The sequence below is a fragment of the Cardiocondyla obscurior genome, linkage group LG09 (assembly GCF_019399895.1).
Source record: "Cardiocondyla obscurior isolate alpha-2009 linkage group LG09, Cobs3.1, whole genome shotgun sequence".
Taxonomy (NCBI): Eukaryota; Metazoa; Arthropoda; class Insecta; order Hymenoptera; family Formicidae; genus Cardiocondyla; species Cardiocondyla obscurior.
The window spans coordinates 4,488,390-5,053,084 of NC_091872.1; the positions used below are offsets into that span (position 1 = coordinate 4,488,390).

At 40.9% G+C, this 564,695-nt stretch overlaps 53 protein-coding genes, 1 long non-coding RNA gene, 1 other non-coding gene and 1 pseudogene across 77 annotated transcripts; 7 read left to right on the forward strand and 49 right to left on the reverse strand.

The window, feature by feature from the left end:
* Positions 1-8,922: 8,922 nt before the first annotated feature.
* Positions 8,923-47,626, forward strand: LOC139105750 (uncharacterized). 3 transcript variants are annotated; one of them, XM_070662020.1, is made up of 8 exons: positions 8,923-9,326; positions 17,428-22,852; positions 23,976-24,936; positions 27,980-28,134; positions 30,729-30,978; positions 34,337-34,558; positions 34,923-35,118; positions 35,863-47,626. In XM_070662020.1, exons 2-8 carry the CDS (start codon positions 22,622-22,624, stop codon positions 35,870-35,872), a joined length of 2,025 nt encoding a protein of 674 aa, XP_070518121.1. In that variant the 5' UTR covers positions 8,923-9,326; positions 17,428-22,621; the 3' UTR covers positions 35,873-47,626. The 3 variants fall into 3 exon arrangements, with proteins under 3 accessions (XP_070518121.1, XP_070518123.1, XP_070518124.1); XM_070662022.1 differs by having other exon boundaries at positions 22,601-22,852; XM_070662023.1 differs by lacking the exon at positions 8,923-9,326 and having other exon boundaries at positions 9,339-17,624; positions 22,601-22,852.
* Positions 47,627-83,602: 35,976 nt separating this feature from the next.
* Trnap-ugg (transfer RNA proline (anticodon UGG)) lies at positions 83,603-83,674 on the reverse strand. The gene has a single exon. It is a non-coding gene; the product is annotated as a tRNA-Pro (tRNA).
* Positions 83,675-91,686: 8,012 nt separating this feature from the next.
* LOC139105470 (GS homeobox 1) lies at positions 91,687-94,263 on the reverse strand. Its single transcript, XM_070661576.1, has 2 exons — positions 93,295-94,263; positions 91,687-92,796 (listed from the first exon to the last, which is right to left on the reverse strand). The coding sequence occupies exons 1-2, from the start codon at positions 93,545-93,547 to the stop codon at positions 92,075-92,077; spliced, it is 975 nt and encodes a 324-aa protein (XP_070517677.1). The 5' UTR covers positions 93,548-94,263; the 3' UTR covers positions 91,687-92,074.
* A 13,550-nt stretch (positions 94,264-107,813) lies between these two features.
* On the forward strand, positions 107,814-111,795 carry LOC139105360 (uncharacterized). Its single transcript, XR_011546168.1, has 4 exons — positions 107,814-108,013; positions 108,182-108,256; positions 108,403-108,954; positions 109,197-111,795. It is a non-coding gene; the product is annotated as an uncharacterized lncRNA (long non-coding RNA).
* Positions 111,796-113,243: 1,448 nt separating this feature from the next.
* On the reverse strand, positions 113,244-121,046 carry Spg11 (spatacsin). 5 transcript variants are annotated; one of them, XR_011546157.1, is made up of 23 exons: positions 120,299-121,046; positions 120,037-120,203; positions 119,620-119,976; positions 118,729-119,535; positions 118,475-118,647; positions 117,992-118,269; positions 117,752-117,919; positions 117,445-117,663; positions 117,178-117,369; positions 116,987-117,109; positions 116,733-116,907; positions 116,434-116,657; positions 116,195-116,355; positions 115,806-116,124; positions 115,567-115,732; positions 115,138-115,491; positions 114,899-115,063; positions 114,679-114,827; positions 114,495-114,602; positions 114,137-114,433; positions 113,962-114,060; positions 113,741-113,891; positions 113,493-113,631 (listed from the first exon to the last, which is right to left on the reverse strand). XR_011546157.1 is itself a non-coding variant. In XM_070661298.1 (22 exons), exons 1-22 carry the CDS (start codon positions 120,578-120,580, stop codon positions 113,430-113,432), a joined length of 5,400 nt encoding a protein of 1,799 aa, XP_070517399.1. In that variant the 5' UTR covers positions 120,581-121,046; the 3' UTR covers positions 113,244-113,429. The 5 variants fall into 5 exon arrangements, 3 of the variants coding, with proteins under 3 accessions (XP_070517399.1, XP_070517398.1, XP_070517400.1); XR_011546158.1 differs by having other exon boundaries at positions 113,523-113,631; positions 113,745-113,891; XM_070661298.1 differs by having other exon boundaries at positions 113,244-113,631; positions 113,741-114,060; positions 114,679-114,821.
* A 181-nt stretch (positions 121,047-121,227) lies between these two features.
* LOC139105291 (odorant receptor 4-like) lies at positions 121,228-124,401 on the reverse strand. Its single transcript, XM_070661301.1, has 6 exons — positions 123,974-124,401; positions 123,042-123,478; positions 122,084-122,183; positions 121,869-121,979; positions 121,585-121,740; positions 121,228-121,490 (listed from the first exon to the last, which is right to left on the reverse strand). Exons 1-6 carry the CDS (start codon positions 124,382-124,384, stop codon positions 121,437-121,439), a joined length of 1,269 nt encoding a protein of 422 aa, XP_070517402.1. The 5' UTR covers positions 124,385-124,401; the 3' UTR covers positions 121,228-121,436.
* Positions 124,402-124,797: 396 nt separating this feature from the next.
* On the reverse strand, positions 124,798-127,214 carry LOC139105289 (odorant receptor 10-like). Its single transcript, XM_070661300.1, has 6 exons — positions 126,782-127,214; positions 125,987-126,423; positions 125,495-125,594; positions 125,269-125,379; positions 125,031-125,186; positions 124,798-124,904 (listed from the first exon to the last, which is right to left on the reverse strand). The coding sequence occupies exons 1-6, from the start codon at positions 127,205-127,207 to the stop codon at positions 124,851-124,853; spliced, it is 1,284 nt and encodes a 427-aa protein (XP_070517401.1). The 5' UTR covers positions 127,208-127,214; the 3' UTR covers positions 124,798-124,850.
* Positions 127,215-127,855: 641 nt separating this feature from the next.
* Positions 127,856-130,363, reverse strand: LOC139105292 (odorant receptor 4-like). The gene is made up of 5 exons (XM_070661302.1): positions 129,774-130,363; positions 129,027-129,451; positions 128,391-128,490; positions 128,162-128,272; positions 127,856-128,081 (listed from the first exon to the last, which is right to left on the reverse strand). Exons 1-5 carry the CDS (start codon positions 130,173-130,175, stop codon positions 127,863-127,865), a joined length of 1,257 nt encoding a protein of 418 aa, XP_070517403.1. The 5' UTR covers positions 130,176-130,363; the 3' UTR covers positions 127,856-127,862.
* A 357-nt stretch (positions 130,364-130,720) lies between these two features.
* Positions 130,721-132,734, reverse strand: LOC139105823 (odorant receptor 13a-like). Its single transcript, XM_070662121.1, has 5 exons — positions 131,916-132,734; positions 131,526-131,625; positions 131,314-131,424; positions 131,027-131,182; positions 130,721-130,941 (listed from the first exon to the last, which is right to left on the reverse strand). Exons 1-5 carry the CDS (start codon positions 132,713-132,715, stop codon positions 130,888-130,890), a joined length of 1,221 nt encoding a protein of 406 aa, XP_070518222.1. The 5' UTR covers positions 132,716-132,734; the 3' UTR covers positions 130,721-130,887.
* A 594-nt stretch (positions 132,735-133,328) lies between these two features.
* LOC139105824 (odorant receptor 4-like) lies at positions 133,329-135,223 on the reverse strand. Its single transcript, XM_070662122.1, has 5 exons — positions 134,289-135,223; positions 134,100-134,199; positions 133,867-133,977; positions 133,477-133,632; positions 133,329-133,382 (listed from the first exon to the last, which is right to left on the reverse strand). Exons 1-5 carry the CDS (start codon positions 135,212-135,214, stop codon positions 133,329-133,331), a joined length of 1,347 nt encoding a protein of 448 aa, XP_070518223.1. The 5' UTR covers positions 135,215-135,223.
* Positions 135,224-135,700: 477 nt separating this feature from the next.
* On the reverse strand, positions 135,701-137,455 carry LOC139105811 (odorant receptor 4-like). The gene is made up of 5 exons (XM_070662108.1): positions 136,597-137,455; positions 136,425-136,524; positions 136,185-136,295; positions 135,910-136,065; positions 135,701-135,794 (listed from the first exon to the last, which is right to left on the reverse strand). The coding sequence occupies exons 1-5, from the start codon at positions 137,442-137,444 to the stop codon at positions 135,741-135,743; spliced, it is 1,269 nt and encodes a 422-aa protein (XP_070518209.1). The 5' UTR covers positions 137,445-137,455; the 3' UTR covers positions 135,701-135,740.
* Positions 137,456-137,780: 325 nt separating this feature from the next.
* LOC139105801 (odorant receptor 82a-like) lies at positions 137,781-140,573 on the reverse strand. Its single transcript, XM_070662093.1, has 5 exons — positions 138,996-140,573; positions 138,667-138,766; positions 138,478-138,588; positions 138,141-138,296; positions 137,781-138,008 (listed from the first exon to the last, which is right to left on the reverse strand). Exons 1-5 carry the CDS (start codon positions 139,832-139,834, stop codon positions 137,955-137,957), a joined length of 1,260 nt encoding a protein of 419 aa, XP_070518194.1. The 5' UTR covers positions 139,835-140,573; the 3' UTR covers positions 137,781-137,954.
* A 3-nt stretch (positions 140,574-140,576) lies between these two features.
* On the reverse strand, positions 140,577-142,398 carry LOC139105826 (odorant receptor 10-like). Its single transcript, XM_070662124.1, has 4 exons — positions 141,562-142,398; positions 141,261-141,360; positions 141,052-141,159; positions 140,577-140,854 (listed from the first exon to the last, which is right to left on the reverse strand). Exons 1-4 carry the CDS (start codon positions 142,380-142,382, stop codon positions 140,603-140,605), a joined length of 1,281 nt encoding a protein of 426 aa, XP_070518225.1. The 5' UTR covers positions 142,383-142,398; the 3' UTR covers positions 140,577-140,602.
* Positions 142,399-142,868: 470 nt separating this feature from the next.
* On the reverse strand, positions 142,869-144,746 carry LOC139105803 (odorant receptor 82a-like). 2 transcript variants are annotated; one of them, XM_070662096.1, is made up of 5 exons: positions 143,938-144,746; positions 143,623-143,722; positions 143,443-143,553; positions 143,129-143,284; positions 142,869-142,955 (listed from the first exon to the last, which is right to left on the reverse strand). In XM_070662096.1, the coding sequence occupies exons 1-5, from the start codon at positions 144,738-144,740 to the stop codon at positions 142,902-142,904; spliced, it is 1,224 nt and encodes a 407-aa protein (XP_070518197.1). In that variant the 5' UTR covers positions 144,741-144,746; the 3' UTR covers positions 142,869-142,901. The 2 variants fall into 2 exon arrangements, with proteins under 2 accessions (XP_070518197.1, XP_070518196.1); XM_070662095.1 differs by lacking the exon at positions 142,869-142,955 and having other exon boundaries at positions 143,043-143,284.
* Positions 144,747-146,009: 1,263 nt separating this feature from the next.
* Positions 146,010-147,824, reverse strand: LOC139105831 (odorant receptor 82a-like). The gene is made up of 5 exons (XM_070662130.1): positions 147,015-147,824; positions 146,808-146,907; positions 146,532-146,642; positions 146,169-146,324; positions 146,010-146,064 (listed from the first exon to the last, which is right to left on the reverse strand). Exons 1-5 carry the CDS (start codon positions 147,815-147,817, stop codon positions 146,011-146,013), a joined length of 1,224 nt encoding a protein of 407 aa, XP_070518231.1. The 5' UTR covers positions 147,818-147,824; the 3' UTR covers position 146,010.
* A 536-nt stretch (positions 147,825-148,360) lies between these two features.
* LOC139105818 (odorant receptor 82a-like) lies at positions 148,361-150,113 on the reverse strand. The gene is made up of 5 exons (XM_070662116.1): positions 149,313-150,113; positions 149,104-149,203; positions 148,923-149,033; positions 148,604-148,759; positions 148,361-148,449 (listed from the first exon to the last, which is right to left on the reverse strand). Exons 1-5 carry the CDS (start codon positions 150,110-150,112, stop codon positions 148,396-148,398), a joined length of 1,221 nt encoding a protein of 406 aa, XP_070518217.1. The 5' UTR covers position 150,113; the 3' UTR covers positions 148,361-148,395.
* A 639-nt stretch (positions 150,114-150,752) lies between these two features.
* Positions 150,753-153,343, reverse strand: LOC139105821 (odorant receptor 2a-like). The gene is made up of 4 exons (XM_070662119.1): positions 151,633-153,343; positions 151,302-151,401; positions 151,085-151,195; positions 150,753-150,975 (listed from the first exon to the last, which is right to left on the reverse strand). Exons 1-4 carry the CDS (start codon positions 152,436-152,438, stop codon positions 150,763-150,765), a joined length of 1,230 nt encoding a protein of 409 aa, XP_070518220.1. The 5' UTR covers positions 152,439-153,343; the 3' UTR covers positions 150,753-150,762.
* LOC139105810 (uncharacterized) lies at positions 153,340-154,747 on the reverse strand. Its single transcript, XM_070662106.1, has one exon. It carries the CDS (start codon positions 154,733-154,735, stop codon positions 153,938-153,940), a length of 798 nt encoding a protein of 265 aa, XP_070518207.1. The 5' UTR covers positions 154,736-154,747; the 3' UTR covers positions 153,340-153,937.
* Positions 154,748-155,069: 322 nt separating this feature from the next.
* Positions 155,070-156,969, reverse strand: LOC139105807 (odorant receptor 10-like). 2 transcript variants are annotated; one of them, XM_070662103.1, is made up of 5 exons: positions 156,170-156,969; positions 155,905-156,004; positions 155,590-155,700; positions 155,305-155,460; positions 155,070-155,248 (listed from the first exon to the last, which is right to left on the reverse strand). In XM_070662103.1, exons 1-5 carry the CDS (start codon positions 156,955-156,957, stop codon positions 155,192-155,194), a joined length of 1,212 nt encoding a protein of 403 aa, XP_070518204.1. In that variant the 5' UTR covers positions 156,958-156,969; the 3' UTR covers positions 155,070-155,191. The 2 variants fall into 2 exon arrangements, with proteins under 2 accessions (XP_070518204.1, XP_070518203.1); XM_070662102.1 differs by having other exon boundaries at positions 155,141-155,460.
* A 622-nt stretch (positions 156,970-157,591) lies between these two features.
* On the reverse strand, positions 157,592-159,264 carry LOC139105819 (odorant receptor 82a-like). Its single transcript, XM_070662117.1, has 4 exons — positions 158,285-159,264; positions 158,078-158,177; positions 157,864-157,974; positions 157,592-157,789 (listed from the first exon to the last, which is right to left on the reverse strand). Exons 1-4 carry the CDS (start codon positions 159,262-159,264, stop codon positions 157,592-157,594), a joined length of 1,389 nt encoding a protein of 462 aa, XP_070518218.1.
* Positions 159,265-159,734: 470 nt separating this feature from the next.
* On the reverse strand, positions 159,735-161,502 carry LOC139105799 (odorant receptor 82a-like). Its single transcript, XM_070662089.1, has 4 exons — positions 160,684-161,502; positions 160,439-160,538; positions 160,177-160,287; positions 159,735-160,063 (listed from the first exon to the last, which is right to left on the reverse strand). Exons 1-4 carry the CDS (start codon positions 161,490-161,492, stop codon positions 159,737-159,739), a joined length of 1,347 nt encoding a protein of 448 aa, XP_070518190.1. The 5' UTR covers positions 161,493-161,502; the 3' UTR covers positions 159,735-159,736.
* Positions 161,503-161,945: 443 nt separating this feature from the next.
* On the reverse strand, positions 161,946-163,629 carry LOC139105817 (odorant receptor 13a-like). The gene is made up of 5 exons (XM_070662114.1): positions 162,842-163,629; positions 162,558-162,657; positions 162,325-162,435; positions 162,096-162,251; positions 161,946-162,038 (listed from the first exon to the last, which is right to left on the reverse strand). The coding sequence occupies exons 1-5, from the start codon at positions 163,627-163,629 to the stop codon at positions 161,988-161,990; spliced, it is 1,206 nt and encodes a 401-aa protein (XP_070518215.1). The 3' UTR covers positions 161,946-161,987.
* Positions 163,630-164,137: 508 nt separating this feature from the next.
* On the reverse strand, positions 164,138-165,885 carry LOC139105808 (odorant receptor 10-like). The gene is made up of 5 exons (XM_070662104.1): positions 165,086-165,885; positions 164,885-164,984; positions 164,655-164,765; positions 164,373-164,528; positions 164,138-164,277 (listed from the first exon to the last, which is right to left on the reverse strand). The coding sequence occupies exons 1-5, from the start codon at positions 165,880-165,882 to the stop codon at positions 164,227-164,229; spliced, it is 1,215 nt and encodes a 404-aa protein (XP_070518205.1). The 5' UTR covers positions 165,883-165,885; the 3' UTR covers positions 164,138-164,226.
* A 583-nt stretch (positions 165,886-166,468) lies between these two features.
* Positions 166,469-168,948, reverse strand: LOC139105806 (odorant receptor 10-like). Its single transcript, XM_070662101.1, has 5 exons — positions 167,609-168,948; positions 167,419-167,518; positions 167,201-167,311; positions 166,744-166,899; positions 166,469-166,585 (listed from the first exon to the last, which is right to left on the reverse strand). Exons 1-5 carry the CDS (start codon positions 168,406-168,408, stop codon positions 166,535-166,537), a joined length of 1,218 nt encoding a protein of 405 aa, XP_070518202.1. The 5' UTR covers positions 168,409-168,948; the 3' UTR covers positions 166,469-166,534.
* A 34-nt stretch (positions 168,949-168,982) lies between these two features.
* LOC139105827 (odorant receptor 10-like) lies at positions 168,983-170,687 on the reverse strand. Its single transcript, XM_070662125.1, has 4 exons — positions 169,813-170,687; positions 169,537-169,636; positions 169,295-169,405; positions 168,983-169,218 (listed from the first exon to the last, which is right to left on the reverse strand). The coding sequence occupies exons 1-4, from the start codon at positions 170,685-170,687 to the stop codon at positions 169,012-169,014; spliced, it is 1,293 nt and encodes a 430-aa protein (XP_070518226.1). The 3' UTR covers positions 168,983-169,011.
* A 306-nt stretch (positions 170,688-170,993) lies between these two features.
* On the reverse strand, positions 170,994-172,662 carry LOC139105812 (odorant receptor 10-like). The gene is made up of 5 exons (XM_070662109.1): positions 171,839-172,662; positions 171,647-171,746; positions 171,400-171,510; positions 171,127-171,282; positions 170,994-171,047 (listed from the first exon to the last, which is right to left on the reverse strand). The coding sequence occupies exons 1-5, from the start codon at positions 172,660-172,662 to the stop codon at positions 170,994-170,996; spliced, it is 1,245 nt and encodes a 414-aa protein (XP_070518210.1).
* Positions 172,663-173,161: 499 nt separating this feature from the next.
* Positions 173,162-175,205, reverse strand: LOC139105829 (odorant receptor 82a-like). The gene is made up of 5 exons (XM_070662128.1): positions 174,112-175,205; positions 173,773-173,872; positions 173,568-173,675; positions 173,319-173,474; positions 173,162-173,229 (listed from the first exon to the last, which is right to left on the reverse strand). Exons 1-5 carry the CDS (start codon positions 174,936-174,938, stop codon positions 173,176-173,178), a joined length of 1,245 nt encoding a protein of 414 aa, XP_070518229.1. The 5' UTR covers positions 174,939-175,205; the 3' UTR covers positions 173,162-173,175.
* Positions 175,206-177,742, reverse strand: LOC139105814 (odorant receptor 4-like). The gene is made up of 4 exons (XM_070662111.1): positions 176,652-177,742; positions 176,388-176,487; positions 175,914-176,024; positions 175,206-175,632 (listed from the first exon to the last, which is right to left on the reverse strand). The coding sequence occupies exons 1-4, from the start codon at positions 177,470-177,472 to the stop codon at positions 175,351-175,353; spliced, it is 1,314 nt and encodes a 437-aa protein (XP_070518212.1). The 5' UTR covers positions 177,473-177,742; the 3' UTR covers positions 175,206-175,350.
* A 230-nt stretch (positions 177,743-177,972) lies between these two features.
* Positions 177,973-180,395, reverse strand: LOC139105832 (odorant receptor 10-like). Its single transcript, XM_070662131.1, has 5 exons — positions 179,598-180,395; positions 179,403-179,502; positions 179,138-179,248; positions 178,880-179,035; positions 177,973-178,811 (listed from the first exon to the last, which is right to left on the reverse strand). Exons 1-5 carry the CDS (start codon positions 180,386-180,388, stop codon positions 178,758-178,760), a joined length of 1,212 nt encoding a protein of 403 aa, XP_070518232.1. The 5' UTR covers positions 180,389-180,395; the 3' UTR covers positions 177,973-178,757.
* Positions 180,396-181,010: 615 nt separating this feature from the next.
* LOC139105798 (odorant receptor 4-like) lies at positions 181,011-183,121 on the reverse strand. 2 transcript variants are annotated; one of them, XM_070662088.1, is made up of 5 exons: positions 182,004-183,121; positions 181,720-181,819; positions 181,477-181,587; positions 181,167-181,322; positions 181,011-181,097 (listed from the first exon to the last, which is right to left on the reverse strand). In XM_070662088.1, the coding sequence occupies exons 1-5, from the start codon at positions 183,119-183,121 to the stop codon at positions 181,044-181,046; spliced, it is 1,539 nt and encodes a 512-aa protein (XP_070518189.1). In that variant the 3' UTR covers positions 181,011-181,043. The 2 variants fall into 2 exon arrangements, with proteins under 2 accessions (XP_070518189.1, XP_070518188.1); XM_070662087.1 differs by having other exon boundaries at positions 181,029-181,322.
* Positions 183,122-183,289: 168 nt separating this feature from the next.
* LOC139105800 (odorant receptor 10-like) lies at positions 183,290-185,101 on the reverse strand. 2 transcript variants are annotated; one of them, XM_070662092.1, is made up of 5 exons: positions 184,284-185,101; positions 184,001-184,100; positions 183,775-183,885; positions 183,484-183,639; positions 183,290-183,400 (listed from the first exon to the last, which is right to left on the reverse strand). In XM_070662092.1, exons 1-5 carry the CDS (start codon positions 185,099-185,101, stop codon positions 183,347-183,349), a joined length of 1,239 nt encoding a protein of 412 aa, XP_070518193.1. In that variant the 3' UTR covers positions 183,290-183,346. The 2 variants fall into 2 exon arrangements, with proteins under 2 accessions (XP_070518193.1, XP_070518191.1); XM_070662090.1 differs by having other exon boundaries at positions 183,775-184,100.
* A 664-nt stretch (positions 185,102-185,765) lies between these two features.
* On the reverse strand, positions 185,766-188,135 carry LOC139105816 (odorant receptor 10-like). The gene is made up of 5 exons (XM_070662113.1): positions 186,888-188,135; positions 186,597-186,696; positions 186,362-186,472; positions 186,087-186,242; positions 185,766-185,899 (listed from the first exon to the last, which is right to left on the reverse strand). The coding sequence occupies exons 1-5, from the start codon at positions 187,706-187,708 to the stop codon at positions 185,846-185,848; spliced, it is 1,242 nt and encodes a 413-aa protein (XP_070518214.1). The 5' UTR covers positions 187,709-188,135; the 3' UTR covers positions 185,766-185,845.
* A 55-nt stretch (positions 188,136-188,190) lies between these two features.
* On the reverse strand, positions 188,191-190,942 carry LOC139105802 (odorant receptor 10-like). The gene is made up of 5 exons (XM_070662094.1): positions 190,118-190,942; positions 189,815-189,914; positions 189,582-189,692; positions 189,343-189,498; positions 188,191-189,127 (listed from the first exon to the last, which is right to left on the reverse strand). The coding sequence occupies exons 1-5, from the start codon at positions 190,939-190,941 to the stop codon at positions 189,074-189,076; spliced, it is 1,245 nt and encodes a 414-aa protein (XP_070518195.1). The 5' UTR covers position 190,942; the 3' UTR covers positions 188,191-189,073.
* Positions 190,943-191,453: 511 nt separating this feature from the next.
* Positions 191,454-194,086, reverse strand: LOC139105804 (odorant receptor 4-like). Of its 2 annotated transcripts, XM_070662098.1 has the most exons (5): positions 192,658-194,086; positions 192,290-192,389; positions 192,058-192,168; positions 191,733-191,888; positions 191,454-191,546 (listed from the first exon to the last, which is right to left on the reverse strand). In XM_070662098.1, exons 1-5 carry the CDS (start codon positions 193,452-193,454, stop codon positions 191,493-191,495), a joined length of 1,218 nt encoding a protein of 405 aa, XP_070518199.1. In that variant the 5' UTR covers positions 193,455-194,086; the 3' UTR covers positions 191,454-191,492. The 2 variants fall into 2 exon arrangements, with proteins under 2 accessions (XP_070518199.1, XP_070518198.1); XM_070662097.1 differs by lacking the exon at positions 191,454-191,546 and having other exon boundaries at positions 191,668-191,888.
* On the reverse strand, positions 193,963-196,294 carry LOC139105805 (odorant receptor 33a-like). The gene is made up of 5 exons (XM_070662100.1): positions 194,812-196,294; positions 194,633-194,732; positions 194,371-194,481; positions 194,125-194,280; positions 193,963-194,054 (listed from the first exon to the last, which is right to left on the reverse strand). Exons 1-5 carry the CDS (start codon positions 195,612-195,614, stop codon positions 194,004-194,006), a joined length of 1,221 nt encoding a protein of 406 aa, XP_070518201.1. The 5' UTR covers positions 195,615-196,294; the 3' UTR covers positions 193,963-194,003.
* A 21-nt stretch (positions 196,295-196,315) lies between these two features.
* Positions 196,316-197,989, reverse strand: LOC139105820 (odorant receptor 10-like). The gene is made up of 5 exons (XM_070662118.1): positions 197,211-197,989; positions 196,996-197,095; positions 196,781-196,891; positions 196,563-196,718; positions 196,316-196,419 (listed from the first exon to the last, which is right to left on the reverse strand). Exons 1-5 carry the CDS (start codon positions 197,987-197,989, stop codon positions 196,366-196,368), a joined length of 1,200 nt encoding a protein of 399 aa, XP_070518219.1. The 3' UTR covers positions 196,316-196,365.
* Positions 197,990-198,666: 677 nt separating this feature from the next.
* LOC139105815 (odorant receptor 4-like) lies at positions 198,667-200,519 on the reverse strand. Its single transcript, XM_070662112.1, has 5 exons — positions 199,726-200,519; positions 199,409-199,508; positions 199,128-199,238; positions 198,816-198,971; positions 198,667-198,758 (listed from the first exon to the last, which is right to left on the reverse strand). The coding sequence occupies exons 1-5, from the start codon at positions 200,505-200,507 to the stop codon at positions 198,705-198,707; spliced, it is 1,203 nt and encodes a 400-aa protein (XP_070518213.1). The 5' UTR covers positions 200,508-200,519; the 3' UTR covers positions 198,667-198,704.
* Positions 200,520-201,544: 1,025 nt separating this feature from the next.
* LOC139105822 (odorant receptor 4-like) lies at positions 201,545-203,480 on the reverse strand. The gene is made up of 5 exons (XM_070662120.1): positions 202,690-203,480; positions 202,506-202,605; positions 202,207-202,317; positions 201,774-201,929; positions 201,545-201,626 (listed from the first exon to the last, which is right to left on the reverse strand). The coding sequence occupies exons 1-5, from the start codon at positions 203,478-203,480 to the stop codon at positions 201,573-201,575; spliced, it is 1,212 nt and encodes a 403-aa protein (XP_070518221.1). The 3' UTR covers positions 201,545-201,572.
* A 641-nt stretch (positions 203,481-204,121) lies between these two features.
* On the reverse strand, positions 204,122-205,923 carry LOC139105830 (odorant receptor 4-like). The gene is made up of 4 exons (XM_070662129.1): positions 205,139-205,923; positions 204,783-204,882; positions 204,532-204,642; positions 204,122-204,388 (listed from the first exon to the last, which is right to left on the reverse strand). Exons 1-4 carry the CDS (start codon positions 205,915-205,917, stop codon positions 204,125-204,127), a joined length of 1,254 nt encoding a protein of 417 aa, XP_070518230.1. The 5' UTR covers positions 205,918-205,923; the 3' UTR covers positions 204,122-204,124.
* Positions 205,924-206,003: 80 nt separating this feature from the next.
* LOC139105809 (odorant receptor 4-like) lies at positions 206,004-209,357 on the reverse strand. Its single transcript, XM_070662105.1, has 5 exons — positions 207,732-209,357; positions 207,467-207,566; positions 207,280-207,390; positions 207,000-207,155; positions 206,004-206,839 (listed from the first exon to the last, which is right to left on the reverse strand). The coding sequence occupies exons 1-5, from the start codon at positions 208,508-208,510 to the stop codon at positions 206,786-206,788; spliced, it is 1,200 nt and encodes a 399-aa protein (XP_070518206.1). The 5' UTR covers positions 208,511-209,357; the 3' UTR covers positions 206,004-206,785.
* Positions 209,358-210,437: 1,080 nt separating this feature from the next.
* On the reverse strand, positions 210,438-212,397 carry LOC139105828 (odorant receptor 4-like). The gene is made up of 5 exons (XM_070662126.1): positions 211,492-212,397; positions 211,219-211,318; positions 211,023-211,133; positions 210,708-210,863; positions 210,438-210,491 (listed from the first exon to the last, which is right to left on the reverse strand). The coding sequence occupies exons 1-5, from the start codon at positions 212,382-212,384 to the stop codon at positions 210,438-210,440; spliced, it is 1,314 nt and encodes a 437-aa protein (XP_070518227.1). The 5' UTR covers positions 212,385-212,397.
* A 10-nt stretch (positions 212,398-212,407) lies between these two features.
* Positions 212,408-215,122, reverse strand: LOC139105813 (odorant receptor 13a-like). Its single transcript, XM_070662110.1, has 5 exons — positions 213,977-215,122; positions 213,790-213,889; positions 213,605-213,715; positions 213,304-213,459; positions 212,408-213,107 (listed from the first exon to the last, which is right to left on the reverse strand). The coding sequence occupies exons 1-5, from the start codon at positions 214,768-214,770 to the stop codon at positions 213,054-213,056; spliced, it is 1,215 nt and encodes a 404-aa protein (XP_070518211.1). The 5' UTR covers positions 214,771-215,122; the 3' UTR covers positions 212,408-213,053.
* Positions 215,123-215,481: 359 nt separating this feature from the next.
* LOC139105503 (odorant receptor 4-like) lies at positions 215,482-217,499 on the reverse strand. Its single transcript, XM_070661650.1, has 5 exons — positions 216,573-217,499; positions 216,255-216,354; positions 216,015-216,125; positions 215,769-215,924; positions 215,482-215,702 (listed from the first exon to the last, which is right to left on the reverse strand). The coding sequence occupies exons 1-5, from the start codon at positions 217,349-217,351 to the stop codon at positions 215,649-215,651; spliced, it is 1,200 nt and encodes a 399-aa protein (XP_070517751.1). The 5' UTR covers positions 217,352-217,499; the 3' UTR covers positions 215,482-215,648.
* Positions 217,500-218,126: 627 nt separating this feature from the next.
* LOC139105505 (uncharacterized) lies at positions 218,127-220,250 on the reverse strand. The gene is made up of 3 exons (XM_070661652.1): positions 218,703-220,250; positions 218,493-218,592; positions 218,127-218,415 (listed from the first exon to the last, which is right to left on the reverse strand). Exons 1-3 carry the CDS (start codon positions 219,479-219,481, stop codon positions 218,209-218,211), a joined length of 1,086 nt encoding a protein of 361 aa, XP_070517753.1. The 5' UTR covers positions 219,482-220,250; the 3' UTR covers positions 218,127-218,208.
* A 1,844-nt stretch (positions 220,251-222,094) lies between these two features.
* On the reverse strand, positions 222,095-224,547 carry LOC139105504 (odorant receptor 49b-like). Its single transcript, XM_070661651.1, has 5 exons — positions 222,989-224,547; positions 222,728-222,827; positions 222,543-222,653; positions 222,255-222,410; positions 222,095-222,177 (listed from the first exon to the last, which is right to left on the reverse strand). Exons 1-5 carry the CDS (start codon positions 223,780-223,782, stop codon positions 222,124-222,126), a joined length of 1,215 nt encoding a protein of 404 aa, XP_070517752.1. The 5' UTR covers positions 223,783-224,547; the 3' UTR covers positions 222,095-222,123.
* Positions 224,548-224,610: 63 nt separating this feature from the next.
* LOC139105501 (odorant receptor 43a-like) lies at positions 224,611-226,540 on the reverse strand. Its single transcript, XM_070661643.1, has 5 exons — positions 225,646-226,540; positions 225,416-225,515; positions 225,230-225,340; positions 224,952-225,107; positions 224,611-224,857 (listed from the first exon to the last, which is right to left on the reverse strand). Exons 1-5 carry the CDS (start codon positions 226,437-226,439, stop codon positions 224,804-224,806), a joined length of 1,215 nt encoding a protein of 404 aa, XP_070517744.1. The 5' UTR covers positions 226,440-226,540; the 3' UTR covers positions 224,611-224,803.
* Positions 225,804-245,902, forward strand: LOC139105502 (aquaporin AQPAe.a). Of its 5 annotated transcripts, none has more exons than XM_070661649.1 (11): positions 225,804-225,910; positions 226,107-226,227; positions 227,147-227,322; positions 227,436-227,579; positions 227,654-227,887; positions 228,052-228,132; positions 229,120-229,223; positions 231,586-231,835; positions 231,927-234,103; positions 235,077-235,191; positions 235,746-245,902. In XM_070661649.1, exons 3-7 carry the CDS (start codon positions 227,182-227,184, stop codon positions 229,213-229,215), a joined length of 696 nt encoding a protein of 231 aa, XP_070517750.1. In that variant the 5' UTR covers positions 225,804-225,910; positions 226,107-226,227; positions 227,147-227,181; the 3' UTR covers positions 229,216-229,223; positions 231,586-231,835; positions 231,927-234,103; positions 235,077-235,191; positions 235,746-245,902. The 5 variants fall into 5 exon arrangements, with proteins under 5 accessions (XP_070517750.1, XP_070517748.1, XP_070517747.1 ...); XM_070661646.1 differs by lacking the exons at positions 225,804-225,910; positions 226,107-226,227 and adding an exon at positions 226,809-227,086 and having other exon boundaries at positions 231,927-232,198; positions 233,418-234,103; XM_070661647.1 differs by lacking the exons at positions 225,804-225,910; positions 226,107-226,227 and adding an exon at positions 226,703-226,758.
* On the reverse strand, positions 234,512-242,457 carry LOC139105506 (protein lethal(2)essential for life). Its single transcript, XM_070661653.1, has 3 exons — positions 242,209-242,457; positions 236,022-236,243; positions 234,512-235,004 (listed from the first exon to the last, which is right to left on the reverse strand). The coding sequence occupies exons 1-3, from the start codon at positions 242,455-242,457 to the stop codon at positions 234,882-234,884; spliced, it is 594 nt and encodes a 197-aa protein (XP_070517754.1). The 3' UTR covers positions 234,512-234,881.
* A 2,018-nt stretch (positions 245,903-247,920) lies between the features above and the next one.
* Positions 247,921-283,856, reverse strand: Pde8 (phosphodiesterase 8). 5 transcript variants are annotated; one of them, XM_070661640.1, is made up of 19 exons: positions 283,634-283,856; positions 281,686-281,732; positions 256,590-256,684; positions 252,834-252,893; positions 252,544-252,734; positions 252,375-252,434; positions 252,228-252,294; positions 251,962-252,129; positions 251,302-251,767; positions 250,643-250,773; positions 250,443-250,550; positions 250,116-250,315; positions 249,705-249,983; positions 249,326-249,452; positions 249,093-249,230; positions 248,745-248,906; positions 248,518-248,647; positions 248,371-248,438; positions 247,921-248,160 (listed from the first exon to the last, which is right to left on the reverse strand). In XM_070661640.1, the coding sequence occupies exons 2-19, from the start codon at positions 281,726-281,728 to the stop codon at positions 248,092-248,094; spliced, it is 2,562 nt and encodes an 853-aa protein (XP_070517741.1). In that variant the 5' UTR covers positions 281,729-281,732; positions 283,634-283,856; the 3' UTR covers positions 247,921-248,091. The 5 variants fall into 5 exon arrangements, with proteins under 5 accessions (XP_070517741.1, XP_070517739.1, XP_070517738.1 ...); XM_070661638.1 differs by lacking the exons at positions 281,686-281,732; positions 283,634-283,856 and adding exons at positions 260,197-260,466; positions 261,849-262,453; XM_070661637.1 differs by lacking the exons at positions 281,686-281,732; positions 283,634-283,856 and adding exons at positions 260,197-260,466; positions 260,556-261,592.
* Scgdelta (sarcoglycan delta) lies at positions 281,906-458,879 on the reverse strand. Its single transcript, XM_070661642.1, has 7 exons — positions 457,563-458,879; positions 455,653-455,835; positions 342,072-342,130; positions 301,288-301,567; positions 289,329-289,518; positions 288,878-289,070; positions 281,906-284,224 (listed from the first exon to the last, which is right to left on the reverse strand). The coding sequence occupies exons 2-7, from the start codon at positions 455,827-455,829 to the stop codon at positions 283,873-283,875; spliced, it is 1,251 nt and encodes a 416-aa protein (XP_070517743.1). The 5' UTR covers positions 455,830-455,835; positions 457,563-458,879; the 3' UTR covers positions 281,906-283,872.
* Positions 458,880-487,122: 28,243 nt separating this feature from the next.
* On the forward strand, positions 487,123-493,062 carry LOC139105319 (uncharacterized). The gene is made up of 6 exons (XM_070661331.1): positions 487,123-487,199; positions 487,356-488,367; positions 488,398-490,332; positions 490,647-490,754; positions 490,860-491,075; positions 491,507-493,062. The coding sequence occupies exons 1-6, from the start codon at positions 487,123-487,125 to the stop codon at positions 491,867-491,869; spliced, it is 3,711 nt and encodes a 1,236-aa protein (XP_070517432.1). The 3' UTR covers positions 491,870-493,062.
* Positions 493,063-504,970: 11,908 nt separating this feature from the next.
* LOC139105320 (uncharacterized) lies at positions 504,971-519,920 on the forward strand (annotated as a pseudogene).
* Positions 519,921-538,992: 19,072 nt separating this feature from the next.
* LOC139105507 (major royal jelly protein 1-like) lies at positions 538,993-541,753 on the forward strand. The gene is made up of 7 exons (XM_070661655.1): positions 538,993-539,549; positions 539,682-539,848; positions 540,006-540,221; positions 540,287-540,458; positions 540,559-540,791; positions 540,863-541,064; positions 541,155-541,753. The coding sequence occupies exons 1-6, from the start codon at positions 539,360-539,362 to the stop codon at positions 541,061-541,063; spliced, it is 1,179 nt and encodes a 392-aa protein (XP_070517756.1). The 5' UTR covers positions 538,993-539,359; the 3' UTR covers position 541,064; positions 541,155-541,753.
* Positions 541,754-548,160: 6,407 nt separating this feature from the next.
* On the reverse strand, positions 548,161-549,519 carry Roc1a (Regulator of cullins 1a). Its single transcript, XM_070661303.1, has 5 exons — positions 549,376-549,519; positions 549,174-549,201; positions 548,951-549,072; positions 548,652-548,737; positions 548,161-548,435 (listed from the first exon to the last, which is right to left on the reverse strand). Exons 1-5 carry the CDS (start codon positions 549,466-549,468, stop codon positions 548,423-548,425), a joined length of 342 nt encoding a protein of 113 aa, XP_070517404.1. The 5' UTR covers positions 549,469-549,519; the 3' UTR covers positions 548,161-548,422.
* Positions 549,520-550,734: 1,215 nt separating this feature from the next.
* On the forward strand, positions 550,735-554,776 carry LOC139105836 (jmjC domain-containing histone demethylation protein 1). Its single transcript, XM_070662135.1, has 7 exons — positions 550,735-551,010; positions 551,159-551,438; positions 551,503-552,190; positions 552,280-552,604; positions 552,691-552,982; positions 553,206-553,501; positions 553,656-554,776. Exons 1-7 carry the CDS (start codon positions 550,969-550,971, stop codon positions 554,664-554,666), a joined length of 2,934 nt encoding a protein of 977 aa, XP_070518236.1. The 5' UTR covers positions 550,735-550,968; the 3' UTR covers positions 554,667-554,776.
* A 1,822-nt stretch (positions 554,777-556,598) lies between these two features.
* On the reverse strand, positions 556,599-562,368 carry LOC139105837 (DNA ligase 1). Of its 4 annotated transcripts, none has more exons than XM_070662138.1 (8): positions 561,728-562,368; positions 559,732-559,984; positions 559,354-559,641; positions 558,216-558,541; positions 557,801-558,044; positions 557,325-557,553; positions 556,948-557,242; positions 556,599-556,870 (listed from the first exon to the last, which is right to left on the reverse strand). In XM_070662138.1, exons 1-8 carry the CDS (start codon positions 561,896-561,898, stop codon positions 556,709-556,711), a joined length of 1,968 nt encoding a protein of 655 aa, XP_070518239.1. In that variant the 5' UTR covers positions 561,899-562,368; the 3' UTR covers positions 556,599-556,708. The 4 variants fall into 4 exon arrangements, with proteins under 4 accessions (XP_070518239.1, XP_070518238.1, XP_070518237.1 ...); XM_070662137.1 differs by having other exon boundaries at positions 557,325-557,577; XM_070662136.1 differs by having other exon boundaries at positions 557,325-557,613.
* Positions 562,369-564,695: the final 2,327 nt, after the last annotated feature.

A 564,695-nucleotide genomic window follows, 5' to 3' on the forward strand; every position in this document is an offset into this window, starting at 1 on the left:
CGTTTCGTAAAAATATTGTCACGTTCCTATTTAGAATACTCTCTGTGTCATCCCGCATCGCGCAATTGTTCCTGACATTTTTCCCTTCTTTGTTACGCATCAAGCTTCTTGACATTTAAATGTACAATCGTTGCGAATCAACAGCAAAGCCCCGTCGGTTCTTTCTCATTTGGAAAAAAATAAAAACGCGCGTGCTTCGCGCGGGAATTAGGCGGGCGTACGAAGGAAAAGCGCGATGGAAAAACTCGGGTTCAAGAGAGAAAGGGAGAATATTGTCGCAGAAAGTAAACTTGCGCGTGTAACGAGTCCTCGAGGTGCTCAGCCAGGTCGCGCAAACCTTGATATTTCTATCGACGATTTTTATTCTTCGCTTTTTAATATTCAACGCGACACGACGCCCCGATCGGGACACCGTCGAGCGTTGCGCGTGATATGAAAGACCCCTGGATGCTGGATTCCGAATTCAATTGGCGGACCGTTGAAGATCGAGAGAACCCAGTGGAATTATTCCCAACAAAGGCACAAGGGGAGGTCCTCGATGTCGCGCGTAAACGTGAAATTCTTTCCGTCGATCTTGCGTTGATACTCCAGACCCCCGGAGAAAAATTGGAAAATATGCGATGGGACATACGTGAGGTCGGAAGAAAATCTCGCGCGAGGTGATAGATGAGCGAACCGCCTTCAACCTTTAAAAAGTAAGCCGGTGCACGGCCGGGGCAAAAGTTTTAGCGGAATAGAGAAAAGCGGCGCGATCGGACTGTTTTTCTTTTTTTTTTTCGATGGAAAAGAATAGAAAAGAAAAGAAAAAAAAAACAAAAAAAACAAAGGTTCATAATTATTCGACGAAATATTGTTTTCGCGTTCAAACAGCGCGCGATAAATTTCATTCGTCTAGTCAGTTTTTGTTTAACTCAACGTCATTTTGGCGGCGAGCAAAAGAGTGTGAAAATTAAACTCTATTGTGTATCGACGGCCACTTCTCGATTATTCAACCGGTGCACAAAGAGTCGGTACAGCGTTTCGGTGAATTTTCAAAGTTCACCGCAGCATCCACTGTGCAGCGTGCTACGAGTTGCAGGCTAATCGTACGGTATAAAGAGAAACCTTTATCCACGGCGAGCCGAAACTTTTCAAGCACATCGTTTAAGCAGAATTAGCGATGGAAAGCGAAACGGGTGCCGCGCACAGAGTCGGTTCGGCTCGGCCGCGAGGGGGAAAAAAAAAAACGAAAAAAAAGTATCGGATAGAATTTCCGTGCCGAATACGCGAGGGAATATATTTTCTTAGGAATATCGAACAGATCGCGGATCTGTGGGCGTAAGCTGCTCGTTATAAGAAAAGCGAGAGAAGCGCTTATTCGACGCGTCTACCTCCGGCTGCGACGCGGGCTCGCCAAGTTATGATATCTCTTGTTACGTTACGTCACACGTGATCTGGCCTTAACGCGTTATCTATTGACAGCCTGTCGTGATGCAACGTCGATTCTAGTAGATACTCGCTCTTACTGACGAGGATAAATCGAAGGATATTCCTACGGCGTCGTTTGTTCAATTGCGATTCAAGATTCGAAAGATCCGACCGCTTCGTTTTTGAATGATCAAGTGACAGACTCACTAGGGTCCCCCCCGCCGGTCGACAATACAGCGCGTCCTTCGCGAGATTACTTGCACCGTGATGTAATCGTTATGTAACGAGGGTCATCCACAGGACGCGACGTTATCGAGAAAATTCTGAGTGGTACATTGACAATGCGCAACACGCGATCCTACAAGTGGTCCCGGCGACGCACCGGGAATAATAGCGGCGAATGCAATTGTTACGCGAAATCGATGTCGAGCACAATCGCGAGCAAATCGAAGACGATTGTCTGCTCCCCGCGCGGAGGGTAGCTCGCTTGTTTGGAGGGCGGGAGGGTTGCGTTTACCTCGCTCAAGATTCTCCAAGGGAAGGCCGCGTTTAACAGTGACAAAGGACCAGGACGAGCTGCGCATCCAACTATATTGGCTTAATTTCATTCTCATACTGAGAATCCTTTCTCCGCCGAGATGCTCTCGCCGCAATACGCTTTGCATAACTCAGCTCTTTTTTTTTTCTTTTTTTTTTCATTTAATACCAGCGCGCGTTACTAGGCTCCTACCTTTTCGGAGGCTTTATGGAAACGCGACCGCGCGGCGCGCGACAACGCTTTCAAAATTGCGACACGCAAATTACGTCTGCCGTTTAAAATCGCGTTAAAGCGCACTTTAAGACTTAATGACGAGCCTTTGACATTTGATAATTAAAAATCGAACGATCGATCGGGACCGAGGCGAAACGTACGATTAATGAGTTTCTTTCTGCTCGTATCGCAATAAGATTACCTGACGCTTCGCAGCTTTTGCATTTCGCGAAAATGAGGAAAATGGCACCTCGGCTATCTCCGATGCCGCTCCGTCAGACGTATTAACGATGTCATTAATACGTCTGCTTCGAGCGGTCTGTAATACGATTACGATCCCGTTCCGCCGGGAATTTCATTTCAAAAGTCACATTACGGGCGCTACCTCTTTGAGAATCCCTCAGAAAGATTTTTCCGGGACGGGAAAATGCGCGCGCGCGCAAGAGATGTGAGTAGAACGGATTTCGGGTGCTCGAGCGGTTTTATTGCCCCGCGATTTTTACGTCGGAATCGATGAGGAGATAAAGGCGCCCCGGTCTCAGTTTCCGTTGGGGTTTTCCCGGCACTCGATATCCTTTAATCGTGTTATCGCATGCGGCACAATACGCGCGCGGCTCTGCTACAAAGGACACGTGAGGTCTTTCTTTTTATACGCCATCAATTTTCCCGCTGGCACGCGAGAAAACTCGCGTGCGTTACGGACAGCGGCCCCCGTCATCGCGGCGGCGGAGTGATCCGGGTCTGCTACTTCGGAAACAGACGTTGAACGATAATCCTACCTCCGCGAAAAGCAATCTCGGTGACGCGGAATTTAGAGAATGCCGGGTAACACCATCGCTGATGCTTCACCGGCGCGCACTCTCACTCTCTCTCTCTTCCATCTTTCCGCTTCTCCCTGCTCCCGCCCACCCGTCGCGTGTTTTATATGAAATTTAATCTTGCGCTTGCCGCGCCATTAAATTTAAACTTTCAGCCGTGAGACAGTTGCGCCGGTGTGTCTCTCATCGGTTGAGTGGCGAAGAAAAAGAAATTAATAAACTTTTCCGCGAGCCAAGTTTCGATAACTACAACTGCTTTCGAACTACCTCATTTTTTCCCCCTCTCCCCTTCCTCCTCCCCCTCCCATTTTGCTCGTTTGGTAAAAATTTTTAAGAAATTTTATTCCCATCGTTTCCCTTCGGAGTTTACACGGAAGAAAAAAAATTATTCCTCTCCTTCGAAAACCATTTCACGCGAGGCGGCAAATCCCGTTTTTTTTTTTTTTTTTTTTTTTTTTATTAAATGGAAAATGCGGCAGAGCCAGGAAAGATGGATCCCGCGCTTAGTCGGAATTTCGCGTCCGTACTCGATTAAAATTGTTCTCATTTTCCTGTATTTACCGTAATAAATTTTCCTTCCTCGGTCCAGATAGGCTGTATTAAACGTTAGCAATATCTATGGTAATTCGAACTTAAAAGGCGCTCGCGGCGTAGTCTACCGATTGAGGGGATATCGCCCTGAATTAAAGTGGCGCCATCGGAAAGTATAAAAAGAGATCCGAGCTTGATCGACTCGAGGTGAGAGATGTCATTCACTTTTCACGACTCGGTTTTCGCAACCTTTAAATAAAGAAGGAGGCAACTTCTCAAGGTTCCGGCAAAAATTTCCCAACTTGCCGGTCAATCGTCGGCGATAACAAAAAACACGAAAATGTACTTGGCTGGCTGATACGGAGACACCTTCAGACCCGAGAATAGAAAATTGAGCTGCTAAATTGGGCAGCGCTTATATTTAGAAGACCCGAAGGGAGGGATCGGTCTTGATATAGAATCCACTTCTTAACGGTAATTGCTACCTACGCTTTCGTCCTGACGACTTACCTTCGTCGAGGTATTCGATTGTTGGCAAGAGCTTTCGAAATTGCTTCAACAAAATTTGAGAAAGAATGAACAGCGCGTTTAAAGTGGTGTTGAATCTCCTCGACTCGCGCGGCAGCTCGATCGTCGGGCGTATCGTTGATCACAATCGAGTGAACGGTTTAGTGATATACGTTCGTAAGTTACAACTTGTAAACTTACAACCGATATTTCTTACATCCAATCGCTCGACTATTATTTTCCTGCTTTATGCACGATCGAGTGAAGTCTCGAGCGTTGGGAATTGAATATTTTTACCCGCCACTGACATCGCGTGACAAATTGAGGGCCGCCTGTTTTTCCACGTGGCTTGCTTTAAGAGTCTCGGCGTAATGAGACGATGGAGTGCAATTTGCACACATGATTAATGTGTAAAATTAAAAAAAAAAAAAGAACTTTATTTTATATATAATTACGTTCGCATAATCGAGCTGTCGCGATTCTTATTGTGCCCAGTATATAAAAGGATTCTATTAAAGTTAACGTCGCACTGCTTTCGCGGTAATCGATTCGGCCAGGAATTTATTTGCTAGTACACAGGACGGCGCGATCGTCGGTCAATTACGCCGAATAAACAAAGGTAAACTCGTTAACCTACGCGTTTCTGGTTAAAGTTCGAGAGGCCGTAGGAGACTTCAATTAGCGCGGAGTCAGGTAATCGTTAGGTGGCATTTGACTCGCGAAGATCAGGTCGCTAGTGCGCAGATAGCTAGTCGAACTGTTTGTATGGCCTGAATAAGCGCCGTCCGGCGGATCTGTCAACGTGCGGCGCGAATGTATCGCGCGCTGCGGCACGTGTGTAAAATAAAATATTCATACGGCACGTGAGCGGGCCGCGAGTAATCGAGTTTGAAAATCAACATTCTGATATGGCGATACGTACGAGAGGCATTCGCTTTAATAAAAAGTATGTAAACGAGGATAATGATATGTCGTATCTATTACGGGATAAAAAGGCGATAGACGCAACTGCAATTACGACGTAACGTTCATTCGCGAATACGTTTTCTTCCAGAAACCGATTCCTCGTGGTTGTTTATTGCAATATATATATATTTTTTTTTAATTATTATTATTTTTTTATTTTAAGAAACTGTCGACTCGGTTTGCTTAACGTTAATCCACGTTTACGGAGCCGTTCTTTATTAGCGTCACGTAGCCGCGAATCCCATCACGTTCGCGTCTTCCAAGTTCTCGTTAAATATAGATCTCCCTGTGGACGACCCTAATTCTGAACGAACTGCCGTTTATGTCGGCTGGTCAGTTACCGGCATAATTGACTCATACATGTCGAAGCGATCGAATTGTCGCTGTGGGTGGATTTCGGATCGAAGAGCTCCTAAAATCTATCCCTTGTATTCTTAAGGGATATCGAACGCTAAATGAACCGGGCAGGATGGAGAGATGACGAAGCCATATTATCCGCGTGTGAGGAAAGATTTCGCCAAAGTACGCGACGTAGCAATTTTGTTACGTTTCTTTTAATATTTAAGGGAACTAAAGAAGAAACTGAAGAAACGGGAGCGCGAAAATAAAAAGAAGGGTGAAAAGATCGCAATTCGCGAGATCTCTTTGCGCGAAATTTTCAAGGATTTAAAGTCCTTTAGTTTTAAAGAGACAAAACGCAGACCTCGTTTGAGGAAAAAGGCGTCACCGTGCAAATTACGATTTTTAAGATTTTATAAAATTTCTTTTTTTTGGAATCATCGCATTACATTAACGCAAGGTAGAGACGAGACCTCTCGGCGAGGGATGCCGTTTAAAGTTTTTTTTTTTTACGCTGTATGGGAAATGATGCACTTTAACCTATATGCACAAGACGAGGCGGTTTTTAGATCAGGAGATCACTTTCTTGGAGCATCGTCGCGTTAGTGCAACCGCACGTCCTGTTTGAAGGTTAATCTTGGCGATAAACACGGATGCCACGACCGGGGCAGTGGGAAGGAACTCTTCGGTAATGCTTAGAGCACATGCTTTCCGCCCGATGTGAAATCGCATCGTGAATACGGATAAGGCTACTCCTTGATAAAAGCGACGGAAGAAAACAAGATTATCGTCATAAGCTTCATTAAAATTAGTATCCTCGCGCTAATTAAGGCGAAGACGATAAGTTTAAAGTGAGAGCCAACTAATTATAAACGACGAAGAAAATATATCCGAGGAAGTTATGTAGTTTAGCTTCTGCTATTGACTTCCGTTGCCCTCTTTTTTTTTTTTTTTTTTCCTTTTCTTTTCTTTTTTTTTATGTCGCCGAGTCCGTTATCTCGTAAGCAATCTTTTGAATTCACCCCGTCGCTTTCCTCACTTCGCCGAGATCTCCTTGATTTTTTAATTTTCTGGCGGTACGTTCGTTGGCGCGAGCTTAATGTTATAGGTCACTTCGCAGTGAGAACAGAACGTTCTTTCGCCAACTGTTTCGGAGCCGAGAACGCTCCCTTGCCCCTTCCGTCTCGTCGTTATTAATCTCACCCTTCCCGGTGCAAGACAAATCGACTGCTACGACCCGGTTTTATCTTCCGAAGGAGCGTATTACAAGAGGATTTCGCGATATTAAACGTCTCGCATGCATCATAACTCTACCCGGTCTCGATTCATCCGGCGAGCTACGCAAAATATCATCCCCTCGACGCGACGCGCCGAGTTAATATTATCGTGCCGGGTCAATAAAAACGTATCGCGCATGAAAGCCGCGTATCTCTCGCATTTTCAAAGAACGGCGTTCATCGGGGTCAATCTGTCCGCATTGTTTCGCGCTCGTTGCATTCGTCCGTAAATTGTACCGCCTCTATCGACGGGTAAAACTGGAGCGAAATTTTCAGACGCGTTATGAATGCATATAAAACGCACCGTATGCAAAGCAATGCTTATTTCCGTTTCAATAGAGTTGAATAGGATTGTTTTTCTCCTTTTTCTCTCTTAATTTTTTTTTTTTTATTGTTACAATAAAATAACAGTATTTCAAGAGCACAGGCAGATTGAGATACAATTGTAATTTCTGAATACACGATGTATTTACTAGGCTGCTGGCTATGAAATTTCGCCAAACTACGCAAGGGGATTCGATACATCCGATCAATTTGTTTAAAGCACGTGCAGGCCTCACGACTACCCCGCACGTAGAAAAACTGATGATAGCAGAATGTCGCGGAGAACCAGCGCTGAGCTGTGAACGCGACCCGGGAGCGCGCTATTACCGGGGAAAAAAAAAATTCTTTTAGCCGGGACAAGTCACGATCGAGGGAAGTATGGGTTCGCAAAAGCACGGATACTCCTTCGCGAGACGCAGTTACGATGCCGCTGGTGCCGCGCGCTATGCAGATACGTGTAATGCCACAATTCCGCCGTGCACTTCGGTAGCGCAAGTAATGAGATTGGACCCCGTGCGCGAAAGTTTCGGATGGTACGCCTCGCGTAACCATGCCACCACCGGGTGGTAAGTATTCGGGTGTTTTACGGCATGAGAGCTCGACGAGAAGAGCTTTAGGCAACGTAAGAGGATTTATGCGTGATGTTATTTTCGCACTCAGCCACCTCGAGGCGCGTGCATTTTCTTGGAGGCGCGAGACAAAGGGCGTTTAATAACGTCTCTATCCGCGGAAAGTTGCCGCATTATGAATCGTTCGCGTTTTGTGCGGAACAAAAAGATAAAGAAGAAGAAGAAGAAAAAAAAAGAAACTCATTTAGAGCGATAATGGACTCGCGTGCCCAATACGACGCTTGCCAATCCGACTCGCCAGAAACGACTCTTCGAGACCATACCACCCCGAGCTTTGCAAGCTCGGAGTTTTCCGCGAACAAATAATGGTTAAATATTCCTCTCGGTCCGCTCGCTCTTGACTTGAATCGAACTTTAGCAAGTAAATACGCGCAAAGCACGGAAAATTTTCTAGTACCGGGGAAATAAAATTTGTAGTTTCGCGAGCTGAAAGCGGATAATTCTTTTTGGCAAAATCAGAAAACTGCTCGCTGGTGCGTTGGTGCGTGTCCTCAAAAAGCGTTTAATTTGTCCCTTTGAATCGCTGCCAAATGTAACGCGGGACCGGAGAAACCCTCGACCTCATAGAGCACCGCGAAATATTAAATTTCGAAAAATGTCGCACGACGGGGCGCCAAGGTGACTGCACATGTAAGTGCACATGTAACGGTATCCCGTTAATAATCCGCAAGTAGTTGTAAAGTTCCCTATATCTCGAGACATTTCTCATGCAATAATTACGAAAGCGGCAGCTTGCGTTGCTCTTGATTTATTCATGTAGAGAGATTTGCATATCAACGAAACGCAATGCATTTAGTAATTGATATTCCCGTGATATCGACTTTAACATTATACACGTCGCGTTTCCTGACTTCAGTGAAATAAGTAACTGGGTTTTTCGACTACAGATGACATGCTGTAAAAACAATTTTTATTCAAGGAGCGCATTATTATTTAAAGTTTCCTCGATAAGAACGGCTCTCTTTGGTGTCCTTTCGTGTATCACTCTGATGGCAAAAGGAAAAAGTATCGAGCGTGCCCAGCACATGTTTCCGGCTCAATAAGGATTTATGGAGTTGAAATAGAGAATAAATGCGACTTCCGTACGGAACTGCGCGTATATAAGAGATTTCAGTCTCGTCGTAAATCCTTGAAAGTGGCGAACCTCGCCTATGCGCGACTCGTTTACGCGGCGGGTCCAAGGGTGAGATTCAAGATATACGTTCGGCACTGTCCGATCCTCCGTGACGGGTGTCGGGATAAGACAGCGCCTACGCTGATAAGGGCACCCCGCCGTTCGCGACAGGTCGCGGTCTCGCGTGTCGCCGCCGCCGATCTGCGCCCCATGTCGGATCCTCCACCCGCACCCTCTCGGTCGGGGGTGCGTTTCAGTCAGCATCGAGCCGCGAGTGGGGTAAGTTGCGCCGCGCGCCGGCTCGCTGGCCCTTCGCAGAGCGAGGCACCCCAACGCGCACTCTCTCTCTGTCATTCTTGTCCGCCGATAACGAGAGGTTACAACCCCCGAAGACGATCGGCGCATCGCCGCGCGCCGATTCAACCGGCGTGGCGCGGCGCGTTCGCACGAGATACTCCCGACAGCCGAAAATTCGAGGACCGAGAACGCGAAGTGAATGCTACGTGATCGCGCGAACTTTTTCCCCCGGCTTGGCTCGCGCGTTCCGCTTCACCGCGCGGGACTCGCCCCGAGCTTAATGACGACGGCGGAAGAAAGCGGCATCGGCGGCGGTACCGCGTGTCGCATGTGAACGCGTGCGAACGAAGCTTTCATCATGCTGAGGTGAGTTCTCGCATTTCTTCCGACGTGATCTAGCCCGCGACGTGACCGTGACTGCGCAATTTCTTATATAACCGTAACCGCCGAAGACCTCCTGGGACGGGAAGCTCGCTCTTGTCGGGTTTTACAATCGCGAACTGAAAGTCGATTCTCATCCGGTTGACGTCGGCTTTTACGCGGGTCCCACCGATAAGTTTTTACTTAATTTTTCTTTCCCTTCTTCTTTTCGATACAAGCGCGAAGTGCTGATGCAAATTAGCGAATTGCAAGGTGCGACGTTTAATTTTACGACTTTCAATAAAGTGCAAATGGATGAAATCTCTCCATTCAAGTTTCGATGCGTCTCAATATTTTCAACGATTTAATTTACGTTTTAATTAGAAAAATTTTTTTTTCAAGTTTTGTATTCCATTGCGACGCTTTGTATGAAATGGCATTAATATAAATAATTATGTTAAAATGTACGGGAAGTATAAATCTTAAATTCTTTTTCTTTTCTTTCCTACCAAAAGTAAAGCTATATAAGTACCAGTACTTCGGGGTTGACGGCTGCTAAGTTTTAATCGGGAAAATGTAAAGGAATTTCGTGAAGAAGTTCATTCAAAAGAACTCACCATCTACATTCTCGTGCGCCTTTTTTCAAGAAAGTTTGTGCACAAACTGGCGACTGGCCGTTGACCCTGTTTCGCCAAGTGATTTCGCAGTATTTAAAATAAATGGTGTATGCTTTTCGCGGAGTCTCGCGCGATAACCGGGCAGAACTCACATAACGCCAATGTGCGATTGTCTTCATTCTGAACGTTAGAATGGAGACGCGTGATCGAACGAGAAATCGAACGGACTGTCGAATGTGAATTGCAACACAGAACTACGACGGCAAGAGCAAATCTCTCAAGTGGGTCAACAAGTTGAACATTCTGTAGACAGAATGCAGCTCGATTTCATATTCGACGGCACGTTGTGATAGTAGCGATAGTGATAAGCGCCGAAAACGTGAGTAGCGATCGTTACTTTCGTCACTTAAGGCTTCTGCAAATTTCTAATTAGAACGAACCGAATTAAACGAAGAAAAAAAAATATATATATAAAATAGCAATTAATCGTATTTGCAAACATTGATACGTTATTTTTTTCAAAGCGTGCTCGATAAAAGATATATTTAGCAGCGATTACGTCGCAGCACTGACACTTTGGTATATCTAATTTATTCATCGCGTCGAGGAGGAAAGAAGAAGCTGTTCTTCCATTTAATCATCGACCTCGTTATTTCTTTCTTTTTTCGGCTTGTTGACGCGGAAAAAAAGGCAGACGCGGAGCCGAGATCTCTCGCATTAGCATTTGGCTTTCCTGACACGTTCATAATGCCGAAAATGCGCGGCCATACGTCACGACGAATTACGGAGAAAGTAACCCGCGATAATATTTTCCCTACGGTGCTGACGTTCCTACCGGTTTCTTTTTCTCTTCGCAGGTAGCCTCCCCCTCCCACGTTCGTCTACTTCGAAAATCCTCTGAGATATTAGTTTCTTATCTCCGCCCTTTCTGCATTTCGCACACTTCCTAGAGAAAAATGAGCCACCTTCGCTCGCAAATATTCCTTCTGTCGATGTTCCGGGCCATAAATTCTCAACGATAGATTGTATGTGCGTTTTAATATTTACGAATAGCATTCGCTCACAAGCACTCACGTGCCGTATAACAGTGCGTCTTTTATGTGTTATTCAACGACCCGAGATTTACCATAAAGTCGGGCGGGCTTTAGAGCAATCTGAATTGTTTGCGCTGACCGAAATTAACAATAATAATGTAAAACATGAAAGGAGGAAGAAAGAGAAAAATTAAAAGGACGCAGATTTCTTCGGCAAAAGGACTTAGAGGAGAGAAAAAAAAGGACATAAAGCGAAAGACAGAATAAAAATTCACTTTCAAAGCTTCCAAAAGCTTTTACAGAGAATTAATATAGACGTGGCTTAATCGTACTCGTAGAATCAAATAGATTTAATTCAATTACAGACGACGTTATGATATTTATATAATTGGCAGTTTCGTTAATACCGGAGCGATGTTAAAAACGAATCGATCAATTTCGCGCTCTATTTTTGTCGCGATCGATCGTGAGTGCCGTCGAACGCGCCATTGTAATGACAATCTACGTTGCGTTTTCTCATTGTCTCCTTTCATTTTTTTTTCTTTCTCACTCTCTGATACTGCGCTTCAAAAAATTTCATTATCATACACGTGGTCTTCAAGACACGTCGCAGATTCCGATTCCCGGGACGCCCAACCGTATAATGCGACGTTTTCATAATGCGCAAGTTTACATTTCTCGGTAGACAGTAAAACGGCTCGAGGGATGGTTATCACGCAGGGGAAAGATGATACTTTTCAACTGGTTTTTATTATATCCACGAGTGCATTCCGCATCGCACCGGTACATATCTCCCTGCGTTAAGGTCTATTTTCGTTGCGCCATATCGATCCCCGCCGTTTGAAGTCGCAAACGCCGCGTCGTGGGCCGTACCGGATCTCTTTTGCAAACGGTAAAATTAAGCGGAGACATTTGTCGCGTATCAGCGAGAAAGGGATGAAAAAAGGAAAAAGAGTGAGGAGAGGAGGGAGGAAAAAAAAGAAGAGGAGAAAAGAAAAGAGGAGAGCGACACTAATACCCGAAGGGATAAAAGCGGAGATACGTGTAAATCAGCCCGAGTCGTATTTTAAGCGGACGGTTCGTTTTGCGGGGTGCAAGACGGACGTCCAAATAAATCGCGATGTGTCAGACGGTCGGAAAGGGCCGAATAACGGACATTTACGATTTACGCGACGTGTGCACGCGGTTTTTCTCGATGCCATTACTCGATGCGCCAATTATCGGGTTATCTTCTTTATTTAACGATTAATGTATCGAATGTCCGCGCTCGAAAGACATACTTATCGGGTTACGGCTGCTACGAAATTGTTGCTGCTAAATGCGACACGAGATGCGCTCCGCTTCGTTCCGAGATGCACTGCTTAACCGAAGCCAACACTTATTCGCAGCGACTTTGGAGTTCTTCGCGAAATAAATTATGAAAGTAGTGAAAACTAGTACGCGCGGAACCATACGGCCATTCTTTCTTTTTTCCCCCTTCTTTTGTGTTGCGGGAAAATCGTTCCGCTTTAAAACGAACGCGGTAAAATGTGTCACAGTTGCCCGACGTAGGAATCAAATTTAAAAATTCCCGATATGCTGTAGCGCGCGCGCGTCCGAGTCACTTCGCCGCAGTAGTCGAGGTTGATAATTAAACCGACGCGGTTGCATTAATGCTATAACAAGTGCACTCCGGGTACGATCTTTATTATATCGTCTTTTTAATCATTTACGCGTAACGCTTTAATTAACGACCGGCCGATGGATATCAGAATTTCCATATAATTTAGAATTTGTTAATAAATAATTATTTGCAAGATTGACATATTTTAATTAATAACCGAAGCGAGATCCATAAAGTTTGATTTTTTTATTTAGCTTTATAATTACTCGTCGATTTTCTCATCGGACAAAAAGAAAAGTAAATATACATTAGGTGCAAGTTTATCTCAAGATTTTTTAAGACGCAGTGCGTAGTCGTGAAGGGAAAAATGTTCGATAAATAGAATCACAGGGAATTACGATACGTTTCGAAGAGCTTCGCGAGTGTCGACAAAATCCGACAGTCGTCGGGCAATCAAAGGTATTTATTCGAATGTTTTACCCGGGATCGAACGTTTTCGCGCTTCTTTCCTTCGCAGAGAGCCCCGGCTTGCATTAAACATGGATAAACCAGTGGGAAACGCGCGCCTAGCGTGATAATACGAAAGTACCGATAAAATGTTGAGTTCGTCAATTAACAATCGCATGGATCGATGGTCAGATTAATTATTGTCGTTAACAGAAGCCCCTCGCCACGGCGGAGTTCCCCTTTTGCCGGAACGGAGTAATTAATTGCTAACTGGTAACAACGCTTGCGGACACGCGCCGACGACGGCGACACTCGTCATTAATTGAGAATCCAATCGAAAGTTACATCGCACTTTGACTGCGCTCGATACAAGTCGGGCGGGAGAGCCGAGATTCGTTTTCACGTTTTCCATTAAAATTCCTCACACTCTGGCGGGATCATTTATTCACGTTCCTTCGAGTAGAGTGATATTTCGACTATTTCGAATTCGACACGCGAAACCTTCCATCCCGTTGAATTTTATCCCGAGATACGCGAGTGCAAATGTAATTTCAGTCGTCATTTTAGATTTCTTTTTTTTTTTTTTTTTTTTTTTTTTATAATTAATTCCGTAATATTTCTACAGACACGGTTGTAAATATTTTTCTTGCGTTCTATAAATTGTCGGTTCAATAAATTGGAAGTCCTTCGATTTTAATTTTAATAATTTTTATGTATAGACGGGACTTTCGCGTTGTGGAATATCACTTAATTTCACCCGCGTGGCGCGGAAGGTAGGAAAGCAATATTTATTTTTCCTACGATTATTCACGTGAGCAAGATCTTATTAGTAGAAATTTACTACTACAATATAGCGAGCGTCGTAAACTGGAGGAGAAGCTACCGTTCGAGATTTTCCTTCGAGAATTTCGCGTCGGGCAGGCTTCGAAGAGTTGACAGGGTGAGGCTTTTGCGATACGCTTAATTCGAAATGCTTCTTCGAATTGTCGCGGGTAATAAATTGACTTCGCGAGATGTAACTACGACGAATCGCGGCCAGCGGCGTCAATAATATATTAACGAGATCGCGATACCAAGAGGGGCAACATTTTGTCCCGCTTAATTTATCTATCGTCGTTCCTCTTGGCGCGTGATTGTCGGCGGCGTGGGTAGCCGTCTTCGTGAATTTGCATATCGAAATTTACCGTCGTCGATTTTCACGTCGGAATACACGGTGGAAACTAAACGCTTTTACGCACGAACGGACGTGCGATTTCCATCGCGCTCCAACATCTCTTACAATTTTATTTTCCATTCCGAATCGACGGTTAACGATCGCGTCGCAGCGCGTCGTGTATCCGATTACGTTATAACAAAATCCGTCTGACAGTCGAAGCACTCGAAGTTACTCATTAGCACTCGCCCTACGAATTTGACGATTGGTTAACGATTAGCCGTAACGTCGAATGTAATAATCGTGGCGTCTTTTAATCCGTTATCGATCGATTTGTCGAAATCGCGCGTTGCATCCCGCGCGGCTTTATAATTATCGCGCGCGATTCGGAATGCGATTGCAAATAATTCGCGGGTAACTCCCGTGTGTAATTCCCGTACGGTAGAACTGCCGAGATCCGCGCGCATTATACAAACTCGCCGTGATATGAAACAACTTGCTGGGGCAGGTCGGGCGTTAATGCCATTACATTACCCATTTAATCTGAATACCATCAACATAATCGTGTTTGCCAACATCTTGCCTCGGCTCGCTTCGGCCCTATCTTGTCTATTCAATTATGCCTCCTTCACCGGAGCAACGTCACGGTCATGAGGGAGAAGACGCGGTGACATTTAACGTAGCACGGAAGGCGTCGGCCTTAAAGGCACCGCAATCGGTAGCGACGAGACTCTGATGGATTGCTATCTCGTTCCTCCCAGATCTCGGTGAGGTAAAAAGTAATTGATATAAGCTCAGTGGGTGGGGACCCAGGAGAACAAAGCAAAGAGACAAGGCGCCACGGCACTTGGACTGATAAAAGGAATAAGCTCCTGATCGACTACTCGTACTTTCCAACAGCGGCCACATTCTTTTTGCCACAAGCACCGTGAAAAGCTCTTTCCCGGTAGGATCAATGGTGGAGGAAAACGCGGTGTTCCCTTCGCCGTTACTTTGTCAGAGCGCTTGATATTCCGCTCTCGAAGGACCTCTTCTTCTCCCGGCCCGATGGTCTTACTTTAAGTTTACTAACCCAATCATTCAGAATTTAATCTAGCTTACGCGAATGGAATTTTTTTTTTTTTTTTGCTGTATTAATAAAGTTTTTTTTTTATATTTTTTTATTTTTTTCGTCTCTTTTCTCCTTTGGATGCAAAGAGTTTCGAGAACGGTTGATTGTTAGGTCGTCGATTGGAAACTTTTTATAATACAAACTCGACTTGTCATAGATATTTTTTTTATAATATTCCTCTCGAACGGATGCACATAAATTTTAATAAATGTTTAGAAATAAAGAGATTAAGGACGCTCGTCCCTTTTTCTTGTTAAATTTCCCCTCATTTTAATTTTCCCCGGTAAACAACAGTTTTGTATTGTAAGAAAAGCACGCGTACATTAGACGCAGTTTGTTAACGGCGGGCATATGCAAACCACAATTTATGGAAAATCATGCCTAAAACGTTAGGATTCAGCGACGGTGGACTATAATTACTGTATACGAAGCGTTGGTGTAATTATGAATTAATAAACTTTTTCCTCGGACGAGGTTGCGATTCCTCGGAGCCCGTTGGATTTTCCGCGAAATGTATTTTTGCGTAAAGCGCCTTCTTTCCCGCGGCTCCGGTCGGGAATTTCGTTTTTTTTTTAATTTTTTTTTTTGTTTTGGACATGCCGTTGCTACGGGCGCCTGTAAGAGCGAAAAAGTTTCGTTGACGTGACGTCGATTTTTTTGCAGTTGAATTTCCGATGTTGACAGGAGCTGTTACGCATTAGCTTTGAACGAGCAGTTATAAAGAATTTTGTTTTCACAGCGGTAGTCAGGCTATCGATTCTTCAGAGTTGCGCGGCTTCTAGGTACGAGGCTTTTAATTTTTTCAGACGGCAACGCGCCACGTATTTTCCTCTCGTCTCGCTCGCGAGGTAATAAAAGAAATTCGAATAATAAGGGGCTACTTTGTCGGATCCCGGCATCGCCGTGTTAGACGCGAGCGTGGCGCTCTAAAACGGAATACGGTTCCCTTTTTGCGCACTCATTACGACGCTCTCAGCGAACACAATAAATTCCCGTGACAAAAGGGAAAAGCGGCGGCTCTGTTATCCCGAGATATAAATATTGCGGAAATTTTACATTGCGCGCGAAAAAAAATGCTTATGCGCGCATTTCGAGCTCTTTGTCCTTATTATGCTCTTTAATAGCTGACGGTTATTCAGTTTGATTATTGCAAAGCGCACTGCTATACGTTAAAATTCCGAGAATTGAATTTTATTGAGAAATTTTGACTTTTCCGAATTGGACTTGGTTATAATGACATATGGCATCTGTCCGATTATTTTATGAAATATTTTAGGAAGTACCAAGTATTTAGCAATAAGATTAATTTCCACGAAGTGCAACGTCTTACATTTTATTTGTGAATTACGGACTTTTTTTTCTACAAATACATCATGTTTTTCTCCCTAGAATTTTCTTATTAAAAATAGTCAAAAATAAAAAAAATTGGCATTGTCAGTTTGATATAAAAATTACGTCAAAAAAGGAATAAAATTGAAAAATTGATGTTATTTCATAGAGAATCCTCAATTTCAATTGGAGCCAAGTGCTTTTATCATCATTTGAAGATAGGAAAGCGCTCTAAATGTCAATAGTAAGAAAGCGTTCTTTAAATTCGTGCTGTTGACCTCGTTAAACAAAGATTTTTTAAACAAAAAGATATTATAATAATAAAAAAAAGTCATACGCTTGTCTCCGTTATCAATTTTTCATTCTATTTTAATTCTTTAACTTTTCATTAAAATTGTCACAAAAGCTCGATAAAATATCTAAACGTGTGAGAGCTTGTGCTGAAATTTTATCTAGGAATGGCTTTTGTGTAAAGAAAAAAGTCCCCCGACAAAGTGAAATCGTCAAGCATTCATTCTCCTATGGTTTTATTCTCTTGCATCCTCTCTACGTTTTCATTTCGCTCATTTTGTATTTCTTCTTTCCTCCAGAAAAATCGCAATGCCGAACAATTAAATTACAGATCGCGCGTGCTTTTATTTTCGACTGTGCCGCATATTTTATTAGAAAACGTACCGTTGTTTCTCTAATTTCTTCGCACAAAATTAAGCGATTTCGTTGATATTTGTATGCACCTAGAAAATGCAAACGCGTACTCTAAATATCTTACTTAGCCTAAGCGCTTATGTAGAACTTTACGACAAGCAATTCTAGGTTTTGTTGAAATGTCAACCTTGACGATTGGTTCGCTCGAGAACTCCAAGTTGGTTTCGAGGGCCATCATCGAGCTTGCGGGAGCCGCAATATAACCTTCTGACTTCACAACTCGCAGCGACCGGCGTCTACTATGTTTGTCGTTTACCCTCGGCTCGTCAGAAATCCACTTATTTCCGCCCCGCCCTTCGAGATAGGTACGTGCCCACGGAATAATTTTGTAGACGATAAAAATTGAAACGGATCGCGGCCACACGCGTGTACACGGCATCGCACTCTGCGGGATTGGCATGAATTCTACGCCGTTAAGCTCGCCCAGTTTCATTTGCCCGGCTTGCCCCAACGGAAGACAAATGGTTTCCCCGGATGCCCGCAAGGAAAAATGATAAGAGAAAAAGGTGCCGAGGGTGGCCGTATGGAATGCTGTGCTTCGGGATGCTCGCCGATCCGTACGTAGATTAACTGTGACGCCACCCTTCAGCTTACCGAGGTTTTAACCGGTTCGTCCATCATTAGATTGACGGAGTCGTTCGTCTTAATGGCATGTCAATTAGTGTTCTCGTGTTAGTTAATTTTTCATAGGAATCATCCACGACGTTAATCGACCGTGTAAACGTTTTCGCGCTGTGTTTAGATATTACTGGGGGTTTAACTGAGCGGTACGCGCGTGATTAATTATATCGCCTTTACTTAAGCACCGATACCGGGCGGCCATAAGTGATTGATAAATGGTCGCTCGATTATATGTTAAAGGATTTATCGTATGAAACTATTACGTTTCGTAATTAGTTACTCTTCGAAATATGAACAAAATACCTCAGGCATGTCGAGCGAGCTTACTAATAACGTACTTCATTATGTGTTTTTATTATCCGAAGACGGTTCGACATTACCTTACTTCCTTTATCGATCTTATTTGCATGCCGCTGTTTGGTCGATAAACTCTCAACTTGCTCGACGAGAATTAATTATCGGCGCAAGTGATCGACAAAGACACACTCCGAAGTAGATATATTTAATGGTCTCGGAGTCAAAATCGTAGTGGCAGTTTGACTGGAGAGCAATTAGAGATTTTAAAAATTAATAAATATATAAATACATAAAACAAAGAGCAAGATCGCAGTTTGAACTATCTTAATGTTTCGCTGTAACGTGGACATCGTCAGATTTTCCGTGTCCATGCGTAAGCTTTTCTCTATAATTCGAATGCATTTCACGTTGGAGTCTAATCGTCGTACTCGGCATTACGCATTCAGTATACCTAAAGAACGCGCGCCGCGCGCGGAAGTTCAGTTTCGCAGGAGAAATACGAAGAAGAGATCGGAGAACACTCGCTGTTACGAACTCGCGTCGCGTTTCCCGGTCTTCGTTAGCGCCGTTTCTTGTTCTATCCAATAATTCGTATGTCTTTCCAGGCACGACGTGGCGCGGCGTTGATAATTACGTTCTCAGAAGTCAGAGATCTTACTGGACGCGCGCGGCATTCAAGCAGATATCGCTGCCGTGGACGCGCAAAATTAATCTTCCTCGCGTTATTCAGACGGCAAAGCACCGTCGGACGTAAAACTGGCCGGTTCATGCCGGGTGGGCCGTAAGCGACCCCGTCGATCTAACGAGGCGCACGGCCTACGTCGCGGAGTCGACCCGTCGAAGTTGCAACAAGTAATTGACTGCGCTCTGCTTGCTCCGATTAATTAACTTTCAGTACTTTGTCGATCTAGCGAGCCCCCGTACTCCGGACATTTTCAATGGATATTCTTCGTCCCTCCCGATCCCCGCAATATTCCTCGATTCTAATTTATGAGCTCCTTTGTTTGTTCTTCTTTCTTATTTTTATTCAATACGCGCGTCGCGCACAATGGAATTTTTTTTCCTTAACAACGTTGTCGAAGCGGCTCGATGCGCGCCAATGACGTAAATTGAAATTTAAAAATAATTTCAGTCTGTTCAATTGCTTTTTTTTTTTTTATATTTACTCACTTTTCTTTATTTCTTAAAAAGACGCGGCTATTCGCGTTCTCCCGCATCTCTATCTTCTACGAGATAAAAAGTAATTTCTAGATGTACATGCACGACGCGTTTCTCGTTGCAATTCAATTAATTGCTTGTATTATTTAGTCATCGGAGATATTTATCGACGCGCGTTTCGTCCATTTATTTTGCAGTTCATTAACGCATTATTGCAATTTAAATACTGCATTTAAATACTTAATTACTTTGAACATTGGCAGCTGTAATTACAAAATTGCTGTACTTCTTACAATGACGTCGCATCGCGATTGGTAAATTTACTACAAGTGATTCTTTTTCGGAAATTAGTCACCGCTAGAATACATTTTCCAAATAATTACATTAATTCAACATTATTTTTATTACATATCCGACAAATATTGCGTTATTTTTATTGAATCGAGAAAGCAACGCGCGTTAATTTTACGTTGACGAAACGAGAACATTTAAATTTATAACTCGCAGTTATTTCTATAAGCTACTGAACAGTTGACCTTAGTTAAACTGTTCATTTTGTAGTCCATTAAAGCAATGTTGTACTTAAGCCGGTAATTAATTTGGACGTGACACGTATAATCGTAAAATGTTTCCGTGCCCCAGCAACGGCATGTTGCGCGCTATCGAATGTTATTAATTGCGACTCGTGTTACTCAATCCACCCCAATAGCACCGTAATTAGTTTATTGCACTTGAAACTTGCGCGTGGCGCTCAACTGTCGACGTAATCGCAGCCCGCTAAAGAAAGTACCGGCTCTGATAACGTCAAACAATTCCGCGACGATATGCAGGCTGCGTAGTCAACTTAACGTGGAAAGATTCTTACGTGGGCGATAAAATAATGAGCGCGCGTCATGACGGTTAAATGTCAGCGAAATATTTTCAACGCGCCTCATCGAACAGCGAAGTTGAGTAAACGCGTCGAGCTTGTACGAGATAGTAACGGTGTCGGCATGTCTAAGACCGCTGAATTATGAAAGTACCGTTTTGAAAGCGTTATTGGGCGAATGTGTGTTTCACGGCTATACTCACGGCAAACGTTGCTCCATATTGAACATGTTATTTGTTAAAAATTCAATCATGATATATAGATTTGTACGATGTTACCTTTTCGAGGAGAGTAACGTTTTATAAATGCACGCGGAGGCTCCGTGAGGGTCCTCTTGGAAGTGTAATATATAGACCGAGAATATGCGTACGTACAGTCTAAGTTGTTTAGCTAGCGAACGGGGAAAACGTGTTGGCAGATGTAACGTTGTAACACTGTACGTGCGGCTCTTAAGTTTCGCGCGAGAGAGATTTCGTTGCAAAGTTTCCGTGGAACTTTCTTTGAGAAGTCGCGCTTTTGTTTGAAATAATGGTGAGAAATAAGAAGTATCAGTAAAATTAATGTCACTTTGCGCCTACGTTGAAAAGTTTTTCTTAATGCTTAGCTTTCACTCCACTCGTTGTTTTAATTAACGAGCCACAGATTTACAGATTTCAGTAGCAAACTTCTCGTGAAATTTCACGCCTCACTTTTCCTTTGGTTTCAAGCGCCAATATTGTTAGTTTTTCTAGAGAGAAGTTAATTCTATAAAAAAAATTTAGTACAAAAGTTAGTGCTAATAATAATGATTAAAATTACAGTAATCTTTGATAATTTACACACTGCGAGTTCATTAAAAAAATATGTTCTACAAATTGTTTTGACGTATAAATTTCCGTAGGGATTCATTTACAAGTACAGGTGATTCATGAGAGCGAAATAAAAAAAGTAATTAAAAAGGAAAAGTAATTCATACATTTTCGTGAGAAGTGCTTTTTCGAAAAAAAAACTTTTAAGTTGAAAATACGCAGATAATATTCTTGTTACATCAATTATTTTTAATTCGATTATTTCTGCTTTTAATTTGAAAAAAAAATTATTTGTTGCCCATTGCGGAAAAAAAATTTTTTTTTTTTATCAATAAAAGTTGCCCAATAAAGCCTTCGTCCACTCTGTCCAATTTAATATCCACTAAGCATCGTGTAAAATACGAACGGATTTTCCTCATGTCGATCGCGTCGAATGAAACAATTAATGATACCGTGATAATTCATCCATATCCACGTATCCCGCTCATTCTTGCGCCTTCATATTTAATTACAGTAACACGAGATATAAACAGATGCTCAATTTTCTATATATTATTCAGCATTATTATATATTCAGGTTTACGTAGTTTTTCCAATAAATAATCCTACTAAACGGTATCGTGTATTTCAACTGGAGTATATAATTTTAATTCTTTATCTTCCATTATTCGAGATAAATTGCGAATAATATAATTTTTTCTACACCACTACCCTCCACGAAGGGACTCGCTGCGTTGCTTATTTTTCGCGACGCGTAAGATACCTTTAACCGTAAATTAGGTAATCCGCTTCGGAGCGGTTTTAGACCTACGCGAATCGATAATATGCGGCCTATATGGAAGAGGTGTTACGTGCGATGAGAGACATGCTCCCATCGCGGCACATCAAAATGCACGTCGCAGTTACGGGTTGGGGAATTAGGCAGGCCAATATAATGCACTGAACTCGAGCCGTGCACTTATCTGGGTCATCTTCCCGTAGTAGAAACTGTTCATGTAGTTTAGATATATAATGAAGCTCTTGCAAGCCCGTTAGGCATTTAATTGTCTGTCCAGATATATGTATATATAGGTATATGTGCATCAAACGTAGTGCTTGTAGTTACATAGCTCGGCTACATGTTTCTCCTGTTTAACGTTTGAATTGAAAGAACTAAATATTTTTATGTATTAAAAGAAGAAATGCTGAATAATCGTGGGACGTGACGACATGCATCCTCCGCGCGCGACTGGACCCTCGATTTGTTGCAATTTTTTGTATGCATTCTCAGAAGAGAAATGTAGCTTCGAGCAATTACGTTCGTACTGCTGTAGCATTATTAGATTTGTCCTTTGTTCACGTACCACACGAGAAACTCGAAAGAAATTTACGGAGTTTCGCTGCTTCCTCAAACTTTTAATAGACACATTGTTAGTCTTTGGACGGGAGTAACGCTGCGACGATCGCGGGTTGATGGCGCGCGATCGTACTTTGAAACTATACTTCTTTTCAAGTGGCAAGTATAAATTACTTAATAAGCAAAATGATAACGCAAGTGTATTGTACGCAGGGATGAAAGAATGTCGCCGTGATGTTACATCGAAGCGCTTCGTCGCGGCGCCGGCGGGCGTCGCCAAATGTGGCAAACTCGAACCAGACGGCATCTTCGACGATGCGTGGCCGACGAGCGAGCGTAGCCACTGAAAAACCCCTTATCTTGCCGCCAAGCAGCCCCGGCGGAACGATGGAGAGGCAACGCTCGCCGAGGGGTAGCGTGGTGCCGAACATCGCTCTGGATACCGAGAGCGACTCCCCCGACGAGGTTAGTATTCACCCTCTCTCGCATTTCTCGCATTCCAGATTAATTCCTTTACATATATTTGAATCGTTATTTAGCGCACGGTGGTGAGATTAAATTAACGTGCCGCCTCTGCCAATCGTTTTGCTTTAATATACGCTGTGCAAAATGCAAATGTCAAAAATCCTCGCTCATGCCGAGATGCACAAAAACGCTCGTTCACTATTTTTCAATCTGCCGCGAATAACGATTTGCATTCGGTTTGAGGAAACGGTTTCACGAATCCCGTCGAATGTGTAGAGTGTGGGAAATAATTCCAATTAATTGAAATTCTCAGTCAACCGAGCCCAGAGCCTGAAATATGTATCGGGTCCGCTTTTTTTTTTTTCTTTTTTTTTTTCTTTTTTTTTCCCTGTGTTTTGCCTCCTATTCCCTTCAGGCTGCGCAATGTTACACGGAATATTCAATTACTCAAGGGATATTTGACTGTACAGGTGTTTGACATCGTATTCGATCGATATGGAGCACCGTACGTATCCATCGATGAAACTAAATACGAACTTTTTGTCACGCATGTTACACATCGGTTTATCCACGAAATTTTGAGGTCATAAAATGTTCACGGTAGATAGATTGCCATCACATGTTATTCATTAGCGAATGATTGGCGCGACGTAGGCATGCGTTTCGAAAGTTATCGGTTGGCTTTGAAACAGTGAGCGCTAAAATGATTAAAATACGTTCACTTCAATCGAGTGCTCGGATACATATCACGAGTACGCGAGCTTTCATATGCAAGTGTAAATTTATTCCTATGTTAATTTCTATATTAATTAAACTACGGAATACGAACGCGTGCAATATTAATATACATATCTCCGACATTTCTAAGGAAAAAAAAAAAAGTTAATTAACTTAATTTAATATTTTAAACTTGAATAGCTGTAATATTAAACCATTTGCAAAGATAAAAGTGGCAAGCTGAGTGACTGAAATTGCGAATTACAGTCCTGATAAATGTAAAAATGTGAAGAGCTTTTTCTTTTTATAAAAATTTTCTACATTAAAGAATTAATTCCCGTTTCATCTGCCAAGAATTAAACCGATACGAAAGTGATACTTAAAAACCTACGGTGCTTTCTTTCAGGGAATATCAGGGAGTCGCAGGATTCTGCCGGATCCCGAGCAGTATGGCACCGGCCGCAACTCCCTGGCGCCCGAGGCGAGCCGCAGCCCGCGAAACTCTCTGATACCTGACGATTACTGTAGAAGCCCGCGGGGCTCTTTAATACCGGATCCGAACAGAAGCCCCCGCAACAGTCTAGTACCCGACATGGCGCGATCACCGCGAAATAGCTTGACCCCGGAAGTCTCTCTCAGTCCGCGTCATTCTTTAGTGCCGGACTCGGCGCTCAGTCCGAGAAACTCTTTGGTCCCGGACGTGGCCTATAACCGAAGTCCGCGGAACAGCATGGTGGCGGTCGGCGGCTCTAGAGTGTCCCTATTGCCAGAAAATGGTAACGCGATCGCGGCTGTGAACCGTAGCCCGAGACACTCGTTGGTACCGGACTCGACGAGGAGCCCGCGAGGTAGCATGGCTAATCTAGACTTTGATCGAAGTCCGCGTGGCTCGATCTGCCCGGAACTGCACCGGACACCTAGGGGCAGCATCACGCCCATGGAAATTCCGGACAGAAGCCCGCGCGGCTCGATAGCCTCCGAGTGTTTGAATCAAAGTCCTCGCGGCTCCATCGTGCCCGATCCCAACAGATCGCCCAGAGGATCGATCGCGCCGGACCCTAATCGGTCCCCGCGTGGTTCGATATGCCCGGAGAGCAGCAACCGGAGCCCGAGGGGATCAATCGTGCCGCACGACCAGACTAACCGATCGCCGCGCGGGAGCATAGGCGTCAATGACGTCGACAGGCACTCGAGAGGTTCTATCGGAGCCGTTAACGACGATGAGAAAAACAGAAGTCCCAGAGGAAGCATCGGACCCGAGGGGATTAACAGAAGTCCTAGGGGTAGTCTCGGAGGGCATCAAGACAGAAGAGCACCGAGGGGGAATCTAGGTCTTCAGGATCCTAGAAGAGCTTCCGCGGACCAAGGTGAGAATTTCCAATTTCTTTTTTTTTTTTTCTTTCCTCGTCTTAGACGTTCAACAATATTAATTTACTTTTATAAAAGTTCCTTAAATCTCCGAGGATAATCTTTAGTACGAGAGTTATAACGGTGAAAGCCTTAGCCCGTCGGCGCGTATCACGACCGACGTTGCGTAACTTCGATACGGAAACTATCAGGAAAATGTGGCTCTTGATAGGATTCAAACCGCAATACTCCGCATCCGAATACCAAAATGCAGATATAATCCGATCGCGAAATTATAGCATCGCGGTGAAACGCAGCGCGATGTGCAAAGGAAACGTTTGCGCTTGCCGCAAGTGCGGTTGGATTGTACCAATAATATGCCTACGTGAGCGACGTATCAATCATAACATGACGAAATTAAACAATTTGTTCCGTTCGTCACCACCTCTCGAGATATCACGATTAACCGAGGCGCTGAAACGAGTGCAGCGCTTGATAAAAATAATAATAAGCTTATTCGGGGATCGAGCGAGCTTTGTCTCGCATTGAAATAAATATTAAAAATAATCGATTTATCTGTTTGTTCAAAAAGAATTTTTAATTTTCCTTTTTTCTCGCATCTATTTCTTGCTTGCCGAGCAATTATAAACGCGGCTGTATTATATGCGACATGAGAGGGACGGGTCATAAAATATTCACGAACAAGATTCCATGCAAGCGTTTCCTTACATCCCCGGCGTTTGCAGCCCGAGAATCTACCTCGAGGCAGCAAGTATCTACTCTCCTTGGGGAACGTAATAGCAATTTGACGCTCATTACCGTACAACTTGATGTCAGCTCTCCGGGGAGGCCGATTAGTTTTCGTTCGTTTCTCCCGCGTACAAGGCATTCGACAGGCAGACGCGCGTAATATATATCGAATGACAGAATTTGCTCGTCGAGCCGCACGCGATTGCCCACGGTATCGCACATCCGATACCTAGTCGCTCGAAATCCTGCGGCACGGATGCGACAGACATTCGCGCCCCCCGGAGTAGCGCGAGCTTGACGCGCGGGCGGAAGGAACGTATCCGCCAAGAGATGTAGAATAATATCGACAAGTCGACAACGATCCGACGTCGGATTCCAGAACGAGGCTCTCGTTAAGAAACAACGTCGATACCCTACCCCCTTGATTTTCTGCGCACTCGGTTAAATTTATCGCGATTTAATCAGGTCAGACGAAGTATCTCTTCGAATTGCTCATCGACCTTACGACTACGCTCTTGCGTCGCAAGTGAAACGCGTTACAACGTTCGCGACAAGACGCGAGATAATATAAAAGCGACTTTGCATCGGCTTCATGTTGCGCCGACGTCTTAAACCTAATTCGGCATGTAAATAATCGTACTTCGCTGAAAGTTCAGCCTGTAATCGTAGTGATTATGCTAATTGCCGTAAATCACGAATCATATTATTGGCAAGTCCACGCAGGTTATTAGATTTAAACGTATCGCGAGCCAAATTGCTATTGGCGGTTGGAAAACCCACACGCGGTGTTGATATAGCGGCATTAAACCTCCTAAGTCGACCTATGCAAATTGGTTCACCACAATCTTAGATATATGTGCGCGTGCAGATGCATACGTGTGTATCTTGCGGGGATAATTTACCGCTAATATTCCCGAATGAGATAAAATTCACGAGGGAGAAACGGAAACGTAATAATTTCGCACGCTAAGAAAGTTACCCCTCCCCCATTTTTTTTTATATCGCCGTGATTCTCGGAGCCGCCGAACACGAAGAGCGGTAAGTTAAACGCGAGCAAATAAGAGGCACTTGCCTTAGCGATAATTAACGTCAAGCGGGAAAGGCTACGTTTTGGCCGCGTAAATTAGTTTGATTTTGTCGTGCGCGCACACGATGCTTATTAACGTTAACAGCTGCACCAAACCACCGCCGGTCACGAAATTGAAATACGCGTTTATTACACGTATATTCTCATACGCCCACTTTGCGCGACGCAAGAAGGCTCGCGTGCGTGTTCTTAAGCGACCGAACCACAGCTGATCAAAGCCCGACTTTCTTCTTAAGTACACACCGAAACAGTGAAAATGTAAATATACAATGAATAATTCATTATAATATTACAGTCGCTCTGATTCCGTACGTACTGCAATAATGCGTTGCATTAAAAAAAAAAAAAAAAAAAGAAAGAAACCGTATTAAATTGATTTTCTTGGCGGCTTTATTGCTCAAAATTCGCCAACCTTCCGCACGATTATTATCTTGAGATCGACGCGATAAGATTGACCTGTTTACACCGAGCTACCGCGAGGAAAGTCGATAAATATCGCGCCAAGGAACGTTGCAATAATCAGAATCTCTCCGGTGGATAAGGTTTGTATTCTGTAAATTGAAAGCACGGATTTATCGCGCGAAGCTGCGCGTATTACGCAGAAGCTTGTTGACAAAGATATCTCTCATCGCTCGAGTTTGCAGTGCATGATGTCTCTTTACAACGAGCGAAATTCGTGCAAATGGAGAATACAAATTAAATTGCACACTGACACTGTTAATTGGCGCGTCGTTCGCAACTGCAGTTATCTAGTGTTCGTTAATTGCAAACGTGCTAAAACAAAGAGAGTCGAAACTGCTAGTCAGGATAATGTAATAACGAAAAATTCAAACGCGACAACAAATCCCCTATAATCTTACGCGATTTATTTGAGAAAATCTTCCCAAGTTACGTTTACACAAAAATAATACCGATTCCATTCACGTGGCCCTGCAGCTCGACATAGAATTGCTAAATGCGCGCTGGTCGTAAAAAAAAAAAAAAAAAAAAAAAATAACAGAAATGGCAAAGCGATGAAAAGTAGAGTATCCCTTATCAAATATAAATGTCAATAAGTTCGTATAAATTCAAGGAGTGTCTGTTCTTTTGCTCGCGAGAGACGTTTTCCATCTTTTCATAAATATTCACGAGACATCGCGCGTGAATTTCGCGAGATATTTCCGTTCTCGCGGAAGGAATTTCCGAAACGTAGACGGATGAATTCAAATATTTGCGCTTGTGTCCAGGGAGCACGAGAAACCGAAGTTCCTCGCCTTATCGTCAAAGAGAAGTGAGCTCGGGAAGTGTCAGATCGGGCGGAAGCGGTGGCGCACAGGTCAATCTGGGATATGGAACGAACGCTTGGGCCGATTCTAGACGAGCCAGCAGCTCCGTTTCGCAGGTAACTTCTCTCCATTCTCCCTCCCTTATTCCTATCGTGTCCATTGCGACCCGGAGACCGGTAACGTTCAATTTCTTTCCCCGACCACGGTGTTACGGTGCACGCCCTAGTTGTGTTACGAGTGCACTGGAATTTCTCGGTCGAGCGACGGAAACTGGCGACCCGGCGCTCTCCGTCTTTATGACTCAACGAACATATATACACGGGATTGCAATTTGTCATTTATCATCCGTTACGGTAATTACGATGAATTGAGCCAGTTGCGGGTGGAAAGCACGTGGATATTCTCTTTATTCGTTGGGAATACACTAACAAGCTAACTTCCATAAACTGTGAGTTGTGCAGAGAGAAAAAAAAAAAAAAAAAAAAAAAAAAAAAAATAGAGAAGCAAAATTTGTTTCGGACGCGGACTGGGTTTGCTACAAGTGCATAATACTTTTTTACGATTATTTTTCTCTGAGATAAAAACGTTGTTCTAGATATCAATAATTATTAACGGAAACTTAATTATAAGAGTGAGAAATAAACGCGTTTATGATTGAGCGTGGTAAAACGACCAAGTTAACTACCAAAAATAATTTATTTTATACAACCGGGAAAAATTTTATATTAATCATGCGTGTAATAATGCTGATTGTTTGCCAAGATTATTATTTTTTTTTTTGGTCCAATTACGTTAACTACAAAAAGTATTTTCTCTGTACATCTATTAACGGAAAAATTGTCCTCTAAAAAAAGAAGCTTAAACGATCTAAAATTGTACTTTGGACTGGTTTCTACTGCAGACGTAACATGACACGATATGTTGTTGCAATGCACGCGAGGCGAGGTCGAATGACGATACGAGCGATAACTTTACCTCCACGCCCGTATCCCTAGTGGCATGTTCATTGTCTTTTGATGGAAAAAACCTCTAATGAGTGCAAAAGTTTTCTACGAAAATAAGTAATGCTTAATCATGCTTAACAAGCAAAATAGAAAGTGAGTAATAGAGTATATAAAATGATACATAGGGTATTAAGTTTTAAGCGCGTTTCATATATGACTTTCCGATGTTTCACGTATTTTTCTTTTTAAAGAGTTTAAAGAGCGCGAGGCACTTTTCTAAAATGTTCAAATTAATAAAGAACTTTTTTTTCATCCGCAAAGGTCTTTCTCTTTCTACGAAAAAATTCAAAATAATAAAAAAATTATTTATAAATGTACTTTTAAGATTTCTCGAGCAGTCATTTTCTGCTTGTTTAAAATCTTACTCAGAATGTTGCAAAAACAAAAAAAAAAAAAATTACGCGTTAGGTTAAAGGTTTTATTAATATTTCAAGTTGTTGTCCTTGTATTTTTCTTAAGAAATTTTTCAGAAAATCTCTTTTTTCGAAATTTCTTTGAAAAGTAAAAAATAACCACCGATGCACTTCGAGTTCGCTTAATGATCAATAAGAGCAGAAATTTAAACGACTGTGAAACTTAAGTTTTCTTTTTTTGTGCACAAATTATTAAGACAGTTATTACAAAAGCGCATGCTATTCCTGTAAAAATTATCGGGTGAAGCTACGCAGATTAGAAGGGTGCTGGAGCACACCTTGTTCGTGACAGCTTGAATTTTTCTCGCACAGATCACATCCGTGGCTTATTTCCGCGCTCATATCCGCGCGAAAAATGCACCTGGAACGCGCTCCCAAGGATGCGTCGGCGGATCTTATTTCGTAGAATGTAGAACGAGAATCGACCAGAGCCGATGAGAAAGAAGAGACGTATCTCCAAAGCTGTGCTCGTGCCTTTCAGGATCGTTTATTGGATTTACGTTGTGGGAAAAGTAAACGGAATATAAATTGATCTCTGACGCGAAATCTACGCGCGTAAAGGCACGAGGCTAGATAAAAAGAAAGTACCGAGATCAATAATTAAAGCGCACCCGGAAAGTCGAGTTGCTCGTGGAATATAAAAAGTATCGACTTTTATTTGTCGGTGATCAAGTTGCGTTGTAAAAATCTTTCGCACATAGCGCGCAACATTTTTATTTATTTATTTATTAAGAAAAAGACAAAAAAAAAAGAAGAAAGAATTCTATAAAAAAGAATTTTAGAAAAATCATTGAATTTAACGTTTTCAAAATTTAAACGCGTTCAAATTACCAACGTGTTGGTTAACACGGACTCCTACTGAAAGACGGAAAAAGCTGGGTCTGTTCCGTCACTAATTGGATTATTTTGTAATCAGCGAAATACAGACGAAGTAGCAGACGGCAACGTATATTAACGTAAGATAATGTGGATACAATAAAACAAAATTAAACGAATTAAATGTTTCTAAAATAACATTGCAATAAACAGAGAGATGCAGGTGAAAGGAGAAAGATAGGGGAGAGAGAAAGAAAGAGAGAGAAAGAGAGAGAGAAAAGGAGAGTACGTGCGAGGTGAGCAAAGTTAAAATAAATTAAAAGTTGAATTGTGTCTTTTGCAGCTTTGTGGAGTCTTTTCCGCGATAAAGTCTAATGTTACGTATGTGCTGTTAATCAGAACGAATGAACTTGCCGGCACAAAATTATATTACATTACGGGAGAAAATCTGATTTGAGCTGTCACGTATGCTTTCAGCTTTCAGGCGACGAATCGCGCCGGCTTTGCGCCAGCGGCGCGAAAGCACCTGAAAAGGGCGACGCGGAGGCAGCGAATCTCGGTGTGGCAACGTACGGATCGGTCGTGTTTCAACTAAAAGACGCCCACCTCGAGGCGAACGGCATCTGTGACTTCGTATTTCGCGCTTTGAGAGTAATCAGCAAAACGATGACGTTCACCATATGTCTGACCTGCTTGTCCACTGTGCCTATTTTGATGTTCATCTTCGGTGAGTAAAGAAATTAATCCCGAGGACGCGAGATCGGAGATAACAAACGCTCTCAATTAATCTCGAACGAAAAAAAAAACCAAAAAAAAAAAAGAGCCTTTGACTTCGTAATCAACCACGTACGGACAATTTAATCACTAAAGTGTATTCAGCTAGCATAATGAATATTACATAATAACTATCGGCTTGATAAGTAGGTCGAAAACGACCCGACCGAAGTTGCTTCGATCCGTTTTACACTTCGACACGAAATGGCGATCGATACACCCCCCGTATCTGTAGTACAGTATATCTGCACTTAAGAACTATAACGACAGAGTTCAGCGAAGTTTAAAAGAAAGCTGTGTAGCCCAGTTTCTTTTTGATCTACAGTGCCTTTTAAAATTTCAAAATTGTTTGCATTATTTCTTATAATTTAATGTTTTTCATTTTTTTTAAATATTTTTTTTTTATTTTACTCGTTTCCGATATTTATACTTTATTGATATTAATTTTAATGATTATTTTATGCGTTTGTAAAATGACGTGATGGATGATATTTTAAAAGGAACATATAAAACGAGCGATTGAACAAGATGTTCTCTTTAACTTCCTTTGTGTTTCAATAAACTTCGCAAAACCTTGTAGCTTTTTCTGATGTAAATTTTCCTCCATTACATATCTCGGGAGAGTTGAGAGTTCTTTTATTGCTCCTTTAACCTCTCTTAAGGGAATGGCTTTACGCATAGCCCGACGGGAATATTTTTGCAGTTATCAAAGAAAATTTTTAACCTAGTATTCATCGCTATCACGTTGTGTTTAGTCATCTTTCTCTCTTAGGCTGGCCTCCAAGTTCAGCTCGAGTTGAAAACACGAAGTCCGATAGCGAGAGATGATTTCCTGAAGTGTTTTACGCGAAAGGCGATCGTTTTACGAAATAAGGCTCTTTTATCAGAATTCTGACACAAATATATTCCGATTCATTGATAATATAAATCTAGATTTGTACGCGCGAAGTGAACTATCAAATAAACAAATTTCTCTTTAGTGAGAAAATTTATTAGCTAACAGTTTTTGGAGTTTGCAATTCAATATTTAATCATGCCGCTTGTAATATAATTTTCTGAATACACGTCATTAAGTATTGCGCGTAATGTGTATGTAGTACTTCTACTTTTAATATATTAAAAATATAATAACATTTAACGTGTAATTCTATCGTTGTATGTCTAACAGATAATGACAGAGTAACGTAATGATATTTTAATTAAATTTTTGGAGATTAAATGCAATTAAATTTAATTAAATTTCGAGATAAATTCGTAAATAATTTATCACTAGATAAATGTGTAAAAGGTACTTTTTTTTCTGTAATTTACTCGATTGGTGTGATATTCATAACATCTGTTTTAGATGTTCTACTATTTAATATATGATACAAGTAATTTACGGGATAAAATTCTACATACAAATTTACGTACCGTGTAGAAAATATTTTTTAATTTATGCGTATAAAATAATATATTATATAAAATATCTAATAAAATACGCGATATATAAAATTACAAATAGAATTGTATTTTAATAAACATCAATTTGACGTAAATCACTTAAAAGCGGATTCGGAATGCAAATTGTGCATTATTTCTTCTTCTCTCTATCACGACGTAAACTTTCAACCAACGAAATGCAAATATTTGATAAATGTTCACGGCGGTACGTAGAAGAGTATTTGCGACAATGTGGAGTAAACAAAATCTTATTTCTCTCAGTAAATCTTTTAACATTTTACAAAATTAAACGTCTCGGCCGGTTACCTAGTGATGTTCTCTTTCCGCATAATTTTTAAAATATATTTACATGTTTTAATCTTATTGACTTTCAACACGGTAAATCTTTTGAGTTGGTGTCAAGCAAATTATAATGTGCATCTCGGCCGACTTCGTTGAAATTCCACAAAATATACGACATTATTTCTGAGGTAATTAATGCTACCGGAATTACGACACGCGAATCGCTAGCGTGTTGAGCTTTGCAGCATGCAAGCATACTTAATTTCTTGGGCATAGCGGGTTACTCGCGCAGTAGGGAGCATGGACATTCAACCTGATTTATTGTAAACCTGGTGCATTCACCTTCCAGCAAAGTCCACCTAGTAGGAACGTACAATCGATAGTAACGGCGTAGGTAAACCGCAAAAGTAGCCGCGGATTATTGATTCCAAATACGACGTAAATATTTCGTAAATCACAATACGAAAGTAGAATAAAAATCATAGATTGCGAGCCGCGCTGAGCAAATTTAACAAGACACTTAAGCTGAAAGCTGATTCGAAAAATCTCAAATACATATATCGGATTTATTGAAATATTGCTAAAAAAAAAATCTCTTCGTAAATAATGTATTTCCTTAAAACTTTCTATTTTTTTGTTATGTCACTGTACTTTTAAAATTATTGAAAAATTTAAAATGACGGTATTGATTTCCTGCGGTAAATATCGCGATATGAATTCTTCGAAAAATCGTTGAGGGTTATGGTGTAGCAGAAAAATTAATAATTTATACATACACAACAAAAATGCACATAATAACGAGGTACACATTACTCAAGTACACGTTGCAGTGGAGAACCTCTCGAGATATGCACGTTATGTTATCCTAAGCTGAACGACGAACCAGAACGTGATATACAGAATAGACGTCAGACACAAAGCAATTAATGCTAAATTATTCCTCGCTGGCGTTGGCAAAAAGTGTATAATAACGATAGCGTCAGATATACGTTAGGTCTTAATTGACGAACAAAAATGTCGGTTAAGGGGCGTCTCTTTTTATTTTTTTTTTATTTTTTTATTTTTCCTCCTGATAAGAAAGAACGGTGAGCTTCAAGTAAATTACTACACCATGTTATATTATTTCAGTGCATTACTGAAATTATTAAATGGGTCACGAGTGTAAAAAGGTCACGGATATGAAAGGAAGACGTTGCTGTAAGGCGTCTGCTAATAAAGTTTCGGCGAGAAAACGACGGAAGCAGAAATCATGCAATCAATTATCGTTAATTGTTACTTTTTACACGTATATTACGTCGCGACAGAACAGCGCAGAATTATATTTTTTTTTATATTTAATTAGAATTAGCTTTGATATTTTATATTAAGAAAAAAAAACAAAACAAAAAAAATTATATATATGTTTAAAATATTGCACATTAATTTTCGATGTACGCAATATATTTTTTTTTTTAAGCCATGGATTAAAATTGAACAAATAGCATAAATATGAGTGGTTCGTATTTATTTTATCGGTCGAAATCCGGCTTTATATCGTAACAAACGGCGAACGTGTTAAAAGGGAATGTTCAAATTTATCTTTCCAGGTGTGCAGTTCATCAAGGATTGCCCTAAAGAGCCATACATTCCCGTGTACATGCTGATCGGGGGAGTGTTAGGCGCCGTGCGTATGTTCTGGGCGCTGTATTCGCAAATACGTTCTCGGAGGCCGGAAGTCTTGTCCGTTCCCGCCGCCAGACCACACGTCTCGCCTATGAAATTGCTCTCCATAACTTTATCGTGCTTCCTGGTCGCGTGGTTCGTGTTAGGTAAGCAAGAAATTTCATTTGAAATTGTAGACGACGTGTGTTATATCCCGCTCCGGCAACCCCCGAACTTTTGAAGCATTAAAGCCACAGAGGATTTGCTCAACGAGTTCAAACCATGGTCGGATTAGGGGGAACGTATGTTTCATAACATTCGGCTTTGCAACTTTATAATAATTTTCCGCGAGCGTAATTAAATATTAAAAGTGAAACGTGTGTTCTGTTTGTTAAAAAAAAAAAAAAATTTTTGTAAAATAATAGACGCTTATTTAAGCGTTTATTTAAATTCAAAATAATGTCGGGGCAACCTAAGCCGGATAATTAATTTTTATAATTGTCGCATATTTTTATTTATTTTTTGTTTCAGGACATTACTGGATACTGCATATAATGTGGCCGGAATACGAACTTTCTTTATATGCGCCCAATAGGTGGTGTCACAAGACGCTGTATATTTTCTCTTTAGTTCACCTGTGTATAATATACGCGGTCTTATTTGTAATATTAATAGTGGCGGTCGGTCTAGCTTTCTGCAGAATTCTGGAGTGCCCTTTACCAGAAAGGTAAGTTAATTTATATACCGTCGAATTATCAATTTTCCTGAAAGTAATTTTAGAGGAACGTTTATTAAACGACACAACGTAATCCAATAGAAATAAATCTTATCTCAAAATAAAAGCGATGAGAGCGGCGTGGATGCTGTACGAATTTTTTCTTTGAAAAATCGCTCGTAATGAAAATAACGCGCGACGGTCGACCCAGTTCTCGTAGAACTGACGATGGGAGCTGCTTTACGATGGCGAACCCGATGATGAAAAATATCTTATCTTGACGACACCGCGTTTCAATCTGCATATGTTACAACATCCGATACATTTGGAGAGCTGAGTAGCAAGGGTCGTGTAACGTGAGGATCATATAAACGCACACCGATCACGTTCCTATCGTCGGTGAAATGTGAATATCGTAGGTGTGTTTCGCGTGAAACAACGTGATTAGCAGATTCGTGGCAATTACGAGAGATAACGTTTAACTTTTGAGAAAAATATCCAACCTGCTCGTTCGTATTTCGTATAAATTATGGTAACCGTTTATTTTATTAAAATCATTGGCGTTTGATTTAACACAAAATAATGTTTTCTGAATCGGTATAGTTTCGACGGCTTTCATTCGATCGATATCGAACTACGTACATAAAAAAAAAATTAATAATAATATGAGAAAATAAACTATGATAAGGCAACGAACTCACGATCGATAAGAGCATACTCATGCTCCAAAACGTGCTCGTTCTGCTCAACTTTCAGATACAAATAACCACGGCGATCCGTTCGCCAGAATAAAATCCGTGAGAAGAAAAAGAAGCTGTTGGTCGGTGGCGGGGTGGGCAACTGGAGCTTAGACAGACGCAAGGTGCTGGAGGATCTGGAGGAGGAGGATGACGACGACGACGATATGCGGAGTGATGATCTGGACAATAGTGACAATAAGATCGTGCAGGAGGTGAAGTATTGCAGCAAAGTGCAGTTTCGTGCGCCGGATATCATCGAGCTGTGATGAATAAACGATGTTGAAACGCGATCGTGGAAGGGACGTCTTGCTACCAGTAACGGAAGGACTCCGGAGACGGAATGCCGGCAGGGGCAGCCCCGTAATCTCGAAAACTTTCCCGCGCTAACGAGAACGCTGGCCGCGGGGGCCAGGATTTGCGAGATGAAAGGGGATGGCGAAGGGAAACGGATAACGAGGTCGCGGCAGGAAAACCCCGCTGAAGGTCGACGAGAAGAGTATATATCGCTTTCGTGAATAATCGAGGTCCCGACTACCGACACGTGCAAGATCCTGGGAGCCTTCGCATTTTCCGCGAGGAAGCAAGCTGCACGATGGAAATGTGACATCGAAAACCCCGAATCGATCGCGAAACAATTATCCCTCGACGGGATAAAGCGAGCGGTATGGAGCGAAAGCGCACACCCGCGGCTTATTTAATTCGTTGACGCGAGAAAGTCAGTTCCGCGATTATTTTAAAGCAACGGTAAACGCGCGTTGAAAATCTCAGCAGCGCGATTCTTTCAATATGTAAATTAAAATATCGGCGAATTCTCTTATTGTTGTTTTCAATATCACGGAAATGCGCGCGTAGCGGAGAGCTCGCGTTAACTTCCTGGTGGATTCAGTCGGATTCGGTGCGCGATAAAGAAAATCCGCGGCGATAAAAGGAAACAGAATGAAACTTTTCATTCGGGAAAGAAGATTACTCGAAGAATGCTTATAAGAATGATACAGGGTTGGAGCATGCCTTCGCAGAAACATAATATTTCCCGAGGATTTCGTCCCTAAAGCGTCGTAGTATCGATTTAAGTCGTGTCCTGGCTGCGGTCTTGCGAAAGAAATCGATACGGAGACCTCGACTCGTATCAAAACAAGGATCTCTGACTCGCAGTTCTCGCAAATAGCACTTGTTTCTCTTTTTACACGCCAATTAAACGTAAAAATTAAATTTCGGAGCACGTACATAACTTGATTGAATTAGAATCGGCCAAGCGATATGTCTTCTTTCCCCTCCAGAAAATATTTGCCAAGAAATTTAATGTCGCTTTAATGTCGATTCGATGCGAATAATTGCCTGATCTGTAATCATCGATCTTCCGACTATTTTAATTTATCCGACGGTTTGTTAATTTCCCTCCGCAATTTTCTCGTGTAATTTCTAGCATGAGTACAATTGATCGAAAGAGCCGTACTTCTTCTCATTTCACCGTAAATAACTGTGAGAACTTTAATGAACGGATTTATATAAATTTATTTTACAACACTTTAACAATTGCGGATATCGAGATTGAGTTTCGCCTTTAATTTCTACGTGGATATGTCCGAGCGAGGTACGTGACGCGTAACGAACACGACGGAACCACCTTTGAAGACCGCACGAAGTTGTAGAAAATTTCGTGTAAGTCCTACGACTACAGAGCTTCGCGGCGACGTAACGCCCCTCGTAAAGTTGTGGCTCACCGAAACGAGAAGAACTTGCAGTTTCGCGGGAATTTCGCGTTATTACTTGAAACGTTTGAAGAAGCGGGAGAGTGTACAGTACGGAAGACCAACACACGGGGAGGAACGAAACCAGGTATCGACTTATCGAGCGGCCGGTGACTACGACGACAGCGTGTTTCTACCAGCCAACACGACGCGCAAATCCGCCTCATCGGAATCAAGTCTGGCGAAAATAGTTACGGCAATTGACTGCGGCGAACTCAAGTTCCTCTATTCGTTTAGTGACAAAAGTGATATCGAAATTACTTGTCCGATTGATCGACGGTCCCTTGTCGCGAGGATAATACTCGTGCGAAGAAAATGCGGGGACCTTTAACGTTCTCGCCCGTGAGAATACACAGCCGCAATTCGTACAAAGTCTCCGATCGTTTTTCGATATCTTCCGATAATATCGAGCGTCGGCCGGAGGTAAGTGGATCTAATTAAGGATGCTCTAAACGTAAAATAGAACACACAAATTGGAGGAGACACGTCAGCCCTTTTTAACTACGTTTTTCGTCCCTCTAAAGCCAAATTGTAAGACCGGTAACTCTTCGGGTGAATTTTTATTCCCCCCTTTTTTTTTTTTTTTTCCTCAGGGAAATGTAGATAATTCAAGTGACAGTCGTTCTTCGCATTTTGTATGAAAAATTTATAAAGTGACTTTTTGCTTCTTTATTCGTTTCAATTATTACCGCGTTCAAGTAGCTTCTTGTAGCTCCATTTGAAATCGTCTGCTTGTGATATGTCGGGATAAAATTAAATACAGCATCGATTCTTAAAAGCAGGTGATGCATCTAGGAGACGGTGGATTAATGTACTCTATGCGAATGAAACTTTTCGACCACTGAAGGGCAATTGTTACAAGTAAATTCCTACACCGATGCACAAGATCTATTCGCGCGCGCACACATACTACTTTTTGATAAACGTTTGTACTGACGCGTAACGTTGCCCACAGACCGTTGCCGTTCGCATTTCGCTCTTCGAATTTCATGGGATAACAATGTAAATAGTACGATTCTCGCGTTATCGTTCAAGAAATAGCGCAATTAGCGAAGTAGAGAAATTAACGAACCAATTAACGATACGCCCAATGTTCTCGCTGAAACTTTACCTTCGACACTTTGCGGCTCGATACTTTACAAATACACTTCTCTCCAAATTCGATTAACTACTTTTTTTTTTCAAAGAGATTGTTTTTCGTTCATCCCTTATAAAAAAAAAGAAAAAAGAAAAAAAAAAAAAAAGAATTTCGTGAAAGGGTTCGTACCAATTGTATTGTATTGATCGTACTGATTTCACGAGAGACGAACGGAATAACAAAATGAGTGGAGTCAAAGTTGAAAGCCTCTGCTTCGAGTAAGATGTAAAAACTGATGGGATACGATCAGAATGTAGATTAAATTGAGCGAAAGTAGGTCAGTGAGCGGGTTTCTGAGTAAAAATGCGATTTACCCTGCGATCCCTTTCATTCGCAGATTCTATATGCGTGCTGAATTCCAAACCTTATTAAAGTTATTAATTATATATAATATTTAATAAAGCGACGTGCGTGTAAAAATATTATCGATGTAAATTCTCGTAAATATGTTGCACCGTTATTCCTGTTACGAAGAAATTTAAAAGCCCAGAGTGCGTTGATTCCGACTTAAATCTAAAGATATCGAAAACTTGTCACAGTATATGTCGATGAAATTCACGATTTTAACGTACGATAAAGTGCACAAATCTCTAAATTGAAAGGCTTTTCGCCATTAGCCTGATGGTACATTTTATTCTGACGGCATACTATGTGACGCGCGTTATGCACGCATACTCGAGCATCCTGCGTAAAGGACTTTGATCCAGGCGTAGTCCTTTTGCGATTACGACGCGACTGATCGCGCCTCGGTGCTTAACACGTCAAGGCAGGAAAGAAAAATATAAAAAAAAATTAACCGAGACGGAGAAGAGAGGAATAGAACAATGCGTCAATTAAATCAGTACGTCGACGAGCTTCGAACGTAAGGGCGTTTCACACAGGGGACTGGATTTTTGCATTATATGCACCGTGGACACCGAAGGCAGTGATTGTAGACATATAAAGATCAAATGTATAAAACGTGTCCCTCTGACATCAACGAAAATGTTACCGCAAACACACGCGCGTATGTGCTCGAATCCGATATCGGCGGCGAGTTAAACGCATATTTTTGCACGTATACAAATATTTGTACGATCGTTTATCCCGAATATTTTCAGTTGAAAACGCGATCCGACTATTTGAAAAAATAATTTGTATTATTTTTTTCTACATTGTAATGAAGTAAGCATGATTCGCGAACGTTAGTCTTAATACCCCGTACATGGATATTCGTTCTTTATGTACCTATAGTCACTGTGCCAGATCATACAAGTAAATGCTCTTTAACGCTCGGGCTAAGAAGAAGCAACATTTATTTGTATGATGTATGTTGTGCGTGTGTAAATATAGGTATACTCGTACGAGAATAAAAGTAATTTTTCTGATAAAATTTGATCTAAAAGAAAAAATAAATAAATAAAAAAATAAAAATAAATCTGACCAAACGCGATATGTGATCTGCGAGAGTGAAAAGTATTTTCAACGGCCGTTAATTTTTGCTTCGGGTACACCGTTCTTGTGTTAACACTTCGCGACTGGTTAAAAAACGGGTCCATACTTTCTTTATTACGAAATAAATACGAATAAATAAATCCGGTGAGTTGTGCGTCGTAATTAAGGCTGTAGCTCAGCTCGTCAGCGTGCACGCGAACGTTAAATGAATCTCTGCTGGAAATACGACTTCCACGATATTTCCATACTCGTCGTTTATTCATTTATCATTATTTCCACGAATGAAAATTCCATTCGATTTCCAATTGAGCGAATGTTAGAAAACGGGTATGCGATTGTGTATACATTCTTCATTTGTCACATAGAAAATTAACGAGCAAAATAAAGTAAAAACAAAAAGAAAAAAAAAAAAAAACAGTGAAATGGAAAAATCGAAGATGTAAAATAATTATCCGACTACGTCGTTTTCTTTAACGAAAGCTAATTAAGATTGTATCGATTAATATGTAATATCGAAAGCATGGTTCGCTTATTTTGATATATTAGTTACGTTCGAATAATGCGCTGCTATCAGCTACCTTGATATAAAGAGCAACATTTTACTTTTATAAAATTCAATAATAAAATAATGTATTACCTTATCGCGCCGCGTAGCGTAGAAGCTCTAACAAAATTGTGACAGGTAATGGTTAAATTGAGGTTTTGTCTATATTGTAAAAATGTGATGCTATCACAGCCGGTTTCATAAAAACAACGACCATACGTCACAGTCAAACGTGACAGCTACGGATATAAATCACATGATGACCAGAGAGACACGTGCCCATACGTATGAAAGTCACGTGTGACTGAGGAAACTGAACAAGTTTGAACGCGTGAATATTTGAATGTGAAAGTGACCCAATTCTAAGAGATGAATATGTGAGGGCGATCATCATCCTGTGTTGAACTTGCTAAGTTGCCTAACAGCTCTTGACGTGTGTCGCAAAGAACGCGTGAGATTTCGATTACTAAATAATAAAAATGACGCTTCCTTTTCTTTTACATTTATTATTTACTGCGGGTCGTAATTTTTTATCGCGCGTTTAATGGCAAACGTGGCTCGCGTTGCTCGCGATATTACATGCCCGGGATACACCGTGGCAATAAATTTGACGTAAACAAAAGCTTCGGACGGAGAAAGCACGCGCTGAATGCAAAATGTGCGGCGCAGATCCGTCTTACCTCGTTACGAGATGCTTAGCTTGCTTGTAGCGACTGATAATCGAACTGCCTGATATCTCGAGAGAACCAATTTACGAAGATGATGTTTGAAATAATTACAAAATATATATCGAGCACTAATTTAAACAATAAACAAAAGAAGAAAGAAAAAAAGAAAGATGATAATTCTTTTGTGCGCATAATATATTAAAAAAATGTGAACCATGCGTTGATTAATACGTGATCGGCAATCCAGATTTCTTTATATAGTTTGCATAAAATAATAAACGTAATTAAATATATATTAGCGACGACGGCAACAAAATTATTCGTTCTTAGCTAACAAACGTACAAACGTCAACGAATGTGGAAGTCTGTAAACGAGACTAAATCACAACGAGAAAGAAGTAAAAGTTTGCGAGTGTGAATACGTGTGTGTATGTGTGTGTATGGGGATACCTTCGACCCGTCCACGATCTCTTCTTAATTGCTTAATCGTGATTAATTGCGGTTTAGGGTTGTCTATAAAGATGATCGATCAGTGCAGTGCGTCCTGTACATAGTATGTCGCATGTGAGCCATACCGTGTTGTTGATTAACTATCTCTGTTATCATCAACGCCGTTCACGTCCGATACCATTGATGGGGTATGCCTGCCTGCGTATGTGCGTGTGTGAACGCGAATGACAGCGCTGATAATAATAACCCTAGAATGGGACTATTCGAATTTAGGAGCTATCTCTTAATTACGTTGTCAGAGATACGCGTATTAAAAGATACAGCGATTGTTTAGCGCATCGGGAAAACTTTACGGGAACTTGGCGCTTAAGCGGGACGGTTTATCGTCTTCAAATGCCATCAGAATAATTTTATACCATTCTAGAGTTAACGACTCGCCGAAAATGCGACCAAGAGTCGCGTTTATTTCCAATTTTTAAAGTATAATTAGTAGATTAATTAATTAGCCAATTTAGTAAGAAACAGTGACCTGACTTTTCGTTTGTTCCATTTGGTACTAACGTTCGTATTGCGTGTTAAAAGTGTCGTTTGTCCTCGCGTAGGAAGAAACTTATTACGATGCCTAAGCTGACAATTATAAAATGTGCGAGACATTTAGAATTATGTCTATATATGGCGATATATTGAACGATAGATGATATTTTGTCGTGATAATTGAGTGAATGCGGCGTAACTTTGTACTCGAGAACGAGTCGGCAGCGGGACTTCGTGATCGCTGTTTACGTGTAACGAACGAATAATTTAGACCGAGATAAGGTCCAAATCGCGAACAAAGGTCACGGGCCCTACCTCCGACTCCGGTCTCCGTGTTAGGTGTAAGTAACGTTGTCGAGATTAACAATTATGTTATTAGACATAATATTGAGATGTTGAATTTCCTAGGCTAGAGAGTAGAGTTTATTTATTTTTATACTGGACGCCCTCCACCCAGGTACAGTAAGGTCCGTTTTACGCGATTTGGGCACGTGGGACAACCCGTTATCAATAACGCGCGACATTTTTCGGCCAACTCGAAAACGTATGCATATGCGCGGTTCATCAATTCTCCCCAATTGGTTTTCCACAGATAATTGCAGATCCGTTTTAACGCTGATTATCGTTAAAAAACGCACGCACGCCGCCCGACTGTTCAATATTCGGGCCGCGAAACGAGTGAAGCGCGTGCGAACGATAAACGGTAAAACGGTATTAGCGTTTAACAGTGCCGCGAACGGTCGAAACGTGATACGCGATTAATGGTACTTTATTACTAAAAAAATGCAGAATCCGCCGGGCCGACCCGAATACCGGTGGCGTTGGTATTTCGACTCGAAGACACTTGTTCCCCGTATTGCTCTCGGGCGTCGATTTGTCAAAGGGTGGACTTTTATCTGGGGACACTGCGTTATGTGTTTTAGCGATACGTACATACGTGTTTTTAGCTGTTAGGATTATTTGCACGCGCCAAGTGGTCGCGAAATGTGGTCCAGGCTTTAACGTAGAACTTACATGCAGAGTCACGCGGATCGCTCTCGCCCGCCGCGATGGCGTGGCAAGGCGTCGCGTGCAACATCGATCGTACTTTTCTACATCATTTTCGCCCTTACGAATAACTTACGGTTGGTCGCTTCGGTCCAATTTCGTAGTTGTATCTAGAATCCTCTTTCAGCCTCTTACGAGCCTCGCGTGCACGACAGTGGCGTAAGTCAGGAATATAAATTGCGCGACGAGTTTCCAAAACATAGGGAAATTTCTATGAATTTAATGTTGCACCGTATCGAATTATATATTAAAGAACGGTATTCGATAAAACGTAGTGATATAGCGGTCATTGAAAATTTTATGGTTTCGACAGAGTGTATGGTTTTTAATCATTCTACAAGAGAGCTGTTGAATATATACGTTGTCGTACGCTTGTTAAATTTATACGTTAAATTTATGAGTGTTGAAGCCATGTTGCAGATTTTAATTCGTCGTAGAGGTTAATTAGTCGTCCGAAGAACTCGAAGGAACGACGCATCGATGTAACGAAGCACGTGTAATTGAGCGCGTACGAGTGTCAAGATAGGAAAATAAAAAAGTTGCTGTTTAATCCCCGCTTTTCGTGTGCGTTTAACTGTAATTGACACGTATGCACATACACATACATACATACACGTATATATGCATATAAATATATATGTGTATATTCGTGTTAATCCCGTTACGCCACTGAAAAATCGGTGCTTGTTTCAACGGCTGTTTCAGTGGAAATCGATGCACTCGTTCATGCTCATCACGCGTACCACATACGCGAATAAATTTCCCTCAAAAAGAAATCGCATCGATCGAATGCTTTAAAAAAAAAAAAAAGCGATTTTCGAAACTTATAATCGTTCGTCAAACCGCATTCGACGACAAAACATATTCGCAATTTTTGTGACGGACCTTTACCTCCAAAAATTAAGTCTAAAAAATAATATCCGAGCTTCACGAATAATCAATGCGTGAATATAATATGACATGGATTTAAAAAATAAATAAAAATATTACGCAATATTAACAAAATGCATTAATTAAAATAAATAAATATTAAGTTATTGATAAATGGTTAATTTGGGCTTTGGTGATTTGTATTCATTGCGCTGCAAGTATCACCCCGGCGAGAATTGTTACAATCACGACACTGTAATCGAATTTATTTGCGAATATATTAATAAGTCACCGGTGAAATAAGCTTCAACGATTTACGGCAGAATGTCCCGGAATTGCTCTGTGTCATAACAATTGTTATCCCGTAACAGTGGCGGATACGTATCGATCGCTCTAAACCGCCGTTACTATTGATTTTGTTGTCGGGCGTTTCATTATTCCGTTGCGATGCAGTCGTCTGAAACGGGAAGCACGGGCTGCCTGATGAAAATGGAGAATCGGATAACGTTATACAACCGTTAGCGCCTCGGTCCGACTCGACCGCACACGTCGATGCGATTTCGATGCAATTTTCTTAAACGCGAAAAACCCTTCGTTACGATTCCCCGAGTCCTTTCTAGCCGCGGATTGTCGTTGCCGCATGTAAAATAAACTCGCTGATCGGCGACCCGATCGCGCTCACATGTAAACCGCTACAAGACTTCAAGGGTCCAATCACGGCTTTGAATCGCAAAAGACATAAGTCACGCTATAATACAACATATACGACACCTATCGTTCTCCTGTAATAGGGCAAGTCTTACATGCAGCTTTAACGAATTCTAATGCCTAATCATCTACTATGGTATATCTCGCATTTGTATATATACATGAACAATGATAATTGTAGCGGCAGGTACCATTTATATAAATGCGCCTCACTTATCCGTCAGATACGTGGATATATATATATATTTTTTTTTTTTTCTTTAAAATTTATTTTAAAAAACAAATTAATATTTAAACGACAGATTTTCTCTTCTTGTCTGTATTGTCGTTGAAATCATACAAATTCCCTTTCTTGATTCTCCGAACGATTTTGTATTATAAAATTTAATTACGTAGACTGTTATAGAGTTAATTATAAAACCAATACAAATAATTAGATGAATTTTTTCACTCGCTGGTGCATTAAAATATATTGTAATATTGACCGTGGTAATTTAACATTGTGACAATCTATCAAATTTTAAGAGACGCAAATGCAGACGTCTTCCGGTCGTCACGACGTTAGGTCAGCACGGTGATAATGCGATCTGAAAACCTCCCCCAATCGTAACATATCGCTTAAAAAGTAGCCAAGCCATCGGCAAGCGTGGTACAACGTTACGAATCGTAACAAACGCTCGCATTACTTGCCGCACATTTAACGTTAACCGCGGTTGTTCATTTGCGAGCTCGTCAATCAAATAAAAGACAAAGGAATGGAAAGCAGAAACGCGATAAGACGCGCTTAACGATAAATGAGCGACGGAGATACGGACCAAAGTATCTTTACGGGAAACGAAGTACAGGTAGCACTCGCGATTTGCGCGATTGTGTAATGGGCTTCCGGCAAGTGGATTGGAAGATAAATGGCGGTCTGCCAGAAATGTATCTCCTTTTAAGCGCGCTACTGTTGCCGCATTTCGGAACGACCATTTACGAAGAACGCGATGATCGCGCAGATCGTTTACTGCTTGTAACGAGCCCTACGCTTTTCGCAGCAGGTGCAAGAGAACGGTTCCCCTGAAAGCACGTTCCGGTTTTTTGTCGAGGCTCCCCGGCTGTTTTCAAACGAAGCGTCACACCGACTTCCGTTCTTTCCCGTCCCGTGCTGAAATTTCACGTCCGCGACGTTATCAACGTGGCAGACTCGATTCCACTCGTGCGACATAATTTTCCGCGTAGCATACTGCAGACACGGGCGCATTAAAATCCCTTGTGCACGTTCTGCATACCAAAACGTTTCTGTTTTGGCAACGCGGGGCTGTGTAAGCAAGGGACTGTGTAATAAAGAGGTGAACCCACCCGCCGTGTAATTTCGCCGTCGACTCTAATTATCTGGTATTCCGGTTCTCGCGGATATTCTCGCGATTTCGCCGAGGCTCATTCCCCAAGAACACTGCGCAATTTTATCGACGCGCGATATCGTGCCGTATTTCGCGAATGTTGTTATTAATATAATCTTTGCGATGTTAATTTGTTTTCTCGCTTAACTCACTTCGCGCCGCGAAAATAAATCTTAGTTTAATTTTTATTAGGTACTTTTAATATTTATTATTTTGTTATAAAAACTTTTTTTTTTTTATTTTATTAAATAATCTTTATTATACATATATTATATATCTTACGTGAGGCGATGATCGGATACCGCGCGCGCGAGCCGCGTACGCTGTCGAGATTGCCGTAGGTCCCGCGGTTGTCGTACGTCAACCAGCTGAGCCGGGTAATGCTCTCGTACAGTGTGCGAGACACGCACATGCGACACACGGCCGACTGCTCGCCAGCGCGTTAGCTAATCTATCTCAACTGCTCCGTGGTCGGTGAGTCGGGCATCATGCCCGTAAGAGACGAGACGATGCGAACACCGCGCGCGCGAGTCACGACGCCGCCTGCTACGCAACGGTAACGCGATAGACAAACGCATACGGCCTGGTTTCTGAAAAATTCCGTGACCGTAGTTCGTTTTTAAAAATTATTAAATGTAAAATTTTTCTTTTACGTAGAAAAAGAAAAAAAAAAAACAAGAGTAAATGACGCGCGCGAAACGTTCGCTCTGTTATGTCTAGTGTAAAAAAGAAAACAAATAAATACACATTATAATCACCTAACGCTTTATTCACCGTTTCAATTTAAGTCATTGATTAACGATAATTGTACCTGTTTCCCGAGCATATTTTGATAAATTGTAATAATACGAATACGAGTAAAATTAACAACTGTCTGGTCTCTGCGCATAATTAGATATCTCAGCAAACAGCCGGGACGTGTTTGAAGACGTACCTGCGTGCAATCGGCGAAGGATGCAACTAAACACAATCGTGCAGTACCAGCGGCATGTACCACACATTTGTATGACATACACAGACGTAGAGAGGCGTAACATAATGTAACGTATATGACACGCATACACTTACTATGTATTCCTCCCCGTAGAAATATCGAGGTTGTAAAACAAACGATAACCGTACGAGTACATTTATATAGAATGTATACTGTAAACGACGTGACTGTGTAAGCGGTATGGTGGACTCATAACTTGTGACCTATTTATAACGTGACCGCCGAGTGCTGAAAATATAAAATGTCTACATGGTATACAGTGACACTTGCGCTTGAGTATTTTTTTCTTTTTTTCCCTCCTGCCAACAGACTCCTCGTCGTCTATCTTTGCAGTATCACATTCGCTACGTCCTTCCCTTTCACAAAGTACTCCTACCCCTTTTTTCTTTTTTTTTATTTTTTATTTTGCCACGTAGATCTCTTTTTTCAATTAAGAAAAAGCGTAGCGAGTACACGTCGCCGCGTTAACCTGAGTAAATGTGGGACGCGCGCATCGACGTGCAATCGTGGATATTTTGCTTACACGGATATTGAATTTTACACGCAATAATAATAATTTCGGTATTGTACCGGCAGTATCGCGCTCGTCCATAAAATAATTACGAAAGGTTCGAATGCCGCTGGGATTCGCGATGACGACTGATGTTGGCTTGTACGAAGTCATCGCTTCAATTAGCGCCGTGATTAATTTATTCGGGGACGGCGCCTATAGAATTATATATCCGCGGGAATATTATTACGCGGGCACGCAAATATCCGTTTGTAATCGAAGAGAAAACGTATTGCCGACAAATGTATAATTCACCGCCTTAATTGGTTTATAATTTTACAGCGGATGTTCGTTAACCTTTCAGCTATTTACGGCCTTAAAATACTTTATCTTATGACGCGCGTATCAATTTGTGAACATTTCCATTTTATTAGTTTCAAATTACGTCACCGTCAATACGAACAAAGAATATTTCTATCACGTTTTTCAAATATACATATGTATGTATATATATATATGAAACTCGGAACGCTTTAAACGTCTGCGTGACAAAAAAATTTATTAATTACGTATTTTATTAATACGTAAAATTCGATAGCGGAAGAGAACATTTTTAAAACGTCATATCACTGTCTCGTGAATATTTAACCGATCATCGTGAATGCTACGGAAGCATCATGTTAATTTAGATGCCCGCTAGTGAACGCATGATTCTATCACAGTTGCATGCGTCCGAATTGCTATTAGACTCCCTATACAGTGGCTAACAATACTATCGTTACATAGTCAAGAGACAAAGTGATCGAACAGCGATAGCTCGCTGATATATTAACAAATAATGTGGCTTCGGATTATTGGACGCTACAGCAATGCCACTGTTGATAAATGAATAGCATTTGTAATTAAAATTATTAATATTGGATAGATACGATGTAATTAATCATTAATAAACGCAATGTCTTAGCAAAAGTAGGATTTAAACATTTTCCGCGCACGTACGTTCCTAAAATATAAACCCTCGGATCTGCTGGTAGAATAATAGCTAAATAAATCTTTTTATTCACGCGTTAAACGAGGAATCTGCGCTGGGATATCTGTGCAGACGGTCTTTATAGAGATGGGTTGTATGTGCATGTAAATATGGAATTTCATCTAAATGTAAATGTGCATTGCCGCGAAGTGCATTCACGAAACGCACCCGCCGAAGAACTCTCGAAAGAGAGATTCTTTTGCCGAATTTGAAAGGCGAGCCAAAAGTTTCCTCGCGCAGATTTAGTCGACGAAGTCGCAATTGTCGATACGTGTCTCGAAATATGTCTCGTGTTGCAACGAAGGCTTTGAAATAAAAAACGCGATGCAGAAAAAAAAACAAAAAAAGAAAAAAGATCCAAACACAATATCGATAAATACAAAAACACGGTTACATCTGATTGTTGAAAATTTAACAGTTGTGGCTGATACGTGATACGTGAAAAATCTATCAGTGTATGACTTTTTAACATTTATCGCTCTCAATAGTTAAAAATTTAACAACAATTCCACGATTAATATTATAAGAGGATATATGTAAACGAAAATTTTAAGAATGTATTGTACATATGTATCCACTGTAAATGTGAATTTAAGCGATATTATTTTCTCAACTTTTAAATTTTCAATATTTGCTGAAAAATCATGATAAATAAGTTTGAATAACAAAACAAAAAAAAAAAAAAAAAGAGTAGTGTAACAGATCGAATAAAAAAAAAATATCGTCTTTTTTCAATTTAATCTTCTGCAATTTTTAGTTCAGGGAATAATATGTGACTTTTGGGACGAGCTGTGTAAAAGCCGATGGACGACGAATTGTGAACTCTATGTAGACGCAGTTTGTACACATCGTATGCTTTTCCAGTGCAAGTTCGACAGACCTGGTATCGGATTCTATTGATTTCGAAGTTCCTTTCCGCGCTCCGATGCGTTCCATCATATTTTATTTTCACATCCGATTTGTATTTTTATTCACCGAGACAGTACACGTAGCATCCCCGCAGTGTTTTTCCCACTCGAAACTAACATTTCCTATCTCGATAAAGCTGGCAATTTCAGAACTGTGGCGCATTGCATCGAAATTGCCAATGGTCACCAAGCACACAAGCTTGTTGCAATTTTCCACAATCAGCACCGCGAGTATTTGAATTGCAACAAACCTCCTTCTCAATCTATCGTATCGTAATATTAGTTTCGGTCGCCGAGGACCTTCTAAAGCGCATAAAAATGAAACTCGGCTGTTTCATTAATTTTTATTTAATAAACGTTATTGTATCACTTTCAAATTTTGATTTAAAATAAAAATTGTAAAGAGTAAAACAGTATTTTTTTTTTAATTCGGTGTAAAAAATATATATATACTTTTTATAAAAAAAAATAATAAATTTCAGCCGTAATGTATAAATTTGCTCGCTATGGGATTTTACGTCGTTGCTATCGGAGAGCCAACGTGAATTTCATTGCTGGGAACAGACGATAAAATTATGCGGACCGTTCGCGGCTGCTTCTTCAGATTCGTATTTCTCTTTTGAGTAACTCGAGTGGTTGCGTTTACGGGTTGACATTTGACGACGTGGCGATTCTCTTTCGTCCCCAGGGCAATTCTACTCTCGTCACGTGACTAAAGTACGACCTAGAAAAAGGGCTCGACAAAGCCGATGGCGAAACCTCAAAAGAGATGGTATTAATTGTGTCAAAGAACGGAAACGCGCGCGTTCTTGTTGTGACAGAACGTTAATCGTTCGTGCAGCCTTATTGTGACGCGGCAATCGAAACTGTGGGAAACTGCGGAGATTGCATGGCTTCGCATTGAATCTGCCCGGTGCAGAATAATTATTTTAATCAAGCATGCTAAACGTAGATGTAAATGCGCGGCATATTTCACTCGATATCGAGAAGACGATTATTAATAACTCGGTGTACACGTATAAATTTAGGTCAGGCACTTAGGATTAATGGACATCTGGACGTTAAGCCGATAACTTCATGGATGTTGCCTCGCTTTCACTTAATGAATTTCAAGGAGATAAATGATAAGGATTTTAATTGTGCCGGGGACTAAAGTGAGCATTTCAATTATCGACAAAACTTTGGTAGCATCACGGTGAAAAATGCAATTAAGAAAACTTTCTCGGATTTTCATGCGGCATCTTCGGAGGTATTTAAATATCAATTATAAGCTATTTAAATATTATTAAACATCTCTATTTAGGCATTAATTAAGTTAAATAATTCGATTAATACGTTTGGAAACTTATAAGGAGAATTTTCCTCGAATATTAATTTTTTATTCTACAATAAAATAATTTTAATTACTCGTTATAACGATTATTATTTTTACTTTATTATGCGAGTTATAATATATTTACCAGAATGAAAAGTATTTTAAAATACTATTAACAATATATAAATCAAATATAAGCATCGCATATGCAAGATCATATAGATATTATTACGTGATTTTTATCTCGTTATCGACTCCAATGGACGCGAGCATTTTAGATTTTATCACTCCTAGCTTCTCTCTGTAGTTTGCGTTGTCGAAAATTATACACATTAGATTGTCTGATTAAAGACCCATAACGCGCGATCGTATTACTACCATATTGTATATTAAAACGGTTAAGCACAAGAGAGATATTAACTAAGTAGTCAAATTTAAACGACGTAGTTTTTGATTTGTAAAAAAATTGTCGCAAATATCATTATACAGCTTGCCGGTTATTTTCGTGTATACATATCTTATTTCTGACAATAATCAAGCATCAGCGCACGCGGTATATTCATATTTATATTCCGGAGCCAGTTGCGTCGGTCTGACATTTATCGCGCGATCTGGCATCTGTCCGAAATGCACAACGCTTTAATTCAGCTACTAAATAACAGCATGAGAGAAAGGACCGTTTGTCGTCCGGCGGGGGAACGGATCGGGCGGGTTAAACTACGATGTCAAAACGAATTAAGTCATCGAAAAAGGAGATCCGTCTCTGTCTTCGTTCTCTTTCCCTCACGCGAGCTGACACTTCCCATTTGGAGTGTTCAGGTGGGCTGGAGGACCGCGCAGATGGATCTCTCGCGATCGCTCTTGCTCTCGCATACGTGTACATATCTCCGGAGAATCCAATCGATCGTTCGTGAAAGGATACACTATGGGTGATGGGTAAACCTTGAAGCGCCGACAATACCTTGATTCCCGATACCGATTGTGTCGAGAAGCTGTTCACGAATCGGCCATTGTTCGCGGTTGCCAGACGACGACGTTCCTCGAAAGTAACTCTTGCTTTCACAAGAGGAAAGGAAAGGCCACGAGAGAAGAGAGATAGAGAGAGAGAAAAAGAAAGCGGCAGAGTTGGATTAAACGTGAAACGATCGGACTAGATTAAAAGTAAGCTGGGTAGAGATAAGACGTCGGTTTAAGTTTCCTGAAGGAACCCTCAACGAAAGAGAAAGCTCGCGGAACATTTTCCTTGATAAGAGATGAGATTCTTAATCATTATTGAGATCGCTATCGACCTAGTTGCGCTTTCAAGTCTAATTGTTCGGTGCGCGTAAAACTAAATCCGAAAAAAAACCTGTATTCATATTTCTGCTTTCCATGTTTCTTTATGGCTTATGGATATACCTAACTATATTTCAATCAATTTATAAATTGAGATTAATTTTTTTTTTTTTTACTGTCAAAAAATTATTTTGTTTAAAGACTTTTAATCGACTCTGACGGATAATAAATCAGTGCGGCCTAGGGAACGTATTGAGCGCGGAACAAGTATTTCAAACCGAGATCATAGTTCTCGAGCACTTTTTACACCCCGCAAAACCCCTTGTTTTCTTTCTATCGTCTGGTTTCTCTTATTCGAAATCATTCAGGCATACATCGAAAGACGATTTGCTCTCAGCACCACGCCTACCGTTAAGAGCACCCTGTGTATGCGGCGGCTAGAGCGACCCGGAAAACCGGATCCACTACCGGATAGGCCTCCGCAAAGGGTTTGGCTTAAGACCGCAACATTTCCCCTCCATTGTCGCGTTTTAAGCATGACGGAATTGTGATCACGCTTGCCATCGTCCGGCCATGACAACACAGTGGCCAACAGCTCGTCGTTGAATCGCATTAGTGCATTAAAGTCGCCATGTTGGCTCGTTTCTACGTAGAGTAAACGCGGATACGCAAACAGAATGGAAATTCAGCGACCTGAGATAAAGCCGAGAGAAAATATTTGGAGGCGTGAATTACAATCGAGGCTACGGAGCTACGCGTTGCTTGTTTTTTTCGTTTTTCTTTTTATTTAGAGGAGAGAGTTTTATATTCTTATATTTACGATGCGTGCTTTATCAGTATTTTACGGAAACGAGAAAAAAAATCACACGCGCATTACGCGCGCTTTGTTTTTCAAGAAACCCCCATCAAACTACGAAAAAAAAAAAAAATAATATGACTCACCAATTTGCTTCAGCGGAGGTGTTGAGTTCTGCCGGTGACTGTAACATAAAATGGAAAATATTAATGTAGACATGTATAATTGTTAATAAAATTAATAAAAAAAGGATAAACATTTTTTTTAATAAAGATTTTATTTTAAAAAATTGATGCTTACCTATAAGTTGCTCCGCCGATGCAGGATGCCCCCCGGGCCTGCTCCTCCTCTCAGTTCGGACGTCGTGACGAGTCCTCCTTCCGCGCATTGGACACTCGCGAACATCCCGACCGTGATTTTACTCGCGAAAATTAATTAACACTATCGCGCGTTCCTGTCCGGCACTCGCGTTTACAATCAAGCCAAGAAACCACGCCCGAATACTTGGCGAAACTTTCGAAACGATCGACGAACCGGCTGCGGTTCGTAAAATTATTATTACCGGCGGCGACGGCACTCTCGATGACGATGATGGATACAGCTACGTCGACCTGTAACAAAAAGAAAATATATTTAATTCCTACGTTGCACGTGATCACCGCGTGAGACATATACACCGAGCGCGTGGCCTCTACTTTCGTTCACTACGCAACCATTAAAATACGATAATGAAATGATTTTTAGGCTCCGCATTTCTACGCCACGAATGAATATTCACCAAATCTATCGCGGACCCGCCGATTAAAGCCCTCGTCCCTCGAGCCCGATGTACTCGCCGATGCTTCCAGTATCGGCAAAGAGATACGAGTTTAATATACGCGTGCACGTGGTTTTAACTTACTTTGCATCGAAAAGATGTAGTCACCCGTACGCACGATTAGTTCAAGAAAATGATTCACGCCGGATTATGTCCCTCTGGCCCGTCGAATGTACCTAGGTCTTTAATGCGTACGGAGCACGTGCTGCGTACGTACGTTTCGGTCGACCGCTGGAGAAGGACAGAGCGAGAGTGGGGGTAGTGGGGGAACGTAGCTCGCGCGCGGCACGTACGCCAGCGCTCACCCCTCGCTCCTTCCCCCCGTCTACCTTACTCTCTTTCTCTCTCTTTTACCTCTACACGATTCAACGCGTTATAAAAAATTCTATATGCTGAATATTAACTGCACATTGAATCGATACCGAATTTTAAAACCTTCTTAACAACAAGTAACGTTTACTCTCGTCCCTTTTTTTTTCTTTTTTAATTACTAGAACAAACCTTGCGTACACTTTGCGTGTGCTATTTTTCAAAAGATCCGCAAATTAAACCGAACCTTAAATCTACGACTTGACAGCTGACGTTGACAACATATAACCGGAAAACCCAATTAAAAAAACGAGAGAAAAAGAGAGAGATTAATTTTCGCGTTTAATTACCGTAAAAGCGATGAGGTCAGTCGACGATAATGAATTTGCGGATTGTTGAGAAATATAGAAGGCTAGGCGATATACGACGAGATTTATGCTAAAATCAGCGAGTTACTTAAATTTCCGCGAACCAGACAGTGGGATCGATCCGGGATGCTGTTTTTAGCTTCCGGTCATTAATCCGCAGCATCTCGTTCGCGGAGACGACGACCCCGCCGTGTTGCTGCACACATTCGTATTTCATTCGATTTCGCGTGCGGCTTGGGGATTACGGAAATTATTCTTTCAGTAATAAAAAAAGTTAAGTACCCGCAGATACCCGCGAACAATTTTCTGAATTACGATTGAGTTTTCTATTTTATAGTTGAGATTTCAAATCGGTTTTTCTTACGAAGATAAATCGTCATCGATAAATAGACGAGAAGCTGAAAAAGAAGTAAGGGAAAGAATGAGAGAGTGAAACGGCCGCTGCGAAACTCGCCCTAGCTTTATTGATTTCGTTCTCTCGCCGTCCAGGATAGCTATCATTGAGCATTAGTTCTCTTTCTTGGGTCATAGTGAAAAGAAATGAAAAGAAAGAGAGATGTAGAGAACGGAGATGATTGCCAGGACGGGGAGGACTAACGATATCTCATCTTGATGAAAGTGAACCGCAATTTCTCGAGCGTGATAGTCATTTTCAACTCGTTGAAGATTCACCCCTTCCCCTTCCCCGACAGATCTTGGAAACACGCATTCGGTACGTTTGTTTGCTAAACGAAGCAAACTCGGACGGTACTTTTTTAAATTAAAGAATGGATAGAAAAAAAAAATGTAGAAGAATTACGTTCCAGAAGTGGTATATAATTCGCTATTCACAGGAAAGAGCTCTAAATTCTCGAGGATTGAAACTCAGGTACTTGAATTTTAATGCTAAATCAAAAATGCTTTGAACTTGTTTCTACATAAAAGTAGTTTCTTAGTCGTAAGAAACTTCGCGCCGATTTTGCGCGGGCAGACATCGCCAAGTTGCGGAATGCATTATGTATCGTACTCCTTTTGTCCTCGGTAGTTTTTCAATTCCGGTGCAAGGGTATTCCGCGATCCTTTGTTTTGGTCAGAAGCTCATACAGAGGAGAAAAAAAAAAAAAAATGATAGACACGCGAATCGAGGGTGGCAAATGGAAAGGCAAAAATGTATAAGCGGACTTTGATGCGCGCCTCGAAAAAGTTCATTTCGTACGATTCATGCGCGACGACAATTTGTTACGATGTGGGCAAAACTTTCGTGGCGATTCTCGCGATTGCAGTCACGCGCGTTTGATACTCTCGAAACGACGGGTCTTAACTCGGCATGAACTTCGACAAGGTAAAGTTAAAATTTAGATTCTCCGTAACGATAAATAAATATACTTTCAGAACGAGAGATCGATAAAGAAATGAAGTTTTCCGCCGGAGCGATGGAAATATTAATCGGGACAAGTGTGGAAGTATCACCACGGAGTAGCTCGCACGGGTCTTTATTCGAAACGATTCCCGTTGTTATGTGCAAAAATATCGAACTCTAGCAACAGGCGTCGCGGTTAGGAGCTGCTCTGTCTCACGTGCCGCATCACCGGAAGTGTAGTGCATATTTTAGGACGCCTATTTATGATGCACTCTATAATAGCATTTACGGATATTTGTTCATAAAGGGATCGGTGTCCTTTGGGAGGGAGCTATATGCGTATCAGCTATCTCGGAACTGCAGCTAATTCAGGGGTTTCCGATAACCTTGTTATTTGCTATTAACAAACACATGCGTCGCAATATTGTTACGTATCCTTTGCAAACAGCCCCGTTATAATTCTATCAATCATCGATTACTTTGCGGTACCGGCTGGCACGCTGCACAAATAGCGTGCAAATTCGCGGTGCCATGTACGCGCTGACAAATAACGGGCGGCAACAATACGACGGTACTTGTCACGATTGATCCTCATTTGATTTTTCCCCGACCGCCGTAGCCGCGGCTACACGTGCGCGTGTAAATGTCCACTGCAGTTTAACCTAATTACTGCGCGCGCCAGAATGACGGCCTCTCGACTTTTCTACATCGAATGTCTGTCCGTCAGAGCAAAACAGTTTCCGGTGGTCGCGCTGCGAGTGACATCGGTCGCGGTTGAATCAAACGGGCGCGATCTAATAACGTGATTAGCGCGAAATTCGTCGTTCGCTCGTGTCCGTAAATATCGTTGGTCGAAACCGATCGCTGATTCGAGTTTACGCGAGCGCTGCGCGCGGAATGGAAATACTGCGGCGCAAATTTTTGTCCGGGGACATGATCCGGATGATCCGAAATAGGTAGTCTTAGCAGTGGCACGAATCACCGCAACATTATTAAGCTTCGAACCACGAGCTAGCAGCGGCCCTCGATTTTTTTTCCCGTGATAACCGAGTCGGAATTTTGCAAGATATCCGTTCGCTTTTCTCCCTCTCTTTTTCTCTTTCGCTCAGTCGTTTACACGAGACAGCGCGAAATATATCACGACATATATTTCGAGAGCTAAATCTTTCGAGAATATTTCGGAGAGAAATATATCGCACCGGCAGGATGGACCCGTCAAGATCATATTTATCAAGTGAATTTTATCTTCCGAAAATAGAGCCCGAAAAATAAAGTGGCTCCGATATTTGATGTCACTTGGCACCGCTTTCGACAATTAACGAAAATATCTCTCAAATTGCCGTAGAAATTGTGCTCGCGTTATTTTCGACTCTTTATTTATCTCAAAACGACGTGCATCTCTCGATAAAACCGTGATCGCAGAAGAACTATGCGAATAAAACCCATACGTGTCAAATTACGAAATTTCCGTTTCGCGAAATCGCCAACTCGTCTGTGTCCATTTTAATCTCGCAAAATTTACCATCACATAGATAATTGAAATCTTCACTCGACTGATACAACATAGCCTCGCGATGTAATTTCCCTCCAAAAATTATATTGCTCTTTCGTGTTGCTGCATTAATAAAGCAATTTAATAAAGTGATTTAATTAAACGAGAACAATGCGCTGCTTCAGACAAGCCGAAATATTTTGCGAAATTATTGACGAGCTGATCGCGTTTATTTTACTTTACTGATTTTCATATGCAAATAAATAGAATTGCTCGGAATAATATGCAGTGCAATTCGTACGAGCCAAATTCGAACCGGATTATTCCGCTCTTATAGATATCGCGCAACATATCCGTATTATGTGCAAAGTTATTTGAAAGAGTATAGGTACGTATAATGCGGTGCTTCAGAAAAACCACTTGCTTCCAAGAAAGCGGTCCCGAACGTAAAGGGGTTTCGTGGAAGTGGAATTACTCTTGAAACGGTACTGTTGACGAATAAATATTTCTATCATTCGAGATCGCACTCCTACGGAAATGTCATCGAGATAAATTGGAATTATGCTTGTAAGTCCAAATACATTGTCCGAGAGTAATCTCGACCCACATATCGAGCGTGGAGTGGTCAGATCAATATATGCAGAGACACGATATCGAGCTGACGATGTCAGCTGTCCCTTCGACCATTTCCTCATCAAGATCTCTCGTAGAGGTCTAGTAAAGCAAACTAGTCAATTATCTCCTATCTATACCGCTATTAGTACACCGTAGATCAAAGAGGGACTTAGAGATACATATGTAAGCGTCCGCCTAGCGAAACTGCTCAAGTTTAATTCTGAATTTTCATGTTTGAGAATGAAACGAAGGAAGAGAATAAAAAAAAAACATTTTAGCGCTTTATTTTATTTCTATAAATATAGAAATACCGCGGATGTATATTTTGTATATTTTTTTTTTTAATAAAAAATTTATAACACTTACGTACTTGGAGGAAAAAGTGTTTTTTTTTTTTTAATCCAATAAACTTTTATTGCAGCGCAAACTAACACGTGTCGATGATAGCATTCGGCATCATCGGCATGAAGACACAACGATCGAACGAGTGAAAGCCACAAAGCGGAATAAATGAAAAAAGGAAGACACTCAACTAGCGCCCACGCGAGGTCACGCGGTTCGAATTCTCCGGGTGAAAAGTCATCACCGCCTGCGCCTGCATTTCTGCTTTTCGCCGATGCATGCATATGCATACACGGTTATCCGCGCACTCGCATGCCACCGTGTGTGTACATATGTCGGCGAAAGACGAACACGAGAGAGTCCAAATAAACCGTTGTTTGTTTGCGTACGTCGCGCGAGACAGAAAATTTTGAATAATTACTGGATCAATCGGGAAAAAAAAATACGAGACACAAAAAGATCCCGAAGTGTATATCATGCAAATAAAAGAAAAATTTAAAAAGAAAAAGAAGGAAAAAAACGAATTCTTCTCATTGACCATTCTATTTCCGTTTTCCACACTTCACCTTTTGCCTTTTCTGTCGTTTCGTGAAAACGGCGACGGCCGAAATAAATTATAGGCTACTCTACGAATCTAATTAGCGAAACTTTTTCTTCAGTATACGCTGGGCTGAGCGTAGTTTATTGGCAAACTTGTCAAGTGCGCAGACTTATAGAGTGGTTTTAGCGTTGCATTTTTCATCGTTGCCTCGACATGCATGGTTGACTGCAACGGTGATATTCTTCGTAGTCAATTAAAAAATTATTACAACTACTGTTGATGCGTGTGATAATTTTCACACATGTGTGTTGCAAAAAATAAAAAAAATAAAAAAAAAGAGAACAATTCCAAAAAAAAAAAAAAAAAAGAATATTTATCGAGTATTTCAATTTACCGTTTTTTCACTTTTTGCCAACTGCTGTTAGTTTTTCTTAGCGATGCGTTCTATTTACTTTTCGCATTTGTCTTGTTTTTACGTCAAATATTATTTTACCTTATCGCAAATTCTGTACATTTATTTTACATTTTACTAATCAGTTTTATAGTATAGACAACTATAAAATAATAAAAATTAATACATTTTTAATAAAACGAATTTCTAGTATCTCGAGTGATTTGCTTTATATGTGTACTACGCCCGTGTACAAAGATCGTTAAGTACTCTTATATGTCGAACGTTTAAGTATCTCCATCAATCGCCTACGTTTTTTTTTTCTTTTTTTTTTCTTATACATCAGCGTGATCTTTCAGGCCTAAGTCGACCACGGCACGGGTGTGGGCCATTAATAAAATTGACCACGCGCCAGAATTCCCCTTCGCAAGGGGCGTTGGTAGCGTTCGCGCAGGAGATAAAGAGCCGGCTCGGAGAATAGATGGAAAAAAGCATCGCGAGAGAATGAAGAGAGTCTCTCTCTCGAGGACGAATGTGCACAAAAGAACGGACATATGTCTTGGAAGCGTGCTACAAACGGTATGGTGTAACGGTGCTATTCTCCTTCTCAAAAATACCCTTAAAGCCCGAGACGCGCGAGGGCGTCTCTCGAGCCGCCTTGTCGATGTGATACAAGCGTTAAACTGACCCGACTTCCTGCGACTTTTACGAAGATATACGCGCGCCGTATGAAGTTAATGTATTGGAAAATTGCCGGGCTGGCCATTACTGGAGGAAACTCACCGGTGCACACACGTACATATTTCGCTTTTTCATTTTATAATAGCTAACGAGTGATCCTCTACGTTTCTCTTCCCGTCCCGCTTTTCCCTTCGGGTATTTCGAGAAGTTGCTTTAAGACGATCTATTAAGTTCCCAGACACGCGATCGCGGGTGCTAAATTTTCATTCGACGCCGCGACGCTTCCGTTGAAATAGTTTAGAATCACGTTGATAGTTTAAGCAACGTATAAGTTTTTTTACTCCTGCTTTTTTACCCTCAGTTCCGGCAATGAGAGTGAAAAGAAACAACAACGATAAAAATTAACAAGATAATTATATCGAACGATTTAATAAAATATTTAATAATCGCGAAGAGATTACACTTGGACGAGCTATCGATCAGCCTACACATTTCCGCAACAAATTTTACTTCGTGGAAGTTACAACTGCGTAATTTATCGGCCTCGAATACTAAGTTGGAAGTATTTATGACGAGTGATTCCTTTAACGGTATAATTTTCCACGTCCGTACACGAGTTATATAAGCTGTCGGGTTTCGAATGTTAAATCACGTATACGAATTTATGAAAACACGGCAGCTAAGCCGTGTTTAATTAAACGAGAACAATGCACCGGTTATGAACCGCAAGACATAATTGGTGCCGTATCGTAAGTTGGGGCCGTATCATACGTTTAATTAAAACCATGTAACGAGAGCAAGTCATAATCAAGTGATTTAATTAAAGGTTATTCGTGTACATATAAACATTTTTTAATCATTGTCTATTAATTCAATAATCTTCCTTCGGTATTATATCTGCAAAATATTTCAATTACGCATTTACAAATAATTTCCCTCGCGTATGATTCGTTAATCTTATAAAAATCATTTTGCGTATTAAGCGTCCAAACAATCCGATTAGCCGAAGTACTTATTTATATTATGTGCAGGGCGTTTAATGAACCGTCGGCCGTTCCGACACGACGGACACTTAAATCAGCTGAGTGCTGTCGGCAAGCCGGTTTTCCCACCAGTGAAAGGGGAGGAAGAGAGTTCCCCGGGCCGGAGGAATCGATTCCCCGATCTACCTACACTGTACGCGTATTCCACGAAACATTAAATCACATGGCTCAGCGGGCTGCCATCGGCAATATGCTACTTGTTTACTAAATCACTTCTCATTGACTACTCCACCGGGCAAATAACCGCTGACTATAATGAGGGACACTTGATTGTGCATCAAAGCCGAAGACGCGTGGCCCCCGCGTGCTGTTCGATCGAAGAGTATGTATGTGTGGCTGACCGTGCACAATGCCACGCGTGCATACGCATACGTACTTCGTGGATGTTCGACTGATCGCGCATAATGCCGAATGAATGTAAGTGTACGTGCACGCATGCGAATGTGTGCGAATGTATGTAACTAGCGGCGTATGCGACATGCGAGGGTGGCTAGTACGCGGTATCATCCCGCAGGGATGACAGACGAGCGTTCGAGTATTTTTCTTCTTCTTTTTTTTTTTTATTTTTTTTGACCGATCCCTTGGCGTGCGTTAACCCTATCTCCGCGCTGAGTTCTTGCTGAATTTCGTTGCACGTTTTACGGCTCGGTGCTCCCGTTACGGCACGTAAAACAAAATCGCGCGCGCTATCGTAAACTCTTATCAGAAAATAGAAGCGAATGCTTCGCGAGAATTTTCGTAACCCGCATTAACGGCGGGAATCGTTTTCCACCCTTGTTTGTCTGCGTCTCTAATCCAATTTGATTCGCGCTAAAAGGTAACGTTGATTACCCGCCGACATCAAAATATCGCGAATATCTTATCGTTGGGATTGTCGCAGTCTAACGCCATTAAGTACTTGTGCAATGCAACTGAAAGTCTGACTGTAATGAGAAAATGCAGTAACGCTAGTTTCAGAGATAACAATGGCTACGTTCCATTTGGCAATCGCGACGCTCGTGAGCAGTTACCCGCCTTTGTTTAACACGTGCTAAGCAAGAGTGATAACGTAATTCTACGAGGATCGCGAGTGCCAAGTAAAATGCAGCTGAAAGAATACAGACGTTCGAGCAAAATTTTTCCAAAGAATTTTCAACAATCTATATATTTTATATTATTTTGACAATCCGTACTTCGTACCTACTTTGACAGGCAATAAACTGTTTTATTCGGAATATATTTTTTTTTATTATTCGATTATAGACCGACGAGTGACACGTACGAATGGATTGTTGTATCGCATTGCAGCCGTATGCCGTCGATCGTCAACGTATCTACATGACAGAGGTCCAAATGTCGCCGGGTCCGACGACATATGATGTCCGATCAATTTGAAGTCGACAATAAGAGAAACTCCGCCACGCCGAGAAACTATCTGGGATTGTTCGCAACTGTTACGTCAACATTGTGTCGGGTGATGAGTATGCAGAAACGAAAACGTGCCCGGTCATTAATACGAATTTGTCGTAAGGGCAACCTTCGAGTGAGACCGATGACGATTTCATTTCCGATCGTCGCCTCTGCATTCATCGAGAGCGCGGCTGCAGCAGTCTCGAAGAATGACGAGGAATCATTAACTTTTTTTCCTCCAACGCGCGTAGCCACGTTTCTCTCGCGTAAACATCGTCTTTTTTTTTACCGTGCCCTAGGAACGGCCCCAAAACGTCTCTGTAAGGGATTATTGAACCGTAACACGTGTAACACATTCGACCTCGTAACTTTTTCACCTCCCCCCCTCCTCCCCTCAACTTCTGTCGTTTGCGTACGATCGTTTTGCTTCTGCGAGTTAGCGTTATTGAAAGTTTCAACTTATACTTTTCGTGTCTAAATTGTATTTGAATTAATAAAAGGGATTCGCGATTTCATATATTAGATGTAATTAAAGCAAACACAAAGCGTAATTATTTCATCGATCCCGAGCACAATTTTGGACGAATAACTATTGCATCGCGTTGGCGTTGCATTATCAACGATTGTGTATTCAATCATGCAAACAGGCGCGCATAGTGCATTGCGTGCTAATGTTACCCACATTAAAGCGTGCAGAACGAGGATTGACCCCCTTCTGCCTTCCCCTACCCTTCGATTGCTTATTACGCGGTATCTAGTACCGGCACACACGGTATCAATGTATAAGGCGAATTAACGTGCGCCGTTGCGTTGAAGACCAACCGGGACCATGACGAGATGCACACGTGCAACTCGTATGAAGGGCGAGCGAGGGAAAAGAAGAACGGGAGAGGAAAAAAAAAAAAGAAATAGAGAAAGTGAGCGTGATCTACACCCCGCGTGCTCCGATTGCAGTGGTGGCAGCGCGTTAAGTCGACCCCTCGCCAAGGGTTGCGAGTTGATTCGCGTTACGAGACTCCCAGTTTCTCCTCGTATCAACAGTTACTGCAACGTACCTGCACGCAGTTCTCTCGAAACTGCATGCCTTGAAACTACATGCTGTAACCGTTTCGCGCGATTCCGACATCGCGAAATTCGAATCAAGATCTCCCGACACACTGCCGCTCCAAACACGCACCTATTTACACACCTATGTACTTCGGATCCGAACTTGATGGAAATCGCAAATCGATTTAGCTAGTTAACGCTGCGCGTTTTGTCGAGATTGAAAGGGTTGAATTCTCTCGCGGATATATTTCGTTTCACTTTATTACTCTCGACGTTCGATAAATACATTTATTTCAAACCGTCTTATTTGGTTTTCGCTTTATCCGTTGCACTTGTTACATTTTTGTATTTTACTTTATTTTCCTTTCTCCTTGGTATTTATCTATTTGACACGTTAGATAAGAGCAACCCCGTTTCTGTCTGATCTTCGAGAATCTCCCTCTGAGATTAAGATAAAGACTTCCTATTACTTCGACAACTAAATTAACGTACGGAATGTCGGTCACATCGTGGAACGAAAAATACGCAATCTTTCTTCGTTTGTCTCTCGAGATACGCGGCCAGGTTCACGGGCGGTCGAAGTCAACACAATAGCAATTCACGATTCTACGCCGGTGATGTAACCCCAACGTGCCGCGAATATAACGCTTCGTTGTCTTTTTCAGAGACGCTTTCGTGTCGCGGACACATATTACTTACGCTTCCAGAACGTGTTTGGGTAACGCGTATTTGTTTAGTGTGAAGGACGGGCAGATCGATCTACGGGATTCCACGTGGCGTGCAGGTGCGCGCGAAAAACACGCGGTGGAGGGAGTGTACCGTGACGAAACAAACTTTCGTGCACAATTTAATTAAGAATTAACCCCGTGCAATTTCTCTCGCCGATTGCAAGGGAGGTCGATTTCCCTCGTTTACGCGTGTCAGAACGCGCCTCGTCACGTAGCGCGCCGATAAATGGAAAAACGCTGCAAGCGACATTTCGCGAAACGTGACGTTTCGGAGTGAGTAAATTTCGCAATTCTAAAATACCATCAGACCGCTAAAAAAATATTGCAAGTCCGGGAAAATAATAATTGTATTAATGTCGACGTAAAAAAAAAAAAACATCGTGATAATTTTTGCACCGGTGCTATATCGATGTAATTAAATACCCTCGTGGATAATGCAATGCCAGCGATGCACTTGTTATCTCGCGCGAACGTTCAGGAACGATTTACAAACACCGGTGTAACTAATGGATGGATCGTTATTTGGAGTTAGTAACAAGATTCGTCAGCGGAGAATACTAGCGTCGAGAATTTAACTTGATACATTAGTTCATGATATATCTTTCGATTGGCCGAAAGGACTTGATTACTTGTACCGATTCCTCAAGTAACTATAGCGAACTTAATTTCAACCGGGAGTTGAGTTCCCTGGAGTTTACTTCGTGATACCAATTCGTGCGCTCGGAAGAGAATGTCAGAGAATTAAGCAAAATCTATCCGGCGAACAAAAGCGGTGACACCAGAGAGATTCACGGTTCCTTTCATGAAATAGTGATAACAAAATTTTTTTTTCTCTCACAATTTGTGCGCCAATAAAAGAATTTAATTAATCCATTTTTTAACAATTAATTCGACCGAAATATAAAAATACCATTGTACCGCGTTTCAATTACGATTAATTAGACTAAGTTTAGAATTGTATAGAATAGTTTGGAAGTTATTCGATCTTCTCATTAACTTCAGAGAAATTGAATATTCTCTCCTGAAAGCATTAGTGTATTCGCGATAGTATGTTTGTGATGGACATTAATACCGTGCAAACAGTTAGTATCTTCTAATGCCAGGTACAGCACAGTGATCACCGTTATACCCATTTAAATAGAGATTCAGATACACTATTACTATTTGATTAAATGTCCTGTTTTCCCGTTGTACTAAATATAAATTTATCGTAAACTATTAATTTTAATTACATATATCCAATAACTGTTTTAATAACGTGTGGTTAATTACTTTACGAGTAATTATAACAAAAGATTACATGTATCCGGAAGCAACGGTACTTATTATATATATTATATATAATTATTCCCAGAACATTAACGCAATTCAATCGCGACGCTATAAATCATAAAAAAGAAATACGTTAAGGGGCATTAAGGGCCGTGATTGGACCGATTACGCGAACAAAATCGCAGGTTTAATCCCACGAATTCATCTTCCCGTACCGTTCGCCGGAGGCTTTCCTGCCTCCTTGAGGAGACAGACAGCTCTCGCAATCGTGGCGCAGTCGATCGACGATCTCGCGCTCTCGTTGAGGAGACGCTACGAGCGCGAGAATCTTTCATCCGCAGGACCATCAATAACGCGCAACGGGTTCTGAAGGCTATAGGTGCTACATGCCGACTCCACCCAGTTTCCACGCTTCACCGCTCCCGTCTAACAAGGCAGGTTCAAGTGCCCATTGTCGAGTTATGAATACGGGAAACATGTTCGGTCCCTACCCCGCGCGCATTTGAGAAGAGCAGTTACAAAATTATGATATATCACGCGTCACGCTGACGGCTGCGACAACGTGCGCATATGAAAGCGCGAAATAAACCCGCGGCCAAGCCCGAAAATTTCGTACCGCGCGTGTTCCCTTTTTCTCTATCTTTTTTTTTTTTTTATTCGTGTTTATACATCGGACCCTGATTTCGGTAAATCGAACGACAGTGAGTGATGAGAGAGGACCCGCCGCTATGCATCGATGCCGAGCTCCATGCAAAAATGAAGATAGCCAGTTTGCTTTTATGCTGTAAATCTCGCTTTATACCCAATTGTTCGACTTCGCAATACATAAATTTTTATAACGGATTTGCTTGCAACAATCAAAACCCAACATTATTCCAAATACCAATTTCTCTCACGGTGGAAATTTACACAAAGATATTTATGCGAGATGTATGAGAAATGGCACGAACCAGTATTCTAGATTGCTGTATACAAAATAAAGAAATCTAAATATATCCTTTAAAATTTATTTCACCATTTCCCAGAGAGCGGGTCTTGTAATTGCGTGCAATTGTTTCATATCGCGGGGCTGTACAACTCGATCTATGCTGGCTTCGTGCTAATCGCCGTTGGAAAATAGCTAACTTAGATAAATTTTAGCAGTGCGTGACGCGAAAGAAATCGGCACAATGAATTCGCCTCGTAATGTCGAAAGCGGCATATCATGCGTTTATTGAGGCTATAAAATTTCAACCAGAAAATAAATGTGACCGCCGACTGCGACGCGAGGGTGCACGTTACTTTCCAGCACAATGATGGTAAAGTTATTAGCTCCCGAGGCGCAATGAATATGCAACGACGCACGATGAATCGGCAGACTTTCCCTAATAACTTGACGATGATTTTATATTAATTTTAGATACCGCGTGAAAGCATAATTTTGTCCAAGTACCGGATTTCGATGAGGCTGGAGATACGCGATCACGTTTCGGCCTGTGTTAAGTTTCCGCGGTGGAAAATAATATCAAATTGCAAAATCCACGCGAGTAATTGCATGCATTAATCAGGTTTATCGATTGGATGTAATTTTATTCGACAAGCGTTTTCTCTCTGATGGTTCGAGTAATGCATTTTAATCGCGATAGTACCACGATAATTATTGGCACCCTACGCGAAATGCATTCGTACCGTAACTTCTCCTCCTGGATTAACAATTGTCGTCGGACGGATCACCCTCGTCGCGCATTCCGTGCTATTGTCTCCCCGCTGTCCCCCTCTCGTGTTGTTTGCGCAAGTCGTGTCCACAACCCTCTGTCCCCTTGCTATCTAATTTAATAAACGTCCCCGCACAAGGAAAAGAGGGGTTGCGGTAAGAATGGCGATTCGCTTCTCTCTGTAGCTCATCTCCGCGTTTCTTTTTTTAACGGCCGTGCTCCTCGTCTCCGGAATGTTCAATTTGTACATACTTTGAACTTAATGTCGCCTGCTAACGCTCCCCGGTGCCAGTTCCTGAACGGTATCAAATGACGCAACGGCACGGAATTTAATGACACGCCGAGTTGAATTTACTATCGTTTGCGTTTTTACTCGCGGCATGCACTTCGCGATTAAACGTGTCATACATTATACTGTCCATTAATTATTTGATATTTGTATGTACTACATATTGAACGTGACGAATAATTGTTAAATATCGAAGTATAAAAGATATAAAACGCATTATTTACGCGACAGTATTTATGGAAAACAAAAATTATAATAAAAATGTATAATAAAAATTATTTGATAATTTCAATTATTATGTCTAGAAAATAATTAACTTGCGAAAATAATTATAAATCCGTTTTTGCACAACAATAGATAATGACATATCTATACGAATCGAGTTTCGTCGGCCAATTTCCGCGTGATCGCTAAATATATGTATGTACACGGATGGAGTTGTAATAATCGATTGAATCCACATTTCATCTCTGAATGCCAGCCAATATCTCAACGTTACAAAGTTTGCGGCTAACAGAGGATTTCAAATTTCAATTTCTCGACCGAGAGAAATGAAGAGTGATTCGATAACGCTCTCGATGGAGGAGAACACCACGCACTATTAAGTGCGTGTTATTCTCACTGTATGATTTGCCCCGGATTGGTCATTTTTCTAAACTTTTATCCACGATCGTACCATCACACGTATTCTCGTTTTATGACTTCTATAAATTAAGCATCTTTCACGTTTCGAGCAAGCGCGCCTTTACATTATTCCTCAGCTTCTCACTTTACTTCGCGTTTCTAAGTGATCACAGCCGTCTCCCTTACATTTATTTATTTACCACAACTATATTCCTTAATTTACTTTTTCAAAGTTCAGTTTTTTAAATAATTGCGCATCTTATATCCAAAAAGGTATTGCGAGTAATCCGAATTAAGCGTAACTTTGTATTTTACGGGCTATTTAATTTATTAAAAAGACCGCGACCCAGATGGCTCGAGTTAAAAGTCGCGGCTCCGCTGGCACTTTATCAAAGACGTCAGGCAATAGAGCACTTTCGTACTGCTAGCAAAAAGAATCACGGAGAAGCCGCACTCTCGGTCGCCTGTGGAGCTTAAGAAACTCTGACAAATAAAGATTTATGACTGAGAAAGCTGGTTGATCTTGAAGCGAGATTGAAAAGAAAAATAAGTTTCGATATTAAGAAGTATCAAAGCGCAGTATACGTTTTTTCTGTTATCTTAAATTTCCTAATTTTTATACAACAGATAGCAACCATAGAGCTCTTAAAAGACGCAATGTTTGAAATTATAATATAATTTTAACTATATATCAGAATAATATTAATAGAATTGAAGTCGTTTCAAATAAAATATTTAATATGATTTTTCAAAATAAGAATATTTTAATTTAATAGATTATTGATAAAAATATATCGTTAAAAGGCATTATTAATTAAAGTTCAACAAGTTATTTATTATACCTTTATCATCTTTTTTATGTGCGTAAAAGAAATACGGAAAATTAAAAAATACGTCGTTTATCTGCGATCGTGGGCGTAAAAAAAGCGCACACGTGTGGTACGACATAAACTACTGTTTACCCACGTACTTGATTTTATTATCAGGAATGATGTAGTACGTGGGAGTATAGAGTAGGTAGTGTTATCGTTAGATGTGGCGCCTTTCTTCCTATAAGATTCGATCGACGTATTAGAACCTTGGATCGTAAAAAGAGTACGCAAGCCCTTTGACGCAGCTCGGAAATTGCACGGTGCTTTCGATATTTTCGTTCCTGACATTTTTCACACGTTCAAGTAAAAAGTAAACAATAAAATGCCGCTCCACGAGCGATATTTATCCGTGAATGATACTTCGACAAAATTATAATTATCAATCTATAATTAAGATATTTTATTGATAAAAGTACTAAAGTTTTTTTTTATAGTAAAATCAATAAATATATATTGAGAAGCTTGTAGGAAAGAATGGTATTTTTTTCAAAAGATCTTTACGTGTCTGTAAAAAAAAAAATTATTTAACACTGTTAGCTTCTTACAGCGGCATCAATTATTCTATAATTCGTTTCTCGTGAACTGCACATTTTTGATCCACCCAAAAAGGATTGTTTATTTGACCAGTAGCATCTAATCTCCTAAGAACTACCGCAAGATCGCTCTCCGGGGAAATCAATAGGATCACTCTTAAACCTTTTTTCATAGACTTTTTGCCTTTCGAACCGACTTCTCTCAAGTGACACCTACCATGACGTCCCGCGGTTTCTCGCACTTCATAGCAGCTATTACTCCGTATGATATCTACCAAAGCAGGATGCCATTCGTCCAACTTCCATTCATCGCGTCGACGCTGAATGAAATTGAAAGAGGCACTTGGCCTTTGCATCTCGGAAATGTCCTCCATCCAAGTTGAATCCCCCCTTTTGCCACCCCCGAGAATGCCCGAGCCATCCTATCCTCCGATCCTCCTCTCCTTACTTTTCTATTCTCTCTTCGCCGAGCTGCATTTTATCATTGTGTACATTTCGGAAGCTCAATGAGAATTCCAGGCAATGCGAAAAATTTAAATTTTACGTGGGCTCGTTTTTCCTATACGACGGGACTCTTATAGGTTACAGGTACTCTAGATTACAATGACGGCGACTCGAGAACTTGTGAATGAACCGCTTACTACGGTCCAGCCTACGATTCAAGAAGAAGAGCCTAACCATCTGGTCAGTGTGACTTACTACGAGAATAATGCGGACTCTCGGGGATCATTGAGTTCAACGGCGATCCCGACGGGACCTTTGGGGTCTTTATGCCCAATTTAAGGCGCTCCGAGAGAGAGAGAGAGAGAGAGAGAAACCGAGCTGAAGAATGATCTGGATACGGACACATGTTTCAATGGAAAGTCGTATTCATCCTCCAGAAGTTTGTCCGTCGTTCTTTCGTCAGAACGACGGCGGGGTCGATTATTGATTTCGTATTAGCACCCGCAAGCGAGGGAATTTCTCGTAAATTCGCGTCGGACCAGAGCAACGTGTTTCTCTTCCTACACTTCCTTCTTTTTTTTTTTTTCTTTTTCCTCCTTGCGTTTATAGCCATATAGACGTGGTATATACCCTGCTGTACTATCGCCCGCGCCCTTCACGATCCGCGCGTAAAAACCGGACCTTCTTTTTATGCTTTATTAATAACCTAATAGAATGATGGCCGTGTAGATTGCGATGATGAAAGTCGATATTTCACGCGCTATAAATTTCGAATGCGGACTGACCGAGTAAGCGGGGATATTTTTATGCAAATAAGAATTTTGTTCCCTCTGACAAATTTATATCGAAAAACCATCGCGGGAATGCTTTAAGAGACAGCCAAATTTTCGAACAGTATTTTCCACGAATGCGTATTAAACTTTTTATTTCTCAAATAAAGTCACGTTATATATTTCGTGTAGTAAACCTACATTTATTTCTCGATGTCGCATTGTACCAAGGCGACAGTGTTAGATCGACGAAAATCTATTACTTACTCAATTTATTACATATTTATGAATATCGATTTTATATTAGAGTCGTGTCCTCAATATTTCTCTACGACTTTGACTCTTTCAAGGTCCGTGATCGTAAAAGGATACCGGGGGTGTCAGGTGTCGCTGTATGAAAGATCGATTTCCTCATTTAATTTGTCGTTAGTAACACGCGGTGCAATTTAAAGCGATACCGCGAACGGCTTCTTCAAGACTTTAAAACGAAAATCGAGATAGTCGATGAATAGACAAATCCCCGTCCACGTCCGGCTTAATTCTACCGAAAGATATTTTCTTCCGGTACGCGAGATCTGTACGTACTTAATGTCACTTACTTTTTATACGAAAATAGATTGGCGAAGCATATTGAAAATACAATTTATCAGAATCGTTCTTGCAAAACGTTAAACATCATTTATTGCAATTTAACGAACGAAAGGCATTTCGTGACGTTTAATCCTTCAATTTATCTGTCTCGTCCCTGTGAAGAAAAATACAGATTGCTTTCACGCAAAGAAGAGAGAGAGAAAAAAGAATTCTGTATTATATGTTCTTCTAGAAAGAAATATTGCGTTTACTTTTTCTCCAAAGAAAACCGTCTTTTATTTCCCACCGAGTAAAGGGTAAAAACTCGTAATAAGCAGACGTTTAACAAAATATTATTTGCACTTTTCATTTTCTTGGTATATTATGCACCATCCGAGATTTACGCACGTCGCAGTAAGACGGAGAATATTTCCGCTAAAGTGTGGCTGCGATTTTATCGGGGAGAGTACGCCGTCTCCTTTCCCTTATACGAGGAATTTTACGGAAGGTATCGCCCGCAGGGGTTTCGCGAATCGATTTATTCGGCGGTAGAAAGGACGCGGGGATCCTTTTTGTTGCGCGGCAAGAATTTCTTTCGAGCGCACGAGCGGATGCGAATCGAAAATGTATCGGAGAATCGTCGCCGTCGGGATAGAGAAGCTTCATCAATTTCCGCCCTTTGTGACGAAGCTGCTAGCCCCACGTGAAACCACGATCGGTTGGGGCTGTCGTTAAAACTGACCCTCTCACCCTTTCCCCGTTTTCCTTTACTGTTGGAAATTGCATCACGTGCAGAAGCGTAAAGCCAATCTAAAAGACGTGACGTCGACGCGTCGCGTCGCGCCGCGCCGTGCCGCGACGTTCTGTTGCAAGTTAGCAGTTCATCTTTCATGTTTAATTGCCGGCTTTATAAGCGAGATGCAGCGTGCTGCATCTCGCCTCGATTAATCGTCAGAAGCGCGAGTAAGAATCGGCATACACAAAGAACAAATTACAACCATAACATTTCTCTTATATTTCTCTTATAAAACAAAAATTGGGAAAATGTTGCAGAGAGAAAATTTATCGTTACAAAATGCGTTTGAACGTAAAATAAATATATTTCGCGAGTGTTATCTTAAGATTAAGAGACACTTTCTGTTTCATATTTTGCTAATCGTGTATTTTCGTTAAGTACAGTTGCCGTTCAATGTGTAAACGAGATATAATCTTTCACGGTGAAATGCCGTAGTATGTACGGAAGAAATGATCCGCTTTAAAAATACCTTTCACCGCATATTCCCTCATCCTCTCATTCGCAAACCTCGGGATAATTTATATCTTTTTTATGAGTTTTAAATCATGTATATACAAATTCTGTGGTATGCAATAAAATTTTCAGTTGCATTTCGTTTTAATTATTTCTAATGTCACCAATGATCTTTTCAGATAAATATATTCTTTTAAAGCAAATATTATCTTTAAAATCAAACCTTTTTAATTAAACGTAAATTTACAAAAGTGTTATTTGCTAATTTCTTTTTAAGAATTTTAATCGTACAAAAGAAAACAGAGTTTTTTTCCGAGATTTTTTATTCTCTTTAAAACAAATATTGTATTAGTAAAACTGATTTTCCAATTCATTAAGAAGAAAATTAAGAGAACTAAATTTTTATTTAGTACTTTCAGAAATAATTTTTCTTTTTGCAATGACCTAGATTAGCAGACAAGCATAATAATTTAATAAATTGAAAAAAAAAATTCGTTAATGTATAATACAGACGTACAGCGTAAAGCTATATTTTATTTTATTTTACGGGACTACTTTTAATGAATTTGAAAATGAGAGAAAGGATAAACCGTAAACGTTGCACGTGAATTTAAGCAAAAAGGTACGAGGGTTCAAAAGCAAAGTTATTTAGCGATTAAATTGTGTGTGAACTAACCCGCTTACAACTCTTAAATTAAAGTAAATTAAGTAATGGGATTTAAATTAAAAAGAAAAATTTAAAACATAAAAAACAATAAAGCTACTTTTTGTTGACTTATTTCATTACAATTAAAAATTATGTCAGAGTATCTACCGTTGCTACATGCAATTTTATTATTCTACGAAAATTGCATAAAAATTTTTTGTAATACGCGATATGTTAAAGATAAATAACGAGAATTTTATGAAAATTATAAACAATTGCAGACAAAATTGTAGACAAAAAAATTGTAAATTTATAATTACCAAAATTATACCAAGAAATTTGACCGTAGTTCATCAAAATACAATAGAAACTATAAAAAGGGTACTCACAAAGGTAATTTTACGAAGCGTATTTACGGTTAGCTAGACGAGTTTGGTTTTGCGGAGTTATGCGAACCGAATACGTTTTCTTTAAACGACCGCGTAAACGAGCTGCAACCACCGTGTACTTATCCGTACACGTCTGTGTAAGTTTTTACCTTCCCTTAGATCTCCCTCGTGTACGGTCGGATGCGTCCACGGTGGCGATGCACTCGAAGAAACATTTACCGTTTGCGAAGAGCGCTCTCCTTATAGAGAGGCGTGAAATCCTTCGTGCTTTTCGAAGATCCTCGAGAGATCCACCATGTCGAATCCCGATGGAGGGCTCTAAAACGCGTTCGACAAATCGTTTGGCTCTAACGCGAGAAATAGGCATGGGACGAGGCAGCTGCCAAAGACTTTTGCCGACTTTTGTGAATTTGCGAGAATCGAGCGAGCGATTTAAGTTAAGTTTTATCTCCCAGACGCTTGATAGGATTTTATGTACAAATATATTTATTGTAATAAATATTAAACAATTAATGAATTAATAAAAAGAAATTCTTATTCTTGTGTTGTTAAGAAGTTCCAAAACTTTTGCTACCTTCTTTTTTTTTCAGGTTTTTAGTTAGAGCTTGCTAAAGATACGCGAATAAAAGAACCTGCGTGGCCTAGTTGAAAAACGCTTTTACTCAATTCGAGGATACCACTCAAGAAAAAGTACGCAGTATATACCGTGAGATCCGTTCTACTTGTTCGACGTAACTCAGCAAAACTTTTATTGCGCATGCATTTGTCGGCCACTAAATAAAATTCCTGAAATGCACCGATTCGTTACTGGCATACGGGATTCTCGTAACGACTTCGAAATCTTATGTTGCCTCCGAGACCGATGACGGGAGTCGACGGATCTCGAGAACCGTACGCGACGAGCGTTCCAACGCGGGCGAGCTTGTTTTCATCTTGGGATACCAGATTTACCCTCGTTCCACGACCAATTTGTCAGAGAGTCGATCGAGACGGCGCGGCGCCGACAAAGCCGACGCGTTAGGGACAGAGTTTTACATTGTGGCGAAAACATACCGCGCGAGCACGAAAGGTGTACTGGCAGGAGAAGAATATCGAATTGAAGAAATCTGGAGGAGCAGCGAAAATTTTCGAATAGCTCGATGGTTCCGCTCGTAGGGTACGCAGACACCTGGTGGCTACCTGAATACCGTGCGAGGCGTGACGTAATTTACCCGGTGGCCGATTGCAAGCGGTAACCCCTCTTGACCTCGGCCCTCCTCTTCATTAACGCGGACAATGGGACACTCTCTGACAAATTGTTGAACTCGGAGGCGAAAAAATCAAGCCAATGATCGGGAAACCGATTGAACGTCTAACCTTAAAGACCCTTACGCGATTAATATACTCGTGATTAAAGACGAGCACGCGTTAAACGTTTATCATGATTTTTTTATTTTTTTATTTTTTATAGTAAATTAACGGAATGGTTTTTAAAGGAAATTTTTCGCTTAACTTGGCTCTAAGTAAATAAAGTGATGGTATTTTATCATTAGAGGCAGAGTCCATTTGGCTTAATTCTTAAAAAAAAAAAAAATAATTTAATGACTCTCACGTTTCGATTCTTGGGTAAAAATATGTCATTGCTAACCCTACGACAGTCGATAAATTCCTGTCAGTTTGAATCTAATACGACCACCCGTTTCTGTACCTGTGCAGGAAACTATAAACCGAGAATTACGCTCGACCGAATTCGTCGGCTTTTACTGCTGACCGTATTGCCGATTCAGCGCTTGTAGGCTTTAACCTCATTAATTATTCGCGTACAAGCGAAAACGCGATGATGCGATAGAGAATTGATGAGCTATACTTTTTTTTGTGAAAAACGCACGAAATTAAACAAATAAATTTTCTACAGCAATAATATTCAATTTCCATTGTAAAACATTGTGCGATATGCGCGTGTTTTGCATTATTGCGACTCGAATTATAAAACTCGTTTAATTAAAAATAATCCTCGGCAGCCCGTTAAAGAGTGAAACTATGTGATACAATTATTAAAATAAAAGCGTTGACGAAGGAGAAGATAATGAGACATAAAAACGTGAAAAAGAGAAAAAAAATGTAAATTACGTTCACACGTTTCGATGTAATGTTACGCGAAATGCGAAAGTTGAACCGAAAAGCCTTAAAATTTAAATTGAGCGCAGAAATAAGCAGCACATGAAATTATAGGTCTTTAGATGGTGATGTGACTAAAATAGTACCGATCCCCGCGAAATCTCGTTAAAGTTAAAGTCACGGTACATTTGCCCTTTCGAGCGCGGCTAATCTTCGTCTCGATTCAACTCTTCTCTCGTCGTCGTAATTCACTGCCGGCGGAATCGAGGAGGCGAACGCCCGTCACGCACGCTGGCGCATAGCGACAAATTGATGGAGGCCAATTACAGAATTTACGGGCCCGGATCGAGATCGAGATACGACCGTACGATTTCGCTTATTAATCTACGTTCCCGCCGGAAGAAAATCTGGTTCTGCACGGAGACGGGGGTCGTGTGTGCTGAGTAAAGAACACGGGCCATCGAGTTCCCGATGGTATCTTTATATTGCATTATTGCATTAAGCACTTCTGCACACAGCGAAGGGTAGACATCGCGTCGGTACCAACAATAAGAGCACCCACGGGGGCCCTGTGAATTCTACGGACGCCGCGTATTATGGGTCGCGCGTACAATAGGTGGGTTCGATCAAACACACGCAACTCCTCACCCCGAACGCGCACAGAAAATCCTACTCTGCGATACAAACCCCATGATCGCGGCGATACACTTTTGGATATTCTTGCGCTACATGTAGCACGGTTTGCTCAAAGCACCCATTGTGAGTCGGGCGTGCTATTTATATGAGTATCAAGAGAAAAGTATTTAAAAACACTAACGTTAAACGATGCAGTGAAATACGTGAGGCGCGTAAAAATGAGTGTTGGCAAAATGAAGTTATTATGAGACAACTCTGAAGCGCACAATACTTTATCTCTATTTATTTAATGAATCGTAATCCGAGGGGCCGACTAATTGTAAAATTTTCTTGTAAGATAAAACTTTGTTTAAGGGGCTATAATATTCGCGATCTTGTCAAAAATTGAATATCGTGTACTACATTGAACGGATATTTATCATCTCATTGAACTCGTGAGAAATTCAAATCTGTGAGCGTCTATCGACCTTCCTTACCCGATACGGCATTCATGCCTGCCTGCCTGCATAATATAGTACATGTTTTTTGAAACATATCGTTGCCCTCCCAAAGCGATCATCTTTTCTCTTTATGTACCTAAGAAAAATTATAACCGTGTAGCCTGCAGACCCGGTAGACGTCGTAACTGCTATAATCTCTGTTTGGTTACGGAACTAGTCGGGTAGGTCGAGCTGAGGCGTTTTAACGAGCCATTAAACGACAGTTCGCTCGTTTCATGAGAATCGTTCGCCGCTACCGAATTTACGATCCCCCCAAATGCTCGTTAAATATATCGCAAATTTTTACTATTCTTCTAAATAAATTCCGCGAGAAATAAGTCACGAAATATCATCCAGGAGCAGAATACTCTGCAAATTGCAGTTTACATAAAAACTTTTGGTAATACCGGTCGTTCGTTTTTATCCCGAAATATGATTGAAATTTATAAGAGAAAAGTTTCAACGTACGCATAAAAAAAATCCGTTTTAAACGTCAAAGTTGTCGTTATGCTTCGATGACATTTTCGGAGACCCAAATTGATTCACAATAATTTGTATGAATTACGCTGGGATGCATGCCTGTACCACCAAACCCGCGTATCACGATGATAAGGACCGAACGTTTTTTCACCACGTGCTGCGCGCTCGGTTATCAAAAGTATAGTGAGGGAGGGTAAGGAATTCCACGCGTCGCGCACCTGCCCTTCCTTCCTCTTACTCTACCCCAACCCCTTCTGCTCGTCATTGCATGATACGAGTGAATTAACCGGCGACTAATGAATACAGCACGTCATCTTGAGCGAAGATCACGTACGGCACGATATTTTATTTATGTTGTTTGAAAAAGAATTTACACATCGAATATTATTTCGAATATTAAATTTATATCAATTTCTATATTATCAGTATTCAATATATTACTTTATATACGAAGATTGGCGTGGTTCTTACTTTTCTTAAAAATTAATTGTCGATTTCATTATTTCGTTAGTGACTGAATGTGATACAGAAATAAAATTTTAACATGTTTCACGTTATCAGTATAAGAGTAATGTTGAGAAAACGGAGAAATTGAAGAAGTCTGTTTTTTTATTTCTTTCGGAGGTATCTAGAAACGTGCGTTCTTAACGGTTTTCGGTTTGGTCTTCGCGATACTCGCATTTTTCAGACGATCGCGCGTTCTTTCACGTAATTTCTCATGAGAAACGACCCTCTTGAGAGACAGCACATTATTTTCAAACGAATTTTCTACGCCTTTATGCGACGTTTAGAAATTCCATTATGGTAAAAGGAACGTACAAAAGTCGGACATATTAAGATGAAAATAACACAAAAAGTGTTTTGACACGGGCCATTTGTATCGTTTCACATTTATATTTATTGCGCTATGTATTTTTATGCGTTTTATGAAATGCGATCTTTATTCTGCAAATTCATATGCATTGCTATGCATCTTCGTAACTTAAAAAGTTAAATATTTCGAACTACATATGTTTTTTTTTAATCAATTTTCTGTCTGTTGCATTCAAAAAAAATTTTCCTAAAAATAAATTAAAATATTCTAAATACTACGGTATATAATTATAGCGCCCGTGTCGCGATAAAATTATATGACAAAGACCTTTTTCTATAGAAAGCAAAATCTTTTTTTAGCACAGCCCAAGGGGTGTGTGGTTTCACAATGACTATTTCTTTTGTCCCTTTCTAATAAAGGGGGTTGGTTAATCGGAAGAATGCAAAAGATTTCAGTTTGCCCTTAATTGAAAACATAAGTTAAAAATGTAAATACATGTACTTTAAATGCCATACTTATAATTTATTTTTTTTTGTTATATAATATATTAGAAGACAAAGCGATTAAAAGATCCTTTCAATTTTACGGAATATTTATCCAGTCTATTAATCAGATAATGGACGACCGATTCTTTTCTTTTCGAATGAAGTAAAGACGATCGACTGCGAGCCTCGAGTCAAAACGCACGAGTTATTGTGTCACTGTCGTTAATCCGTTTAACAACGCTTCTAAACCGTCAATAGAGCGGCATACTCGCATGCTCGACAACGCAAATACCCGACTGCAAGGACCACAAACCAACGTCAAATACCCACAGGGCGTGAACCTGAGACCATGTACCTGAACAGAGCTTATACGAGCGGAGATTGAACAGGAATACGTCTCTTTTACGGAGGAGTTTGGATCAACGAAACAGTCGTTGTAGTAACGACATTCTGTCGTCACCCAATATCACCGATGGCTATTGTAAATTGAATTATTTTAATTCGAAAATTTTCAGAGCGCTTCTTACCAATTATATGAACTCTGAACCTGTATTAAATTAAACCTGTGTCGAAATATTCTCCCTTAAAGTTATAAAGTCGAGGTTGATTGCATTTTGTCCGATCTAATCCCGTTACACGTTTATTTTATTTCTGAATTATGCGAGACTATCGTCGGAAATGATCGATTGAATTCTTGGCAATTTTTGAGAAACAATTTCTTCTAAGACAAACTACAAAACTTATAAAGCTAATATTTAGCACAAGATACACCGGACAGATTTCTGTAATTACTTTAAGGAATTTTGTTTCTTCCCTGCGAAATTTTGCCAAAAGTTCAGACGTGTCCCGCGATGCCATGATTTACCGCTTACATTACGCGGAGGCGATTCGAGAAGTTTAATGCACCGACCTGCCCTGCTTTAATGAGGTCTCTTTAAAGTTTCTCGTAGAGTGGAAGACGCGGAGGATGATAGAGAATGATTAAATGCGTTTTCATTTTATCTACACAATATATACGTGTACACATAAAACACATCTCGCATTTGATCAACTATTTTAATAAGGAAACGAAAAAACTTTAATTATACCTTTTTTTCTGCGATATTAATTAAATGTTTAATAAAAATATCTATCTAATTTCCGAACGGAATCTTTAAGAGATCAAACTTGATAAATTGCTAAGGGCATAACCGATCTTATTGGAAAACGCTGAAAGTCAAAATAATCTACCTATAACCAGGTGCACTAGATCTACTCGACCAGCAGCGGCGAGTGGAGAAGCACTCGACGTGGCTTTAACGGTTCACTTGCCAGGCCGAATTGTCGATTCGAGATGCAAACAGAAGCTGAAGGCTTTAGAAGAGACGCGCAATGCGACAAACAATGCGATTCAGAAGGGGCTCATTAATTAAGTACGGCTCTTTTGCTCAAGTATACTCTATCGACAAGCGAGGACCGAAACACGCAATGTATGTACTCCTTTACAAAGGAAATCACTCGCGTCAGAGCAAACACTGACTTTGAAGCGAAAAGTCACTCCCTTTATATTTTACTTTTTTAAAGGGACAAATGTTTTAATACAATATTATCCGAGATAATAAGACGTTAAGACATAAAATTTAATTTTAATTTTCTCTTTAATAATTATAATAAAAAATATCTATGTGTACGTTTTCGAAGGAAACGCAATGAAACTTTTGAGAATCAAAGAAAACTGTAAAAAACTTGACGCGGGGGTTTAATTTTAATATTAATTTCGTTAACAAACTGCAGTCGTGTAATTCGCATCCGCTGAAATGCGATTAAAACCCGCACCATTGTCAATCGTCAATGCCTCGAAATAAAAGATTTAAAAAAATTCAATTATTCTCGGCTAATGGCATTATTTCGCGAATATATGTAGTTAAAATTAATCGTCAATCCATTGTGCGAGCTGCATTTCACAAGTTCGTTAAATTAATTTAATTTTGCCTCAATTAATGCCAAATTTCATGATTAAAAGTATATTAAACATCTACGGATATTACATTAAAAAAGAAGTGTATCAATTAGACGAGATGTTTGTTCTATTGTCGAAAACTGTTTTATCTGATTCGAAAACGAAAGAACTATCTTCGAGGACAAAGAGAATTTGAAATAGACGCCCATTAATATTCGCATTTGATATGATAATGCGCGACGGAAAACGACAATTTGCATATTTAAAATTGATAAGATTTTTCTCGCCATTATAATAATAGACGAGGATGTGTCACCCGCGGCATGTTCGATCCTCCAGATCCACTCACATAGCAATTATTCTCTGGTTCGCACTTCTGCCGCGCCTCCGTTTTTTGATTTAGTGCCGCGATTGGTCTCGCCGAGAGATAAAATTAGCATACACATAAGTGGCCGCGATTTTTTTACGACCGGTTAGGGAATCGAGCCCCGAATGCTCATTGTCGCGCTCATTGTCGCGCTATTATGTGACAAAAGTCGCGCCTATTAATCTGTCGCGGCGGAAGGGTTCGACCGTAATGTCATGCAAATTTCTCATTAAACGTCCGGCATTTGAGAACGTAAGTCACACGCACGCGATGGCTGATCCTACTGATCGAATCGCATCGCTGCTTCCGCAAATACGCCTGGCGAGCGTATCGTTTAATCAGAATCGAAGTGATCGTAATTAGCAGCACTAATCGTATGGTCGCGTATACGTTTTCAGTGAATAAAATAAAGATTACGATTCACGCGGATTTGAACAGAATTGCTTTTAATATTAATTGTTTAAAAAATTAATGTGGAAAACTCGCAATATATTTCAAATTACCATTATTGACCAAAAATAAATATAAATAAGGTAACAAATGTATTAAAAAGAGGAAAACAATTTCCATCACGAAATTCATCAAACTGACAAATTTCATAAAGTTAAGCCCGTTTTTGATCAATTATTATTATTTGTGTTGAAATTCGGAATAGAATTCTATTTATAATTTTACGTGCGGTGCAATATAAAAAGTATTTGAGATCAAATCGTATACGTTTATAAAATATTAAAATCTACATATGCATCAAACACAGAATACAAAATGAAAAATAGAATTCTATTCTAAAATTGTTGATGTAAATTGTATATCACTTTAAATGTGAAATTCTACCAAAATAAAACGCTATTTGGGATTATGACGCAACTGAAAACCGATAAAATAGACAGTAAAACTGTTTCTCTCCTTCTATATATATATAAATATATAAATTAATGTGCAAATCATTTCTTACGTAGCAAAAATAAATATATTTCGTCAATTATATTAATCATATTTTCTGTGAAAAACTTCATGTATGTTAAAAATTTAAAATTTTTGGAATCGCATTTTCGAATATATGAAAGTTTAAAATAAATCTTTTAATCTTTTAATTACCAAGATTTAAAATAAATCTTCTTTTACTTAATCTAGCTATTAGATAGAGTAATTAAAAGAAGTGAGATAATTTTTGGAAAAGATATTTTCACAATGCAATCGAGAGATTAAATCACTCGTATCGTTTTAATTATTTTTTTTTTTTACATTTATAATTTAATATCATTTTTCGGTGAAACGAGAAAATAAAATCCTTATTGGTAATAATAAACAAATGCTAATTACGTTATTAATAAAATGAATTATAATAAGTTCTCTTCTATAAAAATTTATTTAGATACCTAATTACTTTGCACATTAAATAAATATAATTATATAAGTAAAAATAAATTACTTTGCATAACAGACAAGATGAGTCAAGGTGTACTAGCTTTTGGAAGAGTCATCGTGACGCATTGCATTTAAGCTGACTTTTCTCCGGAGAATCTTATTGTTAGTTCTTTATTTTTGTAGGAGAGAATACGCTTCTCGTCCAAAAATTGGTAACAGACGCTAAGGGTGTCCCGGCAATTTAAGGAAGAAACAATAAAGATAGGGTTTCACCAAGTCATTACATCATCATTACGCATGGCAGGTGGCGTATCACCTACACGAACGCTGCCGACCTGTGCACTTCTTCCTGTGTGATCTTCACATTAAACCGTGAAATACACACGTTAAACGCACCTGTGGCCCAAGCGTATTCGCCTAATGCGAGCCGGCAACTTTCAGGAAATTACCTTCGGGACCAGTTTAACTTAACCGAAAACCTGCCCGAGCGTGCCGCAATGGTCGATCGATCGTTGTAAACCTGTTTCTACGCAATGAACGGAAAAACTTCCGCACCTCGGAAGAACGTCCTAACAGTCGTGTTTATTTTCAACGGACATTGATATTTTTCTTTTTTTTTTTTTTTTCTTTATCGCAATAAATTTCTATTTGGGAAATAATTCTAAATATTAACTGTAATAATTAGAGCAAAATAATAAATGCGTGTGTAGTTGAAGGTACTTCATATTAAATTCTATTACAAAGCCGACTGTGACAGTTTAAAAATTAAATTAGCTCGCGTGTAAATTTGGTGCAACTTTAAACTTTAAAATCTCATTTTTTAGTCCTTCACAATAGATTAGCCGAGATTTATCTTTGCAGCGGGTATTAAATCATGGGCTTTAACTTAAACGAGTTCTAATGCGATTCTGCAAACGATAAACGAAAAAGTGGGAGCTACTGCACACGTAGTGTGCGAAGAATACTAAAAGTTATCATACATTTTAACATGATACGCGTTACACGCTATCGCGCATATAAAGCACTGATATTATTTGTACGAAGATTTATTTTACGTTTTTCTTTAAGTGCTTAGTTTAAGTATCACGTCACGTACGGTCAATTCACCAAGTTAAATGGTATATAGATCATATAGAATTCAGTCAGAAATGAAACATATATTGATTGATTGCATTGATCTCTAAAAAATAAAATGCAACGATAATCTCCGACATAATATAGCAAAGAAAAAAAAACCATTCTTCTAAAATTTTGAAGACCCATCTCTTTTCTTTTATATTAAAAAATACAGAATATAAAAAAAAATGGGCTCAGCCGGGATTTGAACCCGGGACCTCTCGCACCCAAAGCGAGAATCATACCCCTAGACCACTGAGCCATTCTTGAAGTGAAAGGCTCACTACACGTCATCGAGCGGCGCGCAGTAAATTATATATAATAATTTAATAAAACTCAATAAAATATAAATTCAATAAAAAGTATAATTTTAATACCGATTAGACTGTAGGTCTTTCATGTATTCACCGCGTCAAAAACAAATTAACGGGATTATCACGAGAAGATAGAAAGAAAGTATTCCCTCTTAAACGACAAATTACACACGCAGAAAAACTTGACCGTCATTTGGTAAGAGCATTTATCACAATTAGCGCCGCAAAATAGCCACTTAATTTCGAGACCGTCTTTTCCTCCCTTCCCTCCCTCCCTCTCTTCGCTCTGGCACTACAAAAAGAAAAAAAAAAGAGAGAGCGGTACCTTCATTTACTGGCGACAAAAAAAAGCCGGCCCTTGCACCTTTGTTTCGCTGCAGTTAACTCGCTCGTAACGTGTCGTCACCCTTCCGACAAGAAAAAACGTGGTGGAAATGCACGACAACCCTCATCTACACCAAGGGGTCGGGGAAGATTTGTGGTCGCGTTGGACGGATTGCATGGATTCGAAGGGAACGGAGTCTTTTCCCATTGACGCGCGGTCAGACGGCCGATTTTGAATGGACTTCTCCAAAGCGGAGATCGAGAAAGCGCGCTCGATTGTTCGTTCGAACGATGCCGACGATACGAAACATGGGCAATCTTAAAAGCTGTTGACTGACAACTTCAAAAACACGTGGATCGCGCGATATAATAACTTGGCAGGTGCCTGAATTCGGGACTATCGTTTTTATTATAATACGTTTAAGATAACGCTTGGAAATTGATATTTCGCTACAATTAATGTCGCTTTTATTAATGATATTTTTATTTATTTAAATGCTTTTCTTTCTCAAGCACTTTCTGAATTTATTACGTAATTTATTCGCTTGCTATGCTTAGTATTTTTAAAATTTATCCTGATTATTAATCAGCAAATATTAAATAAAAGTAATTAATATTCATAAGTGCCGAGTAGAGCGTATTTTTTAATAAAGTCCATTTTATGAAGTCCACTTTAAAAATAACTAAACAAATTTTCGTATTAGAATAATGAATGCTATATAATAAACAATTTAAAAATAAAACAAACAATTTGAGAATAAAAAATGTACTCAAAATATAAACCTAAAAGCAAACAGAAATATATAGAAAATTAATATATTAATAAACATTAATACGTTTCATATGAGAACGCAGAATTAATCAATTTATTTACTGAAATCTAAGTTACAAATTATTCAAAGTGAACTTCGTAGGGACTCTATTTCGTGGCTTATGCAAAGTGCATGTCGGCATTGCGAACAAACAAACAAATAGACAAAATCATTTGGTAACAACATGCACATTCACTTACCAGTCGGCGTATTCTCTCTGCAACTCGACGCGATCCTTTCCATCCTTCCTTGACTACTTTGTCGCGATAATTGGCATGACACAGTCACCGCTGGATTACCACGCACGACGCTGCCACTACGCTCGGTCTGCTCACCGTGAAGATGCAATCTGCACGCCACCAGATCTCCGATACTTATTGCATTCCATCGACAGTCGAGACACACAATTAATTCTTGAGCAGATGAGTGAGATGTATTTTACAGCTTTTGTTCCAGACTTGCTTCGTCTCAAAAACGACTTCTTTCTTAAAAAGAAAACGTCGAAATTAAAAATCTAATTTATATATATAATCCAGGATATGTAAAACAATGACCATTAACCCAAAAATTAACAAAAAAAATCAATGTATTATTCACCGTATAAATAACAAGTTCTTTTATATCTCAGGAGGAGATGGTGCTCTATTCTTCCTGGCAATCAGTCATATCCCTTTGAGGAAAGATGAAAATCATCTCACCACCGTTGTCGCCGCGTAGGAAGGTTCCGGCGAGGAATCTATCGACGCTTCGACCCGACGCTGTCAACGATCCGTTTGTGCAATAACGACTAGTGAAACGGTGCAAATTCGCGCCAAGAAGACGACGCTGATTGGCTGGCTGGCAGAGCTAGACCAATGGCCGCTCACCACACTGATCATAGTGACTAATAGATCGCGGATGTAAAAAACACACTTCCGTCGTCAAGTGTCGATTGCGTCGATCTTCTTTCACGATTTAGCACGACAATAATTGTCACAACAATATTTTCCGGGTGAGCTACCACTTTACGCGACGATTGCAGGTTGTCGTTACATGTAAGCGTGGCTGCTTACGTCAGTACCGGAAGCCTCGTCCCTTAACTAGTGCCCTTCCGCCTTCACTTTGCTCCGAGCCGGTGCCGTGGAACTCACGAGAACAAGGAGGCGTTGGATCGGGTGCGTTACATCCTGCGAATATTGTCATCGAAAGGTACGTGTGTACGCTGCGTGTGAACTAGTCTCAAAGTTACTAAAAGGTGACGACCGAGCGAGCGAGAGTGAGACAGCGCAATATAACTAGATCGAATCGATAAGGCGGATCGATACTGCGTACTCACTCTTTCGGTCATGCTCCATACTACGTACCGCCAAAAGGGATGTTGACGAGCGAGACGTGTGCGGTCGGGCAAACTGTTTAGTATTATCGCGTGTGTTTTCGTTCGAGCTAACAGCGTATCTCAGTTTTTGACTGTGATTCCAGGACACAGTGAGATCGTGGATGCAGATTCCGTGCCGCGGATGATTCTCTGACGACGATGGACGTTCCAGTAGATACAGATTTCGTCGCTCGATAAGTGATCGGACAAACTAGCAGCGGGATCGCGGCGTATCTTTGGTCGGGCTATCTGTGTATTGCGGTCTTCGACAGTGAAACCTGCACAAGGTGAGATCAACGATATAGATTTTGAGCCGCGAATGATTGTCTGACGACAATGGGCGATCTAGTAAATGCGAATTTCGTCGCCGTTCCTTATCTAGTGTCGCGTTTTTCGTTTCGCGTCAGCGTACCTACCGAGATTCGCGATAATTTCATAGGCGTGTGAGTGAATAAATGAGTGCTCATATAAGTGGAATAAATTTCTAGAGCGAGACAGGAATGACTGGATTGTAGCGGAGCCAGCGGGAAAGGACGAGAGAGGACCTCAATGAAAGCCAAGTTCGGGAAAGTAAGAACAGGTGAATAATTAAATCATATTTAATTAATTGTATTGTCGGTTATTAATTTATTTCGATGCTGTTACGTTCAATAATCGTGATTTATTACTTTGAGATAATAAAATAAAATGTATATTTTAAATATTTATTGACTTAGTAAAAATTATTACTATCTGGACAAAATTCTTTACATTTTTAATAAAATAAATGTTATTTATTTTTATTATAGCTGGAATGTCTGGAGTGAAACGAGAAATGAGGAAAAAGGAGAGGAGAGAACTAAGAGGAGGACCACAGTTTCTGGATTCTGGAGTCATGTACCAGAGAATTAAGGACTACGAATGGTGAGTCGAATCAATCTGAAATTCATATTAGCTTTCAAGTGAAATTAAACATGTTATACTTTCAATAAAAGCACGATTATGCAATAATTATTACTATTAGGTATCGCTTGTTGAATATTTTTGAATAATGTAAAACTATCGCAAATAATCTCTCTTTATAATCTTTTTCTTTTCCAAGTATACACGATTTTTAGATAAAGTTGGCGCTCGAGGAACAAAGCTGCATCTAATTTCCAGCGAGATAATCCGACGATCTTGGCTCATTTATGCCCCTCGTTCTGCGCCTTTTAACGTCACTTTAACGCCGTGATATCGATCTAGTCGGTTGTCATCCGTGAACGCGTCTCCAACTCGCGGTTTTTTCGGGATAAAGTTTTCGTAAAATCGACCCACGCCCGTTCTCGCCGAGTCATCGCGCTAATCCTTATTTAACCCGGAGTTTATCGGATGCATCGAGGTGCGCGGGATTAACTTAACGCGCGCTGGCACAATGGGACGCACGAGGGGACACCACTTAACGCGTCGGTCTCTTGCACCTTCGAACCTTTTATTCCGATGCCGAGGACGATAGAGATCGCGAACGAGCCTTGCGCTTTTGTACCTGAACCCGCTCGCTAGAACTTTCTCGCTTTTCCTCTCTTATTTTTTTTTTTTTTTGTAATGGAAATCGAGTGAGGAATTCGGGTTTGACTTACGGGCTTTATCTTTTTCTGATCGACGCTCGATATTCAATCCGCGGAAACGGCATCGGACTAAATTAAAACGTCGATCTCCACAACGACATTTCTCAGTCTCGTCTCGTGGAGATGTATCCCGTTGGATATTTCTGTATCCACGTGCTGCTCCGACGGCATAAAGCGTTTCTAACAATTGTTAACGTTAGTGAACAAGAAATGTTATTGCATAATCGTGCTTATTTGTATCTTCTGAAAGAAGTTATATGTATACGCTATGATACCGTCCATGCTTTTTGAATAGAAACTTTATATAAATCATGTTTCTGGATATTAAATTTTTTCTGATAGCAAAGATAATCTCGGGAGGGAATATTTATGTATTTACACAAGGAGAAAACGTTCTCTTTTATATTTCTATTTTGATATTATATTTCAATGAAGCACAGCAATTGTAAAATATAAGTATATTCACGTAAAAAAATAATATTAGAAAGCAACGGCATTCTGCAGTTGCTTTTGTAAAATGTATGACTAGATGACCTCGATGATAATACATACGTAAAAAGCGAACTTATTATTTTACAATTTTATTATTTTATTTGGCTCTTCTGTGACTTCTCGTATTGAATTCTTTTTTAATGTGTAAGAAGTTCAGTTCTCAAGTTGCAATTTCGAGTATTTTTCAATCATTAAACGCTTTTGAGCAGTAGTAAATCGATCTTTACATATTTCTCGTCGGTGCGAGTAGAACTTATTGTTAGTCATGAGAGTTCAAGTGACTACGGATTATAATTGCATACGTCTTTGTAGAATTATTTTCATGTCATTGGCCATGCACACGATAGTAGTACATAAAAATACTTAAACGGTAAAATTGAAGACGTAAAGATACCAATCATATGAAATTTTCAACTTCGTTTACGCTTTAATGGCTGCTAAAGTTTTCAATTGTAATTAATCGCTCTTTTTTTTACGTCGTAAGTTTTAAGTATTCTTGTGTGTCACGGTCTTGCATTCCCGTGATACCGCACAATGTATCCATGACACAATGAGGAACAGTTTGTCGTACGCGATGTTTATACCTTCCGAGAGTTTCACGCTTTGTGTGTGAAGTCAACGATGTCGGGAAAGTCCGGGAACACCGTTGGGACAAATTTATCGTGCCGAACGGGTTTATCGTGTCGATTTAAGTTTCCTTTCTCCGAAACGTTATCTCAATATCAGAACTCAGGTTCAGAAAGATATGAGCTTCACGCTCTCGACGTCGCCGCAGGATCCTCGCTTTCTGTTACTTTGGGGAAACTGTTGATCGTAAAAAATTAATTTTTCATTTCGTGCTCTTAGCAAGCTCGCCGTATTCTTTCAGCTCCTTTCTCTCTTTCTTCGTATACATTATGTACATACTCAAAAAGAATTTTCTCCTGACGGTGGGTGCTTTTCCGAAAGTAAAATATTCCCGCGTTGTTTATTAATATTTGCGCGTTCGCATCTGTTGGTGTCAATCGATCGGTCCAAACGCGAGTTACCGCGCCATGAAAGCGATCCACAATGGTCGACGTTGTTGCCCCTATTGTCCTCCCGTTCGGTGTAAAGAGGCGAAAACGGTTTCAACTTTCGAGTGCCCGTACCACCCTGTCATCTCGCCCTCCGCCGCTCTTCCCGCGCTAGAGTGCTGTCGCGGTGGCTTTTTCCAGCTTTGATGGAGCGCCTCTTCAGTGCGCATAAGATGAAATGAATTAGCGCACCGGAACCAGAAATCGGCCACCACCGACCACGCCGTTCCCTTTTCTCTCCCAGTCTTTCTTTGTCGCGTTCTTTATCGTCGTCTTTTTCCCGCGATTTTCGGGTCGCACCAACCGTTGCGGTTGTGTGCCACTAGTAGTTTCTCTGGAGAGCGTCGTAAGTTCGTGCGGACTTATCACAATCGCGCTCGAGCAAACCTCTTCTGGTCTAGACTACGACGATTTGTCAGAGTTGTTGAATAAAGACGACTGCAGTCGCGAGTTGCCGCTGGGAATAAGAAATCGCAGCAATTTCGTTCGGTCTGACTATCTAAGCGAAGTTCAACCCCTCGCGATGATAAAATCATGCTTTTAGGTATTTCTATTTGCAATTCAAGATGAATATCTCGTAATGACGCGAATTTGCACCGAATATAAATTACATAAATATAACGAGTAAATAATCGAAGCAAGTATGGAGATTGTCGCGTTGAATTCGGTAAAGTCACCTGAATAACGTTCAACATGTTACCATCATTTTCTCCGCGTATTGTTCGCGATTCCATTAAGTTTCGCGACGGTGCGAGAACAAAACGCGCTTAATTATTCCAACGGTTCCTTACTAATGTAGTCGACGTGGGATTGCGCGACACGGCACGTCGCAATCTGGCACACGGGATCGACTATCACACGCGAATGCGACCAAATTCACGTAAAGGAAGGTTACATCTATGTATATATTATTATCGCAGGCATGATCTGATTGAATCCGAGATGTGAGCACGCGCGGAGGCCCGGAAAATTGAATTGCGATTGAACATCACACGTTCATTTAGCTCGACGCCACCGCAAATGAACAAAACGTTGAATTTAATTGAAGAGCAAACGCGAAAAATATCGCCACTGCGCATTTCTGCAGTTTTTCATTGAACGCGTGCGAAAATCGTTTACCTTTCCGAATCTTTCTCTCCTATTTCTTTTTATTCGTCAATACAGTTCCCGTATATGATCTCGCGATTGATTAAACGCGTCGTAACTCAGAAGCAACCGCCGCCTCAGGTAGAAAAGATTAGAAAAGTCACCGGGATTTAAGAGGCACTCTATACATCACTTGTATTCGCATTCACGCTTCGGACTTTAAACTGCTATAACCGAATGCTCCCGCTACCGCTCTTAAGAGGCGAGAAATTGTCGACGAGTCCGCATTCCGTATTCTTTAGGCTCGTTCCGAGCTATCCGATTGAAAAGCACCGGCCGCCGTTGTGCGGGACGAAAGGTAGAAAGGCGGATCATGCAAGCGCGATTTTTCGATCCCGACTTTTCGTCGTCATTCAGAAAACGTCTGCGCGATCAGTCCCTCCTCCTCCCCCGCGTTATTGATCCTTTAAACGGATGAATGAATCGAGTCTACGCGACCACGGAGACTTCTTGGCTACCGTGAATGGGGCACGGTGTTGTCGCGTTCGGGCAAAAAAGGACAGCCGGCTGGTTTTCACGTTTCGTCGGGCCCCGCGAATGGTAACACAAGTGGGCCATTGTCGGCGCGGGCTCAAGACCTCGAGAGCGCGAGAGATCTCGGCGTATTGTCGCAGGGCTCCTTAGCACCATTAACTACGTTTTACCTTAAATTTAACCTAAAGTGGGAGGCCCTCTTGACAAATTTCCGGGATTTGGGGCAACACGGCCGGTTTGCCGCCGACAATAGCGAACGGGCCCTCCGAGTGACCGCGCTGAACTCTTGTTGAGTTGTACTCCTTTTCACCAGTCGTTTGACTGGAAAATCACGTATAGGCGCGCGTTACATTGTTGTACGTAGCAGTGTTGGAAACACTTGTTATAGAAAAAATTTTATATTTCGCTAATTAGTTGTAATTTGAGAGCTTGTAAGTTTTTGTCTGCTGGCATTTGTTTCAATAGATTCTGAGCAGATGCGATATGTTTTATATTTAAAATATATATGAATTATATTTCATATATAATACGATAATATTGCAGTGTAATTTGAATTTTATTATGAATTATTAAAAGATTTTTATGAAACATTTACAGTAAAAAGATTATTAGTTTTATTAACAAAAATGAAATTTATTTTCAGTTTTCTTTTTTTTATATTTTACAATTTTTTTTGCAGTAAAATTTTTACATATCTGTTAAAATATTATCATGTAATTATCTTGAATTTTATATCTGACGAGTTAAAAACTTAAATATATTGCATTTGCATTAAGGAATTAATTATGATTTCAATCAAGGCAATTTAATAATCATGATATTTATTTTTAGTATAAATTTATATTAAAAATATACAATTTTGATTTTATACATAAATTATACAAAAATATATCTACATTAAAATTTTACGGCATATATTTACAGTACTTACAATTTTGTGACCTCATTCTAGTACAATCTTATTGTCTCGGGGTTTTTTTTTTTTTAGAGTGATTGCCTATCGATCTAATTACGCATTTAATTTGTGTACTCACAAGGGTATCGCGAGAGTTTGAACTTTGCGTTACATCAGAGGCTTCGAAAACTTATGTACAGAGTTCCGAATCTACAAGTTAACGATTCTCTCGACGGTATGCTTCGTGCATGCTATACTTCTGAACACTGGAGTTGTAATCGCCTCCGGATTCGGAGTTTGATAATCTGCCGTCGTCTCCGTCTTCCTCCTCTTGTCGTTTCCTTCACTCGGTTCTACTAGACTCCTCTTGCAACCTCGAGAGAGATCTCGCGCTTCGTATCCAACCACCTGATCCTCCCGCGCGGAATTTATTCTCGCGAAGTCGAATTTCTCCTCAGGGCCAGTGTCTTCGCTCGTGATCGATCGCTCGAGACGTTCGCTTACGGTGTACTCGCGACCGAATCTTCCATCGTCACTCTCGCTTTTCGTGGATCTTTTTTCGTCCTCTTCCTGCTCGCACTTCCGACTGGGCGATTCCTCGCCGCAGCTATCTTTCCGTTTACTGCACGTCCGTAAACAGCAGCATTTCTGGCTTTGCCCGGACGGTAGGTCCTCCTTCTTATATTTCACTCGACGGTTTTGAAACCAGATCTTTACCTGTTTCTCGGAAAGTCGTAGATTAGTCGCGATCTCGATACGACGTAATCGTGACAGGTACATGTTCGCGGCAAACTCGCGCTCCAACTCTAACAGCTGAGTACTAGTGAACGCGGTCCGGATACGCTTCGAGCTGTTGCTAATGGAGCTCGGGGATTTTGGCGGAGGCGTCGGAGTGCTGTTGCGGGACGTAGACTCGCTGGGTGTTGAAACGTCTAAAGGAAAAAGGTCAGAGGTTAATGGCGCCGCTGCGAGAGATAGTTACTGCGATAGGAGAAAAATTCGATAGATCAATGCTTGCTTTTATGCGATATGGCTAGGGAGATTCGAATGATACCGCTAAAATGCATTTTTCACGTTGAAATATTTCGAAAGTTTTAAAAATGAGAGAAAAAAAAAAGAATAAATGTTTAAAAATGTCTGGTTTAAAATTTAAATCTATTATAAAATGAATATATAATAATTATATATTAATATTCGCACTTTATATAATATTGTAATAAATATTAATATTGACAGTGATATTAATTAATTGTGTAAAATATAATTAATCTCGAGGGAAATGCGTAACATTTTTATAAAACGAAATATAATTTTAGTCACTATTAATTACTAATAATTAATAATGATAGCAATTATATATTTATAAGTAATTGTTAAGCGATTATCGTGAATTTATCAGAAGGTAATAACTAGTCATTTGTTTACTTTACCTGGTAGTCTGTTTATCGAAGTGTTTAATGGTGACGGAGGACTTTGTCCAGATATTGGTAGGACGCTCAGTGTTGGTGGACTAATTGGCACGGGCATCGTAGGTGGTCTAGGCACAGGTCTAATCGGTTGGTAGCCCAAACCCACGTTGAAAAAATTGAACATATAATTAGGCAGATTTCCATAATACGGCAGCGGGTAAGAGGGCGGCGAGTTGTTGCCGATCAAAGAATCCACAAGAAAGCTTCGAGACATTTTCCTTTAGTTAAAGAATCCTTGGAAGATCAACACAACTGCTCAAAGTTGTGTCTAACTTTAAGCCGTGGAGTTTGCACGCAGCACAAAGTAATCCAACGATCATTGAGACCTCCTCGTCGCACTTAACTTTTAGTTTAATCCTCGCTTCGAGTTTAACGATACGAATCTTTTCTTCCGTAGAGCAATACTTTAAAATCACTATGTTCTTAAATCTTCGCGATGGCTTCTCTCTGGAAAACGATTATCTTCTTTATTTTTTTCCTGGATCCGCGCGCGATATCGATTCGTACCGTTTGATGTTTTCAATTGCGGGACGAAGCCTCGTCAAATGTTAAACTTACAGATCTTAGCTGCACGAAAGTGCATCGAATTCTGTATTTCGAGGACCCCCGACGCGCTATATATATACGGGATGCAAACTCCACCCAGGGGTTGGTTTTTGACCTCGGGCCCTTGCTTACGGGGCCCCGCCCTTCGCGAGGGTGCCCCATTCGAGATTCACCCCAACTGTCCTCCCGGGGGAACGACAGTGAGTAGGGCATTTTCTCGCAGCGCTAATTCGACGGGTGGCTAATATCGCCGGAAATTTTATACGGCCTCTTTACCCATCTTTCTATTATTATCGACGTTTCAACCCCGCCGTCGTACCCTGCCCGTCGTTATTCCTGAGCACGACCGATGAACTCAAAGTATTACTTAAATCGATGGAAATGATTCAATGTAGATATTAAACTTTTCTTACTTTCCTGATAAGTTAATAAAAAGTTTTAAAGATATTTTTAATTGGAAGCCGATTTCAATAATCTCAAATCACCGCGAGGAAATAAATGTTATAATTTATGAGAGTCAAATGTTTCGTAAAAGAAATTTTATTGTGTTAATTATTATACTCGGTGATATCGTAATTATTATTAATGGATTCCATTAGATGTTGCGTTTTAACGCTGATAGAACTTCCGTCGATTTTAATTCGTACAAATCAGTTTTGATAAGAGTAGTAACACGGAGACAAAATTAATTTCTTTATTCATTCCTTCGATTTTTCTTTGTGAATAAAAGTGGAATGTCTCTGCGTGCTTTTTTTCCATTTTTTTTCTCTCTTCGTCGACTTTTATCAACTAGGTTTTCTTCGAACGTGCTGAAGAATCTGGACAGCTAATCGAGATAAGCTGAAAGAGGTCGAGGTTAAAGACGTTAATACTTACTTTGATTTGTGGAAAATGTTATTAGGCTGCCGCGTGAAATTAAGTAAATGACGCCGTAATAAATTTTGAGAAACGAATTAAAAATCGAACGTAAGTAATATACTGAGAAGCGTTCTACCTAATTGAAGCATTTATAGAAAGGAATATCCGGAGATTATTAGAGTTCATTTAAGTTAATACGAGACAAAAAAAATTTCCGAGAAAAAAACTTGCGAGAAGGCACATTTCGACGTTATTGCCGTCCATTCCGTAGGTGGATCAGTTTCACAGAAATGAGATTACACCGGTGACAAGCGTCGGTTTACAGATGAGGCCGCTTTCCGTCGGTATCTCTCTGAAGGGGCGAAATATAAATTCGCTTTCCGTCGCGGGTTGATATTCAGCAGGGAAACTTAAATCAAATCTCAGATCCTTCCTAGAAAGCGAGACTCTGTCGATTTTATTTCTTGCTTCTTCTTTTTCTCTTTGCGAGAATTTGCATTCTCGAGTGTATCGCGCTGATAAAATTCTGCAGTTGAAATAAAAGTCAGTGCCGCGGTAATAATGAGAGACAAATGGCGAGAGATCTACGGAATACAAAATCCTTCGGATAGTTTCAGTCTGGATGTGTTGAATAATGAATACCGACGATCGTCGCAAAAACATTTCGTCTATCAGTGAGTTCAGTACATTCTAGTGAATCTTTAAAATGTTGTTGAGGTGTGCATACACCTGGCGAGCGAGCGGCAACCGAGCGGTGAACGCGAACATTTTAAACAAATCAATCACTACGAAAACATCATTGAAAAATGTTCGTGGTCGCTGAGTTCGTTTGCTGTTCGTTTGCTGAGTGTACGCAGACCTTAATACAACTTTAACGCAAAAGTATCAAATTATATTTCATTGCAATATTTAATCTAATGTATTCTACAATTAAATTCAGAATAAAAATAAGTTTTATGCATTATGTAATTTATGATAAATTGTAAATGCAAATAAAATGTATGGTATAACTGTTTTAAGAGTCGTCGGTTGTTTATCGGTTTCAAATTAAGGGAAATGATAACTTAATTATTATTCATAGAATATACGCATTTGAATTTTAAGTAGAAACATATTGCATTCGCGCGTAACGTATTTGTGTCGAGATCCCGTTCGAAAATTGCTATCGCAATATAGCGATGCATATCAACGGAAAGGGAGGCAATAACGTTTCGCTAATACCATTTGACTTTCATACGTACGACTAATTTCTTGATTAGCCGTTTCTGTAATTTATCGAGCGAGCGATAGACGAAACTGTGTGATGCGCGCACAAACCGGAAAATTAGCGTTTAACGCGAAACGCCACTCCGACCTATCCACTTTCACGATCAGAGTTTCGGCCTCGTCATTGCGCGAGCGTATTCTTGTGCGAACAACTCCATGCCGGTTGCACCTGTCGATGCATCCGAAAATTAATTGCGCGCGACGACACGCATTCGTTATGTCGAGGGAAACGCAACCTGATGATCGCTTCGTGATTGGGGCAAAATTGAGGCAATATGATACAATGATTATACGTTTTAGTAAATACTGTAGAAGAGAAAGAAACAGTCCCTGCATTATTTATATATTTATAGTTACGGCGGTACTTGACGTGTGTTAGCTTTCATTAGAGCTCTATGTGCGCACATATCGTTCTTATTACCGTCAATGATAAATTTACATTAGATCGCGATAAAGGGTTGAACGTTTTGATATTACCGGATAATATACCGTATTATTTAGCGCGCGCCGGTAAAGTTGAGAAAACATAGCCGTGATTTTAAACCCCCTAACAACACGACTAATCCCATTACCGAGGCATACACGAAAGGGGCACACCCCCCACGCTCTCGCATCCTCGCGTCCGCCTATTAAAAATCACGGTAACGTTATCTTACGGGGCCGAGAGTCGTGAATAATACAATAACGCTTCTCTCTCCCTTGCCCCAGCATATGTCCGCCGGATCCGCGATTCCAAGGGGATGCCCGCGGAACCCCTTCAACTTGGGGTCGAAAACCCACCCTTCCCATTGCGAAGGGAATGATTCGGACCAGAACCATATAGTCCTCGTCCCGTGGACTCACGTGCACCCTTAGCGGCGTATCTGTAACGTCATTACGTAGGAAGGATATTTTAATTTCGTGCACGTCCCTCTACCTGGACTCGTTCCATTGGTCGTTTCCTTTTATTCGGGGCGTGACTACCCTCGTACGGTCCCGAGTTTTTCTATCTTTATGGCCATGTGCATCCGAAATTTACGTTTCACGAGTAGATCTTCAAACCTCCGTCGCGAGCGCCGAAAGCATCGTAATTTTTAATCAGTAAATGTGCAGTTAATACAATTTTTATATATTTTTTTTAATACGTCGGTTTGTACTCGGTTGAGCGAGCGTTGATCCGGGATATGGAATCTAAACACGAATTGAAAATCTCTCTTCGGAATATCGGGATAATCGCTATCGTATACATACACGATTCGGCTTAGCCGGGCGAACTTATTCCCCGTTGTGAAACTTTCAAGGTATCCTGTTACGAGGCAATATCACCGGTGGCAGGTCTTACAAAATATCAACGAAATACTCGAGACTGCAGTCAAGCTAAATATTTGGAAGCATATCTCGGTACTTCGTTCAGAAAATCGCGCGATAAAGTAAAAAAAAAAAAGAAAAAAACCGAAATAACTCTTTCGAAATCGTTCCGACGATAAGCGCATCCGTGCTCGGGCATTAACCCTCCAATGCACTTTCAGAGTTACGTAAACGTAGGCAAACATATTACACGAGCACAACGTGTTTTCCTCGAAAACCAAACGTAAACTTCAACTAGGTGTTTGAAACTGACGGCTTAACGAGCCGGAAGGTAGAACTCTCATCCTCAACTTCTCCAAATCGCATTTCGAGACTTCTCGCCCTTCGTTATATCTCCCGCTCTCTTTTTCTCATATCAACGAGCGACTTGTCGCTTTTATACGACATGATATTCGATCGTGCACTTCCACTCGATAAGCTACTTTCATTCCGATAAAATCGGATTGGCGCATAAAAATTTAAACCAAAATTTGTATATTTGAAGCTGCACTTGGTTCCGAAAAAAAATATCGTTTATTTATTTTTATTATTTTTTACGCATGTAACGAAAGTATCGAACATTGATTGAACCATGAAATTCACATTTAACATTTTGAGTGAAATGTGTAGGCGACCCTTGAAGAAGGTTTTACGAGTATTTTACTTCAGAACATATAATATAATACTGCTAGGAGAAATATATAAATTTCCTCCATGGAAGTCCGAGGTAAATTTCATTTTGTCTTGCTCGCAGTAATATGAACATCTACGAAATTCAAAGGTTGACGTCAATCTGAGCTGACAACTTGGATATTTACGTCGCCATTTTTCAATCGGTTGCGGTGGAGTACGCTGAAAGTTTTGCCGGCGAACTGTCGCACATCGTGAGAGAATCCGCCGCGAACTTTTCATATTCGCGCCTAATCGAATAAAAGTCATCCGCAAATCTCCGCACTTGACAAATTGAATTTTTCGTGTAACCATAGTAACGACACGAAATTTGCATTTTTATAACTTGAGAGATTCATTTTTTTTTTTAATCTGTTAACGTTGATATTTAATTGAGGTATGTGTTCTCACTAATAAAAAATAAATAAAAAATTTAGATATTTAGCCAAAAAAAAATTCAGATAAGAGAAAAAGTTAAGATTTAGCACAAAACGGGAGATTCTATTAGATTAACGTGATAAAACGCGCATGAAAATAGTAGACAATAATACTTACGTTGTCGTGCACGAGATCTATTTTAATTCAAGACCTTCGACGTTTCCTTCTAAAACATCGATCCTGATCGACGATAGAATCAGGTTTTCTTTTTTTTTTTTATGTGTACACACGGAGACACTCAGCAGATTGATGTCCTCGACAAACTCACTGCTCCTTCAGAGTCCTTACTCCTTTCACCGTCATCCTTCCTTCCACCGTCGACCCCCAATCTCGAAGGTAGAGCTTCGGAAATTAGACTTCGGCTCATTTCACCCAGCGGAAAAAAACGTGCATTCTGCGTTCAGAATACGAGCTCACAAAGGAGCATCCCATTCGAGTCGTACAACCCACGCGGTTGGTCATCTATGAAAGGGAAAAGAGGGGAAAAAAAAAAAATACATAAGCGGCGCCGATGGATATGATCATGGGAATGGCAAATACGATTTCGGATATTTCCTATTGCTGTTACGTCGGGCAAGTAATTCGGTTATAGTCGAAAGGGCGAAGACTCGCAAAAATCTTGTATAGTGATGGGCTACCGTATCCTCCCTCGATACATTGTCGATGCGACTCACAAAGAGGCTGCACGCTGATCGGCTGCGACAATTCGCTTTACTTGCGTCGATGCACCGTACCAAAGAGCCACTTAACCCTTTTCGGAAAAGTGGAACTTCAAGGACGTTTGTTTTTCGATGAGATCAGATTGACGAGCGAAGAAAATATTTCCAGTCGAGTTAGCCGCAATTTTGTCTCTTGATATGGTTATTTGAATACTAGCAGACGGTATTTACGGCTTAAGATTTCTTTAGATTAAAAATTGTCATTAACGGTCTTTTCGATATCATTTTTGAAGAATGATTTTGTTCTTCTTTTCGTTTTCTTTTTTTTTTTTTTTTGCAATGAAAGTCGTGGAAAGTTATCTCGAAAGTAACTATTCATCTCGCGTTGAATACATCGCGAATTTCAAACGGATATATGGCAATTTCGAAGTTTCTACGGAAGTCAAAAGTTTCTCAAGCTCGATGGCGTAACTTTCGTGGTTGCGTTGGGGAAGAATTAACTGCTTCAGAAATTCGATGTTGTTTTGTGAAGGATCTGAATCGCCCTTTGTTAGTTATTTGCTTTCTTCAGATAATTACCTTTTCTTTTCTCTTTCTTGTAAGAACTTTTATTTTTCCTTGGTTAAGTCTTTTATTAATAGTAAGTTTTCCTGTGATATAATTTACTTAAAAAAAATTACAACAGATTTAATATAAATTTACTCCACCCTTGATTTCACGTGAAAAATTTGTAATATTTCTAAAATGAAAATATCTTAGAGCTAGTTAAACGTTAAACGCCGCCCACATAAATTCGTAGTAGGTTTCTGTAATGAGGAAACTTGCTTCTAATATTTTCCTTCGAAACCTTGAAATTATTTTATAATTTTGCTGCCTTCATTTTCTGGAGTGTGATAAATCAAAAGTAAAATTAACGTGATGCTATTATTTAATCATGAATTTTTTTTAGAATTGTGCCAATGTAATGTCATAAATATTTGATAGATTAAAAAAAAAAGTACGGAATATTATTTAATTGATTTAAATACGAACAGTATCATTTGATAATAAATCGTTGTTATGATTTTGAGTTATGTCTCTGTTTAATTGGTCATGTCAAATATGAAATGTAATATGAAGATTTATTTAGTTCAAAAAATGAAAGAGTATCGATGGCCTTTTGTTGACTACGATACAATATTGTTTCGCGCTTTATTGTCGACAACAATGATCAGACCCGCGATGATAGGATCATCCTAGTGTGGATCATTCGGTAATTTCACCCATGTTACGCGTGTTTTATTCCACGTGCAGAAAAGGGACGCGCCTTTCCCCTTCTTTATTCTGCTATTCTGCCGGTCATCCATTTTTCTTTTTCACTTTCTCTTATATTTTCAATCTTTTCACTTATTTCCCTTTTTCTATTTTTGCACTGAAAAATTTTGTAGATTACAGAAATATATTTTTGTTATTTATATTTTTTAAACTAAGTATACTGTTTTGTTTTTAGTAATTGAAATAGTAATTATTTTATTAACATTTCTTGTTAAAGATTTTTCTTTTATTTTATATTTGCAAATTTTTTTTTTCTTTTTTTTTTTCTTTACTTATTGGTATTTATGTTTTGACACGCGTCGGGGATTTTATTTGAAAGCATCAGTCAGTTTCGCTTTCTTCTTTATTTTCCTTTGAAGATTCGTGGTTACCGCTACGGTTTGTCGAACAGCGTGAATCGAATGACGATCGTCCCGTAACAGAATCCATGGTGAGAGTATCATGAGACGTAATGACTGGTTCGTCAAACGCTAAGAGGTTTGAAGGATACGTCAATGCGGATGAAAGAGCAGCTAAGCGAATCTCCCTCTTTTTCAGGAATAACGAAACGAATAAATCTATGCTAATTCCATTTCGCGCGAGAGCACCCGCTGAGTATTAGGATAATACGGACCGCCGAAATAATCGAATTATTGTGCCGATTTTTGTTTGCTTCAGATATCCGTAACCATTGAATTGAACCTTGCCTCGCAAAAGAGCATTCACAATATGCGAATTTTGATATTAATAGAAGTTAGCATATACGAAATGTTTCAGATGCTCTCTGATTTAAGTTTACGAATAGATGAGAACGAATAATTCTTGGAGTAAATAATTCAAGATAATTTCTCATTTGTGAAAATACCAAAGAAGCGTTTGAAATAACAACTAACATAACAACATTAACTCGCTCTTGATTCCCACGCTTTAAATTTAATAATTAATTTTATTAAGAGTCCAAAAATGTTAAATCTGCCTTTTTTTTTTTTTTGACGCACAAAAGACATAAGGAATGTAAGTTACACGCGAATCCCACAAATCCATTTTACACGAAAAAGAACTTTAAAGGTAAAACGCAAACAGAGGTACGGTTACCTACTTTGCGAGCCGAGAAAGAAGATTACATTGCGTACCACACAAATTCTTATGTATTCTTTAAACTATCTACTACCGACGCGAAGGGATCATGTAGGGATTGTAAGGGGAAAAAGTTCTTCGGCGTACTAGTTCCGTTTCTAAGCAAGATACTCAACAGGATATTTGATAATATCTTGGAACTTCATTCTTGAGGTTGTTTTAGGTCAGAAACCAACTTTACTGTTAGAATATTTCATGTATCTCTGGCACGTTTGTAATTATTGCAACGAAGTTCGGTTAATGTTACCGAAACAATGTTCTTATTATCTTTCATGTAGGAGTTTAGCATGTAGGATATGTCTTAGGTGTTAGAATGTAAGGAACACAAAATTATAAGACCTTTCATATTTCATTATCTCATTAATTTTACTACACGGCATCTCGTCTCGTGTTTTCCTCGGTATGAGAGAATAGAATTACAGAAATAATAATGATTAAAAAAAACTTGTATATAATTATTTTCTATTTCCATATAAAAATATTAAAAATATATTTTTTTTATTAACAAAAATAACAAAAAAGATATTGGAAATAATAATTAGAGTGGGTTTTATATCTTATAAGCTAGAAAAACAGCTGAGAACCTTCTTCTCTGTCGCATTCGTTTTAATGACACGATCTAATCCCCTAAAAGCTCATTCCTCGTTTCTTTCTTAAGTGGCTTCGCGAAAAATGAACTTCGAATGACGAAGCAACGTCAGAGATATCCTTTCCGCTTCGATTTTCACCAGTACCCTCTTTTCCGACGGATGTTTTATAGATTCATCATGGTTCATGAGAAGGGACTAACAAAAAAAAGAGACCGTCGTTATTTTTGTCGGTTGCGTCGTCACCAATTATTCTCATATTCTAAACGTTAATTTATTGTAATAAAGATTAATTGAAAGAAAAAAAAAAGATATAAAAAATTCACTTAACATTTCTAGCAAATTTATTAATTTATAAACTGTAAACTAAATATTATTAATTGAAGAACGGACGAAGTAATAACTTAGAAAAAATAAGATTAAATAAATGAAAGAAAACTTAAAAAAAAAAAAATCTACTAAACGTAGTGATTACCATATCCAAAAACTATTTCATATTAAATTTAACTTTCAAAAAGTAAAGGAAAGAAAAAAAATAAAAAATTTAAATTACGGATGTCTTGCATCTCCAATAACGAATTCAGAAGCCTCATTAAAAGTCAGATTCTCTCTAAAACGATTGCTCGAAAACTTTGTTAAACTATTCAACTTGTTTTTTTTTTCTGGGAACGATCAAACCTCATTTTGCTTTGCTAGTCCACGTTGGACAATGAACGAAAATTGCGATTTAACTTCGTTGCGAGAGCAGCGCCCATAACGCTATTGCGCTTCCGACCACGTGCCGGCGCATAATGCACGCGTGCCAGAATAATACTTGGCCGAAGACGCCTCCTGATTAAGTATATGCCGTCGCGTTGCGCTAACGGGCGTATTGTCGCCTCGCAGTAATCGCGTTATCATCGGGGCTGAAAGGACTAGGTGCTTTGAAAAGAGCGAAATTCTCAGCACATTCTGTCGCGATTCGATTATGCTGTGCAGTGGAAAAAACGTTAACTATGAAGTCGGCGCCTTCGAACAAAGAATAGCAGATTGCACGCGAACTATGATATAAATGCAATACATTTGAGATATGAAAAAGAAAAAAAAATGCTGCTCTCTTTCTCTCTCTTTTAATATAATTTTTCTAAAATAGACTTTATAGTATAAAATATAATAGAATGGTACATTTTATTACATTGCACTCTCTACAATTTTTTTTTTTTTTTATTTTGAAGTTTAGCACTATTTTAATTAATTTTCTTTTGTTCTTTTTCTGTATAACTTTATGTACGTTATTAGTTTTAATTACAACTTTTAACTTTAGCTTTTTATTGCTTAACTTTTGTACTAGTTGTTTATCTATGCAAAGAGCTACATGTTAAAAGATAGCGCAAAAAAGTGTATTTTATTGATAGTGAAGAATAAATGTAAATATACTAGGAGACGCTAATGTATAACGTAAAAGTGCAATAATATAGAATATGGACTGCTATGTGCTTGTCCGCTTGCATTCTGTAGTACTATTGTTATCACTATTTATTTTTCGCCAGCAACGACTAAATCAGACTAGCGTAGAATATTTGCGTAATAATTTTCATCCCACGCTGCAACGTTCGTTTGCCGATCGTGACAATACAAAAATTATTCAGCCTGTTGGAAATAACGGGGAATTTTGAAAAGAAAAATTTAAATACCGCGAGACTTTTTACACGTTATTATAACGTCAAATTAAAAGACTTCAATATCGATAATCGATATTTTTGCTAATTGCGAGTTTACTTTTTCAAAATTTTGCGGCATATAATATTTTATTCCGTGAAAGACTTACATATTGAATTTCTTAAAATGTGGAATATAGATTTATTAAACTTATGGAATAAAGATGAGAAAGTTGTCATCTTTTTTGGAATGTTGTTTCTAACTAATGATAGAATTCCTGGCGAATGCGAAATACGTATTGAATAATCTTTTGCGTGAATATTAAATTCTTAATTCGTTATTGTCGAATGTTTCTTTGTGCCTTTGAAACTTGCCGGGATGTTAGAAATGTATCGGCTACTCGGTTCGTGCGGAATCATTATCATTCCATCCAGGTGCGCGCTCATTCGCGTATTCAAGAGGCTCGCAGCATCCCCCGTTGAAAGGGGCGACACGAGTCTATAAAATCCCATAAACATCCTCGAGGAGCGATATAGGGGCGGTCGCCACTGAAAGGAATAAAATATCGCTTTCTGCGGCAATTTTACGGCAATTTTCCGATTCGCTGGAAACCGCGCCGAGCGTATGAAGAACCAGGTGTTCGTCGAGCCTGACATTCGCGCCCGAAAGACTCGCGCTAGTAGTTGGATCCTTCCGAATCATCGAGGATCGACGATTAATAACCGAGGATAACGGCTCGATGATATTCCCGTGGCTTCCAACAAAAACGGATATGACGCGATATAGACAACGTTGTGTGTCGCGTAAACGGCCAATGGTCCGTATGATCATATTCATTCCGTTTCACGACCCCTCTTTCCTCCCATCTTTTTTTTCTCTTTTTTTTTCTTTTGTCTCTGTCTTTCCTTCATATTCCTGTTTATCGAACCGAGGTGCGTCTCCGTTTCTCGCGAGCCTCATGATTCATTGCAGAATTATGGTAATCGAGCATACTTAGCGAACTCGTTAACATAAACCGCGTGCATTTAACATAACCGCTGTTGAATCTCCATTATTATATGGAAATTATTGTAATAATATTAGGCGTGTACTGTAATTAGAATAACGTTTATTATTTTATCATTGTGTTAGTTGGTACACAATAATATTCGATGGCAATTATCGCGAATTTATTACTGCGTGTTTTCCGCGTTGGATTCGATATCACGTTATCAACGTTCGGCTTTAAGTTGTCATACGAAACGCCGTGTTATATCGAGCTGCATGGTAAAATAGCAGCAGGCCTGAATTCGTTAGTAGATGCATTGTCATAGAGTTATCTGCCTATTTCGGGTAATATTGCATATCCTTATGTGATATAGTTTACAAAAGGATCTTTGTCACAAACTCGTTAGTTTTATTAAAACGTCTGACAATTCTGAATTATTAAAGTTATTTTTTTTTTACTAGAGATAAATAGAATATTTTGCAGATCTTGCAAACGTTTTTATCTACGTAAAAAAATAATGAAAAAGTGAAAACATTTTAAACATATTTTTATATAACACGTGATATTTTTGTTAATGTACTTTCTATTAACAGAGCTTACTCAATTTTTCCATGCCAAATATATTATAATTTCTGTAAGACTTTCGAGCTGTTAATTAAAAGTTTTGAGAAACGTAATCGATGCTAATGTATTCAGTTGCCACTTCTGATATCGGTTAACTTATTATATGTATAATTAGCAAATCATTTCTGTTACTTTTTTTGTACCGTTTTAATTACATTTTTATCGCATTTGATGTTTTATATTAAATTATTATTAAACAGTCTCTTTCAAAATGTCGAAGTTATCTTAAAATAACACCAGCGTAAATAAGAAAAAAAAAGTTAAAAATGAAATATCGAGTAAACGTATGGAGAATTATGAAATACGTTCTTCAAAAAAAAAAAAAAAAAAAAAAGCCGCAGAGTTAGCGCGTAGATATTGCACAAAAATTAAAGTCAATATGTACAATCGCTTAATTTTATCCGTAGCTTTGCTCTGATTGGATTTTTTCTTATTACCATTTATTTCGTCAGAGGTCGAAACGAAGTGTGAATGGGTGTCTTGACGGTGATTAGTTTCGCAATTTTTCAAGCCATCGTACAATTATATAGACAGACGTATCTCACTTGCAGCTGACAAACAAGCTCGCACCGGAATCTGGTGTCCGTCGCGTATGTCGTTTAACGAGCTACGTTATCAGGGGCTAACATTGCCAGCACGTTGTATCACACGGCGGAGACGCAACGTCATCGTCATCGAAATCAGACAAGTAACGTACAATCTACCTTAATACACATAAGTGATCACGCAGCCAACTCGCTTTGTCCATCTCGTTAACGTCATGCAGCAAAATGTAATCAGGGAAATTTGCAAAATTACGATCGTAAGCGCAAACTTATCGACGGCGCGATTTATTGACGCAATTTGAATGATACAATGGCGAATGGTAGGCCCGTACATAAGTACTTAACGTGTGTTTCCCCTGGTGACGCCGTTAACGCGTGGCGAATCGCTCGTAACGTTGACAATATTCGAGCCCCTTTTACTAGCGTAAACCTGGACCGGCCGGGAGATGCTATTCCGGACGTGGCATCACGATATTGTGCTCGAGTGGATACGAGTGTCGAGCGGAGCTCATCTTTAGTTATGGCGCGTTAGTTACGCAATGCTTACTTTGCGATAAATTATGTCACGATGAAAAAGCGTTGCTGGCGCATCCTATATATAATTTCGTGATGTAAACCCGAAAGAAAAATATTCACGACGTCCCGAAGACGTCTACTACTTTCACGTTAGAGAATATTAATTAAGTATCTTTGATACGCATGTTAAAAATAATATTCAGAGAACTAATTGACTATTTCTCCATCGTCGGATATTTGCTAACCTTTACATCCTGAGATATGTACAATCGTATAGGGCTACAGATTTGGGAGAGAGAGACAAGTTTATTCAGCTCACCGTATTATACCAGCCGTTCGTTTGATAGGGTTAACGCCGAAAGTATAGCAATTTTCCTAATAATTAAATTTTATTCTACATAATATTCCGGGACAAGTGGAAAGGAGGTGGTGGGGGTGGGGGTGGGGGAAGCGGAGCAGTAGGCGCGAGGACTCATCAGTCTTCCGCAGATCGGGTCACGCGCCACGTGGTGACAAGACTTTCTGCTCTTATCTTTAATATAAAGTCTAGAGAGTAGCGGAAAGGAAGTGGTAGGGGTGGGGGAAGCGGAGCAGTAGGCGCGGGGACTCAGTCTTCCGCAGATCGGGTCACGCGCCACGTGGTGACAAGACGTTCTGCTCTTATCTTTAATATAATGTCTAAGGAGTAGCGGAAAGGGCAGCGGAAGGGGTAGCGGAAGGGGCAGGAGAAGCGGAGCAGTAGGCGCGGGGACTCACTCTTTCAATGACCGAGCACGTGGCACGTGGTGGCGAGACGTTCCGTTCTTATCAGTAATGATACGTAATTTTGGTGGTACGGAAATTTATCTCGGTGTTCTTAGACATCCCTAAGAAATACTCTGAACACGAGGAGCACATGTTAAAGGTGTTCAAAGTAAATTTTATCGCCATTTACGCGTTAGTTATATTCGCGTTTCTTAAGCCACTCGCCGTGACTCGAGGACATTAATTTCGGCTCTTTTCAATATGATGGTGTTAGAATATAATATTCGGAATTAAGTATAATATTTTGTGCAGCGTGGTGCGTAGCACACGAAAGAAGGAGACTTGTAGCGCGTGAGATAAACAGAGGTCACGCGAAGTAGATAGAGGTAGCTAACGTACGTGTCTCGCGTGGTGTTTACGTGATCAGCTCTCGACCAGCGACCACCGCGACGCGAGGTGTTTACATGATCGTCAGCCAAGCGCACAGTACTTGGCGTAGATCAGGACACGCAGTTAGCATAGGCTGGGACGTACAGTTAGGTAGAACACGCCGAACAATAATATACATTCATTGATCGTAAGTCGTTTGCGTACGCGACTAACTCAAATTTTATTTTCTGTTTCGAACAGGGATCGAGAAGAGGAGAGAACATGCCGTCGTCGTCGACATTTAATAAACGAATCGCCGGCGGTTCGTCGGGTTTGTTTCGCGAATACCGTACAAGGTCGCGCGATTTAAATTTATCCGGATTATTTGCGAATTTGATACTGAAGGAAGACCGACTTCGTCCTGAGAGGAGGAGGAGGCCTCGGAGAGGCATCAGGATTTGGAGGACCAATTCTACGGTAAGAATCACTTTCTTTGAACAAAATAATTGTTTTTGATAATAAATAATTTTATTTTTAATTTTTTTTATTTATTAAATTAATTAAAAGCGCGTAGAATTTTTTTTTAAATGGTAAACATTTTTTTTAGCACATCTACATTAAAATTTTATTTAATTTTTGTTACAGATTCTAGTTTCCAGTACTGAGAGGAGGAGAAGGAGGCCTTGGAAAGGCATCCTGCCCCGGCGGAGCAACCCTTGGGTAAGGATAATTTTTTATTTAAAATTATATATTGAAATTATTTTGCCGTTTTAATAACAATTAAAAGATGCTTTAAAACATTTTTTTTAATAATGAACAATTTTGTAAACGTCTCTACAATTAAATTTTATTATTGTATGTTACAGGTAGCTGAATACCCATACTCCGCTGAAGGCAGGTGTTTCTTTTTTCATATTAGTTTAAGTTTCGGGTGGGAAAATCATCTAAATCGCGGAGAAATAGGTATTTAAAAAAAATTCGCGTATTTCGCGGCGCGTATTTCGTGTAAAACAAAATTTGTACAGTAGTAGTAGTATTAGATTTGTAGACAGTAGATAGTAGTTTTTATATATCATTTATATAAATGTGCCATTTAATTAGCATTCTTTCAGCTCAATACTCCTAGGATTTTTATTTAAGTGAAACTCGTTGTTTCGCTTAAATAAAAATCTGAAGTATCGTTATCGCCGATTAAGTAAACGAACCACGGTCGGGGTTCGTCGCGAAACCGCAAAAAGTAAACGGGCGACTAAAAATTTATTTAGGAATTTTAAAAACGGGAGTGCCGCCAGGGTCGCGCGATTAGTTTTAATTAATAATCCGCGAGTGTCGCGAGTGACTAATAAAGGAGAGAACTGAGTTCTGAGAGGAGGACCAGGTCCAGGGTAGACATCGGGCATCGGTGGAGCAACGTTTGGGTAAATATTTTTTTATTTTTATATAAAAGTAAAAAATTTGTGAGTTTATTTAATTAATTTTATTATTTGATAGTAATTAATGAAACAATTCTAAAGAAAAAAATTTTTAATTTTAGAAAAAATATTTTTTATAAAAATCTTTTTATAATTAAATTATTCAAAGTTAACCAAAAATCAATAATCATTATTTGATGCATTTTATTTACATGTTTTTAATTTTATTTTTTATTTGTGTGTTACAGAATCATCATACCGCCTATCTTTGTAGCTGAACTCCGCCGTCGCATCGAATGTGAGTGAAAAATTTTCTTTACAAACGCAACGAATCTATGCAAAAAGTTAATATAAAGTCTTTTAACACATTTAAATGTATGTTGAATTAATAAATAATGATGGTATATTAAAAAAAAATTGTTACAATTCGTAGATTCGTTGCTTATAGTAGCAGTAGAGTAGAAAAGTAGTTTAGTTCGCAAGTGAGAGACTCAGCCACTTGCGGCAGAGTCGACGTTTTCAGCCACTTGCGGCAAAGTCGATATTCTCGAATACTTTCCGGTTTAGTTTTGTAAAAAAAAAAAACATTGTTTTTAAATTTCTTTCGTTAAAAATTCGTTCGTTAAAAATTCGTTTGTTTAAACATTCGTCTAAAAACTCGTTTTAATATTCGTAAGAAATTTATTCTGATTAAAAAAATTTTATTCTATACTCTAAAACAATAATTAAATTTACAAAATAATAAAAATTTAGCTGACTAAATTCGATTAGATCTAACACAACTTTTTGAGATAGGATTCGATACACAATCAAAGTTAGGGTCTAGAAAAATAAAAAGAGGGTCGTAAGGGAAGGCTGCGAGAAGTTCTCGCTCATAATTTCTGGCAGATCAATGAATTACACGATTATCATCAAGCATATGTTGCTTCGGCCGATTCGCGCATTATTGACATTCTTTATTAGGGATCTACCTCTACCCAAACTGCGAGTTGAACCGCGACGAATTGTCGAGGAGTTATTTGCACAGGCCGAGTCTGGTCTTCTTTCAACACCGCATCAAGCGGGATGTAATCCCTCGATATATGGCTCTCATTTGTAACTTGTAATCTTCAGCAAAATGCTTGGCATAATTCAGAATTACGCCCCTTTCGTCGGAATATCCGATCATAAACGTCGAGAATTGGGTCGTTTGATGTTCCTGCTCGTGCGTCTGGACGTGGGCTTGGCGTCGCGGTAATTGAATGAGTATAAAAAGTTGTTACAGCGAATAACGCGGTATTAATGATCGACGTAATCGGCCGCGTGTGCGATTATATCTCGTAATTACCCGGGCTGACAATCACGCAGAAATATGTACATCGGTGACTCGTAATGAGTTTGCTCGTTTCAATCAAATATAATATTACCGTCACTTTTAATGCGCGAACGTATAAATTAATTATAGCGAGGCGGCATTATTACGCTGTCTTTTGCAAATTCGTGCACGTCGGTGGCACTTCATCTGAAACCTACACATCGGCATTCTATTCAGCGGGTTGCATCACGAGATCGATATATCGGCTGCGCGTTCCGCAGCGGGCTAAATTAAACTCGCAGTATCTAAGATGCAACGCTTGCTTTTTCTTCGCATCAATAATAGCTATGGAATAATAGCCTGTTGCTGAAACTTATTCGAACTGCTCTGCCGGAACAAAGCGCATCGGCATAATTATTATCACAAAAGAGCATCGTTAATTGTGTCGTAGCCGAAGATACTTTCATAATTGCGTGCTATTAACTTTACATCAGATTTTAATATTCAATTAACGCATCGATAAATTAACGGTCTTATGTCATACCAAGGCGTAAGTAGGTATCTTATATTCCCATCGCGTCTAGAGTTAAATGTATAAAAGTAATGACGATATTAATATTAAATGACTAGCGTTTTTTTTCACCAGATCGCACATTTATTAAAATTTTGACGCAAACATTATTTTTTTTTTTTTTATAACGCGTAGGAAAAAAGCCGATACACGAGGATTAAACTGTTTGTTTTTACGAGAGAAGAGACACAAAGCGAGAGTAAAATCCGATAACTAATACTTAATTACGCTCAAACAAGTTGCCGGGCGCGCCTCTTTTAACGGTTTAATTTATTATAATGCACTAAAAATCGCGGAAATAATCGGATAGCCGATTTGATCCAGTGGAGGGATAACGATAAAGGATTTATAAGAGGCGTAATCTCGCATGCACGAGAAATTCCGCGTGGTGGAGACACGCGATATAGCAGCGTGCATTTTATACGCGCGTGTTCGTCTTTCAGTCGATCCCCTTCGAAATCAATTATCACTCCATTCCCTCGAAATTATCGTTAATGCCGGTGGCTGTCGGATTATGGGACGCGCGCAAATTTCCAAAAAAGCGCAAAACTTTATGGGGACGACGTAAGCGGCTTAGGAGCGCGTGCTTATGCCAGCTGGTCCGATTGATCTATCGAAAACCCATCTCTCCACGGGTATCGCGCGCAGGAACTATTAATCCTATAAATATACCGAAATTATACGTGCGATGGGCGGCTTTTATCCTGGTACCGAGGTGTACAAGATGTTGATGTTACGCGTAAATTTTCCCCCGTGTAGAATATTCGTCCCTTTATGCTAGTCATAGATCGCGTTCGTGCGTTGAATCTGTAATAGGACACAGGCACAATATACGTAGGGAACTATCTTTACGATACAAGAATGAAGAATTCTAGTTTAACAAGATTACGAGACGCCTCGTTTTTATTTTTGAAAGAAAAATATTCCGGAGAATGGTACCAGTTAGTTATAGCTACCCCGAGAATTTATCTGACACACATATTTGAGCTGTATATAATTTAATATTACAGACTTATCAAATTATTTTGTTTTATATATATATAAATAGAAAAATTAAAAAAATATATAATAAAATGATTAATAAAGCTTTTCGCGAGGAAAGCTAGAAATGTTATTCTTTAACATTTTAATTAACTTATATCGTTCTAATTTTATTATTAAGTACACGGTATTGTCGAGCGGAAATATGTTTCTGCCTTTCTTCGGACATAGATTCATTACGAGGCCTTTTCGTGCGCAAACAGCGGGAATAGCAGAGAATTGTAGTATTCATCAAAAGAAAAAATTTCTTTGACTACGTGTTTCCTACAATATTTTCAAAAGAAAATCTCGAATTCTTTAGGTATTGTTCTCTTTGATTCTTGAAAAAGTAATGTGCAACAAAATAAACGAGCGTTATTTTACTGAAAAATTCATGTATGTATAACAAATAGGGAGGAAAGACGAGAAACTATACGCATTTTATGCACGTATGTCCATAAAACAGACAAAATAGCGTAAAATAAAAACGCTAATAATTCTTTCTAATTTTATTTTACGCGCTTCCCCTTTGCTTATGAACAAGTGGTTTTTGCTTTTAAAAAAAAGGTGATTCATTAAAATGCTAAATGTTAGTAATAAACCTCGAAACCACTTTTAAAGGTACGCCAGTGCTTAGATTTGCCAGCACGAAATATAGCAGGTCTTAAAATGATAAGTTAAGTCATTTTCTACGTTGAATGAAATAATTGCGCAAAAATTATTTTTTCACGACTTCTTTTCTTTGTTTTAGTTATGATTTACGTTATTAAAACTTTAGTCATTATATTAGCCTTTTTTTATATTAAAAAAATTAATTAACATTAATATTTTCGTAATTATTACTAAATTTAAAAAGTGCTTAGACATTCGGTGTATCTGAATTAAATCCCACAGTGTATTATTGATTTAAGATACATTCGTTTGTTTTATATCTACGAGCGATCAGTACATTTATCATATGTGATAGCGTGTAGGCAGGCAACAAGTTATCATCGTATCGTATCTTTTGCTGAACAGACAGTTACAATTGACATCAACGCGGTTTTATCTCTTACCACAATGTAGTCTAGTTAGAAACATAATAGCGATGACAGATAAATTGCCTCCAAAAGATATGCGCGATAAATGAAACGTACGCATCATTATCCGTTAACGTTAAAAAGTAGGAACGGACGAGGAACGGTTGTAACGTGGTATAGACTCTTTCTTGTACCGACCCCTGACTCGAGCTACCCCTAATCGATAACCAGTTTATGCACACGGGGTAAATACGCAGTGGTAAAGTCAAAATATCATTGTATGATATGATGTAAATGCAAAATACGATTCAGATAATGTTATTCTTAATTTAAATAAAAAAATCCTTATTATATTTAACGGTAATGAGGTTCATTAAATAATACTATAATATAAAATAAAAAAATTTTTATTAATTATAGCGCTATGAATAATACAAAAATGTTGACAAAAGTACAAATATATTTAGATGTATTGTCTATAACGATAATGAATAATTTGTAACAACTTGCTGCAACGTTTAGATTTGCAACATTTCTTATCAATTAATAATATAGAGTTTCATTAAATTGAGCTATTTTACGAAGCGATATATCCTTTTTTCCAAATAGTGTCTTTTAAATAGGAGCCCACTATAGGATCGTTGAGTAGTTCCTCCACAATGTCTTTAAAACCAAGCTGACTAGCTAGCATGTATTTGCATTCGACATCTGACAATTCAGATATTAAAGTTCTCATATTATCTGTCATGGAATGATTGATACTTATTTCGAATCTGTACCTAAAGACATATTTTATATTATTATAGCATTTTAAAAAGTTATTAAATATCGATATTTAAATATAAGTTTGCATTTACATATTCATTATAAACTGCATATAAAACTTACCTACGCGCGCAATCCTGCACAATCGTAGGCGTAAGATTGTTAACTGTCATGAATTCTTTGAGGTATTTCGTCTCTCCTTTTAGAATACAGTGATGATAAATAAGATTAACCCAATCCGCGTGATAATTATAAGCGCGAATGACAATGAGAGCTTGAGGGAAATTTAAGACGTGAGATAATATTCTTTCTAACTCGTCGCTTTTCAAATTCAACAAACATACCGCTTGCTGATTTTGCGATACTGCGTTTACTAATGAAATCTGCAGAGCGACGAGTTGAGCTTGATGTGAACATCGTCTAGCGAGATTTAGTTTTTTATCCTAAAAATAGAAAAATTTTTATAACATATTTCATTCAAAATTGTACGTTTTAATATTTATTTTTTATTTTTTTTACCTGTAAATAATATTGAGTAGCGTGAGTTAAGTTAGTTACAGCCAATTGCAATTTTGTTTGGACGTTATCATTTCGAGTTAGCTTAATTTCTACCGGAATACCTCCAGTTACACCTCTTCCGTATTCTTTTAATACATCAGATATTAATTTTGCAATTACTTCCTTTGCTTCGTTTTCCCACATTAATGCTATTTCGTAATACAAGCGGAAATGAAGCGCCACTAAAGTAAAAAGTTCTTTGTCTTCCGGGCATTGGCGTTTCAAGAATTCCAACAATGCCATTTTTAGACCCGGAACCTGCTCAATTAAATGAGTGTTGTTTTAAATGAAAAAATAGGAAGTTTGTATAAACAAATACCTTGTCCAGGCCTTGTCCTAATAAAGATTCGAATTGATCATTTTCTTTCAAAATTTGAAATATGTAATTCATTTCGGTAAATCGACCAACACCAGTCACAAGACGTACCTAAAATATAATTAAAAAAAAATAATATAAATTTGATGACAGCCTTTCATTAGAAATACGGTACTAATAAACGTACTAGTAGCGCCCAATGTTTTAAAAGTTGTAGCATATTCGCAAGGTTCTGACACTTTCGTAATACCGATGCTATTCCTTCCATGTTGCAAGAGGCCGTGAAACAATCGTGGGATCTTATTAATAATTCCACTATCGTTTTTAATCCTGAAACTGACACGATAAAGAACAATATTATATGGTAGTTTGAAATTAAATTATATTGGTGAGAAAACAAAAATTACCATTTTTTTTTTCATCGTGAGTGCTAACGTATCTTCCAAGCAATGATTGTGCTGTCTTCAACAATTTTAAGCCTAATAACGAAATATCGCTACACAACTCCATTATTAAATGGAAATGCGAATTCAAGGAATAGCCCCACATAAAAATCAAATCGTCCTGACCATCTATAGGAACATTATTATTTTTAATACGGAAATAATTAGTTAAAATAGAAAATAAAAAAATTTTTCATAATTACTTTCTGTAGCAAAAGTTATGTGCATTGCAATATTATCAGCCAGGAATGTCGCCACGTCTTCCGTCTTAATTTTGTAAGACATTATTATGTCGTTAGCAGTCTCGAACTTATTTTCAATATTACTTTCTATAATCTCTTGTAGGAACTTTATCGGATCTTGTAATATCAGTAATGATTGATATGCCTTCCCTAAACGCATGGAAAGCTTGTAACATGAAATAATTCTAAAGCATATCTCATTTCCATGTGTGAGAGCTTCTGATAATTTTTCTAAGATTGAAATACACTCCGTTTGATGAGTATTAACCGTATCGTTTGGCCTGTTACTTTCTACAATCGATGAAGTTGTGTTTACTGAAAACATAAAAAAATATATTTTTTAATAAAATACAGAAATATTAATGTATATTAAAAAAAAGGGAAGCATACAAGATGACGATGAAGAAAATCTTTGTAGACCACGATTACGTAAAGCACTATACTTTTGCTTATTTTGATTTCTGTCTTCTAAGAGACTCTTTTGCTGCGGAGTTAAATCTGCTGGTGAAATTTCGCCTTCTGCTAAGCTTAAGCATAACATTAATATTTGCAAGTCCTGTAAAAAAGGATAAATGTTTTTAAATTTAATGGTATATTTTTAAACCTTAAATTAAAAAAATACTATTTACTTTATGATTGGATTTGAAAATTATACTTATTCGTAAGGCAACATCCAATCTGCCTAGATTAATTAATTTATTAATTAGAATTTCCGCTGCATGTTTTTCTTTTTCTTCTATCAAATTACAACTGACTTGTAACTCATCCAAACCAGCTAATAATTCCGTTTTTAATTTATTAAAAATTTGGTGATCGTAGTCGAGCTCTATATTTTCAGGTCCAATTAAGATACATGTCTTCCACATTGCCATCTCTAGAGTATTAGTAATTTGTTGCTCGATTTCGGTACGTTTTAAAGTTTCATAAGCCAATTTTAGGACTTCATATCTAAAAATAAAATTTATGATAGATATTATAATAGAATTAATATTGTTTTATGTAAAATATCATCGTTTACCTTTCTTTGTTGGATATAACTTTCTCGGCATGTTCGACAAAAAATTCAATTGCTACTTGAGGCGAAACATGATATTTATTAAAATCTTTAGCACATTGTGTCCAGAAAGTAGAACTTACTTGACCATCTTTATTTATAGATTGTTTAAAAATATTTCGAGACTGAAAAAGAAAATAATAATGTTACATGTATAGAAAAATTGTGAAATATTATAAAAATAGAATTTTTGAAGATATTACTTGTGCTAATATAATTTCCGATGAATTAAATCCGACACAGCATGCTAATTCTAAGGCAGTATTATAATTCTCAATTGCTATTAAATCGTCAATGCATTTTTTAATTTCCATATCAAAATAATATACTTTGTTAATTAAAGTAATGTTCTTAAAATTTAAAGTCACATCGGTTTCTTGTAGAATTTTTGTCAAATCTAATAAGCGTTGAAAATTTGGTACTGCAACTGTAATATACAATAAAATCTTTATAAATTACACCGAGATTAATAGGATATATGAATATAAAAAACTATATTTACCTGGTAAGTTTTCAGAAAAATTACAGTTTATTAGCACTTCGAGAAACTTTACTCGTAAAAACGTACTTTGAAATCCGTAGCCGAGTGCTGTAACAATGCATTGGGTTGCAAGATCAGCAACCCAATATAAATTATTTAAACATGCAAAATCGACGCTATCCTCATCCACAAAGTCCTAAAAAATAAATATATAAAGTCGTGGACATATAATTATATAGTATACTAGGCTAGTGTTATTGCAATTCTATACATACTTTGTGTTCATTACATCGAGAAAAATTCGACTTAAATTCTATTAAGTGCTGCTGATTTTCCTTGAATTCGCCATAACTGATTGCTTGCGTTAAAAACTCAAAAAGGGAAATTAGAACGCTTTTCTGCGAAAAATTAACACCAATTACATAGACGAATCTTAAGCTGTTTCTTTAACATTAATTAAACTTACAGGCGTGAAAATTTTGAGAGCTCGATTGATCGTGTTAATATATCCGTATTGAATCATTTTATTTAGTAATTTTAATATTTTATCAGAAGGCCAGCTATGTTGCTCTAAACATTCTGCGTAATCAAGGAGTATGTCTTCTTTTCCTGTCGATATTACCATCCAACAATAGCAATACGATTCTGCAGAAGACGGCTATAAATGCGAGATTTTTAAATCGTGAAAAAGGAAAATAATATTTGAATAATATTAATAAAAATAAAATAATACCTCGTAACATGTAGCTAAGACTGTTAATATAGGACTTAGATTTAGGCGAGACGCATTAATAAATGCTTTGGGTGGGTCTTGACTTTGATGACAATTTAATATAGTAAACCATAAATTTTTATCCGATGAAATGCATTTGTTGAAAATGCCATTGGTACTAGTTACATTAGTTGTATCTGTCTCAATTTCTGATATGGCTGAGGTAGACACTGGAGACCCCTAGAAAATAATTTTGTTAACATACACAAATAACGTATAAAAAAAAATTATTAACAAATTATAAAATTTCTTTCCAATAAAATCTTACATTTTCTTTTACTTCATCTTTATGCCTTGGTTGCCTTGTATCGTGAAATTTCATCTTCTGTTTGTTATTGAGATTTGGCTGAGCTTCACTAAGCTTATCATTGGTTAAACATGTTAGCAGGTGTTCCCGTATGTTTGCGTTATTAAATAATTTGGCATTTTCCATCATCTAACATGTAATTAGTTTAAATTTTATTTTTGTTGAGCTCATCTTTTACTTAGGCATTATTTTAAAACATACCTGAGTTATAGGATAAGAAAATATATGACAAACTGCAATAAATTCGAACCATAGATCATTATCTGCTAGATATTTTGGCAACATATCGGGCAGCGCGTAGTTATGAACACGTGCAAACCGTACGATAACGTCCCACATTTTTAACGCTTCGATAAATTTCGTGTTATCGCACATGAAAGTGTCACTTAAGAAATGTTTTTGAAAGCTTTGTTCTAAATACGTTATCACAGATCTTACATCAGTTTGGCTTTTATATACTACATTTTCTAGTAAGTTACCTGCATAATAAAGAGTATTATTAAAAAGAGTTTTTTTTACATCGAAACAGTGTATAAATGTGTGTATACACTTGGCGAGCGTGCGGCGAACGCGAACATTTCAAACAAATTAATTACTACAAAAATAACACACCAACAACACACATAACTCGCTAAGTGTATAACACATCTTAATATATATAAGTCATTGCATAAGTTAGATTACCTATAGAAATGTTTAATTGTTCTTGTACATATTTTGCTACGGTAACGTGTAATTGCAAATTGCTCGAGTCGATTCTCAGCAACTCGATGAACGCAATACAGCTACATACGATATCAGTTTTGTCTAAATTTCTCAAAGCAAGAACATGTGCGTATAAAGCTGCTTTAAATTTCCTGAAAAAAAAAAAAAAAGATTAGAGTCGACGTTAACGATAAAATCATTATTAACACGAATATTATCGCGAATATACAAACCTGTGAGAGGATACATTTCCAAGGAATTTCGCTTGAGCATGTATTAAATTGTGCACAGCCATATTCGGTCTTCCTTCTTTTAAGTAATAACCGTACATTAGTGTTTCTTGATACCCGTATTGTTTGATAAGATTTTCGTTCGTGAAAGTAGGCATGGGCTCATTTTTGAAACGCCACTTGAACAGCAATTTCGAATTTAAATTTCTATAGCCATCTACTAAATCGTATACTGTCATATCATCCTTTTCATTTTGATCTTTGATAATACATTGCAGTCCCGGCATATGCTCAAGCGTAAGCTGAAGAACTTCTTCAGAAATAACACGTGTGTCAATTGTTAAGGCAGACTTGCTCGTAAATATATCTCTCATTAGTGTATTCCTTTCTGAAGAGTGCGGTTCATTACGTAATGAGCTCTGCATTTGCCACAATCGTAAAAATATTAATGACAAGCTTACTGAATAATCTGTTTTTAGATAATCGTTAAAATCGTTGGAGATGTAATCGATCGATTCTAAAAGTCCGCGTAACAATGCATCTTCGTAATTATCTTGAGCATTACACATGTAAGTTAAAGCGTTAAATAATGTTTTTAACTTTGTGTCATCTTCCTGAGTGTGCCAATTTTCCGAGCAATGTCTAAGGCACAGTTGCTGATCAATGCTTTGTAAAAATTCCGTTTTGTTAATATTGCAGGAAGGTAAAGATAATATCGCGTTGAGTTCGTCCAGTGTAATGCCACAACCAAAAGAGCGATTTAATATTAATTTCAAATCGCTTTTTTCTTCTTTTGTGTAAATGCCATATCTAGAATAATAAATTTGATTTTTGCTATGATTCGTCATTACATTAACAAAGAACATAAATTATATAAATTAAACAGTTACTCACCTACATAAGTAATTTTTGGTCAGATTTTTTGAGAGATCACTAGCTTTTGATGAATCTATATAGTCGATCATATCGGGTGTAATATCTAAATTTATAAATAACGACTTTAAATGTTCATCGATTTCATCCGAGATTTTTGGAATGTCTGGATTATATTTTGCATCAATCCACATTCTTAATGCATTAATTTTATTATTAGACAGTAAATAGTTCCACAAAATATTATTCGACACATTTCCCAAAACTTCAGGGTTATCCAAAGAAAAATATAATTCCGTGCGTAAGGCCTGCTCGATATTTTGTGGTAGTTTGATTATGTCGTCTATACACATGCAAGAACTTAATCCATCTTGAATTCTAAAACAAAAACATAAATTATTATTTCTTACGATACATTTTTTATTTTCACAAACTTACTTGCGTTTTTCTTCATGCTCATTAATAGACTTGATGATGTTCCATGCTGCAACATGTTCAGTCTTAAATCCATTGGCATTTATCATGTATTCACATAAATAATTTCTTAAAGGTGGATCTTTGCTTTTTATAGAAATAGCAAAAATATGTTCTATAGGATCTTTTCCCTGTAAAAAAAAAATACCCATCGTTTTACTCATTGTTTAAAAGATTTTTTAACCACAACTTATCGTGAAAAGAATACACAAATACATGGACTTACCATATTTTTTAAAATATGCGAAGCTCTGTAAACTTGCTTCTTATTTAATAACTCATTGACCCAAGTTTCTACTTCCTTGTTAAAATATGTACATGCCTGTTCTACAGTACAATTTCTTCTGTACGCAAGGCATTTGTGAGCTAGTTTAATATGAGTTCCTTTGGCAGAAGCTTCCCTTACAAGTTCTCTATCTCCTAATGTACGCCACCCAGACCATATTGCTGCTGATTCTCCAGTTAGACACTCCACAGGAATACCACCGACTGTCTTTTTTTCAGACATTTTGCGATGTGCAGTATTTAAAATTTTACTACAAGAAATTCTCACATTTTTATATTTCCACAATATTTCAATTTCTACTGAAGCTTGCTGATAAATTGTACTCTATGTCCTTAAAACACATCTAATTAATTTTCATTGTAGTATTAAAATATCGTAGTATAGATACAGTCCATAGTGTTGTTATAACGTTACAAAATTATATTAATCTTTGTTGCGCGAGAAGATAAGTTTATAGCGCAATACTACAGATAGGTTAGAAAAAATAAAAACAATAGTTGTGAAAACTAGAGGAATCACTGATACGTTACATTCTCACTATCATTTAAACAGTTACAACAAGTATTCATTTATATGAAATATACATATTTCTATATGAAATATACATTTATTTGGAATGGAAATTATGTTTTAATCACATTTTCTTGCTTATGACAAAGCGTTGCTGTCAACTTGTTCCTTTAATCAGCAGTCGATAACCAGCAGTCAGCAGACTTGCTGTTTCATCATGAGTCACTATATGATTCCTATTGAACAAAAGTAAACTATAGTTTTAAAGTATATTAGCAAAAATATAATATTGTCGTAAATTATTATTTTTATACTGCTTTTCGATTCAATATTAAATTTTTTTAATAATAATATACAATATTGTGCAATAAAAATTGTGACGCAACAAAATGAAATTTATACACGAAGAAAGCGAAAAAATATATTAAAATGTTTTCAAAAGTTCATTAATTTACCGAATTACTCACGTCTGATTTATTAAAGTTTTATTATAAAATTAACGTTAAGTTTTTAATATCATTCATTCAGACAGACATTTGCCATATTATTATCTCCATTTCGTTAAAAGTTATACTACTAACGTTCGAAGAAAACTTAAGTACGCCAGACTCGTTTTGAGTACCTAATAAAAAGTTATATTAAAATAATATATGGGTAATAATTTTCTTTCAAATTTACTGCCGTCAGATTATATTTTGGTGTACATAATTTCTTACATTTCCGAATGTCGCCAGTGACAAATCTATCATTCTGCCGGCACTTATTTTTATGGGATGACTAGACATAGCGATCACTAAGACTAGGCTACGAATTGAATTCACCGGTAGCTGATACCAACGTATCATAAAGCATCTCGTTCCAATTTGACCGCTCTGAAACGTTAGGTTGATGAAAAATGCCGAAAGCGTTCTGTATTTTCGCCGTGGTTTTGCGCAAAAATTAAATCCGAGTATCACCAAATTTTTTAACGCATTTGAATTTGTACTAAATCTAAAAGTACCTTCTGCACGAGCTGTTCCCCAATGTAGCACAATATGTACATATTAAAGCAGAACGAAACAAACAGTAGAAAATAAGTTGTTAATCCTACTGTATCACTATCTTGCCAGTCCTATTTAAAATTATAAATTAAATCTATTTAGGATTTGAAAAAATAACAAATAAAAATTAACTTTTCTTTCTTTTTTTTTTTTTTTTTAATTTATTAGAGCGTACCACTATGCAGTAATATTCAGGCAAGCACATTGTAAATATGGAACTGGCGAATTCCAGCAAACACACTTCCTGTAGAATTTCTTGCACGGCGGCGGAAAATCTGAAACAGATCGCTAAATATGAATCCAGTTTAATGTATAGTACAATAGACATTCGTTATATTTATTCGAATAGCGCATGCTCATAATCCGCGCACAATCAGTAGACATGCGTCTGTACAGTCTATTATAATCCACGGGAGGTCTGTTGAACACACCTGTTGCATTTTCCCGACCCTTACGTTGCGCAAGTCAAGTGATAAAAATATGAAATAAAATATTTCTGCTTGCCAAAATAATTTTGAATACCAATAAATTAAAATTTGTTTTTAATTGCACTTGAAAATATATTTCTTTTTTTCGCAGTGTACTAGCTTATTGCACGTACTGATCAATGCTAACACGCGCTCGACTGCCGCGTCCACCGGTTGCCGCGGTCAGCTGTGAGCACGTGCATGTGTTTACATTTGCCGATAGCCATCGCGCGCGCGGCCACGGTTCACGTGGCGCGGAGCGCGCGGGCGGCGGGCACAGAACTCGGCTGGCCCGGTGGACTCTGCAATCGAGCGCGCATTAGCAGGTCAATACGCGCAGTAGATTAATACGTGGCAAAAAACGTTTAGAATCTAACTTTTCTAGCACGTTATTAGTCCATAATAATTATCTAGAATTAGTGAGCGTTACATTTCTGGCTCAGTCTCGATTAGTTTTGATTGACAACCACGAGATAAATCACGGATTGGCAAGCTGGTCACTAGAATGATTAAACAATGGGTTAGACTTAATTTTCCCTCGGGATATTTTTTTACAACAACAAAAATTAAGAATAACTTAAAAAAAACATACATGAAAATTCTATTAATTATATTAAGATTTTGAGCGCGATATTAATTTCGCGAACATGTATGCAATTACGTTACCTTAATATGCGAACATGACTTTTCACGATGAGAGCAACTCGTTGATTAACGTCCGATAGCTGTTCGAAACTTTTGCCACGCGAAAGATCCTCCAGCCGAGATATAATCACTTCGATCTGGCCACACGCATGAGTGGCGAATATTGCTGCTAGTCCGCACGATCCAGCCGTCACCGAGTACATGGTGTATCCGCACAAATAATGGGCCACGTACACCATTTCGTATATCGGACTTGCTTGTGTCTTGAAAAACTTACTGTAAGTCGGATACACCAGCGGTCTAATAGTTTGATTGTCGACTTTGTGCTCAGTGCAGAACGGCAGAACTGTATGATAAATAAATCCGGCAATGTACATGGAAGTTGCACTGATCATAGACAGCCTACGGCCCGTGGTAGCATACTTCAGCATCACTTCGCGATCGGAGTTGAATTTTACCTGTCACAATATTATAAATATATTTATTAAAAGGGAAGTAACAAAATAATTTTTATTTTTCACAAAAGTTATAAGACAGACATTGTTAAAGATTTCTTTTGAACGGAAGATTACGCATATTTTAAAATTATATTTATTTTAATCTTCCCACGTTTGCCCGTTTCTTTAATTTTTTGATTATTTTAATTATTACTGCTTGTTTCGTATCGTGTAATCGTAATTAAATTTTTTTATTAATTATATTTTTAAATATATAATTAATTAAGAAATTAATTATAAAAAAAAAAAAATTGCATCTGATAAAATTAATTATTAAGTTACGTCGAAATCCAGATCACATCGAAACAGCTATGATCGCGCATTTTTTTTTTCTTTTTTTTTTTCGTATTTGTAAGAAAAAAAAGGTATGTACATATAGGCACCACTTGTTAGTTTTACACCAATGAATTTTTTTTGTTGACTTCGTAACACATTTTACGTATTGACACTACTGACCTGCCACCAGTCACTCTTTACGTGCTCGATGCAACGCAATATTTTAGGTCGACGTATTGTGAGAACGCAATACTTCATCATCGCGGTGGTACAGAAACCAAGTAGTCCAAAAAGTTTCAATCTTATGTTTAGATCTTTTTGATCATAGACCATGTGCAGGACGCAAGGTATTATCGCGAAAGCTAACGCAAAGTTACACAGTACGATCGCGATTTTGAATGCATGCCGTCCAATTCCGCGGATCGCGACGGGCCAGATGCCGATCGAACCGAGAATCCAGTTGCCGGGTTTGAATATGTATCGTATGTCCTGCTGATAACTGGCGTTCGGCGATATCACATAGTCTTGCGAGCTTTCCATGTTTACAATGACAGGTTCCGTTAAAGACTGCACGAGGTGGACGCGCGGCATTGATTGCAAGGTCCCTGACACGCGCTTGCGCTCCTATTGCAGACATCCTTCTGCCTGTTGGATGGTTCTGACAGTTCGTATGCGTGTGATTAACAAAGCAGTAGTCGTTCGATACGTATCTCCTGTCTCGATGGTTTTACATCGGAAAGACATGTCTTTTAATTTGCTAAAATAATTTTTTAATCGGCAGTTTAAGAAATCAGAGACGTTATAATAAAAGGAATTAAGAAGGCTGCAATTTAATATTTATTTTTATTCAACTGTAAATTAGAAAAAAAAATGTATAACATACTTTACGACAGGAGTGAGGTAAGGAAAATAAAAACGTGCGTACCTGCTATATAGGTAACATAATTATTTTATTTCATAAATAATATTTTATGATACATTGATTGGACATTATACACATAAAGATTGTTTTCTACGTCGAATTGATAAACTAAATTATGATTGTAATTTTATATATTTACATGACTAACGTTCGTAGGAAGCTCAGATATGCCACGCTAGTTTTCAATACCTAAAAAAAAAAATATTCTGAAAATATTAATTTAAAGAAAAAAAATGTTTTGCATTAGTTTTAAATTAAATATAAATAAAAAAAAAGCAAAATTAAAAGTGATAAAAATAAATGCACATGTCTCACATTTCCGAAAGTTGTTAACGATAAATCTACCATTCTACCGGCGCTAAGTTTTATGGGATGACTAGACATCGCGATTATTAATATAAGATTGCGAACTGATTTTGGTGACAATTGATACCAATTGATCATATAGCATATTGATCCAAGCTTAGTGCTCTGGAAAATTAATCTCGGACAATTATTCAATTATTAGCGCAGTCGAAATTTAACGTAAAAATTGAAAAAGACGTAGGCGTACCTTTTCCATGAGAACTTCACCGATATAGCATAATATGTAAATATTAAAACAGAATGACACAAAAAGTAGAAAATAAGTTGTCAGGCCAATTCTATCGTCTGCTTTCCAATCCTTTGAAATTTCAAATGGCAAATGTAATTTTACAAGCTGTCATAAATTCAATCTTTTTTTTTTTTTTTTTTTTTTTTAACTTACATGTTATACAAGTTAATATGTATTTGCTTACCACTATACAGTAATATTCGAGCAAACATATCGTGCATACGGAACTAGAAAACTCTACTAAACACACTTCTTGCAAAACTTCCTCCACTACGGTTGCGAATCTGGAATAAGTTTGATTTATATGTATAAAAAAAAATTCGAATTATTTTATTTGACGCAAGTACGAAATAGAAACTGATATGCATAACAACTGTGCTTAGAATCTGCGTGTTATCTAACGCACAGTAACACCGCCTGTTGAAATAGAGATTGGTTTAGTTCATTATTGCATTTATTCCTTATCATATTCATGTGTGATACAATAAAATGATAATCAATTAATAAAATTAAGACTAACGTAAACTTCTGCGTGGTATTGGATAATAAAACTAAAGAAATTATTCTAAAATAATTAAACTCAAGCAAATTTGTATTTTGTTACTATTCAATTTTTTTTGTTAGTTCAATTTTCTATATTAAAAAAAAAAAGTTTTTTTAATGAATCATACATTACCTTAGTATTCGTACGTGATTTTTCACAATAACGGCGATGCGGTGATGAACATTCGAGTTTGGTTGGAATCTCTCACCGGTTAATAAATCTTCCAGTCGTGTTACAAGTATTTGAATTTGACCACATGCGTGAGTGGCGAACAAAGCGGCTAGCCCGCAGGCACCAGCTGTTACCGAGTATATGGTGTATCCGCACATGCAATGAGCCACGTACATAATTTCATATACTGGACTAATATGCGACTGACCAAATTTACTGTAGGTTGGGTACACGAGCGGGCGAATGGTCTGATTGTTGAATTTGTGCTCGGAACAAAAAGGTAGAATTAAATGATAAATGATGCCGGCGGTGTACATAAAAGATGCGCCGATTATCGTCAAAGTCCGACCGGTGGTAGCGTACTTCAGCATCAATTCGCGATCGGACGTGAATGTCACCTGTCACAAAGTTGCTAGTAACTTTCATTTATCAACCACAGCATCTATTAATTTCACAGTGCAATTTTTCTTTTTTTAATCGAAGTTTAGCTGCACACAGCAGAGCAGAGATTAATTATGATTTTTTGCTCTGTTATCATATTAAATATAATCACGAATAATAATTTGTATTTATTACACTGTAAGTGCACAAAATATATATTTTCTTTTAAAGTGACGACAAAAGCGAATTAATTGAAAATAAATTATTGCAACTATATTTTATTTATTCAAATTATTATTTTTTTTTTTTTAATTTTAATACCTTGTAACAAATGTCACACATTAACACGATATGTCAGTTACTAGCAACACCGACCTGCCACCAATCGTTTTTCACGTATTCGATACAACGGTCTATCTTAGGTCGACGTATCACGAAGATGCAGTACTTTGTCATCGCGGTGAAACAGAAGGCCATCAAGCCGCCTAGCTTCAACCTTATGATGATGTCCTTTTCGTCGTAGACAATGTGCAGGGCGCAGGGCACTATCGCGAAGCTTAATGCGAGATTCCAGATCGCGATCGAAATTTTAGACACGTGCCGTCCAATGCCACGTATCGCGACTGGCCAAATACCGAGCGAGCCTAGGATCCAATTGTTTAATTTAAAAACATATTTAATATCTCGCTTGTAACTGGAATTCTGCAATGTCGCGGACTTGTCGCGTGTCGGTCGTGTATCGGTCATGTTCGCAGCGACAGATTCTGCCGAAGACTGCAAGAAGAGGCGGACGCGCGGCATTGATTAAAAAGCCGCGCGCTTGCGCTGGCATTATAGATATCTTCTTACAATACCAAGCGACAGTCACAGATACTCTGACAGCTCGTGTGCACGCTATTAACTGAGGAAAGCATGTCTTACATTTCGGCAGTTTTTAAGCCGAAGAAACACATTCCAATTAAATTCTTACGATCTTAATTGATTATTTAACACATAAATTAAACAGGTAACGTTAAAAATTTTATAGTTTTATATTTTCTGTTTTACTAAAGTATCAATGTTAAGCTAACGATTAGTAGGTATTTAAAAAAAATAAATAAAAAAACAGACATGAATTGATTGTGCATTGACAGTTAAATACACACAATGAACAAAGAAAAAATACGTTCAAAGCTAAAACAATGTAGACTGATAATGATATAACAGTATTTAATATATTAATATTATGTATATTAAGATTTTACGTTAACTACACGAGATCTAAAATATTTTTTAATATATGTCACACAATAGTTATTATATGACTAACGTCCGTAGGAAGCTCAGATATGCCACGCTAGTTTTCAATACCTAAAAAAAATATTACGTTATTCTGAAAATATTAATTAAAAAAAAAAGTTACGTTATTCTGAAAATATTAATTTAAAGAAAAAAAATGTTTTGCATTGGTTTTAAATTAAATATAAATAAAAAAAAGCAAAATTAAAAGTGATAAAAATAAATACACATAATGCCTCACATTTCCAAATGTCAATAGTGACAAGTCTACCACTCCACCAGCACTAAGTTTTATGGGATGGCTGGACATAGCGATTATTAATATAAGACTGCGAGCTGATTTTGGTGACAATTGATACCAATTGATCATATAGCATACAGATCCAATTTGACTGCTCTGTAATATCGGATGGGTGATTAATTAATCTTCATATGAGAGTATCGAATGTTCAAATTTTCTGAGAAACGTAGCTTTACCTTTTCCATTAGAAATTCACCAATGTAGCACAACATGTACACGTTGAAACAGAATGAAATGAGGAGTAAAAAGTAAATCGTTAAGCTAAGCTTATTGTTGTCTTGCCAATCCTATTAAATTGTAAATAGGAAATATAATTTTACGTTTTCTCGCGCTATTAGTTATTTTTCTTTTCTGTGAGTGTTTTTTTTTTTTTATGTAAGTATATATTGGGATATATTAGCGCACCACTATACAGTAGTATTCGAGAAGACAAATCGTGCATACAGAAGTACTGAACTCCACTAAACATACTTCTTGTAAAATTTCCTCCACCACGGCCGAAAACCTGCAAATTACTTTAAAATGTACGAGGGAACTTTTGCACACTGCTTTGTGCGTGTCTAGTCTATCACAGCTGCGTATTTAAACTTTATTAAAGTTTAATAAAGTGTAAGTACGCAGCTATATGATTTCAGTCTGATATACAATAATAACGCGTGCTTATAGCTCAACGCGAATGATACCACTATTTACTGAAATACATCGCATGTTCGTTGAAACCACCTGTTGCACTCCCAATCATATTCTACATATTAACGAAATGAAAACAGTCAAACAAATTGTGCGAACAAAATTATATAGCATTTTATATTAATTATTTATCATTGATACCAAATTAAATTAAGCGATAATATATTAACGCAGCATTATTTCTGCTAAATTAATTATATTAATTAAATGAATAATATTATACTTGTAAGAAGTTATAATAATTTGTTAGATATTTTTTTTATCTTTTTAAAGACTTAACTACAGTATTTAACAACTTGTAAATTTTTCAATGAACTGGTGTGAATATTTAATGCTGTTTTGAGGTATTACCTTATTACGCGAACGTGATCCTTGACGATGACAGCGATTTGTTGATGAATATTAGAGCTTTTGCTGTTTAAGAGATCTACTCGCGACATGATTAGTTGAATTTGGCCGCATGCATGCGTGACGAACAAAGCGGCTAACCCGCACGCACCGGCTGTTATCGAATATGCGGTATACCCGCACATGCAATGTGCCACATATACAATTTCGTATATCGGAGTAATCTGAACATGGCTAAATTTGCTATAAATTGGATATACGAACGGCCTGGCGGTTAGATTGTGGATTATCTTGGCGGAAAAAAACGGAATCAGAATCATGTAATAAATGATGCCGGCCGCGTACATGAAAGCTGCACTAATTATCGTTAGATTGCGTCCGATAGTGCCGTACTTCAACATTAGTTCCCGGTCGGATTTGAACGTAACCTGTTACACCATCGACGGTAGTTTTTAATTTCCAACAAATATACAAAATTAAAATTTTTTTTATACTTAAATTAAAATTGCGGAAAGTAATTTAATTAATTCGTTTTGTATTAAATATTATTTTAAATATTATAATTTTGCGTGATATTTTTTTTAATGACGACAAGAATCACGTAATTTTACAAGAGCGATTTATTTATTATTTATTTAGAAATTGCGATTGCGCTAGTTAATGAAAATTATAAGTTTAATTCAATCAATTCTTAGTACGTAAATTTTCAAATTAGCTTAATATATTACATTAATTACTGACAAAACCTACCTGCCACCAGTCATTTTTTACGGATTCGATACAATGCAGTATCTTAGGACGACGTATCGCGAGTATGCAGTACTTGGTCATCGCGGTTAGGCAGAAAGCCAGTAGGCCGCAGAGTTTCAGTCGCATGATGATGTCCTTTTCGTCGTATATGATGTGCAAAACGCAAGGCACCAACGCGAAACTTATCGCGAGATTACCGAATGCGATCGCGAAATTGGACAGGTAGCGCCCGGCGCCGCGAAGAGAGATCGGCCAAATGCCAATCGAGCCCAGAATCCAGCTGTTCAGCTTAAAGACATATTCAATGTCTTGCTGATAACTGGGATCCTGCTCGTCGCGTGCACTTGGCATGTTCGTGATCACAACGATTGTTAAAGACTGCACGAGGTGGACGCGCGGCATTGATTACACGCTCGTCGAATATCTGCGCGCGCTTGCGCCCAAAATGCAGATACCCTTCTGTGTCTGTGTGCAGTTCATTGTCTGGTCGTGCGCGGTTAACATTGCACGAAGCGTTTTTGCTTAGGCTCTAGCGTTGTTGTGAAACTACCTCGTGCAGAACTTCAGATAATATTTCCGTTTGCCGCAGTTTTAGTACTTTTTTTTTTTTTTTTTTTTTTTTTTAATATCAACAATGCACAATTGAAATAATGTACAAATTAAACACGTTTAATTAGTATGATTTTTATCGAACTTTTATTTAAAACAAATTTGTCAGTGGACGTGTTGATATGTGCATTTAATGAGGTTCACCAGACACATGTACATCATCTCGAGATATATTCCTCAGTAAAGAAATGAACGAACGTTAATCTCGATGCGTAGCAGGACTTTAAAAATGCTTCCACATTTATCAAACAAAAGATCGGAGCACGCTTAAATATACAATCAAAGTTTTTAAAATTTGTTAATACATATAACGTAAATATGTAGCATGGCATTTTTTTTTTTTTTTTTTTTTTTGTATTTGTCTCGTATGTTCAATTTTTAGTGATGACAGATTATACTTACATTATCGATACGATTTATTCAATGTGTATACATTTTCGTTTTAAAAAATATTTATGAATATGTTCTTTGCGTCAAAAATGTGAATGATTGCATTTTTCATGTTTTATTTAATGGCAGTTCGGAGCAAGTTTAAATATGCTACCGACGTTTTTAGAACCTATAAAATTCAGGGCTGTTATCGTATGAAATATAAGATTAATTAGAAATTAAATCGTAGAAATATGAAAATAAATTATACTTACATTTCCTAAATTAGCAAAAGAGAGACTTATCAATCTTCCAGCAGTAATTTGTACTGGATGTCGTGACATATTAATTATTAACATCAAGTCAAGAGGCATTTTTCCCGGCAAGTTATACCATTCAGTTTTATACGAAATATATCCAATTTTGCTGCACTGTGTATCCAATTTTATACATTTATCAATTACATTTCAATTGCGTATATCATTTAAAAACAGTGAATCAGCCAAAATTAAATTCTGCGAAATTATGACAATTTGATTTAGTATATAAAAATTACAAGCACCTGCTCCGTTAATAATTCGCCGATGTAACAAAATATGAAGATGTTGAAGATAAATGAAATTAATAGGAAGAAGTACGTGAAGATCGCTATACTGTCACTATTGTTCCACTCCTGCGAATGGAATGTCGTTTCGTATATTATATTAAAAGATATTAACGAGTCAATTACAAAGTTTCATATTAATTCTTGAAATATGAAAAATATTTAATTACCGTTATCAGGGAATATTCTACCAAGCACATTATCAACGTTGTTCCTATCACTTCAACTAGACATAATTCGCGCAAAGTACTTTCGATGTTAATTGAAAACCTACAAAGTTTCGAGCTAGCAAAAATATCTTTAAAAAAATTAAGAAAGCAGAGTTTTTTATCGTCTGATAATATTTTGAACAACGTATACGTACTAAAGTTATAAAATAAATATATTAATGTAACTAATTAAATAAATACCTAATTATTGTTAACATTTTTTAAATTTGAAATTAACGTCATTAAAAGGGTAGGCTACTGATAAATAAATTTACTGGATATATTTTTATCTTGAATATTATTAAATCATGCAATGTTACAAATAATAACATGCAGATAGACAAAACTTACCTCAACGCTCGTACGTGATGTTCCACGATAATCGCCATGCAATTCTCTAACTTCATATGATCGCTCTTTCCCTTGAAGAGATCCTTTACCCGTGCTATCACAATGTCGATCTGGCCGCACGCGTGTGCGACGAACATAGCCGCTAGGCAGCACACCGACGTGGTGATGTTGAACATGACGATACCAATAAAACATTGAAGAGAAAAAACGAATATATAAACCGGCATTAATTGTAAATTAAAGACGATGTCAAAGCCGGAATAAGCCATCGGTCGGACGGTGATATTTTGCTCATTTACGTTGAACGATTGCGAGAGAAAAGGCATCACCGTGTTATATGATAGGCCGCCGCAGTACATAAACACTATACAAAACTTGGACAGTAAGTGACCCATATTCGCGTCTCTCATCATAATTTCCCGATGACATTCCTCTTGAACCATGCGCCAATCTGTACTAAGAATCTTAATACACCGTCGAATATTTTTGTGGCGTATAACTAGAAAAAGGTATTTAAGCATAGAGAAAAACACGTAACCGAGCGGGCCTAGCATCTTCATTTTTTCGCCCATGGCACTTCGATCCGTGAACGTGTAGATGCTCGTAAGTATCAGAAATAAACCGAGTACGGTCCAGCACGACGCGAACGAGAACATAGCCAGGATCTTTTCGACCGTCGTGGTATTCGGGTATATTAGCGGCCAAATACCAAGAACTCGCAGTAACCATCGGTTCCATATTAATATGTCGAGTATGTCTTTCTCGTAATTCGTGTTGAGACACATCGAGATTTTGCCCATATTGTCGCGTCGAAGGCGCGCGAGCAACTGGCTGGTGCCACATCGATTGCAAAATGGTAGAAAATTTGCGCATGACCACAATATAAGCACTTTCAGGTGCTCATATATTAGAGAGAACAAAGGAAGGAGAAAAACAGAAAGGGAGGAGAGAATGACAGACTTGAACAATCGATTTTATAGCGAAATGAAAGACGGAGCTTCAGTTGAATGTTATCAACCTGCAAGGTGATTACGTAAAAGTGATTATATTGTTTTAAATTAAAAAAAAAAAACAATTTTTCTTGTATTATAATTAATTCGCGTGGCAGATAAGATATAATTTAGTAAGTAAAAACTGAAATATTATATTATTAATTAGATAATATTATATAATAATATTATAATAATTAATATGCTCTTTTCCCATAAAATTTATAAATATATTTGAGCACATATTAGTACAGAATGCAATGAGCAGAATGCATTCTGCGTATACACAGCGTAAAAGATATATTTTGATCGATTATATATACTTAATTTATAATTTTTTTTTATTTCTGTACAATATCTATTATACCAAAAATATATCTATCTGTCAAATTTTAAATGAGAAAGATTTATGATACACGTGTTTCTATTCTGTTACCGTACGAAGTAAATTTAAATATACTACTGATGTTTTAAGTACCTGAAAATGATAAAAATTTTACGATTATGAAAAAAAGATGTATAAAGTAAAAAAAAAAAAATAACAATTTAAGTAATAATTATGAGAAACTCACAGCACCGAAGGTGTTAATGGATAAATCGAAAATTTTTCCGGCCGTAAGTTTAGGCGGATAATGCGACATCGCAATGATTAGCACGAGATCGGTAGCTTTATTGGCAGATAAATTATACCAATTAATTTCGTAGACAGCAGAACCAATTTTGCTGTACTGATAAAAATAAAACATTAATATAAATGTATTTGCAACGCAATATTATAACTTGATAGATTTTAAATCCATGTCACATTTTTATTTAATTATTCGTGGACGACTAATATCAGAGAAAGATAAAAAAAAATAATTCAACAAAGAAATATTAATAAAATTTATATACTCCTTCTCTGTTTTCTATTATAATTTTTGTATTGCAGAATTAAAATAAAAAGTAAAATAATGGGTTACCTGTTCTACGAGGAGTTCACCGATATAACAAAATATCGAAATATTAAATGTGAAAGATATTAACAGAATAAAATACGTCAAAATAGCCACAGCGTCACTGTTTTCCCATTCCTAGGAAATTAAAATGTACTAAAATAAAATTCGATAAAAGTGGGCGAACTAAGTTTTGCGCGTAACTTGAAAAAAAAACGTCAATTATTAATTATTCTATTATTAGTTTTTTTTCTTTTTACCGTTAGGCAATAGTACTCGAGCAAGCATATGATTAAAGTGGATGCCACTATTTCCATCAAACATATTTCGCGTAGCACTTCCTCCACGTTGGTCGAAAATCTAGAAGCGTCACGTATCTATCCGAAAATCTAGAAAATTACGCGTCGCCGTGTATCTATTTCGGCATTATTGTCAGATTTCTCACTTACCTAAGTACTCGCACGTGATGTTTGGCTATCACGCTAAGACGTTCCTCCACGGTGGTGCCCTTGCTCCATTTACCGTCGACCAAATCGTCCAACATTGTCATTAATATTTGAATCTGTCCACACGCGTGCGTAACAAAAATCGCCGCCAGGCTACACGCCGCCGTCGTGATGTTATACGTGATCAGCGCATATAGACAGTGGATGCAGAACACGATCTCGTAAGCGGGGCTGACTTCTGGATTAAAAAACAGATCGTAACCGGGATAAGTGTGTATTCTGATCGTATAATTTTCATTGACCCTCCGTCGCGAAGATAACGGCATAATCGTGTGGTAGGAGAGTCCACCGATGTACAGAAAAATCGCGCACAATGTGGTAACTCTACGTCCTATCAACGCGTTCTTCAGCATTAACCCGCGATGATCCCGATGTCGTAGGACGCGCCAGTCATTCTCGACGTGCCGGATGCACTTTCCAAACTCGGCGGCGCGCGCCCCGAGGTAACAATACTTAATCGTGCTGGTCAGGCAGAAGCCAACTGGACCGAATAACTTGACTTTGATATTGATATCTTTCTCACGAAACAGAGTGTACAGACCGGCGGGTATTAGGACAAAGCACAGTGCGGAGAAGCACGTGACGAACAGCGCTATCGAAACGAGCTTTTCGTATCGCGACGGATGGCCGTAGATCGGATACCACATGCCGATCGGCTTCAGAACCCAGCGGCATAGTTGCATGGTGTAGTGTACGTCGTGGTCATGATGTACGTTGTATTTTTCGATCATCTTTCTTGTAAGTCGAGATCGATCGTGCGTGTTGTCGCCTAGGAAGTATGACGACGACTGAAACACGCGGACGTCGCGCGACGTTCCGTTTTCCGTGACGCAAGCGCGGGGAAATAATGATTCCAATATCGCGTGCATGTGCGTTTAACGTCAGTCATGTGCGATGAAACCGTGCGTACACGAACGATTGACTTTTTCCCCTCCCGGTCAGTTGCTCGTTTAAAGGCTCGCTTAGTAGTAATATGCAAGCGCGAAGGGATTGAAAGTTCATGGAAGTTCTAGTAGAGTTCTATACACATTGCGTGACTTTGATATTTTCAATAGCTGAAACAATAGCTGAAACTTACAACCGCTTAAATATTAATATACATATGCATTTCATATATTTTTATATTGTTTTATTATTATAGTAGTGTTTTAATTTTTTTTTATATACTATAATGTTAATTTTAATTTTTTAACACACGCGATAAATTTTTGGCCTCATAATCAAGTTGTAATAACAAATTTTGTTCATTAATCTCTTAATTATAAAAAAAATTTTTTAATAATAACGTATGTGACATATATATTATTTAATTTATTATTAGTTTCTATACAATATTAATTGAAAAAATATAACTATAACAAATTTGTTGCCGGGAACAATAATGTTGGATAAATTTTATTGCGTAACTGTTCGAAGTAAATTTAAATATACTACGGATGTTTTAAGTACCTAAAATAATTCGAGTAGTATAAGTAAATTACAAAAATATGAAAAAAAAATGCACGAAACAATTTTTTTTTTAATTTAGGTAATTAATAACGAAAGAGTTATTTATGAAACTTACGGTGCTAAAAGTATTGAGGGATAAATCGCAGAATTTGCCAGCTGTAAGTTTCGGCGGATAATTAGACATCGTGATGATCATGACAAGATCAATAGCCTTGTGGCCAGGTAAATCATACCAATTAATTTCATATGCTGCCAAAGCAATTTTGCCATACTAATCAAAATTTAAAAAAATTAAATATTGCAACCATATATTTATTACTTTGCATTTAAAATAAAATTGATGCATTTCGGATCTTCAACGATCACACGTATATGTCTTTAAAAAAGTACCTCTTCCATGAGGAGTTCACCGATATAACAAAATATTAGAATGTTGAACGTTAGAGATATCAATAAAATAAAATACGTAAAGATAGCCACGGCGTCGCTATTCGCCCATTCCTGCGAAAAAAAAAACGTAAAAAAAAAAAAAATATTGCGCTATATTAAGAAAATCACGACAAAATTTATTATTTACATAAAAATTAAAATATGAAATGTATCGTGACGTCGACTTTACCGCGATCTTACCATCATACAATAATATTCGAGTAAGCATATAATCAGAGTTGCGGCCACCAGTTCCATTAAGCATATTTCATGTAACACTTTCTCCACGTTGGCTGTAAATCTAGAAACGCGCCATGTAGCCCAAATATCTAGAAATGCATCGCGTAAGTTGCCCCTCCCGTTTTCATCTCACCTCAGCACGCGCACGTGATGCCTCGTTATCGAGCTTAGGCGATCCTCCACGGTGCCTTTAGTCCTCTTCCCGTCGACCAGATCATTCAAAAGTCTCATCAATATCTGTACCTGTCCACACGCGTGCGTCGCAAAGATCGCAGCGAGACTGCACGCCGCCGTAGTAACGCTGTACTGTATCATAGCGGACAAACAGTGCATGCAAAAGATGATCTCGTAAGTTGGGCTCGCCTGGGGATTAAAATAAAGATCATATCCCGGATAAACCAACGGTCTACTCGTAAAGCTGTCGTTCGTCTTCGTCTTGGCGGACAACGGCATAATCGTGTGATAAGACATGCCGCCGGTGTAAAGAAAAATCACGCACAATGTCGTTAGTCTGCGGCCTATCAGCGCGTTTCTCAGCATCAATTTGCGATGATCCTGATATCGCACGACGCGCCAATCGTTCTCGACGTGCTCGACGCATCTTCCAATCGCCGAAACGCGCGCTCCGAGGAAGCAATACTTAATCGCGGAAGTTAGGCAAAAACCTACCGGCCCGAAAAGCTTGACCTTAACGTTGATATCCTTCTCGCGAAGTAGAGTGTACGGTCCGGCGGGCACGAGCACAAAACACAAACCGGAGAAGCACGCGAGGATCAGGATTAACGAAAGGAGTTTTTCGTTTTGCGTCGAGCGACCGTAAATTAGATGCCAAATACCGATCGGCTTCAGGATCCACCGACACAATTGCATGGCGTAGCGTATATCGTATTCATATTGCACATTGTGCATCTTAGCTGGAAGCCGGGATCGATCGTTCATGCTGTCGTTCGCAGGTTGTGACGCCGACTGATACGTACGCATAGGGTAGCATCCCGATGTCCGCATGGCGACGCAAGCGCGAGGAATTAATGATTCCGTGTCGCATGCAAGGGGGAAACGCGCGTGTACGAAGGGCAGTCTCCCTTTCCCAGTCATTGCGTGTCCGAGAATCATGTCGATGACGAGCAAAAGTGCGTAACGATGTAAAGTTACCGTTCTGACATAGTTGCGCGGGTATACGCACCTCCATTTCCATAGTGCGTAACGTAACATTGGAAAAAACGTATTACAGTCGGTAGATCAAGTACATAGGATATATAGCTATACGCTTCATATTTCACTTTGAGAATGCAATCAGTTGACCTGCAGTCATTAATATCGTAGTAAATTTAATTTTATTCCAAGCTTTATACATTTATGTGAACGATCATTTAATACAACTAGCAATTGTTAACAAATATGTTACCGTCTATTTAACTTTTATTAAAAATTTAATTTAAAATTTTAGGACTAATGGTACTATAATACATTTCATAACGATGACATCGTATATTAAACGTAAAAAGTACGAAGTAAGTTCAAGTAAGCCACAGCCGCTTTCACGATCTGAAATTTTTATTCCCCCCCATTCGTTTCCCATAAGTAATGAAATATATTTAAAAAAAAAAAAAAAGAAAACAAAATTAATTCTTGTATACGCGAATAAACGAAAGTAATACCATCGAAATTTCTACTCACGCTGCAAAAACTCGCCAGGGATAATTCCATAAATTTACCAGCTGTTAGTTTAATCGTGGCGTTGGACATAGCCATCACTAGCGTCAAACCGAGCGCACCTTTATTCGGTATACGATACCAATCTATCATATAAGACTTCGCACCGATTTGCATACACTGTTTAAAAAAATTTTTTTTTATTTTTAATTCTTGATCTCTGAAAATATTAGCTATAAAGTTAAGAAACTCTTAATTAATTTCTGAAAGTACGCTGAAAATTTTTATTAATTAATTTAAATCCAATACTAAATGATACTTGCGTTAAACATTCGAAGACTGCAATTATTAATTTAAATACCTGTTCGGCAAGAAGTTCACCGATATAGCAAAGAATAAATATATTGAACGTGAAGGATATGAGCAGCGAACAAAATGTCATCGTTCCTAATGTTTCACGATGTTCCCATTCCTAAAAGGCTAACATCACCCTGTCATGAAATGTAACTGCATTGTATTAATACGTTGCTCGCAAATTCGTGTCTCGTACCGTCATCATATTGAATCCCAGGAAACATATATTGAGCGTACACCCGACTACGTCCACGAGGCAAATCTCGTTTAAAAGCTCCTCGGTGCGAGTGATAAAACTAGAAGTCACGCGGAATAAAATTAAAAAAAAAAAACAGCTGAAATATTTTTAGTAATAACAATTATATAACTTTTTTATTATTATTATCATTATAAACCCACGATATGATTGTAATATTTTGTAACATTTTGAGCATTGCAAATAATTTTATTTTACCGGGAATATAATCTGCGCGTTAATTATTATGTTAGCCGCGATTAATAAATGAATGTCAACGCGTACGTTACCCAAGTATCCTAATGTGATGTTTTACGATGTCGCCGAGTCGTTCCTCGTGCGTGCTGCTCGCACTTTTTCTCTTTTTCCCGTCTGCAAGATCCTCCATTTTTAACATGAGTATCCGAAACTGACCACAGGCGTGCATGACGAATACCGCTGCTAGGCTACACACGCCGATGGTGATCGTATAAATGACGTAGCCGGCTAAAGCCTGCATGAACTGCGCTATTTCGAAAGACGGCGTGGTCCGCGGATCAAAGAGGCCGCGGTAGATCGGGAAAGAAAGCGACCTCACCGTCTCGTTGTCGATGATCTCGGTTCTTCTCGCGCAGATAGGCATTATCGTAGTAAAAAATATGCCGGCGGAGTACATGAAGACCGCGCTAACGGAGGATAACCACCTGCCGAATTTGGCATTGTTCACCATAATTTCTCGATCTGTCTCGTGACCCAGCGCGACGTTGTTCCAGTCCGTGCGAACGTGCTGAAAGCACTCGCCGATGTCCTCGTTGCGGGCGATGAGAATGTATTGCTTCACCACGGCCATGAGGATGAAACTGACCGGGCCGATCATTCTGATTTTCGTGTCGAGATCGGTGTCCACTAGAATGGTACAGAGCGTGCACGGGATAAGAAGAAAGCATATCAAGAAACAACTGGCCACCGTTAGAATCATGCAGCCAATCTTTTCTATCGAGGTCTCGCAGAGAGTCCACGGCCACGCGCCGATCGGCTTCAGGAACCAGCGATTTAGTTGGATGCTGTAGTTCCAGCCGTCCGTTATGCGCTCGTCAGAGCTCGACTTTGAACGATCGAGCATGGTGACAACTAAACCGTTACGAGGCATGCAACTGACTGACTATCGGCGAACTGATTGTCAGTCAGTTTGGCATGCGCATGTGCGTCTTTTGTCCACTCGCAAATGTTCGTGCGTGAACGCAATTGATTCATTTCTTCCTTCCTTCCTTCCCTTCCTACTTGTTGGCCGTTTCATTATTAGCGAGACGTCAGTGGACTATAATTCCTGGAACTTTATTGCGTGCCGCGTGTCCTTTGAGGGGCTGCAGATAAGGAAGTAAATTTTACATGAAAAAAAAAGGGTTCTAACGTACTTCTGTTCACGATAAAAAAAAAGCATGGAATATACTGGATACTTTTCCTGTTTTATATTGACCGTTATAGTCAGTGGACGTTACTCTACGTTTTTATCTCTCTTCGTATATGGCTAGGTTTGATGGAAATAAATTTGTTTTTAACAAGAATAATGTAAGAGCGTACAATAGATAATTGTTTTCTGAAAAATAGCTCGGGTAATGTATACTTATTTAAAACAAATATTACCAAAAGTTTTTTTTTTTATTAATATCTATTTTATTATAAACTGCCTATTTTGCATATTGTTATATTTGTCGTACCAAAATTGTATAATTATTCACGTAATCATTACAGTTCGAAGTATATTTAAATACGCTAACGCAGATTTAATTACCTGAAGCAATAAAACGTTATTTATTTCTGCACAAAAATAACTTTTTAAAAAATATATTTAAAAATATTTATATAGATTACAAATTAATAATAATATTACGTAAAATGTTACAGGTATGATAAAGTTTCAATTAAAACATATACTCTTTAAATGAATATTAACATTGCATGTTGTTGCTTTATATTCATAAGTTGCAAATAATGAATTTTTTTGTATACTTACGTCACCGAAAGTAGAAAACGAGAGCTGGACAATCTTTCCGGCAGTTATCTTAATTCCAGCATTAGATCTTGAAATTATTAGAACTAGCCCCTGAGCAGTTTTTCCAGGCAAGAGATACCAATTCGTCATATAAGCGGACTTACCAATCTGTTCGCCCTAAAGGCCGTTTTGTATACCTGTTATAATTTCATTAAAAAACCCAACGATATTGCATCTTAATGAAATTTCAATATCTCGATCTCGCGAATTAATTTTTAATTCGTATTGTCGCATATCAAATTTTTTTTTTTTGTTACGAGTTGTTACACTAGAGCGTAAATGTTTTTATTGATATTTTTAATTTTAACTGTTACCTGATCAGAAAGTATTTCTCCAATATAACAAAATATAAAAATATTAAAAGTAATGGAAAACAGTACCATCGAATGCGATAAGATACCTTTATTGCCTTGAATAAAATCCTTAAAAAAAAAAGAAAAACATATTAAATCTAATATGTAATATAAAGTGGAAAATCTAAAAATTTGAAAATTGTATACATATGTCCAAGTAATTTCCATACCATCATAATATAATATCCTAGGAGACATATATGCATAGTACAACCAACTACTTCCACAAGACATATTACATTCACAATTTTCTCTGTACGAGATACAAAGCTGCAAATATGTAAAATAACATATTCGTTTTTAAATTATTTTCGTTAAATAATTTAATGATAAAGCGATTAATAACGTATCAATGCATTAAAAAAATTGTTATTAATTACGATTTAATAGAATCAAATTTGACGATAATGATAATTAAAAAAAAACAATTAAATACACACGTAAAGAAAGATAAAAAAAATGATAGCTCACCTTAAGATTCTCAAATGGTGATTTACGATGATTGCAAATTTTTTATTTATGGAGGTGTTCTCCTCATTTCTATTATCCATAAATTTTTCAAGCCAAGATATCATGATTTTCATTTGGCCGCATGCGTGCATCACAAAAACCGCCGTCAGGCTGCACGTGGCGACCGTAACGCTGTTAACGACGAAGGCCGAGAGGCACTGTAGAAAAAACACGAACTCGTACGTAGGGCTGAAGTACACATTCGTAGTCTTGATGTGGAAGGGATAGGGTAACGCGCGAACCGTTATGCTGCTGTTCCCCAAATTCAAGGTATGCTTGGTGAGCACACCTTGAATGAGATTATACGAGAACACCCCGCTGTGCATGAACACGGCACAGAAGCCGGCGATAAATCGACCCAGCTTCGCGTTCTTCAGCATCACTTTTCGGTCCTCGAACTTTTTAATAATTCGCCAGTCCGTTTTCACGTGTTCCACGCAGTCGTGTATATCGTTAACGTGTATTAACAGGCAAGAATAATTCACCATCGCAATGAGCCAGAACGTAAACGGGCCGACGTTGAACAGCTTGATTTCGTGAGATTCTTGCGAATCGATGAATATCAGGCCGTTCGGTATCATGGTGACGATTATGAGGAAGTAGCATATGAATATCGCGAAATCGGAGCAGATCTTTTCGGTGATTGAAATGTTGGCGGGTCGCGGCCATACATTAATTGCCTTGAGAATCCAGCGTATTATCTGAATGCTGTATTCGTGATATTTTTCGACTAAGGACGTGGACGTGGAGACGTTAACGTTGCTCGCGAGATCATTCTCCATGATTTTCTGACGAAGGTAGCCAACTTACTGAGACTGGCCTGTCTTTTAGCCGTGGTAGCGGCACACAGTAATAATGGTCAGCGCTTGCGCGGACATTGAACGCTATATTGATATGGCAGGTGGTCCTTCCAGCGTATTGTTTTATACTTTACGATAATATGCAGCTACCGCGGCAACAGGTAGAAGCAGCGTGTAATCGATATTTAGGTCTGAAGTTTTACGTGTGGAATATTACAGTTTTGATCGCACATTCATGTCGTACATCACGTCTGCGATAAATCGCAACGAGTAAGAGAAGAACTTTTTTTCCTTTTTGTTTTTCTTTTTTTGGAGAACTCGTCTATACTGCTTTTAGACTTGGAAATTCTCAAAAGAGTATGCGAGATTAATTTTTGTGTAAAAAAAAAAAAAATAGAAATATGGGCAAAATATTTTCGCAACAGTTTTTAATATTATTTAATTATTTAATTGCACGCTATATTCATTGTTTATGATCTACCTATAAAACATTATTAACCTTTATATCATAAGAGTACGAAGTATATTTAGATACGCTAACGCGGATTTAATTACCTGTAAATAGTAATCGTATTATATTTATTAATTTTTATTGTCACATAGAAATGAGTCAATTATTAAAATAATTATCGAATTATTTTACAAGCTCTATAAAACAATTAGTATAAATCATGAACTTCTACAGTTACACTTGAATAAATTAAAAAATACATTTTTTTTATACTTACATTACCGAAGGTAGAAAGAGAGAGCTCGATCATTTTCCCTGCCGTAATTTTAACTACGATGCTGGATCTCAGAATGATTAAAACGAGATCGAGGGCAGTGTTCCCAGGTAACAGATGCCAATTTGTCATGTAGGCGGTCTCACCAACTTGTCCGCACTGTTATATTACGATTAAATCGAACAATACGCTTCCGGCAATATCGCGCTTTAATAAAACTCACGGAAAATTAATTATTCACAGAACCCTACAGTTCTTTTATCGACTGATTTTTATTGATAGGTATAAAATTATATGAACAGGCCGTCGCCGTTTACCTGTTCCGAGAGCATCTCTCCAATGTAACAAAATATAAAGATGTTGAAAGTAACCGAGATCAATATTATAGCATATGCCACTATACCTTCTTTCTCGTCCTGGTGCCAGTCCTAAAAAAGATTCTCTGTTTCGTTGGGGCGACAGGCAATTAGAGTAGCAAATCAAAGTTTCACGCGTACCAGTATGCAGTAATAGCCCAAGAGGCACATGTGCAGCGTACATCCTACTATTTCCACGAGACAAACTATATTCGTAATTTTTTCTACGTGAGACACGAAACTAGAAATGTATTCGGAAAATGCGCATATATATTACAACGTGTCAAAGTAATCGTACGCTTTCATACATACACATTTAGACCAACATTAACAGCATATAATTAAAACGATAATAATACGCTTAAAAATTATAAAAAAGAAAAAGAATAATAATAATTATTATTATTAAATATTAAAAAAAATTGATTAGTAATTTTAAGCCTCTTCGATTTTTACCTGAGTATTTTTAAATGATGTTCAACGATGATGGCGAACCTTTGCTGCGACGGGTTTTTTTCATTTTTTTCGTTGATCAGATTATCCAGCAGGGTCATCAGGATTTTTAACTGGCCGCAGGCGTGCATCACGAAAACGGCGGTGAGGCTGCACGTGCCTATTGTTACGGAATTCACAACGAACGTAGACAGGCACTGTATCGCGAACACTATCTCGTATATTGGACTGACCGTCGCGTTTAGCATATTGTTGTAGAACGCAAAAGGCAGCGGACGCACCGTCACGTTATCGCCGACGGCTGCGGATTCGCTTAGCGTTATTCCTCGAAATAAACCGTACGAAAATACGCCGGTGTGCAAGAACGTCGCGGAGAATATCGCGATAAAACGGCCGACCCTAGCATTTTTCAGCATCACTTCCTGGTCCTCGAGATTCGTAACGTTCCGCCAGTCTGACTCGATGTGCTTGATACATTGATATATATCGCCGACGTGCATCAGCAATGAAACGTACTTGAGACTAGCCAATACCCAGTTGCTCAGCGGCCCGAAATCTCTTAATTTCATCTCAATGTCTTTGGTCTCGTCTAAAAATATCGCCAGCGCGGAAGGCACTAAAGTGCCGGCTATTAAAAAGACGCACGCTATTAGCAACACCACTGATAAGATTTTATCCGCGAACGATGAGTCTGTCACCGGCCAGACGCTTATCGGTTTTAGCACCCAACGAATTGGCTGTATGCTGTATTCCTTGTTCTCTATATAGTTGAATGCGATCTGCGGGTTCTGCGGAAGCTTCATCATGTTCACTTCCCGAGCGCGGAGGCCCGATTGCCTCGCAAATGATTGTCCGAAATGCACTGAGGGTGACTGAATAACGCGTGCGCGGTGCTCTGGCTATACTTTCATTTAATACACACATCTTTTAGGTGATCGATATCGTCTAAGAGCGGTAGCAAATTAAAGTAGTTTTCTTTATTCCGAGATAGACATCGAGAGAGAAAGATTGTCTCTCGTCACGCGATTTAATTTTTTATGTTTTTTTTTTTGTTGGTGCAACTTTGCTGTGATTTAATGTCTTTGTGATTTATCTCTTTTTGTTATTTAAATGTAATTACATTTTTATTTTGATTAATTAGACAAATCTAATATAGTATAAGGAAAATATTTGTCTATAGATTGTTCGTCTCTTCTGATTTTTATCCGTTTAACATAACGCTTGGATTAATATCAATTCGTGCAAAAGGAAAAGGGTAAAACTTTTTTTTTTATTGCACAGTGAAAATTGTTTCAAAATTTGATAATTAACTGTGTTATAGGGCAATGTACCTAAAAGGATATAATTGCTTAAAAAAAGAGGGAGGATCGATTATAAATTGCAATCATTATACTTTTTCAATTTCCGACGCTTCCTACATGTAATTTCTATAGTTCAGAACGATTACTTTACGAAAGCATGCGATGCGCTGTCACGAATGTGGACAGTTCAATGTACCGAAGTTGAATGTGAAGTAACATCTGCGCTAACTTTCCTAAAAAGTTTAGTGAGTATACTGATATTGCTTTGAAAGAGTTGCATGTTCAATCAACGGTTGTACTCTCTCGAGTTTGCAGTATTAGTTATGAAAAAAAATATCGCGTGCTGCTAGAACTCTATGAATGAATTCGCAGAAGCGATATTGATAACGTTTTAATTATTTGCTATAATTTTTTTTTATTATATACAGACTGCGGTAATAAAAAGAATTAATTCTTTCGAGCAAATATGAAAATTAGTATTTTATTAAGTATAGAAATTATAGTAATATATTAAAATAAAACAGTATAAAAATTAATATTTATATCTGTGAAAACATAAAAGTACATAAAATAGATTTAAAAAAATTTTATACAGACGCATGATAAGAATCAGGAACTTGTATTGCATAAATTTTCGAAAATAATGTAATAGCTTACATTTATGTGTTTTAATCTAATAATTAATCTTATTTATTTTTATTTAAATATTTTATCTTGTATTCTTTCAATTTTAGTCTGTTAAAAATATAGTTTTCACTTCTGAATTTCTTATATTTTACATTGTCAGAGTTCGTAACAGATTTAAATATACCATGGAAGTTCTGATTACCTGAAACAAAATGTTTGATTCGCAATATTACATCAATTAATTATAATTTTTAAGTAATTTTTTTTTAGTTTTTTTTTTTAGACGAAATATGTTGTGTCACTTACATCGCCAAAAGTTGCGATAGATAAGTGGAATAATTTTCCTGCGGTAATTTTTATCACATTACTCGATCGTGCAATAATCAGAACAAGACCGAGTGCAGTTTTGTGATGTAGGTTATACCAATCGGTCATGTATGCCATTTCCCCAACATGTTTGCACTGACAAGTTGATGTAAAATTTAAGGTAAAAGATTACTTGACTTGAATTATGATATAAATGAGTAATAAATTTAATACAATAATTTAGATTAAAGAAATAAAACAAATATTAATTTAATAATAAAACAAAAATTAAAAATTCTATTTTAAAATATTTTTCTATGCGCAAATTTTATAATATATTTTATAATTTATATTTTGTGGTACCTGCTCGGTAATAATTTCTCCAATATAACAGAATATAAAAATATTGAAACCCATCGATAAATATACGATAGCATAAGATGTTAATTTTGCTGCATCAAGCGTTTCCCAAGCCTAAAAATTATAAAAAGATTTTTAAATCTATGCTTGAACTATTTTAAATGTCTTTTTTTTTGTAGTAGCAAAGTTTAGTCTCTCATATATAAATTATAATTAAATGCGTTTAATAAGAATTTCTCGGATATTTTCAAGTAGGATTTATTTAAATTTCTAACGTACCATAATAGTGTAATATCCAAGCAGGCACATATTTATCGTACATCCCATTAGTTCCACGAGAGAAACTTTATGCATAATACTTTCCAGGCGCGAAATAAAACTGAAACGTTCATTAAAGCAAGCTATTCGGAATAAATTTAGAGAAGTTTAGATACTGAAGTCTAAGACATATTATATTTTTTTAATGGGTGCTTGTGCGTAAAATACCTCAGTATCCTCATGTGGTGCTCCACGATAATAGACACTTTTCGTTTAACTATATGATTCTCCTCTTTCTCGCTTCCGACAAGTTTTTCCAACCATCTGTGCAGGACGTTTAATTGGCCACAGGCGTGAATCGCGAAAACGGCAGCCAGGCTGCAGGCACCGGCGGTAGAAGAATTCACTACGATTCCCGATAGGAACTGCAGAGCTAACGCGATTTCGTTTATTGGGCTGAATCTCGTGTCGATTAATTTGTTATACATCGGGCACGTCATCGGATGCGTCGTGTAAGTCTCATTGCCCACGACGATAGTCGCGGTTTTCATTGCCCGCGCAATGCTGAATAAAATCGTACCAACCTGCATGATCAGTCCGCAGATCATGGTGACGGAACGACCGAATTTAGCGTGTTGCAGCATTATCTCGCGATCATCCGGTTTTTCTATAAGACTCCAATCCGTTTCCATGTGCCGTACTAATTTACGTATGTCCTCGCTGCGACGAAGCAGCACCCAGTAATTTACCGAGCCCATTAGCCTGTGAAGCAATGGCCCTATGGCGTTTAATTTTGCTTTGACGGAATCTTTCTCGAATAATATATATAACATACACGGACCGGTTACGACCGTTATCGTGCCCGCACAAATAAAAATACATAGTAACGTTAAGGTTTTCCATATTGAGCTTAAAGTATCTACTTGCGGCCATGCACCGATTGGCTTGAGATACCATCGATTTAATTGCAAATTAAAGTCAACGTGTTTTTTCGCCGCGTTGCTTTCTGGCGCGCATTTGGAATTCGACATGGTCGCTTCATGAAAGCGCACGATGCACTGTCACGTATGGAAAAATTATCGCACTGAAGCTTGATAAAGAATGAAGAAGCGCCTGCGCCGACCTTCGGAAGAGTTTGATGATATAAAAATTACTTTGAGAGGGGCGTATGTTCAATCAATATAACTGTTTGCCGGGGGTTTCTATTGCCAGATTTCTAAGAGAACATCGCGTGAGGAGTGTAAGGATAGATTCGTGGAAGTAATGTTAAAACCACTCTAACTGAATAGATTTTCCTTGTTCGATAATACATGTTAGCCATGGTCTTTGTATTGATTAATGAGATAAGTTACTTTTAAGTAACGATAAAGGTTCAAATATAATAAACTATATAGGGTATATTGAAAAAAAATATATATAATTAGATGTATGATAAAAATCATAAAATTATATTTTGCATAAACCTCTTAAAATAATGCAATAGCTCATATTTCTGTGTTTTAATCTAATAATTAATCTTATTATTATTTTTTTTAAAGGATTATTCCTGTATCCTTTTAATCTTATTTTGTACAAAATATAGTTTTCACATTTCTAGACTTTTTATATTTTACATTGTCAGAGTTCGTAACAAATTTAAATATACCATGGAAGTTTTAATTACCTGGAACAAAATGTTTCATTCTGCATATCAAATAATTACATAATATTTCGGAAGAATAAGGTAAATGCGTTTTGTAAGATGGAAATTAATTAATTGTATTTAGCGTAATTAAAAAAAAAAAAATTTTTTTAAGGAAGTATGCTGTATCACTTACATCGCCAAAAGTTGCGATAGACAAGTGAAATAATTTTCCCGCGGTGAATTTTATCACGTTACTTGATCGAACAATAATCAAAACGAGACCAAGTGCAGTTTTATGATGCAGATTATACCAGTTAGTCATATATGCCATCTCTCCAACATATTTGCACTAACAAATTGATACAAAATTAAATAATAATTTATATACTTAATAAAATAAATTATGAATTATTTAATGCTAGATAAATATTAAAGAATTAAAGAATCGAGTTTCGCTAAAAATCAAAATATTAAATTATTAAATTAAAAATTATTTGTTTTTGATGTAATACCTGTTCTGTTACGATCTCTCCGATGTAGCAAAATATAAAAATATTGAAACCCATCGAAAAGTACACATTAATATAAGATGTGATTTTTGTTGCATCGAAATCATCCCAAGCCTACAAAATTATAACGTTTATTTTGGCTATAAAAGTAAAGTTGGATTTTTTAAAATAATTATCAGCATACCAAAATCAAGTAATATCCACATAAACACATATTTATCGTACATCCCATTAGTTCTATAAGAGAGATCTTATTCATAACATTTTCTACACGTGCTACGAAACTGAAATGCGTAAAATAATGCTAATCGTCAGACGTGAAAATTGCGGAACACATACGATTTCATATAAAATTACATGTGTCCACGAAGTAATCTAAAAAAATTTACGTACCTCAGTATTCTAAGATGATGCTCCACGATAACAGCCAATTTTTGTTCGGTCGAATTACCTCCTTTCTCATTATCTTCAAGTTCACTCAGCCATGTGTACAGTACGTTTAATTGACCACTAGCGTGCATCGCGAAGACGGCAGCTAGGCTACAAGCACCGGCAGTAGACGAACTCACTATAAACGTTGACATAAATTGCACAGTCAAGGCGATTTCGTTCACAGGGCTAAATCTCGTGTCGATAATTTGGCTGTAAAGCGGACACGTCATTGGATGCATTCTAAACGTGTCGTTGCCGACGGTGACGGGCACGGTTTTTATCGCTCTGGCTATACTAAACAAAAACGCGCCACCGTGCATAATCACCCCACACATCCCGGCAACGAAGCGGCCGAACTTAGCGTGCTGCATCATTACATCGCGATCTTGATTTCTATTTATAATTTTCCAATCTGACTCCATGTGCCGTATCAAATTTCGAATATCGTTACTATGTTGCAAGAGCATCCAATAATTCACCGTACCGATAATACGGTGAATTAACGGGCCAATGGTGCCCAGCTTTATTTTTATGTTAGCGTCTTCCAGTAATACGAATAACGTGCACGGTATCATTATAAGTGCCACTACGGTAACGCAAATTAAAACGTGTAATAACCCGAGTATTCCGTACGCTACGTTCAAGTCGTTCATTTGTGGCCAGCCAGCAATTGGCTTGAGGAACCACCGGCACAGCTGGGTGCTGTACTCGGTGTTTTTTTTAAAGCTGGCACTTCTAGAGATAGGTTTTGATTTTTCCATGATTACTTCGTGGACGCATTCGACGTACTGACGCGGAGAACAGCGCGCTTGTAAGAATCGTTCGAATTTGCGCCTGCGTCAACTTCTACCAAAGTTTGGATTGAAAACTTTGTGGAGACAATTTTTTTTTTCTGGCGAGCCCGGTTGCATGTTCGATCAATAATGGTTTATAGCTGATTACTTATTCTGCCAGTTTGACAAAAAAATTATGTTCAGAAGAGATGAAAAGTAGATTTGAGAAAGTTAACCTTTGTAAAATGTGTTCTTAAGTGAATCAAGGACATTTACTAAATGTTTCAAAAATTTAATTGTAGAAAAATCTGTTCTTGTATATTATAAACAGTAATTATATAATTAATGAGTGTAACAAACATTTATATAATTAATGTTTTGATAACTTATCTGGAGAGTATTCTACCTCTACTACGCTCGATGTACTATCTAACTCACTACGTATTTTTAATTAACTACATTGTTAGTTAAACGCATTTTACATAGTTATTGTACGTAAAATATTTAAATAAGCCATGGAAGTTTTAATTACCTGAAACATTTATATTTATATTTTTATTAATAATAAACGATTTTGCATTGCACATTTTAATCAAATACTATAATTGATGCAATAAAACTACGTTGGTTTAAAAAAATTAATCTGTATTAATAAAATTATAATTATTATTAAAAAATATATATATAATACTTACATCTCCGAAAGTTGCTATTGACAAATTAATTAATTTTCCAGCAGTCATTTTGATGACATTACTTGATCTTATTATTATTAAAATGAGGCATTGAGCTGTTTTGTGTGGTAATAGATACCAATTAGTCATATATACTATTTCTCCTACATGTTTGCTCTAACGAATAAGTACAAAATTTTTAATCTTTTATAAATATTTAAATATTAATTTTTAGGATTTCATTAAAAAAAAAATTTTTTTTATTTAATTTTATCGTCGAGATTACCTGTTCGGTCAAAATCTCGCCGATATAGCAAAAAATAAATATATTGTAACCCATTGAAGTATACAAAATAATATATGATAGTATTTTTGCTCCATCGAAAGCACCCCAATTCTGGAAAATTAATTTCATACGTACAAAGCTTATTTATTAAAAAAAAAAAAATTAATTTGCGTAAAAAATAGATTGCTTTCTTTTTACCATATCTTTTTAAGCATACCGTAATTGAATAATATCCAAGCAAGCACATATTTAGCGTGCACCCCATCAAAATTGCGAGACAAACTTTATGCATGATATTTTCCACACGTGCTATAAAACTGCAATACGTTTTTACAATCGTGATGTGCGGCTTTAGCTAATAAAATATATTCTTTAAAAAATACGTTGAACATATATTTTTATATTCTCCGCAGACAGCAATAAATTTTAATTTTTACGAAATACGCTTGTATAGAAAAGAAAAATCTCTAAAATGAGTTATTCTTGAAGGAGAGTCACGTTGTAGCTAAAATCTCAGTACCAATCTCGGTAAATAAAAAAGGCGGTACCTTAAAACTCTTAAATGATGTTCCACAATAGTAGCCAGTTTTTGATCGACCGACTGGGACCCCTTTTTTTTATAATCGGCAACGAGCTCGTTCAACCACGTGTACAGGACGTTGAGTTGGCCGCAGGCGTGCATCGCGAAAACACCGGCAAAGCTGCATACGCTCACTATTGCGGAGCTCACTACAAACGCCGAGATGAATTGCACGATTAGTATGATTTCATTAATAGGACTGAATCTCGTGTCGATCAATCCACTGTATGCCGGACATGTCATCGGGTGGGTTTTGAAAGTTTCGTTACCGACCATAATAGTCGTGGTTTTTATCGCTCTCGCGGTACCGAAAAGCAGCTGGCCGCCTTGTGTGATCGCCGCGTTGACCCCAGCGAGAAAACGTCCGAACTTAACGTACTGCATCATCGTCTCGCGGTCCCCGATCCTTCGTACAAGCTGCCAGTCTGTCTCCATGTGCTCGATGCAATTGCGAATTTCGTGGCTGCGCGTGAGCAACACCCAATAACTTATCGAGCCCATAATTCTATGGAGTAACGGCCCCAATGCGTTCAGCTTCGTCGTGATAGCTTGATCTTCGAATAAGACGTACAATATACATGGCACTGTAACAATTGCTATTGTAAGCGAGCAAACGACAATTTGCGTTACCGTAACAATTTTTTGTAATGTACTCGACATGCTCATGAAAGACCAAGCGCCTATCGGTTTCAGGCACCATCGGTTAATTTGTAGACTATAATCGTTGATGTGCCGGAAATCAACGTTTATCAAATCACGTTTTGGGTTCGTCATACTCGCTTCGTGAAGTTGCTTAATGCACTGGCATGGCAGGCGATATTATGGTAAGGGTACGATTTTTAAGCGCGTGCGCCAACCTCCGGTGAAGTTTGACGAACGATTACATCGGTGTTTTTTTTTATTGAGTGTCGCATGCATATCAAATCGATTTTTTTCTAACAGATGTTTAGTCTCGCTAGTTTCGCAAAAGGTCGGGTTCGGAGAGGAATATGATAGTACTTTCGTGCACACGAGTATCGTGAGGTATATCGAAATTTTATTTCTTTAACTTCAGGAAAAATCACGTCAGGAATATTACTTTTTACTTGTAAAAATCTAATCGCAGAAAAGCCTGTTGCACTACAATTATTATTAAGTTTGTTTATTTAACGTCTACTCTAGTCGGAAAATATTTCATGCGTATGTTTTATAAAATACTAATTATTATGCAGTCATTGTTCGTAACAGATTTAAATACGCCAAGGAAGTTTTAATTATCTGAAATAATGAAAGCTTTTATTTTTTAAGAGTAAATATACGATTAATTACATTGTTGATATTAACGATGATGCAATGTACTGTTAAGTTAAATCGTTATGCAAAATTATGACCGATTATGAGCGACGAGAATAATTTATTTTTATCAAAATTTTTGTTCCACGATTTTGAAAATAATATCAGTATAGTATGTGCATTACTTACGTCACCAAAAGTCGCTAAGGATAATCGAAATAATTTTCCTGCAGTTATTTTAATGACGCGACTTGACTGCATGATTATTAAAACGAGACCGAGCGCTGTTTTGTGCGGTAATTTATACCAATTAGACATATATGCTATTTGTCCAACATTTCTACACTAACAAATAAATAGATTAAATTATTAAAAAATTGTTTCAAGTATTTAAAGATTTAATGATAATTATAACAAAAAAAATTTTTTAATAAAAAAATTTTAATACATTTATTATTTTATTTTTAAAAGTAATAAAATAACGTTATATTTTATATATAATTAAAGTAAAAGAATTTTTAAACGTAAATAATTTTTATTCTATTTTACAATATTACCTGTTCTGCAAGCACTTCACCGATATAACAAAATATAAATATATTGAAACTCATCGATATGTATGTAATAATGTATGATATTATTTTCATTCCATCGAACGAAGCCCAGTTCTGGAAAATTAATTGACAATTTCTCTTACTACGTATAAAATTAATTCGATTTGTTTTTGCGGCATACCAGTCACGTTATTCGCGATAAAACTGAAAACTTAATTTATTTTTAGCGTACCATGATAGAGTAATATCCAAGTAAGCACATATTCAGCGTGCATCCCAACAACTCGGCTAGACAGGCTTTATGCATAATACTCTCTATTTGTGCTATAAAACTAAAATAATATCCATACAGTTGCAACACATTTAGACACGATATTAGTTTTAACATTTATATCAGCGGAAAGAAACTCGCACAAAGTGCAATAAAAAATTATACTGAATGTCTAACTAAATATACCTGAGAACTCTCCAATGATGTTCCACGATGGTGGCGAGTTTTTTTTCCGCCAAATGGCTTTTCTTCTCCTCGGCTAGCTCGTTTAACCACGTTTGCAGTACGTTAAGTTGACCGCAAGCGTGCATCGCGAATACTGCAGCGAGGCTGCAAGTGGCTATTATAGACGAACCAACTACGAACGCCGATAAAAATTGTACACCGAGCATGATCTGGTTTGCAGGATTAAATCTAACGTCGACGATCTTGCTGTACACCGGGCATGTCATCGGGTGGGTTCTGAAAGTTTCGTTGCCGACCATAAAGGTCGTGGTTCTCATCGCTCTGGCTGCGGTAAAGATAAACGTACTACCGTGCATGAACATCGCGCAGAATCCGGCCATGAAGCGGCCGATCTTAGCGTACTGCAGCATCACTTCGTGATCGTTCCTTCGAACGATCTTCCAGTCCATCTCCATGTGCTTTATGCAAAGCTGAATGTCTTTGGTACGCGTGAGTAGCATCCAGTAATTGACAGATCCCATGATTCTGTGAATTAGCGGAAGCATGGCGTTTAATTTCGTCTTAATATCTTCTTTTTCGAACCACACGTATAGCATACACGGTATCATAATAATCGCCACCGCGGACGTGAAAATAAAGATTTGCAGCGACACCACGATTTTTTTTATTCTGCTCGACGATCTTGTTTGCGGCCAGGCGCCCAACGATATGAGGAACCATCGGTTTAATTGTATACTATAATCGTTGATATTTTCGAAGTCTATTAAAATGCGTTTCGAATCGCTCATGATCGTTTCGCAAATGCGACCGACGCACTACTAGGACGATAATCGTATAAAGCTTTGCTTAGCTCTGGAAGCTCGTTCGAAAGCACGCTTGCGCCAACTTTTAGAGAAGTTTGACAAAACGGCACGTCGGTAAAGCTTTATTCTAAGAAAATGCGCACGCGTACCGAATCAATAATCGTTCTTTACACAAAGCACGCTTGTCAGTTTCAAGAGAGATCGCGTTCAGTGAGGATAGTAATTATACGTCTTCTATTTCTTACAAATTCTCAGGTAAAGCAAAATATGAATTAATGTTCGAATATTTTGTATGTTAAAATTTCAAAAATAATAATATTTAAACAATAAAAGTCTTGTATTTTATTGGTATAAATTACATAATTATTAAAGTACAATTTAAAATTGTGGTAGCTACAAAATTTGCTAATTCTCTGTACAAGATGGTGTTACCGTTATTGCCTAAGAAGTCGTCATGGTTCGAAGCATGTTTAGATATATCATAGAACTCTTCATTACCTGAAATGTTTTGTGAAATTAAATGTAGAAATTAATCTGCATCGTTTTGTACTCACGTCACCGTAAGTCGCGATGGAAAGATAAACTAATTTCCCTGCGGTTAGTTTGATCACGTTATTTGATCGGGAGATAATTAAAATCAGACCACGAGCAGTTTTATGAGGCAAACGGTACCAGTTAGTCATGTAGACCGTTTCTCCTACTTGTTTGCACTGTCAAATATTTAATTAATGACGTAAGAAAGTTATCTCTAACATTTTATTATTTTTTTTTAATTTACATTTACGGTTATTAATTTATATTTAATACACAGAACTTTACTTTTGTAATTTTTATTTTACCTGTTCTGTGACCGTCTCACCAATGTAACAGAATATAAAAATGTTGAAACTCATAGATATGTATATAACTATGTAAGCTATCGACAATCTCTTCTCTGTTACATTCCATTCCTGAAAATTATCAGGACGTGTTATAATTTGTAATACATTATTATTAGTAAAAGTATAGTAATTTTAAATATTAATACCAAAGAAATACAACACTTTTTTGCGATTAATTAATTTTTTTACGTTGTAATTTATTCTAAATTTAAATGTCGCACGAGGTCGATGTTTCTTAAATTACATATTCACCTTTTTAACTTTTTAGCATACCGTAATGACGTAATATCCGAGCATACACAAGTTAAACGTACATCCAAGTAATTCCATAAAACATATCTGATTCAAAAGTGCTTCCATCTGCGCTACGAAACTGTAAATAGCGTATATTATTATATTATTAAAAGACGAAATCTGAGGGAACGACATAAGGTTATTAAATTGATATTAAAATCGAAAATCTTAAAACACGAAGAAAATTTTATTTTCGATAAATTAAGTAAGGAAACAAAATATTTGAAATTTATGAAAATATTACCTTAACACTCTCAGATGATGCTCTACAATAATCGCTAGTCGATGTTGCACCGCGTCTTGGTGCCTTCGATCGTCCAGCTGGTCCAGCCACCTCATCAGTACGTTCAACTGGCCACACGCGTGCGTCGCAAACACCGCCGCGAGACTGCAAGCACCGACTGTGACGGAATTAACGACCATGGCAGACATGAGCTGCAGCGTTAACGCGATCTCGCTCTCCGGGCTCTTTGTGTTGTCCACCAACTTGCTATACGAAGGACATGGTAAAATGTGTATTAACACGCTTACATTACCGATTGTCTTGTAAGTCGGGGTGATGCCTTGCAGCAAGCTGTGGAAGAACACACCGCTATGCATGAAAATCGCGCACATTCCGGCGACGAAGCGGCCGATCTTAGCGTATTTTAACATCACTTGCCGGTCCTCGATCTTTGTCACCGTTTGCCAATCGGTTCTCATATGTTGCACGCAACGTCGTATATCGCGGCTGCGAAACAGCAGAGAAAAATAATTTATGCCACCTATGGTCCAGTGGCTCAATGAACCCACGGCTTTTAATTGTCGATGCACGTCAGTCTCTTCGAAGAGGATGTTCAGAATGCAGGGTATCACCGTGAAGGCTATGAGGGAATAGCAGATGATTATCAGGATAGTCGAAATAATTTTTTCTCCGATTGTCGTTGAGGTAGAACTTGGCCAAGCACCAACCGGCTTCAGGAACCAGCGATTCAGCTGAATACTGTAATCACTCGCGTTGAAGTGCAGCTTGACAGATTCATTCCGATCCATGATCGCTCGCGGGACGCGCGTATGCTACTGAATTAACGTGAACGCGCGTACTGTGAACATGAAGTGGCGCGTGCGCCAGCGAGTAACTTGGTAATGTAACAGGTAATAATGGGATATTTGTGCGTCTCGCCAGTCGATCAATACGCACGGTGTACGCTGCACTTCTCAAGAGAATACTTCACATAGAAATTGATCGCGAACATGCGAACGCTTACGATTATTAACGCATCAAAGCTTAAAGCGTAAAAGACTTTGATTTGTAACAGATGATTTAGATAAGTATACAAACGTCAGTTTTTTTTAGAATATTAATATACATATAAATATATATATATTTACATTTTAATTATTAAATATATATTTTTTTAATTTTTTTCTGATATCACATTTCTTCTATATAAAATAGTTTTACGACATGTTTTCGCTAATTTAACTCACGTGATTACGTCATCGTTCTTAATATATTCAAATATACCATAGAAGTCTTAATTACCTGAAACAATAAGGTCTACCTTCCTATTTACGACATGAAATCTTAAAATACTCTGATATATAATAGTGTCACTCGTTAAAATTATAAATGAAAAGAAATGTGGAAGAAAGTTTTATAATTTGTAAAAAAAATGTATATTTATTAGTACATTGTCTTGATAAATATCATATATGTTTTACTTACATCACCGAAAGTTGCGATGGATAATTGAAATAATTTTCCAGCCGTAATCTTGATTACATTGCTCGATCGCGCTATTATAAGAACAAGACCGACAGCAGTTTTGTGTGGCAGGTTATACCAATTAGTCATATATGCCTTTTCGCCGACATTTTTACACTGACAAATATAATTATTATAATCTATTTTTTTAATTACAATATTTTCTTAAATATTAATATCTGAGAAATTACCTGTTCCGTGAGAATTTCGCCGATGAAACAAAATATAAAAATGTTGAAAGCCATAGACATGTATACGATAATATACGATGTTATTCTCGCTGCGTCAAAGTCACTCCAATTCTTAAAAAACAAATTAGATAATCGTATTTAGTATTTCATACACAAGGAAATTGCAGAACTTTTATTGACAACATATATTCACCTGTTCAGGTCTTTAGCATACCGTAATAGAGTAATATGCAAGTAAACACATATTCAATGTACATCCCACTAACTCGACCAGACAGATATTTTGCATGATATTTTCCATCCGTGATATGAAACTGAAAAATTTACACGAAGCTCCAACTACTTTTTTTTATTTCTTTAAATATATATATAGTATATATTAATATAGTATATATTAAAATTCGACATTTAAATGTAGTACCTTAGCACTCTTAAATGATGCTCCACAATCGTTGCCAGTTTTTGCTCGGCGAGATATTTTCCATTATCTTTATCGTCGACGAGATCGTTCAGCCACGAAAACAGCATGCTCAGCTGACCGTAAGCGTGCATCGCGAAAACAGCAGCTAGACTGCAAGCGCCCACCGTAATCGAGTTCACTATAAAACACGAGAGCAATTCCACCGCAAGCATGATCTCGTTCGCAGGGCTAAATCTTGTGTCGATGAATTTGCTGTATATCGGACAAGTCATCGGGTGCACCAATACAGTTTCGTTGCCGACGATAACGGCCATCGTTGTCATCGCTTTCGCTACGGTAAAGAGGAATGTTCCGCTTTGCATGAAAATCGCGCAGAACCCAGCAATGAAACGACCGATCTTTGCATAACGCAGCATTACGTCCTGGTCGTCGGTCTTGCGGACTAATCGCCAATCCGTTTCCATGTGTTGCACGCACTCGCGAATATCGTCGCTGCGCGTAAGAAGCAGCCAATAATTAATTGTACCCATGATCCAATGGCTCAGAGGACCCATTACGCTCAATTTAAGCTGGACATCTTTTTCCTCTAACGATACGTACAACATGCACGGTATCATGACAACCGCTATGAGAAACAAGCAGGCAAGTACTTGCGCCTGTAAGGAGACTTTCTCCGCCATCGATGTATTTGTTCGCGGCCAAGCGGCAATTGGCATTAGAAACCAGCGAGTGAGCTGAAGACTGTAATCGTTATTGCTTTTATATGTGAATTTAATGTCCGTCAACACGCGCTCGGAGTACGTCATGATTACTTCGCGAAGGCGCACAATGCACTGACGACGGCGAACGATGCACCGGCTTGATTTACGTTCGAATAAGCGCGTGCGCGAGTGTCCGGAGAGGTTTGGCGAACGAACAGAGGGATGTATTTCCTGACGGACACGCGTGCAGATCTGATCGATAATTGCTGCTCGTGGCATTTAAATGGAGGTAATGCACGGAAACAGTCACGGATATGTAAAGGGTTATGCAATGCTGCGTATAAGTTGTATAAACTGTGCTGTCGTACGTAAAATATTTGCAGAAAGGCGCTAGATTACAGTTAGGTATTCGTATTATATTCATAAATTGATTCTATTGATTTATATGTTAAACATTAATCTTTCATTTTGGAAAGACTATCTTGGACTGTCACATGTAACTATACTTTTATAATAATATAATATTGAATATTGATTTGTGCTTAACGTAAGATAATTTTATTAAATATTTTTTTATCGTGTACTATTTTCACTATCAGTTTTATACAAAATATAGGTACTTCTTACATTTTTTTTTAAGTTAATTCAATATACGCAGGGTTCACGTCATCGTTCGCAACATATTCAAATATATCATGGAAGTTTTAATTACCTGAAACAGCAACGTCTTTCTTCCTATTTACGATATAAATTAAAAGTCCGAAATTTTTTTTTTTAAAGACAGTAAAAATAATAAGCAGAGAACTACAACCAGCATAGGAACGTTAATAAATATCTCAATGAATTCTAAAGTGTGTATAATTTTCTTTAAGATTTTTATTAATATAGTTCTCGTTATAAATGCAACATATGTATTACTTACATCACCAAAAGTTGCGATAGACAAATGAAATAATTTTCCAGCGGTCATCTTAATAACGTTGTTCGATCGTGCTATCACCAAAATAAGTCCAAGGGCAGTTTTGTGCGGTAATTTATACCAATTTATCATATACGTTTTTTCACCAACATTCTTGCACTAACAAAGTTAAATTTTATATTAAAAAATGAAAGAAGTTACATAAAATTATAAATTTTTTTTAATATATTTTAAATATATATATTTTTTTTTTTTTTTTGCCAATATTTTACCTGTTCTGTGAGAACCTCACCGATGTAACATAATATAAAAATATTGAAAGCCATAGACAAATATATAATGACATACGACATTATCTTTGCTTTATCGAACGAGTCCATATTCTGTAAAACAAAGATATAAACGTTTTGATTAATTAAATTTTTTCTAAGTATATCGATAAATATAATACTAAAGTTTAAAATTATCCTACGTGTATCACAAAAATTGCAGAGTACGCTTATATCATATTCATCTTTTACGTTTTTAGCGTACCGTAATAAAATAATATGCAACTAAACACATATTCATCGTGCATCCCAGCAATTCCACGAGACAGATATATCGCATAACAGTTTCCATACGTGATATAAAACTGAAATGCATATACATGACTGTAACATACATGATATTATTTTTTATATTTATATAAAAAAAAACATATATATGGAGCTGTCGTCCGATAACGCTCATGTGAGTATTGCTTTAATATGCAATCTTCGATAACTTAAACGAAATACCTCAGCACTCTCAAATGATGCTCCACGATAATAGCTAGCCGTTGCTCGGCGTCCTCGTTTCCCTTGCTTTCGCTTACAAGCTCGTTTAACCACGAATATAACATGTTCAGCTGACCGTACGCGTGCACCGCGAAGACGGTGTCGAGGCTGCACGCGCCCACTGTAACAGAGTTTACTATGAAACACGAAACCCACTCTGCGACTATCATAATCTCGTTAGCGGGACTGAATCTCGTGTCGATGAATTTCGTATAAATCGGGCAAACCATCGGATGCATGGAGACGGTTTCGTTGCCGACGACGACGACGACGGTCGAGATAGATTTCACTAGGACGAAAAGTAACGTGCCGCTCTGCATGAACAACGCGCAGAATCCGGAGACGAAACGGCCGATCTTAGCTTGCCGCATCATTATTTCACGGTCCTCGATCTTCTGAACGAACCGCCAATCCGTTTCCATGTGCAACACGCACTCGCGAATGTCGTCGCTGCGAGCGAGAAGCAAAAAGTAATTGATCGTGCCCATGATCCAGTGGCTCAGCGGACCCATCACGTTTATCTTGATCTCGAAATCTTTCTCTTCCAGCAACACGTATAACAAACACGGTACCATCACGATCGCTACTAAGAATGTACATACGCAAACGTGCATGTGCGAAATGAGTCTTTTTACCCTTGTTGCGTCGCCGTTTATTTGCGGCCAAGCACCAATCGGTAACAAAAACCAACGGGACAATTGTAGGCTATAGTCGTTATCGCTTCTGCTGGGGAGTTCGATGCCTCTCGCCACATGATTCGAATACGTCATGGTCGCTTCGTGAAAGCGCACGATGCACTGACTACAGTAAACGATGCACTGGCTGGAGTTATATTCGAACGAGCGCCTGCGCGAATCTTTAGAACGGTTTAAACAGATAGGGTGATGCACATTGTGAGACAGACGCGTGTACAACTGATCGATAATTACCGCTCGCGGAAAGTATCGCGTTAAATCTTTACGTGGAAAGCGGCTGTCGAGAAGATCGAAATGCTCGGGTGGAACTAAAATACTGTATAAAAGAATCAAGTGTAAGTTATTATACTTTTTAAAAAACTTTTACATGCAGATTTGCATTTCAAAGAAATTTCACAAGGATCTCATGTAAGTCTATGAATGGAGCGTTACATGCAATAACAAATTATATTGTGCAATTAAATATAGAATTTTTTAAGACATAATATTTTTGTTTAGATGCCTTTATTTTAAACATGCTGTAAATAACAAATAAGCAGATCTCTAAAATTTCTTAAGCTATCTACAAATTTACGTAACAGTTCGTAAAATATTTAGGTAAACCAGAGACGTTTTGATAACCTGAAACGATCACAATATAATATAAAAATTTGAAAGAAATTTTATTGACTTACTTACGTCACTGAAAGTTGCGATAGAAAGCTGAACTAATTTTCCCGCAGTTATTTTGATTACGGCGCTCGATCTCGCTATGACCAGAATCAAGCCAAGGGCTGTCTTGTGTGGTAAACGATACCAGTCGATCATATACGCTGTTTCACCAACTTTTTTACACTAATAAACATGGGACTTAAATGTGTGAATATTAACTCATTAAATTCGCAATATCCGTTAACAGCTTCTTTACCTGTTGCGTTAAAACTTCTCCTATGTAGCAGAATATAAAAATATTAAAACTCATAGATATGTATACTATAATGTACGCCACTATGCCCTTTTTGTCAATCTTATCCCACCACTGAAAGAATTCACAATTTATAGAAATTAATTCGTTTGGCATATAATTTTTTTTTTCCGATATTATTGGACATCTCTAAAGATGTTGTCGAACTACATATTCACCTTTTAAGATTAGCGTACCGTAATGGAGTAATATCCAAGCATACACAAGTTAAATGTACAGCCAAATAATTCTATCAGACATATTTGATGCATTACGTCCTCTATTCTTGTTATAAATCTAAAATTAAAATTTAACACGATTAGCAAGATCTTAAGTATATCTTAAAAAGTTTATTTTTTATTGAATATTTTTAAATAATAAGTATTATACAATATGTATAATAAAAAAAAGAGCACTTTTTATAATTAGATATATTTTTAAACATTATTTTATTATTTGAGATATAAATATAGTGCGATACCTTAAAACACGTAGATGATGATTTACAATAACAGCTAGTCTTTGCTGAACCGATTCGCCTTTTTTCGTATGGTCGCCTTTGACGAGCATGTTCAGACGTAGGGTTAAAATATCGAGCTGGCCGCACGCGTGCATAGCGAAAACTGCGGCCAAGCTGCAAGCACCGACGATAGTGGAGTTCACTATGAAACCCGACACAAGCTGCAGTCCGAAAACGATCTCGTTCGTCGGACTGAACCTGGTGTCTATCCACTTGCTGTAAGAGGGGAAAGGTAACTGTAGCACCGAAACGCTCTGATTGTCTCCGATCGACACTTTCACCGTTGTCAAGCTAGATATAATGCTGTACGAGAACACACCGGTGTGCATAAATATCGCGCAGAAACCGGCGACGAATCGACCAAGTCGCGCTTTACGCGCCATAATCTCGCGGTCCCGCGACTGCTCCAGAATCCGCCAATCTGTCTCCATGTGCCGCATGCATTGGCGAATATCAGTGCTGTGCAGCAGCAAGCAGCAATAATTCAATCCACCCATAAGCCAGTGGCTCAGCGGACCAATCGCTCTCAATTTCAACTCGATGTCTTTCTCCTCGAAGCAAATGTTCAACGTGCACGGTATCACGGCGAACGAGACCAAAGAGAGGCAGACGACGATTAAAATTTGAGCCACGATCCTCTCGCAGCTCGAAGTCGTGGAGGTTCGCGGCCACACGCCGATCGGCTTCAGGAACCACCGATTCAGCTGGACACTGTAATCGTGAAGTTCTTTAGCCACCGACCGACACATGGTGACCACTCAACGACACGACGGCTACTAATCGACTTATCACACGCGGACTTCTTTGTCGTCATAGCGTCTGCGCGACGGAAAAAAGATAGCACCGCGAAGGAAATCCGATCGATTAACCAGTGTCATCGGACTCATTGCTTCGATAACGTTGCAGCGAATTGTGTTCATATATACTGGGCATAAATAATTTGTAACATTTTTTTATTCGTTATACACGCAGAAGAAAATACCCCGGACGAGAACGAACGGAATTTTATGCCGACCGAACAGTGCAACTTGTTGCTTCATTCGTTCCTTGCGTTTTGAAGATATGTTTGATTTAACATTAAAAAATAGCTACAAAGAGAAGAAAAAGGCAAAGTAGATTTTAATATTCTGTAAATTTTGAGATGCATATAGCGATTGAATATACTTATGCACTTACGCGGCACAGTCTTTATACGTATTTTAATTCTTTGTACAGTTTTAACAACTTTGACAATTTTTTTTAAGCATTACATTATTATTAATTATAAGAAGAATGACATTACTAACAACTTGAAAACAGTTTCCTCTTGTATGTGTTTAATTGACGCTTATTTTTCACGTAATATGTTACATTATAGTACGAAGTATATTAAGATACGCCGCAGAAGTTTTAATTACCTAAAACAAAAAGAAAAGAAACAACAGATTAAATAAAATTAAAATAACGGGATAATTTTTTTCAGGTAAAATTATCCGGTATCGCCATGACTTACGTCACCGAACGTCATTAGAGAGAGTTGAATTAATTTTCCCGCAGTAATTTTAATCACACCGCTGGATCTCAATATTATTAATACCATGCCGAGGGCAGTTTTATGAGGTAAACGATACCATTTAGTGAAATAAGCCATCTCGCCAACCTTTTTACACTGCGGCATAAATTATTAATCTTTTAAATAACACGTTGAATTAATCGAATAATATTTTCTTCAATATTCTTAATATAATAAAAATGCAAATAATAAACGAACAAGCAATTAATTTGCACGTATTACCTGCTCCGTGATTATTTCACCAATGTAGCAAAATATAAAGATATTAAACGAGAGTGATATGGCGACAGTAACGTACGTTGCTATAGTCTTCGTGTTCCTTGCATTCCATTCCTGAAACCGCAAAACAAAGTGCCGCAGAAAATTGTTTTTTATTTTTTAAACGAAATATTATAAAAAATTAATATACATTTATGTTAAAAGGAAAGAACATAAAAGTTTAGTTGTCATACCTTAATGGAGCAGAAGCCGAGCAGGCATAAATTCATCGTCGATCCGACTAACTCTACCATACATATTTGATTCATAATCTTTTCGAAGCGTGATATAAAACTGGGAAACATATTATGATTATTACAATTTTTTAATTATATGCGATATGTGATATGTGATGTAGGTCTTGCAAATTTCATGTAACCGCAGCGATACCTTACTTTAGCAGACGTAAATGATGCTCGACTATGTTCGCCAATTTGTGCTCGGCAGTCTGTTTCTCGTCGAGCAGTTCGTTCAGCCACGTGTAGAGCACGGCAAGTTGTCCGCACACGTGCATCGCGAATACCGCAGCCAGGCTGCAAGCGCCAACGGTGATAGAATTAGCTATAAAACCCGACATGAATTGTATCAGTAGCACAATCGTGTTTGCCGGATCGCGGCTCGTGTCCAGGAGTTTGCTGTAGAACGGACAAGGCAACCGTCGCGCCGATACGGTCTCGTTGCCGATCGCGGTGATTATCGGCGTTAAACTGTTCACGACACTGTATGAGAACACACCGCTGTGCATAAAAACCGCGCAGAATCCAGCTACGGATCGGCCGAACTTCGCGTATTTGAGCATTACCTCGCGATCGACATTTCGGTTCACCATGCACCAATCACTCGCCATATGGTCGATGCAGCAACGTATGTCTTTGCTGCGCCACAATAGGGAGGTATAATTTATCACGCTCATTATCCAGTGGCTCACGGGACCCACCCAGTTTATCTTGGTGTCGAGATTTTGCTCCTCTAAATAGAAGTACAGCATGCTAGGCACAATCGTGAAAGCTATGAATGCGTAGCATATTATCTGGATGATTTTCGACAGGAGTTTCTCGGTGATTCTCGTGGCGCGCGTGTGTGGCCAGGCGCCGATCGGTTTCAGGAACCAGCGATTCAGCTGAAGACTGTAATCGTTTTCGTTACCGCGATACAAAGCCGACGGTTTATCAGGCCCGTGTACGATCGTCATGGTCGTTCTTTCAAAGCGTGCAAGTTACTGACTGCTTTCGTTACTCCGTTTTTTAGTAGAAGCGAAGAAGCACCGATTGCGCAGGTCGCATTCAGAGTACGGTCTACGTGCAAGAGGCGGAACGTTTTATTAATCGATACTCGCTACTTGTTGCACCGCCAGTTGCAAGTAGAAACATGTAGATAACATGCGAATTGTGCCGCGTGCAGCATATTATACTGTTTGCAAGTGATTACGTAGAATAATCAGATTTTACTGATATCTTATTATTGTACGAGGTATTTATTATTAAAATTGCAGAAAAAAAATAACCAAGTAGATTTATGCATTAAATAACAGTGCAACCTGTTGCATTATTTTTTTTATGGTTTTGTAATGTGCGCGTAAAAAAAAAACTATGAGTAAAGAAAGAAAACAATACAGCATTTTTAATACGGTTCATAAACTTTAAAATGCACATAGCGAGTGAATATATCTATGTATTTATACGTACTTTGTACATTAATTTGTTTTATACACTATAACAGTTTTTATAAGGATTACATTATTATTACTAATAAGAAGAATGACATTACTATTGGATTTAAAATAGTTTCGTTGCGTATATTAAATATATATGTTTAATTGATACCTATTTTGTACGCGTTATATGTTACATTATTGCACGAAGTATATTAAGATATGCCGCAGACGTTTTAATTATCTGAAATAAAAAATAATACTAGACTAAAAAATGCTTTAAAAAAAATTTAGCAAAAAGTTTTTCTAATACGCGCGTTATGCAAACGTGCAATGGAGAGTATGGAAAATAACGAAATTTTATTCTTAGACGAAAATATTTAATATTGCTGAGGTACTTACATCACCAAATGTCTTTATAGAGAGTTGAATCAATTTTCCAGCAGTAATTTTAGTCACAACGCTGGATCTCGATATTATTAACACTATACCAAGGGCAGTTTTATGAGGTAAACGGTACCACTTAGTAAGATAAGCCATCTCGCCAACCTTTTTACACTGCAATGTTTCATTAAATAATTTTAAGATAACGTAAATGTAAGTAATAATCAAATAACTGTACACTGTAAAGCAGATGTGGCGTTTACTGCGGCGACGGCAGCTAGCGAACGCGATTTTAACGTCGCGTGCGTCGAGTTTCACATATGCCGCATGTATTATACTATACCGCGCCGGCCGGATTGCCGAAGACTGATTTTCCTCCCATTTTCTCATCTTTTGCCTTTGCTGTCCAGAGTTACGTACGCTAGCCGCTGTCGCCGCAGAAAACGTCATACCTGCTTTTCGGTATACATATTACCTGCTCCGTAATTATTTCACCAATATAGCAAAATATAAAAATATTAAAAGACAGGGATATGATCACGATGACATATGTTACTAAAGTCTTCGTATTTCTTGCATTCCATTCCTGAAATTTCAGAACAATGCGTTGCAATAAAAAAGCACAAATTATTAAAAATTATGCAGTTGCATAATTGAAACAAGAAAAAAAAAAGTTTAATATTTTTGGCATACTTTGATGGAGTTGTAGCCGAGTAAACATAAGTTCATCGTAGATCCAACTAACTCCACCATACATATTTGATTCATAATCTTTTCGAACCGCGATATAAAACTAGGAATCATATCACAATTATTACAATTTGTTAATTAAATCTGATATGTAAGTTTTGCACAGTTCCGAATAATTACAGCGATACCTTACTTTAGCACACGTAGATGATGCTCGACTATGTTTGCAAGTTTACTCTCGGCCGTCTGCTTCTCGTCGATTAGCTCGTTCAGCCAGGTATAGAGCACAGCGAATTGGCCGCAAACGTGCATCGCGAAAACCGCAGCGAGGCTGCACGCGCCAACGGTGATGGAATTAGCTATGAAACCCGACATGAACTGTATCAGCAGCACGATTCCGTTCGCCGGATCGTGGCTGGTATCTAGCAGCTTACTGTAAACCGGGCAAGGTAATCGTCGCGCCGCGATAGTCTCGTTGCCGATTGCGACAATCATAGGCGTTAAACTGTTAACCGCGCTATATGAAAACACACCGCAGTGCATGAAAACGGCGCAAAACCCGGCGACGGATCGGCCGAATTTCGCGTATCTGAACATTTCTTCGCGATCGACATTTCTACTCACCGCGCACCAGTCGCGTTCTATGTGCTCGATGCAATAACGTATGTCCTTACTGTGGCACAGTAAGGAGGTATAATACATCCCGCTCATAATCCAGTGGGTCATGGGACCAAATGAATCCATTTTAAGATCGAAGTTTCCCTCCTCGAAATATAAAAACAGAATACAAGGCACGATCGTGACGACTATCAAGGCGTAGCATATCATCTGGATAAATCTCGACAGAATTTTTTCTTTGATCGTAGTACCGCTCGTATCTGGCCAGGCGCCGATCGGTTTCAGAAACCAACGATTCAGCTGAAGACTGTAATCATGCTCGATACCGCGGTATAAAGCCGACACTGACTTGTCGGACTCGTTTACGAGCGTCATGATCTTTCTTTTAAAGCGCGTTAGTTACTGACCACTTTCATTATTCCGTTAGTTAGTGAATGCGAAGAACATACTGAAACGATTGCGCAGGTCGTTATTCAGAGTACGAAAGGGGGAGTTCTATATTAATCAATACTCGATACTTTTTGCACTACTAGTTGCAGCATGTAGAAAACGCGTAGATAACTTACGAACTGGCTTACACATTAGACATTTGTTTTTTCGCAACTATGGATCGTCAAGTCGAACCTGACAAATCGAACTTTATATAATATTTTCGAAGGTAATATTAATTTGTTTTCTTACACAAAAGAAAAAAACTTTTTATTTAATTAAAGACCGATGAAAGGATTTAATGAGAAAATTTAGTAAGTCGTAGGATTATGAAGATCTATTATTAAACTAAACATCGCGTACATTGTGTTATGTATTATTATTTAACAATTATTTTGTTAAAATATTTATTTTGCGAGGGATATTATCTAAAATTCATTCTAGCTATACAATATTTACATAGTTAATGTTCTAAGCATATTCAAGTACGCGACAGAAGTTTTAATTACCTAAATTAATTTTAAAAAATTAATTAATTAAATTTAATTATTATATGTCTTGTAATGTAATATATGAATTGAGTTTCTGCACAATACTTACATCGCCAAAAGTTGAGATCGACATATGAAATATCTTTCCCGCGGTGATCTTGATAACTATGCTCGATCGCAGAATTATTAAAATCAGACAGAGCATGGTTTTATGCGGCAATTTATACCAGTTTGTCATATACGCTGCCTCGCCAACTTTTTTGCACTGTCGCGAAATTAAGTTTCTTCGATCATTCGAAAGTTCACGAAATGCGACGATAGTGCAAAATCAATTATTTTACCTGGTCCGTAACGAGATCACCGATATAGCAAAATATGAAAATGTTAAACATCATCGACGTTAATACGATAAGGTACGTTATCAGCGTGTTCGTACTTTCTTCGTGCCATTCCTGAAAAGAAAAATATGCAAGATTTACATTGTTGAAATCTAAAAAAGTAAATAGCTTTTCTTTTTTTTCGTTTTTTTTTCTTTTTTTAATTTTTTGATGACATATTCACCTTTTCAAGATTTTAAGCGTACCGTAATGGTGTAATATCCTAGCATACATAAGTTGAATGTACATCCAGTCAATTCCACAAGACAAACTTGACGCATAATTATTTCCAAGCGCGAAAGAAACCTGAAATTAACGCATCAATAGACAGGTGCATATAAAACTGTTTCATTTAAGAGCTAATTAAAAAAAAAAAAAAAAATTTTAATAAATTTAATTTAATAGCTATTTATATACAGATTCGGTTTTATTATCTTATAAATATTGAAAAATCCGCGTAATGATAAATTATATTGTCTTGCCTCAATGCTCGCAAATGCCGCTCCACGAGACTCGCCAACTTTCTTTGAATGACGTGACGCCGTTTTTCCTCAACGAGCTCTTCGAGTCGCGACATCACTACATTAAGCTGACCACATGCGTGCATCGCGAATACTGCGGCCAGGCCGCACGCACCGACCGTGGTATTATTCACCACAAGGGACGAGAGGCACTGAAGTGTGAACACAACTTCGTACACTGGAGTAAATCTGGTATCTACGATCTTGTTGAAAGACGGACACGGCAAGCGGCCTATCGAAACAGTTTCGTTCCCGATTTCCACGAGTATGGGCGACGTTCCCCTCGCCACGTTGTAAGAAAAAATTCCACCTTGCATAATGAGCGCGCAAACGCCCGCTATGACGCGTCCCAATCTCGCGTTCTTCATCATCATTTCTCGATCTCGCTCTCTTCTCGCCATTCGCCAATCGGCCTCCATGTGTTCGATAGACTTGCGTATATGCCTCTTTTGATATAGCAACGAGCAATAATTTATGCCACCCATGAGCCAGTGGCTCGTGGGCCCCACTGCCTTTAGTTTTAAACGAACATCTTTTTCCTCGAATAATATATAGAGTATAGAGGGTACGACAGTGAGAGCTACTAAGGTGTGACACGTTAATCTTAGAAGTTTCGATAAAATTCTTTCGACTGGCGAGCTCGTGGGTAATTCCGGCCAAACGCCTATAGGCTTTAAAATCCAACGATTGAACTGAAGACTGTAATCGTTGTTTTGCTTGTAAACGTTTACCTTAGACTCGTGGGAGGTATACATCGTGCCGCATTCGCGACGAGTACGCTTAATACTAATCTTTACTACTGATTCAATGTCTCGAAGACGAGCGGTAATAGACATAGCGCTTGCGCGGACGTATAGCTCATTCCGGAAAGAAAATATGCTGTGCTCGAGTGGCTGTTCGTAATCGATATTTGCAGTATCGCAACTTGTTGCATAGAAGCTCAGCGTAATGCACGGTGTGCGAACGACGAAGGGAGGAAGTGATTGAACGAGTGCCGTCAGGTATAAGTCACGTTACGTGAAAACATGTTAAGTCTTTAATAATTAATTTGCATCTACTTTACGGAACTAGTTTAATTTTATTATTTGTTTCAACAAGCACGATTTGATTAATATCATAATTTTTACATTTAAAACATTTTCTTAAGTAGTTAGTGTACGTAACATATTTAAATAGGCAACAGACGTCTTAATTACCTGTTTAATAAACGATTTATAAATAAAATTGTTAAAAATATTGTGTAGGGTATGTTGTTAATTAATATCGCTTACTTACATCGCCGAAACTGCTGAAAGATAAATCGATGATGTTTCCAGCAGTAAGCTTAACCGACGAATTAGACATCGCGATCATTAGTATAACAGCGAGAGCTTTCCTTCCTGGTAAACGATGCCAGTCGATCATGTATGATATCTCGCTGAGCCTCTTACACTATTTACAAGAATAATTTGTTAATTTATTAAAATAATACGCTTGTGTTCTGCATTTGTATCAATGAGACTTCTTTTCTAAGATCGATATATTTTAGTTTTCGGTGGGAAATCATACCTGGTCGGCGACAAGTTCACCTATGTAACAAAATATGAAAATATTGAAAGTGAAGGATGTAAGCAATAAAATATATGTCACTTGATTTGCAAACTCGGCAATATGCCATTCCTGTAATTAAGAAAACATTTTATTTTCGCAAATACACAATTTACATACTACCGTATTTCAATATCATAAAAAAAAAAAAAAAAAACGTTGAGCTCTCCTGTACATATGTATATGTATTTTTGTAAAATAAGCTTACCATGATAACGTAATATCCAAGGAAACAAATGTTCAACGTACATCCTATAATTTCTACGAGAGATATTTCATGTATTATTTTTTCCGTTAACGATATAAAACTGCAAAATAATAAACAGATCGGTGCAACGATCGATCAGAAAGTTTGGTCGATGATGGCTATTTAGATAGATATTTCTCGAAGTGAACTTACCGCAGAATTCGCACATGTTCTTCTACAATCGTAGCCAGCCTCTCGTCTAAATTGCTCGATAGGTCATCTCGTCCGTCCACTAGATGCACGATCCACTGCATGAGAATTTCCAGACGGCCGTAAGCGTGCATTGCTAGAACGGCGGTCAAGCTGCATGCGGCGGCGTTGATACTCTGCGTAACGAACCCTGCGACGCACTGAACGCAGATGAAAATCTCGCTAATTAAAGCACGATGCGTGTCGATAATCGCTCTGGCGACCGGGTAAACCAGCGGCCGATACGTCATATTGCTACCTTCCTCCGTGATCTTGCCCGTGCTGATCGGCATGGCGATGTGGTAGAACACGGCGCTGCCGTACGTAAAGAACGCACAAATCATTACAAGGCGACGGCTAAACTCCGCGCTTTTGATCATAATCGCGCGATCGTCGTGACGCCGCGTGTTCATCCAATCGCGTTTGATATAGTCGATGCACGCGCGGATATCTCTTCTGCGAAGAATTAGCGAGCTGTATTTCATGAACACCATCGTGAAGAAGCTCAGCGGGCCCGTGAACTTCAGCGTGCTGTACGTGTCCTCGACTTCGAGCACGACGAATAAGACGCACGGGACGAAGAGAAAAATGACCAGGCCCATGCAAATTACATTCGTCAATGCGTTCACATATTTGTTTATCGGCGAAGAGGATTCGCGGGGTCTCGGCCAAGCGCCGATTGACTTCATTATCCAACGGATCTGCTGGATGCTCAGTCGCACGTATCTCTCGTGGTCGTGAATGACCACGATCGAGCTTGACCACGGATCTGACGGCGATTCGTGCATGGTTGAAGCATGGAAGCTCAGGTAGTACTGAAAGGATTGAAGGAAGTCGAAGACAGATAGTCGCGTCACGCTTGCGCGGTTTACTTCTAAGGGAAGTACGATCCCAGTCAGCGATCAGTCATGTCGGGAAATTGAAGGGTGCATTTTATAGCTATTATTGACTTCACGTAACTGTTAAAGGGGATTTGCTTCTTCCTCTTCCTTGTGAGATATATTGGTCACTATTCCGTGAATTATGTGCTTATGACTTGTACTTCTTTCCGTAGATATCATTCGTAAGAGTAGTCAGTGAGAATTTCGACATTGATTCTTTTTCTAAAAACTTTTATAACATTTATTTATACTAATTCAAACGGCAAAGAAAATCTGATTACACTAAAATTTATTAGAAAATTTAAATAGCTCTTAAATGAATTTGTATTTATGTGTAACAATTCGTATATGAAGTTTTTATATATTTTATAAATATCTGGGTAGAGAAAATACAAATATTTATAATTTACTATATAAAATTTACATGGTCAAAGTTCGAAGCATGTTTAAATATGCGACCGATGTTCTAATTACCTAAAACGTTTAATAATTAATTGCACGTTATTACAATTTGACGTTTATTTTTATTCAAAAGTTATATTTTAAATTTTAATTATACTCACAGCGCCAAAAGTCTGGATGGACATATGAAATATCTTTCCGGCCGTGATTTTGATAACAATTCTTGACCGTACAATTATTAAAATGAGACTGCGAACAGTTTTATGCGGCAATTTATACCAATTTGTCATATAAGCTACTTCACCGACTTTTTTACACTATCACGAAATTAAATCCGTTAATTTAATCGTGAAAAACAATTATGTCATTAACGAATTGATGAAAAAAAAAAAAAAAAAGATGACAATTACCTGATCTGTCACAAGTTCGCCAATGAAGCAGAATATAAAGATATTAAACATCATCGATGTCAGTACCATGATATACGATATCGTATTCATACCCTTATCATGCCATTCCTGGAAAAACACACAAAGTAAAAAAGTTTAATATTTAAATAAAAAATAACGACGGACGATTTGTCATATATTCACCTTTCTCAAATTTTTATCGTACCGTAATGGTGTAATATCCTAGCATGCACAAGTTGAATGTACATCCCACTAATTCTACAAAACATATCTGGCGCATAATTGTTTCCAATTGCGAAAGAAACCTGTAATCGATATATTTCTGCAAATATGTTATATTTAAAGAAACATTATAAAATAATCCTTTCGTAAAAATTAATTAATAACATTCAAGAATTTCTTGACGATTTTTTGAAACAAGCAGACTTACATTTTGCAAAACAAATTTTACACGAGAACATACAGAAATCAATAAAAATTTACAAAATACAGGTGCGTTAAATTAAAATCAAATTAATTGTGATTTTACTCAGAATCGTCGTACCTTAACGCTCGCAAATGATGCTCCACGATGTTTGCCAGCCCCAGCTGGAGATCTTGTTTTTCGGAGACAAATTTTTCAAGACGCAGCATAACTACATTCAGCTGACCGGAAGCGTGCATCGCGAAAACCGCAGCGAGACCGCACGCACCGATCGTAATATTATTTACCACGAGAATCGAGAGACATTGCAACGCGAACGTAATCTCGTATATTGGACTAAGTCTTGTGTCCATGATCTTGTTGAAAGCCGGACACGGTAAGCCACCCGTCTTGACCGTCTCGTTGCCAATTATTATGGCGATCCGTGACATCGCCGTCGCTATATTGAAACAGAGAACACCACCTTGCATGATAAATGCGCAAACGCCCGCTATAACGCGCCCAACTCGCGCGTTCTTGAGCATCACTTCCCGATCGTGCTCTTTCTTCGCCATCCTCCAGTCGGTCTCCATATGCTTTATAGACCATCGTATCCGTTCGTTATGACGTAGAAGCGAAGAGTAATTGATACCACCCATAAGAAGGTGGCTCGTAGGTCCTATGGCTTTGAGTTTTAAATGGAAATCCTTCGCTTCAAAGAATATGTACAATATTGAAGGTACTGCGGTGAAAGTTATTAAAGAATAGCACATTAATCGTAAAATATTCATTAGGGTATTTTTGATCGTCGAGTTGGTCTTCAACTCCGGCCAGGCGCCTATCGATCTCAAAAACCAACGATTTAATTGCAAACTGTAATCATTGTCTTTCTTGTAAACGTTCACGGTGATCTCCTCAAATTCTTGCGGCATAGTCGATTCACGGAAGGCGCGCTGGATACTGAGCATCACTACTGGATAGGTTTCTCAACAAAGCGGTAGTTTTGCCAGCGCTTGCGCGGACACGATACGAGAGAGAACAAATTATTCCGTCTAGTTGAGACAGAACTAAATCGATAGCTATAGTGGACGAAGTACATTGTACGAAATCACGGTGTATTGCATGGGACATTTAAATACAACTCGTGAGACAGCTTCGTCGACAAACGCGACCAATTTTGCGTCTCTTTAACGGATAAGAAATCTTAACTTCACAAAAAATCGCGTCTTATTTCTGTTCTTTTTAATTAAATCTTTTAATAAACGCGTCAGTTTTTTTTTTTTTTTTTTTTATTGTAAGATTTATTTCTGTTTTTCTAGATGTATTGAATAACTAATTGACAATTATTTAATTAACAATTTCTATACATAGGGCAAATTTTTACGTAGTTAGTGTACGCAGCATGTTTAAGTAGGCGACAGATGTCTTCACTACCTGTCGATGAAATAATATAATTTTTATTATACTCACAAATAGATATAACATAGAATGGTTGAATTCACTCACGTCGCCAAAAGTACTGAGGGATAGCTCGAAAAAATTTCCAGCGGTAAGTTTGATTGATGTATTAGATACCGCGATCATCAATATGAGAGCGAGGCCTCTTCTTTCTTCCATACGATGCCAGTCGATCATATAAGACACCATACCAACTTTCTTGCACTGTTTACAGGATTGCTTTTCTTATATTTTTATTATTTTTTTTTATTTAAAATATAGTTTAGGCTTAATGCCGTTAAGATCTACTTTTCTACAATAAATACTAAATTTTACAAAATTTATTATTAAAATTAAAGTATTGTTTTTTACTGTAAAAATGTACTATGAATTTTACGAGATTGTGCTGTTAACATATTCATGAATGTACTGCAAAAACATATCCGTGCATATTGTGTATTTGTAAAAACTTGCAATTAAATCAGCATTGCGGAAGAGTAATTTACCTGTTCCGTTACAAGCTCGCCAATGTAACAGAATATAAAAATATTAAACGTGAGGGACACAAGCAGAACCATAAACGTTATGTAGCGTGCAGGCTCTCTAGTCTCCCATTCCTGTAACGTAAAAGAATCTTAAATTCCGGAACACGTTGCGCTTACGTAGTTGCGAATCGAGCATTGATTTCTAATATTACTTGTATACTGAAAAACAGATATGGCATTTGCTGCGGCGACGGCATCTAACAAACGCGACTTTTGCATCGTGTGCGTCGAGTTTCACATGTGCCGCATATATTATATACCGCGCCGGCCGGTTTGCCGAAGACTGATTTTTCCTCCGTTCTGTTATCTCTTGTCTCTGCCGCCTATGGTTACGTACGCTAGCCGCTGTCGCCTCAGAAAACGCTATATCTGCTTTTCGTTGTACGTGCCGGTGCATTTTTTAGGCGCGCACCTTTGCTAGCACGATATGCGTACCGTCATAGAAAAATATCCAAGAAGACACATGTTAAACGTACATCCTACTACTTCCACGAAGGATATTTCGCGCAGTACTTTGTCCGTTAGCGATATAAAACTGGAAGATAACGGGGCACGTTATCGCGTAAAATTAATTTCACACGAAAAGCAGTGATTTCGCTAAGTGTCCCTAAACAATTAAAAATAAATTGAAGCGCTATGTTGAAACGTACACGTTGAAATGCATTGGGGCGCGAAGCCAGAGTCGAGAAATAGACTTACCGGAGAATTTGTACGTGCTGCTGCACTATCATCGCAAGTCTTTCGTCCACGTTGTTGTACAAATCTTCCCGTCCGTCCACCAAGTGCTTGATCCACTGAATCAAGACTTCTAGCCGGCCGTAAGCATGCATCGCGAAAACAGCGGCCAAGCTGCACGCGCCAGCGGTGACGGAGTGCGCGATAAATCCCGATATGCACTGCACCCAGAAGAGAATCTCGCTTATGGGGCTATATCGCGCGTCGACGATCACTTTCGCGATCGGGTATATTAATGGCCGATACGTCAGATTTTCTCTTTCGTCCGTGATTTTGCCGACGCTAAACGGCAGAGCGAAATAATAAAACACTGCGCTGCCGTACATAAAGAACGTACAGATCACCACGAGGCGACGTCCGAACTTCGCGTTTCTGATCATAATGTTACGATCCCCGTAATATTGAGTGTTCATCCAGTCGTTTTTTATATGTTGGACACCGCTGCGGATGTCCTTCTCGCGAAAGATCAACAAGGAATATTTCATAACGGCCATTACGCAAAAGCTCAGCGCCCCGGAGAGCTTCAGGATAAGATACGTGTCGTTCATTTCGAGCACCATGTACATAGCGGAGGGTATGAAAAGGAAACTGATCAAACTGGTGCACGTTACATTTATTATAAAGTACGCGAGTCTCCCTATCCAAGAAATATCGGTCGATTTCGGCCAGACGCCGATCGGCTTTAGTAACCAGCGGTTCATCTGAATGCTTAATTGCACGTCTTCCGTGTGATCTCGTATGCTCGCGACAGGGTTCATTTTTCCGATTACGGTTTCGCCTGCCATTGTCGGATGCCGAAAGCGCGACGATTACTGAGTGGAATGCGCGAGAGAGTGAAGTCAAACGCGCGCCGCGCGTCTGCGCCATTCAGGGTGACTTCTTTTCTAAGAACAGGGGTGATCAGACAATTGGCAGGTTACAAAGGGTGAACTTTCTAATAGCGATTCTTAACTTCCGTGAAAGGGTTCCGTAAAGTTTTCCCGTGTAATACTACACGTGCGTTTATGAAATATGAACAGAGCGGATCTCTTTCTTCCGCAGGAATACCTTCCGCGATGTATCGAGGGGAATTGCAAACCTTTTTTTTTTTTTTCTTCTTTCCTTGCGCGAAAAACTATGCTGTACTACGTGAAAGGATACAGTTTTCCTCATGTAATGTTCACATAAACATTTGCCAAGTGATCAGACGCGTGATCGTATTTAATTTTTTTTTTTTTAAACAGTTACATGTTTTAATTACATCTTTGGAATTATAGTTCAAGTGTTACACCGATACAAAATACATAATTGTGATTTTATTTTTATGCGAACGTACATCACGTCGAAACTGTTGATAGATCAATTTTAACATGACTTGTAAAAAGCTTAATCGCGATAACGATTTCTTTTTTTCACAAATTAATGCCAATCTATCATCTTTGAAGTAAAACTTTTTTGTGAAAATTTGTCAGCAATATTTGCTTTAGATTATTATCATAAAAAAAATTTTATTAATTGCCGTGGCATTGTATATCGTTGTTGGAAAATTTTTTTATATCCTTTGTATAAAAAGTATTGGCTGACAAGATAGAAACTGATTGTTTCTAGATTTCTTGTTCGCAAAGTGGACATACGACCGTAACTGATAGATGAAAGTACGGCGAAATAAGTTTGCATTATGCTCGCTCTCACGTTTCAGCCGCCGCGATAAGTCTATCGTAGCACGTTTAAACGTTCGGTACGAAAGATTGCGTGCACGTAATTTTTTGCTGACAAGAGATAATTACAGGGTAGAATCGATTTGCGTGGGCCAACTTTTAGCAGTGAGCGATTGTTCTTGTGTCAGTCATAGGTCATACATCGAGGAAAAAATTGTAATTGGATTTGGCCTCAACTATGATTGTACAATATTTTTAACGAATAACATCATGACACGATAAATATAATCGAGCCAACTATATTTATAGTTAGAAATACATTTTTTTCTCACTTCAAAAAATATTTTTTACACATCTAATATTTTGCAGTATTTTATTTTAAAAACTAAAAATTTTTAATAATGTCATTATATATTATTATAATCGTGTATGATTATGTAATGAACTTTCGGAGGAGATTGAAGTATGCCACCGACGTTTTAATGATCTACAAAACGATTAAATAAACGTAATTTAATATTGCCAAGTTAGAATAAAATACATTTTTTCACTTACATTACTGAATGTAGGTAGGGACATTTCTATCATTTTGCCCGCCGAAATTTTTGCTGGAATATTTGAAACCGCCATTATCAGAATTAAAGTTCGGGCTCTTTTATGAGGAAGACGATGCCAATTAGTTGTGGACGTCATTGAGCCAAGTTTTATACTCTGTCGCAATTAATTAAACGTTTACTTTTTTATTTTTTTTTACGAACGCTTGCAAAGAACACGGTCTAATTTTTCGCAGCGTGAATATCAGCGCTTAGATACCTGATCTGTCAACAGTTGACCAACGTAGCAATTAGTAAAAATGGAAAAGGCGAAAGATGTAAGTATCACAGCCATAGTTAACATGGCTGTAGAATCGCTACTTTCCCATTCCTATAAAATTAACACTGTTACAATATACAAGACTTGAAAAACAATAAGTATTTCGATAAATATTCTAATAATAATTTCTAAAATAAAAAAAAATAAATTTAATTGTTGCATAATTAAATTCAGATAAAAGTAATAAATTATTCGACATGGTTACCATAATAACGTAATACCCAGTGAGGCATAAAAGTATAGTACAGCCGACTATTTCAACTAACCAAACATATCGCATACTTTCCTCTACTTGTTTTAAAAAACTGTAAATAAATTATTTTAAACAGTGAACATGTAACAAAATTAATCAGGCGTTTCAGAAAAATCCGTCCGATATTGCTCATCTTTGCAAACTCACCATTTGACTTTTATTTGATGCTCCACGATGTCGGCTAACAATATCGCGACAGGTCGGTCATCGGGCTCCGGTATGTCGTTGAGATGCTGGAGCTTGTCCATTAGCACGCTTAATTGTCCGCAAACGTGCATGATAAAAAACGCGGCTAATCCCGCCGCCCCGCACGTTACCGAATACGTGAGTAGCCCCGCGAAGAATTGTAGGGTAAAAACGATCTCGTATGCTGGCGAGGTTTGTTCGTCAAAGCCTAAAAAGTAGCTCGGGCAGGACAGAGCCCTCACGGTTGTGTTCATCGGCGTGAGCATTCGTCCCTTCGAGAGCGGCACGATAGTGCGATAAGATAGTCCACCGACGTACATAAAAGTAGCGGAAATAATCGCGAATTTTCGGCCTATTTTGGCCTTGCCCATCATGGCTCTTCGATCCGCTGAATCGACCGTACATTTCCAGTCTTGCCGCGCTTGTTTCAGGCACGATTGAATCTCCCTCGTGTGGTACAGAAGCAAGCTGTACTTCACGCAACCCATCCAGCAATTTAGTATCGGCCCGAGTAATCTCACTCTACGTTTGAAGTCGTGCTCTTTTAAAAACACCAGCATTAAACCCGGCACGATGATAAACGCGAATAAAAAATAGCAAAAGGCGATTTGTAAGCGGGTAAAGATTATTTCCGTGACGGAAGCGTGACGCGAAATCGGCCACACGCCGATCATTCGAAGGATACCGCGAGTCACTTGCACTGCGTAATTGTAATCTTTTTCGTATCTATTTACTTTTAATAAATCTTTCATGATCAGCTTTATTTAACGTTTTCCCTTGTATTTTTAAGTTAATATTTAATACGCGACTGAAATTTAAACCGCGCTTCTCACGCTTGTTTCGGTTTTTTTTGGGGTCGAAGATTTTCGTTAATAGCGTTTCCGCATTTTCGGGTTTGCGGGTGACAGTTGGTCAGCCGGGACCAGAAGCTCGAGCATGACTGGACATATGTATGTGATAACGGGTGGTCTCTCTTTCTGCGGTAAGAACAGGATGCCCCGCGCTTGCGTGCATAAAACGTCTGCGCATAATGAGGGGGTTATACGAAAGGGTTTAGCGAATTTTACGTGCCATACTGTCAAATAAATGCAACGTTACAACAGATTACTGTGCGATGCGTGCATCACATACGTGCCACGTGATAACATTTCAAAATTACGGATCAGAAAAAAAAGAAAAGTAAGTCAGATGATATGTGACATATTACTAGGTAAACAGTATATTGTGGCAAGTAAAATATCGCGGTTTATAATATACATATACGTACGTTAACGTTTATAAAATAAAATATTAATTTTTTATTTATTAAAACGACATTTATTTTTCTCTCTCAATATAATATTAAATAACTAATTAACATTTATTTCCAATTAATGATTATATTAATTTATATAATTTGGAGAAGATTTATGAAGTCAATGTACGCAGCATGTTCAAATAAGCGACTGACGTTTTAACCACCTGTTAATTTAATAAAGAATGCATAAATTGTGTTCTCGTAAGTGATACGATAGACATTACGTTACTCACGTCGCCGAAAGTACTCAGAGACAGTTCCAACAGATTGCCGGCGGTAAGTCTGACCGACGTGTTGGACATTGCGATCATTAATATTAGGTTGAGGCCTCTTCTTTCTGATAAACGGTGCCAGTCGATCATGTACGTTACCTCGCCAACCTCCTTACACTATTGACAGGATTATTTTTTACGTGAACAAATAATACTTTACTTCGTTTACGCAGCTAAGAACTATATATATATTTTTTATTTTATTATTATTAAAATTCCATGTTTGTTATATTATAAAAATATTTTATATTAAGATTTATTAAGATTTTACCTTTTCGCCGACAAGCTCGCCGATGTAACAAAGTATAAAAATATTGAACGTAAGAGATATGTACAGGACAATGTACGTCACGTAACTTGTCAGCTCTTTACTCTCCCATTCCTGGAACGTAAAGATTCCTGTATTTTACGTCACGCAATATTTGTTAAAATCCGCGAACGGTGATCTTCGATATCGCTTGAAAGTAGCGATGCGCCTCTGCGTGATACATACTTTTCATATCGTTATGCGTACCATGACAATATAATATCCAAGGAAACACATGCTTAATGTACATCCTACAATTTCCACGACAGATATTTCACGTAGAATTTTGTCCGTTAGTGATACAAAACTGTAAAAAAACGGCCATCGCGAAAAGTATTAAACGTAGAATATATTTATAAATAAAATGTCATTCGACATTATCAGTTAAAATTAATTAAAAATTAATTAAAAAATAAATTTTAATATGATACAACGGCATACATGTCGAATGTAAGAGACATCCACGTTGTAGCGCGCGGAGAATGACTTACTGTAAGATTCGAACATGCTGCTGTACTATCATCGCCAATCTCTCGTCCACGTTGTCGTATAAATCTTCCCGTCCGTCCACCAAGTGCTCGATCCATTGAATTAAAACTTCTAGGCGGCCGTAAGCGTGCATCGCGAAGGCAGCTGCCAGGCTGCACGCGCCGGTAGCGATAGAATGTACAATGAAACCCGACAAGCACTGTATTAAAAAAAAAATCTCGCCGATGGGGGTGTATCTCGTGTCGATTAACACTCTAGCGACCGGGTACATTAATGGCCGATACGTCAAATTTCCGTCTTCCTCTGTAACCTTTCCATTATTAAACGGGAGAGCTACGTAGTAGAATGTGGCACCGCCGTACATGAAAAATGCGCAAATCGACACGAGCCGCCGGCCGAATCTCGCGTTTCTGACCATGATCGCCCGGTCATTGGGATGCTGAGTGTTCGTCCAGTCGCACGCGATGTGCTCGATGCCGCTGCGAATGTCCTGCTCGCGGAAGATCATTGAGGAGTATTTAATTACGGCCATTATACAGAAATTTAGCGGTCCGGTGAGTTTCAAAATATTGTACGCGTCGTCCATCTCGAGCACCAAGTACATTGCGGAGGGTACGAAAAGGAAGCCGATTAAACTGACGCAAGCGACGTTTATCATAGCGTACGCGTATCTCTCTATATTCAATGTTCCCCTCGCTTTCGGCCAGGCACCGAGCGGCTTCAGTATCCAGCGGTTTAGCTGGATACTCAGCTGCAGGTCTTTCTTGCGATCGTGAACTGTTAAGAGCGGATTTGCTTTCTTCATGATGACGGTTTCATTCACGGTTGCGAACTCGGCGGTTACTGATGACCATTGCGCGAAAGCTCGAGTGCGGAAAGCGGCAAATGCGGCTGCGCTATTCCACGCGACTTCCTTCCTGGGAAAAGGGGCAATCATGCGACCGACAGAAAACAAAGGGTGAACTTTACAGACGCAATCCGCGATTTCCGCGTAAGGGGGATCAAGATTTCCTGATATGATAACGCACCTGTTCGTTCGTGAATTATAAACGGGAGAGATACGCATTCCTCGCGAAGATATTTTCCGCGGACTTGCGAAGATTCGCCGGTGTTTCCTCATTACGCAGAATTAAATAATAAGTAAGGCACGATAAAAATAATTAAAAAAATATTAATGAATATATATTTTTTAATCAACGCTTTAGTGAATTTTTATCAATTTTTTTTTATTTATTAAAGACGTATATATTTTTCTCTTTTTTCTCGATCGGATAACTAATTGTTTAACGGCAATGATTGTATAAATAATTTTTACATCTTGTTACTTTTACTCTCGTTATTAATTTTAATTAGTTAACGTGCGTAGCATGTTCAAATAAGCAACCGATGTTTTAACCACCTATTATTGGATAAACAATATATAACAATTTATAAGTCATACTGCTCGACAGATACGATAGACATCGATATTTTTTTACTCACGTCGCCGAAAGTACTCAGGGACAACTCGAAAAGATTTCCGGCTGTAAGTTTGATCGACGTATTGGACATAGCGATCATCAATACGAGAGCGAGACCTTTTTTCTCCGACAGGCGATACCAATCGATCATGTATGATACTTCGCCGATCTTTTTGCACTGTTTACAAGATTTCTTTCTTATTTTTTTTTGCGCGAAATACAAGTACAATTGCATCGCTACTTTAATATAACTTTTAATAAATTAAATTAAATTTATCACAGCTGCAGACGAATTTGACTGAAGGATTTTTACCTTTTCGGCAACAAGCTCGCCGATATAACAGAATATAAAAATGTTGAACGTAAGAGATATAAGGAGAACGGTGTACGTGATGTAACTCGTAGTCTCTTTGCTCTCCCATTCCTGGAACGTAAGGATAATTATGTTTGTGGGCCTGTTGTAATCGCACATCGTTCTCCAATATCGTTTCGGAGAGACTCGTTTCGCGTGGTACGTACTTTTTGTACGATATGCATACCGTGAGAGTATAATATCCGAGAAAACACATGTTTAACGTACATCCTACAATTTCCACGACAGATATTTCACGTAATACTTTGTCTGTTAGCGATATAAAACTGGAAGATAACGTGTGCGTTATTAACTGGACAACGTATCATAGAAAGGCGCGAGATTGATAAATGAAAATGAATATTAGTTGTCTCTCTCTTTCTTTGCTCATATGTATAGTATAATTAAATTTTTTTTTACACTGAAAAAAAATCTAAAGAGTTACGAATCTCTGTTTGAAAAAGACTCACCGTAAAATTCGCACGTGCTGCTGCACAATCATCGTCAATCTTTCGTCCACGTTGTCGCATAAGTCTTCGCGACCGTCTACTAAATGTTCAATCCATTGCATTAAGACTTCCAGTCGGCCGTAGGCGTGCATCGCGAAAACGGCGGCCAGACTGCACGCGCCGGCAGTAATAGAATGCGCTATGAAACCCGACAGGCACTGAATCCAAAAGAAAATCTCACTAATGGGACTGTGCCGCGCGTCAACGATTACTCTAGCCACTGGATAGACAAGCGGGCGATACGTCAGGTTTCCGTCGCTTTCGGTAATCTTGCCTTTACTGAAAGGCAGGGCGAGATAATAGAACACAGCACCACCGTACATGAAAAATGCGCAAATTGCGACAAGGCGCCGGCCGAATTTCGCGCTTTTAATCATGATGACTCGGTCGCCATTATGCCGAGTGGTTATCCAGTCGCTCTCAATGTGCTTGATACCGCGGCGAATATCGTTCTCGCGAAAGATAAGCGAGGAGTACTTGACAACGGCCATTAGGCAGAAGCTCAACGGCCCGGAGAGTTTAAGAATGTGGTACGTGTTGTCCATTTCAAGCGCCATGTAGACGGCGGAGGGTACGAAGAGAAAGCCGATCAGACTAGTGCACATTACGTTCACCAGTCCGTACGCGTATCTCTCCGTATACGAGATCTCGGTTAATTTTGGCCAGACGCCGATCGGCTGCAGTATCCAGCGGTTTAGCTGGACGCTTAGTTGCATGTCTCTTTCGTGATCGTCAGCCACTGTGGCGGGATTCGTTTCACTCGTTACTGTTCTTAGCATTATTGAAATGGCTAAGGTTCGATCATTACTGAGAGAAACGCGCGGAAGTTTGAGCGAATACAGCTAAACCGCGCGTTGCGTCTGCGCCGTTCGGCATGACTTCCCTTCTAGGAAAAGGGCGATCAAGCGATCGGCAGAACACAAAGGGTTAAACTTTGCAGACGCGATTCTCGATTTCCGTGAGAGGGAAAAAAAATTTCCTTGCGTAATACTGTACTCGTCTGTTCGTGAATAATCAACGGAAAGATTTACATTCTTCGCTGAAATGTTTTCCGCGACTTATCGAGTCTGTCAATGCTTCGTAAAGTATTATACCAGTAGTAAATGTTATCGCATTTTATGCAATGCATTGCTTAAATTACAAGTTATTTTGTGTATATAAAAAAAAGTGTTTTATAACACCAATCGAGTGAATTATTTTAAAATATTATAAATATATTAAGAAGTACATTATTTTGTCGCTTTAGACATTTAAAGCATTAGTGATTTATTAATATAATAAAGTATAAAGCAATTATAAAAATGTACATACCATTTAAGACGGTAAATCTAAGCTTTAAATAATCATATTAAGTAATAAATTAAGTAATAAATAAAATAGTGCGATATTACACACTTTATTTAAGTGCAAGATTCTTTGAATAAACATATTAGTATGAAGTTTACGTACTGATTCATGAAAGACTTAATATTACAGTGTGTCACTCCGAAATATAGTATTATTATAATCCAAATCGTATTTTCTTAAATAGTAAACGTTCGTAGCAAGTTCAAGTAAGTGAGAGATGATTTAATAACCTAATGTTTTTAAAATATTACGTCGACATAAATTATTAAGCATAATAAACTTTTTATTTTATTACGCGTTTATCTTCTTTTTTTTTGTAAAAAAATTAAAGATATAAATTCCAAAAAACATTTATAGCACATAATTTTAATTTTTTATAAATTTGTCGATTGCCGTTAATAAATATGTATTACTTACGTCACCGAAGCTGCTAATGGACAATTCAATAATATTTCCAGCAGTAAGCTTGCTCGTTGCATTAGACATAGACATTATCAAGATGATGGCAAGACTTTTCTTTTTTGGTAGGCGATACCAGTCGATCATGTATGAGCTTTCACGTACTTTTGTGATCTGTCATAAGATTTCTGTTATGGACGATTATCTCGAAATATTTATAAAATTATTTATTACATATTATCGTTTAGATGACTTGCATATAACAACGACGTTTTCAAAAATAATTGGTCTACCTGTTCTTTTAAAAGTTCGCCTATATAACAAAATATGAATATGTTGAATGTTAGCGAAAGGAGAAGCGTAAGATATGTTAAGCCGTTTACGGGTTGTTTAAAATCCCACTCCTATAATATACACATAAAATTTATAATTGCCGAACGAAAAGTATTTAAAAACAAAGAATTTTGTTTTTTAATACTGTTCAAGAATATAAGATTTATGAAACTGTTACGTCAAATAAACATGTACCGTCATGCAGTAATATCCGAGGAAACATATATTCAACGTACATCCCACGATTTCAATCAGAGATATCTCTTGCAACAAAGTCTTGGTTACCAATATAAAGCTAAAAATGAAAACAAAAATGCGTAGAATATATTTTAGCAAAGTTTTACTTCGTAAAATTTACATTTTACGACGCAGTATTTTTATTTTATTTTTTCTTTTTTAAAGACTCGCTTTTGAGTTATCTTTTTAAAGTAGCGCCACTTTTAACAAACAATAATACAATTCTTTAATGCTCGAAGTCACACTTACTTCACGATGCGAATATGTAATTGTATTATCTCAGCCAGTCTCTCGTCCGTGGTATCGTTAACGCCTTCTCGGCCATCAACTAAATTGTTTAACCACGACATGAGCACCTGCAACTGTCCGCAAGCGTGCATCGCGAAAAGGGCTGCCAGGCTGCACGATGCGATCGTGATTGTACTGCCGATACTGGCTGCAGATAGCTGAATGAAATAAAAAATCTCGTTGACGGGACTACGACGAACGTCGACGATTACTTTAGGCACTGGGAACACCAGCATTCGATAGGTGAGATTGCTGTTCTCTTCGACGATTTTTGGGCGAGATAACGGTACCACCACCCAGTAGAAGAATACCCCACCGTACATGAAGAAGTTACAAATTGCCACCAATCGTCGGCCAAAGCTCGCGTTCTCCAACATGATCTTTCTTTCTTCCGCGTACCTCACGCTTCTCCAATCTTGCTTAATCCAGTCGAGGCATTTGCGTATGTTATTTTCGTGCAGAAGCAGGGCGCAGTATTTCATAACGGACATAAAAAAAAAGCTAATCGCGCTGCTGATTTTTAATCTAATGTAGGAGTCGTTGATCTCTAGGACGATGAAAATTAACGTGGGAATTAAAAGTAAGGCCAGCAGCGCGTAGCAGATTATATTCAGCGCTCTCTGCCACAGTGTCTCGATCCACGAATTTCTCGACGGCCAGGTGCCGATTATCTTCATCACCCAGACGCTCAGTTGCATGCTGACTCGAAGATCATTTTTGTAATTCTGATTGTAGAGCTTGGGATTTTTATGGATGTTGAGATAATGGAACGGATTCCCCATTGTTACAGAATGGACGATTGATAAGGACTGACTCACTGAGCCACGAGCTTATCGCCGACGTGATTTGCGCCTGCGCTACTTTGTATAAGTTTTCTAGGAAAAGAGCGATCAAGCGATCGGCAGAACATAAAGGGTTGAACTTTCTAGACGCGATTCTCGATTTCCGCGAGGGGAAATCAAGATTTCCTCATGTGACACTGCACCCGTCTGTTCATGAATTATCAACGGAAAGATTCTTCGAAGAGATGTTTTCCGCGACTTGTCGAGACGGACTGGAAGTACTTCATTGTTCCGCGAAAAATAGAAATCAAATTCGTTGTTCTCCTCTCTCTGTAATATTCTTATTTTTTCTTTTCTTTTTTCTCGTTTGTGATACGTTCGCACAATTATAAGCGACGGGCAAAAGTTGCGAAACCTGCTAGTTTCTCATGCTCTCGCGCGTGATTCACCTTCGCCTCCGCGGTGCTTTTGCCGTGGTGCAGTAAAAAGTTCGGTACAAAGGGTTGCATGTGCGCAATTTTTTTTTTGTCGTTATAATTACAGAAGAGAATCGATTCACACGAGACGGCCTTTCGTACGAGCACACGCGGTCTTGTGTCAGGTCATAGCAAGTCACGACTTACGCGAATCATTAATTAAGACGGTAATGATTCTCTTGCAGTGACTATAATTTTAAAAATTAAAAATCTTTAGCTGTAGCTCTAAATGTAAAGTACGCTTAGGAGCCCTTTCGGATTTCCTTGAAGCGTAATATTTAAAAAATACGAAAGAATTTATTGCGATTATAATTACATATTAATTTTATTATTAATATACCGTGTCGTAATTATTCGCATTTAAGCTGAAGCATGGACAGATGCATGTAACGACAAATACTCTCTTCAGTAGAAAGTAAATGCCTATCGTGCTTGCGTGCGTAAAACATCTGCGTATAATGCCGGTTTGGTTGAAAGGGGTCAGCGAATTTCACGTGCCAAATTGTCGCATAATTGCATTGCTGGCGAGCAAAGACATCAAATTGTCGTGCTATGCGCGGCATCGTAAAACTTTGTAAGGTTTAAACTTCCAAAACGTAAAGGGTAAGGTCAGGTGTAATTTGCCATATGTTGTTTGTGCCGCGTAAGCAGTATGTCACGTAAATAATATATATAATAACACACGTCATACGTTACTTTTTTTTTACAGTTAGAAAACTCATTGCAAAGATACGAAGCTCTTTAATGCTAGATTACACACTTCGATTAATTTATTCGGAGTGCGATCACCAGGATTTGTTGAATAAGTATATTTATACGAAGTTTACATACTGCTGTTTCGTGAAAGATTTAATATTATTCCAGAATACTATTATTATCCAATATTTTCTCAAGTAGTAAACGTTCGTAGCAAGTTCAAGTAAGCGACAGATGATTTAATAACCTATTGTTTTGAATATAATTATATCGTTATATTTACGATTATTATTTTGATCATAGAATGCGACAGATTTTTTTTATTTCATTGAAGGTTTATTTTTATTATTATTTTTTTAATTTAATTAATTTAAAGAAGTCATTAATAGAAATTAAAAAATTTTTTTTTTAATAATTAAATTAATTTTTATTATACGTAATACTTACTACATGGATACTTACGTCACCAAAGCTGCTAATGGATAATTCAATGATATTTCCAGCAGTGAGTCTGGTGGTGGCATTCGACATGCATATTATTAAGATGATAGCAAGACCTTTTTTTTTCGGTAGTCGATACCAGTCGATCATGTACGAACTCTCACGTACTTTCATAGTCTGTCAGAAGATTTTTGTTGTTGGTGATTATTTCGAAAAATTTGCATATTTTACGGCGATCTGTTGAAAAATAACTGGTGTACCTGTTCCGTTAAAAGTTCGCCTATGTAACAAAATATGAATATGTTGAATGTTAGCGAAATGAGGAGTATTAAGTACGTTAAGCCGCTTACAGGCTGTTTAAAATCCCATTCCTATAATAAATTTACAAAATTTATAATCAACAGGTAAATAATATTAGAAAGAAATTATAACATCTTTGATATAATTAATAATATAAAATTTATGAACATAATTATGTCAAATAGATGTGTACCATCATGCAATAATATCCGAGAAAACATATATTCAACGTACATCCCACAACTTCAACCAGAGATATCTCATGCAATAATTCTTCGGTTAATGATATAAAGCTAGAAAACGTACGAAACAGAATACATATCTTTTCTTCATAAACTTTTTAATTCTTGCAATATTTTTATTAAAAAAAAAAAAAAGAAAGAAAAAAATTCTTTATAATTCTCTGACAATTAAATTACTTAAATAATTAAAATATCGATATATTCAGATACCGCGTGATAAATCAGTATTTTAATACATTCAACATTACACTTACTTCAAAATGCGTACGTGCAACTGTATTATCTTAGCCAACCTTTCGTCAGTAGTATCGTTAATGCCATCTCGGCCGTCGACTAAATGGTTCATCCACGACATGAGCACTTGCAGCTGACCGCAAGCATGCATCGCAAGGAGAGCTACCAAGCTACACGCGGCTACCGTGACATTGTGGCTGATAAAGCCAGCTGATAACTGGGTGAAGTAAATGATCTCGTTAATGGGACTGCGACGAGTATCGACGATCGTGCCGGGCACTGGAAACACCATCCTCCGGTACGTGAGATTGCCGTCCTCTTCAACGATTTTCGGACGGGTTAACGGTACCAGCACCCAGTAGAACAAGAAGCCGCCGTACATAAAAATACCGCAGACGATTACCAAACGGCGACCGAAGCTCGCGTTCTCCAGCATGATTTTTCTTTCCTCCGAGTATTTCACGTTTCTCCAGTCGCCCTCGATGTAATCGACGCATCTGCGTATGTCGTTCTCTCGCAGCAGCAAAGCGCCGAATTTCATCGCCGCCATGAAGAAGAAGGTGAGAGCGCTGCCGAGTTTCAATTGATTGTAAAAATCCTTGATCTCCAAAAAAATAAACATGCCGCTAGGAATCATAAGTAATGCGAGCAGCACGTAGCAGATTACGTTCAACGCTCGGTACGACAGCGTCTCAATCCAGGATGAATGACTTAACGGCCACGTGCCAATTATTTTCATGACCCAAACGTTCAGCTGCATGCTAACCCGTAAATCATTCTTGTAATTCTGATTACACGGCCCGAGCTTGTCGAGAATGTTAGAATAATGTGGCGGGTTGTCCATTATCGCAGTACGAACGATTACCGAGTACTGATAGCCGCGAGGCTTCGAGCGTCTTTCCAGCCTGACTTGCGCTTGCGCTTCGTATCCTTCTTGGAAGAAAAAGGGAAATTGTGCTGAGGTTTTTTTAGCGATTAGCAATTATAAACTTTCCGCGGTTATCTGAAAAGAACCACGTGGTGCTTGGGGAGTCGTTTCCTGAAAAGTGTATCTTATAATAGCTATCATGTTCGTTGACATTAAGGGAGACAACACGTAAGTTATACTTAGACTAGGTTTCGTTTAAAAAAATCACGAAGAGAGGAGAGATGTTATCGCGTGCGGGCTGACGGATGTGCGTTAGTCTTTGCGATGTGTTTACCGGAAAGAGGGAACGTGCGTTTCCCGTAGAAAAAGAAATGTGCTTCAAAGTAGTTTGCGGCACGGGCTGTAAGAAGATCTGATAATTAAAAATGGAATAAAATTTGTATAGATACTATTTAAGTTTTGAATTACAAATACTTGATCTGCAGAATGTAACAAATTTTCTCATATACGGTGTAATATTCACGCAATTACAGAGTGACTGTCCGTAACAAATTTAAATACGCCATCGCGGTTCTAATAACCTAAAAGTTAAATAAAATTTATTTGCATCGATACAAAATGTTAATTTGTATGCAATTTTTAAGACTTTATTAATGAAGTAATTCTTAAAAAAAAAAAAAATGTTATTAAGCACGTTACAGTGGAAGCTATTGATTATTATTATTATTATTATTATTGCAGTATGGATAAAATATGTGGCTGCTTACGGCTCCAAAGCTGTTGAACGAAAGATCGATTACTTTACCCGCCGTAAGTTTCGTAGAATATCTGGCCATGGCGATTACTAGGACGAGACAACGAGCTTCTTTACTAGGCAAGCAATACCAATCGATTGTGCAGAGAGTTGTATTTACTTTACTCCCCTGTTAGGTAAAGTGTCACAAGTTTGTGTTCATTAGTATTTTATTTCCAAACGATTTAATTTTTTTTTTATATATTATTTATTATTCTTTAATTTCCAGTATTTTATTTCTACTTTTCTTTTGGTTAATAATATTTGTGAACGCAATTTCTGATATTTCTACATCTTACCTGAGTACTTAAAACTTCCCCAATGTAACATAATATAAAAATATTAAAGGTAAAAGATGTGAGCATTATGGCATACGTCGTGAAGGATAAGGCGTCGTTTCGTTCCCATCCCTAAAATGTATTATTTTATTTGAAACGTTTTGCGGCAGCTGCAAAAATTCTACGTACAGTTTCGCATAGAACTAAATGTACGTTAATAAATATTAATTCATCGCTCGGGTTGTGGGCGCACCGTTATCACGTAATATCCTAAGAGACACAGTATTAAAGTACTTCCGATAAATTCGATAAAACACATTTCCCCTACGACGTCTTGTATTTGATGTAAAAATCTAAAATTTAAGATTAATCGTTATTATTATTTCTAAAAATATAAATTACAATTTTTTTTTGAAGTTATAACATTTTTATTTATAATATTGTAAGGTTAATTTGAAAAATACATTTAGAAATTTTTTAAATTTAATATTTAAAATACGAGTACATAATCAAGTCCAGAAAGCAAAATTATTAATTATAATTTTGTACGAAATTTTTATATATCGATATGAGATGGAAATTTAAACAGTGGGAAACGTGTTACAAATTTAAGTCACTCACTTACGTATCCTCACGTGGTGTATGACAATCGCCGCCAGTCTTTGAGTAACGGCATGATCTTTCGACCGTCGATCCTCGCTCGTTAAGTTCTCCAGCCAAGTGGCCAGCAACTTGAGTTGTCCGCAAGCGTGCAAAGTGAACAATGCAGTCGTTCCGCAGACGCTGGTCGTCACGAGGTATATGACGATGCCGGTCACCAAATGCATCGAAAATACAATTTCGTAAGCGGGGCTTTGCTGTGGATCAAAAAAAATAAAATAATGCCCCTGCACCAGCGGTCTAATCGTCACATTTCCGATAACGATCGTGCTGCGCATTATTGGCGTGATTAAACGGTACGTGAAGCCACTGGTGAACAGGAATATCGTGGCGCAAACGATGATGAAACGCCCGGTCTTCGCCTCGTCCAGCATGATTCTGCGGTCGTTCGTGTCCCGTACATTACGCCAATCCTCTTGCAAGTGTTTCATGCATATTCTGATACGATCCTCTCGTAGCATTAGCGTACAGTACATAGCGGGCACCATGCTGTAGAAGCAGAGTGCGCCGATCATCCTGAGCCGGGTCTTGAACGAGTCGAGGATTAGAAACATATGTAATATCCACGGTATCAAATTAAACGACAGCAGGAAGCAGCACGCGGTTCTCAGAAATCCTTTCAGAACTCTCGTCTGCATCCGGGATTTCTCCAGATTCGGCCATACACCGATCAGGCCCATTATCAGTTTGTGCACCCGCACGGTGTATGTAATGTCGCTCTCGTAGTTAGAATTCCATGAATTTATTCGTTCGATCATAGTATACGTATGGACGAACCGGAAGAAAACCCGATTTTCTTTCTCACTAGTTTGCGATGCGATCGCACGATTACAACTGGCGGGCAAAAGTTACGAAACCTGCCAGTTCGTGTGACCCAGGTTTTCGCGTCTGCGTGAATCACCTTCGTCTCCGCGGTGTATCCGTCGCGGCGCAGTAAAAAGTTCGGTACAAAGGGTTGCATGCGCGCAATTTTTTTTTTTTTGCCTGTACATGATAATTACAGAACGGGATCGATTTACGCGAGACAGACTTTCGCAAGAGTACGAGCGGTCTTGTGTTAGGTCATCGCGGACTGTGAGCTTTATCGAACAGTCACGCAAACTGTTAATTAAAACAATATTGAATCTCTTGGTGGAACAAATCTTAAAAAAAAAAAAAAAAAAAACGAAGCGATTTAATATTTATGAAAGGGAGAAGTTTGAGATTAAAATTAGAAGTGTTGGTTGTTTATCTCATTCCTTCAAAAACAAAATAATATTAATTACAATTGAACACTTGTACTATATTTGATAATTATTTTGTCGCCATTACGTGAAGTTTCGAAGTATATTGAAATACGCCACCGACGATTTAATGATCTACAAAAGTACATAACGGACCAATAATTTATTACTGAAGAACGAAAGTGAGACGAGCTCCGATACTTACGTTACTAAATGTAGGCAGAGACATTTCTACTATTTTGCCTGCTGAGATTTTTGTCGGAATATTAGAGACTGCCATTAGCAAAACGAAAGTACGAGACGTTTTGTATTGAAAGCGGTACCATTTCGACGCGGCTATCATTAATCTAACTTTGATGCTCTGCATTATAATTATTAATTAAGTGCACATTTTATGAACGATATTGAAAACGTTGATATTTAATTTTTATAGTATAGAAACACGTGATACCTGATCCGTCAGCCGTTGTCCTACGTAACAATTAGTGAATAAAGCGAAAGCAAAAGACGCAAGCATCACAGTCATAGTGAACACATCTGAGAATTGATTGTTCTCCAATCCCTAAAAAATTAATACATACAGATATTGAAATTAACGAGATAATAATTAGCAATAAATACCAACGTGAATTAAATTTTTACGCGATATAATTAATAAAATTCTCAAAATTATTATACTCGTATAAAAGTCGATCGTAAAGTATTTATATTACCATAATAATGTAGTACAACGAAAGGCATACGAGTATTGCAGAATCAGTTACTTCTGCTAGCCATACATATTGCAAAGTTGTCTCTACTTTTTTAAGAAATCTGCAAACAAACAATTTATCTCCGTAATCAAATATTTTAATTAAAAAAAAAAAAAACAAAAAAAAATTTGTAAGCTCACTTTTTTATTTTATTTTGACGCTCCACAATATCAGCTAGCAGTATCATGACAGCTCGATTATTAGACTTCGGTACGTAGTCTAGACTATGCACCTTGTCGACTACAATGCTGAGCTGTCCGCAAACGTGCATGACGAAAAGCGCGGCCAGCCCGGCTATCCCGCATCTCACTGAATAAGTGATCACCCCGGCGAAGATCTGCAGGGTGAAAATAATCTCGTACGCTGGCGAGACCCCGCCGTCGAAAAAAACGAAATAACTCGGGCAAGCCAACACTCTGACCGTAGTATTCATCGGCGTGAGAATTCGGCCTTTCGAGAGCGGTATCAAAATGCGGTAAGACAACCCGCCGATGTACATAAAAAGAGCAGAGTAGATCGCGAACTTGCGACCAGATTTCGCATTTGACAGCATTATTCTGCGATCGTTTTCGTTGACCGCGTCATTCCAATCCTGCGAGACTTGATCCAGGCAAAATTGCACCTCCCTCGCGTGGTACATAAGCAGGATGTACTTCAGACAAGCCATTCCACAATTTATGATAGGCGCAGTTAATCTGATTCTACTTTTGAACTCGTGCTCCTTCAGGAATATCCGCAGTAGCCCCGGCACGATAAGAAACGCAGTTAGAAGGTAGCAAATGACGTTTTGTGTCCGGGTCATAATTCTTTCCACGATGGAAGCGTTGCTGGGAATCGGCCACACGCCAATTAATCGTAAAATTAAACGAGTCACTTGCACGGCGTAATTGTAATTAGTATTTTGTTTACTCGTTTTTACCGGACTCTTTATAATTAGCTTCATTTCATATTACTCTCTTCTTTTATATACATAAATTTAAGTTTGACACACGATTTAATTCCCGACCGTGGACTTCGCGCTTTGATATTGTCTTTTTCCAGTCTAGGCTCTTTATCAATTCTGCGATAGCGTTTTCGTATTTTTGGCTTACGACTGACAGTTAGTCTAGTCGAGCTAAAAACTCAAGCATGGGACTGGACAGATGTTTATGACAACGGTGGTCTTTTTTTTTTTTTTTTTTTTTTTGTTCGGTAAAAGTAAAGTGTCTAGCGCGCTTGCGTATGTGAAACGTCTGCGCATAGTGCCGGGTTAGAGGCGAAAGAGGTTGGCAAATTTTATGTATTAAATTGTCAGATAAATGCGACGTCGACGGGCAAAGAGAAGAATAGCCGCGCGGCGCTCGGAGTCACATTTTGCACATTTTTTTTTTTACGAACGTACCAAAGAGAAGCGGATCAAGTGCGATATGTGCCGCACGTAGCTCGTACCGCGTAGACAAAATACCGTGTAAGTAAAATATTAACACACGTTGCACATCGCTCTCTTAGTTAGAACACCAGCTGCAAGAAAATTTCTTTAATGTCAAGTGATATGCATATAAAAATGTACAATGGGTAAAGGAATTCTGTAATTCTTATGCTTGCGTTGACGTCGTACTAACTATCGTGCTATATACATTTAACTGTAACTCATAGACTTTAATATCCCCGATTTCCTACAGACGAAACTCTTCTTGTTTTAACGAAGCGCAGCTTTAAATACTGGTTGTACGTAATATATTCAGATATGCGACCGATGTTCGCACAATCTAAAAAGTAATTGCATATTCTATTGTATATTCGTAATGACGATATGAACTATTAAATGATGGGAAAGAAATTAATTTTTTTTTAAATATTTTTTTAATTTTTTTTTTTTATAACAATGTAGAAATACGTGAAGCTCACTTACGGCACCAAAACTGTTAAGAGACAGGTCCATAAATTTTCCCGCGGTGATTTTAATAGGAACGCTAGACATCGCAATTATTAAAACGAGACCGCGAGCGGTTTTGTGCGGAATTCGATACCAATCGGCAGTACAGAAAGTAAGGTACATTTTCGTGCTCTATAATACATTATAATGAATAAATCTTTCTTGTTGATTCGGTAAGAAATACTAATTAGTACCTGATCTGTGAGAAGCTCCCCGATGAAACACAGTATAAAAATATTAAAGATGAATGTGAAAAGAAGTATAGCGTACGTTAGCATGGATACTGCATCATTACTTTCCCACTCCTGCAAAACAAGCGTTAAAAAAAATATCTGCTATCGATTTAAGCCGTTCTAATACTTTTTTTTTTTTTAATTTATGTTGAACATGTTCATTATATTTCGCGTACCATTATTATATAATATCCAAGAAGGCACAAGATGAACGTGCACCCGACTACTTCCACCAAACATACGTATTGCAAAATTTCTTCTACCTTGCTTAAAAAGCTAAACGGCGTTAGTAATATTTTATTTTTAATAATTTACTGTTTTTTTAGGTTTATAATTAGCAGCGATTATTGAAATTTCTTGAGCGCAATTACGACTAGGGTGATAACGTTACCTTTTTATTCTGATATGCTGCCGCACAACGGCCGCCAGTTTCACGTTCGCGCTTTTATCAGAGTACTCGATGTTCGTAAGAGTCTCCATTTTAGTGATGAGAATTTTTATTTGACCACAGGCGTGTAGAACTAGAAGAGCCGCCAGGCTGCAAGCTCCGCTGGTTACCGAGTACTGCACGAATCCCGAGATAAATTGAATCGAAAAGATAATCTCGTAAGCCGGCGTCTTTTGCGGGTCGACGATTACATAGTAACCGGCGAAACCTAGCGGTCTGATCGTAACGTTTTGCGGCGTGACAATAACTCCGCGTGACAACGGCACGATCGTGCGATACGAGAACCCGCTGCCGTATACGAAAGCCACGCAAAGAATCGCGAGACTGCGCCCTATTCTCGAATTGCCCAGCATGATCTTGCGATCTTCTATCAAGTCCGTTGTACGCCAGTCTTCTTCGATGTGCTTAATGCAATCCGTAATTCGGTCGCTCCGCCAAATCAACATCATGTGCTTCAGCACCGCCATCAGGCAGTTGCACATCGGACCGATCATCTTTAGGCGGCGACGCGCGTTCGATTCCTTAAGAAAGATCTTTAGTATTCCTGGTATAAAAATGAAGTAAAGCAGGGCTTGGCATAGAACTCGAAGCATTTTCGTCTGGACAATTCTGATATAGGACGAGTCACCGGGCAACGGCCATACGCCGATTAGATTTAGAACGCCGCGCGTTACGTGCACAGTGCGCTTGATGTTCTCGTCGTGAACGATATTCACGTGCATGTCTCGAGAATCTTGTTAATCTTTACGTCGCCGATAGAGAACTAATCGGGCAGCACTGTCATGAAGCAGAATATGTGAATGACGCTGCGCTTGCGTCTTCGACGAGAACGGAAGAAGGTGAGGGATTGACGACAAATATAGAACAATAGATTGTTACCCGCAATCTTTTTTTTCTTTCCCTCTTGTAAATTATGGGAAAGTTACAAAAGTTGTTGGGGTTGACGTTCGTGTTCGAGAAACAGGGAGTACCGTGACGGGAAGTCTGGCGACTTTATAAAACGCGAGAAAAAATAGTAAGCACGGTGAAAGAAAGCCGTACATGACGTATTGATTCTTTGATAGTAAGTTGATCACTTCATGTTCAATGAAATATATCACTTTTCTTTAGAAACATAAAATAAGCTTTGCGACAGACAGTTTGTATTAAATTTTTACATTAACTTTTGCAAATTTGACACAAGTAAAAAAAAAATTGTAATTAAAAATTAAACGCCCAATGACGTCAATCGTCATTTTAAGTAAAATTTAATTGAATCGTAGATTTATGTCTTGTAACATTTTGTTTTATTCAGGATAAGTATTAAAAGAAATGCATTATATATATATAATTTTTTTTTTTTACTTTAACTTCTTTATTCTTTAGTCAATTTCTACTGAACGATGCTACGGTTACGAGAAAATATAATCAGACATTTTTGTGCAAGCTGTCAAATTATTATTCCATTATTTTCCGAATGAAATTCAGATACGTCACTGCCGTTTTAACGACCTAGAATATAGCATATATCTTTATCAGTCATTCTTTATCTTCAGGCCCGTTACTTACATCACCAAAAGTTCTGATGGAAAGATCGAAAAACTTTCCGGCTCTCAGTTTCGTCGGGACGATCGACATGGCTATGATTAACATCAATGCTCGTGCTTTCGTATATGGAAGACGGTACCAAGCGAACGTACACACTGCCAATGCTAACTTCTCTCCCTATTTTCATTAACAAATTATTTACAGTATAATTATTGCAGCATAAAATCGGAAAGACGACTGTTCGACATACCTATTTTCCGTCTTATTACTTAAAAAAAAAAAAAATGTTTAGCTTCTGTAAGCAATTAAATTCGAAACGTAAGTATACGATACCTCTACAGAAAGCTGTTCGCCGATAAAACAAAAGATATAAATGTTGAATCCAATCGACGTGAGTAAAATGAGATAGGAGCACATGGATATAACATTTTGATCTTCCCACTCCTGTAAGATCGACAATTATATTTATCGTGTCCGCGAAATAGCGCGTGCTTCAAACGTAATCAGCATCGAATTTTAGAATATTTTTCTTTTTCTTATTTTCTTTTTTTTCTTTTTTTTTTTAATTATATAATTTCTCGAGCCGTTATCATTGCATAATTATTTAGGCGCACCGTGATAATATCGTGTCCTAGGAGGCACAAAATTATTGTACATCCCATTACTTCTAACAAGCTCGTATTCCCCAAAGTACTCTGCACCAATCGTAAAAAACTATAAAGGGACGCGTAGAAATTTTAGAAAATCTCTACCTGTTATATTAAAAGAAAAATTTTGTAATAAAAAATGATACAATATAATTACGTAATGTATTAACTTTGTACAAGATTTAATCGATTTCAAAGATGCTTATCTCAACATAAGTAATTAAAAAAAAAAAAAAATGATTTGATATAGATATAAAGATATAATGTATATAAGTAAAACTTACTTCCGCATATTATTTTGATGTTCTACAATTAAGGCCAGTCTTTTGTCCAAATTTTTCACCTCTGTTTCGTTTATCAAATTGTCTATCAGGGTCATCAATATTTCCAGCTGTCCGCATAAATGCATAGCAAAAAGAGCGGCGAGACTGCAGATCGCCACTGTGATGGTGTACTTGATGAATCCTGAACAGAACTGTATGAAAAACATAATTTCGTACGCGGGACTGATCTGCCCGTTGAAAAAAACGAAGTAGCTCGGGCACGGCAAATATCTGATCGTAACGTTCTGACTGGTGACGGTCTTTCCTTTGCTTAACGGCACGATTGTACGAAAATACAAGCCGGAAGTGTACATGAATATACCGCACAGGATCAGCAGTCGTCTCGCGGTCTTAGCTTTCTCGAGCATCGAATTACGAGTGTTCGCGCCGGCGACATTTCGCCAATCGTTCTTCACTCGCGCCAGACAATCTCGCACTCGGTTTTTGCTGAGCACCAGGCTGCTATACTTGAGAACCGACAGCACCGTGAACATAATAGACGATATAAGCTTCAATCTGACACGGGCACGTTTTTCCACGAATATTATGTACAAAATTGTCGGAATCAGCTCGCAACTGAGGAGAAAGTAGCACCCCAATATCAACGAAAACCTCTCGAGGCTTTTAAGAAACGAGGTCTCTGTCTCCGGCCAGATGCCCAGTAGACGGCAAAAGACGCGGTTCAATTGCGTGGTGAACTTTATGTCGCTTTTATAATTTTTATTTGGATACGTGTTTGCCATCGTCGCGTATTTTTACCGAGTTTCGACGTTATGTAATGCGGGACGTCGCGCAGCGCCAAGAACAATGACCGGAGTCGTGCTTTTTCATCACTGATCGCGGCGCTTGATTTTCCAACGCGGAGAACAACTCGGTACGTAAACGCGCTTGCGTATCAAACAATTGACCAGTCATTGCAAAGGAATAAGTAATGTGCGTTTAGAATTCTTGAGTAAGCTCACAAAACGAAGTTTGAAAGTGAAATTACTACAAATCGGGAGGGAATCGCTTCCCGTAAAATGTGTTTTTATTTATCAACTTTTTCCTAGCGCAGCAGGGAGGAAAGTTACGGTATCTAACTTTGTTTCTTCCTGCTTTGTTGACTTAATACTGCCTCAGTTATTTTTCGCGAATAAAATCCCTTGTGCGTTACGCAGGGTAATAAAATAATAAAAAAAAACGCACGGCACATTATATACAATATTTACGTCGTAATTAAATTATTGAACTACGTCTCGGTACGTATTACAACGCAGTTGCTTTCGTAATACGAAGCACATTTTTAATTGCTTAATGACTGCTCTCAACTCGCGGTTTAACTAACTTTTAATTTGCGTCGTGAATCACGACTGATGAACAAAGACGAAAGTTGATTGCGAAGTAAATTCACAGCTAGAACTCTCTTGCGTTTGCACGTGTTAATAATTCAAGGGTTGCGTGAAGAGCCAGAGACTGCGAGAGTCGGCGAGGAAAGTTACTTGTCGAGAGGGACAGACTGTTTTCCAAGGAAAGTATTATTATCCATTCAACGATCTTTGTAGCAACTAGGAAAATGTATTTATCTTTATGTCTTCCTACATCGTAATTTGCGGGATCGCAACAAAACCTTGCCGGCCAGGAAACAATTTTCGTTGTCACGTTGAATGTATCACCTCGTACGTCGACGATATCGATTTAATATTATCTAAATTACTGTGGTAAAATTTAACGAGCACGCCACTTGTTCTTAGTATAAGGACCACTCCTATTTTAATTTCAAATGCAGTTTACGTTTTGGTTAATATATTCAACTAGTGAAATTTAAAGATTTATTCGACTACGTTTCGGAGCATATTGAAATACGCCCCAGCTGTTTTCATGACCTAAAAGCACGTTTAATCGGTTTCTTTTTTGATTTGCCGACAATTACAGTAATTATTACGAATATTAAGCATGGAATAATTTAATAAAATTTTTATAACTTTTTATTAAAATTATAAAATGCGTTAGCGTTAAATTAATTGACTTACGTCACCGAACGTTTTGAGCGAAAGGTCGACGAATTTTCCAGCTGAGATTTTAGTCGGCGCGTTAGACATAATCATTAGCAATACAATGCTTCGCGCTTTTTTGTCCGGAAGACGATACCATTCAAGTTCGCAGGATGTGATTGCTACCTTTTCTGCCTGTCGGTGAGTTTTCCATCACGTAGCACAAAATAGCCATAAAGATATCTTTTTATCAAACGTTTCATTTGTTATCTCAGTGATATTGCAACACGATTCCTGTGTTTCTTTCATGATAATTCGCAAAGAAATTTATGAAACTTATTTTTAGCATGCAATAGCGTTTTTTTTTTTTTAATGAAATTTTCATAAAATTAAATGCAATTTAATTTACGAAGATTTAAAAAATAATTTAATAATGGTGAAACGTTGTGTTATTAATATTTGTGAAACATACCTGGGTGCTAAGTTGTTCACCAGTATAGCAAAATAGAAATATATGAATTATTACATTTGTAATGCTTATCACGTAACTACATAAAATTGTTATATTTCTACTTTGCCAATCCTATAAATATAAATGCCTTAAGTCATTATATTATAATTATTGCTAATCAGCTTTGAAATAATGATTAAAAGAAAATTTTAAATTACGATAAATTATCGAATGTCTCTTCTTTTGTTTCTGGTTCTTTTTTTTATGGAAAACCAAAAATATTAATCAATCTGTTAAAATTATTTGATTAATTTACGAACCACTAACATAAAATACACTAAAAGGCAAATCGTTACTGTGTTCACCAAAACTTCCATTAAATACACTTCTTGCAAGGTATCCTGCACCAGTCGTAAAAAACTAAAAATTATCCAAGACAACAATTAATTCGTACAAGTGTTAAAATTGTAAGCATAGACAACACTCGCAAAATTGCGGACTTACTTGCGTACTCTTATTTGATGCTCGACTACTTTGATCAGTTTCTCGTTTACTTCACATTCGTTTTTCCACTGTTTTTGCACGAGGTCTCTCATCAAGTCGATCAGAATTTTCAGCTGGCCGCAAGCGTGCACCACGAAAATTGCTGTCAGGCCGCACGCGCTTGTCGCGACCGAAACTGTAATGAGTCCTGTTAAACATTGAATTATAAAGACCGTTTCGTAAACTGGGCTCGCTTGCACGTCGAGAGAAAAGTAGTAGCCCGGACTGGCGAATTGTCTTATCGTGGCATTCTGATCGGTGACGATCTTTCCTTGGGACAACGGTATAATTATTCGAAAGGTAAGAGAACCGCTGTACATGAAGACACCGCAGATCGTAACCAGTCGCTTGCCCATTCTCGCAGATTTCAGCATTATATCCCGTGTATCCGCGGTCAAAACGTTCTGCCAATCCTCCTCGACGTGCTTCAAACATCGCCTGAGCTGATCGTAGCGAAATATAAATATCCCGTACTGGCTAGCGGACATGACGTCGTAGAGGAGAAGAGGGATCATTTGTAGTCGAATACGCGCCGTTCCTTCTATCAGCCAGTAAAGGACGCCGGGTATAATGTCGGAAGAGAGGAGAGCGTAGGATATAAAGATTAGGAAAAGATTGTGTACTCTCGGATATACAGATCGCTCTTTGCCGATGGAGGGCCAGGCGCCGAGCGCGAGCAATATATTGCGAGTTGGTCGCGTAATGTATAAAATATCGTTCTGATGACTCAGGTTTCGCGGCATTTTTACCATCTGCGGTACCCTCGGGCTCTACCCGTTCACTTAATGCGAAATCTGAACGCGAACTGAATCGCCAGCAGTCATCGAAGTGCATTCTCGCTGACCGCGATCAAGTCATCGTTCGCGCATATCCTCGCGCATTTTAAGAATTTAAACGTCGCATGAGACGAGAGAGCAAAAGCAGTAAAGTTTCTAAATGGAATCGCTCACCGGAGGCGAAATCGTTTTCCATGAACTGTATTCTTATCCGCTTACGTGCGTTGACTTTTACCGCAAACTAGGAAAATCATTACGTTTAACTTTTTCTCTTTCTGGAATCTAACTTCCAATCATAGCGATGACTACGCGAAGCTAACAGTTTCGATGACAGTCCGTAAGAACACGTGTGGAATATGTTTTTATTAAGCAACCAGATTTAAGTAGAACCACAACTGTATATTAACTGTATATAAATTTAATACTTTATTTGGAATGCAGATATTTGACGATGAAAAATATTCATATTACTACTTCTGTTCTATTATTCTAGATATTCGTTGCTATTAGTCTTAGTTTCGTATGCTTACGATTATTTCTCAAACGTTAATTAACTGTTGAACGAATAAGATTAAAATACGTTACGGCCATCTTGACTACCTAAAATCAATGTATCTCTATTAATATATCTTTATTAATTGCTTTCTTTTTCCGCAAGAAATTCTGTTATTAACTTTATTATTATTATTATTATTAAACATAAACTTGAGTTTAATAAAATCACTCACGTCGCTAAACGTTCTTAGAGAGAGATCAATGAAATTTCCTGCCCTAAGTTTTAACGGATGTTCGGAAATAATTATAAGTAAAATTAATGCTCGCGCTTTTGCACTCGGAAGATGATGCCATTCTAAGGTGCACGCTGTTAAAGATACTTTCTCTTCCTAATTTGTTATCAATTATTTATTATTGTTAATAGAACGAGCGATAAACACAATGCTAATTCCAATATTTGTTATTTATTAAATATTTTAAATATCTTTTTTTTTTTAAATTTTTGTCGACAAATAACTACTTGACAACGTACCTGAGAGATGACTTGTTCGCCCATGTAACAATAGATAAATAAATCGAAAGTGAACATTGCCAGCGCAATGATGAATGTGAACATTCGAAGGAAATTATGGTCTTCCCATTCCTGTAAATTACACAAATTGTATTAATATTTTTATAAGATCAAGATCACAGAATTCTTGCTGTGTTAAAGTTAACTTAAACTTATATGTTTTATTATTATTTTTTTTTTTTATTTATTGTTACGTAAATATTTCTACGCACTGTGGTAATGTAATATACTGCGAAGCACAACATTACCGTAGATCCCAGAACTTCTATTAAACTTGGATACTGAGTGACATACTGCACCAATTGTAAGAAACTAAAACGTATGGTAAGAAAAGAATGAATGTATGTGCTTTTAACAAAAATTAGCTATTTGTTAATTCCACGTAAAAACAAATTAAAAAAAAATTTTTTTTTTAGTCTATGGCACATTACCCTATTTTTCGTGGAATCTATCGTGTATTAAATTCTTATCGCTGACATAATCTCTAGTGAAGTTTGAATTATGTTAAAAAAATGGGCGAGCTTATTTCGTTGCACCATCGTACTTCTATGCGAGAAAAGAGACTCACTTTCTTGTTTTGATTTGATGCTCCACGATAATAGCCAGTTTCTTGTTCACGTATTCCGGCCGGCTCTCGTTCACGAGATCGTTCATTAACGTCACGAGTACGTTCGACTGCGCGCAAAAGTGCATTGCGCAAACGGTCATGAAACTAAAAACCGCCACCGTCAGCGTGTACTTGAAAAATCCCCCGAAAAATTGGACGAAAAATACGATTTCGTAAAAGGGACTGCGTTGCACGTCGACTATAACGAGATAGGCCACAACCGGCAGCGGTCTGATTGTAACGTTATCAGGAGTAACGATCTTCCCCGTGTAGAACGGCAAAAGCATTCGAACGAACACGCCGGTCATATAGACGAATACGACGCAAATCATAATTAAACGTTTGCTAAATCTCACTTGATCGATCATCAAGATGCGTTCGTCCGAATTGATGACGTTTTGCCAGTCCTTGTCGATCAGCATTAAGCAGTTTCGCACTTGACTCTTGTTAAACAGCATGTAAGAGTATTTAATCAGTCCCACTACCGCGAATATCACGCTGCCCGCGGCTTTTAGCCTTAATCGTACGTCCGTTATTTTTATAGCTGTGTAGAGAGCAGTCGGCGTTAATTCGCCTACGACAAAAGCAAAACACGTGATGGCCATCACGATTGATTCTACTGCATTCGGGATGAATGAATCTACGGGCTGCAGCGGCCACAAACCTACTAGGCGAAAGAAAAAGCGGTTCATCGCGAAAGCATTCTCTACGTCGCGCTCGTAATACTTGTTGGCGAACATCTTGACGGGTGGATTAATTCTACAATTGTCGAATACAATCTCTTTCTTTCGCTCTGGAGCGCGGACTTGGATAATTTACGGTACGTAATACTTGTTTGTTACTGATCACAGTAACGAATGGTTCGCTGACCACAAACGTGATTTATAATTCACGCGCGCCTGCGTATCAAGGGGGAAAGATTGATAACCCACGTCAAGCAGATGGCTAATACATGAACAGAAACTTTCGAAGGGGTTGCGAGCGGATCTATTTACGTTCCTCGTGAAAAGGAACAGTTTTTCTACTAGAAGCTAAGAAAGAGTTAACGTTTCGCAACGGAAACTTATAACAGCCGCGTAAGCAAGACGCAATTTTTGACGTGGAGTTGTGAAAAAGTAACTGTATTTGTCACGCAACGATATCCTAAACAATATTGCATCTTTGCATTTTTGATTAAAATACAATGCCTTTACGTGAGTTTGTGTAATATTCGAAGCGTCGTGCTAACGTTTCAGAGATTTTAATGCGGCGTAAGATGGACTTCGAAGCCCGCTAATAATTTTGAACAAAGGAAAACATTAGTTTATTTATATTTTTAATTTTTATTAAATATTTTATTTGACTAGCAAAATAAAAATTTATAAAAAAAAAAGAGAAAATAGTAATTGCGTAACATAATTAAGATCAAATCGCTTTCTATGTCATTTTAATTCAAGCTTTATGAGAAACACAATTTTTTAATACACATTTCTATATAAAAGAAATATATTAAAATCAAAAATATGTATTATATATGAAATATATGTACATTGTACCAAGTTTTATTATCATTATAACGTGTTCGTACTCATAGAGATTCCAAAGAAATACATAACACAAATCAATGAATTACATAGCAACACTTACTAGCATGTTAAAATACGTAACTGCTGTTTTCACGATCTAAAAGAAATAATTTACTTATTTTCTTCGGCATGGATTCTTTCAACTAATACGATATGTTAATTAAAAGTTATATAAATGTAATTTAATTATTTAAATGTAATTTTAAATCGTAGCCACCGTGCTAATTTAAAAATAAATAAATAATGTATGCTCTTACGTCGCCGTATGTCTTGAACGATAGATCCATAATTTTGCCGGCAGTAATCTTAATGGGCATGTTCGACATGATTACTACAAGCACGATTCCACGCGCTTCCTTGTCCGGAAGACGATACCACTCCAGCGTGCAAGACGTTCTGGCTACTTTTTCTGCCTGTCATGAATATTATAAAGTCTATAAAACTTTTATATATAATATATTATTTTATGCTGTTAAAGTTTCGCACTTCGCTATCGGTTGACATAACTTGTTTTTTGAGAAATATGGACAAACACACCTCGACCGTAAGCTGTTCGCCGGTGTAACAAAATAAGAACATGTTTATCATCATGGACGTAACTGACGTGAAGTAAGAACACATAGCTATCGAATTACTATTCTCCCATTCCTATAAATGTCGCATTATTGCAGAGAACACGTTTTGCCCTGTCATCGAACTTGTACGAAAGTATAAAGCTACAAACCATTATTATAAAATATCCTAAGAGGCACACGATTGTCGTGCATCCCATCACTTCTATTAGACACGCTTGCTGTATAGTATTTTCTATCATTTGTATAAAACTGAAACGTTGATGATGCAGAGTCAACATATTTGAGAAATGAGAAAATAGCAATATCGCAATATAGCAATATTAGTTTTAACTCCCAATTAGCGAATGATTAATTATTACAAAAATTATTACAAATGTTTAATCGTGTATAATAATTACAGTAAGAATCTCTTACCTTCGAATTCTTATTTGATATTCGACCATTTCCGCGAGTTTCTTGTTCACTTCCTTCTTATCTTGCCATTGTTCCTCAACAAGATTTCTCATCAAAGTCGTTAAGATTTTTAACTGGCCGCAGGCGTGCATCACGAAGACGGCCGCGAGGCCACATAAACCTGTTGTTATCGAGAAAGTAACCAATCCGGATAATACCTGCATTGCAAAGATAAGCTCGTAAATCGGAGTGACTTGTACGTCGAAGGAAAAAAAGTAAGCCGGACAGGGCAGAGGTCTGATCGTAATATTTTGTGGAGTAACAATTTTCCCTTTGGCAAACGGCAGGATCAATCGAAAGGAAAGTCCGCTGCCGTACATGAAAATAGCGCAGAGCGTGACCAGTCGTCTTCCGATTTTCGCGGACTCGATCATCGTGTCTCGCGCTTTCGATGTAGGAACGGTCTTATAATCTTCCTCCATGTGCTTCAAGCAGAGCCTGATATTATTTTCCCGGTATATCAAATGGCCGTATTTAGTGCTGGCCATAGAAACGAAGAGAAGCAAAGGAAACGTTAGCAGTCTGATTTTTATTCTCTTCTCGATTATCCAGAAAAAGAAGCCCGGAAACAAGACAGAATAGAGAAGGGCGTAACTAAATATTATCAAGAATTTTTTCCAGGTTTTATCGCCGTGAGATTCTTTTTTATTAGTCGACGGCCAGATTCCAAGGGTTTTGCAAATGTTTCGCGTCAAGTGTGTGACATAAACGACGTCATCTTTGTAACGTTCGTTGATCATTTTTGTAAATTTTGTGAGATCGTGGCGCGAGCTGAGTGACGACTGATCATTGCACGCAGGAATCGGCAATAAAGTAAATTCGCTATCCGGTTGCGCTTGCGCGTATTAAAGATTAAACTGCTACATAAAGGAATGAGTTCGGAAGCAAAAGAGTTTTCAAGTCAAACTGCTCGTCGAGGGTCAGGATTGCTTTCCACGAATACTGCGTCTATTCGTCAACATGTATGGTTTTTTCAAACAGCTAAGAATAGTTTGTTAGCTTTGACTTTTCTTCCTGCATTATTATAAAACTCACAATTCTAACCGCTGGACGTTGACCGCTCCAACAATAGATTCGATTATGCAACATAGTAATACTTCGATTTGTGAGAGAGAACAATGGATGTAAAAACAATTGCTATGTTCCTGACTCGATAATTTTTTTTCCCCCTTTTTCCTTTTTTTTTTCCGTGGCTATTCAGAGACGTTAGTATATTAGTTGAAGATAGAAGAGTTATATTCTTACGTACAATGTTATATTTTGCAACTGTTCGTACGAGCGAGGTGCCTTCGTTAAATTTATAATTGCCCGAAGCACTGGAAATAAAAGTGACAAGCCGTGTTTCTGTGAAAAATGTATCGACATTGATTAAATTTTCCGATTCTTTAAAGTACAATTAAGTTAATGTTTTCTCTTCTGCAACTTGCGACTGATAAGTCACATCGGGTGAATCGATTAAAAGTACATTGAGACTTTATAAAGGGTTTCGTACAACCACTTGAGATTTTTCCCCATAATGAACAGAAAGTTTTTTTTATAGAGAACAATGGAAAAGTTAACGTTACGCAGGGAAAACTTATTTTATAATAGCAACGTGTAAGCAAAACGCTGTTATCGATTCCATAGAATATCAGTGAAAAAGTGACAGTTAGCTTACAGGTATTATCCGAGTGGAAATTGATTTCCTCCGTTACCTAATAATTAATTCGCCAATTCGTGGTTCCATTTCGTGACTGTCTAGCAAAACTGTCCAGCACTGAGCCAGAAACGTAACGTTCAAAGTGTCTAAATACTAAACAATTATTACTCTCTAATAACGAGCTAGAAAAACTAGATATCTAAACTTTTTTCGCCGCGTACTAGTTTTACTACGCGTCCTGACCTATCTAACGCGCGCTCGACTGCCGAACTCGCTGGTCGCCGGGATCAACGACCGCCGCGGTAGTGTTAGTACGTCCGTGTGTTGACATCTGGCCGGCAGATTTCTCGATCCGAGTTCGCAAGACGGTGGACGCGCGGGGGACGGGCGGCGAGAACCGGTTTGCCCGACGAATTCGGCAGTCGAGCGAGCGTTGCGTAAGATCGACACACAACAGTAATAAACAAGTACGCGGCGAAAAACTTTTAGATATCTATTTACATACATGGTCCGCGCTGGACAGTGACTAGACGATCGACACTAGACAGATTTTGTTTCTTTTTCTTTTAATGACAACTTTATTTTTTGAAGACAGTCACTTAATAATAAATACTTTCTTATAATTTGTGGCTAGTACCAAGCTAGTTACTAGTTAAAAAATATATTTAATCTGCGCGATCTAACCACTAGCTGCAAAATCAGATTAGATGGATTAATTTCCATTTGGATATATTTCAAAGAAATGAGCATTATATTTTTTTGTATAATTATTACGATTGTTCTCTCAATTAAAATATATTGTGCATTTAAATGTAATTGTTTTGTATTGAGAAACAAAATTTTCTTACGTACATTTTTATATTAAAAGCAATATAAAATTGAGAATTTATTTAAGTAAATGTATATACATTGTACCATTCTTCTGCATTTGATATACGTATATTATGAACGTACGTAATACGATGTTACCATAAAATGCACGTGTAATTATAATTTCGACGAGAATTTGAATATTAAAGTTAAAACATTCAATCGGCTACTTTCAGAAGCATATTAAAATACGTGACAGCTGTCTTCACGATCTAAAAACAGATATAATATATTTCTTAATAAAATTTTTTTTTTTTTTTAATTAAAATTTGTTTTCACTAGCAAGTAAATTAATAAAAAAAATTGCTTAATTGACGTTTAATAATAATAATTGTGCTATAATAAGTATTATGAAATAATAATGTATTTAATTGTAATATCATGACTTTGTTGCAGATTTTTTAAAAAAGGTTGTTTCATGTTCTTACATCGCCGTATGTCTTGAACGATAGATCCATGATCTTTCCAGCAGTGATTTTAGTGGGCATGTTCGACATGATTATTATCATCACGATTCCACGTGCCTCCTTGTTCGGAAGACGATACCACTCGAGCACACAAGATGTTCTAGCTACTTTTTCCGCCTGTCATTATTATTGCAAAGTATATATATCATTACTAATAATTTTTTAAATATTAAAAAATAATTGTAAAATATAATTTAAATTAAAATATTAATCTTAAAAAATTATAAAAACTTTCGGTCACATTTCTCAAAATCAGAATTAACTTGATGAACAAACCTGAACGGTAAGCTGTTCGCCGGTGTAACAAAACATAAACATATTTATCATCATGGATGTAAACGACGTAAAATAAGAGCACATTGCTATCGAGTTACTATTTTCCCACTCCTATAAATGTCACATTAATTTAAAACAAATGTTTCTTTTTATCATTTTATTACGAAAATTTTTTTTAATGCGTAGAATTACGAACCATTATTATAAAATATCCTAGAAGGCAGACTATCGCCGTACACCCCATTAATTCTATTAAACACGCTTGCTGTAAAGTGCTTTCTACCAAATGTAAAAAACTGAAATTTCGTGGACATTGTTTTAACATATTTTATACTAAAGAAAATAAAATTAATTTTACCTCGCGCACACATAATACTAATTCTACAAACATTAAATTATTTGTACATATAATCTATTAATAAAAATTAAAACTAAATAAATAAAATTAAAAATAAATTAAAATCCTTACCTTCGAATTCTTATCTGATGTTGGACCATTCTCGCCAATTTCCTGTCCACTTCATGCTCCGCTTCCCACCGTTCTTCAACAAGATTTCGCATCAGGTTCACCAGGATCTTCAACTGGCCGCAGGCATGCATCACGAAGACAGCCGCGAGGCCACACAAACCTGTCGTTATCGAATAAGTGACCACTCCAGATAAAAGCTGCGTCGCGAAAACCATCTCGTAAGCAGGGCTGACTTGTATGTCGAAGAAAAAGAAATAAGCTGGACAAGGTAGAGGTTTGATCGTGATGTTTTGCGCGGTGACGATTTTTCCCTTGGCGAACGGTAGGATCGACCGGAAGGAGAGCCCGCTGCCGTACATGAAGACCGCGCAGAGCGTGACCAGGCGTCTACCGATTTTCGCTGACTCGATCATCGTGTCCCGCGCTTCCACACCGTTAACAATTTTCCAGTCCTCCTCGATGTGTCTTAAGCAACGTCTAATATTCCGCTCGCGAAACACCAGATTGCTGTATTTGCTACTCGCCATAAAACAGTAGAGAAGGAAAGGGAACGTTTGAACCCTGACCCGCGTTCTTTTTTCGATCAACCAGAAAAGCGCGCCCGGAATTAGGACGCAATAGAGAAGAATGTAGGAGATAGCGATTAAAAAATATTTCCAGATTCTCTCGCCGGTGGATATTGTCCTGTTGTACGCCGGCCAGACTCCGAGTAAGCTCAGAACGTTTCGCGTCAAATGCGTGATATAAGTCATGTCATCTTCGTAGCGTTCGTTGCGCAACATTCTTTCGCAGGTCTTGTGTGAAATCTTTTCGCGAACTGAATGACGACTGAGCGCTACAAAAAAGCACCGGCGACGAGGTAAATCATCGCTTGCTTGCGCTTGCGCGTGCATTAAAGATGAAAATGTAGCGTGGAGAAGAGAGAGAGTTTGAAAATAAGAGAGTTTCCAAGTTAACTTGCTCACCGAGGGTCAGAATTGCTTTCCACGAACAGTGCTCCTATTCGTCAGCGTGTACATTTGTTTTCTAGCAAGAATAGTCGATTGGCATCAACTTTTCTTCCTGTATTATTATAAAACTCACGATTGCGTTTGATGGACGTTGACCACCAGCCAATATTTTTGATTGCATAGAACGGTAATACTTCGATTTGTTTGGAGATCAATATAACAATTTTCTGATACTTCTGACGTGGTTCTACGGTACTTCTTACATGAGGGTTAACGTCGATAGATTAAGTAAAGACAAAATTTATTATTATTATTATATTCCGATTACTCTATTTAAATTAATATAAAATATTTATCGTTCATCTTCGACGTTATTCTTTTGGTTAAAATCTATGATGCATTTAATGAGTACTAAAGAAACTTTTTTTTTTAAACTTACACTTATTTCCACGTAGAGGAATTATATTTAAATCGACAATATAAATATATATGTACATCATACCATACTCTTGTATTTGACACATCTATATCACGAGTATATCGATACGATGTTCACCATTATAATACGCTGTAGTAGCTCCAACGAGAAGATAAAGATTAAAGTAGAAACATTTAATTTGCTACCTTTAAAAGCATATTAAAATATGTCACAGCTGTTTTCACGACCTGAAAAACATAATATATATAATATTAATTTGTCATGTATTTTTTAAATTATCACGATAAAATAATTAAAAATTTATTATACGATTAACGTCCATGATATATCGCAATCACGGTGATAATCGTTTAATGACATATTTAATTTTAGCGAGCTAATTCTTGAACAAGTAAACGAATATTTTAGAATGTATGCTCTTACATCGCCGTATGTTTTAAAAGATAGATCCATGATCTTTCCAGCCGTGATTTTCGTAGGCATGTTTGACATAATTATCACCAGCACGATTCCACGTGCTTTCTTGTCCGGAAGACGATACCACTCGAGCTCGCAAGATGTACTAGCTACTCTTTCTGCCTGTCATTAGCATTATTTAAAACATATGAAAAAATTTCTTACATATTTAAGTATTATTTTAAAAGTATGAAATTTTCGACTAATGTCTTGTGGTAAAGAAATAATATTTTTTTTTTTTTTTTTTTAATTGTATGAACAAGCGTACCTGAACGGTAAGTTGTTCGCCAGTGTAACAAAACATAAACATATTTATCATCAGTGATGTAACTGTTATAAAGTAAGAGCACATAGCTATCGAATTACTATTCTCCCATTCCTATAAATTATTACAGAGAAAAATTTTTTTTTTTTTTTTTCCACCGAGGCTTGCGAACGCACAAAATTACGAACCATTATTATAAAATATCCTAGAAGGCAGACTATTGCCGTACACCCCATTAATTCTATTAGGCACGCTTGCTGCAAGGTATTTTCTACCAATTGTAAAAAACTGACGTTGACAGGATCATTAATCATCAATTATTTAATGTTCAATTTTAATGTACGCGACTTTAACGAAAATCCGAAAACTTCTTACCTTCGGATTCTTATTTGATGCTCGACCATTTTAGCCAATTTCCTGTCGACTTCCTGTTTTTCTTGCCACTGTTCCTCGACGAGGTTTCTCATTAAGTCAACGAGGATTCTCAGCTGACCGCAGGCGTGCATGACAAAAACTGCCGCAAAGCCACACAAAGCAATTGTTATCGAGTAAGTGACTATTCCTGATAAAAATTGCATGGCGAAGATCAGTTCGTAGGCAGGGCTGGCTTGTATATCAAAAGAAAAGAAGTAAGCAGGGCAAGGTAGAGGTTTGATAGTAATGTTTTGCGCAGTGACGATTTTTCCCTTGGCAAACGGTAGAATAGATCGAAAGGACAGCCCGCTGCCGTACATGAAGACCGCGCAAAGCGTGACCAGGCGTCTACCGATTTTCGCGGACTCGATCATCGTGTTTCGCGCCTCCACGCTGTTAACGATCCTCCAGTCCTCCTCGATGTGCTTCAAGCAACGCCTGATATTCCTCTCGCGAAATATCAGGTTGCTGTATTTACCGCTGGCCATAAAACCGTAGAACAGCAGGGGAATCGTTTGGACTCTGACCTTAGGACGTTTCTCGATCAGCCAGAAAAAACCACCGGGGATCAGGACGCTGTAGAGAAGAATGTAAGACATCGAAATTAAGAAGTAGTTCCATACTTTCTCGCCGGTGGATCTTCTCTTATTGTACGTCGGCCAGACTCCGAGTAGGCTCGAAACATTTCGCGTTAGTCGCGTGATGTAAATCATGTCGTCCTTATAATTTTCGTTACGCAGCATGCTTTTGTCCATCGTACGTGAGATCTTTATGCAAACCGAGTTACGACTGATCTCTGCAAATGAAAGCTGCCGATAAAGTAAATTCGTTTCTCGCTTGCGCTTGCGCGCGTCTTAAAAAATTTAAGTGTTGCGTGAAGAGTTGTTGCTTCGAAAGCAGCGGAGTTTCCAAGTCAAACTGTTCGCCGAGGGTCAGAATTACTTTCCACGAAAAGCGTTCTGTGCGTCAACGTGTTCATATTTTTCAAGCGGCTAAAAATAATCTGCTGGATGCAACTTTTCTTCCTGTATTATAAAATTCTGAATTGCAATCTCGTGGACATTGACCGCTAGCAACAGTCGTGTAGTTCGGAAAACTTCTATTAGTTTAGAAATCGATATATCGTAACAATTTTATTACTTTTAACGTACTGATTTTATCGTATTTCTCATATTATCATTTTAATAATATCAGTGCGTTAAATAATATTAAAATCACATCTATTCCCGTGTGCTTTATTGTACTCTGCAATAACTTCTTGTAACAGCAAAATAAACTTGTGGTTGCGTGAGAAATAAAAAATGAAAACTGCAAATCGTCTTCATGGAAGAGGTTGATTTGCCAACATTGAACAAGTTTTCCGATTCGTCGTAAAATAATTACGCTTGATCCTGCCGTTTCTATTGCAACTCGCTTTTCTTTAAGTTATAATGACAGGTGAGCAAAAGTTTTTACGTTTGCATATATAGACGTCAATGCGTACTTAGTCCGGGGTTTTTGTTTCTTTTTAACGCAACAGATATTCTAAGTAACGAAATTATTATTCGAAAATAGTACATGTATTTGCTACGTTTATTTCGACGCTATATATTAATCTGAAAAATCTACATTTATGCATCTATACCGTTTGACTTCAGTCGACAATGGCACGAAGAAGATTTAAATACGTTACGGCAGTCTTAACGACCTAAAACGTAAGGAACTCTCGTAAAAATATTTTCTGTTCTTTTCCGACACTTCGTACTTTACTTACGTTACCGAAGGTCTTGAACGAAAGGTCAATGAACTTCCCTCCTTTGAGTTTTATTGAGGAATTCGATATGATCATAATTAATATTAGCGATCGCGCTTTTATGTCCGGAAGACGGTACCATTCTAATGTGCATGCTGTTAACGCTACTTTTTCTGCCTGGTTAAATTAACGTCTTAATGAATTGCACGGATTAAAATGATAATGCTGACGCTACTAGATAAAAAAAAAATAAAAAGTAGATCGTACCTTTTTTGAAAGTTGTTCACCAATAAAGCAGAAGAGGAAAATGTTGAAACTGATCGACGTGAGTCCAACAAGATACGAGCATAGAGCTACGGCGTTGTTATCTTCCCATTCCTGCACATTCGACGATTGCATTAATTTTTATAATATGTTCTAATACATCGTATATTTTGTTGTGTCGTATAATACTTTTCCGGAATCTTTAAATTACTTTTTAGCATAATAATTTTCTTTTTTGCGCACCATAATAACAAAATATCCTAAGAGGCATACGATTATAGTGCATCCTAAAATTTCCAGCAGACTTGCATATTGTATACTGTTCTGTATCATTTGCAGAAAGCTAAAATGCAGATTAAAGATATGAGTATTATTTTAATTAGTTACTTAAACAATTTTTTTTTTAATTAAAAATGAAGAAATACAATAATAAGATTTTCGAGATTTTGCACGTTTCATAAATTATTATATATAAAGAATATAAAGAGTTATTAATATTTAAGAAAAAAAATAAAAAATTAAAGTTACAATAATATCATAAAATCACAAAAATTGTCTTACTTTCGTATTTTGATCTGATAATTTACGACTGCGGCCAATTTCTCGTTCACGTTTTTAAGTTCCTTTTTGTTTACCAAATTGTTCATCAGGATTATTAGCATCTCCATTTGTGCGCAGATATGCATGACGAAAAGACTAGTGAAGCCGTAAATCGCTGTGGTGATCGAACACTTGATGAACCCCGAAAATAACTGCATGACGAACACGATCTCGTACGCTGGGCTGAGCTGGACGTCGAACAGAATAAAGTGACCCGGGCACGATAGAAGCCTGATCGTGGTGTTCTGCTCGGTAACGATTTTTCCGTAGGACAGAGGTATGATCGTTCGGAAGGACACCCCGGAGGAGTACATGAATATGGCGCATATTATCACCAGGCGCCTGCCGATTCTAGCTTCGTTAATCATTATGTCATGATCGCGCTTGTCGGCGATATTTCGCCAGTCGTCTTCGACCTGCGCGAGATAATTCTTCATTCGATTCCTATTCAGTATCAGCTGGCTGTACTTGAACATCGTGATTATCGTGAATAACGTAGTGGCGATGACTTTCAGCCTCGCGCGTGTCTTTTTCTGCACGATGACTACGTAGAGGATCGCCGGTACCAGTTCGCAGGTAAGGATAACGTAGGAAACGACGATCAGCACGGCTGTCTCGAGGGTCTCCGATAAGCGGGAGTTTGTACGTGCATATGGCCAAATGCCCAGCAGACGAAACACGAAGCGGCTCAGCTCGAAAACGTACTCCACGTCGCGTTTGTAATTTTTGTTGGCGAACATCTCGCGAGTGAGAAGACACTTGTTCGTTCGCTACCGATCGCGGCTGATCTGCTGTTCGATTTGAAAGAGCTCGCGACACGCGTGCGCGTTGAAACAATCTCTCGAAGCCACGTAGAACAAATCGCCAATTGCGTGCGTAAGAAACTTGTAAAGGTATCATTGCGCGAGACTATTTTTGTTTTGTAACATTGTGCGGAGGAAAAAAAATTTCCCGGAAATTACGAAAGGGTTGACGTTCTGAGAAGAAAGTTTTCTCGTGATAGTGGTGCGATAAAACTTTACAATTCTCCGTAAAAATGTACAAAGAGAAATGTAAATTCTTTTTTTTTTTTTTTTGTATTGAATTAGTGCTTATAATTTTTTACGATATATTATATTTATATCTCAAGTATTCAGTTATCTTTTATAATCGATAATATTTACGGCCTTACTATACATTCACACTCTTCTTATTAATAATTCTTAAAGTTAAAAAAAAATATATATATATATATATATATATATATATGTTTATTTGGAAAAATAATTCCTTGCCAATCTCATTTTTATTTTCCACATTTATTCCGTAAGTTGTTGAATCATGTTGAAATAAATTACAGAAGTTTTAATAACCTGAAATAATTTTTTAGGTTCTTAAAGCAATACAACAGTTAATTTTTAATACAATAGGTAAAATTATATCACTCACATCGCCGAATGTTGTAAAGGTGAGGTCGATGACTTTTCCGGCGGTGAGTCGTGGTGAAATGTTCGAAACGGCTGTGACTAATGTCATGTCTCGCGCCAGGTTTGTCGGAAGATAATGCCAATCAAGAGTACGAATAGTCAAGCTCACTTCATCTGCCTGTCGTGGATCGTTAATAACTTACGTGTGGAAGGTAATAAATATATATATATGTATTTATTAAAATGACGTTAACGGGCTCAAGAGATATAACGTATCTGGATATTACCTGAGACGTTACATACTCTCCGATATAACATAAAATAAAAATATTAATAACGACAGACGTGAGAGCTGCCGCGTACGAGGACATGGCCACTAAATTCATATCTTCCCATTCCTAGAGAGAATAAAAATCAATTTGTATTTATGGCATTCATTACGTCGCAATGCACTCACGCTAATTAATTTTTGTACCAGTCTTATGCAATATAAGCAGAGGCATATGATCACGGAGCATCCCGTTATCTCGACTAAATTACTGTAGGATAAAGTATTCTCCATCAATTGCAAGAAACTGAAATATTTATCGAGCACTTGATTTAATCATTTGGAAATACGAAACATCTAATACGCGCTTGCTTCTCAGGTGATATGCAAAATAAATTAATATATTAAAGTACTTACTTTTGTAGCCTAACTTGATGCTTAATTGCGACCGCTAATTTCGTACCAACGTTTTGTCGCCCGCTCGCGTCGATAAGACTTTTCATCATTTGTATCAGGATCTCCATCTGCGCGTACGCATGGATCGCGAAGACGGCGGCGAGGCCGCACATCGTCACCGTGATCGTGTACATGAAGAAACCGCAAAGAACTTGCTGGAGATACACGAGCTCGTAGGCAGGGCTGTTTTGCGGATTAAAGAAAATGTAATAACCGGGGCAAGACAATGGTCTAATCGTAGTATTTTCATCGACGACGATGCTTCCTTTCGACAGCGGCACTACTGTGTTATAAGACAGCCCGCCGCAGTACATGAACGTGCAGCATAAAACGAACAATCGTCTCCCGACGACGGCTTTGCTCAGCATCACTTCTCGCGCGTCACCGACGGCTATCGTTCTCCAATCTTCCTCGATGTGCCGAAAGCAGCTTCTGATGTCCTCCTCGTGGATGAGTAAGTTACTGTACTTCCCGATTGCCATGATCGAGTACAGGATCGGTGGCATCATTTTAAATTTCTCGCGCGACTCGTCATTGACTACCGCGTAATAGAGAGCACCCGGGACCATGTCGCAATTGAGGAAAAAGTAGCAGATGATGACGAGCAAAATATTCGCCGTCTTTTCGATCAGGCTCGGCAGCTTGTCGGTCGATGGCCAGATACCGAGGATACGAAGTACAACGTGACTTTGCCCGACAACGTATTTTATGTCTGTCTTGTAATGTTGATTGAGTATCATCCTGACGGTAGAACCTTGCGATTTATCCACGATGTGAGGTGATAAGAAGTTCTTGTCTGTAATTCTGATAACGTTAAGGCGACTAAAAATCCTTCGACTAGCGATGGAAAAAATAGGCGCACGAAAAAAACGGAGGTAATCAAAATTTTTAATAAATTGTTTAAGTTAAATATGTATGGTACACATATGTGCTTAGGTCTAAATACAGTTTCATTTTGCTGATTGCAGCTTGAGTTGCGTCGGTATAACTTAAATCTCGCGCGTGGTTGCGCCTGCGTGCTTTAAAAATTTAAAAACGTCACAAGAAATACAAGATTGCAATCGGAGAGAAACCTCACGATTGATTTTGCACATGATGCAATTTCTCACGCATCGTGGAACGAAAACTTTGACTTTGCAACTTGAAACAGCGGTGTTTATTGTTCAACAGGAGAACTTGATCTCCATCAAGCTACGTGGCCAGTAAAACTTTGATAGGAAACTTTTATCTGAGCCCTTTTTCTCTTCGCTGCGGTCATTTCCATACACAAATAATATCGCCGGTCGGCTGTATCTTCACCGCTTCGATCAGAATTACGTGATTTTCTGCCGTGCGTAGTTCGTTCGATGAACCTTTCCAAAGCCTTCGTTGCGTAAAAGTTACAACTTTGATAACGTGTAATTTGCATTTTCTAATGTGTTGGTTAAGTTTTTTTTTCTTTTTTTTTTTGAGAAAAATAGCAGCTGCATTTGAAATAGATCAGAAAGGGAAACGATATGGTGAAAACTTTTATCCGATGATAACAAAAGTTACGATACGTAATTCTGATAATTTTTCTAAAAACAATTCTACATGATGAACGTGGAAGTTTTTTTTTTTTTACATAACTTTGTGCAGTAACGGTAAACGTCAGCTATCAATGTTATTGTGTGTGATTTTTAAAAAAATATACATTTTTACGAAACAGAAAAATATTCGGATTAATGGATTATTTTTGAGTCTCGCTCGAATCGGAGTTTTATAACGACGACGATCTGGGAGCTTGGAAATGACAATTGAGTCTCGGAATCGCGAAAAAATATACTCGAGCGTCGAACAGGAAGACGCCTCGAGCTCGGCGAGCTAATAAAAAAAAATGTAAACAGAACTCGGCGTCGAGAACTCCGCGAGAGAAGGACGGTGTTCAATTGACGATCGACTCTATCGACTGTCTCACTCTTACGCGGTTCTCTCTTTTCATCTAAGGGCCAAAATGTCTAACAGCCATTTCAGTCTGGTTGCGGAGACACAAGCGCGAGGACGTGTCGCTAATCGCTCTGCAATTTCGCGTATTTTTGACCGCGCATAAGAAGTTTTCGCATACGAATAAGTGTCGACGTCGTCGACTCGGGAACGAACGATTACTTTCGGCACTCGTGTCATTCTACTCATCGCTCTGTGCTTCGTTTCGTGGCTCGAAAATGTGCTTCGAAAAAGTAAGGCTATGTAGCGGGTGGAGAGCACGGAGCGTCCGATCTGATATTCGCCGCGTGACGTCATCGACCTCGGCGTCCATCATTACAGACCCGCTTCACTCGCGACTTCCTTCAGCGGGTTCCAACAATCATAATGGCCACTACGCGACATCCGTGACGACGACATCCGTCAACGGCGATCGCACCTCGCCCGCCTTCTTCGTCGCGGCCGAGACTCTCATCCCGTTTAAAGCAAATGACTTGAGGAACTTGAGGGAGAAATAGTGCGCGGGGAACGTTTTATATCGCGGTCCATCTCATTCGTTATCTCCTTCTGCGGATTCCGGCGATCGCCTGTGTCAGAGCGTGATATCTGCAATATCGAGAGTGCAAATTTGTGCGCAAGACGTCAGGATAATCCAGAATACCGTCACGGAAAGAAGGAAGGAAGGAAGGAAGGACGGAAGGACGGAAAATAACCTCTAACCTAACCAAAAGCTACAAATGTAAGTGAACCGGCGACACGCCGTGGATCATTCTTTTGTAATTATAAAGAAAATATTATAATTAATTATTTTTTTCAAATATGTATGACGCGCACAAATTGAAATCTGTTGAAAAACTGCGTGCGTAGCGTTATTTAAAATTTGAAAATAATTTGTTAATAAAGTAGCAAGTTTGATAAAATATTTCGATTGGGTTAAAAAAGTTTAGCACAGCGAGGGGAATAAATAATGCATCAAGAAACTTTAAAATGCGGGGGACGTAGTTTTAAATCGTAAAACGATTCTATTGTAAAATCATAATTCGCAATTCGATTGCGTGACTTTCTGCGAAAAGGGAGAGCCATGACCGAGTATTTCTATTATTAATATTAATTAATGGCTGAACCCTTTACTGCAGTATAACTAATAAATACATTATTAACGTAATTGTACATTAAACGAGACACGAAAATAATTTAGTGTTAATGTCGTTATAACGACTGGTCTAGAAACAATCTTAATGTTGTTTTAATTAATTGCCGGTGAATTAGCAATGTGACCGATTCATCGTTTGATCTGTAAATGTCGTTTTAATGAACGCTGCTAAATAATAAATTCTGATAAATACCATAAAAAAAAAACAATGAAAATAATATTTTATAATAAGGAAAAGAATAAAAAATTTTATATTTCAGTAAATGACGGTTAAAATAATCGTACATCTTACGTAGTCAGCATTCGTATAAAATTTAAATACGCCATTGACGTCTTGCACACCTGTTAATATTCGCGAATGTTAATTAAGAAGGTACGTTTAATTTTCAAATTAATGTAACAGGAGAAGTTTTACTTACTTCGCAAAAACTTTGCAGAGAGATGTCAAACATTTTAGCAGCTGTCAAGGTTGACGGGCGATTCGATCTGACCATCACCATAATTAAATTATTCACATTTTTCGTTGGTATTGTATACCAATCAATGGAATACGACGCCTCTCCAATCTTGACGCTCTTAAAAAAAATAGAAAAAGAAAAAAAAACTAAGTTAAATATAAATTTTAAACAGAATAAATTTAATAATAATATTGATTAATTATTCGTTTTAAACTCGGTTCTAAAGTAATGATGAAAACAAATTTTTACCTCTTCTTTGAGACGATCGCCGATACTTGATAAAGTAAACACGTTTACAAAAATCGAAATGGCTAATATAAAATATATAACCACTCCAAATAGTTTATTGTCTTCCCACTCCTTAAAGAAATTCACGTAGAGAAAGTTAAATTTTTTTTTTACAAGTAATGTTAATGAGAATATATCGAAAGTACCTTGAGAACTCCGTATTCAAGGAAACAAATGATAATAGTACATCCAACCATCTCTGATAAAAAGACAAAATTCAATGAACTCTCAATCATCTCGACATATCTGTAATAAATATCGACAGGGAATCAGGTTAAATATAATTAAATATAATTCGGAATAATCGCGCGTCCAAATAATTAATTAAAATAAATTCGCGAGAAAAAGATTTTAATTTGTCTTCGAGGTATATTTACTAAAAAAAAAATATTTAATTTCCTTCCAACCTGAGAGCTCGCAAGTGGTGCGTGACTATCCAGTCGAATCGTTCGTGAAAACGATCATTGTCACTGATCAGTGATTCCATACGACTGCGGGCGACTTCGAATAGGCAACAGGCATGCATTACGCAGCTGGCAATTAAGCTGTAAACGCCGCAGTTCGTGGATAGGATAATTGTGCTGAACAGAATCTGAACGACGAAGAGAATCTCGTAGAACGGTGAATCCTCCACCACGAAGAAGATATAATCGCTGAGATAAGGTAGAGGCAAGTGAGTAGTATTGTCATCTTTGACGATCCTGTCCGCCAGAAACGGCATGATTATGTGATAGGGTAACGCACCGCCGTAGAGCAGTCCCAAATATACGATCGTAAACTGCCTGCCGATCTTGGCGTTCTTCATCATCACTAATCGATCCGCCTCGCACTCCACGTCCCTGTACTGTATTTCCATCTCCTGCAAGCAGGACTTGATATTATTTTTATTGATGATCATTGTCCAGAATTTAATAATACCGAGCAGGCTGAACACCTGAGCGGCTATGACTTTCATGTATCTCGTCAGATCTTCTGCGTCGAAGAAGGTGTATATAATATGCGGCACGAGGAGGAAACACATCAAACAAAATATGACGCTTGTGTGAAGAAAATACGCGATTTTATTCATCGCGGTGTCATCTCTGTAAAGCGGCCAGACTCCGATGGGCACCAATAGAATTTTCGCGACTCTCACCACGTACTCGATATCGGATCGGTAATTGAAGTTACGAAATAACGCGTGCTTGTCGGCCGGCGACATACTCGCGTTCGTCTCGTTTTTTTTAATTATTCCCTTTCAAGTTTAATTCCCGACTGACGGCAATGAAATGATAGGCGTCGTTGATCGAGAGGCACGCAAGTTAACCGCAGGCGCTTGCGTGCGACAAGTTCGCCTCTTCGGCGGCTAACTTTCAGCAAAGGGTTATTCTTCTGGGAATCGGCGTAACTTTTATTGAAAAAAAAAAGAAATATATATATCATTTCGTTGCCTACGCAGGCGCAATCGAGAATTACAGAGACGTGGTCATTATTTACTTTGTAATGCCGTCGACGGCAAGAGCGTACAGTGTTCGGAAGAGTGAATATATGTATTTCTTTGCTTCAGTGCGTAAACGAAAAAAATCTAATTCGAGACGTTTGCAGTGCGTTTTAAAATTTACCGCATTGATACATATAACATTTTAATTATTATATTAATTGACAATATTCAGCATTGTCCAACGTATCAAAAATATTAATCTAAAACAACAATTTTTCCATTTCGTACTTTTTAACAACTCCAGATCACGTCTCAGTAAATCATTTTTATTGACGTTCTTTGCGAGCGAACGGCGATTGACAATTTAAAATGATTGTGGGGTACGAAGTCTCGAATTACTTACAATTTATGTTTTATAAAACTTGAGAGAAAAAAGTTTCGGAAAGGGAGAGATAAACCGCGGTAAGAAGTTCCGAACGAAGGATATGCATCGTGCAATTGTGAAGTTAGACATGTAACTCAAAAGGACGTTTTAAATAAATACTTTCCGAAGGGAAAGCGGAATCCTAGCTGAAAGGCATTGTACGTGGAGATTACGTGATGTATGTAATTCAAATAATTTATTGGTAGTATTATTTATTTTATTCTTTGACAGAGTAGTGATTGTTTCGCTGACGTTTATATGAGATAGATATATTACGTCTCTCACAAAGTGACGGTAAGAACTTAACATCTTAATTTTTTTTATTTGTAGGCATACGATAGTTCATGCGAAAATATTTAAAAGTTTCGTACGAGCTCTTCATGTGGTCATTGCTCGTATAAAGTTAAAGTACGCCGCTGACGTTTTGCAAACCTGAAAATAATTACACGCAGCGTAACAGGATATTATTTATTAATTTACGTTATTTATTAATTTACAAATTGTCCATTCTAGTAGGCAATATTACCTCGCAAAATCCTTGAAGGGAAAGATCGAATATTTTCGCAGCCGTCAAAGTTGATGGACGGCTTGTTCTGAGCATCACTAGAATTAAATTCTTCACGATTTTTGTCGGCAAATTATACCAACTGATAAAATATGACGATTCTCCCACTTTATCGCTCTTAAATATAAATAAAATTAATCGGTAAGAAATCTTTTTTTTTTTTAATAGGGCTTGTAATAATTTTATTAGCTATTTAACTTCCGTAATGAAATTTATATTAAAAAATATTTTGATTGTACCTCTTCTTTAAGGCGATCACCAATAGCCGATATAATATAAACGTTCACAAATATCGACGTCATTAAAACAAAATACGTTCCCATAGGTAAAACTTGTCCGTCTTCCCATTCCTGAAATAAATTTATATATATGCAGATTCGTAGAGCTGTATCCTATATTTTATTCTAATAATTTTTAATTAATACCTTTAGAACTCCGAATTCTAAAAAGCATATAATAATAGTACATCCGACCATTTCGCATAAAAAAACAATGTTTAATGACTTCTCAATCATCTCCGCGAATCTGTAATGTATTTCATTGCGTAAATAAAACTCATGTAAATTTACGTAAGTTTTTTTTTTCTCTCTTTTTGTCTTAAAGAAAAGAATTTACAGAAACGTTAATATAAAGCTCGAGTAAAGCTCTTTCTCACTTGATAGCTTGCATGTGATTTTCGATTATCTGTCCTAGGCGCTTTTGGATATTATCGGTCCCGACGTTGAAAACTGTGTCCAACTGCCTGCGCACGACTTCAAACAGGCAACAGCTGTGCATCACGCAGGTGGCAATCAAGCTGTAGACGCCGCAGTTCGTCGAGAGGATGATGCTGCTGATCAGAATTTGTGTGACAAAAGTGATCTCGTAGAGCGGCGAGTCTTCGACCACGAAAAAAATATAATTGCTGAGATACGGCAGAGGTATTTGCGTTGTATTATCTTCCTTGACGATTCTGTCCGCTAGCAGCGGCATGATTATGTGATAAGGCAGCGCGCCGCCGTACGATAATCCCAAGTACGTGACGGTGAAAAGCCTGCCAATTTTCGCGCTCTTTGTCATCACCAACCGATCCTCCTCGCACTCGACATTTTTGTATTGCATTTCCATTTGTTGCAGGCAGTATCTAATCCCCTCTCTGTTGATGATCATCGTCCAGAATTTAATAATCGCGAGCAGGCTGAACACCTGGGCGGCTATCACCTTCATGTATTTGGTCAGGTCCTCCGCATCGAAGAAGGTATATATAACGTGGGGGATGAGCAGAAAGCACATCAGAGTGAATATGAAGGTTGTCTGAATGTAATTCTTGATTTTGTCAGACGTGGAGTTGCCTCGATAAAGTGGCCAGATGCCAACGGGCGTTAATAAAGTCTTGGCTACCTTCACTACGTACTCGGTATCGGCTTTGTAATTGTGATTTTTAAATGGCTGAGGATCTTCCGTTGGCATCGCTCTCAGGATTTTTATTTCGTAACTTTTTACACGGAATACAGATACGATATGAATATACGGCTGACGAGACGCGGAAAATGTCTTGTGAGAGTTAACCGCGGACACTTACGTAATTTGTATTTTTTTTTTTTTTTTTGCGATAATGTTCCGCGGACAATTTTCAAGAATCATTATAACTTTTAATAGCGAGAAAAATGCATGCAATTTCTACGGCGACGCATGCGCTGTGATCGCAGTAGCTTTGGACGCTCCGAGTAAGCGCTTCATTTTTCTATATTGTGTAGGTAGAGTTTCTTTTAGAAAATGGCCATTCACGGTACGTGAGTAAATTTGCTTGAGTCGAACGAGATTTTATATATTTTGATTCAAAAAGAATTATATTATTTACCCAGATTTTATATATCGTTGTATTTTTATTCTTTTTAATTTAAATAAGTGATGCAATTTTGTGAGCATGGAATATATCTTATTACGTGACGTATCCAAACAGTGATTCGAGAAGCACTCGACATATCTATTGATAAGATGTCACGTTCTTAATAATCTCTTATACCAAGAATGGTATTGCGAACTGGGCAGATTGTTAAAGTAGTCATAGGAAAGCCGACGGGTAGCATTTGAGAAGATCCAGATGAATCGAAATAGTGAGAGTTTAATACCGAGATTAAAGTAAATGTCGAAATTAACTTGTGCAATTTTTTTAGATAAAATATGGAGAGTGCAAAAAAACACGACGACGATGTTCGTGGCAGAGATCGTTGGCACGTTCATCCTCATGTTTGTCGGTTGTATGGGAACTATCGGTAGTATGGGACCAAACCCACCTCCCCCGTTGCAAACGGCACTCGCCTTCGGCCTGACGGTGAACTTTATAATTATGGTACGTACCGTTGTAAAATATAAATTAATTATTTTATAAGTATTTTCTTTTTACGCTAATTCTTTTCTTTTCTTTTTTTTATTTTATTTTATTTTATCATCGACACTCCTTAGATGGTGGGCCATTTAAGTGGCGCTCATCTTAATCCGGCTATCACCATCGGCGCGGTCCTTCAAGGTTCGAAATCAATTCCAACTGGCGTGATTTACATTCTAGGACAATTCATTGGTGCCACCGCGGGATATGGACTTTTAAAAGTGCTGTATTAGTGTTATCTTATTTGTTGAGTCATACCGAATATATTTGTTGTTAACGATCTATATTTCCGCAGATAGTAACGCCGCTGGAATTATTTAATGATGGGAATATCAACTCGAATGTCGGCGTTTGCATGACAGTTGTTCATCCGGGACTCAATAAAGTACAAGCTGTATTAATCGAGACATTGGTTACGAGTTTTTTACTTTGTGCGGCTTGCGCCACATGGGATCCACGATGCGCTCATCTTTCGGACTCGGTTGCTATTAAATTCGGGCTTATGGTCGCTGTTCTTTCTTTCACGGCGGTAAGATTGTTTAAAAAAATTTTTTTTTTAATTATTAACATTATTATTATTTTTATACAGTTTGTATTCTTCCTATCCATGTTCTTTTTCTATTAAAAAATTCGTGGGAGTTTAATTCTTATTACTTTATTTTAAAAAAATTAATAATTTATTCTTTTATATAGGGGCCTTACACAGGTTGTAGTATGAATCCAGCACGGACGTTTGCGCCAGCACTTTGGAATAACACTTGGCGGGATCACTGGGTAAGTTGAAAGTGAAAGTGTTATATATATTATATGATAATGTAACACAAGTTGTATAATAATGCGAATGAAAATAGAGACGAAATTTATTTATTTCCATAGTATAATTGTTAGATTCTGATTTGTACAATCTGATTATGTTGATCTGTTTTTGATGAATTGTAAAAATTATTATAAAATATGTCTGATATTCTATCTAAGATGCGATAACGTACGCATGAAATCGCGATTGCGGTACACATAACAAGATTATCGTTAACGATATATATCAGTTAAACATTACGCATAAAAGATTATTTTAATTTCAGTAACTGTGTCACAATTCGATATTAAATCATATACAGAATGTCCTAGAATGGCTTTAATGCTTGCAAGAAGAACAAATTAAAAAGAACAAAAGTCCCATATTATTATGCAATAGTTCAAAATTCAAATATTGAATATTAAAAATCGGAGTAATGAGATCCGTAGGAGAAGAACAGGAAATTTAAATAATATTAATTTGGCGTTGTATTGACCAAATTACGAGAAATTTGAAAGCTCTCGAGTGTGTAGAATCTTGGCGCAGACGTAGAAGCGGCGATATATAAACGTGAACAGTGGCCTTCTCTTTGGACTCCTCGTCATGCTTTAGTAGACAATGCTTGGCAGTAATGCACTGACAGTGAGCCATAATATAGTTCGAACGACACGAACGTTCTTTATAGCGTTCAACGCGCTCTTACTTGATTTTGTTATTTAATATTTTGATTATTATCGCAAAACCGTGGTATATATTTCTTCATCTCACATTCAGTTCTTCGAAAACATTATCAGGGGTAAGAAGTCATCTAAGACATTCTGTATAATATTTTACACAAGAGCAAATCACATTTTTGAACAGCATTTAATGTGTGATGTAAAATTGTCGTTTTTTTTTTTCTTTCGTTTATATTTAATTTAATTTTTATTTGAACTCTTACTAATCAATTTTTTTTGTTTAATTAGATCTATTGGGTTGGCCCTATTTTGGGAGCTGTACTTGGAACGTATGTCTATCAATTGCTGTCTATGGTAACACAAAAGGAAGAGATACGCCGTTAATTTAATTGGTAATAATTTAATACGTTATCCAGATAGGATAATTGTATTCATAAATAACATTCAGGTTTGATAATTTATTGGTCATACTGTCCAATTATGAGGATTTAATGTAATACTTAAATATTTAGTAATATTTTACTTGATAATCTATTACATGAACATTTATTACATTCTACGCTTACTTTAGATTATCAACTATTGGTCATGTTTTTCTCAAAGTAATTTGAAGCTATACATAGATGGCAGACGTAATCTTTATAATAATTTTTAATATATTTCTTTCTACTCATCTGTTTAACATTTTTTAATATTAAATTTATTTAAGAATTATAAAACACTGATTGATTATTGTATATAATTTAAATAGTTTAAATTTTTCTAATATTTTTAATATTTATGAAAACGATCTACTTATTTATTTTAATTAGTAGAGAGATATTAATAACATAATTCAAATTAATTTTTTTATTAAAAATACGTATTATATAAGTAAATTATTTGCAATAATGTAATTGGTATTATCGGCTGAAGTCAAAGAAGGTCTGCGCCGTAAAAACTGCGTCACATTTCTATTATGTTCATGAGATATAACAAAATTAATATAAATAAGGATTTTTAGCTCATCTTTTATTTTTAATAGTACATCTATTGTATTCGAAAACATAATTCTTTATATTGCTTAAATATAACATTACAATAATATATTAAAGATTATGAGTCTCAATTTCTCGCGAAATTGTTTATTGTAATTATTACGTTAATTTATAATGTTATTTTTTTTTCCGGTTGGGAGAATGTATTCGACGATGGCGACGATCAGTGCAACGATAAATTAGCACGTGAGAAAATTCGTGCGAACTAAGATGATGTGCGGTTTAAACTGTTGATTCAACGAAAGTAAAGTAGCGCGGCGTTGTGCTCCAAATGCGACTCTTCGGCGGTTCGCACGATAATCTCAACGCATAATTCCGCATGACAGCTCGCAGGATTGCACAATCTCGCTGTAATTTATTCGGCGAGTACGGTGGGACTTGCGCCGGCCGGTGCAGAGGCATCGTAGCCGGCGAAGGTTCATCAACCTTCACCCAGCGACACACTCATGCCAGCTGGGACTTGGTCACGGATGCGATCGATAGCCGGGCGTTTCACCGACGTTTCGAGAAACTCTCGTCCCAGGCTACGTGCACTCGTACGCACACCTGCGTGCACCCCGGGACACGAAAACGCCCATGTCGCTCCCCGGATAGGAAAAAAAAAGCGTGCCTACTTGCAGCATTGTCGTATGACACAAGTGACACGGGGCAGATCATTTCGAACCGGCTGGTCGACTGACCGGTTCTGTCAGCGCCGCGTGACCGGAATTCGAGGGCTTCGAAACTCAAGATTCGCCGGCGTATCCCGAAACCCGGCTGCATCATCATTCTCGACGTGGTCGTCGAGTTCAAGGTCACCACAATATACCGGCGAAGCGACTAAAATTAGTCCAGCGGGCAGGTTACCCGTCCGAGCTCGAAGAAGCACGGCACGATGCCGCGAATGGCAGTTCGTTATTTATGTAGCAAGCTGATGAGGGTGAACCCCGCGGTGCCACGATGGGCGAAAGGAGACAACTTTGCAACGGGGTTCACCCTAGGGAGAGAATATTGCGTCGCGGCGTTCTTTCTTTCCTCGCGGCGGATCGAAGCTGTGCGCGGCGCCCGGTCAGGGTGGGGCAATTTTCATCCCTATTGCGTAATAGACGTTTCTACCTTGCACGGGTGCTATCGCGGCAACGCGATGAAGTATAAACAACAACTCGTTGTCGGGTTTAATATAGACCGACTTTGCACAGAGCGAGTCTTTATTCTGCCACGTTATGTTTGTGTATTCTGGTAAAAGAAAGAGTAAAAAAAAAAGCTTGAGCTACGCTGTCATTATAGCCGTAAAGCTGATTAAATTTACATGCGGATATTAATATCGGAGTTGAGAATTATACGCATAATGTTTTTTATAACCTACGACGAAGTTAGACTCATCTTTACCGTGTAATTTCTACTTTTATCGCTGAGAGTGGAATTAAAATGGAAAGGAACATAATGAAATGCATAATCGATTCGTTTATTTTGCCGAGTTGGAGACAGCGAACATTGCGCACTTTCTATACGTGTATACATATATATATATATAAGTCACTTCGTGCACCTATCGATTAGGTGCCGGCAACTGAACTCGAATATTCTGGAACACGATGAAAACATTCTGACGAAAATATATTTACGTTTTTAGCGAATTGTCGGGCTAATTCGTTAAATATCTCATTGAAAAAACATAATTACTAATTAATAAAATATGTTATTTAGATATTTTTCTAACAAATAAATTATATTTCAGATGGAGTTTATTCGCATACTTGAAACAAATAATATATACTCGATGATGGTATTTGTTATTCGGTGAATATACGAAGTCGTATCGCTACTTTGAGACCACTCGCAACCGCAAAAGAATACGAGACCACATAAAAGCCGCATACGATATCAGCCGTTTTAAACTCACGAACGAGCGAAGCGTTAAATAAGAATTTTTAACTAGACTGGAAGGTTTAAAATCTACGTCGCTAAGTCACAAAACGTTTTCTACTGTAAGTGCATCCCTTTTTAATGTAATTACTTTCTCGAGACTGAAAATAATAGTCCTCTCGATTTTTCTAACTGCAGTTTTATTTATTTCAGCAAACTGTGGAGGAACGGAGGAAAAGATCGGCGAGGGAGACGTGCTCCAATTATAAATCTGCTCGTTAGCGACGTTCGCCGAACTGTAGGCCACTTTCGTGTGCAACAAGATCGCCTGGTCGAGATCAGCAAAAAGAGAGACGTCGTTGAGAAAGTTCCCACAGATCGTCACGCACGTTCCCGCTTAAACGCAATATAGTTGGCGACCGTTCTACCTTCGCATTTCATTACGCCGCTCTGAATGACACCTGAATGTAACGAGGCATCGCGCGGTACATTGTGCATATTTCTATGAAGTATACAAGTAGTTTCGTTCACCCTTCCGGCGAGCCTAATCCGCCGGCGGTTGTTAACGGCCAACAAAAAGACGATCTCGCGGGGAGAGATAAGTATCTGGCGTACGCGCACGACCCTCGTAGATCTTTGTGAATAAAATTGCATTAATTGCGACTACTTTTAAAAAGGAGCTGCGCCCGTGGATACCGCGCGGGCCAGGCTAACGAGCGATATCAAAAAAGAAATCGATAGAGCGGTACGTGATACACCGAAAGAGGAACGAACGTAATGTTATGCAACCCAGTTGTAACGACGCTATATATTATTCTACGTTGCCCGGCGGTCGCGTACACGAATCCGTTGCATCTCTGACGCGCTGATTCATCCAGCGTCTGTACTTCTCTCCTTCTTTCCCGCTTCGCGATTACGATTACGTCTCCAGGCGAAGATCATCTTCGCGACCCATATCTAAATACGAACCGGCGTTACGTTACGCAACGGTGTTTGCGTCTCCGATTGTCGCCGGGCAATCTCGCGCCCGCATCGGAATTGCTCGCTATCACGTCCATACATCACGCGTGGACCAATCCGGTCCCCCGTGTGTTTGCAAACACACACGTTTGCAAACAGACGCACGCCGCGCGGCTACGGCCGCGCCTCCGAATCTCACAAAAATAGCTTTCGCTCTCCTCGAGAGCTGATAAAAAGGAGAAAAACTACGCCGGAGACCGACCACAAGGTCACATCGAGCTGCCTGCGCAGTACGGATATCCCACCACAAGTGCCTTCTGACCGAAGTAACTGCGTTTCAACGTTTCGGCGTCGCGCACGCACGCAATTTCGCAATATTGGATCATGGCGTGTAGCGTCCCTCTACCCTTTCCCCTGCGTTCCCCCTCATATAGATTAGCATTCGTTCGCAAAATATTCTCGAAAACAATCGTATAATTTGCACACAATGATGCGAACGTATGTGTTGATAACGGAATTTTCATTATCGCACGTTAGAGTATAAGTTTCATCCGCATTCAGGATATCTTTCGACCAACGCAATTTAATTATCCCGCGAGCGAGTATGATTATTTCTTCCGGAGTAACGATTCGAATGGAGAACGAGGCGAGCCAAGGCTGTTCTAGAACGGACCTACGACGTAGACCCTCCGCCCAGAATTCTATTACGCAATAGGTTCCAACGAGGATGTTTTTCTGTCGCAGGTTCCTCATTTCAAATACGAGGCCCGAGACCGGCGCGCACACAGCTGCACGAAAACGAGGAGGCTACGCCACGTTATACAAACGTTATTATATCACATGCCGGTTGACCGTGCTAATGGCAGCGGGGGTGAGCGGGGAAAGAGCGGCGGCACTCCTGTGTAGGTCGGGTGTTATGGTGGGGTCCTCCCTCCACCGGCTGAGCTCAGCGAACGTGCCAGAAATCCCGTCGACCCTGCCGGCCGGGACTCGATCAATAACTCGACATACGCTGATTTTTCGGTCAGAACGTTGAAAAAACGCATCGACCAACTCGTCAATCGACAGATCTCGCGATGACGAGACTGATGATCCTGGTCCCGGGCTGCACCGATTCCGGCTTAGGCCTGAAACAACCGGTCGCAGGGAATTGCGCATTATATGACGCGGAGAAGCGAGGACGCGGCCGGAGATCTCGAAGCTTCTTCAGCGCTGCGGCGACGCGGCACACGGCTATATAAAGCAGCCGGCCGGCCAGCCGCGGCGCATTCGTAAACAAATCCTGGTTCAGTTCGGACGCTGCGAACACCCGAAGACCCCTTCACCCTTCATCATCAGTGTAACACACTTCGGCTTCTTACTTCGTCGAGACCGCCGGCACAGGAAAATGTAGGCGAGCGGGCACTAGGTGCGGAGCGCGACAGTTTACCGTAGGTATTTCCCAGTCTCTGGGATTATTTTTCTTTTTACATTTCGTTGCGCGAAACTCTAATACAACTGTTTGATTTACTTAGATTTAATTAAAACTGTGGTCCGCTTGACGGTACAAACATTTTGAAGCTTTCTCTTTTTTTTCCTTGTTAAAAGGAAAGAAAGAAGATTGCTCCAAAGTTCTTGTATCGTCAAATCGACTAATTAGACAGAGTGAAATTGTTATTATATTAATTTTCCTGGTGAAAGTGATGAAAATGACTGAGGCCACAGTCGACTCGGTCATCTTTATTACTTTGGAACGAGAATTTAAACGAAGAAAATAATTTAATCGCGGTAGTTATGAATAATTTTAATTGACGCAGGTGGAAGGCGGTGATATTAAGGTGGAAAAACTTTTACGACTCTTTGGTGTTTTTTTTAATTTTATTTTTCTAAAAGTCGATCATAAAATAAAAGTTGTACATTCGTATAAATAATTTGCTTAACATATTGTTAAAGTTACCGGGTTAGTTACTCTGATAACGATTAAAAATCTCAAAGCGAGCAAAATAATCTCACACAATTCTCGGATGTTATCGTAATAATAATAAGTAATAAAATATATTTGTATTACGTACTAAAAAAAAATTCTTTGTGAAATAAATATTAGAGAAACGTCGACATCGGGCACCGCGCGCGATTTTATCATTCTACACGATTGCCTTGGTATATTTAGAATTGAGAAAGTAAAAGGCTGAGGTGAAGTCGGAATGAAAGTTTCGGACAATGAGTACTTTAGTCGGTGGTCGTGGTTGTAGTAGTAGCAGCAGCGGTTGTTTCGACGGGAACCGGCCTGGCAGCTGGTACTCCCGTTCGAACAACGTCGATGACTCTTTCCGTGCCAGCCGGCGTCACGTTCTGAAAGCAGAAAGAGGCGCCCCGAGCACGTTAAGCGAATTATGAAGAGCTATGTATTTGTGTTTTTTCTAGTGCACCCTACGGGGTCGGTGCTTGAACAATCCGTACGCGACGATAACAGCCGTGATTAGAATTTGAAAGTCCCTCACGCTTCGAACGAATATGAGAGGAGCACTGCGATATCTAGGTAAGCCAACAAGGTGTTCAAACACGATAATATATTATACGTTAAGCTAGGATTACGTTTACGCACGGCGAAATAATGAAATTAAAAACGATCGAAAACGTGACAATTCTTCAGCTATTTTTGATATTTGATAACTAACGATTAAAAAAAATTACGAAAAAAAAAAGAAATTATTATAACTCTTTTATCAATGCTGATAAATCGATTGATATTGATCGCTATTGACAAAATGATAAGTTACACAATAAGTTAAAATTGTACGTTTAATGAGGAACACTCGACTGTCGGTTAAGTGTCATCGATTTTAGAATTTGATTTTTGAAACTCACCAAAAATGCAATTGTCTTGAAATTGAAGAAAATTAAAGAGCTCAAGTAGCAAAATGTGAACGCTATCGTGTCGCGTCAGTTTCCTTCCTCGCTTTTGCATGATGTCGCCGAGTTTCAGGAAGATTAAAATCGACGGACGCTAATATAACGATACCGCGAATGTGCCTCGTTCGCGTTCTAAGACGTGAAATTGCGTACGTTAACGAGCCGTATTCTGTTTTGTAGTTTAGAGCAGACTCGTAGTCTTTGATCCAAAACCGTCGGCACCATCTGCCTCCTCTAGTACTGCAGACTGAGGCGCAGCATTGGGAACGTCGGGATCGAAAAGCAAAAGTCAAATATGTAACGTAAGCCGCAACAGATTTAACAAAGGCGAGAGAGGAGGAGAAAGAGCGAGGCAAGGGGGAGAGAAAGAGGAGCTCCGTTCGTTCGCGGTTGACTCCGCGAATGAGGAGGCCGAGCGGATGTTAACGCTTATTACCTCTGCTCTGTCGAGCGTACCTTTTTGGGTGCCGTGATAGTTAGTACACCATCCGAGGAGAGAGTCGAGGTGATGTTGGCGAGGTCGTGAGTCGGCGGCAGGACGTATCTGCGTACGAAGTGTCTGCTGATGTAGCCGTGCTCGTCCTGCTTCTCCTCGTGCTTGGCCTCGACAACGACGTGGTTGTCAACCGTCTTCACCGAGATCTCGTCCGGTGAGAATTGTTGCACGTCCAGTATCACCTGCGGATCAGACAAGGCAGCCCCGTGGGAGGGGGCTCGCCGTTAAGCTCGCTCAGGATCCTCTCTCGTCCATCAACGAGGACAGAAGTCTCGCATCCTTCCGTGAACGATTGTAAACAGCCGTCATGCATCCGTAAAGCGAAAGTTAAGTATCGATCACTCCTGAAGGAGCTCACTCCGAAAGTTATGGTCGATTTTTGAGCAATAAGGCCCCTCTGCCGGCCCTTTCCCTGTACCGCGCGGATTAGTGTTTTATTTTTATTTTCTATTTTTCGTGTTTCGTTCTTGCTCTGGCTAAGTTAAATTATCCGCTCAAAAGAGGATCTCGAACGCTACCGTGCACATTCTAGCGCATATATTAAATCGCATCTAAAAACACCGTACGCGTTAAGCGCGCTATTTTACGCACAATAATTCTGGCTTCTCGCCTGGAGCAACGCCTTGCTCGAGCCTCACGTTCGTTTAAATTTCCGCTTTCAGCGAGTCACCACTGATTAGGCACGACTGTTGAAGTTTCCGTAAGAAGCAACGAAAATGACAATTCGGCTAACGTTCTAGATCCTATTTCGACAGTCGAACAAGCGAATTCGCAAAAAGTACTGGGTTTTTTTCTCTCGTTTTGATTTTCTCATATGTAATTTTCCACGTTACTTTATCGCGCATTATGGTACAAAAGGAAACCGGAACGATGTAGTTGTCGGGCGCACCTACTTGTGTGAAGTTGTTCTTTTTTATTTTTTTTCTGACGATCAAGAAATCGAGCATACATACAAGTAGGTGATTTTTCTTTCTTTATAGCGAGTGCACGGTTGTTCAGGGAGCGATCGATCGCGATTGCGGTCCCTCTGCGGCCGGCGGCTCGCTTCGAGACGAAATAAAGAAAAATATCACAATCACAAAAATCTAAAAAAAAAAAAAACAAAAAAAAAATTAATTAAAAATATAAAGGGAGTAAGAGACGATGAATAATATTCTGATGAGGAAGCTTTAACAATCGACGATAGCGAGGCGGCAAACGGGCTCGAGTCTCTTCAGGTGATCCTGAAGGATCCTGCGTGATCCTGGAGCTCGGCAAACGTGAACGCGAAGAGATTAGCGGAGGATAATTGGCTGTGTAATTTCGAAATAGTACCAAAAAAAAAAAAGAGTAGAAGAGAGAAGGAGAAAGAGTTCGCGGAGCGACCGCTCCGCGAACGGTCGACTCGAGTGCTGCGCGCAGAGCGACATATTTTGTACAAATAAAGAGAAAACGAGTTCCGTATAAGAAGTAAAAGATAAAAAAAAATTAAAAAAAAAGGAGCACAAAAGTCATTTTGTACGATTCTATTATTGCGGGTATTCAAAAAGAAGCATTTATTTTTGTATAGAGATTATAAAACAGGAGGGGGAATCGGGGCCCGTGGGTCCTCGCGTAGGCGACGCACCCTGCAAGTTAAAGGGTGCGTCGAATGCTCGGTAGGGACGACCACGAGACTCTGTTCTTCCGCTCGAACAAGACTGATTAAGCGCGACGCGAGATACGTCCACTCTTTCGGTTGAATATTTTATTCCGTGGCTGCTGCGCGCGATTTCTCGCGTGCGACTTTTTGAGCGAAAAACATCTCTTAAGACGTTAATGAACAAGCGGTCAATTCGGATTTGCGGCAGACCGACCGTGAACCCGATTGTGGGAGGAAAAAAATATCGCGGAAAGAGAAGATAAAGTGGATATAAGATAGTAAAAACGAAAACACATACACACACATATACACTGAATAAAAATTAAAGAAAGGGGGAGGTAAAACGAGAACTGTGGTAAAACTGTGATTTCATAGAGATTCCGAAAACCGGCGTGACTAACCGGAGATCGTACAGCGCGATCGTCCCTTTTTGATACGCGTACTTTTCGTAGAGCGTTTCCGGCAAACGAGAAGGATAAGTGACCCCTTTAGACTGAAATGACACCGTGACTATTGCTACACAATCCAGATCACAATTCAAATAGGCGATTAGGTGAACTGTAAGAGAAACTAGACTCTTTTCGGCACAAAATAAAATCATGTAAAAGGGGACAGATAAACGTCGTGGATGCTTTTCTAACGAGCGTCAGATTATTCGCATTTTTTGCGGGAGAAAAAAAAACAAACAGAAAGAAACGATAAAGAATACAGAAGCAATTTAATTCACGAAAGAGAAGAACAGAAGGAAAAGTCGTTTCTCCATCCGATTTACTTTCACCCTCCCTCGTATGGAGGAAGGGGAGAGTGCATAAAACCGCCGTTTTTTTATCCCCCCCTTCCGAGAAGCAGTCTCGAAAACTCGTTTCACCATCCCGATCCGTCGAAAATCGAGTTGCCGCCCTCCCGATCGACTTCGCGATCGCGCGGTCATGAGAGCGTGATTAACTGCGCGTTATGATGCACAGCGTTATGCATGCATAACGATAAAGATAGCGGCAGCCGTAGCAGATGTAGTCATCAGATTTTCGGGCCTTCTGGTGTTCCGGATCTTTTTCGTTCGTTGCTTTCAGCCACCCTTACCGCGCGTTGAGTTCCACGCGTCCCTCACCTTTTGTTTCACCCCTTTTCTGCCCGGGGTTTCTTTTCCTTTTTAACGGCCCGCGCGGCTGATTTTTTTTTATTTCCCTTCCGAAAGTAACGTTCGAATAGAGTCTCTATTTCGGGTCTCTTTTTTTCCGTTAACGCCTTTTCTCCCCGTCCCCTCTCCCACCCTCCCCTTTCCACTCCTTTCCCTTCACCCTATTTTATTTTTCTTCTTACGAATGCGCCCTTTCATCCTTCCCTTTTCACGTCACATCCGTCACCTTTGACTATTTTATGCGACTTTTTTACACTTCGAAATCTAATTGCTATTTGTAACTTTTTTTTCTATCGCTAGAAGATAATGTAAAAGAAAGTATCTTCCCCTGTACACTTACTGAATATTGTATTTTTTTTTTCTTTTGTAGAATATCGCTCGACGCTCTTTGTATTTGACGCAAAGCTGATTTTGCGCCCGATATGAATTTCGCTCGAGTAACTAATACCAAATAAGTAAAGAACCGCTAAAGAGTTTAAGTCGTGTCTTAGCCTAAGTTAATGTTACGCGTAATCGAACACATTCCGTTCGCTGTTGCATCGTCGAACTTTCTTGAAAAAAAAAAAAAACTTGACTAAGGTTACAAATGTAGATGCGAATTTAGCACCGTCAGGTGAATCTCGTTACATCCGCGGCCAGAACGCGCGAATATAATTTGATGCACCTCTGACGTGTGAACTCGTGAGTAGACATTTTTAAGCAAGTTGCACATTTGTATTTTGACATAAATAACGCTGCAAAAAAAAAAAAAAAAAAGAAAAATTAAGAAAATTGCTTTATACCGTGATTAAGTTGCACACAGTTGATTCGCACAGTGAATCAAGTATATTTTGTTTCCTACTGTAACACCGGACTTTCGAGTAAGATAATGATTGAGTATAACGCTACCGACCGCAATTTGCAAAATTATGAATCTTAAGCGTGTCGCGGCGCGTTCTCACGTCGAATAAATACGTATCTGCAACTTGTGTGCATAAAACTTGAAGCTATTAAGCTACTAATCGTAAAAACTATGTATACTAACCGATATTACTGTCGAGTTATTAAGTTACCTTAGATAAGAGTGATAGCTGAAGCGTGATAACCGAACGATCTTGAGATCTATAAAGATAACCGAGGTAAACGAGCCAGCTGTATACCCGCGAGCCACCTTAAATCGTAGTTCGCAAGTGAAGTGCGCCTCGACCTCGTCGAGTAGGGTAGGCAACGATAGCGGGACCTCGCGGACGTTTTATCCAGTGCAAAAACCGAATGAGAGATTTCATCGAGTGCTTAATTGCGTGTATAATTAATGGAGTAGAAACATCCTCCGTCAGCATTTAAACTTTTTCGGGAGAAGTTGCGGGAGTAGCTCTAGTATAAGGAGATACAAAACACTTTTAATTCGTTCGCGATACTCTCGGATGCGACCGACCAGGCATTCGGTTGATTCACAACTTTGTCTACTGTACGTTTAGGGTAAAACTGCGGCGTAAGATAATCGGTACTTTTAAAGAGAAGAGACACGGAGAAGGGGGGACGAGTAGTGTAAGACTTCCATGCGAACGCCGAAGGCGACGTCACGGCGTTCGATTCCTAATATTCAACCCCTGTCGTACGTTTAGGATAACTTGCGGCGTAAGATAATCGGTACAATCCGCAGCGCGTGTTAATCCTAAGCATCAATCGCGTGCATATCATCCCGAATCGCGAGCCTCACGTAGACTTCTTTCGACTTCTTCGCGAGTTGTTGCGTTCTTAAAGCCGTATCTCTGATCGCTCTACATCGGATACGCAAACGACCGACGGATATAATGTTCCTGTAATCTGAGAAAATTGAGAAAACTGTCCAGCCAGCTTGACAGTTCCGCGGCGTTGTAACGACAAAAATACGCGAAACTTCCCCTCACCCTTCCCTTCCTCTTGAAAATAGCAAGTTGCATCACGCTCGCATTCGGGACATTTCGTGATAATTTTAACGCGCGTTGCTACTTGTTTACACATCCCTTGCCGCATCGCGAAGTCAAACCGTACAAGCGCACATTTAACAAAAAAATATTATCGTCTAATTTGCTCGATTTAACGCCGTTTGGAGATTATGCGGTAGATGAGAGTATTTCTTTGAGGCACTAGAGACGCTGCGTCTAGAAACGGTTTACAAAATTTTATAAGCAGTTTAATGTGAACTGCACCGTTCTGGGGTGAAATCAGGGGTGAGATTTGAATTGCGGATCGAGAAGTGATATCAGTCTTATCGTCCATTTACGTTATCGATTATTATTATTGATTGAAACCGATTATTACGGAATTAGGGAACACTAAGACCTTCCCGGAGCTTCTAAGTTCGAAATAATTTCCGGTCAATTCCTATCTTTCGCAGGACCCTGCCATCTCTTTTCCAGGATCCTGCGAAAGATGGAATTGTACCGTTACGTAGCAGTACTTTCCGCCCTATAATATATCTTAAGTAAGCTTTTAACACTTTCCCGACGAAAGCTCCATTATTAACAGCTCAAAGAAAGATTTGACCAAGATCAACTTAACGTTTCGCGAATTAAGGATACAAAGTAGGGTATGCGATTATATAGTTTGCAAAATAAAATTAATTTTAACTGAAAGATACGTCGAACTCGTCTGACCGCAAGACTTGCGCGTAATTAGATTAAACTGAAACATATTGAACGCGCCTTAAAGAAAATAATTATTGATAATGAAAGTAATTGAAGTTGATGGCAAGCGAAGTACTGGCATAAACAGAATTTAAGAATCTATCTCGAAAAGATGAATCGTTTGGTGGCGAAGTAGCAAAAGCCACTTTACAGTGTAACGTCACGTAACATGAACGAGTACAATCACAAAAAAAAAAAAAATCATGAATTTTTCATATTCTGCCGTTCTATCCGTCGATGTAATAAATTGAATAGATTTTCAATGCTATCTTTTTAACGAAAGGGAACAAACAACAGGCATAGGGACACTTAAAAACACTAAATATCAAAGAGCACAAAAATAAGCAATTTTTGTTTAATCTAAGTACCAAATATTTTTAAAAAGTACATAAATTTACGATTTTTATACTTTATAAAAAAGATTTAAATATGAACAATGTTTGAACTATAATTAAATTATTTCTTGGTAAAATTACTTAAAAAACTGTATTCCATTGATCGTAAATAAATTAAAATTGTAAGAAAATATAAAGTCTTCCAACACATCAATGTTCTGTTACAGACGACATGTAACAAAGTCGTAGAAATTTGCAAGAAAAAAAAAAAGAAAAAGAAAAACAATGTAAAAAAAGACAATTCGCAAATTTACTTCGAACTGATTGTTTTGCGTAGTGTTTCATAGCAGTTTATTATTGTGCAAACTGGATTAAAAAACATTTATTATCAAACTAAACACCTACCTGGAAGTTATCATTTTCTAACTGGATTGTGCTGCTTCCAGTCGAATTTTGACGCGTCACGTTTCCCCACGGCCGATAGTACCTGCTCCCAAAAGCTGGTCGCAAGGGTCGATCGATCCCGAGGCCAGATAGGCTCGAGATCAGGTCATCTCGGTTGAGACCGGTTCCGAAGTGCTGGTCCAAAAGTCGCGAGATGGGCCGATCAAATTCGTCCCACCAGTTGCGGAAAACAAGCGGCACAATCGACATCTGCGGATAGATAAATTTTCATCAAGCAGAATAAAAAAAAAAATAAAAAAAAAAATAAAAAAAAACCCTTCCAAAAAAAAGAGGAGAGAGAAAAGAAAATTTTTCGGAGAAGAGGAGTGGTTTAAAAATCCGAAATAAAAGTGAAAGAACCCTATAAAATAATAACTACAGACATACTCGTTAAGTCTAAGTTTTAAGCTAGGCTGCGCGAAAGCGATAACCCTCGTTGATAATACTGATCGTTAGTTTTCTTGTTAGGTTATTAATCGGACAGTATTTAAGGATTATTGTTAAGCGTACAATTAATCCCACGGAAATATTCTCGAATTAATATATACGAGCACATACAGGCATTATATGTACGATCTTAGCGTAAAAGAAAAAAAAATAACGAAAAAGAAAAAAAATTACCACCGCGATTTTATAATAACGACTGAAGCACGTCGCAGTTACAAAAGATTTATCGAAGTCCAAGTCATCCATTCCGGGGTGGATGAGTTTTGAGATAAGCAAAGTTCACGTAAACATAATTAAGGCCACAATAAGCGAGTCCCAATCCTCCCGACTCGTCATATGTTACTAATTAATATAAGCTACGGTTAATCGATAGATTTTAGGGGACCGTAAGAGCGCGTTGATTGAACCCGTTACAATTCACACGATGGTGTACAGATTAATTGCCCTCCCCTCGTTAAATCTAACACACGTATGCGTAAAATTCTTCCACCTTTACTTGAATTCTACATTTTGACAAATCTCTGTATAGAAAAAAAGAAAAAGGATCTTAAACGCGTCTTGCATTATAAATTGTATTACAAACTCAGACTTTCAGATTTTTAATATTGCACGATTTGCGAACTCGACTTTCCTCGTGTGACGGTAGGGAGATTAGAACAGTGCACAAATTCAAGGATAAAATTTCTGTAATTAAATTCCCGACTAATTCCTGCTAATTTAGCAATTAATTAACGCGAAACGGTGCGAACGCGAGGTAAATATTGAACGTAGACAGATTCTCGGCGGAGAATCCAATGGGAAAGTCACCCCGCGACCACGTTTGTTCTTAGCTAAACCGATCACATTATAATCCGTTTAATTTTCTTCCTTCATATTGGAAGGTGGTAGATTGTAAACCGGAATTTGCGAGAGATACTCAAAAAGATACAAATATTCAATAAAATTTAGGGTAGTTAAGTAAGTCGCATGTGGCAACGCGGAACCGTACGAAGCTAGTCCGTTCGTGTAAGACCACTCAGTTTTTTTTTTTTTTTTTTTTTGAAGCCCAGTCTTGTCAGAAATTGAACATTGACCAATTAAAACGATGGGACAACGATCTATGAGAGCACGCGAAATAACATAGATTAGACCCACGCGCCCTCCGCAATTGTTAAAACCTTGTATCTCACACGCGTCTGAAATACGCGAATCGAATGCAATACCGGGACGATTAAAGAACCACTAAGTCGCTGACGACTCGCGATAAAATTCCTCGTTTCTTCCATAATTAAGGCTTACGCGTTTTCAACGACCGCTCACGACCGGTACTTGGGTGGCTGGGCGCGAGGAGACATAAGGACCGCTAGTTTAAGATTATTTCGCACAAAAACGTACTGATCAGGCAACGCAGGATAATAGCTTAGAGTCACGCGTCCTGCGCAACTACTAAAGCCCTTGTACCTCACACGCGTCGGAAACGCGTGATTAATCGAACGTAATATCGAGTAGCGACCCGTACAAGCAATTCCGTCGCAATAAAGAGAGAAAGAGAGAGAAAGAGAAAGAAAAAAAAAAATATAAGGAAACTCTTCGCTCTCCGCTTTCTTCGTAAATTAGAGACACGCGTTTTCAACGACTGCTCGCGATGGTACTTGGGTGGCTGGGGTGCGAAGACATAAGGACCGTTTAGTGCTTAAGATTACTTCGCACAAAACTTATGGGTAAGCTTTGACATTCTGATCTATAACACAATAAAGAAATAAAATAAAAATAAATAAAAAAGAAAAGCCCGAGACAAATAGCGCGTAAGGTATTATTAAAATACTTTTAAGTAATTTTAAATAATTATCGGTAAATCGCGGTCTCCTTAAAGGAGGCGATAAAACGTTGTGTCACCTTTAACGTAAGAAACGTACCGGGGAACGTACCCCGGGTTGACAGAGTACAATCGCGGAAAATAAAAAAAAAAACGAACACACACACACAAAGGTATCGGGAAACGTGTCACCGTATCACCGTACTTTATATGGAACGTGAAGATCCGATAGATCACACGGGAATCGCCAGACTTCGATATCGCCGACTTCTGACTCGGCGCGAACCGCGGATCTATCTTAAATAGCCGCGATGAAGAGGAGGCGTACAATGTCACGTGACGTTGCACTGACTGTTCTATCCAAGAATACATCGACTTTGAAATGCAAAGACTTTGGTGGCGATCGGCGCCGCCGTTCTTTGCCGCGGCGGCATTTCAGGCAATCTTGCCTCTTTCCGAAACTGCGATCGGAATTCTCGCTGGTTCGTCATCCACGCGATCACCGCGAGGAGATAGCCGGTCTTGCGATCCGAATTTGGGTCTGATTACAAGGAAACTACTCTGGACAGTTGCGTAAAAAGAAAAAAAAAAAAGAAAAAGATACGAATTTAATATTATTATCGCGACGCGACGCGACGCTACATCTGTTCGCGATATAACGAATTGAAAAACTGATTGTAGTTTGCATCCAAACGTAGCTTAAACCAAACGTTTCTCTGAAGCTTCTTTTGCTTCGACCGCATTAGGCTGAGCAAACCACCAAAAATAGAAGAAATAGAAGCGGCGACTTTTCGATCAGTCGCGACGAACTGCTTAATTATCGATTTATTAAAAAATCGTAGCAAATGCCAAGAACGTACTTCAATTGCCGCGAATTAAAGTTCGCATTTTCAGGCGTAGATGAAACCTTGATTTCACGAGAAGGAATATCAAACCGAGAGTTGAGAAGTTTTCGTAACGTGGAGAGTGCTAAGAGCGTCTTCTTAACGTGGGCTACCGCCTACACGCGTCTTATTTTAGGATATTGGATTATACGCATTTTACGTAGAATACGTTTCCTTCGATTTGCTTCTTTCTCGTTAAGTATATGTATAATATGGAAAGTTACGATTAACGCCGGTGTCAGCTTTGACCGACACATCCCTTTCGAATTTAATTATTTGCCAGTCAATAACCCGCGCGAGCACGATTTTCTCCGCGCATGAGAGACAGGTCAGATAGCTCCATCAATTTTTGCGTATGTCGCTTTGCGCGAGGTTAATTTTTAAGCTACATTTGATAAAGAGAAATTCAATGAATTCCATATCTACGTTTATAATAATTCCATTATGAGAAAAAGTCGTCATCTATAAAAATAAAAAATTAAAAAAAAAATGACGTTTACGTCACCAAAAAAAAAAAAAAGAACATAAAGCTTAGGTATATGTGTACTACTATGTTTAATGCTAAGAGTAATACTTCGCGAGACGAGATACGTTACTTCGCGAATTTTGTCGAGTAAGCAGCAAATAGTAATGAAGTCTTGAAATAGCTCCCGAATCACGTTTTGTCTAAAAATACTTGTCACCGACGGTGAACATTGAGCAACAGTCGTATTACCGCAGAATGAATAAATTTCGATCGAGTCAAAAACATAGGGAATAATTCTGTGACGTTTCAAGCTGAACCGAGAGCTCATACGCTTTCGATCGATAGCTATTATTAAAAGACACCCCGTCGGTGAACGGCAAAAAATAGTTTTAGATTTTTAATTCTGATTTTCACCGACAGCGAAATTACGATCGATTAAATACATACCTGGGAAAGAATGAGCTAGGCAGATTCTTAAATTCGGAATCACACCTGCGACAAATGTACCGAAGACGCGAGTAATTTTAACGTTAAGTGTAATCGTTAGATCTTTGGATGAATCATACTATGTGGCATTATAGTAGTAACAATAAGATATACGATAAGGTAATTAAGTTACTTTATGTCCGTCAACCGCGCATCTAGCGCGTTGCATCTTACCATCACGGATCAATCATAATTAATCGATAATTCCGAGCTGGAGTCTTATATCTTAAGAAAATTCTTCTCGTCGTTTTCACCTTCAACACCGAGATATCGTGAAGCATTCCGTGTGTTTATGTGTCGTACTTTAAATTAATAAACTTCAAAAATGACTTAATATTCTGATTGTCTCTAGGAATAAAAAAAAGGCTATATGTCTCATTGATCTTATCTTAAAAAAAGGATATAGAAATTCAATTCTCGGGTTATTATAACGGCAATTGGTTTTTTCACTTAACTCACTGCAAGAATAATTGTCAGTTATTCAAGAAATTAATTTCAATGTTTCGTGAATGGTATATTATCAATGATTAATTTCGTTTGTCTTGAAAATTTTTTATATATGTGAAACAAAAGTTTTATTAAGAATTAGTAAGATTGTAAGTTAATGGTAAAATCTATAATGATAAGCACGCACATACGTATCACGTTGTGAGAAAAAAAATTTAAAAAAAAAATAAAAAATGGCACATACGCGAAGCGGGCACTTTGTAGTGTCTAGTACTGGATAAAACGGCCATGATCATTCGCGCGTCCCGTAGAGAATATTATGATGTAACACATATGTATACTTGTAAGCATATGTAAGCATACGTAAGAATCTTTACGATGAATGTGACTTAGTAATCACCTGTTAGGCTGATACTTGTAACTCGATGGGCTATTGATGTTACTATACTCGTCTCTTTTTCGGTTTATAACATGCATAAATGTAACTACTGTTCTTAGATGCAACAACGTTATGTCAAGGCAATGATAGATTGAAAAAACGAATGCGCATTTCCTGCATTAACAAAAGGAATAAAAATAAAAATAAAATAAAATACAAATAAACCGAAAATTTGTAATTTACATAACTGAGATTATATATATATACGATCTGTTAATAACAAAAATGTTTGAAATTCTATCTCGATACGGCTTACACTTTATACCTGGTTTTAATTTAATTCTGTATTTAATGCAGCGAATAGAAATAGGCCCCACGCCATTTCTTGGCTGAAAGGAACAATAAAGTGACATCTGACAGACACCAATGCGAGTATTTTCCTTATGATTAAGGTGCACCAGTCCTTCCAAGTAACTGTTAAAACTTAATGATATAAAATTGCACGAGAAATTCAGTTTTGAGTATATGAAATCAGAGATTATTTAAATGCAATATTCTGATTTATTTGTTTCTTTCGGATGTTCAATTTAATGACCAGCATGCGAAAATGTAGCGAAGACCTTCATTCGAAGTAACATAATCGTCGCAGCCGCATATACAAAGGTATTTTTCTTAATATTATACGTATCTTACTAATATGTTTAAAATAAGAATACAGCGAGTGTGATTAAAGAAAATGGGAGTTACATATAAATAATGAAGATGCTGATGGCATGCGAAACGGCAGATTACATATATATCTCCTTAAAAAACGACTCGGGAAGACACGTCGTCGCTCTATCTTTAAATACATAAATACTATACATGTCTTTGTGATAATTGCAACGTAAATATTACATAACGAGATACAGAATGAAACGAGACGCACTTTTCAAGATAATTACGGTATTTGCATCTCGGTATGTTGCTGCAGCTTCTCGACATCTTGCAAAGTGGATATACCCTGTTCCTGTAAAGCATACAATACAATTTGTAAAGAAAAAGAAATTCGTCAGCATACTTCGAGTTACGGATTTAAATATTTGAACATTTTTTTTTCCACTTGCAAATTATAACGTTAAGTTGTAGATTTAACAGACAATACGGTACAGAATTTTGAATTAATTGAAGCGGTCGAAATTAAACTTTTTTTTTTTTAATTAACAAATTGATTTCTTACATTATATTCTTTCCACTTCTCGTAGTTGTGCCGCATATAGCCCACTATTTCCGGCATGTCGATAAACACTGCAAAATAAATGGCACGAATAATAAAATTTGAATATTAATATTTAATGAGGATTTAACGATAATAAGGAGAACAAACCATCCCAAGCTTCGATCATGTCGTTAATTATATAATCGACGAAACCGATTTGTGATTTCGGTATCGAGCATGTCATTCTGTCGAACATTGGCATTACGACTGGCATTTTCAACTTTTTCTCTTCATCAGTCTAAAAAAAAAAAAGTTATCAACACATATTTACGTGCAAAAGTAATGAATTAATTTCAAAATTAATAATTTTAGTTAATAATTATCGAACCGTTTACCTGATTAAAGTATTCCTCCGCGATTCGCCTCGCCCATTCAACGCAACACTTCAATGGTCGCGTTGGATTAGATACGTCTGCGCATTTGATCATCATTCTTTTAACCAGTATTACATTATCCGGTTGTAGAACTACAGACATATCGAGAGAACCAGAATAAGTCTGCAAAAAATTTTTCCAAAAGTTAGACTTTTATTTATTATTTTCCGCGCATTTTGACATAAATTTAAATCGTACGCAGAATTCAATTAAGAACGCACGTTCTCGTATTACACGTTTCAAGTAAAATTAAATTTTAAGTACTTGTGAAATAATTTTAAGCCGAAAGTAATATAAAATATTCGGTACCTCTTGACCATCACCGATTCTTGCGCTACAAACATTCATGAACTTCGCCAGGTGCTCAAAGTGCTTCGTCATTTCGGTCGCCAGAATCATGTCAATGACATTTTGTCGTAACAGCTTGTACGCATCTCGCTCCAGATTCTAAATCAGGCGTTCAATCCAATATTATACTTTCAGATTATTCCACACGCCTGCCTTTAGATCAATGATATAAGAATGTATAAGAAGAAACTTACCTTAAAAATATTAACACTGTCGTCTGACAGTGATAGTTTAAACGTTAAGGCTGCGTGATGTGATTCGAGAACTGACAAATCGTTATAGAGTATTGCCAAACGGCTGTTAGCATTGCAAAGAAATTGGCTGGAAGAGAATTTGGTTTCGAGATTATAGACATATTTCATCTCACGTCAATATATTAAATAATATTTGTTCGAAGCTACAGAAAAATAATTTAAATTTAATATTTTATATAATTGTCCAGAAAACGTTTAATAATTTTTTTTTCGAATAATTTATATAGATAGAAATTTAAATTATATTTATTGTGTAAATATTTAAGCACGTCCATTAAGAAATTATATTTATTAAAAAAAAAAAAGCAATCTGCTTTACCTGGACCGTCCGGGATGATCAATATCGTGCGCAGCGGCGGCTATTAAAGCAGCAACCTCATCTAAAGGCTCTAAAATTTCTTTAAGCCTCTTCGATTGCATAAATCTCGCAGTGGCTTGCATAACGTCTGCCGCGTGCGTCGAGTTGTGATAGCTATTTTCCGCGTTGTAATTGTGCTCGATAATGGCCAACCAGTTTTGCAACGTCTTTTCATCGCAATGTAACGTAGCGGGCACTTGGTACAAATTCATAATCGTTAATCCCAGAAAAACGAGTGGTCTGCAAATTAAAACGCAATTGAGCACAGCATGTCTTTACGCAGAAAAAAATATAGACATTATGAATGCTGATTAATAATTAATAATTATTTCCAGATTAATAATTGCATGTTCGCGACTTCGTACGACCCACCTTCCCTCTGTGAGCACTTCGAGCTTGAATATCTCGAAGTCCCAGTCGAGACTGTTGTCGAGTATTTCCGCGATTTCTTGTGGACCCATAAAATTTTTCACCTGCACACGTGAGTTAGTCGGATTCGTGATAGCTTTAATAGCAGACAATCTCACGGAATCCGATGATGACCTTCTGGATTCCCACGCTGTACGTGGAGACTGTCAAATAATTGGAAAAAAAATTCAACTTTTAATTAACGCGCGTAATTTATGATTTTTTTTATTCCTTGCAAATTTATTGATTAATTATTTTTTTAATATAAATAAATAACGAAGAAATGCTTACGGCGAGCAACGCGCCGACGAGATCCGTGGCAACCGGATCGCTGTACATTGCTCTATCTTCTTTAAGGTGCGGAACGTAAAGCTCCGTCGTCTTTAAAATATCAATTGCCTGGAACAGACGCAAAAGAAGCATATGTTTAATTGAACGGGCGTGATTGCAAGGCATTACCGACTTGCTGGTTAACTATAACTTTGTCGTACTTTATCAATCTGCGCTGCCGTTTCCGGGTTCGTTGTGTCAGTGACTGCGTTCGAAAGTAACGTAATGACTTTAGTGATGGGAGCTTCCAGTTGCAAAGTATGCAACTTCTGCAAGCTGGACCGCCTACGACCTGTTACAGAAATATAATATTTTTTTTATATTAAGATCGATATTTATATATATATGCTTTAAAAAATTATGGCATGTGCTCGATTTAGAGCGCAAAGATAACTTTGCAGTTTTACATTATAGTTATATTAAAATTGCACAATATATTAATAGAATGCTGCATATAATTTTAATTTTTTTAGGAGCGCATTAGCGATGCGGATCGGCCGGTGAGAGATGAATCCGTACAGTTTAGCTGGGTTATAGCAGGTGCGTTCCAGTTTTGCGCTATTAAATTTCTTGACGTGTTTACAGCGATGGTGTAGGGATGATATCGACGCGATAACTCTTTAACGTAAAAATACGTGCCGCAAAATGCGCCATAAAATTACCGGTGACCTAATTCGCGTTTTTTAACACGTTCATTTTTATATCGAAGGACGTAGCAACAAGACGCGCGAACGACGGTATGCGTATTTATAGAATAGTCAAATTGCTGCGATTCATTGATTCCAGCGACATTTATTTTATACTTGTAAAAGCACTTTACCTTCGCTTATACCGGATTTTACGTCGGAAGATTTCCGCGTGTTCGATAACGCGTTTGTTTTCAGAGGAGGATGCAACGGGCTGTTAATTGGGCTTATTGGCGCCGAATTTTCAGTCAGATACGTAGTATCATATACGTATACATAATGACTTGGCTTTCTGAAAATAAATTCAAACAAAATCAATGCAAGAAGAAACACATTAATAGAAAAAAAAAAAGATTCATAGATCATTGCAATTAATAAAACGTACTTTAATGTGATACAGAAAGGAATTATCCTACAATTAATCATAATCATTTGATTGTTTTTTCTCTTGCAGTTCATATTCCCTTCGAACTCCCGGCCTTTAGACAACTGTTGTTCCATGAGAGGGTAATTTTCATAGTACACTATTTCCGAGAGATTTCTTCCCATCATTTCCTCCGTCTTATATCCTAATAATTTTTCGCTGACTTTATTTAGAAACTAAAATCAACGTGAAATTATGGTCTACGTATAAATATTTAATAAAGTACGTCAAATAAATTATTAAAATAATGTAATAAATAATACATTAATTTTATATACAATATCAGGTGCACAATTTTCATAATTCTAGTCGAAAACATGGAGAATGACTATAGTAAATGTATTGGACATCAATACGTCATTTACGATACCTGTACAATGTTCTTATCATTGGTGACGTGCACCATATCGCGACACCTGTCAAGTGCCAAATATAATGCATGCGCGGCTGCTAGTTGAGTTCTTGGCAATAATGAGCTGGTATATATTCCTACTAATTCGTTTATTAATATACCTTCGTGTGAACATTCTATCAGTGCCTGAAACACGTACGAGGCTAAATAAAGTATCCGATAAAAAAAAGGCTGCCCATAAATCTGTTTTATGTGCTCTTAAAACATTTTTGTGTAGCACTTACTCTGCTAAATCCCGTTTCTAACAAGTTCAATGCCACAATATGGTTTTTTTCATCGAGCATGAAGTATCTAAAAGATGTTCGAGATCAGAATATCACGTGCAGTAAGAACAAATGTAAATTGACTCGTATGTGAAAAAGGAAACTTACGATTTTTTCACGAGCGCTATAATGACAGAATTATGATAAACCGAACTCGATCTAATCGCTCTGAAATTTAATATATTTAATATTTAAAGTAAACTGATTTTTTTATTAAAAAAAATAAAGTAAAAAGTTCTATAAACATTATTTATTAAATAATATTTAAGTGCCATACCTACAAATAGCATCACCTTCGCTCGAGTGATGTCCCCTGTGATCAATAATTACTAATTCATGAACACGATTTTGAAAAAGTTCTATAGCTTTCTCCGCATCTTTTGCCACCGACACGCTCCATCCCAATCTCCTCGCGGTATTAGCAAGTATGTCCATTTGCGGGTCATCTTTGCTAAAGACTAATAATATCTGCGCAGTAAAGATAGAAAATATGGGAACTAATGGCATGCTGGATTCCTAAAATCGGATTTTACAGCCGGCAATTTTATCAGATGTCGTAATACTTACTTTTATGACACTAGGAACGTTGGTTGTCAGTAAATAATTATTAAGATCTTGCGGCCCCTTCTGTAAACAAAAATAAAAGTATCCTACGAAACTGAATAAAGTAATAAATTTCTGATTGCAGCTACAGAAATAAATTGGGCAAAGAGATTTTATCAGCGCTTTTTGTAATTTGTATGTGTTTGCTACGAGTAATGCTTATTTGGCCAAATCTAATCAGAGACTTAGTATTAATGCACCGATATCAGTGTCAGATACATACTGATTCCCCTTTATCTTGGTAGATCGATTCAAGCAGTTTGTAAATTTTCGCCCGACGACGCGCACGTGGGGACGCTTCCTCGTTTTTTGCGGTTTTGTAATACATAACTTGATCTCTCATTTGCGATAAAATTAATAATCATACTTTTTTTTTTTTTTTCTTTTCGTTTGTATACGTCAAAACATATGACGTTAATAACGAAGTCAGCAGTTTTACGTTTCAAGGATTTTGATAAAAATCGTTGTTAAAACAAGTAGTCAACTAACTGCAAAATTATCGCAAACGTCGGCTCTGCTAAAGAGTTTGTGCATTTACTGCGCATTAGAGATACGTCGTAGAATATTATTGCGACTTACGGCAGTGTGGTTAATTAACTATCGCGAGTGCTCTTCGGGAAAATTAAATTATTGATATACGGCAAGCGCGTGAGAAATGATGATTGGTAATAATTTCGTACCCTAATGCGGGCTGCCAGTTGCGGAATCAATTTAGCCACTTGCATATTTTTAATGTACCATCTTTTTGCATGCACACGACACTGAAGACACTATCGTACTACGGCCACAATTCTTACTTGCGAATGTTACTGTTGCCAATGTCGCAACAGACACAAAGCACCGGTAGACGCGTCTATTCATTTTTCAACGTCTTGTTAAGCGCGTTAAAAGCAAAATAGCAACTGCAAAGACGACGCATGTACCACACTGCATACTGGCAACTGGATTTATATTAATTCTTTTATGATATTTATTATTCTAACTTTCTTGTGAAAAAAATACAACGCAGCATGGCGATATACATATACAGTAGAACATGTTACTTGCTTTTTAACCTGAAGAAACTTATCTTCTCTATTAATTCTCATAAAATTTTATTCCCATTAATATTAAATTTATAATTTATTCTTAATATTCTTTGATAAAATTAATATTAAAAATTATATTAAAAGTTTGAAGTACGTTAAATTTTGTACATATATTATTCGAGTCATTATGACTGATCGCTTGTGGATATGGTTTTTGGATCAGACATGAAATCAAAGAGAGACAAAAGCGTTTTATGATCAGTTTAAAATATCATTTTCTTTCTGCTCCGAGAACACAATTATTAATTAAAGAAAAAAAAAGATAAAAAAGAAAGAAAAGAAAACTGCACATTAGATTGAGGAGTACAATATTCGCTTTTTCAATGGCTCGACGAAGGATAAATCATAGGAAGGGTGGAAAAGTTCATCTGTTCGTACGTTCATGTAGAAAAAGTTCTGCATTCGAGAAAAAAGCTCCTTGCGACGAGAGGAACGATCGTCCTGCTATCGATTCGTCGCGAGTACCCGTGCGGTAGTAATCAACGTCTCTCCTATAGACGTAAATGCAACGCGAAATGAATGAACGGAGTGAGTGGTTATTGCAATTATCTTACGTGCGTTTCTGTGTAAAATCAGAAGAAATCATAGAGGGAAATCGAATACGGCAGACCGAAAGTTTCGCACAAAATCGGCGGAATATTAAATACGAGCTGCCGTTTGACGTTTAGTTTGACGCAACGCGTCTCGCTTTTAGTCCATATCAAACTTCGTCTAACTTTTTCACAAAAACGCTGCTCCCGCCAATAATTCAATCAGAATAATTGCCGTGCGTGACAACTCCGACAATTGCGTTATCGTCCGGACTGCGGAGAGTACATAAACGCAAGCACGTTCGAGAAACAATGATTAACGGAGGGGAACGACGGCGAAGTGAATAAGATAAAAGAGTGACGTCGTCGCGTTCAAAAACACGTACCAAACTTTTTGCTTAACTAGACACTTCTTCATCAACGTGGACTGTCGATCGCGCTTGATCGGCGTCGAGGATCAAAAGATATGAAAAAAAAAAGTTTGCCATGAACCAACTTTGTACCTCCCTTGAAGGGCTCCGAGTCGATGCATCAAATAATTTACTCTTCCCTTTTGCCGATTTTTTTCCCCTCTCCTTGAAAACGCGCGATGCGCAATTAATTAACACCTCACCTCTCATTTTCCGGATAGCCCGAAACGCGTGCGATAATCGCGCGCCTCACATCCGCATACTTCAAACAAACAGTCCGCTGGTCTGGTCTTTCGTTCCTTGCTCGATCGCACCCGTTTAGGGACAGTCTATAGACAGTCTATAGACCCTGTCTATAGTTCTACGCGAGCGGCGAGATCTTAACCCGCCGAGGAGAAGCAGCCAAATGAGGGAGCTTGTGCTCACTGCGATTGCGCGCCGCAAATTAATTATTCAGCTCGCGTTTATGCTCGCGACGTTCAAGCGCGTCCGAACAATTTTCATATTTAATCGGACCATTGGGGGATGGATGACTATCGAGTCGATCGAGCATTACCCCGCCGTCACCCCCGCGCGAAACTTTGTGGTAAACGCCGCGCGAATTATTGAAAGGGTTGGTCTCGGTGGAAAGCCGCGTCAGCGGTACGCAGAAAAAAAAAACGCACTTATATTTAGAATCACTGCTCGTGAAGCTTTTATCGCGGGGGAGAGGGGTCTTGATTGCGGGTTTTCCAACGGAACCCTGTGAGAACGGTGAAGACTGACGCTGACGGCCACTCTTCGCTAGATTATTTCTCCGCTTTTTTATGTCTTTTTTTTTTTCTTTCCACTGCCTTCTCTTAACAATCGAATATTCTCTGCAAGAGGGATTTACACCGCTCTCCCTTTTCAAGCTATTTATGAGCACACTTCCGCGTGGCTTTTTTTTTCGTAAATTTTCTTTTCGTTGGATTTTCCTTCACCTTAATAATTTTGTTTACGCAACGATGATCTTGATATTTTATCAATGAACGGCATGATAACTTAAATAATTTTTTAATAGACGCTCTTTAATGTGAAAGCTAAAAGAAGCAGAACGTAATAGAGTAGAGATGAAAGTGAGATAATTAAAATGATAATACATTCTTACGCTGAAGATAACAAATTAAAATTAACGTAGATGGAATATTTAGATAAATACTTATAGACAATTTTATCTAATGACAGTCGTACTCTATCATTTAACGTGACGGAGTTTCTCAATTTTTCAAATTGATTTAATACTGAAAATGTATTACACATTTGAAAATATTCACGTTTTTTAATACACCTCACACTAAATCGTTAATTTCGATCAAAATTAAAAGAAAAGGGATATGACGCGGTATCATAAAAAATCAACCTACCTCTTATCTGTACTCAAAAATATTAAGTGGGACAATGCCTAGGCAATTGTTATCTCTGGTTACGAATGTGAGAGTCTAGATAGCAGCCAAGATTAATAGAAATATGATAACGCACACCTACGTCACAAGCTACGTCACCTATCGTCAAGTGCATCGTCTTTGCGATATTAGCTTATTATAACATCCCGCTTACTAGGGAGATTTAATAAGACAAATGTCGTCATTTTTTTTTAAATAAAAATAAAATAATAAATAAAATTAATAAAATTCTATAAAATAAATATATCAAAAAATAAGAATAACTTACGATAGTCAAGTAATCGCTGCTCTCGTCGTGTGGGCTGTCCTCGAAAGGTGTTTTTTCATTTTTCTCGGCCACAATATCAAGCGCATCCGTCTTACCTGAAACAACATCACTAAATATTTAATTCGGTTACGATCGGGCTCGAAACTTGAACAGTATTCTTTCAAATAATCGAAAATTATTAGCAACAGGTAGTCGCTAAGCGTGACCATAGTATCGTAATTGAAGGTCTCCCGACCGCTGAGTTATACTTGATTCTATGCAATAAAACTAGCACTCTCTATCCACGTGTGTTGGTTTACGCGTCTACACCGGACACTTTCTTAATCGTGCTCGATTTATCAATTAACGCGATTCAGTTATCGATGCATTAGCAATTACGGTAACGAAGCTTGTTAGAAGTGCACTCACCTATTTCATACGCGTATATCTTATGGGGTTTATGGGTCACAGTAATATTTGTTGCGATTAAAAGTCAATTGAATTTAATTACAAGGTAAATTGATCGTCGCAGAAACTTTTTTAAGAGACTATTCTCTTCGCAGGGCAACGTACTTTATATTACAATATTGCGCAATACAAGCGTGCGTAATTAATGATGGCAAAATGGAGTCTCGGAGATTGGGTACAATAACTTACGTACCGAATAAATGATTTGGAAATAATTCATCCTCCAAGCTGTCTTCGTCCTCGCTTGGGAAGAAATACTCATTTGGCGGCGATGCCATATGAATTATGTTTTCGGCCTTGCTATCATCGAGTTAAGCAAAGTTATGTGATCTCACACTGTTTGAAACTATATTTCTTCGCGTCTGCTTTCATTACACTAACAATGGATGTTATTACATGTCTTTGTTCACATTAAACACTTATTAACAACTTTTTTTTTTTATTAAGTTCACTGAAATCTGTATGAAAATGAGGTAAATTTTTATATTTTACTATAGATCAATGATATAATTATAACTGATATAAAATAGTTATCTTATCAATCATTAATTTTTGGAGATAATGAGGCAGTCGTCTAGATTCTAGATTTAAATAAGTTATTATTCGGTTAATAGATTATTCCCGTTTCAAAGATTAAACTGGTTTATCAAAGACTTAAAATATGGGTTACAGATTTAAAAAGAAAAAAAAATTATTTAATAATACAAAAAATGTGTCTAATATATACATTTATTTACATTCCACAAGTTCTTTTTATTCCAAAAATTTCTTAAAAATTTTATTGCTTTTTTCGTAAATTAATTTTTAACTACATGCGTTTATATGTATATTCATCAAGCTAATGAATTAAATTGCATTCTCTTAATGTTTAGATTTGCTTGTCATACCTCATTGTTTAAATCTGTTTCAGAAAATTTAAAAAATATAATCAAATTTTATAGACAACATGTGCACTTGAAATAATCAGTTTCTTAAGATTTCACAATTAACAAACAACGACACTGTATTTGCTTTGATGTTGCTCGCGTGCGTCGAAATCGCGTCGATTATAAATGATCGATAAAGATCAGTACACGTGTGGCGATGCCGGACGATGCGTCGTTTGCGGCCCAAAGACAGCGACTGACCGAGAACACCGAATCGACCAAGTTAAAATTCTACTCGAGAGTGACTGGCCCCAGAAGAGCAGCGCGATAGCGTTGTTGGGGAGACCGGAGATACTGCAGGTCCATTTAACATGATACACGGACAAAAATATATATCGCGTAAAGTTGAGATTTAAAAAAGTAGAGCGTAAAGAAAATAAAAGATTTAAGAAAAAATAAAAATAAAAAAAATATAAAAAAAGAGAAAAACGTCGATGCTGTTAGAAAAATCGAAGTTACAATTATAGATTAGGCAAAATGTGAGCGACACTTATTTGATGCCATTGTATAAATATCGTTATACTAATCTAATAAATAGCTTCACAGTTAATTAACTAACGTTGCACTTTGGGGATTATTCTTCTTTGATAATAAAATCGCACTTGCCAAACGCGAAATACAAAATATCTGAGTGCTTGTCCGTCACTGTTGCAACTGCAATAATAACATCTACGTGTAAATTCTTGTCACCGAGGAACTAAATCATCTAAAGTATTAGCGAGCTAGAGAACTGACGAAATCGATAAAGTAACTGACACTTACTTATACATTTAGGTAATAAAAATATTGCATTCATCGATATTCGATTTAGAGTATTAACCTTCGAATCATATTAAAATTTAGGATTCAAATTTGTGCATGTACGGCTGTGGAATATTTATTGGCAAGCCATTGCATTATAACAATGGTAGACGTAAAGAAAAACATGGATACAACATCTCGTTTACGTAATCCACGTAGATCATGCACATGGACAATTTACGACATTGACTATAGCGATTTAAATAATAAACTTTAATTCTCGTAAATCACAAAAAAAAAAGAAAAAAAAAGATAAAACTAACTACAGCGTGCTAAATATCTAATGATGGAAATGATTTAAAAGACAGACATGGAATTGGAAATAGTGGAGAACAATTAATTTTCATCCTGAAGTCGATCCTTGAAACCAGAAATATTGAAAGCAGCCGCTCGACATTGCGTCGGATAGACTCCTAAATCGAAAAAGTTAACAAATGTGCTAGTGGAAGTCGTTCCCTGGATTCGTATATTTGATTAATTCATGTCTCGAACGATGACTTCAGTCGGCATACGCACGGCGTGGTCAGTCGTAGACTAGGTCAAGGAGAATGACTGTTACCTGAGGTCCACCTTCCCTCCGCTCTTCCTTCCCTTCTTTTTCATGAAAGGCATCCATCAGGCGAACGCCTGGTAATGCGATTTCGATTTAATTGTTTAAATTTTATTAACACCACGCGAATGCGGTTAAATATCAGAGGAAATAGATGTGCGTTTAAAAAACATCTCTGCGATAAAGATGTTAACAATATTTTAGGTATAATGTTGTAAAATGGGGTGTGAATTTTGGCTATGAAAATTCAAGTGGCAATGTAACAGATTTGTTATACAGATCGAATCAATGCGAAATGCGTGGAAAGACGAAAATAGTCATCTTTGCCTGAAAAATAAATTTTCGGAGAGCACAGCTTCTTACAGTCGTAAACGAGTTATACCGTGCAAACACGGAGCATGAAACGTAATCGTTCAGAATTCGACCTTCGAGAGAAGATTACTATACTTCGACGTTTAACATTCGCCGTCGCATATATTCGAGAGACGAAATGCAAACCTGATCACTTTTTGCAGAAAGAATGATTAAATGTCAATTTAATATAAACTTTGGTCATCAAGTAAACTTTCACATTAATTTCCTGCACGTCGCTCAAATTATTTTTACCATATTGCTAAGATTTTTTTTTAAGCATTACGGTATAAAAAATATTTTTCAAACCTATAGTTATTCATCACTCACGGATTTATTAATGTGTGAAGTGTGGAATAAATTATTACGTTAATTGTACCTATCTTCGCGGCACAGTTGTACATTGTTTTATGTAAATTTTTTTTTAATTAATATTTTGCTGTGAATTATTAATCGAGTTTGAATTTCGTGAATGTATAACAATTTATCTCCTAATGAAAAAAAAATTGTGTAAAAGAAAATAATAACGTACCGCTTGTAACGAGGGAACTACTAGTTTCCGACGATATACTCTTCTCTCGCTCGACTTTGCTTCTCATGCACTCCAGTATGCTAATCTTGCATCCCATTCTTAAGACGAGCTGTCAGTTCACGGTGGATTTCCTTGCATGGTGCTTTTTACATTGTCGTAAATTTCGAAAAGCATCCGTCCAGATTCCGAATCGTCAATGACAGCCACGACAAGTGTCGTTAGGTTACCTCTCATCGAAGACGATTGGCAGAAGCGGAGTCTCCTCTTTTTCTTTTTTTTTTTTTATTTAGGAAAAAAAAAAGAAAGAAAAGATTAAGATTGCTGAGAATTCGATATTATCCAGTGAAACGTGCGCTTACCGTACACGCGTGTGAGTAAAAATGCACGTTCATGCTTGCACTATATCAATTTGCTTATCTCGAAAGCGAAGGAAACAATCCTCTGCGCACTGATTTTGCATAACCCAAACATTGATTGTGTGAATACTATTTTACATTAATTAACGTGCATGAAAAATTGCGCTAACAAAGCCGAGACTAAGTCACTTTGAAACGCTACGCTAAATCCCTCAAATCGCACGATTAAACAACGAGAATCACACAATTAGGCGGCGAATAAAAGTTTCACACTGTATGCAACCGGATGCTCTCTTTTTACCGTCACTAAAAAATTTCTTTCACTTTTGAATTGTAAATATAGCTCGTTATATTCGCGGAACATGTCTGCTAATTGCCGGCTGTTAATTGCTTCTTGAAAGATCGGATTAAGCGTTCGCTCGTGCCGGGACGTGCGCGGAAATTCGTGGAAACTCTTCAACTGCTGACGATTAAGTCGACATTGAGCGCGCGTCAAGACTCGAGGCGAAGATTTCGCGGGGTCATACGTCAGCAAAATTTTCTCCGTCCGCTTTATCTTATCTTCCGCCGAAAGTGCCTACATGTAATTCAAAAGATCCGCGACGCGTCTGGAATGGCTGTATCACTTGCGGCTGTGGCCACGATTCTCGGCGTGCGCAATTAGAGATGTTCCGCGCAAGATAGCCGTTCACGTAATTCGTCCGATTACGCGTTGTGTGGGCATGAAGCGAGCAAATAGTGTTGTGTGCATAATTACCGGTGGCACTGTTTTCATAGTGATGCAAGTCCGCAGTTCCCTGTACCGAGATACGGGCATTTAAACTCTAACGTTAAAGCAACAGAAGAGACACTTCGACGAAAATTGATAAAAGGAACTTGTAATTATTTATGTATTCTCGTGAATCTTAAAACTCATTATGCGTTAGAGAGCTAGATTTTTATTAGAAATAGCGGACGGCTGTTTTGTTTAAAAAAGTATGTACATGCACACGCGACAGATTTTACGGTAATTATTAATATTAATGTTTTATTTGACGCCTTACATTAACATTCACATTGAAATTACGTCGAAGAAGATTTATTCAAAGTATTAATATTAAAATATCATAATTCATTATTGATGTAATTAATAAAATGGATACGTGCGAAAACATCCGTGTAAAATATCAGGATAACGTACATAACAACCAATTTAATGAATAGATATACACTTAAACGTTCGATAAATAAGAATAAAGCCGTTAATTGCTTTCAGAAATAAACAATGATAACCAGTACGTTTAAACAAGCGCATACCTACGTTTACTGAGCGTGCCTATCGCGTGTTTTTTTGACACGATATTTCGACCGTAGAGAGATACTTCGTTCCAAAAGGCCTCTGCACAAAGAAAAATGTTTTCTTCACTCTTGATAGGATCGATCGAAGCTTTTAAAATCTCGCGGTACGCACGTGGATATTTTTTTTTTTTCTTTTTTTTCTTTCGAAAATTGCTTGCCTCGCACTGAAGTAGATATGATACGGCACACTTGGTCAGACACGACTCCGCGCGAATTCCCGACGCGTTGGCATATTCATGCGGCGCATTTCGGTAACTGGCAGCACATCAGAAGTGAAAATCTTTTGTCGAAGACTTTCGTGGTGTCACGTAACAATTGCGACGACGACGACGATCGCAGCGGCGATTTCACAGCGACGAACGCAGCGCGAATCGCGGACGCGATCTTTTGTCAAGCGACACGGCGCCTCGAGGTGTGCGCAAGATTTTAATGAAGACAGAATCGGGTGTAGGCAGCACAGTGGCCTCAGGCTCACTGACTAAATTGCACGATTTCTCGAGGACGCCTTTGGAATCTGCGTATCGCATTTCAAAGTCTTCTTAGCACGTCCCGCGTCTATCTCGCGCCTTCACTTGAAAAGAAAAAAGAAAAAAAAAAAAAGAAAAAACTGCAACAGATATTTGAGTAGCGTAGACGCGCACACTGGGAAGATCAGTATACGAAAGATCCACGCGTGTTTGCACGATAAGTGGCGACTTTAATCCCGTAATACCACCAGACAATGGAGGGAGGGAATAGGTCGAATTTGCAAGGGGCAAATATAAGATGTCGGGAATTTATCGCTGTAAATTTAATCGCTTAACACAACGCCGTTTTTTATAAGGCAGCTGTTTAGGGCCATTTTGGAATTTCAGTGACGCAAATTATCTTTGCGCGAGAGCTTATCGTGCGTATGTATATCTGCTTTACTTCTTACTTGTTGCTTTTTAACGCGATGCTTCTTGCACTTTAATTATGCGAGTCCTTACTTTCAGCGCGCAATAACTTCGCGAGAGCGATTAAAATTACTTCGTAAAATGCATTTTATATCATCTTTTCTATATACAACATTTTATCTTGTGAATACATTCTTGTAAATTGAAAAACAAATTTTCTTACACATCTTTACTTATTTTTACATACATTTTTTAATTTTCTACTGTTTTAAATATGTAATTATATATTATTAAAAATTTCGCCATTTAGATAATTTCTTATTTTATTAATAATAAAATTCGTAATCAACCAACGTCTGATAATTTGTAAGATTGCGAAAAGAAAATAGTAACGGTAGATACTACTCATATTAAGTTTGAGTTTGCAGGTAACACGGCGACGAAGGGAACAGACGAAGAGTAGAAGATAAATAAAAAGAATGACAATGGCAAAAATTGACTGCGCATGGAAAACGCAAAATGGAAAATGGATCGACATTCTACTTACGCGTTCAAAAGATGTGCGCGAAAAAGTCCGGCAGATGTCGAATAGATAACACAGGTTGGTTAAAGTTTTGAAAATGTTCAAAGTTCTTAAATAGCTAGTAGAAATAAAACATAATGCGTACGTATCTTTTTACAGGATGTTACCTATTATTGGAAAGTCTGCGGTGTAATTCGCGTCTTCGCGTCCTGAATTTATCATCGCGCTGTCTTGTCAATTAAAGCGCTACATACTTGTCAACAATTAATGTTCTTCGGAAACAGCAAAGCAGATTTGCTGCGGAGTGTAGGAAAGAGTTGTACATTATTTAACAACGGCAGCAATATAGTATAAGAGTACATAGATCGGACTTTGAATTACGGCGTTACAAGTAATTATACGTAATTTTTGCGAATTGTTGGCTTCGTAAATGCTCTCCACGTGAAAAACATTGATCGCAGGAAATAATTGAAGTTATCGTGTATCAGCCCAACATCTTCGTTTATTTATTATTATTAGTAATCAAACATGCGGAGCTCCGTTATGTATGTATTATGGATCTCGACTCACCTAACTAAGGAATGCGGTGATCCTAAAGTCACGCTTCAAGGCTGGCCACTCCGCCGCGGATCTTTGATTATGTACCTTGACCTGTACACAGTTTAACGCGTTATAAAAAAAAAAATATTGTCCACCGAATATTATATCGAATATTTATTTTAACGTAATGATAGTTTTTAACTGGTACATAGACTCGCCACGGTGTTTGTTAATTATTTAATTATTTATACTCACGTAAAAAAATATAATTAATATCTAAATGTACATACATATAAATTATATTTAAAAAATCGAAAAGTGTTTTAAATGTCACGTCAGATATATGCATTCGTAATTTATTACTGAAAAAAATTACAGTAAATTACATTTTTTTGGTTTTAAAATAAAAGAAAAAATAAATAACGCGTTGTTTAGTGTCTAATGTAATAAAATTTAAATGTCTTATAAGCACTTTTTAAATATTCACTGGCTGTTCAATAAATATCAATTTAAAATAATGTTATAATATAAAAATTTACACAAAATTATATGTATAAATCAATTATCTTTATAACTGTCTATTTTTCATGACAAAGTTTTACTCTCTGAAACAGATACTTGTAAGGACATCTATGGCAGTGAAGAAAGAACTTGAACTCCACTAATTTTATCAATAGCCTATACCGAGCAGTAGATACCTTATCACTAAGGCTACGATCGATTTAAACGTGCTGATAGTCGGTAGTATATCGTTTTACCCTATGCTGTTATACCGCAGTTACCATCAAATAAAATCAATTTTTGTATTCTAGAAATTGTACGAAGAAGAAGACAGAATAACCGACACGTGATACTTCAAAGTTCTTGATATTGATTTGAAAAAAAGTAGTATTTGAATTTATCATTTACCGAATTTTTTTATTATATTAAATATTTATAATATATTTAAATATTTAAAGATATAGCTTGTAAATATTTAATATACATATGCGTATGAAAAAGAACAAATAGAAATGTTTTATATTAGGTAGAAAGAAATTTTTTATTTGTTTCCGAATTAGAAGTTAATTAAAATTTATTTTAATGTATGAAGAGTTAAGTTTTTAAAGTAATATATTTAACTACATTATTATTATCAATTTGTATAATCTACATAAGAGGTGATAGCGAAGATTGCAGGTAATAACAGCTTATTTAATATTTTTTATCTCAATTTTCTTTTCTTTATATGTATGATTGACGTAAGATAGATGTAAGATATTAAAGCTTCTTATAAATAATTAATTATATTAAGGAAATCAACTAAGGAAACCTTACTATATCTAATTTTAATTTTAGCTTTCCACTGAAATTACTACTGATTAAACAAGAATATCAATTTCTTTTTGATTTATCTTGGTAAGATAATAAGGTTCTCTGATTTAACATTCTTCAACTACTTCGTCGGCTACTTTCTCCTTATAATCTCCGAGCGTGATCGCATAAAATTACTCTTTCCCTCCTGGTTATTTTGGCACTGGCGAACAAACGCTGGAAACTTTTCGGTCCCACTGACGCAGGCTTATGCTAATGATAGGAATTCTAATCGCAGATTATAATTGTTAATTCGTTAAATAATCCACAACTTTTGTGTATTTCCATTTCCCTGCATAGTTCCATTTAAAACTTGTTGACTTATGTCCGGCGAACGTTCCTCACTTTTGTATAATAGCAAAAAAAAAAAATTAATTAATTTTATTTAATAGAGTAATAATTTTTAATTTATTTATTAGCATGAAAATAGGAAATAATTAAATTTATATAATCTAAATCTTATCATTTTAAAAGAACGTCAATTTTGTAAGGAGCTTTTAATGAAGTATAATTTGGTTATTTTATTATATGAGTAATAAAATATGCTGAAGAATTAATAAATACTTAACATTAAATAAAGTGCATTAAATATTTTAAGAAAAAAAAATTCAAAGATATATTAATGTTGCAAAATAGATGATGGAAAAAGTAGTTTTGCGGAAGATTCACTCGCGGATAAATTCTATCTGTCGAACGTTCGTTGACTGTGCATGCCAGCACTCGTCGCACAGCCAGCTGCAATTAATCCATTTTATAGATGCTGACGATGTAAATGAAGTTTCCGGTCGAGTGTCCGGAGCGGGAAAAGAGTGAACGGAAAGCGCCGGTGCGGTGGAAAAGAGACATTGAACCGGCCCGTTCGATGCTCGTAAAAAAGACCGTGGCTTTAACCGCCCGGTTGTAAAACCCTCTGGAAGCAATTAATAATAACCGCCCTTCGCAGTTCTCGCCCGAGCGATAAAGCGAGCTTCCCCGCCTTTTCGGCGCAATCGTACCGCAATGAGAGCATAAACGCCGCAAAAGATGTTCCTTTCAACTTACTTCATTTACTGCGATTAAGTGTAGATCGATAGGCGACTGTATTTTTAACATTTAATTTATGTATAAGTATGTAATTGCTAACGCAATGTTTATCCAAAAATATCTGCGATCTCCTTATTAGGTAATAATATATTTGAACGTACGATGAATTTAACAAGTTTGGGGCTCGCGCGTTGAGAAATGCAACCGAGGACTCGCGATAACATATCGAGAGATCATTGAGCGATTGATGTGCCACGAAGAAATATCGAAATTACTCGGCTGGCGAGTTGCAACGACTTTCCACATGACGCTCGACCGGGTACGACGGGAGTTTTGTTTCGGGATGACGGAACACCGTTCACGGACAAATCGTAACGTCGTGTCGAGATATCGGAGGAAGCTCCTGTCGGCCTGCAGGCCTTTCTCGTCTTTTCCTGACTACCGGCGACCTTAGCCCGGTGATGGATGAGAGGACGCAGACTTCGCCGACAGCGCAATACCGTATCGGAGTAAGGGAAGACATGGACGCAACACGTGCAATTCGAAACGTTATACGTTTCCGCGTATATACGTTTCCACTGCGCGATATTGCCGCACCGAATGGAATGAGATAGCGGTAGGTAATACGTAAAAGCCAAGAAGAAAGCAGTTTGTAAATACGCCCCGCGCCGAGGTAAGATTTCTTTGGGGCCTATCTCGAAAGGGACGGTATTTTATCGCGATTGCCTGTTACACCTCGAAGGCAAAGAAACCTTCGGCGCGACGACATCCTGGCGATTTTGTATTTTGCTAAGGTCTGGGATAAGTGCTACGTAGTCTTACGTTTTATTCTATACGCGAATAATAAAATTGCAAATTTAATTCCTAGTTAAATTTATAATTAAAATTATTAATCAATTGTGGCATAATTTATCTCGAGATATGAAACAGATTCTCCGTCATCGTAAGAAAAGCACCCTTCTCCCTTCGCGTCGATCATTTGCAACGGAGTGAAATCAAACACCGGTTTTCATTGGATTCCTCCGCGAGTCTCGCAGACGCGAAATACTCCATCGGCTTCGTCAACTCCCTGTTTATTCTCAATTTACCGCGCCGAGAGGTGGAAATCGTGGCACGAGTTTACCGTGCAATTTTCGATCCTTTTCTCCACTGTCGTCTCACCATCCGCCACTGCCCCTTCCCCTCGCCCTTCTTTCGCCCAGCCATCCTCGTCGCAACAGCCTGCAGCAACACTCCCGTCCGTCACCCTCCATTATTTACCACTTCGAAACGTCGAAGATGCTTCTTTCCACTCTGGTGCTCGAAAAATTTCATCCGCAGTCTCTCCGGTTCCGGCACAGACGCGGGGAGGGTTCATAAAATTCGGCGACGATCTTAAATTACTGCGACGCGTTTGGCAATTTATCGAGTGCCTTGCCGATTATTTGTGATGTAAATTGAATTGTAAATCTCGCGATACAAGCGAATCAACCGTAAAACGCGATGGAGATTAACAAACGCCACTTAAAAAAATTTATCTTAAAAAAAAAAAAAAGAAAAAATAACGCAATTTTTCTTCTTTACTTTAAGACTTTATTAAAATAATTATTAGTACAGTAAGAATTAGTACAGAAATCTCAATGAATGTAACTTAAAATTCCTTAACGCTATCCTCATTTTATCAACATTACTTTAGTAGTTTTTCTATCTAGATTCACATGTTTATTTCGCGGAAGTTTCCTCGAAAATCCGCATAATCCCACCCGTACTCGTATAGTTTGATAAGGATCGCGAAGAGACGAGAAAAGTATGCTCCTTTCCTTCTCCCTGAGAGGGAAGAAAGGCCCGGGGGTTGAGAGAATGCGCGGGGCAAGCGGGATATCCGCTTTGTCGCGCTGCCTCGCTCACATGTCGAAGTTATGAAAATTAATAAGAAAAATTGCCCATAAATTCGACGTCTTCTTCGCGGCCGCGCGTCCCGCAGCACCGGGCAGGGTAATAAAATTAGAATTATGTCGCGGTAGCCCGCGCGCGCCATCCTCCTCCCCGTAACCCACCCCTGGCTCTTTTCACGGCCAGACAACTCCGTACGAAGCGAGCGCACTGACAGCCGGGGGTTGATAGCGTTTGTTAGCGGCGCCGGAATGTGTCCTCCCTTTTCCCCGCGGTTCTTAACGTATGAGTTATCTGCCAAGATTACAGCCATGTCTTACATCCAGGCTGCGCCTCCCCGTCAAGCGGAAGAACCTATGGTTATTAAATTCTGGGAGCACCTCCGATCCATTCCTCCCCTCCCTCCCTCCCTCCCGCCTCTTTTTCTTTGCCCGTCGTATCTTTCGTCGATCTCGCGCATGAAGGTTGACTTATCACCACGGCGACGATGCCGTGTAGAAAGAAAGCGGAGTTTCGCTAGCGGGCGGCGCGGGGAGGGTGCGTGACCGGGAACGAGATGCACAAGAATTTTTATGAATCCTTTTCATCGCGCACCCCAGCTCTCGAGTCTCGCGTAAAAAGAGGAAAAACGCGCGATATGGCTCGATCGCAAAGTGAAGAAGGCGAAGTTCTTTTGCTTTCTTCCTTCAGGTTACTTATGGAGTTGGCGAATTTTTCTGCTCCCCGGTCTTCGGTTTACCTTTAATTCAGGCTGACTTTTACGCGATCACAATCGCTAGTTCTTCCTCTCCAATTTTAAGTTCGAGTGAGCATCGTCTTTTTTCACGTTGAGACAAAATTGCCACGTCAAACTTAACTTTTTTTCAACGTTATCCGGAAAATAATTATTTGCTCACATATTTTTAAACTGTGCAAATATTAATTATTATGTAGTTAACAGAAATGTTACACCACTGTTCATATATTATGAAGGTTTCATTAAATATCACGCTTCTGAAAAATTATTCAAATATAAAAAAAGATTTTTTTAATAATTATTTATAAACATTATTTTTCAATTGCTCGATTCAAGTAGCTCAAAAATGAATAGAACTCTCGCACTTCTTATCACCACCCCTTCGTCTTATCTATTTCCACCTTTTACTCGCAAGTATTTATGTCCACCACGGGCTTCGCTGATTGTGAAACCTCATTCCAGATCGAAATCATGAACGTCGGTGGCGTCGACGACAAAAATACATACGTCAGTCGGGGAGTAGTCGTCGTTGCATATGCGGCGACCACAATCCTACCCTCGTGTGTGCATATACGCGTGCAATAATAGCGCACGGCGGACGCGTCCGGCAGGTCGAAAGCGATGACGAGCTGCCAATCGTCGAGCAGCAATTTAGCCGCGAAACGAGGAACGAGTCAGTTGCCTGCGACCGCGAATAATCTCGGCCGTAGCAGATCCTCCGCGATCCGCGAGCCTGTATCTATCAATGCCGCGACGATAATCGAAAATCGCCGCTCGATCGACGAGGTCTTTATTTCGGGCGGAGGGAGGAAACAACATGCGCGCGTGCTTTTCCCCCCCGATTGTTGTTTCGTACGCCGACGAGGCTATTAACTTCGACTATCGAAACAATTTGCGCATCTCGTATCTCGGCGTCATCGAAACGGCGTAATCATTTCGTAGTGGAATCATGTTCGAGCTGTATCTGCACTATTTTTTTTCTCCCCTATCCCCCTCATCCCCCCGCTCTAACTTTTATATTAACGAAACGCACACGGTCCAGCGAGACTTTTCTTCGCGCTGCCGGCTGAAGCGATACGTTCCAATTTTCGCATCCATAATAAAACGAAACAAAAAAATAAAAAATTACTGAAAATGAAAGAAAAATATTTTCGTCGAAAAATAGATATTTTCTGCGGACTGTTTCCTCCATGAAAATACATGCAGAGGTCTGAAAGAACCATCTTCGCGCGATATGAAAAGTAATATCTAATTTGCCGATTAAAAGTGAGTTACTTCGGGTAATTTACGTTTTAAGATAAAACACATCGGAGGTTTGCAGGCTTCTAAGTAGCTTATCTTGATGACAATGAAGAAAAGAACTGTAAAACGTTTGTCGTGAAAAGCACGACGTCTTTCGCTTGCGTATTAATAATGAAGGCAGGGGGTAAAAAAAAGTCCGAAAGATGTTCTCTCTGTCGGATGATCCGCAGATAGCGAGATTCTCGAGGTATTTTCTTATTTCCGACTCAGATTATCTGTCGAAATAAACGTTTTACCTTGCACGCCATGGATCATCCGCCAGTGACAGCTCGAGGCAATTAAAATTGAACGCAGGAGATAAAACCGGCAATTACGAAGTACTTCCTCGATATATCATTTACGATCTTCCGCGAGAGCGGAAATTAAAACTAGATAGATTCTACAGATGTGACTCAACGTTCGTAATCCTTATCCATCCTTTGGACATTAATCGATCAAATTTTTCCCGTAGAACGCGCCTTTAATTTTACTTCTATTTATTAATTGAGGGACACGCACTGTGCGGAGGTATAATGGCATGTAAATGTCTTCATAATGGGGCCGCAGATGTCTGAATCAATTTAGAAGATTTACTGGAGCGCACACACAAATCCGGTATCTCTCTTGTGGTCTTACACGTCTCTCTCGTGCACGCGCCAAACAATCAGCACTTTCCGCGCTAGGGAAAAATCAACATTCTCGCGCTCGCTGTATGCATGGCGATGATGTTAAAAGCGTGACGAACATATGTATGTACAAGCGAGATGATAAAGTCGTGCATCGGTGTGTAACGTATTCTCTCTCACATATTCATTAGCCGCATTAGCGTTTGCTCCTCGTGGCGTTTACGTGCATAAATCGCTCGTCGCCGGGCGTTGTTTGCGAAGTAAAAAGGGGCGATAGCGTAAATTAAAAAAAAAAAAAAAAAAATAAAAGGGAAGACCAGAGGTTGTTTGCTCGCGATCGCTTACAGAATGCGGCGGTATATGCGAGCGGGACCGCGGGAAATCTGCTTTGTCGGCGTATCGAGTTTCCACGGTAAAAGCGCGCACCAAATTCGGCGTCGATTCGCTTTGAGGTACAGGTGCGGCAATGACGTTTAATAAATTCGCCGAGAAATTAACGCGCACGTTGCCCCGGCCGCTCGAAGCGTCAGCGCGGCGCGCCACGGCTGTCGTTTTCCCCGCTTTTCCTTCGGGCTTGACAGCCAAATTAAATTGGCAGTCCGTGCCGGCGGTGCTTTTCGTCGCACTTTTGATAAGGCATCCGCCGATAAAGCCGACAAATTGATTCGCTGAGAGAAAAGTCAGCGATGTGCTAATTAATTTTTACGCGCTGATATACGTTTGTCGTGGAAATGTTCGCGCAGAAGACAAACGTGATCAGAATTTCGTATAAAAAAATATAAAAAAAAATAAATATATATATATACATATACTACTCCGCGTGGGCTTATTTTAAGATACTTAACGAGATTCACGCGATAATTTCTGAGCGTAGCGAAAATACTACTGCTAAGAGCTCTATTTCCTGACGAACGCGTTTTACACGTTCCGCCCACATCATTCCCGAGCTCCATCGCATCGCTCTTCCTTCGCTCAGGCTTTTAAAAAGCCCGTAATGCACGCGTATTATTCCGCGCTGACCATCCGGGGCTTTCGCATTCGGGACGGGATCCGGGACCGCGCCACCGGTGGAATCGCTTAGCTACCGTGGCACTCTCAATTTTCCCAAGCAGCAGCCCGTCTCGGGAAAGAGCATCCGGCCGCCGATAACGAATTCGTTTGCGAGCTACCGCCGCGCATATAACGATTATTCAAATCGTCTCCTCCGTGAAACGTCAGGAGCTTCGCGGTATTGAAGGATCCTCTGGTGTCGCTCGCGTAAACGGGGACCCGGGGCGCAGACGAGAACGGGGGGGTTGTAAGGCTCAATCGAGGAAGACGCAGCTTCCACCCACCCTTTCTGACTGAGTATCAACCGATCTGCGGTAGGCGACCCAGGCCATTAGGCAAAGCCTGTTGCCGTCTTCGCCCAACCTGGATCGTTCTCTCTCCCTTCATCTCCGCAAACCCCTCCGGTTCCCTCGTCGCCTTTACGTTGTGCGTCGACGCCTTAACTGAAAAGGGTGAAGCACATGTTCCCCGCGGGATGCTTTTTGCATCCCCTCGCGGCGGAGGAGTTGCTGGAGGTTTCGCGAGCCTGCTAAGTCCGCCGCCGCAATCCGCGGCACGTGCGTTTCCAAGACTCAGTCCCCTTTCTTCGTGAGACAAGACGCGACGTTGTTCTCGTCAGGACCCGTGTCAGCATCCCGCGATTCGTTTACCCGGCTCTTTCTCTCTTGCACGCCTCGTCCTCGCTTTCGCGTGATAATTTCGATAGCGGTGCTCGCGCCCGCAGAGCGCCCGTTCAGCATCTCTCGCTCGAGATCGAGGGATATGATGCCGCGAGTAATTTACGATGCTTCGTGCACTCGCTTTAATATCTACGTTGTGTGTATAAATTATATATCTCTATGAATCATAAAAGCCATCAATGCACGAAATATCCTAGCAATTTAGAAAGAAGATTCGCCAAAGCGCACGAGCTGATTATTAAACATGCATCAGAAATTTTGAGCGCATTAAGCAAATAAATTTTAATTAACCAAACTCCCATTATGTATTGTATAGAAGCTATCAAATTTTGTAACTCGCATAATAAGATCGTTAATGATATTTTGCGTTAATGCTGCACAAAATTAGGTAATGAGGTAGAAATAATTGACGGGTAGACGCGCGGAGTACTAAAAGTCAATACAAGTCAGACGTCGCTGACCATCCTAATTAAGTCCTGTTTTGAGGTGCCCAACGTAATTCTCGTTAGGCCGCCCGCGATGTTTCACTTTTGTTATTCATGGGGAACATTTTCGGAAAAGGCCACGCCCGTCTGGACTCAATCCCGTTCAAATTTCCGGCCTCAAGGCACCTAAAGGAATTAGCATTCGATCTCGCCGTGCATGGCGGAACACCTCGTGGGAGCCGGCCACGGTGTTCAACGGAAAACTCTCATCGTCCCGTTTTCGTCGGGGTAGTGGCCATATCTTCTATATACGTTTCCGCGGCTTTACCCATACGCGTATTAATTAAACAGAAATTGGAGCGAAAAAAAGGAAAAAAAAAAAAAAAAAAACAGAAAGGAAAATTCTTGATCCGAACACTGGCGGCAGCGTAATCTTCGAGGCGGCTCGCATTTGCCTCGAATTTCGGCGGATTTACGACGCGGTGGTGGATTATTAAATAGACGAGGGGAAGAGTGAGAGAGGAGAAGAAGGAAATACGTCGGAGAGAAAAAGAAGGGGAAGAGAATGAGGTAGATACAGAACGATTCCCGTGTATCGATTCGTCGTGCAACAGCTTTTTCGTGTACCGATTACTCTTTATAAATGCATGCGTATTAAATGAGATAAATCAATTCATCAGACGGGTCATATTAAACCAATATTAAATTTCTGCGCGCGGAAATTTTTATTTAATATCGAACAAAACGCAATCAACTGATGAATATTGTCATACTATGCGCTAATGACTGGATATATTAAGTTAATGTCTTTGAAATTTGTTAACTTAATATTTTTTATTAATTCGACAAAAGAGCGCACAAAATTGTTACCAAGTGGAACAAAAAGACCTCGATCTTTTTCAAAATTAAATTAATGTAAAAATTTTTTTTTTTTTTATATCAATTTACAATCAATTAAACATTTTCGTTACGTGTAACTCGAGAACTATTAAATTTCGTTAATTTAATGCCATTAAACTTGTCAATATTACCCGAAAAGTGATAATAAAATGGAAATAATCGATAACAATGGATGGGCAAAGTAATATTGGGTAGTATAAGCCAGATATACTGCTGATCGTGATCGGCTAATTAACTAGTTTTAATTTTAAATACACTCATTTATTATTGTGTTATTCTTTTTGTATCAAGCAAGTCTTGGAAGTTAGAAATGCGATCGACTCGACCGCATTACGCCAATCTTTTTTTTTTTCAGATAAGGCACATTTAATTTCTCTTATTATTTAGTTTCAACGGACTCGGTATAAATTACGAGCGCACTGGCGTGATTCGACGGCATAATCCGCGGAATCGAAAGGTGCCGGTCAGCTATGCGTAATGGTAGCAGGCGAGATAATGGCACGGTCCGTAGGACTGGTGCTAGGTAATAATGTTGCCCTATCAGGCATCGATTAGGCCCTTTAAAGCACCGGCAATCGAGCATCGCCGGCTAAGCCGAGTGCCGGCTGCCCCTCATTAACCCGATTGCGCAAATTGAGAAATGATTATCGCGCGATTCCGTTAGAAACTTCTCGCAATCTGCGTTCATTTCCGATTAAAACTATATACCCTTTCGTAATTCTTATCCAACGAACGAGAATTAGTTGCAACAAATCAGCTGCACAGCTACGAACGCGACGAATTTTTGTCGCGCACGAAAACACCAATTATTTAAAAATAATTTTCAAAATAATTTTGGAAGCGAGAAAATTTTTCGTTTAGCTCGCTATTCGAATCACTAACAATCTCAAACTTATATCCCAGAAGGCAAACGATGACAGCCACCTCAACCACGTGATCTTTGGCTTCGGTTACTCAAATTTATAGCACGCTGACACGTTGGCGTGGTTTAAGCAGAAGCGACGTCTATCATATCGACGTAAAGTGGGTCTTAAATATTTCAGCGATACCCGCCGAACCTGACTACTTACCAGGTCCCCGGCCTAGGAAACTTCCGTTTCATGGAAACGCAACGTTACTCGAGCTTTCCAAAGTTATATCCCCATCGAGGCGGCTAATTTGCACGGCGACTCATTCCCGCTACTCGCGGCGACCTTTTCCCGCGTATCGCGAATCTTTCGCTCTTTTCGCTCTTTCGGGAGCAGAAAACTTCGACCTATGCTTTAAACAGCTCTTCTTAAATCGAGTTGGCATCAATCGAAAATTAAAGAGACGTTTCGGTTTCCACGCCGACCAGAATTCTCTGGCAAGAGGGAACGTTTCCTAACTCTGTTACGACGGTGACTATTAAAAGGATCGCGAAACAATCGTGCGAATAATTACGACGATCTTCGTTGAGGACAGCAATGAAGACCGCTCACATTTGGCCGTCGAATAATTTTCTTTTTCGCAACAAACGGCAAACGACGTTTCGTGTTTCCCGTGTATTAATGTAAATGAGCTATGAACGCCCATTCAGTGTACGTCGGTCGCACGAAACATGGTAGCGAGTCGGTTTGGAAGGGTGGCTATCGGAGCAAGGGTGGTGAATGCGGTTGGACAGATCGACGGTGGAGATAAAGGTGAAACCGTTGCCTGACACCGAATGACGATGAAACGATATAATTAATGAAAGCTAATCCTGTTGGGATCATAATTAATCCGATATCCGTCGTCGAGCTAGCAGTTAAAAAACGTAATACGTAGATACATACGTAAATCTATACTTAGTATTATTAATGGAACTCTTTTTTTTTTCCTGTTGCTAAATGTAAAATAATGCGAGATATTTCAAAACCCTTCACAATGCTCTTAAACAAAATAACGCATTAATAAGACACAAGTAAATAAAGAGTTAAAAAAAATATTAAATTTTTAAAAACGATTTAACTGATAAAATATATAATGCATTTAAATAGATTTAATATGTAATAACTGTTTAAATAATAACGAAAACAAATTTCTGTTCAACTGTTCGAATTAATTAATTAAATTGTTTAATAAATTTTTTCTTATAAAGCTTAAATAAATGAAATAAAAAGCTTAATGAAGTTAATATATATTTTACAAAACTATATAATTCAGTAAATTACTTTATGTAGAAAAAATACTGTTTAATTAACTTCTTATATTATTAACTGTTTAATTTATCGCTCTTTTAATCTGTAACGTACAATATTCACAGATTTTATTAAATATTTAAAAAAATGTATTAAAATATTCTATAAAAATGTTTTACGAATTTCTGTTGAAATCCCGTAGAAATCTCGAATTTTAAGCGAACAAGACATAAAAATTGTGCGTTTAGACCTGTAACTAGAGAATTATTTGTATCGTCGTAATATGTGCCCCTTCCTATGCAAAAAAAAAACCCACGAATGTCCAGGAAAAGTAGCAAACAGCAAGAAACAAAAATGCAGGACATACACATGCGAACCGGCGGGGTGTCCATCCCCATGAGGTGCATACATTGCACGCACAACACTCGCGGGGATACATATTGAAACGGGGAGGGGGAGGGGGACCAAGGTGGGCTGGAACGATGTGCGGCGGGGTACAGCGGGGTCACGGGAATCGCGAGTTATGAATTAACTGTCACCGCGTTTTTGATTTGTGATGTCTCTGCCGTTTCGTCGCGCTATACCGCTTCGCTCTCCTTTTCTTTTTCTTCACGCTCGCCGGCTGACGCGATCTATTTCTCCTCCTTTCTTTTCTAAGGTAATTCCTTGCTTTTCGGGCGCCACCCTCTCTTCTGTTCTCCCTATGATTTGCCTTCGTTTGATTGATTGCACTAGATCGAGTTCGATTTCAGCACACGGCATCTCCATCAGTTTCTTTCGCTTTTTAAAAAAAATTTTTATTATAATAACGACCCTTCTACGAATATCTTTCTCTTTTTCGCACTCTTTCTGTTTTTTTTTTATCCCTTGTCTAATCGTAGTGCTAATAATAGTATTATCGTTCGCAAACTTGTCACCGATGTTCTCTTCCGCGCCGACTTTCGTTTCTCTGATCTGTCGATCTTCTGGCGGGAAGTTAACGACCCGATTTGACACGGCGGATGTGGGAATAATCCGGATGTCAGCGACCATACGATTCGGGTATAAAAATTTTTCAATCTGCAGAAGTACCTCCGCGGTGGTCTATTGCGAGCGCCGGTGCAACACACGTATGTTGTATAATTAATTTTCTCTCCTCTATCACAGGTGCGCATTCGCACTGCCGGCGATGGCTCTAATAAGTTTAGCGTGTGCAATTTACGAGTCGCAATACGAAATAAATCGCGACGTTGAAATTTGTTTATAAAGGCAAATTAAAAAGAAAAATGTAAAACAGAAATTTACAAGTAAATAATGTGACTAAAATACGTCGGTTAAATTAAGCAATTAAATTTTAATATCGCAAATATAATCTTATTATTTATATGTCGATTGAAGGCTTCCGAGTTCTTTCGTGCCGGGGGCACGTATACGAATGTTAGATAGCAGTGTTCGTGAGGGAGCAAGAAGGCATGATTGATAGTGCTAAGGCACACACTTCGCACGAAGTTTAGACTTTATCAGTGAACTTATCACCGAAGGCGCGACTCGCCTCTTCTTCTATCCCGTCCGGCTGCGTCTTCGCCGTCAACCTACAAAATATCCGCCTCACGCCTCCCCCTCTCCTATCCTAATTAATTTAGTTAATTATCCGGGCGGGCTTGAAGCCGTACCGGTAAAGTACTCCGAACGTACGGCCAATCTTCTATCTTCTCCGCCGATAAAACCTTAGCTAGATGCATGGTTCGTGCGGGCGCATCCAGTTTCGATATAGACGTCGATACAAACGACGAAGAGTCGCCGTAAATTCGTTTCTCAAATGCCTGTACGCATTGTTTCGCGCATGGAGAACGAGGTATCGTCTTTCCGTTATCGCTCCTAAAATGCCAAAAGCAAAGCACTGCCTACAATCTTACTAATGAAAATGGTTCTTTCATCGAGGATAGTGCTCTTCTCATTGGAGTTCGAACGCTTGTGGTATTTTCTTCGTGAATTTCAACGAACACGAAGACGGCCCTTGTAATTCTCAATTTAATTAATAAAAACGTACAAAGTAGTCGTTGTACAGTTTTCATATGGAACAGATACTTTTTATTTTTGTGTTTTTTTTTTTTTCTATATTTCATCACTAATATTAATCGACAGTGAAAAAGTACGTGCCGGTAAAAATGACACCTTTTACTAGTATTACTCTTCTTTCCAATTCATCAAACGAACGTGTAATCTTATTTGTCCTTTTAATTTTACTTATATTTTATACCGTTAAAAACCAAGCCAAGCCAAAAAAATCGTGCAAAAGCACACAACGTTTTTAATTATTTCTATTCTATTGTTCTAATTTTTTTTTTTTTTTTTTTGTAAAAGTTCTCCATTTTGAAAGGGGCATAAACAGAGCGGAGCTGCAATTCAGAAGTGAAAGCCTCGGTCTCGCCGGCTCGTTTAATGTTAATTACATGGCGCATAGCGAGCTATGGCGCGGTATGGGTGGCACTCTCAAGATAATTCGATGCAATTTGTCCTGCAACCTCTGAAGGCAGTTCAGCTGAAAAGGGATAAAGGCTACTTTCTACACTCGACGACGATTATCGAGCGGTTTTAATAATTAATTTCATAACGACGTCGTTAAAGTTCCGCTCGTCGTTGATGCTTAAAGATCAGTTTAATTTTGCGACCCTTCTAAAGTTTCGCGTTCCCGTTGCGATGCGCGTCCCGTTCTTCGTCTCCCTTCCTTGAGAGCCGTGGTATTTATAGAGGATAATTGTCATCGCTACGATTCATCTCCCTTTAAGTTTTCCACGACGCCGTAATGAAATACCGTTGTGCCTATGTTCGTGAAAAATTTGTGCCGGCAGACGCCGCCAATTTTCCTAGCTTAACCCAAAATTGTGACGTGGAAAAGTATCTCGGAATTTCATTTCCGCTCGTGATGCAATTTGTTTCGCACGATGCCTCTCTCAGTTCGATGCTATCACGACGTCACGACGATACGTTCTTATTTTTATTTTTACCAGCGACTCTCGCCGTAAAATATCCGCAAAAATTTTCTGCAGCCCGCCTTGTTACGGTGATCCAAGAGCGCGTAAAGTTTGCACCTAATTCTCCCGGAAGTCATATTTCAGCGAGTCGTGAGTTCCGCCGAACCAATAGTCGGCAATCGATGGCATGCCTCGCGCGGAGTACGGCGCTCGTTCAAGACGATGTCGGCAAGTTAGCCCCTACCTCGCGACCGGAAAGGGTGAAAGAGGAGCCCGCTCGGGAGATGAGGCGGAGTACGAGCGTAAGGGGAGAGAAATAATGCGAGCGCCGCTGGAAAGCGGTGTCCGACAAAATTACAATTTGGGGGATGTAATTCCGCTCTGGAGAAATGGCCTCCACATACCGCGCGCGGCGGGGGCGAGGACGAATAGTTGGATGAGGGGTGCAAGTAGGTAGGTGGGAGGCACGGCGTTGAAGGTGGGAGAGATTTATCAACAGCTCGTTCCGCACTAACTAGACGCCGGAAACTCGAAAGATATTGCATCAGCGAGGCGATGATAGTGCCACGACGACTGGCATTAAATTGCATCCGGCCGTTGCAGGAATTTAGCCGCCATTACGGCGTCCCTCGTCTAACTCCCCCGCCGTGTGTACGCCTTCCTGCTACTTTCTGCACACCTCTTCCACACACGGCGACGTGGATGCGAACGATTCATCAGACGTCGCTGCGACGTCGGGGCTGAATATTAACTAGGCTTTTATTTATTGGCTGCGCGAGGATATTAATAACGCTATATAATAAATAATAAGGGGAATATAAAAATGGTCGCGTAACAATGGCTGAAGGCAGATTTAAAGAGAGGCGACGTAATTAACGACGAGAAACATAATTTGCGCGGGGCTTGATCGAGCGGCTGGCAAAGGGATTAACGCGCGCTCACGGAGATTGGACTTGTCGAAGCAGACGCTATCGGAGTTATTCCCGCGAAGATTCATGAATGTTTACTTCAAGTCGCGCCGTAAGTTCGTACTCGTGCAAGGTGGATCTATTCGTTTGTCTTCCGCCCGCCAGTGTAAATCATTAGATTTACGGCCGCCGACGTTACGTACGTACGTAACGTACCTCCGTTTCGAAATCGCGCCCCCGCTGAGTTTATTACGTTTGACTTGACACGGATCCATGCTGTTGGAACATAATAAGCCCGGGCTCGGTCATGGCATAATGGAAATGGTGATGGATCACGATCGATCGATCCTTATGCGCGTGATTATCTTCTCCGAATCGGCCTCCACATATTATCCCCGCGACAATTTCAACAAAGTCGCGACGACGCCAGTCGTTTCAAGAGCGCGAATCGCGAACCTTCGGTAAAAAAAAATTTCGCTCGGCTGGCTAAATATTGTAGGTCCCGTTGTTCGCCGAAATGCCGCAGATTGTTGCATCCGACAAGAGATGCGATCGCGTTTGCGTATGTATGTGGGCCAGCTTTCACGCCGCGCGTGATACTAATTCGTATTTAAAGCTTTATCAGACGCGCCTCGTGCCCCGCACAACAATTTCACGGTTCACAGAAACCATCCCGCATCCAGGACCACTAACACCGTCATCCTCGCGCGACTGGTACCTATATCGCACAGTCGTGCACGCTCAAGCTTCTCGAGTAGGTACACGCTACGAGTGCCAGCGGTAGCAGTCACTTAGATAAGTACTTCGTCCTTCTGTATAATAAATGAACATGAACTCTCGTCTGGACAATACGGTAGATATACTTGAATAATTATACATATATTTCCCTCCTTCTCGAAATCGTCTGCAGTATGCGTACCTTCGTCTATTTTTTATTCATTTATTATTGAACCGAAATATGTAATCAATGATAATCGACATATATAATTTTCGACTGGCGACCCGTGTAATTTTTATCTTATTTAAAGTTGATATTATTTTGTTGAAATTTCTATCATAGTAGAAAACAAACAGGAAGTAATTCAATAACAAAGGGAGCAGGAAAAAGCGCCCACAATTGCGTTATAAATTTTCAAAGAAATTACGTTTTTCTCAATTATTCTATCATGTTCAATTTAGTTTTACTCTACTTTTATCTTGCATTTTGCGCGCCTTAAGGGAATCAATGCGGTATATATCGAAGGTATTTTTTTCCGACTGCCGCTACTAATTTACACCAACTCATTGGCCCGCGGCATCCCTATGTTAAATCGCTTCAGCCCCCCTGAACCCTTCCTGAAAACCTCTCTCTACTTGGCTATGCACTTTATCCACCTCCCCGCCGCTGGATGCAATTTTAATCCCGAATTCCAAGAAAATTACCTTGCCGTCAGAGCTGTTTAAGGGGGTACTAGATGAGATTGCCTCTGTTACCTGTCAGCCTGCTTGACATATAGTATATTATGCAGCGGGCTGTTCGAACTAGTCTTGAGATTATTCTCTAATTTAAATTTCTATTTTCCTTTCGCGCCGCCGTTGTCGAGAAATAACCGCGTTTTAATAGCGAGTGGTAGGCGGATGAATTTTAGAGACACGGCTTTGAAAATTTCAGCGCCCGCTATGTTTTCGCAAACAAAACAGACGTGATCGGGCCGGCCGTTTGTATTTTTTGAATTGAAGCCGATGTTAAATTTTTAATTGTAATTTTGTTACGAAAGTTTCCGCTATTGTCGGAACGAAACAAAGCCCTCGCGGCAGTTGTTAGTTACATGAGTTATAATTGGTAGAAACTGCAGAACGCGTATTGAATACGGACGCATATATCATTTAGTAATTTGTGGGTGTTTTATGTTACAGATATAACAAACCTACCTGTAACGTTGAAAGGTACGCCCTTAGAAGAATGGTAGTGCATCCGGCTAAAGAGAGAGAGAAAAAAAGAAAAAAAATGATAAGGCTAATGGACCATTGTGACCAAATGACATTGGACGAAATACACGTTTAACATACGACGGTTATGTCGTCCAATGCAATTATATAAAATAATAAAATTAATAACGTTTAATAAGAACGAGATCACGACGATTAATAATAATAGTAACAATAACGACTTTATTGCCACATACATAAATAAATGGACATGGCCGATGTACAGCGTACAAGCTGGATCGCGATCCGATCCGGTTGCATCAAACTACCGTCACAGTTTCTCACGTTCTTACGTACACACGCACGCACGCACACACGCATGCACTCGCGCTTGTATACTCTTTTTCTCACGTCTTTTCCGGCGCGCGTAGCCCAATGCAGCCGTCGCCCTACTTACAACAACGCTTCTACTTTGTATCGGAGCACGGGTTAAACAGACACCGCGTTAGAAATAAGCGATTCGCGAGGGGTAGTCTCCCTGTAAGGGTGCTTCACGCCGTCAGCACCGTGCGAGAGAGCGCGGGCTTGAGGAGAGCTACGAACGATTTGCCTACAAGTGGTTCCGCCACGCGAGGCGAGCAACGAGTACACAGGATATAAAGTATCGAACGCGTAAGGAGATGACGAAGGTGCCGCTAAGGAACAGAACCGAGGATGGAACAATGGGATCGTCGATTCAATATTATCGGGCCCTGTGATCTAACGGTGATAAGCGCGATTTGTCCCGGCGACGCAGAGCGTCTTGAATTTCCGTCTTCAGCGTCGGTTAACAATCGTCTCGATGCGATTAGCGTCGCGTATATTTAACTTTATATCTCTTTTTGTCTAAATTGTGCAAGGGTTAATACTGAAAATCTCGAGGATGCTTTTCTAACGACAAACGCGAGATGGGAATTCAGTCCGAGAATCGCGCGTGACGGAGTAGCATCGACGACAGTGCTACGTACACATAGTTATACACGTTCTATTCGCGATACCACGGGGATCTGATTACCATCGAATTCCCCGGTGGATATTTCAAAGGTCTCCGACGAACGTCGTCCTGCTTCAGGGGAAAGAAATGTACGAGTTCGAGCCGAAACCAGGACACCAAACAAGCGTGAGCGCCGCGAAGTGGCGAGAAAATGTCGCATCACGAGATGTCTTCTACAATGCGAAACGGCGGCTTTTGGGCGAGAGTCTCGCGCTTCCCTTCTCGCATATCACATTGACCGATGGCGCTGGCGCGAGAAAAAGCTAAAGGAAATACCCCTTGGTGAACGCCGCTCGGAGGAATATTCCTTAGAGAGAATTCCTCGAATATCCGCGAATTCGAAAGAATTTTTCCGGTCAAGGCCTCGCGAGAATTCTCTTTGTGCCCGTGCAACGGGTGCGTTTCTCCCCTCTGTCCCTCTCGCCCCTCGCTACGGAGGAAAACGTCCAACGCGTTTATTCGCGCATCTCGCAGCCACCGCCGGATCGGTCGGATATTTCACGGAACGAAGATTGGCTCGCCCTGTGAAACGCCGCGACTAGGGAAGATTGACGTGTGCCTTAAGCGCGGGATTGGAGCCGCAACAACGCCCGATTGTGCCCTTGTACGACAACTCAATTAAACGTGACTGACGTTGAACTGCAAAATACGAAGGGAAGAAAAAACTGGACCAAAAAAAGAAAAAAAAAAGAAAAAAAAAAATGAAAAGGCGCTCGATGCAATTCCATTTAATTGACATGTATGCACATTGGGGGAAGAATCACCGCCGCTCGTCAGATCGTCAGATTAGGCCCTAAGTAAACTAGAGATTTTCGAAGAGCGCCCGGCACTTGAAGGCGTATCGTGCATACGCCGCGTTCATTAAAAAATAGCGCGCGTGTAGGGAATAATTAATGAATTTCAATTATCCGTATTTACCGAGTTCTCTCTTTTTCTTTCTTCGCTGATACGTTGCACTTCGGGGGAGTACTTTGTCCGTTTAACGGTGGATTCGTTTGATATCATTTGCAGTGCTCCAGTGAAGGCCTCGTTCCCGATCGCGGTGCATTATTCACTCGTTTTCATCTCTTCTTCGCCGCTAAGACCACAGAGTCACATGAGTTCGCGACGATTCCTAATGAATCGTTTGTGCTTCCGCAATACACCGTGTAATAGTATTAGCACATCGATTTGTCGGCCTGACAACTTCCGTCCGACTTGGCGAGGAAGAGCTTGCCGCTCGCGCACGCACACAGCTGATAGATGGTTGTCTCTTTCTGATTCTGATGAGCAGACGATGATCTGCCGGGATGCTGTTGCTGTTGCTGCTCCCTGGACGAATGCCCTTGCACTGGCACCGCCGTTTTCAGCCCCTTCATGTAGACGGACTTGGCGTCAAGCCGAATGGCTCCGTGAACGCTTTGCAGGTTTAAATCCGTCAAGCAGGAGGCTGAGATCTCGTTCGCCCAGGATTCGATCGCTACCCGCTGAGGAGCGTTTATCTTCAGAGACCTCGTCGCCGACTCGAGCCTGCACAATAAATAATTTGATTTAAATCTATGCCATACATATAGAACATTTATCTTCTCTCGCGTCGCGTATTTTAGCGGTAAACTCTTTAGTTGGCCCAAAGACGATTTTTGCTTAGCGTAAATGTCGAAGTGCCAATAATTTTTAAGTTACAAGCGGATAAAGCAGAAAATTTCGCAGCAAACATTTTCCTTCTTTAAGTTTCCAGAAGTTAACTCTTCGACTAATTTCTCAGGCGGAATTTACTTTAATAGAGTTTCAATTTGTAACTTTATTATAGAGATATAGATAGATGCTAAAGATTCGAAAGTTAAGCGATAAATGACGATATGTCTCGACTTTCTCGCTAAATATTGATTAAAAAATGTGTCGCGAGATAGATAATTCGCGATAAATAAAAGCGTTTCATATATATTGTTACATTTCTCGATACGTAAAATAAACAATGTCAATTAGGATTAAAATATCATCATTAGACTTAAAAAGCAGGGAACCGCGTTGCGTGTTACCGCTGCTTTTCGAAACGCGGTTATACCCAGTTATCAGCGATTATCAATGTGCGTGATTAATTGACTTTCATGATTTACAATTTGATGAATATATCAAAGCGCTGGTTATTTAACAAAAAAGATTCATATACCAATTTATCAAAGAATATTTCGTGCGATTTAATTATTATACGCGCAATACGAGAACCGAAATAATAAAGGATAGGAGATATTAATAATTGTTATTCCAATTATTACGGCGGTAATCGTTTCTTTAATATAATTAAATACCACGCGCTTCGAATATTTAAATACAGAGATTTAAATGCGCACATTACTTATATAATTATTTTAATGGAGCTAACAAAATTTTTCCCATAAAAAAATCATATATGTATACGTATAAATAATATACATACGTGACGTACAATATGCACATCACATTCAAATTAATATTCAAAGTATTTAAACTATCGGTGTCGAACGTCCGAAACCAATTCTCTTAATCCGCCGATCAGCTGGGTTCTCTCGACGGTCATTCACCCGGCTTACAGTATTATATGAAGCCTACGTCATACGCGTCATGCATACGTCACGCTACCATCTTGTCCAGCTGGTAACGCTGTGTAGGCAGACCACTGATTTGGTCAACCGACGTTGCGACGTGTTCTCGAGCGAGTATAATGTTAAGAAGCGACACACACACGCGGATATATGGTCCGGGCAATACTTATTTTATCTGCACTAGACTCGTACGTTCTCGATGATATGCGGAAACGCGAGCTGCACGAGAAATCGGCCGCTGGCCACCCTAGACGATCGTTTAACCTATAATTCAGCACATACGACGTAGCGTTACCTTTCATGCATCGTGCGACGTTACTTCGCTATCTTGTCGGGTCGGCGGTACGACAACGTGAGATCGTAGTCGGTCGACTTTGTATTTTGAGAAAGCCGGTGCGTATTTTTCGATCGAGTACGATGTTAAGAAACGGCACTCACACACGGTTAACAAACGGATATATGGTTCGGGCAATTATTATTTTATCTGCACTCGACTCGTACGTTCTCGATGATACGCGGAAACGCGAACTGCACGAGAAATCGGCCGCCGGTCAACCTAGACGATCGTTTAACCTATGATTCAGTACATACAACGTAGCGTTACCTTTTATGCGTCGTGCGACGTTACTTCGCTATCTTGTCGGGTCGGCGGTACGATAACGTGAGTGCGTAGTCAGTCGACTTCGTGTTTTGAGAAAGCCGGTGCGTATTTTTTCGAGCGAGTACGACGTTAAAAAGCGGCACACGTAAACAGTAAGCAAAGACTGTGGTCCGAGCGAACGTTACTTTACTCGTACAGATTCGTGCGTGCTCGACGAGTTTCGGAAAGGCGAAGAAAACGACGTTTACCGACACCTGTCGATCATCGCAGTACTTCGTCACACTTGCTGCCATCTTGCCCAACAGGCAACACGACTACGCGGGATCACTTGACTTCATACTTTCGAAAGGTTGTTACGTCGTTCTCGAGTGAGTACAATGCTAAGAAGCGACACACGTGAGTAGCAATGAGATCTATGTTTCGGAGTAATCGTTATTTTACTTGCGCAGACTTGTACGTGCTCGGCGATGTGCGGTAACGCAAGTTGCACGAGAAGTTACCCCCCTTCGCCGCCGTTCGCCGGTGTCAACGGACATTCGCCTAACTGACAATGCAGTATGTCATACCCGTCATGTACACGCCACACAGTTACCTTGATCGGCTGGCAGTGCGATAACGAGAGTGCGTAGTCGGTCAACCTCATGTTTTGAGAAGGTCGCAGCGTATTTTGGAGTAAGTACATCGCTAAGAAGCGGCATATGTATACATATAGTTAACAAACAAATCTGTGTCTTGACTAATCATTATTTTATTTCTACAGATTTTTACATGCTCGGCGATGTAAAGAACGACGATCAATGAATTTCTGCGGGTATCGCGGGCATATGTCCCCGAGTCATACGCTCGATCTTTTGTCTTGATGCCAGTCGGCGACCGAAACGCGCATATCGCTTGTCCGTCGTGGCGCTTTTCGGAATTGAAGCTTGGAGCAACAGGTGCAGTGGCGCGGTGGCCTTCTACGTGAAAATCGTACGACTTCTCTTCGTTTCGCCGCGATTCCGGTTTCGCGATGCTAACTACACACCACGCGAAAGCGTGAGATTGAAGACACGGACGATGCCAAGGTAATTTCGCATAATTAGTCAAGTACTTTTAAAGTCTATTTGATCGTTACATAAATTCTTTCATGCCGACAATTTAATTTCTAATATTAATATTTAATTCGTTCTTATATCTCAATTTGTTTTAATTTCAGAAGTGCTGTGCCAAATACCCGCGATTGTGGAGCGTTGGTAATTAATTCAGTCGTAATTTAACGTCGAGTTCGCAAGTGTGTGTTGTGCATGTAAAAATCTGGAGAGGAACTTGACGATGGGAGGACTCGAAGGATCCTGCAAGTGGAAAAGAAACCTGGGACGGCAACAGCGAACCAACGCAAAGTGAGTGATATTTTATTTAATAATTTTTTGCTTGGAATAAATCATTAACCTAAAAATATTTTTTTATTTTTCAATCTTTGATAGAACGTTAATATTTATTGATATTTTAATTTAATATTTTTAAAGAAATTTAAAATTTAATTATCTCATTTTATAGTTAAAATATCACGTCGCAGAGTAAGAGATCTTTATACGGATCCTTTAAAAATTAAAAAAATGTAAAAAAAAAATATTTTTAGTGTGTATATTATATGCAATGTAATATTTTAGCAGTCGATATAATAAGTATTTCTCCAATTTTTTGTAAACGTGCACAATGTTTTGCAAATAACGCGTCCCGTTTCTTAAATCCGTAAAATTCAAAATGCGAACACTAGCGATACGATCATTGTTCGATGTGGGTATGCCATCGGACTTGCGTATCTCAATTTCAGTGCATTACGTTCCAACAATGACGCGGATTACACCGTAAATCTCCGTGTGCCCGTAAACCGTCGTATTATATCCGAGTATTCCAACAACATAGTAATATCTGTATTGACTCTCGCGGCTCGAAGTCGAACTTGAGCAATAATCGATTCTCTCTCCGGGAGAAGATGGTCCACGCGGTTGTTCGTTTTCTATCGTTCTTCGCGAAGCTGCTTTTTTACCGTTCTATTCCATCACCTTGTCCCTTCTCCCTTGCACATAGTCACTTCTCGTCCTCCGATTTTTCTCTCTTTCTTGCTCTCTCTCTCTCTGCGCCCACCTCTAAGGCAACTCGTAGGATCCGCGGTATTTCATATCTGGCGCAAATCCAATCCTATGAATATAATTTTCCGCGCGAGCAAAGTTTTATTGTAATCGTAAATCCGTCTGTAAATTGCCCGGCGCTATCAATAACCGCGGTGCAGCGCGGTACAGCCTCCGTTTTGTCCCCTTCTTTCGAATTTTCTCTCTTGCCGTCGCTGCAATTCATCCGACCTCGATCTCTCGCGGTAATACACCGAGGTGCTCGGTGAGAGATGAGGATGAAACCGGGAGCGGGAGGGTTAAGAGATTGTACAAGCTTATTCGGGCCGAAGGTGTGATGATTCAAGGTGTAGACGAGAGAGACTCCGCCGTCTCCGAGACGACCTCCTCGCGAGAAAACGAAACGCCAGTGCAACGCGTCATTATCCGGCACAATCGGGGACGATCGATCGATTCTATTCAGCGAACATTTTTTTATTATTAGTTTACCCCGAGATGCACTACTTTCCAAATATAAATACGTCACGTTATCGACCCACGAACTCTATCTCGCGGAGTTGGGTTTAACAAATTATTTTTGCTCGATTCGAACTGCTACGTTGATCGATTCGCTCGACTCTGTTCGTGTAATTACTATAGTATACTTGCTGCACGATATAATTATGCGTTTATATTGAATTTCGATGAAATTGCTGATACGAATATTAATGATCACAAATAATTGATGCATTATATTTGGAAACAATATCTGGGAATCGTCTATTTGTATATAGGTAACATGTAACAATATCAGATAATTAGATAGTCCGTGGGAAAATCCATTTCTCGGTCGAAAAATGATCGGCCGTTCTACGCGCGCGCGTACTTAAAATAATTGCAATATATTTACTTAAGACCACGTCCCGACTCTCCTCTGACTAGTGGAGTTTGTACGCTGCCTTGGAAAACAGCACCGCCGTCGCCGGTCACCCTCAACATCTCTGCCCCTACGATAACTTGTTCCCTGTCCGCGGAGAACAGCACCCCTCCTCGCGGATCGGTTATCCGGAAACCTCTGGACACACAGTCGACGCGATCCTCCCCTGGAAATAGAAATTTGATCACTCAATTTTTCAATCGGAAAAATATCAGCAATTACGCAAGGCGACGTATAAATTATTACACGTGACAGAATTCGGAACGTCCCTCGTAAAACTAGATCTTCGTTGCGTGCACGGCTTCAAATTAGATCATTTATTTAATTTTATTTCTCCATCTGAGAAATTAAAATAAGATTGTTTCGTAACATCGGGCTGTATGAAAAATGCAAGCCGCCGTATGCGGCCATTAATATAACTTACCAACTGTTAATCGCGCAAGAAGCCGACCATCGTGAGATCTTGCCGAGGCCGTAAAATTACTCCACGATTCCAACACCAAGTTTTTCCCCCTCCGTGATCTCAGGCTGGAGGCCACGAGGGCGTCTAACACGGCAGCTTGACCTCTCAGCTCGATTCCCCCAGGCACCACTTTTAGCGAGCCGATACCTTCCTGAAAGAAAAGGAAATGACTGTCAGGACAGAAGGGAGAGGGCAAGCCGTCGAAACTTTCTAGGCCGTGGCTATAACGCTCGGCAAAAATATAGCGTAGCCTCGGCCACGATTTATTGCACTCTTGTACACCCATTCTATTTTCTATCAAATTGACAGCTGATTCAGGCTTTCTGTTCTCTATAAATTTTATTTTGCCAGTCGACAAAACACAATGCGACTCCTAACGATCTTTTTCAACCAAATTCCCGATTTATCTGCGGGATAGGTTTTCGAAATAGAAGTCGAACGTTAAATTACGCGCGAAAATTATCGTCGTTATTAAAAACGGGAGGTGACGGGACATAAAACAGAGGCGAACGCTCGTTGGACGCCGTATCGTCGCGGGTAAAGCCGGAATTTATTAAAATCGGACCGCACGTCGGGTGGTCTCGCAATATCGATGTCTTGGAGATCGAACGGGCGCTTGTATCGTAAAATAAAATAATATACTCCATTACTGCGTCGAGTTTCCGCGTGGCGGTATTAAGTATCGGCGGCACCCGCCATTATTGCCACTTCAGACAGTTGAATTATAAATGCGGCGATGAGCTGGGCGCGGGGTTACCCGGTGATCCATTGTGCCCGCTCGTTTGAAATATCCGCTGTAATATCCGAAACAGTGGCGTAGGCAAAATTTTATTTTCGCCCGGCGTCTCTCGCATTCTTCCTTCCTCCGTCCTCCTCACGCTCGTCGACCACCCCACGGGGTGTATCGAGCGAAGGAGAGTGGACGGCCGCCGGGGTCGGGAGGGAAAGGAGAAATGCACTATAAAGTAGACACATTGCGCGTTTGCATTCATCTCGTAAACTTTAGCTAGTCTCCCACCTGGGACTTATCCCGGGCGGAAAGTGCAATTTGGCGTTTATGAAACAGTCTTACCGCGTATAATTGCGATCGAACTTTGCCCTAGGCGGTGCTAAAAGATATACGGCCTAAAGGGTGAAAATGTCTGTATTTTTTCCTAAGACGGTCTTAAATTTATCAGGAATTTATTTTTGCAATAGTTGAGATTGTCCGAAATGAAATCTATACGTTTATTTTAGGAAAGTTTAAAGGAATAAGTAGTACACCGATAGTCACGTTCTCTAGAGATATTTCCTGCGTTTAAACGCGACCGAAAAACATATTCGCGGAGATTCTACTATGCGCGTGTCAATATGCGCCACGAAAATGGATTGCGTCGTTCTTTTGAGTGACAGCAGCGTGATATGAGTATAGTTCGACGTAGCGGGGACGGTCAATTACGTTTCTCATATTAACACAAATGGGATGAATTTTAATATCGCTTAAAAGAGGACGCTCCGCGTATCTGTAACAGTCGTGAATTAGTACGTGAAATATTCGAAACGGAAATCTCGCTTAGTGAATCTCCTCGTCGTTCTGCTCATCGTCGTTTTGAGGTCTTCTTAACATACTTTCGTGGTAAAATAGCTCGTTTTTTGTGTTACTATTCACATTGGTTTCCGATGATTGGCCACTCGATCGAAAGCAATTGTTACGCTTCCGTCCATATTATTACAATTGTAGGAGAAGAGAAAGGTACCGGTTTACGTATACGTTTCGTTTGAGCTGGTTTAACTTTCGATCCGGCAGGTTCCATTTCGTTTGAAGAAATGTTTTTTTATTTTTTTATTTTTTTTTTTGGCCGGACGCTGCCGAGCCCGAACATTTACCGAATATACAGCGACAATTTGATATGTCGCGGTGAAACGATAAAAAATAATTTCGTCTATTAAACGATATATGTAAAGCTGAACGATCGAGAATGCAAACTTTATTATCGTAAATATAGAAGTGCTCAATTAAAATTAAATCTTGACTTAAATACACATTTGGGAGAAAGTCGGAATATTTTGTGAAATAATAGAAATTCTTACAAAAATATTTTTGAAACAAATGCAAATGATTTTCAATCGAAGAGTACAGAGGATTTTTTATTTATTCGCCGTGTAGAAAGTCACTGCAAGCTCGAATGTTCAAGTTCCAAATTCCTACGTGCCGATAATATTTTCATTATGAAATTAATCACTCGTCACATGTCAAATGTCATATAATTTAATTATTTTACGTTTCGATATCGTTTATACACGTCGAAGATAAATATATATCCCTTTTTAACACAAAAATGCGCGCAATCATCGGTGACAAAATTTAATTATTATCGTACACGCACAATTGCTGCTGACGAAATAAACCTGGTGGTACGTATTTGATTACTTTTATACGTGTATCGTTTTACTAATATTATCATTCGCGTTATCGTCGCGTCTTTGTTAACCGATCCAATTGTATAACTTGCCATTGCACCGCCATAAGCGTTGTCGTTCCGAAGAGAATGACCGGTCGCCAGATTTCGCCAAGTACCAGTTGCGAGATCGCGGTTTAAATACTCGTTCATGAAGTTTCCCAGCATCACTTGCGTAGCTACGATCGGCGACGGGGGACCGGCAGGCGGAAAGGGCGATCTCGAGCCACCGGCACTCGATTAGCCAAATCGTTCGGAAAACGATACGATCTCTTTGCCCTCTACTTAACCGTAACCGTAAACCCCAATAGCATCCGCGGAAGCCGAGCGAGAGCGTGAGGAAGAAATAGAGAAAGACACGGTCATACGAAAAGAACAAGAACAAAAAGAAACTCTGGAACGAGAGATACGGGAACGGCGAGAAAGAAGGATGAGGTACACAATAAAAAGAAAAAGGCCCAGGCGTGGAAAGAGTAAACGGAGAAGCGAGAAAAGAATGAGGAAATGAGGAGGGAAGGGAATGAGAAAGCGAGAGAAAATGAGAAAGGGAGAAAAAGAAGGGCAGGAAGAAGGAACTGCGGTTGCATCTGCTTTTTAGAATCGCCAGACGGTCTAGAGGAAACCACCGGAGTCGAGAAGATCGCCCAATCGTGGTGGTGAGAACGAGCGGCAGTAGTAAAAGTAATCTACCGTCAGACAGCTATCATTAAGTCCGAGGCTTTATACCCTTTTTATCTCGTTGTCTGTCGGCCGTTGATAAGGGGATTTAAGCGACAATAAAAAATATCGACCCTTAGCCCTCTCCCGCAGCGCGATCGGGGCGCGTGCCTTTTTCCACCTCTCTATCTCGATCGCGTAGCTTTTCCGACGAAATAAAAAAAAATAAAAAAATAAAAAAAAAAAAAAGGGAAAATCCGCGCAATTAACTGACTGAATTTCTGGCAGCGAATCGCGCCGACTGTATTTCCTTCGTATTGGCACGATTGACTGCCGTCGCAAGCATCAAGTATTTATTTTGTCGAAAAATTACGGACTCGCGCGCGGCGGCGGAAATTGCGCGGTGTGACCGATTAACAGATTTCCGGGAGCGTTGAAATCAATCAGCGCGACAAACTCAACGAATTTATGACCTCTCGTTCCTTTACGAAAAAGGTATTCGCGTAGTTATCTCGCGCATACTGTATTATACACAATTGCTCGGCATGTCGAGATGCACGATTCGCGCGACGACGGTGAACTTCGGGGGGTGGAGTGGCGGCGTTTGTCGGTGCATGTAATGAAATCCAAATAACACCCCTAGTAAGCGTATATCATCGTAACGACGCCTCGGCTCGACGTTACTCGGCTGGTCGCCTCGTTCATAAATTAATGTAAAGCGCGTCATATTTACGAGGATTACAAAAGCGTTCCATTTTCGCGCTCCGCTTGTTCTAATCGCGGTCACTTTTCCGATGGTTCTCTATCGAGATAAGCTTTTACCCGAGATAAAACTATTAAATATTTTATTATTCATACATTTTTCTAGATTATAAACGCCGCGGATATATTTTTCAATTTTATCTCCATTTTCGCTAATATACCCTTTCATTTTCAAATCAATATAATTTATCGTGGCTTAGATTTTTATTGTAACTTTTTTTTCGCTCAGTCAAATGGTTACATTAAAAATTGAAAAATACGAAGGTTGAATAGGGTCGAGTAAATGTGCTTATAAAATTTGCACCTGTAATATTTCGGTCCGTAGGTACTTAAAGTCTTTTTATTTTTAAAGCAACTTTAATAGTTAAATTGATATCAATTTTATAAAATAAAATACATTAGGAATATGCTCATAATCAAGAGACCTTTTTGTCAGCATTGCAACTTAAATATATAAGTTTATATTAGTATTACATTTACTATTATTTTATTTTTAATATTAGGTGTCGCAATTTTTACACCTTCGTGTATGCATCTCGTAAAAATCGCTTTTGAAGTAAAATATATTTTAGCTTTGGATATACTCAATTTATTATTTAAATTCCTGCGAGAAAAGCAATAGTGAAAATTCAAGAATATATTTTCTAAATTGTTTTAACATAAATTTACATGCGTATGAAATTCACTCCAAGACGCAGTCAGATTTTAACTGCAATGAATTTCGTTCCTGCAGATGAATAGAAGTTGGTACGTTGAACGTGCGCGTCACGTCATTTTGGCGAACCGATTCGCGTGCATATCTCGTTTCGCGGCAGTTGAGAATAGCATGCAAAACGTAAAATGTGCGAGTTTTTAGGCATTCAACAATTTTGAGAAAGAAAAAAGAAAATTGTTTTTAATATAAATTAACTTATTAGAACTGATTCGGATAATTAACGAATCCTTACAACCGCGCAATCAGTATCTATGGTATTGCGCTTCTTGTTCCTAGTTACGGGCAATTGCCGGAAGTCGTTATGAAAAATAATAATCGTTAGGTTTTCTGTGTACGAGCGAGCACAACGTTAGCGTGAGTTTCCACGACCGCATCGCTGATGGCTTAACCCACGTGTACATAGGTATACTTTCCATGACAAGCAGCCGTATGTTTCACCTTCTCACACGTACGTGTGTACGTACGTCCGCGGTCCGCGCCGCCTGTGATTACACATGTGCACGTGTGCGACTACGTGCGGCCGCGCTAATGCACCTCACGTAATTATCCCAAGCTGGACGACGCTGGGTAGTCTCGCCTAACTTCTGCGCCGCGCCGCGAGTAATCCGACTCTGAAACCCTGTCACCGTCTCTTCCTCGTGGGGATCCTCGATGAACCCCCTTGCCGGCCATAACCGAATCCGGTCCAATCCGCCTGCCACTTTCCACCTCGTCGCGTCCCCTCCCCTCGCACCCGCGACATCGCAATTTCGTGTTATTTTACCGCGCGACGGTGCGAGGATTAAATCGCGGGCTTCTCTTCTGATGCGCCTTGCAGCAAGATTAACTCGCTTGTCTCGGCAACGACTTCGCCCTAGCTCATCGCGAATCGACAGAAGGATTATTCTTCGGTCGAAGTATCTCCGATCCGCGAATAGAGGTTACACTCGGTAACACTGATAACTCGGATATTGACAACGCGTCAACTCTGCTAAATTTCCCGATTTTTCGACAATTCATCTTCTATTTCGGTACACGTATAAAAGCAAATTACAACTGCAGTTAATGTTTCAAAAGTTGTAAGATCTTTATTCTTGCAGCTGAGTTATAATATAAGCTGAAAGATGTGATTGATTTTTAACTAGATTTATTCGCGCAATAAATGTTAATAGAGATCGGGAGCAACAACAACATATTAACGAGAATAGAAAATCACGTCGCATAATGAATCATTACAAAGTTTCTACTCCAGTTTTTTTTATTTTTATTTTTTATTAAGATAATGAGCACGCAACAGATCCAATGCGCAATAAAACGACTATTTTATTTATTATTAAAAAAATTGTATATATATATATACGTGTATATTCTTTTTATGATAATGGTAACAATTATATAAAAGGGATTCCGAAGATGAGACACCCTCGAGGCATCATTAATGCTGGGCGCGCACTCGTCTCTCCTCCGGAATCCTCTCTCATAATATTCCAGTTCTTCTTGAACGATTCTTCTCCACCGCTTCTCGAATTGTATTTTTTTTTTTCTCAGTTTTCATATAACAGTTTTTTGCGTTTTGTTCCTTTTTATTAACCTTTCATTACCGAGGCGTAGCATTCAAGACAGAAACTGTCGCACTTTCCCCGCGCGGCACGGGTCAGTCGAGTACCTATATGTCGCACGACACACATTTCACACAGATTATGCAATACCGAAGGGTAGCTAACGGGTAGGGTGACGGGGAAGAGGGGGAGAACCTATAACCCCAATCTGGCATGTGACGTAGGGCTGCGGGATCGGCGGTTCAAAATGGAAAATCGATAAAAACGCCGCGACGTCTGGCGTAATGCGACTACCGAATTTAAATCTTCGCTACGGCGATTTTTGTGGGACAAATATCGTTCTGTTGACTTTTGGCTTGCGACGAGCGGCGTCCTCGCGATCGGCGATATGGAAGGCGGAGTTACGACGATAGTGGAGCGGTATCTAAATTTATCGCTATTGCAACTGATTTAAACAAGTATATGCGGAGCTAACCGTAAAAATAGATGTATCCGTTTCTCAAATTACACGTTTTTCGCGATTTATTTATTCCGCGATACTCTCAAACTAGTAATGCGTTGATTTCTTGTGGGAGTATTTTATATATATTTGCATTGATACGTAAATTCAAATTTAAATGGGATAATGCGCATCGTTTGAATATTTAGGAACGCGCGAAGATAATTAATAAAAGCAATTATTTAGAAACATTGATTGATGAAATATAGATCCTTCATAAGAGATTCGTACGATGGCCTCCCGTGGCTTGGTGCGAAATCCCTGGAAACAATAAACTTGTCTGTTCGGTCTTCCACGCGAACCAACCTATAACCGCTACCACTAACGTACTACGGCAATGTTATACGTTCAAAATTCATGGCGCTATACCCGCTATATTGCACTTGCACTTGGTGGCTAGGTGCTATAATGGATATCCTTTAATACTAACACACTGTATATATATGTAACGAATATGGGGTGACCATTCGCTCTTTCGCACACACAAAACATCCATGCTCGAATTTTTAGCAAATATCTTGCAGCTGCATAAAGTTTGCGATATTTGTTATGGCTTCCATTTTTAAACCCTTGTCCTAATAAAGTTGTATTACACAATCTTCCGCAAAATTAAATTATAATAATATTTAATCTGATCGTTTAATTTACGTACATTTGTACATTCACATATTGCAGTGGACGAATTTTCTATATTTATTCATTCATGTAAATATATTAATCAGAATATTGTAGGAATATATTGTATTATAGATTATACGTATTGATTACCAATATTAATTAAATTCTATTTAATTTCAAGAATATAAAATACATTAAATTCATTTAAAGACTATCAAATATCAATTTTTTTTTTTTTTTTTTATCTTTCTCGGTGATGGTTTTATTTTCTTAACGAGAGTAAATTTTTATTTCGGAAAAGATTTTGAATTAAGTGACGGATGATTCTGTTATGTGAAAAGATTTTACGAAATAATGTAATAATGGAAACCTCCTTTCGTTTATCTTATTATGTACGATAAATTAATGGGAACCTGCGTGAATGTACATGGGCTGAGTGGTCAAGTATTCATTTCGAGACATGGATTTCAATTGATTCTATGTGGAAGGGATCCTACGAAAGGAGCCACCTTGTATGAATGTGGAGGACGCGCGTGCAATATGTACCTCCGTAGAGGATGTAGGAAGGAATGTATACAGGTGAATTCTCTATGGATACAAGGGTTATAGAGGGTAAGGTCCCGCAAGCGATATTAGGTGGAAGGGGGGGCATCTGTTCGCTATGGCCATGTATGTAAGCCGTTAGTGCCAATATAGTGTCTGTATATCGCTCCGTCCAACATAACGTTTCAGGGTGTATTATATATTGTCCGTAATCGAAGATCTCTCCTAAGACCTCTCCGCTTGATAGGAATCTCGAAAGGAACCCGAAATATTGATACTCGTAAACGGCAAAACGCCTCGTAGTGAAAAAATCTTTTCGGAAAAATGCCGATTAGATCAGTAAAGGTGCACCCAAATAAGTAGCACGCAGATTGTAAATTAAAAAAAAAAAAAAAAAAAAGAAAGAAAAGAAAAAAATGCGCGGCGATACGTAACGCAAACGTAGGAGTATTAAAAATTGATGAAGTAAAACCTCGGATGGTGTAAAACGTAAATGATAAATGAAGGAAGTTTCTCAAATTATAAGAAGCTTAGCCGTCGAGATACTTAAAGTTGCGAAAAGATATCAGACGTTTAATTTTCCACCAGAAAAGAAAATTGATTCTAACTTCGCTGGGAAGACTATTCGGGGGCAGGATCCTCGTGAGAGCCGTCTCGTACCGATTTACGAATTGATATTCGTTGGAGAATCGTTAGTCATACGTGTAATTATTAACAGGTAACATCGATCGCGGCAGAACCAAACTTCGTTAATAAAGCGCACCGATCGACGAGCACTTAATTAATTCCGCCGGGGCGAAAGTTTCGCAGTTAGGGCGCACGACGGTTTTCTTAATTGAGAAAAATGATTTAATTTCTTCGCGATATCGTTTGCGGCGAAAGACGAACGAAAGGAGAACGTCAGTCGGGGTTGGCCGAGACGGGATAACTCGAGAGTGAAAAGAGGCAGCGGAAGGCAGACCGAGACTCTCATCAAATATGAATGGTCGGGGAGGGTGGGTGGATAAAGATGGGGGAGAAGTACGGTGAGCATGAAATATTTCCCAGTCCGGGAGTGCATCGCGCTTTCACTTGGCTAGGAACATCCTCGCATAGGAGCGGAAAACTTCGAGATGGGTATCAACTGAGTTCCGAGGAGTTCTAGCTCCAAATTCTACGTAACACCCCGTGACTCGTGGTTTCGGCGGTGCTTGTAACCACCGCGATGTCGGTTTTTACACGTCATAATGGATACGCATTGCCGAAAACTACATTTACCTTCTTTGCGATGTGTGCATAATACACATAAAATTTCACGGGAGGCAAGAGGAACGCAAGATAAAAATAAAACTTACAATGCACTTTATTTGCTACAACGCTTTAATTTTCAGTTTCGAAGAATCTAAATTCTAATATGATATTATCAAGTATTATTTTTTTTTGCAATTTGTCTCCTAGCGTTTGTGAAAAATAGTTTAGCTAAAAAAAAAAGAAAACAAAAAAAAAACACTTTGCATAACGCAGTAAAATATCGTCGTGCAATTTATGTCATCTCCGTTTGTTCTGTAGAGTATGTCGTTCCTACCGGACTTGCATTCACGTCGCGGTTATATTGTGCTAAAAAATACAAGAATACCTTAATTTTGGATATTCTCTTCCACGTCTTTCATTTTTTTTTTCCATGCGTTATGAAATGCGCGAGATGTATAAATGCATACTCCACTCGTTTCATTTCACGTCGGGAAATTACACATTCTGAAGCTCTATCAAAATACTTTGGCTAAAATTTTTTTTAATTATATATATTAATTAATATTCAAAATATCGTATTATTAAAATTGTTAGCACGCATTTTCTATGAATTACTTTCTTTAAAATAGATTGAGTCTACGTGAAAATAATACGCGATATATTACGTTTTATACGTAGTTTCGATTTATTTGGCCAATCCGTTTATGCCGTCCCATTTTTTACACATAAAAATTCGCATACATTGCACTATAAGATTATATTTTTGCGCTCCCACGGAATGCACGGAGTAGGTGAAATTGTCGCGTATAAGTCGCATATTTATATTCCACTGCCACTCGATTTACGAACTCGTCGACGAACTTTACATTCGACTTTCCGGAGATATGTCAGTTTTACGGGTGATTGCCGAACTTTTCTCGCCGTGAAATCGAAATTCTCGTAAATCGTCGATCGCAGGAGACCGCGGTGGCCGTGTGCAATAATTAACGCGCTCCAAACTCCTAATTGATTGTCTCGTTGATTTACCGAGTCGTACAATTAATCGGACATGAGTTATCGGTGTGAATACTGGTCGATAAACGAGAGTTTAATTACCGCTGCGAATTACGACTTACGACCGATGAAGAAGAGAGAAATAGAAAGAGGGGACGACACATCAGCTGGGGAAGTTTTCGGTGCGAATCGGCAAATCGAGCGGTATTAACGGGGCTGAAAGATGCTCAAAAAAAAAAGAAAAAAAAAACGAGAGAAAAACGGGGAAAAGAAGAGCCGGAGAAAAACCGGTTGGGAGATCAAATGAGAGAATCACTGTGGAAGGATGAAACGTAGAATAGGAATGAGTGAGGCAAGAGGTTGTCGATCGTGCAAGGAACAGAAGCGGAATAAAATGGAAAAGATAGCAAAAAGTGAAGGAAAGAGGAGTAAAATGAGAGAGAAAGTGAGAAAGGAAGAGAGAAGAGAGAGACTTGAAGGGTGACGAGGGATGGGGAAGGAAGTGGCAAGGACTTACATTTCCCACGGGGTATCCCTGCTACTCTCGAGCTCCTTACTTACGGATTGATACTCAATTTCCACCGAGTTTAACCCCCATCGAGGGATCATTGCGCCAGATCGCAGCAGGAGCTCCTTTCGATTTCGAATAAATTCGATAATGGCGAACAGGTAGCTGCAGGTTGGTAGAGGCGCGAGATGGATACGAGAATTGGAAAGTCTCACGATCGTTTTTGCCTTAATCGAGCGGACTAGAAGCCAGCTTTGCGTCGACGAATCCCAGTGCTATTGTTGCATCCGCTCGGGTACGTTAGAATGACGACTCGTAGAAACGGAAGCGTCGGTATTGCTCGATAAAGTGAATTGAAAGAATTTATGTAGATCTCCAATTTCTGCATGTAACTCGAACCAAATGTTACAAGAGAATCATGAGATGCATTATCTAATTTCCAATAAATTACATCGAATAGAGTGATAGATTTACGCGTTATCGAAACGTTTAATATAAAACGTGAAAAAAGAATTTTAATAGAAATACTAAATATTAAATTGTACAATATCGGAATTAACACATTAACACGGTATTATACGGCTTCTCGTTCGATTCGAAATCGCCAAACGTTTCCCACTAACTTAGGAAAGTCGTATCCTGGCTCTCGCGCGCGACATAGACATTTACATCGAAACGACCTTTACATTACAGCCATTATCGCAATCAAGAAGTTGGTACGGGCCGCGTTTCTCCGGGATTGCGAGGAGCGAAGGAGAACGCTCGAACGCCGCCGACTTACTTACTAATGAACCCCGGTCGATTCCGGGGACGGGTAATTGTAACGCGTCCGAATTAAGTCTGGAGGAAGAAGAAGTATGAAGTGCAAACGACAATTTTCCGCGACGAATATAGCAAATGCCGCTGGTGTAACAGTTCCGATAATTACGGCGAATTATATTAACCACCTTCGCGCTTCGCGTTCTCCTTGTCGCCATTGTTAAAGCGATGTACCCCCAATCGCACACTATTCGCTCGTACGATCCCGCACCCTCGTCTAGGCCTGTTATTCGGGCTCAGAAACTCGTGCGAAATTAATTTCAAGCTGCAAGACGGAAGTCGACTTTAATGACTGCCGAAAGTTACACACGTTCTTATCCGGATCAAACTTGAAGGAGACTAATCGGAAGGAATCATTCTGGGCCGAAGTACGTTTCGACGTTTTCGTAGTACGCGACATATATTATTCTCTCAAATACTTATCAAGAGATAACGGATAAAATTTTTAATTAACGAATAGGCAAAACTTAGCTATCATATTTTTATCTTCTTGAATTTATATATCTTAATAAATTATGAAAAGTATTAGTAAGCATATGTTAAACTTTACAATATTGATTAGCGATTTGGATGATAATGATTATTGATTTATAAACTTACGGAACTAAATCCCATGACTTTAAGAAGCCAGACGGTGAGGGCGAGGTTGAGAATGACGATCACCATGAGAGTTAACACGAGAGAGTAAAGACATTTTTTTCTCCACCCATAAACCCCTAATCTGAAGCCACTTTTACATGGCGCGGTTCCGGAAGCGCGTTCCTCCAAAACGGAGGATGCTGTTCTCGAAGATGATCCTGCCGTTTGTCGGGTACCACGTCGACCTGCACTACTAGAAGTGCAAGGCTCGTCGAACCACCCTCCTTGGCCCCTGGACATTCTGAAAAGACACAATCTCGATTTAATATCAAAATGTATTTGTCGACGGGAAAAGATTCGTTAATTTTAATTTAATTTCTTGGAATTATTAATCTAATTTTTATTTAAAAAAAATTTAATAACTAAAGAAGATAAATTAATTTACGCTGCTCTGGTTTTTGGAAGAGAAATTAATTTTGGACCTGTGATTATAAAGAATTATGACAACGTAGCCTCTCGGTTTAATCAAAAGTAATCTGTTTTTCCGAAGCAATTAAGAATTTATTCTGGACGCTTTGTTTTTCACTCTCCTTATGAATACCTTCATGCACGTTTTCGTGCTACAAGCGATTTCACGCTGTAAATTGGCAGATTACGGTTACGAGATACAAACGAGATGCGTGTTATAGCTACAGGTCGTTACACCGTGCAGTTGCGAGCCATTAATAAGACTACAATTACGAGGCTGTTCTTTCTGCCGTGATCATTTATCAACGGTTTATACCTCATTCTTGAACACCGGCTGCGCGGAATTGTGTTCGGGGAGGCGAAACGCGTCACGAAAGACAGATCTTCCGGTTTTTTCTTCTGTTCCAACAACGTGAGATACTTTATATCAGACGTGCACGGCCTGCAAAGATGGACTTGCCGAAGATGACTTCGCCAAGTATTCCCTTCGCGCTGTAATGATTATTTTGTCAATTATCCCGCGCCTAATTATACGCACGCTTAACGAAACATAATGGAAATCCCTTCAAAATCTTTTACATTACAAATTAAATTATTGAACAAAATACGATCGATATTCATATCCTTATATAACAATATTACACGTTATTAGCAGAAAAATGTATTCGGAATATATAAATTTTATTATGCACTCGGACATTTGCATATCGGCGCAATTCATTTTCGTCGGCCGTCTATCCCCCGTGCTAACTACAACGATAAAATAAATCTGCTGACTTTTACAACACGACGAAACCAACATTACACCTTGAATCGCACGCGTACGTCATATCGTGATCGTCTCCCATATTAATTATAACGATAAACCAGGTTCGTTGAAATCATAAATCAGTTATGTAGCGAGGTAATGACTCAGAGGCGAAACAGCTCGGCGGATTATGACATAGAAGTTAATACGATTCCGCACTTTTATTGGACGCGCGCTTGAAATGAGAATCGTGGAACATAGAAATGGAATACGAAACAACGCGAACGAAAGGGAATGAGATAGAACCGAAACTTATGCAAAGCTGGCCGCAAAATGCCCGGCGTAACTTTTCTACCTAATCCTAGAGTCGTAAGACTTTGGAGAAAAGGATCTCGCTCTCGTTCTCTCGCTTTTCAAGTCGCGCCACCTCCTTCCGCTTTTCTACTTATCCGTTTTTATTTTCGTTACGGAATGAGAAGTGTTAGTACGAAGCCGAAGGGAGAAAAGACGAAAGAAGAGAGAGATCGGCGATGCCGTAGGAAGCGGGAGCTAAAATATTCAATGCCGACCTTCTATCCTCTTGCGGATAATTATGCCCCTCGCGGGTATAAAGAGCTCGGTGGCTCGAAATTAAAAGCACTGGAGATAAACCAAAGCGAGAAGAGCGGCACGCGGTCGCTGGCTGTTCCAATTTCCGGACACGATCGTGCGATTCTCGACCGAGTTGATCTTTCCTCGGCGTTAACACTCTAATAATTCTTTTCTATTCAGAGATATACTTTTTTTTTATACATTAATTATATTTGTTGCTGTAAGCGACGGAAAAAAAATCGATTGTTCACCTGAACTATTCTACGTTTTCTTTTTAAAATAGAATTTATGTACGATGTTAATAATTTGATCGTATTAGTAGGTTTTATAAATTTTTTTCTCGCAACAAACAAATTATTTTCAAACAAAAACGCAGGAGAGCGACGTTTAAAGTTGGCTAATTTTAGCTTGACATAAATGTCTTTTGGCAGAGTCGTTATTGTAATTACTCGAGTAGAAATTTATCTAGCTAATCTGATTTTGCAGCTAGTAGTTAGATCGCGCAGATTAAATACATTTCTTAACTAGCTTGGTACTAGCCATAAATTATAAGAAAGTATTTATTATTTAGTGATTATCATCAAGAAATGAAGTCGTCATTAAAAAAAAAAAAAATCTATCTAATATCGGTCGTTTAATCACTGTCTAGCGCGGATCATGTATCTAAATAGATATTTAAACGTTTTTCGTCGCAACTAGTTTACTGCGCGTATTGACAGCCACAAGATGAACCACGAATTGGCTAGCTAATTATTAGGTAACGGTGGGAATCAATTTCCACTCGGATATAAATAAATTGTAAACGAATTTTGCGACATCGTAAACCGAACTTGAGAAATAGAGGCAAAGTAATCAGGTCGTGTGCTTTTTTTACGGAATGAATGAGGAGATACCGAAAGTGTAAATTTATTTAATGCCCCTTGCATATCTTTCTTTTTAAGTGCCCGCGGGGCGCGAAGTAGGTGGGGATACAGCGCCAGAAAATGAGCATTATGAATTCAAGCTTCAAGGCACAATTATAACGCGGAAATATTTCATGGGCCATAAATAGCGCGTTGGACGTATGTTAAACGTTCGCCGGAACTTTTGACGTAACGCTAAGTTAGCGCGGCGACCATTATTTTGCAGTCCGGAGCAGAAAATGCGTTATAAGTTACGAGATTATTACTGCTGCCGTAGGTGCGGAATGGCGTAAGAATTTTTCGAGAAGTCACGTTGCTCGCGGATGTTGCTTCACCACTTTGCTATTCACAATTTCGAAATTATCAGCTGGACCAAATTGATTAATGTCAATGTTAAGTACTACTGATTCATCGCGTTACATAATTTTCGGAAATCGGCTCCTATTTCTTCAGCTTGAAGAACATGTTTTTGTGTAACGTAGAGTGAAAGTCGGACGGCCACATTCAACGTGAAATATACGACGCGGAAATACGCACCACTAGACAGTTTACTTTCGGCGACGAACAATAGCTAGCTTAATAAAATGTACGGTACGTACAATTACGGATATCATTTATTTCGCGCGGGGTGACAACGATGGATTACAACGGCAACCGCAATTTAGATTCTTTGCTGCTGCGATCTCGGCGGGACTCGCCGCGCGGGATAGATTTATTTCCCGCTTTAAGCACCTAAAAGCCCCTTCCCGGATGCAGATAGGGACGTTGAATGAATTAATCCATACCACATTTGGGTGGTTGTAAGAGTGTTTAAACGGGGGCGGGGGCGGCACGGAGGTGGCGGATGGAGGCCCGCTTGTACAGCAACCGTTGTTTAAATCGTAAGCCGAGCTTAAATTGTCTGCCATCCAATCCTAGGTTTGCGCTTGACTCAAGTTGCAGGCAGGTATAACTCGGCGTTATAACCGGCAGGAAGCATTATGGCCACCATTGTTCACTAATATCCCGCTTCCCGTGTTACCGAAGTTGTTTCTAGGACGCCGATGACAGCTCTTGCGCCGCGCACAGTTGCGGGACGCAACAAGCAGCAATATGAAAGGCCAAACGCGTTGTTTTAATAGATCACGTAATCTCGACTTTTGCAAAATTTTAATTTTCGTCCCAACGAAGCGCGAGAAAGATATATTAAATTATTAATTTGCCCGATGTAAATTTTTTTTTCTCAACAGTCTTCTAAAAACGTAAAGCTTTTATGTGCGAAATATTAATAATGATTTGAATTTAAAATTGTTATTTAGTGGCTAATATTAAAAGTGTTTCTTTCAATTTCCGCTGTAACGATAGTATTAATTTATCCTTCAGTTTCTTGATTACGGAACGGAAGAAACAATTTTCTCTCCTAATTATTAAAAATTTTTAAGCAAAAATAGAAGAGATAAGGTAATCAGACGGAAAATCGTTTTCTTTTGCATTCACAATATTAAAAATATGCGGACGTAGGTTACTGGCATGAAAGCCAAATCCTTCTTTGAAAAGGCAAAGTAGATGTGTTTGCCGATGAATTCTAGTTCGATGGCCTACTCGACTCGAAATGTTGATCTCTTTGCAAGCTTCTTCGAACTAAGAATAAATGCAAGTAGATTTGACTTTACGATGATGACTGACTGGACGATTTTATGCGTTTCTCCGCGAAACAGCCCTCGCGTATTTCAATTCCCGGCTACCATAGATCTAATGTACGCGGTTACACGTACAATAGCGCATGTGGACACGACGGAATAGTCTGACATGACAGAGGACCTGCTACTGCCAGATCAAATCAAGACATCTCTCTACGCGGATTATCCCTCTAGATAGGATTAAGATTCACGCAGGCGTTTGCGAGCGCATAAAGCGCATTCAGATCGAATGATCCGCCAAAACAGATAGAGTTAATTATTTTCTCGTAGCTGTACCGTGTCGAGGAGCCGTGGGTTTATCGGCTAGTTAGTCGATCACCGCACCCTTGCGGTCTTTTAACAAGTGGGGGTTTAATTGGACGGTTCTGTGCAAACGGTTTGACTTCAACATGGTTGATAATCCTCCCAGATGGCCGCGCCAAGCCCGCAAACTAAACACAGTTCAACCCGGGTAGCCACTAATAGACTCGCTGCGCGAACACGTCGCCTTTTTACGTTTGCATGACCCTTTCTTTTCCCATTCTTCGGCATATTGCCTTCCCCATTCTTTTCTTCCGTTATTGCTCGGCAATTTCCATGAAAAATGTCGGAGATGCATGGCGCACTGCTTTGCCTTTGACTGTACGATGACGTGACGTACGTCGCGGAAATTACAAGCCCTCCCCATTAGCCTTTCTACCGACTCTTTTCGATTTTACCGCGTCGTGCAATTCATTGGAATAAAATTGAATCGGTCGGCGTGGCGCGGCACAATGACTCATTTCTCGCTTCGTGTCAAGCAAAAGTGATTTCCTGAAGTGGCGCGCATCCCGTTTCAAGCGCCGTTATTGTGCGTCGCATTATGCGAACGCGTTGCTTTTCTCCTCCCGCTGTGTTTTTAGGGCTCGATAAGCGGGTATTTAAGTACTTCTAATCATTTCGTTATGCGGCACATACGGGATGTATTTGTATAAATATCTGATTATTGCTGTTTAATTACAAAATTGCACGTTAAAAACAGACAATTTCAATAATTTTCGTAAACATTGAACGACTCGTTACCGGTAGACAAGGACGCTGAAAATTATAAGCATCGTCTTGATACGAAAGAACAGAGAAACCGTATCGAGATCGGACGAAAAAAAAAAAAGAAAAAAAAAAACTAACGCAACGTTCTCGAATCAGGACATTAAAGGTTCGATATTTCCCGAGGGTCGCGCGAAACCTCTTAAGGGACGTCAGTTATTGGCCACGCAATTCAATCAAAAGATCAAACATCGAGGGGTTCCTCGTACCCCTATACAGAGAATAACTCTGAAATCATAACAGCTGGTTCCCTTCATGTCATTATTTCTAAAACACGTTTCCACAAATTTCTTCCAAGTCGAAAGACAAATCGCGTTTTCGTAGAATTTTCTCTAAGAAGAAAACCGGAAATTGCGTTGTTTCTCTCTCTTTTTTTTTTTTTTTTTTTTTTTTTTAGTTACGCGAGACGCGCAAATTTGCGAATTTATAGTTGGAGCGTTCCGTTTCCACAAATTCCGCTTTGAAAATTCGGGATATCGGGCCGGATTGCGAGAAAAGTAATTGAAGTAACGGATTACAGGTTACCTATGGCTAATTAAAGCCAACACGGCGCGCGGCCGCGCATCGTAATGAAGCACGCGTGAGAGATTCCGCGGAGTACGTAATGTCGGTAATTTGCGCTCACGGTGGCCATTAGTGGTGGTAATTTGCAACGAAAATAAATACTTTATTTCGCTTGCCGGACTGCCTTCGCGCTCTCCGTGCAACGCGGGACGCGACGCGGTCAGCGCGTTAATAAATTTGACGCGCGAAAGGGCAAAAGCGGGAAACGTTGCGCTTAATGCGCAGATATGCATTTATGAGCTAATCATTCGGGAATCATCGATTTATCGCTCGATGGCCGGCGAAGTAAATTAAAAGAGAGCAGCTGCGCCGATTATTAACGCCCGTTGCCACGTCTCGCTGAATACAGTTAGCTGTATGTATGTCGTTAACATCAATCATCGTCATTGGCGTTTCACCCCCCAGGTTACACGACGTTGATGAGACACGACACGGCATTAATACCGCGTAACATCTTGCGGGCGTTGTACGCACCTCGCCGCGTTGCAAATCTGTGCTCTCGAAATAATATCGCGGCTTGTTGTTGTGATATTTCTTACGCAGCCTGTAAATCCTACAACGACTGGTACTTATTAATTATCCGTTTTCTAACGTAACACTGGACGCAGATTCGCGAGATCTTGGAGAATTAATTTCTTGTCCGTACGAAATAAAATGATTAAAAAAGATATTTTCTTTGCGTTACATTAATGGATTTTATTTTAGTGTAATTGGAGCAGGGAAAATTATTGAATGTAGTTAATTGAAAAGTGTGAATTATCGAGTAGGTGATTAATATGAATTATCTCTTCCGAGAGTTTTATATCTCGAACAATGGCCATTTTTTTTTCTTTCATTCTACGTGAAGTTGAATCAAAAGAATCTTCAATTGTGTCTACGGATGCTATCGCTGTCCCAAGTAATCCCACATTAGCCTAGTTACCGGCAAAACGTTTCGAAGCTATCCAGTAGAGGAGTTTCCAGGCGCCCCGCTTCTTTTCTTGTCGTTTCTCTTCTTTCCTCCTCACTTTCTGGCTCCATTACACCCTCACTTTGGCTGCTTACCAGAATCACTTCAAGAGACTCCCGGTATTTTCGTACCGCTCTGGTTCAACAGTCTCAACGACCATAAGCCGCTACTCCTACTTTTCTGGTTGAGATAGAGTGGATATAAACAAAAGTCTGAAAGATTTCCGTGCGACGAGGAATTTTTAACAACGGGAATTTATTTTTACACATCTAATCTTTCTCGATTTATTCATGTTCGTAGATACACGATTTTCCAACCAGATCTTATAAATATGCAAGGTGAGAATCAATTTTTAAATTGCGAAGAAACACTTTCGTGATTTAAAAAAAAAAAGAAAAAAAAACAGAGACAATTTTAATATTTCATTTTTAAATCCTGTTATGTTCAAACATAAAATACAAAATCTGTCATCACGCAAGTTATTTTTAATAGTTTAGATGCGCCGAATGCCGCAATTTCGAATAAATATTTGACGAATTAATTCATCCGCCACAGGTAAAAAATATTTGCCCAGTAAAATTTTAATCTCGTGGTCACAAAAATAGATCATCTATGAAGGATGGAAGAATATTTAATGTTATCTATACAAAAATGCACGTGTATTGTTGTGTTTGGTTTAATCAAATAATCCCAATAGAATTTGTCTTCGATAAAACATGACTTTCTCCGTTGTTTTCGTGAACGTCGATAATGGCACTGATGGCTATCCGTTACATATTTCACGATTCAGTGCTATACCGTATGATCCGCTATTTACGGCTAGAATTATTTTTAGCGTAAAATTTTGCTCAGGGCTCTATCGACGTACGTTCGCTGGATTGTCTCGGCATACTTAATTATTTCACAAGATTATCGCATTAGGTACATGCATTCAAGGCGATAAGAGCATTAGTTCTCGTTCTTGTCTCGTTCATCCCCGACATGCGGGCGGACGCTTTCGCTCGGGGATGGATTGAAATGACTTGACGTCGATAACGTTGACAGATCGAAAGATAATAAACATTAATATTCTTCGGTTTACACAGCTAACTATTTATCATCATTTGTTTTAGTTAATATCAACGCTTGATATCACATTTACAGCTTATTAATTAAATATGAATACGAAATATAATTATGCGCGACGAGATTTGCAGATACTTTAAAAGAGAGAAAAAAAAAATTGCAAAGAAAACACGCGCTTAGAGAAAACAGAGCAAAGGCTATTGATCCAAGAACAGCACGTTTCTACGACTCCGAGGAAATCGGTTTAGAAACCGGAAGGGAACCGCTTTGATCGCGTTACCGGCTCGATCTCACGGATTATAGTCGATCTTCTTCTCCCCTCTTTCGCTTTTTATCTTCTTTCCCATCTCTTATCCGTGTACGGTCTTCTCTCTAAACTCGATATTTCGACTTCAACCCTAACCTCGCTCAAGAAAACCCTCAGCTTGACTTACCTCGTAAAAGGATTTGCGGCAAATCTTCTTGAATTTGACTCGATTTTTTTGCGCAATGAATATTAATACATGCTTTTAAGTGCGATCCACTTTAATAAAATCTATTTTCAATCATCTATAATTTATCTTAAACCTTTTATATATAAATATTCAATGTAGTTTTATATTTCGTGTATTTTCATGTACATATGTTAATATTTTATGCACGTTATGTTAATATTTTCGTGCACGTGCGGCAAGCACTTTTGAAAAAGAATATATTATTTTCATGGTTATTATTTTTCTTATCGCGTGAAGTAGGCGGCGACGAATTACGGTTTAGTTTATCCGCGATATAATGAATTTTCGGCTGACGCTATATTTCTCACGGACATTGGCGAAATCCCACTGTAGGCCATCTGTCTACAACATTTGACAAACGAAAGGCAACGTCTCCGGGCGGAGACAGCAAGATATCTTCGCTGACTTTTGCCTTTGGTGTCGTTGACATTTCCCATCGGGCCAGCGGCTTGGCATTTCCACCCTGAGACCGCAAAGGCGCATCTTCGAACGAACGACCCCGCCTCGACATTCACTTTATATGCGCTAGTGTATGCTGCTACTTGATACCCAACGCGTACCGGTACACGCTGCGAGTGTTGAGATATACATATTGAAATAAAACATGTGACGCACTTCGCGGCGCATTAATATTCAACTTCTTTTCGCGGTATGAAATTTTTCAAAATATATTCTAGATTGATTTTTATTGCCGCAGTTTGTGAGATCGATCGCGGGAAAGAAAATTAATCTAAAAGCGGAATGAAGTATACAATAAATTCGAACCGTCCCGCGCGTGCCCCGAGAACAAATTATGTAGAACAGAGAAGTTGGTGGGAGAACTAAATGCTACAAAAAGCTCCATGACTTTTTGCACCTCGATTTCAAAGCGAAAATATTTTCGCACTTATTGTGTACAGCGCTCTAGCAGGTAGCGGCACTTCACAAGCCACGTCCATCGCTTTACCGTCGATTCTAAATTCATTTGAAACGTGGAAATAAAAATCTCGCTCAACGCGCAGGTCGACCTCGTTTCCAGCCCCACGTTTTCTTCAGTACACCAAAATACGTGGAATGGAAAAACAGCAGAATATTTTTCATGCTACATGTCGATCAGAATAGGCATTTGTATTCATGCCGGGCTTGCAATATATATTTCCGAAATATTACTTCAGGAACGCGAAATATTGATTCCCGCGGCGAATATATAAATTATCACGGGATAGATATTAATCGTGGCTTCGTTATTTACGATACGCGCTTTCGCGAGATGATGATGATTAACTCGTTCTTGAAGAAATGCCTCGTATACGTCTGGATTCGCTCGCATACGCCTGGAATCTCTGTCGTAAACGTTATCTGAGCAAGTCTAATGGACAGTATACGGTCACGGCGCATATGCACACGTATAAAGTTAAGAACGTTAGATAGGATATATGCGTGGTGGTAATAATTAAACTTCAGTACAGGCTTTGTGTAGCCCTGACGTAATGCATCCCGAAATCGTAGAACAGCATCAGTTCTGGCCGCGTATCGCGAACTGTAACCGCATGTCGAGCTATAAACCGACACGTACGATACGGCAGTTAAAGCTGCTAGATAAGTCACCCGGTATCCTCGGAGGTTCCTTAAAATTTCAATTAACTTCCGTACGCGATATATTAGATTTCTCTGGACACAGAGAAGAATTATAGCGCAACATACCAAAGAGAGAATCGTAAGGACGGTTGGAAATACTTTTATCTACGATTGTGGGAAAGGTTATCTGTTAAAAAAAATTATTTAATTAGACGTTTTTTATGCGACAACTAAAAGAAAGCATATTTTATTTATATTGAAAACAAATAGTTATTGATTACAACAAACAATTGATTACAGCAAATAATAAAGATTAATTATTCTCGACATGTTATCGCAGTCATCGACGGCCTGGTGGATTTTTAAGACGATTAAACGTCTGCATTGTCGCATTAAATAATCGATCGTGAGGTTGATATGGCGTAACGCACGTTGTCGCTTTTTTACGGGCGCGTTTCATTAATTTTCTCCTGTTAGAATTTATACCTTTAATCATAGTTCTCGATCATCGTGGCTCACCGTTGTAACACCGCGGACGGTCTCGCTATCCCGCTGAATTATTTCTCGGAAGGATCATATTTCTTGCCGCATACGCTGCATTTCAATTGGTCCGCCTTGTACGCGTTACCTCGAAACTTCCGTGGTTTCCATCGTGCATTTTATTACGGCGCATCGCGCGCATTCTATCTCGCCGAGTATTAAAATAACACCCCGCCGCTGTTTCGCGGCTGCCGCGAACCGTAATACAACTCTTTCTCGAAGGGTGTGCGAATACATAATGCGTCTTAAGTAAATGCCCGCCGCAAATTGCGAAGGTGCGGAGGGAATTCGATAACACTTGCGTAAAATGCGCCGCTTTCGCCGTTAATAATTAATCGCTATTAAAAAAAAAAAAAAAAAAAAAAAAAAGAAGTTTATATCGAAAGTTCATCTCGAGAGTGTATTTTAAGTTTTTCGCTTTATAGTTTGTACGCCACAAGTTATCTCAGATAGCACTAATTTCCCCTCATTTTCCCGATAAAACGTGTTTTACGTAACTGTCTGCTCGAGTTCCCGCGGGAGCCCTTCAGAGAGAGATAGGCAATGACGGGATAGGCGAAACTCAGAGCAGAGAGTGGAAGGACGTTTTCCTCGGGCCGATGCACGTGAGATTCTCTATGACCCGGACCCTTCTGTATTCTGTTTCCTCTTCACATCGCCGATCGCACTCGCGTTGATCCGTGGAGGTACCGATAAAAATGACGTTTTTTTATCGTCACGTACATCTCGATACCTCGATCCCCCATTCGTATATCGCGAATAAAACAGTTATAGAAGAGAAGAACGGTCAGGTTAGCCGGGCTCCTCAGAATTTTCGCTCTAAGAAGCTAGACTACTTTCTCGGATAAAGAGACTCATTTGTTTTCTTTATAATGCTTCTCGTGCAACTATGAAAAATGCCGCGTCGAGCCCGCGGGATAAATTCTTTGCTCATCCGCGTTGTTCACCCGAGCCCGTCTCTAATTAACGGCGTCGAATTTTTTTCGCGAGTACGCAGCGCAAACAAGTTTTTACACGCCCGCTTTTCTCGCGGAATATTAACAGTACTCATAATGGCAATTACGTGTCTATTACAAGCTGATTTGAATATTCGTTTAAGCTTTTGACGCGATGCAATTATAGTTAATACCGTGTATGTATAATCGAGACATAAAAATAGGCTGCGTTTTTACGTATTTTAGAGATCACAAGGTGTGTGCTTTGGGCGTTGAATTGTGCAGAGGTGAGCGAGAGAGAGAGAGAAAGAGAGTAAGGTAGCTGGGGGGAAAGGGGTGAGGGTGAGCGGCGTACGTGCCGCGCGCGAGCTACGTTTCCCCACTCCCTCCACTCTCGCTCTGTCCTTCTCCAGCGGTCGAACGAAACGTACGTACGCAGCACGTGCTCCGTACATATCGCAAGAATCACGCGTATTCTGCGGGTCAAGGCATATAATCTGGCGTGTTTCACCTTCCCCGATTAATTCTGCATACGCGGAGAACACCGGTGACCACATCTTTTCGCTGTAAAGTGAGTTATAATCTTGTCTATGCGTACATGATATTCGCGTCTCTTGGTCGGAAACGAAGCGTCGATAAATAACAGTCGAGCTCGGAGGAAAGAGGGTCTCGATCGAAAAGTTTGCGATATATTCGGGAGACATTCGTTCGTGAAGTATAATCACCTGTAACTTGATATTTTGAGCCTGCTAACCGAGTAACACTTTTTCTGTGTTAGGTGGAAATCTAGAGAACGGCTAACGAACTCTCGTTGAAAGAACACCAACCTGACATTTGCCGTTAAGAGTGCTTAGTGCTGAGAGAAGGAGGAGAAGGCCTAGGAGAGATATCAAGCACGGACGGAGCAACCCAACTGGTAAGGATCTATCTTTTTTTTTCTTTGGCATTTTCATAATTTAATTTTATAATATTTAATAAAAAAATCAGAGAAGCTCTACAATTTAATTTTTTTATTTATTCGTTACAGGTTGTCTTATCAACAACTTCGTCACAAAATTTTTTAACAGAAGTGTCGTGGACTATCGGGTGAAAGTGTCCAATAAAAAATTAATTTTTGTTTTAATAACTTATCGGGCGCGTTCGCGAGTGACCGGTGCGCGGCAGGATGACTCGACACGTCCCATCTGAGAGGAGGAACAGGCTCGGGACGGGCATCCTGCATCAGCGGAGCAACTTTTAAGTAAGCATGAATTTTTTTTATAAAATCTTTATTAAAAAAAATGTTTACCCTTTGTTTTTATTAATTTTATTAACAATTATACATGTCTACAATAATATTTTCCATTTTATGTTACAGTCACCGGCAGAACTCTACACCTCCGCTGAAGCAGATTGGTAAGTTACATGACTTTTTTTCATAATTTGTAATTGAGGCTTCGTAAAAAACAGCGCGCACTTAACGCGCGCAAGGTTTTTTTTTTTTTTTAAAGTAAATTAATAATGTAGTGTCAATAAATATTTCCAAGAAAATGTCGATGAGCTGCGTGTCATAGTGCGCTTGAACTTCTATTGCTCTTCATAGAAAATTCAGTCGATATGATATTAATTCCCGCGTAAAGCTGAAAATGGCAATTTCTCTATGGTTGCGCCTGCCACGTGCATAATCCGCATTCACACTCACACACATTCGCCTGTCATGCCCTCCTGCCCTTCGGTCAAACTAATCGAATGAATAAAATAGTGGGTACTAACGAACAATTCGGGTCCCTCTTGGCCGCGGTGCGAAACTTTGCTAATGGAATCGCGTCCGCTCGTAAAGGAAATATTAAATGCTCTTCCCGTATGACCGCAGTGTCGATTCTTTAGCGCGTTGCCTATGCATGGGATGAAAATTGCGGCGAAAGATCGCTGTTGGCCGTAACAGTGGCATACTTATTTGGGAACTGACGCGATACTTTTAAATATTATACGCCACATCTTCCGGGAATCCTTTTGCGCGAAATTAAAATTCTTTTGCGCAAGAATTTTTGCAGAATTTATTAATGATACTAGGCTTCCTTTTTTCACTAAATATATTTTTCCAAGAGATATCAGATAACAAAGCACATTACTAGGTATTATACGTTGCGAATTTTCTTTCATTATGGGCGGTGGAATTAGAGCGAGATAATATGACTAAAATAGCAATTAAGGAGCCAAGAATTGTAGGGAGGTGGGCGGAAATACGAGCGCACCTTTTTTTCAGCTCCCCGCATGAGCGTTCTCCGTCTTTTCTCCGCGAAGGGAATTTAAAGCAGATTTACGAGGGAAGCAAATATTAATAGGGGCTCAGCGTCAAGACCGACATTAATTAAACCGATATGAAAGAAAGCATACTTATTTTACTTCTTGCGCGCGTGGTAAAAGCTAACGCAAACAGTCGCTCACTTTACACGAACACGAAGGTAGATCAAAACGATAGTTTTAAGCACCAAAGTCGAGTATTTACACGGAAGTGCGGGAACTTCCGACAGACGCGCTTCGCTCGGGCGAAGCTGCCTTCCGGGTCAGTGGACTTCTGATAACGCTTGATTAATTTCGTAAGAGCTTACGCTCGCATTCGGCAAAGTTAGGTTAAACGGATTGTCGTCTGGCCAGTGTGGCAGCGCCCTGATGTACAATGCGCGTACAATTCTGGCGCGCTAACGCATCGCGGACTGACGGGGTAATGTGATTCCATGCTGCGAGTTCGGGTGGAAGGGGGGTCAGTATCCCGTCTCTCAACTCGACACGTCCTTACTGAGTAGCCCATTTCTGACTCCGTCGGAATAATCCCTGTTGCAAGATACGCCTTCCTCGAAACTACGGTTACGTATTGCCACGGATAGTTGATTTAAATTCGGACTGATAGCCGTAAATCGACTCCAATACGTTTGTATTCGAATTAATACATCGCTACATTGAAATGATAATTCCGTCGCATTGCAAAATTATGAATTAAACGGTAGCAATCTATTTCCCGATATTCTCTTATATTTATAAATAACAATAATTGTAGTATAAGTTCAAATATATAAAAATAAAATGTGAAAATAATTAACGATTAATTGAGGGTTAACATTTTTTTTTTTTAATTTAATTTGCAAAATACATTCGAAAGATTGCATCTTGAAAATAATAAGTGTCAACGCGAAAAGTCCGTGCGAAAAAAGGGAAGCTATTTCGTTCCACGTTGAGCGCGCGGGCTTTCGGCCACTTGCTCGAGACGATTTATCTTTTCGAGAAACCGTCGTCGGATTCATCGCAGGACTAAACTTTCTCCGGCAAGGTCAAAGATCGGATCTGTCGGGATGGGTGGGTGAACGAGCAGGGTAGGTCGGAGACACTACACGAGGTGAAGGGTGAGAAAGAGGGTGCGCGAGAAAGAGCGAGATAGAAAGGCGGAGGCAAAGCGACATCCGAGACGGAACTCAAACATTGGTGTATCCTCTGACTCACCCTCTTCCTTTCTATGCCACCCGTTTCTAACCCCTGCTACCTGTATACACACACTTAGGCACACATTTGCGCGAGAGTACCGCCCGCAAAGTCAAACCGTGCCACGCCGTTTCTGTATGCCGTCACCGAGCTTATATTATCCAGTTACCCGTGAGGCTTACTTGCCAAACAAACGTATAAACTGCGGTCGGATTCCGTGGTCTTCGAACCACCTCTTCCACGGTACATTGTCCCGTATACGGCGCTCCGCTTTATAAACCGTTCGTCTCTTCTTCCCTACTTTCATCGTTTGTACGACGAAGGTTCATCTACTTTATAAAACTTGCCGCGCGCTTCTCGCGACATCGCGCCGCATTTGGTAATCGACGTAACGCGGACAAACGAGAAATGATTTATCGTGTTTAAGTTGTATGACAACGATAACAAATTGAGATTAATTTTATGAAATTTTTATTGATCAGTTGAGTTACTATTTTTATTAAAGTAATAACGTTACATTATATATTTCTTTGAAAATCGACATTCGGCCCGGATCGATCGTGAGAGTCTGCGGGTTTTACCAATGAGGGTGTTTGCAAAGCGTCGCTCGGTATGTCGGGTTGTCGCCCCGTCAACAACGACGACTATTCTCGCGCTAGACCTGAGCGTGCCCAACTGCTATCTTCTCGAGGAATTATCAGCTGTCTGCCATAACTATCGATCCTACGGATTCGCTCTCTCCTCTCGTCGCACGCGCGCATCGAATCTTCGGTAGATTCGTCGGAAGTTCAGGTTTGAAGCCCGGACGCGTTGACCGCGTATCTCGAATTACGATCCGTGGTAAACGTCTGCGAGGGAAGGGAGACTGTTAAGACAGGCGCGGTGGACTGTGCGCGCGTTTGGAATCTCGAAGCGAGGCCTCGAGAAAGCCCGTCCTCCGCGAGTACGGTAATCTCTATCTTGTATGTCGTCTCGCCTACGAGCACGAGTTTTAGGTCCGAGTTGGCTGCCGCGGAACTTCCGTAATCCGGCGGGCACGTATCCACGCTCGAGATAACGTTCGTAACCGGGACGATTCCCTCGTCCGGGGTACTGGAATCCTCGTAGACGTCGTTCCCTCGTCGCGCCGGCGGCATCTACCTCTACGTGACGTCGACCTGGCCTCGGTGATCCCGAACCACTCTCGCGATACTCGTAGATTGCAGCTCGAATTTTACACCATTCCAGAAATCGGCTTATCTACTTGTCTTTGCTCAGATCACGCCGTAATATTACCGAGTATGCTTGCAAACAGCCCCCTCAAAATCCGTCTTATATAGAAACCAACGCATCTAAAATCGTAGAAGTTTGTAGAAAAATTTTCCACGTTAAAAAAAATATTAAAATATTTTTTATTCGCAATTGAAACTATGAAGTAATATAAGCGCAATTTTCACCCGAATAAAAATGTTTGTTTAAAAAAAATATAAGGGGACAATTTTTAAACTGGATTTTTTAATATGACCTCAACATTAAAGGTAACCGTATTGCGCGAAATATAAATTTCATGTATGAAAATAACGTACGTCGTTTCGAAAGCGTGGATTCGAATTCATAGCGTTTTAATTCGACGTAAGCGGCATACAGATTATTTTGTCACGCGTTAATACCTGTTAGGCAACCGCCAGCGGATAGCAATTACCGGAGTTCGATAAATAAATACAAGAGCCGCACGTAGAATTCGAGAGCCAAACGTTTCCCCGGTCCTCGTAAAATCCCTCGGAACGATAAATTATGCAGTCGGTCTACTTGCGAGGAAACCAGACAGAAGCCGTCGAGAACCAACGCGACAAGTGTCACCGTGTCCGTCCCGCTTTATCTCGGAGTGCTGCTTTTTTCTTTTTCTTTCTTTCTTTCTTTTTTTTTTTCTTTTATTTTTTTTTGCAACACTTCTTTTGCAAGCGTTCAGCGTACGTCTCCGGACACAATGCATGCACTACGACGGTAGAAAAACGTAACGGCAGGGGTTGTATTGGTGCGGTCATTGCAGCAGCGGGCAGATTACGCACTGCGTCGCGACTGAGTTTCGATGTAAAGCACGTTCGGCACGAAGAATATGTAAACAATGCTAATAAAACGTTATTTATTGCGCGCGCAGCGCCGAGCTTATTTTATCATTGTTTTTTATGCAATTTATTTATCCCGTTTATTTCGCGTTTTTCCTCTAGCTTTTTTGCACGTTAAAGCGCGATGTATCCTTGGTTTTGTCGCTTTCGGAGTCAAATCTGACTCGGGCGCAGATATTTGATAAAAATAACATGAAGCGAGACAGCATTTCGTCCGTGCAAAGCGGGGTGGCGAGGAGGGGAGGGGAAGGCTAAAACTGCGTATCCGTCCGAGAGGATTGTCTGTGTTAAATTATTATTTGCAGCTGGGAAGTTTTGCGTATCTTGCGCGGTACGTGACGGAAACCGTTGGTGTCCGTGCGGAAATAACGTACATTTCGGGAAATACGGCGGAAACTTCGACTAACCGTATCGAAATCGTGTCTCCAAAGCTGTCTGGGAATTCGCCGGTTGACAGCTGCTTGTATCGTCTTCTCTCCCTGTTCATCTCCCTTTCTCGAGTTAAGCTAAGTAATAAGACAAAGCGTCTCGGTGATTGTTACAAGGGCTGTCGCGCAGCGATGTTGTTTTCGCAAGTAAGCTATCGGCACTCGTTCGAAAGTGATGGGTAAAAGTGTGAGGAAAAGAGAGGAAAGCGCTAAATCGGGAAAACGAGCGCGGCGTGCTCGTGAGGGTGCTAGAAACGCAGGGGGAGCGACGACGTATAAAACCGACAAGACGGGTTAACTCGGGATAGGTGAGCACAGTCGGATTCCGAACGGGATTCGAAACTTTGTTTGTCACCGCGCACGCCACTGTCCCTGTCCCTTCTCGGTGCCTCGTCACTTCAGCCATCCCTTTTCTCGCCGTGTTTCCGTCACCCTTTCTCAGTTTCACCTTCTTCGTCGGCACCACGGCGAAAACCTTAACGCCCGTTACAGTCTGGCGCCAGGACGCGCGGCGTGGTGATTCCATTATCCTGCCGAGAGGTAACGTTCTCTCTCTCCTGAAGCACCCCCGTGGAATACGAAGACTTTCGAGATAACTGACGGCGCACATATACATACGTACATATATACACTTTAACTTTAGCTCGTTCACTTTACCTCATTCACCGAGTCGTCTCTCTCGCCTGACAGCGGTATGGGTTGTTTAAACGCCCGTCGTTCTCCCGCGTGCACGATGTATCCTGCTTCTTTCAACGTCCTCCGCTCGGTAATCCCGTTCCGGCCCGGTTCGTCTCCTCAGAATCGTCGATCCGCGCGAAGGAGGCACTCAGATTGGTTTTGTCGCTAATTAATCGCGTCGCGCAAACATCTCGGAACTTTGCTGCTCGGGAGAGGTCCTATTAAAGCTTACGTTTCACCAAAGCTTTCTCGAGCGATTCTGTTCTGCGAAGTGCGCACAGCAGTTCCCCGGAGTGTCTCTGCCGTTTGCCTATATTCCTATATTCGTGCATTTATCGACACATACACACACACACAGACACATATGCATGCACATAATGCATAATTTAATGTCTATTACGTAAACGCCGGACAAGTCAGTTACTTAAGAATTGTCCAGATGTTATTTGAATATTTTATTTCAAAATCTATTTTCAAATAACGACGTCTCCAAAACTCGAGATCACAAACTTTAATTTAATATGCAAACATCAACTAAACTGACAAGTCTATTTGGTTAATTTTATTATTTGTAGATCACTAATCTATAAATAATTAATACCGATCAATTATTTATTTATTTATCATCAAACTTTAATTCTTGTGTTAATTCTTTAATGATGCTTTTTTAACGATCTGAAAAATAATCTTGCGGGAGAACGGAGTTTATCTTCGACGGGGACAAAGGGCGATAGTGGCGAAAATTAGCCAATCTCGCGCATAAAGGACGGTAATACGCAACGACGGCAAGAGTGGTAGCGCAAGATAGGGCCAAAATTACTTCGGAGGACAAAATTTTCGTTCCTCCTTCGTCTCACCCTCTATTTTTTCTCTCCTTTCCCCCCCCCTTTCTTTTTTTTCTTTTTTTTTTCTTTATCTCGTCGAAACGAGAGGCGAAACGCGACGCGAAGTAGAAAGCTCGTACACGACGTAGCTGCTCTTAGCCGAGGAGGGTATCCTTCGAACGAAGGAGCCGCGGCAAAGCCGATATACGACGTTTCAATTTTCGCCCTCGTCCAGCTTTTTCAATCCCTACCATCTCGCCGGTAAACTCCTACGGCTCTCCGAGTAAAAACTAATATTCTCGGAAACTTTCTAAAGCTGCTCCGCGCTCGCTGAGGATGATGACGACGACGGTAACGGCGGCAATGATGACGAGAATGCGAGCGACGCCTCAGCGAGTATCAAGTATACACAATGTTTGCGGTAACGCGGTCGAAGAAATCGAACCTATTAAATTCACCGTGTACCTCGTAACTTATCGTGGAACTTATCTAGTTGACGGACAAATAAACTGCGCCGGCTAGACTCGCAAAAGTTTCTGCAAAAATAATGATTTGGAAATTCGCACCGCCTCGTCGGAATTGATCGTGCGCTTTCCTAACACAGGAGATTAATTATCCTTTATTGGATTATTTTTGCTACAATGATCTATTTTATGATTTATCTCGGTAAATCGTGGAATACGAAGCGAGCTTGATCTCATTTACTTTATCATTATATTAACTCAATCCATTTGGATGGTTGTGTGTTTAGAAAGATATACATTCGCTACGTGCCGTATTTGTACAATAATAAACGAACCGTGTGTAAACTTGATCGCTGATCACGAATATACAGCGTATGTTAAAGGGAGCGTGGTGCTTTCGAGGTACGTTAAAATTTTTAGTAAATAAATGCGAACAAAAAATAACTTCTCAAAGTAGGACTTACACAGTCGAAAAAACAGAGTAATGCACGTTTTCGGTTTTGGTATATTAAAATAGACGTTTATTTAAATAAAATAAATGGAGTATCGATTCGTTGACCGGGCCGCGGGAGCAGCTTTTGATTGCAATTCGTTAGAAACCTTCGTTCCACGAATTCGTTCGTAAGTACGACGCACAATGAGAACTACGACAATAGGCGCGCAGAAACGGATTCGCAATAGGGATGACGAAGAGGGAATCTCGGGTCGCGAGGACGAGTACGCGCGCGGAAGGAGTTCTCCGTCCGAAAACTCAGCCCGAAAACGCTTCTCTTCGGTCCCGTACCGCCGAGCTCGCCTGGTCAGAGGAAAAAGCCGAGAAAGAAGCTTTGTCGGATGGAAAATCTCAGTCGCGGAAGAGCGCCGTCGAAGTTCATCTCGCAATATAAACGCGATATAACTTCCGGCCGCCTTTCTACTCGTATGGCCGGAGCCGAAATATCTCGCGGTAAATGAAACGGACAAATTCCCCGGAACGGTATATTCGCTCCCTTTCCTCGGACCGGATGTGGTCATGGTACCAACTCGCTATTACCGGCTCGCTATAAAGAGTGAAAGGGGAAGAGGACAAGAGGGAGAAAGGGAGGGAACGGATCGTTTACCATCGCGCGGACAAAGCCGGTGCAGTTCGCTCTACGTATGATAGTTTCGAGAAACGATTCTTACTCCCGGGGTCGTGCATTCAATCACTATTCTCCTTTCTACGCGGTGTCGTCTAAGTTTTCCCCCGTTCCCCGATCTCTCCCATATTCCCACATGCCGTCTTTACTGGGATGTTTTTCCGTTCTCATTCGTAACTGTTCCTACGATTTGAGCTTCTATTTCGTCGGTGGAAGATAGTCGGGCACATTAAAGTTACTCGTCTAGTTGCGAATGCATTCGATACAACTGCAAATGTTTTCTACGTTCTATATTATGACGTTCAGGTACACATGATAGCATTGCTTCCTCATCACAAAATTCGAATCTCGCGAAATGCAAACTCAGCAAATGCGACATGCAATCTTGCTGAAAACTTTTCGGTCTTTCTTCTTTAAATAAATTTTTTAGTTTGTACAACCGTCTTATTTTGCTCTTAAAAAAAAAATAAATAATAAAATGATTAATTAGATGTTGAAAAAAAATGAGAACAGAAAGTTGAAATTAATATTTCATATAATCGATAATTAAAAATCGGCGGATATTATTTGGCACCTCATTCCGAATCAAGAGGTTAGTCGGATTTATGTCGGCGGATTAGCTGAATTAAACGACCACCCACGTTTGTCATTTCGGTGCGTTTACAAGCATAAACAAGCATCGCGATATCACGATAAATGAACGTATCGCCGATTATCGTATTGTCGGCTATTTGTAGACAGGCCAATAAATGCTTAATATTCGTGCACTCGTGATACTAAAATACAAACCGCGGCACCTGCCCGACCGTTGTGTATCATGTTCGATGTATGCAACGTTTAGCTCAACATTGTTTGTAAATGTTCGCCAAGCGCGCTTTTAGCGGCGTGCACGCGTGACGGCCGATGTACAATTCAATTAACGCAATTCGCGTTTGCGAGTGGGGAAGACGTATCAGTATTTCGCGCTACGGGGAGAACGCATTTCATATCGACAATGTCAATACGTTCACTTGATAAAAAAAATTCTAGATGATAAGTTAATCCGCGGGATTGCTATTGACGTTTACCGTTCATAGCTCTTGTCACCGGCATCAAAATTCGCGGTGACTTTACAACTAGTTCTACACTCGCAATTTCATCGTTTTTAGATTACTGTCGGAATGCAAATCCCTGTTACTTTACAGCCGTTTATTAATTTGTCATTTTGATAGAAAACTTTTGTATCGAGGCTTTTATTATTTAAAAATCAGACATAATTTCGAATTCCTGCCGCATAAAATCTGCCCGTCCCAAGGGAGCTCGTTTGTCTTCCAGAAACTCAAACGCTCTAAAGTCCGGATTTAAAAATAAAAAAAAGAAAAAATTTTTTTTTGAGCCTCGAACAAGGCTGAGATTGCGACCGTGCGGTGAAGCGCAAGAACGATTAATATGCAACGACGACGACGCGCTCAGGGCGCCGATCGCTGCGGATTCCGGGGATCCAAACCGCGTTCCTTTCTCCGTGTTCTCCTTTCGCGGCGGGCACAAGGGTGGGTGGAAAAAGTTGCACAAAGCGCAACAGCTCATCATGTTTTCCCTTTGCAACCGTGCAGAGTAAAAGAGCCGCTTTTCTATTAGCGGCAGTCCACGCGCACGTGCGCGTGCCTGCAGCGCAAAAGGCTCAGGTATTTATTTAATAAAATGCGTTGAGAAAGATGGACGATGCCGGAGGGTAGAAAGGTTGGACCGGTAGTAGAAAGAGCGTACGATGGCGCCGGCAAGTAGAAAAGGACGGTTACTAGCTGGACAGCCGTCGCTATCGCCGCAGCGGAGCGCCAAAGAAATTCTCCGCGCTTTGTGAATCTTGTGCCTCTCGTGCTCCTATCCGCTGGCCACTCAACCTTGACGTATTTGCCTTTAAACCGTGGCCCACCTCGTAAGGCGTATACACATCCCTCGCTCGCTTCTCGTTCGCCCGTCGATTTTCAGAAAATTTCTTTGGGATTGCTTTGGTCAAAGCTTTCCATTCCCGAAATCTCTCTCTTTTACGCCGCCGAAATTTTTCGAATTTCCGGAAATATTACGAACCGTCACGACCGCGGGAGAAAAATATTTCGTGGGCAAACATATATAAAAAAAAATCCCTGACCTCGTTGCAGCGAGAGTAATGTAGATTGCGGTGCGGCGCAGGTGAATTCTTTCGGCGTCGGAGAGAGCACGAGGCATTCTGGTTATTATTAATTTAATACACTATAATATCCCGCCTCTAACGAGTTACTTATGGTTGCCGGGATCTATTTGACGCATTAATATAACAAATAATTACACTGGTTAAATAACATTTATAAATATGCGCCGTTTAATCAGTTTGTCTATTACGGGAATCCATTGTTCGCGATGCGATGTAATTAACACATTCGCGCGAGCGGACATGTAATTTCGCATTCGTTGTATGCAATAAAATGTAATCCAATTTAATGAAAACGAAGTCGCGAGCCATACGTAATAATTTTGTCATCGCATCACCGACGGTCCCTGGTATAATTCAACAGATCAGCGTTGTCATCACGAATTCGGCGAGAATTCTGTTATCATCGAACAATGCTATGCTATTTAAAATTTATTAAGCCACCCCGATGTCCGCTGCCACGAATGTAGTTTCTGTCGTATTCGCTGATAATTTTCAACGAGAAAATGCAAAATGCAAACAGCCCCGACGAGAGCGGGGACGCCGACCAGAAAATCGCGCGGATTTGCCAAAGAATTTCATTATCTCCGACTCCGGCGCGCGCCTTTCCCATATTGATTTTTCATTTCTGCAAAGTGCCAATACTGAAATCGTCGTTAACGAGCACTTGGTGAGATTACCGGATCGGCAGGGCGTGATAATAACAAACTCCCATCTAATACAGAGACTTCTCGTTTAATTCGGTTTATCCAGTCGTCCCTACGACCAAGTGGCGAACCGCTTCCGCAGGAATTTCCAGTGGCAACTTGCCAACTGTACACAATGCTAAGGGTTGCAAATAGGCCTTCTAACAGACACATCGTATGTCCAACCGTAATATACCATACTTCTAGATTTCTCTCTTGAATATTGTTACATCTCGAATTTTTCTGCTCGGTAAAAAATAATAAAAATAAGAAAATAGATTTTAAAATAAGCTTGAAATTTTTATCTGCACTGAGAATTTGAAATTTAAATGTGGTTAAATGTATTGGGAAAAAAAATATATGAATATTAAAAATATATATTTATTTCTCTCGGTAATTCACATTTTAAGTTTTTTTTTTCTTTCTTTCCGAGTTAATTCGATCCGCAGATAAAAATACATATTTTTGTTCGTCATCCGCTCGGTTTAATACGACATATAATATTCCAAGCATTGCCGTCTTATTTTATTATTCAACCCGGTTGACTGAGCTTTATCTTCGTGATGAGAATTCCACGGGCGATATTTCTACGCGCGAGTCACGAGAGTTGAATTAATTCACGACTGTTGGTGCTCGACAGTGATTCTGCGAGGTTGAATAATTCGAAGTTGACGGGAAGAGACAAAGACGCGGAAGAGCGCCCTTTGGCGGTGTCTGGTACGCCATTAACCTTCCGAAGAGTTAACAAATTTGTACACGCCACCTAATTACCGGCTCGCACTCAGCGAGGAAATAAAATCGTGCCACGCGGCAATTGAAAGGGCGACCCGATGAAATACGAGAGCGAAACTGCCGAATCCGAATTAGTCATAAAACTCTTCATTTCTCTAATTAAATAACGATAACAACTTTAGAAATTAATTCACTTAACAAAGTGCCACTCATTAATTAATTTTATACAATTTATTATTAAATTTAACCATTTATAATATATGTATATAATTTGATTTATTTAATGATTGATTAATATATTAGACAATTAGAAGATTATTTCTTGAGATATTATAAATTTAAAGAACATAAATTATAAAGAACTTTCTGTTACTCAAAAACTACATTTAAGTCGTTCGAAATTTGGAAAAGTCGGTCCCTATTCGATTAGACGAGCGAAAGGACGCTGTAGCTAAATATCCACCAGGCGGCAACCTCCGTGCATCGAGCTGCACTTTATTTAGGCAGGAAGTTCGGTGAGCGCGTCGAGCGTAAGCACAAGCTCGCACTTCGTGACGAGGTAAAGGGAGAAAGAAAGTAAATCGGGAGGGATGAAGACAGAGAGTGCATGACCTATACACCGCACCTGCGTTGCCGAGGTTGAAGTATCAGCATACTGCCGCAAACTTTATTTTTTCTCTTTATTTTTACTCTTTCGCTTTATCTCCTTTCTTTTCCATTCCCTCGCTCTCTCTCGCTCTCTTTTCCTCTGGCTTGAGGTCTATGTTCTTCGCGGTATGCGGAGGAGCCATCAGCAACATCGGTACCATCAGCCAACCAGCCAACCGATAGCAACAGCAGCAGCGACAGCAACAGCATCGCTTGCCGCGCGCTGGCTGCAGCGTATCTTAGATCGTGCTTCTTCCTTTCTAACCGGATACAAGCGACGATGAGAAAGGGTGGAGGAAAAGAAGAGGACGAAGGAGAAGAAGAAAAAAAAAAAGAGGCGAGAAACGGCGGGCAAGAAGAGAGGAAGAGTGAGCGAGAGCCCGCGGGAATAGGGAATGCGAAATGTACTGACGTATACCCGTCCTCGTTCTCCGGAGATTCTAAAAGTTTCACTGCGAGATGCCGGTCCGGTATCCATCTTGCGCCACACACCCGTCGCTCGCTATCCTCCCTTACGAATACGTCCTCGAGTACGTCCCTTCTCTTCCCCCGTCTCGATATTAAAGGTGACGTGTATCGCGGCGGTCTCGACGGAATTTATGGCTTCGGGAATTTCGCTTGAATGTTAATTAAACGAAGATATCCAAAATAAATTTCAAAGTTTTAGTATTACGAAAGCGAGAATAGTACGCATGTATTAAATATTCCCTAGATTTATCTATATTATACGTTATCAAATTGTGCAACATGTAATCGGAACTCTTTTAATTTCAATTTAGTTTACAGTTGCATTAATAATTAATATATGTATAACAGCTTTAAAGAAATATTTTTATCTGTGTCAAATTCAACTTCGTTGAAAATTAAATCAGCAGGAAGATTATATTATTGCATCGTTTTTTTATCACTGCATTATTTCTAAGTGTTAAAAATTTTAATGTCACTTTCCTACTAAGTTATGGACATAGCGTCGTAAAAACTTTCAACAAACGTCACTCGTGGCATTTGTGGAGTAATACGTATAATCCAAGACTTCAACTGACATTAGAAATGAGGAGAAAGACCTTTTCTCTCAATCATCCGCCGACATATCCCTCCCGAGTATTACACCCGCCCTTTCTTTCATCCACTTCTCTCGTTCATTACTATTTTGTTTCTTCGCGGTTTTCTCTCGGGCACATTTCTCGCTTAACTTTCTTTAGGAAGAATAAAGTCCTAAATGCCATTTATCTCGAGTTTATGGCCGTCCCGGTAATTGCGGTATCAACACTGTTTCTTGATAGCGTCCATTTGAACGCTCGGCGTTCAAGCTTAACCCGACCCTCAACAAATGCGGTCTTCAACACAATATTTTCTTATAAGAAGACGTGCATATGATTTTTATCAAATTCGCCTTTCTTTAAACATGCAAAAATTTTTGACATCAAACAAGAATGCGTAAATAAAAAAATCGCTAAAAGTAAACGAATAGATAAGGGAAAAAAATTTTAATTTTGCACTTGAGAAAAATTATTTTATGGTAAATGCTTATGGTTTAAAATACGTACTTTTTAGTAATGTGTATTTTATTTTATTTTATTTTTTTTTGTGTAAATTAAATATCAGAACATTTATGACGCGAAATGGCGCCGACTTACGCAAGTGTCAATTTCACTTTGCACACATAATGAGCGGCATCGGCGTTTAAGCGCGTCCCAGCCGCGGCGGCAGCAAAGTTTCGCATTGTCAGTATTTCAGGGCTGCGAGCTCGGTCCCGTGACAGCTCGTCTGCAGCACAATATCGTTACACGGTGCCGCGAACCGAACCAAAACGTTCATAAGTTCACGCGCCGTCGCATCACGCGTCGCTTCGGGCGCACGAAAACCGAACGTCAAATAAACACCAATTACCATTTGCGCTCGCAAAACTATTTCGCGTACAAAACGACGTGTGCACGATTCAATTTCGATCCTGAGTATTTATCTCTGACCATCGTCCGCGCTTGGTAAAAAAAATGCCGCGCCGGCAATAACGCGCGGGAAGAATGGCGGTCCATACGTTGCTGCGAATGGTTTTTTAATGCGCGATAAAATAAAGCGCGTGAGATATCTGCAAATATTAAATGCCCCGGACATTTAAGTGTCTTGTCACATCGGTGCTTGAACGCCGGCGTTATAAATTTATACGTGCCGGATGTTAATAACGTATAAAGCTTAAATATTTTACATCAAAAGGTCTTCAGCTTCGTAAAATAAATAGAGCTGCAATTGTTAAATTAATAAAAATCAAAACAGACGAAATGAAGGAACGAAGAAAGGTGTCAAGTTATAAATTCAAACGTGTGGAAAAAGCGCATTTGTAAACGTGTTAATTCGTTATGCAATAATATCCAACCATAACCGATCATAACTGCGTCAACTAACCGAGCGTTACAACCGAATCAAAGGGCGGTCGGAGTAGAGTAACGGAGATTAACAGCGGCGACAGTTTCTCGCGAAGATGCTCGAGCACCGATACAATGACCTTCCCTTCCGCCTCTACCTCCTCTTCCTCCGCCAGTATGTAGATCGATGTAAACCGAGCGCACACAAAGACCGCGGGTCCGTCCAAGGGTTATCTTTCGGATGCAAACTCAACCCTGCTGGCCGCATTCCCATGGAAATCTCGCGTTATGCGGCTCTTGTACACGTGTACCGTGCCGTATAGTGAGCGATGTGTGTGCACACACAAGGAGGGCACTCCACGAACAAGGTACCTTTACCCGAAGTAATGCTTAGGGATGATAATGCGTACCCACGGGAGCTTTTCGTATCGTCTGTCGCCCTTTCGCGTCACCGGCGCACGTGTCCCTTTACCACGTCATAAATACATTCGACTTCTCTGGGTTGTAAGATCAAATTGGTTATTCGCGTTGAATTCAATAAAAGCTACGGATTTAAACAAGGGTAATTTAATTTGACGTGTTTTAATTAATTCATTGCATAATTTTAGATCCCGATCGTGCATTCAAAAAAAAAAAATTTTAGGGCATGTTGATTCAAATTGTACAATAATTCTGTTTCAAACCGCAGTTGCATTCCGTGTATACGTTTGTACAAGTTTGAACGTATGAAGGGCGCGAGCAAGAGTTGTTTAATGAGGCGGCTATCTGTCTAGACCAAAATTGGATTTAAGCTCGAAGCATTGTAATATAAAAGCAGCTAGGGTGTTTCCTGAAATATTAATTTATCTTTGTAATTTAGCGTGAATCCTGCGATCCCTTACTCTTCTCGATTTTGTGCTTCGGGCAATTCATACAGGAAAAATGCGGCAAATACTTCGTTGTTGTATAAATTATTTAGCTAGCATTGTAACGAATTAATTTATTATAACAGCTAAATATATATTTGTTGTGATTATAGTGTTAAAAAAAAAAAATTGCACCAGAATTCATTAAAAAAGAATAAACGATTTATCGCATGTGTAGATCTCGACGTTCATTGACACATATAACCCGGTGTGATACTTTTCTAAAAATCTGGGAACGTTTATAGAATATATATCGTTCAACACGGAACATTTAGTTTTACAAAAGGAATTGATGTCGCGATCGGAGAGCGCGCGAGTCAACAAATCTGAGGTATTAGCACATCGAAAACTCGTCCGCGTTGCATGAGTTATCCGTGCGGCAGGCAATCGAAAGTCGAGCGATTCGACAAATCACGGTACGTCGAAGACGAGTGTTAACATCCAATTCCCAGGACGTTCCCGTCCCGCCCGCCATCTCGTACGCGTCGTATTCGGGAATCGTGGCATACGGCGAACACGCATTTGAGAAGTACGGCTCGAGATGGGACCCGATGCGAATATCTATTCCGGGGAATATAAACGATCGTGTCTCAATAGGGACGAGGAATAAATCTAGCGAAGCCTGTTCTTCCCGGCAATGATCCTGTGCATCTTGCATCTCCACCTCCGTCCTTTCCTCGTCGGGCTCGCACCATCGGTGCGCAGTGTCGCGATCCTATCCCATTTATTTTACTTCCACTTTCTACAGTATATTTTCGTCAACATTGGAGGAGCCGCTTTATCGATTGAACGCGAACTTATATACTTACAAGACGCGGGATACATCCGGGGGCTTTTACGAAACAGAATCTTCGCCGCGCGCGACGGTAGAGAAATCTCGGAATATCTTGAGCGATTTCACCTTAACTCCACGAAGTACCCAAGAATTTTTCGCCGGGGCTTGTAGATATTTCGCTCGTGCTATTGGCATACCCGAGATGGAATCTATTTACAACTTCGCTAATGGCCACTCTGTCTTGCCTCTCGTAACTTTGCAGTATCATTCCCGCAATGTATACCCATTCTTGGAAAATGGAAGCTTATGATGTACATGATGTATAATAATCCGCAGATAAAACTGAAATATATAATTACACAAAAGAATAGAATAAAGTGCCAGCAGCATAGACAAAACAGTACTGTTCTAAGAACATATCTTACTTTTATGCAAAGCTTTAAATCGATTTAAATAGTAGTTGCGTTGTTTAATTCGTAATATGAGTTTTATCGTCAGAATCTCGCGAAGATTCCGGATGAAAATTTAATTAGTTACAAATTAATTTTACGGCGCGCACTCTGCATCGTTTGGCGACCCCGGTAAGCAGCGACGGCTCGTACCAAGTGGGTGGTCGGCGGATGTCGGGGGGCGAGCGGGGGTTAACCGATTTCCAATTTTCCAATATTCACGACGTCACCCGGTGTGTTTCCTGATTGAGGTTTTCCTCCGGGGTCGCGAGATCCTTTATTTCCAGAACGAGGCGCCCGCTCGAAAGTAGGCGGAGTGCAGCGAGAAATAGAAAAATTCCGTGACGGGGGAGCGGGAGGCGAACGGCGACAGATAAAGAACGTCTCTTTGTACGATTCGTGATCGTTGCGAATGTAAAAAGTCGGGAGTTGATCAAACGGAGGGGGAGAGCGCGGGAAGTAACGCGGGTCGGAAGCGGAAGACGAGTGCGCGCCGTTTCCGAGAGTGATGCCGTCGGGTCTCAGTAGTAAGAACAGACACCTGGTGCGCCCCGTTTCCCCGTCGGCAGTCGATGCTCGAGAAGGTACCGCTGCCGGGTGAAACACGGAGGTTGTTTCGCGTCCGCCCTCAATTTTTCCACCGCGATCTCTTTATTCGGAAGCATAAAGCCAACGGCTCGCATGTCGAGATAAACAGTTTTGCCAGATTGTTCTAATAGTTCAAAACGCTTTTTTAATTGGTATGCATTTTTCATCCGCGCTGTTACATGACCCATATTTGCACGAAAATTTTTATTTGTGTACACACTTGCGTCACAAAAGATAGTTAAACGTTTAAAAAACATTTTACGGCGGTTAAAAAAAAATAGATCGACGTGCATTGGATCTCCATGGGAGGGAATATTACTATCCTTTACATACGAGCGCTAATTATTTCTCGTGTTAACTACGTTTCAGCGCGGTTTTCTAACGTCCGTCCCAAATTTGCATTAATGATGCCGCACCCTCATTAGATATACGAAATCTAAAGTTATGCGGCCGCATTCAACGTTAAACGCGCGATAAAGATAGGGCTTTTCTTGGACGTAGCGTCCGCTGCCGCCTCGGGACGGAGGTGGTGGGTGAAACGGAGGTTCGGGCGTGATTTAGGATCAAGATTTCAAAAGGTGTAAGATAAATAATCGTATTGTCATTCCTCCGCGGACGAAAACTCACCGCGCTTCTCGCTTTGCACACTCCGGTATGAGTAAGAGCGGCATAGAAGGAAGATACATGCATACATGCAGTCATGCCACGAGAGATGAAAGGTCTGGTTTATTCAGAAGTATACATATATATTTATATATATATATATATATATATATATATATATATATATATATTTATATGAGTATGCACGTATATTTATATACATGCACACATTGTAGAATACAACGCGTAACTTCTCCATGGAGTTGAGAAATATTGCATATTCATACGGCCGTGTGTGGAAGCCCCACGACATATGAAGGGACACTAAAATGGCGATTGCATAGCGTAGGTTATCAAACGGCCCGTCGTGCCGATACCGCCGAGGAAATGGCACTTGAGTGTCGACAAATTCTTCCTCTCCTGTCTGCCGCGCGCGGAGCTCGCGACAACTCCATTTTCTTTATGACCGAATGTTTCCCCCGATTTATTAGCCGGACTGCCCCGAGCTGCGACAGCATGCGACACACGGCGATGTTTTATTGAAATTTCTGATGTGTTACAGCAATATTTTGAACATTACGTTAATTACTTAAATTTTAACAGCGCAGCGTGTCGTTTTAGTTTAGAAACATTTACGTATTTTAAATAACGTATTGTTTATTAATTTGTATTATTTTGTTTAATTATTCATTTTAAAAATAATTATAAATTTATTGTTGTACTCATCTTAAACCGTATAAGCAAATTAGATCTTTAAATTTAAAGTTTTCTGGCAAGGGGGAAAAATTTATTTTCCCGAGATGAAAAAAAGCTTGAGATGTAAAGTACACTCCGGGCGTTTGCTGAAGGGTTGATTGATTAAATTGGAAGCGAACTTTTGACTTCTTCCTTTCGGCTCGTTATCACACTTTATCGTTACCGACCGCCTCGAAACGAAGATCTCGAAAGTAGTCGTATTGCTCGGCGTCGCGGGTTCCGTGTCATCTTTCGCCGGAATAACGATAGCGCGGAACTTGCTCCTCGCGTATCCTCCGTAACGCGGCGAAAGATGCGGACAGGTTGACAGTGGTATCGATTTCCAGAGCGGCGGTATATTTTCTTGGCGTATCATATCGGTCCTCGGAGTGCAACGAATTTATTTCTACTTTCTCTCTACCTCTCTCTTTCCCTCTTTCTCTCGCCGCTCGTGGCGCACATATTTATGCCTATGCGTATATATGTACGTCCTTACTTTCCGCCTTCGTGACTTTTTCATTTTCGCACAAAGCGCGCCTATCCGAGTCCATTTGCGAGCAAAGACTTTCCCTATCCCGTTCGCACGCCTGACTCTTCGCGTTTTTTCTCCGTTCTCTTCTCTCTTTCTATATCGGGCACAATCTCTCGCGCGCGACCACGAACGAACTGAGGAAAGAAATCTGCGACCTACCCCATCGTCGGACCCCTCTTTCACGATTTATTCCAACGGTAACAGATATCGTCAAGAGGGAAGAAACAATCGCGTGCGTGCAGAAAAAGATGTACGCGGAGGAAGGGGAGATAGCTACAATGTCAGGGGGAAAAGTTTGAAGATGGAAAATCGAAGCGGGTAGATGGTTTAGCTCGAGCTTATGATTACCGCGTGTGGTTTGCATGCGAAATGTAATCCAGTCGTATGTATGCCGTCACGTAGCTGTGATTCTTCCGGTTTCATCTATATCTTGAAATATAAGACACGGGTCTTCGGATGAATATTTAATTCTCCGGGTACGGAAAATTGTGTATTCGTGACAAGGGTGCAATTTGTCGTTTTTGCCGCGCGGAAGTTTCCGTTATCCCGCGACTCGAGCGTACATCCCGACTGACAATTCCGAAACGTTCAAATAAAATCAGTACCTACATTGCGGCATATTGACGTATTCTCTATACATGCCACAAATGAAGACATAGAAAGGCCGGAATGTGTTTTCTGTGCCTAGGAAAAAGTGAAGCGAATAAAATAAAAGTACCTCGAGTCCGCACGGTGCGTGAGCAAACCAATAAAGTGTAATGCCATATAAATCTACTTTAAAAAAAAAATAGATAGTAGAAAATATTAACTTTAAATTATTCGTACTTTATTCGTTTTTAAAAAAAAACATAATTTTAATAAAATATTAAAAAGAAATATTTATTTTCGGCAATTTAATATCGTAGTATGCATTTAATTAAAGTTATCTGCAGCAATATTGATATCCTTTTTAAAGTTTTGTCCATTTATTACTGAATATCATAGCGCAAACGGGGTATTCGTCAGGAGGGAAATTAATTGGAATCCACTGACCACGTTATAAATTCGCGCAAAGTTTGGAAAATCGACGATGCTGGTTAGGATGGCATTCGCGGTGCCAGCTATGCATGTAGAAATTGCAAATAGCATTACGTCTCGTAATAGCAACTAGTTAACGGCACTGATATATACGATTCTCTCCGTGGACTATTAGTAAATTCCGGCTTTAGCGAACTCGCATTCTAATCTCCCCACTTAGCTTGATACGCGTTTATTCTCTCACGCGAGCCGCGTTTTGAAACACGCGAGTGCATCGCATACAAAAATGGGAAGCGACAGGAGAGAATAAATTGGTACCGCGGTTAAAGATCGGACATTCCAGCATCCAAAGCGAACGAAAGCGCGCAAATCATGCACCGCTCTCGCATGTGATGGAATCTCGTCGACGTTACACGCGGCTTGTCGCTAGCAATAACAATTATTTCCGTGCCTCCTCGACATGCTCGATCGCTTGCCGTGCCGCCTGACAATATGCTCGTCGATATAAATTTCGCGTGATTCCGCGGTCAACAACGAAACGTCAATCCGCACCGTTCGATGGTGCGCGAGCGCGCGCTCGCACTATCGGGCTCCGGATAATAATATCGCGACGATGATGCTGATCGTTCGAATAACGGTAACGCGATCGATTAAGGGCTTAACGTAATCGCTCTTTACTCCGACGTTCTCGCCGCACGAACAATAGCTCGATTAAAATGATTAATATCAACGGCCGCCGGCAAATCGATTCTGATCTATTAGCAGGCGGCCCGAGAGACCCGTACCCACCCTTGCGCGAGTGAATAGACAGTTAAATGTTGAAAAATTTTCGAGAATAATGACGCGAACGTCCGGCGAACAAATAATTTGCGTCATTCAACGCGCGGATGCCCATTTCGGAAAATTTGATATTCCAAACAAGGTAATATTTCAGCGTAATTTGTCGGCCTGGCGGTTTTGAAGAAAGTTTCAGGGGTGATTCTGTAACGAACCGGCCGGGCAAGGAGATTGGCATATTTTCGCGAGGCTTTAAAGATGTCGATCGATGGCCTGCCGATTAGGAGTTCATTTCGCTTCGAAATTGACGACTCGAGACGCCAAACAATTCGATAATTACTGGAACCGCGAAGGGAAAAAGTTTTCCGTCGAACTTCGGCAAACTTGAGTCCGCGACTCGTCGTCGGCTTGTTTGCCGAATGCAAATATCCGGAATAATCCATATTTTATGTCGAGATGATACTACCAAGCTAGGCCCGCGTCCTTTCACGCGACGTTGCGCGTGCGGCGAGTTTATCCGCCAAGTTCTCGAGTTTCCCGGACCGGAGAAAAGCCGGTGCGGTGGCTGGCTCGGCTGGCTTGTCGTGTAAAAATTCGCTGTTTGCGAAGTACGCTATTTTCCGACGTGAAATCGCGCCACTAGGGAAATTGGATACGCTCTGGCGAGGCGAGCATGGCGACTATCGGCGCTGTGTCATTCGATACACAACCGCGTGATAGTTCGATAATAACGAAATAAGGTATTCGAATTATATTGAAAATACTTTTTGCATGGGATTAGTATCTGAATTAAAAAAATATAAATTTTTTTTTATAAACATTTTATTGCTAAAAAAAAATTGTTGGCAATGAAAAAAACAATATTCATGTACAAGCATTACAGTGATAATTTTAATATTCAATTCAAGAAATTTTTTTTTTGCGATATAATTTTATTGAACGAAAATTTTATTGCGTAAAAGAAACCATATTTGTTAGGTACCTCCGTATATAACTTTAAATGCGCCGGTTTCGCTTGAAGCAAAAATGGAGACAATTACCATATGTCGCTTATGCTTGTTATCAGATATGAAGCGAAATCGGTGTGTATGGTCGAGATTACATTTTGTTCATCCTCACGTCCGTTGTTTCTACGACGCGGAAACTATTATACCAGCATCGCGTATTCACGGGAAAATCGTCGAGTTTAACTTGGAAGCAAGCCACCGGAGTATCGATAGGTGAATGCCTTCCGCGTTTATTATTTACCGACCTACGTGCTATACAGACAATTCTAAATAAATTTATCAGTTAAACAAGATCTAACAAATTGAATAAAATCAACATCTTTTTAAGATTTCCAATAAGAAATTAATAAAAATTCTTTTTATGCCAAAATACAAAAATATTTTATAGGATTACAATAATTATCGGGTCACTAAAATGAAAAATACATTTTTACTTTGTTAATATCATTAAGTAATATTTGCACACGTCAATAATATTAAATTTCAAATAAATTTCAAGAAAATAGTTTATTGGGCAAGATTATACAAGAAGCAGTTTTAATTTGCGCAAAATTTCTCGCGAGTAATTTCTGTCACAATGTCATTTTCATAAAATATTAAGATTGATCTCCCAAGTCGAGTCGGCAAAAATTAAAGAAAATCACGAAGTCTCAAATAAACAGAAGTGAAAGTCGTCGTGTTTGTGCTGGCAGCAAGCCAGAAGACGAGCGCACTCGAAAGTTAATCCCGTTAAATGTGTTCTGCAGTATTCACATTGTCGGCGACGATGGCAATGGTAAGGCGCGTATCTCCGCTAATTTTAGTTTCTTGTTAGATCATAAATTTATGACCGGCAATGTAAACTGTGTCACGGTTCACTGCATTGGGGAAATTGTCACGCGTGGAGGTATAGATAATTTAATACGTCTAGTTAATTTGGGCGCTTTTCGTGCATTTTTCGTCATATGTTGAACGGCGTATCGGTTCACCAGGTAGAATTCCCTGATACAGTCACAGTGAAACGCTGCTGATGTCGAGTTATAGGTTTACGTTTATCTCAAAAGTTTTCCAAAATTAAAACGTTTTAATTAAAACACTCGCAGCAGAAACGTATTCCGGCAGGGCACCAATTCTGGATAGATGAAACAATATCGTCGTGCGTAACTTTGCAAAATAAATATGAACTCACGGACACGGTCGACAGATGTAACGCGCCGAGCGGGGGTCCAAAAACTTTTGAATGCTTCAATTACGTTGCGCCGACTATATGGCAAATACTGCGTGGAAAATGTGTGTTACATATATAGGACGGCAATCGCATGTATTTGCGAAATGACCGATAGCACGACGGTGATTTACACGGTCTGTACTCATAGGGCGAAATGACTCCTGTAAAAATAAAGTCATAAAGTTGCGATATAAAATCACCTATGGCGGCAGTAAAATAGCGAGATAAACTAAATTCTATTAAAAAAAAAAAATCACATATTTTAATTACATACACAGTACAATAAAAGGCGTTCTAAATTGTCTCATTCTATTTAAGCGGCTTTAATCTTATATATTTTCAAATAAATTATTAATTCCTTCATTTTCTATTTATACATTTACTTATTTAGGTCGAATGGAAGACATAAATCTCTGTCTGTTTAAATAAAACACGAGTGCTGTTCTTTTGTGTTAAATATAATCATTCGAAAGCGTTTATACGTATCAAAGAGAGAAACGAGTTCAAAGGGAAACCGTGGTTAGTTAACGTAGGTGCGAAATGATGCTAAAAATAATATCATAGTATTTTCTTTCAATCCGATCGACCGCAGTTCGAGGTATCTACTGATAGGTACTCGGCTTTGGAGAGGAATTCAAGGACCGATCCTTGGTTACCTGAATCAACGAGTAGCGCAGATAAGAGCGCGCGCGCGCCAACTCATTAATTTCCGTCCATCCATCCATCGATTGCGAATTGAAAAACATCACTTGATAACGAGATGATAATCCCGTTATTACAACAAAAGCCTCGTAATGATTATCGTCTCGTCCGTTCGCCGACGTATCAACGGTGATCCGTTAATGCTCGACGAGTGGCATTTGTAAATTTTCTAGTTGTTATTACGCGGCCCATTGTCATTAATATTTCGTTATTAATTACGTGCGCTCGCGTATAATTGGTACTGCGGCATTAATTAACCCGGTAACATCCCTGCGCGTATTTCTTGCACGAAAATCTGATTAACTCGATTCTCGTCGTGAGAGCCGACCCGCCGCGGCACGTCACTTATTATTTTTGACGCCGATTGTCGGCCGCGCCAGGATGAAAAATCATCGGACCGAAGCCGAAACGGACGGCTAGAACCAATTAAAAGTTCGCGGCGTCGGCAGCCAATTACGTACATTGGCGTGGAACGACTACAACTTTGAAAGAGTCGAGTGGTCGCAAGCACATTTTCTCCTCATCTGCGAATTCTCTCACGATATGTTAGCTCTCGTAATATCCCGCCATTGTTGCGTAACGTCACTCAATTGTTTCTGAATTTGAACAATTTTGGAAAAAAAAAAATGGCAAATTTAATTTTTCTTTTTTTTTTTTTCCTTTCTTTCTTATTTAGATTTAAGTAGACCAAAACTCATCCATTTTTTAAATAAGTTTTTTTTCTTCTTTCTGATATGACACGATAATACACGATCGTTGTAAAGTTCTTGCTGCGTGAAAATCGAGTTTTGAATTCAGCCTCTAAATCGTCGGAAAGTGATACGAGACTCACGCCGTGATCGTGTTCCCGCGCGGGTAAAATAAAAATCTCACGCGCGGCGCGGGACTTACAAGATGTGAGAAAATTGTACGGCACTTAAAGGATTATCCTTTCGGGCCGGGTGCGAGTGACTCGGATTATCGGGAAATCGCATCGGGCTCGCTGTCATAAAATAAGCGTCAGCGGATTGAATACAAACGAGAGATTTGTATAACGAACAGGCGTAAGCGCTGACGGCGCGGCGTGCGGCGCCTTTGCCCGCAATACCGCAATATGGCCCGCGAATTTGACACGCTCGCACCTTGTGACTCGCGGCTGGTTGTTGCGCTAGTTTGCGTTTCACGCCTCGCGCGTTTCAAACCCACTCCCCCCTGCCCCCGTTTCCCCCATCGCCCGACAGAATGTATAAGCGCGCGTACGAGCGCGGTCGATGCGAAGTTACGGACGATTCACACACCCTCTCCTCCTCCTCCTCCCCCCCGCGAATGGGGAGGTTTGATAACGCAACGGATAGATACTAAACAGCCCTGCCCGACGAGCGGCACTGCGATTGTTAAATTATGATAACTTGCAGCTCGAAATCAGAGAGAAACCAAATACCATCGGGATATTATTTCCTCGTGTAATTACCATTTTGCGAAGATCCGACAGTCTCTTCGCGACAAATGGTTAAGCATATTTTCTCTTCTCTCTCGTTTCATTATCCATTTCGACGAGGCGAAAAATAATCTTGCGCGAATATTGAAGATTTTCGTGTAACCGCAAATATCGGGGGAGAAGGCGGAAAGAGCACGGTTGATCGATTAACTCCATTTCGTCGAATTATTTACGTGAGAGAACAGAGGAACGGAACAACGAAAGACTTCCGCGTGAAAAGGCCAGCACGGAGACAGGAATTGCGGAATCCTGCTGGGCTCTTTCATTCATTCATTTATCACCGGGTCGACGACGTAATAGACGATCGCGAGTCGCGGTATTTTACCGCGTGCCTGATAAGAGCGCTTTCTTCCTCCTTGAATTCGAACGTAAAGTTTTACTATCCTTCCCGATATGACGGACTTGAACAATATTGATTCTTCGGGTCTTACGATCGCGAGCGCCGTTAACGACGTCGTCTACGAGCCGTAAAAGTCGTTCTGCCGCGTCAAATGTCGGTCTAATTCGATATTATAAATCACATATCAGAGAGAAATTAACTTTTAAAATTTGTTAAAAAATCCATTTTAAATACTATTAAAAAAATATTTTTCGTTAGAGATGCATCGATATACCGATATACTATTTTTGGACGAATTAACAAACGAGACTTCATTTCACTGTCTATTATTAGAAAGATATTTAAGCTACAACGACTGTAGAAGCCGAGAGCAAAGGGGAGATGGCGAAAAATCTTTCCATTATTTTGATAAGCATATTTTATTACTTTACGGAACTAATCTCGTAATAATATCAATTGACGGAGACCGTTTATCGCAAAAAGGTGCGGTATATCCGTTATTGATATGCACGCTCATCTCGCATCTCCACGCCCCTCAATTAATTGGAACACATTGTACCTGGGAATCGCAGGTGTAATGAAAGATAATCGTTCCCATCCGCCCCGGCTTCCGTCGAAGTTACATTACCACCGACACGAAACGCTCCGATTCCCCATTAAAAGTATCGCAATCGAGCGGGAAATAGCGCCGTTGCTCGTAACGGCAAGATGGATGCACATTTCGGTCGAACGAGGCGGATTTAATGTGCCAGCTCGATTTCGAATTGGATCAATCCTAGCATCACATAATTGCCGGCGACCGGCAATGGAAAAATAAAAAAAAAAAAACGCGTTGCACGTGCGACAGGCTGTCAATCGATTATAGATCTTGCCGACTGACTGTTCATTCGGTCGGCTAACTTTTTCAACCGGTACATAATAAAAAAAAAGGGGTAAAAAAAAAAGAAAAAACTGCATGCCAGATGCATGAATATTCGGCAATCGCGATGCCTCTTCCCTTCGGGCGAAATAAATCGACTTCGGTCGCAGTAAATTTTGCGGCGGACGATTCTCTAAAAATCTGTGCCTTTATGTCGCTTGACAATTTCTCGATACGATGTCTGTAATAGTATCAGGTATTCAATTCGGGAATTATTCACGTTAATAAAGCGAATGACTCTGGTGCACTCAGTCCGATTGATTTAAAATATGCATTCGTCTTTGCGCCGAGGTAAAAAAAAAAAAAGAAAAAAAATAAAACTTGAAGAATATAAGGAGACGCGGTAAATTCGCAGTATGAAATTTAACGTGACAAAGTGCTTTTCGGAATTGGGCGGCTTTGAAGAATTTTCGACTGGGAGCGTGGGCGTCGATGGTGGTGCAAAACGATACCGAGATACCGCATTTTTAGAACAGCCGAAGGAACGGGTATCCGGGTTACGAGACGTGAATATACCGGCCATCACCGATATAGAACGTATAGTGGATGAGATTTCCTTAGTCCGGTAAAATCCTCCCACCTACGGCAACGGAACGCGTGCGGGAACGATGATAGTTTTTCTATCCGCCGTTTTTATGGAACGCATTTCGGGGCATCTCCGTTTAAATTTCAATTTCGTTTCGCATCAACGGGGATTGATACTTTCGTGTTATGTGATACCATCGCAAGTCGGGTTTACAATATCCCGGCCGTTCTCTTATTTTTGTCAGTTACGTCATATTTAGAATAGATTATTTAAATTCCCGTCGGCTGATTCGTATTCGATGAGAATTATATTTTACTAGTGCTGCGAGAGCGCCGTAAATATTCCCCGGCTACGGCACTTTAAGCATTGTTACACAAATCGTCCTATAATCGCGCCTGCATTAACGGCGAGATGACTGCGGCCCACATTAGAAGTCGATCTGCGCCACGTCAGAGTAACGTCTCACCTCGCGTCGTGACATACGCTCTGCTTCTTCGTTTCTGCAAAGCGTATTTTGCGCGACGTCGACCTGGCACTGTCTCAAGTATCGCAGGAATTCGCCCGGCAATTTTAGCGTTTGACTCCGCGCGCAACTTACGGACGACACGCGTCACGAATCACGTATTCGACGTACCGCCGAGGAAGGCGGGTTCTGAAATATATCTTACTCCGTCGGAGACTTGGGCGCGGTCCACCTGCGCCCCAAAATTGTGTCAAAACAGTCTCAGCGGTGTTCTATATCCGCCGCACATTTCGCGGTTAATTAGTCGAACTGAGATAGACGACGCGAGAAATTTGCGAGCACACGCTGCGGCAAATTATGATTTGCAATTCGCGGAGCACGCATCGCTTTTGCCACAGGCATTTTGATCATTGTGACGGTAAAAGTCTACCTTCGTCGACTCGCGTATTTTTATCCGAGTGCCTGTTTCCTTTGGTAATAACCTCGCCGGGGTTGCATTTGTTATTTCTTCGGCTTTGTTGCGCGCTTGCAGCGGTATGTAGTTTGTTTTCACTCACCTCAGTCTGCCGTGCTCCGTGTGCGGCGATTCCTCTGGCGATTTGTAACTGTTTCCGGTCTGCAACAAAGAATGAGACGCGTAATGAAGACCCCGATTCTCGCGGTTTATGGTAGACAGCGAAAGAATCTTGCAAATTTTATCCGTATTTTTACACAACAATAACTAAAACGCGACAGCGCAAAAAAAAGAAGGATTTATTTAAACGAACTGAAAAGAGATAAAATACATTGTAAAGGGAGAATAAACAAAAGTGGTACACGAACGTTTAAAAATTCTGATTTATATTTTGAATGAAGGCAAAGACGTGATTAAAACAATAGAAAGAGGTGCCGCTGACACGATCAACCTCTCAGATCAAGTTTGCGCCGAGACAGCTGGTGACACTTGAGAGATTAACCCGGATCAACCGAACCGATCATCGTCGTGTCGACGTCGCAGGATCTTCGAGTGTCGCCCGGCTGTCGTCCCATTGTATTCGCGACGCAACCGTAAATGCGCGGCGCTTAATTACGTCAAAATGACGACACCCGGGCGTCAAGTTAGTCGCCGTTGTCGTTCGCGAAATAATATTCTTGGAAACAGAACCCTTCTCGCGAACACGTGCGTCGAGCGTAAATAAATCAGTCGTGTGAAACAGTTACGATGACGATGACGATGGCTCCAGAGCGTCGGTAGCGCGAGTTAGTTTGCGAACAATACGTTGCGAAAGCGTGTAACAACTTAGACAACAAATGGAATCCAAGGGATTTCGCGAGAACGCATTGCGCGGCGAGGTAATTAGAATTTATGTCGATTAAAACGCGGAAGCGGTGGGGAAAAAAAGAGACAACATCGACGCAAAAGGCGGAGATGGAGCCGGAGGGGCGTCTGACCACCGCGAGGTGATAGCAATATATTTTCATCGAGCAATTCGCGTCATAAATTCCTTCATTACGCTCAGACAGCTCACGGGTGCCCCCTCGGGCTATCGTCTCGCTCGCCGGAAAGGCAAACATTAAAGCGCAGGGGCGGCTGTGCGTTATCGATGATGCAATTACGTTTCGTAGACGGCGTGTTCGTATCATCGACCGCTATCGGCGCGATTATCAAAGTAGAAAAGATCAAACGGAGCAAAAACCCTCTCTTGCCCTTCGCGATATCGCGTTCGGAAAAATCGCGCGCTTCTCTCGTGCTGGTCAGATTTTTCCCTCTTTTTTTTTTTTTTCTTCTTTTTTTTCTTTCCTTCCGCGTCTTTTCATTTTTCTTTTCTGTCAGTTAGTCACCGAGCTCGATGCGAATAGATGTTATTCCGGCGCAAATTGTAAACGCGGTTATACCGCGACAATCGAATTACCAGTTATGGAAATTCGTGCGTTTGGAAACAATGGTCATTATAAATACCAGGCGGCCGCGGCGCGCGATGGAACCGCGTATCGTAGATGATCATGGTACGAACAATAATGATTATTTCATTTCAATCAACCCGCGGAAATTGAACGGTTCTGGAACCAGAACGAAGGGACGCGCTCCCTACAGCCAGCCCGCGCGCGTCCGCTCGTTACGCCACCCACTCGATGAACGTCGATTTAAAACTATGTCTAATTATACGTGCCGTACATGTATTGCGGTGTTGCGCAATATATATATCTATTATGGCGGGTTAACGAAGTTGGAAATCAGTTTGATCGATCAGTTAAAGTAAATGATTGTCGAGCGCATTTGACTACTCGTCCGATCCCGCGGACGATTTGACCGCGCCGATTATATCGCTGTAATCGTGAGCTTTGACATCTGTTGCGGGAGGGATACTATGACGTTACGAGATATTAATCGCCGGGACAATGCTCTGCGATTAATGCCGTAGCTTTCGTTGCATTTAAGAAATTACGGCGCGTACGATCAAAGCGAATCGGCGGGCTTTCTCTCGGTGAATTCAAGCACTCTATTTTCAATAAATAAATTATGTGAATAATCGCGGCGATTTCGCGCCGGCATTATTATCGTTCTTTCCGAAATAGCCAATTCCGATCCCACAATCGTCACGCCGGGATTAATCGCGCTGCTTATCGGCTTATCACTCGTTCGCGACTTACCCACCGCGCGAACATTTATCTCGTAATGCAGCCCCGAGTAGCGACCGTCTGCTCGTCGTAAGTCTCATCCCGTCCACAATCTAAGATCAGCACTCAGTCACCGTGCTCTTCTCCGTCGCTATTCTCCGACGCCGCTGTCGCTGTGCCGCGCAATCCGCACCGAAGTGAATTCTTCGTCCCATCCGTCCGGGAACGGTCAATTTGTCCTTATTTTCTACCGGTTTTCCGACTTTCACTCCGCTCGAGTTAAGTGTCCCTTTTTCTCTCTCCCCTTTTCTAACTTACGCGCGTCCCGGAAGTCGCCCCTTGGCGAAAGACGCGACGCGACTTTCACTCGATTGTGCCTCGGCCAAGTTGTGCTTGGCCCGAACGAGTAGCTCTTGGCACGGGAATCACTATCATCCGTTCTTTCCCCCCTCCACCCCTTCGGGAGGGAAGTCTCAGATGAGAGTGAAGAACAAGAAGAAGACGACGACGAGAATGAGGTCTCTCCCTCTCGTTTTTCGTTCTTTTTCTCTCTCTCTTTCTCTCTTTCTCTCTCTCTCTCTTTTTCTTTCCCTCCACCTTGCCGGCGGTCCGTCTTCTCTGCCTCCCGGCTTTCGCCGGGGAGAAACGGCAAGATGGTAAGATAAATGAAGAATGGAAATGCGAGGAGAGAAGAACATCATCCACCGGGTTCTAGTGCCTCCGTACCGAAATACACTAGTCCATAGGTCCACGTTTATAGTTTACTTGGGCGACAGAAAGCGGCCGAGAGGGGTCAGTGCGGAGACAAAGAGGGCTGAAACGACGGCGGGTTAAAGTGGCGTCGCGTGTACAACCGCACCGACGGCGAAATATATGGCGACAGAGCGGATGGTGCGTTCCGTTCCGCGCCGCGTCGTTCTTCCGCTCCGTTTTTTCTCACCTAGTCGTCCCGCAGGCGAGTCGCTAATTTTTCTCCGAGTTCCGACGGATTACGCACCCTCATCCTACCACGGTCCCAGTCTCTTTTGTCTCCGGCGAGCGCTACGGATTCATCTGCGATTATGCAGCGCGTCGAGCGTCAAAGAGCATTGAGTCTCTTCGCGTTTTTGCTTTAGCGTTTAAGAGAGAATATTTTTTATTTTATCGCATATAATTAGAAAAAAAAATGCGCTTTTTTGTTTTGTTTTGTTTATTTATTATCTATTATCGGTGCACAATGTCCGACTTTACATGGCAAGAAAATATTTGCTGTTCGAAAAGGTTGAAAGTTTCAGAATGTCAGGAATTTTCTTATTTCCGTTTGGATGTTGGAGTTCTTAAAAATATTTGATCGAAATTGCCTCGAGAAAATTTTATTTTTATTCCGCAAACATGTATGTACATAACGATACAGTTCAAATAAATGGTAGCAACATTTTTTTTATTTCTTACACTTATTACAGTATTTTCAAGTAATCGCGGAATATACATGTAGACCTTATTAACTGTGCAAGCACAATATACGTAGGAGGAGAAGAAAATTCCACGAAGGAGAATCAACAGCACGTAGCTTCGTCGTCTTTAACGCGTCTAAGAAGAAATTCCCACGGGAGACAAAGATAGGTCGGGCATCGCGAATAAATATTTGTACAATGTTGTACGTGCTGGGTGTAGATTTTCGGAAGCAGGAAACCGAACTCGGGGAGCGAGTTCCGTCGTTCCTGCGGCCGCGAATTGTCAGCAGCGAACTGCTCCATATAGAGCTGATATGCGGCTGTAAGCGCGGACTTAGGATCGATGGTGGCATCAGCCTAATCACCTGGAAGTGTTGCCGATGTTCTCCGTTAATCCGATCGCAGATGTTTCATTCCAACCGATTCTCTCACCGGCCATTTCTCTCTCTCTCTCTCTTGCTTTCGCCATCTCTCTTTCTCTTTGCCTTTCTCTCTGTTTCTATCTGGTCTCCTCTTCCACATCTCGATTGGCGCACGCTCGACGAACGGACATTCGTGTGCTCGTTCGCGGTGTTTGTTTGCGGCCGCGTTAGCGGATTCTAATCGCGGTTACTCCGCTCGCGCCCTAAATCTGCCACCGCCGCCAAACCGAGTACTTAAATCGAGTGAAACGTAGCCGTTGTACAGTGCATTTAGGTTAAAGCACCTATTTTCAATTAGGCGCCGCGAGCCGCTTAGGCCGATATATCTCGTCCGCCTCGGCGGTTCCGTAGTCGTGAAACTGGCGCGGTAAACGGAAATCTCTCGCTGATTAATAGCGCGGACGACTTTTCGCGATTTATCCTGCCGTCTCTTAAACAGGCGCGTTTTAATAAAACTCGCGGAATTTCGAACAGATGTAACGCTAATCGCTTGATTAACATCTCCGCATTTTTCAGAGCGTTTGGCACGGTTTATACTAAATCGACGAGACACGGTCTTACGTTAAAGTTTGGCAAACCGTTAGCGCGAACTGAAACTGCAAAACACATTTTGCGCCTTTTACAAGCGTTCGAAATGTTCGTTTCTATGCTTTCACATTTCTCTCTGCAGCATGTAATTTTGTTATATTTACTTGCAATACCATCTATTTCCTTTTCATTCCATTTTACCGTTGTAATGTATTTTTTATTCCACAATTGGAAACTGTGTTGATCAGTATTTTTTTTTTTTTCTCTTTCAAAACTCTATCTTTTTATCACTTGTTCTCTCTTCCTTTTCCTCTTCCTCCATTTTCAATCTATAGATTTGTTTACCGCGCGAGTTACCGTACCAGCACTGACGTACACGAAAACCGAGATCGACATCCGTAAAGTCTCAAATACCGCCGGCTAGGGAAGAGAAGAATGAAGTGGGCGGGATGAAGGGAAAAGGGAGGAAAAAAAAGGGGTTGCGCAGCGCGGTCCATATACGCAGAAGTGGCGGGCGAAGAACGAGGAAACAGAAGAGACGGAGGAGAAAGGCTCGAAGCACGAGCAAATATGCAGCCGGAAAATATTTTTGAAGCAAAGTACGCGCGCGCGCGGGTTAGAGAGAGCCACTCTCTAATTAGCTTGGTATACGGGGTGGCTTTTTGTTTAATTAACACGCTCGCTAGTAAACCACCCTTGCACCGCGCGTGAGGCCCGGCTCTTTTTCTGTCCGACACGCCGCTTTACATGTCGCTTTTTTTTTTTTTTTTTTTTTTTTTTATTACCCCTTTCACCCTCGCGGCCGTTCTTCCGCTCGCGATACACCCGATAGGTATTAGTTTGCTTAAAACACGCGCTCAAGGGTGTCGGGTTTAAAAGGGGCGACGTTTCTGGGCCCGGGGTAGCGCCGCCTCGGTCCGACAACTCTTTATCCCTCGTTGCGCGCATCGCGCGTCTTTTTTCACTTCTTTTTTCGCTGGCGACCGGATGGAAACACCGGATTTTCTGGTGTCGTATTTTGACAACCGGGCAGAATCCCGTTGGCGCAGAAATATTTCGAACGCGACGGACTGTCGGCGCGAATCGTGGCGTTTCAATCTCCGCCGATTCGAGAGCGCTGTCGAGCGGAACCGAGTCGCGCACGGCCGTTTGAACTACCGAATTCTCCGAGAAAAGTAATCTTGTTAATAGAAAACTCCGGAGCTTATTGGCACTGCGCCCGTCGCTGATTGATTGCTCCACCCTAGCGGAGCCCTTAGACACTGTCGTTTATTTGATTAGAATGAAGGACGAGGTGGGCCCTTTGTTACCGTTTTATTATGCCCAAGCAACTCTATTATCTTACAACCAGATTACATCTTTCGCAGACGTGTCCGACTCTCTCTCTCTTCCTCTCTCTCATTTTCTTTTTATCGTTTGCGTTCTTCGCGTAAAAATAAGTCTACGTCGAAAGTGCAAACCTCGTTGGAGAATGAAAGAATAATATTATGACTAAAACATAATGGATATCTCATATTCTTAGCTTTCGCTCTAGCCGTATGCTGACAGTTGGCCGCGGCAATTTTTCCAGCAGCTCCGCTAAATAAAATTAGATGAAATATTAGAACAATAAAAAAGAAAAATATACTGCGTTACACCAGGCGCTTGATAAAAAAATGCATCTCAGTAAATTTATTATTTTAATTTTTATTCGCTATCGAGATTATCGCGGCGGGATTTTACGGTTTGCGATCGACGTCGTAACTCGGACGGTATCCGGAAATGCGAGATTGGGGCGAGCCGCGTGTCGAACACGGACTCAGCGTCGGTTGTCGCAGCGTTGAGATACGCTCGCGACAGCCACTTCCGTGCACGCTTTCGCGTTACAGCCTGGCAACGAAATGCGGCACTCTCTCTTTCTCTTTGTCGTCCTCTCTCGGGCTTGGGTCTCCGGTCTGTACGTTAGCCGGTGAACGTTAGCTGCAGGTGGCGCGTGTATTTATAGCCGCGTCGTGACTCCTCTTCCTCTTCGCCAACAACACACCGGTCCTCCGTCGTGTTTTGTGCAACTCCTCGCTGCGCCTCTTTCTCTTTCTCTCTCTATCTCTCTCCGCCACCCATCGTTTCCTTCCTGCTATCTGTCGGCTGTTGCTCGGGAAAGTCTAGGTGGAAGGCGCTAAGCCGACCGGGTGCGAACGGCGACTTCCCGTCGGAAGACCCGGACGAGCCCGGAGCGCTATTGAAAAATGAGTTAAGCCAACGGAATTGCGTGTGGGAGCTTCGAAGCGGGATTATCTCGACCCTTTGTTGTGCCGGCAAGTCGTGCCGGTCGCACGAAACGGAAATAAACGATCGAACGGCGCGTACGTGAGCCAGCGACGAGGACTAGGCACTGATCGGAATCCGTCGATCGCCGTTACGTGCCGCTCGTACGGTCCCGATGACGGCATGAATTTTTATGCGTCCCGGAAAAATCGTTTTCCGAGTGTTCCCACAATCGGAATATCGATTTCGCCAGTCAGGCAGATTTTTCTCGAACGCTCGCGTGTCGGCAAGTGTATTTTTATGACGCTGCCAGGCCAGAGAATCTCGAAGATCCGATCGATACAAAACCGCGTGTACCAAGTATTAGATCTCGCGATCGTGACCCATCATCGACCACATCAAAGTGAAAGCTGGCGCGACAAATTTGTAACGTTTTGCAAACTATTAATTGCAACGAATCGTTCGCGAGGCTGTCTTGATAACGCTGGATTCTTTGCGCGGAAACGAGATAAAAATCGTTGCACGTTCGTAGAAATAATTGCGATAATCGTACCTGCGACTCGTGACGATTCACGTGGTTTTCTTACCCCTCTTCTCCAGGGGTTGGTCGGCCCGGTCGGTCTCAGCGGGACGGGTCAACACTTATACGCTCGGCTAAGTCTGGTGCCATCGAGATAACGCTTCGCGAGCAATGACGCAACCGCGGTAGTCGCTTTCAGCCGTAGCTAAAGCGACCCGCACCGCTGTCGCATCTAAACGGTTAAAGTCTTGTCCAAACTCGACGGCGGTCGTTTGCTTCGCGGCTGCCGTTATCTCATAGCTGCGATCACCTCTCAATCTCCATAAGATCGCCCTCGAGCCGTCGCCGCGAGTGCCTTCTCCCTTTTTCGGGCTGCTATCTCTCCCGGGAAAAGAGAAACGGCCAGCGTCCCTCCTGAATATTTTGATAGCGACAGAGTCGCGGGGATTCAAAGATGCTGTGGATTCCTCTCGCTTTCTTGAGCAAACAAGGGAACGCGCCGGACATGCGACTTTTAAGTCGCCAGCCTAGCAAGTTTTTATAAGTCGATTTAACCTAGCAAATTTATTATGAAATTATATAGAACATATAAAATTAAACGAGCATTTGCGATAGATTAAAATAAGTATGTCACGCTCGCGCGGAGTTTACAAAGTTTCTTTCGCGCGGATATCACCTACGTAAGAAAACGCGCGCTCTAAGTCCGACGATATTTGTATAATTTTCTCCCTTAGCGCGCGCACATCGAAACTTTCGAACCTTACATGCTCAGCGAAACTTACACGCGAGAGCAGGGAAAGATCCTGCAGCACAAAAGGTGGTTGTTAAACTGGAAGTGACAACGATTTTTCTCGGATATGTCTTGTATAAAGCGGGACGTGACCCCTTTTAGTCGGGGCGCGAGTCGGGCTATTAAGGGAGGATGATCGATGATTTGCGCCATCCATTATAACCGGTGACCGGGAATGTAACCCAGAGGCGTTATTTGCGCGAATAACGCTTTTGGTTTTTTTATTTTTTATTATTTTTTTTATTATTTTTTTTATTTTCTTTTTTTTTTTTTACATCGTATCACGAGCGAGCGAGAGTTTCAAAAGTGGATATATTTCGCTAAGGTCGCTTAATTTTCGACAAAATTTGAGATTTAAAATTTTGGTACCATATTCTCTCTGCTCGAATTATATCGCGTGCGCTTGCAAAATCCCAATTATGATATTTTGTGAAATAAATGACGATACGAACTCTTGCTTAGCTGCTGGATAATAAAAAAAAAAGATGAAAAAACGTACAAAACGTATTACAAACTGTGATCTGCAGATATACGCGTGATCATTATCGCATTTAGTCGTGAAAGAACAATAATGGATGAATTTGCCTCGATAGTATAATGGCCCTTGAGATTATTACGCATCAAATTCACATTCGATATATTGAAATTTATTTATACAATGTATTTCGAAAATCCGTCATGCAACTTGTATCGGTAAAATGCAAAATTATCTGTCATATTCAACTAATTTGCTATTAAATTGAAAATAACTTAAAACAAAAAAAAAAAATAATAATGTGACAGTTAACTGACTTTTATTTTTTAAGAATTAACTCGGTCGTCATCTTTTTTTGCGGCCCAATTAAAACGGTACGAAACTACCACGGGGTGCTTCTGCAAAGGGTTAATAGCCCGTTACAAACGATATTAACGTGCTTTTCGAAAAACGTCCGGGCAAAATGAGTGTAACCGCTGGCAGACTCCACTGGGAATGCCTTTGCTACGGCAACTGTTCTATAGGAATCCGCGGAACGTTGTTTAGCTCTCGTAACATAAACTCGACTTCTAATAACACAAAGTTAATTGTAACAAAACGATGTCTGTCAATCGGGACTGTTGTTATAGGATAACAACGAACGTAATGTTGACGATATTCGCAGAACATCCTCGCAAGCGATATGAGACAAGGTGCAAAATGCACCTGTCCAAGTGGCGGCGGAGGATTAACGAGCAGTAAGAGGCATGCTATTGCGGGTCTGCACGAACCACATAATTAAGCCACGTCACAATAGTAGTGTCGAGCGGTACTCCTTTGTATTGGCACCTCGTGTTACGGCAGTTAGCGACGCGCTGACGCGCGATTCTCGTACAAAAAAGTCGATGATTGCAAAGAGTAGTATCTCTTAAAGAAAAAAAAAAAAAAAAAAATACAGCAAACTTTATACGTCGGATAGAACTTGTAGTCGATCATGCAGTGAAATTTAAGCAAAGACACTTCGTTCCGACGAAAGTAAATTGCGTAAATAATCTTGAGCGATTCACCTTGCCCTCTCCCCTAAAGTGCTTAACTCTTTCTCCACGACATGCCAGAGAATCAAGGTACGTGGAAAGAAAGAATGAAAGAAAGGAGAAAACGAGGGGGAAAACGTGCCACGAAGAGCACGCGAGAAGAAAGGAAAAGAAGGAGAGAAAGATCGGCGGAACGGGAATGACGGAGACGGAAAGTAGGATCGACTGTAAAAGCAACAGGTGCCGACGTCTAGCTAGCTAGCAAGCAAGCAGCTCTTGCAACCCCTGCGCCCACGACCCCCCGCTCTCGTTTCTATTCTCCCTCTTTCTTTCGCCTCGCTCCCCCGTTCTTTCCCTCTTCGCCGCCGCGACTACCCTCGAGCAGATCCCAGCGAGATAGCAAAAATGTTTAATGGGGTGAACTCGCCGGAAAATACCAGGCGACCCGCGTCTCCTCGTAGCGCCACCCTGAAAATGTCGTTTTCCTCGATCAGTTTCGCATTAACGTCCTGAGTCTGCTTATCGAGGGCCTTTTCGTGTTTAGTGAGGATCTTCCTTTAAAGGGCCGGTGTATCTCGCGAGTTCCGTGTAAATTTCTTCCACGGAATCGGTGTGTCGCGCTGCACCGCGCGCAATTTTTCCGTTACGGCTCTGCATCGCGAGCTACTACGTCGCGCCGTGAAAGTGCACGAGTTAACGTTTTTTTTTTTTTTTTTTTGCGGAGAGATAGAAACGTGAAGGAGAGCGCGTTCTGTAAAACGAGTATAAATTTATTATATCCCTTTCTAAAATTATCTTCACATTTTCTAGACACTTTTCCGCACTTAATTATATCTTGATGTGCATTTTAATGACGTGAAGTTTCGAATAGGGCACTCAATAGTTTTATTTCTGGTAGTCTACGTTGAATAAAGTACATTGAACGAAGGAGGGCTGCATACGAGTTTTCCTTGCGCTTATGCAATTGTTATGCTAACCTCCCTAATGTCGGGGAATCTAAATATATCCTCTGATAGCTATATAAACGATAGGCGGAGAACGAAATTTGCGTAGCAACGAGAGACGTCTTCTTTTTCACAGTGGATCCCCGCAATAAATGCCACGGGAACAAATGCAGCAATAAATGTTAAAGAGATCTCACTCGTCCCGAGAATGCGGCTTTAAAGCGAAGAAAGCTCCCGCTGGCCGTGAAAGAATTCCGGGAGAGATCGAGATTACTTGGGCGAGTACGGAACTTCTGATGGGAATAAATGAAACGCATTAATAAGACCGCGAGTATTTCGCGTGCGGGTCTCCCGCATAATAAAACTTATAAGATGTTTAAAAAATCGCGCGGCACTCCTATCTCTCGCTTCGTCCGGGATTTTTATTTCATTCTTATTAATCACGAAATTTACGAAGATGAAAAAGAAGACAGAAGAACATACGCTTTCTAACAACGAGACAACGACAGCGGCAAGTGTTTTAACAAGCTGACGCATTGTAATTGCATGTTTTTCTAAACGCTAACGACACGTTATTTTATTATCATCTTGATAGAATTTCAATGGAGACCAATTAATTAATGAGAAAATTGATAATCATGGGATCAATTATATCGCGAAATTATTATACGCAACCGAGTATATAGAATGTACTAAGCTTAATGAAATGACGTAAATCCGTCGTTAAATTAATTTACCACCAATCATACAATTTTGAATTTATATTCGGATTCCGTCCGGCGCGCGCGGCATCGCTCGAAAATGCGGTGATTTATTGGAGATTTACTTTCGGTCGATGCGCGAACGATTGCCCGTGCCTCGCCAATGTAATTTGTCGTAGGGTGTAGTTTGTAGCCGCTACGCTCGAATCATTCCCGTGAATGCTTTTTCCATGTTATTAAAGCACATTATAATACGCGTTTCCGTAATCCCGTCGACGGATTCGCTTTGTCGCGATACGGATTCACGTACGTTTCGCGCTTTGAGATTCGCGAATTTTAAACGCAAGTCGAGTATTTTCTGCCAACGTTTTGTGGCCGCGGCAGGCGTTCCCTTTGCGTGTGTAGATCGCGTACGTCAGAACGGCGCCCAGAAACGAAGGGTTCGCTGCTACGTGCGCAAGCTTTTCGTGGTGCGGAAGGTGGTGGCCGGTGATTCGAATTTGGAGCGGCGGACTTTATTGTTGTTCCGCAACCGCACGAAACGCTGTCTGGCCCGCCGTCGTGTATTAAACATTACCGAGGGGTCGTTTTACGATCCCTTGAACATATCGTATTAATGTCGCTCTCCGAGCGGCCGCGCGCGCTGCGGGTTTACGTTGCTCGCTTCCAATTTAATGCGTCTCCCCGCCGCGAGATCTTGCCATTGTGCTGCATGCGGCGCGGCGCACTTGGCCGGTGTTCCAATGAATACGATTACGAATGCACGCGACAACGATCTTAATGACGAACGTCTACCAAATCGAGCAACCCGTTCTCTTCCACAGGTTAATTCCATTACCAGAGGCGAGATGAAACGTAGATCTTACCAATTACGTCTTTGAAATTTCATAACGGTTATTAATTTTGAAATTACCGTTCCCATTTATCTCGAACGTTTCAGGCTAAATTACCGATAAGCGCGCGTAAGCTCTAACATAATAATTTTTCCTCCTTTCTTTTCCCCTTCCTCGTTCGATCGATTCATCGTGGAATATCTTAAATTCTTTATTTATTTTATTACGGAGTTTTCTCCGTGCCCGGGTAATTACACGATAAATTTTTCGTTGCTCTTTTCCACCAAACACGATCGTTGTAGAAAAACAGCCGCTGTTGCTTCTTGTAGTCTATCCCGTGCCGTGGCAACGAATATAGAGGCGTCGTCGTAAAGAAACGCCGATGAAGGGGAACTCTCACTTCCTATGCTAATGCCGAGGGCGAGGTCTTCGCTGTGTTCATAAAGACGGTGGTGCGCGCTTCTCCCGCGCGAAATAAGACCACTGCGGCTGCAACGTGGAGAAAGAGCGACGGTGGAGACGCGAAGGGGCTGTTATGCCCGCGGCATCTGCCACCGCTGCATCCGATATGCGATATTTTCCTTCGCCGAAAGTACACGCCGTCCGCGCAATCGACGCGACATAAAGAAGCCGAATCTTCGCCTCGAATTACTTTTTTACAAGTTCGTAAGTCAGTGATTTTTCACCGCCGTCGTAATCGAAACGCACGTTCGAACGCCCGCGAGTAATTAATTACGTACGTAAGTAAAACGCGAAATAGCTCGCAAATTCCATTTGTTAAAGCTGCCACCTTGCAAGCCAATGGTGAATTTTTTTAATTTGAACAAAAATTCTTTGGGCGGGTGACTCCTGTCGGTGCAAAGTAATTCCAAATATCATGCCTTGCTCAAGAGAAATCATTAAATAGCGTTTCAACAAATTATAGGGTTGATAGCTTAAGGCAACTCCGCGCGAACGTTTCTGGCTTGACGAATATCCAAACCGGTAACGCGTTATTGCGCCATGCAAATGAGATAACATATGTCGGCATGGCTGCCGCGATAATTGTGCATGACAATGCAGTAAAATTTCGTTCGCATAAACGTCCCCACGTTTGGATTTATCGAGCACGTGGCAAATGAACGCGTTGGGAGCAGTCAACATCATCCGCGGTAATGCGCTTTTGTTGGTGACGTCATGCGCGACACGCTCAACTAATTGCTCGTTTATTTTCGATACGCTGATATGAGAGAGTAAGTAAATAGAAAGCGTACGATTGGTACAATCGCGAAATTGGCTCCAGCGAGTCGGCCGATGGTGGCACGTAGGTGACGGCGGGCGTACGCGATTGTGTCGCTCCGCGTTTCCGCGGGAGATCAGCTCGATTCCGATCCGATCGAGCGAATTCGAGCGAAAGGCGAATGTCGCGTCGAATCCCTCGACGATGTTACGTGTCTGATTTAATGTTTGGGGACTCGATGTCGCAGGCTTGTCTGGTGTTTCGATAAACGTTTTATCCACGGCGGTCTGACGTTGATAGGATTTCAAACTGACTTTCTCTCTCTCTTTCTCTATCCCTCTCTCTTTTTCTTCCTCTCCTCTCTCTTCCTTTCTTTCTCTCTCTCTCTCCCTATTCTTCCCGAACCTCCCCTCTTTCTTTTACACGCGGTTTCCACCGGGAAATTTTGTAGACGCGGAAATGGAGAGGTACAGCTTACCGGAGACGAGACGTAAAAACGTTTTTCCGCGGACTATCTTTTTGCGCGAAACGTGCCGGGGAGAGGAAGCTTTAGTCGCGGCCGATCGATCCGCCGTTTGTACTTGAATCAACTCTAGGCCGAGATTAACGAACGTTTACGTGAAGATTTAGAAGCGCCACGCGAATCGATAATATACAAGATGATAATACGGCGTCGTACAGGCTCGTCACCGTTGTACGAGTAATGATGCATTGCATGATAATGCATCTGATTATTGATAATGCGTCGGCCAGCGTGGTTCGAAATAGAAACGCGTGGCGAGATTCGGAATGCGCGTCATATCAAGTGATCAATATCCAAAGGGTGGAGTCTCGTACACGATGACACGTGTAAAGGAAACATCAATTATCAATCGCATGTAAATTAGTCCACCGATAGCGCTGTCCTTTTCCGCGGCAAGTCGAATTGTCACTTTCCTTTCGCGGAGACCGCAATCATAAATCTGCTCGATTGTTTCATCGAGAAGGAGGGGAGACGCGATTGGCGAGGGCACGAGCAGGAGAAACAGAGAGACTGTCCGGGCACGGTCGAGCGGTTGTAGTTTGCAGGTTGTCTGTTGCTGCAGAACCAATTCCGGCTGCGCGATAATCAAATCTAATCCCTAGAAGCTTCGGTGGACTAACTGGTAACCAATGTTACATCGGTTCACTATGCCGGACGAAGGGAAAGGGGGGAAGAACGGGCGAAAGGGTGGCACGGGGCGCTGCACAGATCTCAAAATATCGGATTTCGTATGCAGCTCCTGATCTCTAGCCTCCGGAGGCTTTAAGTCGATATCTATTTAAGACCGGTCCGAAGAACATAACGTAGCTAAACGCGGGTATCTGAATTAAGATATCGAGGTCGTGCTTTCGCTCTCTTCCTCTCTCTTTCTCCGACTCCCCTTTTCTCGAGGCGCCTTCTAGGACTATCCATCAACGGCCCCGTCATGTTCCGTTTTATAAACGCTTCTTTTAAACGAAACGTTCCGTGTTTATTAAGGCGAATCGATTTGTCCGCTCGTGCGCCAACGCGGCCTCGAATATTAATCTACATTTAGAATCGGTTATCTCACGATCGTGTATTTATTTTTGCCGGTAGAATTCTAAATACTCCCCCGCGATAGAATATCGCCTTTCGAGTATAAACGGAAATCCAATTCGGCGTTGAGTTATCACGAATCTTTATCGATTCGATTGAAATGCTAACTTTCAATCTTGGCGTTGCCGCGTTTATTTGACAATTCGAAACGAAGGTGCTGTAGTAAATCGCGATTCCTCTTTTATCTCCACCGGAAGAAAAAGAACGGAAGATGAAGTGGCTAATCAACGCCAATTTAAGAAACCTCGTCACGTTGCTCGATATCTACAGTCATTACTTTTCGGGAAAGGGTGCGCTGAGTTAGAAGGACAGAAAACGATAGAGGGTGAAGGGAGGAAGAGCTAAAGGAAACGTGCCGTACCGTGAAGAGCATCATGCGCAATCTTGTATGCAAATTGTAGAAGAAGGACGAGGTGGTGTCGGGCGACACAACGCGAGAGGAGCACGAAAGGGTGAAAGAAAGAGAGAAAGGGACGAAGGAGCCACGTGAGGGCAGGTACTTTAAGAAAAATTTGTTCCCTCAAGATTTCTATATGCAAATGCGACACCGCTGGCGTTCTTTCTCTATCCACGGCTCTACACGCCTCATCTCTGCTCAGCTCGGCTCAGCTTGCCTTGGCTCGGCTCTGCTTAACCCGCGTCTCGATTTTAGATTTTTTGCGTTTTGAGATTTCTTCACATTTGTTCGCTTTTGCTCCTTGGCGTAGTAGAAATTAACGCGCAGCGTTTTATTAATGTTCTGTAAGCGTCGACGCATGACATAGAAACGATACATAATTATCGCTTAAATACACTTCGTTGATCGGATGAGAAAGGTATTCGATACTTTAGAGTTCTGTAAAGGTTTTTGATAGTATTCGCTAAATACAAGAGACGGTAGCAAATTCTAACGTTTGGTACTTTAAGAAATAGGAGGGAAAAATTTGGGCATGGTCGACGGGATCGCAGGCCAGTTCGTGTTTTAAGTGTGATGCCACTCTTTTCCGTCTGATGGCATCACTTTCGCGAAGAGAATGTTGCACGCGAGGCCTGCTGCTAGTGCCGCTCAGTCTCGCTTGAGACATGCAGCGTGTTGGACGTACGCGAAGCTCCTGAAGCCGCGAGCGCCAGAGGAAAAATATTTTATTTAGAAGTATTGTTGCGTGCATTTTTTATTAAAAATTTTTTATTAAATTTTTTTACTACTATATAATTTTTTTTAAACGTTAAAAATTTTTTTTCGTAATTACAAATAATTTAATTATAAAAAATATAATGTTTTATAATTGAAATAATATAATTATATATAATATAACTAAATTGCTTTCCAAGATGGTTTAATTATTATTAACTCATTAGAACGCATAATTTGCTTAATCGGGCCACTAGTGTGCATTACGTCACGTTATTTGAGATAGGTTTACCACAGAACGGAATGTTTTATATGTATAATATTAGTTTACACGGTCGTGTGAACTACTCGGTCAGAGTTGCACCATTGCATGTTAACATGGCGTTATGTGGGATTACATACTTCGGGCTTGATGCATTTTCTTCATATCGTTTAATAAGATCACACGAAAATTCTTACTGAAATTGATTACTCGCGAGCTTAAAGAAAATCCTCGGCAAAGAATAGCCATTGAAGGATTTATCTGAGAATTGTAATTATCTTCTTATTAAAGCGGGAACGAATAAAAGAGAAAGTCTACATTAATATTTTCTTTTTTATGTTACAGTTATCGGCAGAAGTTTAAGACTCCGCTGAAGCTCATGCAGATTGGTGAGTTGCAATGATTTGTTTTTCGTAGTTTATAATTGGGGTCCCATAAGAAATAGCGCGCGCTACGCGCGCGCATGGTTTTTTCTAGTATTTATAAAAATACGATCGATAATTAATTGGCAAAAATATATAGCGCGGTGACAACATTTAAAGCGGATAAATCAGGAAGGAATTGTATCGTTTCGAGCCTTCATTGTTGATAATTCTCGGCTGGCGTGTTTTGCGACGTAAATTCTCTGTGATAGCGTTCGATCGTCGTGCGCAAGAACCTGGCAGGAAGAGAAGCAAGGCACCACATTTTCTCGTCGCCGTCGTTGTTGTCGTCGTCACGGTCGAGCGCAGGGAAATGTCAAGAAAAACAGTGTCGCCGGGGAATATCCCGGTTGAATCGGTATCGACGCGAAAGTGGTCCCGAGGTAAATTACGAGCGCGGGCGCGAGAGACGAAGACGAAAGGAGGAGCGGAGAATTAGGAGAAGGGAGACTGCACGCGCGGGAAAGCGGCAAAAAAAAAAAAAAAAACGATGAAAGAACGGGCGGCGAAACGTACGGCGAATAATGCGATTCCGCTTTCGGTGGGTTGAAAGAACTGGAGGCGCGCGCATGAAAAAGTTCGTCCTGTCTCATCCCTCATTCCCCTGCTCGTCTTTTTCCTCCCGCGCGTCTTTCCCCTCACCGGCGTCTTCGTTTTGCCGAAATAAATTAAGCCGCGGTCGCGATTATTCCGTTTGTCAGCTATCGCGAAACTGTCTTATTGAGTTTTGCAATCCGCGATCTTGATTGGCACAATCGAACCCGCGGATCTGCCGCATCGGAGGTATATAATTACTTTCGGTATTTAGTTAATTATCTCGTATAATTTTATATCGAGCGCTGTTCATTCATTCCCGCACCTCGCCGTTGCATCAATCTTGCACGCGAGCGCCTTTACTGCCCCGTCGAGATTAAAGAGAGATCGTGGAAAAAAAGGAGCACGCTAGAAGCATTTATTTCGCGAACCCGCACTTAACGGGAGTAAGGCTAGAATTAGAGACGATTTCGCTCCTACCCAAAAGTCTTTCGAATGCGATTTGTGGTTGGGGAACAAACCATTGAGAACTGTTCCTGCCATTTCGGGCGGCATAAAGAAGCATTTTGGAATAATAAGTACCGCGATAAATAAACGCTATCATGAGATTGCACATACTGCAATTATTAAGTAATCGATTTTTTTTCTTAGTTTGTGAGCTCGAAACCTATCAGATTTTTTTTTTTTTTTTTTGAAAGACCTTGATGAGAAAACGCGATTAACGCTTTTGAATTTAGAAGACAACGACGTAATCACAAACGACGTTATGCAACTCGAGGGATGCAGCCGCAGTCTGTCCAAGCCAGACTTTAGCCCCTCGAGCAATTCGGTCGAACAGCGAGAAACGTAAGTTTCTTCGCGGTAATTTGGCGTACCAGACGCGACAAGACGGACAGCTTGCGAAGCCACGCGGCGGCGGCGACGGTGGTGCGAGTGAGTTTAATTAGGAGTAAAAATCCAGTTTGCCCGATCGGCGTCGAGATTGTCGCTCGGCGAAACGAGATCTCGCGATTATTAGATTTCCGCTGGCTGCGTCTGCCATCGCCACCCTACCGCGCCGGGAGATAGAAACGGGAGGGACGGTCTCGAGAGAGCTGCCTGGCTAAACAGTCCACGGACTGCGATCTGAGAGAAAAGGGCGACCGAAGGCGGAGGGAGCTGGAAACTATTTCTCTTGCCTCTCCCGGCGCGCCGGTTGTGATTTGAATACATCCAGTTAGCGGCGCGTGCCTCGAATACCGGATCCGCGACGGAAACGCTTAAAGGAGCCACTCGTTACTTCGTTCGTACGATATTAGCCACCGTTCACGTCGTCGTCGTCGTCGCCCTCGTCCCTGTCCCCTGTCCCCACAGTCGCTACGATTAGCCCCCTCGCCACTCGGGAACTTTATTGGACAAGTATTGACAAACGCCCGGCGTGTTTTATTCTCGACGATAGCGGCGCGTAAGCGTCCCAGGTTAATTGCGCTTCGCGAGCCGGTTAATAATTTGTTACACGCGGCGTCTCGACGCGTTTGTTTCTATTGATCAGCGAGTTATGCGAGCTGGAGGTTGTAAATCTGTCCGTCCGGCAGCTTCGTGCCTGCAGCTTCCGCGGAAGCTTGTCGAGTTGTCCGGATAACGGAGGGAGAAATAAGCCGTCGAAAGAAGCAGGCTGTTAAAAGTGCCGTTGCCTCGCGATAATTACTCATCGGGATCAGTTTAACTGGCATTAAAACAAGTCCCGTTTGAACTCGGCTGCGCGCTATAAATTCTCTCTTTCCTTTACCGTACACGAATTGCACAAAAGGGTAATACAATAGCCGCCAAAAATTTAATAAAAATTTCACCTTTGTAACGACACGTCTTTTTACGCGATAATGAAATTCTCCAGGGAAAAACTCCATTTAATATGCGCGTATACAATTTCGAATTTGGTTTAGTCCGATGGATGTAAAACTGCGTGAAATAAACTCGCTTCAAATGTTATTTGAATTTCCGCGTAAAAACTATCTTGAAATAAAAAAAAATAAAAAAAAATAAAAAAAAATAAAAAAAGAAAAAAAAGCCGTCGATGGTAAATGAAAATCGTAGCGCGGAAATTAAAGTTGGATATTCGTCATATTATAGCCCGCGCTCTCCTTTCGCGTCGCATTATTTTGCCGCTGCAATCATGGGGATTGTTTTATAAAAATGAAAAGGAGGTTGGTACTCGAAACCCTTGCTCAACGTTACTCTTTTCGGAGGCAAGCGCGAACACGCGAGAACACTTCAGCTTACGTATACAGCTTCATAAATGACGCCAAAATAGTTTGCAACAGCAATTTATCTTGCAACGAGGTAACACCGGTTCCCAACGAGGTAACACCTCCCGCTGCTCCGGCCTTGCGTTATCTCAAACGCGTCTTAAGGGATCGTTCAGAATGAAACATCAACCGGCAGTCGAGTCACGGTACTTAACGTACGTCCGGGGCAAACCAAAGTGGAAGATACATCGACATCGGTTTTGAGGAATGCGAGTTTAACCGTGACCGGTGGAGAAGAATAACGTTTCGCGAGTCGGCGCGTATTTATTGAGGTAAATGGCTATCGAATGCCTTCGGTTCTGCGCGGCCTCTCGTAATTCTCGGTCCTAACGGGGCCGGTTTTATGCGACAGCGGTGGGCAGTAACGCGGAATTAACCGCGTCTATACAGTATCCACGCTACGTCGTAATCGATGTTATCTTGCGCTTTACTCAGCTCAATAGCATAATAACCGTTCGTGTCTTTACATTATTTTAAGCAGGAGCGCGGCAATAACCTCGGCTGTGCCGCCGTCCAGGTGGTTCGAGGTATCGCACATGCGAGCGAAACGCGCGTTCCCGTTGCGGAAAGATAAAGAAGTGAATGGGTGCACGGTGATACGACAAAGGGAACGGGGGGACAAAAATGGGGAGGAATAGTATTCCCGGAGAGCGAGATGAGAAAGATGGGGGGGATATGCGGTAACAGCTTGCGATAATAGTCGCGAACTAGTCAGTTTTATCGTCGGCGTAATAACAATCGTTGTTATTTTACGTGTTCCGACCGCAATCTCGTAATTGCTTTAAAGAATATATAATACAGCGCCGGGCGTGTACCAGGACGAGCAAATGAACGGACACGGACGGGCGAGCGTGCAAAGATGAAAGTAAGCGAAATCCCGCAGCGACGTCGTCGCCGACTTGTGTGACTTCAACTTCCGGAATTAGCTGTCCGCGCTCTTGGATGCTGGAAACGTCAATTTCTGTCGCAACTAATCAAAACTTCCCTGCGATTACGCGGCGTGCCGCGCGCGACCGGCTTTTCAATCCGTACAGCCACTTTGGACCGCTCGCCGACGCTAATGACTCCCCCGCCTCTGTATATTCCCTCGCCGCCGCATCGGGCGAGCCAAGTATTTTGCAAATTCTCGCGTACCTTGCCGCCGCCGTCGAAACACATCGCAGGCGGATAAAATGATTAAGCCGTGAATTGAATCGGGCTGCGCCAACCGGGATATCTTCCACCTTTAGCAGACGCGCCAATTTGCAGGAACCGCGTTTCGAACAATATCGCAATACTTATTCTATATTTATCGTTTATTTAATTAAAAGCGAAAAGCGAAATGGGATTCAATGTGAAAATAATTAATGCATGTTACCGGCACATCATTGAGAGAATAATAGCCGAATTTCAACACGGCATAAGCTATTCTGCGTAATTCAGTAGTTTTGAGCGCGGAATAATTTTATGTTCAAGTAATCTTTATTTAACCGAATGAAATCGATTTATGATAATCAGGAACGGCGAATAGTGTTTTATCGTATTTTATTCGCCACAAACAAGCGGCGTATCGGGATATCTCCACCGGTGCAAGACGGAATAAAGTCTAGCTTTCTTTCTCTCTCTTGTTTTTCTCATTGCAGCGGTGGAAGGTAGCGCACCAGCCAGAGAGAAAAGAAGACGCGAAAGTACCGGGGTAGTAGTCGAGTTCGAGAACAAAGTCGATATTAAAATCAATCCAAACTGTCGGACCGGCAGTTCGACTGAGTTTGTAACCTTAAAAGTTCGTCTTCGTCCCCGCGACTCACCTTCCTTACCGCACAGACCGTATATTGAACTTTAGTCAAGTTCACTCTCCTATTTGCGTTCCGCCACGGTGCCGCGGTAGGTTAAGAAAACCCGGCCAAACGAACAGAAGAGAAAACGAGGATAGAACCGCCGAGAAGGAAAGGGGGAGGCGGGCGGGAAATAAGCGGAAGTTTGCCCGCCGATTCCTTCGTAGTATCCGCTAAGTAGCGCAGCGCGATCTTAAGTGGCTGCACCTGGCCATCCATCCCGACCTCTCTCGTGTCCTTATTCGCGAAACGAAGGAGAACTCGCTAATTCGAGAAATATTCGCCGGAATTCTGCGCGGTGTTAATGAAACGCGAGCAGAAGATCTCCCGTTTATTATCGTTAATCATTGCGGAAGCGAGATATTACACGTTCCACCTTGCAATATGACAAAACGGTTTTACGGTTGGAAAAGAAAAAAAAAAAAAAATTAAGAAGATACACAGCGCCGTTGTTGGAGCGTATGGTCTTTCGCTAGCCAAAGGCATAAATTTCTGCGGAATTTTCCGGGACTCGTTTCGCGTGACGTAAAACGGCCGTTACGCCCCCTAAAATCTCCCACCGTCTCGGTCGTAAGGTCGTGAAATTCTTTTCAGATCTTGAGACGGGCGGACGATACGCGGACATACAATATAATGAGCTGAAAGGTGACAGGGTAGCTTCGCGTTAATTAAAAGCAAGATAACGGTTCTCAACTATGATGCCGCGCCGCGGCATCGCGCGATTAAAAAGAAAAGCAAAAATGGGCAAATTAGGTCGGATAGGCGCCAGAAGCGAAACGCGTGATGCTTCGTGCGATCGTAGAAAAGGTAAACGAGTGGCGCCGAGTCTGGCGGGCCGAATCTCGTCGCGTCACGAAGCGAAGGAAAAAATGAACGAATTAAATCAGACGAAGCGACGCGGCACCTCGTCATTAAGATCGTACAGATCGACCGGCCTTTTAATGAACGCCGTAACTCGGTAGAATATTCACGGTTCAAGTAAATAAAGTCCATACTGTGCCTATAAGGGGGTGAATGAAACATTTTCGCACTTCGGACGCGTTGCGCCGCCAACTAATGAGCGCGTTTCTTCTCTCCCGTCTCGTCGAGCTTGTTACGTCTCGAAGGCAGAATTATCCCCGTAATTGCATCGACGACGATTGATCAAACATAGCCCGGTTTATCTCGCGACGGCGATCGAGCAGCCACGGAAACTTCTATTTTACCTCGTATTTACGATAACAGAATGTAATTTAATTATTTAATTAACCATTGCTTATATTTATCTTTGTTCGTATTTAACTTTTGCGTTTAATTACTAGATTAATATTTATGTTTTATTTAGCCGGGGAATATTATTTCGCTTCGTCACGCTTTCATTATCGTTCGGGGAGTGATAGAGAAGCGCGAGTTCGGCATTCTAAGGCTAATTCGACGTTATTATTTCCGCGAGCTCATCGTGTAACGATATTATTTACGGAAAACCGATTCCTCCGCGACAACGATGCCGAAAGGGGAATCGTAAAACTGGCAATAACAGCGGAATAACCGAACGCGCCCAGATAGTAGGCAAGGAGCTTTAGAATCCGTAATTAAACGGGATGGTTGGAGCCTTAGCTTGAGCATAGAGCCTTCCTAGCATAAAGGTTTTATGTTCGACCCATCTCTCACGTATACTCTTCATTCTCCTCGTCCCATCTTACTTTGTTTCTGTCTTGCCTTCGTACAAATTTGCGGGTGACCGAACCACGTCACCTCTACAGTATTTCCTGCAAACTCGGAATATCTTGCGAAAGGAAATATTAACCGAGTAAATACGTGCGGGTCTGTCGTGCTTAATTTCGTTTGCTTTTAGTTATTTTTCGACGTTGATTTTTCGTAAGAAGGAAATAATATATTAAAACTGCAAACAAAGGAATCGACATATTTGCGATTACGGATTAAAAATATATTTATTACTTTTTATGCAGCGCAGAAAAGCGCTTTGAATGCAATAGCAAAAGATATATTGAACAATTCTCTCGAAAGAATTTTAATTAAAAAATGTTGAGCATATTAAATACATTATACAAAATACACTCTGTTCGATTTTCGCTTCGCCAAGAGTGCATATATAACTCTTTCCTTTTAAACGAGGGTTTTTTTTTTCAATAAAGCTTTAATCACAGCAAATTTTCCCAGATTTTTCCGTGTTATCGTGTCAGTCTGTGTTGAATTTTCATTGATATTCAATTCAAACACTACATTTCAATAAATTTGGTTAACAAACCCGTGATCGGCAGCGGCCGCTGACGACGCTTCGCAAAGAAATTGCCAAATCGCGATTAACCGGCGCGATTTTATTTCGAGCTCGAAATCAACGCATCATCCACTCGCGCGGATCTCGATGGTCGGCGCGCTCGGAGAAATACATAAATTACGCGGGCAGCGGCGGTGGCGATGGTGGCGGTGGCGGGTTATGGCGACGTGACTGCGAGTTGGTTCGTATTAAAGTTATGAATATAAATCACGGCCGGCTCGTTCCACGTTCTTTCCCTGCGCACGACGGCCTCTCACCCTTGCACAGACCCTTGCCGACCACCCCCTTTCTCCCGTTCCTCAACCCTCGCCACCCATTCTCCACCGCGAGGGAGAATTGGCCGACCAGTTTTACCTGCGCGCGTACACCCACCGTTCCAAAGCTTCGCGCCTTCTCCCCTGTTTCTCTCGAGTCAGGTGTAGCCAGCTCAGGGTGTCAGAGCGCCAACCCATTATTCACCTACCCCCGTCAGAGTTCATGTCTCCCTGGCACGCACTCCACCACCGTGATTTTCTTACTCCTTTCGCCTATCCGTGGGTCAAGACACGTCTATGGACGAACTTATGAACGCTTTGACATTGATCCTGAATATGGTAATCCGCGCGTTATCCGCGGGTAAAAAAATTGTCGGCGTACGTAAAAACGCTCAGCTCTGACGTGGGCGCGGTTTGAAATTTTGCACGACCCAACGTGCTTCGTGCAAGCCAGCTATGCAAGAAAGCCGACACATATTGTGACACGAGAAATGATTTACTACGACGTTTATCGATATAAAAATAATAAGCTAAATGTAAAAGTATTGTAAAAGATTTACGCTTTAGAGAGGAACGTCGGTCGTTCGATTACTTAACATTTTACGGTCCGTCGCGCAATTTTTGGGTTTCCGTTTCGGGCATTCTATTTGACGCGCGTATTGCACACGTTGCAGGAACTGAAAAATTTCTCGTAAAATAAACGGCACGGAAATGTCACGTAACGGAAACGACTCCGTGTTCCGCCGAGACAAAATAATTTCTCGCCGTTATGTTTTTGAACTATAAGTTCTTACGCCGGGAGTCATATACATATACGTCGGCGTGAAAAACTGGAATACTTCTTACTAAACTTTCTTCAGAAACGAAGATTAACGCCCCCCCTTCTTTTAGAGATTCACCGTGTTTGTTACTGCCTGAGTGTCACGGGCGCACCGGAAAGCCCGGAAAATATGAAGACAACTGCGTTCCCCGCCAAGTGAGTTTTTATTCCCAGCAAATCGTACGTGAAACTGCGCAAATACAGTTATACATCGTCCAACAGTCGTGCAGCCATATTTTTCGACGGCCGTTGAAACGAGCTTCGCGGTTTCGTTTGTCGTCATCAATATTTCGAATCGAAAATAACCGACGTGATTCTGCCTTTCGAGATAAAATAAGAAAAAAGAGTATATCGACGTATAATACATTTTTTATGCTGCATTACAGAAAAAAAAAAGAAAAAAAAATCAACGACCTAGGTTTTTTTTATTCTTTTTCTTTTTAGAATCTGTCGACTCTGATAGTTTTATTCAAATATACTCCTTCATTCGTGTACAATATTGCTAGATATTTAAAAAATTTAGTAATAAAAAATGTGCTTTTTCGCAATTTTCTCTCTCGTTACGTTTCAAACAAGTCGAACAGAATGAAAGGGTTGCGGAAGTGGCCGTTTAGCCTGATTCCCGACTATAATGCCCAAAGTCGAGGTACCAAGTCGAAGTTTGTAAAGGAAAGTGTGCATGCATATTGTGAAAGAGAAATAGAGGGAAAAGAAGCCTGAGGGATCGGCTTGATCACGCACGGATGCGCCCCTTGATCCGATACATTGGCGCGGCGAATTCGAAACGTATCGGCGGGACGATGTCATACATATCCGATGCCAAAAGCCGCGGGGTGCTGTCGGAGATTTCCGGCGGCCCTAACCGCCAACCCGCGATTCGCCAGCAATCTCTCCCGCGAGAGGCGGTTCCGATCTTTCTATCGAGCTGAAAACCGTCCACATCCGCCAAACGTTGATCATTCCGCGCTCCGAAAAACCGTTTCCGAATTCGTAAAAAAAAAAAAATATGTTATTGAAATTGAGCGAATAAGAGCCATCTCTCTCTCTGACCCAAAAGTTTCAATATTTTAATCGTAAAACGTCAACACGTAAACAAGTTTCGACCGCTCGCCGTTAAAAATATTCAAATACCAACTGTTAGAATTTTATTAGCATACATAACTTAACAGGAGATAATATCGTACGTATAAGTTTGAAAACTCTGCGACGATCCCCGGCGTATTACATGGATATCTCATCTCATGAATGTCTTATTGCGCGAAGAAAACAAGAAGCTGTTTCTTATTCATGGGTCAAATCGATTGGAAGTCCAGGCACGTTTATCTATTTCGAAGGCGAAACCGCCCGCGGCAATTTTACGAGTCGCGGACAAGCTCACACGCCGCGGGCCGCGATTCGTAGCGGCGCGACGGCATTTCGGGGGATGATCCCCTTCAGCGGGAAGTGTTTTCGGATGTGGCGAAAGGCTGCATCCGCGCGCACTCTCTCGTGAGGCGATGTGTGTATGTGCACGCGTACGTATCAGGTATGCACGCAAATTGCGTATGCGAGGCGGCTGTTTACGAGGACGATCGGATGTGTAGGTGCGATAACGTGCTGAAACACGACGCTGCGGGGGCTTTCATTGCTCACCTGTGTCGGTGTTATGCCTACTACTCGCAATATCACGTGAAAAGCCATTGAGTAACTCGAGCCCTCTTAGATCGTAATTATTTTCCAAACAGAAGCGATCGGAAAACCATCCTTGTTTCCTTTTAAAGTTTCGGAATTTCGGCAAATTAGCTGCGGAATAATAATGAGGCAATATAATACAGGGATTTTTTTTTTTTCCACGGTTAACTGTTAATTGCATTAAGTGATTCCTGTCACGTTAATAGCTTTGAAAATATTTATACGTGGAAACCGGAATATTTAATATGGGGGTAATTTGTTTGCGTTATTTGGAACTTCAAAGGGTTACTGCTCCGTTTCGCGCGGGCAAATAGAACGGGCATGCGTTCTGTGTGTTCCATTAAAAACTGATATTGGCCACGAAAATGGCGAGAGCACCGAAGTGAGGCAACACGGCTGTCGAAAAAGTGCTCACCGGCGGAGAGTTATTTTCGCCGCGGAATATTTAACTTCTGCGTGAGCGTGCGCTCGCGCGCCCACGCGGCCTGAAATCGTATCGGGGCTTAAAGCTTTCGCGGGGTCGTTGCATTAAAAATGGACGCGTTCGGGGGATAAGAATAAAACATACCTACATAATAAAACATACGATCGTGTGTGCCGCGAAACGTTTCGCGCATACGTTACGAGCGATGTCGATCGCGCTGTATTTTACCGGCTGCTGCAAGAGGGCAACGTTTAATTTTCGATGCGAGTCGGCGTGAAAAGATAATCTCTCGCGTAGATTAAAAGACAGATTTTGTTTATTCCGTTGGAAACAGACAGGTCGGCGAACCCTTTTAACCGAAGTAAATCGGCATTAAAATGCAAACTTACGAGCGGGCATCGATTACAACCGCCCCAAGTCGGCGCAATCCACCCTTCCGTCATCTCCGCGTTCGTGGGAGGTTTTTGTTTGCAATTCCTCCAGAAGTGGCACGTACCGACCACGTGTACCTGTCGACACGCGCAAAACGCGAACAGTTGACCGACATTTGACACGGCCGTGGACGGGAGTCGCGCGGGGCGCATTGTAGGCGCATGCACGTGTGCCGTACATTACACCGTTCGTGTGTGCGTTCCGGTCGCACATAGGTGAGTGCAAGAGGGAGCGATCCCGGACGGCTATTTATTAAACATACCTTCATTACGCGATCTGTACATATTTTACGATTTCGCACGTCTGAATCACGCCGGGCTGAAACGGGCCCAGCGTGACGGCACCGTTAATAGTTAAATTAAAAAAAGCTCGAACTCGACCTAATCACTCCGCCCGCCGGCGTCGCGTGCCGCGTGCACCGGCGAACTTTGTTGCCACTACCATCGTTATCATCTCGCGCTGAAAAATGCAGCAATTTAGTTAACCGGATTAAATGCCGGCCGTGTTTTTTTTTTCTTTTCTTTTTTTTTTAACGTATCCTTAGATTTTTTTAATCCCACCGCTTTTTCGCTTAAGCTGACTTTCACCGCGGAAGTTGGTTATGTAAGGTACTCCGTAATTTCATTCGTGCGCCTCTGGAATACGAAATCTACTTCGCTTTTTATTTCGCCGCTTTTAGGGCTAAATACGGCTATTTGAATAGCATCATCTGCAATTAATTCGCAATCTTATATCGTGCAAGTGAATTAGCAGAAAGAAAAAGTTTTGCCGGCTGATATAAAAATTAATCAATTTATTAGCGCGAGAAATAATTTTTGTAAATCAAATAACGATTTGATCATATTTTTCTAACAGCTTTTTCGATAAAGAACGCAAGGTAAATTAAATCAAAAGAGAATTTTAAAGTTGCGGGTAATTAAAAACTTCTATCTCTGCGGCGCGACAAATTTTTAATAAATGTTATAATATTTATATAGAGTGTTTGACAGCCGCGTTTTATAAATTAATATGATGTATTGACAATTTATTATTGGGAGGGGCTGAAGATGAAAGAGAATGGATTTCGCCGAGCTTAAACTTGTTTTTAAATTAATTTTATTTTACCATGTTTCTATAAAAAATATGCGTAGTAGTTGTACATATTTGGGGATAATATTCCATTCATAATCCACGGAAATTTATTGACAATGTGCCGTTTGCACCGCGGGAAGTGTAAACGCGTGTAATTTATTAACATTACGCAGTCCGATTGGCTCGAATCGAAAATGTACGACACAGCAAGTTAAATCTTTGAAAAATGATATTTATTGTTCTCCGATGCGTATCGTTAATTCGCAACACATTTGTGTTTATTCGACGGAAGTATTTCCTATTTCATTACCGAGCGCGGCAAATTTGCAAAACGAACGATCGTTTGAGTGAAAAATTGGACACTCGTGAGCTGTTGGATCTGTTTTATTCAACGAGTCGTCAAAACATTCGAGAAGATTACATTAAATCGTACGCGATTCCTCATGGCGCCCACTATAAACTCTATTAATCAACAACGGGGCCCGTGCTCTGCGGCAAAATGCGGTTGCACCTGCGGCTCACGTTTTAATCGTTTCGCTCGAAAAGGGCGCGATAGCGCGGGCTCTTCCTTTGACGCAGGTCGTTTCGACGCTCGCGGATACACGTCGCTGCATCTGCTCCTGACGCGTTTCCGTTTCGATCCTGGACCTGCGGACCGTCATGTGGGGCAGCTTTTGCGCGTGTACGTGCATAGCGGATCGCGCTATCGCACGCGTGCACACAAGCCGGCGATATCGTACACATACGCGAACGGCACGCGTGTGTACTGCATGTGCGCAGCCCGAATTGCAGCGGGTGGCTGTCGTTGTAGGAAGGCTCGATAATACAGTAGCATAATGCCCGGCAATATAGCATAAAGGGGTTGACACGTTGACGCTGTCACGTGCCACTGGCGCCCCGGGGGCTATTGACTACGTGACGTAATAGTAGAGCCCGAGCTCTATGAGAAAAGAGCTCCTTCTTCTGTCTCTCTTTTTGACACACTCGTTAAACACGCCCAAACGTTAACGCCGACCCTAACGCTGATTTTTTTTTTTTTTTTTTTTTTTTATATTTTATTTTATATCGCGACTTTCCGATCGGACGTATTAAAGCGGTCGGCCGCGTTTTTCTCGCCGTTCCAAGTTAGTAAGGTAATAGTAAAAAAAAAAAAAAGGGGGGAGAAATAATCGTTTATAACGTACAATGGCTACGCATCTGTGAGTTAAAATTGAAGATGGATGTTCGTACAATTGCACTTAATACAGTTTGTTAAAAATATTTCACCAATTGTAGATTATTAATTACCTGTCAGTCAGCCTCGCCGAGTGATATTAATTTCGATGCATAAAATGCGACAACGGCATTCGCCCGCCAATCGGCCAGTCGATTATCGCTCCGCGAAAAATACACGATCGGCTCTTATCGGCGAGGAGAGATACGCGAAGCGCGGGCTCCATTCTCGTACGGGAAGAGAGAGTCCACCGGTGCGAAATGAAAGTTTTTAATTACCGGGGGATAGAGAGATGCGTGTTCTAGACGGGACGAGACGAGGACGCGGTTAGTTACATCACGGCGCGATTGATGGGCGACCCAGATTCTGGGTACGAGTGTCTGACTGCCTCACCGATGAAAGGGATGGAACGCGGACGGATGGGCAGCCGTGCGACAGAAGTGTATCGCAGAATGATCAGATTCCGTGCCGTCACGTACCCGTTCGGGTGCGCGCATTCGGTAACCGAGCCACCCGCACGCGTCTCTAGTTTCTCTCCTCCCCCTCCCCTTCACCCTTCTAATCAAGCTCGCGGTTACAAATTAATTTGTCCCGATTAATATAACGCACGCGACTGTCTCGCGAATACCGAAGTCTCGCAGACGTTCCAAGGTAGAATTTCACATCGCGAGTTAATTTGTTGGGGGGGAATCTGATAGCGAGCCATCGGGTGCTTTTGTCCACCCACCCTCCCCGTCTTTCGCCGTTCTCCAGATAAAAATCGCACGTTACATGCCACTTTGCGACCTTAACCGCGTGACCGCGCCGCGGGATTCCGTTTCGCGTTGCATTTTTATGATAATCACAGCGCACGCGAGCAGGCTGGCCTTGACAGTGCGCACGCGGGACGCGAAGACGCGAATGAATTATGAGCGGTAATGAGCATTTGTTGCGGGTTGATGAATTACGAGCTTCGATGAATATACATGATGCTAATGATGAGGAAATTTACGCGCCGCGCCGTAATCGAGCGATCCCGAATGCGGCCGCAATATCCGATAATAACGTCATCAAATTCTATAGAAATATCTTGCGCCCCTTCCCGCCATCTGTAGAATTTACGTGTGCGGAATAATGAAATCCTTATTAATGGGTCAAAAAAAAAAAGTGTTAAATCTGTAGCAACGACGACACGTTACGTTACAAAGGTAAATTAAAAGTTCAACAGTAACGCAATTGAAACGGCAAACCTTGAAACGTAAATTATTCTTCAACTGTGCAAGAAGTATTTTTGAACGTCTCTACGAACAAGACTTCACTTCTGCGACAACATCTTCGTCATCGCCGTGACTTTTTGCAGATGTCACGTCCCTAAGGACTGATTTCATCAAAGTCCGTAAACTTCATCCGTAAGTTAACCGACTTAACGCTCTTTACTCTTTTAGTTTTAGAAAGAGACGAAAATGGACCGAGAGTTTAAAGTTAATCTTAAAAGTTAATGCTCAGCCGACCAATAATCAATATTTTCCGAGACACAATTTTCGCCGTCTAAGCAGAAAATCAGTGACACAAAATCGGACTATTTTTCACGTTGAAATCAGAAGCGGGAATCAATTTCCATGTGTGGTCGTCAAATAATTGCGCAGAGATACGTAACGCCCCGTTCAAACAAGAAATCCAAAAAGACGATTACGAACCGTAACCACTAAATCCCGAAGGATTAATTCACGAAGATCCGCGTAATGCTTCCTAAACGCATTTGTGTTAGTGAATGGACGTGTTAACATAGAATTCCTTTTGACGTGCAATGCGTATTAATGCAGAATTTAAAATCTTCAGCGGATGATCAATTACAAAATATATAATTCGTAATTCGTAATTCTTAGACGAAGCTATTACGACTCTCTATGTCACCGTGAATTACATCGTTGAGAGGGTGACAGGTGACGTGAAAATACGTAAGATTGAAAATCCAATGCAACGTACGTAAAAATATCTTTCCACGTTATTTAAAATCGAAAAGATCGAAAATGACCCATTTCTAATTACCGCGTTAATTAATGACATTACCGCGTTGTTAAATTAAATATAATCAGGCCGACCACTTTTCATATTTAAAAACGACCACCCTTTGATTCCAATTAATTTGAGAAAATACCGGGGTCCGTGGCACGGCTCATAATGTGTACAACGCGCTTGTTTGAACCAAGGTGTGATACGCGAGTCGTGTCTCGCGATCGCGAAACGATGAATTTCAATTATCTGATTCATACGCGAGCGCGCTGGCTCTCGCGATTTTTGTCATACCGCCGGCTTTAAATCCCGCCAGACCGCGGGTCTACGTAGCCTTCGTACACTTCTCCACTCTCGTCTCTTTTATTTCGCCCGCGATTCCCCGAGGGGATATCGCGTGGAAAGAGATCGGGTGGAAAAGTGCTGCTTGTTTCGCATCGTCGGTGGCGTCATTGGCGGCTCGCTCGCTATGTTAATTCCCGGCTATGCGCATCGGATCGCGTGCACCCGGCTTGCTTTTCATCCGAATATCTTATTCTGATATTGTAAAACACTACCATCTGCGGGCCTTCATTAGCGACGATGACCCCACCCCTCTTCGATGTAAATCATATCTGTGGAAACCGACATTCATATCCTTTGACGATTTATTTTCTCGATATTGTGAGATATTTTTTAACTATGCTCAATTTTACACGTGCTCATTACCAGTTTAAATATAAATGTTGCACATCCAAGTAGCGTTGCGTTTAATACGATTACGCTTCGTGGATTATTTCAAAATTGACGTTATAGGCAAGATACGACTGATTATAAATTATAAATACTAAATTGAATATAAAATAATAAAACGCAGGCACAAATATTGTAATTAATTAATTTTGATGTCGAGCGACGAGTCGTGAATAATAATTCCGATCGGTATCTCGGAACACAATTGTTTTTTTATTTTTTTTTTTACGTGTTAACGGCAGCGAACCGTTTCACGATTCATTGCTTTACAATTTCTCTCTTGTTAAAAATGGTTGTGAATATAATTTTCATATTTCGGTGACCGTAATCGATGCCACCGTAGCAGGGCGCGTTTCTTTTTTTGCTCGGCAAGTTCGATATTACGCGAAATATTGGCGTCTGTGGACATTGATTAGCAACCGAACCCATACGCGCGGATGGCTGCAAGCCGCAGCTGCGATCGGCCTCGAGGAAACTGCATCGGTTCGCCGCACTGTACACGCCCGTGTACGTGTGCATAGGTGTGCGTGCATGCGCACGTACGGTACCCGGATACTTAGAGAACGGAGTGCATCCATTACGGGGTGCAAGGCTGTGCGCGCGTCCCCTGCGCTCGATTCTGGTTTATCGGGAATTTCTAAAGGCACCGGCAACGCGGCTGCATTTCGCTCGGGGCGAGACGAAGGGAAAGGAGATACGCTATCCGCGTACATACGTTCGTTCTTTGGCGCGACTCCTCCGATCGCCGCGCGGCGCGAAGTAGGGAAACCTCGCGAAAGCGGCGTAATTTACGGAGATCGATTTGAACATTCCGATTTATTTATCTTCCCACGCCGGTAATTATATCGGGATAAAACCGGTTTACAATATCGTACTCGGTGAAAATTACGCGGTTAATGGCGTGACATAATTTATGCAGCACGTGGCAATAATGTGGTGCCTATTCAAATTAATTTCGAATTTACATCGTTCTGCGCAAATATTATAGAGACATAGAATATTGATGAGCTATATATGATTATCTGCAGCATTTTTTTTTTTATATATATTTTATATTCCTCATGTAATTATTGATTCCTTCGATTTGTTCCCTTTAAGAGATAAATGTACGTGTATCTTAAATAATTAACGTAGTAATAACATTATGTAATAAACGGTAATAAAAATGATAACCGAAGGTATTATATTTCACGTTTCGACGACCGGAAAATTGTGCGAAAACAAATAGCACTCTGCCAATAGACGAAATAAAATTTTACAATTACACCGATAGAGTGCGAATCTGGTTCTGAAATATATTCATCTCGCTTTCATACAAGTGGCAAGCGAGAGGCTATATGTGGGCACAAAAAAAAACGTTAATCGGATTGCACGAGAGAGTGCTTCGTGCTCGTATTAAAAAAGTGTAAAGGTTTAACTTCATTGACAGTAACAGCCACACGCATTTAACACTCGATTAAAGAAAAAAAGAAAATGAGCTGAACGTGAAAAAGCGACTCGACAGACTTTTATGGATCTTTTAAACGAAAAGAGAAATTTTTATAATATAATTTTACGCTCTGCATTTTTACATTTTACCACGATAATCGCAAACTCTTTATATGTATCGGATGTGAAATATATATATATAGGTATATATTTTAAACCGCACGTTTTCCATTAGAATTAATTGCCGTATAACTTTACTAGTTGTAATTTCAATGCCAGAATGGAGCGATAAAACCAACGGGATCCCGAATCGGATTTTGAAATCGGTTCGTCGATTTAGTTTTGATCGCGATTTCGCGATAGATCGCGAGCCCGCCACTTCTGCCGTCGCGAGAAATCCAGACTGTCCAAATTAATTTCCATTCTTCGGCAGGATGACTGGCTTATCTCGCCGTTAACGAATCCAATTCGTGCCATTATATGCAAATAAGTCACCAATCTCTCTATATGGTTAGCCTGCTTCTCTTTGCAATTGCTCATCTTCCCTCTCTCCCCTTCCCTTCTCCTCTTCCCGCTTCTTGCACGTCACCTTCTATCAGCAACACGCCTCCTCTCCATCATCCTCATCCTCATTTGTCTATCTATACATCGAACTCTCGCTTTCTCTCTCTTCCGCTCTCCCTGTCTTAGGCTACTAAGACCTCAAAGCTCGAGGTTCGTCTTAATTACAGTTGTCTCGAGTCAATCTGGATGGTAATTAACCTGCTTGCCCGCATCCCGAGGTTACCTCAGAGAAATGAGGATCATCTCCCTTCCTTGCCGCCGCCTCGTCTCTGTCAAATACCTGTACGTAAGCTGGCGAGGAGGAAGGGTGTGGGGAAAGAAGGCGAGGCGAGATCTAAAATCTTGCTGAAGTGATAGGAAAAAAGTATGTCGATGGGGCGGCCGGGCCGGGCGGGCGTTAATGGATGTTGATTTACGCGTGGTTGCCGTGAAATTGACAAACAGATTTCGCGAGATCCGCCCGCGGGAGAGGGAAGGCACGTTATTAAAATACACCTGGGGCAGAGCGGGAAAGCGGGGGGCGACGGGGAGAGGACCGCACGAGGGCAGGAAATTGCAGCTAAACAAGCGTGGCGGGATATAAAAGGATGATTTTGCATGAAAACAAGCGGTAAAGGCGGATTTAACTATTCGCGGCTCGAAAGCGACAAAGAAAAAAAAGAAGGAGAAACGCCTTGCTGCATAATGGCGGACTTTACACTCGGCCCTCTCTCTTTCTCTTTCTCTCACGGAGGAAAAGCCGTGTCAGAGTAGGTACACACGGAGAGCTATCTTTATAAATGACTTTCGCCGAGAGTGCGCGGCTGAGTTTTAAAATATGCCCCACTCTGCCGCTTTTTTCAACTTTCTAAATTGAAAGATGCGTATTTACGTCAGATCTGTCGTACGATTAAATTTCGATAGATAAGTTTTTTTTTTAACTCATTTTTTCAACATTTTACCTGTTATGATTACGTAATATTACGTGACTTTTCTTTATTAATAACTCGACATGTCATACAATTTGCAAAAATGTCAATTATTTAGCAGATATAATCTAAATTTAAACTGCTCGCAGACACTTTTAGTTATGTTACGATTCATGACATTAGATTTTTTTACATTTTCTGTAAATATAAAAATTATCATATTTTATGTAAATGGCTTAAAATTTAAAGTTAAGAAATCTCGTCTCCAGCTTAACAATTTTTTTTTTTTAATAATATATAAAACGGAATATTAATAGATTTTAAATTAATTCCTCGATCGTCTCGTTGTCTGATTCGGGTTGGGACAATTATATTCCCGTGAAACTTCATATTCTAAAGTTCACTCCTGGCGAGCGAGCGGCTCGATCAAGTAACACATATGCGAGTAGCGTTCGCCGCTCGCGTATTAAACGCGTCAGAACTTTACGGATAAATTATCTATTAGTCGTACGACCGCCGGCCCTTCGGCCGTATTTTCCGACCCCTTGCCGGTAACCAGTAAATAATCCGCGCTACCTAACGACGTCACGGGACGACGATACATTGATTTGTACGGTAACGCATGGAGCATTTCTGTTATCTCATGTTCTCCAGCGGTTTTAGATAATTTTTCTCTCCTCTGCGCCGGTAATGAATATTAACAGTATCACGCGCATTAAAACCGCCGTAAACTGTAATCCGTCGGTTTAGTAATCATATTTTTTTCGCCGCCATTCCACCGGGATGGTAAATACAAATTGCAACGAGATGTACGTCCGCAAATGGATTCCATTACGCTGGAGAAGAGCAACGACGTTGTTCCGAATAATTTCCGAATAAATGTCGAGCTGCAATTCGGCGGTGGAAGAAATCATGTCCTGCGAGCGCCTCGGAATGTCGGACGTTCTACGTTTTATTTTTATTTTTTTTTATTATTATAGTTTTTTTTTTTTTTTACACGTATCCACGTCGCTCATTTAAATTCCGAACGTCGTTCCTTTCTTTTTTAATTCGAGCCCCGGCGTGATTCGCATAGGAAGTCGACTTTTCTCTTATCGCATAATGAGGCACCGGATACACCCGTGTATCGATATGGCGCGACGCGCACACGCGCGCACGCACGCCGTGCGTGTCGACGCGACGAATAACAATAAGAAAAGTTACGCGACGACACAACCGCGACGGGAAGGGGAGGAGGAAATATCGACTAGATCCGTAAGCGGACGTTGAGGGCCGGTTTGTAAAATATAGAGGTCGAAGTTGCCGCCACGAGGAGCTTTCGCGGGGATCAGCCGCGCGACCTGGGGGGAAAGGCGGGCTCGACGGGGTCGCAAGTTCGCGTTCGTGTTGTGGAATTGCCGATCGGGTCGTACAACGACGAACGACGGGGCCGGGCTCGCGTGTCGGGCTGCAGGTGCCGTTACATAGGCCCATACATAATGCATAATATCAAGACTTCCCTAGTCGTTTCACGGCGAGCTTTCAATCGCGTAAGCCGCCCTTCCACCCGCCGCCCGCAGGCCACACGAGTGGCCACGTTGGTGCTTCTCCCTTCAACCCCCGACCCCCTTTCTTGCTCGTGTGCCGTGTGCACAGGTCGATAAAATTTTACTCTCGCGCTGGCCGTACTACTGTTCTATCTGCCAGCACAACCCTCCTCGAGATTTCTCTCTGTGTTTCGGCGCTCTCTGATTCCGGAGGCCTCATGTCGGCCGCTCACTCTCTCGCTCGTCGGATAAGATAACGCCACCGTGATTCCTCTTTGACAATCGACGTCAAGAGATTAGTCGTTGTCTCACAGCTGCATGTAATTTCACGTCCTAAGGAACCACGCTAACCCAGCTCTTGATAAGATCAAGTATCTGTGATAACGCATACATAAGTCTTCCGTTTAACTCCAAAAGGTAATCAAAATTTTCTTGAGGCCGATTTCGAGATATTAGCTCTGTTAATTTGACAACGTGTCTTTAAATTTGAGATTAAGAAGCGCGGCTTTGTACCGAAGATACGCATCTTGCGCTTTCATGGGCCAGCGCGTGTCGCTCACCGATGCGAGAGACGGTGCACTAATTAAGCTCCGAATGTTCAGACTCTCTAATGAAGCATCGCGGACCTCGTGTCTTTTCACCGCGTTATTAGGCAAGCCGTACCCAAGACTTTGATTACTTCAGCCTTCAAAGGAGCCGGTTGCGGTTTCGTTAACAGGAACCGCGCAATAATTATGTGATATCAAGCCTTCACCTCGAGACGGCGGTTCGACCTACCTTCGGGCTCGCATTCAGATTTCTCTTACCGTTTGGCAGGCCAGATTTTAGCCTTTTAGCACCGCGTCGCATACCGAATGCAGGAACAGCAGGAAAATTTTGGAGAATATGCGGAATATACGAGGATGTTATTTTAATGGCGTCGTCGGTTCTGCTTGTGATTCTAAAAGAATGTGTTATTCGCGTAAAGCTCAATATAACACGTACGGTATACGTTGCAGATCAAATCGAGAAGTCACGTTTCTCCACGAAGGATTACGTTGCTTCAAACGCGAAAGATTATGCGTTTTTAATGGGGCATCACTATTAATCGATTGCTAAATCTTTTGCTATAACCGTGCACTTTATAAATATAAAACTATATATATATAAAACGATATATAAATATAATACGTATAAAACGATACAAGTAATGCTTTCTAAATATGCGCATATTAAAACGGACTGAATAATCTGCACATGTAACATTTTTGGCGAAAGTAGGTTTAAATATATCATTATTAAGTTTTTCCAATACAATTCGTTCACTCGATTATCTGTCCACGTAGTTAAATCAACGCCTCATTAAAACTTGGATAATATTTAGGGAGGTTTTTTTTCTCTCCATCTCTCGTGTTAAATAGGATTTTTTCCGCGCAATGCATAGTGATTCGCGAGCTTGAAATGAATTTTTAAGTGATGAATATCGGGTGCGCGATCGATATTTGTATGCTCGCTAAGCAACGAAATTTACGACTCTTCTCTCGGGAGCAAATATCTCTGAAGTATCTTCAGACAAGAAGAGAAATGTAAGGCGGGAGAAGAGGGGAGAGATGCGGGACAATTCGTTTCGACAATACATTCACGACTCGGTTCTTCACTAACGGAACGTCCACTCGGCATTTTACTTAAGCGCCATTAAGAAAGGCATTATTTTATTTTACTCTACCTTTTTTTTTTCTTTCCTCTTTTTTTCTTTCGTCATCAACTCTGTCCCTTCCGTCGTAATGCGGGGAACTCGTTAATGATGTAATAACTTTTTCTTTGCATTGAGAACCACGAAACCATTCCGATACTAATCCAAATATCTAAAAATGAAATACCGCGTCGTTTGTGGATATAATGAAAATTGCAAATTACATAAAATTAATAAATGCGGAGATTCAATTTGGACGTATCTCATGATATATTTAGGTACGTTAATATAAAGTTTATGTTCATGCTTTTGAAGGTGTATGTTTTTCTGTTTTACCTTAAAAAACAAAATTGTGCGACGGACCATTCATTTTCCTTCATTACTTTAAATAAACTTGCAAACTTGCAAAGCAAATTTATTTACGTCAAAAGAGGCGTGAAAAATTTCAGACGAGCACAAAGAGTCCAATCTAGAAACAGCGGATTCGCTGTATGGAATAACTGAAAATTAAAAGTGCGACGAAATATAATTGCATTTGTACACGTGATGCTGAAAAAGTAAACACACTGCTGAATTTTAATTAATATTATATCACGCGCTGCTGCGTGGGAAATGCATCTTTCATATTAATTACTTATACGTAAATAGTTTTCAAATATTAATGAAACATGATAATTGTTACGTTAGCAATTTTAATGGGACACTTTTAACGTTGCGACCTTGTTTTCTGGAAAAAATAAAAAAAAAACCCCGAAATCTTAATTAATATGACATCGTATTAAATTTTGGGTTTCACGACAATATTAATTCAATCATATCTGACCAAAACCAATACTCCCAAAATTAACGAACCTGTTTTCGCGAATTACACGTCAATTTGAGCTGGTAAAATTTTATCATCATTAAAATAATTAGGACTATTTGGCGGTTACACGGAAGAGAAAAACTCGTCGGTGAATGAGGTATTACAACAGAAACGGTTCGTTTCCTCACTGTGATTACAATAATCCATTATTCAGAGACCATTATTTCCCGAAAGCGCTCTTCTCGAAATTCAAATATTGAGAATCTATGTTATCGTTTCGTTCAACGATCTAATATTCGAACTGCCAGATTGTAAACGCACTCCACCCGGCTCCATTATCCGTCCTAACGTGCTTCGCGGCGACGTAATGATCCGAAGACGCCCCCCAGAGATCACCGCGTTAAAATGCCGTCGCGAAAGTAAGGAAATTGACGCGTGGAAAATATCGCGCGTATGTCGGTACGTAAAAAGGATGCGGCTAAAAGTTCGAATATTGAGGATGAACTACAACGCCGAAGAAAGACGAGCGGCGTCGATCGCTCGACCGGCGTTATACAGATGCGAATTTAATTGTTAAAAATCCCGCGGTTGCGACAATTTTTTCTCTCGTCATAAACTTATCGTCGTGCACTGTACTTCACTGGTTTCCGACATTTCTGCGTTTAATACGGCGTTTTAGTTGTGCTTTCCATGGTTCTCCGAATGACTGCGGGAAAAAGAAAAGGATTAATAACTGAGCCGTAGTGCGCATAGTAATTTACGTCACGGACCACTCGAAAGTATCTTCGAAGAGAGCAGAATTGTTGAACCCTTTCGGCGCAGGAGACAATTTGCGATGTCAAATAAAATTACGCGTCAATTTTTAACCATCTTAAACAATTAAGCGCCCGCCAGAACATTGCGATGAGATTTTTCTCGTCTCGCGTTATTATTCGCGATGCAATCGCTAAATTATTTTTACATGGCTACTTACACGTGGTGACAAGTCGAACGGAAAATTCGTGCCGATTGATCTAAATTAACTAACTCTTTCTGTCGGAATTAAATGTGAATGTTTCTATATATGTGTAATTATATATTATACAATATATAATTATGTACCAATCAAGTTTGTGAAATTATTCTAGATGTGATCACGCTAATGATGACATTCTCGTGCAGTAAAACGAACGTTATTTCGAATAAAATCCATACGACAGTAAATTATGTATGTATCGACATGTCAATCTCGCGGAGGACAAAATTGATTGATGAAATTAAGTGTTGCGGGCAAAAAGCGCCGCGTGGCATTAAAAAGACACAACGCTTGGGGACCGGACTTGGAAAACGGAATCCTGGTATAACCATTCGAGAGAAAGACCTATAATTTAGAATTACCGGAGTTCATAAAGTTCAATGTTATTGCTTTGCATACCATGTAATCCACTGAAATGTCGTGTCTAGCAGCAACTCGCCGCCGAACTCGTCGCAACAACACTAATTAGCTTTAGTAGTAGTGCTTTGCTGCAGGAATTCCGCATTGTTATTTCTTCATTTAACGATGCGGTGTTATGCCGCAACTGTGGGGGATGATTAAAAAGTTCCTCGCGCAATTGACCTTTAATAAAACTTCTTGCAAGCATGTGGATACTTACAAAAGAAAAAAAAAAAAAAAACGAAAACAAATTAATTTTTTTATATAAATTGAAAATTTGATATGAAAATTAGTGAAGCCTGGGTGCGTGAGAAATATTACGTCGGAAGATAGGAGACGAATTGCACGCGGCAGCTGTAGTGAGCTACGCAAGTAATGTTTGCGGATTAGCCACGCACGTCGCAATCTCCCGCCGTCCTCGCTCTTCTTTCCCTGCCTTCGTGATTGCCTTCCGCCCGGCGCGAAAAGAAAGCCAACGACCGGAAGTGCGCAAGAACGCTCGCGCTGTAACTCCAGGCCGATGACAGCGTCGTCGCCGTGGCGGCGCGCAAGAAACGCCGTGGCGCCTTCGCCGAAGGGTTGACGCGCTGGTACGAACTTCCCCGGGATTTAGCGGAGGCTCTTAGGCGTGCGCGTGCCTCCGCGACGCCTCGGAATTAGGTACATCCACGCGAGAAGATTGATTAAATATTCATTTGTAGCGAATGGCACGGCCCGCTCGCTTTTTCGCTCTCACTCTTTCTCTTTCAACCCCGTTGCCTATCGCGCGGCCACCTTTCTCGCGTCTTTACCTTTCTCTCTCTCTCGCTCACACATATGCAACCGTTTTCTCGCTACACACTCGCGCCGCTACATTCGCGTGCGTATTTTATTGGCTATAACTCTGGCACGACTACAAATCGCCGCACTACCTAACCCTTAGCATTAATGCTCGCGCGTGGAAAACGAAGACGGAAAATAAGCGCGAATAGTAAGAACGAAGGGCGGCACTTGTGTGCGCTCGTGCTCGAAAGAATGCCGTGCGGGAATGTGCGCACGTCGAAAGGGCTACACATTTCGATGTATATGAGAAACAGTAGTGTTTTGCCGCTGGAACAAAGGAAAAGGGGTGCCCTGGGGATCCGCCGCTCGTCCCCCTTTTTCACAGGTTCCAGATATGAAGAATATTCTTCACAATGAGCCATTTTTCCGCCCCGTGTGGAACAATGTCTACATTATATGAGACTAAATATAATAACGAAAAATGCTAACCAAAATAAATTTTCTTTCGCGAGAAAGTTTACGGCGCGCAAATAATAATAATAATATACAATCGTTCTCGTTATGCGCGTAATATAAATTTATTATTTTAATTAAAATACTACGTAGGTCCTCTCCCACGCGCGCACGTGAAACATTATGTTTACTTTTGCCAGTTTATCAATTTGTTTCGTTTTAAATTATCAGCCGTAATAGCTTTAAATCGTTTTATCGGTTTAAAGTGTGAAAAACGTAATGCCACGAGCGTACAACGCTGGCAGAATTACGAGTGAATACGCGAAGTAAATAGTGAATAAATATGCGCGAGTACGAGTGTGTGCTGGTAGAAAGGAGCGAGAGAAAGAGAGAGAAAGAACGACAGAAACTAGGCGATCACACAGTTGTCGTAAGGACTGCCCTGTGACGATCATAAGGGGAGTCTCCGTGTCGTTTTTACAGTAATTACTAGCAGGTGCCCTTTAACCAGCGCTTAGGGCTGACATTATTTTCCCATTTCGACCGATGCCAAGATTACAGGATGGGAAAGGCGGAGAGGAAGCCGGGCTCGCGCAAGTAGTATAATATGTCGTATCTGCGGCCGTGAGGAAAATCGCACGCGGTTAACCCGATTATGGTGCGCGCCCCGCCGCGTGATTTAAATCGACCCACGTTCGTGACTGGCCCGATGATTAATTTTGCATTTTATTTGCCGGCGGCGAAACGCTCTTTCCACGCGAACGTCCGAGGCACGTCGTCATTCTTGCGTTTTCCCCCGCACTAATCCCTCGCGGTGGTTAACACCACGCGCTTTATCGGCGGACGTCCGTCTCGGTCGGCCTAGGCTTTTGCGATAATATTGAGAAATGAAAAGAAATCCGCGTCACGTCCTCGCCCCGAATGGGGAAATCTTGTTTGCTCACCCATGTAACTGCGCCCGCATTCGCGCGTCTAGTTTCCGGTACGTATCTTCGCGCGAGATATCGATCTTCGGTATAAATACTGTTAATATAACTCGGCGAATTAATGTTGAAGCAGTTTGATTAGTCTTCTGAACTGACTTCAATTTTATTGGTTTATCGATCGCACGGGTTTTCAATTGTGTACACTGGCTCTTTCGCAAATTATTTAGAGAATTAAAATACACCTCTTTTTTTTTTTATTTTTAGTTTATTTTTTTCTTTTTTTAAAGAACGCCACGACTTGTTTTCCTTAATTTTGAAAATATTTGGCAATTTAATTTCGGCGACTTTTGAGTCAAACAAGATACATATATAACAGTAACCTCTATTTATTAGAAAGAAACAAAATAAGTTAAACGTATCGATCGTAATATATGGTTTAGCAACGTAATAACGTTACGTGAACCTCGTGTGACCATTGTGTGTTACATCAAATCGCTGGCGCATTTCGAAATTGCGGACGTTGTAATTCAATCTCGCGACGTGCCGTGTTATAATTTCATGCTATGCAAAAGTATTAAAGCCACGAAATGGTATCGCATTCGTGGAAGCGGTAATAAGAAGAATTTTTTTATCTTGACTAGTTGTTTTAATATAATTGAATAATAAAGAAATTTATTATCAGCGTCCACGCGCCGGTGCCCCTCACAAATCTCACGTAATCGCCTTATTCCTCATATAATCGTTCCCCTCGTAATAGACCGGTTTTCGTTTATATCATGCTTAAAACCAGTGCAAGACAATCTCACATAATGTTAGCATTATATCTGTTTAAAATATTGAATAATTCAGAGTTATATTCCTGTAATTCATTTTGGTTGCCTAGTCACAATTAATTAAAGAGTAAATTAAAAAAAGAAAGAAAAATGTGGTTTTGTATCTTACAATTAGATAATGAATTATTAATATGGTACATGTTAATCTGAAGTGATATCTTAATATGGATTAAAATTGAGATCAAATACAACGCGTAGAGAGAATGAAATACGATACGCAAGTGAGAATATCAAAGTAGCGGGAATATACAGTAGCTCTCGATTTCGAGTGAGAGAGGGTATCTTATGCCATTCGATAATTCAATCTCTTTCACTTGATGTGATACGTCGAAACTTGGCTCGGCTTAAGTTCGTGTCCGTACTGGAGATGTTCTAGTTAATTGAGGCTTATGTCGCATCGTGGTCCTACCGTATGCCAGGCCAGCGATCGGCAACATCCTGTATTATTCTCAAGCCGAGACTGCCAATGGGGCAATGATCTAGTCCCTAATCTGTTCTCCTATGTGCGCCTGACAAAAGGTGGCCGGCTCTCGGACGTCACTCCGTTAAATTTCAGTTAGCAGTAACATCGGCATCGTAACGACACGAGAACACCGAAAACAGAGAGGGAGAGAACCCGCGATTCTTCATTGTAGCAAACTTATTATTGTTTACGGCACCATTATGTATCGCGACATTTTATTACACTGTTAAGCGTCACGCGGATTCACAATACTAACCTGTTTTTCGCCACGTGTAAATATCCCGTGTATTAATGCACTCCGCGCTCTCGGTAGTTCCGCGCGGCGACAACGAAAAATAATGTACGCGAAAAGAAGGCCGGACGAGTGAGCCATTACTGCCGCATGTAAATACGGACCGGCATATGTGCGGTAACATTCATTAACACATGAGTTATGACGGGAGCAAAAAGGGCGAAGAGCGGAAGTTTCTCTTTAAATTGCTATTTTTTTCTATCTGCCTGAGAGAAGATAATCAAGAACGTTAAAATGCAGCCGGAATACTGTTTTACATGTACATGTTTATGAAATAGAATGAAACAGATCCCGGCGAAAGTTTTCGTGTCTAACTCGTGGTAAATATTTTAAAAACGAAATATCAGATTACGATTACGGAATTGAAACGTATCTGAATACGACTGATGCGTTGCGCGACGCAACTTTAATGTTTCGCTCGTCGATGTTGATTTCAGTATCGAGGTCAAAGTATACTGCCGACCGCCTACGTTTTTTTTTCTTTTTTTTGTCGAAAATTGTAAACGGAAAACGAGACGAAAATCCGAGGTAAGGATGTTTCAAGAGAAGGAGGAAACATTCTTTTACCCTTTCCCTCCGGGAAATTGCACTTTTGACACAGAAACAAGCAATGAGCGACATTTATGCACGCGCCGCAAACGTTACGCTGTGAATACGAGGTTGCCGAAGAAAGAGATGGGTGAAGATGAGAGAGTAAAATAAGTGGCCTCGCCGGGACGGGAGAGAGGCAGAAAGACGGTATTTCAGTATAGCGCGCGGGGTGGAAGAAGAGGGAGGGAAAAAGGTAACATAGGAGTAACGGAAGAGAGACTTAATTGGGTTACTCGACTCGTCTCTTCAACTCGATTAAAGCATCCTCTCGCGGCGTAAACATCTTTTGAGGGGAAGCTTGCGTGTCAGAGACCGAAGAGCACTCAGAGTCGGGTAATTAGCGCTGTTCCAGTCATTTTCCGGGTTTTCCGAGTAAGCGGCGATAATCTCTTTCACCTCTGCCCCCTGGCACGCTCGACGCCACGTCGCCGAGCTCGCGGTATGCTTTCCGCTGCGATGTTGCACCCGCGAAAGTGAATTCTAACTTCGCGACATGTCCTAGAGAGTTGAAACACTACGTAAAAGAAATCGCCGGAGAATCGCGGACCGCACGAGTCCGAGATCATTTCGGAACGAGTAAACTTAGCGCGCGTCTTACTGAAACGATCATGCGTCCCCCCCACGTCTGCAAACGATTGCCTCGCGAACGATCGTTGCGAGGACATTCCGCAGGCCCTTCGTCGGTGACGGCTTCAAAGACGTTAGAAACTGCAAGAGAGAAGAGCAGCCGAGCGAGCGTCATGCACATCCGCCATGCATACGAAATTCATCTAACGGAAATGAATGCACCGACAAGCGAGTGTGTTAGAAGACTACTAAAGGACCTTGCGATGGCTCCCGTTCGCGAGCCGGATGGTCGTAACGATCACGAAGAGAGAAGTCAGGGTGTGCACGTGTGTGCGTGTTCGCGCGCGCGAGCAAGTGAGTGGTGGAGCCTGGTTTGAACCACCGCAGGCGGCCCGTGCCATGGTAATTAGTTGGCTGGCGCCACGGTTTTGCCGGGACAGGTTGCATCTCTCTATCTCTCTCTCTCTCTCTCTCTCTTTCTCCCCCGCTTCCTCTTCAACTGCCGTAATGTCGCCGTCCCCGGGAGTTCCCCTCTCGTCCAGCTAATCCACGATCACTTAGAGCGCGGAGCGCCGCACTGTGGCCACCGTTAAACCTCCCCTAATTTCCCTCACCGTCCACGACGAGGTGCGCGCACGACGGGGTCGTTCTGTTGACCGACGAACGAACGGCGAACGTGAAACTACCACCTGCTCTCTACTCGCGCGCGACCAGGCGCGAAAATCGCTCCAACTACTGCGCACCGCGTTACCGAGGCGGCGTTCATCCCGCAAGGGATGTACCAACTTGTAGCTTAATTAATATTAATTAACTTTGAGTCGAGCTTACATCGAGAAGTATTAACGCAAAAAATTTTTTTTATAACCCCGTTAATGGCGCGTTGATCTTTGTCGTCAAAGAATCGGGGAGATGAGTCGAGTTGATAGACTGTTAATATTAGTTAAAGCCAACAGTAACATTCTATGGAGTGTCACTTTTAGCGTGCATTTGTTGTACATATATATATATATAAATTTAAAAAAATAGAAAAAGAATACGACGAATATAAAAAGGGCTAATACTGGATTTCCGATATCACACCGTCATTCGTGTTCGATAATAGGCGGGAGGGTTTCGGGCTTTAGCGAAAAACGCGTGTATTTATTTTGAGCTTTCACCGAGACTGCAGTTGAATAGTGACCGACGCGGATTATCGAATCCGCCATCTCGCTACGCAACGCAGTCATTGCTACCGTTTTCCATACGGCCGATGGAGGATTCAGAGCGACGGTTGTCTATTTACCTTTCGTTCCCTTGTCTCCTACGAATCCGACAGCGATATCGCGAATTCGAACGAATTAAACGCAATATCTCTTGTCCGATCTGTTATCGGTGCGTTATCGCATGTTTATTAACAGCAAACATTTTTTCCTATTTAAATTCTTTCAAACTGGAAATTGGAGAATGCAAAATTATATGCAAAAGCGCATGTGAATTTACTGTATCTCTTTCACTGACGAACGAACAGGCTTCAACAAATTTTTTGCTAATTGGAAGATACTTTCGGGTGCTATTTCGAAATATTATCCCGGTTCTTCTGTAAAAAGCATTACTGATCGTGCAATTTTCACGAGAAGCATAAAATAATTACGCAGGAGGGTTTCCAAAAATATCACATAATATTCAAAAGGATTTTATTATCTACTTCCGGAAATAATTACTCGGAATGACGCAATAATTATTCACCGACGACGTAATGAAAGTGCGACGAAAAGAACTCGCGTGATTTCTCCTTTAAAATTTTAACAAGAAAGAAGGAGTCGAGCCACGAAGCTGCGAGAAGCGCAAATACTTTGTACTAAAATAGTAAAATAGTAAATTCACATTCAAAAAAGGGCGTAATTAAGAAATGGCTTGGAAAAAAGAAATAGAACTTCGACGGAACGATTTATTTCGAGCGTATTCCCGATAGAAATTGTATTTATTAAGTGCTAATGAATCGGTAAATTATTCCTAAATAGTTTCTCTTTAGCGATATATCCAGCGAGTCTTCATTTCATTAGCCTCTTATCGTTTCCTAGCACGGCATCGTGCTATTGCGGCATTATTAATGTTGCTGTTGCGATTATACGTTTGACTGCTATTTTCATCTCCTCTTCCGCCGTGCCGCCGTAAATTGCGCGCTTAATAGTAATAGTAATTACTTGTGGTAATGGTATAATTATTCGGCGTTTTCGAGTTCGTGGTGGAAGAGCGAGTCGGAAGGGGCTTGAATGCCGAAGGCTCTTTTCAACCGTTGCTCGTGACGCGCGAGAAAAAGACAAGGCGGAGGATTTGTAGCTGTACCGCAGGAGTAACCGGGATGAAGAAAGAATGAAACGAACGAGCTGAAGCGAAAATAAGATATTGAGTGCGCAAGAGCACGAAAGGGAGCATCCGAAAAAAAAGAAAAAAGATACACACGTAATTAATGACAGTTAAAAAAGTGCGCCGTTCCGCGAGTAAAAAATTTAAGCAATTTTTTTTTTTTTAAACGTACCCCTTTGGCATTATAACTTCACAACTAAGCTGATTTTAAAGGGATAAAAGGAAACACAGGGGTCTTGAATCTTTTTATAATTTGAATATTTTAATAATTCTAATGATTTCGATTGTACGATTAATTAATTAAAAGGGATTACAAATGAAAAGGGGTAAAGAAGGACTCGCTTAAAAACATACTCGCGGAAATCGGTCTTATGCCTGCGAGGCTTTTGAAATCGTTTTTCGTTTTATCGTACTTTAAATTGGTGGCACAGACGGACAGAAAACGGCGCGCAGAAGGGACTACGGGACTCTGGTACTCGTGGTCAGGGGAAAAAAAAAAAAAAAAAACCCTTTCCCATCCTTCCCCATCAGCCGCTTTTCCGTGAAGAGGAAAAACAACTTAACGAGACGTGTACGAAGCACGACATCGCCAGGCGACGCGAATAAAGAAGCGCGGCCTATTATTAGATTTAAACTGTTTGCCCTCTCAAGTGGCGAGTCTAATTGTTCGGGGATTCAGCCGGGGCCGGATATTATTATTTGCCCGTTTCTCTTCCGTTTCGCTAGTTTTTTCACTTGCACACACGTACTCACTCTCTCATTCTCTCTCTCTCATTTTTTCTTTTTTTTTTCTTTCTCCACTCTTCGTTTTCTCTTGTTCTTTTTCTCTGTAGCAGCGGCTCGCCGTTCGCATTTCCACAGGCCTCGTTTAAGTACGCCGCGGTCGCGCACATTTCGCTCCCGCAATAATTCCGCGGTACCCAGTTTTCTCTACACCCTCTCGTCCCCTGACCATCGGCGCGTCCGCGTCGGGTGCTCGTAATTATGCGCAGCGAACCGTACACATCGCATCACCACATTACTCGCGTCTATTTCTCGTGGAATCCTGTCCTTCTTCTACTCCCTCTCGCTCGATTTTTTTCTCGTTGCCTTTTACTTCGCGCGTTTCCGCTTTTCCCTGCCCCCTTTTTTGTTATCTCCCGTTTTCCAAGGTGGGCGCGAACACACACAGATCTGATAAATTCTCGGTACACGTGCGACAATTAATTTTCAAACGAAATTTAGCCCGCTGATCGCCACAGCCGATTACAGAAGAGGCGAGCGTGAACGCCGGCTGCATTAACACGGGTCGAATTCTTGCGTTCCTTTTCCGGTACTCTGCGCGCGCCCTTGGCGGCCCTCCGTTGCACGATCGATGAAGGGCTTCTTTCTCTTTCTCGTTTCGCGCGCCGCCTCGTTCGCTCGATTAATTTTGCGTTCCCGGGGGTGAAACTTCCGCCCGGCGGTGGCAGCCGGCGCGAATTCTCACGGGGGAAGTGCGATCGCGAAACGCTCTTGCGAATCCGCTTTTGTCGACAGGCTGCGAGAGAGCGGCCGCACCACCTCCTTTTCCTACACCTTCGGCGCGAACTGACACCCCGCGTTTCCGTTGCAGCTGCAACAAGACGTTTACGGTCGGTCTCGTTGCCGGTGCGCTATAACAACGCCTGATTCAGCTGTCCGTCCGTGATGCCCGGCAGCCTGCTCCAGCGCGCGAATAAAACGGCCGGGAAACGGCAGCGAGAGAAAGAGGAAGAGAGAGCGAATGACGAGAATCCATTCGGGGAGGGTTTACGTTTGGGCGCTGACGAGCGAGCGAACGAGGGTATGAGAGGGGAAAATCGGGGGTTACTCGAGACGGCGAAGCGCGAAAAAGGGGTGCAAAGGTACCCAGGGCTTGCATCAGCGCTCGCAACGCGGAATATAAAGCAGAGGTCACTCCCGGCTCCGATTTCGACTCGCCACCGATTGGCCGCGATTTTCCGGCGAAGAAACTGCGCTTTCACCGAACGCTTTCACCCTGGTTTACGCGTCACGTGGGAATTTTTACGTCGACCACCGGCACTCGCCAGCACAAACGTGCGCCTTGTCACCAGCATCCGTGATAGGTTTCCCGCGCGAGTTCGCGAACGCGGCTCGGGCGTGGAAAATTTTCTACTCTCCGGCGGAATAATATTTTAATTATTATCCTCTTGAAATACGCCTCGCGAAACTTCGCTTGCGAACTTGCCGGGAGATAATAACGGCAATAAAGCGGCGTGTGTAGTAATGCATTAAATGGAACGATGAATTTACGTATCGCGGTGAAACGAGTTGCAAATTACGTAGCTTGCAACGTCCGCGGATTAACATGATAATTTTATAATTGGACATTTTTATTCGTGATCGTGTAACCTACGCGTGTATGTATAATGTGCGATTTTGGTATTTCCGTCGCGCTTACGAATTCGATCTGGTTTTACGGCGCAACGGTATTCAATAATTTTTCCTTTCCGTCCAAAGAAAAAGAGATTTCTATTAATAATTTATATCGGACGAGAGAGTGTATTAGGAACAAAAACGTGACTGACATCATATCGCGGCCTCGAGCGACCTACATTTTCCGATCGAAGATTTTAAGAATTGAGCACATTATGAAAGATGAAGTCATTTCACTATTTTACCGTTTGCTAATAATTCATGCAAATGTCAAACGAATGTCCGTTATTTATTCTTTAATTAATTAGAAATTGACAGTCGAGTTATTTATCGGAATTACAAAATTGGCGAGAATTATCTCAGCGGTTTATGCTTAAAAAAATCTATTTTATTTAACATTTTGCAAATTGCCGGTTATAAAAATTAAATCTTGATTGAAAAGCTCATCGTGTGGACACGGTGGGCTGTTGAATCACGGTTTATGCATTAAACTAACGTAGCTGTGACGGAAAAACACCGGTTGTGTACTGCTGTTTTTCTGGGATTTTCTCTCTTTTATCTCCTTGATTTCCAATCGACTAAAATACGTTTGTAATGTGGCGAGCTGCGCTTGATACAACATTGGGCTTCGTTATGGGCAAAATTCCGCTGGAGTTTTTTAACGGCAGATTTCCATGTGCTCTATGAAGCCGGTAGCCAGATATAACGTGCAAATTGTATCGCTCCGAGTCCACCAGCGTGTACACGGCGCCGCCGTTTCTCGAAGAAACATTTCGGAAATATAAAGCTTCATTACACAAGCGGCATTACTGTAATGCACACCGTTCGCCCGCCGGATTAAATTACTTCCGCACGTCATAATACATTCCCGGGGCAAGCTGGGTTTTTGCAATACATTATTTTCGTTATTACGATAATGATAAGGTAATTAGCACCTGTCAGTTTTTTTTTCCAAAATGTAACAAGATAAGTACGCCTCTGATTATTTTTCGCGAGGTAGAATAACCTTCGATCTACGTGATTTTAATTCGTAATTAGTTCCGCGCGCAAAAAGCGCGCGTTATTATTAATTTCGATCGCATCTTCTCTTCCACTGACGCCCGCGTTCGCTGAAGCTCTCAGCAGTTTACCCCAATGGCTTTCAGGCTCTTCCGTTGTTTACCGCGATCGTTAGATAAGTTTTGCGACGCGTGCACGTGAACGTGCGAACGGACGGGAGGGTTCCGCGATAACGCAATTCTTTTCGTGACCCGGCTCGCAAAGAAAGTCGCGCGAATCGTGCGACGACTCGGGATGCTGGATTCCACGTACGAAAGTGCGCGAAGTACCTCGTCCAAGTAGCTCGTCGAAGTAGCCTCTCACAGCCCCGTCGTCTATTCGCCCGGCCTCAACCGACGCCGTGCCAAGACACCCCCGATCCTCGTCTTCCGTCTTCTTGTCGGCGAGCAAGAGGCGCTGTCCGACATCGTGTAGCTTCCACGGCGCACTCTATTCACGCCCCACTAGACAGGTTAACCGCTGCCACTGCAGCCTGTACTCGCGCGCACACTCCGATAACCCGTCCCGCGTACGTATGCGGGGTGGCAATACTCGTAGAAACGAGATACACGTCCACTTCCGATTTCTCGGCTACGACCCGTACTCGGCCTTTCGACGAACACGACGGCAAGGAAATTTCAAACCCCGTTACGAGCGCGCTCGCCGGTGCACTTTCCTCTCCGTTCCTTTCTCTCTCACTCTATCTCTCTTTTTTGTCTTTTCTCAAGTCTGCCACGCGTGTTAGTATACATACATGAAAAATCACGGCGAAAGTTGCCGTTATTTCAAAATACACGGCGTGCGTGGCGGGGGAGGCGTTCACACTACGAGGCTGATTTGCGAATACACACCAGCAATATCCTGTTAGAATGGCACACACGGAGTGCAGAATACGTACTTTGGGGAAACAGAGGGAAGCTTTGTCTCCGACACCCCCCGTTCTCTCCCTCGCCGCTGCGTAGGCGTTAGGTAGCGTAATACCATTCTGGCCAAACAACTCGGCGTCTTGGCTCGCTTCTGAGGCTCGGGCTGTTATACCGTTGGTTGCCGAAGTTGGCACGGGCTGTGATATCTTCCAGGAAATTGTGATGAGTTCCGCGGCTTCGTACCCTAGCGAGTTTTCGGGACGTCAAATCCTTGAGACTTTAAAAGCAGTTTATCGAGAGAAAGAAAGAGAGTGGCGTTCGTTAATTGTTTTCATCCCGTCAAATTTTACCCGCTTAAACAAAGTTGTAAAGAATCAACGAGGTGATATCGCCGAGTTTTGGACCTTTGCGATACGGAACGGCGCCGCGTAATTATTTTCCCCGGCGACGAAATCAAGAGTAATAATTCTTAAATGATATTCCGACGAGTAGAAATACCAGATGAATGCTTGTAATAATTTAATGATTTACTATAGGTAACTATCAATTTTATTAATGGAAAATTATTATGTTGTTTCATTAGTTTACCAAATTAATTATGACAGTAATTATTACGCCATCCCACATTGGAGAATAAATAAATACGCGATATAGAATACATATATATATATATAAACTCTCGATGCGGCGCCTATCTGACCATATTCCGCGCGTTACTACTCGCGGCCGTCGCGCCGGCCTATAATCGCGCATAAATTTAAGCACTCTTCACGTAAGCCTTTTTAAATGCGCATGTAATAGATTCGAGAGAACGTAGAAATCGAACGGAGATGGAAGGAGATCGTAAAGTACATCGGCACGTCTTAAATCTACGGCGCATCGCGAGCGAGTTCATTCGGAGGTCGCGGTTTGAAAAACGTCGGCTCGGGATTTACTGCCGATCGATACTTTACGCAAAGGCCGTCGAATCTGCGAACGACGTCGTGCGCCCGGCACCGTAACCAGCCACCGATGGAAAGCCGTAGGGCGGCCGAGAAGAAGCGAAGGGCGAGAGAACCTAAATAAGCTCGAGGGCTCCGGGGTCTCTCGGGCGCGATCTCTTTTCCCACCGAAGGATGGCGCCGTGCAATCCCACTCTTAAGTCTCTCTCCGGCTTGCTCAACCTTGCCGCTCTTCTTCATCTCTCTTCTCTCAGGTAAAAGTTAAACGGGTTAGCAGAAATCCGAAAGAATAAGGCGCGTGGACGAGAGGGAAAGCCGAGAGGATTTTCGCTGTATCGCGCCAACGATTGATCCTCTTTCTCTCTTTCTTTCTTTCCTCTACTTTTCTCTCCTTTTCCCTAATAATAATGTAACCGGCTCAGAAATGTATTAATTTAACTGCGTGCACGCAGTCCATGCCGTTGCAGCTAATTTTTCAAAAATACACGAGGGAAGAATAATTGAATAATGCTTACAGCAGAATTCGATTCCATCATTATCCACAGACAGGCTCTTTGTACACGTATATATTTCCGATTTATTAAAATTATATTATCTTATTACGCAAGAAAATATGATAAAAATATAATACGATAATTAAATAATAATACCGTAACATAATAATCGCCTGTTAGGTATTGCCTATAGTTTCGTGGCAAATTACGTCATTCACCGCTTGGGATTTACATGTTCTATTAACGTGCGATAATCTATTTACAAAAATCGCCGAATCGACGATCGAGAAAATCCCTTAGGGAAATGTAACGAGAGGCTGCGCGGTACGGCCGTTCGGCAGTCATTGAAGAGAAACGGAAAAAAGAGGAAGGATTGATTTTGTAAAAAAAAAAAATAAATAAATCGGTTACGTTTGCGAGCAAATTTGCGACAATTTTATCGACAATCGGGTTAACATCTGCGCTTTTAGCGCAGAGCACGGGCAGCAGATCAGGCGACGTGTATCGGGATCAGTATTGACGTAGCGGTTGCTGTTATCGAATTTGCGGCCGCGAAAGTGGAACGACTGAATTTTATATGGACTGTCAGTGTGTCAAAGCAACGGCGAAGAAGTAACGGCGTAGATGGCGGCGATTGAGTTACCACCCCGTGAACGTTAATTTCATACGTATTTCCGTTTGTTCGACTGTGCTCAAATAGTCCCCGCAATTCACGTCGCGTTACTTTTTTTCCTTTTACTTCTCCCTGCGTCCAATTCTCACGGGCAAAGTTAAAACAGTTAACTGAAAGCTGATTGGAAAACACAATACTTTGTCCGCACTTCGCGACCGTCCAAGACACGACATATCGAAACGCCAATTGATATATCAATAATGATTAAAGTGCATCCTTTGCGTCTCGCGCTCACACGGAATTCCGCGTACGCGTTGCCTTCGCACGTGTTCGTTTAACTGGCGACGCTAAAAAAAAAAAAAACACTAAAGCCTGCGTTTACGAGCTTGAACTCGTACGCCACGTGGAAAAAATCAGAATTTTCTTTTCATAGACCCGGTTGTAATTCGCGGAGCACACTTTTATGCAGGCGTGTATGCACGCGCGCGCAGACGCTGTATCCACACATCATTCTTCCGAATCTAAATACCTTGGCAACGTGCTCTCATATTTTGTACTCCGCGCACCTTGAATGGAGAACTCCGACGCGTTGGCGTTTTCTGTCGCACTCTCGTCCAGAAGATATATCGCCAAAAAGGATTATCTTGTGCGTAAATTTTCGTCGTTAGCAGGTCCTCGCGCGCGTTGCGCTCGCACGATCGCTGGTGCCTTCCTGCATGCTCGTCGCTTCGCCAACGAGACAAAGTGCGCCGCGGGGCCGGTCGGCTCCAGCAAAGCCTCGCTCTAGCGCAGTTGCAGTTTTCATGCAATTTGCATTACAGCTGCGAGCACTCAGTAATTCGCTACCCGCGCGCTGCTTGTATGCTGCGCTCGCCCGTTTAATGAGGGCACGAGCGTACCCGCGTTACTAACGAATAGTTAATAAGCGCAAAACGACGTCGAAACTCACAGGAACCGGCGGAAAGCTACCGCCGCGGGGACGTATGGTCGGTCGATCGCGTAAGAAAATTTGCAGTGCCCGCGGTCGAGGATACTCATTCCGACCCTTCGGAAAAGAGTCGAATAGTCGACAAACGCTTTAACTCGCCCGCGACCCTTCGAACCTTCTTGGCCCTTCAAAATTTTCTTACGTCATTACGGCGTAAACGCGTTAAAAGACCGAGTTTATAAACCAACGATTATTAGTCGCGTGTTACGAAAATATGAAAAGAATCGGCGCGTGGATTGAAAATATTCTCCGAGAAAGTCTGAAGCTCGATTTATTGATTTTGAATGATTAATATAGCATCACTTTCGATGTGATTTTAGACGAATATACATATATTGGCGTTTTCATTCCGAAGCGCTAGCGTTCAAGACGATAAATTATCAATGCCCCGCTCTCAATTATACAAATTAAAGTTATTCGTGCCACTGTGAGGTAGATAGAATCGCAAATTTAATTAGTATACCTTCATACGTATTATATAAGCGGGATGAAATTTGCATGATAAAACAGTAAGTGTTTCTATTACAGTTACTATCCGCGCCGGCAGATTAACTCCACTGATAAGAACTACAAGTTCTTTCTAATGTAATTAAAATAAAAAATGTAATGTGAATTCAGGGTATTTATGTTACCGAGGGATTACTGACCGATACGCGTTGCGAGTGAATAGCACATGAAATTTAATGCATTTCACGGCATCGATTGCTCTACAAAATCACGCGTGAGCGCAACCGCGGCATCCAAATCTCATGAATTTACGCGTCCCGGCAATCATTAAGAAATTATCGTTCGGCATGTCCGACAAACAGGCGAGGAGAACAAGAGCGAGCGTTGCCTAGGTGCAATCAGGCGGCATTTGTAACAGCGATTTACATAATCGAAGTAAGCTGTCTTTCCCCGTCGTTTTTTTCCTTTTTGCTCTCTGCGACCCGGTCATGCCGCAAAGCGGGTCAAATACGCTAGAAATAACAGATCGCAAATGTTTCCTCAGGGTGGTGGCAGCCGGAGGTGCGTAATTAGGTGTGATCCTGGCACGCGTGCGTGTCACCCCTTCACTTCCGACACGTGTAAAACCGCTTCCGCGTTTATTTGTCCGGAGACAACAGATAGAGGTGACAATGGGGGGACAATGGCTACGGTGAAGGGGTGAAAAAGAGCAAAAAGGGGATCGGGGATGACAACCTCGAAAAGACCGTAAGCGGCAGACACAGAGAACAGGAGGCAAAACGAGGGTTCCAGCGGGCGAGTGACGTAAACCTGAAAGCTCTCGCAGTACTGGGTTGCCGGGCAAGGGACCGATATCAAAGGCCATCCTCACTGGAGGGCACAAAATAAAAAAAAAAAAAAAGAACAGCCAAAATATAAAAATTCGCGTAATAACCTCGCGAGTAAATTGGTGGACTCTCTCTCAAAAGAGAAACGGAATGGCTAAATTTTTTATAATACTACTAGAATTACAAAACACGCGCTATTTACTTTTGCTTTTCTGCGTTAAGAAAAATTGTTTTACATTTAACAAAAAACGAATGTATCGATAGATTTTACGTAATACTGCAAACGCTTTTAAGTATAATTTATATATTAATATTTAAACATTAATTATATTTATTTATGCAGGTTAATACGTAAAATACAAATGATTGAATAATTGGCAAAGCACATACGAAAAATGTTTAAAGTAAGATTTATTCCGTACAATGCGGTGAGTAGCGCGCAAGAGCCGCCGAGATCGCGCGGAGTAGACAGAGATAGCGCGTCCGTATCTCGCGCGATATTTACGTCATGCTTTCGAGCAGCGGCCATCGCGGTTTGAGGTGTCGATCAAGCGCGGAGTTCACGGTGTAGATCAAAGCGCGTAGCTAACACAGGTTAGGACGCACGGTTAACGTATGTATGCATAGGTCAGAACGCGCCGACAAATAATATATGTATGTATATTCATTGATCGTGAGTCGTTGACGCTGACGCGACTGACAAATGCTTTGCTTTCTGTTTCAGATAAGGATCGAGAGGAGGAGTGAAAGTGCCGTCATCTCCGATATTTAATAAACGAACTGTGACCGGTTCGTCAGGCGTTTCGAAAGTGTCGTGTTAGTTATCGGACAGATTTTGCTATTGGATTTTAATAAACGAGAGTGCGTACAGAATCACACGAAACGTAGTGTTCGACGGTAAATGTTCGCGATTGTAAATTCAAGATCGCGTTTTTTGCGAGGGTTCTGTGCGGAACGAGGATCTGACACGAGTTGCCAATGTTGAGAGGAGGAGTAAGCTTCGGAGAGGCATCTGCATCAGCAAAGCAATCTTGGGGTAAAAATCAATTTTCCTTTACATCAAATTAATATGTAAAATAATAACCTTCCCGTCTTGAAGACACACATTTTTTTAAATTATTTATTCAATAAACTAGCCAGAGACGTATCTAAATTTTTTTAACTATAAAAATTACTTGCAGCATCTCTAAATTAAATGTTTTCTGTTCTTTTTGTTACAGATTATCGTAGCTGAATCACCAACTTCGCTGCTGAGAGGAGGAGGAGGCCCAGGAAGGGCAACATGCATCGGCGGAGCAGCCTCAAGGTAAGAATCAATTTCCTTTTCCACAAAGTTAATAACTTTCTTGCTTTAAAGATACGAATTTCTTTTTTATTATTTATTTAATAAAGTAACTAGTCGCGTGTATGAATTTTTTTTAACAATAAAAATCACTTGTAGCATCTCTACAATTAAATTTTTACTTTTTCTTTTGTTACAGGTCATCGTAGAATCACTCCGCTGCTGCGCATCGATTGCATGGTAAGTCAAAAACTTTTGAATGAAAAAAAAACGCAAGAAAAAACTAAAAAGCAGAACGGTGAATATTGTATGTACGTAGGCATTTGAGTATGCTCGCGAGCTCGCGTTTGTTACCGTCCAGACCCGCGTTTACCACCGAGCCGACTTTCAGCGAAAAGAGTCATACGAAAAAGAGCGAGGAAACGTGAGAACCCACCGCGTTCCTCTTCGCGCGTAAACGAAGCTTCACGGTCCGCGTGCGTGCAACGGCGACGCGTGAACTCGCGCGATTATAACGCAGAGAAGAAAAATAGAAAAGAATAATACGGCACGTCCGCGCGGTTAATTCAATTGACTCGCTACGAGATAACTGCAGGTTACCTCGCGGAGAAAATGAAATTTTTCCCCCATTCGGGAAGCCTTTTTTTTCCTTTCCCGACGACGAAGATGTGAGCGACGATGCGCAGAAAGTGACGGGGGGTGGGGGGAGGGAATCGATAACAGACGCGCGAGTAAGTTAAGAGCGAGGTACAGAACGTAATTAACCTTTTTATGGTTTAAAGAACGGACCCGTGGATAATGAGGATTAAAGTTGAAAGATTACTGCGAAATGGAAACGTCGAATTGAATCTCGGCTCGAGAGAGGGGGGGGGAGAGTTGGGTGGAAAAGGGGACGATTTGTGCTAATAACAGTCGGAAATGTGATAGCGCGGTATTCTGTCGATCGATGTCCCGACCTCTGATATTAACCTGTTTTGAGAGAGATGTGGCCTTTGCTAATTAATTTATGCTACGTAGATGAAATCCAAGCTTATTCAGAGAAAGAGAAACTTAATTGATTAAGGGGTTACTTAGAAATTCCGGCTTTAAACCTGTCGCGTCGCGTGCTCGTTACTAAATAACAGATCACACTTATTCATTACGCGGCCCGGAAGGAAAGCAAAAATAAATAACGATGCGGGGCACGCGCGCAGTTCAAAGTAGCCTCATTTCGTCGGAGTTTGCCGCTCCGTATTATTCGCAGCGCGTGATTTAACGTCACCGTTGTTGAAGAGAATTATCCCTGAAACGCACGTGCGCGAGAAGAGAGGGCCGAGGCGGAGGGCGATAGTTTCAGCAGGCCCTCCAAAGATTATAATGCGTGTACAAGAAGAAACTGCGAAGTAGGTAAGGTAATACCGAGGCGTAAATGTCGAGTTATCTCGCTGTAATTAATTTTTGCTGTCTACGCCGAGATAAACTTTAGCAATTACCGTAACGCAGGGGTGGCAAGGTTGCCCCGCCGACCTCGGCGCTCCGTCTGCAGCTGCAGAGGTGCTATTGGTACGCTGACGATAGAGGTAACGATTTATCCCGCGCGGCGGAGGGATACGCGGCCAGGTATACATACGCAACTGACACGCCGTCGGTTTACGCAAGCTCGCGAGAAGCATGACTCGCGGAGATGAGCGCGAAAACGAGCCGCCAAGTGCCATAATTAATTTTTGTTTCGCGGCGCGGGCGCCGCGCCCGCGGAGATAAAGTTGGACAATTAAACGCGAGCATTTCGTGCACCCTGAAAGAGTAAGCGGCGAAACGTAAAGCCCTTTTTCTCTTCCGGCGATACCCCGGGAATATCGCCGTTGCGGCGGATTCCATAGCCAATAAGTAACTCTCGACTCATTCGATCGTTAAAGAAAATTAATTAGAACGGTGATTCCGCGTTGGAGGATTTTTTTCATTAGTTGCGCTGCGTTTTTGCTTCGCCGGGAGCTATTGCCCTTGGCGGCCAGGCGTTCGCGCAAACACTCGATAAATATTACTTACGCACGAATTACGCAAATGCCTCCGCCAAAATTATCGACGAAGCCCGCGTAGCTAGACGTATACATCGGAGTCCGTCTAATACGTAACTTCGCTGTAAAGAGATTATTGATTCGCCGCTTTCGATGCGCGCGGCTTCGTAAAAAAAAAAGGGAAAAGCACACTAAAAAGAGAATCGAACGACTTTCGAATTACCACGCGATCGATTCTCATAATTTTTTTACAAGAATGCCGCAAGCGATACCTGCGATTTTTAGAGCAAATGAACTGTGAACTATTCAAGACACATTACTTACGGATCATCGATATTTTATCGCGCAAATTTATTTGATTATCGTATTATAAAACCGTATACTGAGGGACGGGTCTCGATCTTAAATTTATTCTGCAAAAAGTTGGTTAAAAATTTTTTTATTATTATTGACGCTTCGAAAATATTTTGAATTAATCACGCACTTATTAAAAATACTTAATATGTATATATATATATATATATATATATATATATATATATATATATATATATCTTATTTGCAAATGACTTATCAACGCGCCCAACGTAACGGTACGAGCTTGGTGGAGAATGTTAATACGGTCGCCATTAACTGTTCTGTCTCAGTCCCGCACATTCGTATCGAGCTGGTCACGGCGTTGTAACTACCGTGGCTTATGCGGTTCGTCTACATAATTGCGACGGCGTAAGGTTGTACGTAAGGCAAATGCGAAGAGAGTTTAAGCCGTTCCCAGGTCCACCATCGGCCACGGACGCGAGTCCGGTAATTACCTTAATTACGACAAAGCTCGACTTGCCGTTTACACGAGTCAGAGCTACGTAAAAAATTCCGCGGATGTCTCTATCTCGAAAGCGGTCAACGGTAATCTACGTGCGGCTTTCCCTAGGTGAAACTCTTGTCCGCGATTTAATGTAATTATGCGAAATTTCGTATATCGAAGAACCACGAGAAAAATTACGCGGGAGGGGGAGTAGATTTACCCTCACCGCCGACGAACGTATTTTTAATATAAAAGTGCCGCTGTTTTGCCGCTTGCTAAGCACGGCAGATCTCGCGTGATGAGCGTCGAAAGGTTCCGGCAACGGTAATTAAACTCGCGCGAACGTTACGCACGTGTAGCGTAACTCAATATTCCATCTCGCGATACAGCACATTTTTGTAGACCGAATTTACGAGAGTCGCGTCAAATAACGGGGGAAATAATAAAAGAAAGAAAAAGCGGCTGTCCATTTCGAAATTTTAACGTGGTCTCGCGAGGCGTCACGGTCGTAATACGACAGTGATTATCTTGAATTTCGTCAACCGGGAGAGCATTAGCGAGACGGAAGTCAAATTTCCGAATGCAGAATGTCGCCCGCCGAACATTTGTCATCGTGTCAACCAATGTGTAAGATTAACAAAGCTTTGATACGTAGAGTGATGACGATCAGCAGGAAAACTCCATAATATATCTACACGCCTTCGAAATGCGTCCAGCGAGCTGTCCATTATCGGCGAGCTGTCGCCTGTCTACATTTCTTCTTTCTTTTTTTTTTTCTAGTTTTTTTTTTCCAAGTATCCATTTTGATACCGCTTTGAAGTGGCTATTAAGTTGCGAAGAAAGCGCGAAACGTCAATATACGAAAACGGTACGCCTGTAATTGTCGTTTGTCGCGTTAAACGTCGCGTCAATCTTAACATCGCATTAAACTGTGATCGATAATGGGGCTGCCGGCGCAATCGAAAGTGCCGGTGGTAAATTATTCCCTGAAGTTTCGCTCCGGTTCGGAAAAGCTTTAGCCAAGAATACCCACGGGCAAGTCCAATAACGCGGCCACTTCGAGCCGGCGACCTCGGAGAAAGAGAGATACACCGGCGCCGGTGTAGAAAAGTTTCGTTCGCGCTTGAATTATTTAGCCGAAACAGATCCGTAAGATTGATCCTCATCCTCGCGGTAAACATTACCGTGCGTTCTCCATTTTTAACGGGAACGAAAAAAGTGAGCGTACGAGGGTTGCGCTGAAACGGAAATCGGGCAGGATCGCCTCGGCTTCTTTTAAACGCGGCCTCCAGATGTTATTCGCGATCGGACTTAAAAACACCACGTCATGCCGCGCGTACCGCGTTAAACAATAGAACGGTATTGGCTTTTAATTAGCCGTTCGAAGTATTGAAATAAGCAACGGACAGTTCTCCGATAATACGCGCCGTTTGTTTCGGACAAAAAGGGCTAACGGGGATATTATTCGGCATTGAAGTTCGTGATGCGAGTGCGATTTTGTGTAAGCGAAAGCCCACTCGAATCCGAATTAGCATACTCGCCCAGCTCGGGCGAGTCCACCACCGACGACGACTACTACGACGACCGCAACGACGACAATGACGATGCACACGACAGTGAAACCCCATGGAGGGTACATTGCACACATCTTGGGTCGCCCGTATGCACCTACGGGGAACCATAACTGCCTAATAACGCCTCGTTCCTTATATCATGCTTAGCCGTAACAACTGCGAAACTTCGTGCCCGCGGTACGAACTACCCCGTTCCACGCGCTCTGAAATCTTTCGAGTTTCAGATCTATTAACTGAATTGCGCGGCGATGTATTTCGCGCCATGCAATCGGGCAGCGATATCGTTAACAGCGCAATTTCGTTCTCTTTACAGAAATAGCGGAAGATAGTCTGGAAAATTTCACGAGCTCGCGAGATGTTGCTACAAAATGGAAATTCAATGTTTATAATAAACGATAAAAAAGGAACAGCATTAAAAATAATATTTTAATATAAATTTATAAAATACAGCTCAAAGAAACAAGCAATTTATCTCATACTCGTTTTCGATAAGCCTCTTGAGAAATTAAAAAAAATTATCTCGTCTACTTATATCAACCGGTTCTTAAATTTGAAACGTAAACGTCGGCGAGCCGAGTGGTGCACGAATTTTCTTTGCCCTCGCGAGAAAATCCCAATTCGTCTTCGGTGCTCTGCTCTCGGGCCACCCGGTTATTAAGCGGCTAACCAGAGGGAGAGAAAGAGAAAGAGAAAGAAAGAGAGAGAGAGAGAGAGGTCTTCCGGTAGATAGTTACGGTAGCGTACTTTAAGTGTAAGCCGCAATGCCGAGCCGCAGCGGTTACTTGGTACCTGGAGCCGACGTTATCCACGGCTGCGAGCTACCCGCGCCCGTCTCTCCGGTTTGGCTCGGCCTCACCACGGCATAGTCTTGATCCGTCTGGTCTGGCTCGGGCGGTGGGTGACGAACGCGATGCAACGCCAACGCATCGCACCGGTGCATAATCGGTCCAGCGCGAGAATAGACGCGGGAGAAGAGAGAAATTGGGTTAAGACGGCACCGTCGGGAACAGTTTCGGATTATCTCGCACATGTTACCCGGCCGCGCGTTTCCCGGAGCGTTTACGTCTTTCCAGCATCCGAATCCGCTCCGCGATCGATGCCTGTGAATTATTTCTCGGATGCCCGGGATGGCAGACAGGGGATTCGATTACTTGCGACGATAATCGAACACGTTAGCAATAATACCCGGCACGTGGGACAACTAGGTTTCTCATTATTTTCAGTGTTTCTCGCGGCAGAAAATAATACAATGAAAGACGGGAAAAAGTGAAACAGGGCGAAACTTCTCTTTGATACTGAATTTCAATGGCTATGAGAGAATTAATTAAAGCTACACCGCAGATATCGGCGAGCGAATGTTTACGTCAAATATATGTTAAATGTCTTTAATTCTTTCATTGATAAAAAAAAATCTCTTGTGTTACGATATTACAACGGAAATAATTATTTAATAATACAAATAAAATAAATTAGTATTATTCAGTTCGTGTTTTTTCTCCTTTAAAAATTGCATTTTACTGAAATTATTTTCACATAACGGCTCGCTAAAGAAAAAAAAAAAAAAGAAAAAAAAGAAAAAAGAGATAAACATCACGCGAGGTGAAATATCTCGCTTTTATCGTTCACCGTACGAAAGTCACTGTGGCGTAATTAAAAATGCAGAAATTCTCTCTTCTCTCCTTCCCGAGCAGTGTCTCTCGACTTTAAACGCATCCTTAATCTGGATCGTGAAAAGACGATCCGCCCCGTGAGTCCAAGGACCGGATATTCTCGGAAATAATAACGAGCGGCGCTATTACTCGTGCGGACTAATGACTAAAGAAAGAGGGGTATGTTCTTTACCAAGTTTCCGACCATGTAGTGACGAGCGAGAAAAAGCGCCTGCCAAAGACGCAACCAAGTTAGGAAAGAGAGTTGAAGGAAGGCTCCGCCGTTTTCGCACGATTGCACGAAAATTCGGCGAACAATCCCTATCGCTTTAAGAGCTCCCTCGTACTTACTCGGGTTCTTTCTTTCTGTTTGCTCAACGATGAATGAATCCGTGAATTCGCTTGTGCTAATGTTTTGATAGCCACTTGTATCGTTAAGAAAAATCGCCTGACATCTCGCAAAGTTTAACAAAAATTTTTTCTTTACTTATTTTTTTTTTCTCTTTAATTTAATTATTTACTTAATTTTATTTGTCGTATTTAATGTAATTTTTTAATAAGAGTTGGGAAAATATGAGCACTCTTATCGTCTTTTGGAGCAAATACTCAAACTACGTCACTGACATGAGTGCTAAAACGTGTCATAAGTTATGTCTGTATAGGAACGTGTCTAAGTGTGCGGAAAACTATTTCGCATAGCTCATTATAATTCTAGTGGCTAGCCGGACCCTCATACGCATCCATTACTTTGCTCAAGCGCCTCGGCACTCGGTCACTTAAGCTCCTCCCGATAGCTTTAAAAGCCGACTTGTAATTAACCACCCTAAAGTTAAGATCTTCAATTACCATGAAAATATCGAGCTTAATTTCTACATTATATTCTTCTTTTCCCATTGCTTCTAGAAAGCCTTTCGGAAAAGAATTACAGAAACCGATATCGTTATTATTTCTCCAACATTATTCGTGCAGTTTATGTAAGAAAAATTAAATTACGCGAATAAAAAAAAATACACGGAGAATTACCTAAGATATAAAAAAAATAAAAATAGTTGAAGTCGTTTATAGCTACAGATAATTCGTACTATAATTCGTACGCCGCGGAAGAAGCAGACAATTTTTATTTCTATAAAGCAGGCATGACGCGCACGGGGACTATTCGCACGACTTTCCGTGTTCGCACGGGCGTGAAATTTGCGCTATAACGACGCGAGCAACCCAGAGCCAAGATAACTCGAATGAGAACACAAAAAAAAGGACAAAAAAAACGAGAAAGAGTGTTAGCCTGCGTGGGCAATGGTAGCTAGTTGCTCCGCGCCAGCGTTTGAGCTTGCACCCCGTAGACGAGAGTCATTCACCCACGATATTCTCCGTCGCTGCCGCCATCACGAGCACTTGGCTCTATTCCTATCCCGAAAGAGGGAAGAGAAGGAGGACCAGGCGGGTCGACTAAACGCGTCGGGGCAACCTATGCATGCTAATGCCTATCTTACGAGCTTGCGAGCTCTAAGCTTCGCGATACTCTAAGTATGATCCGCGAGTCCACGGTCAATCGAACGCGAACTAAAACGTCGAACCTTTTCCGTCGGCTAAAACGCAAAATCCGCGTTGCGCCTTACAAATTTGATACGAAGAATTACAGCGATGAAGTGACTTTCGTCACGGCCCCACTTTGGAGAGGTAAATTACGCCCCAAGTTCAGAAACGCTTCTCGGGGAAGAAGGAGACGACAGGGCGAACCGTCTTTGAGCAGAAGTTTAGTGTAACTTTATGTGATAGATAACACTCGAAAATGTGCAAACGTGTGAAGTCAATGTTAAAAGCCGATCTACAGAATGTCTCCCCAAGTACGCGGTAATAATAATAATAATTTTTCTTTTTTTTTAAGTTGATCTTCTCATTAATAAAGTATCCACTATCATTTAACGGCGAATTTTAATATTTGATATATAAATCTTAATTGTTAGTCAATATACAAAATTTAATTGTTAAAATCGCAGTTTGCAATAATACGTTATAATTCGTGAATAAAATCATTTTAATGCCGCTCAATAATAATAGTATACTCACTTCTCGAAACTTGGGGAGTTTCTTGTATACGGGATCACCGGCGAGTAGACTCAAACCGCTCGTTGTACCGCGTTTCTCACCGGAAGCGTGCACCCGGTAACCGATTTTGAGGCAGCCGATAGTGGCATAAGTAATGCGAGGAGGCAGTCACGATAACCAGCCGTATTCTCGTAAGCCGGATTAAACGGATTAAGCGGCTGTCTACGTGCTGATCGTGGCGCGAGCTCACGCGCCAGGCTTCAAGTTACACACCAAGGGATCATATCCCGTCTTCCGCGAGATCTTTCGATTTTGAGATAATCCGTAGTATTGTGCGGACACCGGGAACACCGTGCGTGCCTACGCGAATTTTACCCATCTCGTCGTCTTTCACGGGCCCGATTAAACGTTACGCTACGGAAATCATGCAATGGCGATTGTATTACACGTGTATAACAATAAATAACTGATGAATATTTTATAATAGCAAACGAATGAACGAGTTCGTGTAAAAAATACGCGATAATAAAGCAATCAAACGCCGATACAAATTTTATATATTTTTTTTTTTTTAATAAATGTAAAATGTATACTCTGATGAGTTAAAACTTTAACAATATCCTGACACGTCCGTATACATATAACGTATAAAATTGCATATGATATTTCTTAACCAGTTACCTGCCGGTGCCCCTAATCGATATTTGCAATGATTTAACGCAGAAACGCATGGAATCCCAGCTTTATTAATAATGATCAGCCGGGTGTTTAGTCCAGAGATAGAGCCGGGCACGTCCCGATACTTAATTCTGTACAGGAAGAGTGTCGAAGGCGGTGGAGGGCAAGAACCCGTTCTCATTACGGACATCTCTCCCCGCGCTCTCTGTCCCGTGCCCCTTTCACCTACGTGAGCCACCCACCACTCTCGCCGTCCATTTCACGAGCTCATCCTCCTTCCTTCCCCATCCACCCCGTCCGCTTCTCTCTCTAAATACATATACATCCGTGCACACGCACACACGTCTACACCAACACGTACTCGCGTCGTTCTATCTTGGACCCGGGAGCGGAGACAAGTCGGAGTTTTCCCTTGGGACACTACCTTGTCTTTATGCCGTCGCCGTTTCAGTGGAAGGAATTGGAACGTGGGGATTAATGTTTCGCAATTAGAGATCCAACACGTCGCCGAGATCACCGATGAAGAATGCCGCGGCGACTTAACGAGCCCGTGCTTTCAATGTGTAATCGGTGCGATCGTCAAACGGAATTGTACCCGCGCGGAGTAAAAGCGAGCGAGGGGCCGGATTTGATTTTTACATCTCCATAACGAGCGCCTTTATCGGAGTTAAATCACTCGTACCGATAGTTTAATCGTCTCCGTGACGTCCCCCGCGTTTCGCACTGTGTCGCAGCTTGGGCAGCGGATAAAGAATCTGTTTCGACTGATAAATTAGGAATCCGCAAACGGATAATGCCGAGGCCGGGCGCGGCGCGCGCCGTAACCGGTTTACTTCATATTCCTGTACGGACTTCTAAACGGGCTCTTCGTCTTCCTGAGATACGGCCGCGCGTCAGCGGAAAAAGAGGATAAGAAATAGCGCGGTATAAAATTCAAGAGGTGGAAAGTTTTTTCTTGGCCGCTCGCCCTCACGCGCCGAGAAGGAAACCCCGCGATCTTTAAGCATTCGTCCTCTTCATGAAAGTCGAGTGTCATTCTCGTCGCCCGTGTCTCGGTGTTATCGGTATTGATTCGCAGAGGAAAAAAAAAAAATAATATCCGTCCGACGGATACCTTTTCGCTATCGCATAACTCACGAACGATCCGCGCGGCGGATTTGCATATTGCAAACGTTTCCGCGCTGTTTTTCTCGCGAAATCTGTTGCGCTTCATGTAAATGTATTCGCGCACACATGTTTATGTATAGCTTTATGCACGGCGTTCTCAGAAACGTTTCTCCCTCCACGTCGCTGCTGTTTCGTTGTATTTTTCACTTCTGATCAACAGGCCGCTTAACGAAACTTTACGGGAAGAAAAATATATAAAGTTCCGTCCGCTCGCGTTGTGCATAAATCGATGCAAGCTGGACTTTTACATTTCATCGATTTGCATTGCGCCCTGATAAATAATTTATACCGCGCAATCGGACACGACGGCTCGCGCGACGCAAAAAGAGACTCCATCCTTTTAGGCAGACCCGCGATTTTAACACGGACAAAGTTTTACGTGAACATTCTATTGACCGTGAAAAATACCACGCGGAACGTTCGCAAATGCAGATATGGAGCATTTGTACCCCTTTATATTCGCGGCATAATCGGATGCGGGGTGAATCTCTTCCATCCCGAAGTCTCGTTCCAGCTGCGCATGAATTATCGGGCCATGATCGTTTTTCGATCGCGCCGTTATCGCCGCGCGATACACCTCGGGGTTAGCCCCCTCTCGCCCCCATGTCCCGATTCGGAGGGAATCCGCTCGATGTATTCATAGAGCGCGGTGTCTTCACGCGCGATGCGCAACGACGGTAGCGTTCGCTGACCGCCGTGGCCGTGGCGGAATTACAATTACATGTCGTAAATTATTTACCAACACGCGGCCCGAGCCACACGTGCACGGTGGTGAAACGGGGCCGGGGAGGGACGAGGCTCGACAGGAGGGTGGATACCGAGGGTGGCGGTGCGAACGGGGAACGATTCTGGGTGCCGGTAGCCGGGTCAAATTGCAACAAATTAACCGCGTTAATCACCCCGCGGTTGGACCAGACTTTTCCAGGTGACGCGCCGACCCAGCCCCGTCCCGTGCATTTCTGACGACCGGACAATTATTGACCGCCGTCACAGCGTTCGGGGCTTTTTACGGCCGACCGTTTTAAAAGGCAGCTTTGTCGCGAGGTGAAGAGTGAGTCGCATAAAAATTATCAAGTCCGTCGATCGATTAGATTCGTCTCAGGGGAATTTTTTTTTCCGGCCTTAAACATTCGCTGGAACGATTTCAACGATTGTCGGTTAAATATGTATAAATAATGCCATCTCATTGGTTTTTCCGTTTCACCCTTGTTGCTTATAATGGCCGAAAAAAATACCTCCACTCGACGCGCGTCCCATTTACGCGTATATGAATTATAAGTTTTAATTTTCAAATGCGTCGGTCAGCTGAAAAAAGCTTTTTCACAATGGACGATGTAGCACCGAATAACTGGACGATAATTATCGACGCCTTGCAAAAAAAGAGGAGAGACAAAGCGAGTATAATTATTTTCCAAATGAAATTCCAGCGTAATTCGTATACTTATTGTGAAGTGCAACTAATTGTTCTTTCCCAATATATTGTGCGTAACGAGCCGTCAGCTGACAGGACGGACACATTAATTCTGTATCATTAAGCCCGAAAGTTTTAGCCCAGCCGTAACAGCGTGGAATCCTATTTATAAATTATAATTGTATAACATAAAAATATGCGTAAATAATTTATTGGTTAATGTTATTAATGATGAAAAAAAAAATGAAAATGTTAGATAGAATTGAATTAATAATTTTTATATTTACGTTATATTTTTAATATATATATATACGAACTTGAGGATAGCGATATCTTTCTTTGGAATGAAGAAAATATAACGATAACTTATACATATAAATCCCGACGTATAATACGTTTCTTGCACATCACGATTATCAGCGAGCCGACGTTGCGAATGTAGGTTTGAGAATCCTCGCGCTTTCTACCTTAACGTCCGCATTGATATTCCGCGAGCAATGATATATGTTTACCGACATAGTCCCGCCTACGTTTTATGTAAAATCGAAGTCCCGGAGAAACGCGTTGGTGTTGTTGGCACGGTAACCCCGTTTACATTGCCGAATTATTGCCAAGCTGGCGCACGATATCGGGCGTCAATTACACAACTACATCGATGAAATTAACGATTTCGGCCGTGTTGTACTCGTTCATCGTGTTCCTACACGCTCGGCTTGTGTATATCCAAAAAGTGTCGCTAAACCAATATGTGCGTTGTGCCAAGAGCGGCTTGTTTCGCGCGATATATTTCATATTACTTTACAATCAAATTCTCCGCTTCTGCTGGCATCGCAAATATGAACACGAGTGCAACGAAAAACTAACACTCGTATATATATACCTCTATCTTTCTCTCTATCACTCCGTTTCTCTCGACACGGTATAACGTTATATTAAATAAAATAAATCGTATTCAAATATATTTCAAGACTGCGACACGATTTTGTAAAAGATTAACATGACCAGAAAACCAATCGTCGTCGTTAATCACCGGACGATAGTCACGATCTAAAAATACCTATCGTCTCTAAAGGCGGATGCGAAATCAGAGGAAACAAAAATCGCGCACAATGCGAGGGAAAACGGCCGTAAAGGGACTCCGTGCAAAGTCATTTCTCTCGTCGGGGTGTGAGCTCGGTTCGTCGACGCGTGCTTGAAGAATGAAACAGTCAATATGATGAAGAACGGTTCGCGAAGGGAATGCGGGGAAAAGAAATCTTTTCGGTATCACCGCAATTCGGGAGTCATCGTCGGAATCGTCTGGCAGAATCTGGCGTCGGTGTGACGTGTGTGGCGAGGGAAGAATGATAGTATCGCAGAAACGACGGCATCGATGGCGGATTGTTCTGTTGTTTGACCGTAAAGCTGAAATCGAAGAATGCGCCGTTCCATCAGCAGTAAACTTTAGCGTACTTCCCTCGCTCGAAATACCCGAAGGGTTTCCCCTTCCCCCCCTGTACAGGGTGTCACAGATTTTCCATTCCGCTCCCCATTTACAAATTCCTCAACGACTTAAACTCGCGAATCGTTCTCTTCCCCACCCGCTTAAGGAAACTCTTTTATTTCAGCGTTAATTATATATTCTCAACTTATTTATTTCGGTAATTCGGTCTTAAATTAAAATTCTTGTTAAATAAAATTTATTTGCGCTATCTAAACATTCGAATTTAATGCGTGGCGTATTTCGTGAATTTTTAATTACAATTTTATAAATAGAATAAAAAAGAATGAGATATACTTCGGTCTGATATATTTCGAGAACTTTAATTGTACGAGTCTTCAATCAAGATTAGCCCGCGCGTTCTGGCGTGGTTTATACTCTGCATATTCACGAACGCATACAGCCGCGTGTATCTAGTCAAACCGGAAGTTGGCTGCCATTATCGAACGAGAATGCGGCCAAGAACGGCAGAAAGTGCGAAGAATAGCCGAGATGACGCACGGAGTATCGCGCTACGGGGATAAACGAAGGAAAGAAGGCAGATTGAAAGGGGAAACGGGGGGCGAAAGAAGGTGGAGGTTACTGATATCGGTAATCGATTTTCGCAGAATCGTCTGACGGAGTTCACGTGTCCGGGTCGTTAACGACGACGCTTCATTACGCGGACGTTCATACGTTACGCCGACCGCCTAATTTATCGTCACAACCACGTTCGCGCTTGCGACCTCTCCCTCTATCTTTTTTTCTTTTTTATTATTATTTTTTTTTTATCGGTTCCCGCCGGATCCCGATCGCACGAAAATCAGCAGCCGTTTCGAGCACGGAAAATTCTCCGTCGCCGGAGTGCTCAACTCGCATTAGTTTTATTTTCTTCGTGGCCGATAATAGATGCACCACCACGCTCGCCACCGCCACCGCGCGGGAAATTCGGTGGGAAAAATATTTTGCCGTGTGTGCCCGCGAACAAGCAAAAAAAAAAAAAAAAAAAAGGAGGACGCGAATAATCCGGGGGAAAGAGTTAAATTATTTCCGACGAGCCGCGCGCGCGGGCCGACCCAGTTCCACGCTTGACATTTTGCTAAAATAGCCTGGGCGCCACACACATGAAAAGAGGGTAGTAACTTTCGTAAACGCGGGATGTAATAGATTACAACGCTGAGCGCAAACAGTATATCCTGCGAGCGCTAAACGTCTTTTTATATCTTCATTCTTACATATAAGCTTCATTTATTTAAGCACGAATGTGACAGGTAAATGAAATCCGGATTTATCGTTTAAATTGCATTTGACGACACGACCTAGAAATATATAAATAATCCTTGAGCACCGATATTCAGAACGTGTGCTATTTGTCATAGCCAAATCACATCTCGGGAACGCATTTAGACTTTTGTCCTCCGCATAAAATTTATAATTTGACTAAAATGAAAAAGGAGTTTTGATTGATTTTTCTTCTTCGTTGATAGAATCGTAAAGATGAGTTGAACTTTTGACGCGGGTAAACGTTCGATTGCAGTCATTTGACCTGAAAGGTGGGAAGCTGCTGCTTATCACCCTGCCCATTTCCAAGTACGTTCGCCCGTACTCGGGAGTTACGCGCGCGAAAGTGCAGCAAAAAACGAGCGAAATATAAAATTGGCAATGGCGGAACAAGCCAAAACAATGCTGGCACGGCCACGGAGCACCGTAAATTTCGTCGCGGTCTATATTCGGCGCGTGGGGTACAATCGAACGGTTCGACATAATAACACTTGGACGCCGCTCGTAAATTTCGGCCGGTCGGCGGGGGTTAGCTAGCCGCGGGTGTGACCGTTATTGGTATTCTCTTCGGGCACCACCCTCCACCGATCCAAAGTACCGTGAGCTCCGTCTCCTCGTGCATACACGTATCTATCACAACGGAAACGGCCGCTTCTCTCTCCGATCCTTTCTGGGTTCGGCACCGGCACGCACGGCCGCTCTTTCATGCGGCTCCTCTCCTCCAATATCGCGTCCTCTTCCGCGTTAATCGAGCATAAGTGCACGCCTAATCGCCTTAACGTCCAAATAATTTCGATCACGGAAACAGAATTTCCACCCGGCGAGCGAGATCGTCGAATTAATGGCGATCGGGTGTTCAAGGTGCTGAAATAAAGATTTGAAAGATATTCGTCCTCGTAAAATGCGAAAATGTATTACTATAATTGTATGTCAGTGTTTTTTTTTTTTTTTTTTTTTTTTTTATGTCGTATATTTCTTCTCAATTTTCGATTGGTGGCTGGCGCGAACAATACACCTTGTATGCTCGCGTTCTCAGATACCATATCTCTCGACGGCATTCCCGAGTCTTAAAAAAAACTTCGCTGACGCAGTCAGCTACTACAAAAACGCGGATCATGTCCTCTCGGTGCCAGCACTAACCGTCGAAACTGTTTCTTTTCAAAACGGTTGCCGCGAATTTATGAGAAGGCGGCGAAGTTTCGCAAACGACACGGGAGTGATTCACAGCGGCGCGGCATGCTTTTCCCCTTTCATGAAAGATACGACTCGGAAACTTTGTGCCGGAAATTCGATCTCATCTCGCTGTGACGGAACGCCGATTCCATCGATCGCGCACGGTGATCGCAACTTAGCCAATGGATACTAAAGCCACAACTGCAAGAGAAAGAGAGAGGAGGAAGATCGTCGGAGAAGTCATTGGCAGGCTGAATCGTCTTCGGCTCTCGAAGACTTTAGACTCGCTCCGTTAGATAATGCGCTCGCCGTCGTATCGGCCAGACTACCCAGCCAAGTTCTTGTTCCTTCCGTATATACTCCGGCGCCGGTGAAATTCCCAAAATTACCGGCATTACTGCGGACAAAGGCCGGAAATCCCGAGTTCCGATCCAGGAGCGCGTAAGGACCGTCGCCCGCGCGGAGCACTCTACGGCAGTGCCTCTTCATTAATTGTATTAATTGGTCCACTAAACTCCGATAAAAAGCGCCCTTCTAATTCCGTTTATCCCGTCAGTCTATTTCCTTCGGATTTGTTACTCAGCAGCGAAGTATCGATCGCAACTAATCCGCGGATATCCGGCAGGTAAAATATTACGCGTGCTTTTTGCAAAACTCTGATTATTATGAAGAAAATATCCTTCTTGAGAGACGTGAAAAGATCCTACCTTTCGTGTACACAGCTGCGAGGCGTTGGAGACAATCCGGCGAGGTATGATTTACCGGCGCGTTTGGCAAATGGCACGGTCTTGTACTGCGCCGCGGCTCGAGCTCACCTCGACCTTTCAACCTTTCCCAGATATATCGCACCCGAGTAAGATCATGACGTAGTCGGCCAGAGAGTACCAGAAATCGATTCTTCCACACCCGTTAACTACGAGCCTCCTCTGACTTTTCCCGTCCCCCGCTCCCCCGCGGGCGCGCTAACAAAATTGACCTGTCGCTACAAATTTCACGAGGTTCGACAATAGCCCGCAGAACCGCGTCGCCTGCCCCGTGAACTCGCGAAATTATTTCGATATACGTTCATAAATACTCTCCCGCGAGCGGCCTTAAGTGCAGGCTATCACAAAAGAGAAATAGGGTACGTCGTGGATCGTAGAAAGTACACGGGAATAGGAGATAACGCGGGGACTCGAGCGTTATATCGCGTGCCTGACCTTTATTTTTTTTTTTAAAGAGACACCAGAATCCTTCTGAACTTATAAGGGTCACGCAATTTGCCTTCATGTCGCGCGGTGAGATTTACTGATACGGATACTTAATTTTATCTCCCGGCGCGGGCGGTTAGCGTCCCGATCTCCCAGCCACCCTCCGCCTCACCATCAACGAAAGCGCATATCTCTCGCAATATTCGCATATTCCGCGACGCGTCGCATTATAACCAGGCATTCCCGAAACCCTATGAATTACGCCGGGCGTATAAATATAAAATAACGCGAGATATATACGGCGGGAGCGGGCACGATGTTAGGGGCGTAAGTCTGACGTAATGATACATCACCGTAATGAAACCGCCATGCGGCAACCCCCTTCTCTCTTTGCCACTCGTTCAACCCCCTCGTGTACGTATATGATGCTAGTCTGGTCCCCCTTCAGCATCCGCGCCCCCTTCGCTCTTTCATACTCTCTCTCTCTCTCCTTCTCTCCTCTCGTCGCCATCCGCGAATGCCACTGCAAGCGTTCACGTTCGTGCCACGTCTTATAAATCATGGTTTACCTTTGTTCCTGGGAGCGGTGCCTCGAGGAATACGCAGGCCAATCGGATTCACCCGGTCGCCCGGATGCACGGTAGAAATCCCATTCGTCGGAACCGCACACGATTTCACATGATTCTCGACATTACCGATGATCGAACGGTAAACGGAGTGACACAAGACCTCGAATTGTCTTCCGCAGCGACGTGCGTCGTCCACCGCAGCGATAGGCAAATTCAGTAGAACAGGATGTGGCGAAAGCGGCGGGCAGGGATTAAAGGATCGATCCGGGAGAGCGCATTTTCGCGTGCTAGAAAAGTATCTCGGAGATAAGATCGGTCGGCGCGGAGAAAACGCTTAATAATCACCGCCGGTATTAAGACCTTACTTAAACAGAATTTAATCTACATAGCGTAATCTGCGAATTTTTACACCGCTGAAGAGATATTTCGTTTTGAGAGAAAGTCTTAAGAACATTTTCGCAAAAAAAAAAAAAAAAAAGACAAAAACGTTACGCAGTTTCTTCTTTGGTTAAACTTTCGATCGAAACGAAGAGGGTCTGATTTCACGGACACATTATACGCGAAAATTACGCGACGGTTGATTCACGATATTCCACCCCACAAGGAGAGTTTTCTCTTAACCAATATCACGGCAAAGTCCACGAACAGCCAGCTATCAGTCCAGACCACTTACGACGGAACTTAGCAGAGATGATGCTGCTAAAACCGAGAAGAGGCAGAGCGGCTCGGGCTTAGATCATCGCCGCAGTAATGGGACCTCAGTGCGTCGTTAAGAGATGATACGAGCATCTTTGTGCACGTACATCGACAGCGATGCATCTCTTCCTCACACATCGAGATCCTCTTATCATAAATTCCAGCGCTCCCGGCTTTATTCATCCATGTTGAAATATTGCCTCGTTGTTTGAATTTTTGCTATTCGCGATAGATTTCAGCGCTCTTCTATCTTCTACCTTCTTTCACGTTTTTTTTTTTTTTTTTTTAATACAGAAATACGTGACGGAATACGATGTTTGTATCCTAACGCTATCTGTCATGCCTTTACAAAGAGATTCTACGTAACGTCTTTATTAGTTATTCAAGTGTCAGAGTCATCGATCATTTATTCAAATTGCGTTGATACTTCCGTCAACTGTTCCGCGAACGACGAGCCGTAAGACGTAAGTGGCATAAGCGACTGGCAAGAATTAGTTCGTCAACTTCCCTACGAGAATTTCGGGCGAACGTTGAGAGGTCATGAGGGAACGAGTGTGCAGGGGGAACGAAACGCGGACGGCTGATGGAAGGGGCAGGGGGAGAAAATCGAGGGGGAATGCGAGAAGGAAGGCCCTGGGGGCCGGGGTTCATGCATATGCCACAATCTCATTTGACTACGTAATCGTATTCCGACCCGGCGGGATCATCCATGTCAACAAGTTACATATTTTTTCCCATTCCGCGTTCCCCTGACTTTTTCGTGCGGCTGGCCGCGCGGCGCTTCTCGTCCTATTGTCACGATTTCGCCGTCGCCGCTAATTCGCGACGATTGTTTGATCCCCCTCTGTCTCGTTTTCCCTTTGCGCGGCGGGATGCACCGAGACACGAGCCCGGCGGTTCGTTCCGGGATAATCCTTCCGCGGACTCCGGAGCGGGTGAAAGTTTGCCAAGTCTTTAGATGGGGTGCGGGGTTGAAGCGAACAACGCGCTGAAATTCTTAATACAGCCCGGAAAATAGAGGATAAATGCGCGGGTGCGCTAATGGCTCATTCGTAGTGTTTCATTTGGATGTTGAATTTCTGAGAGAATTTCTTGTATCGCATTAAAGCCACATTTATATTATTTGAAACGAATTATCAGTTAAATTAAACCCAAACTAATTTTGCAACAAGAAATTAGAATAATAAAGTGTCGAAAAGAGAATATTGATTGCGCGATTTATACATTCCGTGAGTATCTCTTTACAAACTTGGAAAAAAATATATATAACTAAAAGTATTACTCTTTGCTTACAATAAAGAAAGCACGAAAAGAGCAAAACTACCGGCGATGAATACGCGCCAGTTAATCACGCATAAAACTGTCATAGTAGTTTCGAGTTAAATTGAAGTTTCACGAGTTCTCCTCGAGCACTCAAATAGCGACGTATAAACAACGTTTATTTGAGTAATCGCGGAGGGTCGCGATGAACTTGAAGGGAATAGCTTCCGGAAAATTGAAAATGCCATCTTATACGCTTCAATGCCATCTTGAATGGGTAAGCAGCGACGACGCGCTTTCACCGATGAGCGAAGGGAAGTTCAGAATTTTCTCGTCCATAAAAGTTGGCGTATCGATTTTTTTTTTATATTTTTTTTATATTTTTTTTTACCCTTGAATCGATGCCAGTCTTTTGCAGCGAATCTGTATTGTACGGGACCTCTCGACTCGCGTATGAGGAAAACGGCAGACCACGAGGTCAAAACCGACTGGCACTTCAAGTATACGGTGCGTTGAGGGTGGCAGGGGACGCTTGAATAATATACTCGGGCCATCCGAGCTTCGAAGTCCCGCCTAACCTAGATCCGGAAACGGATCCGGGAACGAGGTCATTCCCGCTCCGGACACAGCTTTGATTTCGTTACTTCGAATTCTTGTTGTTCCCTCTGCCACATTGTAGGTACTCCTGGCAGTTTTGTTCGTTAACTCGGTTGCGTCTTTGACGGAGCGGAGTTTTACTTTGCGCCCTTCCCCGTTTTCTTCTTTTCTCTGCGGAACACCTCTAAAGACTAACAAATTCCCTCTCTCTTTCTCCCAGGAGATTTCCCTTGGAAAATTCTTGCGGTGTCTTAAGCTCGGGATAATCAGCGGCGGTCCAGGAGTTAAAATATTGTCCGGCACGAATGTAATTCGGAAAGACGAGTGGAAGTCCATTACTTAAGATATTATTAGATTGTAGCGCGGTGTCGTCCGGACGTTCCAATACATAAGCAGTTTACACCGCAGGATTGCTGGTTCAGATTCCATTTGTTCCGGCTGTCATCCCGTGACGCATGTCCCATCTATCCACCGGAGCCTCCCTCACCCCTTTCCGTAACGTATTACAGCCCTTTATATATTACTCTGTCGCATTCGCGTGTCTTCCGCGTCTGCGAATAGTCATGATACGCAATCGGTTTAGAAACCTCTTCGACAAAAGTATCCAGCATTTCTACCTTCTAGAACACGCGTATTACCGTTATATGCATGACTATAATAATTATGCATTCTATTCTCCTCCGGGAATTTAACTCTTCATAACGTAATCCTTTTTCTCTTAGAACGTTCCTTTTGAAAGGATATAATATATGTTTAAAACTGTGAAGTAACATTTGCAATTTAATTAATTAAAAAATTTATTTAAAAATTAATTAAAAAAAAAAAAATTGCAGGCACATATAGAAATGTTTTTGGAATTTGTTAGAAAATTTTCATATCGAAATAATATAATGGTCGTCCGGAAGTTGCTGGGCGATAATACGTTTTCCGAGTTTGGCACACTTTCCGGGCGTTTCGGTGTATCAACGGCCACGAAAGACTGTATATTCGGTACAATTTACAAGCTCCTCTTGCCTGGGATAGACAGTGTAAATAACTTTTCGACAAGTTCTCGAGTAAGCACTGTGACGTCGTGAAATTTTGAAGACGCTCGATTGGTGCACGGCTACGCGACCCACCCGTACGTCCCTCGTAACATAAACAAGGGTTGCATTTCTCTCCCCAGGGCTCCACGGTAGGAAACGAAGGAGGGATTTCATAATGAATTTACTGCTCGAATGCGCTCGGTAAATACAATTACTTAAGCCCGCGATATTTCGATATCGTCCAAGACGTAAATTGGTATTAGAGACGTCGCTCATCGATCTTATCTAATTGATCTTAATAACAATGCGGAGTAATAAGTTCCTTATCTGACTACCCGTACAGTACTCGAAGGCACTGATATTTGGTAAAACTCGTGAGCGCTCGGAAGTACAATAAATGCACGCGCGTTTCAATTGCGAACGGTAATGCATGAAAAAATATTCCGCTTGCGAAAGAAGCTTCGAAATTCGTACGAAGCACCGCGGTCGATAAATACAACTGCGATAGTTCATCGTCCTTATGGAGTTAAGGTCCGAGCAAAGGCAGCAGGGCGAAAAGGAGCGCTCCACTTATCTCACAATCACTTAGAAAGCAATCCTCCGCGTCCCCCTCCCTCCCTCACGGCCCCGGCCGTCTTTCCTAGCGAGATTGCATATCTTCACGGAGCAGCATTTTCGAGCAAATCCCTCGGCGGTGACGTTAATAACGACCGTGCAGCGTGTACGTATGGTTTTTCCAACTCTCGCTTTGCCCGATTCTCTTTCTCTTTTCTCGTCGTCCCGCCGTTTCATCCTTCTTTCTCACGTCGTCCTTCTTCGTAGTATACGCCGCATATCAGAACGTGAGTACGCCACGGCCACGTAGCTAATTATCCCCAAGAGCGTACGGTCCGGAAGGTGATCTATTCGCGGCGGGGAGTTTCCACGAGTGAAAGAGCCGCCATTCGGCGTGCGAGAAAAGAGGACCGGACTAGAGATAGCGGGAAAGAGAGGGACTCAAAAAGGACCGGGAGATATCCGTTTTCGAGGAATGCAAATGAGAGAGCGAGCGGGCGAGGGTAAGGACGTGGGTGGGAAGAAAGAAGGAAGTTCTCTCGTCTCACGGAGGGGCGACGGCTAAGGCCGTCGCCCTTCTCCCCGTCGACGGTGGGTGCCCCCCGGGGGGAGGAATGAGAGATGTAAGGTAATTAAAGCGAACGTGCACCACCTTGTAGGAGATTTAAAAGCTCGTAACTTTTTATGATTTACATTCCTTTCATTTAGTCGCGCTTACGGATAGACTCCATCGCGCCATTTCTTCGCCCGCCCCCCTTTTCGCCTTTCCCCGTTTCTTCGCGACCTACCGCTTTTCTCTCACTTCGGCAGGCTTCTCTCTCTCTCTTTCTTTCTCTCTCTTTTTCTCTCTTCTTCCCTTCGTTTCTCTACCCCCGCGTTTTCTTGTTTCTTTCTCTACCTCATACCGCTCGCGTTGCTCTTTCCTCCTTCTGCGTTCCGCCTCTGCAATCTCGAGATTGCGCGCGACAACTTTGCCACACGCTGCGGAACATAAGTTCCCAACTTGGGACCTTCCCCGCCACGTTCCTCCCCCGCGGCTCTCGTCTCTCTTGTCCTCCGCTTCTCCCCGCGTTATCCCCGGCGCACCGGCGCCGGAGACTCGATTAAGCTTCCACGAGATCGAGATTAATCGAATACCTCCGTGCCTTATGTCCGATCAGCTCCCAGCCAATAATTAATATTCAGTGTCATCCTCCCGTATGCCGGAACGCCGAGTCGTGCCGGAAGGTATCCCCCTTTCTATAGTCGTTATCTTCGAAAGTACGGTGGCACTTTTCGATTGCAAGTGATTCCATTAGTTCGAATAATTTATCCCGGGTAGTTATCTTCAGAAAAGGAGTATTGGGGAGACGTATCGTTCGTGCATTTTACAAATTAGCGCCCGATAACGGATTGCGCACTCTGAAGAATGTAGAAAGGATTAATAACGCGATTATATTTCTTGATCGTTGCGGAGCTCGGTGAAACGGAGATTTTACGAACGAGAACCGTAATGTTTTTAGTAAACGTGAAAGCAAAATAAAAGAAATTGATGTAAGTCGTGCATTGTACAAGACAGAGTGCAAATATAAAATTAATACTTATTAATATTATAACCATTTTTTTATAAATATATTTGTTTCGTCGACGCTTCATGTTCATCGATTTTTAATTGAATCACCGTTTAAATTTCGTTTAAAAGAAATAAAATCTCTTTTAAATTCGTATTTAAAATTAGGTTATAAATACTCGAATTAAGTTTAAAATTTAGACGATAATGTCAATAAATTACCTGGCTAAAAAAATAGATCGATACTGCTATTTAAAGCAGATATCTTTAAATAATACACGTGCATAAAAAAAAAAAAAATAGAGAAAACGAAATTAAGAATTATACGCTTATGCGTTTAGCTTTTGCGAACCTTAATTAATTTCATTTATATACTTGTATTTGCCCCGACGAGAATCGTCGATTTTGCGTAGTTTGATTCTGGAGAAGCTTATATTAGTCAACTCTACGTAGCAAAGCTGCTCGTAATAAGATAGCTTTTCTATATGCGATGCACATCACGCACACTCCCGCGCGAGAAGAATCTCGAGATCTCTTTGAATCAGTGGAAGAGCGCTTCTCAAAGTTTCACATAAACAACGTCTCGCATTCGATACACATTTCGAGCCGTAATCGCGGAATCCGAGGACCCGACGGTGACAGCGACGGCGGGTAAAGTTTGTCAACGTGACGATTGGTGTCGGGACGTCTCTATCGCTCTTTCCGCTAATACGAAACTTCGACGGCGCCGCTTGCGCCGATGATTTCACGGTTTTCATTTAGATAACCACGGAATTAATCCGCGAGTGCATCGAAACCGGCGTGTCGAGTTTCTCTATTCTCCCGTGCACGTGCACGTGCTTGTGCCCGCACGCACGTGCACGCGTGCATAATAAACCGGCACGGAGAAATTAGGCAGAGAGCAAGTGCACGCTCTGAATTACCTCATCGAGATGCCTTTTGTAGGGCGGTAGACAACATTAGGGAAGGAAGAGATAGGAGAAGACAGACAGACAAAGAAGAAGGGCGCTGGGAGGCGAGCGCGCGCGGGCGGACCGAATGGAGAGGCAGATACATCTGCTCAAAGACAATGGATACATTAGGAATGCTCTCTGAACACACAGTTTGCACAGTTATCGATTAACTGGAGCATACTGCATCGACAATAACCCGACTCGGTACGGCGCGGGAGGATATGTGCTTCATCGGTGATTCACAGTAGCGTCAACTGGCCCGAACGATCGAATCGACAAATTCAGCCGCAAAACGGACGAGACGGTGACGACGTTACTTAGCTCGTTAATCATTCACGGTCTACTTCTAAAACGTCCGCCGCAGCACGTGTCGTTGCCCGAAACTCCTCTCTGGTTAGATAAGCGCAAGAAAATACCAGTATAAGGAATCAGATACAAAGAATACGTTGGATTTTAATGCTAGAATCGCAAAAGAAAATAAAATAAAAAAAAAAGAATTCTTATGTTTTAAAACGCGGTCGCGGAATTCGGCTGTATTTTTTTTACCGAGGGTGAAAACCGCTGGTGAAAAAAATAATAAATATTCCGCGCGGGCGATCGATCCGCTGCGGAAAGCCGATCTCTTTTCCTTCCGCGCGTCATTAAAATATGCGTCGACGGTCGTGGACGTATCGCCGATCGCGTCGCGAACGGCTTTTCCAATTTCCCACGAATCACCCGTGTCCGCAAAGATTTACGTGCCACCGTGATACGTATTACCGTAAATTCGAAGAGACATGCCGGCAGGGTAGTAAAGAATCGGTTGTCCGTCCGCGCGGGCGCTCGCGGGAATATTGCGCGATCGCGTTGCACCTTGGCGTGACTTATGGATATACCTATTGAAAAATTGAAAATTTGCTTGGATCGAAGTCGCCCGTGTAATTGATTCGCCGGAGGACTCGGCGCCGCCGGCCACCGTCCCACGGTCCGCGACGGGTTCGAATTTTATCCGTGTCACCCGGGAACGTGACGTTTCTACAACGCGGACTTTCAGGTTATTTGTAGATCGATGCGGATTTTCAGCGCGCCAGTTTCATTAGCGAAAGGGCAAGGCGTGTCGCGTCATCGATACGGCAAACTTCCTTCGACAGAAACGCGAGAAAACAGTTGGGCTCTTTTCCATCTTTATCCGAGCTTATCTACGAGCGTTTATCAGCCGTCCGGCTTCTAATTCGATTGGATGGGACTGATCGCAGATCGAGGAAACGAAACGACTACCGATAAGAGCATTAGATGATAAATAAGAAGCTCTGCGGGTTTTTTTTTTTTTCTTCGCTTTCGCGTGCTGTCGATATCTTCGAGAGAGATATACGCGTCGCTATATAAATTATGAGCGATGATGAAACCTCCTTATTGGAGGATTTGCCCGCAAAGTAATACCATCGTCGTTAGGTCGAAAATTGGTGAGATCTGCCCGAAATTTATTAAATAATTCGCACAAGTTTGCTCGCTGCCCCATTAAAGAGTACTCTCGTCGCCGGCAAGCTGCGCAACACCACTTACGATAATGAATCGATCGGGTATCGCTGTATCTTCTAGCCGTATCGCCCCACTGAATCTACAGTCGATCCCTTATTTCTTTCCCGTGTAAAGCGCATCGGTGTAATTGCCGACAAGTTAAACATTGATATAATTCCGGCCTGACGTTACTCAGCCACACCAATTAATTTATAGCACCTGATGCAAGAGAGACGTAATTGTGTATTCGCTGGTAATCAGGATTATCCGCAAGTTAATCAATACCTCGCCAGCGTCCACCTGATTACATCACGTTTAATTCGCAAACCGATGCCGCGAGATTCCGTGCGTCCGCCGGTAAAAATACTCGTGCTCGTTTTCCCGTTAAAGCGGCTATTGTTGTCACCCGTGATATGTGTCCCTTTAAATCTCTGCCGCTTTGACAAGCGTGTTCTGCAAGCGAATATATTTTTCTCCGCACGTTTATAAACGCGCGGGTGCGTTTCAATTAATTAATTAATTAATAACAGTCGTCGCGAAGGAAAACCGATAGCCGCAAATGATCGATGGCATCGATCAGCCGGCCGACGCGACATACGTACGGTTGTACTTAAACGGGTCTTCATCCCGACTGCCGACTCTGTCGGGATCCGCGAGCGATCGGGATCCTTTTCCGGTCTCTATCCGCTGACCCCGTCGATTCGTATAATCACTTTCCAGCAGGTTTGTACATAAGAGATCGAGGTATATTACGCCGGGGCTTAAAGCATCCCTTATATATACCTCTTCGACGTAATCTCTGTACCTTCCGCCCGCTCCGCGTCGCCCTCTTCTTCTCCTTCCTTTCCGTCGGCCTGTCAGACGAGTTAAACGAGCAGCGAATTAATTAAACTTCTATTTACGTTATCGATGAATCAGCGATATTCCGCGAGATGACACCGCACCCGCCGTCGTGTCGCGTCGATGCGACTAGCGGGGCGGGTGTCATAATAAATTTGCAAAAAGGTTCCGCGCGGCACGTTGCCTCGTTTCGAAACACTCTTGCCGCGAACGCCCGAGGAAAGATACACGAGCCGCCTTCGTTCTCCTCTCGAGTTTCAAAGAATTTTCCCGAGAGATAATGGAAATCACGACGAAGGAAGGTAACCGTGAACCTTCAACTGTGGCTGATAGTTTTTTAATAACAAGCGATCAAAGTTGCCCGCTGGCAACTTTCGTTTTCGCGCGCGCGGCAAACAAAGGGAACGTATAATTATTCGGACGCCGCCAAACAGCACCGTTATACTCGCTCGCCGTTTGAAAACTATTGCCGCAAGATTATCGCAATTATTCCCACTTTGACTTTTCCAACTCGACATTAAACTTTGTTAGACTTAATGAAACGCGGCCTGTGTAAAAGAGAAAGAGCGCTCTTCCGACATCTCAGCTCGCGAATACTTAGAAACCGCCGCAGATGGAAGTTCCTCGAGGGATTCAACGCGCGATTAAGCAAACGCGAAAAAGATGCGGTTCACCTCGTAGGAGCATGTTCACCGCAAATCGACCTCGGCTTGTACCTTTTGATAAAATTACATCATCGCGTCGACTGTCACTGTATATTGCGTCGTCATTGCACTCGCTTGCAAATTCGCGAGATACCGCGAGCCTTAGCGAAATCAGATATCGCGTTTTCGCTTTCAGTCGGCGATCGTTCGCGCGATACCGAACCGCGCTCGCTCTACACGGTATTGTTTTGTAACGCAACTCCAATAACTATCGGCCGTCAAAGAATCACCTGTTCACGCGATCCTGAGGCGCGCTTGATTTACAAAGGAAATATCAGAAATAACGTGTTTCCGAATACATTGGCCAGGGGACAGGCGAGGGGAAAAACGAACTGGATACATCGTCGAAGGAGGTCCTCGAGAAAATCAATGTTAAATGAATTCTCTCGGTCGACGGTGGCCTTTGTGCCGTACTCGAAAGCAAAGTTTTCGTGTAGAAGCCGATCTCTTCGTTGTGTTGCGCGCGGAGGGGGCGAAACGCGAACCGAGATAGAAGCACGGCGCCACTTAAATAATCTAATTAAACGAAGGAAAGCTACGAGAAAGCCGCGTGAAGATTTCCCATGACTTCGGACATTTATTCTCTCCCTGTGTCTCCGCGAATGACCTTGATTCTCGCCGATCACGAGCGCGAGAGATAAGCGTTTTCGTCGAGCTTACGATTTTTCCGTCGTTAACTCCAAGCATTGCGACGTCTTTCGCACGGCGTTTTCTGCTTACGCTCCCTACGCTGAAAAGCGTCGATCGAGCATTTTCACACCTCTGTCCGGCGCGGATATCCCAACGGGAGAATCGAATCGCATCCCGGTGAAAGGCAGCGCACCGTAATCGCGAAACAGAAGTTGCAATCGGCCGGATGCTGTATTTCGCGTTAGATGGCCGATCGGAGCGGGCGGTTTACGGGGGTTTTTTGCACGCGCGTTCGATAATTGACCGAATACAGGGTGATTTGAAAGCGAGCGAGCGAGAGTTCGTTTGCATTCGTGTACCGATACCGCCGCGCGCGAGCCGAGAGCGCTCATTTGTATGCACATTTGCTTAAAACTATTGCCCCTAGATATTTGCCGCGCGCCGGCCCTAGCACGCGGCGCGATACGCTATGGCGAATTTAATATTGAAAACATTCGATCGATCCATCGCGGATCGGCTCCGGCAGATAGCCAATAACAGCAATCGCTACCGTATAGCAGTTAAATAACGTTCCCTGATGCCGGAAGCTGTCGGCAAGGAATATCTGCTCTGAGCATTTACTTTCAAATTTAACTCGGCTACTTAAAAAGGCAATAAATTTTTGAACACATATAAAAGCACAGGTGTATCAAGATTTTTTCAAGAATGTATAAAATTCTTATTAAGTTATTAAAATATATTAACGACACTGGAACTGTGTCGACGATTCGTCGGATTTTATTTTATTTTATTTTATTTTTATTCTATTTTATTTTTTTATTTTTTTTTAAATCACCAAGTGTTGTATTAAATGAAGCAGGGTAACTCGCGAATCTTTTCGATTCCGGAAGAGAATACGCGCGCAGCGACGGTTCCGCATTGCTAGGTATACCGCGATCCTGTAATAACGTACCGGCATCCGTGAAATCTCCGAGCGGACCGTGAGCATCGCACGATTCGGCACACACGTGGCTTCGACACGACACGCCGCGTCGCGTCGCGGCGGAGTGTGCGGCGAGCAAACCACCGAATGGTCGTTCTGTCCGGCTAATTTACTTTTTGTATTTTCGGTTTAAATTGACCGACCGTGCCCGATAGCCGTGCGTTTCCCTTGCCGCGCACCCAACCCCCGTCTGCCAGTTGGATATCCTGCGCTCTCCATTCGCGACCACCGAAGCTTCACTAACCGTGAATGCCAATCTCCTCGTCCACCGCGAGGTGATTTTGTCTTTTTTTTTTCTCTCTCTCTCTCTCTCTCTCCCGTTTTTTCCCCGTCGTTTCCCACCATGCCCATCCTTTCCCGTTCTGACACTCACTCCAGACTCGATTCGCATGTACCTTCATCTTTCTCCTCTCCCTCTTTCTCTTTTCCTCTCGACTGTTTTCCTCTTCCTCTTTTACGCTCTCTCGCGTTCTTCAGCGTGACGGATACGACGGACGATCGTGTTTCCGATCGAATTTTCCCGATGGCAGTAATCGCGCTGGAGAGTCGAAGCTTTACCGCGAGGCTGCCTTTACCCTTTGACGGAATAGTCACGTGTCCCTTTTTTTTTGACCGGCAAATATCGAAACTCGCAACGAAAAGTTGTTGCGTTGGGCTCCAAGCTGAAAGCTGGATCGATTTAACGTGAGCTACACGAATTATTGAGCGCGCTTCGCACAGCCACGAAAAATTAAAGAAGATTTTTAGACACATGTGTATTTGATGTACAGGTGCTTAATTATTTTTTTTCCATTTTTTTTTGCACGGATAAAAATTTAATTTAAAAAAAGATGGTAATCGAATGAATAAAATTTATATTTTCTCGCGATGATTCGAATTTAATTCAGAAATCCATGAAGCGGAGAAGACGGACGGCGGAATCATTACGTTGGCAAAAACTGAACATCCAAATGATGGACGCGCGGTGAGAAAATAATTTCGTACGCACGAGATGAGCGATTCGATGAGGTATTTTGCATCGCAAACTATATTCAATCGACCCATTTTATCGTGGCCGTTCTACATGTATTTTCTTTTTTTTTTTTTCTTTCTCCATCGTTTCACCTCTTTTCCCCCACCGTCACCTTTTTTTTCGGCGCGAGAGATCGCGTGCGCGATGATAGCGTGCGAAACTAGATTCCCGTGTTTTTGCGTTGTGCAAGGTGCCGGTCGGATTTTTCCGGAATAACATAGTGAAATTATGCTTTCAACGATATTTCCTTTACAACCCTTCGCGGGGCGCACTCGAATGTTTGCAGACGCCGGGACTGACTGTCCGGCATGCGATGCGTTTATAGTCACGAACGGGGAAACGAGCGTGCTTTTTATATACCGCGCACACGCGTATGTAATGTTACATACGTGCACAATTGAAAATCAAGGCACGGGCCCGCGCCCGCACGCTGATATTGCCGCCGATGTGCTGCGACATCAAATTGATTACTTCCGATGGTGACACTTAAAATTTAGCGCGCGCGAGCAAATAACGCATGTCGCTGCATATATCGGGAAGGCAGCCGCCGCTAAGTACACACACGGGGAATTTCAAAACACGGTAGGTAGGAAATCCGACCAGAGGGATGTAATTCGCATACCGGATCCCTACGAAAAATTCATGAATTTTAAGAAGAGAAAAGAGGTCAGGTCGCGATTTCATTAATCCCTTCGCGCGTAACACTTCGCGAACGTGTTTTCAGAAAAATTCGCCGTCATTTATTAACGAAGTGACTCTCGGCGCTCTGAAAGGGCCTTCGTAAAAAAATTCCGTAACGCGGCGGCAGCGCGTTAATATTTAATATTACAAAATAAGGTGAGGCAGGGAATGAGTGCCGAGAACATTATTTGGCAGAATCTAATTTCAATTAGGTAATTAAGCCGGCGAACGAGCACCGTTTTTTAATAAGCGAAGTTCTTTTGTCGCGCCAAGTTGACCCGCGCGACTGTGAGCGAGACGACAAATGAAAATATCTGCCGAGTATTAACGGTGCCGACAATAAGTTCGACGCGAGTAAACTTCGCATTCAAGCCGTCGAACGGCGAAAAGGTCGAGCGAGAAGATTCGCAAAGTTCGCAGCGGTGTTTATTGATTCGCTTAAGTGCATTTCTAAGTTTAGCGCCGTCGAGTGGAATGTTGGTCATTGCGATGTTCTTAATTCGGTACAATGACGCAGACGTATAGCCCCAATGCCGAATCGTCCTCGTCTTCTTTCGCGAATTTCCCATTCGCCTATGGAACCCTTGGAGTACTCCGTATTCCGAGGGCTCGTCCAACGTAACGTAAAAATAGACGGATCACTAAAAATCAAGCGCAAATCAGATGGCACTCCATTATTTTATTTGACAAATAGACTAATTGAGGTAACGTACGACCGCATATTTCGCTTTCTCTTCTACTTTCGTCTCTCTCGCGTACGCGCTGAAAACTCGTACGGGCATTCTGATAATTCCGACAAATCCATTAGTGATATACGGTCATGTCATTTCTTTCATAATTTTATACGGTTTATTTTTACGCTCTTTTTTTTATGTCGCGCGAATAAAAAATGATGAAGAGCAGATGGAAATTGAATAAAAACAGAAGTAAAATATATCACCGTGTTCATATACATATTTATTACTCGTACGCAAATGAATTTAAGAGGTGTAATCGCATTGGCGTAAATCCAGCACGATAATATGGAATATAATGTAATTAATATAAATGTTGCACGTTCTGATTGAAAAAAAATTTAATGCGTACTTGTAAATGGATAGAAACAAGAACGGCCGGCCGTATCATGTCCCTTTTATCCCGAAGATCCATTCACCGTCGCGTCGAGATTCAAAAGCCAGATACGCGTAAACGAGCACCGCCGGTATTCGCGACGTTAAAGCAAGCTGTTCATTTATATTTGTTCACATTCGTTTGATCCCAGCTTTGCGAGATCGCGTTCATATCGAGATGCAATGTCAATTGCTAAATTCCAACGTGAGATTACGTTTCATAAGTTGCCACAAAAGTCGTTTTTATCGAGGATCAAACAAAGGAAAAAAAAAAAAAATATACAGAATATACGATATACGAAATAGAGAATAATAAGAAGAAGAGAATATATCAAAACTCGGCTCAGATTATTTTCCACTGAATTTTCGCAGAGATTTTTTTTTTTCGAAATCGTGCGTCGCTCGAAAGGTTGCCGGGAAAGCTGCCGAATTAAAACTCGGCGCGCCGCACTTAATTATCGGATGGCGGTGCCTCATTGGCCCTCGTTAGCCGCCGATCGCTTTTACAAGCACGCTCGCGCTAAATGAGAGTGGCCCCGAAAATTCGGTACGCGGTACCGCGTGTATGCGTGCACGTTTGCGGCCGTGCCACGCGGATGTAAAATGCTAAACAAACGGTGGGTGTCCGTTGCGAGTAACGCGACCGAATCTGGGCACTAAATAACCGGGCAAACAAGCGGCTGCGCGCCGACTCGTTTCGCCTAAAAGAGTTCGACGTCAACGCGGACGTACTTTTTTTTATTTTTATTTTTTAATTGGGTTTTTTTAACGCGAAAGGTATGCGCGCTTTTATCCGCGACAAGCGGGTGAATTTGCGCAACCTCTCCTTAATGAAATATCTATTTTCCCCGGTCTAAAAGCGTAGCGAATTGCAACGGAAGTCGATTAGGTTAAAGTTAAACTGAACTTAACTAGCTTGACTTAAACTAATATAAAGAATTGAATATTCAAAACTTTAACTGGCGCTATTCTCGTGCTGGAATTTCTAAATATCGCAAATACTATATGAGCTTTTAATCGTGGTTATTACCGTTAGAAATATCTATTAACGTGATGCTATAAATTTGACTGTAATACCATTATTTCTTTTTTTGTCTTTTTATATGTAATATTAATCCAATGATATAAATTTTAACGTAGATAATATTTGGCACGATATAACATTCGGTTTGATATTAATAATATTTATATATAATATTAAAATCATATTTGTGCTCGTACGTTTTGTCGCTGTATTATCACATGTCGAATCAGATTAAGAATTCGCAATCAATACGGCTGCTTTTCGTTTCTGTCGTGAAATAATAATTTCGCACGTCATCGAAAACGTGAGAGCTACTGGCCGCAAGTAAATTCAATCAGTTAACGCTTTGATCTCGTCCGCGCGTGTTCTTTATCACTCAGCGAAAGGACGTCTCCCGCAAGATAGGACGCGAGTAAAGGATTACCGTACAGCGAGCGGGTGAATTTAACGCGTTTGCAAAGTCGTTCCCAAGACGCCGTGGAAACGCCGAGCGCAATCGCGCTTCGAGGATCCGCGCTCGGATACGGCGATCCGCGCCGCTACGTCCGCGCCCGAAGAAGGTAAAGGAAAGAGAGGTGACTCGTCCAAAGCCGCAACCAAGGCCCTTGGCAAAGGGGCTTTTGAGAACGTCGGTCGGAGGGAAAAAGCAAAGGTTAAGGTGTATGTACCCGTGTCTCGTCCCGGGAGCCCGCGAACGTGACCGGACTTTTCGCACGGCCGACGAGAGTTATCCGACAGGAGATGCCCGGCCGGCTTGGCTTTGACACCGTTCTCGACAGCCCTTATTCCTTCGCCCCGAGATACTCCCGACCGGTCCTCACCCTCCATGTCCTTCCGCGACGACTTTTCCCGCGACTTATCCCGTGGGCGATTTTCGCGGCATCTCTCGAAGCCACGAAGAGATATCCGTGCGAGATTGTCCGCGGAGAGAGCGCGATTGAATTAGCTCGTGATTTAGAAAATAGTAACGAGAATCTAAGAGAGTCTTGCGATTCAGTTCTACCGTTTTAATCATGTCGGAAGGAAAGTGCGCTGCCGCGCCACCTCCGGTTTTCAAAAGGCGGGGGAGCTGAATTGAATTTCGAACAGCTTTGTCAAAATCCCTGGTCGGAAGTTTACAAGTTATTATTGAGCTAGAACGGAACCTTCAGCATTACTCCGTTGAGTAAGTTGCATAATTAAATTCACTTTCACATTCAGTTGGTGTACTTGACAGCGCGCGTGCAAATACATCTTTCTCTTCTATTTACCGTCTTTACGATTTGTCGGAAATAAGGCATCCGCGTAGCGATTGAAAAATCCGCGAGTGCTTCGAATTATCGATTTTCCGAAGGTACATTAATGAAATACTAGCGGGGCTGCCGGGGCAAAGAATTCCGCGGCATTCACCCAGTTTCTATTCACGAAACGGCGTTCAAGAAAATTCGCTGCGTCCGGGGTGAGCTCGCAAACATTACAAACTAGTTGCTGAATCTCGTAAAAAAATGGCGTAGGTATTCAGGACGAGAGTTAAAAGTTGCTACTAGTAATGTTACTCCCTGATAGCGATCCTATCGAGAGTTTTGCTCTCTAACAGTGCATTTCGAAAGTTCCCTATCCAAAAGATACTCTCAAGAGTTTTGAGGTCGATTCGACGGAGATAATGCGCCGTGAAACGGTTGAAACTAAAATGTTAATCACGCAAGAAAAAAGACATTTGGATATATAGGTTCAACTATATATATATATATATATTTTTTTTTTTTTTCTCAAAAGTTTTACCCCCTTTGTTCCCAGTAGCTGCCCTTGCCATTATCTCGCCATTAAATGGCCGAGAATTTCATTTGCCCCGAGTCCAACTCGTGAGATAGAACCCGCGCGGGCGGGCGCTTTCATCGAAACGAGGAAGAAAGAGGCAAAGAGAGAAAGTCAGGACTGTCCTAAGCATTATTTCTCTCGCTGATTGTGAGCCGAAGAGAACCGTGACGCGGACCGACGGAAACGTAGTTTCCCTAGTTGTTTGCGTAAATGCCGCGGGTAAAGTCGGTCCTCGGTTTCCATCCCGCGGGACGATCCATCTCCAGAAGTTCTCGGAGATTACCTCGAGAGCGAAAGCGCAATGAAGGAGTCGACGGACGGGGAGACGGCGAAAGAACGACGGAGAATTGACGTAGGGGTTGAAGAGAAGACAAAGTGTGCGCGTGAGCGAGTGAACGAGGGAGCAAGAGAAAGAGAGAGAGAGAGAGATAAACCATGAAATTGCTTTTGATATCCGCAGAATCGGGACCGCAACGGTAAATCTTGGCGACAACCGAAACCTTCGTACCGAGAACCTCCGCATAGGTCTTCGAAAGATACATAAACAAATTGCGATTTGTCTTCGGCAAAGTCGAAGTCGCGTTTGACTACTGTACGATTGTACGGACGGGTGATCGATGAAGACTCGGAGCGAGAGAACTGGTAGATACGAAAGCGCTGGAAGTTCGTGACACACTACGAACTCGAAGAAAAAAGAACAGAAAAAAAAAGGGACGAGGGAAGAGAGATTTGTAAGTTTATGAGATGCTCGTGAGAATGAATAATTACGGCATCTGAATTATAAATCATAGATTAAGATTAAACACGTGGGCTAAATTTCGTAGAAACCAGACGCTCATCTCGACTTGATGCGCGTATAATCCGCAATTTATTTACGAGTCCACCGAAGAATAGTCGCCGCAGGAAAGTTCTCCTTCCGCAGGATCGCGCACGGCAGAATTTTATAACACGGGCTCTGCGCGCGGCTCCCAACAAAACCTTTACGGTACCCTACGCCGCCCCCATGGGAGCCAGGTCGCGACTGCCCTCGAATTCTAATTCCGTGTCCGCCGTAGTGCGAAAGTCTCGGACGATATTTCGACTCGTCGAGACATCTCCGTCGCGAGATTATTTATGGATCATGTATAACATTCAGGACTCGCTACGTATGCATCTGACGTTTTGAGCTCGAGGGCATCGCGACATTCGCGATCCCAGTATTGACACTTCGCGCTGCAAATTGTACAATGCTCTTGCATTAAAAATTATTTTCAGACATTGGAATATTAAAATATCGTAATTAAATAAAGTAATAAAAACCGGCAATAAATTTAACAAAAATTGACACACTTTTATTCGAGCAAAAAGATAAATTTACCCGACGGTCGTTTATTCTAGATGGTTTCTATGTCTTCGATATATTTGCAACGATCGGTGAGATAAAATAATTGGTTTCGCTCGTTGAACAAATGCAAAAAAATCTGCACAAACGTTTATCTTTAATTTTATTCCATTACCGAGCATTCAGTATTTCCCGTCTCGCCGTGCAAGGCGGCCATTATGTATTCGTATCTTTAACATCCTCGCCCTTTTTCTTAAGTCCTATCTTCACATCTCTTCACCTTTTTCTTAAGACCCGCGCGAACGCTTGAAAACCACGGTTGGAGCAAATGACGCTATGTACGTTAGATCATGGCGAAGATCGCGAATGGAAAACGCGAGAGCGATTTGTCTTCGACCTTAGATCGCGGCTTTTTACAGGCGGTTGTTAAATAGCGGCCTGTACAAGCCGCGATAAGAATCGATGCCGTTTGTCACGGGGAGCACAAATGTTTAACGACGTAGCCATTCCGCGATCCTTTCCATCTTCTCGAATTGGTAATGTACACCATCCACGTCCTTACATACAATTCATTTCTTAAGTCCGGTCATTTAATTTAATTGCGTTTATGCCATAAATACCTATTACATTACGTCATGCCATAAAACATTGCTCGCAAATTAAAAGCAACTTTTTATTTCTGAAAAATAGCACATCTCTCTATTAAAAAACGTTCTTTGTTGCGAATGTATCTTCAGAGGTAAATTAATATTTCTCTGAATAAATTAAATGAAATAATTTATACGTACGTATATGTACTTAATGTCGCTTGACAGATTTTTCAAATAAAATAAAGTTATTAATGTTTATTTTTGTTAAATGAGAAAATTATTTCAAGAATATTAAACATTGTAGAAGATAAAATTATAGGTACGGGGCTCGTTAATGAATCTGAATATTATTTTGTTTCTCCGGTTCGGACGGTGTTTCGTACATAAAACGGAACGTCCCCATTTATGAATAATTGCGAGTAACAGCCGGGTGGAGAACTGTAAAAGTACATCGGCGAAATAAAGAACGGCTCGCAGGGAAATTTATCGGAATCTCCTGGTTTCGTCTTTTACATTGTTTCCTCAGACTTCGACAACTTTGTTCCATTTACCGGCGCGCGTTCGTGCGCGATATCGGCATCGCTATTTCAAGAAGCGCATATTTTTCACTGCGCGCGGTGAAAACTCCGGACGGGTCCTACTCGCGTAAAATCTCGGGACCCTTCGGGCTAGCTTACAACCTCGAGACGGGCTTACCTACTTTAAAGCCGATCGCTTTAAAGCCGCGAATACCTACGTGGCCGTATAAATTTCGTCGGGTAACAGTTTCCGAGGGGCGCGGGCATTTTTCATCATATCGCCACGTCGTTTAAACTGTGCAGCCGTGGGCGCGATGAAGCGAGCGATGAAATCACGCGGGGCGGAGGAGAAAAAATCAGAAGAGAGATAACATCGCCGTAAGCTACTTTGCAGATCCCGGAAACGGTCGAATTTGATTTTTCGCACGAGCGACAACGAAAAGAAAAATACCCTTCCTACACCCTTTCCGAAACTTGCTCGCTTCGACCAGCCAGCGGTCGTTATTTTATTTTTCTTTTCTCCCTTTTGACATCGCCGCGCTAGTACGGGAGGTCTTGATGTTCCTGGACTGTTGCGGACGATAACAGTTTTTACGGAGTCCACTCGCCGTTTCTCCGTCGTGGGTGGTAAAAGCAAGTGCAGGGCCATGGACGGAAGAGCGGAAGGGTGATCGCGGGGGCCACGGAAAAGGTCTGTGTTAAAGAAGAAAACTTGAGCGGAGAGCTCACGAAACACGGCGGGGGTCTTAAAAATAGTCGTGGCAAGAGTACTAACCGCGCCGTGGACGCGCGACGTTCTCAAGCGCTTTGTCGTCCTTATCTCGCATCTATGCACGGCGCATGTACATTTCGCGCATACAATCCACATTCTACAAGGGAGGTCGGGCGCGCGCCCTCGCTCGCGCGTGAAAATGTAAAATATGCAAAATCGCAACCAGTCTACCGCGAAATTGTAAACACCGAGAGCGAAAAGTGGGCCAGGTACTTACCACGCACGCGAGACAATTTGCACGACTAATCGCGCGTTTTAAATACCAATCCTTGAAGAGCCTGTTGAAAAGTACGGTCTTTCTCGCACGAAGTTAGAAAATCTTTTACGTCTACACGATGGGGAGGAGGAATAAATATAAAAATGCTGCGATATTTTGATGAGGTATTTCGTGATCCTTAATAACTTGTGACATTTCGTTTACGCTTTGTACTTTTAATCAAAAAGCAAACATTCACATTGCGTATATATTTTACACATTGATTATCAAATACAAACTACGTTTTTAAACATGAGAAGCAGAACCAATTTTATTTCTGTAATTAATCAAGATTCTCTGGGAAATTAATTCAAAATAAATTATTTTCTATTTGTAAGAGCTGCGAGCTTCGTTCTTAAATGATATCTTACTTAATGAAACATACGATAAGCAAAAGCAATAAATATTAATTCACCGTCAATATCAGTGTCTGAATTAGTCGATGCCTAAATGGATCGTCGTCATCCATCAAAGTGGATATTGCCATCAAGCGAGTTGTACATATATATTCGCATCGAACGAGGTCCGTATTATAGGGGCTAACATACTATTTCCTCGTGAAACAGCGAGGACGAGCGCGCCCTTCGTATCATCCTATCGATTCGGCCGAACAATCCTGACAGGTGACAGCGGAAGAAGAATATCCCGGGAGCGCGTGTCGTGCGAGGCGTCGTCGTTTTAATACAACTTTCGATTGGCACCCTCCGACCGGACCTTCGGCGAATCCGATACCGGCAGCCGAAGACGAGGGGTAGTAAATCAGTCGGGAGTGCAGCTCGAGGGGTCGACCACCCAGGACAACACGTACCTGCCATCCATTCGTGCACCCGTTCTCCAAAGCGGCTCCCCCCCTCCCGTTTTCCCCCTCGCCGACCCTCTCGAACCCGCGCCAACTCGACGTCTCGACGCCGCAACAGCCACCCTGTAACCGACGCGAGGAAACCCTGCCTCTTGTAACTCGCCCTCGTCCCCGCCCGCCTGCGTCCCCGCGGGAAAAGGGCGCGATACACCTTGTCGTAGACTCCGAGATTTATGCCCGCGCGAAATCGAGTCCCGATGCCGATCGTATCTGACGCGAAACGACGTCGGCGACGCTCGACGCGTTTCCGCGTTCCCACGTGCACTGCTTTAGCAAGATATTGGCAACGACCCTTCCGAGTCCTTTCGAGGGTATGTCGCATTGGTAGGTAGGTATCGAAACAGTGACAACTCATTCGATACTTTCCAAATTTTCGTTCGAACTATTACCGTCACGTATTAACGGGGAACGATCGATATTTCGATACGCAGAATTGCATTTCGCCTAATACGCCATAATGCGAGTGACGACTATATCGGGCGATATAAAAAGCATTCGTAGTCCATGGCGTAGTACAAAAAGGCAAAAGTGAATTTCGTTAACGCTGTAGCGCATAACTTTTCGTGCACAAAATTTAGCCCAGCTTTCCATTAACGCGAGTAAAGAGTACTTTCCCGAAAAGCGTATATAGCTCTCATCTACGAAAATAGAAACCCTATTTAGTAATAGTTTCCTCGTTGCTTTTAACAATTAAAACAGCTTTCCCGCTTGAATCGTGCGACGCGACGTTCCTGCGTTCGATCGTATAGCCTCCGAGTATAAAAAAAAAATTCTGTGTCCTTTATCAAATCTAAAAAATAGACTCGTCTTTTCCCAGATAAAATTTTTGACAATTTTCAAAATGAAAGCATTTTGAACGATAGTTTTTTTTATATAATTGCTAGTCATATGCACAAAGGAAACGTCTGACAAGTACTGTCAGTGGAAAAACAGTTATACATACATATTAATGCGCGAGGGAAGTAATAAAAACCGAGCACAACAATAAATATAACAGTTTTTTTTTTGTTTTTTTTTTTTTTTTTAATTCAATTAATCCATTGCGTGGGCATATGCGGTTTACCGAGTGATTTAAAAATAATTTACCCCGGGCGTGCCGAAATCCGATGTCATACAACTTTAAATTAAAAAGTGAGGAAAAAGTAATGCCTATACTTTATTTATCGTAAAATGGAAAAAGCTTAGAGCCACTGTGCGCGCGGTGAAAAAGCGCGGAAATAAAGAAAATCAATTAATCCGCACAATGTTTTAGCGTTGATCGCTAACGAAGTCGGTGTTTTTCTGCGCTCCGTTCGCGATACACGGTTCTTATTTACAGCGCATTCGCTACCTGAGAATTATTAAATCTGTTTAAAATCGCGCGAAATCCGACGCTAATGCGCGGGTTTCGTGTTTGCGGGCATTCGCTGCCCGTTTCTTTCAGAGGTAGCCCGCGATTTTGACGGTCACTCGTTACGAAGCACGGGTTTAACGAGCAAACCACGACATGCGCAAACAACGCGCGGGGGTGTCGTCATTAATAGTTTATGAAACGAGATAAAGAGACGCAGTCGCTAACAACTGCTTGCTATTTTATCCGCTTAACATATTCAAATTTTATTCTCGAACCTTATTATAACATTTTATTAATCCATCTAATACTAAAAAGCGCGACAGAAATAATGTGCGCAAGTCAATATAAATTTATTTAATATTTATTACTATTATATCTTAGTATTTCGTTTATAACTTGGCCATGCTATTTAATCCTGCAATTCATGACATCGGCGAAAGAATAATAATAAAAGAAAGAAAGAAAAAAAAGCTATTAAAAAGTCGCTCCAGCAATAAATATTATAATTAAAGTGCAACATTTCATTAGTGCTCGATTCCTTACTTTCGACATTGCGCGTTATCATTAACAGATTAACTTAGCGACGACGCAATCGAACGGTGGACAGTTCGATCAACGGGAACGTTCGTGAAATCGCCTCGGTCCAGCATTTCGTTCCCCGCCGCTTTGTCTTCGGCTTTTTTTTTTTTTTTATTTTTTGGTGCCGGGGTATTTCCATTTTATTCTCTTACCTCGCTTTTGGAGATAAACGGCTTACAACTCTCTCAATGCATCACGCTGCGCGGGAGCGCGTAATACGATACTGTGTTTAACATCACTTATATTGCGCCACGGCACCGCCGGCAAATAAGTGATCAATTTATTTACCTCCTTCTCTATATCGCGGGAGGAATGCAGTAAACATGAAGTAATTTGTTGGCGAAAATGCTTCGCAGGCACGCGATCGTTTATGCGCCGCACGGCGGAGCGCGCGCGGTGTTATTTCCGATTCAGAAATATGTAATAACTATACTCGAGCGCGCGTAATAACGCAATAAACTGTATCACGCATAATTATATGAGCGCAGCTTTATGCTGCCACTCGCGATGCGCTCTGCGAAGTGTAATATTTATTGTGTGCAGTTGAAAATTTATAACCACTAACGAACGGTAAATCGACCGGGAGCTCTAAAATTCCCGATAGAGAGGCATCGGATCATTTTCTTTTATTTATTTATTTTTTTTAATTTTTTTTTTTAATATTTTTTTCAATATACTCGCGTTAATATTTTCCCACGCCTAACTAGTTATCTTCTCATTTCTGAAGTCGACAATTGTTTTCAGAAATAATATTGTATAAAAAAAAAAAAGGGAATTTTCAGAGCAACACTGACGAAATAAGAACGATGAGCGATGAATGTAATTAGAGACGCTAATGCACGGTTAATTAATCCATTAATTATTTCCGCTTAATTATTCTCGAAACCGGCTATCTCGTTGTCAGTAGCTTCAATTTGTACTTTATAAACTGCGCAAACTACTTGCGCCAATGAACACAATCTATTAATCACTTCGCAAGTTTTCCAAGTCGAAGCTGTTAGAGAGCGGCATTTATTAAGCATCGTAGCCGGTATATGCGACTTTCTTTGTCGAATCTGTATATCTTATTAGATTGCCGCTCATCCGCCGGTTTTCGACGAGCGGGCGAAAATTGTTGTGCATTATTCACGAACACCGCGGGAAAACACGGCGGCGAATCAATTTTATTCGAGGCATGAGCCACGGATTTGTTCGTTTTATCGATAATTCCGGTGATCCGGCGCGGACAAAATTGCCGGAATAAAGGGGCGCAATATCGACGCGAAATTAACAAGGAGCATAAAAGCCGGCGGAATGGCGAGGCGCAGAGAGCAGGGAAAGAAGAGCCATCGGACTCGGAGACTTTCGGCGGCTAGTCTGCGGCGAAATCAGAAATCGATTGTTCGGCAATAACAATTCGGTGCACTCAACCGGGAGACAACGGGTTTCGGGCCTGTGCTTCCGCGTCGGCGTAATATCAGTGAGTGCATTTTTCCGGATATTCCAGACGGACCGCACGCGGCAATTCGGACGGGCGGCTCTTGGCATCCGGAATCGAACTAGTTCCGATTTGACGCGGCATCCCTTGGACTCGCTACCGCGACTATTATTGTCGCACGCACAATGAGCGCATGATGTTACACCACGCGAGCAAACGGCTTTACAAAAGGCGTCGGTATATTATGCCAATCTTCGAGAATGCATTTTGATAATAAATCTCTTAGAGAAACACTATCTTCTATATGCGAAGGAGTAATAACGACGATATGATTGCGAACGAGTAAAGGTTTTCAAATGTAATCTGAACGCAATAAAAACCGATTTATAATTAATATATTTTATTTTTTATACGCGTAAGTTATTACTACTTTTGATGATTTAATTCAAAAGTTAAGATATATATATTTCGTTAAGATATATATAAATTAAGATATATATTTTAATTAAAATTAAAGATTTAGATTAAAGAATAAAGATATATATAAATTTCGTTTTACGATTTTTATCCTATACGCCAGCAGCGACAATTGATTTCTCACATTTGCCGGCTGCATCCGAGACACAAGCAGATCGTACGGTTCGCAATTTTGAAACAGAGGATGCGTTGCGCCGGGGCAATTTAATTTGCGCGTCGCTCGTGTACGCTCTTGAGGACGATAAAAATTCGTTTTCGAAGGCGCACAGCATCCCGCTCGCCGACATTCGCGTTCGTTTTATCCGGACATATGGCACACGTGACGAGTTACGTGCGCAAACACGCGTGCAATACCACGGCCGCGGTATGTAAGATTCCTTACATCGTAAAAGGGCTCGTATTTCGCGATTCGGCGCCGCGGCGAAAACGGAATAGCGCGTTTTACAATCGCATGCCGATCGCCATGCCAAAAGAAACGACTCGTGCGGAGGAGGAACTCACCCACGGTCGTGCGCGGCGTAAAAATCACCCTTCCCGATGCCTCTCCGTACCCGGCACTCGAAACCTTACGCCGGAACGTTTCAATCTACGTCGAAGAATAAAAATGGAACCACCCACGGCGACGCGAGAAATGTATCTTCGAGTTCGAGCGCGAATTGTATTATGCAATTTTACCACGCTTCGAAGAAGCATGTGTTGCAAATGTTAACGCGAGTGAAACTGCCTGATATAATCACGCGACGTTATCGAGAGTTTCAACCCGTCAATTTATTTTTCCCTGCATTAAACGTCCTTTCGAGAAGAAAAGAGAATGTTTTTCTTTTCATTTTCGTGAACGTATTAGCGCCGAAAGTGGATGCAACGTGTTTGCGCGTCCATTAAAATAAGAATTATTCTCGTCGCGCTAATCTCGGGTGCCGGGACGCGTTACTCTCGCGTTATTACGCCTTCCCATTTACGTCGCATTCGTTACTAACGCACGTGTGTAAAAGCCGCGGGAAATATATTCCTCCAGGCGCGTGTAAGGAATGCGTCGCAACACGCGGCCAATTTAACCGGTAAACCCGACGGCACGGTGGACGCAAACGTTTTTACGCTTTTATGTTTACGGCCGGTAATTTATAACGGGGTGGCAAACGTCTCACGATCGCGAGCGAGAACGTTGAGCGTGGGGATACCTGGGGCGACGAAGAAGACGACACTCGCAGATATCGAAAGGGAGACCCCAGGGGTGGTCGATTCGCGAGGGAGGCCGCGAAGAGAACGAAAGGAAACGAAACGAGTAGTACTAGTGAAGAGTATATAGTTGTGAGCGCGCAATGAGGGCGACGAGAACCGGAGCGGGAATAACTAACACTGATGGGAGAAGCGAGGTGGCAGGTTGCACAATGTTGGAACGAGAGACGCGTAAACTTAATTGACAAGCACAGGTGGTGCTTAAACCTGACTACCCTTCGCTCGTACTTAACTACTTGCTGCAGTCTCCTCCGCCTTGCGTTCGCGCTCGTCTTTCCTTGTGAGGGTCACTCTTTTTCTCCTTCTCTTATTCACACACATACTCTCTCTCTCTTTCTTTCTCTAGTTTCGATCTCTCTCTTTCCACCACTGTTTCGTCTTCTTTCCCCGTCACAGCGTGGATCGAACAGCCGTATTCCTGTTTGCCGGATCCGTGCTGCAAAATTGCAACCACCGGCCGAATGAAGTTTCGCTTGCTCGACGAAGGCGAGGCGGCAAACGCGGCGAGCGAGGCGGGAAAGCGGGTCGAGGGAAAATTGGAAACGCGAGCCGAGCGGAACGGGAATCGAACCGTTTTCAGAAGCCCGGTCGTCTCGAGGTTTACCGTCACGAGAGCGTACGTAATATTTCCTCTGCGGCGTGGGCGCATCTTCCGCGAACGCCGCCTCCAACGTCCCAAAACACCGGATGCGCGCCGCCGCCGTCGGGATTATCCCCGCGGATATCGGTTAAAACACGACGCTGAAGATGACCAAAACGGCACTGCCGCGAATTGAAGTCCCGAGAAATAACTTGCGAAAGTTCCGGCTCTGCGGAGAAAACGCTCAAAATTGAGACAGAGAGAAGAAGAGAATGAAGGAAATAGAAAAAGCATAGCGAACATTTATAGCACCATCTGTTATAATTAATCAATGCGATAAAAATAATTGACGGCCTGAATTAAATTAATTTAGAGCGGCAATAATTTTTTTTTTTTTTAATGACTACTTTACTTTTTTAAAGATAGTCACTAAATAATAAATACTTTCTTATAATTTATGGTTAGTACCAAGCTAGTCATTAGTTAAAAAATATATTCAATCTGCGCGATCCAACTTCTAGCTGCAAAATCAGATTAGCTACATAGATAAATTTCCACTCGAGATATGTCGACTTGTAGCTTTTTACATTTATGCTGTAACATGCGTACACATTTATACTCCCAAATGTGCCGTATTTGCAAATTAAGGGGTTCATTATTTGTTAATCTTCGCGTCGAACACCACTATATGAATCTTTAATCGTTCCGATTCACGGCACTTGAAAGGGGCTGGGTGGTGTAGCGTCGCACCCTTGTCGCCGGGACGCGTAAAAAATTAATGAGTTTCCTTCCGAGGTCAAGCACAACGCCAGCGGGCGGCACCTCGTCGCATTAACGGAAATAGAGAAAAAGTATATATTTCGCGCGGAACGATTTACTTATAAAAGCGTAGTTAAAACGTACGTCGCACTCGGCTACGTTCAAAATAATGCTACATTTTACGTAAAAAAAAATTAATATTTTAAACTAATTAAAAACGATTGCATATTCAGTATTTTTATACGCGAAGAAGAATTTTCCGAGAAATATGGAAGTATCGCCAAAGTATCGGCTTTTAGTCTCGCTCTTCTTTCTTCCCGCGATTGATCGCGAATATTATAAACCGAGTCTTGACTGTGTCGCGTGCACGAACACCGGGGTGTCAGGATGATTTTTGAGTCCCAGTTACACGTATACGCGAGAATTTCCCGATCGCAGTTGCCGGCGACTATCGTATCGACCACCTGCAGTTGCGTACGGGGAACTGAGAACGCGCGCTTTCCGCCGTACTAAAACAAATATTTGTCCGACAGTGATGCGATATATTTTCCGTCGCAAACAGCGACGGTACGATAGTAATTCCTGCCGAAAGCGTCGCGCTCCGCTCCGTGTAAGAAGAAAAATAAATGTGTCGGCAAACAGTAGACCGGTTAACAAAAGAGATGCAGTGCCGACGCGGAAGATCGCGTGCACGTTGACGTGCGATCGCGGCGAGCGGTTGAGCTCATTTGTTAAATTCAATTCGGGCGGAGGTATAATTGCGCGAGTTTGTAATTTGCGATGGGCACGTGCATTTTACATAGAACCAAGACAAGTTACAAGGGAACGGTGGTAATTAGCGTCGTGTATGATCAATGTGCGCATGAAATATTTACAGACGTGCGGAGGTAAAAAAGCTTGCAACAATATTAATTTTTAAATATGTATCACGAGAGTTTTTATAAACAGCGGCGCGGCACTTTTGCCCTCATGCTCTCAGCAAAATTTACACGTCCGCCATGCACTCTTTGCCATCGGTGGGGGAGGAATATCTCCGGGGAAAGCGAGTGAACGCGGAAAGCCAATCGAAGGGGATGAAAAGCAGAAGCAGCGATTCGACGCCGGCTCGGCGCGCTCGCTCAGTCAAGGGGGGTGGTCGACGATGATTTTGATCGCCAAGCTCGACGTTAACCGAATCTGTGGCGCGCGGTAAATGGAATTAACGATTCGCTCGTCTACCCAACCGCGAAACGGCCCGGGCACGACGTGTCCTGTCTCTCTTAATCTCTCTTTCGCACCTCGCACCTGATGCCGATGCATCCGCCGTTGCCGATGGCTGTTGCTCCAAAAACAGCTCGCGCTTTACCCGAAAACGTTCCACGTATTATTCTCATCTCGATCAAGAAAAATATATGTATATCGACAATAAAACATTAATCGCGTGAAGCGGCGTCAATAACAATATAATTTATTACGAGACTCTTATATAATCAATGAAATTGTACAAGTCGAAATAGTCGCATAATTTCATCGGTCGTAAATTGCATAATAGTATATTATATGAACAATTAATCATATCATTAATCAAATTATTCGCTCCGTTCGGTTAATGTTTAATATTGTAAAATTAGTTATCTATATTAAATTTGAGTATTTTGCGTGTAAAAAGTCTACGTAATACAATTTTATAAAACTAATCGATAAATTCTGACGTTTCCCTAAAAAAAAAAAAAAAGAAAAATTAAATGTTAAATTAATTGCTACAAAAAATATAAAGCTTCTTTATACGATTTTTCGGGTTTCAATTTAAAAAATATAGAGAGCATTTTTATTTTAATTTAAAAGCTGTGAATATAAAATAAAAACAATAAAATTCTGTAATTTACTGAATCATATAATATGATAATTATATATATTACATTAATGTATTAAATTATGTAATAGCTTTATAATCGCGTCGTATCTTGGTCATATTTAGATCAGAATCCTATTATGCGCTACAATTGCTATGTACACAAATATTTATCAAAAGCTCGGATTGATAAAACAATGCTACTATTTTTTGCCGCGTTGTTTGGCGGTGTTATTATTTCTTCCAATTTTTTTTTCTTTTTTTTTTGATAGTGAGAAGCTGTAAAAAAACATCGTGCGTGTTTATATAGCGCCGATTAATGTAACGGCGATATTGAAAAAAATAGCGGCTCGACGTACATCGATGCCGAAAATGCAAATGTCATTTTACCGCGATGATTGAAACAAAACTGTGAAACACTAGTGGCGAAAATCGCAGTCAATTTACGTTAATTATTCGCCGCGTATTGATTTACACCGTTTGTCTATAGTTCCAATCAGCGATATTCTATTTGCGCGCGATACGTTTTGGGGAGGATCCGAAACGTTGCAGCATCAATAAAAAATCTCATCAATCACGTATAATCTTTTCCAATTGCGCGCGGGGGCTGTAAAATTTTCCGCGTGACGGCTTAGCTCGCGATTGCATCGAGGCCGCTTTGCGCACGCGGCAAGTTTTAGTGAGTAAAAGGCGTCAGAACGGAAGAAGCACTTTGTGCCCCGCGCGCTCCCTGTGTCTGTTCGCGTGTACGCTCTCGCACGTTGCATTCGTGCTGCCTCAGGGGGATGGGGCACGGTCGTAATACGGCGATACGGTAACAAGAGGCTCGACCGGTGAGCCAGCGCCCGAGCGAGCGATGAATTCAGTTTACGATGCCTATTTTCCGGGCCTGGATACGCCGGCTATCCGGATACTTTATTATTGTCGCTACTTCGAGGTTGCAGAGTGGCGTATGCGAGCGGGCGTCGAAGAGATTTCCGCGATAGAGATGGAAAGAAGGATAGCCGGGACGGGGCTTGCGTGTTGCTCGGCTGAGAAATGGGACGGGATCCTGTCGAGCCCGGGATATCTCCTCGTCGCGGCCCCACGACGGGCATCGCGATCGAGAAACGGCCCGTGAAACGATCGAGATCGAACGATGCGCCGCGTCGTGAAATTACCTTGACGCGAGATCTCACGGCGATTCCGCAGTACACGATTTACTTCACCTTAAACGTTCAAATGTACTTAAAAGATTTCCTCGAGAAATTAATACAATTTCATAGCGCAAAAATCGTAAAGCATTTTTAATCAACGTTTTATATTACTTTCAAAACATTTTCGTATTTATCGCGACGATATTATTATTGGTGGTTTACATCATTTTATCTCACGTTAACCGGACGCTGTATTTCATAAAAGTAGACTGTTCCGGAATTAAGTGTATACTTTCTTCTTTTACTTTCGCGTCGCCGCATCCGCTGATGGGTGTTCGTTCCTACGAAGGGATCCTACGAGTTAAGCAAGGTTGCTTTTAACTTTCTTCCATAGCCGGCTGCGTCGTTCGCCCAGTAGTAAAAGGAAAACGTCGGGGCTCGTTAAAAAAAATAAAAATACGTTTTTTTTTTCCTTTTCCGCGTGCGCACTCAGGTGCACGTACGCACGCAAAGATGCAGCCAGTCTCCGGTGCGCGCGTGTTACGACCATTAATAAATCACGTTTAAGCGTTTGTCGCGCGTTAACGTTAAGTCCTCGATTCGACGAGCGCCAGAACGCGCGCATCGTTCGTTTATTACTTATTCGTGCTAATGGCAAATTGCGAATCGGCGTAAACCTGCCGCGAAGAGCCGCATTACATTTATCTCGGAATGTTTATAACAACCCCTCCGAAATTTCTCGCGGAAGCGGTTAAAGCGGAGGAAACCGATCCTCTAAGTGCTTCTTTTTCTTTTTTTTTTTTTTAATTTTTTTATTTTTGTTAATACAGCGAACTAGAATTTCACGCTAATTTATGCTCGTCCGTTTGTTATTTTATACGCATGTTATTTCCAACTCCTTTCCCGGGAATTGTACGCCGATGAGAAAGTGCGCGGCGTTAAATCACAAGATTCATCACATCTGCATGACGCGCAGTGACATGCTTTCTATTATGGTTGTATCCCCGGAGGCTGTATAGATATAATTCAGGATTCCTCTCCCTCTTATTTTTCGCGAAGACACCGCGCCGGTATTCCGCGTAGATTCAGGCATCTCGGAATCTTCGTGATGAAGACGAGGGAAAGCGGGGACCATGTTACTGATATCACTTTAATAATAATTCAACGTTTCTCGACGGCGGAACGAATACGAGGGATGTTACGCTAAAATTAGATTTATTGCGATTGCATTATCGAAACATTTCGTATTGAACGCGATTGTTTTCGAGGTACGAAGTCGCGGTAATTTCCCGGTAAATAGCGCGGAATCTATGCGAGACGTTTCGCTCGCGTGAAACGATCGAGCGCAATATCCACCGGTGTTTCACTATAATGAGCGCGCATAAAACTATAAAATAGATTAACGCGCATTTATAAAGTGAATACATAAAGGACAATGTGTTCACGTTCTTGCTGCGCGCAAGAGAACTTGTAGTAATAATTTGACGAGACCGGTACAAGGGGAAGAATGAGAAAGGCTGGGAAAGAAAGAGAAAGACAAAAGGAAAGTGGGGGAAGGAAAAGGGAGAGACAGAGAAGGTTATTAAGGAGATTATGGACGGGTAGTTGCGCGAACTTCAAAGGACCAATTCCCATTTTCAATTTGCTTCGGGGTAAAGAGGGATCGAGGACAGGGGGGTCAAAGCCGAGCCGTTCCTACCGGCGGTTACATCCTCGTCGTCCGAGCATCAGTTCCGCGTATTCCCGGCTGCCGAAGAATCCCATTTCGAGAGTTTTCCCTCGGAGATACGTACCCCGGAACTCTCCGGCGTCGGGTCGCGACAGTAAAGAAGCCTCGAGGAGAAGCCCATACCCAAGAAAAGGCGGTAAGACGAGACGACACGCGTGTCTCGTTCTTATAAATACGTAAATGAAATGTTCCCACCTCCCTTGCGTCTAACCGCGCGCGCTCCTCCACCTGTCCGCGTTTCAACACGCGCGAGATAGGAAATGTCGCCATTGTCGACGATCCGGGCGGCAGAATTCCGCGCGAGGCGAACCACCATACCGACCCACTATTTCCAAATTAGATCTATACCGAGGTACATAATCGTTCGCAGCGCTCGAGCCGGAATTGGTGTGTAAAGCCCGAAAGACGGTGGCGCAGACTTTGAGCTTCGCGATAGGATTCAGCGAGAACTTTTCGCTTAAAAAGTGGCGCTTCGCGTTTTCAATTACTCTCCATCACCAGCCGCGAATTATTCCGTAAATATAATCTGTGGGAATCCTCCGAACGACTTCGAACTTCGAAAATAGGTTTCCACCGGCTTCGCCGTCATGAATTTCGAAAATGCGCGACGACTCCGCCAGAGACGCGGGAAATCCCAAGGGCGTGTAACTGTCGGAGATATTCGGAGCGAATCTTGAGCTCAGTACCTTCGTGCCGGGATTGGGAACTCCGCAGCAATGTCGGGTGAAATTTTAAAAAAGGGTTTGCTAAAGTTTTCCTTTACGACTTTCCCTTATATTGATTTACGTAGAGATAACGTAACTAAATATGCTGTCATAACCGCGAAGCGCTTTTTCTTCGTTTATCTCTAACTCAAAAAAAAAAAAAAAAAAAAGGATAGTTTAACGCGGTGTGAATTAAATAGCTCTGAGCACTTCGCTCTGAAAGCTTCAACAATCCGCTCGACGTTCGGTCGCCGCGGAATGCCGATTTCATTCGCGGCTCGTAGACCAGGCTCGACCTGGCAATCATCAATCTCTCGGCCGAGTGGCACTAATTCAGCGCCCTTGTCCCGCGGTCTCCTCGTCAACCCTCGAACCTCGTACACTCCCGCCACTTAGGCGACGTTGTACGGAGGACAGGAAGGTATTTCGTTCGTGCCGGCAGTCGAATAAATAGCCGTTCATACATCAACGCCCGCCGTGATCGCGGGACTTCCAAGGCACGGTCGCCTTAACATTGTCTACATTCGACGGCTGAGAGACGCATTCGGTGCTAACGCCAAGACAGCCAGTCAGTCGGAGAAGGTACTCGACGAGCCACGATATCCCGCGAGGCTGTCGGAAGAGAGGGCCGGAAATCGTTAGTTTGGAATCGTTTTCAGGAGGGAATTATTCTTGCGTGTCTTCGCCGGATACGAATTTAATTTCGCGTTTTGAGGTAAAAGATTCTGTCAGCTTATCGAAATTAAAAAGATAAAACACCGCCGAGAAAGCTTATCAATTTCGATTGTCAATTAATTATTATTCTATTCATTTCTCAATTAGTTTCTCTTCAGTTATTAAAGTGAATGAAAATCCGATTAATAAAGTTTTTTGAAATACGATTGATATATTTAAAGATGCTTGAAGGGGACGAAAGAATCCGGAGAAAGTCGTGAAGTAAACGAAGACCATTTTACGAATTTCGAAATACGGCATGACGAGAGCAGCCGTGTTATTATTCTTATATCACCCCGTCGGGGACAGTACTATATATGTCAACGAGACCGCGAGGGTCGGCCCGATAATTTCAACGGCGCGGGCACACGAAGTAGTGGAAGAAGCACCAAGAAGAAGTCCCATTCATCCGGCGCTCGTGCCGGAAACTGACAAAACAGTTGATACGCCATGATATAGCAGGCCACGGGAATACGAATGGACGTGGGTGAATATAGGAGGCGTGAATAGCGTCGAAGGGGAGTTTGAGGAAAAAGTCTGTTGGGCAAAAGGGGAAGAACGGGAATAGAGAAATGGAAAGAGACCGTTATGAGCTACGAACAAAGAGAAAGAGGGAGAAAAACGACGCAAGGAACGGCGAGCGAATGTGTGACGGAGGTGCGACGAGGGTGGAAAAAATATATTCGCGAACGCGAGGGACGATCCCACAGCGGCGCGCGAGGAGACGAGGAGGTAAAGAAGATCGTGGGAGGTGGAGAAAACACGCGCACTAAAATGTCATCGAGCAATCCTGATTTACGGCCGCAGGGAAATCGGCAGTGGGCAAACTTCGGGCCGAGTCCGTGCAGCCGGAAGCCGCAGAATTTTTCGTTCGAACTTTCATCGGCGCATCTCGCGGATGGCATGCGATAAAAGAAAAAAAAAAAAAAAAAGATGTATCCGGTTCTCGGCCGCCGCGTCGTCTCCTTCAACTCGAAGAATAAAACAGGGCGGAGGGCGGGGGAGGGTGCGAGAAAATGAGAAAAAGTTAGGAGGGAGGAAATTATTTTTCGAGAAGTGGAAATTATTTTCGATCGGTAGGGAAATTAAATGAGATGCCGAGATCGGGCGAAAGCGCACGCTGGCGTGTTATTAATTCTTCCTTTAAATCGCGGCGCGAGTTCCGCGTGATGACGGGCGTAAATCTGCGCCATGTAGAACGTGGGAAACTGCGTTAGTACGTCGTTGAACGATGCTTAACGGTCGATCTAATAGCGGCGTCATAACGCAAGACTAATTCTCTGGATTATGGGCGAGAGATCGGGAAACGTTTATTACGACATTTATGTTAACAAGAAGAATAACGTAACTTGCGCAACAGAAATATTGCATTGTAAACATTTAACCCGCACGTTTAAACATGAAATTATTGGCAAGCTTAAGAATTCTACCTCTTACCAGAGATTGATTACGTTATCAGTCGAAATCGTTACAATAATTGAACAATGGCAGTATTATTCGATTATTAAGGTAATTATTTCAATAACTGCTTTGTCTGCTTTTCGATAGGCGACAAACGAGATTGCACGACGAATATAATTTCACAGCGAACAAGAGGTGTCGTCTTTCAAAGTATAGGCGCCGAGTTCCGGTGCGCGGAACTCCGGTATAAATTGCGCGCACAATTTAGCCGGTTAAACTACTAATTAGCAAAGGAAGCTGGCATCTCACTTCGTGATACGCCTCACCGCCGGTGCCAACAGCGGTGGAAACAATATTTGTCTTTGATTACCTTGGTACTGTTTACATAACGGAGTAAATAATACCCAATTGCCACCATCGAAGCGCTCCATATCGATTACAGTTCTCTCTCCCCCGCAATCGCGCGCGAAAAGGCACCGCGCTCTTCGCCGAGCGGCATTTCAACGCTAATTGCCGAATTACCACTCGAATTAAGCCCCATTACGTATGATTGGCCCATTTATCGACCCGCCGCGAAGAACCGACGGCGCGACAACGCGCGGTGGGCTCATTACGTTTTCCGACTTAATACGCGAAATGGGAAAGGCGCTTCTTAATTCGCTCTCGCCTGAATTATTGATCCAAATCCGAACGGGTAATCCGTTCGTTCCTCGTTAATCCGCGTTTAATTCGATAACCGAGTATTAATGGACGGGCGAGCCATAATTTAACATAATTTGAAATATGAAAAGCAAATTGACTCGAGTAAATAGCCGTGTGTAGTTGTACGAGAAAATTCTTGTATTCCACTTCATACATAATGAAGCACGAATCCCGAAAGTGGGATTCGAGTTTCTAAAAACTCCTCGGAAAATTCTTAAATTAAATCTCGCATGCAAAAAAAGTATCCGAATAAAAGCCCCGAGGAGCTTTCTTACTTAATAAATACGGACACAGGCGGATTTCAAAGGGTTGGAATCGGCCGTCGATTTATGACCCAGGGCTACTTACTGCGTTTTACGTCGCGACAGAAACACGGGGGGGGGAGGAGGAACCGAGGGGGGTGGACAGGGGGCGCGAATGAAAGGCGCAATCGCCACCGGTGGTCGATAATTTCGACGGTGAAATTCTCGAAGGCCGGCCCGTAACGACTTTCATCCGGCGCGGCTGAATAACTATGCAAATGCTCCAACTCCTTCTGGGGTTAAACAGGGAGGGTTTGCCGGCGATGTGGCGCCCTATAACCGCGCGCGATCTCGGAGCTAAAACGCCGGGAAGACGGGGGTGGAAAGGGGAGAGAATGGGGGAGGCTCCATAAAGCCAGGGGCACTGCCAAGATTGACCTCTGATGACGTACATCGTGAAACGTGTAACGAGATCCTTGCCGGCGTCGCAGCTTCACATTTTCCGCGGGTATCAAATTGCCATCTAGAACCGAGCGTTCGGGATTCGTCCGACAGAACTTTTCCGCCTCTCTGGAGAGCTCGCAGCCGCCTTCAAAGCGCCATTTACCTCGAACCGCGCGGTCCTCTTATCCTCGGTTAACACTTGCAAAACGAACGTTCAGACAGATTCGCGCTTCTACAGTGACCTCTGCGATTTCATTTTCGTTTTTGTATGTCGCGCGTCAATTCCAATATTTCTATCTAGTCAATCGACCGACTGTTCGTTTACATTTGAAGTACAGCGAACAAAGGATGAAGGCTCGCGCTTCGGTCGGGTGCCAAATTACTGCCGGCTAATTAGCATCGGCGAAACTGGAACGTAACGGATAATAAAACCAAGATTGGACTCGCCAGGCATGACGAGAGTGATCGACCAGACCCGGTAGATACGTCTACACTGTAGTGGGTATATAAAATGTTCAGGAGTCGCGGAACCAATAGCAGCTCGCGACTCGTAATTAATCACAGTGTCGTAACGAGGCTGCCGTATCGAAAATCGTTTCGAGTCGCGCAAGTCGCGTCACGAAATATTTAAACCTCAATGCTGAGCAACCACGAAAATAGTTATAACATTATTTTCGTCGCACGGCTCAGCTGGTGTCAACGAATGTCGCGTTTAGGTAGATATCGCGCGAGGAGAGAGAACTCGGGTGGAGAACTTCGCGAATTATCCGATGAATGTTTTGTTTCAATATTATCCGTCGGACTTTCTCGTATGCATCGTCACGCACACGCATGTGCATTCTCTACTCTGTGTAGCCGTATATGCGCTACCACCGTACGGAGTCGAGGCAAAATGGGTAGTCTCTCAAGCCCGTATCCATCGCCGTTAAATTAATAACCGCTATCCGAACTCCTCCGAAATATCACGCCCGCCGAGGGTCCCGTTCATCTGCGCCCGCCGGTCCCTTCTCTCCCGCCGTGCTCCACTCCGATCCGCCGTGTATCCCGCCAAATACGTGACGAGTGAAGTCCCGAATTTCGAATGCGCGGTGCATCGCGCGACGAGAGAAAGAGAGCGGCACCGGGAACAAAGAGCGGAAGAGTCGCGTGTCTCCCACCGAGGAGAGAATCACAATACCAAAGCGTGCCCGTATCGTCGTCAGACCGACGCGAGCGATAACAGTCAATGCGCTAAATGCATTGGAATCAAATCTGTTCGATTCATTTTCGCGCCGACCCGGCTCGGCACGACTCGTTCCCGCGTGTTAGCCACCGTTTTTCCCGGGTCAAAAATCCATTTTCCCCCAAGAATTGCGATAGAACGATGAAATATAGCCGGCTGACACCGGCTATTTCAGCCGTGACACAGATTCTATTTTCATTACAAATTTTATAATATTTCTGCATAATTAACGAAATTAATTTCAAGTAGGTATCAAGCTTATTATTCGTGAAATGAATTTAGAATATAAATCCGCGCATTAGTTTCTCGCAGTAAAAACTTTTAAAGATCTCGCGAGTTTTTATCATCTTATTTTATTTATATCGGCATAAAAATTCGAGTCAAATTTATACTCGACCGACGAGTTGATTATCGGCAGCTCGATTTCGTATTATTTATCTCGCAGCTTTGTCAACCTCCGTGCATTAATTATTCCGAGAATCATCACCTGTCGCCGCGCGAACGTCTGTCGCGGCGATATTTCCGCGCGTCAGTATGACGTGAAGCTTATGTCGGTCCCAGAGCGTGGCGTCGATAGGGCCAGGCCATTTTAATTTCGATTGCGTCGCATCGACCTGCACGCGCCGCGGCATAATTCCGCGCGTCGTAAAAGTCCGAACGGCTCGCGCGAATCAATTCCCCGTTATTCACGACGAAGTAATTTCGCACCCTGACTAACTCGCGGAGTGCGAACTTCCACTATAATTAAATCTCCGCGTGTCCTCTGATTGCTTCATTAGCACATTACTTGTTATTCGTTGCGCCAACGATTGCACCTCGCAAAACGGGCGAACGGTAACCGGCCTGGGAGAATATCACCGGCAAAAAAAAAGAAAGAAAAAAAATGTAACAAACCTCGTCATGGACATCGACATCGACACGACATCGGAGCGTTGAAGAGCATAAAATTGAATAGCGCGATTAAAAATCTAAAATTTCGTCGTTCCATTTGCGTGAAAATCGAAACGTTTAACGTGCAGAATGTAAAATAAAAAGTATGTTATTCCAAACATTACTAGAGAAGTATTGCTGACGGAGTGAATATTGTAGCTTCGAATAATAACTAAAATTATTAATAGCAACTAAATGTGTACAGGAAACATATCTCCGTGTAAAAAATATGCGTGTTGAGGCAAAGTGGTCGATAATAATGTGGGGGTCTCTCAAAAAATGAATGAAGACATCGGTCGCACATTTCTCAGGTGATTTTTCGGATCTTAGACGGCGATTAAAACTCTTGTCGATAAGCTAGCCATTCGAGCATGCTGCGAGGCTTTCGCTGATGAACTACATACCGTGTGCGGCGACCAATGGTGAGGCCAGGTCTTAGTCTCGTGACTGCTGCCGACCGAGGGTTGACTCGCTAAAAAGACGACCCGTCTGTCGGTGCTACCGGTTCCGGTGCCGCTGGTGGTCAAAAGGGCCGCCCTGGCCCTCGAACCACCGATGCTTAACGTCGGTGACGTGTCCATTACGCCCTGAAAGCCAAACGCATTACAAGGGTCGTCGAGCTTCGAAGCGTACATTCGTCGAAATTGAAGCAAACTTCGTAATAGCGCCGGCAAGCTTCTCTTTCCGTGGCAATATATTCCAGGTGATTCCGTACTTAAACCATTTTACAAAGTCCCAACATTTCTATACGGGGACGCGGACAACTTGTTTGTTCTTCGGCAACAACGTTCCCCGTACAGTTGACGAAAGGCTCGAAACTGTGAAACTTATTTGCTCAGTGATTTTGATTAAAATGCAACTTGCGCAACAAGAACTTGCGCGAGGAGAGGGGGAGGGGGAGGGGAGGGAAAATTTTTTTGCCCATTTTACCGAGCGAATTTCGACTACTCGCTCGAGATAGCGACTTTCAGCAAAAATTCAATGAGGGTAATGAAGCCCGTCAGCTGAAGGATGAATGCGGCCGCGAAGGACGCTGAAAACGTGGCTTTCGTGTCGAATGTACTGCTCAAGGAAGATTCTTATTAATCCAAGCTTTTCCACACTGCGCCTCGGTATTCATCGGCAGCAGGCGACGATATATATTTTAATATCGCCGTGACTTTAATACCATCTGATTCGCGTAATCAATAACGCGCAAAACCGCGTCTGTTTCGCGTCTGATTAAAATAAACGGACAAAAGTTAATGAATAAAGGGAACGTCGAAGAGCAGGAGTGAAAATTGCATCTCATTACTTAATTTTATCGTACGTGAGTCCACGTTCCACGTTAACGTTTTCCCAGCAACGTTCCCACCGTGCCCGCTGGTTTCTTAAAAATTTCATTATCCTCTCTCGGAAAAACCGCCGGCGCTCTCTTTTTCTCCTCTATCTCTCTTTTTTAGCCACGCTTGCGCAACGTGGCCGCGATTCATAAGGAGAGATCGACCGACGGCGTGCAACACGACGATCTGGCGGCGTCACTGCCATCGCGAATGCAATCCGATGAGCGTAATCGAGCTCGTTAGACCGCCGGGATGAAAACTCTCGAACGAGCCGCACGTACGTCAGTAAAGTTCACGGAGAGGAAAGGTGGAGGGACGGGGAGATGGAGCGCCGAGTGCCGGAACGAAGAAGAAACGCGAGGAACCGAGAGTGCTGGCGTTTTTCAACGGGATTTACGGATCGTCGGAGAACATTAAGAGGAATGATGCGCGACCGCATCCCGCACGAACACGCGGCACGGACGAAAGAATGGCGGGAGCCGAACGGCGATCGAATCCCAGATATATTTCGCCGAGGTGGATTTTTAGAAAACGTATATACGCCGCGTGGGATTATCACGTTTTTATCGTCGCGAACAAACACCGAGATCATCTTCCGATACGTCCCGCATGGAAATTGGAGCTCGCAAAAATAAAATAGGACGAAAAGAATAATCGTAATATTGAAATAATCTGACACTTCGATATCCATCGACATATAAAACGTATTATAATCGTTAAGAATTTTGCGAGTTATCGGTGTCGCGAATTTTTATTTTATCCGCGAGATTTGACGAATTAAAAATTAAACGGTGATTAATTTAATAATTAACACGAATGTATTTCATCAGGCATTTACCGATACATTTCAACGTCATATTTACTCTGGGGTCGACGTTATTTTATCGATTTCGCGCTGTGAAATAAACGAGAGGAGAAAAGAGGAAAGAACGGAAGCGAGCGCGATCGAGTACGGGGACGAAGGTAGATGATAATCGTGGAATTGACCTCACCTTCAAATTGAATCTCTTCGACGATCGTTACCGTCGTCGAAAGCGACGACGATCGGCGCCCGAGCGTGCTAACGATCAATCCACGGGATCGTTCGGCCGAGAGGTACCAGGGACGAGTTCTGTCGGGGTCGCGATCAACCCGCCCTCGTCGTATTCAGATTTCAGCCTCTCTCACGTTAGCCCCACCGTCCGCGTCTCGGAGCACCTCGGGCCTCCGCCACCTCAGCCAGGTAATCCCCGTGGTCGCGTGCACCTAATCATTATAAACGGAGGGTGCGGGTAGCGCTGCTAGGTGTCCCTTAAATCGTTCCAGCACGACGTCGGCTCCTCCTCCGCGCAATTACGAGTCATTACGAGCAGGATTCCACCGTGGTAGCACACACGTACACGCGACCCGGAGACCGCGCGGCCAGGTCTCGCCAGCCCTTACTCGCCGATGTGCGCGGCGTTATTTACGGCGATCGGGTAAGTCAGCGGAGATGACTCGGATGGTTCCAGGGGTAATGACGTCGATAACGGTAACGGTGGCGGCGGCGATGTCTCGCGAATTGTCGTCGCCTTGGCGCGATACGTTCTCGTAAAACTCGTCTGCCGGCGTGACGTGCTGAAGAGGGTGTTGTCAGTAGGAGCGGAGCGGAATGGAGCGGCGTTTCCGCCTGACAGCCGCGCGAAATTCCGCCACCTTGTGATTTACTATCGCGTGGCTCTATCGCGGCACGAGCTCCTATTTCGCGACGGCATGACTGACAAGCCACCTGTCTACCGGCGGGACCTCGGGTTTTAGTCTGCTCCGAAGATTAATCCTCTCCCGCCTGCCAAACGGTTTCTATTGCACCCGCGTCATTTTGACGCGTGTCGTCGGTCGCGGGATTCCGATACGAGCAATCGTCCAAGCGACCGTTCACAACATTTCTATCTACGTATGCTAATCGCGCTTTCCACGATCAATCTCCTCGACGCTTCTCGCGGCCGTTCGCGATTCGACCTTCTGTTCGAATGCCGTAATACCGCGCTATTCTGCAACAGGACCGATTGCCGAGCTCGATGATCATGACCGGTGATCTCCCGAGCTCGAGGTGTCCGACGTCGCGTGCGATCTGTCACCGATCCTGTCGGCGAGAGCGTGCCGCGAGTCGTGCTCTGGCACAGTTGTCGCCTCGCCAAGCGCCGCGTACGAAATCGCGCACGACACTGAAGCGGCAGGAAGTCTCGCGCTCGAGGCGAGCCTCTCTCGCGGATTCGCGGGCTCACGTGTGAAATTCTTGCGCATGCACCGACGCCTTCCATCCCTCCTCATCCTCTGCTCGCGCCCTCCAGTCGCGTTGCCTCCACTCCGTCTCATTCCGTACTTTAGAGTACGGTATCTCTTTCCCTCTCCCTCCCCTTTATCCCGCCGCTCGTCCTTTCATCCCTGGTATCTCTCTTCGCGCCGTAAGCTAACGCTCTTCCTTTCTTCGTCCCGAGTCGTCAGCGTTCCACCCCGTTCATCCCCGCGTCTCACGTCGCCTCTTCTTCCTACGCTTCTTTCCCTTCTTCCGGATCGCTCTTGAATCATGAAGCGACAAGTGTTTGGCGCCGGGACACGGCGCTTGTGCGGGAGTTAAAGAAGTATTTCATGAAGTAAACGCGGGAGTATCTCAGCTCGCAGCTGTGGAAACGGATAGTGTCCTTAATTGGTCCCTCTCTACCGTTCAGCGGGCGATCGATATCGCGTCGGTAACCCGGGTCAAAAAGAGCAGCGATACTCCTTTAGAAAGTTGATTCTCGTTTCTCGTCATTAATCGTTCGCGATACAACAATCGTGGAATGAGACCAGGTTTCCTTACGTTCTTCTCAAACTTCAATTGCCGGACACTTTTCGCTTTTTCCAATTATCCCGACGTAATAGAGCGCGCGCTCCGCTTTATCCGTTACTCATTTTACGCGGAAAACTTTCCGCGAATGGAAAACGTAACGCAGATTGCAATTGCATAAAACGCAAATGAACAACGCAAAACGTAGATAATGTAAGTGCCAGGGATGCTTCGCGCATAGTTTCATACTCCTCACGCCTACTTTACGAAACACTTATTTCTGCCATAATCTCGTAGGGAAGGGAAAAAGCTACACTCCAGAAAGTGGAAATATGCTAATTCAAGGTAAGCTAACCCAGATCCAGGACGCGAGCCCGGGGCAAGAAAAACGACGGGGTTGTAAACGTTTGACGTGAGGTCGGCCGCGTGACTCGTCGCGAAACAATTCCACGAATTGTAACCAACGAGTATTGCGTTTCCAACCCAGTTAATGATTATTTTAATGCAACTCAGAATCACGTGCGCATTCGTAACTATGAAATACGTGCGCACTCACGTTGAGTTATACACCTAGCTGACGCAATTCTAATTCACTCGTCTCTCGATTGCGAAAAATTTCACGAAAATTGTTTTTTTACTAAGTTCAAGCTCGCTACCTTCTGATCAAATATTTTTTTTGTGATTTTTAATTAATATAAAGAACAATAACAAACTTAAAAAAAAACATTTATATATTTAATATATATTTGCCTGATAAAGCTTAGCAGCTCTGATCGCTTATCACTTCGATGGTTTAACGTTCGCTATTTAAGAATCTTCTTAGGGATCGAAGTAATTTTCTTGGAACTCCGCGAAAGCGCTATCGGAATTAAATCGAAAACGGTCCGGTCCGCTGCTTTGACAAATGAATCGGCACTAATTACCGATACGACTGTCTTGTACATGGGATTATATATTCCGAGATGCATCAGCAAGATTAATAGCGGTGTAATTAAAAAAAAGAGACTTTAACAAATCGATATCAGTGGAAAAGTATGACGATAATCGAATCGCATAGATTCTTTTTTCTTTATTTCACTGACGATTCGTCCGAGATAAACGATTAAAACGTATCGGTACGGCGTTTGGCTCGCATCTTAATTGTATTTTACAACACTCGCTGGTATTACGCCGAATCGTTTATCGCTTATCGAATCATTTTGCTGGATAACTTTTCCTCTTCATTTCCACGATATGATAGTTCTGGTAGTTACGCCCCTCTACCTCAACTTTTCGATTACAGCCTCGTCAATTACGAGTCTGTGAGTTACAGGCGGTATCACGTACGTACGCACACGCGGGTGCGAAACATTCGCCGACCGATTAACTGCAAAACGCAAACAGCGTGCGATTAATCGCAATTCGATGGCGACGTCAAAGCGATGAAACCGATAGATCGCGACGAGACCGTTTCTACCGTTCGCCGCAATCGAGACAATGCAGCGTTACAGCACCGTGGATTGGAATTGCAGAATGTAGAATCGACCGGCTATATACACTTCCTTCTTCCCTTTCTCCCTTTGTCTCCGCAGTTTCGTCTTCCCACCCGCGTTGCGTCTATTTTCCCGCCCACCTTCCCGATTCTCATTGAATCCCGGGGTTCTATCGATTCTTTATCTCTCATAGAGAAAGGGGAACACGGAGAGGAACGAATGAAAAAGAAGCGCGACGATCCCTTAGACAGACTGACTGACTGACTGACTGACTGTTTCCTTTAGGATTTGTGATGTCTACATCTAGCCTGCGAAGAGGATAGAGAAAACGGCAGCGTAATACAACGAGGGTAGATTCAAGGAGACAGATGTACCGCATCGGAAAACGGAAGTATTTTGTGTCGATCGCCGGATGTCTTCGCCATTCGAGGACGAGTCTGTAACATCTTTCGGCGACGATCGCGCGCGTTTCCGCGCCGGAGTTTCATTCGGCATGACTCCCTCTCATAATCGTCTAGTATTAATTTTCTTTTAATAAACAATTTTAAAATAAAAATTTAATGCTATTAAAAATTGCGTTATATTTCTTTGTTATAAAAGCACAAAGAAATTTTACAGACGGAATAATACAAATGTACCTCTTTCACGCAGAAATTGAGGCGAGAATCGCTCGTGCGCGAACACGTCGAGCGTAAGTCGATTAGCAACGAGACGGTCGCTCACCCAAGGGATGCCCGGTGGATTGTGGCATTTTGACGCCTCGTGAAACACGATTTTATTCGCGACCGAACAAATTGAAACATAAGCCGCTCGTAAGAGGGTCCCTATCTATGGTGCGCGCCCTTCCGCCCTCCAATCCCCGCCTTGCCCATTCGTTTTCCCTTACACGTATTTCTCTCAGATATTTTACAGCGGCGACTGAAAACGACAAGAACAAGGTTGCGGTATTCACGCAAGCAAGGGGGTGGTTATCCATACTGGGATGCCGCCATTTCACGAGATGCCGATGTCGTCGATGTGAATTTATCTTCTACCGTTCCTTTTACTATGCCTCGCCACCGTCGTGAAAATTTATTCATTTTTTTTTTCTCTCTAATTTTTTAAGCGTATATAACATCGAAGAAGCCCCTTCGCTTTTATTTTAATATTTTACGTTCTTTATAACAATCAATATTAAAATTTCGCCTGCCTCGTTATTCTTCCCATTTTTTTTAAATTATAATCCCATAAATCCATATTTATACTCTTTACATACGAATCTCTGTGGTATTACGTAATAAGCATTCATTATGCGAATGAATAAGCAGCCGAGCAAACGAACAAGTAAAAATGCATACAAATAAAAAAATAAAATAAAATGGGAGTAAGAGATAGAATAAAAGAGAAATGGGAAGTGTGTACTTTTACAAATAGATGTAATAAAAGAGATTTTAGCTTTAAATCTTTGCAATAAAATTTATCATTAGTTTGCAAATTAGTTGACCGATACGTTTTAAAACCTTTTATAAATCGTTTTAAATTATATTATTATATACAGTACGGTAGGACATTTTTCCGATATGATAAAGATATAAATCATGGAATATTAGTATTAATTTGTATTCTATTCTAACGCATATGGAAAATGGAATGTTACATAATATAAGCATAAATTAAATAACCGAATAATAAAGTACTTCAATTTTTTAAATGTCGACACATTATTTCAATGCACACATAGCCTCGCGGTATGCGAAAAAAAACGCGATTGCGTGGAGAATCGACGATGACCGGCGACGACAACAGGAAGTCGAGCACGAGATGGAGGGCGGAAGAAAGTGCGCGGCCTGGCACGTACAAACGACGTTACTCGTAGAGAGCCAGCGAGAAGTCGCCAAATAGCGGGGCACAATTAAGAGAGACGCCCGCCTCGTGAATTAAAAGCGTCAGCCCGCTAAAAGATCAAGAATTCCCTTGGGTTTTCCTTTTTTATCCATCGTCCCAGCTGCTCCCGTGCCCTGTCCTTTACTTCGTGCACCACCGTCTGTTTTCAACACCCCCCGCCCCCCGTCCACCGACTCGTTTCGCGCTCAGCCTTCGCGGCCTTCCTCAACCGCCACCACCCGGCAGCCGAAGGGCGAGAGGGATGCGGAACTGAAAAGAGAGTCTACGAAGCCGGAATGAGGGTGCACCACCAAGGTGGAAGGTGAAGGGGAGAAGGGGGGGAGGAAGAAGTTGGGTGGGACGGGCGGCATTCTCATCTCAAGTCTCCTTTTCCTTCTCGTTCACGGATTGAAGAGGCCTTTATGATGGGGTACCCGCTTTATGGCACGGTTTCGCCGCTATTATACCGTGCATCGGCCCGTTCGTTCGGGAAGAGACGACTATAGCGAGACAACTATAGTAGGAAAGAAGAGGCCGGGATGCAAGGCATCGAGACGTATATGGTTTTCGGTCTGGAGAAAACGGGCGAGTACAGACGATGGTTGAAAGAGAGATGGCTGTGATACGAGTCGATGAGAGAATAAGATGCGCTGAAGAAAAAGCGCACGAAGAAGAACGGGCGGGAGGGAAAATCGTGCTTTGGACCGCGGACCCGGGACTATTGTCGAGATAATGAAGCCAAGGCGAGATTTCTACCTTTTCAGCCACGCGCGCGGCGAAACGATATCTCGAATGACTGATTGTGAGATCCCTTTGGCTGTGAGGTCGCACGTAGGGCATCGCCGCGGAGTCACGTTGTTACGGGAGACTAGAGCCTCGAATGAATTCTCGGCGCAGTGATCAGTATCGCGCGCAGGAGTTCCTCTTTGAGAGCGAGTTAATTACTGAATTGATTACCGCGAGTGTATTGTGAAGCAGCAGCTGTGACGTGCAATTAGGATAACGAGTATTATTCCGCTGATTTTAATAAACAGTCACATGTGCGCTGTCAAGATTACGAGTGTCTGTTTCACTCATATTAACACTTAATTCAGGGAGCGCTGCTTACATACGGGAATTATTACGCGACACTTTGCTACAAATATATATTTCGAATAGTAGAGATGTACGTTATGCCATCATCTCAAGATATACTACGGAGCTAGTGGGAAATTTTCTATATACGTTAAAAAATTCGTCGACGAAATATACCGCTCCTCCGAGCGGTAAGCCAAGGTTAAACGCATCGCCATCAGTTTCCCCGGCTCGCGTAAATCACGTCGGGGACAGTATTAAAAATATACGTAAGTGAAGGAAAAATATATTACCGCGGAACCCCTCTTCCGCTCGGGGGTAAAAGGAAAAGCCTCTCCCAACCCAAGAAGGGTGAAGAGAAGAGTAAAGGGAGAGGTAGGAAACCGTTGAAACATCGTGGGAGTAAAGGGGGTGAGGGGACTTATTACGCGTGTTGCGGGGTCGAGTTTCACCTATCGCGGACGGTACACTCTCGCATATTTTAAGCCGGCCATTTTTCAGCATTTGCGCTATACGTCTACGTCGAATTTGCATGAGCCAACGATTCGAGACTTGTTCCGGCCAACTTTCGGTGTCTCCGCGCGAAAATTCCTCGCAATTGCTCCGCCACGACCGACCGTCCACTCTAAAGAAAAACGGTTTCTAACTGTATGCACACAATTAATAATAATTTTATCTCTTAATGAAATTTACTCTGACAGAAAAAAAAAACTTTTTGTCGCGATTTCTACAATCTATACCTTGTTTATATTTTACTTACTATTTTAATATACGATTTAAAGTATTTAAGGCCTTTCTTTTTGTGCATCGCGTAAAAGGATTTTGCATTTCCGCAGGATTGTGTCACTCCTGTGTAATAATTCCGCGTGTACATTAATACTACCTACAGCCGAGTTTGCCGACTAATCGCGGCGCCGCTTGATGTATTTCTAACGAAGAAAATTGAGGTGATATCACTCGGGGAAAATCGCGAAACAAAACGTTTCGATATTATCGGCAGACGCGCCGTTTATAGCGTTGCGAGCTGCGACGGCGCAGTGAAACGGGAAAACGATAAATTCTGCAGGATCGTGCGTGACGTTACGGTAACACGGTTCCGTGGCAGCTCCGAAGTTGGCTGGGGACCAGTTGAGAGACACTGGCCTAATCCTAATGCCGCGCCGTCTTATTTATGCAGCAGCGCCGTTTCGCACCGCAACGCTGAAGACCTTAACGGCTTTCAATTTCCGTTGGCCATCAATATTATTTAGTTTAGTTTGGACCACCCTCTCGCGCACGAGATGCCCCGCCACCCCTTCGGCATGCTCCTCACGCCTCCGCCAAGGAAATTACTTGTCCTCTCCCTCCTTTCCTTCGCCGCCGGATTCGCCGGCTCCTTTCGCACCCCTTTCCTTACCCCTTTCTCCTCTCATGCGGCTCCCGTTCGCGATCGTACCGAGTCCTGCGCCACCCTTAAGAGCGTCCTTCATATCTCGCGGTTCGATATCCTTCGCATTACCCCGGTTAATGACCGAAAAAGCAACTTTCACCGATAAATATAGATTGCACCGAAGAAACGCTTTATTTAGATTGATTCGATTTTCAGAAAAGATGAATTTGCGCAACGTCGATCGATCAATCCGATACTAAATAGTTTTCTGTCAAAATGATCAGTATTGGAGCGACTAATCCCTGTCTTACGGCGTATTATCAAGATTATGCACGTGTTATTAATATCTGACAGGAGCGAGCGTGTCGCAGAACGCTATTCCATTAGGTTAAACACCCAAATCCGATAGTTCCCCATCTGGTCGGCAAATGCACTTCTCGCGACTCCGCGCAGCACTCCCCCGCATTCACATTCCAGCCCCTTCCCCGCAGTCTCCTTGCCCGCGCTTGGTCGCTGATAAAATGGAATTACAAACCAATTCGGTTGGTACGGCCCGCGGTGGAACGAAACGTTTTGCAAGTTTCCACGAAACACAATCGCCTCGGTCACCAATGTTCCTCTCGCGTCTCATTCTTCCTCTCTTCATCCGATTTTTTTTTTTCGTCCCCCTTATCTCTCTGGCGAGCACCAATATGTGCGTATGTTGTTTACACTGCAGTAAGTAAAACTATTTTCTGTCCGTACGTCGCGTTTTTTTATATAACTTGAATAAATGTTTCATTAAAGAGTCATTAAAGTAAAAAGTAATAAAAAGAAATTTCATAAAAGATGAAGGAGAAAATAAGATTTTATATATCTTGTTATCTATTAAAAAGATTTTTCTTTTTTTTTATCTTTCTTTCGTTTATTGCTAAAATCCGCAACGATGCACATAGGCTGTAATCAATCCTCGTTAACGAGAAAATCTTCTGTTTCTACGACTTCTCGCTGCTTATTTACAGTCGATCGTTCGATTTCTAAACCTGTCCCTCGTAATTCACCGTAACTGGATCTCGAAGCAATTATCCCAAGCCGGAGAAGGGTAGAATACTGATGGTGAGACTTTACGCGTAAAACTTGGACGTATAATCTTACAAAGGATCTCCTAATTCAAGACGTGCGGCTGTGACAAAACTGAACTACAAGCGCAAGAAGGAGAAAGATTCACTTCGCAAAAAAATCTTAATAAAAAATAAAGTATCTCGATTGTTATTTAAGTAAAAAGTACAAAATATTGTGGAGAAATAACGTGTCAGAGAAGTAACAAACAGTTGTAAAAGTATTCTTGTAATTTTTAAAATGTCATAAAATAGGACGAGAAAAATTCACATTCACTGAATCTTCCCTAGATGGGAACGAACAAAGCGCAGAATCCACTCGTTACAATGCTTATTTACATTGTAACACGCAGATTTTTCTCTTGGTTTAAGCAACAGAAGTTTAATGCACTTGTTTCGCAAAAACGCGTTCTAAAAGATTCCCCGCCTTTGTTTCACCTCTTCCTTTTCTTTTTCTTTTTTTTTTTCTCTCTCTCTCTCTCTTTCCGGCGCAAAGGTTTTTGTCGAAGTCCTTTTATTATAGGCAACGTCAGCTTTGTTAAACGCGATTCTTCGACGCAATTTCGCCAGAGGGAAAAACACGGTACAACAGAGACACGGCCGCGCTGCACGTTGTTCGGCTGCAACGACATTCATAGCAATTTAGCCGAAAAAGACGCGCTGTAATTTAATAATCCCCGATCTGCCGGGATTAGACCGGCGGACAAGGAGAGGACAGGTGCTACTAAGGCGGCGACGAGCGGGCCACTTTCCCAGCCGGATTTTTCCGCAGTCTGCTCTCGCTGGACTCGTTAGCGGGACGATGTGCCGGTCGCGTATATCCCGTTGCTTCGAAGATACTTTCCCCAAACCGATACTGCAAAGACAATGGCATACTCTCCGCAGCGTTGTGATTAAAACAAACGGGCGAGTCGGATGACGGAGGAGGACGGCGGGTGAAAAGGGGAAACCGGAGGAAAACGGGGACGGAGAAACCGCTCCGTTTTCTCGAAGCTCGCGCGGATTGGGAACGGCAGTCGCGTAGACGGAGTTTAGAGTTCTTTTCATTACCAACTCACCTTGCACAAACACGCGCAACGTCGAATCTCTCTACCACATACCGCCGTTTGTTCTCGCTCCCGACATTCCCGCGATTTTAATGATTACGTTCGTAGGAATTGCACTTAGCGATATTTTGGATGCCATCGACGTGAGGCAGGTTTAAAAATACATTGCTCGATTATAAAGTTATTTTAAATTTCTCAAATGACTTTCGATCGAACGTTATCGGTTTCTGCCAATTAATCCAGGTGGTCTCAATGTACAGTAATTATTACGACTCCTACGAATCGTTATTTGTAGACCAACCAATTAATTTTATAAAAATATTTTCAGCGAACGGGTGAAGTATTCATTTCACTTTTTTTTTTTTTTTTTCTTTCTTTTTCGAGAATTCTGATTTACATTTACGCCGCTCATCCCGATCTCTCAATTTCAGCACGTTTTTCTTCTCCATATTTTTTCAAACTTTCCGCGTTTGCTTTTACATCTCTGTTATTAAGTTTCATTAAGCGCGCGCGTTCAATTCTTATCAATTGTCATTAGCACATTTATAAACGACCTGAATCCAATCGGGCATAGTAATCAACCGGCGAACATAGCCGGATACACCGTCGGTGCAACATTGACTGGCCGACCTGCGCGTCCCCTGCATCCCCTGTGCCTAACACCGCTCGCACGTCCATACACCCCGGCCAACCCCTTTATTATTCCGTTATATGTGTAGATGGTGTACGAGATACCGCATGATCGAATCACGGAGCAGTTCGGACACGATAACCTAATGAACGGACTGAATAATGATCAGGCGACGATTATGCGCTGTCTATTAAATTGATTTGTCCTGCACTGCCGCGCTACCCTGCCGCGGCCTGGCCAAAAGGAAGGACGACGAACAAGCGCGCACCCGTCGGTCCTTAACGAGCTCTCTACACAGCAGGATTACGATAGAAAATCCAATTTGCCTCTTTAATCCCGCGACCCAGCGCCTCTTTTACTTACCGACAGCGAAATACGTGCCGCTGTCCTCGAGAACTCGAGGAATCGCTTTTGTGGTTAACTCGTCGCCGCTCTCTAATTCATTTTCTTAACGTATGGTCGCGACGCGAAAACAACGAAACAATCTTGCCGTTGCAGGAAGCGTTGGTAAAAAAGCGCGGTTGGCGATATCGAATTCGGGGATTAAAACGTGAAGCGCGGTCAAGTGTTCGCCGCGCATCGATGGGACATAATTTCCTTACTTTTATTTTTTTTTTTTTCTTTTTTGTAAGTATTCCTTGATTTCTCAATTAAGCTAGCGAAATAAAAATGAAAATAAGTCAGCGCCATGTTCTTTAGGAATTGACGGCAGTCCGACACTGGTTGGCCTACATCCTCAACCCACGAAAAGTGCAAGGTTGTTTCGCGAAGGCATTGCCGAGAGCTTTAAGTCCGACTTATACGATATCTTTCCTGTACACTCACGGCGTGCCACTGCATTTTATCCCGCGACACCGTTGCTGCAAGTGTCTATTAAAATTGTTACAATAGAACGGCGAACCTCCGCGTCCCGCGAAATTTTCGCGCGAGAGGTGCGCGCCGGGTTTCCTTTATGTACGAACGCTATTACGTGCTCCTATTGCGCGTTATATAGATCCGCGTAAGAAGCTTGCTCGATGCGAAAACGATATAATCCGCCGAAAACGTCGGGCACGTTTGATAGCCGCTTTAGAACGAGGAGAATCGCTAAAAACGCATGGAATGCAGCTTCGACCGGTAGATCCGATGATACTCGATAGAAAATCAATTACGACAATCCTGTTTCCCATGAAAGTATTTTATGTATCGACATTTTTACTAGATAACTGCGTTTTTTTTACGAGATTACATTTTTGCGATATTGTGAAATATTTTATCATAGTTGCCATCATTGCCGGGTGGTAATGATTTTTTTTTCTTTTTTAGCTACAATTTCTCTCTCTCTTTTTTTTTAACAAAATTTATATAAAGTTTATTAAGATATTTTTAACTAATTGAAATTATATATAAAGTAAAAAATTTTATTTATCTAAATAATAACTTTAATTCTGTATTACGGGTTCTATTTCCGTGGCAGCATTTCGTACTAAATTTCATTTAATTGATCAAGAGATTCTGGAAATATTTATCGGGAAAATAGATAAACGAATAGATAAAATTGAAAGATGAAAATATCTTAAGGGAATGAACATTTGGTGTATCAGATGAGTCTCGTATTTTATTCTGAATTTGTTATCGCAATTACGACCGCGGGTCCATTCGAGTTACGCAAAATGTAAATTTATTAAAGTATCGCAAATAGGGCACGCCAAAAATATCAATTATGGTTTTTTTTATTCCCTATTGTATTCTATACTTTTCTTTTTAAGAACGATTGCGCCGACATGCGTCTTGCACCCTCGCAACTTTCGACAATCGCCCTCGTGCAGCACCGATCGGCGTAATACCACCCGCTGACTCTTCGCAGTCTTTTTCTTCCACGTTTCATCCTCTTTCTCTCTGCAGGCGGTAGGACTCTCGCGTGCCGGAAATTGAAAGTCCGCGACGTGACATCCGGAGCGGTAGGTCTTCCGCGATCTCCACAGAAACTTCATATTAACGATTTGAGGGGAAAGGAAGCCGCGCGCGACTTTATAGACACACCTCCGCGCTCTCTTTCCATTTTCTTTCTCCTCGTTCTTCTTTTGCGCCTACGTTCCCTTTTTCTTGCGCCACGCGTTTCGCGACGCCGCAGCCTATCCTCTTCGAGACGACGTCGCGTTTCCCATTAAATTTCCCCTGTCCTCCCACCTCCCTTATTTCCTCCCCTCATCCACTGTCGATTCGTGCTATCTCACGGCAACGATCCGCGCGTTATAATCGATTCGGCCTGATTTCGGTTAACTGCCGTCATCCAGAGTTTGCCGGCGCGTCCGAACATCCGCGAGCAAGCCGCGCCGTAGACGCCGTAGTTATGTCAGCCGTCAAACCACCCCGTCACGTTGCCGAACCCGCCAAACAAGGGAGATGAAGCGTGCGTTTTCGCCGGCACGCTAAAATTATCCCTCGAGTTTTCCTAATTTGTTAATCTATACGTCTATAATACTATTCGTAGATCGAGATCGCTAATACGGACTAATCAATTTTAAGTTAATCCTCCCCTCCTCGCCCGCTTAAAATTTAATCGCCTAATATCGTGCTGTACAAAGATATAATTACATTTCACAAAAATTAATTAAAAAAGTAATAAAAATTTTTATTTAATATCCAAAATTAGAGAATTCCGAGAGTATGCGGATAATGAATTATTGCTTAATTCTCTTTTGCATTAATAGTACTTACCACCTGGGATAAATTATAAGTTGTCCATTATCGATGTTCGACATTACAAGTCCGGTCCAGAGACAAGTGGTGATGTTTAATGCTAAGCGTGGCGCAATTTTCGCATTATCGCCGTCCCTTGACCGCTTGGCATTAACTCCGCTCGTATGCAACGGGTGTCTCGCGAGTAACGACTTATGTATACTCTCGCAGGGGACCGGTGTGCGCGACCGTGTGTCTCGCGCGAGGGATGAGGTGGGAGAGAAGGGGCCGGGAGCTGATTGCGTCCGGCCGAGATGATTGCTTTTCGCGTGACTATGCCGACGCATACAGACGCGCGTGAACGCAAACATCGATGAACGCAAACATGCAAGCCGCGCATTCACAGGCACGCGGACCCGCGCGCGTGTATTCGCGAGCGATTACCTTCGTGCGAGCGAGCGCACGACGCGCGACGTATGGACTGGGCGTCCGGGAAGGGAAGGCGGGGGACGTTTCAATATTCCGACAGTTTATTCGTCTGGATCGGTGGACATCCGGCCACCGGCGGAAAATCACTTCGATTTTAGTTAACACGCCGCCGTTACGCGCGCGAAATAATCGCGAGATAGCTGCCCACGGGATCCTGCGCGCGAGACTCTTCCGTACTTTCCCTTGAGAACCGACGAAACTTTTCATCGCGAAGACCTGAAGGGAGGAGAGTTACGGGTCCTTGGGTCACACGACTACGTTCGTCGTCGCGTTTAATTCCCTTGCGCAAATTTGCGGTTGAACGTCGAGTTTTTTTTGCGTTTTATTCAAGAAATGGAAAAAAAAAAAACTCCCGTCAGGAATTGTTCTAAAAGCTCCTCCGACGTTGTTACTATATTATTCTAAAATATGTTTCTTGTAAGAGATTTTATTCGCGACAATTGGCACGCGCCGCTCGAAATCAGCTTGCTTGCTTTACACGCCGTGGAGACAATCGCGAATGAATTCGGTACCGCGGATAAGACGTTGCATATCCCGGCGCCGCGCGCCGCTTGAAATTGATCCTAATCCGCCTGTTCAGTTTCACTCCCGTCTGTCGGATCTCCCAAGGTACTTAGCGGCAGGACGAGGGAGAATCGCGCGCGGTAGTGCCAGAGAGCGCGAGAAGATGAAAAGAAAAAGTAGTACGGAGAGGAGGCCATTCGGTGGATAGAAGCGGCGAAGGAGGTTGCGTTTCTCCAACGAGAGGCACTTATACTCGGAGGTGCATCCGGCGCGCGAGCGATGTCCCGTGCATTATGCATGATACGACGGTGCTTAATGTTCGTCCGAATCATCCCCCGCTCCCTTCACGCGCCATCACCCCTTCCCGAACCGCCGCGATTCCAAGTTTTGTCAGGGTGCGAGCCACGAAAATGCTAATTGAAGCGTTACCGCAATTACTTCTAGAAATCCTCTCGAAAATCTGTTATTAACTTCTGCCACTCGGGGAGGGAAAAGTTTTCCCCGGGCGGCGGCTGGCTGCCTATGGGATTTTAATCGCACACTCGAGTCGCTTCCGGCGAATGCTTCCAAGATTAATAACATTCCCAATCCCGAATTACGTGCGAATGAAAGAAACGCGTCCTGCGAAGACGTATCGGTTTTCAAAGAATTGATAAGCTATTTATAATTCCGATAGATTAATCGGCGTGATTATTTTGCAAGCGCAAAATTGCAAAGGCGACGCAGGATATTTCTGAATTTCAACGTTGCATTAAGAATTATGAGAATAGCCAAGTTATATCGCGATCACAGTTGATGCGAGTGCAATCCCTCGTCGTATCGAAATTCTTTCGGAAAAGTCGTTCGCCATTTGCGCAAAATTGTCACGAAACTGTCAGTGCAAAATATATAGGACGGTGGTAGTTTCCTATATGCTCCGCGGCATATCGCGGATCGCCATTGCGAACCATGCTGGTACCATATATTTTTATCTTGAACGCAAATCGCCGGTTGTCATGGAAATCTACCGCGGTTTGAATATCGATATCAACGCACGTCAACGACGCTGGCGAAGTAGAATGAGCCGTCGGTGCCTAAATCGCGATCTAAAATCTTGGCGCGTTTATCGGGAATACGCATGGAAACGCACAGAGATTACAAACAAAAGTCATTTATCAATGTAAAGCGCGTGTCTCCGAAGAGCTAATGAAACCGAAGCTTTTCCCCGGATATCGATCTTGTTAGCTGTTGACGTCTCTTCCTCGCAGCATCGCGGCACAATAACTTATTTCGTAAAACTTCGCTCGAACGTCTGGCTTGATTTACCTCTGCTCGTACTGCTATTTCGAGCACGCTTAGAAATTGCAATGCGTCTTGCGCCGGTTTCACGACATAGTCACGGCTCGATATGTAGGAAATGAAGTGTCCGACCGCTCGTATCCGCGCGCCTCTCCCTCACCGTACTCTCTTTCTCTCTTTCCCTTTCGCGCGATTTGTAAAATTCTAGGATGTTCGGATGGCGAGTAAGTTACACGACGGCCCGCGTACGAAACGAACGAATTAATTATTCATGCACGTCCGACGCCCGACGTCCGAACTGGAGCGCCGCCGCCGCCGCCGCCGTCGCCGTCGTCGTCGTCGTCGTCGTCATTTCGCAGCGGCAGTGCGAATCCGGTGCACCGGCGTTGTTTAGCATGACTATAGCGCAGCGAGTACACCCCAGGTACATAAGGAGAACACATTTGCAGCCACGAACTCGCACCGCGCCACCCTTTGTAGGAACCGTGTCGACGGACGCGCGCGTAATGGCCGTAATTAATGCGACACGCGTCCAATCGAAACACTACGCGTCGACGTGCCGTAACAACGTGTCTCTTTCGGAATTCACCCGGTCCCGTTTCCGGTACCGATATGCGACGACAGACGTAAGACAGAGTATGTTAAAAATATATCTAACAGAATAAAATCGAATTTTGTAAGAGATTCGGACTATCTTAATTATATACCTAATTTTTTTTTCTTTATTTCAGATATAATATTTTGTCGATATATGAGAATTTTGTTTTTTTATTAGTTTGATTTTTATCAATATTATTATTATTTTAATTATTCCTTCTCCTGCAAAAATATCTATACTGTTGCGTTAGTGAGTTTAATTCGCGATGATAAGCATGTAAAATAAATTGCATTTCATCTGACATTATATGCAACGTCAAAAGTATATTTACATTTACATTATTATTAAGTTTCAGCAATGGACAGGGCCGTGGAGCATTGCCACGATGTTGAAGACTGCAAAAAAAAAAAATACAACCGAAACGAAAACTGGGTCGACAACTACCACAACTATGCAAATCTGCTTTGCATTATTCCCATTCTGTGGTATCTATTAGGAGGATTTCGCGAAACGTCCGCGAAGTTGGTGCAAAATACCTGGCGAATGCTCAAATCGATCTTGACATTTAGGATTTCTAATCCTAGGAAGTAAGAAAAATATTTTACGAGATATTACAAATTGACGTGCAAGAAATAACTTTTCATTAAAAAAATAAAAAAAAAAGCTTAAGTCTTGGCAATCAAATATTATTAAACGCTACGAATTATTATTAGGAAATTTTGAACAAAAGCGTTTTAAGACCTACATAATTTCGCTAAAATTAAAAAGAAGACATTATTTTTACATAACTAAATCTGTAAATCTCAAGATAATTTTTCTTGGTACAGTTAACAATATAAAATTAGCGTTTAATATATACGTATACCACATCTATGTCGTATTATATTTTTATACGTAATATATATTATATATAAAAAGATAAATAAGAAACGGAGATGGAATATGTGCGGCAGATCGGCGATCTCCCAGACCATCTCGCGTTCTTCATTTTGCCGCGGATTAAACCACGCTCGATATCACGAGATTAAGCGTATGCAGGCGTCCCGGGCTAACTTTACGAGAATCGTTATGGATCAGGCAAGGGACGTGAGCGAGAGTTCCGAAGCAGCGCGGAAGTTTCGACGTTAAATGTTTTTTTAACTCGTATTACTTACAGCGAGAGCTCGGCCGCGCGCCCATCCGCTTGCCCGCACACCGTGGTACACGTTAAAAGCGGAAAAGTAATAAAGTCAACTTATAAATATTAAAGTTCCCAGTTGCTTCTGCCGTTTTCTTCCGAATACTTAATGTCCGAGCGAAATGAGACGACGGCGTGTATCGCGCGTGATTTTACCTCCCCGTCCACTTTATTACGAATGAAACAAATAGTTTGAGTGCATCTTTTTACATTCTTCAGAAACTCAATCTGGACACTCGCATCCCTCGTAATAAAATAAAACTAAAAGAAAAAAAGAAAAAAAAAGTGAGAGTAATGCGGATATATCAATCACGTGGCGAGCTTTGTTACGTCGTTATATGTAATTAGACGAGAAGTAGTTTCGAGCGTTCGCGAGGGAAATTTTTTCACGTTAACGACATATTTCGATGCGATGAATCGGCACGGCGCCGGGTCAGCCTGGCGGAATTAACGAGAGCACCGCTGTCGAGGATCGCCGCCTAGATTTCTCGCGTTCAAAGAACCACCTCACCTTACAAGATCCCATCGATCATCCTCGCTAGGACTCCAGGAAGTTACGGAGCGGCAGGGGCACGGCTCGCTCGTTCGGGGGATGCCGAACCGTGCAACGCGATACGGCCGGACGCATTTTAAGTAGCGTAACCGTATCGGTGTCCGATCAGAATCGCGTTTCTCGCGGCGCCGTTCTCTCCTTTGCGGCCGCCGCCCGGGCTCTTTCTCACCGAGTCACGTTTTTATTTCCTTACTCGACGCCAGACGTGACTGAATAATCAATAGCGAAATGCTAATTTTTAGTGCTTTGGACGCATTGGGCGGTCAATTATTTTGGTTCGCCGATGTTTTTAAAAACTTTGCGAGCTCTATAATTATTTTCGATCGCAAAATATAATCGAGGCAAAACATAAGCGAGATTATTAAAAACAATCGGTCATTCAGTGATCACAATCTGCAGTTTTAAGTTTTATATTTTTATAAAACGATTTATCTTGATTTTTATTACAAAAAAAAATAATAATAAATACAGAACACGTATATGTAAGAAAAACTCATCTAGCGGAATGTAATTATCGCTTTTTTTCAGGTGAATTTCTCAATTATACTTAATGTAATCCGCAGACTGTAAATCCGTATTGCTGACTTGCGTCTAGATCCGACTTCTTTCAGCCCGCGCAGGAAGCCGCGGGTTGAGCTCAACGTTCTACCACTCTATAACGTATTCCGATGCGATTTCGATATTCGGTAAACAATGGGGAGCCTAGCACCAGACCGCTAAGTACAATTTCTATCCGTATCTATCCAACGTAAGAAGAGATAGGTGCTCGAAGAGGAGGGATAAACGAGGAGAACACAGTGGTGAAGCGTTAGCCGCGGAAGCAGCAGGAGGCATTGGAGGGGGAATCCTTATCCCTCTTATCCTCGCACTTGCACTGTTTCCATTACGAATCCGGTAGCGAGGATTACCTAACTGAGAAAATTCATCCGAGCGAAAAGAAGAGAGCAGCCCTCCAAAGCTTGACCGGCAGACCGATCGATCGACAAAATAAAACTTCGACGAGTCGCGAGGCGACGTAAATTGCGTTTGCATCCTCCTCACGCAAGAATCTCGCGATATTTGCGCCAGCGAGTGACTACAGAAACTTCGTTACTTATTGTCGTAATGATTTTGATCAATATCGTGCACTTAAAAAATGTGCCGTATTAATAACTCCAAGATTACACCAGATTTTTTCCTCCCCGGATTATTTGAAAAAGAAAAATCGAATCTCGACTTAATCGGAGAATTTGTCGTTGGAGGACGCTCGACGGTTTTTAAATTTCTATACATACGATAGTTAATGCTTCAGGAAATAACGCTATCGCGCAGATTAATTCCATAAATTTAATCTTTTATGTATCTATTGTCTAGTGAGAACAGCATGAAAACTTAACTTCCGCACGCCATTAATTACGCTATTCATAATTGGAAAATTCAATTTGGAAAATGCAATTACAATATATGAACCGGGAATTTAATTTGGCTGCTAAAGTATTTATGTTAATTAGCAATCACCGCGTAAAATCCGCGTGTCAATGGGATTTAGGTATGTACCGAATAATACGAAAAAAAAAAAAAAAAAAGAGAGGAACAAGGAAGGAATAAATGAACTCCTCGCCAACAACTACAGGGTATGCGTTTTTAAATTGTCGTGTTTAGTTAGAACGGAAACGATCGCTTATCGCCGTCGATGGAAATATTCCGCGCGAATTTCCGACGAGAACGATACCGGGACAAGAAAATGTTTCGAGTGGTAAGAGGAAACGTAGACGGAGCACGTCAAAGAGTTATTGGTAATTGCGTCGGTCTTCCCGGACCATTGCCCTTGATAGCTTCATACTTCACGAAATCGAATGGGAGACCGCATTCGTGTGTGCACGCGGGTGTATGTGTGTCTGGCGCCTCTTATATACTACCCCACTAAAATCTTGGCCTGGACAATAGATAATAGAAGGAATACCGTCGCGGCCGGCACAGAGAAGGATCGTCTGCTACGATATTTACGTAGCTATCTAGCCGATCTCCCACACCCGATTCGTTTTTTTCTCTCCGGGCGTCCATTTATAAGTTACTCTCGAATGCCCGAGGACCGTTTCGGATTATCGACGTAAGCAGTGTCGCCATGATAAAAAACAGCTCGTCGCGTCATTCTGAAACGCACAAGATGTTGCAAAGAAGACTGTAGGAACTTACACTAAGTTCCAAGTAGCTCGATAAACTTTCTTCTTCCATTGCTCCGCGAATTTCTTTTCTTTTTCTCATTTCGTCACGACGGATCTGTTCTCGCGTTCGCGTTATTCACATCCCCCGGACGCATCTAGACCCCGCGACGAAATGTGACGTTCCATTTCAGGAAGAAATTTTTTTTTTTTTTTTTCGGCCGGACCGTGACACGCGGAAACATTGCAATTTTCCTTGCTATCCTCCACCTCGGCAGCGATGTGTACGTGAATGCAGTAAATAATTAGTAAGCCGCGCGGGTTTCAAGCCGGCAGTTAAGCAGGTCGGTAGGTTACGCAGCAGTTTTAAGCGACAAAGATGACGATGACACGCTGGGATGAAGGCGGAAGGCGGCGATGACGACGACGGGGGTAGGTAGACGGGAGCGCAAAATGTACCGAGTAAGAACGTCGAGCCCCACTCCCCGCGCTTTCCTCCCAGTAAGTAGATGCTTGTCAGCGGAAACTTAATTAAATATCCAAAGTGGATGCCGGAATTACTACAATTAGTATGACGGCTCTCCTAACCCGTCCCTTATTACCCGGCTAGTCCCGTCCGACCCGTTCGCCCGTATTACTACTTAATGTCTAATAAACGTCACGCTAACTCGTCAAGTCGTATGTTATTTCTTCTTTTTTCCCTTTCGTCTGCCCGCGCCGTTTCTTCGTCGCGACGACGCTTCGGAATTTCGGTGAATATCGCGGAGGACAAACCGGCAGGGAAACTTGGCTAATAGTCGTCATCGGGGCCATTCCCGGCTTTCACGGTCGCCAATATCCCTCCGATAACTGCCCGTTTAACAAGCAGTTGAAAAAGGGAGAGGGGGATAAAGGGTCGAAGGGGAGGAAAACGGCAGTCGGATATTCAGGAACGTGGAAACTCTTTAGCGACCTCCAGCACAGCGGAAGAACAATGTCTCGCTCAATTGAATCGGTGATTTTAAAAATGCGCGTCCGATCTAAAATATCAACCTCGCGGAATTCCCATTTTAATTTCAGCTTCAAGGATGCGAGAGCAAACAGTTCCTTTTCACGATTGTTATGATTGCGCAACAATCGTTAACAATGCATTGTAAAATTGAAATTACAATTCGTGTAATGCCCGTCTCTGTGATCGAATAATGATTGGCCAGATAAATGTATTCACTGGAAAATCGAGTTTATCGAACGTCGAAATAAATTCATAAAGTGCGATGGGAAATGCTGATATAAATATTCATAATAATTCGCGTTTAATCCGATACGTATAGTAATCCATTTCGAGCCTTCGTACAAAACGATCATTAGTATCACTTAGCGGTAAATAAAGGCGTATATCGCGGTTACCGTCATAATCCGCGGGCTTGTAATAACTCGGAGTAATAATTTTATAAAAATTCCAGAAAATTGATGCATTGTTCGGCGATATTTATAATACGCTGTTGAAAGTTTTATTTATTTGTTATTCCGTTAAAGTAATTTCTATTAAAATCGAAAAAGATATAAAGGAAGGAACCGAACAATTTTTTTTCTTTTGTTCATGACTTTTTTTTCCTACCGATTTAATTGCGGGGAGAGAATTGTCGAGAAAAGAACGAGTTGTAGAAGTCGTTTATTATCGACGAGCAAACGATGACGCGGCTCCGAAACGCTCCTGGCGATATTAACAAACGGCCAGAATCTCGTTCTGGTACGTTAATCGATCATTAATATCGCACGCTTCTTTCTCCCTCCCCCCTTCCCGCGTAATTCGTCTCTTAATTTAAATAAACTTATGTGTTCGCGACGATCGAGAATTTCAGACCTCGCACGAGGGATCTAACTTATTTCCGATCTGACTAGCTGGTCGAGTGAAAAGTGCTCGACGATTTGGCACGTTCCCCTGCCAATAAATTCTGCTCAAAACATCGATGTAATTTGGATTAGGTTCTCGCACCTCACATCTCACCCAAACGATTTTCGAATCGAAGGGCCAGTTCAGGCTTAATTCTCGAAACGGCTGCACTCGGACATTCAAGCTCTTCGTTAAAACAATTTTTTTCAACGACTTAAATAAAAATTACAATACTTTTCTTTTAATGCGGAAATTAAAAATACAAATAAATAAATAAATGATGAGAAGAAAGAAAGATTCGAGAAATAAGATAACATGAACAAATAGTCATAAACGAAAAAACGAAGACGAGCGAGCATGCGACGAGAATAACGAGAAAGATGATACGCGGTGAGGTATGTGCTACCAGTATCTATTTGGTGACGTATAGAGTGGGGTAGGAGAAACGGTTTACAACGGAATATTGTCCCTTGTAATCCGCTCTCCAATATTTCATCAACTTTTCTATTCCTTTTTTTTCCGCGTGGGTATCTTCAGAGAGGACAAACGTAGCGTCTCTCCCTTACTATATAAAATGCGTAACAGTGGTTTCTTTTATCCTCTTCATCAGTTTCTCTATTACAACGAAAAATAATTTAATTCAATCCGGTTACTCATTCAGTGTTAATAACGGCAACGTCTATTTAAAAATATTTTACAATCGTCGGCGTACATTAAAGAGTTTCATTTCTTTTCAATGGAAAGTACTATCTTCAAGGTATAGTTCACGATGTAAATTATTCCTCGGAGAGGAAAAAATAAAAAAAAATAAAAAAATAAAAAAAAAAGAGAAAAATGTCAAAGGAGAATTTTTCTTTACTAACACCTAAGGCTCTTGATTCCAGGTTCTTTTTCCTTTTCGTCATGTCTTATCAGTACTTAAAACCTAGCGCTAACAAAAACCTCATGTAATATGCAAGGAACCGAGAGGGAAACTTAGGCGTGACGGTGTGTTTTCATTACCTTCCATCTCGGGACGCGGCCGCATGGTAAGGAATTAAAAAATTTAGTACAATCCGCCGCGAGCTATCGCGCGGAAGTCGAGTACCTCCGGCTGCCTGGAAGAGACCGCGAAACCCGGCGTCGGAGGAAAAAAGAAAATTCGCCGCGTAATTCTGACATTCGCGGCGTAAATGTTACATCCCGCCGGCAAAGTGACTCGGCATCCTGGTAACGTTCTCGCGCGGGACGACGTGTTCGGTCGCTGTGAATTCGGTTCGCTGCAAATGTCGCAATCGTGCGCGCGCGATGTGCACGTCGAAGCTGAATTTCGAAAAAGCTCACGCACGATGAGCTAATTGTGTTAACACGCGTCCGTGTTTTTCCGCACGTGTAACAAGGTTCGGCTAATTAATGAAGGGTTGCGAGGTAATTGCCTATTAGCCGAGGCCAATGCCAAATTGGCGCTTTGAATTAAACGTCACGATGAAAGGCAAGTAAATCGATCGCGACATCCGTTGGACAGCTAAAGATTGTTATATTAAGAGATCTACGCTCTCGCCGTGCGCGAACAACGTTGGACGGTTTGTAATTCAATCTCGTTTAGCTTAATTAAAAATCGACGTCAAATTTTTTTTTTAACCGCACGCTCGACAGACGTATATCAAAAATGAAAAGTCGCGAAAGCGGTAAAGTCGAAGAAGACGCGAATGACGGAAAAGGCCGAGAGTAATTGCTGATTGCGGCGCCGGAGATATTGTCATAGTTTCCGTGTATTAGAGTGATCTACCGTAAAACGTCCGGCCCGCGACCAGATATTAAACGTCGCTATTAGTCGAGGTAATGAATTTTAAGGGAGATGAGCGGCCGTGCCCGTGCAGCTACTCTCTCCGTCCCCTTGCTCCGTCCCTCTCTCGCACGTTCTAGGTACTCGACGTAAAGGATTGCCCCCGCGAAATTATTTCCTTTATAAATCAGAGGCCATACGTTTCGGCGTCATCCCACCTTATCCCGCCCCATGCAGACGCCCGCTATTCCGTCGTACTCTCTCGCTCGCGACGTCTCCGTGCCTCGCACCGGCGAGAGGAGGACAGAAATGGTTGAGGTTTATTAACGATATCTTCATGGATGGAAAATTTTCTTTAACAAAGCTAAGAGCTCGAAATAGAAAGTAGAAATCGCTCCTTTCTTCAATATATTGCTTAGAGACCTGGCCGCGCGCAGCTCAACGCTTTTCTAAATTAGTTACATTTTCTTTCTTTCTGATTATGCTGCGGGTGAAAAATCGATAGAAAAAAAAAAAAAAAGAGGAGTACTGTAAGTTCTCAAGTCGCGGCGGTAACGTTGAAATTTCATCCTTCTCGAATAATGGAACGACTTCTAATTTTCGAGTGAGCTCATGCCGTAATGTATCGCGGTACTTTGACCTTGGCAACGCTGGGGAAAGCTGCGAGTCGCGAGGGAGATGCGACGAGGAAGAGACACAAGCGGACCGGTACCGCCGAGTAGTAGAGATCGGCTTGATTTGGTACCAGAATGGCGCGCTAGTGGATGTAGTAATTTGTCGGCTCGGAGAGGCGGCTGGCTCGGAGCTGATAACAGGGGGTGGTCCATTCTCCTCTGATTCGACCTCGCGTTACTACGCGTTCTACGACCGATCCTTCCCCGCCGACGACAATGACGGCCACCGTGCCCGCAGTCCCGCACGAACTACGCCGAGAATCCGGGATAAGACTTCTTCCGCGCGAGCCACGTGAGACGTCTGACGTAATGTGGTAAGAACAGCGGCGAAAGAGCGGGCAAAGGGAACGCGCGAAGGGAAAAGAAGATTCGCAGGAGGGATTTTCCATAATCGAGCATATTCCTCTGCGTTTACGAGCGACGATAACCCCGGGAAGCCACTCTCTCACCGCGGTCCCGCTCTTTATGAAACCCCGTTCCCGCAGAAATTATCATCGCCGTTTGACTAACTCCGGTAAAAATCCGAGCGTATACTAGGTATTCACGTTACAGTACGAGGGAATGTGCGTATTTGTGTAAAATTAGTTTTCGCTCGCGGAAATGCGCCGTTGAAAATCTCCGTATCCGTTTAAATTAGAACAATAATTAGATTTCTCGGCGGAAAAACTAATGCGGAAATATTAATTGACTTCCTCGGCGGGATGTAGGCAGTGTACAGAATTATTTCAACGCAAATTACGTGACGGGAGTTGTCTTAATTCGAGAAGAATGTACTCGGGCCGAATTGAGATTCTTGGGCCCGCTGATTGGTCCTGGCAAACAAAGTTAGGCGCCTAATCTCGTTTCCTCAGTGTTCCGACCGGTTCTCAAATTCATTCTGCCAGGCCGTATGCGCGAGTATTAGTCGGTACGTGTGCCGGGCGAGTCCCGCACACGAACGGGCGTTTCCCAATCAGTTTAGCATTAGCGCGAAAAAGTTCTAATTACTCCGTGTGCGGTGAATAACTATTAGTTCCGCGCGTTTAAAAATTTTTTCACGCTAGCTTCTCCTCGTCCACTCGTTGAAATTTCGCGTGTGCGCGCCCACGTATCGTGCGAACGACAAAATAATTACACGCAACCCGATTATACGGTCAAAGTTTGCGCGCCTGTCCGGGCATTTAGCGCGCGGTATTTCTGCGCACAATGATTTAAAGGTTTTTATCCCATTTCGCGGGGACGTTTTTCGAGCAAGCGATCCGCTTGCAGTACTCCCCATATTGACTTGATCAAGCGGGCATAAATTCTCAACGGTCAAGATTCCTGGGCGTGACGTGAATAACGCACCTTATATCAAGCAGAGATTTTACGATCGTCACGAACAAATAAAACCATTAAAAAATGTTAATGCCCGCTATCGATCGACGTGCGACCTAAAGTATTATAAAACCGGCGGATGAACATCTAATGAATGCAATAATTAATAATTTTTCTTTTTTTTTTTGAGAAAATGCTGAAATATTTATAATTGTTTTTATTGAGAGAACCAGTCAGTTAAAGAATCTAAAAAAAATCACTCTCGTTGGTTCATAAAAAAATCGCAGAAAAATCAGACTTTCTTAATAGTCTGAGACATCTCGAGAGGCCGTTCGCGAAGAAGGCACCAGCTGATTATCGCTCTCCGGTCTGGAATAACAGGAGGCGATATGTCTGACGTATGAGCGCGAGTTAAATTAAAGTTTGCCGGCAGTGTAGGGGAAACAGGCCGCGGCGCCTTGTTTCAAAGCCGCGCGTTAACTGAAAGCTCAAAGTAATCTCACGTACCGATCCCATCGTAGCTTTAAAGCGCGACGGCGCAGAAAGGCGTTATCCGCGATTTTTCCCGTAACAAAGAGCAATTCCGTTCCGCAATTAATTGCCGCCGCCGCCGCCGCCGCGCGTGTCCGTACCAAACTGCGTCCCCGCGCTTTAACGGCGTCGATCGTATCTTATTTTATACGTATAAGCGGCAGAGAAATTACTCGGATTGTGCACGCTCCAGTTATACCTCCCACGGGCGAGTATAGCCCGTAAGCGGCCCTCAAGCGGTACGTGCAATTTTACAATGCGTTTACGTTTCAACCTCGCATGAACATCATTAATAGAATCCTTTGGCAATGCGATAGACAAAGTGCGAGTCAGTTAGAAAGACGTATCGCTTTCAAATGCGTTTACGTTTAACCCCTTCTCAATTAAATATGAAGGTAAACCGCGACATTTTATTTTCAGGAAGTCGTGCGGGTATATGAAATTACGCCACGCTCTCTCGTGCGGCGTAGAGAGTGGTTTTTATAAAATTTATCAGTATACGGATTCACAACGGCTTTCCCAACTTTATTAGTCTCGCCGCACCGATGAATATTTCGTGAACTACGTTATGCGCCGGCATACATTTATAAGCTCATGACATTACGGGATTTCTAATCAGAATTTATATTTCGAAAACATGAAACTTGCATTTCCGGCCGATGTGCAATTATTCCCTCCCCGCCCGCGTGGCAGAAAAACACGTGTAATTTTCCGGCCGAGTTTCTCGCTATCATTGTCACGCCGACTAACTTTACACGCGTCGACGACCCGCTGTCATGGTGGCGAGATATCAGACGGTCTGATATCCGACGCTGCTTAGACATTCGCTGCTCAAATATTCCCGGGATTTCCGCACGACTTGGGTCGGATGACGTCCTCACGTCTAACACGGCGTGTATGCACGCGACCTACGCACACACGCTCCCAACATGTGCTTCAGCAAACGCGAAACACGACGCATCTTCCATCCATTAATGGGGATCCTAATGATGCACTTTTGCATGCCTACGTTTCGTCACTCTGAGATAAGCAGGATCAAATTCACTCCCTTATGCAACTAATATTTATCCATAAATATATTGCCGTTCTAATTATGTGTAAAATCATAATTTTGTTAATTGATTAATATCATCCGCGTTATAATATCAATCAAACATCGCCATTTTAAGTAAGTGATTTATTATTTCATAAAAGTAATAAGAGAGTCGGAGGATCGGCCAGGAGAATCGGCTAGAAGATTAAATTGTGTTAGAAATGTGAAAAAAAAAAAAATATCGTGTTAATGTTAAAAAAAATAACGCTAAAAGAATAAAAATTTCGTTCGAGTTTTAATATTACGACAGTATCGAAATGAATTTCGAGCGTCATTAACGAACACCATTGTCCGTGGCTGTACCAGCAGCGCAGAATACGCGCGTATACGCATTCTCTTGACTGTCAACTCACTTCCTGCGGACGCAGAGAGCTTTTTAGCGAACTGTCAAACTCCGCCGAACCACGAATTACTCATTCCAACACGTCCAATGTACTCCAATGTACTCTCGCACGGAGTGCGGCACAGATCAAAGATTCCGGAATTCCGCGACCACGGATTTGAAACATCGATTCTAGACCACGAAGTGCTGGGAGATTGACCGTTCGAACGACAGATCTGGCTCGCGTTTAACAGTTGAAAATACCGAACAATTCGTTAATGAACTCCGTCAGGAATTTTATTCTAGTAAAAAATATACCGTCAATTCAAGCGGCAACATTTTCTGTATATTTTACGCCCACCTCTCGCAAAATAAATAAATAAAGTTTTATAAAATACAAATAATTATTTCCTAATTATCATATTTCACTCGCGAAGAGGATTAATACGCAATTTTGAGAATATCACTAGTATTCTCATTCAATTACACAGGCAAAATTGTAATTCGATACTTGGAGAATAGACTGTTTTTGCAAAGAATTTTAATTGTATCAGATGTAATTTAAATTTATCAAATACAACCGATACGTTTTACGTTTTGGCACATTTGAGAACAAAATTGATCTGATTAAATTAAAATGCTTGATAAATTTTTGATTAATTTTACATCGGCAGTAGAACGCAGTACATTTTCCAGAATAAATGCGCACCCAGGCGATACCAGTTCGAAGTAAAGCGCGGCGAGCAATTATTTTTCGCCAATTGTCTCTTTCGCCGAATGCGAGATCCACCCAACCGAAAGACTGGCGACAGCTGAGACACCGGAAATAAGATAACGAGCATAACTTGTCCCATCGTTAGGTCAATGTACCGCAGTGCGAATGTTAGTGCGCTCTACCTCGCGTAAATTATGTACGTAATTACGTACGTAACTTATTGTTAGCGCAATGCGTCTATTTATTGCAAAATATACACGTGCGCGAGCACATTGGAAGTTTCCGAGCTTCCTCAGTCGCCACGAGCGAGCGCAATTTGTGCTGCAGCTTATTGGCCGGCAGTTAATACCGAAGTTGCGTAACTATACGATGCTCGTTTCGAAAAGGTATTTTGCTGCTAAAATAATTACTTTGTAAAATGTATTTTCCTCCTTACCCTTCCTCCTTCTCTCATATTTTTATTAAATTGCAAAATATTTTTTAATATTGTCCAAAAATAACCAAAATTACATTTATTATAAACGATACTAAAACGCTCATTATAGTTGCATACGGTATATATAGCGTACTTATAAAAAATTTACATGTTTTCTAGAGTACTCAGTCTAACGAAAATCTGATATAAATTATATAATCAATACACCATTAATGTGTTTGCATATTAAATTTCAAAAATAAATTCTGTTTTATTTCCCGCCTGCGCGCGTTAATCTCGCTCCGTAAAAGTGATTAATTATGAAAATAAAAGCAACCGTTGCATTTATTAAACATCACAGAGTGTATGTGTGTGTGTGTATGTACGATATTTATACATGTAACATTTTTCGAAGAGACTTAAATGACAAATAATTAAGTTATAACTATTCATTTACATTAAATACAAAGTAAATTTATATTTTTTCTTTAAATTAAATTAATTAAACTTTTTATTTTAACATTGATCTATCTTTCGTAAAAAATATGTAAATGTATAAATTAATCCACAGTATATTAAGCTCGAGGTCCGTGGGTTCGCTACACCCAAATGACTGTGTGGATCAGTCATCCTCTGCGGAAATACGCAAAATGCAAAACGTAAATGGTGAAGACATCTTGTGGAGTATCCGGCAAATTTTGACCACATCAGCAAACTCGCGTGAATCATTTTCAGATAAATATTTCGGTATTATCCGCGATAGATACCAAATTCATGGTTGGAAACGTTCAGAGAACGAGAAGAGAACCCGAACGCGTAATAAACGTCAGTCGATGGTGCAGAACACGAGCCACGCGATCAATACAAGCTCTGGAGGAAAGTATCACCATCTCTTCCTGGTTCATGGAAGCTCGTCATGAAGTTGACGTCAGCGGCAATTGCGCTACGCATTGAATTTGTTTGATCGATAATAAAATTAAGTACCTTCAGTAGTCCACATCGGCATTTCGACAGACACAGAATGTCGGAAACGCGACAACAGCTTAATTAAATACAAAAAAAATTTAACGTCAGTTTCAAACTCATCAATCTATTACGTGAGTGTACAAAATAACGCAAAATTGTTCAAAATGTCTCATCCATCAAAATTGAAACACCCCAAACGTCGTGATTTAATGCAAAAGCTACGCATTATGGAAGGAATAAAGTATGTTGATTAAATAATATAAAAACAGAACTAATATAAAACTAATGTACGCATTTACTGACTAAAACAATTCTGTAGATATTAAGTATATTTTGCCGGAATTATAAATTAGTAAATATTTTTTAATCAGGTATAATATATAACCTTGCTTCACAGGGGGGAACGTTCTTTTCCTAAATCGAAGGAGTATTGGAAAAAGTTTTGTGACGACCAAGAAAAAAAGTTGATTAGAGTAAGAGAATCTCTTCCCAAATCTCCCTACTATCCTATCATTCCTATTTTTCGCGAATTCGAAACTAGTCACCGCGACATTGTAAATTTTAACGGTTCTATCGCTCCTCAAGGCTTCAATAAAAACGTACTTCTCGTAGATCAAAAATCTTCTAAAACATCAAATATTTTTATAAAAAAAAATGAAAATGTTTCCTTCAACATACGAGAGCCAATAGTTAAAATTTCTCCTCCCACGCCTAAGAAACCATCGAAAAATGATACGGCTAGGAAAAAGGAGAAACAACAGGTGCTTTTTGCCATTGAAAATAAATTTACGATCCAAAAAGCGGATTCGTATAAAGAATCGGAGCCTCTTGATATTCCTTCCAAAAATTCTATCATACCACATGACGGATCGAGAGATGGAAGAGTGTACTCAAAGGAAACGTGTCCCTTTCACAGATACGAACCTGCGGTAAAAATTTTCGACGATGATATCGAGAGATATTTGACGGAAGACCCGAGAGCAAGCGTGTCGCCCGGAGAAAAATTGAACAAATTGCCGCACGTAAAAGATGAATCTAAATATGGCGAAGATACCGATATGACGAACATAATAACTTCCGTCAAGAGCAAGAAAATCAAAAAGATTATTACTCCGCGAAGGGAATTGAAATCTTATTCGGATAATGCTATTGATTTGACCGCAACTGGAATTGCAAAACTTGTACCTAAAGATAAGAGAAATAATATACCGGATACACAACTCAATTTTGCATCCGACGTCGGTACATCGAAACTTAAATTATCTCTCGGCAAAATGTCACCGAAAGAGAAAGAAATCAAGAAAAATTTAAAAATTGTATCGTTATGTCCGAAATTGTTTCGGTACGAAAATAAAATAACACCTAGCGAAATAATAAATCAATTGTCGAACTCACAGACTTCTGAAATTCGAGGAGGGCTCGTAAAAGAATCAGAATGACAAGATGCGGTTCCTAATCTTCAAATTCAATTGAAGCGGACGATCGATAATGAACCGCGGGAATTCTTGAATTACTCACAACGATGCGCGTATAGGGCTCTAAAGCGCTTGACGCGCAACAAAAGCCTGAACTTTAAGCCCGAAATATGGAAGGAAACATCGATGAGATCCCGCGCTTCCACTAATGAATCGGCAGTGAATACAAACAAGTCAGACATCGGCGAGAACGAAAGTCCTGAATCCGGGACCAGCAGCTCGGTATGTTCTTTTTTTCGAGAAATGCAAAAAAAATTGAGAGCAACGTGGGCACCAAATATCGGCGAGCAGGCCGTTAAATATAAGTTGTTGAAAACGGACTCCGGCAAATCATCTATGACTCCCGCGAAATCACTGGCAAAGTCCGCTTTCAGTACAAGATTCGCCAGATACGATACTCGGGAAGACAGTTCGGCAAATCTCCTAGATGCCATTCCAAGGGTGTCGTGCTTTCAACGCAAGAACCGCGACAGGTGCTTATCGTGCATGCATAAGTCCATGCGGAAGGGAAGCGAAACCGAGGCTGTCAGTGCGGCGCGAGCAACACTGCTAACGGAAATTGAAGTGAAAGACGACAGCGAGTCCAGCTCCGGCGGACTTCCGGAATTTCGTGAGGAATTGCAAGAGATATTATATTCCCGGAGAAAGAGAATTCTGAGGTATCCGGAAACAGTTGAGGATGCATCAAGCAAATCGACGTCGCCGTCGCTTCAAGTGGAACAAGAGGACGCCGAGATTTCGATAAAGATCGATCCAAATCAATCTAAGGATAAAACGCCGAAATCCACTGAAAGCCTGCTATCTAAAGACCTAAAGAGCTTGAAAGCTACTTCCAGCTCGATTTCGATATCGTCGGATATGGAGCGATCAAAAATTTCATCCTCGGCGCATACGTCTGACGACGAAACGTCATCTCCATTAGCACTGGACAACGATCCGTCTCAATTTAAAAATATGGCACCCTGTCACCTGCCCACTGTCTTGTTGCCCAGCATGGAACCCTTCCGAGCCCTCAGGCACAGGAAACCGACTACCATGGAGGCGCGAATCGCTCTTATGGAAGCCGCGGCGTCGACCTCGAAAGAAAAATCCGACGACGAATATAACGACGATGTGAAAGTTACAGAGGCAACGAAAAAAAGGCCGTCGCAGAAAGCGACCGGCGGGAAACTCGAAAAGACTGACGCGGAAAAGACTCCAAGAGCCCTCTTGAAAGTTAAATCGCAGCAACAGCTGATATCGCCAATTGTAGAATCTGCGCAGAAGGCCGAGCTGAAGCGAGGATACAGTTGCGCGAGCATCAAGGATTTATCGAAGGATTCTACGAGACGTACGTTCGAGGCTCCTCGAGACGAGGTGGAGAACGGGCGAGGGAAGGTAATCCCCTTGGAGGAGATAGATTCCGCGAAGGGGTCGACTTCCTCCGACTCGGTGAAAGGGGAGAGGCGCGCGGAATTACCGTTGCTGACTGTCGCCGAAATATCGCGATTTTTAGAGAGAGCGAAGCGCGGTGACGCTTCTTCCGCGATGATGCTGGAGAGTCTGGCGAGAGAGTTCTCCTCGCATGTAATAAAACAATATCGCGCCGGCACATTGGCGGCGAAAACGCGCGCGAAATTAACCGCGAGATTAACGAAGCTGTTGGTGGACTCGAAACGTTATTTGAACCCCGACGAATTCCCATCTGACCTCGTTTTCTCCGCGAAACAGCCTCCCGCTTGCAATTCCCGTCTGCTGAGACGCATCCTACCGCTCGATTCCTACAATCTCGTCGCCCCATTATTGGGCATGCCGCAATGGTACCCGAAGAGACCGGCACAAAAAGTAGAGACTGACGTGTACGAGACGGAAGAAGAGGACGAGGAGGAAACGGAAGACGAGATTCCTTTCGATTTAATTGTGCGTACATTTTTCTATTGGATATTTAGTAAAATTGATAATAAATTTCGATTTTTTTTTTAAACTCTGTTAAAAAATTTAAATCTGTAGCATTGCACACTTTCCCGGTTATAGTTTTAATTAAATTTCTTGTAAAAATCAATTAAAACAAACTAAAATTAATATTTTTACTACGTTACACATTTTTTATAATATAAATCGCGAATGGAAATAAATCTTTCATTTAATATTCTGAATTCTATCATTCCTCGAAGACAGTCCGCTTTGTCCGTTCGAGAGTTATTAGTTGAAAGTAAGCTTTTATACGCCCGCAGGTGCATCCCCCGACGACCAAAGACATTTCGACGAGCGGAGATGAACATAAAGTAGGTCAGGCTAGATCGAATCCTTACGCTCTCTTTTTGAGGAAACCGCGGCGCAAGGTACGCCAAATAATATTATCGGCTCCGACGCGAAATCCAACTGCCGTAGCTCCACGTAGCTGAAAGGCATCATTTCTTAATATTGAACCTGACCGATCGTCACAGGCTGTCACTTGGCGTTCTTTAACGGCGGCCGATCTCAAAGGCTACGACCCGGAGGCCACTCTCGAGATGAGGGCCAGAAATATTACGGACAAGATATGCCGTGACTTCTGCGAGTGGCTGCGCAGTTTAGGCGGCATCGACAAAGTCATCGACGAGGACATCCTTAGAGAAATGTTCGAAATTGACTTTACGGCCGAAGCCGGTCGAACGATGAAGGTACTGATGGAAACGGAAACACACGGCGCATAACGTATCGCGCTCTCGTAAATGCGCTTTCGCGCGCAGCACGCGATAGTTCTGCAGTTACGGCGTAACATCATAATGCGATGTATGATGTAACAACGGTAACACGCACTTTGAGCGGTGAACCGCACAACACGGGATTTGAATTATAACTTCGGCCCGGTACTAGAAAGCTGACCCGATTGCGCGTTCGCGTCTCGGGAATAAAATCTATTCAATCGGAACTGCGGAAAAGATAGATCTCCTTTTCGAGAAGGAAACAATGTCGAGCCTATTCGCAATTAAATTAGTGAAACGTCTAAAGATTATACGACCGTTCTTGCAATTTGCGCGTGTAATTGTTTTTTTTTTTTTTTTTATGTCGAAAAGATATAAGAAAATAAAATTAATTATGTTTGATGTAGATGTCAATAAGAGAAATGCCGATGGTGCCTGACGATGTTGCGGTAGCGAGACAATGTCTTGATGCGAGGGAGCTTGCCATGACCAGGAAGCATCTGATCAGAGATGCCAAAGCCGAGAATAAGCCGGCCAAAACAATAGCGTTTGGCACCGCGATACCCCGAGAGCTTCGATTTATACCGCCCAGAAATCGGGTGAGAGAGAAATGGCTCCGATGCGAAAACGTAATGACGGATTTAGAGACAATGGACGTGGTCTGGAAGGATATAACGCATTTGGAGAGCGTGAGAGCATTCGCCAAATGGTTCAGCAAACGTTCAAAAGTGAGTTCGCGCCAAGTAATTTTTCTAACAAAATTACGATAAGCAACTACATATTGCCGGTTATACTTTCAGGTCTCGCTGCCGGATGCGTTAATAACCGCGATAGCCTCCGATCCCGCGAAACACGCCGAGCAGGCGTACTCGGAAATGAATATTTAGCAGCCCGCCGGCTTTAAAGTACCACGGCGCTCATCAAAGTCCCGATTAGTCGTTCGACGAATAATTAACAGAAACAGGAGGGATACACGCGCAGAAAGATTTTGTTGATGGGCCTTCAAAGTTCCGCCATCGTGCCTGTATACTGGCGCCAAATACGTTCGTGTAACCGATACGACCGCACGATGACACGGCGCAGAACGCCCATTTCCTGTATGCGGCGAACGGTTAACCTCCGTGTAGCCGCCGCGGACGCTTCAATCGCGAACAATTCCCGGGGAAATTTCGACAAACGTTCAATTACGGGACCTAATTTTCTGCTAATGATCGCCGCGTTTCGTCCGTCCGACGTAAACGTAGAAATCAAGTTTCTCACCGGGTGCCGGCCTCGAATCAAAATGTATGGATCATTAAAAGGCGCGGACGGTTACCGAGCCATTATTCCTGATTTCGCGTGTAGATTGGATTAGCAGTCCGATTTCTGTCTCCCCCTCCCCCTCTTTCCGTGGCGCGCGATATAACGTGTACACCCGCACACGCACACGACAAATTAATTCATTGGCAACGTGGCGCGCCGACTAATACTGTATTTCGCTGCATCAATTATCGATCACTCAAGTCTCATTGCATTGAACTCCATTAAATACGCGCATGTAATAACTGTAATGTTAATAATACCATTTCCGTTCATTAATAATAATCTCTTATCAATACGCGAGAAGCACACAGTCCGCGAAAATGCGCTCTCCTTTCCGCGTCGTATGCGAAAATGTTCTACGGCGTTTGACACGTTCGCTTTCAATTAACGAGCTGGACGCAGTTGCAAACGTAAGTAATAATACTAGGCGATGTTGTAAAAATGAAATAAAGCGGCCGTAAGAAATAAAAAGCGGCTGGATTAAACGAGGATAGGCTGCAGAGCCAACGATCCCGCATCGACGAGTTGTCTAGCGAAATAACGCAAACGAGCCGATGAAATATTGGAAACGCATCACGGATGCCGGATGTCCCGACAGTGCTTCTGCTTACGACAGAAAACGCGCCTTAGATCCGTGGAAACGGCGGCAGTAAGAAAAAAAAAAAAAGGGGAGAGAGAAAGAGAAAGATAGCAAAAAAGTAAAGTTCGTCTCGTTTGTGATACATCTTTTTTTTTTTGCGACGTATCATCTCATCATAATTTCTTTTTCTCGTTTTTTTTCTCACGCCGGAATACCGTGGTTCAAATTATATCGCGTCAACGAGGAAAGACTCATTAGGAGGCGTCAGAGTGTGTCGTCGTGGTTAAAATCGTAGCCGGAGATTTTTCGTCTCGAGGATAAAAATTGAACAACAAGAAGAGGACGGAGGACGAGAGAAGAGGAAAAGAGAGGTAAAAGGTCCAGATTCAAGAGAACGATAGGCGGCCGGATCGGTCCGCAGCACGCTTCGAATTCAGTTTCTTTCTGTGTTTGCCTTTAATATTTGTTTAACTTTTTTTTCCCCTTGCATGTACACTGCATTCCTGTTCGGTGCGACGGGGTGTGAAACGTGAAGTATTATTCGCGCGTGCACTTCGCTAAATATTTGCACGCACAGCGGCATTTAAATGACGTGCCAAAAAATACGCGATTAATCCCTTTTCCTCAGGTAATTCGCTGTCCTACTGACATCGTTCTTCGGGCAAAATTTTTTAAATAAAATCTATTTGCCTAATCTTTGTCGCATCGTTAATTGCACAAAAACTCTGTATTAAATCCCGACGGTAAAAAAAAAAGTTTTTTAATTCGTTGGAAAACTTAATTTTAACTTAATTTTGGAAATGAATCTTTCTACATAGTAATGAAACTGCAGAGAACTAACTGATTTGAAGAGAGACAAAATTAGCGTATTTTCCACTTATAATAACAAAACTGTTCAGTCAGCCCGATAACGAGGATACTGTTAAAAAAAAAAAAAAAATCTCGAACTCGAAAGATACACCTCTTATTGTTTCTTTTTTTGCAACCCCCTTTTCGAGAGCGAACTGCCGGTGAGTCACGAACTTTACGAGGAAAAAGAAAACGATGGAAAGAGGAGCTTTTAAAAAGGAGATAGAAAGGGAATCGGAAGCGCACCGGGGACGAACCGGCGGGTGGCACGGCGGGAGAAAAAAGGGGAGGGAGGAAGAAGAGGGTGAACGAAGAGAGAGTTTAGAGTCATCATTGGCCATTGGCCATCCGTTTCGCTCCACTTGCGACGAAGGATCCCGCTCGACCGAGAAATTTAACAAGGCGCACGCTCCCGACTGACAATAGCCAACTTTCCTGGGCCCCCGCGCGCCCGGGTTTTAATTACTTCAATTTTGAACATCGAACTCGGCCCGCGACGGGTCTCGCGATTACGCCATCGAATCGGCGAACTATCCAAAAATAGAAGCGCTATGAACAAAACTGAATTAATCCACCGCACACGGCTGCCAGTTTCATACGAACGCGGAGTCCCCCACATTGTTTTCCCGATTCAACGATGTGTGAAAAAATTCATATCGCACGTACATACCGCGAGCTGGACCGACGGACCTCATCCTGCGCCTTTGGCACTCGCTCAAAGTTACGTCTTTCAATCAGCGATTATTTAACATCACGAATTGATCGTAAATTGAAGCTGGACTGGGACTAAACTTGACTGACTCATTCGTTGACTAAAGCAACAAAAGACTTCGTCTTTGAGATCAGAGAATATTGGCACGCAATTGCGCCTCGTTGCAATTTTCCCTCAGCTTCCCGCCTACGGCGCGCGCCTTTATTGCGTAATACACCGTGAATGCAAAGTAAGACGCGGCCGCTCGCACGCTCGGTGATTATCGTTATCGTTATTGTGTCGGGCGCGCCTTTGGAAAAAAAAAAAGAGAAAAAAATGCCACCGGAAGCGACACTTCGGTCACTTTATTCAGTAGCGTTGCGCGTTTGACAGCGGACGAGCGACGCGTTCCCGATACCAAGAGAATCCTAAGCGTACGAATAATCGAATCGATCGATTCGTCGCCTGTTTCTCCCCTTTCCCCTTTTTTTCGCTTTTTTCCCATTCCGCGTGTAAAAATACTATCGTCCTCCCCGGTTTCATCGCATCTCGCTCCATTTTATCACTTCTTTAACTTTTCATATCGGGTATCTTTTATGTAATGAACGCTCAGTGTAAACTTCTACTAAAGAGAAATCCATCTAAAATTAATAGCAAAAAGCGAGGCGTTTTTATTCTATAAACATTATCTGTCACTTAGTTCGCAGCTTCAGAGTCCCAAAGTCCCGAAAGTTTCGAAAAGTTTCGCTCTCAATGAACATATTAAGGTAAACGGCGGAGAGACGGCTTGATTGGAGATTGGAGACAATTTTAATATTAGCCGTAGGTATTATAATTAGCGCGTAATTCCGAGGAGACGTACGGGCGGCGGGGTTTCCAAGAATTTATAAATTAATTCGAAATTAAAGAAAGAGCATGCAGAAAAATTCAGGGGACGGAGACAAATCTGGTATGGTCTGTGCCAGTTAACATAGATGTATCATAAATACGGAGCTGCGGGGCGATTCGCTTCGTTACCTACGTGCAATGTACGACAGAGAGCAAACACACGATCGCACGCACACCCATTCACACAAATCAGACGAGAAGCGTTTCCTGCCCAGCTATTCGTACTCGTTCGATCTATTGTCATAAAGTTTCACGATGGTGTGCACGTGGTGTCTACGTCAACGTGCCGCAATGGAGTAACGAATGAATAATCCACAAAAGCTATCAAATTGAAACCGTTAATGCCCAGTTTCTGTCATCTGCTCCCTTTTTTTTTCTTTTTTTTTTCCTACTGGTGTACAGTCCTAATTAAAACTTTAAATTTACATTTCGCGCTCCCGTTTGTCCAGAAATGCGTCGCGCGTCGTACGAATTTTCCGGGTGGCAGAATCGTTAAGATGCAGTAGATGATAACAGCGCGTAAAACATTAAACAGAAGATAGATGAAATCTGCGCGAAGTAAAATGAGCAGTGACGTAAGTGATGCAAGATAAATAAACTTGCAATTTTTTCAAACTTTTAATTCATTAAATAAACATGTCGCGCGTATACCGTTATATAGAGTTCTCGAAATCGACTATAGCTTTAATTTATTCAACTAATTTCACATTAAAGCAACATTTTCGGGAGATTGTTATTAAGGAACTTTATAGTAACATAAATAATTGCTTCGCTGTTATTACTCAATCGATTATTAAATTTATTGAATAATTTTATCGAGAGCAGAGAAAAAAATTCCCGGTGCAGCGTCGGTCACGATTCTCTGTCGAATTCGGGGAACTCTACGCGACGCGATTTCGTGCGGAGGATTACCGCTCGTAATGGACTTCGTTCAACATCCGGTCGCATCCGGAAGGCCGCGCCCGTCACGGTTGCCCCCGACATCGTTACATCAACCGAGCGGCGCGACGAGCCGCACGATTCTTCTGTTGCGCTCGTGCGTCACGTAGCATTATTGTTAAAACTGTGCTGTGCCGATGGCAGTTACACGCGACTCGCCGCGCAACAGTCTACCGATGTCCTTTGACCGGGTGAGATTCCAATAAGCAGTGCGAATAGTGCGGACAAACGACCGAGATTCGAAATCGGCATAGACTGATCCTATACGCGTGGAACAAAGAATTTTTTTTCATCGTTAATTTCAGCTATCGACGTGCTTTGCGCGTTTTGCGAAACTGATTTGTGCACATGTGGTGTCATCACGGTAAACTTTTGCTAATTTAATCAGACAACGTTAACTGCGCGTGAAGGTTTGAAATCGATTTCGTAATGTGACGCTCGCACCTCGCTAATGCAACGTGGCTGACAATACGTATAATTTCTATACCCTTTCTCGCGTCTTTTCTACGGTTCGGTACGGATGCATAATCTCAATGACCGAAGCAACAGCGCGCCGCAACGAGAAGGCAGTGAGCCGTTCTTCGAGTACAAGAGAATGGACATTAAAGTCTCGCAAGCCGCAGCACTGCAAATGCACGTTTCTCCGACTGTTAAGCGCGACGAGATGCACAGAGGAAACTTTACGGCGAAGCAATTCGAGCGACGACGGAGACACGTGACCGAGGAGCCGTCAACGTAACCAGGACAATTAGACTGAAATACGGAAAAAAAAAGTGAGAAAAAGCGTAAAAAATTATCTCTTCAGTCTTCCAGTCGGGTTAACAAAACCCCCGATATACTTTGCCCGTTCGTTACTTCGTAGTTTTTGCGTCATGATAATGAGCGCAATGTCTTGCAAATATCGATTTAAAATGGCTTTTTAAGATTTAAATCACGTTTCCGTACTTATTTTTAAATTACAGTTTGAAACATCTAAGATTAACGTGGTTTTTACTAACAACAAGTCGGTGGGCAGCTTGCAGTAATTTTTTTTTAACCAAATTATTTCGTTGGATTGTTAAACTTCTTTACATTTTCTGTGACAAGTTTCGCAATTTTTTATATTAATCATTTTGAAGATTAACAAGCGAAAATTTCATAATAATACCATTTAAACTCGACGAGAGCGATTCAGTTAGCTGTGTGCACATCGCGATTTGCTAAAATTTCAGTTTAGTTAGAGCGATCGTTGTTGGCGCGACGATTAATGTTACTATCGAATTAACCTTGGGTTAAGCCGTCGTGTAAATGGAATTGCGAGACGACCGAGCGAATTACCCGGTCGCCTCTAGGGCGGATATTACGCTGCACCGAATTATCGATTGTGAATTCAAAAAGCGGGCGCGCAATCGGAGGGGAGTCTGAAGCAACGGAGGCGCCCACGTACCGTCGAATACTCTTCGAAAACTTATTACGGACCAAGTCCCAATTAAACTTCCCCCGTGATTACTTCCCTATAGGCAGGCGGTTACAAGAGCTCGCCAAGTCCACTAAGTATGCAAGATTCTTGATGCAGACCTGTGATCTAGTTGTGGAGAATTAAAATTGCAAACGTTGACGAATATTTTATATGAATATCACGAGTCTAATTTGTTAATTATTTCCGAGTATTAGTTTAGGTCCCCGTCGAATAAAAAATTTCTTCGAAATTGCTCGCGTTGTATTCGCAAGAAGTTATTACATAATAATTAGAAATCAGAGTAGCGTTTGACTTAAATGATAACTAAACGATAATTTAATTATGTCAATACCAACGTGAAATAACGATGCTAGCTGAAGCTACGTTTCAATGTTTTTTTTTCTTTCTTTTTTTTTTTAATATTATATAATTAAAATTATTATTGTTTTCTGCGATATAAATCTCGATGAAGTACGCGAGCGGTTTATAAATAAACTTGGCTTTGTAAAGCCGGATTACATTGTAATATCGTGTCATGCGAGTCGCAGTGGACCGCAAGCGTCTCAGTTATCCAGTCGTAGAAAAGCCGGATAACGTAGCGCATGGTCCTGGGCTTCCTGTTCGATCCTTCCAGAGCTTCGCGAGGTAGCCTGTTTCGTATTGGAATGCGGGTGTTATGGGGAATCCATAGGGAACTCGCACCGTTGCAGGAGCGGTGGCGCGGGCCGACGTTATCGCAGAGAGAAGGCCGCAAAGTGTATTTACATACCGAGCCTTGGTCAAAGCCTTTACTTTGCGCGGCTATCCCGTGCATCCAAGACGTTCGCAGCACCTCGAGCTCTTATTCGACCGAATTCAGAATGAGCTCGTCCCGCTCGACGCGTCGCATCGCCAGAACCCGTGACCGCAATAATGGTTATCAAGTCAAATTTGCAGCACGTTTCCAAACTCTTCATTAAATATTGCGACAGGAATGTAGAGAAGGAAATTTAAATAATTTACGGAGGTACTTGGCGGCATCGAGGCATTTCTCGCGAGAATAGTTAATAAAAATTTAAAAGATCTAAATTTCTTTCAATCATTTAATAAATACAACTAATTATACGACTCGAGAGTAATCAACGGAATATACGAATGCGTGTTTCTTTGTAACGAAAATAATAGCTTTGCCATTGTTTTAAAGCCGCATTATTCTACTGCAAAACCGACCCGTACAGCAAAATGGAACTTTACCTCGCAGAAATTGGTTCCTCGGCGAGTTTCTAGCGCATCGGAAAATTCCATTTTTCTCTTTCTATCCCGAGCTATCTATCGGCCGCCGATATACTCCTTTCTCGAATTTCACATGCATCCTCGGCGATCGATTACTCGTCGTGACGCGGTTAACGAGCGGCAACAAAATTGTCGTGGTGATTACGTTTGCATTTAGACGGGTGAGAGAAGCCTAGGTCGCTCGGCTGTTTGCCGAGCGACGACAGCACGGCCCCCGATTCACATTTTTCGTCATTTTCAAAAGCTATAAGCCCGTGGGGTCGGATCAGGGTAAGCATCCCGCGGCGAAAGCCGTGCTCGAGCCGGCTCTCTGACAGGCGAAGGGGGGTAATTGCGCGTCGGTGCTGACTTATAGCTTCTAAATCAGTGTCGACCGGATTCACCCCTTGTGCCATCGCCTCGTGCCGAACAGCCTTTGCGAAACTTTCGGGATAAAATGATGGCCGGTTTCATCGCCGCTCGATTACGTGTCTACCGAATATGCCCACTGACGAGGACGTAGATCGATTTATCGCCCGAAAATAATACAACAAGTCGCCATAACCGTTGAAAATTCAGAGATAACAAACTTTGTGTAGTTATACCCGTTAAAAAAATTTAACGAATAAAAGAAAAATATCAGTGCCCGTTGTTAAAAGAAGAAAAATTTAATTTAGCCAGTTCCATTAATTTCTTTTTAAGCTCTAGTCCTACTAAAATCGTCAGGATCGCAAAGCTGTTTGCCACGAAATACTCGTACGCGATTGCTAATATCCGACATCCCGCTGATCCGCAAAGGTATCCGCGACTATCGTATTCCATCTGCAGGAAGGCGTCAGCAGCCACTAAGCCGACCTCGTTGGCAAACAATTAGCCAAGTTTCGATCGTACTCGCCTTCTATCGCGAGTGCGCCGCGAATTTCTCGCGCGAGAGCGGTAAAGCCCCGGCTTTCGGCGCTCGAGTGGCTAAACTTTATTAAACGATATTTCTCTAATTATCTCCGCGTCGACCCGTGCTAGGCGCGAACCTCCGCCGTGTAGTTGCAACCATGTTTACGGCGTGTGCTGGAAGCGCGTCTCGAAACTATAAACATTAAAAAGGATCGCGAGGCGCCAAAGTTAGCACCCTCCTAGTTCGTCTCCTCCCCCAACATCTCATCCGCTTCCTTTTTCTTTTCCTTTTTCCCTCTTCCCTCATCTCCTTCCTCTCTCGCGAAACTGAGGAACTTCCAAGACCCATTTCGAGGAAAAACTTGGAAAATTAAACGCCACGAGACGGCACCGTCCAACGTCGAGGGAAAAAAAAAGTGGCGGCAAAATGCTTAGCAGTAACGTACCGGGGGCGTCGCTGATTTCTAAGTATAGCGCTCATCCCTGATAACCTTGTACACTTCTCGCGATACAATTCTAATAACACGGCGCGGTTAACTTTTTAATTGGAAAGAACGGAAACAGACCGCTCGAGAATTGCGCCGTCCAATTTTACGAGCGCGCCTTTATCCTGCGAATTGCCTTCTCGAAAATCCGCGAGTCGCCAATCGACGGCTGAAAATCTCTCGCGTAATTTAAATAAGTTCATGGCTGAATCTGGCCGGTCGTTATTACATACAGGTGTCGGCGCAATCGCGAATGGAAATGGGACGGAATAAAATTAGCGGCCCTCCCGAATGCCCAAGTAATTACGTGTAATTTATATTACTCACTATTGGTATGCAAATCATGCGTACCGTGCATGCCCATTATACCGCCTGCCGTGTGAACTTCGATTCTACCGCTTCCAGCTTGTCGGAGCTCTCTCGCGCTTTTCTTTTTGTCCCGCCATCGCGTTACATTAAAGTTCGGCCGCCTAGTAAGATTGTCTCATGTACACCGACTTGTCGCGTCTCGGATACGATTTACATATAGATAAAAAAATATAAAGCTTGAATTTAAATAGTAAATTATTTATAATACGCTATTCGTCGAGAAAATAAGCAATCAAACTACTGTTACGTGCCACGTGCATATTGATATAAAATAAGTATTGAAATTTTATTTGGCTGGAACGGGACCGCTAATATTGCTAATCATAATTAAGGCTCGCTCAAGACAAGTAGACTGCAAACTCGTCAAAGAATCTGTACCGTTAAAAGGAAAAGGCGGCGAACTTGAGGAAGAAAGAGACAGAAGGCCCGTTGTACGACGATGCGACACACGGCGAGACAGAGAAACGGGAAAGGATGCCAACGGTAGGACGGTGAGGCGGCGGCTTAGATACGGCTGAATTGGTCAGTGGCGTCAGTCTTTTGATCTAAACTAAAATACAAGCCCGAAACAACGGCCAAAGCAAATCTGCTCAAAGTACCTGCCCTCTTCAAAGTACTTGGTTTCGTCTATCTCGCTTCGCCCCGCGCGATGGTATACCCCAATGACCAATTATCTTTGTATCTTTGCCGATGACAAGCGAACCGCGAGTAAACTGTCAACGGGGGGGAAAGGGTTTAGTACGTGTCGGTCTATCGGATAAGGGGGTTGGTACACCGGACTCCATCCCTTTCTTTTCCTCTCTCTCCCTTTCCGTCTCTTTTGTCCTCCGTCGTTATTCTATCTCTCTTTCTTTTTCCCGCAGCTTCCACTTGCGCGTTATGGCTCGCACCAGCTTCCTCTTTTTTTTTTTTTTTTTTATTTTATTTTTTTTTTTTTACCCCTCTTTTCGCATTCCTAATTTCATTTTTCATCGGTCGTCGATTTCCGAGCGCGCGCACCCGCGCATTTTGTCGCACGGATCAACCGAAACAATGGCTTGCCTCGCAGCGAATTAAATCGAAAACGAATTAAATCTTCCCGCCACTCTGCGCTGCCCGGTCACCCCGCGTCGTGACTTTCTCGTCTTCGACAGAGGTGCTTCGAACGACGAATTTGGGACAAGACTTTAATTGGAGTGTCGCGTATCCGTTTAATTATAGCCGTCGCTTTAACTTCGTTACGTTGTAAAAAGCACGATGTTCGGCTATTAAGATGGGAGCAAGATTTACAAAGTCGCTGTGCTAAAAATACTATTAATTAATAACGTTGTTGGACCGATGGCCATTTAAACGTGTATCTTTAGTCTCGCGAAAGACGGCTATTGTCCTCGTCGATAAAACACAATAGTAGTCTAATACCACACAAACGAGAAACCCTCTCTCGTACTACTACGATATGGCTTTAATTCGTGACGTCTTATTCGGCCGTCTGATGAACCCGGTGGCCGTTTGATGTTCACGACGCTTTAATATACAGCGGTCAGAGGCTTGCTATCCATACACCTCTTTCAAGAACCTTCATTCTGATAATGATTAACAAGACGGAAATTAACGAAGAACAGATTGGATCCGTTTAACGCCATTCTCGTTACCCTTTGTCTGCTAGCGCTCTACTTACAAATACTTCTGTAATTGCTCGCATCCGTCTGTAGTATTCTCCTTCTTGTTACCTTATAGCTTTTTTAGCAATCCTGTTACCGAGATATTACAACGTTTTACACCGACTGCTCTTTTTGATTATTTATCTTTAATTAAGAAAAGTCATAGTAGATTTGACGCTCGAAACAAAATTCTTTGTACTAAACGCCACTAACGTAACTAAATATTTACGAGCGCTTAAACAGCTTGATTACTTTGGCAAATTAATCTCTCCGAGTTACCTTTTAATCTCTTATGTCCGACACTTTTCAAATGGACTCTTTTTATTTTTAATCTTGCATTAACTTTCATAAGACGATCAATCATTTCTCTTTTTAATAAAAATTGTATAATTTTTGTTATCAGCAACGTCGAGTTGGTTTATAAATAATATTAGTGCTTTCAAAAGTGTGGAAAAAATCAGAAAACAAAATGGTGGTAGCAAAATAATATCGTCGTTAATCTATATTATTTCTGCAGTATGTAACATGCTCCAGACAAACTGTGAAAACGGGACGTTGAATGTTGGACGATAGTATAACGTCGATATACTTGTGGCCCCTTGATGTTGCCTTTCATTTAATGTACCCCCCGTCCAAGACCTAATCCCGTGGTAATAATCCACGTATCCTGCTGCTCGCGTACACAAATCTGTGCAGTAAACCGGGTCAATAACGTGATTCACATTTGTTAGCAGCGAGATAGAATACAACCTATATAAAATTTACTTTTTTTTTTTCTTTAAATTAACGAGCAGTAATTTTATATTTAATCTAGAAATATTATTAAAGACGGGTGACGTTCTATAGAAAATTAATCTATAAAAAAATTCCATCTCTATAAAAAATCGCATCATACAAAGAGTCTAAATGAAGAGTCATGTTGGCGTGTAAGGCGTGCCGAGTAAAAAATAAATTTCGACCTAGTCGGCGTATACCGGGCTCGTGTAAATTTTTTTAACGATAAAGTTTCACGTCAAGGACCGGGCCCGTTTCCGTTCGGCGGGACTCCACCACGTTAATTCCGCAGGACGTTACATTAATTCCAAATTGGTTTCGGCCAAGCGGAGATCCTCGGCGTCGTGCCAGGCACGAAGGATCACCGATCCACGGAATACCCGGCTTAGTTCCGTCGTAATTACAGGCCAGAGCAGAGCTTAGCCTGTCCTTATTTATACGCAAGCTAGAGAACGTGACGCGACGCGACGCGCACGCTGATACTTCATTTTGCTGCTCGTACGCGCTCTTCGTGTGCGTTTCTTATTAGTTGCATACTCGACTGGCAGACATTGTTCTCATCTCCGATCCGTGATAATAAGCAATCGAGCTCGTTCAAGTATGTTTGAACTAAGGACGTTAAAAGCTATGCCACTTTGATCATATTCAGATCGTAATATTAAAGATACAAAAAATTCTGCATAGCTATAATAATTTTCTGTTATTCTCTATACAATATTAAAAATTAACTTTTTTCGAAAGTAAGCAACGACCTATTAAAAATAAAACTCGATTAAACAGCTCTTAGATTTTTTTTAACTTAATTTTTGAAAAGAAAAAAGTTATGAGATTAGCTTCCCGAGAATCTTACAAAATCTACTTCGTCGCAAGACATTGTTAAGCAAATTTTTCGACATTTTGCATTTATTCTTTTTTATCTCCGATGAATAGAAAAGCCAGTACACGTTCATTATAGTGATGAAAGAAGCTCGCAAAATTCCGAACGCGACTAAGAGAGGCGTTTATAAGACCGAGCAAGGGTATCGGGGATAGGTGGTGGTGTCTTAAGCACCACGTCGCTATATTTAGGACGCATCCTTATCTCCGACGACCCCTTCTAACCGCAGTTTTGAATCGTGGCGGGCGCGCCGGCGCTTAGCGCCGGTCCATGTCGGTGGTGATTCCGCGGCAGGAAGGGGTTGCACTTTGTGAGAGAGATAGACGGCAGAGGAGGTGCAGAGAAACTGAGGGGAAACTAAGAACGGGAGAGAGATCCCCGTGGAAACGAGAGAAAGCAGAGACCCGGCGGACGATGGGATAACCCCGTGAGTGGTCAAAGGCGTCGGAGCGAGACGACTGACGGTCGGCGACGAGGGGGTTGAAACAGCTCACGAGGTCTAAAGGTGTCGTAATGAAGCTCTGCGAGGATGAAAGATAAAACGAGACAACGAACAAGTGAGAGAAGTAGCGGGGAAAATGACAAAGACGGAGTGAAGACTGTCGGAAGAAAGAAGAAGGAGAATCAGTACTGAAAGAAAGAAGAAAGAGAAGTAGATAGAAGAAAGAGAAAAGTAGAACGACGCCGTAAGAAAAAAAGAGAAAGAATACCGAGGGATGGAAGGAAAATAGAGAAGAATTGTCACGCTCGTCCCTCTGGTGGGGGTGGCGGTGGAGGGGTGACGTAGAACAGGCGAGACAGAGAGAAAATGAGAAGGTGGAGGGTGAGAACGGAGACAGGACGAGGGTGGCGAGAAGGGGTCGAAACGCGTAGGGACACAGAGCCATAAGAGGGTTGATGGCGGCCGGGGTTGGCCCCAGTAGCACAGTCGCGCGCCAAACTCCCGTAGGAAAGCATGTAGCCAGTGGTTCGGACCGCATTCTCGCGCAACCTGCAACCCACGTCGACGGGCAGATTTCTTTTTTTTTTCTCTCTCTTTCTCTCTCTCTCTCAACGGCAACGAGTTCGAGGGTTCGGGCCGCTGACCCGTCACCTCTGTCATCGCGCACCCTTCGTGCCCGCACCCGAGGGGGTTGATACTACCTGTGACTATCGTTGGGACCGGTGACACGAGTTTTTTTCTCCGAAAAAAGACTAAAGTCTCACCGTGGTTGGAACACTTGCGACGACTGAAGTGGAAGGGTGGATTTAGCAGGTAAACAGCAATCTATTATTAGATGTTAGTCACTGGTAAGCAAAGACATCAACCTCGGATAAATGGGATACTATGACACAGCTACTAAGAACCTTTATCTGGTTGTCAGCTGTCTGACAAGTGTAATGTTCGAATTCGATCTGGCGGTCGTGCAAATACATTTACTTCGGTAACATTTTTGTTCTACGGAATTATTAAATGCATGTTAATTATTTCGCACTAAAAAAGACATTACTGCGAAATACTTACACAACAATTTAATTAAGGAATGGAAATTGCACGAGCTTTTATGTTACGCAATATATTTTACGGAAAGACTTAAATTTTTAGTTTAAAGATAATTGTGTTCGACTTGATAAATATTGGATTTATTACTTCGCGAAATAAGAAGTTGAAAGATATTATGTTTCTATATTACTATATTAACAAATTGATTACTAATTAGTTTACCGATTAATATTTGATATTATAAAATGTTCACTACATATTTTCTCTTTATAAAATGGTCTTTCAATTTAGAGAAACGTTGCCAAGAAGACCAGCGCGTTCACCATTAGAAGTTGAAGACGAGACGATCGTGCTCGTCGCGTATTTCGCGTTGTCAACGATGTTTACGTCCGCGTTTCGCGAGCTGCGTTGCATTTTGCGTTACTGGCGCCTGACATAATGCAAAAGTTTTCGAACGATGCCAGATGCGACTCTATCCGCGAGCGAAGAGGGAAACGCCGGGCGCGTTTCCTCCGCGCTTGTGTCGCTCGTTACCGAGAAAGTAGTCTAATTTACCAGAGTGTCTCGTCCAACACAAATTGTACGAAAGCTATCCCCGGGTACTCTCGCACCGGCAGCGCACAAACGCTTTCTGATTAGCGGAAACTTTCGAAAATCCTACCCCGAAATTTATTCCAATCCAAAGCGATGTTCCGCTCCCGCGGAACAAAATATTATATCGCGACACGGAGTTCCGCTAACCGCGAAATAACTGCGCGGACGAACTTTATTCGACGGATATGTCGCCAGGATTTCAAGTCATTATAAATTCAATAATTAAAAAACGACGAAATCAATTTAATTATTAAACGTATCGGAAAATACCTAATTTAACACTTTTCAATTATTGGACTTTTACGTATCGATATTTATCAGTTTTAAAACAAGCATATATATACGTATAAATGAGCGAACGCAATATGCATGCTAATTAAATCCTGTCTCGGGAGAATTAATCGGTTTATAATGGCTTTAAAAAATGGATAGTAAAAGTTTTTCGCATTAACTCGGAAAAAAGAAAAAAAAAAAATTTATAGCATTTCATACATTTATCAACAGCCGTTCGGACTTTTATGGCGAAAATTGTGATTATGTCAATCGGATCACGCGATAGAGCTCCGACTCGATCTCGTTCATTATCGCGAAACAAAGTAGCCAAGCGAGCTCATTATGCCACGCGTTCATCGGACATGTTGCATAAGTGCGACCAGACGCAATATTGTGCCGGACTGACGGCGGGTACGCGACAATTTGCCTGACGATTCATCGCTTAAACGTTGTGAGATTAACGCGCTGCACGTGCTGGCAAACGCGATGCAAAATTCAATCTTCACAGCACATTGCAGTCTTCTCCCTCCCTCCCTACCTACCTCTCTTTCATTGATGCAGCTGTAATATTGCATGCCCTTCGGCGCAACGGAGAGATAAACGCATAAACTCCGCGACGGCAATGTCAATGAAAATATGTACGCGTCGATACTTTCGAGCGGTGAATCTTTAGAGCCGTGGCCGTTACCGGTAGCTGCATCGTTACGCGTGATATATAACGGAGATCATCAAGGGTTCGTTCGCCGCTACATGTTAACGTCCCGTTAAAGGGATTAAGTGCCAATTACGTTCTTACCGCGGCGAAATTACGTGACACGGTTAAACTTCTAATTTGATAAGTGGCAGTTAACTGCGCTCGAGCTGTGGATGGCATGCTCCGACGGCTGGATGCATTCGTTGTTTGCATCGCACATTCCATCGAAGTATTTAGCGATGAAATTAAAGTATGCACGTCTACGCGAAAATTTTTTTCATTGGATCGGCACGAAAGTGCACTGCATTTTACATACAGAATATTTTTGTTCGGTCTACAAATTTCGCGAGCTTTAGATCGGCGTCTTGTTAAAAATAAAATTATACTCAATTATTTACTTACAAAGTAAGATAACGTTTTATGTATCTGGATATGTTTCGTGATTAAAATTAAAAATTAAGAAATTTAATATCTGACAAAAGAAAAAGAGAACAAACGACTTGCTCGCGCGCGCGTTGGACATATATGTGTACGCGGATTTTCTTCTCGAATCACTTCTCTCCCGGTTGGTGCAGCTGTATCTCCGTTGTAGATACGACGCTTCTACCCTTCTTTGTTTCTACATTGTTGGTTTTAAGACGTGTCTCATCGTCGCCGTAAAAGTACGCTTAAACTCGGCACAATTTATTTCGCCTTATCTCTCTACATTTAACTTGATCCTCACTCGCATACCAGCGCGAGCAACTAACTTTAAACGAAATCATCCGTTACATATATTGTCCATTGTGTTTTTCTCTCTTTAATTATATTTAATAAAATCTGTGAAACTGTTTTACAACTTGATTTTTTTTTTCTTCTCGATACGCGATAAATATTTGCATGCTAAAAATTATGGCAAATTATTTCGAAGAACTTGTTAACAATTTCACGATCGTGTTTCAATTTGTCCCGAATCTCCTCGTTATTTACGCGCAATTTATCCTCGACCCCCATGTACATGACGTAGAATGATGTTTATCAGATTCCCGAGTAATTTCCAATTTATTTGATATCTACGACGTCTTGAATGTTGCGCGATTTTTTGTCAAACTAAATTCTTTTCGAGAGTTTAATACTAGAGAGAAGTCTTCTCGACGGTAAATCTTTTATTTCAGGCCATAGTTGTCGAAAGAATTCGCGATTATTCGCGGGGTTTACTTTCGTCCCCGTTTGCCCAGATAGCTTGGAAATTATTTGAGAGCTAATTGATATCTCGACGCACACGGTAAACAGCCATAAGCGACGGAAGCAAGAAAAAAAAAAAGAAAAAAAGAGGGGAAAGAAAAATAAAAACTGAGTGCAGATATAAGAACGTGGAGAGAACGAGGCCGACCTCCGGTAATTTTCATTCCGGAACGAGACAGCGCCGAGGCTCTGAGAGGCTGAAACGTCGTTTAAGGAAATCTTGCCTTAAGTCGAGAGAGGCGTAGCGTTTAACGCAATTGGAGCTCATTTAAAAATCCCATCAAAAATGTACTCGGAAATATCTACGTGTCTCCGCCACCCTCTCGTGAGGATCACGAGCCACCTCCGTCTCCGCTACAACTATGCCACCCCTCACTTAAACCACCCCCGAGGCTATTTCTGCGGCCCTGCCGCTTCTGCCTTACTATCCACCCTCTTCTTGATCGTCACCCTCGCAGCTACTACCCTTCTCTTCTCAATCGCGTTCGCGCTCACACACATACATACATTTGAGTAGACTTCTTTCTCTCGCTTTCGTCATTCCTTCCCTCAAGCGTCTGACGAACCTCGGAAAGCACGAAAGAGAAACAGAGTCAGAGAGCTGGTCTGATTGGATTGTAAGCTCGATTTACACTACTTTCGGTTCTCCAGCTTCTCTACCCTTCTCTTTCGTACCGTCCTCTTTTTCTCTCCCGTGAACGTGGGTTGACACGGTCCATCTACGTACCAATTTCGTGAACCGGGGCGTTTTAGGAAGTTAGTGGACGAGCGCGACGCGACGGGCAATAAAATAACACCGACGGTGACCGAGTTATAAAGGGGCAAGTTACGCGAGAGTTAAATAACGTTTGCTTAACAAACTTTTTATTTCTCGTATCGGGGCTGGAATTTTACGCGAAGCATGTAACGTAACGTTCGCCAAACAAAGAAGTTTGTTACGAATTTCACATACAACTGCAATCAAATCTTTCACAATTTCAAGATTTATATAAACGCTGCACGCGTATATTTATAGAGAGAGAAAAAAAAAAAAAAAAAGGGGGGGGGGAACAAAGAGATAAAAAGCAAGAGAAACAAAGAAAGTTTAAACACGCTATGCAGAAGAACTATGGTATATCTTGCGGAATATTAATGTTAAGTTGCTATAAGTGTCGTTAGTTCTGAGATACCGCCTTTGTACAAGAACAGCGATTAAAACCACGCGCGAGAAAGCCTTCGGCGAAACTTTAACAAATCGTAGCGATATCGACAGAAGTATTGACAACTTCGTATTCGCGGGTATCCGTTGCGCCGTCAAAACGTCGCGTTGAGTTGAATGACTCGATGATTGCAAAGCATCCAGAAAATTTGTTTTCGCAGTTAATGAAGCGCCGCCGTTAACGAACCCATTGTTCACACGCGGAGTTTTGTTTCTTCGTCCTCGTCTCGATTATACGCTTCGTATTATTCGCCGTAGCGATTAAATGCTGTGCAACTTACTCATTAACGTGTAAAAGTAGTACAGCTTACGTGTAACATGAGCTGGAAACCCACCCGTGATAAGATTCTACGGTACGTAACAGTACTTTGATAAACGCCAACGAATATTTACTCACCTGATTTCTATAAAAGACCTTTTTCATGAAACGCGGATTAACCTCGTTTAAAAAATAGCAAAATATATCAGAAATATCAGATGATTATATTAGCGATATATTGTTTTGCACAATCCATTTGCAATTCAAAACTATCCTTTGTTACGTTAATTAGCTTTGCAATATTAATTTCATTTTTATCGCTTATCATCACGTAATATAAAAAAAAAATTATAATTTGAAAAAAATACGTCATGACGATATTTCATGAAATTGAGATGAGTAATTATAAACTGCCAAAAGAAAAGAAAGATAAATGGAAAGAGAGACACAACTATTTTCGATTCAATATTAATATCTCCTGTCTGAACTTAACAATTTTGTGCATCTTGATCATATAAACTGAGTCAACAAAATATTGCAACGAAAATATCAGCGAAATATGTGTTGTAATAAGAGAGGCGCCAGCTTAGTAATTATTTTCTAACTATATCTTCTACTCATATTACTTTCCCTGTCCAAATTATCTCCTCCGCGTAATAAAATAAAACGCTATAAATATTAAATTTAAAAATGTACTAAAATAAATTTCGACTGTACAACGTCAACATTCGAATTGCTTTAAAAGTTTCTTGATGCAGCAAATTGATGCAGCAAAATCGATATATTTAAAGATTATAACTTCGATGAAACAAAACGAATACATATAATATTTCACCGATAATCAATGTAAATTATTTTCATATAAAAAAAAATTTTTTTTATAGTCGCGTATACCCTACAACTCGCGTTTCTTCTGTTTATCGCTCGCCGCTCGAGTTTCGTCTTATACTTTATTGCATCTCGAGGCTAATGTAGGCGGGTGTACGACGTAACGATTATCCGCAAGTAGTCAATGCCCGACTTTACATCGGCACGGCGTAGTTCGTACCAGGCGGAGTTTAATATCGCCGAGCTGGCTCGCTTGCGGCGATGTTGTCATTTCTGTAGGCCCCTACCCGCCCGGCAAGTATCTTAATCTTTAATTATCGCCCCTCACCGTTCTTAATTACGCCGTAATTGTAGTTAGATAGCGTATCAGTGTCCTGCGGAAAAAGTTTGACGGCGGACGCCCGTTGGTGATGTTGGCGTGAACGATGTCAATTCTAAGACGTCCAATTATCAGAGGCTGATTATCGGGTGAATATACAGGAAAAGGCTAAAACGGAGAAGGGCGGAAGACTAGAACGCAGATAGGAAGAGAAATGAGGATGAACGAGCCTCGCCCTTTTCCCGCGGTGAATCTCATGCAAGGCGATCGTTGCGTTAATCATCTCTCGTGGCAAAAAGATTTTCAGAATTTTTAATAACACTTTTCCGCGTAAGATTTCCCGACAAGTCCACTCAGCGCTCGAAAACGTTGTTTTTCACGCAAATAATTCGAACAAGAACAAAAAAAAAGAAAAAGAAATACTAGAATTTAATAACACTCTACTCCGGTACTTTTTATTCTCATAGTCAATTTAAAAATAATTCAATCTATAGATTTTATAAATTATACATTTTAATCATATGTATACTTCGCGTGCGTTATAGAGATTATAAAAGTTTAATTTAAATATTGCGCATAAATGTTTCAATATTTAACTTTATTCTTTTCCTTTTAATCGATGAGTAAGCCTCAATAAATTCACGGAATTATTAATAACTGACGCGATATTGAGGAAATAATCACAAAATATATGTCGTCCAATGCACCGCGCAGATACATATTTTCTGGTAAAGTTAGGTTGCGATTACCTCCCGGCGCGAACGTAATTACAACCGGACGCGCGAGGGGTGCGGGACCGAGTGACAGCTTACATGTAAATTGCTGCTTAGAGCATCGATTGTGCCCAACTCTCTATCCCGTTGGCTAGATTAGAAAAAGTAAGGAGCCTCTTACATGCTTGACTAGTCACGAGTCACCGTGAAGAAAAGGGGAATTGAAGGGAAAGAAGCGAGGCTGGAGATGGCTCGCAGGCGTAAAAGAGGATGCAGCGAAAGGCCGAGCTTCGAGGTAAATAAGGCGAACAAAGAAAGGAAAAGCGGACAAAGAGAGGTGAGATACATGGAGCGAACAGGAGCGGAGGATGACGATACTCGAAGCACGTTAATTCGTTGCCGGGCCGATAATCAAGCAGAATATACGATCGATCTCGCAGCCTCTTCGTCTAATCGCGCACCTCTGTCGAAATAAGAAGGGATAGAGGAACGAGAGGGCAATAAGCGATCTTTCTGAGCGTTAACGTTCATAATTAGTATCCTGTCGGCAGCACGACGTGAAATAACACGCGTGAAATATACTCGCGCCTTGCAAGAATGCTTTAAACGGAATCGTAACACCGATCCTGCAACTTTTCTTAATAATTAAACCCGGATTATGTCGGTGTTTAAATAAATAATGGCGGACTTAAATTTAAAGATGAACTGATAAAAGTCTTGCGCGTTACATTAAAAAAAGGAACGTTACTTAACAACTTTCAGTCAAGCGCCAACTTGAGAGAAACTAACGGAGCTCTGGGCTGATACACGTGGGTGCGTGCGTGACGTAAAGGAGCAAGATGCATGTTATTGATGCAGACGTTAAAATAAATTATGGCGATTAATAACGGCATTTACTGATTCATCAGTCGCATTAAATTTCAATAAAATAAAAAATGTTTTTATCTTTAATAATTTATATAAATTTTTTTAATGTTTAAAGTAAGTACTATTGCGATCCAGTTTTAAATCTAAATCTAGTAATTCTTTATAAAAAATTCTATCGAGGTCTCGTGTGTCTTCATGAAAAAACGAATCCCGGTGGTGTATATAACCGTATTCAATGACGTTCCACTAGCGGGACAAATCTAGTAGTTGATCTAGATTATCAAGACTGACGACTGTTACGGTGTAACGCATAGTTCTGTAATAAGAACGTACGAGGACATTGCCTCGCATAGAATATCCGGCGAGATCGGCGGGAAAGAAAATATCGGACCTATATAGCTATAGCCAATGAACTCTCGACGATTCGCGCGGCGTCTGTGCGTATAGGCAGCAATCTTATCTCGTATACGTCTACTTTCGTTTACGTATTTTCCTTTCCTGCCTGTGAGGCAGGGGATTGAGGGCGTCGTGAAAGGAATCGGTGAAGAGCAGAGGGAACGACGACGGCGACGGCGGCGGCGGCAAATCGCGCTTGGATGCGAAATGCAGCAACGCTGAATTCAACCGGGTTGATTGATTTCACGGGAAAAATTCCGCGCCAATATGCACACGTATATCTGCTCGGCCGGAGAAGAGGTCGAGCCCCGTTCGCGTACCAACGTGATTTCGCGACTTCTTTGCCCGCACATCAGTGATATTTCCCTTTTCTGCTTGACATTCCGACGAGATCGCTTTTATAATGAACATTAACGCGCTATCGCGAAATCGGAGAGACGATAATACCGCGAGGATGCCACGTGCGCGGAATGAAATGGCTCGCAATAAAAACGCAGGCCGCCTCAACGACTCGTTGTCGGTTTAGTAATTTCTCGGTTCAAACTCGCGCGGCAGAGAATTTCCTTGCAAATGGCGTTTGGGTCAAAGATCGGCCGGTATGCAAACAGAAATTGCGTGGCTAGCATAATCGGGAGAGATGAGAGAATGCGTAGTCGACGTACGTCGACAGCTTCAATTTCTTCATTTCAGCTTAAATTGCATTGAGCTGTGTCTTTGTGCACTCGCATTCTTAATCATAAATTGCGCGGCGTTTCGTTACAGCAAATAAAAAAAAAAAAATATCTTATTCTAGTATTCAAGACCAATGAGCTCAATCAGAAAAAAAATACCCGATAATCGCTCGACAAGTAATCGCGATTATTGATAGCTCAATAATTCTCGAAGTAGTTAGCGATAATTGCACGAGAATTATTGAACGACGAGATCTGAGGGCGATTCGAAAATATGTCGATAGCGTGCAGTATCCGCAAAGGGGGCTTTAAAAGCGAATGAAATCGCCAACACTAACATTTAAGCCTCTAAAAAATTAAATTTCCTCTTAATGGATAACGGCATGCCTCGCGGAAAACAGCCGGTGATAAAATTAAAGGCAAAGCCTCGAACGCTTGTAAAATTTTATTTTATACGCGAGCCGGCAATTTAACTCAGACTACTCCCCTCTCGGTTGTGTCTTCATTGTAACGTTCTCTATAAGTGTCCTGCTTTACCATTCCGGTGCAGGATCCATAGAAACCGAGCGTAAACACATCTAAATAACAATAATCCACATCTAAGTAGATGTAGATTGCTCCATATATCACGAACTTTTTTTTTACGGGAAATTTACGTTCTCAGTGCACGATTCCTAAGCAATCACAACGACTGAGTTTCTATTTAATTAATTCTTTAACACAGATACATTTCAACTAGAAAAAAAAAAAAAAAAAAAATTAATATGGACTGTGTAATAAAATCTAACATTGGCTTCATTTCATCGCTGCTGCGAAATTATTCATTAATAATCATCCTACAGACAACTCATAATTTCCAAGTCTTTTTCCGCTCCCGACGTAGTCTCATTGCCCTCGCATCTCGCCAACGAAGAGATTGAAATCGTCTAAATTTTTAACGCCGGGATTCTTTGTCCATGAATGTCGAAACGAACCATCGCGAGGCACCTGGGTCTTGTCTCTCTCGACGAAGAAATGAAACGTTTCGATTTCACCCTACATACGAGGAACCGCCAAATAGTGGTCGGAATTGAAACGGGATATCGCGAAAAGACGAGAGACGCTTGTAACGGCACGCCTTCGATTGCACTATGAGAGGAAGATTTCCGGACGCCGTACCTATGACGTCGTTAAGGGAGTTAAGGGGATTGCGAGCCGCGTTAGAACATTCCCTTTCGCGCGGCTTGAGCCCTCACGACGGAATCACGTCCGTGCGACGCGCGTGCATGCGAAGACGATCGGTCCGCGTGCACGTTCACGCGGATTGCGGTCGGAACATTGCATAGACGCAGCCCTTGCTTGCAGCCCTCACTCGCAGCCCTTGCTCGTTCCTGCGCCTTCTCACAGCGATCGCTCGAATACGTCTTCGCGCTAACGTGTACGGGACGTGCGCGTCGTCGGCGTACGTGAAACCGGAATCGCATTCACGTAAATACCCGGCAGTATAACAGGTGCGCATAAAGGAGAGCGTATATATGAGATATGAACGGAGTAAAAGTAGAGAGAAAGAGATAGAAAGAGAGAGAGAGAGAATGGAGAGAAGAAAAGCTGTAGATAGCGGCTAGGTAATAGCGAGGAACCATCCGGCAGAAAATCTCTTCCGTTGAATATAGTTCGAGAGGGTATAGCAGACAGAGAGGGAGGACGGGCATAATATAATGGATATACGCGAGCTATCACGCAATGCATACTAAGCTCTCCTGACCGTTCGCGAGTTGCTGCAACCTTTGGCGTCGCTTTTTCCGGCCTCTTTCGCCTCGGGTTAAGCCGGTCGGATTGTCTTTCGGTTTTGTCGGGGATCATCTTCGCAGAAACACGTCGAGAAGTCGTTTCTCCTCATTCTCGTGACGACTCTCGGCTTTCTCTGTTTAGAACAATCGTCGAGCACGAGTCGCGAGATCGTCCTCAGCCGTGGACGTTTTTCCAGTAAAATTTTGCGTTCCCGCGAAATAAATGTTAAGCCCACAACTTTTAATGAGGCCGCACCGACATCGTGTATTTTATTAACCTTTAAAAGCTAAAGCGTCACGAGATACATGCACATTCTGCAAAATGAGAGATTACTCACTCATCGATAACGTCCGCGATTTTATCGCAATCATTAAACCGTATTTCGTAACTCGCGAGAACTGTAATATTCTGTCACGAGATCAAAGTTAATCTACCGTAATTACTGTACACGCATTACATATGTATAACATAAATATAATCAATGTAGGTATGTAAGTAGTTAAAACAGAGATTCAGAATTGTTCCAAGTATTGAAGCACATCAATTTAAAATAAAAAGATTAATTTTATCAGCTTTCAAACTTATCGAAAAACGATGTCTAAATCCAGAATTTGCGTAATACGGCAACGATCAATGCGCGATTAATTGTAAAAACATAAAAAATCACGAACACGCCATTCGATCGTACGAATATCGACGCCGCGGTTGGCAGGAATACGTTAAATTAGTCGAATTGTCATTTGTGCATCGTCGCGTCACTCGGGCCCATTCTTTTGTCTATCGTCCGCGTCGTCTATCGAACGTTTCGTGCAACGGTATCGTTATCGTTCGTATCCAATTTCGCGATCCAACTGAAACGATGGATCATTAGACGCGAATTCGACCATCAAGCCATAAGCAATTAACTATGTCACGCGTTAAATACAGTCAACTAAAAAATATGTTTGACGCATGTCATCGCAATAAAAATATATATTTTAAAATCTTTAATAATTTTTCCTGCAAGTTTAGATGGAAAAAAATCTTAAAAAAAATTTATTTTTAAAGGTGCAACGAATGTGCCATCAAAAATATATTCTGCCACAAACTGGTGACCGCTATTAATTCCAAATTATTAAATTATCACGGAAATAAATGACTGACAGACAACGTTCGTCCGAGCTGTAAAACAACACGCGTAAAAGTTAATGAAAAAGTCTACAAAAAAAAAAAAAAAAAAAAAACACTTGCGCGCCTAAAACCAATTAGAAACTATAATAAATTAAATAATTACGTGTATTATCGTAGTGCTAATTTATGCGAAAATAATCCGTGAGAGTTAAAACTGTATTTGCTCGTGATAATACTGATAAATATTCATGAGTCTTTGAGAATTATTCAAATCTGAAACAGAACGCTATTAACATTAACGCCGGTTACTCATAACCGTCTTGGCGAAAGGAAAGAACGTTGCTAAGTCATTATTCCACCTCATTATTACTCTTAAATTCTTCGCGAAGTTTCATGACAAAGTAACGCAAAATCTTGTTAATTCAATGGAAATTTATCTTGCCGTTCCGTCTCGTAATATTGTGGACAATGTCTAACAAGAAGTCAAACATGCACAGTATTTTAAGTGCTGTAATTGTAAAAAAAAAAAAATATATATATAGATTAAGAAACGGCACTTCGTTAAATAAATCATTGGCATTCGCGATTTTTCTTTCGCCGAAATATTTGTACGCTTGCACTTTTGCAGCTGACTTTAATTTTCTACAAAAATTTCGATACGACATGTCTTTAATTTATCACGGCCTTAATTTAGTATGCCGAAGTTAATTATGTCGGAAAGAAAAAATATTTTATATTTTGTTCTATCCTGTTGTAAGGACGACGCATAACTCGTGAAACGACGATCGCGTTTGCGAATTCACCGAATACCATCGATAAATTCACGCGGCACACCGGAAAGCTGTAAATTCGATAAATGCCGCACACTCTTGCAGGCTGGCCAAAGCTGCGCGGGTTCGGTCACCCAGTTCATTCGCAAAAATTAACGCTTAAGCCCGGCTGGATAAAACGCCACTGAACGACCATTGATCCCTGTAAGCTCTTCAGTCGTGCTCCCTGATATCCGGCGCGGAATCGCGCGTGTATGCGGCGAGATTACACCTACGTCCGTGCTACGTGCTTGCCACTTGGATGAGGTGGATCCCGACACGAGGGGGCACGCGAACAGAGAACTTTGAAAAGAGACTCGGAAAAATGAAGGATACAAATAGTACGAATGAGTTAATCCAATATTTTACATATTAATTTCAACAGAGGTAATCGAATGTTCTAATAATTTTAAAGTAATAATTCAAATTATTTGTCATAATTCAAATATTACGACACGGCAAACAATCTCGCTCAATATTTATTTATTTTTTTTTTTTTTTAATTCATCACCTTTTTGTTATCAACTTTTAAACATGAATCAATATTACCCAAAGTTCTACAAGTTAAATTCTAAAATTTTTGATCGTGTTTTTAGATTACTTCGCATACACGATTGGCAGTTTCCGTGTCTCTCTTTGTTCCGAGCGGTGAACCCCCTATAGCAGTGTATTCTCGTTATCGGAGCGATATTTCAGTTAGCGAATAGAGCGAAAGCGTTTCTGCACGTGCAAAGCAAAAATCGAATGCAATCGTATAAATTTCACGACCATAAAAAAGATCCGTTTGTGCGCGCTTAACGGTTTTAAATCGTCGCAGTTAGCTAGGATCGCGGCGCGAAAGTACGAAGTATGTTGTCGTTAGTGGCGTTTATCGACATATTGTTATGGGTGGTTATCACCGAGCGGGGAAGAGAAGGTTACAGAAAAGATTCGTTTAGTGGTTTTAAATGGAAGCTGAGAGACAAATTGAATTTGCAAGCGGAAATAATTTCATCGGCAATGTCGCGTATTATTTCTGATAACATAATCAAGAATAATAGTATTATCGTTAAAGCTCTGACGAAAGAAAATTTACAAAATGTATAATTTCTATTTCTCTCTTTCTATTAGAAAAATTTATTGACATAACCGACTAGGCTTGATTGAGGTTTTCCTACAATATCGTCGCCGAGAAGAATTAAGGAACAAAGATATAATAGCTCAGATTGGAAATATTCTACTATCTATCCATTGTGACGCGGGACAATAGATTAAGAGCAAAAAATACGAGAGAGTTATCAGTATCGAAGCAAGAGAAATACATGATTGTTCCACGGCTCGATAATAAAACGGAACGTGCGATTGGCAAGGGATTTAATGCGAAAGAAATTCACTGATCCAAAGAACGTCGTCCGATATTCTCTCTTAATGTCGCGGAAAGACGATCCGGATCTAACGCCGTTCATGCCTCTCGTGTCTTTCTCGCTATCTCAGTCTCCCTTTTTCTGTTTCGTTGTACCGAATGCTCGATGTAGCCTACGCATAATTAAAGTCGTCGCGAACTTAGATTGGCGAGAATTGCGCATCCACTCTTTGGTGAGCGCGCGAGGAAATTGGTGCTTGCAGCTCCAGAGAAACTTCGGCGGGCTCTTTAATTGGGAGAGACGCTGCGCGAGATGCCGGAAATGGAAATCGACCTTGAGAGCCGCGGGTATGCTTCAAATTTCGTTAAAGCGCTAAAAGGAAAACCGCGGCTTCGTGTCCGCCGGTCGGGTCGGAATCCATTTCTCGTCCGCACTCGAGAATAACACCGTCTACTCGAAAACGTAGACGGATTAATGAAGATCGATGGGCAGATCGAGTTCCCACAAGTGTCTACGTTTTTTACGTGTAACGACGACGGTTTATATATCTATCTTTTATTTCCAATTTAACTTCCGAAGAATCTACTATACGACAAAGAAAAAAAAAAATATTCACATCGATCATTACTTTTTTCCGGAACGCTTTGTCTAAACGTTTAAATTAAACTTTTATTACGAGAATAATTTTATTACGATACGGAAACGAATTAAAAACGATATTTTTTACGGGTTGGGAAATAGTTAAATTCATTCACTATGCCGCAAGTGGCCGAAAACGTCGATTCTGCCGCAAGTGGCTGAGAAAAATTTATCTCGTGCCGCAAGTGGCTGAGACAGTTTTCCACTTGCAAACTAACAATAAGCTTTTCTACTCTACTGATACTCTACTACTACTACAACTACTACTACTACAAACAACGAATCTACAAATGTAACACATTTTTTAATTATGCTATTATTGTTTATTAATTCAATATATTAAAATACGTTAAAAGACTTTATATTAGATTTTATCATAGATTCGTTGTGTTTATAAATAAAATTCTTTACTCACATTCGAAGAGACGCAGGTGGAGTTGAGCTACGGAAGTAGATGACACGATAATTCTGTAACACACAAATAAATAATAAAATAAAAAACATATAAAATGTATCAAATAATTATCGATTTCTAATATAATTTCTGTTCACGATTTTTATTCTTTTTTTTCAAGAGACCTCAAATACATTATCAATTAAAAAATTAAAAATAAAGTTTTTTATAATTAAAAAATTATTAATTTTAAGTAAAGAAAAAGTAGTGCTTACCCAAAGACTGCTTCACCGATGCATGTTGCCCTTCCTGGGCCTCCTCCTCCTCCCAGCATTGGAAATTTGATAATCTGTAACAAATAAATACAAAGATTCAATGTACAGATGCTAAAAACAATTTTTCAACATTAAAAAAAAATTTTTACGTGCCTTAAATTATTAAATTCATATAATACAGTTTATTAATTTAAAATTAATAAAAAAAATTAAAACTAAAATTATTTGTTATCAAAAAGGCAATGCTATTAATTTTTTTTGTTTAGAAAAATTAATGCTTATCCTAGCGTTGCTCCTGCGATTCCTGATGCCTTTCCGAGGCCTATTCCTTCTCTCACAATCGGATCTATGCCATCAAACCCGCGTATCACGACGATAAGAACCGAACGCTATTTCGCCACGTGCTACACGCTCGGCTACCGGAAGAAAGAGTGTGAGGATAGATAAGGGATTTCTACGCGCCACGCACCTGCCGCTTCGCTTCCTCAACCCTTTCTGCTCATCTCTCCCCTTGACGTATTCACGCGGTATTTACACAATGCGTGGTTCGAGCGAGCCGACCAGCGACTGAGGAATGTACGTTTATATACAATTTATTCGCCGAATATTTTGTCGAATATTATTTGCAATATTATCTCACTTTAATGCTGCTTAACATTTGCTAAAGCATATACACAAGAACGAAACGGTGAAAGTAATAGTTTTTATTTAACAGACTCATTCTACCATCAAAGTCGCGATCCATCATAGTCGTCAGAGCCTTTGTTCATTTTCTTTCCGTTGCGTTGACGCTGAATTATTTTCCAAACGAGAGATGTTGCATCCGTATTTTTCATAAATAAAAGAAAAAAGAGAGAATGAGAGAGGGGAAAAAAAACTCAGAGAAAGAGAGAAAAAGAAAGAAAACGAGTGACTTTACGAGAGTGAGAAACAAGGAAAGCAGGTCACGTCGATTGAAAGACATACGAGGAAGCAGCGCGTAGATATCATGCGCGAATCGACAATATCATCTCTCGCGCCTTCGGCTGTTTTCTTATCTATAGAGTCGATCTGGGTGCAAGCGGCAGCGATCGTTTGAAAAGCCGATAGGAAGTTGCTACTACAACGAGCACCGCCCATCGGCTGTGCGATACGTGCCTTTATTGCTGTTAGATAACTCGTTCGGGACTTGCACGGAGGATCATTGTTAGCGATCGTGACCTTACACCGCGACACGGAAATTTTAACTTTATTTCGATCTTATCGGTCTGAAACGGAACCATAATTACGTCAATGATATTAATTAGTCTTTTTAATATTTCCATTAGCGCGAATAACTTAAATGTTTTAAATGTCGCGTTATAAACGAGCAACAGACACGCGATATGATAAAGCCATCTGACCATGATTGACTGTTTTCCACTTAAAGTGGAATACACCGTGAGGTTCGAGCACAGCGTCTGTCTAAAATGATTTATACTACTGCGGTCAGCTTAATCCCGAACTCATTTCGCGCAATGTCGATGAACTCAAAAAGGAGTTTTGCGAGAGAAGATGGAAGATGTATCTTTTTCTGTAAGTTAAACGCATCAGGATATCTAAATTCATTACCGCTTGTTTCGCGAAGTTTAATTGAATGGATGGCGAGGCGGGGGAGCTCTCCGTAAATCCGAAGACAATGGCAGGTAGGGACATTAATACAGGATACCCCGTGGGGAACGAGAGAGAGAAGATAAAGATTGTGAAGTCAGGAAATTAATAAGAGTCTATGCAAATATTTCACGCGGACAAACCGCTTTTCGCAATTCCATAATTAAATTTCTAAGAGAGGAAAGATTCACGTCGAATGGCGATAACGGCGCTCTTGTTTAGGAAAAAGAATTACTAACAAGCACGGAATAAAAAAGAAAAAAGTTTTACGCGTAATTCAGGCGCGATAAAATCGCAATAGTGATCGCTGCGCGAATTTAGGCGAGCTGAGCGTATTAATTCCGCGCAGTGGAAAACGTCGTCCCGGCGCGGCGCTTCTGCGACCTCCGCAATTATCCAGCCGCGCTCGACGTTTAAATTGCGAAAGTTGAGCGATACTCGCGACCCAAGTTCATTACGATTTTTCACAAAACTCGCAATCAGGTAAATAACTCGATTTCAACCGGCGCAAACTCTTATTGCCCACGCCATACGACGCGAGTTCTCTTTAGCGTGGCTAACAGGAGTGCGAGATGAAATTACAAATTTATCGATTTACGTAGTTCAAAAAGCGGCAAGCAAGACACGTTCACGTGTTTCACAAGCTCGTCAAAGCTATATAAAAAAAAGAAAAGAGAGGAAAAGAGAGAAAGAGAAAGCCTCTTACTTCGCCGCCGAAAATCAAAAAAATTTGTCTTTTTTTTTTCTTTTTTTTTTGCCTTGAGACGCATTTAACTTACGCCTTCGATTTTCATATTTGTATCTACGGTATCATAGCAAAATGTAATTAAAACGCATATCAATTGCAATTTCTATCTCCCGATCAGATTTATGACAGTCAATCCGGCCGAATGACATTGTCTGACTCAATTTTGAGGAGTGACAAAGCCATTCATAGAAATTGAATATGTCAGGAGTGACACCGGTTAAACTTGCAATTCGATTTCTTCGTGCATGTACATTCCACAAGATTGTTCATTGAAAATGGAGTAGATGTGTCTTCCGTCCGTTCACGAATAATTCGATTTCTTCGGGCGTTTTGCGCTACATTTTCACACGTAACAACCCGATTAAAAAACAAAATTGTAATGCAAATCAGCGTCAGTTCCCGAATTCGCGCTACGCGAGTGTGCGAATTACTCGATGCGTGTTGGAGGACAATGACGTTAGAACGTAAGGGAGAAGACGAGGGAAGGTTGTCAGATAGTAAAGCGATAGCCAGGCCTGATTCATTGTGAATCTGTTACTCTATATTGTATATGCCTATATAGAGTAACAGGTTATATATATAAATATATATACGTATATTCATCCGTTCTCTCTCTCTCTCTCTCTCTCTCTCTCTCTCTCTCTCTCTCTCTCTCTCTCTCTCTGCTCCTCTCCCTCTTTGCGTACAATGTACCCTATGTGCACAATGCAAGCGATTGCCTGTGACACAAATGCGCGACGTGCACGCGTTCTCGCTCGCTCGTTCGCGCACGAGCGAAGCGAGCACAGCGCGAAACGTCGACGAGCATGGCACGCTCGAATCGTATCTCAAACGGAAGGCGCGCAACGTGCATTGTTTCACCCGAACGGCAACGCCTGACGTCGCCGACGACATTTCCTTCGCACTTTAAACACCCGCATTTCTCGTGTGTCTCTCTCTTTCTCTCCCTCCCTCCCTCCCCCTTCTTCAATTTACATATATAGGCCCTGTTCCTGAACGTTTTCCGCTTAAACGTAAATTTTTAGCATAATAATCACTAAATATCTAAGTATTATTATATATCTTTTTTATATGCGTGAAAAATATATTCATGTGTATTATTTTAAGCTGAAGAACCTGTTAATATTACAAATTTTTATTTAAAACATTTCTTACGCGTCAGATATAAGCGTTAATAGCGACAAAACATCCAAAATCTCAACTCGAAGCTGACGGTCTCCCTTTCCTTCCTGTTTGCCAGTGCCGGTCACCCCTCCCGCCACTTCGCAGCGTAATTTTATTTCTCCGATTTTAAGCGACGCTCGGGGCCCTAATTTCGTTAAATGAGTTGTTTGCTAACTCGGTTAAATTCGTGAGCAGCCAGCCAACCAGCCAGCTAGCCAGCCAACGAGCTATCTAGGCAGGAGGCAGCAGTCTAGCAGTCAGACAGGCATGCAGCTCTTCCCGGCCGATCGTCGGTCGACCGACCAACCAGCACCGAACCGGTCGACAGGGTCTCGCACGGGTAATGGTTTGACATGGTTATTGACGTTTCAGGCCGAAATCTAATTATTTGATATACGTGCTTGTCTGCCGTCACTGCGGCATACAGATACGTCAACCATCAACGCTGCTCCTCTCGTCAACTCTCTCTTTCTCTCGCTCTCTATTTCCCTGTCGTCACTCTTGCTACGATTACTCGCTTCCTAGCTACCTAGTAGGTATGGCAATAGCACCACACCAGCAACAACAAACTACCCAAAGTGCAGCAACACGCTCTTAATACCGACAATATAGGCATAAGTCGCGCAGGATTTAAAAGAACAAATTTAATACACAAAGTACAAATAAATTGAGATACTTGACACGGTGGAGAAACAATTTTTATCTTTACTTTTCAATTAAATAATAAAATTTCGAGACTCAGCTGTACGGTATCTCGCAACTCAAATTTTAATAGAATTTAGTGATAATCGGTAGCCACGTGGTAATTTATTAGACGATCAATGTACATTCTAGAGAGTCTAAAAAACTTCCATCTAGATACGATACCGGCAAGTACTCGAATAAGGTCTATATATTAAGCACGTGCGCGACCAAAGTACAGTTAGTTAGCGTCTGATCACAAGAGCGGTCGGTTGCACTACTCTATAACAGCGTTACGTTATAGGCTGGCTCGCAATACACTTCCCTATCTACCGCTCCGATCCCGCGCACCTCTCCTCTTGCTTCCTCTCGACTCGTCTGCGAGGGTGAATCTCGAGGCAACCAACTATTGGAAGCGACGGTAGTTCGGTATACGTGCACTATACGGTTTTCGCGCGAGCTATGCGACGGCGTACTTAACATAATTACAGGACGCCATAGCATTGTTCCACGTCACGATGCCTCCGGGACAAACGATAGTAAAGGTCGAACTTTGGTCACCAAATCAGCCACCGATTTCCGACTTAATCTACTTGCTTTGATACGCTACCCTCTCTTTCTCTCTCTCTTTTCCAAATGTATATGTATAAAGAGATTACTGACTTAAATTCTGTTGAAAATTAAATTACAGCGACATTGAATACAAAGATAAAACGGATTTGGCTTAAACTTATTTATCGCAAACCGATGATTTTTAATTAATAATTAATTTCAAATTGAAATTATACAACGAATTTCATAAGCGCGACGTGTATGATTTGCTTCTGTTCGACGCGAGATGAATCGAACCCCGGGAACTTTATCCGTCTTTTATACCGAAACCGTTGCTTTCGATCGTTCATTATCACAATAAACTTATACAGACGCGGCACGTCGTCGCATGGCCTAAGTTCGCAAATGAAGCACAAAGCCGTTGTCTCTTTGGCGCGTCCCCCATCTCTGTCCCTCTCTTTTATAATTTTAATCGTTATAACAGCAGATAACGCCTCGAACGAAAGACGGGTCGGCTCTTTACAGGCAAACGCACAGGTTCCCCCGAAATCGATCGCGCTTTTCATCGACGATCCGGGAGATGAACCGGACTTTGTCAAAGGACGTCGGGGAAGCGATCGGCCGGATTTTCAGGAAATATCGCGGCAACCTGGGGTCCATAGCGTCAGCTTTACGCGTATGGAAGTTTAACCGGTTAATGCATAAAAAAAAAGAGAGAGAGAGAGAGAGCGAGAAGGGAAGGGATGAAGTACTTTACCGAACGTCTCTTTCGCTCTGACTCGCGCCGGTATATTCCACTGCTTCATGCTAACGGTTTTTTTTTTTTTCTCTCCCCCTTTCGATATTTTGTCTACTAATAGGAAGACCTGTCAATTGCGCTTTTCACAAAGCTCTCGTTCGGCGCTTTACAAAGAGCTTTTTCGCGGCGAAAGAGCGCGGATGCACGCGGCGCGACGCGTCGCATGCAAGTGTGTCCACACGCGTGCCTGCACATTGCACAGGCGGAGAAGGCCGACCATACCTGCGACACGCACATAAACACGCGCGGGTGTTTGTGCGTATGCACGTGTACATACGTGGAAAAACACGCGCGCACACTCAGACACGCGGTTACTCGTGAAGCAAGGATGGGACTTTACGCTCTGATCGCCGCGCGTACCCGTGCCCGCCTCCACGGGGTGTCTTTCAGGGAAGCAACATCGTAATTTCATTAGGTATCCCACTCACTGACTCATTCGCTTCTGCTTGTCTCTTCTCTCTCTTTCTACCTCTCTTATACGCGTATAGACGTGCAAACAATGCCTGCCAATCTCTCTTCCTCTCTCTTTCCCCGAACCATCTTGTTCGTCACCGTCGCCGTCGCCGTCGCCGTCGACTGCCTACTCTGTAACCCAACCTCGATAACGGACGGCGAATAAAACGAGGCGCGCGTATCGAGTGCGCTTATTAACTTGGTTAACGCGGATGATTAGCGGCCGCTGACGGAATATTTAACGGACGCGGCTTACAATAATTTTGTGTCGCACGTTGCGCTCTCGTAATATCGTCGTAAGCACTGATTAAACGCGAGCCGGCCATAACGATCGCGATGCGATACGGCGACCGCGGTAATTTCGCTGGGAGTATTACGAGCGCAGTAATGGAATCGATAATAATTACACGGCCGTGAGAGCAGCGCAACGCGCCGTTGTCCTCCGGAGAGAACCTTCTTTCAAAGGCTGCCCCCCATCGGCTTTATCCCCCGGATTGACGGATTGCACGTGCAGGATGTTAAAACCGTATCGTGATTTCTTTTATATGGACCGCCCATTTTTACGAGATTAACCGTTAACGGCAAAATCTTCGACGAATTCTGCGCTTATTTCTGCTTTAGCGAAAATGTCGAAAGAAATTCATAGACAATAAAGATATCGGATACCGGGGAAGATTTAATTAAAATATAATTGAATTAAGTTGCAGAATTAAATGAAAATTGAGACCACGCTGTTTCTGCGACCGAGTCGAAGCTGAATGGATATCGCGGATTCAACGACTACACTCATCACCTGTGCTGCAAATTTTTTTTTTCTTTTTTTTTTCCCCCGATTTTCAGTATCGCTGACACGTGTCAGTTTATCAGTCCGTCTTTAAAACGAGACGTTATTCTACTTATTAATAAGACAGTTTACGCAATCAAAAGTGAAGCGCTATTTATCTTAAAAACAGAATGTCCGTCACGGCATTAAATTCATAAAGTGCCGGATTTTTTTTTTTTTTTCTTACATTCAGCTTTCTATACTTTCTCGTCTATTCTTAAAACAAGGTTATGCTGCAAACTTAACGCTCGCATTATAATATTAGCTCTCTTTCTCTCTCGATTTTTTATATACGGTTTCGCAGTAGCAGCTCCTAAAGAAATTCTGCGCTACGCAAGAGGAAATTCTATCCTGACACTTTGATTAGTATCACGTTAAAACTTTTTAAATAAACAGCAAGAAAATATTTACACCGGCGGAACTTCGACTAGGTAAAAGTCAAGTGACAATGCACCGATGTTTAGTCATTGTACGAAATTGGAGTTCAATGCGGAGGAAGCATCGGGAACATCAGAAAGAAGATCAACCATGGACGCAGACGTCCGGGTTTCGTGACAGGCGAGCCGTTTATAAAACTTGGTTCGTTGTCGACGAAACCTGCACGATCTGCAACCACGTCGGCGGTGCGCATGACGTCGCGATGGAGATACCTCGGATTTCTCGCTCGGGCGTGTGTCGGAAATAACACACGGTGCTGAAAACCGCGGGACCTCAAACAAAATCGCGTGAAACATCGACGGGCGCGTCCGTCATGCGAGACAGTGCGAGTAATATACCATATCGCGAATAAAATGAACCGGAATACGCGCGAAAATCGTGTAAACGCACGATTCTCTGTGTCTATGTGTGCATAGGGAAAAATATAAAACGTGGATCAACAAAAGAGAAGCAAGGCGCATGTACATATATAATGAAAATAATCTCTCAAATAATAGAATATGCGATTAAAAATAAACGCATTAATTGAAATGTCGACAATAATTTTTCTTTAGCAAAATACGATCTTTTAAAAAAATTATTATCCTATTCGGCATGAAACTGTACACCGTTCGCGATATTCTTGGCAATTAGCTTTACGCGAAAATTTGTTCCTTTACGTTTTCTTCGTAAATATATAAGTTTACGATGTACTTGGAGCGGATGAAGAAAACGTCCCTTTCTGGGATAATGGGATAACGTTGCTATAAAAATAATAGCTTCGTAACACAACGGTAGCAGATTTTAACTATTTTCGTCTGCAATCGGCATGCCATTCCATTTTAATCACAAAAACGAATTTTATATTTCTTAATATAGTAATTATGTATAAGATAAATATTTTCTAAGAGAATGATGTATTAAACGATATCTTATTATTGTCATAATTATGCCATACTAATCGTTTTATACGACTTAAAACTTATGCGATAATACCACACTGAAGATACTCGAGAATCCTGACTTTAAGATTTCTCGGGAACAGATTAATATATGCAGCTTCTTCTCAAAACTAGGTAAGCTCTTAAATTAAATAAATGTTAGCTCTTGTTACTGAACCGAACTTATTAAATTAAAAAAGGGCCGCGCGCGAGCCAAAACGCTGCTTTAAGCAAAATGCATTTCAAGTTTTTATTTTATCTTATAAAATACTTAGAGAAAGCCACAACTCCATTAACTATCAACGGAGTTTTAGTAGTCCCTCCAGGTATCCCCCAAGATAAAACAACAACATAAAATGCATTTTCCTAAGAAAAAAAAAAATAATAATAATAATAATGCCTCTTACGAATTCATCGCAATCCACAGATTCTCATTTACGTTCTAAAAGCGATCGTGGTTTTTAGCGGAAGTGAATCTGTCGTCAAAGATCGCCGCGAATCCCGCAGGATTCGCGACGATTGACTCTCGTTAGCTCGTACGATGCACACGTAGGCAAAACGGATGTTCAAGAAGGGCGGAGCAGCTGATCTAACGAAGTAGCGAGAGGATCACTCGAGGTCTGCTTAGGGGTTTCCTTAACTTGAGATTAACTCGAGGTTAATTCACTTAGGAAGACTTGGCCCGGGCACTGCTCCGGGCTGCCTATTAAGTATTACTACTCGGATTAGTATTACCAGTTTACTCGAGTCGCGCCACACGATGCCGACGCACCGTGTCGCGTGCGCTGATCTGTGCGCGCTCATCTGTGTACGCAGGAATTTACGCGCGTTACATTAACATGCCTCCAAGAGCGCGGGTAGAACAGCCTCGCATCTTTCTCCGTCGTTCTCTCGCTCCCCCGTGAAAATGGCTCCCGAGACTATCGTGTTTCCCTTAATGATATACCCCGCGTGAAGAATGACTTTTCGGGATTTCACGCGACGTCGCTGTTTTATGGCGAACCACGGAATAAAGCGGCGTTACTATAAAGCGATGCGGTTGCTCGTGGCCTTTCTACAACGCTCAAGGCATTATCGTAGATTGCGTCTTCCTGCTACCCCTAGCCCTGTAGCTGGCACGTAGAATAACTACGCTAACTTTTAAGCCAACAATTATAAAAGGTTTCAGCGAAAAAAGATGCCGTTTGAACATTTAACGTGCAACCCTCGCCGTTTTTTCCCACGCTCAACACTTTTATTATGAATATAGAAGTCAAGTATTTACGTGAGATTAATATGAGATACTTATATTCATACCACTTTTCGCGAATCCTACACTTCTCCTTTCTTTGTAGAATTTCCGTTTTATATCATGCAAGATAGTTTTTACGAGAGGAAAAACGGAGATTATTTGCTTTGTATTATAAAGAGATATTTCGCTATAAAATCTTATTACTTATCAAGTATAAATATTTCTACGATATTCATATATATTCATATATTTTATTAATTCGTTATTCGTTAATCACGGTCATAATAAATTTTATCCTACGGTAAAAACTCTGCCGCTGCATCTATAAACGGAGAACTTGAACACCGTTCTTCAAATAATTTTCTATACGTTGACTATCATTGCTTTGCTTACATGTATAGAGATAAAAAATATATTAATATAAAATTTCTACTCACGGATTACTTCTGATAAATACCTATATCTCTGCGAGCTCTGGAGAATATTAAAATATTTTCTAGTACTAAAATTATCTCCTTTCTCTTACAAAAAAAGATTGCAGTGAAATTCTATTCTGGTTAAAAAGCTAATTTTTATATATTTTAATCGCGCTATTAGTGAGAAGGTTCATATTTTCTTATATTTATAGACGATTCTGTAATACAAATATAAAAACGTATCTATTTCACAGTTATATTTTTTAGAAACAAATCACCAGGACTGTGCTCGCAAACGACAATTTCCTCTTGAAGAATTCTGTAATATTTTACGTTCCCTTCTCCACTTCTCGCATACATATCTGTCGCTCGACACGGTCGTTTCTCTCTTCTTGTCGTTTCCGCCCGTTTCTCGACTACGTTAATTAGAAACGCATCACGTATTAGCCATTAACGGAGGCGACAGACACAGGTGTCTTTTTTGCACGTACCGGCGACGTTTGACGCCCGAAATAACCATCACCTAGTTACGAGAGCTATCGGAAATCATAACGTATCGTCGCGCGCGCGGCATAATAACGAGGGCCGGTTCGTAATGACGATTGTCTATTACTTGCGGATGGACAAGCACGACCTACGTGTAGCGATGGCATCGACATTGTACGAAGCGTGAATCGAGTCAACGATCCAACGTCAGTTTGCCGACGTTCGTATTGTTCAATCGGCATTAGAAATAATAATATTGAAAGCGTCAATATATCGCGCGGAAAATACGACGGTCCACGTTATAAAGTTTCGGAACAAAAATACATCATCAAATCCAATATTTATCGAGTCTATAAGTTTCATAAGTGGTACAACTTAAAATAAAATTTATAAAATGTAGATACGATGTATTTTTGCTCTCTGACCGAACTGTCTTTCGATCCAGCATTCATATTCGGTTTGCTCGAAAATTGCGAGCAAGCGTTGGTTCGAGGGCCATCGCTACTCTATCTCTAGCTCTCTCTTTCTCGCTTGCTCTTCAGGTGGCCCTTCCGCACGGGCGCCGTTCAATACTCACGTATGAATAGCGATGCGAAATCGGACAGCGTCGCGCGAATTCGCGATGCACGCTCGGGATTCGTTTAAACGTGTCACAAATGGCATGCACCTGCCCGTCCGTCGAAATCGCCGTGCCAAATAGTGGCCGAGAATTTTTACGCACCAACGGCGCCGGTCACTCTCATGCATCACAAAGCGCGATCGTTTTGGCGCAAAAACGGAGCGAAATCGTTACAAGTAACTTGATATCATCAAAGACCTGTAACCCAGATTACCCACTTTGTTCGATGGAGTTTTAGAATGATGTTTTAGAGCAATTTATATTTGAACGCTTCCCCCTTTTTTTTTCTGACGAAACCCAGGAGTGTTATTTATTCGTTATTGAAGATGCGAAACGCGATATATGTATCAGTTATATTAATTTTTACATCTCTTGTTTTTAGATTAAAATTTCATAGAAAACGGGACTGTAGCTAGTACCGAAAGAATAATAAACTGACACGTATGAGAAATATAACGAAAGTTACATGTAACTCATTTCAATGTAACATTGCAATTTTCAACACATTGCTTTGCGAATAATAAATTTACGATACAGCGGCACAACATTTCTCAGATCGTTTCAGCATAGTTTGTTTTGCATATTTCGTTTATCGACCAGCTACAATAATCATTCAATAATTAAATTTAATATCAGCTTTAATATATCGTTAAGTTAACTTTGAAATGCGTGCTAGTTATTTTTTTTTAACTATCTGCTATCTGCTATTGTATCGAGTACAGCAGTGACGACTCGAGTCGCGTTGAGTTTGGCCCGATAAATGCGACAACGCGTTTTAACCGAGTTGTAAACCGAGAATTAATACGCGAATTAGTGATTGGTCGGAACAGTCCTAAAAATAACCGAACGAAAGACCTTTACTCCTTTCAATTCCCGTTACAAGCCGAAAGCGACATCGGCGAACGGTCAAAAACGGAGAAAGGGGGGATCAACGTGGTTCCAGCAGGATGATCGGCCGAAAGAAAAAAAGGACCTAACGAGAAAACGCGCGACTGGCGGAGAGGGTGGCAGCGGCGACCAGATTTCAATTACAAATAGGAACGTATCGCAAAGTAGTGGACACCGAGCATAGTATTAAAAGCCGGGCGGACTTGGCTTTTTCGGCCCGAACCCCGGAGGAGGAAACGGGAAAGCCGAGAGCGAGAGGACGAACGCTCTCTTGTATCACTCGCGCTGGCCAGCATTCATCCATTTCCATTGAGCCGACCTGGCTGCTGTGCAGCCCTCGCACAATGCCGGGCACTCGCTATTGCGCGCGCGAGAGACCTATTATTTCATCAGCTCGTCCCTTTTCTTCGATCAGCGTATCCGATATATGCCCTTCTCTTCCACCCCGGTATTTCAAGCTACCCCTTCATTTCCCGACCTTCGCGCGCTCCGTCCGATCGCCGATCTTTTCCCTCTTTCTCTTCTCGCATTGCCAACGTCTCTCCGCTTCGTATTTCGCGTTATTAAGGATCATCCTGGACCGCCGACGTCGCCGTCACGATACGCCCGAGTGAACTCGATCGATTTTCGACTCCCGCGCTCGAGACGTACATAAGCAGAATGCATCTTGTTCAAAATAAGAGTTCAGTTCTCGCGTTCTTACTTGCATTTCCGTTCGCATTCCACGTTAAAAGTGAAATACACTTAGACTTTACCGATATCTATAGTCGAAAGATTGTGTTTTGCGCTTCAAAGTAGGAAAATATTCAGCTATGAAAAGTGTATCTTGCAAATTACCTCTTTTCCTTTTAAATACTTAATTTTGGACTTAAGTACTGATATTAAATAACTCTCTCGCCAACCGTAAAATTTTCAAAGTAAAAAAACAATGATACTTTATGTAATACAATAAATTTCACAATAATTTAAAGCCCTATCTAGTTCTTTCCTTGCGATACTTTTTGCTCGTAAGACACTTATCGTTTTCTCTTTTCGCTTGCATATTTTTTTATTTCACATTGACTGCGCTTGATAATTAATTTTCTTTATCTCTCGCCTCCAGGTTAATCAATATCGGCATTGACGTCGCAGGTTTAGATAAATTTTCTGCGTATTACAAAGTCAGCAAACCTATTGTGTTTTCTTTTCTCTCTCTCTCTTTCTCTCTCTCCTCCAACTTCCTCGTCTCTCTTATGTACACATGCACGTTGCAGGAAGCTGTGATAGCTCTTGACAAGCACATGACGTTTGCGGCCGTCCTGCTGCCGAGCATGTAATTATCGCATACCACATACGCAGCTAGTTGCATTGCTATCGGCTCTTCTTACTCGCGATGTATTACGAGAAGTTCGATTGTATTGGAATGTCCGAGTTCCGAAATAAAACGTACCTTTTTGGCACACGTGCATTGCCGCATCGTATCTCAGCTTCGGCTTTCGCTAATGTTACGTGCGAGTCTTAGAAAAAAGATTGTTACTTTTTTTTCCAATAGCACTTGCGTGCTGGAGAATTTATTTAAAATATTTTCAACTGTAATTTTATAAAAACAAAAATATTCGCTGAATACGTGACAGGTACGTTTTAAAACAAATATTTATAAAACTATTCACCGCCCGTTAGTATAGAAGTCGGATATCTTTAATGTTCCTAACGCTTTTAATAAATAAATCCTAAATTGACGGCTTTATATGCGTAGATCGCGCATAGGTCGTACTTAAAAAATATAATGATAATAATAAGTAAAAAGTAGTACGATCTCGCAGTTGGGCTTTCGGACTTCGGACCAGTTAATCCAGCAATAACGACGCGATAGCGCTCGTGGACGATCCGGCCAACTCTTTCCGCGTTAGAGAACTTAATTGCACCGCGAGTAGATCGAGAGAAATGCTAGACGTGAACTCGTTCTGCGGTACTCGTGCGGAATCGCGTATTGTCTCCCGGCCAACCCTTCAAGCTCGCTTCGTCGCCCACACGCCTCGTCGGTGCGGCACCCCTTACCACCCGCCCCACGTGTGCACCGTCCACGGTAACGAACCATCTCGCCATCACCATCACCGACCAGCGCCAGCGCCAGCAATGACCGGCTTTACCTCTCACGCGCGCGACAGTAACATCGCTGTGTGAAAGCCGCTCCTGATCATTCGCGCGTGCTATATTATTTTTACCTCGGCAACTAGAGCGGCGAAACACGTAGCGTTATCAAACAACGGCTTTGTCTAACTTTAATTGAAAATATTGGAATAAATTTTCCAATAGACGTCGCCGATGAAACCACCGCCGCCGTCGCTACCGGCACCGTCGAGCGCATGGCCACCCACCCGACGCAGAGTGAATGGATGACTGAGTCGCACGAAGGGAAAGGGAATATCGCGGGGAACAGAGAGAACGAGGGTGCCCCATCGGCACCGAGAGATGGGTAGGTAGGTAAATAGCCATTTTGCAGGACTCGTTTATGTGATGTCGGAATTGTTGTTCAAAATACAGAACCGCGTGGTCAGCCAACCATTTTCGGCTCGATTGATGTCACGCCGATGCTTGCACCTTCGTGCAAATGCGACAGGTAGATCGTGACGGAATCGTGCCATAAATGGAAACGCATACGCGCGAACATCGGTCGCGGTGGTCTTCGTCGTCGCGTTAATGTGAACGTGTTCTGGATAAACGATGAAATCGGCGCGGACCGCGAGCGAATGACACTGACGTCCGCTAACAATTAATACACGTCCCCGCGTATGTCGCCAAGATCTAGTCGTTATCCGGGAAAGGTCGCAGCTATTTTTCATGGACCCTGAGCCGGACGGGCAGCCGCTACGTCCGCTAGTGATCTAGCCCGCGATAATCTAGCTGATGATAAGCGAGTGTTGTGCAAAATACGTCAATCTAACGACGGCCGCTTGTACGAGAAGGAATATAATTTATATCGTAAAAAAGAGCGCGAAAATTGTGGCAATTTTTTAAGAAATATAACATCTTTAACAAACACCGTATCTATTAAACTTAATGATAAATGAAGCTTTACAGCGGCAGGTAAAATTTTTTAATTAAAAGGGGCCTTTAACTAATCGCGGACAAATGCTCAATGAGAAGCCAAATGTAATTCAAATCGCAATGAAAAAAAATTATTGAGGAAAGTTTTTTAATTAAATGCTTTTATCTTTTCTATTAAATAAAAAAAATTAAGTCAATCACTAGTCATCAGCTATTCGACACAGGTAACAGAGATTGAGCGACGGCCGGGTCTCAACAGGCGAAATGACAGACTGAAGGGCAGACCGGAAGCGAGTTCACCGCTCATTTGCGTCAGGATGAAGCCATGCCCTCAGCCCTGACTTCTACGCCTCCCCGATTCTCCCCCATCTGTCTCCTCCCTTCCGAGCCCTCATCCCTCGCGTGCCCCTGCACCGTTAACCAGCCCCCGCTGGGGCTGTCTGGGGCCCGTCGCCGCCGACGGTCTCTTCTTCCCGAGGGCGGGACCAGGCAGAGCCGGAAGTGCCCGGATATGAGTTTCCGGCGCGGACAATTTGCAACGCGAAATTGAATGATCGACTCCGATAACCCGGGGCTGTTCCTACCTAGCAGCCGACTGCGCGCATTCGAGAACGGCGCCGTCGCCGTTATGTTGAAAACGAATCGCAGCAGCTGCTTCGCCATTACTGCGATTCGTTATCGTCATTACCGGCATCGACGGTGCACGGCGAAGCGCTCCGGGGAGAAGGACGAGGGAGCGTGCGGCCGACGGTGATTGTTGCAGTCGCGGTCTGCGAATGCAAATATTCTTTTCCAATCTGGACCACCGAGTCGAGCACGGTCAAAATTAATTCATAATAAAAAAAAAAAATACTGAGACGAGTTAATGATAATTAATGATAAATAATCATAAATTTGCGGTGATTAATTGCTAATAATGTTAAGAAGTAGACCATAATAATTGATGATAATGCGATGCAGAAATAAATTAGATGACGCCAACGGCTCAATCGATTTCGATTCGCCAAACCAGTTAATTCTCGTTAATTCCCGTTAATTCCCGATATACTTCCCGATGTTTATATCCGCTATCAAATGAGCGTGATTTTATTAACGTTGTTGTTACGCGTGTTTAACGGGATTACAACAATAACTATCAACTACGACTCGCAAACCGGTCACGCTTCAGGCGAAGTTAACCTGCGTGTCATCGGCGACGCGTCCAGCATGATACAATCGATAATGGCGATTAATAATATGGATATCGCGATTATAATTAGCAGAATCATACGGGCGATGGAATGGAAGGGGGAGGGGGAGACTCGTCGTTTAGCGCGACAATAAATTTTCGCTATTATCCGTGCCAGTGATTTGACCGACGTAAATTTCGTCGCAATTAAACGCGCTGGGCGAAACCACATTTTGACCGAGGTGTCTCTATACATTCAACAATCGCTGTATCGTTTTGTAATATATATTTCAGCACGAGAGAAGCCGGGACGAAACGCCAACGCGGATAACAGCTTACGACAAATGTACTGCATAAAACACTTTTCAACATTGAAGTGTCCACGAATTTCGTGCAATTAAAACAATCGCAATTTGCATTCGCAAGTTATTGATCTTTTAATCGACCGAAGAGACGCTAACTTATCTCGCTTGCGCGCAATCATTTATTTCTTGTACCTATACAGTCACCGTTATGTTAATTAATTTTTTAACGATAGACGTTCGGAGACATTCAAAACAATAGCGTGCACTCGACTGCCCGATTGCCGAATTTTTTGGCGCGACATAGCGTCCTTTCTGAAGAGCAAACAAGTGGATAAAAGAAACTTATCTCCGGATCTCTCTCTCATTCACAAAGGGACATTCGCGCAACGGGCTTTTGTGCGATTCGTATCGTCAGTGGTAGTTGCAAGCTCCCTGCAGCTTGCGACGCTATTACCACCTTGCCTTGCCGGCAACAGAACTGAACTCGAGTGGCACATTACGACTGTTTCTGTCGACTGACGCACCGATAGCGTCACCAGTTTCCACGATTCGTTCAACATAATTCAAACAAAAGTTCCCGAAGTTACGGCCGTTGTGTACTGCAGCCAGCGCGTCATATGTACCTACGTCGAATCAATGCGCCGGGAATTACAATCCAACGAGGTGAAGGTAAAAGGAAGAGATGCGGTCGCTGCCGCGACAAAGATATTGCTTGCAAGTAGTATTTTACTATCATCAACGCTATGTAAGCTTTATCTCCTCGTTTGATTATATTTCAAGCGCACATATACGTAGAATATTACGTACATCGGTCTTCGGTAATGAAGAGAATTTAAATCGTGTATAAATTTTTGTATAAAATTGTACAATAAATATTATTACTAGTATTACTATATTCCTATCGCGGTTGCCTAAGAGATAAGAATTATAAGAATCATTTGTAGATAGATACGTTTGTCGATATCGAAGTGCGCGTTTTTGTTCAATCCATAGATCAAGAATTTAATTTCCTTTTCTAGCCGCATGTTAAATCGGTAACAAACTGTTCTCGATCCATTTTGACGTGTTCAAAAGCAAAAGAAATGTTAAGGGATAAAGAGAGCGAGGGAGAGAGAAAAAAGGGAGAGACCGATCAATCACTCCTCGCGTGCAGAAGAGGGCGAAGTGCAACGAACAACGGTACGAATGAATTCTCGGATCTCTGGCGATCTTTCTGTCCTCGTTTTACGCGGGGAGAACGCGACGAGATTGACTCCGGCAGAATCGCTTTCTTATAGACGATTAAGCGAGCGAAGTAGGCGGCGTTTCGCTGCCACCGTAAGAAAGAAAGTTCCACGCGTCAGCCTGCTAAAAATTCAAACGCGCGAATTTTCCTCGGGAATAAATTTCCAAGTTTCCCGGCCGAGAACAGCCGAGCAAATACATCGCGCCGAGCTTACCTGGTGCCGAGCACCCAGCGAACGTGCGGACCAACTGAAAAGTTTGGCGCATTGTCGGCGAATAAACGGAAACGATTGTTGTGCGCGAACTCCGCGGAGGGATGGAGGGTTGAAACTTTGCGGACGCGCGATGCGCATTTATTGGTACTCGCGATTGGCAACGAATGCGTCTCATCAGGCGGGGTGACGTAAGTTAGAATAGCGTGGGACGCGAGAAATAAAAAGGCGTTTTAACAGAATAACCCATTCAGAAAAAGAGAACACGCCGACGCAACGTACATAGCATGAAGTATCGAGATACTCCGCTGACACACAGCGGAGAATAACAAGATTGCTATTCTAATCCTCGCAAAACGTTTTAAACGTTGAAACGTAAAGGAAACAAATCAATATTTGAAATATTCAACACAATGAACAATTAGTATAACGAATCAAACATAAATTATTCTCTTTACTTGCTAAATAATGATAAAAATAATATCTTGAAATTTATAATAAATACTGAAAGTTAACAGTGAGGTGTAGCTTAATTAAAGGAAGATCAAAGTAATCCGTCGCGGAACTGCAATTGGATACACGTGACTACAAGCGGAAACATTGCAACACTTGGTCAATCATGAATTGGACGTGCTTTGCGCGAGACTGCTTGTCGTAGTCGGAATAGCAGTGTCAGTCATGACCAGTCTTAACCACAGAATACCAGTTGCTTCGAATCAGATTCATCGACGATATCGATGAACCATGCACGTATCTCACGTTTGTGAATCATGTCTCATTGTCTCCGTATAACTTCCCTATTCGCGTAACAAAGAAACAAACTGAAGTCGACTTACGTCAACTATTTACATTTTGCGAATTAGAAAGGCAAATTGCATATTAATAATAGATTTATTTTTAAAAATGTATCTGCAATACTTCAATATTTATATATTGTTAAAGACATTAACATACTTCTGTCATTCATATATGTATAGTCTTGTCATTTTTACTTACGATTTCTTTCCATTTCATTATAAAGAATTCTAAATACATTTTTATACAAGTGACAAGAAACTAGTAGAAGGTATAAGATTATTATGGACCATTATGTTCCGCGTCCGAATATTTCATAAAATAATTTTAACTTAATCGAAATTTAAAATTATGTGTATCATATAAAAAAAATATATATGTATATAAATTTTGAAAAAAAAGTTTTCTCTATCTGTTTATAACGATCATATTATCATCTGTTTTATAAAATAAAATTTTATATAAATACATATGTTGTTTATAATAATTATACCGACTAATTATACCGACATTTATACTATCTAATTATTCTCGATATATTATCAATAACTAAAATTTACATACAGAAATACATATGTAAGTGCGTTAGATATGTATCTCTTATGCAGAAAATGCAATAAATAAATCTGAGTCCACCTCCTAATTAGGTTGCAACTGTTTATGGTGATCTACATGAGGGCATTGTCTTAAATTTCCATATTCATAATTGTAAATATAACATCATTACTAGTCATCATTATTACTAGCCAATAATAGTCTCTCGGCTATATATACGCTTTCGTGAGATACGTGCTGCTATTAGTACAATTTAATTACGTATTATTGCAACTGAGTAAGCGCTATACTAAAATGAAGTATTTTCTGCTTGTAATATCAGTTCTATCGATGGGAACTACGAGTCTTAGTCAAATGCGTGTCGAATACGAATGGAAATATTTTGATCTTCTCTGGGACAGTCCGAAGCAGAGACAAGACGCGATTGATTCCGGCACATACGACCCTAAAGGAGCCTTTTTATTCGACGTAGATAAAGCTCTTGGTAAATCGACAATATTCAAAGATTTTATAACGATTTATTATGCAGATACGGACACTTTTTTTTATATAAAAAATTAATATTATTGTTGATTTAATTAAATTATCAGTGCTAAATTTTATTACACGATTTCAGATGGGAGAGTATTTATTACTGCAGTAAGAGACAAGGGAATACCAGTTAGTGTATTGACAGTGTCAGATAAACATGGAGAAAGTGGCCCACTTCTACGTCCGTATCCAGATTGGTCATGGTATAAAGATGATTGTAAAGGTATTACAGGAGGTGTTTATAATTTAGAAGTAAGTATTCACATTTTTGTTTAAGCAATAAATCACGTTTGATTAATGTCTTTAAATGATCGATGATACATTGTATCATTTATATTATAACACGCTAACAACAATTACATATCTAATCATAAAATGTAAAATTTTTGTCTCTTTTAACCATATTTAGATTAAGTGCAATCATCTGTTTATTGTGGATGGCGGTAGAATTGGAGAAAATCAATTATGCTTGCCGCAGTTACTGATTTTTGATTTATCGACTGATAAATTGGTTAAACGTGTCACTGTCCCAATTGAAATCGCTCATAATAAAACCCGCATCGGATTAATAGCTTCAAATTTTGTTCACCTTCCAAATTGTAGAAATGTGAAGAATGAGGCAATTGTTAGTATTTAATTTTTTAAATGCATATATAATTGCAACGTTGTACTAATCAAAGCGTGACTTAGGTATTCATGGGAGACACAGAAGGCGCTGGTTTAGTAGTATACAATGCGCGTAATGAGAACTTGTGCAGAATCGAATCTGACTTTATGAAGCCAACCAGTTGGACTATCGTTGTTGAAAACCAAACTTATCCTTTTGGAGACACTATGTATGGTCTAACAATTATTGGTGACGGTAAGTACTTATTTCTTTTTTTTTTTTTTTTAAATTAAAAAAGTTGTCTATAGCGCGATCCCGACACGTGCAATTGACACATATATATTAAATGTTTCAGACTTATACTATGCTGCTTTGGCAGGAAGCAAAATATATCAAGTAAAATATTCAAAATTAATACAATGTTCGGAAAAAGATATCGCTGAAGCTAATCAGCAAACCAAATTGGTAGGTGATATAAACGGCCAGACAACAATGTTAACATCTGATAGATGTGCAATATTTTTCAATGACATTGCAAAAGCATCTATTATGTGCGCAGATATTACGAAAGAAATTACCTCGCAAAAGGTGCGGTATTGTTCGACACTGATTATATCGATGCTTACATTTTTATTTTTGCTAATAAATTTAATTTTTAGGAGCTTGTTGCGCACGATTCAAGATTCAAATTTTTGAGCGGAATGAAAGTTAGAAATGGCGAATTATTGGCTTTATCGAATCAATATTATCAACATTTAGAAAACTCATTGGATATAAGTAAAATAAACTTTCGTGTTTTCTCAATGCCGATTACGCAAATAGAAAAAAACACAAGGTGCTTTTCTTCGTGCAGCAACTAAGGTATCTTCAAATTTTATTTTTTGTTATAGCATATATTTATATTATAATATAAAATTAAAAAAAAAATGTAATATAAATGTATTGTTTCAGATTGCAACGAATAGCCTGTAAATTCATGTCTTACTTAATACGTTTCAAGTTAACTAGAAGCCTTTTTAAATTACAAAGTAAATTAATTTTATTTTAATTTTCAAACATAATATGTAATACGAGTGATGATTATAATTATAAAATCTTTGAAAAATGCTAATAAATAAATTTTATCTATCAAGTGCTTTATCTACATCGTATATTTATTTTGCTTCTTTTTTTGCCCGTATTTGGATTAAAAAATTTTTACGAATAACATGCGATCATGACGCCTAATTATAGTAACGTACGCTTCACAACGAAACAATATAAATAAAACTCGTATGTATCACAAACGAAGCAGCCGACTTTTGTCTGAGATTAGGTACAGCAGTATTTAGTACTGGCTTGCTAGATTACAAATTGGAGCGGAATAGCTTCCGGCCTGTTCAAGAGGATTGTAGCGTGCTTTAGGTAGCTTCTGGTCACGGCCCAGATGCACTTCATATTCCGCAACAGCACGAGCAAAAAGGGTCATTTGGCGCATTTGTAAAATTTCTTCGACTATATTTGCGAATAATAACTTGCAAGAGCGAAATCTTTCGCGATTGATGAGAATAAAAAGATATAAAAGAATATATTTATATTTTTTTTTAATTTACGATAGATTCTGTTATGCATCTAATTATTACCAATATTATTCGACTAATTCGAGTACAATCGCGTGATAACGGCCACTTTGGTTGAGCTTCCAAGCGTTCACCGTTCTATCTAATGCAACTCGAGGACGACTGATCGTTATGTAGGTAGAGAATAATGGGCGGATGAGTATCATCGAGACAGGAATTACATTTCGATAATCAATAAGCTTTTAATTCCGACGAGCATCGATTAACCGTGCCCAGTATTTATCGAAGTCGAACATAAAATGTTAAAACAGCTGGATTTACTTAAATGTTTTCCCCCATAAATTGCAATTCATCATGGCAATAATAAAAAATTCAAGCCTATATTATCATTTCAAAATCAAACTTAGCAAGAAAAAAAAAAAAAAAAGGTTGCACAGTGGCCATAAACGACAGGTCGCAAAATTGATGGGGATACGTACTTTTATCGACGTACTTGAAAAAGACAGACAGCTACAACGCTAAAGCGGGCCGGCCCTCGACAGTTTGATACGGTTTACGGTAAACACATTTCGGTGGCAATCACGTCATGGGGCAAGCAAGCAGCAAGCAGCAAGCAAGCAAGCAAGCAAGTCTAGTTGAGCCCAAGAGTACGTGATGCTTCCTAGGTTGGGGAAGGTGCGCGAGTGGTCACTGAAGAGCTCTTAGCCGACCCTTTGTTGTCCCTGCCATCCCCACTTTCATCATTACGCAAGGGATGACGGTAGGACTGGTATGGGGGTTAAAGGGTGGCCTCGCTCTTGGCCAAAGGCCTCTGATTTACTTAGCCTATTGAGTGCTCTCCCGGAGACTCGCCCGTGCCAAGAATATCGTGTACTGAATGTGTCCGACGACTATCGTACGATATTTTAATAATGTTCGCTGAAGTTAATCAATCGAAAAATCCTAGTGTGTAAACGTCAAGAGTTTCTAAATTAAAAGCGATTAAAGTACTCCGAAATGGCATCGTGCCGAGTTCGTACGCCCGGTCTATAATCATGTGCGTTCACACGTTTCAACCTGCCTTTTTTTATCGATTTTTTGCTGGTTACTTTCGTTACTATCGACTTTCAGTTTGGCAAATTTTTATATATATAATAAGTTTTATAGTAAATTTAATCGCGAATTACTAGAATAAAAATATTAAAAAGTTTCAAGTAGAGAGAGAAAGAGAGAAATGAATGTAATACTATGCACGTGAAGTATAGTTTGATGTTATACAATATAACAAAAATACTTGCACAAAATTTTGTAAAACGCAGATAAAATATTTTCTACTTTTTTCCCGTAAGTTTAATATTTCTATAAATTTCAAGCAATTTGTACACTTCGTAATTAATATTCTGTTGCATAATAATATACCAAAATATGCCAATAAATGATCGAATCGGCCAATGATGCATTGATAATAAGCTCTATTTTATGAGATTTCATTGTATATACGTTCTTGTGCGCACAATAAATCCACGAATTGTACATATTCCATAGTTAAACATTTTGAATAAAACCCCAAACCAGTTTTAATTAAAAAAATATTCTACCTAAGACACGAAAATTAATATCGCTTTCTAAAATACAACATTCGTTATTCTTAATTATTTATCTAACTTTTATATTCCGAAAAAAAATCCAGAAAGAATAAAATTGCTTGATTTTAATAAATCGATAATTATAATTTCAATAATTGGTAAAGACGAGATTAAATTACCACAAAAAAAATATGACAATTTAATTTTGATTTCTCTCCGTTAATGGCATGGTAACGTAAAATACGTAATATTTTAAAATAAATTAAAGGGAAGGAAGCTGATGACAGCAGCCGGAAATTCACCACGAAGAGATGAGGAGGCAAAGGAAGCCAAGAAAGCGGACAACCCTTTCGCACGGTAAGAAACCCAGAGAGAGGGAAAGAATATCACCGAGTCGGTTGGCACCCTTTGTTTTTCTCGAGCATCTAACGAGGATTTACCGTTGTTACAACTACTCGCGTTCGCGGCAGCCGCTAACACTACCGACCTACCATCGGTGTGAAGATCTCTCGATGCTAAGGAAAAACGCGGTATCGTGGTTCCGGCAGGAGTCGTAAGGATAAAGCAACGACGCCGTCTCCCGCAGGAGCCAATTTAAGTACACGCTCGCGGACAGATTTAAATCAAATCAACTATCGCTATATTCGCAAAAATTAATTCGCGACGAGTCGCTATCTAAATTGTCTTTCCAGTGAAATAGTAGTATCGAAAGAATAATCAATTTTCGTTTATAATTAAAATTATTATAATCGAATTATAGTCGTTTCTTATTTATTTGTTAAAAAAATGTCTGACTCACCGGTATGATGGGGCAAAGTTATATCTGCATAGCTGCGATGATACTGTAACATAAAAATATAAGGTTTAAATTAAAGAAATGCTTAAAATAACAATCTGTTTAAAATACATAATTTTTACGCGTTTATAATTCGTCTCGTTTATAATCTCTCTCATTATTATTAAAACGATAAAATAATTCTAATGCAAAATAAGAAGAAGCTTAATTAATTTTAAATCAAACAGAAATTATACATACTCTAAAGTTGCTTTGCCATCGCCTGATGTCTTTTCCACAGACCTCCTCCTCCTCTCGGGATGTATAAGATGAAATTCACTCTTTCCTTGCAGAACACTCGCGAAAAACGCGGACTAATATGTCGCACTCTCGAAACTATACGGCACTCGCGGTATAAACCCGACGAACCGACTGCGGTTCGTTTATTCTGTTACATCGGCGACGGAAACTTCCTCGCAGTTGGATCTGCATCATTCCCAAGGCACTATTTATCCATTGTAACGAAGATGCACCTGCAAAAAAAAAATTATTTTTGATAAAATCAAGTAACAAGTATATATACAAATGCGATATCATCAGACACACTTTTTTAATATTGTCGCGGAGGGATTTAAAATTGATCAAAAAAGCTAATTCGTGTTAAAACCGATAAATTAGTATAATTACTTTTCAGCTACATATGTACACCAAGAAATCCACTGTTTACGCGCTGCGGTGCTCGAGTGAGCCGACCAGCAGCTCCGGCATGTGACTCGTAGTGCCGAGCAAGAACACGTACCTACAGCGCGATGTTTTGTTTATGTAGCTACCCTCTACATTTTTAACACGTTAGAAAAGAATTTACTCGGAATATTTTTACAAATGTTATTTCGAATATTTACTTTAATATCACGATTCTGTAACGCATGGATACGTCGCGGTACTCATTAATTGCATCAATCATTTGTACTTAACGTTATCTGCTTGACAAATATAATATACTTAATGGGATATTTAACTATTTCGTTTAATTATTATTTGCCAAACCGTGAGAGTCGTTAACGTTCAATAATAACGTGTGATAGAGGAAGAAATCTTTCGATTTATTGGCTCACTCATCCTCGTGTTGCATCGACAATCTTAGCTGATTCGAAAGTCGGTGGAGCGAGGAGGAACAAGTAGAAAAGGACGACGGCGATCGCGGCCTAGCGTAGGGCGACGGGGCGAAGGAAGCCTTGATATATCTGCCAAACACAAGGAGCCCGAACACCTCGGCGGGATTTATCGGGACTACGGATAATGGATGGCTTCGCGCAGCCACCGAGGATACCGCTTTTTTAAATAATACAACGAATGGTGAAAAATTCCTAACTCTCGCAATAATCGCAGCTATCTGAATACGCCGGATAAACATATTGGAAATCACTAAATTTACTGCAAACGCTACATGTTAAATAAAATCGTATACTTAAACATTACAAATAATTCAATACATTTTGATGCAAGGTGTTACATTTATTCAACGCTATTATCGCGAGTGAGGGGAGGGGAAATCGCGAAGACTGTCTTTGGACATATTAATTAAATATTCAAATTAAACCAAGCCTCAAAATCTTCTAAGAGTCTTATACAAATTAATAAATTAAATTCACGCTTTCAGTATTAAAATAAAAAAATTCCTATAGCATATAAGTTCACGAATACTATTTATGAGATTGAAAAAGAACACGATTGTTTCAACGTGAAGTTATCAAAGAGCATAGTCACAGCGATAACGATGAAACTCAAAGGATTTCGGCGACTCGGGCTTCAGGTGTAGTGCAGTGACGACAGCTTAACAGTCTTAACCGGCTTTCCAAAGTAAATTTACCTCTGGAAAGTAGATTTATACTAAGATTTAAGGGGAGGCAGGAACGGCCGGCGTCGGACGAACCGCAAGACAAAAATCGCGGAGGCACCGTCGTCGGATTGGATCCACCGCGGGAATGTATTTAATTCGATTGGCCTTCGCCGCCTCCACGGCCGCCGTAGGACTTGAAAAGGGTGAGAAGAGCGGGGTGACTTTTATTAGAGGGGAGGGCGAGAGAACCTCTGTTTCCGCCGGAAATGAGGCCCTTGCTACCACCCCACGTCGCCCCGCGTCAGCGACCTACTCTCCCTATCAACCTTCCCTCCTCTTCTCCCGTCCCTCTGCTTCTTCGCTCTTTCCCCTCGTCTCGTCGCCCTTCCTCACTGTCGTCGAGGATGAAAATCGTATTTATATCCCATCTCTCGCGCGCCCAGGTAAATATTACGAGCGAGTACACGCACCTGCCGCTACGACCTATGACAAGCGAACGACTCACGACGTCGAAAAATCGACGCTTTCGTCGCGATACCGCTCTGGTCACGTTTAAATTTATTTACGCTTGCAAATTGTTAGGACAGCGATAAGAATTTATATTTATCTGTCGTAAAAAAAAATTTTATAATTTCGAAGGGAATTGAAATGATTGAATTAATTTCAACAGGTAATTTCGCGACACGGTGCTCACGAAAATATAACTGCACCAAGCTTTGGCAATATCTATTCTCAGGCAGACCTATCTCATTTCTCATTACGAACGCAAATTAATTCGAGCTCGCAACATAAAGTAATATAAAATCCGTCCAATGATCCGATCAAGCGATCGATCGAACCACCCACGGATTCTTCCCGTTAGATAGGCGCCTTTCTCGAGGAGATGCGCACTGTGAGGGGCGATTTCATCCCCGATTTTCTGTCCCCCCGCCTGACTATTCATAAGCTCTCTCTTAGTACAGGTGCGGACTGCTGCTCCTTTTCCGCTTCTTTTTATTTTTGTTTTTATCCCGCGCACGAATCCTCGAATAAGACGGTGAGAAATCTAGAGCCAGACGGCGAAGAATCAAGGTAGGAAGAAGCTTACAGTTACTCTCTCTAGAAGGACGTCGACTGGCTTTCCCTCCTCCGGCCATCCTGCGAGATGTAATTTTCGCTGTATGCTGAGATTAGAAGCCAGCTCGTCGAGGATACCCCGGCTGCCCCGCTTCCGCCTGCATGATAAGTATTGCCTGCCCTACGCCAGTCTCCTGCTGAATGCCCTAGAACTGGAAAAGGGATTCGTGAGATGATCTCCGTCCGATCGATCGGCCTTACGACGTGACGTCACGAACGACGATAGGTACCCGTTATATCTCGTTAAGGAGCTATGTATCCGCATAGGCAAGAATTTGCTTCCAATGTGAATCGCCTTGAGATGAAGATCTACTACATCGAACTGTTGAATAAATGTCATTGCTATTAATACATCATAAAGCAAACCACATTATTATAGCGCCGTATAATATCTCATTTAAGCAAAGCTGTATATAATTGAAAGCAAAGACTAATCCGATATACAAAATATTCATAAATTTGTGTAAAACATTGACGAGAATTTTTTTCAGAACGATTCACATTGAAATTCAAGATATTGGATGAAGAGGAGTTTGCGGTAGAAGCAAGATGCAATTCGAGGAGATAAAAAGAGCACCGCTTTCACCCTACGTCTCCTCTTCATATTCACTTCAAGTCGTTCTAGCGATAACGAGACGAAACTTTTGCTGAACTTTCTAAAAGATTATATAATCAGATTAATCAAAGTTATGCTTAAAAGAATCTTAATCACATAAAAAAAATACAAGTACAAGTAATACAAGAAAGGAATATTGATATAATATGCGTTCTAAAATTAAAAACATCTTTAATTTTCCATTAGTCGCAATATTTAATTAATATATGTATATATTCAAATTACAATGCACTGTCATTACTATATATTTTTTCGTACTGCAATACTTAGTTTATATTAATCAAATAGTAAAATAATAGTTTTAAAAAGCAGAGGAAAATTAATATAACTCATGTACATTGGATTCATTTATGGCTGAAAAATTGCGAATAATGGTGTTTTGATAAAAATTATCTGCAATAAAATAATAAGTTAAACATTCTACATTACTCCAAGACAATTTAAGATCGTTGACAATTTTTTTTAATCGATATAAAATCATTAAAATCGTGTCACAATTCTCTTTTATTATATAAGCCTTACAATCTATAAATTACATTATATAATTTAACAAATATTGAGATTTAAAGCTTTACACTTGTTGTTGAAATTTAATCTACTAATAATAAAATAAAAACATGGTACATTTGACGTTTCTGCATTTCTTGAAAAAATGATATTTTTTGCTATTCTCTGTATGAGAAAATAATCTTTCAATTTAAATAATTATAAAAAAAAAAATCTGAATTGCAAAGCTGAATACATCCAGTTAATGGCCATATCTGTAAACAAAAACAAAATTGTTACACAATAAATACATTTAATTATTCTTATAAATAATTAGAAAATCCAATTTAAACTTTAATAAAGTAAAATATCTAATATTTCTATTTTATGTAAATTTAATACTTCAACATCTTTAATTTTATACTTAAAAATAGAACAAAAGTTGCATGTGGCACAACTTATATGTTATACATTAATAAATCCAATCTTACTTTTGAAATTCCCATTCACGATTATCAAGTGGACAGACTTGTCGAGTTTTTAACCAACGTGAGATACAATGGAAATGAAAGGCGTGCTGAAAAAGAAAATGCAATAAGACTTAACTCTAAATAAACATTTTAATTTACCAAGGCTTATTTCAACCAAGCTCTGATTAATTTAAATAGAAGTTAAGTTCATTAAAAGCTTGTTTGACACCAAATGTCTTTTATTATATATCAGATGTCTAATTAAATAAATCTAAGCTTAGTCTAAGTAGATACAACTTCTAAATATTAATCGAACATACATTACATACGCCCCACGCTACTGTGCATTCTTCACTGGTAGCAGATGCTTGATTTGCCTGGCACTCAATACAGAGATCCATGATGTGATTGCGGCAAATAGCACAATTATCCACAACAATATCTAAAAAGTATATACGTGTTACATTAAATAGCATCTCACTGTACTTACTGCTACATACTTTCAACTATCATACAGTCATAATACTCAATTGTAATTCTTACCCCAAGCCCATAACGCTACGGCATTCCACTGAAATAAACAATCATGTTTAGTTGCATGAGAAAATATAAAAATAACAAAGGATATCATAGAGTTCAACACAATGACAAAGCGTGAAAGAGGTTAGGAATTATACTTGCATGTTGAACGGCGACTGCAATCACATTCAATCGCACATGACACAAGAGACATGTTCATATTTACCTTTTTCACCTCGAAACGTTTCTTCTCGCCTTTTCCGCTGCTGGAGGTCGGCAGATCGCATTCGTCATCGTCAATCTCCATGGTTGTTGCCATTGTTCAATTTGGAGTTATCGAACCGAGTGGCAGTGGCGCTGAGGTAGATCTCGGGACTCGCAACGACTAAACTCGTAACTTCTAAAGTCTGTTCAAAAATTCCCTGCGAAATCCCGAAGGGGTAACGAATCTCAAACGATGAGACTCGTGAAAAGAAATCACAAAATATCTCGCTATCTATTTTCTGTACAAGGTCATGTGTATCAAATAAGCTTATTCTACCCGGAAATAATTTACAGGCAAAATTCGAACTCGCTGTAATGCTATGAAAAATCATCATGCGCGAACGTGTGCACATACAAATATGCAAATGTTTTGTCTCGTTCGCAGATATGTGGCAAATAGCCAGCCCAAGAGAAAAATAATTAACGTCTCTTTGCTGTATTCAATAGTTTCATTCAACATCGACATTAATATGCGACAATGAAAAATAAATTTACTTACCGCCGCGTTGAAAGTTCCTCTGGCGCCAACTCCGTCTGGTCAATCCGGTCATTAAGAAGCCTGCCGTACTCGGAGGTGAAAAGCGTGGACGATAACAGAACGAAAGTAGCCCCCGGTATTGTGTTCACATCTTCCGATACGAATTCGCTCGCCGTGCTCACCTATAACGAGAGAATTCTCCGAAAACCGTTCACCTACTACACAGCGCAGGCGAGAGTCGCGAGAGTGGACTACGTGACTAGTGATCTAGACAGTCTAGTGACTACACAGTGCGAGTAGGTACAAAATGGCTGCTCGCGCAGGTGCAGTAGCCTATTTTTTGGCGCGTAACGGCGCATGAAAAAAATATTTGCGCGACTGAATTTTCCCGACAGTTTCGATGACTGTATTCTTTTCAAGAAACATGACAGATACCTTCAATACATCTAGACACGCGTCGCTTTCCATTTAGAGTTCGATTCAAGCTTCACATACATCTCTCGTTCGACTTCGCGAAGAGCTGTATTAACCCCTCTCGCGACGCAGGTCAAAATAATCCGATTAAATCCTAAAGTTACATATATTTCTTACTTTGATTAAACCGATCATTGCAGTTTGAGATCAAGAGGCATACTTATTACGGTGTGGATACAGATATGTATCCATCGATGGGTGCGGCGTACGATACTCAAATCGCTAATAGATCCGTTTGGCGAGGCGATGCTCAATTCTCTTTAGTTTCCGTGTGCCTCATTACCGCGCGTTCATTGCACGATTGTTGCAAGTGTCGCAAGTGTCGCAAGTGTCGCAAGTGTCGCAGTAGACGGTGGTAGGAGAGTGAGGAAGTTGGCGACACTGACCGGCAGGAAAATGGCGTTACTGTCTCGCTGTTACGCACAGGCGAGGAACGTGCTTCCGCGGCGTCACTGGCGCGTCGCGAATAATATGTAAATAATAATCCAGTAAATCGTGTACGATCGTACTAGAGTAGTTCGTGAGCTCGTCACGTCATCTTGGTGAGTTCTGTCGTACATTCAGATGAGATTCCGGTGATACGTTTCTAGCTGCACGTCCGCAATGGCCGACGAGTCCGCTCCACTACCGAAGAGGCGCCAATTGGTAAACAAAGAACACGCGCGAATTTGGCGTCGACGTCTCCGACGTCGAATCTCGTTCGTCGGCGACGTCAACGTACGTGCCGCATCGAGCGATTCTCGAGCGGCGATTGTCCACGTGCTTCTCGTCACGCCTTTATTTAATCTTGCAGCGCGAAAGAACCAGGAAGCTGTACACGGACGATTGGACACTAGGCGATGAGGAAATCGAGGGTCGCAGGACCTTTCAACTTGACGAAAAGATCGAGGGTGACAAGTACAATCTGAGCAATTTCAGCGGGCTTTTCCGCGAGATGAACGGATCAGAGCTAAATCTAACTTTCCTACAAAAGCATGGTCTTCAAATACCGCTGCTGTTTAAAGAGAAGTCTGGGCTAGGTCTGCGAGTTCCTAGTTCTAATTTCTCTGTCAATGATGTTAGAACCTGTGTTGGTAAGTTTCAAATATGATAAAGAAAAAAATTACTTAATGAACATTAACAATGTTTGTACAATAGGTTCAAAAAGAGTGCTGGATGTTATGGATGTTAATACTCAGAAAAATGAGGATATGACCATGAAGGAGTGGCAAAAGTATTATGAAGATCCCAACAAGGAACGCTTGTTGAATGTGATCTCATTAGAATTTAGTCATACCAAATTAGAGAATTATGTACAATCACCTGCCCTGGTGAGACAGGTAGATTGGGTGGATGTAGTGTGGCCAAGGCACCTGAAAGAGGCTCAGGTGGAATCCACCAATCTCCTAGAAGATATGATGTATCCAAAAGTACAGAAATATTGTTTAATGTCAGTAAAAGGCTGTTATACTGACTTTCATGTTGATTTTGGTGGTACAAGCGTGTGGTACCATATTTTACATGGTGGCAAAATATTTTGGTTGATTCCACCCACAGAAAAAAATTTGACTCTCTATCAGGAATGGGTGTTAAGTGGCAAACAATCGGACGTATTTTTCGGTGATATGGTAGACAGGTGTGGCAGGATAAGCTTGACGGCTGGTATGACTTTGTTTATACCAACTGGCTGGATACATGCAGTATATACTCCTCAGGACTCTTTGGTCTTTGGTGGAAATTTCCTTCACAGCTTTGGTATAGAAAAACAACTGAAAGTGGCGCAAGTGGAGGAGCATACAAAAGTACCACAAAAATTTCGTTATCCATTCTTCACAGAAATGTTATGGTAATAATAAATATATTTTATATATTATTAAGTACAATACATATATCGCATTTACATATATATTGTAAAGATTTTATATATTACTACAGGTATGTTCTTGAAAGATATGTGCACGTGCTCTTGGGTAGAAGTCATTTAGATATAACTGAATCGCAGCGACAGCACTTAGTTCCACAACAGCACCAACATATACACATTACGCCGTTTGAACTACATGGCTTGAAAGCAATAGTAATGTATCTACATTCGTTACCATCAACAAAGAAGAATGTCCCGGAATTGATACGCGATCCAGTTGCTCTTATTCACGATGTTCGATGTTTAGTAGAACAGCATCGACATGATAATCCAGAAACAGCTGTGACAGGCAATCCTGTATTACCACCACCACCGCCTCTATCTATTGCTGATAGGGTATTTATTATTCACTTAACATCAAATTAAAAGAAATTTTATTTGAAAATGTTTTTTATCTTTTTTTTTAATTGTTTTCTTTTTAGGAACGAATGAGAGTAGCGAGAAAAGGCTTTGTAAAAATACGACATCATTCAGATAAGTCCGAAAGAGCATTTCCGCGTAGAAGACGCACTAGGTGCAAAAAATGTGAAGCTTGTACTAGACAAGATTGTCGGGAATGTGTATTTTGTCAAGATATGGTTAAGTTTGGAGGAAGTGGTCGCGCCAAACAAACATGTCTCATGCGCCAATGCCTTAGACCCATGCTTCCAGTCACATCATCCTGTAAAGTTTGTAATTTAGATGGCTGGAAACAACACCCTGCACCATTGACGGGTATGCATAATTTACAATTAATTATAACTTATTTAATTGTTTTTTTTTAGCAATTATTTTTTAAACTTTGTTTTTTTTTATAAAAAAAGGTATTTATAAATATAATACACTACATATATCAACAAATTTAAAACACTCGTATGCTTTAAATAAATTTTTATCTAATTTAAATATATGTAGTCTTTTTTTTCTAATTTTAAAACAAATTTTTGAATAATTGCAGGTAAACCGTTTCCTACAATACCATCTACTTTAATGGAATGTTCAATCTGCTTCGACATTGTACATCCAGAATGTATAGGTTTGAATTCCAAGGAAATAACTGTGAATGATGATTTGCCAAATAGTTGGGAGTGTCCACAGTGTTGTGAACAAGGTCGAAATTTGGATTATCGGCCGCGTCAGCCAAGAGGTCGCACGCGAAAATTATCAGTATCTAGTGCAGCATCCTCAGCTCCAACTACAGATTCGGAACGGGCTATGACACCAAGCAAACGATCGAGGCTTGATCCTAACGAGGTATGTTATTAGTTCTCTTACATAGAAGCTATAAAAATAAGTCTACAGTGAAATAATTGTTGCCTATTTTTATACATGATTGAATCTCTAGATAGCATAAGCCGCGTTGTATAGAGCATTGCTGTATACATTTCGCGTGCTTTATTTTCCTCAGGCGTGGAATGATTCGCCCGGGGAACCAGCCGAAGGTGAACAGAGAATGACTCAACAGCGCACTCAATTAGCTATGCAATTAATTGCCTCAAGCAGCAGATCTTTGGTGAGGCCACACGTAGTGGTTAGACCAGCGCCACCGCCGCCTATCCAAGAAACAGATGGTGAACCAAACGAGCAGAATTTGGCATACAATAAAACGGCGATGCTGGCGGTATTCCGATTTCTTAACATGAAGGATTTGCTTAAATGTGCCTTGGTTTGTCGTACCTGGGCAAGATACAGTATAGATTCCAGTCTATGGAAGAGACTCGACATGTCGCATTATAACCTTCGTTCCTTACATTTGACGGTTATTGTCAGACGTCAACCTGAGTGTCTTTCACTGGACTGGACTAACATCAATAAGATGCAATTAGCTTGGCTGTTGAGTAGATTACCACAGTTACGAACATTATCTCTTCAAGGCTGTACTTGGGCCAGCGTTCGTGCCTTGAAGAGTTGCAGCTGCCCGCCTCTAGAAAAACTGAATTTGAATTATGTTACCTCTTTGACTGATGCTGTTTTACAAGAAATTTTGGACTCCCCAACAGATTCGAGACCTGGCCTTATTGATAAGACCTCACGATTAAAGCATCTAAAAAATTTGTCTTTAGCTGGATGCGATCTTACGGATCGAGGAGTAAGATACATAATCCAACATCTGTTGGATCTTGAAACCTTAAATCTCTCCTCAATCGGCAGACTTACCGATTCCGGAGTGGCTCATTTGACATCACTGCCACATCTGGCATCGTTGAATCTAGCAAACTGCAAGTTACTCACGGAAATAACTCTTGATCATCTAGCGAGATGTAAGGCGTTAAAACGTCTTGATCTGCGACATACCACTCAAGTATCAACACAAGCAATTATCAAATTTGCTGCTAAAAGTGAGCACAACTTGCATGTGACAGACGTTAAGCTGGTAGAGGAGAAAAAAAAGGTCAAAACCGAATTCATTGACACGTGAAAAAACATGACGCTCATTATTATTCGCGAAAATATTGTTCAGTGCAATCGGGTTATCATTGGCGTAAAAACACTAATTGTCGAGAATTAAAACCATAATAATACATGCAACGATCAGCAATTATTTATTTTACACGAGAGAATCTATAGGCATCATTATGAGAGAGCATCGTAATGATGATACAGAAAGGACCTGACTAGCATAGAATTTCTATTTGAATAACATTTCTATTTGCCAGTATAAGGCCAGAACACAATTTTGACAAAAATGATTTTTTCGTAACTTGAGTTTGTTTCTTTATCTCTCTAATTCCAAGTACTTATTTATTCAACTCTGTAATTTACATAAATATTTTCATATATTTTTTTAAACCATTAAATGTTCTTTTGAAAATTTTATAATAATGATATATTAAATTCGATAAAATTTTACTTAATCTAAGCTTAAAATTTTGTTTAACGAAATTATATAAAGTTATAAAAAACAATATTTCTCTCTTATCTACTTTGTGCTTTAAACATTTAAAGTTATTAATTTTTATTATATTTTTTCTTTAATTTTTTTTATTTAACGTAATGTAACAGGTTGCAAAGATAAAGCACATACTATATTTAAACCATGCAAATAAATGGTATGTAGAAATTTTATTATTGTTCAAAAACAGTATTTTTTGCGTCATAGGTTGTGCAGATAGAATATGCTCGAAAATAATTTATTTCGCACAAGTGTCATCAAATCTCGACCGAAAGTTCATCGCAAAAGTGAGGTCTGTAATTGTACACATAGACGTATATACACAATTATCTATAAACATACATCAAAACGTTAAAAATCGATTGTATCATTTTGTAATATTAGTTCAGTGATTTTACGTGATAGTGGCAGATAACATTTACACTGAAAGGCAGATATGATGTTCGCTGCGGCGACGGCAACTAGCGTACGTGACTTTCTCCCTCTCAATCTCCAGTCCTCGACGGTCGGCACTTTGCAGCACGTGTAGTACTATGCGCTTCGTATGAAACTCGACACACACCACGACAGGGGTACGTACGCTAGCCACCGTCGCCACAGCAAACACCATATCTGTTTTTCAGTGTACGTGTTTCGAATTTTGATTTCCAATTTAAACTGCATCTTGTGATGTTCTATAGTATTCTATACAGTTCGATGTATATACACCTGCTTTTATACATATGCTCATGTTCATTTCAATTGTACCTTTTTTTCTGTTTTCTGTTCCTTTTTTTTAATATTTCACAGACGAATTTATGTAATAATAATACGAATTGATTATTGACTCAAGTGTCATCGTGCATTTTTGAAAATTATCTTTTCATTATTATGTTTCAACATGACAAATAATGAATTTTTTGTGGTCATGCGTATTGTTTGTATCATAATATTTTAAAAATATTGTAACAAACACTTTCGTTCTTATACATTTTACGTATCGCTATTTTTTGCGCTGAAAAAAACATCGCGAGCAAAAATCGTTCTTATTTCTTTTTTTTATTTACCACGTAACTCTATTTTTTTTCACCAGTTTAATTTAAGAACGAAATTGCCACGATGTAACACATTGTATAAAACATGTAATCCACAGAGAGCAATAGCGATCTTTAACTCCTAAATATAATTTTTATTTGTAAAAAGTGAGCTATTTTTCTCTTTTTTCGTTGATTAAATTTTCCCATTTAAATTTTATAATTTAAAACAAAAATAAAAACTTCGAAGTTTCAAGAGAAAATCTGTTCTCACAAATAATATGTGTTAAAGTCGATTATTTGTGATAACGTATTTAAGAAACTATTTGGATTCACTTTAACATATGCAGTTATTTCATTAAAGCTATACGCTTTTTTAATAAGCCATTACGAAAAGCTTCGCGTTCGGTCAATAATTATTTATTAAAAAATATGTATGTAGTCATTCTCATAACATACATTTGTCTATATTTCAATGTGTATTTGTATAGTGTATATTTGTGTGCGTTACAATCTCTGCGTGTGGAAATATTCTTCGTTTATATTACATTTAGTCTAACCCAATTCCGCTAAAACAGAATCAAGATCCTCCTGCAAAGAAAGACTGTCTTCTCGTTGTTTCATCAGATCGTCCTTAATTCTGTCTACTTGCGCTTTCAGCAGGTAATTGCCTTTCTTTAAAGCTGCCAACCGTCCTTCGTGTTTTTTCACATGTTTCTGTAAGTAACGAGTTTTTAAAAGAAACAAAATTCAAAAATTTTATAGCGATATTTTCACTCACAATAGCAACTTACTTGTAAAATGCTTTTACGTTTCTCGATTGGAGCTTGATCGTCATCAGATTCGGACTCTTCTTCCTCTGATTCTTCAGACTCCGACTCTTCTTCAGAGTCGGTTTCCTCCTCGTCGTCTTCCTCATCCTCTTCTTCGTCGTCGTCGTCGTCGGCATCTCCCATTAGTTTGGCCATGCTATCCACTTGCTTCTGTAACTGCTTGTATTTTTTCTTCTCTTCCTTAAGCAATTTCTGCTGCTGCTTGATTTGTTCCTTTAATGCATGCCTCTCTTTCCTTGCATTCACAGCCTTATCCCTATAAAATTTAATAAATTATTTTTTTATGTATTGTCAATGTAGTCGCCGCTTAGTCGAATTAATTTCGTCATCACGCTTACTTGAAATTCTTAATTTTTGAAGTTAAAAGCTTGATTTCTCTCTGTGCGCGTTTCTCCGCTGCGGCTTTAGGATCCTCGTCCTCCTCCTCTTCTTCTGTACTCTCCTCTTCCTCTTCGCTAGTGTGAACATCTGGTTTGTCTATACTCTTTTGCGTCGCGATTCTGGCTACGTCTTTCGCGCTTGGACAACCAGCCAGCGCCATTCCTGTAACATCGTACCATTCTCCGTCTTCCCAATCATCTGCTAACTCCACTATCGGTTCAGCTTCAATTAGCGTAAGCCCTTCTTCTAGCAAGCAAAGCATAGAAAAGCAAAGCGAGGAATCGTAATTAATAGAAGCATTAATAATAAGTAGCTTGAAAAGTTAAAATTTTATTTTCTAAAATAATTATATACAAGATAATTTTAAAAAATATAAGGATGTAATTAATACAGCTAGTTAGCGTTAAGCTAAGCTTCACTTTTAATTACTTACCAGCTTTCATACGCCTTTCTAACGCTGCATACATTCTTTTCATTTCTTCCAACTCATTTCTGGCTTTATCTCTTTCCTCAGTAACGAAGGCGAATTCTTTTTCCGCTTTTTCCGCGTCTTTTTTCGCTTGCTGCACTTCTCGCCTTAAAGACTCCGTGAGTTTTTCATCTTGCTGCTTGTTTTCTTGAGTATTGTTTTGTAGTTTTACACGTTCTACCTCTGCTTCGAGATTTAAAATTCTCGCCTATACGAAATTATCTCGATATAAAAAGGTTTTTCTTAATTATTTTCTTAATTCTTTAACTTTTTCTATTCAATAATTTGCCTTTCAGATTAAATTATGAAGTCCCAAGTAGAATTAGCTAAAACAAATGCATATATTATTGAAAACTTTCTACAATAATGTCTTTATTACCTGCAATCGCTTATTGTCTCGCTCCAAGGCTTCTTTGTTTCGAAGTTCCAACGCGAGCATCTGCTTGGTGCTTTGCAAATCATCCCTAACAGCATCAATATCATCCATTTCGTCCTGAATAATAACTTCGTCCACAGGCGCCTCCTCAGCCTTCTGTATCTGCTCTTCAATAGTCATTTGTCGTCGGAACTTCCTCAATCCCTCCAGCATCGGCTTAGAGCGGTCGTTAGTCTTCACATTTTTCAGCTTTACACCCTGCTGGATCTGTTTCAGCAGTTGATTGTGCATATTCGATTTTTCAGATTCGAATACGAAGTGGGCTTTACCTGACGAAAAGAGATATTAATCAGTATAAAAATTCGTATATCTGTTGTTGTCACTTCGTCGTGTTTAATAAAGAACACAAAATTCTTTTCTAAAAATTTAAAAATGTCTGCCAATAAGAACATAATAGTCAGCTTATTTTTCTCAAAATTTCTTTAGAATTTAATAACATTATAGATTTAATAAAATATATAGATCAGCTTAGTGAACCAACTATGTGAAATTTTATGAGAATCGTTATTAATACTTAGCGCTTCACATCGACGTATGTGTCTTTACCAAGCACGAGTCACCTGCCTCTAAATGACATTTCCTGTCGAGAACGTCAATTCGGAGTGAAAGATCTTGATCGCTGCTCGCTCACATGAGGAAAAAAAAGCAGGGTGGGATGTTGGTAAACCCATTGAGAAACATGAAGACACCAATTAATTTAACGGTAATAAATTAAGAATTTAATTCGTCTAATAGTTTAACAATAGACAAACGAAAGCTCGCCTATCAGGGGTAAAGGTGGTTTATGGGTACCGAGGGGAGAGAGATCAAACAGAACTACTGGCTATTTACGTTACAAGACGCGACTCGTGTCAACCGAAATTCTTGCATACGCATTTAATCGATTGTGCTACGTCGTCAACATCCCTTCAAACGATCACACGAGAAAAGAAAGGTGAGAATAGAGGGGGGTAAAGCTCCGCGACGCACAGTTTTTCTTTCTATGACGATTTCTCTTCTCGAGGAGAGGACGCTTTTTATAAAGGAGGAAGATACGGCCCCGTAGGCACTCGGCGAGGATCGAAGAGGGTTCGACGATCACCTGCTGGATCGGCTGTGACCTTGTTCACTCTCTCAATCAAGGGTGAGCTCCGATCATTACACTTGACGTGCTTGAGCCTCCTGCCGCTTTCAACCTCCTTCATTAAGTTGGCCCAGTCCGGCCGTTTCCTCGGCCTGGACTTGAGCATATCCAGCTTCTGCATTTGATTATCGTTGAGAGGTGGCAAATCCTTGAGGATTGTACGGCTAGGCGGTGGTGGTGGCGGTCGTGGGGGTGGCGGTGGTGGAAAGTTCGCTCGTGATGAACTCTTCGATAAAGTTGGTGCACCTTAGCATGGAGATAAAGTGATGTTATAACGAGAAGATTAAATATTTATCGCGAATGATAGAAAAGAATGGCAATCGTCGCCACTTGTACCTGTGGTGCTTTCACTCTTCGAGAGTGGTATAATGTCACCCCGTGATCGAGATTTCTCAATACGGATCTGTCGTTCGAGTTGCGGCCTCGAATTTGGCTCCTGCCGTCCATTCTCGCGCGGCTTCGCTGGCACAGGTCGACTACTCGAAACCTTTTCATTATTCGGCTGCTTCGGTACTATCGTGATTTTGCTTTGTTTGCGCGGTGATCCATCTGACGAAGGTGCTGCAACTTCCGCGGGCTTCGGCACACTCTGTTGAAATAAAAAAAAGGAAACAGTTACTTGACTGCAGCACAAATAATATATATTTTAAGATTTAATTTAAGTTTAATACAGTTTTATATTTTTCTTCATTAACAAGAACTTTGTCACAATTCAGTGAATCGAATTTACGTTTTTACGGCCACCACCACCGACGTCTCTTTTCAAATCACAGTTTACTTTTTTTACACACACAATCTCGCGACGCAAATCAATTTCTCTCGCTTTTTATTTTAAAATGTTTTTTTCTAGGATCAAGACACGTCAAGAAGAATACAAAAGAATAATCGTCGTACGTCTGGCGTAAAGTAGCCGTGATAGAAAATAGAAAAATAAAAAATCACCCTCCCTCCAGTCCCCTTTCCTTGATTGTTCGACAGAGAGAAAAAGCGTGATAGACCGGAGGAAGAAAAGAGAGAGGATTTTCTTGGCAAGTCTCGAACAGAATTCGTTCCGCCAGCTTTAAATAATCCACATTAAATTTCGCACTTAAGATATCACGTTATCCAGCTAGAACTGTTATCAATACGAAGTTTCCACTTTTTAAACAAAGTTCTTAAAATCGTCGTTCAACTCTTTCGAGTCATTTCTTTAAAAATGTTTGGTATCTCTTCTCGTTTCTGTAAAATCGTTCAGCCGATAGCATTGTTTATCCATAAAAGCGCTCACGCTTTATATCTTGCGTACGCGATTTTCATGCGAAATCACGATATAAGCGCGTTAAGAAACTGGCGGAAGACGCAGCTGGCGAGTCATTTGAAATAGAAACGTGTGTTCTTTAAATAATCGTGACCCAGAGGCTTACATGTGAGCACGCGTACGACGGATCTCACTTTCCTTTACGTTGAGAAAACGAAATCGCAATTGACAAACACGTGTGGCTTGTTCGAAGACTTTAACGAACGACCGTGAACTACTTGCCGCGCTCTGCGATTTTTTATATCAGATTTTTTTGCTGTTTTGTATTTCTGTAATAATAACGATAACATTAACTTGCGACGTAACATCTAGTTACAAGAAATTCTCACACCGTCACGATTTCGCGTGTCACGTATTTAGCTTATTACGTATTGAATATCAACCCCGTGATTTTATATGGATCGCTGCCAAGAGATTAAAGTAATTACTTGAGATATTTCTACGTTACGCATCAATGAAAAATAAACAAATAAATATTGCAATCTCAAATGTGATTGATGTTTCCTTCGAGAGATAAAATATTTCAAAGACGCATTATTTATAATCGAATCGCGAACGCTTTTACAATCTATAAGTTACATTATTTAAGAAAAAAATTTCCACAATTTATATGTAATAATCGCTTTCTTCCAACGATAAAACAGAAACGAGAGTATTCATTAAGCTTTAAACTTAAACTATCGTAATTTTTCTTTTTTATAAAGAAATCGAAAATTACAAATAAACTGTCAAAGTGCATTGTTTGCATACAATAGATGAAATTTTGCACCACCCGAAATGTTTATCGCTTACTCGTTGCAAGACACCCACGTTGGCTATTAATATCTCGGTTAGTAAAGCCGGTTGACTTTGAAACCTAATATTTGAATGGAAAAAGACTTGCACATATTTTCGCTTAAAACAGAACGTATAGTCCGATTTCGCTGCAAACAAAAATCGTGATTTTTAAACAAATTATTTGCCTTTTTTAACCAAATGGTGTAATAGAATAACTTTCTTTAATAAAAAGAAATTATTTTTATCTTCTTCACTGACCTTTAAGGTAACTTGAGCGAAGGCTGGAACTTCCTCGGTTTTCGGTTTAGAGTCCCTGCGAGAGGAAAGGGTCCAAGGTGCGGTAGGCATCGGCAACGGGTTCGGACCATCCTTCACCCACGGCGGTCGAAAGGTGGTCCTCTGCGGTGGCTGACCACCGGCGCCAGGCATCCTCGAAGTTTTCTTTGCAACGGGGGATGATCCTGCTTTCGCACCACCCTCAAAAACAATGCAACGTGTTGATCGCGCCCGTTCGTCTTAATCAACGACAATAAGAAGAAAGATGAACGTGACTCTCCAAAGACGATCCTCCTGAGGATGTGCGCGACGCGCAACTGACAAACTCCTGGACCAGTAGGTACGTGGTGTGGCAAGTGGGGACCACGCGTGGGCGAGATTTCTGTTGCGATATACTTCACGGAGTGTCTCGAGAACAGGAGACTCGAAATCGCAGCTGCACCCTCCTGGATATGGTCCCCGAAGATGTGCGACGTGTGGTACCGCAACGTTGATCGACTGCTGCGCTTTTCGCGGTTCTCTTTCTCTCCCTTTCGCTTACTCGTCCAGCCGGAGGGACCACGACGGGGACGAAAATTTTTGCGCGAATCTGAAAAAGATCGAGACTTAAACCACGCAACGGGCGGAGTGCACCTCCCTAACCGCATGATATTTCCGTCCGGGTGACGTCACCGAAAGACGCGAGCTCGAAATAGAAAGATGATATCCTCTTCTCCTCTAGGACGCCCTCGGCTACACGTACATTGAGGTCTCCGCCGCCTCCGCTTCATTCCGTCGATGTCCTACAACACATTCCGTGTTTGTTTACGATACAGTACGTTGTGAAAAACACCGCGCGAGAAGAAGCCAACCTAAAGATATCGAGGAAGGATAAAACATTCTGACATTACGTTGCTTCGATTTAGTTGCCCAACGTGAGATGGTGCCACCAGTGTCGTCGGCAGGGTTCGAAATGGCGAGAGCTGACGTGCGTAACTAAAGAATAGATTGGTAATATTTTTCAAATAATAACGTAATTCCCAAAGAAAATAAATCTTGTCGCCTATCACCGCGCAGCTCACGACTTGCGTTAACATATGTATGTCACATATTTATCGAGCAACTTCGAAATTAGGTGCGTAAAGTATCAGAATAAATTTGCGTATTCAAGTATAGGTTACACTTTGCTAATATTACATATATTGCTTTAATTTAGTTACCGAATGTAAGATGGTGCCACCAGTGCTGTCGCAGTGATCGAAACGGCAGAAGCTGGACGCGCGCCTCCGAGGAATGACCTGGTAATATTTCCCAAATAATAATGTAATTTTCAAAGAAAATTTATCTTGTCGCCTATCACCGCGTAGCTCACGACTTGCGTTAACATATGTATGTCACATATTTATCGAGCAACTTCGGAATTAAGTGCGTGAAGTATTAGAATAAATTCACGTATCCACGTATATGTTACATTTTGCTAATATTATATATATTGCTTTAATTTAGTTGCCGAATGTAAGATGGTGCCACCAGTGCTGTCGCAGTGATCGAAACGGCAGAAGCTGGACGCGCGCCTCCGAGGAATGACCTGGTAATATTTCCCAAATAATAATGTAATTTTCAAAGAAAATTTATCTTGTCGCCTATCACCGAGCTGCTCATGAATTGCGTTAACATATATTACATATTTGTCGACCAACTTTGGAATTACGCGCGCGAATCACCATAGCTAGTTTCGCGTACCCGCGTATAGGTTGTATTGGCGTTACAAAATTAGCATATCGTACTGTGCGAACTATAATAACTAATATAACAACCAGCATGATTCAGCGCGATATTTTCCGCCGTTCTTTGCACAATAAAAGTACTTCGCGAAATGTAGCAAGGCGATATACAAACGACAACCCGCGTTCACACGGAAAAAAAAGAAAACGTTTTTGTTCGCAAAACGCGTCATCGGAAGTCGTGAAAAAGTAAATTGAAGCTCTATTATTGTCGTCATTATCGCCCGAAAGTCACAATTAGAGCGACAGGGGCTCGCCGGGCTGTTTTCTTGGGCGCTACGGAAAGAGTAGAGGGGAGTGGAGGCGTAAGGAATTTCCGTGGAATTCGCGGCGGGCACGGCTAGGTGGTCGCCATTAATCCTCGCGCGTACGCGGTGACAACCACCGAATTAGTCGGGCGATCCGTCAAAAAGCGCATTTCCGTGGGCGGGCGTGCGTTATATCCGCCGTCTCGAACGAACATATGGCGTACCAGGTTTCGGATGCACGCACGTAAGCACGCACGTATGCGTCTCCACTACGAGATGAAAAAGTCGTGGGTATCTAACTTCGCAATTAGAAATATCAGCAACAAAGACCTGATAAATAAAAAATTATTTAAAATTGCAAATTGAAATTCGGGAGTTCTAGAACAGGAGCACTTAACCAGCGTATTTTTCGAGGAGAGACAAAAGCTCGGGTTTGCAACATTACTTTTTAATGGCATAAAACTGAAATAAACTTTGTTTGCAGCCGACCTGTCCAAGATTTTTGTTCGTGACCAAGATGCGTTGCCCTTCGACGTCACCGCAGAGGAAGTGAAAAATAAACAAAAGGCGAGGACCGCACGAGAGCGTTGTATCATCCGCTGCGAGCAGTATCAGAAGTGCCAGCGATTCCGGAACAAGGTAGGAGGCTCTTCCAGCTGGAGAAGCTGGAGAGAAGCCTGCTTTATGTAGTACATCTTAGACTTTCTACGCTTCACATATTTCATAGCACGTGCAATAGCGTTGGCTTGTTCTATTTCATTGTTTTATGTCTCGCTTTTTTACCACCGAAGTAATACTACGACGATATCGTTTCTTGGTTCTCGCAACACGTATACCCCTTCTTTTCCTCGCTCATCGCTCATCGCTCTGCGCCTTTAACTCTTAAATAGAACACTAGGTCACAATAACCCGGTACAATTTTTTAAAACAGAAATTTTA

What these genes read in the sequence shown, in the direction of transcription:
- LOC139105750 (XM_070662020.1), top strand. Translation starts at nt 22,622, where the DNA reads ATGTTACATCGAAGCGCTTCGTCGCGGCGCCGGCGGGCGTCGCCAAAT. An exon ending in AAGAGCTTCCGCGGACCAAG is followed by an intron (nt 24,937 to 27,979) that starts GTGAGAATTTCC and finishes GCTTGTGTCCAG; the next exon opens with GGAGCACGAGAAACCGAAGT. An exon ending in GGTCGCGTGGTTCGTGTTAG is followed by an intron (nt 34,559 to 34,922) that starts GTAAGCAAGAAA and finishes TTTTTGTTTCAG; the next exon opens with GACATTACTGGATACTGCAT.
- LOC139105470 (XM_070661576.1), bottom strand. Translation starts at nt 93,547, where the DNA reads ATGTCTCGAAGCTTTCTTGTGGATTCTTTGATCGGCAACAACTCGCCG. An exon ending in TTCGATAAACAGACTACCAG is followed by an intron (nt 92,797 to 93,294) that starts GTAAAGTAAACA and finishes TTTTTCCTTTAG; the next exon opens with ACGTTTCAACACCCAGCGAG.
- Spg11 (XM_070661297.1), bottom strand. Translation starts at nt 120,580, where the DNA reads ATGTCTGAAAAAAAGACAGTCGGTGGTATTCCTGTGGAGTGTCTAACT. An exon ending in ACCAAAAATTACTTATGTAG is followed by an intron (nt 119,536 to 119,619) that starts GTGAGTAACTGT and finishes TTATTATTCTAG; the next exon opens with ATATGGCATTTACACAAAAG. An exon ending in CGGAAATTATATTAGCACAA is followed by an intron (nt 116,356 to 116,433) that starts GTAATATCTTCA and finishes TTTCTTTTTCAG; the next exon opens with TCTCGAAATATTTTTAAACA.
- LOC139105291 (XM_070661301.1), bottom strand. Translation starts at nt 124,384, where the DNA reads ATGCCGCGCGTCCACCTCGTGCAGTCTTTAACGGAACCTGTCATTGTA. An exon ending in TAAAGAGTGACTGGTGGCAG is followed by an intron (nt 123,479 to 123,973) that starts GTCAGTAGTGTC and finishes ATATTGTGACAG; the next exon opens with GTAAAATTCAACTCCGATCG. An exon ending in CACTGGCGACATTCGGAAAT is followed by an intron (nt 121,491 to 121,584) that starts GTAAGAAATTAT and finishes ACTTTTTATTAG; the next exon opens with GTACTCAAAACGAGTCTGGC.
- LOC139105289 (XM_070661300.1), bottom strand. Translation starts at nt 127,207, where the DNA reads ATGCCGCGCGTCCGCCTCTTCTTGCAGTCTTCGGCAGAATCTGTCGCT. An exon ending in TGAAAAACGATTGGTGGCAG is followed by an intron (nt 126,424 to 126,781) that starts GTCGGTGTTGCT and finishes ACTTTGTGACAG; the next exon opens with GTGACATTCACGTCCGATCG. An exon ending in AATCACGTACGAATACTAAG is followed by an intron (nt 125,595 to 125,986) that starts GTAATGTATGAT and finishes AACTTATTCCAG; the next exon opens with ATTCGCAACCGTAGTGGAGG.
- LOC139105292 (XM_070661302.1), bottom strand. Translation starts at nt 130,175, where the DNA reads ATGCCGCGCGTCCACCTCGTGCAGTCTTTAACAATCGTTGTGATCACG. An exon ending in TAAAAAATGACTGGTGGCAG is followed by an intron (nt 129,452 to 129,773) that starts GTAGGTTTTGTC and finishes ATGGTGTAACAG; the next exon opens with GTTACGTTCAAATCCGACCG. An exon ending in GATCACGTTCGCGTAATAAG is followed by an intron (nt 128,491 to 129,026) that starts GTAATACCTCAA and finishes AGTAATTTGCAG; the next exon opens with GTTTTCGGCCGTGGTGGAGG.
- LOC139105823 (XM_070662121.1), bottom strand. Translation starts at nt 132,715, where the DNA reads ATGGGCAAAATCTCGATGTGTCTCAACACGAATTACGAGAAAGACATA. An exon ending in TAGAATATTCCCTGATAACG is followed by an intron (nt 131,425 to 131,525) that starts GTAATTAAATAT and finishes TTCCATTCGCAG; the next exon opens with GAGTGGAACAATAGTGACAG. An exon ending in GCGAATTATTAACGGAGCAG is followed by an intron (nt 131,183 to 131,313) that starts GTGCTTGTAATT and finishes TTGGATACACAG; the next exon opens with TGCAGCAAAATTGGATATAT.
- LOC139105824 (XM_070662122.1), bottom strand. Translation starts at nt 135,214, where the DNA reads ATGCACGCGATATTGGAATCATTATTTCCCCGCGCTTGCGTCACGGAA. An exon ending in TCGAGTACTATTGCCTAACG is followed by an intron (nt 133,978 to 134,099) that starts GTAAAAAGAAAA and finishes TTAATTTCCTAG; the next exon opens with GAATGGGAAAACAGTGACGC. An exon ending in CCATTAACACCTTCGGTGCT is followed by an intron (nt 133,383 to 133,476) that starts GTGAGTTTCTCA and finishes TATCATTTTCAG; the next exon opens with GTACTTAAAACATCAGTAGT.
- LOC139105811 (XM_070662108.1), bottom strand. Translation starts at nt 137,444, where the DNA reads ATGCGTACGTATCAGTCGGCGTCACAACCTGCGAACGACAGCATGAAC. An exon ending in CATCACGTGCGCGTGCTGAG is followed by an intron (nt 136,525 to 136,596) that starts GTGAGATGAAAA and finishes GCGCGTTTCTAG; the next exon opens with ATTTACAGCCAACGTGGAGA. An exon ending in GTGAACTCCTCATGGAAGAG is followed by an intron (nt 136,066 to 136,184) that starts GTACTTTTTTAA and finishes AATTTTGATTAG; the next exon opens with TATGGCAAAATTGCTTTGGC.
- LOC139105801 (XM_070662093.1), bottom strand. Translation starts at nt 139,834, where the DNA reads ATGCCTCGTAACGGTTTAGTTGTCACCATGCTCGATCGTTCAAAGTCG. An exon ending in CATCACATTAGGATACTTGG is followed by an intron (nt 138,767 to 138,995) that starts GTAACGTACGCG and finishes CGTGACTTCTAG; the next exon opens with TTTTATCACTCGCACCGAGG. An exon ending in TGGGATTCAATATGATGACG is followed by an intron (nt 138,589 to 138,666) that starts GTACGAGACACG and finishes TTAGCCTTTTAG; the next exon opens with GAATGGGAACATCGTGAAAC.
- LOC139105826 (XM_070662124.1), bottom strand. Translation starts at nt 142,382, where the DNA reads ATGGAGAATGATCTCGCGAGCAACGTTAACGTCTCCACGTCCACGTCC. An exon ending in TAGGATATTATATTATGATG is followed by an intron (nt 141,160 to 141,260) that starts GTATGGAAATTA and finishes TTTTTTTTTAAG; the next exon opens with GATTTTATTCAAGGCAATAA. An exon ending in GAGAAATACTTTCTGATCAG is followed by an intron (nt 140,855 to 141,051) that starts GTAACAGTTAAA and finishes AACGGCCTTTAG; the next exon opens with GGCGAACAGATTGGTAAGTC.
- LOC139105803 (XM_070662095.1), bottom strand. Translation starts at nt 144,740, where the DNA reads ATGATGAAGCTTCCGCAGAACCCGCAGATCGCATTCAACTATATAGAG. An exon ending in TGGGCTATTACTGCATACTG is followed by an intron (nt 143,554 to 143,622) that starts GTACGCGTGAAA and finishes AATCTTTTTTAG; the next exon opens with GACTGGCACCAGGACGAGAA. An exon ending in GAGAGATGCTCTCGGAACAG is followed by an intron (nt 143,285 to 143,442) that starts GTAAACGGCGAC and finishes GTAATATAACAG; the next exon opens with TGCGGACAAGTTGGTGAGAC.
- LOC139105831 (XM_070662130.1), bottom strand. Translation starts at nt 147,817, where the DNA reads ATGTCGAATTCCAAATGCGCGCCAGAAAGCAACGCGGCGAAAAAACAC. An exon ending in CACCACATGAGGATACTGAG is followed by an intron (nt 146,908 to 147,014) that starts GTATTTTACGCA and finishes TGAACGTTTCAG; the next exon opens with TTTTATTTCGCGCCTGGAAA. An exon ending in TTGGATATTACACTATTATG is followed by an intron (nt 146,643 to 146,807) that starts GTACGTTAGAAA and finishes TATAATTTTTAG; the next exon opens with GCTTGGGAAACGCTTGATGC.
- LOC139105818 (XM_070662116.1), bottom strand. Translation starts at nt 150,112, where the DNA reads ATGGAAAAATCAAAACCTATCTCTAGAAGTGCCAGCTTTAAAAAAAAC. An exon ending in CATCATCTTAGAATACTGAG is followed by an intron (nt 149,204 to 149,312) that starts GTACGTAAATTT and finishes TACGCATTTCAG; the next exon opens with TTTCGTAGCACGTGTAGAAA. An exon ending in CTATCGCAACTTTTGGCGAT is followed by an intron (nt 148,450 to 148,603) that starts GTAAGTGATACA and finishes ATTTTGTTCCAG; the next exon opens with GTAATTAAAACTTCCATGGT.
- LOC139105821 (XM_070662119.1), bottom strand. Translation starts at nt 152,438, where the DNA reads ATGACGAACCCAAAACGTGATTTGATAAACGTTGATTTCCGGCACATC. An exon ending in TTGGATATTATTCAATTACG is followed by an intron (nt 151,196 to 151,301) that starts GTATGCTTAAAA and finishes TTAATTTTCCAG; the next exon opens with AATTGGGGTGCTTTCGATGG. An exon ending in GCGAGATTTTGACCGAACAG is followed by an intron (nt 150,976 to 151,084) that starts GTAATCTCGACG and finishes CTTATTCGTTAG; the next exon opens with AGCAAACATGTAGGAGAAAT.
- LOC139105810 (XM_070662106.1), bottom strand. Translation starts at nt 154,735, where the DNA reads ATGAGCGATTCGAAACGCATTTTAATAGACTTCGAAAATATCAACGAT.
- LOC139105807 (XM_070662102.1), bottom strand. Translation starts at nt 156,957, where the DNA reads ATGGATCGGAATGAATCTGTCAAGCTGCACTTCAACGCGAGTGATTAC. An exon ending in TCGGATATTACGTCATTACG is followed by an intron (nt 155,701 to 155,904) that starts GTATGCTAAAAA and finishes GATAATTTTCAG; the next exon opens with GAATGGAATGTAACAGAGAA. An exon ending in GTGAGACGGTCACAGAACAG is followed by an intron (nt 155,461 to 155,589) that starts GTAAAATAAAAA and finishes AATATTTGACAG; the next exon opens with TGCAAACAAGTAGGAGAAAC.
- LOC139105819 (XM_070662117.1), bottom strand. Translation starts at nt 159,264, where the DNA reads ATGCCACGAGCAGCAATTATCGATCAGATCTGCACGCGTGTCCGTCAG. An exon ending in CATCATTTAAGAGTGCTAAG is followed by an intron (nt 158,178 to 158,284) that starts GTACTACATTTA and finishes TAAATTTTTCAG; the next exon opens with TTTCATATCACGGATGGAAA. An exon ending in GCGAAATTCTCACGGAACAG is followed by an intron (nt 157,790 to 157,863) that starts GTAATTTCTCAG and finishes TATATTTGTCAG; the next exon opens with TGTAAAAATGTCGGCGAAAA.
- LOC139105799 (XM_070662089.1), bottom strand. Translation starts at nt 161,492, where the DNA reads ATGACGTATTCGAATCATGTGGCGAGAGGCATCGAACTCCCCAGCAGA. An exon ending in CATCATTTGAGAGTGCTGAG is followed by an intron (nt 160,539 to 160,683) that starts GTATTTCGTTTA and finishes TATGCATTTCAG; the next exon opens with TTTTATATCACGTATGGAAA. An exon ending in TTGCATATTATTTTATTACG is followed by an intron (nt 160,288 to 160,438) that starts GTACGCTAAAAA and finishes TTTGTTTTACAG; the next exon opens with AATATGGACTCGTTCGATAA.
- LOC139105817 (XM_070662114.1), bottom strand. Translation starts at nt 163,629, where the DNA reads ATGTGTCGGTCGGTGGCTAAAGAACTTCACGATTACAGTGTCCAGCTG. An exon ending in CATCATCTACGTGTTTTAAG is followed by an intron (nt 162,658 to 162,841) that starts GTATCGCACTAT and finishes TTTTAATTTTAG; the next exon opens with ATTTATAACAAGAATAGAGG. An exon ending in CTATCGCAACTTTCAGTGAC is followed by an intron (nt 162,039 to 162,095) that starts GTAAGTAAGTCA and finishes TGATCGTTTCAG; the next exon opens with GTTATCAAAACGTCTCTGGT.
- LOC139105808 (XM_070662104.1), bottom strand. Translation starts at nt 165,882, where the DNA reads ATGACGATCGTACACGGGCCTGATAAACCGTCGGCTTTGTATCGCGGT. An exon ending in GTGAAATAATCACGGAGCAG is followed by an intron (nt 164,529 to 164,654) that starts GTAATACGTGCA and finishes TTTATGCCGCAG; the next exon opens with TGTAAAAAGGTTGGCGAGAT. An exon ending in CTCTAATGACGTTCGGTGAC is followed by an intron (nt 164,278 to 164,372) that starts GTAAGTCATGGC and finishes TTTTTGTTTTAG; the next exon opens with GTAATTAAAACTTCTGCGGC.
- LOC139105806 (XM_070662101.1), bottom strand. Translation starts at nt 168,408, where the DNA reads ATGACGCTCGTAAACGAGTCCGACAAGTCAGTGTCGGCTTTATACCGC. An exon ending in CATCATCTACGTGTGCTAAA is followed by an intron (nt 167,519 to 167,608) that starts GTAAGGTATCGC and finishes TATGATTCCTAG; the next exon opens with TTTTATATCGCGGTTCGAAA. An exon ending in CTATAAAGACATTTGGTGAT is followed by an intron (nt 166,586 to 166,743) that starts GTAAGTACCTCA and finishes TTTTTATTTCAG; the next exon opens with ATAATTAAAACGTCTGCGGC.
- LOC139105827 (XM_070662125.1), bottom strand. Translation starts at nt 170,687, where the DNA reads ATGTCTATTACCGCTCGTCTTCGAGACATTGAATCAGTAGTAAAGATT. An exon ending in CGGCATTTGCGAGCATTGAG is followed by an intron (nt 169,637 to 169,812) that starts GCAAGACAATAT and finishes CGTTAATTTCAG; the next exon opens with GTTTCTTTCGCGCTTGGAAA. An exon ending in GTGATCTCGTTACGGACCAG is followed by an intron (nt 169,219 to 169,294) that starts GTAAAATAATTG and finishes ATTTCGCGACAG; the next exon opens with TGCAAAAAAGTTGGCGAGGC.
- LOC139105812 (XM_070662109.1), bottom strand. Translation starts at nt 172,662, where the DNA reads ATGCACGAATCGCCGTCAGATCCGTGGTCAAGCTCGATCGTGGTCATT. An exon ending in GAACATGTGCGAATTCTGCG is followed by an intron (nt 171,747 to 171,838) that starts GTAAGTTCACTT and finishes ATTATTTTGCAG; the next exon opens with TTTTATATCGTTAACGGAAA. An exon ending in GTGAACTTGTCGCCGACCAG is followed by an intron (nt 171,283 to 171,399) that starts GTATGATTTCCC and finishes TCTTGTAAATAG; the next exon opens with TGTAAGAGGCTCAGCGAGAT.
- LOC139105829 (XM_070662128.1), bottom strand. Translation starts at nt 174,938, where the DNA reads ATGCTCAGTATCCAGCGCGCCTTCCGTGAATCGACTATGCCGCAAGAA. An exon ending in CATCATTTGCGAGCGTTAAG is followed by an intron (nt 173,873 to 174,111) that starts GTACGACGATTC and finishes TATCGATTACAG; the next exon opens with GTTTCTTTCGCAATTGGAAA. An exon ending in CCATCCAGACTTTTGGCGCT is followed by an intron (nt 173,230 to 173,318) that starts GTGAGTATAATT and finishes TAAACGTTTTAG; the next exon opens with GTAATTAGAACATCGGTCGC.
- LOC139105814 (XM_070662111.1), bottom strand. Translation starts at nt 177,472, where the DNA reads ATGGCAGGCGAAACCGTAATCGGAAAAATGAACCCTGTCGCGAGCATA. An exon ending in CAGCACGTACAAATTCTCCG is followed by an intron (nt 176,488 to 176,651) that starts GTAAGTCTATTT and finishes GTTATCTTCCAG; the next exon opens with TTTTATATCGCTAACGGACA. An exon ending in GCGAGCTTGTAACGGAACAG is followed by an intron (nt 175,633 to 175,913) that starts GTAAATTACTCT and finishes TCCTGTAAACAG; the next exon opens with TGCAAGAAAGTTGGTATGGT.
- LOC139105832 (XM_070662131.1), bottom strand. Translation starts at nt 180,388, where the DNA reads ATGAAAGATTTATTAAAAGTAAATAGATACGAAAAAGATTACAATTAC. An exon ending in CTGGGTATTACGTTATTATG is followed by an intron (nt 179,249 to 179,402) that starts GTAACCATGTCG and finishes TTAATTTTATAG; the next exon opens with GAATGGGAAAGTAGCGATTC. An exon ending in CCCTACCTACATTCAGTAAT is followed by an intron (nt 178,812 to 178,879) that starts GTAAGTGAAAAA and finishes ATCGTTTTGTAG; the next exon opens with ATCATTAAAACGTCGGTGGC.
- LOC139105798 (XM_070662087.1), bottom strand. Translation starts at nt 183,121, where the DNA reads ATGAGGAAACACCGGCGAATCTTCGCAAGTCCGCGGAAAATATCTTCG. An exon ending in TTGGATATTATATTGTCATG is followed by an intron (nt 181,588 to 181,719) that starts GTACGCATAACG and finishes TTTACGTTCCAG; the next exon opens with GAATGGGAGAGTAAAGAGCT. An exon ending in GCGAGCTTGTCGGCGAAAAG is followed by an intron (nt 181,323 to 181,476) that starts GTAAAATCTTAA and finishes TCCTGTCAATAG; the next exon opens with TGTAAGGAGGTTGGCGAGGT.
- LOC139105800 (XM_070662090.1), bottom strand. Translation starts at nt 185,101, where the DNA reads ATGCTAAGAACAGTAACGAGTGAAACGAATCCCGCCACAGTGGCTGAC. An exon ending in CAGCACGTGCGAATTTTACG is followed by an intron (nt 184,101 to 184,283) that starts GTGAGTCTTTTT and finishes GTTATCTTCCAG; the next exon opens with TTTTATATCGCTAACAGACA. An exon ending in GCGAGCTTGTTGCCGAAAAG is followed by an intron (nt 183,640 to 183,774) that starts GTAAAAATCCTT and finishes TCTTGTAAACAG; the next exon opens with TGCAAAAAGATCGGCGAAGT.
- LOC139105816 (XM_070662113.1), bottom strand. Translation starts at nt 187,708, where the DNA reads ATGGGGAATCCGTTCCATTATCTCAACATCCATAAAAATCCCAAGCTC. An exon ending in TCGGATATTACTGCATGACG is followed by an intron (nt 186,473 to 186,596) that starts GTACATGTTTAT and finishes TGTATATTATAG; the next exon opens with GAGTGGGATTTTAAACAACC. An exon ending in GCGAACTTTTAAAAGAACAG is followed by an intron (nt 186,243 to 186,361) that starts GTAGACCAATTA and finishes ATCTTATGACAG; the next exon opens with ATCACAAAAGTACGTGAAAG.
- LOC139105802 (XM_070662094.1), bottom strand. Translation starts at nt 190,941, where the DNA reads ATGGACAACCCGCCACATTATTCTAACATTCTCGACAAGCTCGGGCCG. An exon ending in TTGCACGTACGCATTTTGAA is followed by an intron (nt 189,915 to 190,117) that starts GTAAGTGTAATG and finishes TACGTTTTCTAG; the next exon opens with CTTTATATCATTAACCGAAG. An exon ending in TCGGATATTATTGCATGATG is followed by an intron (nt 189,693 to 189,814) that starts GTACACATCTAT and finishes AATTTATTATAG; the next exon opens with GAATGGGATTTTAAACAGCC.
- LOC139105804 (XM_070662097.1), bottom strand. Translation starts at nt 193,454, where the DNA reads ATGATCGAACGAATAAATTCATGGAATTCTAACTACGAGAGCGACATT. An exon ending in CACCACGTGAGGATACGTAA is followed by an intron (nt 192,390 to 192,657) that starts GTGAGTGACTTA and finishes CTTAAATTTTAG; the next exon opens with ATTTTTACATCAAATACAAG. An exon ending in GGGAAGTTTTAAGTACTCAG is followed by an intron (nt 191,889 to 192,057) that starts GTAAGATGTAGA and finishes TTTACCTAACAG; the next exon opens with GGGAGTAAAGTAAATACAAC.
- LOC139105805 (XM_070662100.1), bottom strand. Translation starts at nt 195,614, where the DNA reads ATGAAGCTAATTATAAAGAGTCCGGTAAAAACGAGTAAACAAAATACT. An exon ending in CGTTGTACTACATTATTATG is followed by an intron (nt 194,482 to 194,632) that starts GTAATATAAATA and finishes TTAATTTTTTAG; the next exon opens with GGATTGGAGAACAATCAATT. An exon ending in GACAACGGCTGACGGATCAG is followed by an intron (nt 194,281 to 194,370) that starts GTATCACGTGTT and finishes ATTATAATGCAG; the next exon opens with AGCATCAAAGTTAGATTAAT.
- LOC139105820 (XM_070662118.1), bottom strand. Translation starts at nt 197,989, where the DNA reads ATGCACGTGAATATCGTTCACGACGAGAACATCAAGCGCACTGTGCAC. An exon ending in CAGCATATCAGAATAAAAAG is followed by an intron (nt 197,096 to 197,210) that starts GTAACGTTATCA and finishes AACGCCGTTTAG; the next exon opens with CTTTTTAAGCAAGGTAGAAG. An exon ending in TTGGATATTATATAATAATG is followed by an intron (nt 196,892 to 196,995) that starts GTACGCGAAATA and finishes CTTGTTTTGCAG; the next exon opens with GAGTGGGAAAGTAATGATGC.
- LOC139105815 (XM_070662112.1), bottom strand. Translation starts at nt 200,507, where the DNA reads ATGGCAAACACGTATCCAAATAAAAATTATAAAAGCGACATAAAGTTC. An exon ending in TAGGACACGATATTATCACG is followed by an intron (nt 199,239 to 199,408) that starts GTGCGCCTAAAT and finishes TCGATCTTACAG; the next exon opens with GAGTGGGAAGATCAAAATGT. An exon ending in GCGAACAGCTTTCTGTAGAG is followed by an intron (nt 198,972 to 199,127) that starts GTATCGTATACT and finishes TAATGAAAATAG; the next exon opens with GGAGAGAAGTTAGCATTGGC.
- LOC139105822 (XM_070662120.1), bottom strand. Translation starts at nt 203,480, where the DNA reads ATGGTAAAAATGCCGCGAAACCTGAGTCATCAGAACGATATTTTATAC. An exon ending in GTGAACAACTTAGCACCCAG is followed by an intron (nt 201,930 to 202,206) that starts GTATGTTTCACA and finishes ACTCACCGACAG; the next exon opens with GCAGAAAAGGTAGCAATCAC. An exon ending in CGCTCAAAACGTTCGGTGAC is followed by an intron (nt 201,627 to 201,773) that starts GTAAGTCAATTA and finishes ACGTGCTTTTAG; the next exon opens with GTCATGAAAACAGCTGGGGC.
- LOC139105830 (XM_070662129.1), bottom strand. Translation starts at nt 205,917, where the DNA reads ATGTTCGCCAACAAGTATTACGAGCGCGACGTAGAGAATGCTTTCGCG. An exon ending in CAGTATATTACATTACCACA is followed by an intron (nt 204,643 to 204,782) that starts GTGCGTAGAAAT and finishes TGTAATTTACAG; the next exon opens with GAATGGGAAGACCATAATTT. An exon ending in GCGAACAAGTCATCTCTCAG is followed by an intron (nt 204,389 to 204,531) that starts GTACGTTGTCAA and finishes ATAACAAATTAG; the next exon opens with GAAGAGAAAGTATCTTTAAC.
- LOC139105809 (XM_070662105.1), bottom strand. Translation starts at nt 208,510, where the DNA reads ATGATCAACGAACGTTACAAAGATGACGTCGTTTATGTCACACACTTG. An exon ending in GCGAACAGCTTACGGTCGAG is followed by an intron (nt 207,156 to 207,279) that starts GTGTGTTTGTCC and finishes TATTCATGACAG; the next exon opens with GCAGAAAAAGTAGCCAGAAC. An exon ending in CGTTCAAGACATACGGCGAC is followed by an intron (nt 206,840 to 206,999) that starts GTAAGAGCATAC and finishes TATTTCTTTTAG; the next exon opens with ATCGTGAAAACAGCAGTTAC.
- LOC139105828 (XM_070662126.1), bottom strand. Translation starts at nt 212,384, where the DNA reads ATGCACGCGCAAGCGCAAGCAAGCGATGATTTACCTCGTCGCCGGTGC. An exon ending in CATCAGATAAGAATTCGAAG is followed by an intron (nt 211,319 to 211,491) that starts GTAAGGATTTTA and finishes ACGAAATTTCAG; the next exon opens with TTTTTTACATTTGGTAGAAA. An exon ending in GCGAACAGCTTACCGTTCAG is followed by an intron (nt 210,864 to 211,022) that starts GTTTGTTCATCA and finishes TAATAATGACAG; the next exon opens with GCGGAAAAAGTAGCTAGAAC.
- LOC139105813 (XM_070662110.1), bottom strand. Translation starts at nt 214,770, where the DNA reads ATGGACAAAAGCATGCTGCGTAACGAAAATTATAAGGACGACATGATT. An exon ending in CATCAAATAAGAATCCGAAG is followed by an intron (nt 213,890 to 213,976) that starts GTAAGAAGTTTT and finishes TGTCAACGTCAG; the next exon opens with TTTTTTACAATTGGTAGAAA. An exon ending in CTTTTAAAACATACGGCGAT is followed by an intron (nt 213,108 to 213,303) that starts GTAAGAGCATAC and finishes TATGTTTTTCAG; the next exon opens with GTCGTGAAAACAGCTGTGAC.
- LOC139105503 (XM_070661650.1), bottom strand. Translation starts at nt 217,351, where the DNA reads ATGTTCGCCAACAAAAATTACAAACGCGACGTGGAGTACGTTTTCGAG. An exon ending in GTGAACAACTTTCAAAAAAG is followed by an intron (nt 215,925 to 216,014) that starts GTACGATCTACT and finishes TAATTTAACCAG; the next exon opens with GCAGAAAAAGTAGCGTTAAC. An exon ending in CGTTCAAGACCTTCGGTAAC is followed by an intron (nt 215,703 to 215,768) that starts GTAAGTAAAGTA and finishes CTTACGTTTTAG; the next exon opens with GTCGTTAAGACTGCCGTAAC.
- LOC139105505 (XM_070661652.1), bottom strand. Translation starts at nt 219,481, where the DNA reads ATGATACTCAATCAACATTACAAGACAGACATAAAATACGTTGTCGGG. An exon ending in CATCAAGTTAGGCTACAAAA is followed by an intron (nt 218,593 to 218,702) that starts GTAAGTACTTTA and finishes TAAATATTTCAG; the next exon opens with TTTCTTGCAATTGATGGAGA. An exon ending in GCTTATATTGCATAAGACTG is followed by an intron (nt 218,416 to 218,492) that starts GTACAAAAATTA and finishes TATTCTCTCTAG; the next exon opens with GAATGGGAAGATATGAATTT.
- LOC139105504 (XM_070661651.1), bottom strand. Translation starts at nt 223,782, where the DNA reads ATGTCGCCGGCCGACAAGCACGCGTTATTTCGTAACTTCAATTACCGA. An exon ending in TTGAATACGGAGTTCTCAAG is followed by an intron (nt 222,654 to 222,727) that starts GTACTTTCGATA and finishes AATTTCTTTAAG; the next exon opens with GAGTGGGAAGACAATAAACT. An exon ending in CTCTGCAAAGTTTTTGCGAA is followed by an intron (nt 222,178 to 222,254) that starts GTAAGTAAAACT and finishes GAATATTAACAG; the next exon opens with GTGTGCAAGACGTCAATGGC.
- LOC139105501 (XM_070661643.1), bottom strand. Translation starts at nt 226,439, where the DNA reads ATGCCAACGGAAGATCCTCAGCCATTTAAAAATCACAATTACAAAGCC. An exon ending in AATCACATGCAAGCTATCAA is followed by an intron (nt 225,516 to 225,645) that starts GTGAGAAAGAGC and finishes AATACATTACAG; the next exon opens with ATTCGCGGAGATGATTGAGA. An exon ending in TAGAATTCGGAGTTCTAAAG is followed by an intron (nt 225,341 to 225,415) that starts GTATTAATTAAA and finishes AATTTATTTCAG; the next exon opens with GAATGGGAAGACGGACAAGT.
- LOC139105502 (XM_070661647.1), top strand. An exon ending in CTGTTCTTTCTTTCACGGCG is followed by an intron (nt 227,888 to 228,051) that starts GTAAGATTGTTT and finishes TCTTTTATATAG; the next exon opens with GGGCCTTACACAGGTTGTAG. An exon ending in ACACTTGGCGGGATCACTGG is followed by an intron (nt 228,133 to 229,119) that starts GTAAGTTGAAAG and finishes TTGTTTAATTAG; the next exon opens with ATCTATTGGGTTGGCCCTAT.
- LOC139105506 (XM_070661653.1), bottom strand. Translation starts at nt 242,457, where the DNA reads ATGTCGATTGTGCCGCTTGTTTTCCGCAACTGGTGGGACGAATTTGAT. An exon ending in TAGAAAATGATAACTTCCAG is followed by an intron (nt 236,244 to 242,208) that starts GTAGGTGTTTAG and finishes TCTGATCCGCAG; the next exon opens with GTGATACTGGACGTGCAACA. An exon ending in CTATCACGGCACCCAAAAAG is followed by an intron (nt 235,005 to 236,021) that starts GTACGCTCGACA and finishes TTCTGCTTTCAG; the next exon opens with AACGTGACGCCGGCTGGCAC.
- Pde8 (XM_070661638.1), bottom strand. Translation starts at nt 260,293, where the DNA reads ATGGGATGCAAGATTAGCATACTGGAGTGCATGAGAAGCAAAGTCGAG. An exon ending in TCGTCGGCGCGTTGCTCGCC is followed by an intron (nt 250,316 to 250,442) that starts GTAAGCATTTCT and finishes ATTATTTGACAG; the next exon opens with TCTCCACGTACAGCGTGGGA. An exon ending in CATGATCGAAGCTTGGGATG is followed by an intron (nt 248,439 to 248,517) that starts GTTTGTTCTCCT and finishes TTTATTTTGCAG; the next exon opens with TGTTTATCGACATGCCGGAA.
- Scgdelta (XM_070661642.1), bottom strand. Translation starts at nt 455,829, where the DNA reads ATGGACACGTCACCGACGTTAAGCATCGGTGGTTCGAGGGCCAGGGCG. An exon ending in ACCATTGGTCGCCGCACACG is followed by an intron (nt 342,131 to 455,652) that starts GTATGTAGTTCA and finishes TCTTTGTTGCAG; the next exon opens with ACCGGAAACAGTTACAAATC. An exon ending in TCTTGCGCGATTAACAGTTG is followed by an intron (nt 289,071 to 289,328) that starts GTAAGTTATATT and finishes TTCTATTTCCAG; the next exon opens with GGGAGGATCGCGTCGACTGT.
- LOC139105319 (XM_070661331.1), top strand. Translation starts at nt 487,123, where the DNA reads ATGTCTCATCCATCAAAATTGAAACACCCCAAACGTCGTGATTTAATG. An exon ending in ACTCACAGACTTCTGAAATT is followed by an intron (nt 488,368 to 488,397) that starts CGAGGAGGGCTC and finishes GAATCAGAATGA; the next exon opens with CAAGATGCGGTTCCTAATCT. An exon ending in AAGCCGGTCGAACGATGAAG is followed by an intron (nt 491,076 to 491,506) that starts GTACTGATGGAA and finishes TGTTTGATGTAG; the next exon opens with ATGTCAATAAGAGAAATGCC.
- LOC139105507 (XM_070661655.1), top strand. Translation starts at nt 539,360, where the DNA reads ATGAAGTATTTTCTGCTTGTAATATCAGTTCTATCGATGGGAACTACG. An exon ending in CGACGTAGATAAAGCTCTTG is followed by an intron (nt 539,550 to 539,681) that starts GTAAATCGACAA and finishes ACACGATTTCAG; the next exon opens with ATGGGAGAGTATTTATTACT. An exon ending in ATGTGAAGAATGAGGCAATT is followed by an intron (nt 540,222 to 540,286) that starts GTTAGTATTTAA and finishes AGCGTGACTTAG; the next exon opens with GTATTCATGGGAGACACAGA.
- Roc1a (XM_070661303.1), bottom strand. Translation starts at nt 549,468, where the DNA reads ATGGCAACAACCATGGAGATTGACGATGACGAATGCGATCTGCCGACC. An exon ending in AACGTTTCGAGGTGAAAAAG is followed by an intron (nt 549,202 to 549,375) that starts GTAAATATGAAC and finishes TGTTTATTTCAG; the next exon opens with TGGAATGCCGTAGCGTTATG. An exon ending in CGTAGCGTTATGGGCTTGGG is followed by an intron (nt 549,073 to 549,173) that starts GTAAGAATTACA and finishes TATACTTTTTAG; the next exon opens with ATATTGTTGTGGATAATTGT.
- LOC139105836 (XM_070662135.1), top strand. Translation starts at nt 550,969, where the DNA reads ATGGCCGACGAGTCCGCTCCACTACCGAAGAGGCGCCAATTG. An exon ending in TGATGTTAGAACCTGTGTTG is followed by an intron (nt 551,439 to 551,502) that starts GTAAGTTTCAAA and finishes TTTGTACAATAG; the next exon opens with GTTCAAAAAGAGTGCTGGAT. An exon ending in TTCTTCACAGAAATGTTATG is followed by an intron (nt 552,191 to 552,279) that starts GTAATAATAAAT and finishes ATATTACTACAG; the next exon opens with GTATGTTCTTGAAAGATATG.
- LOC139105837 (XM_070662136.1), bottom strand. Translation starts at nt 561,898, where the DNA reads ATGCCTGGCGCCGGTGGTCAGCCACCGCAGAGGACCACCTTTCGACCG. An exon ending in GAAGAGTGAAAGCACCACAG is followed by an intron (nt 559,642 to 559,731) that starts GTACAAGTGGCG and finishes CTCCATGCTAAG; the next exon opens with GTGCACCAACTTTATCGAAG. An exon ending in TCAAAAATTAAGAATTTCAA is followed by an intron (nt 557,243 to 557,324) that starts GTAAGCGTGATG and finishes TAAATTTTATAG; the next exon opens with GGATAAGGCTGTGAATGCAA.